The sequence below is a fragment of the Agelaius phoeniceus genome, chromosome 6 (genome assembly GCF_051311805.1).
Source record: "Agelaius phoeniceus isolate bAgePho1 chromosome 6, bAgePho1.hap1, whole genome shotgun sequence".
Taxonomy (NCBI): domain Eukaryota; kingdom Metazoa; phylum Chordata; class Aves; order Passeriformes; family Icteridae; genus Agelaius; species Agelaius phoeniceus.
This window is the reverse complement of record NC_135270.1, coordinates 43,778,986-44,355,701: the sequence shown is the minus strand read 5'-3', so window position 1 is coordinate 44,355,701 and position 576,716 is coordinate 43,778,986. Positions and strand designations below refer to the sequence as shown.

The window sequence follows — 576,716 nt, the reverse complement described above, 5'->3', positions numbered from 1 at the left end:
CTCTTTATGAGACCATTTTTATCTGTCATCATTCCATACTCTTGCATGTTGCAGTAAGTAGCAGGGAACAACAAAACTGCAAGTGCAGAGTCTGGGGAAGCCCAGTAGAAGTCAGTGGTACAAAAACAGAACTCCTGCTATGAAGAGTTCTCTTACTGAAACAGCACTTTGGCTTTAAAATGATGCAATCCACTCTTACTAACACTGTGATGTGTTCCCTGTTACTCGCTCTTGAAGCAATTATTATAGCCTCTGGCTTTGCTGCTCCGTTTTAACCTTTCTGAATCCATATCTGAACAAAACCATGATTACATGAGAGGATTCCAATGGTGTTTCCATAGCATTAAATCCCAGTCAAGAAACTCAAATACCATAAAAAAAGTACGGCAATTATATAGATTTAAAATTATAATTTAAAAAAAAACAGGGAGTGATAAAAACAGTATCTGTACATCAGTCCAAAATGTTGAGCCTTCCTACATGCAGCCTTTTCCTTAAACTCCTTATTGTCCTTTTTCTTAAATTACACGTAGTCTCTCAAACTTAGAGAAGTTAGAAGAAAATGTACCTCATTCATGAGTAATATGGCAGGACCCACAACAAAGCAAGAATTAATATATGCTTCTCTATTTTGAACAGTTAAAGCCATATAAGAATGAGAATATTTTATCTAGGGACAGCCTTGTTATCCATGGTTAAATCAACCTAATCAAATAATTGAAGAAGTTAATTTAGGTCTTTGATGTGGGAGAGAAAAGATTTGACATGCAGCCTCATCTGCTTTTGGTCTTCTGGCAGTCACAGTTATTTGAAGCATCTCAGCTGTTGGCTGCTACAAAATTCCACAACGCCACTCACATAAGGAGTAAAAAACTTGGTTTAATTCAGAATTGAGCTAATTCTAAAACTTCCACTAGCATATTCCCACCACTTCCTCACCTATATATTGTCCCACTCCTTTTATCAGCTACTGGAGGCCAGACAAGAGCAGAAAAGAAATCATTCTAGAGACCTTTTGAGCTGTTCACTCTTTCTTCTTTTCTTTTTTCTTTTTTTTTTTTTTTGCTTCCTTTTTTTAAATATTGTAAGGCTTGAAAGGGGTAAGGATAGGATATGAATCATCTGGGATTTATTCTGTCTGGAATATGAACAGGAGAACTGTTTCTACAGGAATCAAAGTAAAATATTCATCTGACAAAAATTCAAGCAAAGCACAATTTAGGTTTCTAGAGGAAATCTACAAGTTTGCAATATTTCACTTTCTTTTTAATAGGCCCTTCATTGGACATGTTAGGTGGCATATTCTTCTATATTATTAATCTGTTTCAGTCCTCTTCTCTTTGCTTCATAGATATGAAGAAAAATGGGTACCTCATTAATCAGCTTCAGTCCAGTAACAAGTAAGGCAGAAATTTCACTGACTAGATTTTAATATGTTGGCTGGAGAAAAAAAACAAACATAAAAATAAGCAAAACTGAAAATCATCTGATGTATAACTCCACCCAATACAGGCAACTAAGTAGTCTTAGTCATTACTAATTCCTATAAACATTTCAGCCTTGTTGTTTGTTTTTTTTTACATCAGTCCTGTAGAAGTAAAACTCCCATCTTTTGAAAACTATAGGGATTTCACATTCAGTCAAGGTACACTTATGGTAACAAATGATAGGCAGAAATTCTGTACCAGTGACACAAAATAAAGGAAAGGAAAAATCAAGGTTTGTGAAGTACTAGCTGGCAGTTGAACCTCAAAGGGCTGCACTAGCAATGTTACAGGTTTAGCCCATGACTACCTGTTTACTTTGCTTTAGTCAGCTGCCTAAAGAAATCACTGCAGATGCCTGTGGGCAAATAAAAATGTTCATAACAGCTAATTTCTGAGAAACAGCCCCAGCAATCACAATAGTCACAGAAGTAATTAGAAAAATGTATTTATCAAAATATCACTTTCTACATTTTTTTTCTTCATCTTGGATTAGGCATGGTTGTCATGTCATGACATGGAAGCTTAAAATATCTGCTGCTGGACTTGGTAAGTTACTGAAAATGAAACATTTAAATAAACAGCTTTTATAAATGTAAGGTATTGCAGAAAGATCATTCAATGCAGCTGGAATCTGGTGCAGATTCTCCAAAGGCACCAGGAAGATAATGCTATTGTAAAAATGATGCAATTACATTTTCCCATCAGGATTCCAAAGTCCAAATTTATCTGTTTCCAGATCCATAGTGGCATCAGCTAGAGAAGACAATTATCTTTGATGATATATTGTACTTGTCTGTATCTCTCTGACAGGGACCAAACAGTGTTCACTTACAACCCTGTGAAGTGGTAAAGCACCATCCACCCCATCTTCTAGAGAGGAAAAATAAGGCACAGTAGGGATAGTGAGAGAAACAGGTATAATAAGTCAGTAGCTAAACTGGGAAAAGAACCAAGCATTTTCTACCCCTAATTTGGCCTTTGTCACCTAATGAAATAGGAAAACATTACTGGAAGGAGACAAGTGAAACAATATAGGTACCAAATAAATACTACATAGTTACTTCATTGTCTATGTCTCCAAGTTCCATTCTCTAAAACCCCTACTGTCATCTTGCCCATGTCTTTCTCTCTGCAATCAGAATCTGAATAAAGATCTAAGAAATCTACTTAACATTCTTTCCATTTCTAATCTTCTATTGAAAAGATTAGCTAGTTGACATCAGTGCAACTTCTTTCAATGCAAGCTTCTGTCATAACAGAAGAGCAATAAAATCATTACATGACAAGAAAAAAACATCACTGACAAACCAGAAGCCTTTGTATTTTTCTATGTCCCTCATTTTCACATTTCCCATATTTTCTTCTTTCCCTGTTGACTGTCTGCAAAGAATCTCATCTATTTCTATTTTAAGATACTACTTATTCTAGTCCAGCCACCTCCCTTCTCAACCTTTTTTCATGTGTTTATTATTCTTTTACATGAAATCACATTCTCTGAAAGTCTGTTCCCAAGTTGCTCATTTTCAGGTGATTTTTATCATAGTTCCTGCCAGTAACAGAAAATTGTCTTTCTTATGTTATATACTAGAGTATGCACTTCATAATTTAAGTTAGTTCATGCAGGGGTCACCTCAAAATTCCCATTGTTTCAATTGGAAGAGAGTCTAGACCTGATCACACCTCTTCCATATTATTCATGGCTTTGTGATTTGCTGTCATTCTCAAACCCTCTTATTTTAAATTCCTTGCAGGAGCATGTTTTTCCTGCTGTAGTTGCACAATCTTATGCCATCCTGTACTAAGAAACATTGATAACACTGTTCACCTGGGGAAAAATTTGAGATTTCCTGTCTGGAGGAAAAGCTCCCTAAGAAAGAGAGACAAATTCACTAGACTGCAAAGAACTTATATAAAGTCATCTAGAACAGAAACAAAAGAAAGCAGAGTTGAGTTCTTCTTTACTATGTCACAGGTCAGATTGAACAGTTACCTTGGTTTTTTCTAGTCCTTGAGAAATGCCAAGTGAACACAATGTGTTATAGGAAAAAAAAAAACAAGCAGAAGATGTGTGGGCTAACTATAGGATCATTCTGTTCAGCCATGAAAATGTTTCTATTTTACTTTTTCTTTTGGTTCAATAATTCTGAAAGCCTATTCTACCTGAAGACCCTTTGGAGACCTCCACAAACAGAATTCCCGATGAACATACGTTACAGAGAGCATTACTGGAGGTGAGAACATGAGCAAAATCAAAAGATATGAAAGCATCCATATGAAAGTGTTAATTGATCTATGACTTTAAACTTCAAAACATACAAACTCTCTTTGTACTCTGGTCAACAGAAACCTTCCCTTTTACAGCTCTTCTTTCCTGAAACAGCCTGTTGATAGCAAGGCAGGTTATCAGTGCAGCACTTCCCTGAAGAATAATGCAAAATTGCAAAAGGCAAATGTTAACTACATTCTCAGACTCTATAACATCTCAAACCTTACTACAGGAGAACTAGCAAAAGTGGCTGAACTGCTCTAGTCTGTATCTTCCTGCCAAGTTTGGATGCTTCTGCAAATACAGTTAAAACCGGTCTTATTGACCATCTGGAATTAATGGAGAATTATTGTGGAAATTCTGCAGAGCAATAAAAGATAATTCAGTTTTAGAAGAATCTTGTCCAACAGCATAAGCCTTTCTCAGTAATCACCCAGATTCATCTATAAGGCATATATACGTAATAGACCAAATCAAGCAGAGTATAGTCCAGAGCTGGGCAAAGGGAAGTTGAAATGCATTCTTTTAGGAAGGGAATGGAGCCAGAGCATCCAACATATTCAAGCAATAGTATCCTTCTGATTAGTTTATAGAGGCTTGTCACTTACTGACACAAGGTAGAGCTGCCAATGCAGCATTATTGTTTATACCAAGTTGTCATTCATGTCCCTCACATTTGAAAGCAAAATGGAAATCACAGAATCAAAGTATCACAAAATGGTTTGGGTTGGAAGGGACCTTAAAGATCATCTAGTTTCAACTCCCCTGCCATAGGAACAGGCTGATTAAAGCCCCATCCAACCTGGCCTTGAACACGTCCAGGGACACGGTATCCATAGCTCTTGGAGCAACCTGTTCCAGGGCCTCACTACCCCCATAGTAAACAATGTCTTCCTAATATTTAATCTAAACCTACTCTCCTTCAGCTTAAAGCCCTGCCCTTTGTCCTGACTCTTCATGCCCTTGTAAAAGGTTTCTCTCCATCTTTCTTGTAGGCTCCCTACAGGTCCTGGAAGGCCTAATTAGATCTCCCCAGTTGTTAGGATGAACAATTCAAATCCTCTCCGATTTTTCTCATAGAAGAGGTGCTTCATCCCTCTAATCACTTTGGTGGCCCTTCTCCAGATTTGCTCCAACAGATCAATATCTTTCCTGTGCTGGGAACCCCAGACCTGGATGCAGCACTCCAGAGATAATGAGATGGCTTTAGCACCTGCTGGCTTTTCTGTATATGCACTACCACTCGGGTGAGTCACACTGTGTAAAAAACAGAATAGAAAAAATAACCTATCGGAATGAGTATGAAGAGTATGAAGTTTTTTGCTATTTATTTGCTTTCATTTCTAACATTTATTTTAATAGAGTTATAAAAAATGTTGCAAGGGGACAATGGGGTACATAAAATGTGTTATTGCTTATATACAGTAAATAATGTCTGAAATTTATCTCCACTAGGCAGAAAATAATAACTCATGATAACACATAAATTCAAAAGAAAATATCAAATTTGAGCTATTTTATATACTCCCTAATATATCAAAAGAAGGAAAAGAGATCACAAGTAGAAACCTTCTGTAAGTGAAGTTAATTCTCTCAAACCTGACTGATCAAAACATGTTTAAATTAGAGTGAGATTGTTATTAATCTCAGGAGACCAGAGGAAGTGAAAGAAAGGAACAATTACTGCTTCCTTATCTAAAAGCTATAAAACTTTCCTTTTATGTTTTTATAATTTTTGTGTTGAAGACTATGTGAAGCACACTGAACAAAAACAGCTATAGAATCTCTTCCTTGGTTAAATACGTTTCATGAGGAAAGTTTGTCAGCTGAATCACTAGAATCAGGAGGGGCAATTGTGCAAAACTTCAAACCTGACCTTTATGCTTCACACAAATTGTCCTTGTCCCATAATTTTTCTCTCTTTAATGAATAAAAGTGTGGGCTGGCATACAGGTACTAATTATCACACAAAACAGTGAGGTTCTTGAACAATATTAAATACTGAAGTACCATAAAACTCCCCAAAAACTACTTCTAAGAAGCAGCTGATAAACACTTGAAATGGCAGTGGCTGGCAGTAGGCACCCTCCATCCACAATATTCCTTTCAGTTTCATGTTCTCATTTGTTCACACCTAGCAGATCTACCAGACATCAGATATTTGTCAGTCCAGCATAGATCTCTGAATAGAATATGGTTCCCACTTAACAAGGAGCACTACATTAGAATAAATCCTGTGTAGCATATTAGTGTTTATTGCTGCTGATTTCTTGAATAAATGCTTTTCACTGAAGAAGACTATGATTCTGTTCCACAGAACAGTCCAAAATGTAATAATAAACAAGAAATATATACACAGACCACTTACTGTTCTCTGTGGTGTACTCTGCATTTTTTTCTTAAATATTTCCTATAGCTAATGAAAATTCTAAGTAAAAATACATCCCATACAAAATATTTTCCAGAAGTCAGATAAGAGAAGAGTAGTTCCAAGCAATTTTATTCATTCTAGAATCCTTTTCCAGATTTTTTGTGCCATGCACTTAGACTCTTGTTGAGTGAAAAATATGTAGAGTTTACCAGAAATTTACCTTACTACATAAGGATCTCTGATCCTGATTCTGAGAGACTGCAAAATATTTTGTCTTTTCATTTTATAAGGTCTTCTGAACTTTGACACTGCATTTACAAGACAGCTTCTAATTTAGGTGTTGAACTGGGAACTCAGTGTGTATGAAACATTCTTTAATTATCATAGGAAAAAGATGTAAATTTTAGAGGTTAATTTGATTTAAAAGATTGATATGACTTTGATTCAAGAGGCACCTGTCTTTGATCAGTATAAATGACAATAATGTCTTAAAATATTTTGTTCTTCATACTGTGTTTATTTAAAAGACTAATGAGATGATTTTAAATTGGCTTTAACATTCTGCCAAAAGTCAGAAAGCCTAGAAACAAGACAAGGCATAAGCTATTAAGTGAACTGGTCAGTCAGACACAGAGCAGGCACATAATTGGTGAGCCTTGTGGGTCCTTTCCAACTCTGGATATTCTATGATTCTATGATTCTAATCTCTTTCCAATGCATTTTTAAAAACTCGGACAACTTTGCTTCTTTTCAGTACTTGGTGGAATAAGTAGCAGTTATATCAAAAAGAGATGCAGCTATATCTCCAGTCTGCTTCAACACTGATTATGTCAGCTTCTAGGTTTTACTACCTGCCTGGCTTGTATGATAGCTACAAAATCATGCATGGATGAATGGTCTTTAAGCTCTTGAACCCTTAAGCTCTGCAGCCTTTAAACTCTGGAACTTTTTAGACCACAAAAGTAACAGCTTTCCTTAACATAATGTCTGTTGATTATCTGGTGGCTTCATCAAAGGGAAAAAGTTTCACACTCATTGGTATTTTGTTGAGAGTATTACAGCTTGAAAACTGAACTAATGGGTCAAACTCACCAATTCCCTCATTTCTGGAAATTTAGTCTTTGACTGAAAGGAATAACATCTTTACAAAGACTATGTAATTTTTTTAGTGTTTTTTCACTTACAATAGTGAGACATTTTGAGGAAGCAATTTCCACTGGCATGCTCAAAGATAAAGGCTACTAGCAACTGATTCTAAAATCTCAGACTTGAAGACAATTGGAGAAATTTCTGAACTGTTCATCATCCCAGCCTGGCACTCACAAAAATATTAAAAGCAAAAGAGGAAATGGAAAGAAATAAAATGCTAAGTTTAGGATAACCTAGACGTTTAGAGAAATCTAGAATTTTAGATAAATAACTGTGAGATTTATTATTGAAGAAGCAGTTTTTCAAGTCAGAGCTTCATGAATAAAATGAAAGCACTGAAGGAAGATACATCACATGGGAAACAATTAGATAGGAATCATGTTATCATCACCTATATATACTAAAATCCTTTGATGAGAGTGCATTTCAGACACTGGAAACAGAAGGTCTTTCTGAGTGATTACTTACGTCTGTAAGCTATGCACTCCAATACTGTGGGCTTGAATGCCACGAGGACACATTTCCCACTTGGCATCAGAGGAGACCAGTTAGGTCTGCCTTGGTTCCTGTTTTACCTCCAAGCATTCAAAATGAGTAGTGAGCAGCACTAGTAGGACATTCTGCTGGGCACCTACAGGCACCCATGCAGTACAAGAGAGGGGCACCTTGATTTAATGCATTGTGCTGGTAGCAGCAGAAAGGACTGAACACAAAGCAGGCAGGCCAGCAGCAGGTGGGTGCCTGAGAGGAGGCGGTGAGCCCATGGGAGGCCTGTGTTGGAACAGGGTCCTGGCAAGGCACTGCAGACACATGGAGAGAGGAGCCCATGCTGGAGCAGGTGTCCTGGTAGGACCTGTGACCCCGTGGGAGACCCACAGGGAAGCAGGCTGTGCCTGAAGGACTGTGCCCTGGGAAAGGCTGAGCCACTTTGCAGTGGTTCATGGAGAACTGTCTCCCGTGGGAGGGACCCTACCCTGGAGCAAAAGACTCCTCTCCTTGATCAGCAGCAGAAATGTGAAGAACTGACCACAAACCACATTCCCTGTCTTCCTGTGCCACTGCAGGGAAGACAGTAGAGCTTGGGAAGGAGGGAGGGAGGTATATTTAACATTTATTTTACTTCTCATTATCCTGCTTTATTTTTATTACTAATAAATTCAATTAATATCCCAAATTTGAATCTTTTCTGCCCATGTCAGTATTTGGCAAGTGATCTCACTCAGACAACTCATGATCCCTTTGTTATATTTACTCTCACCAGTTCAGTTAGGGAGGGGAGTGAGAGAGCAGCTTTGGAGGGGGCCTGGTATCCAACCAGGATCAACCCACTACAATACCCCAGGTTCCTGAGGCTGGAGATTTTTCACAGTGTATCATAATCTCAAATTTCAAGAAGAAAAATAGCTATAGGAAATACCAACTTGGAGTATATTTTTTTTTTCCCTAGAATGTGGAAAACATTCTTCATTAAATAAGAAGTTCAGTCACATTCAATTTTCCTGTTGAAGAATTTATCAAAACATATAAAAAAGAAAAAGCTGTTTTACCATCATCTTTCTTGCCCCATGTGTCCTAACCCAAGTCTATGAGCAACCAGGAAATAGCAGGCTTTGTCTAGGAGGGTGATAATATCATAAATAATGGAATTTTTTACAATTTTGATCCCAATTCTCTGAACAGCACATGCTGTAGTCTTTCACATGTGCAGCCACAGCTAAATAAATTTCTTTACAATACAGAGGAACTGCTGTCTAGCAACATGCACAGCTTGTGCTGGTCCACTTCTAAATATTGATTCATTCTTAATAAACTTTTGAAGACTTGTGCAAGAGACAAAAGAAAAGCTTCTTACAAAACTTCTGAAGTCAACTGATTTGTGTGGGGAAAAACTTTGCAAGTATCATCTCAGTTCTTCCTCAATGTGCTCTATAATTGCAGTCTGGTTCCCTCCCCCTGCAATGAATATAATCAGCATCTGAATATTTTCTTGTTCTTTTATTAGTATTATTAAACAAAATAATCCTCAGAGCTCATATCCCAAAACTTATTTAAGAACATTAAATGGTACTTGTGTCCATTAAGGACTGATCTGGGTGATATTATGGTGCTTATATTTGCTATGACTGTATGAAAATTATTACAGTAATAAACCCACATAGTTTTCCAAGTTATTCAATTTAATCTCAGCAAAAACAAATAACTTGTCATGCAGAGTACTTTACATTACTAATCCACTGCCAATAGAAAGCCAGAAAATTCATAACTGTCATTCCTCATTTACTCCTTCATGCAGACTGATCTGAATACTCTGCTTGGAAAACTGGCATTGAGTGAGCCCCAGCAGACCTGGAGGATCACTTTGAAGGCAGTCAGGTGCTCAGAGCATTTGAGAGCATATCTTAAAAAGACATTTATAACTCTGCAATGAGAACAGGGATGACAGTTCAATGATTGGGTGTAAAGAGTGCCATGAATAAACAATAAAGTAGTACAAAAATTTCACAGATATCATTATTCTCATTTTATATTCAGACAAAGTAAGGCATGGCTTCTTAAATTTTTTGGGCTTCTATTTTGCAGCAAGTCTGAACTACAATAGGAGCTTTCTACACTCAAAAACGGAAGTTATGTGTCCAGCAGAGTGATATGTAGATTTGAATACCAGGAGATTATTTAAAAGAAGTTTTCTTATTATCATATTCTTCCATGTCCAAAGTTACTTTATTTTTATGAATCCATATGCCTGAATTGTTTTATACCATACCACCAAGAATTTGGGAGTCACTGCCTAGTGCTGTATTAATCACTTGTCTGATAAATGCGCCTAAAATACTGGCAAGAATTGTGTCATATAAATAGTATCAAAGTTTTTTGTATTATCACTACCTACATTTGATTCAGGATGGTGTTTTCACATCAGTGTGCTTGAAAGGAAATGTCTTTGAAAGACACCTCACCTATCATATGATGAAAAAAGTTTTAAAGAAAATACTTGTGTCATTTCAGATCCAAAGCCTATGGGCAGCTATAGGCTGATTCAAGCTGAAGAATATATTTGAGCTGTACAATTTTGCACAGCTTTACATTTGAGATAATAAACCATGCCTTTTGCAGTATATGAAAGTGTGACTTTCATTTTTCATCTCATTATATAGAAGAGTAGAGCAAGATTCTCTCCAAAGGCTGTCCCTAAGAAGGCTCTGAAGAAAGTGAGTTTTTGACAAGAAGGAACTTGTTTCAGGTCATGTGTCACCACATCAGTGGAGACAACATGGGAGCATTATGACTTTCTCCCCAGCACCTCATTCTAACCGGTGGATCATAGCCCCATATTTCTGCAAGTCAGTCGGCCCTTGTCTGTCACAAAGACTTTCATCCTTTTATGGACTGCTATCTCATTGCTACACTAAAAAGAATGGTTAGAGCAGAGTTAGTAAGTGGAATTTATGACTTGTGTACCCTATTTTACCACTTTTCCAAAGACTCATTAAATCTCTTTTATGTGTATTTTTCCCTGCCTCATACTTTCATTAACTGGAAAAAAAGAGAATAAAGTCACATTTACAACACCACTGCAGCCATGCAGGATCCTTGCTTGACTGATGTTCTTCTAATGAATTATATGTATTGTAAATAAGTACTGAAAACTAGCCCAGGGTCTTCACCATTAATTTTTCATTAATGAAATGCACCACTTAGCTTGTTTGACACTTAAGTGATTCCCATAAATTTAAAATAGAGGTCACAATAAGGAAGACATTTGAAAGTGTCATTGAGGGAACAAGATAATGAACTATTCACCCTTCCCCAAGCACTTCTAAATTCACAGGCTAGTCAGTTGTAAAATTTGAAAATGAGCAATATTTTAATTCTTAAAGTAGATGCCAAGATTTAATGAAAAAAATAAGTACTCTAATAAGTGAGCTTTTGCTTAGGGGCTTTTTGTTCTCTTCTGCTTTCTGCTTTTTTCTCCATTTACATTCTATGGCAGGAAAATTCTTACACCTTATTTAGCTTAGTTTGTCATGAAAAAATAATAACACCTATATAAGAGAGGAGCAAAGGATGGAGTGGGCTTGGGGTTAACCTGTGACATCCTGCTTTGGCTGATTGCCATTGATGGTGGGGCATATGAGGCCATTGCTAATAGGCAATATCTCTTCCATGTTCCAGACAGAGGAAAGCTCAGTCATAAGCTTTGACACTGCATTCTCACAGGAAATCTCTCAAATACAGGCCTTGATCCAGGCATCATTTTCTGCTAGTCAGCTGCACAAAGCTAAACAGTAATTTCTCTTAGCTCTATCGGTCAGGTCACTTGATGATGTAGTTACAATACTACAGTTAGGTAACAGACTTGAATTGCAACCCTCTGGGCCTGAAAGTAAAACTGAAACATTGATATTTCCCTCCAGATCAAAATTTATGTGAGCAGATGTGAAAAAATCAAAAACCCATAACCAACAGTAATAAAAACAAAAACTACAGCAAAACAAAAACAGACCAAAAAAACCCAAAAACCCGACCAAAAAAAAAAAAGCAACAACATGGGGGATAACACAAGTAACCAGAAACCCTCTTTTGAGCAGAAATAACACTACCTACCCTGAAAGCCTGTCTGCTTACCAAGGCTGTTGTGAAGGCTGGCATGTCAGAATACAGCTCACTAACAGGCTCTCTGAGACAAGATCTGTGCTGTGCTTGCAGCAACCTGGTGCTGCACAAGTGGTGCAGAGATTGGCCTCCTGGAGGCTGAGGGGACCATTTCACTAAGTTGTTTCCTATTTTCACTAAGGATCTGGCTTTGGCACAAAGTAAATATGTGGATGAAGCCAAAAATACCATGGTCCTTCCTGTGGATTTTCTTTCCAAAAAAACCCCAAAACATCAAAACTCAACAAAATAGAGAAATATATAGAAAACAACAGTTCAATTGTAAGGGCCCCACAAGAGCCTTTACTCTCCTATTAAATAAATGTTTCCCAATGTGTTGTCTGAACCTATCCTTTCATAGCTTTGAACCATTCCCACACGTGTTGCTGCAGGATACCAGGGAGAAGAGCTCAGCACCCCCCCAGAGCACAGTGAAGTTTCAGCCTACTTTCCTCCAAAGTAGACCAGCATAGTGCATACCCAGCTGCAACTCATAGGGTATTCCTTCCAGCCCTGTCACCAGCTTTGTTGCCCTTCTCTGAACACATTCAAGGACCTCCACATCCTTCTTAAACTGTGGGATGCAGAGCTGCACAGAGTCCTTGGGGTGAGGCTGCACCAGGGCTGCAAGCAGTGGGATGATCACCTCTTCTGGCCACCTGGTTACACTGTGTGGGCATTTTTTCTGGCACTTTGGAAATGTCAAAATTTCAATGTAAATAGACATCTGAGGTGTCCTTTATATTTCCTTGTATAGCTACTGGATTGAAGAGGCACTGAATTTTTGGAAGCATTCCTTATCATGCTTGTGAAACTGGGACCTTAAAACACTTGAAGGATTATGTACTCTGGATCACTTACTAATTTGTGTGAAGAATGATGTTGTTTAAAGCATCCTAATGAACTACAGCCTACATAAAACCTCTATACTACTTTCTTGGCTTTTCTTATGCTCTCAAAATTTTCAACCCCTAAGTAAAACATGTTTTGCATTGCTGCTGAGCATTTCTCATTTTTTCTCATCTTTCATCCAAGAGAATTCTATATTGTTGCATATTTTAATTGCTGGTTGTGAGATTTAAGAATACTGAGAATAATTTCTAAGGTTTATCAGATACTAAATGAGCTATAAATGAGGGAAAGAAGTTTCGATGAAGCTTTATCCAACTCTGATCAGTTGATGTGGTTAACTTCAGGTTTATTTGCAAGAATTGCAGTTCAAACATCATTAATACATTTTTCTCTACAATCTGGAACTGCATTCTCTTTTTAGGTGTGTGAAATTGTGAGAGAAAAAACTGAGAAGAAAACATGTTCTCACTCAAAGTTTTCTAGGTATTTTGTCATCCTCAGTAAATGTAACACTATCTAAAAGCAGAAATAATTAGCAACTAAAATTTGATGTCTTGAGAAGTTTGTGTGTACAAGAAGGGTCACAGGCACAAAAAATTAGGATGCTGCTTTTGCCACAAGAGTAAGATAGTAAAAGTGCAGTCAGCTCTCTGGGGAGGCATTAATTCTATCTAACAACGAAGTCCGAAATATAAGGTCATGAAAATATACATAGAAATACAGTAGCAATGTTTGCCCCTCACATTTACTTGTCAAATGAATCTATCTTAGGCTATTTTTTAAAAATAATTGAAATACATTAAAATTATCAGTCATTTCAATGGCCCTTGCAAAAGCACCTCCTTGTTCATGGCTCATTTTCTTTGGACAGGTGTCCACCAACACAGAAATGCCAGAACTGTGCTAATCAGTTCTCTTTTCAATAATCTCAGAAATAAATGCATAAGGCAAGACCTCAAATCAAAGCATTGTCACTTTCAGCCTTTCAAAGCAGGATTTAGGCTTTCTGATAACTTGGATGGTGGTAATATATTCTTTGCTCACTCTCTTTCTTTTAGGGTTAATAAATAAAAGTTCATAGCCCTAAGGGGCACTTTTGCAGAGGCAATAAATTCTGAAGGCCATGAAGAGATGGTAATAATGATTACGCCTTTCACACTTGCCATAAATACATAGCAGGACAATGGAGGCCAATCATCATTAACATCATCTGCTAGTAGCCCAATTCTGTGTGTGAAATGAACAGGTAAGTCTTGGCCTTCCTGACTGCTGAACAGGTGAATCCATAAAAAGACAGACCACAGCTGCAGCCAGCACTAATTGGCTCCCTTGTTGACTCTTTTAGTAAAGACAACAACTAATGAGCAAGAGTGAATGCTGGACTTCCTAAATACAGCGGCCTGCTTAGGTTTAGTTATGAACAACAGATACTGAGCATCCAGAAACAATCTGCCCTGCTACTTTCTGTACTGAATCTACTCTGATTGTAAACCAAGGACTCCCCTCTTTTGGGCTGCCCTAGTTGGCAGCAAAGGAATTAAAACTGAAGCCACTATCAAGATTGGAGCACAGGTATGTCTCTTGAGGTTAATAAGGAGGGACATGGTGATGCTGCAAGTATGCAGCAATGAAGAACAAAAAGCTTGTTGTAAGTCTCACCTAAATGCAACTTCAGGTTAAAAAAATAATACTTTGTATTTTAAGTACATATTCTGCCTCTATCCATTTACCTCAGATCTTTATAATAAATCTTGCATTACTGTATGAATGTCTGTTTACATAATTCTAAATTTTCATCTCTTAAAACCAACATTAATTTGGGAAAACTTGCCATACAAATCACAGTATTCCAACTCACAGTTCACTGCACAGACAAGAGAGCTATTTCTTGATTAAATCCTCATACTACTTTATTTAAAGCTGATGAGACTGAGTCTGCATATTTGACAGAAGACTACAGAGCAACAGACTACTTCAGCAGATGCAGCTGGTGATGAAACCTTGCCCATCCGTTCTCCAACAAAGTGTGCACAGCCAGCTGGAGGTAAAGATGGGTGTCATATGATAGAAGTTTGGCAATTTTCATACAGAGTGGTAGTTTCTTCAGTGTCACTAACTGATACAGTAGAAAAGAGCAGCTGAGGTAGAAAAGTCTTCCCCTTGAGTTGTTTGCTGTGTGTATCTTCATCACCACTCTGTCTGTAACACAGTTTAATACTAGGTAGTAAACCACTTCAGTGAGGTTTCACCAGCTTTAGCATTCATCTTCCCTTAAAATAACCTCACTCAAATCAAATGACAAAAGAAAAACAAACTTTCTGGTTTTACTTTCTCCTTCCCAAAGTGGGACATATATTAACTGGGATGGCCTATGCTGGTAAAGCAGAAACATAGTTTAAAGGTCACATGTTCAAAAGATGTTTTTAAAGTGGGTCTAAAGACATAAGTAGCTGCTTTGTACAGAAGAGAATTTTCTCTATTATTTTATGGAGCTGGTATACTGTTTCGGCTGCTGGTATACTGCTGGTATACATATTTTATGGAGCTGGTACACTGTTTCAAGTCATTCAATTCAACATCCTTCTGCCAATTTCATACTCACCACCACCAAAAGATACATATTCTACATTAAAAATTAAGGACTATACTCCATAGATTTGGGAACAATGTGGAGGAGCTGAAAGTTAGGGAGTGCATCCCCCAGCACCACCTTAAAGCTAAAGAATAAGGTGTATTCTATGGAACTTCTTACAGTGAAATGAGGACCCGCTTGCATGTTATAGTGGATCATGCATCAAAGCAGCTGACAATGTCTGTTAAAGCTGGAGGGATTACCCTTAGTACTTGAAAGCAATACAACTAGGCTGACTACAAAGAGGAAAAAAGGAAAAAAGCATTGACAGAGCTGAGAGGTAAGATCTGAGTCTAAACATAAAATGCTTTAGCCTACAGACTTCATTGAAACAAGCCTCTTCCTCAGTAAGGTACAAAAGGCAGACAACAATAAGAACTTCACTGGAAGGAGAGGCACCATATACACTTTAATGAAATTTGATTCATTCTATAATTGGGTCACATCAGTAAAAATGAATGCAAATTTATGGGCTTACAATGCACTACATAGTAACGAATGCCTAATAAATCAGCTTTGAAAAACAATGGGTTTGTATTCTCACCCCAAATCTCCGTCCTTCATTAACCAGCCCTACAAATGCCCCAAGGAAGTATGGTATCAACTATCTACAGCACACATGCAAAAGAAATCAGGATGTAGCTCAAAATTTACCTTTTTAATTAAGAGTTTATTTCCTCACCTACTCCCATCAATGCAGGTAGCTCAAATTAAAACAAGATGAGTACTTAAGAAATCAGTGCTTTGGGGTGCTGATGTCATTAGTAGAAAACTCCATTGGAAAGCCAGGCATGATGTGGATTCCAGTAATACAACACTGTAAAAAGAAGCTCCAGTCCCACCTTCTTTTCAAAAAGAGGAAGAAATCACTCAGAGGACTTTTAAAATTATTTTATTTTAACGAGACAGAAATCTATTTCCTCTAGACTTTGGAATGTAGGTCTCAAGGAAGTAGAAAGTGTTTTCTATGATGGGATTACTTTTAGGACTGTATGTCAATTTAACAGGATTAAAAGCACTTAATGCGGAAGGAAGTCCACATTATGTGGAAGGAAGTCTTCTGCTCTGCCATGCTTGCAAATAGAAGCTGAACTATGTGTTTGAATTTCACAGAAGCACAAAATATTTTGAGCTGGAAGAGAATCACAATGATCATCAAGTCCAGCTCTTAAGTGAATGGCCCACACGAAGATCAAATCCATGAGCCTAGTGTTATTAGCACCATGCTCCAACCAACTGAGCTAAAAAATTATTCCAGTAGAGACGTCTACTTCTTGGAAGGATACAGTCTTTTCATTAGAACTCTACTTTCAGAAAAAAATGACAATCATTTAGGTTGGAAAAGACCTCCAAGACCATGGAGTTCAACCTTTGGCCAATCACACCTTTGTCAAGTAGTCCATAACATGAAATGCCACCTGCAGTCATTTCTTGAACATCCCAAGAGATGGTGACTCAACCATCTTCTTGGGAAAAATCTCCTGAGGATTTGCCAGAAAATTCCCAGTGCTGACTCAAAAGAAATTAAGTTCCCAAATATTGTTAGGGTCCATATATTGTATTTCCAGACACACTTGCATTAGGTTTGGATAAAAAGAGATCTAAATCACAATTGCTATTCCTTTGGGAGTTTCATCTGGGGGACTCAGGCTAATAAAATGAAATGCTAGACACATGAAAAGAGCATGGAGAGTAAGATTGTCAAAACTTTTACCCTTCCTTTGATTTCAGAGGAGCCAATTCCCTCTACTGCAGTCATTTTTCTTAAAGCAAAATTAGTTCTGCTGCTGCATCTGCAACACATTTGCAGAAGTGGATGGCAGAGGATTAGTAGCATGCTTCTGTGCTGCTAATGTGAAATGAGTTCTTTCATGCACCATTCTGCATTTATTTCTCAATCTGTACAATATGAACCTCACAAAATCACAGCAATATTCTGTTACCCCAAATTTGCAGTGTAAATAAATATTTACAGAGGTAATTTATCTTGCTATAAACTGTATGATTGCAATACCTATTTTCCACTGTTCCACCAGAGTAACATCCAAGCAGGGTCTTGGGGTTGTGCTCTTTGCTCTAGCTCTGACTTGCTGTGTCACTGGGGGGTAATCTTTTAACCTTTCTGTGCTGTGTTTAATCTAAATGTAAAATGAACTGATATTATAAACTCCCCTGAAGTGTTTCCATCCCAAGTGTGTTGTAAGGCTTAATTAATTAGTGTCTGTGAGGCGCTTCATGTGAAAGTTCTTCATGTGAAAGACAGTGTATACTGAGGTACTGTGATGGCTTATCATGTTTATTAATGCTGAATAGCGCTAGAAAACCATTTTCAAAATATATTTTCCATGTATTTTAGAATCTGGTTAGGCAGAATTATTATAGGGAAATTTATGACCGCAAGACTAATTCACGCATTTTTCAGACCCCTGTCTCAGGTCTGGAAGATCTCCTTGTACTTGGCTCCCCAGCTGGCTCTCACAGATCCTCTGTGCACCTAAAATCCCTGAGCACTTCAGTCTGAATGGGGTCAGGAGGCTGCCTATTGCCAGGTCTCAAGGCATTCTCACAGGAAACTGTCTAGATCACCTAGAGAGGTGCTAATACTGGTCTACTGTCTGAGGGCAGCTTTTCCAGAAAGAAGGATGCTTAGAATTCAGTTGTGTTTCAAAGTTTGGAGATGGACTGCTGCAGCATGTACCACTCAGACATTGGAAGGGATTAAAAATAAAAGCAGTTACTGCCAGGCACTAGATGATCTTTAAGGTTCCTTTCAAACCAAGCCATTATGTGATGATTCTATGAGTAACTTGGTCTGACTTCTTGCCCAACTTTCATGATTCTCTCTCCATGCTTAGATGTTTCCTTATGTCATTGCTGGTAATCTTCTATCTGCTTCCCCAGTATGCTTGTTTTCAAGCCACTGAGTTAACATGGCTTTTTGTCTCAGACTGGCAGAAATGGTCTGGACTGTCCACCAGAGAAAGATTTTACTGTCCACCAGAGAAAGATTTTGTATCCTTACAGAAAAACTCCTTGGCATATTTTTATGAATGACTGCACAAAATCTACCAGAATTTATTAGAGGTTCATAGGCTCCCTCAAATCATCTCAGCCCTACCATAATATCTTCAGATAGCAGATACACAAAGCTTCCATTACTGAGCTTTCTGTTCCCTAATCTTTTCTATGGATCATATAATTTTACTCAGGGCAGTAAACAAACTTAGAAGAACTAAGAATATTAAAGTACATAAAATTAGGTCATAAACTATGCAGTACCACAATGGCAGGCTGCAGTTCTATTCACTGAAGAATCAGAGATTTAAACCTCTAATAATTCCATTATGTTGTATATATTGATTTAAAAAATGCTTTGCGCATTAAATGTTCACAGATACCTGTACATATATTCTAGAATTATAGAAAACTTTAAGGAGTTCATGAATTTTTACAAGAATTGTAATACATACAATACTCCCTTTTCTCTAAATGATGTCATCATGCTAAGCATTTAATAAAAAGACAACAGCACCAAAGAAGAAAAAAAAACTATGTTGAAATTTCAGTTTTGTTCTGAACAAAAATATTTGATGTCACAAATATGGAGTCATAGAGCATCTCAATTATTTTGTTCTTTTATTTTGGAATAAATGAGACCTCAGATGTGAGAAAGAGTTTAGTATATAGTAATTAGGTCAGGTGAGATCTGGAAGCAATGGGAAGCCTCCTGGAACTATCACCATTGTGTCCATTTCACCTAAAACTGATATGACTTAGCTCCAATGAGTCAATGAGCATTTCAGCTATCACTTCATTATGAACAAACTCATTCTTTTCAATTATATACGATCAGATTAAAAGCTCCCCAAAATGATCTACAAGTATTAGTAAATTAATAATATGACAAATACTTTCAAAATGTTTTAGGCAAGCTAAAACTACTGGGTTTTCATATAGCATTTTGCTAAGCTTTTAATGGTGATATTTTCTTTACCAAAATAGGATGAATGTTTGCAATGTTAAAAGGACTGTGTATCTGCAGTCATTTAACAAACAGCACCAGTAACTGAGCCCCCATGGAACACACAGATGTGTATGTGCACACTGTCCAATGGACACTGTCACAAGCTGGCAGGCAGTGATGTACCAGTGCCGTGAAAGAAGCCAGGAATCCTGATCTGCAATTCCTTCTCCAAGCACAAACACATTTAATCCTGGCAAATCCTTAAACATCTTTTGAAGGTCACTGCTTTTAATGTCATCTACTTATTGTATTAATATGGGTTTATTTATATGATTGCTTCCTCTGTGGTATTCAAAACTAGCCTAGATTAAACACAAGAATTTATATAGTAGTTAAATGTACAGCATTAGCATTGAATGACCTATGAATATGACATCTTTTAATGGAACTAATTCTCAAAACAAAATCAAACTTCAGATCTGCTAGAAATGTTACAGTAGCTCCTACAGAAAGGGAAAAGCAGTGTTCTGTTAGGTTTAAGGTTTCAATTAATTAATTTGTGTTTGAGAAATCTGTAAAATGAAAGGGTTTCCCCTTTCATGGGATAACAATCTGACCTCCTGTGACCATCCAAACTCCTGCTTTGTACTGCAATATTTCACATCAGAGGAGGCATTAAAGACCTTTTTTTCCCTGTGTCAAATCAAAACTCCTGTGTTATATTCTGGGCTCCTGTTCCTTAGGCTAAACTGCTTAATTCCCATGCTTCAATTGCAAAAAAAAAAAAAAAAAATCAGCTCAAAACTCGAGATGAGAATTGACATTAATAGAAAAGATATTTTGCTGTGAAAGTGGAAAGTCTGAATCAGGTGACATTCTGTAAGTGCTCTGAGATGTTCAAATGAAAGTTGCCAGCACTAATACCAAGTAGAGCTGTATTACTATTAATGCCATCTAGCAAAAATTGCTGTTTTAAGAAAGAGGTTTTGCTATTTTTACAGTTAAGCTACTACTGCAATTGGCTAAGAGAGGCAAATGGTATAACAAATGATTCAAAGAATTACTGGAAAATAATTCCACTGAGAGGTTTAGGTGACATCTTTAACCATAAGAGATCCACCTACACACAATTTCTAAATATTTATAACAACACAAAGAGGAAATTAATGCTATGTAAATCCCTGCAGAATACTTATTTTGCTGGAAATTATTATATTAGAATAAGAAATTCTAATTTACTTTTGTGAATATATGAAAATTAAAGCATTAATTATTCATACAAATAAAATGAGAAAATTAATATAGGCTGTATATTACAGTTCCAATATAATATAACCTGATCCCCTCCTCCATGGACATGGAACCTGCTGCTTTCCCAACTGTGCAAAAGTGCCACACAAAAGTTGAATATTTTCAAGCTGTGAAATTTCTTCTCAACAATGCAGGATTTGGATACAAGGTTTCAAGAGCCATTTTGTATGTACTAATGCTCAAGAGCTAACTGCTACCCTTTCTCTTAGTTCTCATCTTATCCTGCCACTTCAAGGTTTATTTGAAAAGCCTGACCCCAAACAGGTCACTTCAGAGGAAATCAAGATTTGCAATATTACCAAAGCTTGAGGTTTTACACACAGTCTTCAGTAGCATTTCTTGTTAAGTTGAAGCATCTGGTAAGTCTGTAATTGCATGTGAATTTTCAAGTTTAAAAAGAAAAAAATACTTCAAGGATAAGTTTCTTTGGAAAGAGAAAAGGAAGAGGAGAGGAGAGGAGAGGAGAGGAGAGGAGAGGAGAGGAGAGGAGAGGAGAGGAGAGGAGAGGAGAGGAGAGGAGAGGAGAGGAGAGGAGAGGAGAGGAGAGGAGAGGAGAGGAGAGGAGAGGAGAGGAGAGGAGAGGAGAGGAGAGGAGAGGAGAGGAGAGGAGAGGAGAGGAGAGGACCTAAAAAGCCCCATGCATTTAAAAGCAAGAAAAATGCACATAAAAGCAGTTTCCCTAGAATTGCAGAAAGCCAAGAACAATCCTCAGTCCCTGCATCAATTCTCAGTGGCTTATACCTCAGTGGACTGCAGTGAGACAAGCAACTCAGACAGTGGCCTTAGACTCCATGGTTGCTTCATTAAGCAGCACTCCAAATCATCAGTGAGTATTTAGAAGGAAAGGTAATCCCCATGGAGATTTTATACACATGTTGATTGCTTTCTCATGGCCCTGGCAGAGTAAGAAACAATGCTCTGAAAAAAACATTTTCTCCTACATTTAGTGTTTCTATCTCTGGGCAGGTTGAGAACAAGGTTACTAATGATACCCTAAAAACAGAGCCCTTTGCCAAACTGTCTGTGGCTGAAGTTCCTGCAATATCAGCTGTGGTTTAAAGATCTGACTCCTGTGGCAAGCTGTGCAGCAAGTCTGCATGCAATACCAAATTTTCAGAGTGATGGTTCTGTATTCCCATTATGCCACATGGAAAGAGAAGAGGACTGAATCAATGGCTCAGGGATCCCATGTGCCATAAAGATTTCTACCACTCACAACTGACAGGTCACCTACTGCTGTCACATCTGTATGTTATTTCCAACACATTCACATTTGCTCTATTAACAGGGTGAACTGCAATTTTACTAGGGGTGGCTCAGGTGGCACATTCAGCATTGGAGCTGTTATTGTCTTACATGGTTGATGGCCAAGACCTGCCTGGTTCTGCAGCAGCTGCCTTCAGCTGGAAAGGTTACCAACAATGACTGCAATGAGAAGACATCACTGTACAGACTTGTCACTCTCTCTTGAATCTGCAAATGCTGGCCAACACTGCTACCATGAGTGATGCTCCATCACAGCTCAGCTACCTCCCATCTGCTATCAACACTATATAGCAGTATTAGCATGAAACTTCCTCAGCACTCAGCTTCAAGTTTTCCAATTTTTTTTTCACACTAGATATTTTAATGTTTTCTGGTGGACAGATGTAGACTTTCACAAAGGATTAGTAGTAAGAGCAGGTTTCCTTTTCTAGATTGGATTGGCCACCCAAATAGCAGTGCTGTTTAAGCTGGCTCAAGTACCCTCTGCTTTTTTTCTTGTCCCTGAATTATCCTTCAGATAATGATGCTAAAAACATTTATGGAATCAAGTTGCAAGGAAGCAAGAAGACTGGTCCAGCTGATAGATAACCTAGGTGAAAAAAATCATTATAGTGTTACTATAATGTTACTAGTTATAGTGTTACTATAGTGTTACTATAGTCATTATAGTGTTACTATACTGTTACTAGTTTTGCTGTTTTGCAACTGAACCAGTTTTCTAGCCCAGCTCACAGAATGGCTGCACAAACACATATGCAGAACCAGCACAGGGCCAGTAGCACACAGCAGATTAATAAATACTCAAGGCAGGACTCTGGCTGAAAAGCAGTTCATTAGACTGCCCTCTTGCTTGAAAGGTTGCAATCTGGAAGTCACAGTGTACATATTAATACAATGCCTTCTAACATGGAATAGTCAAAATCTCAGGGAAAAAACATCCAGTTCCACTTTTTTGACATTCATGCCATATGCATCCATAAAATTGATGCTTGAGACAACACAGAAAACAATATGCATGATTTAAACACTTCTTGTTATTCACTGTGTACTCCCTGCTTAGTAAGAAAAAAAGAGGAGGAAGAGAGAGAGAGAAAAAAAGAAATAATCTTGCTAGCTTTTTGTTCTGTTTTGTTTGCAGGGGATTAAAATTATTTTACCCTATGCACTGGGGATTTCATCTCAGGCAGCTGTACATTTTCACCTGCATTAAAACATTAATGTGTTCTTAACAATTTAAGACCAGCATTCTGGTCCCTCTGTAAATACATACAGGGAATTAAACTCCATTCAGTTGTGGTGTTGCATGCTGAGTAAATCTCCAAGTAGTTGAGCTGTTAATTTTTTTGTTTTGTATATCTTGCCTCTATTAAACCAATTTTTTCAATCATGCTGCCCAGTCACCTGCTGCCTACACTCTGAAGTGTCTCACTTGCCTCGGATGGTGATCCCTCTGTTGCACTCTCCTCACAGCATTTCTAACAGTGGGGTACATTTCCCTTTGTGGTATTTTTCTTGCTTCTAGAAAGACATTTTGGATGGACATTTTCCAGCTTTCTGCCAGGTTCTCTCCAGCCCTCTTGTACTACTCTGAGATAAAAAGGACCTTATTGGGAAAACTTATAATAAATGAATAAAGACAAAACACTCCCTCTGACCTAACCTTTGAATTCTAAAAGACATAGTGCTACCTGCTATGACATTTTTTTTCAAATGCACTTTAGACCAGGCCATGAAAAGAAATATACATTTGTACCAGTGCATTTGAGACAGTTCTTTTTTTTTGAGCCAGAAACACTTCAATGAAAATAAGCAGAGCTAAATGAAACTAAAACTAGACTAACAGGGTGAAATTATCCTGAGAAAAGCAGTAACAAAAATACAAGGACAAACCTTTTCTCATCTTCTAAGTTCTTATAGAGCTCTTGACACCACCAATGACTTTAGCAAAATGTCACTGTGACCAGAAAGAAAAATAAAACAAGGGAATTTTCACCCAAGTTCTTGAAACTCTATCACTCACACAAATATCTGAGCACTGAGACAGATGTGAATCACAAAAGTTATTCTGCTATAGAAGTGACAAGTGTCTAAAATTGTTGGCATCCCTCACTGGTCATCAAATGGACAAAATTCACTGTATTCCTCCAGAAAATACAAAAAGTAAAGTACAAGATATGTAACTGGCATTATTTTAGTCTCTGAAGGTGCTCAAGTTTTATATAAGGTTTGCTTTATAAAGGAGACATAACCATCGCTATCTCACAAAAACAGCCCAGTATTTAAATATTTTACTTGTCAGACTACAGCTTTTGTCAGTATTTATAAGCCTATCTCTGTTTTCTAAGTATTTATTTAGCCACAGATTTCCAGGTATTAACATAAAGTTCAGCTCACATATAAATATGTGATTTTCTAGAAATTCAGTCCTTGTACAAACCAGTGCCTCACTTCTGCTGATCTCTCCATTCTTCACTTTCTTGCATCAGGTCTATTTATGATTCATTACTAGGAACTCATCAGTATCCTTTCCTTAAAATTGCCTACTGTATATGATTAGACCTTTTTCAAGGAATTCACCCCTGTAATGTTGTGCTGAACTTTACCAAAGTCCAGGTCAGGTATAACTGATCAATCAGTGAAGCTGCTGCTGTTCTACTACCCCATTGCACCCTTGCAAGGATACAACTTGATAAAACTTCCAGTAGTCTAATCTTTCAATGCTCAGTGCCAAAACTACTATGTCATTCCTCTTCTTTACATACCCTTGGACAACTCCAAACAGTCTTTCTCTACATGACCTGTCCACCTGTACATTACTCAATAATGCATATGAGTGTGTACGGTCTCCAGATAATGGTTTTTCACATTTAATTTCTAGGGAATGTCAATTTCCATCAAGTGATACACAAACTGCATGTTAATCAAATTCCATGTCTATAGGGGCTTGAGTGTACCTACCTCATGAATATGCAGGCGATTCTGGTTTTTTTGGGTAAGACACATTAACAGATAGGGAGTGCATTTACGTGTACATATTTTCTTTCTCCTTGTTCTTTTTTGCATAAAGCAGATGAGATCCAGTGTTTGCCAGCGCAGACATATTTTTTCCAAGGTACAACAGCAGCCTAGAGCTAGATGATAAAACTTTGCCTGCCATCCATATAATGCAACTGCAGTTTGAGTGTTCTGGATTTCATGTTTTTGTGTTGCACAAGCATAAAGCTGAAATCCCAGGCAAGGTGATAAATGTCAACAATTTATTTAGGGTTTGAAAACACTGAGAATCAGCTCTCTGCCTTGGTCTACTTTCATTCAGACGTTTAACACCAGAAATGGCTATCAGATCCCCTTGACCTTCTGTGTAATACATGCCCTAAAATTTTACCATCATCTGTATATTGAGCTGGTTTTTTTTTTCTTTTTACTGAAATATATCTTCTAAAAATATGTTTTGTATTGCTCTATTTTTATTCAAGAAATAACGACTCCATATCCCTTAATATTTGTTCCAATGGTTAATTAATCTCACTCTTAGAAATGAGGCACTGATTCTTAATTTTAATTTCTTTGGATGAAAAATCCAGCTATTCATTTTCTTCGTGTCTTTTCCCTGCTAGATTAATGAGGACATTATTATTTAGTAATTTTGACTTTTGAAAGTACTGATGTCTTGCAATAAATTCTCTTCTCAGTCTATTTTTGGTTCAGCTAAACAGACCTTGCTCTTCAGGCTTTTTCTGTAATGAATTTGCCATTTGTTGTGGTAAAGACTTATCTTCTGCATTGCTTAAACTAGGGAATTAATCCTTTAAAAACAGTATTCTTGTAACATGCTAATGATACAAGACAGTATGCGTCCTGGTACTTCAGTTACAGATGTGTTCCAAGTTAAAGCCTTATTTACATCCACGACTGCATTCATCTCCACAGACCTGAGAGAGCAGAACTTGAAGTTCTAGGAGTAATTCCTCAGTTTTCAACACTGCTAACACATTCATATTGTACTATGCATTCATTACATAAATCAAACCTGACTGTAGACAGAGAGTGAAGGACAAAAGAATTAAGAATCTTTTCCCAGAGTCAAAGCTATGGAGAAATAGGCTGAGGACAGTATGGCATCCAATAATGTAAGCTGCCTGCCTTTCCCAGACCCCATCTGCTCTTTCTATAAATCCTTTAAATGCACTTAGTGACACAAAAGATTCTGGAATCTGAAGGGTTCTTCTGAAGTTTAACACCCATACACCTGGTGCAAAAGGGGCCATATTTCCATGAAATCTGCTAGGTATAATTTAGACAATTTGCAAGAAGAATAATTCAAATCATTATTTATGAAGAAGAAATGTTTGAGGAAATCTTGCTGGAAACAGAAACTCTGACTAAACCACAATTACTTTTGGATCTTAGATTTCTGCAGATGGCTTAGACTGTCTGTGAGCTTTTAAAGTAGTGAAACTGCTTTTTCCCATAATTTCTAGTTTTTTCAGAGGCAAACTAACAGCACCATATTTAGATAAAGGTGACACTCTCACATGTTCACTATTGGGATGGCATATAACCTAGCTGACAAAAAATGTGTTCAACTAATAATCAGCATAGAAATGTTTCTCATTAGATGGGTATTTTTTCTACCAGAAAAGAAAATCCTCCCTTACAAGAGAATTTTTTTTCTTTTAAATTTTGTTGGTTGAAGCCTAACTCTATGGCTAAAAAGAGAACACAAAATGAAATTCCTATAAAGACCTAAGCCAATAAAGTGGTTTATATTTGATCTGCCCTGGCCCAAAGAAATTCCATCATGGATAACTAAGATAAGTGCTGTGACAGCAAACCTGACCTTAGGTCTCATCTCAGCATGTCACATTTTGCTAAGAAGGATGGGAGACACTTTTGCTTATCTGTCATTTTCTTTCATGAGGGCCTTAATCCTTGACAGAGAATGCTCAAAAAGGACCCTAATGCAAGGGTCCTTTTTGAGCATAAGGAGCTCTAGAAGATACACTTTTAGCTTGTGAGGGCTTTGAGTCCTGTCCTTTGGTACTCTCCTTTGCCAGATTCAGAGTCCAAACAGTGGTCAGATGGTTAAAGCCCTTTTCCTCTGACACTTTTGGACAGGTTAAAAGCTCAGTTTCTTTCCACAGCAATCACATTATTTTTTTCTCCTTTTTCAAACTTTGTACTATTTAAGCATGTCTAGTTTCACTGTCTTTGCACTATATGGGGCTACTATCAACAAAAGGAAGAGTTGTAAAATAAGTCTTCATCTCACTAGGTGAATTTATTACTATCATAAAAATAAAGGCCCCCAAGGTTCATTGCATCCAATGTACTGAAGACACAGAGTGCAAGCTTGGGGAATTTACTGTAGTACACCATTGTGTCATTGTACCTACCTGAAAACTTGGCTCAGCTGACATCTGAAAGCATTATTAAAGAAAATGCAACCTAAGGGGAAAGAACCAGGGATGTTTGATTCGTCAAAAGAAAAATGTACATTATTATGCAGTCAGAAAGCAACTTATAAGCCCAAGTGAAGATGCTAGCTGGGTTTTATTAATGCTTTCATAAATAATTTGCTGAAACAGAGCCCTTTTACAAACTGCCTACTTATTTATCTGGTTTGGCAGTTGGCCTCTTATGAGAAGCAATACCATTTGAGCAGGAATTTGAAAATTGTTTCAAAGCCCGTTTTTTTAAAAGGTGGTTATCCTGAAACATTCAGGAATGTTTTGTCCAGTGAGTTGAAGAGAGGCCAACAGGAAACCCCAGATTGCCTCTAGCAAGAGAAAGAGCTGGAGAACAGACTGTGTTCAGGAAACCTCCCTGTCTGACCATCTGGGAGCCACTCTGGCAGTCACACTCACAACACCTGAGCTGGGACTAAAACCCCAGCAACAGCCTGACACCCCATGCTCACACAGTGAGTCAGATCAGCTTTCCTTACTAGCTCAGCCTTAGGTTTCCCAGACCAGAGTCCCAGATATCTTAGTCCTTAAAATAACTGCATCATGGCACAAGCACAAAGTGACAGCTCAAGCTGGGTACCTCCAAGGAGGGCTCCCAAACAAAGGAAACCCTGGCAGTCAGTGCACATGAAAGCCTGGGGACATCAGCTCCATGGAGTGTCCAGTGACCGGGCTGGGCCATGGGTCCTGTGCCCCTTGCCATGCAGAGGGTCAGCACCAGCTCATGGAGCCTGGCCTCCAGAGCACCCAGAGCTCAACCTGCAGCTCACACTGCAGCTGCACACTGAGCCACTGCACTAAATTGATCCCTCAACAGACTGCATACCATGAGGAAAGTAGGTGGCAAGAAGCTTTAGGATATCCAGCAAACATTCTTTGCCAGACATGTTGCAGGACTGGAGGTGCTTGCTGAGTAAAACATGTTTGCAAGCAGCACTGTCCAGGTTGCTCTGTTGCTAATGTAGGTCACTGGAGGACCAAACAGAAAACAAGACCTAAGTATGTAAACTGCTGTTGAGTGCCAGAAACAAGTCCAGCCCTGAAGATAGTATACAGCCTAAAGAAAATGGGAAGGAATTTTAGGGAAATAGAAGTAAACATAGTAAAGTGAGTCTCCCATGGTTGCAGCTCAAGGGAAAAAGAAAAGAAAAAGAAAAAAAAAAAAAAAAGAAAAACGAGAAATCAACGTGCCTGCTGCCTTTACAGCACGATACTATCTTCTAGATCAGCAACAGTATCAGCTGAAGGACTAATCCCCAGTTTCAGGATTCACCCCCTCTAATTTAAAGGCCTACTTCTGAAAGTGTTGGCTATATATGTCTTTATGATGAACAGACAATTATCACAATATCTCACAGGTTTTTCATGTATATCTTTTTCTAGGAGGAATCACAACATAGATGTCTCCAGGGTTTTGTAAATGCAGCAAGAGACCTACCCAGCATAGGGAGGCCAAGCATTACTGGAATCCTTTGATTCAATTTGTGGTTGAACATGAAGAAAAATCACAGCTGATTCTAGAACTAGAAAAAGGCAGAGAGAAAATGCTTTTAAGTAAAGAAAAAGTATTCTGCTGACAGCAGTTGTAACTGTGCAGGCTGTCTAGAGAAAAGTTCTGATTCTCAACAGTTTCATGTGATCATGTGTACTATCAACAAAGGAAAATCAAGTATTTTCACTGATATTCCTGGGAAACATCCCTGATGATCCTAATGTAAACACAGAACTACTGTATATTCTCAAAATAAACACACAACTGAACAGACTGATCATACCACATGAGAACACAGCTTTAAAAGCCTGTGTTCTAGACATTTCTGGCATGAGAGACTGCTGGAATAGAGATGGGGAGAGACTTTGCCAATTGTTTCAAACTCGTTGCAGAAACATAGCCTAGGCAGAGATATAACTGTATCCTGTGTATATATGAGGAAATACTTTCCTTTTTTTGATACATTCTCTTCCAGTGTTAGTACATATAAATACATATTAAAATTTTAAATCTCTTTTTTAAAAATTAGACAATTTACAAGCCTGAACACATGGGTTTATTTGCCCTCAAGACAACTTTCTCCTATTTTCCCCCTCCATCCATTTCTAAACAATTAAGCTTTCTAACAAAGATTTCTACACTATTCCAAGTCTTAAAGCCTATTTTCAAATGAAACAAACAGAAATGTTCAAATAGAGATCAAAATTCATAGATTCCTTATGCTAAGACAGCCAATATATGAAACACACAGTTGGAATCATGCGACGGAGGTGAACTTCTGCAGAAAGCATGTGTGAGTGGCATTACCTGATGGAAGAACTAAATTATGTCTTTCCATCATTCCTTTGTTGTAAAAGATGATCCCAGCTGTCCTATGAAAGTCCCACAGCTGTAGCAGGACAGTTTCACCCATCGCTGCAAAAAGTCCACATGTTTCCAGGGAAAAAGAGGCCATGCACATTGTTCAGCATCTCACTGAGGCTGAGGAATGGGCTGGAAGCACAAGAAAGACTCATGGGAGCTGTGAGAGGTCTGGGCACCTGGCCATCTCTTTCTGGAGCAGAAACAAACTCGAGTGATTTTGAGCAGACATAAATGATAAACCACTCAAAAAGCTCCACTTGTTAAAGCCATGTATTCACAAAGTTACTTTAATTTGGTGTGAAGGTAACTACTGCAGAAGCAGCCTTGTAAAACCCAGAGAGAAATTCAAACTATGTGTTGTCAGCTGAATTTTCATTGCTACTTTGATGATAAATCAGAGGGAGCCTGTATCAATTCAGCTGAATATGTCACAAACCAGCAGGACGGAGATTACCATTGTGCTCTCATAGTGCAGATCAGACATCAAATTTTGTGCTTCCCCTCTCCTACATTTGGTCAGGACAAAGACACCTCAGACTGCGGTTTGCAGTCTGGAGTGCTATAAAAATGAGGTATAATGAATACCACAAAAAAGCAGGAGTGAACAGAAAGGCAGCAAGCTGAAATTTTTCAGCATTAGTCAGTAAAAAGCAGTGATCATCTTTAGTGGCTAGAAAGGGGATACTGGAGCACCTGTCATGGCTTACTTGTGGAAGCTTTTTGTATGAAAAATCTGTTCTTCAAAGAACCCAAAATCTGTCTGCTTTCTTAAGATGCACCTACATTAGTGTTTCAGCTTCAGCTCAGGCATAGCTTTGATTCAGCTCTGCCACCTTCCTGCCATCTGTGACCATTTGCTTGTCACCAATCTCAGTTTCTGAGTGCTTTTGGTGCTTGCATGCTAAATTCCTGTCAAAGGAAACCAAGTGAACATCTGTGCTCCACATGTGCTTCATCATTTAATTGAGCACACAGAGCTGTGAATGACCCTATGGGCCAAGCTACTGCAAGTTTTCCCTCAGGGTTACATAGCACCCATCTACCATTGAAACACTCTTGAACCCTTAAAAGATCCTGTAACAATCTGTTGCATTTTACAAAGGACCTAGATCAGTGCTTCCATCTGGCACCAACTGCCAGCACTCCACTGACTATTCCAACTGATCTGTTAGCTATTCCCAAAGATGAAGACACATTTTACATGTTTGCCTACCTCTTATCTGGTCTCTGAATCTTTATTTTATTCCTCTTCTCCCCTACTTTTTTTTTTAATTTTCTCAGCATGTTGTCGCCTAGTCCTTTTTCTCAGCAGAAAATCAAAAGTGTTGCAACTTGACAAAAAAAGGAAATATAAAATTTGCTTGAAGACTGGGAATATTTCCTTAGATGTTAGCATTATATTATGTCAGCCTCCTGTTGATTGCTGAGATAAATGGTGTTCACTATTCACTTACATTTGGACAACATAAAAAGGGAAGGCAGACAGAGATGCAACATACTTGAAGGTGGCAAAATGTGCGCCCATTTGTTGGGAGCTCTGTGCTGAAACTGCAGCTCCACTGGATTTACTTTTCTCTGCTGTCACATCTGACCCCATGACACCAGCACTAAGAGTGGACCAACAGCACTTCCCATCTTTGTGCCCCCAAAAAACCACTTGCAAGGATGCAGCCCAGGGTGCTACTTTACCCCACCCAGTCTGTCTCCACAGCACCTTTAACAGCTCCCAATACCAAGCAAGTTGGATGGAAAAGCAGCACTGACTTTCTGTTCACGTTTAGTCCAGGCTGGGATGGAGAAAGAAGGATGATTGGGGTATCTTGTAAAATAATAGTATTGTGCTCCAAAATGCAGAGAAGTGCTATATGTCAGAAAGCAGAGTGATGGCAAAAGCTTTCATGTTTCTGAAAGCCATTGTCCCAAAGCCACATAGCAACTACCTGTGTAAGGAAATATCCGCCCACTCCCTATCCTCTCTGAATGCCAAGCTTAGTCTCAGCATCAAAAAGAGCTATGAATGTGGTGTGCCAGGATAAAAGAGCCCTGCTAGACTTCCACAATAGCCTGTCTTTGTGAATGCCCTGTCCCTTGTAGGAAGCAGTGGTGGGACCACTGCTAAAGGCATAGTTTATACCTCTGCATTGTTTTGTACATAATCCCTTAGCCAGAAGGATTAAGCAAGTTTAAGGGAGCAAGAAAGGTTCTGCTGCTCCTGAATGCCTGTTGTGTGCATGCAATGAGTTGACCTCTGAGCATGACCTGCAAGCATTGTGTTTTCCCTGGCATGTTCAGTTGTTTTCCTTGATTTTTATTTCTTCAGTTGGGCAAATATCACGTTTTCTTGAAATGGAGCACTGCTAGTTTTTTCAATCAATGGAAAAGGGATTTATTTGTCTGATAAGGCAGCAATTTGTGCAAAGTCTTTGAAAACACATGAGGACAATTTTTCATATTATGAGGCAAAATACAGCCCAAACTATAGAAGCCTACAATGACTCTCCAAATCCCAGTTATGTTCCTAGACCCTGACTGCAGGACAAGGTGTAATTTCCCACTCAGAGACAGAGCACAGTAAGAATGCCACTGGTAATCTGGAAGACAGCAATAGCAGTGTGAATGTGTGTCCATAATCAAGACATACAGGACAACACACCCCCATGTGTCACAGCCATGGCTCCAACTGCCTTCTCCAGCTAAATTTGCATTATTTATTACATCTTCACTTACCAGAGGTACCCTGCTATGGACAAATGAGACATTACCTAGGTACTCCCAGTAACTGTTGCTACCTCCAGGAAGAGAGCTAAGATTCACTTAGAATATTTTCCCTATATCTCCTCATTGTCAAGAGTTTGTGTCTGAAAGTATCTTAACTTTAGTTCATTTCCTGATTTACATAGTGTAATCTTGCTGGTATAGTTCTTGCTGAATCTGACATTTTAGAAGAAAGTATATACTACTTGGCAACTATAACCTTAAACTGATGACATTTTTCAGCAACATGTAGACAAAGACAGAAACTGCAAAAGAGGAGCTCATAAAAAGCAGTAACTGCACCAAGCTCTGTGCATTTCATCATTATCCATATTATTAATGATCTGGATTGCTGACAGAAACTGTGGTTATATTGTAGGTACAGGCCCTCATAACAAAAATTTTGTGAGAAACAAAGGTAGTCCACAGACCGATGTGCAGCAGTGGTCACTGCTTCTGAAACTGTGAAAGGAAAAAAAAAAGATAGTAGAGAAATCCACTCCTAGTAAGTACTCTAAATGATGTTCCAAACATAAAAGAAATCATTTTTAAAGGTATTAAAAACTTTGGCAGATGGATTTTCATGAACTACATTTTAAAAACAAGTGAAAGCAAAACAAAATATGAAGCTGCTCAGACTATAAACAAAATACAAAGCTGCTCAGATCTTTCCATGGAGTACTGAGGATTTGAAGTATATACATTTAGCACACATTGCAGGACAGGAATGCAGAAAAAAAAGAACAAAATGAAATGAAGAAGAAAGAAAAGATTAATTTATAAACCAAGAAAGGCAAGAGAGATTTGTCAGAAACAAAAGTCAGGTGCCTGCAAGCAGCAGGTGAAACAATAATACAAAAGAGAACTGATCATTTTTGAACAACTGGAAAGGACTTTCAATTTAATAAAGACAGCAGCACCTAGAGAACATACCAAGATATTCTGCAGCCCTATCAAGCATCTGGCAGACGATTCCATTACATTTGAGACAGGAACCAAAGACATTACAACACTAATAAAGGTTGTTACATACATTAGGAGACAAGGGGCTAACAGAGGTTCATGTCATGCTGAGACATTTTGACAATAATGGAATTTCAGTAATCAAACCACTCGATACAAAAATAAAATGTCCAGGCAGTTTAATATCCCAGGCAGAGGATCAGCACAAACTGTAGCTACACCAGTTTTCAAGGAATAAATGCTGCACTTCTAAGTGGCATGTGAAGAGAGAAAACAGGACCTTGAAAGCAAGGCATAGAAAATAGGGTACATCTTGTTTCATGCATGGTTATCTGAGGTCCACAGGGAAGCTGTCTTAGTACACTGGCTCCTCTTATTTTTTCCACTCCTTAAAATCCACCCTGCAAGCTTCCTTAACCTTAACTCTAGTGAAGCAGAGTCTACCTTAAAGGAATGGAGATTAGCAGAAAAGTCCAGAGTATTGGAACTACTCAGCATGCAAAATTGGCTTCCTAACAAATAGTTCTCACCTGTGAGCTCCAGTGAATTATTACAGCATTTCAGAACAAGAGAGACAAAGTGTATTTTTAGCATCAATGTAGGAAGAGTAAGACATATGCCATTCATTGATAAGCAAGACAGAAAGACTGTACCAGAGCAGTGGTGCTGCAAGATGTAGTGTTGTTTTGCCAAGCTTCTTCTGCTCATTTTCCCCTCTACTGTCACTGATTCAATGGCATTATCTAGTCAATGCATGCAATTCATATTAGAAGTATGTGTTTTTATCCACTGCACATTCTACTTGCACATGTATAGCCTGTAATCAAAAACAGTACAGCTGAAGCATTTGAAAACCTCAGAAAACTGAGCTAGCTGTAGCTTGTGAGGCTGGAGCTGGTTAGCAAAGTGTTCCTATATATATTTTAAATATTAGAAAACATTGTTATCCTATTCCTATAAAAAAGCAAGCAGTCATCTATTTCCACCCTCCCATGTTCAAGGCCATTCTTGTGAGGGGAACAATGAAAATGCAGCAGGAATTACGTGCCTAGCAAGGTGATGATGCAGCAGCCTGTATTACTAAACAGGGTAGATGATTCTTGCAGAATCCCTTCTCAAGCTCTTTCCAAATCAAGCAGTGAAGCTGACATGTCCCTTCTTCAGGCAGCTTGGGGTTGCTGTGGTATATATTCAATAACAGTGCCTTTCTTCTCCTTATGAACAAACACACATACAAAAAAAAAAAAAAAATATATATATATATATATATATCCCTTTTCTTTTCAGAAACTCTGTATATTCCTGGATCCAACACAGAATTGTTTGTACTCAATCCACAGCAAGTTGTGCATTTACTTGCTATTAGACTTGGGAGTAACCCCAAGGTTCATGAAGAGAAGAATTCAGTAAAATTCCTGATTTAAGCTAGGGAAGAACAAACGAAGGTTTACTCACTAACATAAACTTTCCACTCCTCCAATAAGCTGTATGAGACTAGAAATGTCTCAACAAGAAATAACTTCTCCACAAGCCTCCTTGCATTTGTCCATTAGCTATTACCCAGAAATATTGCTAATCTTTAAGGTCTCATTTTTCATTTAAAAACTGAATATAAATCCTTCAAAATCTTCGAATGAGTTTCTAATTTCATTTTTACATACTTCTATTGTCAATTCAGTATTATTTACTATCATCGGTCTCCATTGACAACTCTGAGCAGCGTTTAAGTCCTGTTAAAGAGAGCTTGCAATGCTAACAAGAAAGTCACAAAATCTGACATATAAAAAAGTGTGAACAACAACAGCACTTTGCAGAGAACATTGTCACTCATTGGGAATAATCTTTTACTATGGGGATGAGAATTTTACCTCTACAGCATTGAACAAATTCATGAAATACTTACATACTCCTGTTACTGATATAATGACACACTCATCCTTCACTGCTCCAAAAAAAAAAAAAGGACCTTGAAACAGGCAACCTCCTTCTTTGTTTTGTTTCCAAGCATCAGTAACACAAAACTTCTGCTCACTAGAAGATACTAGTCATACCAGCCTTGATGCAACAGCAAACTGTATTGCTCTCCATAAAGTACCCCTAAACCATCAGTACAAATTTAATTCATCTTGTCACTGACTTAAGTAGTTGAAGGCTTCAGAAGCTGTTAAAACCTGTTTACAGGTCTGGATTTGACAGTACATCCATGTAAATCCAAACTGCTTTATAACCATCTTCTGAGTGATGTAGAACCAATGAAATAAGCCTCATTAGCATCCACTCTCACCTCAAAGAAGCACCAGGTTGGAAATGGCTCTGCGACCTTTCATTGCAATTGGCATTTTGTTTATAAAGAGTATAGAGAGTGAAGCAGAAGTTAACCTTTCTGTTTGGCATTAAGTTCTCAGCTGGCCATTCTGCTAAATGGCATTCTAATGGTTGATGCAATGCTGTTATCAGCCAACTAGTTCTGGTTCTGACTTAAGCCACCTCTTTCATGCAGCTCACTCACTGTAAGGCTTTCATGTAGAAACATTTCATTACAAAAGTGGATTCATAGACACAGAGAGTCAGGATCTGAAGAATTTCATATCCCATTTCCAAACCAGTGGGCTCACTGGAACACAGTAATTTCACACACGGCAGATATGTGATATAGCAGAAAACCTAAAAAAAAACAATGCAGCAACTGAGGAATCTTAGCAAAACCAGAAGTGCCACTTTTACTAAACCTGACTGTTTTATCAAAGCTGGAAATGGGAAAGAAACTCTCTGTGACAAATTTAATGGGGCTACATTTCTGTCCTTACAAACTACATCAACAAGGTAATTTTACAGACTACTTTGTCTTTTCATCTTTGTGACTCTGGCCAAATTACAGCAGGCAACATGAGAGAAAAGGACTTTTGTGATCCCATTTCTGATAGAACACATCACCTGAAGATATCACCATTGAGCTCTGTTTAGCAATTGAAAGTGTGGATAAACCACCCACAGAAGAGCTCACCTAACCCAGTGTAACAGTTAGGAAAGTAAGAAAACTGCTCCTTACAATCAGGTTTCAGGAAAAATTAAGAAACATCATTAGATTAAAGTGAAACAACAAGGTTAGTATATGACATTAAACCTGTTACTTCAGGGTTTGTGAAAGCATAAGTCTTTTTCACACACCCTAAAATAACACATCTTAAATATAAATCAAGGGACAAACTATGTTTCTGAATCTCTGGCAAAGCCCCTATCAATGAGAAATGCATGCAATATTCTGGCTTTATAGGTCTCACTATGTTTAATTAAATATTTGGCCATGGGACAGCTGAAGTCTCTATTTTTCCATTAAAAGGGTAACTTGATGAGTTTTTCTCCCTTTTACAAAAGTTGGGAGCTTTGAATCTGAGCACACTTCAAGTTGATAACTATTGTAGCATTGTGTGTTTTATATGGGTTTATTGTGAAGTTGGTTATTTTTACAAGTTAAGAATTTGGTTTGACCCTCGGTTCCCCCCATGTTCTCCCTCGTAATGGTTCATTCCTTCCACCAGTTACCTGTCAATCAATGTAACCAACCCCCTTTCCTTTCGAGAAATTTCTATGTCAGTCTTCCCTTACCTAACATATGATTTGTCCCCTGAGCCTTTTCCCTCCCCTGGGCCATTCCTATTGGTTCATTGTGTCCCTGGCTCCTCCCCTGGGCTTCGTTCACTGGTCCCTCGTGTCTCCTTCCGTTACACCCTCCCCTTTATCAGTGCCTCCCCAACGGTTTTTCCCTGACACCGTCACTGGCCCCGCCTGGGTCAATAAAGCGCCTTGGCGCCCTTACGTGTGTCCAGTCCTTCCTTCCTTCACCTCAGTGCTCCGCAGTCCTGCTCTCACCTGCGTCACCACACTGCAGACGGAGCCACTACCCAGGGCTCTCGCAGGGGACCTGGGAGTGGCAGGATTTGTGGTCTCCACCGGTCACTCCGGGAGCGGCTAGCCGGCCCCGTCAGCTGCAGTGGCCGCGGGACGAGACTGCAAACTATTAGAAGCCAAAAAGCCAGCATAATACCAGGAAGAATATATTTTTCTTCTGCAAATCTCTCCCTCTTATGACATTCGCATTTGCTTTTGTTTTCACACTTTTCAAGAATGGCCTTGAAAGCTTTCTCAAGTGTCTCTGGGGCAAAATGACACATTTGTCTGAAATTCCTTAAACTTAAATTTGAAGATCTGACTGCTCCTTTGGGGCTAGCAGAATCATTCTTCATTTCACTGCAAGAGCTGATTTTCACTACAAATACCAGCACACATTGAAAAAAGACAGCAAAGGGAATGGTTGAGGACAACACAATGAGAAGCAACAGGATGCACAGATGTGATGCAGGGCTTGGTGTGAATCAGCAATTGAAAAACAGATACAACATACTATCTGAAAAAGAATTTTTAAAAAGATACGTGTCAGAATTCAGGTTTCATCTCTCTTTTATTTTCATGGCTGCTTCTCATTACTTGAGTTACCATGACGTCAATATGAAGCAATGAAAGACAAGCTGAAAAATAGCAGGTGTTTCCTCCTAGAGAGGAGGACAAAATGTGAAACAGAAAATAAAAATTACATTTCATACAGTTATGTCCAAGCAACCCTCACAGTAATTACTGGACTTTACCACATAGTATTCTAAAGTCTGAAGGAACAATTCTATTCTGTAAGAGGATTGTTCAGGAAATAATGCAGGGAACTCTATGTGAGGGACTATGTGGTGAAAAGTCATCTTAAATAAAATCAACTGATGCTCAGCAAGATGAACAGACTTTTGCACTACCTGACTAGTTACAGACTGACAAATACAAATTGTGGCAAGAAACAAATCAGGAATATTGTTATTTGTGTATTGTTATAGTGACTTGGCACACAGCTAGGGAGCTACCACAGGTTAAGTTTCAGATTAACTGGTTCAGATGAAACCTCACCCTTTTCACTGGCTGGAAGTGGCATGGTACTGCAGCAGTTCTGGGGAGGGTCTCAGCCTCTGGACACATGCAGTCAGGTTTTTGTTTATTTTCTTTTTGTTGCTGACTGGAACAATAAAGAAGGCAGAATATATAATATAAGCTTGATGGGCCCAGCAATAAACCCACAGTCATTAATGATCTGCTCTGGTTGTAGCAATGAGACCCTGGCAGCTGTCAGGTTTCAAATACATCAGATGCCTATCACGAAGCATTGAGAGAATATCTGAGGCCTGTTATGATTCTTAGTGCTGCATACACCTGGCCTTGGGAAGTCTGACAAGCCCTTTGGAATTATGCATTATGCATTAATTAAAGAATTTTTACAGACAAGGAAAGATCTTCTTGTGGGATTTGCATTCTTCCTGGATCTGCAGCCCTCAGCTTTATGGCAATCATGTGTCTGCAGACTCTTCCTGTGGGACACTGAGACTACCTCCAGGATCCAAATAAGGATTTTATCTATCCATCTGCTTGGAATGCAGTATGAGAGCACAAGGAGTACATAAATAAGTATCACAGGACCTGATTCTGCAAAATCTTCCATATGTGTGTAAAGACACAAGTACTGTAAATTTCTGTTTACTTCAGAAATGCTCAGACACCAGGCTCCCATCACATGCAGGACATATAAGGATAAGCACAGTGGAAGTAAATGCATTCTAAAATTCATACTTCAGGAAATTATGGAGTAGACCTTGAAGCAAGCACATGCATATTTTTGGAATGACTAGGGGGAAAAAAGCAGAACTGGGCTTCAGAATGAGGTAAGAGTAGGATCATTTTTCCTTGGAACATATTTTGGGTCCATTAGGGACTGGAAAGAGATGCAGTAATTCAAATCCCAGCCAAGCCATCATATCAATCAAGGGCCGAATTCTAAACTTCATTCTTAATTCCTGCCTCGATGATGGTTGAGTGATAAAGAACAATTTGATATACTGTAACTGTGTTAGAAACACATGCTCTAAGTAGAGTTTCTCCATACTAGAACAGAGTAAGTTCCCTCTCATCACTGGTGTCTCTGTATTTTGATCAGTCATTGCAGACTATATCCCAGCTTCCAATATCCTTCCGATTTTTTCCTTTTTTGTCAATTTACTTCCACTGCCACAATGATATTAAGGAAGTTGTTTGGCTCTTTTGAACCGATTCTTGTGACTACTTCTATGTTCACTGTCTTCTGTGTCCTGAAACACAGAACAGCAAGTCCTTCTATCATGCTAAGGCAGCAGTGAACTGATACAGACAACAAAATCAGCAAGGACAGACCTGAGTATCCCATCTGGAGAAGCAGTCTATCTGAAGGACTTGCTACAGAACTGTTTATTCCATTGCTGGAACAAGCTATCTGTGGGGCCGGGTTCCTGGCACAGTCTCAAATCCACTCTAAGCTCATAATGAAGGGCACTTTTAATGTTGATTTCGTACACTGCATACGGATAAGAGCTGCCAAGAAAATGAAGATAATTTCAGTCACAAGGTTCTCAAAATTCTTCTTGCTGTTGCAAATCTGCCCATGATGAAATCCATGATGAAAAGACTAAACTGCAAGTTTTTCCAAAAGTTAGCATGATACTGATTTTTTCTTTTTTTAAGAATACATGGAAAATATCTGTTTTAATAAAAATTCATGGAGATGGGTATTTCTTTTCTCAATGCTGTCTTATCAACCAAAATGCTGCAGCAATAGATTGATAATTGAAGACTTGAAGGTGGCCTGTGTACCTTGTGCCATACAATGATGGTCAGTGTCCCTGGTTTATCATAGGCCTCAAATTAATGTCAACAACAAAAGGTATTAAAAAATAGGAAATCCTAAGGAAAAGTGGAACTACTTCTTCAGCTGATCAAACAGAGTAATATTTAAAAATTAAAAAGTTTCTTTCTACTGGCAAAAATCCAAACTAGATTATTAAATTTAAAAATAATAGTCTAAGTGACTGTATGCAACTTAAGGTGAAAAAATTTGCATGCATTCGATTTTAACTTTGTGGCTAACTTAGGCTATAACAAATCACTTCTGTTCACGTGGGAAATACCAGAGCATGTGATAAAATTATTAATGTGTTTGTTTACAATATATATGTGAAAGATAAATTGTGTATGCTTGCTTGTATGAAAAGAAGTAACACAAATCTTTGCTTGAAAAAAAATTATGTAAGCTACAAGGTGCCTTAGCAAAAGTATTTATGAAATTGCCTTTTAATATAAATGGATTAATGGACACTCTTCGGAGATAAACTGGATAATAATAAAGATGTATTTTGAGGATCTCCTCAGGATCTTTATGAATTGAGAAATGAGGGTTCCAGACACGACAGAGTGTTCCCACAGGACACATGAAAAAATATATTCTTTGATATTAAAAACACAGATAACACTTTATAGAGCAGAAAATGACATTTGTTTTCAGTCATGTAAACAGGAAGAATGTTATTTAGTGTCAAAATGTTAAGATGAAGTCTAGTCTCCAGAACTTTAATTGACTTGTGGTTGAATAAGATTTCACCTCCCTAAGTGTCCTGAGGTTACAGGACAGACACTGACCTTGGTGAAGCAGAATGAGACTGGAAGAGCTCTTTTTGAAATGAGACAAGAATATAAAGATTTATGGCAAATTACAACACAAGACAATGGTCCATCTAACATTACCAAATCAAATAGATCTCTGTGCTGTTAAAAAAACAAAGACTAGCAAGTCTAACATGGGAAGGGTTACTCTCAGCCTAGGAATATCCTTGAAGAGAAGGTAGGGTAAGAAGTGAGGTGGGCAAGGATGTGCAAGGAAAGCAGACAGATAGGAGTTGAAGAGAATCACCAAATAGGTTGTGCTGGACAGGACCTTAAACACCATCTAGTTCCCTGAATGTCTCCTGCAGCAGTGACCCAGAACAGAATAATCCTCATCACTTCATTTTAGAAGGTCTCTGCAGAAAACTGCTGTCACCATCTGGACTGACATGCAAGCCTGGCCCTCTCCTCTCCAGGAGGGAAGCAGGGTAAAGTGCACTGATACCCACTTGTCCTACACACAAGTGTAGAATTGCAAACATAATGCATCCTTGTAGTTACAGCAGCTGTGGACCTGCTACCTCTGCACTCAACTTGGAAATATGGCATATATATGCTGAATTCAAATTGGCCTCCTCTGCTCATTTAATTACTTCATTTAGAGAGACTTAGCTTGAAATGAATGAGAATAACAATGTGCCCTTTCTACCACCCCAAAACCCCTCACAGCCAGTTCATCAGCTGCTTGCCTTAAGTATAAGAAAGATAAGTTCAACTCTGTTTAAATGAAAGCAGTAAAACAAAACTAGGTTTGCCTGGGGTGGGCTACTGCTAGTACCTTTGCAGAAGGACTGCTGGGTAAACTTGCTTCTCAAATGTCCTGTGCAGAGTCCAGTACTGCAGATTATACATGCTTATATCAGCAATGTTGTAAAACAGAAGCACAATCCTAAACCTGAAGAAACCTGAAGAAGGAACAGATAAAAAGTGTAAGATCACACCCTTACTGGGATGGTTTATGATATGAATTCTGTAAAAGCACAAATATTTTCATGAAATCCACCAAGACTTAGTCACACCCAAGGTTATGTAGTTCACTGATATCTCTGACACTTAAATTTTGCACTGTTATCCAACAGTGCCAGACAATGCATTCATGAATCAGTCTTTCTGCAGAATTATTGTGCACCAGAGACTATAATCCCATGGACTGAAATGGTATTTGAGAGGCTAATTCTTACAAATCAACCCACCAGTTTTGCAAACTCTGGCCTGAGTGTTTCTGCTGTAAATTTTTACTAGGTAATGTTGGATTAGAACAACTTCTTATCCATCAAATCAAGAGCACTGTTATATGAGCATCCACTCCATTTCTGCCTCCAGATACCAAGAAAAAAATAAGCAGCAATCATAATTAGTTAAATTAAAATAGCAAGACATATACAACTATCCCTTTTTAGACCAAACCAGCTCCTAAAATGACAACTGATGCAAAAATAAATAAAGCAAGACAGATGGGGGGGGGGGGGGGGAGGAAAAGGAGAAATACTGTATTTAGAATTTGAGGAGAAGTAATTAGTTTTGGCAGGTTATTTATTTATATAATTGAAAAATTAGCTGTAGCAGACACAGGCAGAAGATACAAATTTTGCTCTCTACTCACATCAGAAGAAGAAAAAATTATGGCTAAATAGCCTACTGGATTTCAAAGTATGTATACTTCCTCAGAGAATATGTAAGAGTGTTTTCCACAATGAAACATCCCTGACCAACAAAATATGCCAAGAGACATTCTTGTTGTATCTCAGAGGGCTTTAGGATGGGTTTTGCTTTTTTTTTAACCAGGGACATTTGCCTCAATTTCATTTTTTGTAGCAGTTTTTCACTTTTTGAATTACCACTGCAGTGTACATTGTCTTAAAATTTCTTACAGTTCAGAAAATAAGCTGAAGTGTGACTCAGTAATATAGCTCTGTGAATGGATTAGTGCTGCTCTCTGGAGAAAAAATAGATGAGTATAAGACACTTTGTTTTAAGTTTTAATGATGCTCTAGTCTTATTCTTATACCTCCCACCCCTTTTGATTAATGTGTCCTCTGGAGACAATATTGATGCCAAAATGAGAAAAGTATTTAACTTCTTGCTGTCAGGTGCTATTCTCTGCATGTTTACAGAGGCACAGTGTATTTTTAGCTAACATTAATAAGCAGAACTGGAGAGGCTGTTGTTAAACCAACAGACAATCATTTTGTGGTAAGTTACCCAGTTCAGAGAATCACAGAATATACTGAGTTGGAAGGGAGCCATCAGGATCATCAATTCCAACCCCTGGTCCTGTACAGGACACCCCAGCAGTCACACCATGTGCCTGAGAGCATTGTGGTGATGCTTCTTGAACTCCATCAGGTTTAGTGCTGAGACCACTTCCCTGGGGAGCCTGTTCCAGTACCCAGGCTCTGGGTGAAAAACCTTTTCCTGATACCCAATCTAAACCTCCCCTGACTCAACTTCAGGCCATTCCCTCACATCTTGTCACTGGTCAGCACAGAGAGGAGATCAGTGTCTTCCTCTCTTCCCCTCACAAGGAAGTTGTAACTGCAGTGAGGTCTCCCCTCAGTCTCCTCCTCTCCAGGCTGAACAGACCAAGTGACCTCAGCTGCTCTTCATACAGCTTCCTCTCAAGGTCCTTCACCATCCTCACTGCCCTTCTTTTGACACTCTCTAACAGCTCAATGTCTTTTTTATATTGTGGTGCCCAAAACTGCATGCAGAACACAAGGTGAGGCTGCACCACTAGAAACTGCTCCTTCAGCCTTTTTTCCCATTGTTCTGTCCTTGTATTTGTGTGAAGATCTATGCACACCACCACAGTCAGACAGTTTGAACCCTCTATGAGGAGGGTAAAGCACCATCTCCTTTGGTAGAGGAAGGATCAAACACTAAGAACAATTCTGTCCCTTTTTTCAACATATGTTGCCTTTGTTCTCAGACTCCCCTCTGTGACCATCCACTAAACTTCAAATTTAGTTTTGAGTAGCAATTCATCCAGATTTACAAAGATTAAATCAGAACTATTTAAGCAGCACCTTCAGACAGACTTGGGGACTTAAATCCTGCTTTTAGCACCACGGTCTGGTAGGTGATACAGCATTTCAGCACCTCCATTTCCTGATTTGCAGATTTACAAAACATGCATGCTTCAAGGCATGCTTAACATCTGCTCTCCCCAAGGAGATCAACAGCCCAAAGGCAAAGCTCTAAAAATACAAGGTAAGAAAAAAAAGAGTAGTTATTACTGCTATTCACATTCACTGCCTTTGACCTGGAAAGCCTTTCAACCTTTGAAGCACACTTGGGTTGCATTTCAAGTCATTGCAGTCCACTCTTTCTGCTCAAAAGCACAAAATAACAGGCAGCAGAAGGACTATAAATTGCTTTATGGATGCTATAAATACAAATAATCCTCAGCCATAAAGTTACATTGGCATTACAAAGATCTAGTCATTTATTTAATGCATGGCACAGCCACGCTGCAGCACTTGGAGGAGGCAGATGATCATGCTGTCACAAGGATTCCATCTTTAGCATGTGAAATGTCTCTCTGACTCATGTAAGGTATGAGAAAAAAAATGCTGAAATGCAAGCACAAGCAGTCCACAACAGCCTTAGAATCATAGGGAGCAATAAAGAGTGCTTCTAAGTGTCAGCACTGAACCTGGATAGCTTCATCCTGTGATTTATATACTATCAAACACAAATTCTGAAATCAGCCTTTAACTGAATTTTTGTTATGCACCATTTTGTCTGGATCTTCAATGCTGTCTACAAAGTGTGTAATCAGATAAAAGTCAGACAAGGCTTGTGAAAAAGCTACTCACAGAATTCAAATAACATGCTAATAACTTTGATTATTCCTGTGGAAACTAAGTTAAATCAATGGTAAAGTTTTTGAGTTAAGTTATATTAACACTGTTAATAAATGTAATTATTAATATATAAGTGTACAGCTATATATAGATATAACTATATAGTTATATAGTTACATAATATATATGTGATATAGATAGTATATAGTTATATATACTATACATATATATATACACTATATATTTTATATATATATATACTATACTATATATAACTATATATAGTTATATATGTATAATTGTAAGTTATAATAATTCAAAGAGCTGCACATATACACACAGCAATTCTCCTAGGATTCATAACTGATATATTTTAATGTTTGCTAGGGTATATTAATTTTTTTGCTTTATTGATATATTAACAATCTTGAAAATCATTAATATCTATTATGAAAAAATGCCCACATCTCAAATTATACTTTCATCCTGTAAGGTCATATTCACAGCCCTGATGGTGCACACAGCACACCAGAGAAGGCCAGCAAGCAAGCCTTTAATTCAGCATCTTCCCTGCTTGCTTTCCTGAGCAATGAAGTCAGTTAAACAGGGAGCTTTGAAAAGAGAAAATAATATTCCCATTGAAACTTACCAGTCCTTAGGCCATACACTCAGTAACTTTCTTCTAGGGCGTCTTTAGAGGTATCTTGTTTATTTTTTGCTTTATTAGAAGTTATATTTAGCTTCCAGGGAACCTAAATTAGGCAACAATTTAAAACATTCTGACACTTACTTTTACAATTGCTAAAAATAAACCATGAGAGTACTACCCAGAATAATTCAGAGTGAGTCATTTGGGTTCCCAAAATTAAAAGCTGCCTAGTTAACTACACAGCCTCACTTTGAATGTATAAACATTCAACATTTAAAGAGCTAGCACAAGGAAGACAGACTGAGATATGAAGTGTACCCTAAATTCTTGGGTATAGAACAGTCCTGTGGCTGATGAAGTTAGTAACTAGAAGGTGAGCATGGACACCTCTAAGTGGCATTCAGGTGTCTAAGGCATTTCATGGCTCTTGCCTCTGATTTGCTAGATTCCTCATTCAGAATTCAGAGCTATTCAAATATGCAGTTGTGAATATTCACCTAGCACAATTTCCACAGTCCTTTCCTGCAACTTGTCACTTAACAACTCCTCTGTGAAATTTCTGAGTCTTCAATCAAGGCATTCTGAAAGTAAAATAAACCAAATTTTCATTATTCTCACAAAAGTAATTTGTCCTTGCTTTGAATGGCCTAGAAAGACAGAACCACTTCCTCAGGTAGAAATTAGCTGCCATAACCAAGAAACCATGCACTGTTTTTCCTGCTTTCTCTTCTCTCTTCTGCTCACCACCTTCCAGTATTTTCAAAGTTTTACAAAGAAAACTCCTAGCATAAAGTTCTGCATTCCAAATGAGGCAGAAACCTTACTACCAGAAAAAGTGTTTTAGCATCTCTGATACTGACATGCATCTAACCAAAGGAAATTAATTACATGGACAGCTTTCATTGCCTCACTTCCCAGCTGCTTTTTGACTGCTAGGCTGCCCACGAATTAATGTTCTAAAGTCACTTCAAGTGTTTGCTTCAAGTGTTTGCATCAAGTGTTTGCATCTAGCCATGACATTGACTGCAGCATTTCAAAGTCACAGTCATAGATGAAGTTCTGATCATCTCTCAGAGGTATACTCTCACTGCAGACACAGAATTTAGATGCAAATATCTATGCAGAATCTGTAGAAGATAAGCAAATGTTTCCAAAGATTTTCTCAGGAAGCCAAACATTAATTTCTGAGTTCAAAGCAGGATGGCATTTAAAACAAACAAACTACATTTTCCCTATTGTCATTCTCAAGAAACACAGAGACATTTAGGATAGTGTATTCAAGAACTGTATCTCCATCAAGCTGACATTCAGCATGGAAACAGTTCAGACCACATTGTTAAGTCTGACAACTGAAAACTGTGTCTTTTAAAGGAATTGACCTTTAAATAATATATGAACCTCAACCTTGCAGCTGCTACAATCAGCAGCTCAATCAGACCCACCTACAATACCTGGAGTGCTAAGGATAAATGCTAATTCTTTCCCTTGTTCTCTATATGCCTGTGCTTCATACTCTTATCACCTGAACAGAGAATTGAATATATATATTTAAAAAAAAAAGCAAACTTGAACATTATACATTAAGAAGGAAGTGAAATAGGAATCTGTGACATGAAGCCCATATGTCCCACATACACTACTACAAAAAGCCAATTTGTCTCCAGGCTACCTGTGTCAGCCTTTATGTAAGAAGCCTGATGACTTGATGAGCAGTAACATGCTGTTGTCTGCATATTCTTCCCACTCCAAATAGTGGTGCCATAATTTTTTACCCCACTTTTTAACAATTACACAGAGGAAGAGAGTTTTCCTGGAGTGCTTTCCACTACATTTGGATCAGTTCTGAGGCAGTTTTTAAATTGCTATCTGCTGACTTCTTTCCATCTCAAGGGAACATTACCTTAACACACCCTTTTAAAGAGATCATTTGGATAAAAAAATAGATATAGGTTGGTCAGAAAAAGCTTTTTAAAGGGCTGGAAATTCAAATCAGGACTTATACACAGGCCCTGTCAAGATCCAGATTCACTGAGTGTTGCTCAGTCAGAGATGCATAAAGCAGTGCCTATGATGAAAGGCCAGCCAGTAACACTTGTGAGGGCTACTCACCTGGCTAAGGGAGGAACACAGTTGCTGAGAAGCAAAATAAGGCTCTAGGGGGACCATGAAGGAGAAAGAGCTGGTCAGAACAATGTACTGCTAAAGTCTAGTCAGAAGGTGAGATCCTCAGCTCTGATGGTTTTAAGCAGTAAAAAAAGGTTCAGCACAGTGTAACAGTACCCTAGTAGCTGTAGTTCCAGTCAGAGAAAGATTCTGTAATACAGCTGCCTGATGTCCAATTAAAACACTGTAGCCAATCATGTTAGGGCTAGGCTTGGAAAAAAGCTTGTTTCCTAGGCAGAATCTCCATGCTTAAAAAACAGTGCTAGAAAACTTGCAGAGGCATAAGCTGTTCTCCACAAGGTATTTTTTATCAACTCAAACCTGAGAAGTTAAAAAAGGGAAGGAGAGTTTCAAAGAGAGCATGCATAACCCCACAGTGTTTGCCTGAGGTCAATCAGCATGTGTGTGTCAGATTTGTCAGCAGGAGTCTCTGCACTGTTTGACACAAATGGCAGCTGCTTTTCAGCAGAGCAGCCAGGGCTGCAGTGCCAGGTTTTGCTCCAAGTCAGGACAGCGCTGGGCACCCTCAGCACCAATTATCTTCCCCCACACCCCTAGCTCAGGGAGAATTCCTTCCCCTTAATATCTCTCTACCATAACAATTTATGAAATACCAGTGAGAGATGAAGCTCAGCCAACACCAGAAAGCTATTATGGGGGAATTGTAATGTATTAAATGTAGCTCACATCTGCAAGGCTTTTAAATGATAGTAGCATTTGTTTTGGGACCTTTGCCTGGAATGGTAGAAGATCTTTTAATAAACGTGCTAAATAAGATGCATAATTTAGCTTCTTCTCAGCAGAATGCTGGCTGGCTGCCAGACCCACTCTCAGGTTTGACTCAATGTCAGGGCTGCCCGCTGGCCCAGTACAAATAGACTCATTAAAAAATGGTTGCTGCTGTGTGCTCAGGCTCTATTTCTCCCACTAATGGCTCAGTTTATGCCTCCCCCTCTTGAATAAATAGAGGAGCAGCTTCCAAAGAGGAAAATATTCTTCTGTACACACATTCCACACGTATGAGTACAGGCAGCATGCTGGGAGGTGCAGAAAAGCAGAAGAGAAATGGCTGCCCCTTGCAGGAAAAGGAGGTCATTTAAAGTAGTTATATCACATAACATGGACTCTGAGTGATCATATTTATTAATCATAACAGAGACAGTTCACTGCCCAGATTTGGTTTCCATTTCAACTGTGGTAGACACACACAGAGCCCAATCCACAGGCAGAACATGACATCTGAGCAAGCAACATGCACAGAGCCAAGATAAGAAAAAGCTACCAAAGGAGGCAGGTAGGCAGGGGAAACATTCACATGCCTCTGTTCTCAAGTCCCATTAAGCCTTGTTTCTTCTCTTGATTCAAGGTTTGTGACTATTATCAAATAGTTTTTCAGAAGTCACTCATTTTCAGATTTGCTCTACTAAATTTCCTTTCAGATGTGCTTTCTTCTTAATAGCAAAAATAATGGTATAGGTAAAACTGGCTTTTTGACTTATTTATATTAGGACAACAAAAAATACCACTTCATAATCTACCTGGGCCTCTGTCAATGTCTAATAACATTACTGGAGGTGGGGGATAGGGGTGATGCTATTTAAAGATTTTGGGTTTTTCCAGTGGATTGCAAAAGGCTGATCTTTGCCCTGGAGAACACAACATTAGCAACATGTTTTGTATGCTGGCTCTGATAATACATCTTAGTTTAAAAGAGAATGTAAATGAAAAGGCTTAAATAATCTCAAAACACCTCCATCTCTTCACCAAAACTAAAAAATTTATAACATCTAAAATTATGTTTCTGTTAACTCTGCAAGCATTGGTAACTCCTGAAATGGCCTTTAAACACACAAAATCAAACCTCAGGCTAAAACAAAATCAGTCTCCAATCTCACCCACTTTCTATTATTTGTAAGAGTCATGTTTGGCCAGGTAATTGAAGGCATTGCACACCCAAATAGCAAAATAAACTAGTTTCCACATTTAACTCAATGGCTGTATTTCACAAGAGTGGATCAGACCTCTAACTGTGAAACTACAAAAATGCCACCATCCCACCCTCTCTGGCCCAGCAAATCATGTCTTCTTTCCTCCTCTTCACCAACAGTCAGAAGCACCTGCTGTGTCTTCCCACATTGCTGCCTCCTGGAGTAGCCTCTATCCCCACATTCCCTCCACTAGATTAGTTCTATGAAAAAATGTAGCACATGAAATTAAAACTGTTTTGTTATGTTTTGGTTTTGAGTAGCAGAGTAAGAATTATAGTAAGAATTATCAAGCAGAAACCCAGATAGCCATCCCTGACCTTTCAGGTAATTAGTGTTTCCTCATTACTCACTCTGGACTATGCACCATCACCCAGATTATGCTCTGAGATGCCTAAATTTCTTTGAGATCCTGCAAAGAATCCAGGAACTCAAAACAGACATCTGTCCACAATATTTTTAGGTTCTAGGTGTCATTTATGGGTCATTATGTCACTCTAGGTGCAGTGACACCTGGAGTCAGTGGCAGAACAAGGGTACTTCTTCATGCTTAAGCTCCCTTGCTCTGCTGAAGCCTGCAGTGATACTGCAGCATGCTGAATTTCAGAGTTGGGAGTCTTTGATTCTATATTTTAAAGCATTGCATAAAGCTTTTAAAAGCTCTGCAGTTTAAATCTAATATACCTGAATCACCACCCTGTTATTCCACTCTGAGAGCATTACAGCTCTGTTGAACTAATCTAACACCAGACTGAAAGAGCCCCTGGATTCTTAGGTTATTTCTTCTGCAGCTATACACCTCCCAAGCACACACTGTTTGTCTACAATCCATTTCCCAGGCCTCCATTACCTCTCTCACATATCCTAACGTTTGCTGAAAACATACTGCTTAATACTGCTCCTGTATTTTCTTAATATAAAAAGGCCTTGTTTGTGTTTTAAAAAGAGGTTGAATGGTCACACCCACTAATCATTAGTACATTTCAATTACATCTGACCTTCTAAAGGGGCTCAGCTCCTCTGAACTCCATCTGGTCTATTAGAAAAAATTCAAACCCACACCATGCTATTAGGGTAGTTATGGACAAAGGCTATGAAGAAGGTGTTAAGACAGTTATTTTTTTTTCTTGGTGTGTTTTTGATGTAGAGCATGTAATGAGAGCAAGTGTACTTACAAAGACTTATAAATGTATATGGGATGACAGATTAGTGGGTATATAGTAGGGAATAGATATTCTGCACCTTGTTCACTATACATTGTCATGTCTTTGCCAGTTCCATACAGCTAAAATAGAAAATTTTCAAAACAAAACCTTCAGAACTGAGATAGTGTTTTATTAGAACAGGTGAGCTATCTTGGTGAATCAAAGAAATCAAGATAAAGCATAGTTTAAGGCTATTGTCTCTCAACATGCAGTGTTACCAACTCCAGATAGTCCATTTTAGTCCTGGAGAACTGATGTTCATCATACAATTGTGTAAAATACTTTACCCTTTTAATGTTCATAAAAATGTTCAAAACTTTCACAAATTCATCTTGATTCCTGTATAGCTCAAATTAAGACTTTAAATTCTGTGCTGACTGGAATTCTGCCACCACCAAAGCTTGTCTGTGTGCTTTCAGGTACCAATACTTCATTTTAAGAATATATAGTACATTGTTTCCCAATTAGATGGTACACTAAAATCAATGGAGTCCTTCTTTGCAGCAAGATAGTAAAGCAATATTCCAAAGCCTTATTGATTTTAAAAGGGCTTTGCTAGCACAGAAATACCTATTTGTATGAAATATTTTGTTGGAGCAGAGACTGGAGTTTTGAAAAGGTCTAAAAGGAAATTACTTTCCTCTAAGGGTTATGTGCATTTGTGGGGAGTGCAAAGGATGCTTTGTAGCTCGAGTGTTACTGCTGCAGCTATCTTATCCCATTTGTCACTGAGAATTACAAGCCTTATTGACAGAAATATACAGTGTTTCATAACTAGGATTTCAAAGCTGAGCATACAAAAGAGAGGCAGGCTTATCTGATGTGTGCCCAAATGTCTCCAATTCTCAATATGCTAAACTTGCTTCCTTCATTCTCTCCTCCAAGGAAAGTAATCTTTGAGTCAAGTTGTAGAAAAATTCCCTCCCGTCCAAGTTGCATCAAATTATCCACAGTGATTCTGAGAGAAAAAGATTATACTTCTGCTGCGCCAGCATCTGGAAAGCAGCCTGATTGGCAAGACTAAAGAGCAGTGTAATTGCATGTTCAAACACTTCAACTCTGCCCTTCCATATGGAATAAACATTCATTTAAGAACAAACAGCAAAAATTCCCTGTGAGAGAGGTGCTGGAAAGATCAGCCTTCACCAATGTTAGATATCCAGGGTAAAAATTGTGTAGGTTTGAAAGCCCATAGTCCTACAAAAAGACTTTTAGATTCAGAAAGGCTGAGTTTGAACTATTTAATGAGATATATGTGCTGGCACTGATATTAGCTGAATAGACTGAACATGATGGTACATATTCAAGTATTCAGAGAAATAATTTACAGCCAGCAAACCTGCAAAGTCTTTTTCGTTACAAGGGCATCCTGGGACAAGTCCAGAGAGAACAGAGCAACAGCAAGGCACTTTATTTTGCCAAAAACTGTAACATAGTCATAGGAAATCCGGAGTTGCACAGCATAAAAATCCCTCATCATACCCTCATCTCTGATTAGTAGGAAATGAATGACAGCAGTGGAGCTACTCAGTCTAATTATCAGTTTTGCTGAATTTCTAATAAGCTCTTAAAATCTAATTTTGGAAGCAGGAGGGTTTTTTTCTCCTGCAGGGAATGGCTGATAGAAATGAGTAAGATTTCGGTTTGTCAAGTCTGGTCATTTCTCTGGCATTTAAGTCCTCAGTGAATCAGTAGGTTGGGGATAGAGCAGAATTTGTGCAAACTCTAATCCACTTTACCACTATTTTCTTTAGCTTTCTAGGGATACAAACCACTTCCAAGTTTAAACATGGCCCTGCCAATTCCCAGCTCCCCTGCTAAGGCTGGGGTATTTATGAGAATTACTCCATTGCCTCATTCATGCCTGTTGACTGGGAGACAGACTGGCCATCAAATAATTTCTGACAGCCACTCTGCAGTAATAGTGAAGATCAGAACTTTGACTTACATAGCAAATTAATGTTTCATTAAGCTTTAGGAACCATTCAGAAACAAATTTAAGTATGCATTCATAATTACACTTGCTGTAGCAACAGGAATTAGGCTTCTGGCTGTTCTTAGCTCTAATTTCTCTTCCCTCAGGCTATAATTCATCACTATGCTAGCATTAAAAAGCACCAAGGCTCTCCTCTGACCAGCACTGAGCCTCTCCCCTGGCCAGTGATGGGTCTTGGAGAGATGTGTCTGGGGACACAAACCAGTTAATGACTGCTGATATGGATGATTTTCTGAAGGCTATTTGTGAACTCATTCACTATTAAAAGTGATAGTTTATTACAAGGAAAGCTGAGATTCCATGACCAAAATGGAGGTCAGGTGGCTGGCTCCTTCCAGCACATATATATCTCCTTTGGTTATTAGAGCATAGGAAATCAGAGAAAGAAGTGTTGGATTAAAGCTCCGTAAGTGTTATTCAAATCCAAATTCAAGAAAGGCATGGGAGGAAAGGAAAAGGAAAAGGGGAAAGGCTTCAAAATCTCCTCTTTTTTCCCCCCTGCTTTTTCTTGTATTTTGTAAAACTGTCCAGCAGACACAGCAGGGTTCTGAGATTGAAGTCCTTGGGTTAAGAAGAGTGTGAGAATAGGAGGAAGAACCTACAGGGCAGGCCAGGCCATTTTTCAATCTAAAGTGGCAACTCATGGTGAGCTCTGAATTGTTCAGTATTAATGGAGAAATAGTGGATAAAGACCTGTATGCAAGAGGTACTGTTTATGTTTCTAAAGGCTTAGCTCAGAAGGGATCACATTAGAGTAGTACAAGGATAAACCTGACTAGAAAAGCTATGACCAGTGCATTACAGTCACTGAGAAACACATTAATTGGCACTTGCTCGTGTTGCCTCATGTCAGGAAAGAACCTTACTCATGGCTTCACTGTGTGCAAGAGACAACCTGCACCAGATGGCACTTGACTTAGACTTTTGGATGGAAGATGTAGCCAAGCAGCAGAACGCTGATGAAAAATGAACTTATGTGTAAGTTAGACTAAATACATTTTCTGCATTGATGAGAGTAATTACCTCTTACATAAAATTAGAAGTGAGTGGGAAGAGGGATTGCAACCCTGAAAAGAAAAACGCTGATTACAAAATATTTTCACTTCCAAAATATTTCAGTTTGGTAATTGCAAGTTATCATTTTTTGGTACTTTACTATAATTAAAATTGACTTTTACGAGTGGAATAAGTATTTAAGAAGTAAAATGGAAACCTTTTCATCTGAAAATCCAAGAAGAGGTATTTGAATTTTTTAATATCTATTTTTAGAAACATGTGAACCAGAACAAGCAATTTTCCCCTTCTCAGTCTCAATAAATTTCTGATTTAAGAATTTCTCCATTATTGCAGGTACAGGGGAGAAGATAGACATCTGAAGACTTCAGATCACCTCAAGGAAACATTATAAAAATCCATCTTGATAATATGTACGTTCCTACAGGGAGAGAGAAAGTATATATAGGAGTCTGCTTCTTTCAGCACACTGCCTTTTTTAGGTCAATGTCAGACACTGGGTGTTGCCTTATACTAAGTCTGTGCCTAGTGTGTCTCAAGAGCTAAGTGATTTTTTTTTTTTTTTTTTTTGCCTCCTACTATATTTTTGTAGCCCTGAAAAAGAATGGGATCATTTCCTCCTTATTCCTTTGTTCCATGTGCTAGCCAGACTCTCAGGGAAGTTTTTTGTCTTCCTGAGGTTCAGATTAAGTTAAAACCATCTCACTGCATGCAGCTCTCAGATCCTCAGCACAGGAAAGACAGGGACCTGTTTGAGCAGGTCCAGAGGAGGGGCAGAAAAATGGGGCTTTCCTCTCCCATGAGAAAAGTCTCAGAGAGTTGGGGTCGCTCACCCTGGAGAAGAGAAAGCTACAGAGATACCTTATTACAGCTTTTCATTAATTACAGGGGGCCTATGAGAAAGCCAGGGACAAGTTTTTAGCAGGGCCTGTTGAGATAGTATAAAGTGCAATGGTTTAAACTAAAAGAGAGCAGATTTAGACTAGCTATAAGGAAATACATTTTTATGATGAGGGTGGTGAAACACTGGCATAGGTTGCCCAGAAAGATGGTAGATGCCCCATTCCTGCCAACATTCTAGGCCATGTTGGAAAAAGCTGTGGGCAACCTGGCATAGAAGACCTTCAAAAGATCCCTTTCAATCCAAAATATTCTATTTGGAGCAATCTAGAGGCTTGTGTTTCATTTTTTCTCCTGGTGGGACTAAAGAGTCTGATGTCTTCAGTCCACAGAGAGTAGCTAGAGGGAAACTGTAGCAAAGACTCTTGGTGAGAAGAACCTGTTGAAGTACTGAAAAGTATTTTTTCATTTCATATGAGACTTTTTTATTTTTTTCTTACCCTGGCCAGTACCATCTGGAAGCAGGGCTGTGTCAGTTCCTAAGGTATGTTGCTCTGGCAACTTCTAAAGCAATTTTATTGTCAGTTATACTGTCTCTACACGATTCTGACTTTTTGATGCTTCTCAGAACCAAAGTTCCAAATCATCCAGGATTTCATTAATTTTAGTTTATTGCAGCAGTGAAAGCAAAATGGTATTATTTTATTAGACTTCTAAGATTATAGAAAGCTAAAGCACTGTGATGTTTTAATGATCCTAAAAGCTTCAAAGTTGCTGTTTCACATCACAACTGTCTTCCCCTCACTTCATCCTCACAGGTGAACTACCTGTTTTCACTTTGAAATACAGCAATCACTGAGGGACACAAGCTGAAGATTTCTCTTAAAAGGAACTGATAGGGATATGAAATGAGGATAGAGATGTAAATATAAAATAGCTATTTTTCAGAATGTTCTAGACTTACAGCTCATATAGAAATGAAGCTGTGTGGCTACACAGAAAACCTCCTTACCTCTCTCCTCTTTCATAAATATACAGCTTTTTCCAGAATTTGGAAGTATTACTGATGAAACACTTTAAAATCTTAACTAAAATTGGAAATAACAAATGTGAGCAGTACTGGAAAAAAAAAAAAAGTGGCAGAATATTTAGAGAGTTCAGAGACTTGTGAAATCAAAGGACAGGTGAATGTAGTTTTCAGTAATGCAAGCTTGAACTTCATTGTAGGATCTTAAATTTCATTTTGATGCCTTAATCTTATTCTGGACATTGATATCTGAAAAAAGAAAGATTTACACTAAAACACTAAGCATAAATTTTAAGCATTAAACACAAAATAGTGGGTAGCAAACAGATGCTATAAGAATGGCAGCACTAAATTTAGTAAATGGGGAAGGAAGAGAACTATGATATCTTTATTTAAAATCAGTCCTGTCTGATTGATTAATGCATTTCTTAGGTGAGCTGAAAATAAGAAATGTATGCATCTAAAATACAAATTAATCAGCACTGCACCACTGTTCTCTATACCGTATTAATTAATAACACCACATGACGGATGCAGATTTAATCACTTTGTCTGGAGGATTTGGGTACAGAAAGCAGGAGAGAAAAACTGCATTTAAAAAAAATTATGAATGTTCTACAATCACTTAAACTGTTGAAAGATTCCATGAGATGCTTTTTCTGACAGATCTTGGGGAAAGTCTTCAGCAATAATTAGCAAAGTTTGTATGTGTAGTCATTGATTTATTTCAATGCAGCGTTTTCAGTGGGCTTAATTAGGAGCTGTTAGAATTATGACTGGTTAGTTAAAAAGTGCAGTGAGATGCTTCAGAAGATAGAAAGAGATCTCTGTCTAGATCTGTCAGAGAGACTCTTATTTGCTCTAAAATTGATTTTATTCCAGAGTGTAACAGGGAAAATAAAACTTTTCAAAAAGTCACTTGAAAATCTTCAGGTTTTCCTATGCCTTGCACAAAGAATCTGAATTTCATACCATTCCAAGTGTCTCCGCCTGTGAAAAAATGCTACACACTGAAAGGACTCCTTCAAAATCCCTTTCTAGATCTGGGTGGTAGCTCAGTCTTTTTACCTTGCTCTCTTTCCAGTCTTATCCCCTACTCTGTAGCTAGGTTTTTCATAGGAGCAGGACTTCGAGGTTAAGAGTCAATAATTTATACTTTTTTATGGATTGCTTCGTTTCTGCTTTTATATGCAACAAATCCATTACTATCTGTTACTGAGTAGCACAGTAGCCATTTCTTGCCTCACAACACGTTTAGTTCCACTCCTCCTGCTTCAGCAAATCAATTTTGTATCACTTGAACTCAAATCCTGATTTCTATCTAAAAAGGATTTAGGAAACTTTGATCAAAGAAAACCTGGATAGTGATGGACTTGAATTTGAATGTATTCATTGTCTCCATTTGTGTCTCTAGAAAATATCCTTAACAAAGGCATTCAACAATGAAAATTCCTAGTCTGTTTCTTCAAATATTTTTCCTGGTCTCTGGCTGGCTGAAAAAACTTCTCATTATACTACTGAGTAATGAGAGAGACTTCAAAACAGATCTTAATCTACCTTCTGAAGGTGGAGAGCTGCAGTAAACTTCACTGAAGAGCTGAAAATGAGCCCCCAATGATTTGGAATATATTCTCCCATATTAGGCTCTGTCTGTATTTGCTGCCACTGAATAGAGTCTGCAGCTGAAATGGAAAACAGGAATGTAAGAAAGAAAAGGACACATATGCAGAAATTTTGCATTATAGAGCAAGGAGTTATTATCTGTTGTTTCAGTGATTGCATTTAGGATACAGTATTTAGCCCCAGACTGCCTAACACAAAGACCTGAAAAAACAAAAAGAATTAGGAAAAGATGAAAACTAAACATATAGAGATACTGATTTAAAGATAATTATATGACGAATGACTTAATAATGGTGTTTTTTTATTGGAACAGTTCTTTAATATATCAGTCACAGGAAAAAATATTCTAAAGAATATGCTGACAAGCCCTCCTTTTTCCCCATTTCTGACTTGACAAGCAGATCATGATTTTGTGGAATTAATTCACTATTCAAGCTTATTTCCAAGTTAAATATAATGGCTCATCCACAACTACTTATCTGTAAGGATTTGCTATTTGAAATTCCAGCTGTGCTGTTCAGATTTGATAGGCTACAGCAAACACATGGTGTGTGTTTGTTCCTAGGAGGATGCCTGCAACATCTCTGCTGGCAAGTTTGGCTATTAAAGTATTTTTGGAAAGCAGGCACAAAAGGGGCAATAGCAGTAACAGAAGATTTTGTTCAGACACGCAGAGCATGTTTTCTGGGGATAGTTCTATTTCAGGAGCCCATCTTTAAGCAAAAATATCCCTTAGGTCAGGGAAGTGTCAGACAGCTGGCACACTCAGAACAGAAGGCCCTGAATGTGAACCTGCCAGTGGCAGCAAGGCCCATATGGCTGTGATGGAAAGGGTAACAGGTACTGGTCGTGGAGTTATCAGCCATATACAACGGAAACTGACAGGAGACAGTACTTGAGCATCAATAACAAACACCCCAGGTGCTGGGATAGCGACTCCTTTACGGACTACAAATAAAGAGTTAAATTAAGCAAAGCAAAACTAAATAGGACAGGAAGAGTGTAAAAACTTGCTATTTACAGGGCTAAGGAATTAGCATAAGGAATGGTGTCAGTGCCATCACTTCAGAAAGTCAGAGGGGACACAGATATTGCAAGGAAATACCCCTTTTTATTAATTGTGAGATGGATGGGCAAGAGATAATGAAGTATTTGTATACCAGATTGGCATTCAAGTACTCAGAAGAATCAATACTTACAGATTTTGTTTTTAGGCATCTTCTCTATTCTTGTTACAGAGAGAGAGCGAAATTTGCATGCAGGGAGTGTGTTTAAATAACTTGCAGCTCATTTCCATTTAGAATGTCTGTTTAAATACCAATTTGACCTCTGGCTGTCTTTGGTGTTGGGTAATATGTGTAAAATGGTCACCAAAAATTGTGTATGAAGCACAAGTTGAAAGGAACGTATTGAATTTTCTTAGTTTTTTTACCTGATTGTTTTGTTTTCTCCTTCAGGATGTCAGAGGGAGAGAAGATATAGGGAGCAAATCAATAAGGCAGAGAAGAATCAGGATATTTGCCACAGGTGATGAGGGAAAGGAAAGCTGGGTGACTCATTTCATCATGTAAAATATGCACTTTCTGATCACCTTCCTGGGACCAAGATTGCAATACTCTATTTGGTGCTCACATACAATGCTGAAGAAGTAAATACAGTCTTAAGTAGCTCAGATCTAAATGAAGTTTTGTCCAAACCTGAAGGTTTACTACCACAGAGAGTGATGTGCTGTTTCTTCTATCACTGTTTATAATAAAGATTTTTTTAATGCAGATTTCCCCTGAAATACTGGAAACCATAACATAACAGGAGGAATTGAGAAGTGACTATATCCATGAATAGCAAGTAAAATTCTGTGGGCGATGCAACTGATGAAAAGTAAATAATTTTTTTGTTTCTTTTGGTTTATTTGGGGATTTCTTAGTTATTTTGTTTTACTTTTTTAATATTCTCCTTACTTTTTTTGTATGCTCCTTTCTTTCTAGAGGAATTTCTTTAAATTCCTCTAGCTTTGAGGATTTTTTTATGGAAGGCACATATCAAGGATGTATTCATAACTCTCTTGCAGTATAATGGTAGACATGTAAGACTGTCTCTGTCCCACCCAGTGCTACATACAGTATTGTGTAACATAGAAAACTTGTGTTTAGGTTCCAATCACTTCAAATGCAGTGCAGAACTCTCAGTCTTCACAATATCCCATTTAAAGTTTAGTTGAGAAATAAAGGTTTTTTGCCCACAGGAATCAACACCTTCATTTAAAAGTAGAACTAAATTGCAAATTTTCCTATGTGAGGCAAATCATTAACCTTTGCCAAATCATTACCTCAAGAGATAATTAAAAGAGATCTTGCAGGAAATGTAACTAATAAAAAAAGCTCTCAAAAATTAGTATGAAGAACAAATGTGGTCTGCCTCCCAGCTAAGGCACTACTAGTGTCCCTGGAGAAACTAAGTTTCTATGGACTTAAAAGATGGTCAGGTGAAGCAAAAGAGGATTATTCTAATCTACTAAACCCCCAAGTACTGGTCATCTTAAACTCAGCAGTGATGTTAGAGTGGAAATTTTATCTTAATATCAAATAAACTCTAGGTTACATTAATTAGACTATAATTCAATTAAAAATCATAAAACTTTTCACTGATTATTCAGTAACTAATCTGAATTTGCCTAGTTACATAATAAAGTTAAAGGCTTAACACAGGAAGCAAATGCCCCTGGCTTGTCTATTGACTTCATTGTTCACTTCTGATTTTCTCTTTTATTGGTCTATAAATATGTACATAAATATTGAATTAATTTACAGGAATATTGTGAAGATAAATATATGCTGGTAGAGTCCACCAGGTATAGCACAACTTATGTTCTCTTATCTCTTGGCAATTGCATGAGCTTTATGAAGTTGCAGGAAAAATCACTGATTTTATCACTTTGTGTAATCCTTCTATACATTATTTATAAGAATCTCATAATATGACACTTTGTTTCATTATATAACCCCATAAATAATCAAATAAAGAATAAACTTATATGTGCATCAGAATCAAGCAGATTGAACCAAATACTACTGTCACGAAGGCTCAGGAAAGAAATTTTTTCCAACAGATTATGAGTCCTGGCTTCAGAACAGTGTCACAATGGCCTTTTCCTGCCAATTAATTAACTCAAGGAATAGGGACTGTAGTCTCAGGAAAAAGCAACAACCTCAGCAGCCTGTCTCATTTATTGTGTACTTTTTGTTACTGCACCTGTCAGTTCCTGAGGGGAAAAAATAAGTGAAAGTTAGGCCATTCATAAAAGAATGGTCAATACTGCTCAGTAATTCCACATGCTGTTATTAGATCCTCTGGGGAGCACTATGAAATTTCTCCCATAGTCCATCTACCTGATGAACCCCTGTCTCTCCTGCATTTAGGGTCAGTCACGATGTATCAGGTGACTGCAGCCAGGTATTAGCTGGGCCCCTGGAGCCTCCCTTGTCAGTACAGTGTGGGACTGCTCTGTGCAGGGCTGATGAGGCTGAAGGGAGCTACAGCCATCCTCCACATGGGCTCGTGTCTCTATGAACCCCTGTCAGCAGCAAACAGCCACAGCCAGGAACATGCTATGTGTTTATAGGAAAGCAGGAGTGCATTTTAAGGTAAAGTGAAGGGCTGAGGTCTTGGACATTCCTGGTTTAGACAAATCATCTTCAGCAGCTATTAGCAAGACAATATCTTGTACACTTAGAAACAGCACACATCATTTGTAAATCTGCACAATACAAAATAAAACTTTGCTAATGACCCAAGCATAAGAAACCTGTGTTCTCCACCTTTTCTACCTCTGACTTCTCTTCCTCAATGAAGACTCTGGCACATGGTTTTTCTCCATTTTGTACACGGCTCCCTCAGTGAGACAATGACATGGGCAATGTGACACCGAAGTCAATGAGACATGTAGATATGGGCTTCCTTCCACTATTTACTGCAACAGTGAAATGTATTCCTATGTTCTGCCTTTTGTATTGTTGGGCCTCTTCACGGTTAAATCTAAAAAATAAATGGAAATGACTGTTCTACTTCCAAACCCCCTCTTGCTAACAGAAAGCAGTGACCATGAAGTTGCAGCATAATTGAATCTGTTAAAAAAACATTTGTGTAATCAATAACTGCAGATATTTCAAGCTCTTTAAATTGGGCCAAGTAGTTTTCTGTAAGTGTTTTAGTATTTGCTATAGCTACAAATGAGGAAATTTGAATTTGGGGTTATTCACACATTCAAGGGGTTAAGCTGGGACTTATTGGACTGCTGACTATCTAATTCTTCTGATAAGCTTCATGAGGTCTTTATTCCCAGACTGGATAAATACTTACATACTTCTGGATCAAAGACTTGCATTAACAAATTTAACATTAATTTTTTTCTAAAGCTTTTCCATGTAATGGGTTTTGCATGTAATACCCCAGTTCCTTCATGACGTGAATCTTTAGGATACTCCCTGAAAGCCATGCAAGTAGGTGAGCATGCGAAAAGTGAGTGCATTCAAAAACTGACTGAATGCTGGCAGGCAATTCCTATGGCATTTTGCTGTCATGCATATGGTAGAAAAGGATGTATTCAGGAAAAGAATAGGGCAGAATAAAACCAAAGGAAGTATCAAATGCTGGATGACTTGAAACAGAATGGCCTGAACTTTAAAAACAAACCTAATGATCACATAGGCAATGCATAACTTACTGAACTCCTACAGCTCCTATAGGAGACTTGTTCTCAAAAATTTTTGCTGATGTAACTTCTAGAAGTGGCTTCATAACACATTGAATTTGCAAGTGTTATGAACAATGTCTAGCCTCTCTCAATTTCAGGCACTTCTCCCTTATTTATTTGCCAAATTATTTCATATTACTCTCAGAATTTGATTCAATGCTACATCAACAGGTAATACCTAATTAAGAGTGCAATCAAGGTCAATATTGAAATAAATAAACTCATTAATGATAAAGAGCATCTAATGGTATGAATATGGAATTAGGATGGAAATTGAGACATTCAGTAGGATTTAAGAGATGATAATAATAGGAAAACAAGGCTGAAAGGAAGCTCCAGGGGCCAGATATTCCATCCACTATAACAGGAAGATTCTTGTCCTTGTCACTGTCTGGCCTCCATTGATAAGACAGTTTTCCCACACCACAGAATTTTGTAAGAATTTTAAATTTAAATTTATAATTCCATATTGTCCTGAAGATCTTCAAAAATTTTTGAAGAAATAAAAACTAAGATTCTCTGAGCTGATAAAGATATAATTTTAGCCATTTGTTCATATTTTGTTTAATGATTAATTTTTTAACACATCTCCATCAAGTTGTCCTGTTTAGCTCTGGTTAATTCCCTCATTACTAAGCCATGACAGTGAAGGTGTTTGTCTCTTCTTATATCTTTTCCACAGTGTTAACCATCTCCAATACAATAACGTATAAAATAAACTGATGCTTTAGGAAATCACTAAGTTTCAAAATTAATGAACCTTTTGGTCAGAAACAAGTAGCAATAAGGCTTGAACATGGTTGTCTTTTTCCTGTTGCCCACAAAATTCACCCTGTACTCAGGAACAATTTTCCAAATCTATCTGTTATCCAGCCATCTAAATTACTAAGTGAAAATACATGTTTTTACCAAAGAACATTTCTCTGGTTCTAATGTTTCATCAAATGTACCTTGAATTTCATTGCATCTGTGTGTTAAAAGTTATCAAACTTGAAATATGTCTTCCCCAAATCATCAGAACCACTATCATCCCAGAGAAAGAACCTCCCTGAGTTTTTTAATTCAGGACCTTTTGGTGGTACTTTTCTATGTAATCTGTGCAGGTATATATTTTACTGTTGTACTGTATTTTTTCTATTTTGACAGAAAATGTCCATTTTTAAATTTTAAGATACACAGAACTGTCTATCCATTCTAACCAATCAGACCAGCTCTGAGCTAATGTTCTCAGGAATAAACAACCAAAGTAAGGTGAAAGTTATTCTCTCCATATGGAAATAGGTAGTGCAATCTTCTTCAAAATAACTGTGAAATGACCACACAAGATGTTAAGAATCAAAAATAAATAAGACCACAGACAGGGTTGTGTTGGAAGTAAACAGAATCAGAGAATCATCAAATAGAATATTCTGAAGACAGAAGTGAAATTGTGCAGAGAAATGCACACAATGCACACACCAACCTAAAGACAAACTCTACCCACCAAAGGCACGTTCTCTCAAATAGATTGCTTCTTTGAACAAACTTCTTGTTAGGTAGACAGAATCATACCATAAGCCCTATACAGTCCACTCCAGGAAGATGTGTAGAAAGTCAAACTATAAACCATCCTGGATGGAGGTCATAACATGAATCCCTTCTTCAGATTCTCTTTTCTGCTCTTCAAATTCTATCTTCCTTTTCAGAACGCTCAGAAACAAATTTCTGTATACCCTCACACATCAAACAGTGTCAGACTGTGCCTAAGCAAGAAATGCAAGATCCTACAATGCTTTTCTCACATGCACAACAAAGTATGCTCACCTTTTCCCCATTTCAAAGGACACCCAGAATGTAACCCTCTTCCTTCAGTGCATTACATACCATCATAGAAGCTCTGCAGATGAAATTAAACAACTGCTTATACAGCAGAATAAACTTTCTCAGAACAATAAGTCAGAAATAGCCATTTACAAGGAGGGTAATACTCTTCTCAAATCAGTCATCTCATCCAGCCTCTTAATCCCTGATCTTTCTACACACTGGCAACAGAAATGTGCAAAACACCATCAAAAGACAAGACCAGGAATGGAAATCCATGACTACTAATATGAACATGCCTTGGTTTTAAATCACAGGTTCAAGCCACCTACCTGGGTCCATATCCACATGCAGGTGATACTGTACATGCTGATGGGAAAACTGAGGAATTGAGTTCCATTCTGATATTCCATCCTGATATTAGAGTGACAGGGCATCATGTTTATCATCTACAACAAAGGCAAGATTTGTTCAAACATAACATTCCCAAACTGACTGACCGGCACGGCTTTCAGTGCCCAAGATTTTCAATGAGCAGCAAGGATCAGATGCTGCACAAGGAAAGGTGAGCCAGCAGTCAAGTGTGATAAAGAAGTCGGTGGGAGCAGTGTCCTGGACACCAAGAGGGCAGGATGCAGAGCAGGGATTTCAGTTCTGAAGAGACAATGAGCAAGAGTGTTCGGGGTCAGACACAGCACAGTGACCACCAAGCAAATCTGCAGCAGCCAGGCAGATCCAAGGCCAAGCCAGGAAGTCAAACCAGCAGGTCCAGGTCAGACATGCAGAGGTGGGAGATTAGGCAGAGTCATAGCTGCTACACAGATCTGGTGTGGATTGGGCAGAGGCAGCACTAAAGTCTCAACTAAAGATGCCCCCAAGAGAAAAATATGGCAGCCTCCACTTCCAGGTCTATTTGCAACAGCTCTTAGAAGCTACATTCACCAGCTGAATTCCTAGAAGGGGACAGTCTCCAGGACCTAACAGTCTGAACATAATCAATGGCTTTCTAAAACATAAATGTCTCTTGGTAACCATTTCTATGAGCTGGAGAAATGTCAAAGAATGGAGAACTGCAACTAAAATCTCAATAACCAGAGAGGGAATTTTTGACCAGGAAGTCTCAGACATCCTCACTGAAAAATTGTAACACTATGATATAAAGATTTTTGAACAGAAATATGGAGTTGTTTTGAGAAGACAGAATTTATTACACAAAATTTCTGCTTCCTCCAAGTTTTACTAGGTTGGTTGCCTAAGGGCAAATGAATTACTGTAATATAATTGGACTTTTTGTCAGCATTTGATTTAGCACTGCAAGAAATTTGTTTTAATATAAGATTTTCTATATCTCCCTTTCAGAAGTAAACTTAATATTGTAAAGCCTTGCACATGCACTTAAATAATATTAAAGAAATATATATGAGTAAAATTTCTTACTCCAAGATCGCTGGGTTTTCCTTTAATACTTTTTAGAGAAAGAAATGCAAAAATGTGAAGACACATAGATGATGCACTTCAACTAAAGTTACTTGGTTAAAAATTTTAAAAAATATATTTTGTCTCTCTTTTTTGAAAGATTATGTATTTTCTTTTTTCACTTTCATTTATTTCACAGTTTTTCAGATGGATATATGACATAGTCACCTCACTGTCACTTCCTTATTTTTAACACAGTCTGGCAGGTGCTCATCACAGGCGTGCAATAGAGGCATTTGTTTTCACAGCACCCCTTTGAGACATTCAGTCTGTAGCCATGCACAGTACAATATCATTTTTTACCACTCAGGGAGGCTAGAATTCAAGCTAATAAGACCAGTTGCAGTAAATATTTTGCAGTAAACACATTTCCAGTGTAGAATATAGATCTCATTGTTGAGTGAGAAGGATGCAAATAAAAAGCCCTCCTCATTCAATCAATAAATGAGGTCATGAGGGAGAGTTAAGCTGTGCCTCACTAGCAGTCCACCTAGTTCAATATCCTGCTTCTGGAAAGAGCCCAGACTTGGTACTTCAAAAGAATCAAAGGCTATTTACAGAGCCCATATTATGTGACAGAAGACTCTCTTCTGACCTGTTTAAACAACATACTTACAGATGGATGCTGATCTCAGCGTGAGCAGAGGGCAAGGTTCAAAATGCTTCAGAAGTTGCTTGTTCCAACTGAAATACATTGTTCTACTGTCTGTTTTTTGGGGGTTTTTTTACCATTTTCAAATACTTATGAGTTCATATAATGAGGCATTGCAGCAAACGACTGCAGCTCCTCCTGGAAAAAGCAGTGAGTGTCAGCAACCAGAAAGCCTTAGAGGCTCATCACTCTTCTCTGCTTTCAGCCATATTGGTCTGGCACACAAATTAGCACACTCCAAACTGCAAGCTTGGTCTTGTCAACATATCAAACTGGAGTGCTAATCATTAATAACTTATTCTGAGACAATATTGACAGCTGCTTTGCTTTATTACCAATGCCATCTGTGCCCAGCAACCCACAGTCTCCTTTCTACTACTTCTTAGCTTGCACTCCAAATGCTTTTCAGGCTGCAAGAAGCAGAATGGAAATAACAGCTTGAGCTTCTTAAGAAATATCACCAGCCAACTCAGGGAGCCCAAAAGATAAGGAATAATATGATTGTAGCCTACTGAGTTTTCATCATAAGCCAGATTTATGAATAACATGCTGCCAGATGCCTTTTCCTACTAGTGATCACTTCCACTGTTTCTGAAAACCAATATTATGCTCTTGATGTTCAGCTGGTCTTTTTCTATTCTGAGTAGTACTAAAGCCTCAGTGAGATTGATTAGAAGATAACAGTATCTGAGGCATTCTTGAGTCTCCTTATTCAGTCATAATACTATTGCTTTTGTCACAAACTTCTCTTAGCATCCGAAGACTAAAACAATGCTATAAAAAAGCAGCTCCTAGTCTTCTGCTGGGCCACTTGAAGATTTTTCATTTGTGAGTTCCCAAGGTGTTTGCACTTCAGTACAGAATTAATAATAAGACCTTTCCTTTCTAACCAAAGTGCATTCCTGTGAACAAATGGAGAAACTTGGATTTCAGAGGTAAATTTAGCTTAAGTCATCGAAGGCAACCCAGTTTTAAACAGACACCTACCAAAATTATTTACAAACTTGTAAAGAAAAATAACTGGGAGTGTTCATTCAAGCCCTTTTTGTTGATCAGCTCAACTGGGGTGAAAATGCTAAGATAAAATATATAGACAGATATTTGATTGTTCTGTAGTAACAATTTGGAAAAAGAAGGGAAAACCAAAGATTTTCAAAAGACCCACAGATAAACTTTTAAGTGTGGATGGCTTTTAAAGTACATGTGCTTTTGATTTTTCTATAGTGCTATTTTGGGCAGAGGTGGAACAAGCCCAGAGGTCTACCATTTTCTTTGGACAAACTGTCTTTTGTCTAAGTGAATTTTATAATTTGAAATTTTTAAGTCAGAGAAAAGAAAAATATAAACTGTGCTTTTTTTCACACATATGTATGTATGTAAATGTAAAAAATCAAGTGCAAACTCAGTCCAAAGCGGAAAGGTCTGGAACAGATGGCTGAAAGTCTTTGGAATGTCAGTTGAAAAGAGCCTGTCAGTGGCAGACAATGATACCTTCACTGAAAAATAAAGGAAAAACTCCACAACAAAGAAGGAGTTCAGGTAACTTGTTAAGAGCACTTGCCAGGAAAAGAGGTGAGTGCTTCCTGGGTGCAGAAGATACATTTTTAACTATCTGAGGAAGGTACTGGGAATTCAGAAAGCTTGTCTGCTCTTACCAACCTGTCACTGATCTAATAAAATACCCTATCTCTGCAGAACTTGCCTCTATTAGATCTCTAGAAACCATAGGTTCAGCAGCCTCACACTGCCTGCAAGAGTCACAAGCCAGCAAGAAGAAAGGGGCTTCAGAAGGTTGATTAGAAGCTGTCGCTTCAGGGTAAGGGCTTTGCAGGCTTGTGGTGACCGGGCTGAAAAAGATGAACAATAATTACTGCAAATTCAGTGTATGTCATTATCTCACACAGATGATTTGCCAGGACTGATAACATTCTGACAAATCCAACACAAAACTTTTTTAGCTTGAATAGTGGAGGTTGGCATCCGTGGTGCACAGTGCTCAATGAATGACTGCAATCCCCATAAGGGCTTTGTTCATTGTGCTTCCTCAGCACACTTGACCCCTGACTGCTGCCATTAGTGGTCAGCAGAAAGAAAACTGATCACAGTGACCCTGCCTCCTGTGGTATCACAGAACCGACCTCAATAGAAGCAGAATCTGCTAGAGGATTATAATGCTTTCAAAACTGGATGGTGTGGCTCTACCCATCTGTAACAGGACTGAACCCTACAAAATCAGTGTCTGTTCTGTGTTACCCAGGCTCTCGGGGTCACAATAGGGGATGTAATGAAGAGGGAGCACACAAGAGGAAACCAACCTATCTGATGAGAGCTAACAGCCTAGCAGAGCACAAAGCATGCTCAGGAGCTACTCCTCTGCAACCCTAATCTGGGATTCCACAGCAGACTGCAGCTGCAGGGGAACAGTATGAGACTGGCAGGTCCACTTTGAAAAAGGAGTAGAAGAAAGGCTCTTTTTCATTTAGTCATTACTCTGACTGTCACACTGACACTGCTCCCTTGAATCATGTTTTCAATACCACACACACAGTCATAAATGGTTCCTGTTAATTTTAGAGGTTAAATCCAGGGAGCATTTGATGTTATCTCTCAATTCTCCATCCCTTTTAGCAATTCACAGCATTAAAAATAATTCAAACCAGCTTTCTTTCTCCAGGAAGTAAAAGAATGAAAACAAATTTAATTGAATATTTCAAAAATACTGAGAACACTCAGGTATAAAGACTGAAAAATCCATCATTAAGTAGAATTCCAATTAAGAGAGTGGTTAACATATTAATAACCAGATAGAAATCTTAAGGATAAAGGTTTTGCTACTATTGTTATCATTGCTTTGATTTATTCCATATACAGGAAACTTTATTTATAAATTCTCTGATGCACATACATTTAGTTACATTTTGACTAAGTTATCCCCTTTATTTCATTACAGAAATCTCATTTTTAGCCTCAGATCGAACAATTATCCTCTCCCTTCAGGCACAATTTTAATGAAAAAGTAAAAGGCTGTATCAATGGTCTTTAGGACTTCAAATGTGTCTTTGGAAATTATATTGTATGCCATGGATGGAAAAGAGAGTGTTAACCATATCTGTATCTAGTCTAGCCCAAATGGTGTGTTAAGGATGTGTTTATTGAACTTGAAACTTGCCAAAAGAGACTGGCATAAGGTCCTATACCAGGTGTCAGGTAGAGCAAGCTGAACTGCAGAGATAGAAAATGTATTTTCTTTTTCTTTTCATTTTAGCTAAAAACACAAAGCTCTTTGACCCAATTCGATTTTTACTTCAGAAACAGCAACTGAAAGAGTTTCCAGGTTTTGCTGGAGAACATTTGAGGAGGCAGTGAAAGTCAGTCTGTCTTGGTTAACAAATACTGGATCAAATATTGACTGAATAATCTCCAAGTCACTAAGAGGGATCTCTTCCCTACACAGATGTGTTCTTTAACATGGAAAATGTGTATGGAAAATGTGAATGTAGGCAAATTGACTTAATACCAATAAATGTTAAACCTGAAGGTATCAAACCTGACCTGTTCCAGGGAACTCCCTAAACCTGACATTTTGCATTTCTACTGTCTTCGAGGCTGCTTAAACCTGTGCTCAGAGAGCTTAGAAATTCTGCCTATCATTGTAGAAGCTGATGCTGATTCTTCTAGGAAAGGACCCAGTGTCATCTGGCCTGCTGGCCATCAGCCATGTAATACCTCTCTGAGAGCAGATGGATTTGATGGAAGCTGCTGGTCTAGGCAGAGCCTGGAGCTGATGTGAACAACATCCAAGTGCATCCTGGAGTGGTGTGCCCTGGGAATTTACTCTGGCTTGCTCAAGAGGCAGCCCTGACAGCACACCCAGCAACAAATTCAGCCACAAATTATATGGGTCATTACTCAATATGAATGTGTGCTTGGTCTTAGGGACAGCAGAGTACCAGTGCAGTGACTACTCTGAGAGGCTGAACCCTCTCATTCTTTCAGCAGCTTTGGACTTGCTGAAATCTCCTGGGCTGTGTCATGTAGTAGATGAAATTATAATAATGATAGAAAATAGGTCTGGAAGGGATCTGAAAAAGATACCTAATTCAAAGCAGAAGTAGCTAGTTTCCATTCCTATAGATTTCACAGTCATTTTTCCATTGCTTTGCTTTCCATTTTTCTTACAAATAGAAAGCCTCTTCTACTGCCTAAATTCTTTGTCCTTTCTCACCATAAATGCTAGTCATTAGATGCTGTATTTGAAAAATTCTAATTATTTTTAATTTTCCCAAGTAGACTTTCTCTCTGACTAGAACCTTTTGGTCAAGTGGCTGAACAGGGCTGGAAAGGGTAAACCCACTCCACGTTTAAGAGCACTAGATGGATCTCATGAGTAGTGGCAAGGTGAATAACCAAGGATCAGTTAGCACACTGTTTTTTTCCAAGCTATAATATAGATTTCTGTGGAACCCTACTGATTACAGCCATAGCATAAAAGTCCTCCTTACATCATACACAGCTTTGTTAAATTCAAGAATGGCAATGGCTTGCTGTTTGTTCCAGCTTGCCAGTGCACCTACAGTTTCTAACTCTTCATGTAGAGGCTCTGAAATTCCTGGTCTAAAAAGGATTTTACAACCATCTCTCCCTTAGTCTGTGCCACTAATGTATCTATCACAGAACTGCCACCAAAAATAAACCTAATGCAAATGCTCATATGTAACTCCATCAAACTTTGCTACCATTTGGTTACTGCTTGGTGGTGAAATCACTGGGCATTGCTGAGGCTGGAAACATTGAAGCAGAAAACACAGGCATATCTAAGTGCAGGTACAAAACACCTGAGCTATTTCCAAGCACATATCCAACCTGCAAAAGCTGACCAATTATCTGTACTAAGACCATCATAAAAGAAAACAAAAACAAAACAAAAAAAAAACAAAAAACCAAAAAAACAAACAAACAAAACAAAAACAAACCACAAAACAACCCTATGCCTATCATGAAAGTAAATTCCCAAACAAAATTTAAATGTTACTGTTAACCTGCTCCAAAGTCAAAGGAATCATATTAAATGGTTTTCATTTAGAAACAGAAGCTGTACACAGACATCTGGGAAAATGACTACATGGAAGCAGTTTTATGCCAAGATCTTCTGCTTATTTCCACTGGCATAGTGGCCTTTCTGGTCAGAATGCCAAGTCTTCCATAATCAGCAGAGTTAAGGGCTCTCAGTGCTTCAAAAGATTGGGATCTAATTGCTGCAAATTTAGTTAATGCCAAGGGAGAAAGACAGGCATCAAGATTTGGGCCTTTGCCCCAAAAGAGAAGTGCAAATAACATCCATAATCATTAGACAGTTGTCAAGAGAGTGCTGAGAACTGGGCTGTACAGAAGCCTGCCTGAAAATTTGATGAACTAAAAAAATTAATGAGCTTTGGGTTCAAAAGGTTTCCTTTGATGTGCATCAAGCATTTTCATGAAACACAAGTAACTACACAAATGTGCTATTTAGTAATAATGGGTCATATCAGAGCTGGATATCCCTTGATCTCCTGTTGAGATGACAGCATGCCCCACACACTTCTGCCAACACAAAACAAGTGTTAGCAGATTTACTCTTAATGAGCTCATCACACCAAAGTACTAGTTAAAGGGAGCAGGTCACAGATTGTTTGTTTATCCTGATGTGTCTTGTTAATTCCACACACAAATATGGTGTTGGGGGAGGAAGTGCCCCCAGTCTATAGTGCCTATCTTCTGCACTGACACCTGTAAGCTTTCTGCCTGCCTGAACTTTAGGGATAAAGTGGCACAATCCTTCACTCCCTACTCCTCCACCCCTCCATCCAATGAACCCATACCTACCTACCTACCCTTAGTTTTAATTCTTTTCTGCACAACAGAACATCCTGCACATGAAAGTAGGGCACTTGTTAGAGGAAGACCTTAAAGACCCAGAAGCTCTGCTGCATTTCTGTATTTTGTTGTGCATGGGAACAAGGTTTACTCCTACCAGGACTTCCTTTCTCTGTAGGGAAATGCTTAAGATTTGATGCTCAGTCTTGTTCCCTTTCTCCTGCACAGGAAGACAGTGTCCAGTCCTGTATTCACGAGTTAAGGCATAGGTTAAGATTAAATACCTTCATATAAAAAATTACATACCAGTGTGTTAATTTTCTTGAAGAAGCAGTGTCTCTCCTGCTATTCTCCTAACAACAATCTCACTTTAAATATTTTCAGTGTTGGATTTCATAGAAGAAGCAGTATGTGATAATGTTGTATGAACACTTTACAGGCAATGCTATTTTCACAGAAATCAATCTTGTGTCATAGCCCATTAGATACTTCAAGGCAATGCAGCATTTGAAACTACAAGAGCTTTAGCAAGGCACATAAATTACACAATAGACTCTTATCCTTGTCAGGATATGCTTAAACTGAAACTTTGATGATGGGGAAAGCTAAAAGGGCTCCTATTCTTCTCTTCAATTCTGTTTACAGAGCTGTCTTGGAAACCACAGCACAAACACAGTTTTGGAGTCATTCATCTTAAAAATAAACTTTTCTCCTTTTTTTGGTAAAGAGGGGCTGAATCCAGAACACAGTGGTGTAACAGCACAAGTAGCTGTACTGGCACAGAAAAGGGACAACAGTGCTGCATGAGAGTACCAATAGGAGAGCAGGAACTCCTTAAGCAACTTTGAGTGTTGGTAGTTGGTGCCTTGTTACTTCACAGCTATGCAAAACCTTGCAATTCAAAGCACATCTTGGTCAGTAATCAGTTTCCCTGATTTCCCACAGGTTTGTTCCCTGTGGTTCTAAATGTATACAGTGATTTTTCATCAACTAGGACTAAATTACACTCCACAAGAAGCAATTATTTGGAATGCAGATAAAACATAAGAAAATGCTACATAAAATAATGGAGTCAAAGCCGGCTTCCTTTTGAAAGCAAAGGAGTTAAGGCAGGAAGAATTTGGCATTACTGGTAAATGATCCACTTCCAGAGCAAAAGCATTTCACTGATAGAAGGAATCAAAACACAATAGCACATTGGTGGAGCAGGTTATGGTGGCTACACATGTCAGAGTTCAGAAACAGTAAGAGCAGAACCAAGAGAATAAAAGTAGCATGAAAGCTCTTAAGACAAAAAGCATAAACTCTTTCATCTGGAATTATAACTTGTACACAAAAGATGTTTTGAGAATAACATTTGTATAACAAGAAAGCTGTAGAAGCAATAACACTTATCAAGTGTTGCCTCTGCTTCAAACATGATGTTTGGATCCAAAGTGTCTATATACCACCTTCACTTTATACATTAGCATGAGACTTCATTATCCACCTCCATAATTTTCATAATGGCTATTATTCCAAGTACTTTTCTATTTTCCTTCCCCAGAGCTGATTGGCTCAGCTCACAAAAGGCATCTTTGGCAGCCCCCCATTTGCTCTCACCAAAAATCTTTTGCACTGCTGCTTCAGACACCATGGCTCATGCCCTGTCATTACCTCACCCCTTTCCAGATGTCTTAGTTCTTCTTTGTTTACATCTTACTTAATTTCAGGGACTGGATTAAACAAAAGCATTCACTGTTTCTTTCCCCTCTGTATACTTAACCAATATACACATCACTGCAGTACAAACACGGAGGTCAAGTTTGTGTTTATCAAGTAACTCTGACAAAACTTGAGGTGTTTGGTCTGTCCTTACACACAAATGAAAGAGAATTGGGCCAGCTTAGGAGTGAAAACTGAGCATTAAAGGTAATTGAAAAATACGGGTACTGTAATTCATTTAATATTTCAGCATCCCCAATTGCCTCATAATACATGAATTTTGATGTGTTTCTTTAAGGCAGCAACACTTAGAAGTATTTTTACAAGCATACATCCTCCTTAGCTTTTGCATACTTGTTACCTAAATTAATATCCAAGTAATTAATCCCACACTCAAAGTCTTAGGCATCCTTACTGTCTTTTATCTGTAAACACATCTTGTGATCATCTTCTTTCTCTAATTGCTCTAAGGATCTCAAGGGAAACAACATCCATCTCCTTTCAGTGCCCTTCATTCCTACTCAAACTGTGTCAGAAGTTATGCTGTTTTTCTCACTGACTCAGACCTCTCAGGACACACCATCCTTTCTGGTTTACTTTGTCCGTGGCTTTTGGCAGCTCCTGTATGCTATTCAGTCCCTTGATGTTTTATAAGCTTGCCTGTGATGCTATATGAATTCTGTATATCTCCTAGAAAAAAATAACCACTTAATTCTGTAGTTTTGTGCTATATGCTTCAAGAATTTGTCTGGAATATATTCACATCGTACTTTGAAATCCCTGACATTTATAAGATATCAACTTGAATGCAGAGTACAAGAAGAACTTAAACACAAGGAAAAAATACCTATATGAGAAAAGATCAGGATTCTGGACTGGGATTTGAAAGATCTGGGATTACTTCTTGGTTCAAAAATTCTGAGTGTGATCACCAGTTACAGCTGTATCATTATAAAACAGCAGTCTCTAAAGGGATAATGAAGTTCTGCCTTCACTCATCCTCTCTTCAAACCATTGCCTTGGAGATGAATTGGAGAGACTCTGTGTGCCCCAGGGTGTTAATGTATTGGCAGGATATTTGAACACCCAGATGTTTGAACACATTATTCCTGTGTGCTTCAGAGAGTACAGCTTAGATCTATATTTAGTCAGCAAATTTGTAATCTGTACTTGCAGCTCTTCAGAACTTCCTTGACCCAGTGGTGTAGGTATAATGTTATCTTTTTACCTCTTTCCCTTGCCTTCAACATCACTTTTCCATCTGCTCAGAACCACAACTACTGAGATTATATCTTTACTGTGTAAAAATTCTTAATAAGAGAATATTTAGGGTGTACATACAAATAACACTAATTAGGACTTTGAAAAATCTCCAGACAAATGCCTTATATTCTGCACAAATTCAATGACTAGTTCCAGCATGTAACTGATTTTCACTTCTTAATATTTTCAGTACAAATTTACAGCCTCTTATATCAAGCAGCCTTTTTGTTACATACCTCACCTCCATTTAAACATAAGTATCAGGAAAAGTTTCATTCTTTAAATTATTTTAGAACTGGAGAAGTCTGATCCCAAAATGTTTTCAGTTCACCTTACCTTCAGAAGCCACCGTGCAGTGTACTGTTCAAACTCACTAAACATCCTTAGACCTGTGTTGACACCAAAAGGATCACTTAAAGCCTAAGCAGAAATTTGGTAACAAATGAGGACTCATCTGAACAGACCCCGTGACACCCACACAGCAGGAGACACTGAACTAATAAACCTGCATTAATGATCTTTTGGTAGTATTGGCATTTACATTAGTATTAAAGTAAAGTAAAACTAGAGTATCCTTATCCCTTTGTTTTTTATTTTAACTGGAGAATGGGATTGAGAAATATACACTAAAAAAGGCACTTGGGGCACATCACAGGGTCTACAGGCATTTGGTGATCAGGACATCCCATGTCTACCTTAGGGGACTTCCTCTGGCTACCCATCAGACAGTCCAGCACAATGTGCCCTGGTACCAAGGACACAGAGTTAAAGCAAGCAGCAGAATCTGAGTTCCTGGAATTCATTTTACTAATCAACTCAATTAATTTAAATGGATTAATTTAATTAATTGATTGTTTTAATTAATTTAAATGTCATTAATCACTGTACTTCATTTCTCCAATGGCAGAATTGCAGTGAGAGCCAAAGAAGCACAAAGCAAACAAGCAATCTGGAAATTCAAGTCAAATGCAAGGCAGTTAAAGCTAAATTAATGGTGTAAACACAGCACATTAGTGTACTGCAAGGTCACGGCTGCTCAGGCAGACGAGGACTGCAGCCAGCTTAGCTTTTCAACATTTGATGAGGGATAAGTATTCTGAGGGAATGAGAGCCTGTCTCCTCTTGGCTGCCATGAGACTCATTATGACTGAATTTAACTGATAAATTCAGAACAAGAAATGCACGAAGTACACCTCTGCCCTGGAAGGTAAGAAGTGATGTTTATGAAGCACAGTTAGTGGTCCATCCTGTCCCTGTCTGGCCTCCCTGGCCCATTCCCACATCCCTGCCACGACTGAGCAGAGTCCAAGCCCCTCCTCACTGGGTCTGATCCTGATTTGCTGCAACTTGACCCTGTACCTGTCACCTAACCATGGACTTCCCTGATTGCTGAGACTCTGAGCTGACTCTGGCTGCATCTCCAGCCAATCCTCTGCCTGATGGCCTTGTGCAGTGCCTAAACTGAACCAGCAGAACAAAGGAGGTCACTTCAGATCTACAGCCTTTTCAGAGGCTGATTGGGAGAGTCTCAGCTTACCCAGGATGGAGCCCCACTGCTCTGAAGCAGTAGGGTGATGGTTTCTCCAAAGAGATTTCAGGAGTCTGCTGTAGGTACAGTCCATGTCCTGCCACAGTGAGGTGCAAAGCAGCAGCCTCAGCAAACTCCCAGGATCCAACCACAGCAGTCTGCTTATGTGTCATTCCAGAGACACACAGGTGGTGAAGAGGCAGGGTGACATCCAGGCATAGTCAGATTAGGGAGCACTGGTGATTACCACAGACTTCATAATTCAATTTTATAAAAATTCAGGTGTTTCTCCTTTAACTAGTCTATAGAGGTTTTCCCATTCCTAGTCTTGCAGTGACTAGGTGACACTTACTTGTTTGCAGAAGTGGACTTTTGGGGTCCCAGCAAATCCAAACCAGTACTGTAGATTAAACTAAACTTTTTGGGAGGTTTATTTGCTTGTTTTCTCTAATGGGATGCCAATCCTGACAATATTTGCTACACTGCCTCCTTCTTCTCACCTGTCATGGCTGCAAACCTGTGGTTAGGAGACACTGAAGGATCACAGGCAATGGAGTAGACACCAGCAGAAAGCTCTATGCTGAGCCTGTTAAATGAGTTCCAAAATCAGTTTCCTTCAGAAGCCTTGGTGCTGCAAGAACTGCACATTTGCATCACCTGTTTCAGCTGACTTCTGTGACCTAATCTGTGCTCCTCTGTTACTGCCACTCCTCTGTAGGTGGAGCTTACTCTCTCCCATGAGCTCCACTTCAGAGTCTCTGTTCTAGCGACAGAATTGCTGTAGCTCATTTTTAGGATCCCAGTACATCCATTTAAATGCTTTTAAAATATGTATGGACTGTATCTGTCAGAGAAACTTGGTAACTGAGCTGATTTAAAGTCCAAGTCTAAGCACAGATTTGCTTATTCTCTCCCCCACAAAACTGTCAAATAAAATACAGATAACTAAAACTGGATTTTTTTTTTAATGCAAGGCACCACATTCTCCTACTACTCCTCTTCACCTTTGCCTTTTAATTGCTCTCACTAAATTAATCATATAATTTTAATGAGTAATGAATACCATCAAAACCCATTAATAAGTCATGTCAGAAGTCAGGTAATCTGAATTTCAACACAAACAGCTGATCTCTTAGGAGGGTGCCATTCTCCAGCACAGACTCACACTTTAAAGCTTTGGACACAGATATAATGATGTTTTTTCCCAAAGAAGACAGCCATAAATATGTTAAATACTTACTATGTTATCTTTGCAATTTTTCATTCCTTTGGATTGAATTCCATCCTGCCTTGTGGGTCAAAAACAGTCCAGGAGGTGCTCTGAAAACTAGCATTGTTGATTCTTGTGTGGCCTGTACCCTACACACTTGCATTAAATTTAATCATTTAAATAACTGCATGGTAGTTTTCTGCACTTTGGTGAAGCTTACAAAACTGAATCTTATTTTTTTTTATTTTATATAATATTTTCACAGAAAATAACAGCTGATTTTTTTTTTCTCTCCTTCTGTTCCCCCTCCCCCTTTTTGGGTTAGTAAAACCAGTATTTGGTTTAACTTGAGATTTGATGGAAGATAGCCAGCTGGAAATATCTATTTGGATTGTCTTTAATTGTAACTAAACTTAGAAAGTGCTTTGGGTCCTACTTGTCAGAAGTACAATTGTACCTTAATTACTCCAGAGTTAAAAGAAGATTAAAATTTGGATATGGAAACCAAGGAACAACTTCAGCTTCTAGGTAAGTACCAGGTGTGGTTAGGCAACACTTTGGTACATAGCATAACTGATCTTGACAACACTGTCTTCTGCCTCTGTGAAAGGATGATGAAATTGCTGCTGACAAAGAACACAGGTAGTGGGAGCTTTTGGTCTCACTTGTAACAAAAATGAAGTCAAAGAACTGAGATATTTAACTTTGAAGACATCAAATTATCTGTTCAGATGTAATTCTGAGCAGCACATATTGCCAGGGGCTAGAGTGAACTGTGCAAAAGAAGGGAGGAGCAGATCTGAGCTTCATGAGGACTTAAAACCTCCATTAGTGCAGAAAACTGGAAAATATCCAAACAGCTTTGTGTGCTGTATCTGCAAAGAATACATGATAATAAAAAATATTTTATATATATATATATATATATATATATATGTATATATATAAACTTCACAATGAGTGATCTTTGAATCATTTGATGTGGTTTAGCAGCTTCAATTAACTCAAAGTAGGCTCTTTGTGAAATCCTAATACAGAATCATGAATTCCAGGCAAAAGAAAACACAAAGGCTACAAAAACAAAAGGGGAATACAGGAGATTTTGTAACTGAGGAGAAGCTAAAGAACAGATACTGTTTTTTCTGAGATTAAACACTAAAGAAAGATCATCTCACAGAAGTGATCACCAATATGATCCCAAAGGAGGCACTACCAAGTGCTGACGAATTTATCCAGCACAGGCAGTCACCCAGCCCCATAATAAAGCGGTTTAGGGGACAGTAGCCTTCTGGCAATATAGATATAAAAATAACTGTAAAAGGGAGATCAAGTGAGTAGCCAAGGAAGCACAGCACAATGAGATGAGAAAAAGACCAAGGTTTTCATTTTCGTTGTAAAAAAGAATATTCCTGTTAGGAGTGAATGACTCTTGTCCATCTCATTGTACAGTGGAAATTCAAAGCAATTAATAGAAAGTCTCTCTATGTTTCCATACATCATAAGTAGCCTTATGTTGAGTCTTGTTAAAGAATTAGTAATTTTTCGTGTGCTTAAAAATCAAGATTTTGTTAAAAAAATCTCCACTGAAATTCTTTAAGACTTCAAAGGAATGGTATCTGGAAGGCAAAAACAGGTGCATAAGAAAAGAAAAATCTCTTGATTATTATATCTTGAAATGCTACATTCATTCCATCATAATGAATAAAATAACCTACAATTCAACAGCATACCAACAGCATTTTTAAGGAACCAGGTGGAGAATCTACAAGCACAGCTGAAAAGTTGTGTGGCATGTTTCATCAGGATTGCTCATGAATATTCATATCACATATTTAGACTAATGTAAAAGGCCACTGTCAAGCAGAAAGCATGAGTCAGATCCCAGGAGCCTATTCAAAGTTCCAGGCTTCTTTTTCATTTTTGATATTGTTTACTTTGCACCTTTCAGTCATCTCGATATACAACCCTAGGCTCATCTTGATCTGCCCACAGTACAGATGGCCAGAATCAGCACCTAAAATTCAAATTACATTTGGTAGACATAGGATGGATTAGAGGTAATTAGGACCTCGTTTTGTTGCAGTAATTATAATTCTGACATGCTAGAAAATTCTATCACTCTAAGTCATTTTTATTCCTAAGGGGAAATAATCCCTACCCGATGATTTGCTGTTGTCTCCAACAATTCCAGCTTGACTCACACTTTTTTACAGAAGCCACCAAAAAAAAAAAATCTGTATATTCAGTATGGTGTTTATCTTGAGTACTGAACTGTGGGAGGTGTTACAAAAGAGAGCTCAGGGCTTGTGCCATTGCCCCATAGATAGTTGGCAGGAAGGATCCTTGTGCAGCGATGCAGAGCTGTATGAGGAAACAAGCGGGTTGGCTGCAAGTCTGGAGATGACTCCTCTGACACCACTGGACAAACAGACCCCATCCACCACCTGAGAAAATTCTGGAGCAGAGAAGATTAAAAGTCTGGAGACAGATCAACAGGACAATCCCCATTCTTTCTGCTCTAGAGGGAGCAACATAAAAGCGCTCCTGTATGGCTATGGGGAATCACTGCTAGAACTTCAAACCCCTTCTTATGGCAAAAGATCACAACCCATTGTGGGCAGCCCATTCCAATGGGCATTGAAGAACAATGCAGTAAAAAGCAGCAGGACTATCCAATCAGATGATTATAGGAAATAATTTTTATCAGGACCACACACACAGCAGCCAGCCTCCATGGAGTCACTCCCTAACATTGTTTCTCAAGCTGGTAGTTGCTGGCTGTCTTTCCATCCTCTGATTTACCTTAGAACTATACAATTGTAGAATTGTTTAGGTTGGAAAAGGCCTTCTAGGTCACCAAGCCAAATCTTCCCTAAGACTGCCAAGTCCACCATTAAACCATCTCCCTGAGCAACCCAGCTATACAGAGGATGGTGACCCAGCAACTTCCCCGGGCACCCCATTCCAATGCTTGACAACCTTTCCAGTGAAGAATTTTTTTCCAAATATCCCATTTAAACTTCCCCTGGTGCAACTCTTGTCTTACTAATTATTACTGGGGAGAAGAGACTGACCCCCACCTCGCTGCAACTTCCTTTCACAAAATTGTGGAGAGGGATAATGTCTCCCCTGAGCTTCCTATTCTCCTAAACAACCCCCTGGACTAAACAATTACAGCTCTCAGCTGCTCCCCATAAGTCTTGTGCTCTGGACCCCTCACCAGCTTCATTGCCCTTCTCTGCACACACTCTCGCACCTCAAGGTCTGTCTTGGAGTGAGGGACCCAAAACTGAATACAGGATTCAAGGTGTGGCTTTACCAGAGCCAAGTACAGGGGGAATGATCCCTTCCCTTGTCCTGCAGGTCACACTATTTCTGATAGAGGCCAGGATGCCAGTGGCCTTCTTCACACAGACTCATGCTCATATGGCTGTTGACCAGCACCCCCAGGGCCTTTTTCACAGGGCAGGTTTCCAACCATTCTTCCCCAGCCTGGGGCAGTGCATGGGATTGTTGTGACCCAAGTGCAAGAGCTGGCACTTTGCTTTGTTGAAGCTCATTCAATTGGCCTTGGCCTACTGATCCACTGCAGAGCTTTCCTACCCTCCAGCAGATCAACACTTCCACCCAACCTGGTGTTACCTGTTACTGACTGAGGGTGCACTTGATCCTTACATCCAGGCCATTGATAAAGATATTGAACAGGACTGGCCCCAATATTGAGTCTTGAAGAAAACCACTGATCACTGAACCCTAGCTGGATATAACTCCATTCACCACCATCCTTTGGACCTATCCAACCAGACAGTTTTTAATCCAGTGATGAGTGCACCTGTCTAAGCCATGGACAGCCTTTTATTATTATTTTTAAGAAAAGAAAGTTATCTCTCTTCAATACTCTTTTTTACAATGCTAGAAATTAAGTACTGATAAAACAGACAAATTAAAACAGATCTGTAATGCACTTGATATTCTGATGTGTCATGCTGTAGCCCTTCTCTGCAGTAAGCTGACACTCAACCACAGTATTTCCCTATCTTTACTACAGACAGCTTGCAACCACCATAATTCTCATTACACATTCCTCTGAATACAGCAAAGAATATATATTAAACTAGAAACCCTGGCAGCTTGCTTGGCCCTAAAGTTAACCACTGCTTGTTTAATTCAGAACCATCACAACTGCATGGCAACAATAGTCCCTAGTGTTACAAAAAATAAGAAGGAATTAAGGCCAAATCCAATCAACATAACTGCCATGTCTCCCAGGCACCTTCCAGACCATTGAGCCATCTCTCTTTAAACCAGTGCACAAGTTTTGCTTGTCTCTGACAAAAGACACTTGTGTTGTTCACTTTCCACACAGGGTCAGCTGGTAAACCAGTTCCAAAGAAACCTGAATCTCCTTCCATTACTCCATGCAATTTGGGAAACCATAGCATAATCTTCAGATGGACACCAAAACTTATGAGGCAAAGGAACTGCTTCACCACAATCTAAGCCTCATGCTACAGAGGAGAGAATTCTAGCTGTGTATTCAGAAATTAAATACTAGTGAATAAAAAGGTACTAATGAAGGAGCTAGGAACCTCTGCTTAGACATTGCAACCAATCTAAGCATTTTCCATAGGTATCATTATGGGCTGTTCATACGAAGCATAAAGAGAAGCAGAAAAGATAGTATTTAGGATAGTAGTTGTTCTAATATGAGAGACTATGCCAAATACAGTGTTCCAGTCAATTTGAATCTCAAGGCTCTTCATAATCACAGTGAAAATATCTGTACTGTCATTTCTATCTTCCAAAAGTGATTGCTTATTTGCTTTTCCTGAAAAACTCTAATATACATTATGGCAGCTGAGCCCAAATAGAATCAGGGAAGAACTTCAAGGGAAGAAATGCAGTTACATGTTTAGGATTCAGTCTTCCCACAAATCTTCCTACCTTACATTGCTCTTCTAAGTTCAAAAATGCAACATCCAAAATTTGAGTGCTGAAGTTCTACTTCATTTCTCACATTATTTTTTTTCTAATAATGATATTGAAGAAAAGCAGCACCTTATGAATCTGCTGCAGTGACAAAAAAATGTGGAACAACTGTTGGCATCTCCACATTTCATTGATGTAAATTATGTGAAATTCATGCAAAGCTCCACTAGGGAGAGATTGAATACAGACAGATCCAACCCATCTTCTGAGTTACTGAACTGCCTCATTGGTTCAGGGAAAAGACTTATGTTCTGATTTTGATTCACAAAGAGAAATGAAAAGAGATTGGGTTTGGTTTATTTGTTGCTACATGTATATTGCTATAGATGAACCTGATGAATTTTCTTTGCCAAAATCCAGTTATGAAGAAAAGGATGCTGAAGAAGTAGTGTAGAGTGATTAGAACTAGAATGACTAGAATTACACAAAGGTACAAATCTCAGCCAGGTTTGTTAACTAAATTATTTTGCACAGTTCTGTAACAATACACTGGACAACAGTGAGCTCCATTCTCTGGGCCACTATAAAGATGATGCATGAAATATCTCTTTAAATCTTTTTATCTGTGAATGACTTAGTTCCATGGATTAACAACCCTAGAAAGCAACAGATTCTGTATGCTGTAGAGCAAGCAGCACCAGCCAAACACAATGTAGGGAAATCCCTTTCCTGGCCTGTGAGTATGCACAGATTTCTACATGAAGGTACCAATACATGCCAATAAACAGAATAATCTCTTGGTAGTAATCTAAATATTTCTTTCCTAATATTCAAATAGAAGTGATCCATTTATCCCTTGTAGCACTTTCAATTATCTAAATAGATAATGCAAAGTGAAAAAGTTGCCTAAATCTCAGACACAGCCCTGTCTGTTTTTCAGTCAGAAGCATTTTGACATGCTACTGTGGACTGTATTTCATAATGAAACATGCTGTGCTTTTGGCAGATGATGGCTTGTACCCATCTGGCAAAACATGAATCACAGTCAGAAACATAGCCTAACTGTTGTTATGAATTTAGGACAAGTCAAAGCTACAGAAGTAAAAAAAAGCTTTCAGATTTCCTTTGGATGATGTGGTCTCCTAAGTTTCAGTGTGCAAGTTCAAGCCTATGTTTATGATAGGTTGACTTAAGCGGTACTAGTAAACATTGTGGCACTCTCAAGTTTTTAGCAGTCAGCAGGGATAAGTGACTACAAGAAGCAGAACTGAAAATAATTGCTTTAGAGTCTATTCAGTGAGTAGAAAACTGTTGCTATTATATAGTACAGTTTCCACACTGCTAGAGTTTCGTACCTCCTTGATGTTCCTCATAGGCAGCTCCTCTAGGCACTGACTCTTCCTTGCAGCAGCCAACTGACTCCAGTTCCCCTCCTAATCAATCAACCCACTCTTTTATAGCACTCTTCTTATTGGCTACAGCTATGGCCTGTTAAAGTCAGGCCTGTTCCCAATCTCTAATAATTGGCTCAGCTGCACTCCTTAAGGGGTAAGATTACTTTCTATACTACCTTTATTTTCTTATATTGTATCCCCCTACAGAAAACCCCGTTTGTTTCTTCAAAGCCAAAACTGGCCACAGAATTATAGAATAACATTTCCATTTATCTATGGGGTTTATGGCTTGCAATTAGATACAAATGTGAAAATCAATTAGTTTAAATGGAGAGAAACGGCACAGGTTCCCACTGGCTTTTGACTAAGGATTTAACCAGAAGTTGGCTGCCACAACCCATCTCTGAGACAAGTAACAGCTGACCAGTATCTTTTTCAGCCATTTTTTAAAGACATCATATCACATAAAAAGAGAGATCTTTTTTCCCTCTATACTATCTCCCTGGTTATTTCCATCCATGATGATATAGCAAAATCTGCTTTTATTTGCTACAGGAAGTGGCAGACTGATTTATCCCAGAGAAAGTTCTTGCTTTCTCCAGTAAATTTATCCCCTGAGTAACATCACAGAGTTCATAACATTGTATTAAGAAAAAAACCTGGGCCTATCTTCATACTGTATCATTTTTTTTGGTGTCTTGAGTATAAATTTAATTTCAGACTAGTTGGAAAACTAGGATAGTGACACAAAAGTTAACTGACAATTATTGGCCTTTCTCTTTGGCACATGTTTTTAATTTTTTTTTTAATTATTCCTCATTCAAGAAGCACAAGAAAATAAAAATGTTAAAAGTTAAATACTTTTTGAATTATGCGTATTAACACGACACAGCAATGGCATATAGTTAAACAGTATTTCTTGCACATTAATTATACATCCATACATTTTTTTCAGACTGCTTTGCATAGGATGTCATATTTTTAGCTAGATCACACACTAATACTTTGAACTACAGAAAAGAATGCAACAAAAACATGGAAACTGGAGTGTGTTGGTCAAGTTCCAAAATTACTTGACTGGAATACTCAGACTAAAAGTATATCCTGCCCTTACCCTTGCAGAAATGGGCCCATTGTTGAATATGGTTTGACAGACAGTAATCTTTTAAAGAAAGAAGCCAAGAATGATTGAAACACAGAGGCACTTTTGCGTATTTAATAGGATGTTTCCTCCAACTTAAAGTAAGACCATTCTGACAACAGGATTAAGCCAATTTAAAAAGGATCAGGACTAAGCCTTCCAAGTCTAAAATCAATACTTTGGAAGCCCAAAAGTATTCTGCACATCACAACAGGAAGAGAAAATTTGGTGCAGCCAGGATTCAGATTCAGGAGATGTTCAGAAGCTACTAGTGAAAAATAAATATGGACCATTACTTACATAGCTTGAACTAAACTCCAAAAGCTAAATTCAGCAGAAAAACATGAACAGCCTTGAACAGTAAAATGATTTGACTCCACAGGACTTTGCCACTGGAACTTTTACACCCAGATGAACTGCAATCTCTAGGTCTAGAGAAGTTAAGCTTATTTTTTACTTGCTCAGTTGGGTATTTGAGATAGAAAGAACTGAGTGAGAATGCTCCTACTTTCTCACATGCTCTTTTTCCCACATAGGACTAAGCTCATAGCTTAATCATGCTGTCCATGCACAAGTCTGTAAAGAGGTGAAGTTATATGTGGATCTTCAATAATTAATGTTTCAATTTTGCCTTTTTTTCCAATGAAATAGCTAATTTTTCATTTGAATACATTATTGTCATTGTTCTTACCCATGTGTTATTTGCACTGTGACTTGGGTTTAATTCTAAATTCATTGACTTCCCAGGATTTTCTAAGCATCTTATTCCCCATGCTCAGGGACTATATTTCTGAGAGTTTTAAAATTCTATTAAAACCAAAATAATTGGTTACTTGTACTATTCAAGTGTGCCTGTAGGTATAATCTAGTACAAATTCCAAACCCCTAGAAATTATACCAATTAAATAATGTACATACTGCTAAAATCCTCTGAGCCACTCTAAGTGTTATAAAACAAAGCTTTACAACATCATTTTAGTTTATGCAACAACGAGCTGAATTCTCTTAATATTTTGCCTTGAGACTTAAAAAATAATAATAGAAAAGGCTGCAATTTTGCTTTATTTGGTACCTTTTCCACCTGCATGTAAGGGGCAGCAAAGATACCCAGGATAGTAAGGAGGAGCTCATTGAACAGTCATAGCAAAACAACATCCTTTTAAAGGATTTTTCTTCTGCAGAAGAAGCCTAGAAGATAGATAGGAGCAAATAAAGCTGTTTCAATGTAAAGAGCTCCATTAAATGCTTGAATGGCCCTTCCTAATGAATAAAGCTCTCTGGGATGGAGTAGTAAGTCAGTAAAGCAGGTGCTGTGCTGAGGGGCAGACACTGGAATGCAATTGCCAGTTAGGTTGTCTTTTTCTGCCCATTCAAGATAATCACTTCAGCGCCCATAATGCATCTTTGTGGAACTTATAGCCACAAATCAAGAGTTTTAAACCCTTTAGCAACAGCTGAAATTGTTCTGTTTGGAGACAGAATGGAGAACACTGAGGAAATACAAATAGCAGAACAGAGGCAATTCAGTTCTGTTACAGTTTTTCTGAGAAACGAAAGGGCTGACCGGGATTAACCAAGCTAATATTACACAGTGCTTTGTCCTTCTCCAGTAGTTTCCATCTGAGCTTGAACATTTCCTTGAGGAAGGAAAACATTTATTTCCCTTTCAAGTCTGGACAGCTAAAGAACAAGAAATGAAGGTGATCCATTCAAAGCTGCAAAAGTTTCAAAATTAGCTGAATTCATAGCCCTCTAATCCAAATTCCCTTTCTCCAAGTTCACCAGCACTTCCAGAAGGGTAGCATTAATATTTTTTTTTCATACCATATATACTGTTCAATTAAAAATACAAAAATTGGTTGATTTTTTAATGAAAAATAATAAAATCACATAAATTTGTGAGAAGGGAAGTGTCAAAGAATTTGTTAATGCGCAACAAAATTAAATTAAACCTTTAATTTCATATAGATGTTTATATGTATAGGAAGGATTTATTTGGGCACTTCTGTTGTTTTTCTTAAGGTTTTGTTTAAGTGTTTAAACCTAAGAAATGAAAGCTGATTTTTTTTCACTCAAACAAAATGACTGATACTTTTCAATTAAAACCATGCCTGGTGCATTAAAGCTGCCACTTTCACATTTCCTACTTAAAAAAACCACAACACTCATTAGTTCTCAGAAATTGTTGGGTTTGTATTAAAAGCTTGGTACAATTGCAATTATTTTTTTCAATAGTAAAACTGGCATAATGAAAGAGCCCAATTCCTTGTGCCATTTGCTTTTTTGTTTGGATCCATAGTAGCTCACCTAAAGCACTGGGATAATGCAGTTCAGCCACCTTGTCCTAGCTTTGAACATGAGGGAGATATGGAGCAAGACTGATACTGGGAGTCTTTGCCATAAGCCTAATTATTTCCATTATTTATTATTTCCTAATTATTTCACCTTCAAAAAACTCTCCAAAATAAGGCTCCCACTGAAACAAAGCATCCCTCATTCTACCATGATGGCAATCCTGCTCACAAAGGCAGAGAAGCCTGGTGAACTCAAAGCCACAGGATGCTTCTCACCTTCATATACACAAACCATGCCCCAAATATGTTTGAAATCAGCTTAAAGTTAGCTGTTTGTAATTTCATATTTCTTAGTCTAAGTTAATTTGAATTTGTGCTAAAATGTGTCATAGAAGTCTCTGATAACTCCAGGTAACTACATCAAGCAGGATTTAAACTCTGACAGCAAATTAATCCTTTGAGAACCAATTCATACTTTATTTTTTGGGTTTGTTTATATTTAGAATGGTTCAATTGCTGCTTCTCGGGAAAAAGAAATAATTCCACTCCTCTAATACATATTAGAAGACACGTTAGATAAGAACCTAAATTCTACCTCAGAATTTCTCTTGCAATCTGGGATTTATAATCTTACACTGTATTTCCATTTCTTTGTCCCCAAAATGCAAATAATAAATCTGACTATATAACTTGCATGGATTTATCAGCATAGAGGATGCTTTGGGAAATCCTACTGAAGAATCTATTTTTAAAATACACTTTACTTAAACCTTTTGAGCATTAATTTGATTGCAGTAGAAGAGTTTGTATGCATTGGTATAAATTTTCAGTGACGTGCACATCCCTAGTGCACCTGATCAGATCACTATACCTATGTGCTTTGTTGATACCTCTCATTGTACCAACAATTCAGTTAATCTGGCTATTTTCTTAAACCAATATTTTTCTCATCAGCTGCTACTCCTCTCTTATTTGGCACCCTGCTATGTGCATAAATTCTAATTACTGGTCTCTCTTGGCACCTCAGTACTTCTCAGACATGATGGAACTTCTGCTGTACCAGATTTCATTTCAAAGCATAAGGTGGTTATCTCATCACAGATGAAATCTTTGAATTCTTTTAAAAGTAAATAATACCCTTCAAACTTGGAAATGGAGAAAGTATGGCAGTGATCAGTGATTCACCATGAGGGCTTTTTAAACACTTCATTTTTATCTTACTTGAAGTATTTTATATCTTTTAAATAAAGAAGCTAACATGAGATTAATTACCTTTCTGCCTAACAGCCGTGTGTCTTGCATTACTGACCAATTACACCTACATCCAAGAGCAGACTTGAGCTAAGAAAAGTAATAGGATTTAAACTTGAAATTACACTGAACATAACTGTAGCACTTTTGCAACTCTTTTTACTTATATGAGATCTTAGAACTGGTATAATAATTCTATATTTAACACAAGACAACATTTTCTAAGTTTACAGCTGTATTCAATGATCTTAAGGTTTTCTCCAACTTTAAATTAGTCTATGATTTTTCCAAGAAAAAATGTCAAGTAGTGTTTTTTAAACCCAAGACCAGCTAATTCTTTCTGAGTATCAACCAGAGAACACAAGAAACTGAGCTTTTGGGCTTCTGGGTTCAGTTTTTCCTTAGACTCCTGTTAATTCCCTAATGTCACCTAGTGTGTCTCTTTTCTCCTCTGCAGAAAGAGGACACTACTTTATCTTTGTCAACACAGTGCTACAAGTCCTACTCAATAGTATTGGTAAATCACTCTCAGTATCTTCAAGTGCAAGGCACTCAAAATTCTTTGGCCAACAGTTTGCTGCTACACAGAAGGAATGTACACTGCAGTTCCAGCTGCCCTTTAAGATGTACAGACTTGAGTGATTTTTCTCCCCCACTGAATCACTAAGTGTAATACAGACTTAAACATTTTTGAAATATTGTGTCTTTCTCTATATACAGGTGGAGTCTTTATTTACTTTTTACTGCAAAAATACTTGTCTTCCCTTTGACAATAATTTGGAACAAAAATATATATTTTCCTGAGAAAGTAAGGACAGGGAAGTACTATAAAAGAGTATTAAACCAAGGGAAAGGGTGGGTTTGTGCAATTTTAAAATGAAACTAAACATAATAATGATGTTATCATTAGAGTAATAAGAGTAATTTGATTGTTTCACACAGATTCCCATAGGAAGATGATACTTTTTACCATAGGATTCTTTCAGTCTAACTCAGAAAGAAAAAATAAGAAGTAGCAGATTGCCGATTTTTTCATGAACATTTTTTTGAGTCCATAAACTTCACTCCAGCACAAGGTGCTAAACTCAGTCCTAGAAAACCCACGAGAGCCTAAGTGGCCCATGATATACACAGGGCTTGACAGAATGATCCTCCCTGACTAAACAAAACTATGAATACATCTTATCTCCAGCATACTTCCTATAATCTCACCTAAGACATGGATACTTGATCTTTTAATGAAATTTTTAACTCAAAAAATATTTAGCACAGATTTTCACAATTGACAGGTCACTTCAATGACTGGATTGTGATTTGCAGATTCTAGAGCATCTGTTGATAAAGGCCACTTCCTATCCCCATGCTGTCAACTTAATAATGCAATCCTTATTCAGAAAAAACTCCAGCTGTTCTCATGGAATAAGGCCTGAGTGGGGAAAATTACTCACAGCCCTTCTGTGAACAAATGGACACCTACGATTCTTTCCTGAAACAGCAGGCTGCACTGCATAAACTGCATCCATTATCAGCCAAGTTGAGAGTTTTGCCTGTCATTATAATGAAAATTGTCTGGCAGCCTTAGAGGCTGCATTGACATGCCACTTACATGGCCTGAAACTAAGTCTGAATGCCAGGTATCTGCCAGGCTGACCACCATTAGTACTGTGTAACAAATGAAAAGTTAACCAAAGCCTGTTTCTGAGACTATATCCAAAAATATTTAGTTGCATTAAAATATTTTAGTGGCTATAATGTATTGCCTTCCTGCTTTGAATCAGGCATTGAAGTTTGGAAGGGAAGCTGAGGAATTTCGTTTGCAACCACAGAGCTGGTCTTTACAGACCTTACAAAAACTTGTCATTTAGTTAATTAGTCTTGGAAAAACTGAAGCTCTCATTTTCAGTAAGAACATATTTTAGCAACTTTAAATTTCAAAAGCCCAGGTTCTGAAGACAATTTTCGATCATCTTGGAGGGCCTTCTGCAGAGTGTCTGCCCTGTTCACAACCCCACACTTGTGGGCTGTCAAACAGGAGAGTTTAGACTATACCTGCACCAGAATATACCTGATGAGGGCATTTCCATGTGTTCCTTCACCACAACTTCTGTAATCTTTCAGTGATGTGCTTGGAGAGATTTAGATTCTGCTCCTTTTTCCTCTAGTCACATTAACACATAAGATGGTATTAAGTTGCCAATACATCCATGATTCCTGAAAGACAAAAAATCTTAATTTAGAAAACTGTTAACAAATCAAGCATCTTAAAATATTGCTGCTCCCACAGTTATTTACCACTGGAATAAGAAAGGATGAGAGTAGTTTAGGGACACTTGAGGAACCACTGAAGAATTGAAAAAACAAATATGTCAACATTTCACCTTCTTAAAAAAAATGAGCCATTTTCAGCAGTTGCAGGTGACTCCTAATATTTTCTCTGAGAATGTTTTCTCTCTTATTTGCTTTTCTTCACCCTTCTCCCCTACATCTAAGTCATGTCCTTAAATGGTCAAAGTTTAATGGCTTGGGTTCTGGAATCTGATTCTGAGTTTCAGCGACGGAAATGAAATTATTTTGGCATTCATTAGACTATTTCATTGCACTCAGAGCAGTCTCACAGATTCACCACAGACATATTCCAGCTTTATGGTGCAAAGAGGCAAAGTAAATATATATCTTAATCTTGGGATAGAGATAGAGTAAAATCAGTTCCTTGGGTAATTATTATAGAGGTCAGTCAAAGAAATGGAAGGTTCATTGCAGTGCAACTCAGACAATTGACACTGCATGTCTGGGAAACATCTTTGTTTCAAACCCAGCTCCTGAATCACACCTAGATTTTAAACAAACACCTTAAACATGCAGATGTGTACAAATATAGATTTTATTTTTGTGATCACCCATTTTTTGTATAGTCAGAACCTACAATAATGTCATATCAGCCAAACTGCTTCTACAGAAGCTGAACTTTGCAGTACTTTGGAAGGCAGCACTTCTGCTACATTCTCAGTAGGACATTGACCCAGCATAATTGACCCCATGCATTCCTACTACTTATGTGTGGTCTTTCACTGAGATCAGTGACCCTACCTTCATTCACACTGGTACCACAGAGATTCAAGTCCAAAAAGAGCACACTCAGAATTCAGATTTTTGTGGCACCAGAGGGCAGGTTAACACAGTCCAGACAACTGAGTTGGAGGGTGAATAGCATGGAGACTAGAAAATAATCTGAACAGTACAGCTCTGACCAGACCCTGAGTCCACCATTAAATCATGTCCTTAAGCACTCCAGCTTTAGTGCTGGACTTCACAGTGGTGGCTTAGCAGTTGGGATCAATTATCTAAAAGGTCTATGATACAATGATTTGCTTTCCTACTGTAACATTTGGACAATTGAACTTATCACCTACAGGACAGCATATGTTTTCAATGCTTCCAAAGGGTACACACATAATTCATAACAGTACTAATTGATCCCTGCTAGTGGCCTAACCATCCTTTTCTCACTTACTTGTTAGTAGAATTTTCAAGGACAAATTCAGGCCCAACATAAATAGAGACAGATACCTATTGAGCTCTGCATGGCTGTTACATTTTATCCACATAACTACATTTTCATGGAGATCTCATTATTTCCGCCTCAGATCAGTCTCTAATACAGGAATCCCTGAAAGAAATGTCAATGCTAAGAATATGTTTTGACTTTTTTACCTTCAGTTATTCCATAGCTGCTAATCTGTTACAACTTGAAACTACTGAAGATTTACAAACATGAAAAAGAAATAGAGTATCAGGAGCCAATGTCATGAAACATGAAGGTAAATAATTTATTTTTTTTAAATCAGAAATTCATTAAAGAGCACTTTGATAGTGATCACAGAATTGTTCCCAATGCTGATCCATCTTGTATGATCCTAATATTTCAATATCCAGGAGAAATGAACATCTGAGGTTTTCACTATAACACACACATTTTTTATGGATTATTTGGACATCCTTCTTGAAAAACTAATGTCCTTTCATTCAAATGCTATTTTGTAGCCTCCTGTGTTCTACATCTATTAAACAGATAATTTGTAAGTTTTCTGCTGAAGCTAGGAGTGATGACATGAAGTACCTCTGAAACAACATGTGTGTGGTTTTTCATGTGTCTGCAATTTAGCTCAGCATTTTCAGAATCTCAGCCTTCTCATCTCCAATTAGCAAGCATGCAAACAGAATTATCTCCATTAAGACTAAAAGATCTCATTTGATGGTGAATCTAGATTTACTAGATTTTCAAACCAGTATTTTTCTAAAACCAAAGCACTCATACGCCGGCTTGTGTAAGCAGATGCAAAGCACATCTGTTTTATTTCCATCATTGACCTTATTTTAAAGCAATTAAATATTCCTGCATAGTATGTGTGACACAAGCAGTGGAGTTCCATGCAACTGCACCAAAATGGGGAATTAAAACCAGTGATGAATCAACAGGCTGTTTCCATTACTGAAACTGAGAGATATAAAAGAAGGAAATCATTACTACAGAGGATAAACTTTTTTAACCATTTCCATCACAATAAAAGGAGATACATTATAGCTTTATTATAAACAAATATATCTATATAAGATTGAATAAATAACTAGAAACTTATTAATTTCTTACAGCCTAAGTCTTGCAACCTCACTTGTAAAAACCCACGCATCAATACCAAGCCAGAGTACCACAAAATTCCAGTCTTCAGGGAAGAACCAGGCAGACACAATTCTCATTTATTTTTAAGAGTTTCAATTTTTCTCCATTTTCATGAGGTGCTCGTGATCTGGTCCTGACAGTGGGCAATTCTTGTGATTACATACATTTCAGAGAACAGAAGTGTTATCACTTAGCCAATAAATCAACTACACAAATATGAGAGTGTGAAGTGAGATTTTATTCTCTGTGACACTGAGCGTTCAGAAAGCAGCTAATGATACTGCCCAAGAGGTAGGCAGGCTAGTAAGAGAGAATCATGAAAACATGTAAAATCTTGAACTGTTAGTTTTACATTTAGTCATGCTTGCCTGGGCTCTTTTCCCATAATTAACACTATTGCAGCATCAAGGATTAGCAATTCTTATTCTCTTGTTCTTACTGCAACCTTTATGTCTTAGACTGAAGAGGAATTTAGATGTGTTTTCAGTATATTTAATGGACAATAATGCACCTCTTGAGATAATTAATAGCAGCACAAGAAATCCTTGTAAAAACACAAGCCTGCTTCTCATGCTGAATTGACTTTTCCCTCAGTATACTTCAGCAAAGAGTATGCTGAGCATTAAATGAGTTTCTGATCATCCAGGGCAAGGTCAGTGAGACTGTCACTGGTGTCCCAAGCAGAATAATAGAGCTATCAATAACAGTTAGATCAGGGTTAATAAGTGGAAGATAATGAGAGGGAATGGGAGGTCACATTGAAACACTGCAAATGTCTTGCTTTACAAAGATGTTCTCTAGCAGAGCTGGCCCTTATTTCCACCTTGTCCATAGAAAGAATCTCCTTTTTGGTATGCTTTTAAACTAATTCAATCTTAATCAGGTGTTCATTTTTCTGTCAGCTTCAGGCAAATAAGGGCCAAACCCTGCTGCATAATTGAGTTCAAAAAAAGAAGGAAATCTATTTTCAAGCCTCCCCAGTGTTTTGCAGATAAGAATAGTGAAAACATCACCAAATAGTTCTTTAGGTAGTTCAGTCCTAGTGCTGCACTGATGTTTATCCCCCTCATTACTGCATCAGCAATGAGCTCCCACAAACACGAATCTCCTGCATGCCAGTCAATGCAGAGGCAAAAGGAGCCTAGAAATAAAAAACAAGATTGGCAGCTGATTTATTGGTGGAAAGGAGGAACAAGACCTCAGACAGTAGTGAATACAAAGAAAATAGCACTCCCTTCCCCTTACATGCATCCCTTCCTCTTACTTACATAGATACATACAAACCCACAGCTAAACTCCGCTGCTCTTTGCACTAATTACAAATCTGCAGTACTTTTGAGGAAGTGCTTTTAATCAATGTGAGGATAATTTACTTCTTTTAGAACTACGTGTTGTTTAGACATAAAATCCCTGATATGGATTCAACCCTATCTGAACCTATTCGGTGAAGATATTCTCCTCACTTGAGTATTTTCCAGCAGACCTTCCTAATCTTCTCATTTCCTGATACTTGTTCATGCACTGTCCCCAGCCTTCCAACTAAAACCTTACCCTCTCCTGCTTTCATACCATATGGCACCCCATCCTGGTTTTTAGGGGGATAAAAACACAAAGCAAAAAGCACCGGCTGCATTTTTCAGGATCTATCTTTGGTAAAATTTTCATACCCAGGAAAGATGTAGCTGGGTGTTTAATTCTCAATAGATTTTAATTTATAATAGCAGGTCTTTCGTAACTAAACAAATCAGGAAGAGAATTCTATATTATAACAAGGTCAGTGTTATAAAAATTTGTGTCTAAGTCGGCACAGACCTGGCAAATAACTGGTACATTTATGAACAGTCCTTCCAAAAAAAGAAACTATAATGCTGCTTCAGACCTGGCTGTCTTCTTCTTGATGATAAAAAACAATGAAATACAGCTGATGAGACTACATAAATCTGTTCCCAGATCTGAAGTCTAGATCTGACACAGAAGGCACACTGGATAGTCCACATTAAACAGGTAACCGGATGGGACTTAATTGTTGTCAGCATGGAATGTTTTATATAGGTATTGCTGGTTTTGTTGCGTTGGTTGGGGTTTTTTTAAGGGAAACTAACAAATTCAAGTTTTAAAGTTCTACTTGTGGTGTAAAAGAATTTATCATAAATGCATAATGTGGTTTGTGTGCTCACACTGCATCTCCTGCTTTCTTGAAAATGCATTTTCACTATGGTACATCACCTTTTTTATATATAATAAACTTGCGATTTATAAGTCACAAGACTCTTACAGAAGAGGATAAAAGCAGATGTTTGCATACAGGCAAACGCAAAGAGACCAAAATGTACTCCTACACAGAATATCATGGGGTTTTTTTAACTGTCTGGTATTTTGGCAATGCCAAAGGATTAGAATATCCCCACCCTGATGCCATGCAGCTCAGGGATCCTCTTCTCCCTGAAAAGGTCATTCTGCAATACACTTCTCTTCCATTCCCCTGTGAAAGTAGATTTCCCTCAAAAAACATTTCCCAAACGCAGCCCCACTTTGCATGGTTCTAGGACTGCATCGTCTTTGGCCTTACACCAGGCTTATTCAGATAATCAACAGACCTTTCAAACAGGCATCTCCTTCCTCTTTCCCACTCTAGTCTGGGTGAATTAGAATGACAGTTTGCCTGTCCCCAGGGAAATTAAGCTGTCAATCCTAATCCTGTAGAGCTGTAAGGGGGCACCTCTCCACCAGCTCTCTCCGTGATGCTGTCTACACAGTTGGAGCATCCTCTCAGAAGAGAGAGAAGAGCAATCAATAGTGCCTCTGAAAAAGATGCCATCACCAGCACGGTAGCACTTAGCCACTGCAGTGAACCACACGCCTCTGATTAAGATGCCCAGGCAGGGGCCGATTGATTTGTCTGGCTGCACAGCATACTAACCACGAGCCTCAAACTCAGCAGCTTCCCTGCCCTCTCATCCTCCGCCTTCCTCACATCTCTCCTCCTTGGAAAGGAGGGAGCACAAACTCATGAACACAGTGCTGAGATCCATACATTGGCAGAAGAAATTCTGATAGCTGATCTCACTCTGTGAACTCAGTGACTGGAAGTAATAAAGCACATGACTACAACTCCTGGAGACACATAAGGAAGAGGAAAATATGGCCTGGTAGACTACACTTAGCCCATCTCCCTGGAGACTACTACACAACAGCATGTTCTTTAAAGTGACTAGAGTAATTCCTCAGAAGACTATTCCAGACCTTAGCAGGCTCCACTGTTGGTAATATGGGGTGATTTTTTTCTCATTGCTCTTCAGGTTAATCTTTTTCAAATTTGATGATGTCATTACAGCCCATAAAATCCACTTCATTGGACCATAAAAAGTCACTACTTTCTTATAATCCTTAGTGGTGCTGGTGGTGCTTTTGGTCTCAGAAATTTGCCACAGAAATAATTCTAGTTGTCATTAGCTGTTTTCTAAACAATTTTTAAAAAGGTAGAAATGAGAAGAAAGTTGTTACTAAGAAAAGTAGGAAGATGGTAAGACTAGAGACAAAGTACTGAAGAGCAGAACCAGCTGAATCATCTGATGTGGCAAAGGCTCTCTTCAGTTTCAAGAGGATATTTCCATACAGGCATGGAAAAAGCTCAAGAAGGGCTATCATTTATTTTACTGAATCTGTTCTGTCACAGCCTTGCATCAAGACTCTAATGCCTCTTAAAAGTCTGCACTTACCATATAGTTACAGCCTAGCCTAAGAACCAAGCAGAGTAGGTATTTTCCAGAGTACCCAGGAAGCAGGCAAAGGAGCAAACAACCATATTGCTCATTTTGCCTGGGCTGACTGCTGCTGCCACCACCAATTAAGAAAAATTAAGGCTATAGGAGCAGTAATTTTGGAGCAGTAGTCAATACAAGATTGATTTCCCCCATCAATCACTCACAGGAACAGCAAACCTCACCCTTCTCAGCTGTCTTCCCAGCACAGCATTTTCATTTTTTTTCTCCCTCAGCCTCCTTTTCTCATAACAGGGACAGTTCAGCCACAACTTTGTGCCAACACTTCATCCTTCTGGGAGGCACAACTTAGTTTTACTAGAATGTTGAAAAGTACCAGAGCATCCTTGCCTCTTTCCTGCTTAACTACATCAAATGTGATCACATCTTCCTGATAGCATAAAGGAAACATAGAACTTCAATGCAATTACTTCTATGCCCAAAGAGGTTGGTCCCCATACCAACATCCATTGCACCACTTGAAACCAATCAATTTCTCAAAGTGCTTAAACAAAACCTAGATTATAGGTGTCTGGTCTGTTGTCCCCTGTGTTCTTTGACAAGATGGCTCAGCATGTGTTTCCAAATCTTTTTGCAACATACCTCTCAGATGCAATTTCAGATATAACTCACTACTAGCCATACTTTTTGGCATTACTCCTTTCCATAGATTTGCATCTTTCAAAGACTATGTCTGAGTCCTTCCTACTCTACACATCAGATTCTTTTCCTTCTTACAGGATAACTGTGCATGTGTCCATGTGCCTGGCAGTAACACAGGTATCTATGGAAATGACAGCCTCTCTACAGGCTCCTTTCAAATCAACCTGCCATCTCATAATCAATAAATTTTTGCCTTACATGCCTATCAAATCTTGTTCTCCTAGTTCAGGAGAAAATGATGAGCATTGTCTACATACCGCCTCTCTCCTTTTTACTTTAACCTGAGTTTTTCATTACTTGTCTTAGTAATTTCAAAAAAATACAGAGGTATGGGCTTTTGACTGCCAGTATCTGGATTTATTTTAATAATATTTAACATTTTCTGTATTGGCAGTGCTGTTTAGATCAGCAATGTCTGTCTCATGTAAACAAATTTAGTGCAGCACTTAGCTTGACACTATCTCTTTCCAACTTAATACATTACTGTTCACTATTACCACCTCTTCTGTCCTCTGCTCCTTCAACCATACTTCAGTCCAGAGTTCACAGAGCTCAGCTCATATATAGAGCTAAATCATATTTAAAATAGGCATCTTCAGCAATTAGGGAAAATACAAAGGAAAACAATTCCACTGATTTTTGTGAAACATTACACAAACTAAATCCAGAGGCAGGAACACATATTTGTATCAGTACTATTAGAATATAAAAAAATTAGTTTATAATTATAGCCTTGGGAGCCATCCGATATCTCAACCACCAGGGGGCAATTTCATCCCATTATATGTTCCATTAAGTAGGCAATGGCCTAAATGGTGTGAAAACGTGAATGTGTTTTCAGTTGATGTAGTCTGTAGAAGGATTGAGAGATTTCCATGGCAGGCAGGAAAAATGGCTTTTCATCATAGACAAGAGCTGATATCTTCATATAAGGGGAGTAGTCTTCCTTCTTTTATTTGTGGGTATCTAGTGAAAATCCCTAGCTTCTCACCTGGGAACTAGCACTACATCATATTTGGCAATCAAAATGGAAGCCCTGACCTCACTGAAATGATAAGGAAATTATCTCCCGTTCAAAAGTGGTTTTGAGCAGGAGAATATGAAGAGAAAACAATTCTCAAGAAACTAAACTTCCTTATCAGTCCCTTTTCAAATAGAAGTAAAACCTCACTTTTTTGTATTACATGGATTTTGAAATTATTACATAGATATTCCCTGACCCTTAACATTTTCTTTGCAAACACCATATTCCCCGAAGTCTCTGCTATCTCTCTTCAATCCCAGTGATGTTTGCCTTCATCTTTCCTCCTCAGTAGATCTTCTAGGTCTGGGGCTGAGCAAGAATGAGAATGTATCTCCTTCACAAGCCACATCAAGGAGTGGATTTCATCCTCTGAATTATTCATTCTTGATCTTTGCACAGCATATAACAAATTAACTAATGACATACTTTAGCAAGTCCACATGGCAGCAGTCAACTCTTCTGTATTGCAACATCTCACATTCAGCTCTGCTTTGAGCCCATTTCCAAAAACAAAAGGAAAATTTAACAAAGACAAATTTAACTTTGTTCTGAATTCACTAGTGTAGGTGAGTTAGACTGCTCAAAATTAGTAATGAGCTATATTTCCTATTTTGTTTATAAAGTATATTGACTATTTATTGCTTCTGATTTTTGACTGTTTCATATTCAAAACTATATGGCTTTGATAACAAAAAGAAGGAGGATTCATGTTTTAAAGACATCTATATATAAAGCAAAGCTTTGTATATAAAATACACAGACATTCTAAATCATTGGTACTTGAGTTAAAGCCTGCATGTTATCTGTGTTCCGCTGCAATTTTAAATTCTCCAACGATCTGGAAGGGAATAATTAATGTACCTATCAGTATGGAAGTTTTGATAAAAATACCCCACATCTACAGAGAAAAGAGTACAAAATAACTCACTTCTTTTCAAGTCTCTTTTTCAAACAGGAAAAAGGATATATTAATGTGATGAAGCTATTTTCAAACCTTCAGCAATTACAGATGATTCATTCAGCACTTCCTGGAGTGTTCCTGATCAAGTTTGTCAAGCAGAAAAGTTGTCTAGGAGGCTGTGCTCTGGCAGCGATTACATATTTTCCACTGATGCTGAAATAGTCAACACTTTGGAAGTAGTAAGTCGTGAGGTTTATGTGTTTCCTTTGCTGCAGATATGACTGGAGTATTCATGTATAAACCAGCACTGTAGAAAGCTGGCCTGGAGGGAAATCTCTTATTCCCTTATTATATTGCTCCTATATTCGAAGTCTGAAGCCATCATGTATGGCAAACACCTGCAAGCTGAACGGGGAAGTATTCCAACTCCAGTATCACAGGAATATTGTCACATCAGAACAGACTAGTTTCATTCTGCTTTGGTAAATTGATCCACAAGCTTAACCTTTCTTTGAAACCTCTAGGGCTGTTACAAAACAAGTGCTGTGCTCATAGCAGAAAAGCCCTGTCAGTGCATTTTTCCAGTGGGGCTATTACACAGGACAGACTAAGGCACTTCCTTAGGAGAAACCCAACAGACTGACAATACTTGTCACTTCCTTAAGACAAATGTACCTTTTTTTGAAAAGTAAACTTAAGATGTTTAAAGCTGTGTAAGGTTCATGTGGCAAAGTTTTAGTAGCAGGGGCTCTGTGAGAAACCCCAGAACTGTTCCCATGCTGTACAGAGTTGAAGGAAAAGGTGTTTTCAGTTTTGCTTCTATTTCTCACTATACTCACTTTTTAATTGGCAATAAAATAAACAAATCTTCCCCATCTGTTTTCCACACATTCTGACCACAGAATGTCAGCTTGAAACATGATTTCAGAAGCTCCATCCCTACTGAAAGAAGACCCACAGAGTCTCTGTGGAGCTTGTTACTCGGTTTACAGCCAGACACCCTGGTGACTCAGTTTTTGACCACCTTCCTTGAAAGGACACCTTCATTTGACAAACAAAAAGCTCCTGAATGACAAGCAGCACCATGCTCTAGAAAGACATGGCTTAGAGGAAAACATGATGGTGCTGGGTTGGCACCTTGGCTCAGTGATCTTAGAAGTCTTTTCCAACCTCAATGATTGTGATTCCATGATTCTACAATTCTCTGGCATACCAACCTGACAGCTGTTGTCATTATAATGCAAGGATTCCATATTGCTATAGTTTTGTACCTCCTTGATGTTTCTTGCAGGCAGCTCCTCTAGGCACTGACTCTTTCTTGTCCTCACAGCAGCCAACTGACTCCAGTTCCCCTCAACCAACCAATCCACTCTTTTATAACATTCTCCTTATTGGCTACAGCTGTGGCCTGTTAACATCAAGCCTGCTCCTAATCTTTAATAATTAACCCAGCTGCAACTCTTTAGGGAATAAGATTACTTACTATACTATCTTTATTTACTTATATTCTATCCCCCTAGAGACAGCTCATTCTATGACATAACAACCTGACAGCTCAGACAGAGCTGGCAAAAAGCAAAACTGAATAGGCCCCATATCAAAGAACCTTCTGTATAAATGAGTGACACATTTAGTCAGTGTCAGCTGCAAATATTATACACTTGCATTATGTCAAAAGCTATGAAGAACCTACAGATGCCTCTTACATGTGCTTTGGGACACACAGGTTTGCCTGCAGCCATTGTCTGCTATCTCATGAACCAAGACTGATGAACGCATTTAGCAACCAGGTGAGTAATTGAGAAAACTTACTCTTGGGATAGCTCCTTAAGAGAGTTGTTACTAGATTCATGAAATATTATGCCTGTAGCAAGAACTGCATTATAAATCCCTCCAGTTCCAGACAAGTGATATTAATTTTTTTCACACTAGTGGCACATTAATGGAGAAAAACCACTTCCACATTCCACAGATCTGACACTGACAGCTGAACAGAAGTATATATGCAGCTGAGTCTCCTGTTCAGTAAATAAAAGGAAGATCAAAGCATGTTCACTAATTGAGAGGAACTTGCCAAAGGATATATTGTGTTTGTTTTGTGTTCTGATCAGATGTGTGTGCTATTCACTTAATAAAATAGAGAGCTTTAAAGTAGAAACAAACTTCCCAAAAACCTAATCAATCTCTGCTTAATGTTGATGTATATGAAGTTTTTTGGCACTAGTATAGAGAAGAAAATACTTTTTGACTACATGCAAAAATGAACCACCACCCACCACAAAATTCATAGGCAAGTTCCAATGCATAAGTCCTGATTTAAAAATGGTTTTGATTCATACAGGCATCCTATTTTTGCCCCAACTTTGTTCTCAGTATTCTATTTTAGAAAGGCTGTGAAATGCTTCTACAGGAATACCCTGAGAAATACAGGTTATTTCAGCCCAGACTTCAAAAACTTCTCTGTTTTGTGGAGTAATTGCTGTACATTTTTGATACTTCACAGAAAGAAGGATTATCTTCTGAATGTATTTTGACAGCATATTCTGATCATTTAGTATGAAAAAAGTAATGGTGATGCCACTCATAAGTATAAATAAGAAATATATTAGAGATGTAGGAAATGTACCTGTACTAAATGCACATATAGATACACTTCCTATGCTACATATACACTCTGGGCTATAGACAGTCTTTGACAGTCTAGGAACTTGAAAACCTGTTTCAACAAATCCATGCATGCCTCTGCATTTATCACATTCTTTAAAAAAAGGTTAATGCAGTCTTGTGTTATTTTTAGACATTTAGAGATAGCACATGTTAAGAAAATATGGAAAGGTTTACATAAACACTAAATAATTATTAAAAATTTTAAGACAATTATTTTTACTAATTTCCACCTTTTAGTTGCTATATTTGAGAATTTTAGTATGCTGAAATTTCAGGTGTATTCTCAGAATATTTTGTTTAGCAGAAGATGAGTTCTTCAGTCAGACTAATGCTTTCACACATATATTTCCATGCTTCATAAAAGCATCCCCAGAATTACATGGGTTTTAAAGACACAGACTAGAGTCTGGAAGTTACAACAAACTACATTTTACATATTTCAGCCATTAACGAGAGAGTCCTTCATTATCTGGAGACCAAATGTGTCTGTTGATGCATATTCTTGAACAGACTTCTCTTCCTAAAATGTGTTTCATACAGCACAAGGCTTTCTGACTTACAAGTTGGGTATTAAATTTGTTATGGATGTCTATTTTCTGCCTGTTTTAGTTGAAAAGTATTGACTTTTCCTTTATCCACATCATCCTGCTCCAAATGTCAGACACCTCTGAAGCATAAAGAAGCAGGTTGTAGCTTTCTCGAATTCATTTAAATGTAGTCTTTAGAAAACAGCCTTCAACAACACAGCCAGGACCTGCCCTGCCACAGTTCTCACTTTCTCTCTCTTTGCTAGAAAAGTCTCTCATTCCCCCTCTTGTGATTGAACATCAGATTTATTTTGAACTGTGAACCCATTTTAATGTCTCGGATTAAAACAGATAAGCAGCAAATACAGCAAAATTTAGTAACAATCTAATTCACACTCCTTACCCAGCTGTTTCACTTCTATTGATTGCTTCTTTTAAGAGAAAGCTTTCTACTCCTCAGACTTTTAATGAGCTTCCTACACATTTTAGTGACTTCCTATTTTGATTCCCCTACAAAGAATGTTTCCTTCAAGATGCTACAAGTTTTTTCTGAAATCGTTGCTATTCAACCATGTGAGAGCAAAGTGCATGTTGCTTTCTCTGTTGGAGAGGAAAGACTGGATGAGTTTCTTTAGAAGTTTGTTTCTCTTCACACAGCTGGACATGTCTTCCTTCAGTAAACTCAGGCTTTGAAACAGTCTGTTCTTATATATCCATTTTACACCCAGCAGTAGCTCTTTTCAAGATATAAACCGCTATCCAGTCTGACGAAAAACTCTACTCTTCATCTAAAAGCTTCTGTTATAAGAACATCTAAATTCCCCCTTAATTAGTCACAATGTTTTTAGAAACATCTGCAAAATTTTCAAAGCATTCAAAACATTTCAAAACTTTTTCAAACATTTTCAAAAATTTCTAAAAAGAGTTAAATGCTACCAGCATACATTAGTTTCTGTGTAGCTGTTACTTGCATGTTTACCCAGGAGGTCTTAAAAAGAAAGCTGTACTTCTGTGTTTAAATTAATGCTAAAACATTTTTTCTATTTTTGGGGTTTTTTGTTTTTTCTCCTTCTACTATGTTCTGGACTACCCACTGACTATTCAGTTTCCTATGATGTCAGTCTTTCCAGCTTCATAACTTTCAAAAGCAGACCACAACAAATAATCTACAATAACTCATATTTATTTAATGACTGGAGAACAGCTGGCTAATCAAAACAAAAGATAAGCTCTCTAAAGTATTAGTAAAAGTATATTTATAAAGCAAGTCTTTTATACAGAGTTGTGAATTATTATAATAGTCTAGTCTGCTCTTGGACCTAACAATGTTCACTTGGCATTATTCTGTACATTTTTTTATAGAATAACTTTTACCAAAGTTGGTGGTCCCTGTAAGTTTTCCAAAAAAGGGGTATTTCCATTGTATACTGATATCCAAAAGCCATCAGGTTGCAATTTACCTTTCTGGCTTAAGCCTCTAACCATGAATACTGCTAAGCTGAGGATTTTCTGAAAGTTTTTTTGTTTCCATAGCCTGGTAGTGTTCTTCCTAACAATTGGCACCCTCAGTGGCTCTCCAGCTTTTTTTAAGCTTGTTTCCCTTAAGAGCTGCACTAAATCCGAGACTGAATTGTTCAAAATGGCCAAAATTGATTTTTTTCTGACTCAGAGTAAGCCCTTTGCTTTATATACACACCTTTCTGCCTGATATTTACCCATACCTTTTCAGTCCTGCTGACAGACACAGCATGACATGTTGATTTTCTGGGATCTCATTTATGAGTTCTTTTAAATAATCTCCCACTGGGTGGTTCAAGTCTTCCTTATGATTCATGAACATCACATCACCTGCCAAGGTATTGACAATGATCTTGCATTTCTATAAAAGAGTGCTATGTGATTGTAAGCAGGGTGAAATGGGCTATGAAAATGTTTTTATAACCAGCATGTAACTGTCTTTGGCATGCTTCAAAGCTTCAAAAGCAGGCAAGCTATTTCATCACATGTACAACTGTAAATTTACAGATTTACTGGAGTCAATGGTAATCCTAAAAAAAAAAAAAAAAAACAAAAAAAAAACCAACCCACTTATTCTTTGGCCACATTTACCATGTGAGGAATATTTTGGAACAATTTCATAATTTGGCATTTTGTGGAGCTCACTGGCTAAATTTTATTATTTCTTTTATCTGCTGTTCTGACCATGCAAGTGAAAGGAGATGACACTTATGTTAATAAACAAAAAACCCAAAACAAAAGCAATACACAAACAAAACAAACAACAAAACAAACCAAAACAAATAAACAGAAAATAATAGATGTCCTAACCAGTTTGTAGTACGAAAAAATATAATTACTCCTTTTTGCAGCTAGTACATAACAAGGCACTAAGGGCTGTGACAGCCAACTCTTTTTTAGACAGATGCCCAACTTCCCATTCCAAGCCATGCTCTTCTTCTTGTGTTCCCAGCTGGGTTCTACTGGCACATTACATCTTTTGAGATAACTGGCCTTCCTCTGTGTCTTGTAATAAAGAAAAGTATTATCCCACATCTCTTTAAAGTTGTGACTCTGGAAAAATTAATAATTGAAATTCTATTAATGTCCTGTTCATTTAATCATCTAAAAAGTACTTGCTCTCAGTTCCTCACCCTGAAATTCATAAAACATCTTGCCTTTTTTGTCTACAATACACAGTAGCCCCTGAAAAGCTGGAGATGAATGCCAGTCTGCTATTCCTGCTTTGAGGAGGATGTACTGTGATGCTCTAAGAACATTAAGCTGTAAATAGCTGTGAAGATAGATGCCTGGGTCATGCACTGAAAAAGATTATGGTGTCTTCTTAACAACATAAATTTCCAGTCCCTTCTTTTTACTAAGTCTTTATATACTAAAAGGCCTATTCCTTGTGTAAGTCAAATGTTTCATTTCAACACATTCAAGGTATTATACTTTTTCACCCCAGTACATAGATGTCAACCCTACAGCACCTCAGATTCTTCCCAAGCACACTGATATAAGCTCCACAGTACCTCAGACTGGGTAAAGAACTGCCAGTCTATGAAAACCTTCAAAAAGTCCAGTCTTCTGCAAACAATAAAGCCATGAAGAAAATTCCTTTCTACTGACATGCATCGTAGATTCCATTCCCATGAGCTACCAGTGCTCAGAATGCTTCTTTTCACAGGTATGACTGCTCACTCCATAAGGAAAATGACAGAACTTTAAATGTGGTTATCAGACACCTAAACTCCCTGTGTAACCTAAACAGACTACAGTCATGGAGGTTTGAAGTAGTTCTTGCTGCTTTTTGAAACAAATGCCACTGAACTCTGCACATGCAGTTACAGCTCTGCAGTTTTTGTGTCTGGCATGACTTTTGAGATTACTCCAAACTTTTTCACATCTGGACCTTGATAACGAAGGTTATCATTAATCTAACTGAAATTTGGGGTATAAAAAGATTCTCCTTTTACAGAATCACTGTAGCTTTTAATCTGAGAATATTTTCTAAATGCAGCTGTATTGCTAATTGCTATCTTCTTTTTTTTTTTTTCTGTCTAGCTACTCCAGTGTCTCCTGCAGCTGTTTTGCTGCTGCTGCTATTTCTGCATTCATTGCAACCCCAATAGAAAGAGACAGGACAGAACAGAAAATACATGTCACTAAAAGTATTATTTGGATCTACTATATGACCCTCCTTTTCCATGGATGAACATGTTAGAGGGGACAAGATTTGCATCTGTGAAACCTCAACTACAAACAGAGACAATTTCAGATTGAGTTGAATTCCTTTATTCTTTTAAAGATACTTACTGATCCAGTTGAAGAAAGCCATGACAGAAAAATTCCCTTTCATTTATTTTCAATTAGAAGGTCAATCAAAATTTCAAAAACTAACATTGTAGAAAATAACCTTGCAATTCCTCATTATGTCTAGTCTTCAGAAGGCAGTTGGGTCAGTATATGCCTCACACAGCTAAAGTCAGAGAATATAGAATCATAGAATATGCTGAGTTGGAAGGATCATTGTCGGGTCCGGCTGTCTGTCTCTGCCCCGACACGGGTAGAGTGGTTCTTTGGTGGGCGCGATGCAAAGGACGAGTCTGGACTCTTCAGCTTTTCGATCTTCAGGTTGTTTATTATTTCTTATCTACTAAATTTTTCTGTCTGCCCAACAGAGGTCTGATCTGCAAGCAGTCACAGGCACTCTCTGCCCACCCACGGGGCGGTCATGTCTTTTTATACTAAAATCTACGTACACAATATTTACCTTTATTTCCCAATGCTTTTCGCCCATGTTGGCAAGTGCACCTTCACCATAAACCAATCTCTAAGTGCCAACATCATCACAGGAGATGGAGGACAAGAAGAAGAAAGAAGAAGGACAAGACACGCCCTGATCCCTCCATCTTGTCTCCATAACCCCCCTGTACCAAAAACCTTAAAGTCTATATCTCACCCTCTAAATGTGTCTCTTTTACACCTTTTACTCTAAAGTGATTCTCTTGTCCTCAGACTCTTGTTACTTCTGTGGATGGATCAAAATCAAGCCACCAAACACTCTTGGCAACATTCCAGGGTTTTCGAGACCCCCAAGGGTTCTCCTGGCATCTCTGGACATCGGGAACGATGTGCTGAGATCCCACAGATCATCACCTGTGCAGGTCACCCCAAGAGTCACACCATGTGCTGAGAGCATTATCCAAATGCTTGTGGAACTCAGACAGGCTTGGTACTTTGACCACTTCCCAGCCTGTTGCAGTGCCCAACCACCCCATTCCACTTTTTCCTGATATCAAATCTAAAGCTCCCTGACTCATGCCATTTCTTTAAGTCCTGTCACTGGTCACAACCTTGAAGAGACTGGTATCTGCCTCTCCACTTTGCCTCATGAGGATGTTGAAGACTGCAGAGGTCTCTCCTCAGTCTTCCCTTCTCCAGGCTGAACAAACCAAATTACCTTAGCCATTCCACATAAGGCTTTCCTTCCAGACCCTTCAACATCCTCACACCCTATTTTGGATGCTCCTTAATAGCTTTATATCTCTTATATTGTGGCACCCAAAACTGACCCCAGGACTCAAGGTGAGGCTGTCCCAGTGCAGAGCAGAGCAGGACAATCCCTTCCCTTGTCTGGCTGGCCATGCTGTGCCTGATGCACCCCAGGACATGGATGGCCCTCCTGGCTGCCAGGGCATTCCTGACCCGTGTTTGATTTGCTGTTGATCTGTACCTGCAGGTCCCTTTGTGCAGGGCTTCTCTCTGGCCTCTCATTCCCCAGCCTATGCACACAACCCAGGCTGCCCCATCCCAGGTGCAGAATCCAGCACTTTCCCTTGTTGAGCTCCATGGTGGGTGATTGGTCCCTCCAATTTGCCAAGTCCTTCTGAATAGATCCCACATCTTGTCCCAGTTCTTCCCTTCACCAGCACCCATTGTAGGGCCACTCCTCACTTTCAGCCTCACCAAGCATTTATGTGATGAGGAGACAGATCTGCCCTGGGGAGAAGACCTCCTTCCATTTTTATGCTCTTCAGCAGGCTGTCTGCCATTATTAGCAACTAGGAAGGCACTGTTTTTCAGAGGGATTTTCAGATCATTCCCTCATCAGCTTCCCCCAGGACATGTTATGCTAACATGTCATCTTCTGAGCCTTTCCTACTGTGTTGGGGTTTTGGCCAACAAATGCCCCTAAGCTTTCTCACCTTTGCAGACAAGCTCCAAATCTTGAGTTGGTTTTTTTCCTAGAAAAGTTGCCTCCTGAGGCCTTTGCCAAAGGTGAATTATGTCAGTTTGAAGCTTCTAGACTTGCTGGTGTTTAGCACATCTAGTTTATTTACCTGCCTGAAGTTAGTAATTCACATAGAATTGTCATCCTTTTTTCCTCTCCTTTGCCCATCCTTGACATATCTTTTGCACAAAGCACAAGCTGCAAAGTCTGCCTTGCAGAGGCTTTACTCTTATGAATAACGTTGAAAGATCCTGATCATTTCTTCTTTTTTCTTCAAATTCTTATCAGGGCATGTCTCAACAAATATTAGAGCAAATATCATGCTGTATATAACCTTTTATTTTGCAGTAGCTGCTAAGCTGGGAGTCCTGGGAATCTTATCCTCAGCCTGGAAATAAATGCTTAGAAACTGAAAAACTTAGCAAAAAAATGCAAAAAAAAAAAAAAATCAAGTCCTGAAGTATCTTAAAAACTGAAAGCCTGAAATCAAGTACATCTAAAATGTGGTTACTTCAACTCTTGCATATATTTGTCCACAAAATTTCAAATATTTCCCTTTCTGAGATCTCATTTTATTTCTTCACAGCTTTTTAACATTTTGAGAGGAGTCTGGTTTTGAAAGAACTATTATTATTGCACTTTTATTACATATCTAAAATAGATTTCGATTTGCATGCAGTAAGATGAACAATATGGTTAGAGGGGTTTTTTGAATACGTATTGATTAAAACATTTAGAGATAGCAGAGAGGAATTTAGAGAAAACAAACACAAAGAATGTAGTACCAGAACACAGGCTACAGACATGCAACCTCCTACCATAGATTCTCCTGCAGGATTTTAGAAATCTTTCTTTCTACACTGCTCTTAGACCACTGATGGTCTCTGGAATTCCAGGAAAAAAACAGTGTATTTTGGTTAATGAGGAAATAAATGTTAGTATGGAGTCCTATGACAAATACTATTAATAGCACTGACATATCAAAGGGGAAGATTTTTCTGGAGGAAAGTATTACAGAGTATAAATTGTAACGCTGCTGAAGGCAATCTTGCCTTGCCTCAGAATTTCTTAAGGATTTCAATAATCCTCTGTTAGAGAGAAAAGCCTTAATGCAATAAAGCAGCACTGATTAGTGAAGGTAGGTATGTAAAATTTTTTGTGTCTGAACACATTTAAATGTAACTGTACAAGAAGTTATAATCAGAACTCAAGCTTTGCAGAAACCCATTTGCAGGATTTTCAGACAGAACAGAATAAAGAAATTTAAAGGCTGTTTTCCTATTCTGCACCAGGAAAGTTGCTTTAAACCAAGATGCAGTGCAGTGTAAAAATGTGAAAAGTCCCAGAAACATTCAGTGAATGGATGGTGAAGATGACTACCATCCCCTGCAAGCACATTATACTGTGAAACTCACAGCTTTTTCTCCTTCCTTCTACTCGTAAATGCATTTCACAAAATATACAACTCCATATTTCTGTGTTATTATGAAATGCAGAATAATAATTTACACTTTTTTTCTTCCAGACAGGGACTAGAAATGTGATGATTTTAAAAAGAGAGCAGAGACTCTCAAAATGACAAGATGGCAGAATCACTGGTAGAAGAAAAAGCCTTCAGCTATAGCTGTACTCTCAACTCATTTGTGGCAGAAGTAGCAATAGGTGACCACTTCCTGAAAATTAATATTAGCTAGAAGTTGGTTGGAAAGGACCTCAAGAGTTCTTCAGTCCAGGCTCCTGATCAAAGCAGGGTTAACTCTGAAATTAGACCAGGTTGCTTAATTGGTGTCTGAAAACAATATCCTTGCTTCCCTTTTCAGCTGTGGGAAGGCTTCAGTTTGGGATGGCTTCTAAAAACTTGAACTAACACTGACATTGTGAGGCATGGGAATCAAATCCATGCAGATTCACACTGGGTACAGTTTAAATGTTACTTAGCTATCTGCTATGTGACTTTTTAAATTTAATTTGATGTGCCTAATACACAGACAGAAACCAATTACAACTGGAAAAATATATGTTTTTAGCTTATTTTATCTCAAATGTTAAGTTTCATTACAACTAATATGTCTGTTTCTTTAGCACCTCTAAGTTTTCCTTCAATTAAATGCTTTTTTGATAAGTCATTTAAAATCTCTGTTACAAAGTATTCATCCTTCATACTGTGTTGAGAGTTCATCAGTCAACTCAATCACATTAATTAAAAATCATAGTGTAAGAATTCATATTCTTCTATGACATTTAAGGAAGCATGATTTCAGGTTTTTTTAAACTAAACAAACAACCTGTCACAAAGAGTCATATCCCAGTGCTCTGGGACAATAACACTAAGAACAATTTCTAGGTGTAGTTCAGCATAGGAAAACCACAAGTTTAGTTCCAGGTTTTCCTGGTGAAGTGCAAGCCATGCAATTAAAAATCTGTTGCCCCAGGACATCTGTCCCACATGCATTAGGACACAGCTAAATATGGTGAGTATGGCAAGGCTTTTCTGAAAATATTTCATACCTATGAAAATCAAACATTCTTCAGCTTTTGAAGTACTTGAAATTACTTTTGTTACCTGTTTCAGATGCAATGAACCTTGTTTTATCAACCTTTAGCAAACATGGCATTGTTGGGGCCAGTCAATCTCTTATATAACTGCTACCACTACAAATATTATCTGCACTTCACAGGTAGTCCATGTGCACAGACACGTTGCAATTTGCTTAACAAAGCTGCTAAACTGAGACTTGAAACCAGATGTCCAAAGTCAGAGCTGTTGTCTGACTTCATTTCACACTGTCACAGTAGGTTTTATAGTTTCACTGCCACACTAAACCTCACGTGTACCATTGGCATCTGACATACCAACTATTTCACTTGGCCTGATAATCAAGGTGTACTCAAGTAACAATTTGGTCCATGCATTTGTCACTAGAATTTGCTTTTTGTCCATCTGTATGGCCCGCTCCATTTAACTTTACCCAGAAAAATTTTCCTATCCTTCCACTCTTTCCCCTGCTTTTGGATAGCAAAACTACTGCAGGTAATCTGACAGCAGATGATGAATGCAGGGAAGGGCAACTTGTCTCAAAAAAATGTGTAGCTAATAAATCCACTCATGTTTTTCCCTTTCTTTGACCAATCAGTTTAAAATTCATTAGCTTGACCCATACCTTTTCTGAGAGCAGTCTCAGCACAAATTAAAGAGCCATCCATCCTCAACAAATAGGAGGGAGTCTGCTCAATACTCAAAGCCACAGTTTCCATAGTGACCAGAACACAGGATTGTCTTACTATATATCAGCACAAGGGGTGTTCATAGGGCCCAAACACCATCATATTGTCTTATTTGCCCTGCCACTGTAAGCTTTAAGCCTCACAGAAACTTCACTGGCAGAAGGCATTTAGCATAAACTGCAAATGTTCACAAAGTTCTCTGAAACCTTCAAGTCCAAACATTGCATTTCTTTCCAAGCCATGCAAGGGTTTCAGGCCTTAAGACAGCAGGTGGAACAAGCAGAGTTCCCAGGACTTTGCAATCATTGCTGAGGCTTCTCCAGTATCTCTTCCACCAGATCGCATTTAATTGAGACAAAGGTATTCGTCTCATGTGAAATTAATGATTAAGAAGGGGGATAGCTGCAGGGATTCCTGCTCTCTTGATCCCCATGGATATGATCATGTCATGAACTGCAAGGAGAAATCAGCTCAGCGTTGACTCCTCTTGGCTCCTGTTGGACTTGTTCCTGGGATACATAACAACCCAAGGGAAGAAAAGGGAAAAAGTGAAGAAAAGGGAAGAAAATCTACTTGGAATGAAAGAATCTCTGTCTTGACATAAAAATCTCTGTTTCAGTGTCTTGGAAAGGCTGGGGAGAGAATGGCTCTCATCACATCCTGCTTGTCTTAACTCAGATATAGCTACCTCTCACTTCCCATGAAAAATACCCTGACAGCAGTATCTGAAGGGCTTTATAACAAGCTTGTTGTAAAGCATAGCTAGCCCTGTATCCCTTGCTTCCAGTCAAAGATCCTAACTAATTCTTGCACCTGATTTCCTTTCCCACTGAGAGTGTTGTGAATCTGACATGCTGCCATACATTTGAAACATCATTATGGAGTTCATCTCCCGACCTGCTTCTCTCTCTCCTCCCCCAGACACTTTTTGAACTGATCTGTTGTCAAGTGTCTTGTCTTATATTTGTCTTGCCTCATCTTAGGGCAAGTAACATGTCTCTCTCCACGCTTCTAAAATGTGTGTGATTTGATCCCAGTCTATAAATGTTTTAGAATAACAATAGTACCAAAGGATGCTTGCACATCTCAGCTGTCAGGGAATCAAAGAAGAACATTTTCCACTCTAAATATTAACTGTTAGAGTCTTCTATTTGTATCATAATTGAAAACCATTATCGTAATTGGTTAGCAAAGCCACCAAAGGCACAGGCCTAAAATGGAAATGAATGAAGCAGCTATGGAAATGACATCTTAATAAGAATAATGAAATTCAAACCCCTACTGCAAGTACAGTGTATAATCCATTACATGGAGATTAGATGAGATATAAATACCTGAAGGATGTAAGATGATTGATCTGATATGTCATCTGGTTTTGCAGCCATAAAATGTCAAACAACAGGTATCTGAACACTGCAAATTGCCTAACTACAGCTTTTGCATGGCTTTTTCATGGAGAGTGAGAAAGGAATTTAACAACTTGCACTGTCAGGCAAGTCCTTATTCCATTCTGGGTGCAGCATTTTAGCTGGGTTTTGGTCTCCTCCTTTTAACTCAGAAAGTCCTATCAGGGCCTGAATAATTTTTTTATTAATTCCCTGGATCTGAAACTCAGTGGATGAAGGTTCAATTACAAGTCTACCCATAGCGTTAACCTCTTTATAATTCAGTTGCTTGCTCATGAGGTGTAGCAATAAACCTAGCCTTTACCATTTACAGGTGGAGGAAACATTTGGTAATCTTCATGATACTGTATCAATTCTGGGTACTGTCATATTCAAACTGCTATGAAACCTCAAAGACATAGAAAAAGGAAGCAATCAAGACTGCATTGACGAGCATGGGAACTGGGGAAGGGTTGACTCCTAAAAGAGGTTGCTACTCCCAAGATACTCAGCTGAAAAAGCCAGGGTTTTAGTAGACTTTTTAGAATCTCTAGAAATTCCCTGTTTCTCATTGATTAAGTGAAAACAATGAGGATTGAAAAGTCTTCTGAATCCCTTCCTATTGAGCTAGGGAGAAATCTTCATCCACATGTGAGTTATTCCAGTGGAAATGACTTATCCCGATGTTTGTATCATTCCTATTTTTGTTGTGGCGGTCCAGAACCTCATAAACACATATCAACCATGGAGGCAGCTCAACACAAAGATAGGGTAGGCATCTGAGAATTCTAAGGGTGGGAAAAATCAGAGATTGTTTATCTTCCTCTACAAAGCTCATTCAATAGAAAACAAGCAACAGAGCAGGAACCCCAGTGTTTAGACACTAGTCAGATATTCCTGATTTCACCCAAATCATCAGAAGCTCCTAAAAATGGGTGGCCATAAGGGCATTCTGCAGCAAAGTACTTTCCAATTAGATACTTAATGCTCATAATTGAAGGACACACCACAATCAGTGTAGCAAAGTTAAAGGGACAACAAGAAGGATAATGCTCCTGCTATGCATTTTCTCTAGACAGCTTTTAGCCTGAACCACTCATGCTGGTGGTTTCTGTACCACACACACCAACACTGCACTTCAAGTGCAGGCAGTCATTGAGCATAGCTGGGGAAAAAAGTCTCAACCTTAGCACAGGCTCAAATACACACATGGTTCCTTTACAGAGGGCACATTTTCAGTTTAACCATGCTATATTCTATCTCACCAGATTTTGCTAAATTTCTGTCTTGTCTGGGTTTTGTAACACAGCAGTCAAAGGCTCCTGATTAGAAGGATCTATTTAATGAGCACAGCAAAAGACTGGAGGACAGCTAGGATAATTCACTGAACTTGGATAGCCACGTACAAGCAATATCCTTCAGGTACATACAGATTGGTAGTACTTAGCTAAAAGTAATGTCATAATCTGCAATAATCATTAATGGTAAAACCTGAAATCCACAGTCTTACCTCCTCATTCAGTAGTAACTAAACCCTTTGATCTCCAAGACTATCTCCTCTACTCATAACAACCTCACTAGCAGATTTATAGCCATAAATTAATTACAGGAATGAATTAATTATTTGGAAGGTAAACTTTCACCAAGTTATACAGGTTGCTTTAAAGACACTTACAGAAAAGAAGATGACTATTTTCTTGAAGAGTTTCTAACTTTACTCCAAGCCCTGGCTGTTGTGCAATATCCTTCCACAAAGACTGGAGAAGTGCTTACATTATAGGAAGGAGCAGATTACTAAAGTGTGGTCTGCTTTTATGCTGTTCATTTCAGGCTGTCCCCACTTAAGCCATGTGCACTTTGTACAGATTTCATTAATGTCAGAGCCATTACATTTGTTCAGCAGCTAATGGGAAATATTAAGTGTACTGGAATAAATAAGGCTAAGTAGAAAAGGCCTTAATATTTGGCTTTCAGCAAGCTCTCTTGTCAAGCTGTCACTTTTTGCATGTTATTGTCTATACATATTCTAGAGAACAAGCTGCAGGAAGGCTGGAATAGGAAGATACCAGGACACCACTCCAGGGTAGCTACAGGTAACTCCTAGCTAGCTGTGTCAGCAGTTGCAAATGGTCATTTTTAATCTCTCAGTGTACTAAGTGTAACTGTTAAATAGCTTGAAGGCAACTGGCCTGAAAATTGCCACAGCTTGGAAACCTGTTTTGTGTTTAAGAGATTAAGGAGAGATTGGAAAATTTGGGTTTCTATCCTTGGCTCTATCAACAGGTTATGCTGTGTGATCCCTTAATGGATTTTTTTTCACCACAATTATCCACATCACCACATCCTTTCTTCTGCCTTCTCTAGTTAGGTCATTGCTACTCAAGTCAGATGCTACACCCTCTGCATACTTGAAAGCTTCCTGGTGTAGTGGGGATCCTTACTGGATAAATACTCAAGTATCAGAAGGCATGAAATAAGAATATTCCTTATTCTCTGAGGTTTTTTGGCATAATATGATTGAGCACCATGCACCAGTGCAGTCTCAGTAGAGCTACTTGCCACTTCCATTCCTGGCTGCTCCAAAATTTGTTTTGCTGCTATATTACCTTTCTACCTAATTAGGATAATCTCAAGGAAGTGAGGCATTGGGAGAAATGAAGACTTCAGAAAATATAACTACCTTCAGGAGAAAAAGATTCCCTTGTGAATTCAACTTTTTCTGCCTGGTTTAAATGTCACAGCATTTTATTCTTATTCCCCTCACCCTGGCTCCTAGCTTTCAAATTCTGCAAAGTGTTTGAATGAGCAGCACATGCTGACACACAACAATATTGGGTCAGTTTTGTATCTTTGAGTCATTCACATGAATGTTTTTCTACCATTGCTCTGTATGATCCTTCTAAGGTATCAGATTAAAACAGTGGGTTGGCCCCTTAACACACCCCAACTACCTGACAGAAAAGACCAGAGAAGCTGGCATGTCCCCTTAGAATTTCAGTCTCTTGCCTCTGAGTTTAACAAATGATGAAAATAATTAAAACCCAACTGGTTTGTTTTGTTGGGTTTTTTTTGTCATCCAGCATTCTTAGTGCAGATAACCAGACCAGTAATGCAGCTGCTTGGAGTGCTTACAGACTTATCCCTGTATACAATTAACCATATATAATTCATAACCAGATGCTGTCTGGGCCATTGAGGTCCATTTTGCCTGCAGATTGTTGTCTGCATCAATTCAATGTTACCATGAGCCTGGTACCAGCCTCTCAGTGCCCTGAGACAGCCATTTCTGCAAAACTTTACATGCTGGACTGTGCCACTTTTCAAAAACGTGTCCATGACAGAGAGAATTAATACTGCTTTTAAATGTTTTGACAACATAGTAACAGATGTTGTGTAAGATCTTTCTCCAAGCAGCCCCAACCACAAAATTTTTCTTCAGTGTCAGCTGTTTAGTACTAGTGTTACCCACCCTATTTTTCATTTTCCTCAGCTCAGCCATAACAGACTTCTCAATTCCTACTCCAGTTTTATTTGATCTCATCTGAACATGGGAGAAAGTCAGAAACTTATACAGACATATATACAAAAATTCTCACCATTAGCTTTCATAATGGGACTAATACTTTCCTTCTTCTCGTGGAAATGCATTGATCAATATCCCTCAGCTGAACCTGATGTTTAAGCATGAGTTTACTTCAATATGTTTCCTTTGTTTCTGGTCATGTATTTATCTTAAAGATATTCCAGTTAAAAATGTTATTCCAATATATTTCTACAGATGTTGTTTCATCAGTAAACTCTTTCCACTTTTCTCATAATAATTTGTCTAACCTGCTAATTATCTACATCCAACGTATTGATTCTTCATCAATTCAAATTCTGTTGCCATCATAAAACAAATAACCAAAAAAACCCCACCAAAACCATAATGTAGAGTAGAACAGCATGAGATGTTTGATCCCATTTCCCACTTCCCACATGTATTTAATTATGTTCTCAGATAATATTTTTACTTATGGTCTATATCTATTTCTTATATAGCATTCTCCCACTTTTTAATTGTTTGGAGTTTTTTCTGGTGTTTGACTTGAAACACAGACTACAGGTCACCAGTACTTATTACTACAGTCTTCCAAAGAAACATTTCATGCTCTTGAGTACTGGTTTTAACTCAGAAGAGTATTTTCAACTTTCATTTCTTCATCCTTACTAATCTTTGTCTGCACCCTTAAGATCAACAACTCCATCACTATTATTACTGAAAACCTGCAGCAAAGTATTCTGTCTGTTTTGAGGAGTATCTAAATTACTATCTCAGTCTCATCCTCACAGAAAAATCATTCAAGTTTTCTTTTTCTCGTTTTCTATTAATGTTTTAAGAACCTGTTGCTGCCCTGTGCAAGACCTAACTCATCTTAACTCCTCCCATTTCCCTCTTTTCCTACACTTAGCAGATTGTTTTGCTGATTTGTGCTTTATTTCATGTATTTTTAGATATGTTTCACTGGTTTGCTTAAACACACTCCAAATGTACATTTATCTATTTTCTCTTTATTTCTCCTCATCCTGAACTGTTCTCTGTTCCTTGACAAATAATATCCATAATTCAGCACTAAAATACAGAATAGTTGTGCTGATGATCATTTTAGGTGTCAGTCAGGTCTAAGCCCTCTTTTCCATGCCTGACAATCAGAACCACTATTGCTTACACTAGAAAGGCAGATTCTCTAGTCATCTACAAAGATCCCTATTTTGTGTAGAGGAAGAGGTTGCCTAAGACTAGCAGATTGTTTTTTTGTATTTCTACAATGAATGTAGCTCAGTATTTCCTGTGCAGATCTCAAAGATCTCCTCAATGCAGTACTTACCATTCAGGCAGACTTTCTATCTTCCATCTTCTTTGCACATTCAGCTATCTGTCACTCTCTTTTATACTTGTGTTCACCATTTTCTAAAGGCACTCCTGGGATGAAGCAATATAGTCAAGTTTGTATATCTATAAACTTGACTCAGTCTGAGTTCTGGGCTTTTTGTGCATTTTAAAATGTTTCTTAACCTTTTTTCTCCCTTAAGTTGCTTAAGCAGTAAGAAAACTCAAGACTAGGATCTGTCATCGTTTTAATTATCTACATGAAGAATTTTGTGGATGAGTTACACACGGTAAGGACTGTTGGAGGGCTAATTCCATTTTTTTCACTCAGGCTGGTCAGTATAACCTTTACAGATACAACCTTTACCTCTCACAAATTTCTCTTTCAAAGTGGGTATTAATAGGCATTTTAACCGGTAAGAGATAGTCCAGATAATGAAGATATGTAGTTAATTATGATGAAAGTCCAGCCACTGTGCTTAGGGTAATGCAATGGGATTTGGTGGTTACTCTGCCTTAAGGAACATTTTTTTTTCCATTTAATTTTTAATATTACTTTCAAATCCCCTTCAAAGTTGTTTCTAATAATCTGAAAACTTTTAACTGCAACTGCATGCTTTACCTCTTGGCATTAAACTACAGATACACATCTCCAAGTGCTAACTCTCTGAACAGGGTTAGAAACTTACACCAGGCTGAGTGTCTTCATTCATCATTGTAAGCTTGTGAATGACAAGCAGTATATCCTTCATGGTAGCAGCTGAATACAATAATTTCTATTAAGTATAAAACCAATATTCATAATATAACCCCAGTTTTCTGCCAACCTTTGGAACCATCAAATGCAATTCAGAGTTACTCTTGTTGAGAAATACATTTAGGGCAGATAGCTCTATTTTGTATTTTGGTGAAGTCTTTGGTCTCACTGTAACTCTCTGAGACACACGGTTCTACAGATTCACAAACGTTTCTAAAGCTCAGTCAGAGTGTGTAGGTAATTTGTGCATATTTTTCTTTTTATGTAAGCTCCATCTTAACAACAGGCTCTGTCACACTCCACAAAAAAAAAAAAAAAAAAAAAACAAAAAACAAATTCGTCAGGGAGAGGTAATTTCTGACTCCAAAATTATCCACAAAAGTCTTTGATTATGTGAGGCAACTGGTCCAGAAGCCACTGCCTGGGGGCCAGGAACCACCCTGCTTCAAGGAGCTGTAAGATATAAGGTAGATGGAGTGGGGGTGCTCATGGCAAGGGCATAAGCTTGATGAATCAGGGATAACCCTGCCTTTCTGCAGTCAGACAGCATCCTGAGTCCACCAAGAGTAAAGGCCTTACACATACTTTGTTAAACAATTTCTCTTCTGTTTGTTTTGTTTGGCAGGTAAAACACTGGCACTGTCCTGACTCCTGCCCCTAGCTAAAGTCTCTGATTCTCTGTGTGCAGCCATGTATGTGCCTGACTTGTGAAGTTATTAATCAAAGAATCATAGACACACAGAGTAGTTAGGGCTGGAAGGGACCTTGAAGATCATTTAGTTCCAACCCCTGCAATCTGCAGGTTGTTTCTTTATAAGCAGGTGTTTTAAGTGACAGAAGAGTGAATAGGCAGCTCCTGTGAGCTCCATAGAAGGTAGAACATGCCTGGGCATCAGTATGGCCTGGAGCAGTGCCTGAATCTAATCCTGGAAGACATCAACCACTTGGCAGGTTCAATGGCTAAATCCCTTGCTACTGTGATCACTTGAGAGGGCAAAATGATCATACTTTAAAACCTTGTATTAGCTTGTAAGATTACAAAAACACCGCCCTTTTGTCCTGTAAGATCCTGTTTCACTGTATAAATAAAGAAAATTCATTCTCCCCTTCATTATAAACCATGGAGCTGAACTACAACGTTTAAAAACAAAAAAAAAAAAATTCAAAAGGGAAAAAACCCCAGTTCTTCCAGATTTTTCTCCTCTTATACTGAACTGCAGCTTCAGAGGAACAAATAATCAAGTAAGGTATATGGAAACTCCTTGGTTTGTAAGCACATATGCAAGGAGAAAAGTATTTGGAAAACCAAGAATAAACCAAAGTGCTGTATTTTGCAGGGAAATCTTCTGAGACTCCCAAATCCTCTTGTGCCTATGCTTTGAGGGGTGCATGTACAAGGCTTCTATCTGCCACCCATGTGTCGAAATGTAATAGGAAATAAAATGAAAAAACCTCATGGGTAATCGATATAGAATACGTAGGCGATCTGAAGGGAAAATCAGAACCAGAGATGTGCCAGGGAACAAAAAAAAAAAAAAAAAAAAAGGAAAGAAATAAAAAAGGATGATATTTAAAATGCCAGCCTCCTGTGAGCCCGTCTGCTTCCTATCACTTATTTTGCAGCTCTGGGTTCCCATGGTGGACTGCTGCTGCCATCTACTGCCACCAGCACTGCCAGAGGCTGAGCTCCTCTCCTGCAACCTGGTCACGGGAATCGGGGCCAGAGAGGATGGCAGGCCATGAAAGATTTTGAGTCAATCAAGGAAAAACAGTTTCCAAGGAGAGAAAGCATCACAGACAAGATTAAAAACTCAAGCACATATTTTTCCATTAATGATATAATGTAAAAAATGCCCGTTTTCTGAAGAGGGAAACCTAAATGGAAATCTTTTGCTTTTAAAAGGGAAGGGAAAGCTACATCTGGATCCACACTTCTGTCATGTAGTGACCTACACCTATAGTCAAGGTCCTAAATGTTTTCAGTTTAAGTGACGTGGCTGACAGTCTATGTTCAGCTTCATTAGATGATGAAATGACTTGCACAGCAGGAAAGCTAAGGAAGAACAAGCAGCCTGGGGGTAAGTCCAAGTCTCCTAATTTAGTCACCTCTGTTACTCCTGTTCTAGGAACAGAGGGCTTCAGATGCTGCTAATGGAAAGCTTTTATCTGACCCTAGCTTAAAATTCACATCAACAAAGACTCAGAGAACAGACAAGCCCCCAGTTATTGCAGGTGTTTCTAAATGAAATCTGGAAGGAAAGCATACTCCACTGTGTACTGAAAGACTATGGAAAGAACAGGGAAAAAAAATTGGCAGGGGACCTACAGCATGTCTGTTACTATCCAGCAAGAGATATGTTGGATTTCATAACCTTTGAATTTCACATAGTCCATTGCAGGTGGCAGCAAAGATCAGACCCAGACCTCCCTGATCTCAGGTCATATTTCTTCTCTGTTGGTGTTATAGAGCAGCTTTCATTAGCAATACCAATCTACACAGTGGTTGCAGAGATCTGAGAAGTGAAATAAATTAGCCTTTCCCCTTCTCTGTGCAGCTCTTGTGAGACTGTTCTCACTGTTTAAGTCAATTTAGTTTAGTAGTCTCTAACTTGAATTTATTACATTACCTGAAATGCACAGTGGAATAATTTTAAGTTGATTTAGCTAAGCACAGTGATAAAGTCATGTTTTTAATCCTTATACCATTTATCTTTGATAGCTACACTACACAATGTGGGCCCTGTCTATATGGATTAAAATACAAGCCAGTCTGTATGGCTACCATGCATTTCTGCTACTATGACTTCATAAGAATGCAATATCTATGCATGTCTTTATCTTTATTATACACAAAGTAGTAAAAGCTAAGTTATATTAGCAGGGGTGCTGTGCCCTAGTAGTGTGATTGAAGCCAGACCACTGTCCACACTGACACAACATTGAAGTATTCTCAGGAATATACTCTCTCTTCCTTAATCTCCTCTAGGAGCTGATCTACCAAAACACACCTGACAAGAATGGCCTTTGTAGACCTGCCTTGCTCTACACTTCAACAGAGAGATTCTTCATAGAGCAGCTCTGTAATGAAATAGGAACTAAAATTCTACAGAAGCCTGCTGGGTAAGAGAGAAGACAAAAAACACACTGGAAAGCCCTGGAGTTTGTGCTGATATTTTTTTTTCAGGACAGAAGTGTTTCCTTCTAAATCAGTTGGCTGAATATTGCATACTTCATATGGAAGCTGATGTGGGTAAGTGGCCTTCCTTAAGACACTGTCAAAGGTTGATCAAAGAATAACAATTAATTTGACTGAATATCTGAGGCCAAGCATAGTTTTTTGATAGGTTTTTTTCTTTCTTTCTTTCTTTCTAGTCTTTGTCTCTTGCTCAGGTTTTCCTTTTTTTTAGATTCCGGATTCAGTGTGTCTCTTCCTCATTTCACAGTGGTCAGAAGCTCCCTCCATCCAAAGTTTCTGGAGGACTAAAGATCATTACAACTCTTTTACTCAGTTTTACAGTGTCTCGGGAAGATGTATGGGAAAACATTGTTTTCCAGCAGTTCATGTTAGCAAGGAGAGTTTTGACCTTTGCCTGACATAAAGCCTAACTCAGTGATAAGCCATCTCTATAGATGCTTGTTCCCTAACAGAGCCCACAGAAGTGAGGAGAGAGGGTTGCCTGGCACTGCAGTCTTCTGGCAATTTATCTCTTTGCCACACTACTGAGCCACAGAGACACTGAAGCCAGATCCAATGCCTGCTTTCAGGATGCAGAATAAATCCAGTAAAAGAGTGATACTGTCCCAAAAGCTGTGCGAGGTAAATTGTTAAGATAGGCAAAGTATTATCATCCCCATTTACAGGTAAGAAAGGAACACAACTTGGGCCTCTGCCTTTCCTTAATGACACTTTTACTGTATGATAAAAACTACACATGTGCAATTCCAGGAGACTAATGCAGATGCTCAATAATCAGCTAAAATATTATGTGGCAATAAGCCAATAATCAAAGATTAATAATCTAGCCAATTAAATTTGCCAGTAGAATTAGGCAGCTACTTTAAATTATCCCAATCATAAGGATGAGTATTCACTGTTTATGTGTGCACAATGTGATACAGAGAGCCTTTTGGAGATTTCACTAAATGTTCCATCTCCTTGGAAGTATCTATGTAGTACTCATTTTCTGCTCGGTTTGAGTTTTTGGCTTGGCTTGCACCTGAGAGCTGAAGCAAGTCCCCACCACTGCACAGGGACAAAAAAAAAAAGGCAACAAAAAAAAAGCCATAACTTTTTTCCTCCTTTTAGAATCTGGTTCATACAAATGTAGGAAAAACATGTGATTTGTGCTTACATTATGTACATTGTTACCCCATGCACATCCACTAGACCATCACAGCTTTCCTAAAAAATTAAACACATCAAGGGCCATCCAACACTAAACCTAAAGATCAAATCAGCAGAGAGGGGGTCTTGCAGGTGTTTTTGGAACCATGAATCCAGGAAAAATTAGGGGAATCAAAACACCTTGGTTTTTCTCTTCACGCCATGGTGGAAAAAAACATGGACTATAATCAAAGCACTCAGGGCATTAAAGGAATTATATTTTTCAGAAGAGATTTTTTTTCTGCTATTTTATTTACCAGTTTATGTTGTTTCATCACTGCATTTACATAAAACTGGATGCATTTATAAAAGAACGTGTGAAAAAGAAGTTGATTAATGTGGATACCACAGATCTATTTCTGCCTCTCCTTTCATATCCAGTTTTGACTTTTTCAAGCCATTTCTAACATGATTTGGTTTCAAGAACAATGAATTTATCAATTCATAAATTCAATAAAGGTCACACTCTTATGAGTTACTAGTGGTTTGATTTTAAGATGTACTTTCCTGCCATATTCCAACCACCTACAATATTACAATTATGCCTTTCTTTAAAATAGAGGGCTATTCCCAACTTATTAGTCCTTACTTAATAATATTATTTCTGTTGCTCTTCTACTATATGATGGGCTCTTCACTGTATCTCATGCTACTGCTGTGTTCAGTGAAGCTCCTGCTGTGTTTCACTCCAGATAGGGGTGCAGTTCATTGATAACTACAATGATCCTTTTCCCACATTCTATAAATCATCATTTCTGCCTTTCAGACAGTCAATAAAGACTGCCAAAACTTTGAATGCTGAAAATGAAAGGTGCACTGCATATTTAAACAAATGTCAAAAATAGACATAAAAACTTCCACCCAATAAACTTGGCAGCTTCCTCAAAGCTGCAGATGACTATCAGCTCCGTGTGATGACTTTACTTCCCTGCAGAAGTGATGGGGCAATTGTGGAAGGATAGAATGTAAGAAAATAAAGGTAGTGCAGAAGGTAGTCTCACACCTGAGGAGTTGCAGCTGTACCAATCACCAAAGATTAGGAACAGGCCTGCCCTTAGTAGGCCACAGCTGTGTCCAATAAGAAGATGAGTGCTACAAAAGAGTGGGTTAGCTGGGTGAGGAGAGAGATGGAGTTTGTTGGCTGTGCTGTGAGGAAGACAAAGAAGGAGTCGGTGCTGTGATGGGATGCCCATGAGACACCATTGAGAAGGTATGGAACTTTTGCAATAAGATGACAACAGGCAATAACCAATTTTCTTCTCAGCACCTCTCTGAACTTCATTTTGTTCTAGGTTGAATTTATGAAGGTTATGACCCCATGTAGCAGACATTGAGAAGTTGTCTTATTTGATCAGTGCATCAGACAATAAAAATTCTGAGGAGAGAATACTACCTTAACACATTTGTCCAATTTAACTTGCATTTGGTACAACCCTTCTCAAATGGGGCACCCTATGACAGCTCAGGATCAAATCCAGACATCTTTCTCATAAACAAAACAGTCACCATAGTGAAAATAAGGTCTGAGTAAATTTCAATTCCTTCCTTGTACCAGCTATCTCTCAAACTTTCAAAAAGTAGATCATAAGCTTTAGGATTTATGTTGAAACACTCTTTAAATGTAGTATTTAAATGTCTATGCTACACTAACACATATTGATGGGAGAAACTCTAATTTCTATCCAAGTGTTGTGTAACAGCTTTGTAGTTGGATGTAATATTCAGGAAGCTGAGTGGCTGAGGGCTGAAAACCTTAAAACTAGTTTCATCACAAAACTTTTCAAAATATTTTTCTTTTCCCTGGAGCATGCTGTCCCTCAGACCTTTCTGCTGGATATGGGAAAAAAGCCGCCCTGTGCATGAAGCACTTTAAGTCAGCTTGTAGCATGATAACTTCTAGCACAGAAAATGCCTGTTGAATATACTATTCATGATCATTAATCTCAGCCTGAGGCTGTGCACTGAAAAATGGGAATAGAGAAACGGAAGATGGTCTGGTAGCACCAAATCCCTGACCTTTTCTCATTTTCTTAGATAAAAGAATTGGTCTGAGTGGTAAAGAGCAATTCAACCTCATTGGCTTGAGCAGTCATCAGGTGGTGGGGATGAGCTTGGTGTTTCAAAGAATATGCAAGACAGACACCTTTCTGAGTACTTTGATTACTATTATTTTAGGGTGGCATCATGCAGTGCTAACTCAACTATTTTCATTTCATTTGAAATTATTTTCCTTCCATGTTACTGTACATAAAATGAATCTGATATTTTTGATCTTTTTCCTCTTCCATTATACAGCTTCTAATTAGACAACTGCAACTTTATTTAGGTGTAAAAAAGTCAGCTACACATAAGGAAAACATCAGTATTTTTCTCAAGGAAGTATATGGCTTTACAGCAAGATCTCTACAGGGCACAGAAACCTATCTAAGAGGTACAGAAGAGAAACCTCACATAAATACCTTATTTACAGATTGCAAATAGGATGGATTTCTTAAGGTGCCTGGCAGAGAAACATGAGAATTGTCAAAGCTTTAACCAGCTACTTAAAAGTTCTGGTTTTGCCACTGACTGTCACCAGCTGCCCCAAAGGAACTTGGCACACACAAGACATTTGCCTCAAGCCTAAAGGCTCCTGGTGAAACACTGAAATGTAAAATTGTCCCAGGCTCTGAGAAGGCTTGCAGAGCATGTCAGAACAGGACATGCAGTACTGAGAACTTGTACTAATTTCCCTGCACCTCAGCCTTCATTTCAAACCATGGTTGTTTGGTTTAGACTTTGAGGAAAATGTTCAAGGAATGTCCCAGAAAAAAATAAAGTAGTGAACTGGAGGTACTTCAGAAAACTTCTAATAATTTTATTCCTAAGATGAATATTCTATTCTCATATATTGAGAAGCCATTGCCTTCAATGACAACCTGCCATGGTCATTTTCAGGGTGTAATCATTGGTGTGGAAAAAAATAAAATCTCTGCTTTGAATTTCTCAGTATATTTCCCTATAAACATTTAGATAAATTTTTGTATAGAAAAAATTAGGAAAATTGATATTTAGGACCAGCAGAAATATGTGCATCAGAGCACTAAAGAGGAATGCTTTTGCTGCATATGTGTTTTTCCCAAGACACTGTTCAACAGTCCTGTATTCTACACAGGACAGATACAGATCCCTATACCAGCTTTTCACTGGCTCATCCCTTATTTCACACTCGACCAATTTTAATCTCTTTCAATTGCTGCAAATAGTAAGACAGACATTATTTCCAGAAGTTATATTTAGGTGGGTCTCTTCTTTCTTTCCACTGAAAAGTAAAGCAATTAAAATTGTGCTGGGGATCTATACTTGTGTGCTCTTGTTTCAGACATGAAAGCCCAGAAGAGCAACCTTTATTTTTTTTTCTTTTTACATGGCTGAAAGTTTATTTGGTTTGAGATCAAAGTTATGATTTGTTTTTTGCTAGTGATTCATAGCCAACTGCAGCACCTGCCAATTCAGTTGGCATTTGCTCTTCCTCACCTCACCACCACAATAAGCATTCTGCAAAGGAGCTTGATCTTCAAACTGATCTCTGTGAGGTAGCAAGGATTCAGCTTCTTCTGCTGTAGCTGTGTTTGGGCTACAGCAAAAAGAGAAGCAACAGCTCAATATTAATCAGCACCTATGACTTGAAGAAACTAACAAAAGCTAAATCAGAGAGAAATTTGCTGCTTTATATTCACTTTTATTATTATTATATTTAAACTTCATCTATAGTGTTTTGTTCTTTAATGCTAAAAATTACATGAGGAACCTGCTTTTCTGCAAGTCAAGGGACAGTAAGGTTTATATAAAAAATGAATAGGCAAATTGTAGCTGGTAAAAAAGGCCTGGCAAATAATCAAAACACATTTAAACTAATAATTTATAGCTTTAAAATTTGTAATATAACTGAAGTTTAGTTTCTTAATGCACACATGGATGTGCATGTGCACTGGCATGAGTGTATATAATGTGCACACAGACATGCAGAGACACAAAATTGCAACTAGTTTTCCAAACTGTGAGACAAATGCATGGACAGAATCCCCTCGGTCTCTTAACAAAGAGGATCACTTTTGATCTCATGTAAATTCACTCAAGTCAGGGGAATTACACCGGAGAGAGGTTTGACCCAGAATGTCAACAATTTTGAGAAAGTACGGATTTATTTATTATGCAATTATTCACACAGAGGGACTTGCTTTCCCTTTTAAGAGGATGTGTCACGCAGTTTGATGTGTGCTGCTCCTTTTTCAGAAACTGCTTTCTCAGTTCAGGCTAAGGCAGTGCAAGCAGTGTCAGGGACTTACCTGTTTGATTTGCCTTGTCTTTGCAGTAGGAATATAAAGTTTGCAAGTCAGCCATACTAAGTTACGTTGCATGTCCTAGGACAGTGGAGAAGATGGGATTCCTCCTGCCTAGGTAAATAAAGACTGAGATGAATTTTGATACATCTTCATTGCGCCTATTTCCCACTCTTTTGTTAGATTTCATCCCTCCCTTTTCCTTCCCTTGACAATATTTCAGTTTGTTTGGCTACCAGCAGAACATCTTCCCTCTAATGCATGTCTAGAGATCAGTAAAATAGGATCAAGGAGTCCTTTCTGGCACCAAGGCAAATAGTCCAGGCTGACTTGTGTGCCTTTGATTTAGAACTGCCTTCCCTCAAAAGATATTGGCCGTACACATGCTCCATAGCACTTCCCCCAGATTCCCCTTTCAGCTATATATGATTTCTCTATGATTCCACAACTTAATTATAATTGGTTTGTGCACTCCTTCCAGTTAAGAGCCAAAGACCAAACAGACACTTACATAGTGGGGATGGCTGGGTAGAAGAAATGCTTTAGTGTCTTCTTTGGCCCTCATTTATTTAACACCATGCGCATACTGATTTTGACTATTTTACATTCCTACAATCTCAAGTAGCTTTCTGGAACAGATTCACTAGATGTTCCTGTACTTTCTTGTGCCCCAGCTGGCAGCACAGCTGCCCCTAGCCAGTAGTTACTGTAATTCTACAACTGGATTTCCTCTGCTCAAATATAGAATTAATTCTGAGGAAAACCACTATCGGTGCCTCTCTTTCTTCTTTCACACTGAGTTTATTACCTGGTTTATATACCTAAATCCAAGCCTGCCCCACTTAATCCTAGACATTCAACCAAATTTGCAAATCATCCTCAGCTGCCCTTGTGCTTAAAGAAAAGAGGTGAGGAGAGTCCTTTAAACAAAGTCATATCAGAACTGCACTATTTATGGCAGATATCTGTATTTTTCCTCTAATAATATGGATGCCCAAAACAATCTTATTTGAGCATAGTACTCAATGAATAAAACTCAGACAAAAGGCAGCCCCTAGCAGAAATAAACAGATTCCCACCCTGTCTCCCAATGCAGGTAGATATTCAGTGATTTTGGATTTCTCCATCAGCAAATCCTTTCTCCAGGACTGAAATCCAAACCCCTTATAAAGTGCCAAATCGAACTCTTCCTACATCTCTTGGCAGGCACAGCCTCAAGATCCCTGTCATCACTCAGCATATTTATCACTCAACTTACACATCAGACACTTAGAGGTAAGCCTTGGTGCCAAAATCTCAAGAAGCTGGTAACAAATATGACTTCAAAGATCAAACACTCAGTGGGACCGAATCCCTCTGTAAGGGCTCTGTGCCTTGGTAGATACCATCTCTTGTTTACTGTCTTTCAAAGAATGGAGTTATTTAAGAATGAGCAAAATTCAGGATATATGCAGGCTTACAGACACATCAACAAGAGACTCACTGTCTTGATACCTCATGGGACTGTTATTGTGCCTCTCATGCAGAGTGACTAAGCAAAGTGCATGCTCTTTAGACTATGGTGATTTCCACTCTAAAGAGCAGGTATGAGCATTCCCCACAAATTAAATGATGAAGACAGTAGCTGAAGTCCTGAGGGTAACATTGCTAAGTTCCTTATCAGGACTCAATAAAACAGCACAAGATAGTCTCTAGGGAATTCTAATACAATCTTCACCCAAAAAATTATGTTGGAGTTTAATCAGTATCTTGGAAATTACATGCAAATTTACAAGCTATTAAATTCATAATTAGTGTAAGTGTTATGAAACTATTTCTTCCCCTTGTAAACTGAAAAACAAGTGATGATTTACAAACAGTACAATGAGTGTACCAGCAGATGTAGGGATACTTCTGATTGTGCCTGCCCATGTGCCAAAAAAAGGGCTTTTATCTTTACGTGATAAAAATCTTAAATAGCAGTAACCCCCCATCCTCCAGCTCAGGGACAGTACGGTGCCAATCATGAGATGAGGTTAGAGAGAAATTGCTTACAGAAGCATTGGGATGAACAGATTTATTCTCTAGTAGTGCCTCTGGAATATATATCACAGAAATTATTGGTCTACATCATCAGTTCAAACCTTCCAACACAGTACTTACCTAGACCTTACTCTGTGTCTGGGACACAGAGTAACCCGACCACAGCAACACATAGCAACCACTGTGGTCACCAATAAAGCAAAGAAAAGAAAACAAATAAGGGTTTTTTTAAAGTTATCATTGCATAGGGACTGGATTGATACAATGACAACCCTTAAATGCACTGTCCATATGGAGTATTTTACCTGTGATTCCTGAGCATTTCTGTGTACCAATCTTCTAAAAGGAGACAAAACTGCCTCCCCCCTCTCCAAAATGGAGATACTCTCAAAGATCAAATTCATTTAAAAAGCAGCACATAATTAAGATTTTTAAAAGTTAGCTTTTGTATTATTAAAGCATAATGGGGTCCCCTAGGTTCCAATTAAGAAGCTGATTAAGAAATCTTCGAGCTTAAGAAGCTGCAGGTAGGGAGTTTGCTCTCAGCTGCCTTGAATTAGCATATTGATGGCACCACAGCCCCAGCTGGAAGGAAAGGCAGAGACCCTGCAGACATTTTGCCAGGCCAGCACAGTGCTTTGTGAGCGCTCCTGCCTCAGTCCAAGGAAAAAATTACTTACACAGCCAGGCCTGACCAGCAACAAAAAAGTTATAGCAAGAGAAATGTACTGGGGGAAAGTATTTGCTGGTAGTGGTACTTCAGGGAAAAGGTATTGTGATTGGAGCAACATGAAAAAGAACAAATTCTAACCCAAAACAAAACCTATGAGGTTTCTGGCTTGGATTTGGAAGGACATTACTCCATGACCTTGATCTATAACAGAGCTACAGCTTCAGTTTCCACATACAGCAAAGTTCTGGCACAAACCCAGAAATTTGTTTTAGAAAGGCCCTTGAAATCTGGGTTAACTTTCATCCTCTTGAAAATTTAAGACAATTAGACACACTTGTTTCAAGCTGAAACCCACAAAAAGTGAATTTAGCAGGATATTTAATTTTTCATTCTGAGCTCTTAAACATTAAGCTGATGCTGGTAGAGTGCTTAAACACAGTTTCTCCTAGAAATCAGTTCCCAGAGCACTCAGGCACTTACTGAACCCTACAAAGCTTTGTGAGCACTGTGAAGCCCACCACTGGGAGCAGGGGGAATTTCCTACCACAGGTGCCCAGCCTGCTGCTGTACCTGCCCCTTCCTGATCTAACCAAGGTTCTTCAAGCAGAAGCAAAGGAGAAACCTGCAAGGCACTGTAGTAGCAGCTATTAAGGAAATTGCTTAAACAAGGTGCTCAGGAGACACAGTACAAAGTTCAGTCTTGGTGAGATAATGGAATGGAAAGCACAAGGAAGGAAGGTCTGAAGTCTGTCAGAAAAGCACAGAACTGATAAACTGGTGAAACTTATCAAAGCTTACACACTGATGACTATTACATGAGAAGAGGATGAAAGTGACTCATGCTTTGGTGGAAATGGGGTTTTTTATGTTAAGAATATCACTTTTGCTTCAGGCAGTTCATTTGGCAGGAGACACTGGACGATTTGCACATCATCAAGGATTACTCTGGTGGATAAGGTTTAAGCAATTACAAAATTGCGCCAAGATTTCTGATGACTGAGGTGAGAATAACTGGGATTATGGGTTTTTAAGTATCTTTCTTCATTGTTAATAAAAAAAAAAATAATAGCACTAAAGGACTACCTTGGCATTTTCCTTATCCTTGATAAGGTTGCAGTCTTTAGGCTCTTGAACACAGTGCACTGCAGAAATGTGCCCAAATGCAGAGGGACTCTACCTTGGTTCTGGTTCAAGGACTCCCTGTTCTCTGTAGCTTCTCAGGTTACAAAAGCTCACTTTCACCTGTACAGTTTTCTTGCAAAGAAGTTTTTTTCAGATTTTGAAATGGCTCTTCTCCCAAAAAGGGTGTGTGAAGTAAAGGAATAAAAATGCAAAGCCAAGATAGGCATGGTTAAAGCTCCCCTGGCACCTGTAACTCAGATGTCTCCAGCACATGAAGTACTTTATAATATTGAATTTGCTGGTAAACTTGGGCCTTAACTGCATTGTATGTACAGTACATTCTAGTGGGTTTGACCAGTCAGTTTATAGCTTGTTATATACTATAGATCAGCTTTACATCTGTTTCCTTTCTGTTAGTCTCTAGACTGTATTCTCATCTCCATCACAACTTCTGTCATTGGTCCTAGACTAGATCCCCCTTTAATTCCTCCCCTGAGGAACTAACCAAAATCCACAGCTAAGGCAGTACTTCTCATCTGCTGCTTCTTTTGAGAAATGTTCTTCCCATTTCCTAGAGTAGGGCATGCCTGTGCTGAGAAATGACATTGTGTCTTTGTGAAACACTTTGCTAAACTGGTATGACTACTAAATACCACACTGCAAGTGTGGGCTGAAACAAAGCTATTTTCTAGTGAATGCTGCTTATGAATCCTGAGGTTTGTAGATGCCTTTTCAAAACTGTTCAGAGACTACCTAAATGTTCTGCACATGAACACTTCCTTTGGAAATGCCACCTGAAAATGTCAAGTGATGCCAACAGCTTTAATCCAGACTCTGAAAGTTTCTGTGTGTGTGAATTGCCTTTCATGCACAGAAGAGAAATGAGTGCATGAGTTCTTCTTTCGCATCCTGTCATGCAAGAGCACCCAGAGACCTCATGCCTTGTACCTTTGAGCATTAGATTTAAAGAAAAAAAAGGGACATAGTGTTGCCTGCTATGCTGCAGACAGCAGAAGTAACACAAGAGACCCTTCACATAGCACTGAATATTCAGGAAAAGCAATTCTTTGTGAAAATCCCTGGAGTATTGCTCACTTCTATAATTGGATGTATGTTCTGAAGAAGATGTACTGAAACAAAACAGTCATCCTGGTCAGACAAAAGGTTAGTCTAACTCAGTATTATTGGGCATCCTGTAAATGCAAAGGAAAAAGTATAAAACCAGGCAAGCACATAAAGATACTTTTCTAAATACTCCCTCATGATTCAGATATTTGTAGCTTTGAAACTGTGCCTTTAAAATACGCAATCCATCCCTCAAGAGGAACTCAGGTCATGAAAGGAGAATAAAAAGAAAGCTAAGAGTGGATGCACAGATTGCCACAGCAACAGCAGTTGAACTCTTGAATCTGTGTACAGGCAGTTTCTGTTTTGAGGCAGGAAGAGAGGACATGCTCTGATGCTAACCTTGTAGAGACTCTCAAGGTTAGGTGGGCCAACAGCAGCTCTTGTCTATTTTCTTTAGACTCATGAACTCACCTAAATTCATAAATTTTTTATTTTATAGATCAACCACTAAAGTGAGGCAGGAAATAGTTTTCTCAAATGTGGTACATTCACCTATAGATTATTTTTTTGAATAAAATGCATTAATACATAAGTGTAGTTAAGTGTAGACTAAGATTCTGCTGACTTCTTAAAATGTCAACTTCCACTGAAGTTGTTTAAAAAAACAAGAAAGAAATTATTTCAGAAAACTGTATTACAATAATTTTGCATTTATGATGCAAATCAAGTAGTCATCCTAAAAATTTTAGTGAATATATATATATAATTGGGAAATGACAAAACAAAATTATGACTTGACAGTCTTTGCTGTCAGTTCTTTTAAGGTTTATATATTACAAGAATTTAGGTACAGTAGCAGTTTCCTTTGAGCTAATTATTTGGAAAGCCAAGGAATACACACAGTTATGCAGTCAAATAAGGATGTAAAACAATGCCCTTTTATTTCAGCGGTGATGTGCAAGACCCAGAATGGAAAACACATACAGGTTAATCAAGAAGAAGCAGAAGAAGAAATCAGAGAGTTTATTCAATCAGGTCTTTACAGTTGCTTGAAAACAGTTCTGCAAAACAATCCTGAGAATGAGTAGCTGATACTTTTCTATGTTGCATCCCTCAATTTTCTATTTTATTTATCATAATTAGACTGTAATATCTGGAGTGCAGTATGGCATATCTAGTGGCAGCTGGGTTACCAAAGAATTAGGACTCCAGTTAGTGATATTTATGGACACTGGAACAAGTGCTTTGCAGAAATCTTGTCTATTCTAACTCTGCATTTATAACACTAAATAATGTTACCACCATGGGCTATTATTACTAATTTATCATTCTAAAATTGATAGTGCTTCTAAAATCACTTGAGAGTGCACAGAGAAATCCACAACCCCTGTAGCACTGTGCCAAGACACTGACTCAAAGGATGAATGCCCCATATCCTGCTACACTCCTGTAATGCACCTGACACCCTACAGGCAGCCTGCAAACCTAACAGGAGGCAAAATCAGTGTAATGTCCTCTCAATGCTCTTTATATTCAGGGTAAAATGATTGAAAATACTGGAAGAACTGTATTGACAGACAGAACTTTCTTGGGCTGATTTCTTAAAGAGCCTTATGCTATGTTCTGTGTGGGCCTGTGAATGTGTGAGAAAGCTCCAGAAACGACAGTCACTCCACCTGAAAGAGAAAGCAGAGGAGGAATATGGAAGAACTGTGCAAGGTGTACTGTGGCCACTAAAGCTCCTTCTTGGTGGTGTATATGTATTGATTCAATATTGCAGTTTATTTCCATTGCATAAGCACTGTTTATCTTGCAAGACTACTTTAGGGAGGAGCAAACAACTCTGGCTGCAGCCTGTATTTTAACTAAGTTTCTTAAGACTGAGTCCAGAGAAACAGAGTGAGACTATTAATGGGACTCAGCTAGAAAGCTCTGGTGTCCTTGTCTCAGTGCAGACGTGCCCCCACTACATGAAAACACATAAAGAGAAGCCAGAGAACAAAAATCTTATTGTTCTATTTGTTTCTTCCTCATAACCTATCTTTTACCAGATCCATTACATACCATGTCATACATTGTTTTCTCAAAAACTATACATTCTTAACACTGGGGAGTAGGAACTACATTTTGGTTCTGTGTTTGCACCTAATACAATGGAGTAATTAGTACTCTACACTTCAAAACAGTCTATTTGTTCCTCAGACCACTGCTTCAAGCTGCTCTAACTTCATTTTTGCCAGCCAGTTCTGTTGATGTCTGTAGTCTGCTTAATATGCATATTTGCTCTGAGCCAAATCACCTGATATGGGAAGAATCTCATCGCTGCCCAGATGCAATGAATTGTGTGTTACTGTCAATTTATTCAAAATTTTGCAATGGCAGCACCACTGCAAGCAGCCTGTTTTATTAGTTCCCAATTTATATTAATTCCGTATGCTGCTGTGTATTAATACCTCTCATCTCTCTTGCCTTTAGAAATAAAAAATATGATTTATCAGCAGCCTCTTTATACTGCCAGTATATAATTGCACATGGGCTAATTGTTAAAGTTCTGAGGGAGCTACACTAAGGGATCAATCCCTTTATTGCTGCAGTAATGAGATTTTAATGGCTGGCTGGCTGGACCTTCTGGCCTTCTCAGGGAGGCAAGCCTTAGCCATCCCCTTTCTTTCTGCCCATTAATCATCAGTCTCCCATAACAGTATATCAAGGCAAACAGAACTGCACTATTGCAAACAGGGAGCAAAAACCAAGACTCTGCATCTTATTATCTCCATTAATACATATGTATAACAACACTGCAGATAATTTCCTTATATTGTTTGAAAAGAAGCCCTGGATGGCTCATGGCCATGGCAAAGATACATCAGGTGTATCATCTTTTGGTCAGTATTTCCCATCCTGGCCTGTGTAATAGTGACCTGTAGTCATTAACAACTGATGACATGTTTAAAACCTCACACTCTGGGGAAGCCACCTCACATCACTAACAGCTGTAACTCTCATAGCTGGTCACTGGAGAGCAATAGCATTTCAGATTTTTTACAAAAAGCAGAAAAGGCCTTGGCTGTGTGTAAGCCCTGCTCAGCAATAACAAAAACATCTTTCTATTATCAACATTGTGTTCAGCATGAATCCAAAACACAGTCCCATATCAGCCACTGTGAAGAAAATGTACTTCAGCCAAAACTAGCATTGCACCTTGTCTCAGTTCCTGACAGCAGGACAGTGGGAGAGATACACATACTTCCAAGTGATAGATTTATGGATCCAGTCAAATGAAGTGATCAAGTAAGCAGCTTTTCTCCAGCCTCTGGGTAGGGTGGTGGACATGCACTATTGCCAAACAGCAGCCATGCTGCACAGTTGTATGCTGTGTACCAAGGAAAGGGTTCTGTATCGTGCAGCCAGCAGGTTAACAGCATTTATTTGAGCCTGCTCCCTTACTTCTCCATTGACTATGAGGTGGGGATTCTGTGATTCAGATTCTTTTTGGGCAACATATTTTTTTAATCCATTTGAAGGAACCACACACTATCTTGCAGGCAATAGCAGCACTGGATTGATGGGAGGTCACACACAATTCTTTTATGTTCTGTCATAAAAAACACAGGCCAGGCTAAATACCACTAGGCTTACTGCACACAGAGTAAGTTACACCAACACATCCTGTGTCACATATTATTTCTACCGAAGTGCAAATATTTGGAAGACAGTAACTGATGAGTATAGAGTGTTTGAGGACCTGGTTGAGGGAAGGAAACAGCAATGTGGCTGTTCGATGAGCAGAAGCAACATCTTATTTCTTTGCAGTTACTTCATCATCTAACACACAACACATGTAACATAGAATCATAGAAAGGTTTGGAATGGAAGGGGCCTTAAAGATCATCTGGTTCCAACCCTCCTGCCATGGGCAAAGACCCCTTTCACTAGGCAGCTTGCTTAAAGACCCAACCAGTGTGGCCTTAAACATTTCCAGGGATGAGGCATCCACAACTTCTCTAGGCAACCTGTGCAAGTGCCTCACCACACTCACAGTAAAGCATTTCTCCCTAATATCTAGTCTAAATCTACTCTGTTTTAGTTTCAAGCCATTCACCCTTGTCTTAAACTGCATGTCCTTGTAAAGATTCCTTCTCCCCTTGTGAGCTCCCTTTAGGCACTGAAATGCCTTCTCTTCAGCTGACATGTAGCTGTCCTTCAAAGAGGAGGGCACAAAAAATATTTACAGCCTATTTTTGCAGAATAAAATATCTTATTTGAATGCAAAGACTATTCTAAATACTGCTGAGTAGGAAAGAATCTGGAAAAAACACAGTGATTACAAAAATTAAATGGGTCCTCATTAGAAAAGTTTAGAGAAGCTAAAACTGCAGTTAAATTTCCTGTCTTATGTGCTCAAATTGACTTTTCAGTGCTACCTCGGCACATTTGCTCTTGTCTCTGACACACATCCCTCATGCTCCTCCCCACCCCACAAATTCTAAACAGTTACAAAACAGCCAAGTATCTAGCACAGGAGAAGGCAGAGGGCACTTGTGAAAACCTTTTTAAGTATCTCATGCTGTGTATCTCACTGCCCATGTAGTGACACACAGATATTCTCATCCCAATCCTTGGCACTCCTCCTCAGACAGGGAAGGATGTAAGGAAATCTGCCTGAAGCCACTCAAGAAAGGTAAAGGCAGGGTGCTGTCAGACACAGTCTGCTGGCTTCAGTGTCTCTATTTTGGATGTTAAAGTACAAAAGCAACCCTTTGCACCCTAAGAAGATACAGGACCTCTGTGATCTACCTCCTCATGAAACAAAGACAGCAAAAGACAGCTCTGAAATGATATATTTACTTCTAGTTTGTTCATCCAAAGTTTAAATTTCTTTAGTAATGGACAAAATATTTTTCTTTAGTTTTTGTATGTGAAGAAAAGGACATGATAGAGACGGAAAAGCAGGAAAATGCAATATCTAATTTTGTTTTTATTTGCTGACCTGAGCAGCACTTCTGCCAGTGTTACTGTTTGAACACCAGACTCCTGCTTTAGTGGTGGTATGCTCTTTACCTTTTGCAGCCATCTGTTGGCTTTCCTGACAAATGGCCACAGTGCCTGAATCAGACTCTGGGCTCACTGCTGTTGTAATCAAGAATCAATTTATCCAGACAATCCATGGCCTGCGTGCACAGTTAGTCTGGGATATCTGGAGCACGTAGGTGGAGTACACAGATGAGAGGTTCTACACACATGCTGGTTTTCCCAGTGGAAATATTGACAATATTAAGGACATGGAATCTGAAAAATATGTCTTCAACTTTTACACAGATTATATGCTTGGGCTCTTGTGCTTTCCTTTGCACTTCTGGAAGAAGACACGCCCATGATCACCTCAACACTGAACCAGCTGTTCCCTGGGGTTTTTAAAAAGACACACAGAAATTCAGGGACTACACTGAGGGGGACAGAGGGTTGAATTTATAATAATTTTTCTAATTATCCAGTCACAAAAGATAAAACCATGGATATTTATTTTAACAAAAACACAAGACTTCAGCACTGTGGGAAACAAAATAGGCAAACAAATTTTTTTTGCTCTAATTTTTCCCTTTATCATTCAAAGTAGAAGAACTGGCAAAATGCATTTTTTTTCTTTTTGTTGGATATTTTAAGATAGATACTGACATAAGCATATGAAAGATTACTTCATTAAAAAATTCTTCTGTTCTTATTTACATGCTTTCTTAATCTGCATGGAGTTTATCTCTTGATTTCTCATCTTCTATCATGGGATAAGCATAGAATCTACCATGCTCCACCACCCCGACTAATGGGACAAATTGACAGTAAGCCACTGCTAAATGAACCAGGTTTTAGAAATGAACACAAAGTTAACTGAATGAGAATTATCCATGACCCAATTCTGTAACATATTCTACCCTTGTCATTTGCTCCAGTGGAAAAAGCACAGAAAATGAAAACTACACCAGATGGAAACTGATGTACAATGTTTTGAATTATTATTGCTGGCAACAGCATAACAAAGAATTGTGGTCCTACTTTCTAATTTCTTGGCATTTTCTGACCAGTTTGTCTGAAGCTAAGCAACTCGAAGAAAGGCAGCTTCCAATCAAAGCCCTGTCATCTAGAGGGCAATCTGTCTTTGCCTGCCAGCCATATAAATGCATGGCTGGAACACCTATTTAGTGAGTCAGCCACGGACCATTAAGGAGCCAGAGCCTGAAATGGGAAGAAGAGCAATGTAAGCCCCTGCCAGCCCTGAGCTATGGAGAGCAGAGCCAGTCTAAAGGCAATGAAATACATTGTTAGTGGAAGCTGAGGGTTGAATAAACAAGTCCTGTTCCATCAGACTTTGCTTCTTAAGCCTGCTACTTATTGTGTAGTAAATTGGAAGTCATCAGGATTAACAAGCCTTCTGAGTCAGAGATGGAATAGCTGGACACCAAGTGTAAAATGCAGCATTTAGAAAGCAACATCTAAGCCCTCATCTGACCTAGTAAATTAAAGAGTCATACTTGCTTTCAGAGTACTCACTACGCATCACTTTAGGACAACAATGCCCCCCATCCCAATTTCAAATACATAGAGGTGTATCTTAAAACAATTAGCAATTAATAGAGTTAGCATGCAGTGAAGCAGCAGAAAAATTAGTGCCATCAATCATTTTCAATATCCACTGCAATATCAAACAGAAATCTCATCTCCATATTACAATGCAGCACAGAAACTGAATTGTTAGTATTGTTATTAACTTAAATAAAACCCAATCTACAGGATTTTGAACCTCCTTTGAAATTCAGTTTATTAAAAGCATTTCCCATTAAGGCACTTTCATTATTTAAACAACATCATGCAATAAAAACATTGCAAGATTAAACTTGCCATCTAAGTGATTTATTTGTAAGTCACAAGGAAAATGGTCTCATATCACTTCCAAGCACAGAATAAAATATTGTTGCACTCACTACTTTGGAGGAGTTTGGTCCTCATATATAGGGGATACATTTCAACCCAGGAACAAGCATCATTATGTGGAAGATTCTCTGTGTCAGCACTGATTCTTGTGTCACTCATAGGCACAGTGAAACAGTACCCATTGAGGAGGACAACCTGGCACAGGTAGTACAAACTTGTCATCATCCCGAGCTCATGTAACTGGCTCATGTTACAGGTCAGAAAGAAGATGTACTGACAGTATTAGGCTCATAGGCCTGAAGATGATGCACATGGAATCATTTTTCTCTCTTTTCTAATACAGAAATCAAAGGAAAATAGTGGGATGTGGGATGTAGAAGAAGCAGCAGTTTTCTTCTCACTTAGTTAAGCTCCTGAAGCCACTGTCACAGAACATGGCAGCTACTATGTATTTACAAGGACTTAGAAGGTAATTAATTGGACTAAATCCCAGAATAAATGTCTATCATGATTTAATAAATACAAAGACACTACTTCCAGATGATGAAGTTCTTGAAACAAATATTGTTGGATGCTAGAGAGTGCACTGGGGAGTTTTTACTGCATCTGGGTTAACTCAGTTCTTATCGTCATCCCAGGCACCCAGATCTTACTAGTACAGGCATTTTACATTCTTATTCAAACACTAAAGGGACTCAAGACGCCATGGAAAAACTCCAGTTACTTAAAAAAAAAAAAAAATAAAAGCTGGAGAATTTATACTCACTAACGCTATGGGAGACAAAACTGTGTTTACTTCAACCTCTAAATTTCACTGCCAAATTAATTTTATTCTGTGTCTCAGGCTCACCTCCATCTCATCTGCAAAGACATCCACTGTTACTTACAGATTATCATATTAATTGGTGTATAACCTGTTGGTGTTTATCATAGCACAAAATCCAAGACAAGTAATTACAGAGTTCACAGTCTTTCCCACTGTGAGAAGTGGGTCAGTTTTCAGTTCTCCAACTTACTTTTAGGCTTTCTTCAGAATCAGACCAGATTAAATTGATTTCCACATTGCTCACTTGCAAATATACAATTAATAAGTAATAGAAATACAACTGCATTAAGAAAATCTGGTACTGAAATACATGGATGATTGACAGAAAGTAAATTTTGTGGTTAGAGTACACAAAGCCACTATGATAAATTAATTGACCTTTTAAGAACTCTTGTTACAGGTTCTACTGTTTCAGATGGGTAACTGTATCACAGAGTGCTTGAAAAACAAACTTTCACCTACTTCTCTATGAGGTCTTCCCTTTTTATTTTAAAATGTGCATCCCTGTTTCACCCTCTCTGGTAGAAAAGCCTTTTGCTATAACCCTTTGGGGCAGTATGTATCATCTAAGGCCTGATCCAGTCATGGACTCTTTTAGAGATAAACAGATAGAGCTTGGCAGGTCAGCAGAGTAGGCTGGTGAGAAGTAGAAGCGCCACTATCCATGTCAAAGAGCAACTTAAAACTATTTTTTGCTTAATCTAACAGAAATCTTCCATGTTGGGCAAGGGACTGCCAGTGCCACCATGAGGTTTGGTCCTGCCTTAGTTCATTAATAAGGCACAGAATTATACACAGAAAGGCTAGAACTGCACATGCAGATTATCTTGCTTTTCTCACAAATACTGAAATTATGACAAAAATATAGGGAAGAGATAGAAAACCATAGTATCTGTCAACAGTATCAAGGGAGTCTCCATGGAAAATACAAACTATGTCTGTATAATTCTGAACATGAAACATATTTTCTCTTTACACTTCATTCATAAGGAAAAAATCCATTTTAGCTGAATGACTGGATTTTACAACTGGTCTCTAGAAGAGCTCCTTAAAAAGGAGAGTCATTAATCTATTTTCAAACCAGTAGTAACAATTAGCTCTTAATGAGTGCTTGTCATAAGACAGACATAATCTGTTTTAAACTAAGGTGATTTCTGTACTCACTCCAGCATGAGGCCCCTGTGCAACATCAGCAATGCATCAGCTGCCTGAGGAAAGGTTTGCTGGTGACCTGCAGCAAGGGCACAGATAAATGGCAGATTTCAGAGCTCAGTTGGAGGTGGCATCACCTCCCATTTTGCTTTGCCTGTGCACTTCATCAGAAGCCTGCAATGAGGAAGTGCTCACTTACAGTCTGTAAAGGGAGCTGTCATTTCTCAGCCAAAGGCTGACAGCACTTGACAGACCCAAAGGGTTTGCCCGTTGTACCACACTGCAATGCACTCCCTGAGAAGGGCTTTTGGGAACAAAAGGAGACTGTAGCCACACGTGACCAAACCCTATGTGGGCTGATTCTGGGAGAGGCTGAGCTCTGTGTGCCACTTCTTGCACTGCCCATGGTGACAGACAGATGGACAGAGGCCATTTGACCTTAACAGATAATGCAGATAAATAGAGAAAGGAAACTAACTGAAACACGGAGTCAGGCTGAATTGAAGCCTTGTTTCCACACACCCAGGAATGTTCCCCCTGGCCCGACATTATTCATGGCTGGATCTGAGATGTTTGGTGCTGCTTCAAGGTTACAGTTAGCACAGGGCAGCCTAATACCAGTGCTGCTTGAAAAAGAACTACTAAATGGTTTGATTAACAACTTTTAACAACCACATTTCTAATTTCCTCATTTCACTGGTGTTTATTTTACTCTATTCCTCTTTCATTCTCTTATCAGGCAAATATAAGTAGGAGAGTTCTAATTATCTAAGGATATTGCTTTATAAAAACTTTACTAATGACTTACTCTTGCTTATAAACCCTAGGGCATCGGCCTCTCATGTGTCAACAGCTTCCTGCGAAGTCAAATAATTTTGTCTGTAAACTTAGGTTCATTCTAGAAAATTACCTCATCACTTCATATGAGAACTTTAATAAATACTTGAAAATTAATGACTGACTCATATAACTTAATGTATCAAAAGAAGGGCACTCAGAACTAGCTGAAGAGATCCATTCATTTGTTATGGATTTGTATGTGTATGTTTTAAGAAAAGGCCACACAACTTAATCACACTAAAATCTTTCTAGTTAAGATTTTAAACAGATCTTTTTTTGTCAGTTCAGCTCTCTTAGACTCAGCTGCCCTTAGGTCTCTTAGCTTTATGGCAGACTTTTTCAAAATGGGTCAAAGAAATGCAATAAAACTGACTCTGCTAGTTGCTCTGTCAAAAGCATCATCAGCATCATATTATGGATCACAGAAGTTGACCTGGCTTGAATTATGTCCTTTGGTTGCATTTTTCCCACCATCTCCTCTTATTTTATGACTTAAATCATTATTCCTAAGAGGTATTTTATTTTGCTATAATTGTCCTAAATGGTTCTACTTTAACTCTGCAGCTTACACCAGAGCAAGAAAAGCTTGCCAACAGAGACAAGAAGGTGCTTTTGTAGGCAACAGCTGTGCCTGTGAAAGTTTCTCTGAAGACATATGAAAAGGACTCAACCAAAATGATTAAAGAATCTAAAATATTGGAAAAGATATTGTATTTCTCAGAAGTAGGTAACTTATACTTTGCAGAGTAATTGCAGTGATATGTCATACATACCAGTGTGATCAGCTTGGTAGAATGTGACAGGACTGAACAAGTACTCATGACCTCAGAAAGAGGCCAGAACACAAGTAAAAATCTTTACATGGTAAGAGCCATATCAGAACCAAATTGTTTGTATTTTCAGTCAGGTTGTGGTTTCCCTTGTATCAAAGTCTGAAGAGGGAAAGGATTACTATTTAGGGTGTATAGCACCAGAAAACCATAAGGACAGCTGTTTCTGCAGACAGAAGATCAGATAAAGACTTTCATAAGCTTTCAGTAATTCAGGAATTACATGAAGTGCCCTTATCTCCAGAACCTCTGAATTATTTCACCTCTAAGACTATCTTGAAACCCAGGTCAAAATCAGACCAAACCACAGCTTTCAGCTTATCTTTGAGTAAAGGATGGCAAGCAGGAAATCTGGCTCAATGTTTTTTCTCCAGGGTGTAGTTTTTTAACCACTATATCAGTAATCTTCACACTTACCATACTGTAACACATTTTTTCCCATGATAACCATGTACAGCAAAAGAATATAAGACTATTTTTCCTTCTTTGTGAGGGGGCTACAACTTCAACAGTAACCAGTACAAAGTAACTGTCACCATGACAAGAACTACAGGCACAAAACATGAAAAGTAAATTTTTCCTGTATATATGTTTTTATAAGCTGAACTGGCAGCAGCAGATTGAGAAAATGGGGATGGTGCACTTTAACTCCAAAAAATGCTTACCATGGTTTCATTATGTCAGACAGTAACTGAAAGTCATCTGAGCTTTAGGGAAGGCACAAATGGGAACTTTTAAAGATATAATATACACAACTGACATTTAAAAAGATAAACACCAAACTCAGAGCAAAGGGAGCTAATTTAATAAAATAAGGGTTTGGCAGAGAATGTTTATTTGCCTTGGAGGACTTTATTTCTTTTTTTAAAGAGCACCATTCATGTTGCCATTTTCAGTCTTGGTTCATCCCTGATGGATCATTTTCTACTTACTACCCTTATTAAAAAATACTAGACTATTTCACAGCAGTAGTCCAATCACTGTAACAATACAATGCTGTGTATTTTGCTATTCATCTTAAAAATGCTCCATAAATATTGAAGACTAGACACAACACTGAAATCTACCTTGAGGAAAGGCAGCCTGCAGTTATTTCAGCCACAGAACTTAATTGTCTCTACTCAAACACTGCAGTTACCCTTTTGCATCCTTCTCGTTGCTAAGGGTTCAATGTGAGTAGAAGAATGGTTTTACTTGAGTTTTGCTTCCTTATTTGTCATCTATATGAGAGCTGAGGCTTTTTTAGAAATCTCAGCATGACAGTGAATACCACACCAATGAAAACTGGACTTTTACTTTCTAAGGGGTCCATGCAAAATCCTCAACTGGAAGCCCATATCCTAAAATGGTTATTCTGAATTTGAACTGCACCACACTGAACTATGCTAAAAGCCATGCAAACAATGTCTACACATAGCCCTTAAAAAGTTTTTTCAAATAATTTTCTAAGATGCTAGATATATTTATAAATTTTCAGAAGAGGAAACACAGAGAAAGAATAAGAAATTAACATCTTCTAGTCTGAATGGTGTTTCTAACACCATTCTTTCATGCCAAAAATGCTATTGAGAGGTCACTTCTCATGAAGACAATTTCCTGCAATATTCAGTCTGCTTCAGCAGCTGCTTACCCAGGACTTTGTTCAGGGACAAGAGGGTTAGGAGACACTTTTTTTCTGCACTAGGTTACAGGCACACACTTTAGGGTGGACAGAAAAATTTTGATATTGCTCTAATATTTCCTTTGGTCTACATAAATACATTCTGTATCAAAGATGAAGGTATCATGTTTATAATTCATGTATCATCACAAGATACATAATCTTGTGTCATTTAGATGTCTACTGCATCTTCAAAAAAAGAACAGAAGAAAGATAAAACTCCACTAATAGACTGTTTATTTTAGTGTGGAAGCACCTACTATTATATAGATGTTAAAAAATTGCAGCTGTCTAACTCTGTTTAGCTGTACATTACGGTTGAGCACAATTTTAGGATTCATTTGAAGTTAATTATATGTTCTTTAAAAAATGAACACTTTTGTATTTCACAGCACAGCTACCAGGAAAATGCTCTTATGAATATTAAAGCCATGTTGATGTCCAAGAGATACCAGGTAGGTATCTCTATGAAATACATGCAATTATTCCCTCTCTCAGTTTCAAACACTTGAATAGGTTCTCATAATCTCAAAATGTCAAGCAATATTTTTCTGGAATTCAGACACAAGTAACACTACTGTTGTATCTTCTCTTCTTATGACTGACCACTAAGAATGTCTTCACAACATTATTTTACTTTCAGTGATGCCTCAGTTTTTAGCTTTTATATTTTTCAGATTCTGTACTGCTTTAGTGTGTAGTTCTGAGCTTCACATTAGGGATAGTAAGCTCTCTTCACAGAGTAGGTAGACAAAACAATTCCTTCTCTAGTGGGGGACCAAAGAAATGATCCAAATCTCAGGCCCAAAAGCATAAACAGTGGAAGAATGAAGAAAGAAAGAACAAGAAGGATGTGATTTCATAATCTAAAGCTATAATTGGACAATTAGCTCCAATGTGCTAATGGACCAGAACTTATAAAAGTGTGAGACCTTGTGATCAGTCATGCATTTTGTGACCATTTTGTGTTCGTCTTGGGTATCATCCTGGCTGGGCTCTTGTACTGCCCAAGGTGTATCCATATAGGCCTTCTAATAAATACCTACTTTATTCTTTATCTCTGTCTAGCCTCTGTTCTAGGTCAACCTTCACAAGGCATCATATGGACAACCACAGATTCAAGCACTGGTAAGTACTGGTACATACTGCATTCTGTGCTTCACAAGCCTTATGTTACATTAAGCAATACAAGTGGTAAACAATTAGATGCAAAACCAGAAGAAACATTCTCTAGACACTCCCAGTAAATCCATGTCTCCAATAATTACTGCCAAATATAAAGAATACAGCAACAAGATGGCTCAGCTACCTACTAGTTAGTAATTTTAGAAGAACTATTTCTGTGAAAGTTGTCAAGAGGGTTTTATTGATGGCTTGGCAAAAACAAACACTTATTGACTTCAAGAAAAACAAATTATAAAAACATTGCATCTACTATAATTTATTATCAGCATGACCTCTCAGAAAAGTTAGCCTGATATCTAAAATTACTTCCCTTTATTATGAAAACTGGATTGTGAAATAATACTTAATCTTCAAATTCACCTTCTTTCTCACCTATAAGCTTTGCTTGTATTTAGAATTGTTGATTTCTCCTCTTCCTAGTCTATGCTTCCATTCTGATGAACTCAATAGTTTCTTTTCTCAACACTTGTGAGCACCCTTTTTCTAGATTACTATGTCATTTGTTTTAGTCGAGACATAAAAGCAAGAAGGACCCTTTCTTGAAGAGATTTGAAAACCTCAGCCCTCAGGTGAGCCTCGAGTCATTTGGAAAATAAGACTTTTTGGTTGTTCTGGGAAAGGCAGAATCAGAGCTGTACTAAAAATCACTGGACAACATTAAATACTTTGGTGGGGTTTTTTTTTTCTGTTTGTGATCTGCAGCTCAAAACTTTAAATGTTCAGGAACATGTTTAAAATTATGGAAACTCCTGAAGGGATCCAGCAGAGCGCAAACCAGTGCTTGGGATCAGGTTACAGCCATCAAAGCTGGGAAACACTCCAGTATCAACACTGTGTGAAAGAAAGTTCAGTAACTGAGAAGTTGAAGTGGAAGCAAAGTTGAAAGGCAAAGCAATAGCATTGTTAAGTGTCAGAAAAATTAGTCAAATATGGCCACAAAGGCTGTTTTGCAGGAAGTACAGGGTTGCTGTCAGGAGTCTGGCTCCAGAAGAGAAGGGATGGGGTAGGAGCAGAGAAAAAACCCAAATGGCTGCTCAAAGGAGCAAAGGTCAAAACTGGGAATCAGGGACCATTGTTTCCATGTCCAGGTCACATGGAAACAACGAACAGCACAAAGCAACTGATGGGTTTATTCTTACACCTATTTGGATGTAGCAGATCACACAGCAGATTTACAGAACAGTTCTCAAGTGGTTAGGATTGTTGGTCTCTTGGCTGCCCAAGCCAAAGCCCAGACAGTGACCTAAGAGTTTAGTTGTCCAGCTGAAATCTAACAGACCATAACAACCTCTAAATAAACCCTATGGCTTTCAGAACTGCACAGCCAACACTGGTTCTTGTGACTTCATTTTTACTCAGCCATAACTGAAAACTTCCTCTACCTCCCAACAGAGCTTTTAGAGTTATGATACAGACCTAAATGTTGCAAAATGAATTGCTGTGGGATATGAAATTCAGTTAACCATAACCAGTGCTTGGGACATCTCTGTAAGTAAGTTTCTCATTTTGCAGCCCCAAACAAATGCAACTGACAATCTACTAACAAATAAGATTTACTTATAGCTTTTAAATCCTGTTGTATGGCATTTTTTGATTCAGAAATTCCAGGGGTGGGGGGGGAGGGGAAAGCCAGATTAAAATTTGTATAACAGCAGTTTCCTGACTTTGATTTTAATGGACAAAAGGAGATTTTAAGATGCTACAACTGCCCTATGCTTTTTACACAGAGTAAGAAGTGCTGGGAAGAACTGTGTCTGAAGGGCTAGGAGGAGATGCAGATCTGTTGCCCAGATTTCAGTTAACTGTTTGTTTTACCTAGAAATCTCTGAGAGGTAATGCTGTACGCCTATAAGCTGCCTGCCCTCTGTGGCCTCCCTGTGTGAAGCACGAATTCTTGTCTATTGGTTCTGCTATCACCACTGTCTCAAATGGAATTATTCCATTTAGAATCTCTCATCCTCCCAGAAACAAATGCTGCAAGCATGATCTGCATGTAGGTGTAGTTACACCTACACAGATACTAATCATAGATTAAACTAGACAGATGAATCATCAGAAGTCAGTACCCTCTATAAACACAGGTATTTAATGCATAGATAGATGACTGGTAATTGTCTGCTGATAATCTCTGTCAGTTTGATGCAATAGTATAAAGCTTTGCTTAGGGCTCTAGCCCAAAGTACAGGATAACCTCAGACTCACCTAGCAACTTTCAGTGCAGAAAAAGGCAGGAAATCACAATACAGCTACTGGTTCATTACTACAGCACAGGACAGAAAGCAATCTCTGTACCAGAGACTGACAAAGGATAAACTCTGACATGGAGTAAGGAGATCACAACACCCTCCCAAGGCACACCTGACTTTGAGCAAAATAATTCTTTTCAGCAGGGTTTTAGAATTGCATCTCCAACTTCAATTGAGTGCATCTTGATGTAACAGGAATACAGTTCAGAGCAACTCAAGCAATGAAGTGCTAAAGGATGTTTTACATAGCACTCACATCATGAGGAGACTCTCTAAGAACTCTGCTGGAAGGAGTCAAGAAAGAGATGAGCAACTTTAATAAGATCAGGGTAAATGAAAGAAAAATTAAAAGAAAGTAAAGAAGAAGAAAAGAAAGGCCAATGTAATAGAAATCTTTTCTGACTACAAAGACTGAAGAGATAAAAGGAACTTCATGTGTTTTCTACCTCCTTTGTTTTTGGACTCAGATGCACTGGCACATCTCTGCAAATGTCAGTGAGTCAGAAAGAAAATCAAAGGAAACAGCTCTGATCTGGGCAGTGTGCTTTTGAAAGGGACACTTCTGCTAAGAGTGTAATGTGGCACATCAGGCCACCTGGATAATGAGGGGCAGCAGATGAGAAGGAGGATGACTTATGTCAGCTCCTAAATGAGAAGGCTGATGGCAGAAATAGGTCCATTTTGCTGGAGCTTTCATTAGGAATCATTTGTGTAAAAGCATTTTGGGCCTCTCCTTGGGAGCACTCTTTTCTGTACAGAATGGGTGCTGTTGGACATGAAATTTCAAGAAGGTAATCTCTGGTTTGGAGCCACAAATGACAAACTCTCACCTCAAAACATTTCCAGAAACCTTGAACAACACTAAGCTAAAGTCCATTTCTGTCTGCATTTTTCTAGACTTTCACAGAATACTATGAAGTTAAAGAAAATTATCTAAGTACTATGACTTATGAACAGCATCTAAAAATGTTGATTTTTCTTTTAAGGTTGTTAACTGATTCAATAATTGCTTCTGATACCCAGAGATTTTTGTTATACAATTTTAACCAGTAAATGATATTCATGTACAAATATAATGACAAATGTGATTTTTCTAGCGACATTAAAAGAAAATGAAAATAAATTAGTAATAATTTGACAGAATTTTAAATAAGCTTTTGAGGCTTTGTTGAAAAGCTTTAGACAGCAAGTATCCAATAGAAGTTCAGGAGAAATGTGGGTAAGTGCAGTTATTATAATGAGAAAATAAAGGCCTCAGCAGAGCAAGTTGAAACTATCATACAAAGGAATAGCCATGGTTTCTTTCATTTACTTTTTAGCAACACATTCCTTTGAAGTATTTACCATTACTGTGAAATAAAATAGGATTAATGCATAATCAAGAACAACTTAGTTTGTGATAAAGGAAGAATTCATACTGTAATGCTATTGCTATTGTTTTTCTCATTGAATTTTGTAGTTTATTTCCACAAATATTCATGTACTTATATGAACATTCAGATTATTCAAAGTGCTGAAGGATTTGAAAAGCACAATTGATTTAATTTATAAATAATCAATCAAATTGAAATTGCTAAATAACAAACACAGAACTATAGTAAATATTTTTTATTAAAAATGTATTTGGTGAATTTGGTGAACTAATTTACAAGTGTCCATTGAAACAAGTCCTCTGTCAGCTGATCATGATTTAGGAGCACATGACAAACAGGACCAGTCAAGTTAGGTAATGATCAAGCATCAGCATTACATTTTGACCAGTGCTTGGACTACCTCTACTATTTGATTGTCTCCAAAAAATTAGGTTCTTTTTCTCATGAATATTTGTATTATTCTGCTACCAAGTTTCACTCAGAACTACAAATGGAAATGTTCTGGAGAAAAGCACACTTGAAAACAACACCATAAACGATGTTGTTTCAAAGCCAACCAGGAATGAAAGAAAATCAAAGGAAGTCTGTTCTAATGAGATTTCTCCTCTGAAGGTTTTTGGAGGCACTTGGATACACATTTGAACCCTTCAGGGTTTATCTATTGGGAGATTAATTGCTGGGCAATCCCTCTTATGCTCACAGGTCCAAGTTATGACCTGGAACGCCTTGTTGTGCTAGAAGTGATAAAGCAATGAAACTGGATAGCTTTAGAGAATTAAAAGGTTGGAACTGAACCAGGAGGAGAAACACAAGATAATTAATTGGAGCCCATTAACTTTCTCAGGGTGCTTGGTATCATTTCTCAAATGCAAAGCATTTCCATAAAAGCAAAAGATAAGTGTTTCACATTATAAATGAAGGTGCAATCTGTGTTTATCTAGATGCATCCACATCAATACTGGCTTTCATCTGAGGATGCATAATTGAGATGGCAACAAAATGACAGAGAGTCCTTCATTTGAGTTGTCCAGGGCAGAGTGAATTGTTGGACACAGACAGTTTTGCAAAAAGAAAAATGCTTTGCTGGCTGACAGCTTGTAAGCACAGCTGCTTTCTGGGAATGAGGGAATTGCACATTTTGCTGTAGCTTTGATATGTTGCCACTTCAGTCCTTTAAATCTCTGTCCAAGACAGTAAAGATTTGTGAATGAAATAGTCGAGGAATATAGTTCCAGAACACATTTTTCCTGTCTTAGAAGAGAAATAAGGTACAAGATGAGGGCAACCTGTTAACCAGAGTCCCTGGTAATATCAAGGAGTCACGAGTCCCACAGATGGCTGAAAAATTTGTCCTTCTTCTGACCCAAAAGCTCCAGATGAAAAGAACTGTGTGATACTGAAAATTATTATGGATAGTGATTTTGGGGACTAATGCATGTTGAGATGGAGAGAAAGTTTCAAGAAATTTGGGCATACAAATTTGGTTATACAGCAAACAGCAACACTCAAGCACAAATTTGTTCAATGAACAAGGGCTGCTAGGAGTGAGGGAAATTTCTCCATCACCTTTATTCTTTTCTCTTCTGGCTAACAGTAGGAGATAGCCCACAGCAGCAGAGAAACACACAGCAGCATACCTGGAACACGGGGCTGATTTGCAGTTCCCATGAAGACAAGCACAGTTACTAAGTCAATTGAGACAGAAGGGTCCTTTCTCCAAATTTTTCTTTAAAATTTTGCCAGCCTTCTTATTTTTTAAACAAGCCATACGGTTCAAACCAATGAAATTCTGGTTCTTACAATTCCAGATCCAAATGAAGTTGTTTTAAGGATTAATTCTATCACTGCCTCCTCATTGCAATGAATGCAGAGAAACAATTAAGGGCAGAATCTGCTTCATTGCTTGCAAAGCTCAAGGGCTTTCTGCAAAGAACTTCAGGGTTGTGTTAAGCAAAAAATGAAAGAGCCAGTCTGGCTTCTCTCTCCTGTGTATTTGCAACATTCTTCCCATGTACACATACTTCCTTTGCTTGCTAAAACAACCCTTTCCATTATTATCAACCTTGCCTTCCTGAGCAGCATCCTGTGTTTTCTGAGCCAAAGACAGTGTGCTTTGAAAGCAATCCTGCATTTCTAGAGTAGACAGGGATTGGTAGCATTTACATAGATTTGTTTGGACAAAGAATGTCATATGTTACTTCAAAGACAGCAGTATCTCTTTTCTTCCAATGTTTTCCCCATATGTTACTTGCCTGAAATTTTTAAGGTCTAGAGCACAAGCCAAAAGCAGCTTTTCCTTGGTTTTCAGCAGTGATCTCATATATTTATTAGCTAGAATTGGGAGAAGAAAATGCAAAATTAAAATAATCCAGACATACTACTTGGATTTTTACATTCATTCCTGCAACTCTGGGCAGGATTCAGAAGAAGAACTCACAGAAGTAAGCCACAAAGGAATCAGACAAACATACCTTCTTCCAAAACTTTTAAACATTATGGGTTAGAGATTCTCTGACACCTGTGTTCATTTTAACAGACCATGCCAAGCAGAAAGGCTTTGCAGAGGATGAGTAGAAGTCTAGTTCCTCAATTAGCTGAATGGATTTTTGCACAGAGACAAGAAAGGGCCAGAAGGATGCCAGGTGGAAGCAGTGGCCAGGTGGATGATGCAATTAGTCTGACTCAACACCAAGTCAGACACAAACAGCTGTTGTATTTATCACATAGGACAAAGGCAACAAACAACTGGAAGGAACCACAAGTCCTGATGTAGGACATGAAACTGGATGGTGGTAAACATTAAGGAAAACATAAAAGCATAGTAAGCATGACTGGACATTGCACTGAACAGGATGAGCTGGTCAAAATGATGGAGAGCACTAAAGAAACAGAAAGTGATATGGAAAAAATTCCAGTTCATGTCAAATCAGAGGCAGAAACATGCAAGTCAATAATCGCAAATGTGGTGGCTTTACTAGAGGGGGGGAAGTGATATTGGTAACTACAAGGCATGATGTCAATCAAGAAAAATATGAATGAATGAATATCATGTAAAACACCATGACAGATAACATGATCTTATTTGCTAGGTAGGTGATTTTCTAGGGAAATTAGGTAAAATTTAATCCATCACTTAAGGAAATTGATCAACATGGTCTCAGATGAAAAATCATTATTTAATGTGCAGAAAATACAGAAGAACTGTAAAATGGGTTAATAGCTATCTACTGTGAGGGGAAGATTACTGGTGATTACAGCTCTACAGGGGTCTTATATAATATTTGAATTAACAGGACATAAAGAGAAGAAAGTTATTTTCTAGTGCCAAAAATGGAAAAATTGTCAACATAAATTAAAGTTTGGGGGGTTTTAATAGGAAGATATGCTGCTGATAGGTTCCAGAAGGGTTGAAAAAACAGTATTTCATAGCACTGTGCTTCTAGGCCCTCTACATGAATTACAATTTCTGCTATTAAGTGGAGAATCATGTTTTTTAAACAAACAAAAAGAATTTTGTGGAGTGTTATCACTGTAAATATCAAGAAATGTAACTCTGATCATAATAAACTCAATTCACAGTATGTACATGGTAAAGTATTTCCAGTGAAACATACTGGTATGGTACATTTACATCATAAAAGGAAATACCAGAAAAATGTGATTCTATTCAGCCTTGTTTGAGAAAAAAATTACTTGAAGGGAAAGGAGAAGTTTTTTAGGAAATGGCAACTGTTTGTCCAAGCAAAATGTGCACGGATGGAGGGTATGACTGCTCTTGTGGAAATAGAGGAGAAAAATTATTAATTTAAGCCAAATAAAAAGGACAACTAAGAAATACATTTAAAAACCAGGAACAAATACAGGCTTTCTAATCTCTAAAGCAGAGCACCATAAAAATTGCCTGGTTCTATGACAGAGCTCATATATGAAAAATATTTTGTGAAGGACTTCAAAGAGCAAGTACCTGATCTTTGTCCTTGCTTGGGTGTGCCCCACTGCTCCCCCATGGCTCCAGTGTTTGCCAACAGACAAGAGGTAGCAGGTGCTCTCTCACATTGAGCCTGGGCCTGTTCCAGTGGCTGCTAACCTCAGTTCTGTGATCAGGATCCTCTCATCATGCAAAAAACCTTTTTTCAGTGCTCCTTTATTTATTTATTTATATAAAAATAAAGAGTTAATAACTTGCTGTTGTATAGAAATCAGTTTATAAATAAAATTACAGTTGCACATAAGGATTTAGTATTTCTTACTAAGAGACATTCTTTAGCATAAATATGGAAAGGACTACACTGGAATCAGCGCTGTTCTCTTCCTTAGAGTCACCAGAACCCAACAGGAGACAAATATCTCCCATTAAAAACCAAAAGAACATGAAATTTTAAATTTGGAAGGAAGAACACAAATCCATCCAATCTCAAAGAACAGGCTCTGAGTTCTAACTGAAAGGCTATTTCTGCAGCTGAGGGTCAAGGGTATGCCAGCTGAGCAGTCTGGTGGGTCCCTCCCACTAAAAGGCTTAACACTGTGCACTGCTCAGGGCACAGTGAAATTGAGACTGATGACTGTCTGCTAACTCCACTGACTCAGTGACAGCACACTTGAAATTTTTATTATCTGTTTCCTGGTACATTAACCGGGCTGACTTATACCCCAAACTGCCATAGCAGTGAGAAAAGTTCTCATGGCCATTATAAACAGTTGCATTGAATTCTTGCTCATTATTCCTTGTGAAGGAAAACCACTATGCCTGGATTATGGCAAATCTGTCTCCATTAGAGCAGTTCTGTCTGAGTCACTGTCTGTGGCAGTGGATCTCCAAACAGGGCTATAAAAATCTCCATGGAAATAAGGCTCCTTAGCACTGGGAGAATGTGACCTGCAGAGTTCTGTCCCACAAATCCTTCTTGCCATGTGAGCATGGGATAAGTAACCTCAGGCAGCAGCATGGAAGCTCTCTTCTCAGTAAATGGTATTAACATATCCAGCTTAGCAGTGAGGCCTATGGGAGCCAGTGTGTTCAGGAGATGATGCATTGTTGCCTGCTGGGAATAATTGGAGACTGCAAATCTCAAGAAAAAAACAAATTGATTAGATGCAGAAAGCATGAAAGTGCAGTCAGTATCCCAAGCACCTCCAAGAGTTCCTTTCCCAAGGCAGGCTCAATTTCTCACAGTAGCTGTGTTTTATGGACCAAATATGAAAATCTTGTGCGTATGCTACTCTTCCACTGTACTGTGCTCTGGCTCAGAGAGGTGACATGGCATCAACTTAAATTTTCTAGAAGCTGTGTTTCAGGCTTTGATCCCTGACATCCTGAGCAGAAAAATTGGAAGCTTCACCTCTTCATTTCCTCCCTATGCAGTGTGGTTATCTTATTCACAATAACAGATCAAATTCAGAGGATACAGATACTCAGTTGTACTGAGTCTCATGCAGAAGTGATCAAAGAGTACTATGAGTCAACATTTTATCTGATGAAGATGTTGCATAAGAAAAAATTCACTGTTTTATAGTCAAAAGTTTCACAAAGTAGATAAACTTTTTTTAAAATAACTGTAATATAAACACATACTTTGTCTTCCCTTTCTTTGTTCAATGAGGTAAGAGAAAACCTATAATGAATTATAAAGTGTCATTTTCTTGGTAGAGACCTAAATCCTGAAAGGCAAAATCATGACAGAGAGCCCAAAAAAAGGAGGCATTCCCCTCAAAAGAATCAAATGTCTTTAAAATCACCAGGGCTTTGATAAGACTGGCTGGTAATGCAGTTGCAAGAGAAGTTGCCCTGTACCTTGCCCTTTTTTTATCTTATTGCTACATCATGCATATATTGATATCTGAGAGTTTTCTTACAGTTTCAATTTCTAGAAACCTCAAATCCCTAAGGCTTTCTAGAGGATAAAAATATAGTGCATTTTTTTACATGATGATTACATTTTTTTACATGATGATGATTTTTTTACATGATTTCTGAGTACTCCTGCTAGTGAGAATATTAATTTGCTGCAGTAAATCAAGATTCAGATTTTGGGGTTGGCATATCAGCCCAAAATTTCAGGATTTAGGCACCTCTTTCCTTATCATTTCTTAGAAGTGTTACCTCTTTTCACCCACAGACATAACTCTGTTTCCCTATTTCCTGCATCATATCACAGTCAAGCTGCTGCACAGACAGGCTGTAAGATCCACCTGACTGCTTCACAATGCTGTTAAAAAGGGGATTTACCCTCTGTCTGTTGTCATCTCTCAGGAAAAGTTTTTTTTATACAAGTCAGCCCCTTCTTTCTCTTAGTGAGGAGGAAGAACCATATTCAGATAGGGTTTCAGGCCACCATGGTGCACAAATATCCATGTTTCCTTCAATTTATGATTCTTTATTAAACCCATCTGATGAGTCCATATCACTTAGGGTTCAAGGACTACTCAGGAAGGTTATTTGTCAAACTGCTTGGGAATCATCCAATTAAGAGGTATCTAGTTCAAATATAAATCATATCCTTCTTGGGTCACCTCTGAACTCTTTACAATATGGCATCTGCACTGCTGCACAAAAACAGCAGCACAGCTGACAGCTGTAATGGATCCTGTGCGTGAGGAGTGGATGCAAATTCAACAGCTCTACCATTCAGTAGTTACATGCAGAATAACAGATGAGATGTCTAAGCACTCTTAGAGGGATTTGATCAGAGTAAATCATGCAAGACAGGAGAATTCTCCATTTCTAAGTGGTGATCTCACAGAAACTAGCTGGCTACTTAGCTAGTCAGATAACATGACATTCAGCTAACATGACCACAAAGTAAGTAGCTACAATAGCTAGATTAGATTCCTTCTAATCATACTCACAACTTCCCTGAATTGAGGGTGCTTAGAACTGCATCTAGGTGGCAATATATTCTCTGTCCCAAAATTTGCAAAATCAGGGTCCTAAAGTCTCAAAAAATTCTTTGAAAAGTTAAATTTTTTTCATTGCCCTCTCACCTTCTAAGTGACTTCATCTAGCACCATATGGAGCTGTGAGTTAACATTTGAAAGAACACACGTGTTTTCATATCCTACACCTACTACATACAGCAAAAACACTGCTTAACGATGTCACTAAACTCTGTAAAATTCTTACTTAGTTGAACAATTATTTTAATTAGACATAAGGTTAATACAAATACCCTTTAGTGGAAAATAAGCTGTGCTGACTTATTTGGTGGTTTCTGATTCTGCAATTCCTAAACACACTAGTTCTTCCCAATCAACATGCATTCCAACATAATTGGAGGGTGAAGAAATATGTGAAAATTATATTAATTGAAAAGCATTTTCAAAGGCAGTCAGTGCTAATGAGACCAACCAGAAAAGTATAGCCAGCTATAAAAGTAAAATAGCAAGATGCTTAGCCCTTTTCTAAGGATGGTAATTAGCAGGAAGGTTAGGCTAAGTATTAATGAGGTAGCATTTTTATTTCATTGAGATTAAATTTAACAAGGCAATTAGTCTAGGCTAGGAAGGAACAGTTGCTAAATACCATCCACAGTAACATGGAGAGGCAGATACAAAATATACCACTTAGAAAATATAAAGGAAATCCATGTGGAAAACTGTGTTATGGGATACCTCTGGGTATTTTAAGGATATATGAATAATTAAAGAGATCAAATCCTGGATCTTTTAATCTGAAGTCACATTATTGAATCACAGAATTACAGAATGGGAAAGGTTGGAAAGGACCACTCTGTGTGGTCACTGGTCTAAGCTCCCTGTTCAAACTGGGTCATCCTAAAGCACATGGCACAGGATTACATCCTGTTCTTGAAGAGCTTCTCCAGTGAGGGAGACTCCACAACCTCTCTGGACAACCTGTTCCAGTGCCCAGTCTCCTGTGCAGTAAAGAAATTCTTCCTTATGTTTTGTGGAACCTCCCGTGCATCAGTTTCTGCCTGTTGCCTCTTATCCTATTGCTGGGCACCACTGAGCAGAGCCTGGATCCTTCCTCTAGATATCCTCCCATCTCAGTCACCTCTTTTCAAGGCTTAACAGGTCCAGGTCCCTCAGCCTTTTCTCAAGAGAGAGATGCTCCAGCCCCTTAATCATCTTTGTTGCTCTCCACTGGACCTGTTTCAGAAGCTCCAAGTCTCTCTTGTCCTGAGGAGCCCAGAGCTGGGCACAGCACTCCAGCTGTGGCCTCACCAGGGCTGAGCAGAGGGGCAGGATCACCTCCCCTGACCTGCTGGCAATGCTCTTCCTGATGCACCCAGGACACCACTGGCCTTCCTGGCCACAAGGAAGGGCACACTGCTGGCTCTTGGACAACTTCTCCACCAGGACCCCCAGGTCCCTCTCTAGAGAGCTGCTTACAAGCAGGTCAGCCCCCAGCCTGTACTGATACATGGGGCTTTTCTTCTCCACGTGCAGGACCCTGCATTCACCTTTGTTGAATTTTAGATGGAACAAGCTGCCCAGGGAGGTTGTGGAGTCTGCCAGTCTGGAGACATTCAAAATCCACCTGGATGAGTTCTGCATAATCTGCTCTAGGTGACCCTGCCTGTGCAGGGGGTTTGGATTAGGTGATATCCAGAGGTTCCTTACAATCCTAATAATTCTGTGATTCTCTGCTCATCTCTCCAAGCTGTCAAGGTCCTTCTGAAGGGCTGCACAGAACTGTGAGGTGTGGGCCACTCCTCCCAGCTTTGTGACATCAGAGAGTTACAGAGGATTTACTTCTCCAAGTGACTGATGAATAAGTTAAACAATGCTGGCCTCAGTATTGGACTCTCTTAAAAGTCCCAGCCTAAAATCTGTTTTCTGTCAGGAGTACATAAATGCACTGTGTGGAGATAATATGGGGGGGAGTCATTCTTTCCATCCAATGCAACCAGTTCAAAACTTTCCTATGGCCTTCAAACAATTCACATTGCACAGCACAGTCTGATGGAGGACATCACACACTTCTGCCCTTGGCCTCATAGTGACTGTTCAGCATCTTCAACTCTGCAGTTATTTTATATTCATGAGAATGCTATTTTTCAAACTATCTGTATAATGTCTTGTCTCTTCAACAGAGTAAAAAAAAATCTTCAGGAGAAAAGAGAAATACTATTAAAATGAATCCTACAGATCATCTCCTTCTCTATTACTTTTGCTCCCTTCCCAAAATAGGCAGGGATGGATTTGAATTCTCTTTGTGGAGTTCTGAGGAGGAGGTTGCATGCACTGTGCCCACTGCTTCTGCCAAACAACTGTGTGACTTTAGCTGGCTTTGTGTCTTAAATTTTGACACATTGTGTCATGCTCAGAGCCCCTGTTCTTACTGCATGATGAAGTGTCATGCTCAACTTTTACCACTAAGCATATCTGTAGCTACGTGGCGGAATTAGGCATCAAAAAGCACAAACTTCATTCATCTCTGTCCTTCTCCTATAAGGATTTCTATTCTTCTGTATGGACATGAGTCCATATCCATATGGATGTCTCTGGAACGAGGCTTTCCCCAAATATGCAAGTGCACACAGTGAAAGCAGTGTTTAAAGCAACCTACAGGTTTGGGCCAGGGATTCTTCTTGCCACACCTTGTCTATTTCCTCAGCACTCAGCAGAATTGTGACTTCTCTTTGCTCTATGTTTCTATGCCATGAAGAATACACCAGACTGTCCTCCTTGGCATCCACTTTGGAATCAAGAGGATAATTAACAGGGAAAATGATGAAGAGGGAGTTTGTTTAGACATATCAATAATAGATTCTGGGATACCAAGTAGCTTTTGGCTAAATTGTTCTTTGCCTGTCTCCTTAAGTACCTTTAAGTCTCTACACTGAGCACCTTCATCTTCTCACTTTGGCATTTGCTCAGGAATATTAGTAATTTTCAAATATTAAATATTATTATTAAATAGCAAGTCCCATTTATACTGAAATAACACTTCCCATTATAGTTCTCAAGACCTGAATATTTGTAAAGTTCAGGAATCAGAAATCTAGAGCTTTTGGATCAACCTCTTCCATCAGCCCAACCACAACAGATTTTTCTCCAACATTTTTGGGTAGTTAAAACACTCCAGAAAGCCTTGTGTGCAACAAACAATTTTGAATAAAGAATAATGCCACATGTATGGGCCTACTGAAGTACTGCCAGATACTTCTCACAGTCAGGTCTGTGAAAAAACTCCCCATTTTTTAAATCCTGAAAATTATAAATTTCATGACACAAAGGGATTACTGAAACCAATTTCTCAATCTTTAGAGGTTATCTCTGCCAATTCTCACACAAGACTCTATTAATGCAGGTTAATGTGGTGATAAGCCATTTGTTAACAGCAGTAATTGACCAATTGTGAGAATATATGCTGTATTTGATGAATAATGTCAGAAAGACAGAGTGCACAGAAACCTGCTGGCATTGCTATTCATATTTTTGCTGTCTGTGATAGTGAATATTGATTGGTAAATGGTTGCTTCTAATGGCAATTTGCTGTCAGAGCCCATTACCCCATGAAACAGCAGAACTGCACTCTGTGATAAAGTACATAAAAACAGGAGTTGACAGTAAACTCAGAAGTTTTCTCTATAACAACCTGTACTCTCCAAAGGCTAGAATTGCATATATGATCTCCCCTGCCAAAGAGATTCACTGGTCTAACAGAAGAGTTAAATTTTCCAAACAGTCCAGCAATTCCTCTGTATTAAGCAAGACTAGAAACACGGCCTTTGGGGCTCTGTGCCCTCTTTGCTTGAGTCTCTGAAAGTGCTAAAACATGACGTGGAAAGGAAAGAGGAAGAGACAAGTATTTCTGTAAATTCCCCAATAATTGTCCTATCTCCAAAAGATAAAATTTCCTGTCAGTCTTGTCCCCAAAACCTAACAAAATGTGCTTCAAAAGATTTTCATTACTTTTATTCTTCCTCCCCTCCTCATGTTTTTGCTACAATTGAATGCAACATACTAAATAGCATTCAGACTTCCTTTCATTGCTTTCTTATCACTTTTCTCTACTCTTATCTGACAGTACAGCTTTTTGGAGGTAGAAGTCTTGAAATGCCATTGAGAAAGAAGACAGTATAAACAAAATACAAACCCTCCGGTGGTTTGCTTCCACTAACAAAAAGCAAGGACAATAGAGCGAAAGATTTAAAAAATGTTATGCTACTAGTTCAACATCTCTAGTTTTAAAAACTAAATGGAACTTTTAAGTTTGAGGAAAGTTTTGCAAATACACTTTAAAAACTAGCATCAACTTTTGATATTAGGAAGACAGTAGTGGCTTTAAAAGCAGTCAAAACCAAGGTATGGCTATGAAAGTCTGTCAGCAGGTAGCACTCAAGCAGTAGCCAGTCTAGCTAAGGACTCTCAGCTTGTCAATTTTGCAATATTTTTATGGAAACAAATTCATCTTTTCAGATATTCCTAATGAAACAAGATTATCACAATACCCATCATTACAGAAGGAATTAAATGCTGTATGTCAAAGAATGAAATGTCATCATTCCATACTTTTACTGAAATATGATAATAAAAATCAACTTCAGCTTCCATCTGCCTCCTTTTTCGCAACAATTCTGGAAACAAAATTCCTGTCTCATGGGATTCATTGGATTCCAAGAAACAATTGAGGATTTCTTTTAGAGCACAATTATCAAGGAGTATGAAATGCTATACAGTGGAAATATGGCTCCAAATTAAGACTGTTTAAGTAAAAGTAAACAGTAAAAAGCTACTCAGCATAATTACACCCTAAATTAAACAAACCAATGTTCCCCAGTTTAACTCTAAAAAGTACCAGTTTTAAAATACTTGATTCTGGAGGCATTGCTAATAAATCTTAATCTTTCCCAAGGAATAATGAATAGCTTGTAATTTAATTTTTATTGAGCTATTACCAACTCCTATTCTAATTAAATGAAGGCATCAATACCAATTCTTCTACATCAAAATCTGAAAATATAAATAATATATTAAGTAAATAAATACCACTGTGTTGCTCTGAAAAAAGACAAGCCAAGAACACAGACCAAGAACTAAGAAATTTAGAACTCGAGGGAATTTCTGTATGCCTGTCTGTCTCATGTAGATTTGTTCAGTATTTTATAATGTCTGCTGTATTTTGCATGTATTTCACACCAACAAATGTCCTCTTCATGTAAGTGTAAAGGGTTGACAGCTAAGGTGCCTTCTTTGACCAAAGAGTTTGTGAAAGAGCCTTTGCCTTCTCCCTGGGGATGAGATGAAATAAAAGATGCAGAGAGATGAGAGAGGATCACCAGACAAAACAGCTGCCTCCAAGGGCTCCTCTCCCCATGCTGACAGACCTTGTTCCTGCTGCATCAGGAGTCAGAGACACAACTCCAACTGACTGCACTGGGAAAGTGACAGACAGAGCAGGATCTTAGGTGTGTGAATGTCACATTTTAGGCGTGGCGTGGCAAAGTTTAATGGATGGATCACATCAAAAACAAATGGAGGGAATGACTTTTAAATCTTCCTCTGATTTCTCTGCAAGATATCAATATGTCTTTTTTCCTTTATTAGAATAATCTCTAAGGATCTCAATCAAGCTGGACATCCACTCTATTATTTATATGGAGAGAATCCTGGAATATTTTACAATTTAAGAACACAAGGTTGGAAAAAGGAAGAAAAAAGTGGTTTTGTCACATTTTGGATATCAGTTAATGGCAGAAGATTCCCAGCAGTAGTTCTGGTATTTGCTCATCCACCTCCCAACAGACAAATTGGGCATGCTAAATGTATAAATGGAATGTGAAGGGCAAAGAGTCTGCAGCATATTCACACACATGCACAAGCTCACTGAAAAATAGTCAGCTTTAAAAAAAAAAAGTCACCTTTGTATCCAAACACCAGGTACTCCCTTAAGAAATAAGAACTAACCCAAAATGCCAGTAAAATCAAAAGCAGATATCAGAGCAACAGCTGTTCACAGAAGGCAGTCCCATGACACAGCTTCCCTGTCACAATTTCACAGGCACATAAGACACCTCCCTGAGCAGCTCCAGGGTAAGAATCTAAAGTCACCACAAAAAAAACCACCCCAAATAGGCTGGTTAGTACAGCTCTGTAGATGTTTACATCTACTTTTCTCATGGCTTGTCCCTTCACACCCTGGGTGCTGCATCTGAAATAATTCAGTCTGTGGTGTAGTGGGGAGCCCAAAGCACTGTACAGGAGAAGAGAGAGTGCACTTTCCAAAGGGACACCAAGCAGAAAATATTCACCCATAGCTGCTGGCATGCAGCATCATAGTTCTCTTCCTTTCCCATGACCCTGTACAGGTTGCTGAGGTAGCCAGGCAACAGAGCACAGAACCAACCACTTGTTATACAGTGTCAAAGATGAAGAAAAGAGGCCATGGGAACTGTGCAGCAAATGTAAAGCTCACACTGAGTGTATGAGACTGGCTGAGCTGGACCTAAGGAGTGCAGGAAAAGGCCAGCTGAAAGGGATTCTAACCCCTAAAGACACAGGAAAGGTGTAAGGGAGTGTACTGCAGACAACTCATCCCAAAAACGTTGTGGGAACAAAAAGAACGCATTAAAAACATTTGAAAACATTTTAAAGGGTATTTAGGAAGAAATTTGAATTATAAGAAATTTTTAATAGTTCCTGTAAAAAGGGAACAAAAATCAAGTGGTCAACCTTCTTTTAAATGATGAGGAATGAACTGCAGCCATGGGTGGTATTGTTCAGGTTTCTCTGACACCACAGAACACTCAGGTATGGAAAGCACATCAGGGTTACAGCTTTTGGTCTCCTGTGGATGTAGAGCTTATGTTGACTGCTGTGAAGTGTGCGGGCTTGAGGCAGGTTTGCTCCCTAGACTTTTATAGACTAAATGTCTCTTACAGTTGTGTGAAAATGGGATTAATTCACTGGCCCTGGTGATACATTCCTATCCTATGAATCTGTTTCTTACTGCAGGGTTGATGAAGATCAAATTCAAAATTTACAGTGATTACATAGAGGATAATAGCATAAAAGGTAGAACAAGATTTATCATGTCTGGCCATCACATTAAACATGCTTCTGCTATTTTACTCACATACCACAAGCATAACTTCTTTTGTATTTCTAGTTATTCTGAGTTTCATAATAAAGGTCAGGGTTAATACAAAGCAGGCATGTAATACATCCTGAGGTTTCTTTGGGAGAGTTATGAGGTGTTTTTTAATGTCAGAAGGCTCTATTTATCATACTTCATCATCTCATAAATAATTGTATACACTGCATTGTAAGCCCTAAAGGGAAATTTAGCTATTATAAAGAAACTACAAAAAAAATCATGTTTGGAAAACCAAACCATCCATACACACTTCTTTCCTCATAAAAATCTCCAAGATATTTTCTAATCCATTTTAATTACAAACTTCTATTCAGGAAACAAATGGTTTGTACATTGCACAATATAAAGAAAATAGCCACCCACAGAAATCTTGTCCCTGCAGACTAAGAGTTTTTTCAAATACTTGCCAGCAGGTCAAAAAATGTTTCTTATAAAGTCAATTACAAGTAGTGCCACCAATAGGCATTTCAGTCCAGTCTCCTACACCATAAACATTTTTTTCCAGGACAATTGTACTTTAAACAAGTATTCCTGTGTGCTTCCTCTACTTTGCACCCTCACTCCTGTAAAATTTCACTTGCAATAGTCCCAATGTGTTCAGCTCTTACCAGAAAACAAATATATATACACATTGCCATGGAGGACCTATCTGTCAGATTAGTCATCTGGCTTCTCTTCAGTAATTCTTACTGTCACCATCCTTTGAGATGGCACCTGGACAATTACCCAAGTCCCTGAGATGTGCTTCTATTTAACTGCAGCAGGAAACATGGGCAGGAGCAAATTCCAGGTCTCCACTTGGGCAAACCCTGGAGCTTCCCCAGCCCATGTTTCTCCCCAGCTCTGCTCTGCAGCAGCTCCCAGCCCCTGCCCACCATGAGGCACAGCTGCACCCCCAGGCACCCCCTACCCAACTCAGCCGCTGGGTCAGCTCCTTCTGCTTCTTCCCTTCCACCATGGAAATTCCAGTTCCAAACACATGGACATACAATACAAGAAAGCAAACCCCTGTAAAGCAATCTAAGGATGGTGACCCATTAACATGGCCATCCCTTTCAAGCATGCCCTTCAAGATTTCCCTGCTACAGAACAGCACAAGTTGTACTTACAAGCCACATTTAACCTTTATGAGCCAAGCTTATACCATTATGTCAGCTTGCTAAACAAAGGAAGGGCAATTTTGCAGCTGGAGAAACTAAAGCACTGAAAAGCAATGCCATCCATCACAAAGCAAGATCGTGTTGGAAAAACTGGATTCTTCTTTGTTTTTTCACTCTCCCCTCCTGCACTGCTACATGCAACACAGAACAAGAAAACTATCATGAGTATAAGAACAGGGAAAATTTAATCTTACTTCAGCTAGGTCTCTAAAACATGGGAAATGGGAAAGCTGTATATTAAGCAGAGCGGAATCCTCCATCTGAGAAAATCAACTTCATGGATCAGGCATCAGAAAAGCAAAATGCTTCCATACACTGAATTTTTCTATTCAAACTCACTGATTTATTGTTATAAAGTTAGACATAATTAATATCATTAATTCACCTTTTAGTTGTGCTGATAAGTCCAGAAGGACTAAACTTGGATTTAGAAGTGAAGAAAAGCAATTTTTTGAAAGTTATATTTTTCTGTTTGTTGTGAGTTTTGGGCACCTCCTACTTTGCACAATTCTTGAGATAGATTCACAGGTTCAAAAGACAACTTGCCATGAATGTATAAGTGAAGGAGAGCCTGTGATAACCCACCTCAGTGCATCTCCTTTCCACACAGGATAGATATTATAAATATTTAAGTCTTTGCCACATTGTAAGGTCAGGGGGCCCTCTCCTTTGAAAAACTTATTCAGTAAGCACTCCTGCTCTTAAGGTTGCTCCTCTAACCTCCTACGTACAAAATCAAAAATCTACATGAACAGCAAGGATCTAAAAGCATTTTCTTCATTATAGGTTAAACATTCATGCTGGATATGACTCCAGCATTTATTGCTTTGTTTATATGCAAATGCTTTGTAATGTAGAGACAGGTCTGTCTTATCAGCTGACACTATCTCAAGGTGACACTATCAAGGATTCTTGCAGTATTTAACATTATCCTGCTGAAAGCCTTTGGGGGCTCTGATTCATGGGGCAGAGGAGCAAACTAAATTATATGGAGAGATCCTCAAATGTGTCAGATAAGGAGTGCTAGTGCAGTAAATCTCTCCTTCATGTCATGGCACTGCTGCATCTGCCAAACTTCGCACCAAGTCAAATCAGAGCCGTACATACCTCAGAGGGCTACAGCCTAAGGTATCAGAGGGACTGGGCAGCATTGCAGTACATGGAAGGAGTAACAGTGCAGACCACTATTTCTGACAGGCATCACTACCACTAGCACCATAATTTTACTCCAGAGATAGAGGAGATACTGTTTTTAAAACCACAGAATATAGCTGAGTTTGCTAAGCTACACACTAGATTTTTAGTGGTAAGAGCAGATTTTTAGACGTGACATATGAAAGAGGCATTTAAGATCACTCATTAAAGAAAAAATATAGCACCTCAGGAATACATGTGAATATATTCTCCATCTTACCCACAACCACTAGTTCCATTCTATTGAAGAATAAAGACCTTCTAAGGCCATTAGTAAACAACTAATTTCTTTGATCTGTTATTTTGGTTCTGGAACAAAGAGTTTCTGAGCAGCATAAAAATTTAGTTCACCCATAATACAGTATGTCAAAGATATTGTTCTCTTCAATGTTTTTCATCTCCCAGCTCTGTAAAAGATATGCCATACCATCTACTTTTTTTTCCTGAGCAATCACATATGGATCCTGATCTCTCTGCACACTACAGAATAGGCAGTGAGAAACTGCAAGTTCCAAGGAATTAATGCAATAAGCCTCACATTCTACTTTTTGTTTTTATTTTTAGTCTTATCTAAGTCTATTGTATGCTCATAAATTGAAAGCAATATATTTTATTTAGGTTTTATCTTTATTTGAACTCAATCCAAACCTCTTCTATCTTCTCCAAAATTCTTCTGTATTAGTAGGCATGATAACTCATCCATACATCAGAACTAACATGTACTGCACTATATATTGAACCCATAAAGCACACAGCTGACAAGTACTGACATTAAATATCAGCAGAACTGAGGAGACATGAGTGCCTGGACTCTAGTGGCAACGATTTCTAATAGCAGAAACGTTCTAAGCATCGTGGCTCATTACTTTAATACTTTGTGTGAAGTATTATATCCATTATAGGTAGAGGATGACATATTTCATTAACAGCACTAAGACAAAAAGCACTTCTCATTACTCTGAAGAGAGTCATATTCCAGCACTAAACTTAAGAGCCACTTACAAAGCATCCAGCACCTCATGCTTTCTTGTAGACACTTGCATTGAATTTAGCCCTCACTTCTGCTTACAGCAAGGATGATGCATTAGACACTTTCACTATTATAAACTGTCATGGCAGAAGAGTCATTAATTTACTGGGGGAATAAGAACATTTTGCCTCCCCTCCTTACTGCTCATTACTTTGTCCCATTCCTGTTCCTTGAGCTGACTTAGGGAATCTATAAAGTCTTTTATTTTTTGCATGAAAAGTCCTTTTCCAGACAGACAAATTTGAAGAAAATGCACAAATGCTTCTTAAGGAAACTAAAATCAGACTTTTGGAGAGTTGTGTTTACTTTATGCCAAGCTACATACTAAAGCAGATGATCAAAAACGTGTTTTCTTGTGTCATGGGGTAGCTATTCTAAAACTGGAGACAGTTTGGAAAAAGGTAAGCCCTGAAAGAAAAATGTAAAAAAAACCCCAAAAATAGAACAAACTTATTTTACTGTACTTATTGGCAAGAAGAAAAGAATTGGCAGATAAGAAGCATGAAAATTCCTTTTCTCCCCTACAGAACATTATGCTTTAAAATGCACGTACACCAGTTGTTTCATTTTATAATCTTGTTTTATTTTCTGACAACATCCTGAATATTTGATTCCTGTACCCTTCACTTGCATTGTGAAGCATTTTACTTTGTGATTTCTTCCACTCAAATTCAGAGAAACTATTTTTAAAATGATTGGTAGTGTGATTGACAAAACTCTGTATCTTGCCAAGGTCATCAGAAAGGGAAAAAAGTGATTTGGAAAATCCATCTTTTTTTGTCTTTTTTTTCTTTTTTAACCTTTCAGAAGCATAGAATCAATAAGGGAAAGAAAACAAAATATCTGGTTGTTGCCATATATAGGGCAAGAGTTCTATTGTAGTTATATTGCAAGGGTTCCATATTGTTAGAGTTCCATGCACCCTCCATGTTTCTTGTAGGCAACTCCTCTAGGCACTGACTCTTCCTTGTCCTCACAGCAGCCAACTGACTCCAGTTCCCACCAATCCACTCTTTTATAACACTCTTCTCATTGGCTACAGGTGTGGCCTGTTAACATCAGGCCTCTCCTAATCTTTCATAATTGGTTCAGCTGCAACTCTTTAGGGGATAAGATTACATTCTATACCACCTTCATTTACCCATACTGTATCCCCCTACATCTGGTTCTCGGTACAAACTAGAACAATGTAGATGACAGACCTGCATCCTGACTGCAGCTGTCCTCAGGCAGCTGTGCACACCCAGAACCTTCAGAGTATCTCTTTCCCTGTCCCACTGCATTACATGGCTGTGGGTTGGTAACGGGTTTGGGTCACACCCTCTGCACAGAGAGACACACTGAGGCTCTTGCTGACACTGTCAGAGGTGTGACTATAGCCTGCTGACTCAATGCAGTACAGCCATTCTTTTTACTAACTTTGTGCTCATTGCACTACCCTTGTATCACCATCCAAACTACCTTAACACCTGAGGCAACTTCAGACCATTTCCATAGGCTCTTCAGCTTTTGTTCACATAATATGAAAAAGCTTCAATAAAAGAGAAAACTGCAATTTACAGTCCTAATAAAAGTTTATTTCCTTATAGCAGCAATAGCTACTATATTTTCAGCTGTCCAATAAGTTACAGACTTCCTTACTCATTAGCTCAAGAAATAGACCAACTCCTTTGAGCTCAGGCATAGTAAATCAAACTATAGAGCTTCTCATCACTTCTAAGCTACATAACCTAAATTCTCTCTTCAGTTAAAGCAGCTTCCTCATTACCTGTGCCTGAAATTTTTTGCAACTCAGTTCTTATCTTCTTTGTTCCTTTCCCATCAATTCAGACAGTATTCTGTTTTCTAAACTTCCTCCTAGTTTTCTAGACATCATATTCACTGTCCAGGTATGTTCTGATGACAGAGGCTGAAAACATGATGTATACCAGTATCATCAAAATACTTTGTCTTCTTTGAAGTCTCCTTTTTAAGCCAAACATGACCTGAAATGAAAAGTACAGAATTCTAGTATTTCAGTCCTCTAGACAGATAAAAAAGCCTTGAAAGACTGTAAAGAAGGGCAGGGGAAGGAAAAATAGGAGCACTGCCTTGGGGTTGAGGGGAGACAATTCAACTGGATTTACTCTATTGGATGTACTGTTCTTCCAGAAACTGTACATGAATGACTGAAAAATGTAAGAAAGAATATAACACCACAAGTTACAAACAGCAAAGCTTGATTAATTAATAAAGATTTTTTTCTTGATATTGTATCTATTTAAATTTCTCCATAAACATAAAAGAAAATGGAGATAGCAATACGGTGTCAGGTAAAATAAGAATTGGCTAGCAAGCAATAGGAAAGAGCTCTCAAGCATAATATTCAGTTCCCCTCACCAGCATGTTAAAGGGATATGAAAGCTCCCAATTTTACTCCATTGCTATCTATCTACTTTTATCACCCTGCCGAAGTCAAAGAATCACTCCATTTTTTTTAGAAATTACAGCTATTGATTTCTCTCTTTTTCCTGTCCTTGTAGGAGAAATATGACTTATGAAGGGTTTCTCTGGTTGGTTTGGGCTTTGTTGTTTTTGAAAGAAAACTTCTCATTCTTCCCTCCCATTTCTTCCTCTCTGTATTCCAAAGAGACCGGAACTAAAACCAAGAAGAAAGAGACACTGACAGGCCTAGTCTTTCTAAGGTCAACCAGCACAGTAAAGAACACCCTTGGTGGTTTCCTTCCTCTACTTGAAAAAAGGCACAGACAAAGCTCACATACTCTTTGCAGAGACAGTGCACATAACTGAATCCCCACAGCCACATCAAACAAAACTCTATTTGTACAGCAGGAATCACATCATCAGCCTAAGGAAAAAGGGATCATTTGGGAAATAAATAAACCTAAACCTCTGGATCACAACAAACAAATGTGATTACCCTGTAGTTCCAAGCTCGCCACCCAAATACAGCTGTTACATACTCTTTAATTACTAATGAGAACTCGTGGTCCCATGGAAGAATCTGTTCAACCTGCTCATGGCTCATCTAAAGAAGGTAGCATTTAACAAATATTCACTCTCTCTGCTTAGTGGAAACATCCACAGACAAAGAAAGGCTGGCTGCTGTGCATAATCGGAATTCATTTTGGTAGGATTTCTCTTTTCTACTTTCCTAGTTTGATTAACATATCATGATTTCCAACTATTTTTAACAAGTCATTTTTATTCAATCAAAGGGCAAATGCTTTTTCAAGAATGTCACTCATCTAAATTATCCATCATTTTATAGTTTCCTGACAAGCCTCAAGAGACTGTACCATAGAAATAAAATCTACAGCTGAATTAACTTAGACTGCTTTATAGGCACCTGCTATTATGGCTGTGCACCACATCTTGTAGATTGTTGAAGGCTGTGATCCTTAGCACTAACTTTAGTTTTTGAAATATCTATCTGTAGTACATGAGCATACAGGGTCCAGAACTTAACTTTTGTTGAATCAACACAAAGCTGAAAGCATTTTAATACTATCCGTGAAATTATTTTGCATTTATAAGGGTAGAATTGAAATTAAAACAATCTTAGCAAGGATTAGAAAACCCTTTTGATTTTAAAAATGGGATAAATGGGTGACTTTGAAAACACATAGATGGCCAGTCAAGTGTTTTTGATTTTATTGAATTGTTTTGAGTATGAAATAGCAACATCTAATTTCTCAAATTCAGGGTCTCCTGAGAGTGCAAAACCACCACTACTAGGTGAGAATTCTTGCTTGGCTGATGGTTACCAATCTTGACACTTGCTAGTACTCTGTTGTGAATATTTCAGGGATGCTGAGTTGTTCAGTGACAAACTATGGAGGGTAAAATGAGATCTGACATTGCTGCTTCCCTGTTTTTCTTCACAGAAGAATTAATAAGCAGGATCTCTCTTTTAAGCCTTGGGATACTGAGAAAAGATCTGAATCAAAATGTCCTCATAAATACTTCCAATGTTTGCTCCACTCCAGGTGAAAGGAAGAAAGCAAAGAGGGTCTGCTCAACATTGCTCATGAACTTAAAGTAATTGTCCAATTGCTGTAAATAAAACATTTGATTGAATCTAAAACAATACTGTTTGCTTCTAAGCCACAAAATTAGAGAGAAAGAAGAGAAGAAATAAAAAAGAAAAAAAAGAAAGAGCTGAAGCCACCTTCTGCTAGATCCAGCTATGCTACTGTTGAAGGGAGTGGTTACCATGTTCTGCTCCACCTTTTACTGAGTCAAAAACATCTACAGAGATGTCAGCTGAGCCCTTCAACACTTCTTAATTTGTTCAAATGAAATCACTTATGTCATTTTGGGCCTGGTTTGAGTTGCATGGATTTGCAGGTTTGAGACCTGCATGGATTTCGTTCATCTGCATATCCTGGTTAAGAGATCACTTTCAGCACTGTCCTGGGCTGAGTTTATGATGCTTGTATTCCCATTTGTCTGTTCTGTTTATGCTGGATATTAAGTTTACACCTTTAAGACTGGTTCTGAGAGAGAAGGGGGGAGAAGTGCAGAGTTTGTTATCAGAAACTGCACTCACTCCCCCACATGCTGCTCCTAGACTGTGTTGTGTGCAGCACAGACAGATGGGACAGAGCTCTCCTTTGCTTTATAGGGTTTGGGTTTTTTTAGTTACCTGAGGCAGTGAAGTTCCCTGGACTATGGTTTTTCTTCTTCTTGGAACTGTTCAAACCTGCTCTGGACTGAAAACCCAGAAGAATACCAGGAGCTCACATCTGTGAGCTCACATCTGTGGCCCACCAGGACCCAGGATGCTGCATTCCAGCACCTGAAGGACTGATAAGAGACTAAGAGAGCCAAACTACACTCCACAAAAATGACTTTCTCAATTTGCCATCTCTTCAGAACAGCAAGAAGTTTTATTGGTTAATATTTATTTTTTATGCTTGGGAATCCTTTGCTTGTGAAATAAACAGTTTTTTCCATTTTCTTTCCCCAAAAATCTTTTCCCAAACCAGTTGGGGGAGGAGCCACTTGAATTTGTTTTCTAGAGAGAACCCACACGGAGGTTTCCTCCCAAAATTTGCCTTAAACAAGGACCAGCAACTACTCTAAAGGAAGTTGATAGAGTACTTGACAGACTGAGGTTAAGCTCCAAAACAGATCATGACTTCTTAGGCTGAGAGCATTTGAAGGGAAGGAATCTTGATTTATAGCTGATGTGGCTGTGAGGAATCAGTTATGTGCAGCAGTGCTGCATCCTGTCAACATCCTACACTGGGCTCTTCTTCCAGTAAGGTTAAGAAGGCCCTAGAGCTCATTCTTTACAACATTACTTGACCTTAGAAACATCAGCAGAAAAACTAGAGCAATAGAGTACAGATGAGTCAATAGCTTCTTCTACATCCATAGCTAGATCCAGAAAATTATGTCTATGAAGGGCTTGGAGTAAAAGGCCAAGAACCTGTAGACCAGGCTACTGGTGGAGTTTTTTCTGGGGCAGTTACAAGTCTTAGGGCTTTTGCAACACAAAGGGCTTTTGCAAAGAAAAGATTGCCATGAACTGAACCCCAGTCAAAGCAAGGCTGTACAGATACTGGCTGATAACACTGATAGCCATGCAGAGCCTTGTGAGTCTTTATCTCAGTAATATTTATGCTGACATCACATTTTGAAGGAGAGGAATTTAGGGACTAGAGTCATCAAAACACACTTAAATTTAAAAATGCAAATCCCTGTAGTGCCTTGAGTTTTGGCAACACAAAACAATTGTTTCTTCCCTTTATTTGAATAACAAAGACACCAAATCCCTCTTTTCTCTAAGCCCATAGGGAGAGTTCCCAATGCACTTGAGGCACAGCAAATTCATCCAAGTCAGATGGAGAAGCAGAGGGCATTTATACTGCTAAGCTTTCTATAGCACAAGAGTGTGGTAGTAAGCCCCACTTTTCTTTAAATCAAAACTGAAAAGGGTAGGCTAGTAAAAAGCCTAAGCTTTACAAAATCAAAATGCAGTTCTATAAACCTTAAAGTGCACCTGTTATTACCAAGCATGAGTAATAGCTCACTGCTAAAGACCACTAAAACTTTCCCTGAAGGGTATCAATTTATCTGCATCAAAAATTTTCTCTACAGCATTAGAAAGTCAGTATTACTGATGTACAAGACTGAGAAATCTTAAGCAAAACCAAGTGTCAGCCATTAAGTTGAAAATTTTTATTTTACTGCTGCAGAGGCAAATGGAGTCACACACACACAAAAAAAATCCAACATAAAGAATGAAAAATAAATGAGATTTATAATCCGCATTCTGTTTCACTGATTTGCCTTTTCATGGTTGTAAATTTGCAGCCTGTTGTATCTAGGGACACCATGCAGTGTCTAAAAAACATGAGTTTAACAGTTACTGGACCAACTTTGTCACTTAATATGGAAGACATTTTGGTTAGGTTAGAAGTACTTTCAGTAATAATAAAAATCGTCTTTATGTAGTATTTTTTAAATTAATTTAGCAATTTTTTTAATTAATTAAGCAATTAATTTTTTATTTGTCCCCTAAATTTTTATTCCTTGGTTTCTTTTTATGATAAGAAGAAGATGCTGCTATCGTTAGCTGTTTTAACACTTGCAGTCTTTGCAGGGACACTACTGAGCCATAGCCTGAGGAGGCTGACTTTGTACTATGTGTTTACTCCCATATACTGGATGCTGTACACTCTCTTGTAAACTTTTAGTTACCTAGGAGTTCTCAACCTCACAGAAAATAACCTTCTGCTGAAAAAACACTTCTGTGTGCAAGATGACTTTCTCTCAATTTTGTCTTTTTGAACCCTGGGTTGGACAAAGATGCTTTTTAGTCTTGGCAGAGTCTGTGGCAAGTTAAGCTGGTTTACCATGAACATTAAACTTCATGAGTTACCAGAATTACTAGATTATTGTGGAGGGAAGTTCTCATGGTTTACCCACAGCCAAGTAGCCGCTCACTCAGTCCCTCACCCAAGTGACTGGGCACAGAATCAGAAGGGTAAAAGTTGGAGAACTCATGGGGTGAGATAAAAATAGTTTAATACTGAAAGCAAAAGCCAGGCCCACAAGCCAAACAAAACAAGGAATAGATTCACTGCTTCCCATGGCAGGCAGGTGTTCAGCGTCTCCAGGACAGCAGGGCCCCATCACATGTAACAGTGACTTGGGAAGACAAACTCCATCACTCCAAACATCCCTCCCCTCCTCCCGCTTCCCCCACTCTCTATACTGAGCATGATGCCACGTGGTCTGGAATATCCCTGTGATCAGTTGGTGTCAACTGTCCTGGCTCAGTCTCCTTCCAATACCCCCTGCATCCCCAACTTCTTCACCAGCTTAGCAGTACAGAAAGCATGAAAGGCCTTGGCTCTGTGTAAATTCTGCTCAACAATCACAAAACATCTATTATCAACCCTGTGTTTGGAATAATACAAAACACAGACCTATACCAGCCACTGTGAAGACACTTAATTCTACCCCAGCCAAAACCACCAGAGGGTAGAACTTTTTTGGAAAAATTTGGCAAAAATCAAGCTCAACTGTATCCTTTATTTTTTCCTCACACACACAGTACACATTTATTTATGTATTACCATCTATTCCAAAGCTAAAAAACTCTAGGAAATGCCATATATTGTTATGCCGACATCTAAAGCTGAAAGCTTGAACGAAACCATTGGGTTTAACAAGTTTCAAGGGAGCTCTGCCTAAGGATCAGCAGTTCTGAGCTGGGCAATAGGGCTGACACTTGACACACCTGCTTGTGCCTACTGAGGGTTCTCATTCTTTCCTTTTCTGAATTTTCTATGCATATTTCAAATAGACAAGGAAAAAAAAATCTGGTAATGGAGATTAGACGAAAAATTACTTTGTGCAATTCCCCCTTAACTCTTGACGTGATACAATGTTAATTTTCCATAGCCAGGAGGAAGCCAGCAGTCTTTCACACTGGTGGAATATTTCTTCAGGTTAAAGAAATGAATTTGAGTCATTCTTAGTAGTTTATACTTTATGCCAAACAACATTTGCAGAAAAACCCCATACCAGAGACCCAAGCACATTTTGAATTTTCCATGTTAAAACTGAAAATGTTTCCTGATCTATTTTTATTCTGACACAGTAAAACTGGTGACCTGAAAGTCAACTTGGTTGTTTTTTTCTCACTTCAGTTCTGACCTGTTCTGTGCTCCTAGTATACTCATAAATTAGGAGATCAAGGATGAGGGATCAAGTATCATTCCTGCAGCTGCAGGAGTACTGAGCTGAGAAAAAAATCCTTTCAAGACCATTCTTGACCCAGATTCATCCCCAGCTCTGTCAGCTTCTCACAGCTTATATTTGAGGAAGAACTGTGATTGTAATGGCAAAAATGACTCTCAGAGGCTTATTTTGATCAGTGGAAACCTCAAGTAGCCTTTATAATGCAACAATAAAATATGAAATATTTACATCTTTAAAATAAATTACAGTTTCCTGCTTCCTGCCATGAGTCAGATCCCACATCAGAAATAAGTCAACGCTTTGTAGAGGCAAAGTTAGGCAGGTTCTGCAAAAGGTAGAGGAAAGTGCTACCTATCATCAGGCCAAAAGGCCATTCCACATGTCTGCCAGTGAAAGCTCTGTTAAAGCTCATGTATAACAAATTGCCTAAAAGCCTTTTATTTTTCATGGGACTGTATGCAAAGTACATCAGAGTAACAAATATTTAGCAATAAGGTGCATTCTTAACTTCTCAGCTATTGTTTCAAACCCACTGAACTTTAGCCTGGAGGTACAGTTAGATTCCTTACCACATGTCACGCCAACATCCCACAGTGCTGTTGTTTCAGTCACGAAAATGATCAAATTAGTGTAATAAATGAAATAATATTCTGTATTCAAGGGTAGGTGACGGTAAATACAATGGCAACTGAACTTTGATCTCTTTCTCCATTTCATTTTGTTGCTTTTGCCTACTAAATTAGTATAAAGACATAATGAAAAATGACATGGTTTCTTGAAATGAATCTGAATCGTTCTGACTTGTGACTCTCAGAAATAGCATTAGCACATGTTCCCTTCATAAGTTCACAGCTTATGATAATATGAAAAATAAAATCATAAGACCATATGAGAGTTACTGAAAAAATGAAGCAAAAGGAGAAATATCAGCTTCCCATTGGAAGAAAATAAATAATGAAGTAAAAAAGACAAAGTTGTAAAAGCCACTGCCTACATGCTTCTGATATACCACCTGCTCTGACAATAACTTTTATATGACTCCGTATCCTATAGGATCTTACTCTCTGAGGTAACGTCTCTTCTTTCTCTGGATGATACACACCCTGAGAATTTCCTGTACGGCACTGCATGCACGCTCATATCAGAGCATGGTGCTAATAATGCCCAGGTCATGGCTTCACTTCCTGTATGGGTCACTCATGGCTTCACTCCCTGTATGGGTCATTCACTTAGCACTTGGACTCGGTGATCCTTGTGGGTCCCTTCCCACTTGGAATACTCTGCAATTCTGCGAAAATGGTGTTTACACTATTAATGATGTCTACACAAAGAGCAAAACATTCCTCAGCGGCTTATTTTAAATTGATAAAAACTCTACAAAAGGATGAAGAACATACAGTGGGATAGTTTTAAAGTAGTTTCTATTGTATTAAGGCATTGAATTTTCTATCATAGAATCACAGAATTATAGAATTGCCTCAATTGCAAGGGACCTTACACATCACTTCGTTCCAGCTCCCCACTGTGGGCAGGGACATCTTTCACTAGACCAGATTGCTCAGAGCCCCATCCAATCTGGCCTTGAACACTTCCAGGGATGGAACATCCATCTGTTCTTTGGGCTACCTGTTCCAGTGCTTCATCATCCTCACAGTAAAGAATTTATTCCAAATATCTAATCTAAACCTACCCTCAGTTTGAAACCATTCCACCTTGTTCTGTCACTACACGCTCTTGTAAACAGTACCTCCCCATCTTTCTTGTAGGCTCTCTTCTGTCACAGACATCTTTTATGGAAAATCCTTTCTTTAGGACTTTTCCTCTTGAGAAGCTGAGAGGCTTCATGAACAAAATGTAAACAATGGTTATCTGTGGCTGTGGAATGCAACAGATGGATCTGTGATTGGCCCATGCTAAATGTTTGTAATTAATGGCCAATCACAGCTTAGCTGGCTCGGACAGAGAGCCAAGCCACAAACTTTTGTTATCATTCTTAGCTATTCTATTCTTAGCTAGCTTTTTGATGAAACTTTTTAATCTATTCTTTTAGTATAGTTTTAATGTAATATATATCATAAAATAATAAATCAAACCTTCTGTAACAGAGTCAGATCTTCGTCTCTTCCCTCATCCAAGAACCCCGGTAAACACCATCACATCCTTCAGGTACTAGAAGGTTTCAATTATGTCACCAGATACCTTCTTTTACAGGTTGAATAATTCCAGTTCTCTTAGCCTTTCATGTGGTATTTTTTTCCCTGTAACATTTCACCTTCCATCCCATCTCACAGACTTCAATTGAAATTGCAAGAAAAGAAATCTCTCATAAAGCAAAAACTTCACAGAAAACTCAGCTGAATAAAAAAAAAATCAAAGAAAAATTGGACTTTGATATTTATCCTGATTTGAACTTGCTTAAAACAATTCGGTATTTTCTCATCCGAGATATTTCCCTACAGTAGGATTTTCTAACAATCTTTTTGTTCCAGGGAACAATAAAGGCAATTTTCTTCTATATGCTCATTAATAACTGGCTTCTATACTGAATACATGAAAATTTTTGAATCTCAAGTATTCATAAATTTGTAATTTGAAGATGTATATCAAGTAAATATAGGATGTCTGACTGTAGGACCCTGAGTAATCACAGCATCTCCTATTTGCTTGAAAAAGCTCCTTCTTGGATATTTCTATTTACTTGAACACAGACATATCAACAGGAACAATATGAAACTCAAGTTCTTTGAGGTGGTCCTACATCACACAAGAAGTTCACATGTTGATGTCTTCTGAGAGGCTCATCACACAGACTGCATTGGCAGAATGATGGCAGCAGCCCTTGATTCTGACAAATTTTTTCATGCAGAGCTGTGGGACATAACACTTTCCCTGCAGACTGAGGGGTGGAACACATTAAGGTATACTGTTAGGTCAACTTTCTAAATTTTACATCTAGGTAATTTTCACAGATAAATTACTTTTCTGCCTTCTCCATCCATGTTAGCCCTTTTATAATCTCTTTCAATACTGATTATCTGTAGTTGTACTTAAAGTGTGAGTAAAACAGAAAACTAGTCAAGTTGGCAGCCTGTAAATCCTTCTGTGGACATCAGCTTCAATGACCTTTGGATCATTTATTTCACTTACATATGCTAATGATCCCAAAAACACTGTTAAAACTGATCAATGAACCAAACACAAGCCTGTCTTCAGCCAGCTGCTGCAGCCCTGTATAACAGCACATAGCAACTGGGTGCAATACCTTAAAGAGAAGTGGCTAGCAGGCTACTCAAACAAGAACACATGGAGACTTTACTTCACTGACCTAGAGCAGTAACATTCAACCTAACTGCAATGTTCTCCTCCTTCTCCCCTGGCTTCACTTGGCAGCATTTAGAAGTGAGGCTAAGGTTGTGTCTCCAGCTATACAGTGTTCAACCAGCACAGCTGGAGTCTTGGTTCTCTGCCCTCCCTGACAAAGCAAAAGTCCTTACTAAAGTACCAGAGATTCAATCTGTTAAGTGCAGCCTGGCAGCAACCTATTCTACTATGAATTTTGGCTCTCCTTACCTCTCACAACATCTCTCTCCAGGGCACACCAAAGCCATGGGAAGCAGCAGAAGTCAAAGCTCAGAAGTGTAAGAATCTAAATTGCTCAGGCAGTACAGTTGATGCCATATCCAACATGGGCAAAACAGACTCATGTCCTTTGGTCAGCACCTGTTCTGCCTAGTGTCTTGAACTGGCTCCAAGAATGGTTTTATGCTCCAAAAATAAACCCTTGACACAGAGAACATCCAATTTCCTAGAAATGCTGATAATTAGCTGTGCTCTATCTGCAGCCTGGTATTGGGGACAGCCAAGCAGGCAGATGACCTTTCTACTTATAATTGTCTTCAAATAAAATTAAAAGCTCAGATAGCTATAAATTTTCTCAATTTTTTAAAAGTCACTTTCAAGCTTGGTTGACAGCTCCAGCTGGAGACTAAACACTTCCATCCACTAGCTAAGTAAAATATAGCCAGTTGCAATGCTGTCTCTCCAGTGAGATGAGATCAAATTATTCTCACTCTCCAGTGAGATGGCACCAATTCTGTAGATGACAGAGTAGTCCCTAACATTTAGTTTATTCTGTCTTATCTCTCAGGTGACACTCAGCCAGGGCACCAGCAGTGATATCTTCTCTGGCCTTCTAGTAGTTCAAAAATTGAGCAATGATCACTGGTGACCTGGACCACATTTGAACTAGAACTCTATGTTGTACAAAGAGTCTCCACAGCTGCAAGCAGTTCCTTGCCCCACTTACAGCTAAAAACCAATCTATCCTGCAAAGAAACTGAAAGCTTATCTGAGTTGTACATTGTCCTGATTTTTCCTCACATGTTGACAACAAAACCAGATGAATGACAACTTTTACAGACACAGATTCAAAGTACAGTATACAGGTAGAAGTATGGAATTACCTTAACCATCTGTAGAATTATTCTCTCACTAACAAAGCAAAATGGCCTATTATAGACATGTAATAATAATTACTCTGGCTCCACAGCTGCCTTCAAATCAGGTGTGGGATAGGATATCAATTCAGAAATATGCTGGCCAGCCTAATGTTCTCATAAATATTTTGCTATTTATTCATTCACTATCCTGTAATTCACAGGAAGTGATGGAAAACAAAGAAAGTGACGCAAAAATCACAAAATCAAAGGAAGAACTGAAAAATGGCTCCACTTTTGAAAGTTATTCCAAGGTCAGATCAGGTATAACTTAAGCCTTCCCCAGAAAACATAGAATACCAGTACAAGAAGATGCCAAAGATGTTTTTGCAGTTTTGCCTCAGAGTTGCTTGCCATGCTGCTGCAACAAGAAAGAATACTTAATAAAATATGTGCTCTTATAGACAATTTATTCTGGTCTGGCTGAATAAGAGGTTATTTAGAGGTGTTATTTAGAACAGTGATAATTATACTTTTTCAATAATTACACACTGTTGTTTTTAAAACTTTTGAATGATGAATTGCTGCTGTGATCTCCAGAGAGAAGGGAATAATCCCCTTGCTGTGCTGCAAAGTGCCCCAGGAGCACCATATTGCTGAACATCCTGCAGGCACCAACTGAGATAGCTGCCAGGTGTTCTTGGGGCTCAGGGCACTCCAATGATACAACCACCTGTCTAGCAATTGTTGTATTCAATGCCAAAAATATTTCTTTAAATTCACTCGTGTTGAAACATCATCCATAACATATTTCACCCTCCAAAGCAAGAATTCCCAGAAAAATCAACTACCATTAAAAAAAAAAATATGTACACAATTAGAGAGAGATATCTCTGGCACAATTGAGAGCTACTCTCTTAATATAAAAGTGCAATATCAGATAAGGATTTGGCCCATCCAATTTGAATTCTATAATATATGCATTCTTTAAAATTAAATACTTGAACTTTCAGCTCCATCTAACTGCCTCATTATTGTTCATTCGTTTCCTTTCAGCATCACAAAAATAGTTTGGAGAAGGATTTTCCATGAAGAGAGAGCTCACAATGGAAAGGGGATGTTTCTATATGGAAAAGGGAGAGCATGTAGGCAGCAGAGAGATCAGTGCAGAGGAAGCAGATCAGTGGGCCACTCAGTACTGAGGTACAGGATCAAACAACAGAAAAATAAACTACATCTGGGGAAATGAGGCTGGGAAAGTGTTAAGACTGTGGGTAGCCATTTAAGTAGTTTAAGTTAAACGGGACATTATGTACCAGGAAAGACAAATTTCATGTTCCCCGTGTCCTCAGAGTGTAAAAAAGGTCCCTAACAAGCCAATTCTCAACAGTGTAAGGAGACTATACTAATGCATACCCTCTAACCCAGTATTATCACATCTAGAGATCTCCTCTGTGCAGCTTGCAGAAGAAAGCCTCACAGGCAGTACTATGTCATTGAAAGCAGCACTGAAAACTACCCACTTGGCATCCAATGAATAGGTCCTTATTTTCCTGCCTTTCTTATGCTGTGAGACAGTCTGATCATCTGAATTTCAGAGCAGTTTTTGCATGGAAAAACGCAGCCTAAAGCCATAACACCTGCCTGCACTAGTAATCACAGTAATCCCTTATAGTACCCCGCACCACGCTGGAAGGAAGACCAGTGCTGTCCCCCGCTTCGCTTTTCAGAAGAGAACAGTCAGCAACAGAGAGTCAGCTGGAGAGTGAGAGGACTTCAGAGTTTAATGCTCAGCACCTGCTGAACCCCAACCAACCTCCATTGCTGCTGTGTTCAGAGGAAAACTGGGGAGAGACAACCTGTCCATGACAAACCAGATGGGAACCACCCACACTGACCAACCCTGGTCCTATGCCTTCGAGTGGAAGGGCATTTATCTCTGTCCTTTGTTTTACAAGGGCAGTGGATTCATGTATTTTTAATAAAGAAAAAATAGCTTACAGCCACATCCCTAGTGCACAGTGGAGTGCACTCCCTCCTGATACTAAGCAGCCTAGCAATGGCTTTGCCTTACATCCAGCCTGGAGAAGTGCCATCCATCAGGTTCACTGAATTAAACTCAGTACAGCACGTGAATAACTGTAGACCTTTAAACCACCAGACAACTGCAAAATATGGTCATCTTGGGTGGATGTCTACAAAGTTTATGCACATATGCAAATAAAGCTATTACAAGAACAGATGGCAAAATAAACAGTGAAAATACAATTGATCACACAACTACAGCAGCTCTTTGTTTCTCTCTTCCTAAGTGCTGACTACAAGAGTAACTATTAAATTTCAGTCATCACTGTATCTTGATTTGGTAATAGCATTTTTCTGCACTGTGAGAGTTTAAAAATGGAGCAATAACTCAATTATGTCTGATTATGAGACTAATATGATTGATTTTCTGACTAACAAGGATACTAGAGGGAATTCTCTTGGTCCAGTGAAATCAGTGCCTAATGACACAATGTCATGTATTGGCAGAAGCACCATAAAGATGTTTTACATGAAAGCCCATAATCTAGCCAGCTTCAGAAATCCAAGCTGAAATCCAACTATATCAAGTTGATAGCAGCTCCCCCAGTACTACACAATAACACATGGTCATTACATATTGTTATTGTACAATGTTTTCAAACATAGCTTGTTTCTGTCTACATTGCCAAGAATCTAATTGTAGTGACTACCATATTACTAGCACGAATAAGACCCCGTTTTTCAAGGGCTGGATTTTTCAAAATGATAACTGCAAATCAGAGTCTAATGCTTACCAATTACTCTCAAATTCTCATTATGTGCCTGCATAAGCAAAGATTTTCAAGGGGTTTCATGGTGCAATAGATATGCCAAATGTTGAGAATAATTCCTCTTCAGCATGTCTTCATAGGGAGGGAAACATCTACTCAAGTAGTCAGGAAAAAAACAGATAGAAGGGGATGGCAGACCTCAACCATAAACCACTGCACTTTATATACAAGCATTTTCATTGTAGCATTTTGGCCTATATTATTCTCTACCTTAAGTGGTCATTTAAATTGCATTTTCAGCTTTCCACAGAACTGTGTGTAGAAACATTTGTATGTTTCACATGGTTCTTCCCCCTTTTCCTAAAATTCTCTTTTCCCCACATTAACACCAAGAACTCACTTTCTGTTAATTGCTCAGTAAAAGAGAGCACCTTGGGGCTTTATTAAGTAAGATTTCTGAGAGACTGAACCATGTGTGACCTAAATTGGCTACATAAGTGCTTTCTGGAGGGCATAGAGCAGTATTCACAAACATAATCGTCTTTCACCTTGATGTTAATTATATACTTTGCCATTCAAAATAAGTTATGGCCATGAGCTAAAGCATTTGTAAAGTAAACATGTCAGGAAAGCAAGATACAGGAGAATTAATTTAAATAGTAAACTCAGCACTATTCAAAATGCTTTTTCTTTTTACTCTCAATCTCTAGTGTGGCCTAAACACAAAGCAACCACTGGTCTCTAAAAGGAAGGCAGCAAATTTTCACCTCTCTAGATTGCTTTGTTTAAAAATGCAAATATAATGCACAGATCTTTTCCTCAGAATATGAAAATAAATGGGCCTTTCTGGTTAACAACAATTTGACAAGAAGGAAGTGCCTCAGGGTCTCATAAAATATATTTCCTCTAGAAAAAAAATGTTTTACACAACCTATAATTTTTACATTTAATTTTCTGTTCAGGTTTTTTTTTCTTCCCTTTTTTAAAATCAAGGATATTTATACAAAAACACAATCTTTATTTTTGAACTATGCTCTACTCCACCATATCAGTATGACCCTTTTTTGAGAATGAGTTTTCTGGTGGGGTTTGTTGCATGTTGTTTAAGGCAGGACCATAAGAACCCAACAAAAATCACCATGATCCAGAAAGCAAAGTCTCTGACCAAAAGAGATGGAAACCACAATTTATTGACTTCCAACAGCAATTAATGATGAGTTCAGAAAAGCATGTTCCAGACCTGGCCAAATTTAAAGCCCTGTCTCAGCTGATGCAAAAGTACTAGATTCTACAAACAGATTTTTGAGGCATTTCAGAAAAATCATAAAGAAGATGCTAGAAAAAAAAATTAGTTTTTTTGCTTTAAATTGTCATCTGCCAGACTGTTAACAGGATACAGTGCAGTTGAGGATACAGAACAGAGATACATCAGGTTTTTCCTGTAATTTCAAGCTTTGAAACCACCCTGCTTGCTTCCTGCTTCCTAGCCCACCTCAGCCCCTCAGATGTCCCACTGGGACACTGCCTCTGAATCCAGGCTGTACTCTCTTCTACATTATTATATGTCTCCTACATCAAACTCCAAAATTCAGTGTGAAGAACTCCACTCCTTATTTACACTCTTCTCCATCCACCATTTTGTCTGATACCTAAATGCTATGTACCCAATGCTCCTCTGTAAGCCCACAAAAAAAAAAAAAAACTAAAATATAAAAATCCATGTCTGCAGCTTCAGAAAAAATATATGACAGTTTTGTACAAGATGTATCCACTGAAAGGTTCAGTACCTGGGACAATATTTTGGAGAAGTTTGTTTTGTCTTTATGCTTTCTTTCTAAACCAGTGCTGATGAATCGGATTAAATCAGACTGCTGACACAAATATTCCTTTGATCTGAACTAGCAGGGCTGTTCTTATGCAATGTCTGTACAATGCCTCCATTCTCTGCTCACTCTTATGTTTCTGTATAGAAGACTAAGGTTCTTGCAAAACAATTTTGTTGATATCTGACATACTTTATAAATCTGACATACTTTATGTAATATTTCATAAGCCTGAACATCACCCATTTGAGTCATACTAAATATTAGTTACAAGTATAATAGATTAATTTAATATTAGAAGTAGCATTGCAAAGCACTTTCTTTAAGATTAAAATACTAAAGTTTATCTAAAGAATTTCTCACCTCCTTCAGGATATTAACTGCTGACCAAAAGGAATGATGAGGGTATGGACTAAGCATACAGTAGAATATAAAAAACATTAGGAAAAAATTTATGCCTCTTTTATGACATTATTTTCAGTTATTAAATTTATTTTATTTTCCTTTATAGGCTACAGTTTAAGTCTTAACTCAAACCTCTAGAAGGTACTAGAGTCCCCCTGTACTGGGCACTCCTGAGACTGGGACCACTCACAACAAAGACATGGAGGTTCTTGAGCATGTCCAAAACAGAGCAACAAAGCTGGTGTAGGGTCTGGAGCACAAATCTGATGAGGAGCAGCTGAAGGAGCTGGGGTTGTTTAGCCTGAAGAAAAGGAGGCTCAGGGGTGACCTTATCACTTTCTACAAATGACTGAAAGGAGGGTGTAGCCAGATGGGGGTCAGCCTCTTTTCCCAGGTAACAACCATTCAGACTGGAGGAAATGGCTTCAAGTGTCCAGGTGACGTTTAGACTGGATATTAGGAAAAACTTCTTCACTGAAATGTTGGTCAGACATTGAAATAGGCTGCCCAGAGAAGTGTTGAATTCACCACTCTTGGAAGTGTTAAAAAGGCACGTGCATGTTGCACTTGGAGAGGAGTTAGTGATAAACATGGTGGTGCTGAGTTAACAGTTGGACTCAGTGGTCATGGAGGTCTGTTCCAACCTTAATGATCCTAAGATTCTATGAAAGACATTCTCAGTTCTCATTTCAAATCCTCATCTAAAATCATCTGCAAGATGCTCAGAGATTTCAGTGCTTTTTTCTTCTTCGTATCACTTTAGGTGACACATACTGCTTGAAAAAACACTTGGTACTAAACTCCCTTAATGTCCATGAACATTTTGAAGTATTTTGAAAGAAGATGCAAAATTCTCCACTATAGATTATTAGAAAAGTGACTACAGGCCACTCTTATTTCCCATCTAATTTCACTGATTTCTATGTCCTTTCTTAGGAAAAAGCGTCAACACCATTACCAAACTGATTGTTTTGCTGGCACTTTGGACAAATATCCTACACCCCATTATTAATAATCTTTCTGAAATGTATTCTTTTTGCCAATACCATGTGCCCCTCTATTTTCCAATTGCTAAATAACAGCTGAGGAATCTTGTATGTTGCAGTTGATTCTGATGGATTATCATGTTCATGTTGCAGTATTGTACTTTATGACATCACTATGACTGGTCTGGAAGTCAGCCTTTGCCAGGTCTTGTCATAAAAATTGCTATCTACAGCACATGGGAAACATTTCAGAGATGACTAAGCCAGTCTCCTACTGTGATGTTTTAATTACGTAAATCAACAACCACCAAGAATAATGATTCAAGGTATCAGGTTCCCACAGCAGTGATGCAATTTATTAATTCACTCACTGTTACTTGCAAAATAAGCAAAGTCGGGCTGAGATAAATAAGCTTTAAAATGTCATCATGAGGAATAGTATCTGAAAGAGCTAAATTGGTCATAGTAGAACTGAGACAGAATGAACAGACAGTATTAATAAGTCACAGGCAGACAGACCTTCACCTCATTCAGCAGAGTTGCAGGATCATTAGCTATTTGATATCACATTCTTAAGGTATCCTAAGAGATAGGCTACTTATATTGAAATATTTTTAAATATCCTTTACTTAGAAACTATTTTACAGAAATGACTATATGCATGTCATGAAGCATTGATGCAACAAATACATCCTAACTAACCTGTAACTGGGAAAAAAAAAAAAAAAAAGAAGAAGAAAGCAATAAATTACTTGGAAAAGGCTGAAATATCTACATGAGAGAGATAGGATGCAGGTCAGAACATTTATGTGAAACTAACAGAGTAGCTGGAACTGCATAGGTCCCACAGTGACAAAGGAGGTTTATGCAACTGAAGATGAGAGAGATATTAGTAATTTCTCTGTATTTATTTAAATTAGCTGTAGTAAATTATTTAACAAATTTCTGATTAGCTGCACCTCACAAAAGTTACAGCTGCAGCAAATTATTTCAGTGGTCATTCTTAAGAGCAACTTGATCCAAAGAATAAGAAATCATAAACAAATCAATATTTTCACCACAGTCATCTGAAGTACAGATAAAAACCCTATAATTACATCTAGATATTAATATAGACATCTGGATATGAATATAATCCCATCTAGATAGAATAACATCTAGATCAATGTAAGTACAATGAAAACTATGACATGGAAAGTAGCAAACCAATCTCAGACTGATACAAGAACACCCTTTAAATTCAATCCTTTACTCTCTTCAAGCTTAAGTCTCCAAAAAGATTGTCTAGGTCACAACTTTAATTAAATATACCAACAATATTCATTATTAATCATAAAGCAGTGCTTTATTTCAGTTATTTACTACTACATGTAACATACTTAAAAATTATTATGTGTCTTTTTACATTTTCATCCTATTAAATTGATTGGGAGCCTTTCTATATCCTGCCTTAGTCCTGAATGGGATTCACAGACTCCCCAGTGAAAGAATTCAAATAAAACCAATACAAATAATGAAAGGGTGTATGCAGCAAATATATGAAATAAATATGAAAAGCTAAATGAACTAACATTAGGCACAGGTCTGGTTTAGTATGCTGACTTTGGCAAAATGAGAGCTATCTTCAAGAATGAGGAGCCAGAATTCTCTCTGTTCCTCTTCCCAGCTGACAGAATTTACAGTTCTGTGAGAAAAGTTTAGTTCCCACAGGCCATTTGGCCTCTGTTCCTCTGTTCAGAACACTAGCTGGTCTGCAAATTAAAACAACATTTTCTACTACAAGGTATATGCTCCACTAAGTCTACATAGACACTAGGTGGTACAATCACCTTGGGGAAAATTACCAAAGGCTGCTGGGACAATCCCTCACTTGTTGATATCACTTACTGCTCTTGGAGCAAAAGCCTTTTGTACCACTAACCAAACTAAAACTTTCAATCTTATAGAAACATAAAGGAGAAACTTTCCTGCTCATTTACAGTAATACAGGAAATTTTTCTTATGTTACAAGATATTGTTAAAAAAATACAAACCAATGACTACTCTCACAAAAACCATGAAAAAACACATTGTATGCTTTCACTTGCAGCTATTTTCTAACCAATTGGGATTGAGACCAGTTTCCAAGCCTTCAGAAACTGCCATTTCTGACCAAACCAGAAATGTTTTCTGGTCAGTATTTCTGTTCTTGCTCTATTTGAAAGAAGATAAATTTGTATACACCTACTGAAAACATCATAGCCCAATTCTTTAGAAAGAGAATTGAAAAATTTTCAGTAAGTATACCAAGAATTAGCTGATTGTTCAACAACATTGTTAAGTACAAAGTAAGGCTAAGAATTAAAATAAATAAGTGTTCCTAATAAAATAACTCTTTGCAGCATCCTTTTGATGATTCATGCAGTTTTAGTGATTGCCCAGCCCTCTAATTTGTTGAGGTCTCTCAGCAGGGCCTCCCTGGCTTCAAGGGAGTCAACAGCTCCTCCCAGTTTTGTACCATCTATGAACTTGCTTAGTATCCCTTCAAGTCTTGAGTCCAAGACATTTATGAAGATGTTGAAGAGCACAGAACCGAGGATGGAGCCCTGTGGAACCCCACTAGTGACCAGTCACCCCATTCACTGTAACCCTTTGTGCTCACCCTGTGATCCAGTTGCTCACACATCATATGATGTGTTTATCCAGCTGTCTGCTGGATCCAGAAGGATCCTGTGAGAGACATTATCAAAAGCTTTACTGAAATCCAAAATGATAGCATCAACTGGTTTCCATTGATCAATTAGGTGGGTTACCCTGCCATAAAAGGAAAATGAAAGTCCTGATAAGCAGACTTTTCCCTTTACAAAACCATGCTGGTTGTGACTGATGACTGTGTTGTCCTTCAGATATTTTTCAATAACCCCCAGAATAATCTTCTCCATAACCTTACCAGGCACTGAAGTTGAACTAACAAGCCTGTGGTGTCCAGGGTCATCCTTCTAAATCTTTTTGAAAACTGTGACTATGTTAGCCAATGACAGTGTTAGTCATCTGGGACCTCTCCAGATTCCCAAGATCCTTCAAATATAGTCAAGAGAGATCTCAATCTCATAAGTACCCATAAGAGTTAATTCACAGCATTTTCATTATGTCAGTTATTACCTACAGCTGAGAAAAACTAAAATAAAGCCAAAAGAAATGAAACTATTTTACCACACACACCAGGAGATGGTGGCAGATCTTGGAATGCAGCAGCCTAGTTTGCTTTTGAGCCACGAAGCCAAAGTCACATATAATACCAGGGAAGGCACTATAGTTGGAGTGTTTTGCAGTGCTATCACTACAATTTTGTGCCACTCATGGCTAAGATAAGAATAAATAATAAATAACACCAGGATGAAAAGTAGGCCTCATTCAATTCTCAGAGGGCTTTCCTCAAGTATTCCTCAAGCAAGTTCCAAATATCTTGAGCAGAGTTTTCAGAAGGTCCCTTGAGGTCTTCTACAGAATTTTTCCTCTATAAATGATAATACACTTGAGCTGAAGCAGTGTTTCTGTCACTTAAAACATGGCCAGCAGTTGATTATGACCCACCATGCCATGAAACTTGAAGCATACCTGTTGCCATTATAGTGCAAGAGTTCTATTGTCATTACACTGCAAGGGTTCCATATTGCTAGAGTTTTGTACTGCCCTGATACTTCTTGTAGGCAGCTCCTCTAGGCACTGACTCTTCCTTCTCCTCACAGCAGCCAACTGACTCCAGTTCCCACCAGTCCACTCTTTTATAACACTCTTTTGATTGACTACAGCTGTGGCCTGTTGACATCAGGCCTGCTCCTAATCCTTAGTAATTGGCTCAGCTGCAACTCTTTAGGGGGTAAGATTACATTCTATACTACCTTTATTTACTTATGTTCTATCTCCCTACACATACATATTTCACTTTCACCAAGCAATTTCCATTAGGAAAGTGCAAGTGACCAGTTTGTATTTATTCATTGAGTATCATTTAAGGCCTGTTAGAGTCTTTTAAACTTTTCCTACCAAGACAGTACCAGCTTCTTGTTTGAATAAAAATGATATAAAGTATAAACTTGGTCAGAAAATTAAATTGCCAGCACACGGCTATAGCAATAAAGGCCAGTGCAGCACTGGATAACATCTTTAAGAGTACATGTGAGAAACGGTCCTGCAGTGGCCAGGGCAGGGGAGAAGGAAGAGAGGAGGTGCTCCAGACAATGCAGCAGGAGTTCCTCTGCAGACACTGAGGAAAACAATGGTTTAGCAGGCTCTCACTCACAATTTTGTGCCATTGATGAACAGATGTGTCCCTGTAGCCCTTAAGCATCCACAATGAAGGCAGGCAATGCTTTAACCCCAGCCAGAAACAAAGTGCCATGCAGGGGCTCAAGATAAACTTGTGGCTCAAGATAAAAGCCAATTTACTAGGGAAAACAAAAGCCACACATGCAAGCAAAGCTGGCAACACCATCATGACGCAGATATTGTGACACCACTGGTGATGCTGGCTCTGTAAAGAGCTTGCATCACAAAGACTGCCAGCCTGGCACCCCTATAAAAGCAGGGCAGGCACTCACAGCACTCAGCGAGCACCACCATGGCTGGTTACCGTCGGCGGGGCAGAGGGCGCAGGAGCCGGAGCCGGAGCCGCCATCCCCTGCGGAAGACACGGCGCACTGGCCACAGCCGCTCTCGCCGCCGCAGCACGCGGCCCAGGGCCGCCGCCCGTGGCTCCCCCATCATCGTGCGCCGGCCCCCCAAGAGACGCATCCGTCACGAAGAAGAGGAGGAGCCGGAGGACGAGCTGGATGACCTGGGAGAGATCCCTGAGCCCGTAGACAACTTTGAGCTTTAGAGCCAGAGCCCCTGAGAAGACCAGCCAGCATACGGGCCTGGCTGCAACAATAAAGCATAGCAACCTCGCATGATGACGGCATCTGTGCCTGGTTCACTGTCTGCCTGTGTCCCAGGGGTGAGGGTGGCCCACAGGTCAGTGTGTCCATGTCCATGCCCAACAGCAGGATGTGTGTGTCCAAGCATGATGTTCTGTGTGTGATCTGTATGTCCGAGGATGCTCACACATGGCATGTGCATGTCTAGCATTGTCTTTGTTTGGGATGAGGTACGATTGTGTCTGCAGCCCAGGGCCTGTGTGGAGTGCACATGACCAAGGACACATGGATAACCTCGGCTCCTGCCACTGACACTGCTCCCCTGGGGTCCCTTTTTTGGGTCCCTCTTATTGCAGGGTCCCATGGGGCTGAGCAGAGTTCACAGAGAGAAAAACCCCTCAGTGCCTCATGCCCTCCTGTGGCACTGCTGGGGTTAAGAGGGTAAAGGCCAGAAAAAGCAGCGCAAGTTGCTTTGCCCATCCAACTCCTGACTCTCACCCTGGCCATTTCCCCACTCCTGACAGGGTTGTCACATTGCCCTTCACAGATCTCCCTGTAGAGAGACCCCCTGACCCTGCAAAATGCTTCTCAGTGTTGCTGTGCTTCCACTTACCTCCTCCTGGTTCTCTGTGCCTATACTGGGCTTGGGTTGGTGAGGGCTCCAGAGCGAGGAGACAGTGTGGAGAGCACCTGGGAGAAGATGCCACCAGTTGCCCCACGTCGGCCAGTGTAGCGCCAGCCAGGTCCAGGAAGGACTCGCCACTGGCCAAGACTGAGTCCATTCACGAAGGTGGTAATGCCTCAGAAATAATGTCTTGGGGAATACATGAGAGAAACAGTTCTGCAGAGGGCAGGACAGGGAAGAAGGAAGAGAGAAGGTGCTCCAGACAATGCAGTAGGAGTTCCTCTGCAGACAATGGGGAAGACCATGATTTGCAGGCTCTCACTGTGCAGTCCATTTTGTGCCATTAGCAAGCAGATGTGCCCCTGCAGCCCTTAAGCATTCACAATGAAGGCAGGCAATGTTTTAACCCCAGCCAGAAACAAAATTCCACACAGGGGCTCATTCTCCCCACCAACTTGCTGGAGGAGAGGATTGGAGGAGTAAAGATGGGAAAACTTGTGGCTCAAGATAAAAGCCAATTTAGTAGGGAAATCAAAAGCTACATGTGCCAGCAAAGCTGGCAACACCATCATCACGCAGCCATTGTGACACCACTGGTGATGCTGGCTCTGTCAAGCACTTACATCACAAAGGGCCCCCAGCCTGGCACCCCTATAAAAGCAGGGCAGGCGCTCACAGCACTCAGCAAGCACCACCATGGCTGGTTACCGTCGGCGGGGCAGAGGGCGCAGGAGCCGGAGCCGGAGCCGCCGCCATCCCCTGCGGAGGACACGGCGCACTGGCCACAGCCGCTCTCGCCGCCGCAGCACGCGGCCAAGAACCACATCCCACGCCATCACGCGCCGGCCCCCCAGGAGACACAGACCTCTCATAGAAGAGGAGGAGCCGGACGATGAGCTGGATGACCTGGGAGAGTTCCCTGAGCCCGTAGATGACTTTGAGTTTTAGAGCCAGAGCCCCTGAGAAGACCAGCCAGGACATGGGCCTGGCTGAAACAATAAAGCATAGCAACCTTGCATGATGAGAGTGTGCATGCCTGGTGCACTGCAGTACATCACTCAGTGTCCCCCAATGTCCCAGGGGTGTGGGTGGCCCACAGGTCAATGTGTCCATCTCCATGCCTGACAGCTGTGGGTGTCACAATACATGGGATGGTTTGGGATCAGAGTAGCAGGCCATAGGCACATGCACACCTTTTCCTGGACACCCCAACTTTTATCTCAAGCCACAAATTTTATCAGTTTTAATTTTCTGATTCTACTCCCCAACAAGCTACCCTCAAACTCCCAGCAGTACTGTGGGAGAGGACACAAAGCGCCAAAAGTTATTCTTTATGTGGGCTCTGCTCAGCCCCTTGGGACCTTGCAAAAAGAGGGACCCAAAAATGGACCCCAGGGGACTAGAGAAAAGAGCAGGGACATCCATGTGGGCTTGGTCACATGAACTGCCCAACAGGGAGAGATTACATGTATTGTTTATATTCATCTATTCATACTTGAACACCTTCAGAACTTCTGGCTGGATCCCATCCAGGCCTACTCATTCTTACAAGTATGCTTTATAAAATTTATATATATTTTTACAATAATCTGTAAGTGTATTAGCAGCTATATAATTTAGTATAAATATTCTCTCCCTTTAAATCTCCTTAGAATGTCATTCTAGCAGTGGTATTCCACTTAAATATGCAGAAAGCAGTTTACTAATGAAACATTCCATAGGTTCTATAACTTATAAAAGTTTGCCTAGATTTAAAAAGTAATTGGAAGGATTAATGGAAGAAAATTCTGTCAGAGGCTATGAAATATAAAGATTTCAAGCCCAGGAATTATTGGGAGTATTCCCTGTGGAAGTATCATTACAAGTTTGACCTGCTCAAACAGTGCTTCAGCATTCACTGTTGGCCACTGTTGGGCATTCTTTTGTAATTATGTAATAGTATGAGAGGCACAAAGCCAGACAAAGAGAAAGAAAATTCCATCTTTTGCCTGATAAAATGTCAGACACACAGAAACACCCATAAGTGAGAGCCAATTCTCAGCATATAAAAGAGATGTTTATTTATTTATTTCCTTTCTGTAGCAAAGAAAGATGTCCTTATCAGCCCGCTACGTTAAATTGGCTCTGGTCTGACATGCACTTCAATAGATGCGAAGTTACCATGGTGCTGATGGACAAGTATCCTCTGCATACAAGCAATGGCTTTAATTTGACGTTTGGTGAGCCCAAAAGACTCTGATGAGTCAGTGAGGTACAGAGCCTGAAGTTGGTATTTAGTCTTCTTGGGATCTTGAAGATGTGATGTCAAGTGCACTGCTGTACATTGTGCTGCATAAGCAGAAGCAAGGCTGTCTGGATGAAAACGTTCAGTGCAAAATACCCCTGCAGGCTCAAGGAAAGAAATAAATATGAAGGATGGGAGGAGTGAACAATCCAACACCAAAGAAAATTGCTAGGAATAAAGAAAAGAGCTGTTTAGCATTTTAAAATGTGTATTTCCTCTTGTATATGTTCAGTATTCCAAATCCACCAACAAACCCAGAAGTCCACAAGCTAGAGTAGTAGCTGCCTTGTTCCAAAGGAGATCACCCTGATGGATGGGAATATGTAGAGCTGGTATGTCAGTGTGGACTAATCTGAAGCTACAGGGGTGACCTGCCAATTCTAACAAAGATAAATACAGCTTCTACCTCACAGTGTTTCACAATGCCAGGCACTGGCCATTGGTTTCCCCAACATGATGGATTTTATGGTCAGGTGTGGTGACATCTCATGACCTAAATAGCTTTCAGAGAACGGCTGGTTTGTTTTGAATGATGATGGATTATACTCCAGAACTCACTGTGAAAAATGATGTCCCATGCTTGCAAGTATTGCATGGACATGGATAAGTGCCAGCCAGCTCTTAGACTTGGTAAACATCCTTGTGTTTTTATTGCATGTTTCTGTCAATACTTTTCCCATGTCTTACAACTCCCTCCTTTGTTTCTCAATCATCCTACATGAATGGATAATCACATCTTCCTCAGTACTTCCTTGCAGGGTTACATATGGAAATGTGAAGACACTAAAGTCAAAAATACTGCTCAAGTATGGAATTATTAATCCATATATTTCCGGGTGGGGCGTGCCTGGGCTCGTCTGACCCTTGCTGCTGGGCCAAAGGCGGCAGCTGTGGTGTTTCACCCCAGAGACACCTTTGGCCGGCTGGGTGCTGCAGCTGGGCACCCAGAACAAATCCAGGCAAAGTAGGAACTCAGTTTACCTCTGGTGGAAAAGGTTCAGGTGACAGTGAAGAGAAACAGGAGAGGATTCTATCGTAGAGTCTTAATCCAGAGTTTTATTCCAGGATGGTAGAGCTCTGAATCTTGTAACAGCTCCCAATAGAACCCCAGACCGCATGGTCCCGTCTCCTTTTAAGCCCCGGGGACAGGGGGAGGGGAAGGGACAGGTGAGGGCCAACCAGGTGTGAGGAGGGGAAGGCTCAAGGGATACAGACACTTGGACAGGCCAATGAGCCCAGACCTGAGGGGCATCTTTTGAACTTCCGCCAACCACACCACGACCCTGCTGGAATGTTAAGATTGATGGACAGCTCTCAGCAGGAGGGCAAAGGGGGAGGGGAAAGGTTGGCACACCTGAGGGGCATCACACTGCAGCACTGAAGGTATGAAGCAACATCTGATTTCAGCTACAGAGCAGCTACTGAATTTTGGCCATAGCAGCAAAAGTGACCGCAAACCAAACTCTTGCTTTGCTGTGGTATGTCACTGCAGAGCTGCACCATTAATGCCTCTCCCTGTCATGCACCAGTCAAACCTGCACAGAAGCACCACTGGTTATGTGATCCCACACCTCCCAGAGGAAAATCCTGTAAGCAGGAGTGCTGGGCAGAAGGAGCACAGGCAGGAAGTTCTGAATGTGATGGAGCCCACTCTGCACAGAATGAGATGGAATCCAGCAAATTTCTCTGGTTACACTGTATATACACTAAAGCTAAATTTAGCCCTATACGCTTTACCTACCAAATGAATGGAAAAATTTAATACCACAGAGTGTTGATACTGCATAAGAGAAGAGGGTTCATATCTGAATTATCTAGAACAGTTCTCAAGATACTTACATATATAAATTTAACTGAGTTGAGGACTTTAATAGGGACTAATGAAGTTTCTTTGCACTATAAGCTAATGCACACCAGTAATTTCTGGTTTGAACAGAGAGTTTTGCTGTTTTCCTTCCTTTCTGTATTTTCCACTCTATTCTTTAAAGAATTTCAGTGTGTTGCCTTTCTCTTTGTTAAGAATAAGCAGCTTCAGTTGAAGGGTTTTGTCTCTCTGAATGTTCTGTGTCATGTTTTGAATATCAGGCAGCATGCTGGCAGCAGGGGAGAGCAAGGAAGCACCCACAAGAAATGCCTAGTGGAGAGGACAAACACCACTAACAGCAAGAAAATAAACAAAATTCCAGAATATTCCTTCCATCTGTTTGCTATACTACGACAAAGTCCATTTTTAGTGTAACAGCCAAAGGGCTTTTAAAAATACATTAGTGCTGAAGGATCACATTTCCATTAAAGAAGTTACTGTACCACAAGCAATGACCTCTTTCCTGTTTAAAATGCATTCAGTACTGCAGTTCTTCAGAAAGTGAGGAACTGTTTGTGGGCACAAGATGAACCCAGGTGAGCATTACAGAAGCTTTTCATGCACTGATTTTTGTAATGCCTGCTTGTAACCTGCAGTACCCAAGCTGCTCCAGTCCTTCCTCAGCCCCTCACATTAGTCACATCTCACATCTGCATCCAAATGGTTGTTGTAGTATCATAAAATCATCATAGAATCCTAGAACCATAGAACCATCATAGAATCATAGAATGGCCTGGGATGGAAGAGACCTTAAACATCATCTAGTTCCAGCCCCCCGGCCCTGGGCAGGGACACCTTTCACTAGACCAGTCCTGAATATCTATTCAACACAGCTCAGCTTGTGCCAGACCTTCTCCCATGATTCATGTCCATACCCAAACTCATTTCTGCAGATAAAAGATCCATGTTACCACAGCCATTTCAAGCTCCTTAATAAACTAGCTTGAAATAGAGCTGAAACCAAAGCCCTCAATTGTGATACAGACAAAACTGCAAAAAGAAGTCTCTGAGAATGATTCTAAAGCAGTGATTTCCTGTCTAGGTATTATGGCTCCTAGTTCCTCCTTTTTGTTTTTGGAGTGTGTTTTACAGGACTGGAAGTAAAGGCACAAGACAATCTGCTTTCTGTTGGATTAGTAACTCTGCAAGCTGGAATCTTATCTGGAATCAGAAACACAGGGAATGCTGGAAGACAATCTTTAATCTCAGTCACAAACCAGCCAGTAATTGTATATAGAGCTCTCTCTGGGAATATCCAAATTCAGCCACGGTCACACTTCAACTTCAGGCTAATCAACTGTACTCCAATCAACCCTGCAACTCTGCTGCAATGCAGAAAGTATCAGATCCATCAACACCACAGGAATTTAACATGACATACAGACAAAACAAGCCCTAACCCAAATCTTCACCAAAGAGGCAGCTCCTGTGACATATCTCCAATTAGCAATTTACAAGTACTGCAATATCAGACAGACTCATTTCATCTTAATTTGTTTAAACACAGTCCTACCATCAAGTAAAGGTCTCATTGAGAGCTGATTATGATCACATGTTCTTGTTCAGCATAATAACCAAAGCCTGCCTTGATATCTGCTCCCTCTGAACACATCAAAACTGTGTTTAAAAAAATTTCCAAATCAGGCCATGGGAGCATATATATGCCTTGGGAATTTTTCACAGGAAACAAATACAGTAAGTTAAGCCAGTGAATTTATACTAAAGTCGTAAAGATAAGTGGTTTGTTTATGGGTTTTTTCAAAACCTGACATTTAAAAACAGTTCCAGAAACTTTCAGGATTTGTTTCCTTAAGGGATGGGGAGTATTTTACAGCCAAATTCCTCTTTACTAGCTCATGAAAATTGCAAGGAAAAAAAACCACAATGCCATTCACTTTTATTTGTTACAAGCAGAACTCTCACTGCAGGATGTTTAATATATATTGGAATGCTGATATATCATCCTCTGTGCATGAAGAATAAAGGCAATTTCAAAAGAGTTTCCTCAAAATTAACTAAAAAGAAATAAAGGGGGGAGAGGAAGGGGGAAGTGAAAAAATACATTTGTTGCTTGCCTTTCTAAGACACTTAGAAAAAAAGAGATAAAAGTCAGTTTCCCAGTTGCCAGTGTGCAAGATATTATAGAAAATCTAATGTATCTGATGACAGAAGGTGCAGAAGCCTAATCCTGCCTTATTCAAAATGCATAGGTTATTTGAGCCTAAGAGAAATTTCCTCAAGCTATTTCCACTGCAACATCCATGAGATTCAGTAAGGAGTTCTTATTTTATTGATAATGTTTGTCCCTGCCCAGAACTTGTGTATGGCTTTATTAATGTGAAAGACTCAGTAAGTGGTTGTCATGCTTCAAGGTTTCCTTAAACAGACTGATATCACCAGAGCTTTCTAACATTCAGTCTCTTTGTTAACAGAATGGCAACTTCTGTCACTTCAGCAAGAGATTCTGGTGTACTTTATAAATTATGTTGCATTAAAAAAAGAAGGAGGCAGAAAGTTTATAAGGATATTTGGAGAGTCTTCTAGTTTGCTGATGTTCAAATTCCCCAATGCAATACTCATTATGATTTCTGGACCACATGCAGAGACAAGGGAAAATAGAAGATGAGCTGAAGAAAGCAAAAATTAGCTTCAGCAAAGCAGGCAGATGTCTAATGGGAAATACATCTTCCTGAAAGGGTAGTGGAAGTCCCATGGAAGCGAAAATCAAATTTACTCAAAGATCAGCCTCAGGACTGAATTTTTTAGTAACATTAGTAATTCAGGCCCAATAATGAGGAAAAGTTATCTATGCCTATTTAATCTCAGCATAACTATGAGCTACTGATGCAACATGAACATTAATGATCCAAACATGAGTCTGGGAGGTTTCAGGCAAATATTAAAAACAAACAGGCCAGTAAAAATGTCACTATGATCTCAAATATGAATCAGTTGCTGTATAGGTCCTCTGACTATTAAACCTGAGATTATTAACCCTGAGATTAACCCAACTGGTTAGAGCATAGTGCTAAAAATGCCAAGGAGGTCACAGGTTTGATCTCCATACAGGCCATTCCCTTAAGAGTTGGACTTGATCCTTATAGGTCCCTTCCAACTCAGAATATTCTGTGATCTATAACAGGAGGAAGGTGATTTTTTATTATTCCTACCTCAAAGAATGAGATCACAGAAGTAAAGGGGGAAGGATAATAAAAATTTTCAAGAGATTTGAAAAGATCACAAAAGGAGACACTGAAATGGCTTCAACTCTTTGCTTCAGAAAGGGGCTACAAAGGATGAGACAAGATAAAAGTACATCAAATAAGGAACCATAGCAGAAAAAAGAGATGGAGAGTTTCTGTTTTCTGTTGCATAATACCGTAACAGGAAGATGTGCAATGAAACTGTGAAAAGTGAAAATTGAAAACCAGCAACAGGAAATCATTCTTCGTACATCATGTAGACACAAGGCAGATTTTATTTTCATTGGAGGCTGAAGATGCCAGGAACTTAACAAAATGTTGAAAGAGCTGGGTGTTTACAGGGCATATTCTGAAACCATTGAGTTGCATACACTCCTTAGAAGACATTTCTTCCTCACTGACATTCATGTTATCAACCCCTAAATCTGCCTAGATAAAAGATAAACTGCAGGTAATCCTTGGTTGTTACTTTGTATTCAAGAGTCTGACCTTGCAAGAGTCTGAAAGAGCAAACCCTTGTCCCAGCTAACCCAATCACAATAACCAGAAGACAGCTCTGAAACCAAACTTAACCAAACCAAGCTAAAAATAAAATTCATCTACTTGCAAAATACAAACACACTATTTCACACGATTTTAAAATACAAAAGTTACAGTGCAAATAGTAAGAGAACCATTTGTTTCTACCCACCCATATATAAGTGTTGTTTTTACCCAGCTGACAAGTCTCAACTCCTACTTACCCATGCAGCTGAGAGCTTTCCTTTGGAGAGACCCTTTTCTTTTTCCTAAAATTTCTGACCACCTCAGCACTATTAACAACTATTAGAAATTATTCACTTTCTGTGAGGAAAATGTGTACTTTTATGCCTGACCAAGCAATGTTCAAACCTGAAGATGAAGCTTTTTCCCACATCAACATTCACACTGTGACCCTTCACTTTGATATTGACTTAGGTCGTATGAAATCTTGCTAACACACTAGACTCCATTGCCATTCTGGGAACAACAGAAATGTTTCTGAGTAGGTTGCTTGCTGAAGAATTGTATTAAATCCTGTATTCATTGTGGCAGGAAAACTGTGAGGATAGATGTCAGTGACTGGGGTGGGAGGGTGACATGATCCAAGGAGAGGAGGTCTGTTGCAGAGCCAGACTACCTGAGACATGTTTGCTGTCTACCTCAGAATCTGTCCCCAGAGATGTTTCTCTAAGACATACATGTCCCCATGGGAAGGACTCCCGGTGCCTCTACTGCCCCTTTCAACCTCTCCACCACTCAGACAGGGGTCATCTGTACATGAGAGAAAAGACCAGAATAAAAGAATAAAAATAATCTCTTGCCTGAGCAATTTCCTTCTCTCTTAGACAAGCATTTTCTGCTTTCCTACACAGAAAACACAGTGCATGCAAGATATCTGCCTCAAGATACTTAAGTGATAGGACAGACATTTATCTGCTGTATCTATGGGTAAAGGAGAGATCCCAACCTTAAAGTTTGCTGGAACTTCTCTTTGCTTGTATTTTCTGGACTTCCATTAGAAATCAAATTAAATTAATTTCTGAACTCCCCATACAAACAACCTCCCTCGATATCCCTCCACTCCATCGCCTGTCAAACCTGGCTAACATGAGAATCTCAGGCACAAAAGACTTCTGCCAACAGCATGATGTCTTCAATGCTTTAAACTACTCCCAGCAAGAATAATGGAAGGGGAGCTTCTTGGACTGTATCTATCAGGTTTTATTAAGCATTTCCTTCAAAGCTGTGAGGCTACTCATTCCCCCATCTAGTGACAGCAAAGCTCTGATGTGGGGAAGTGCTGAAAGGTTTGGGGAAAAGATGAGAGCCAGCAATGTGAACACAATCACCACAGCTTCAATCTTACCCAAGGCTATTAGAGGATACATTGCTGGTTGCCAGGAATCTCACAGAAACATAACTGTTCTGCAGACTTCAATATACCTTGAGAGAATCAGCTTTTTGTGAGCTGTAGATTGCATTTCCCCCCCCTCTTCCTACTGGTTTGTTTTGGGGTTTTTTTTCCTTCCCTTCCTAGTGTACTCCATATCCATTTAAGCAAATTTTCTCCTTGTTTTGCAGACAGGGAGCACTGTACTAAGCATATCAGAGGCCTGGCATGCTATGGACTGTTGGTAACATTTCAACAGGGTTGTGATGTACATTGCAGGAACAGTTTCAGTATTTGATGAAGATGACTGAAAAGCCAGTGGCTAGAAATCAGTCTCAGTCTGAAGGGGAGGCATAGGAACAACACATTACCTCTTATGGGCTTGCAACAGGGTACAGTAACATCCTCTGAGCCACTTGGGGGCTTCGAGATAGAAGAGAGAATGGAATGGACCTACACCTTGATTTGACCTGTGATTCCTGTGCTCTCAGGAGAACCCAACAGGAGAAACAAGTTAAGTGACTTGCTTATCTAAGTCAAAGGACATCTGCAATAGCCTTGCCTTTCAGGAATGTAGAGCACTCACTGGAACTGACCCAAATTAAGCTGTTCTGAATGGTCCTCTGGCAGTAGTGACACACCTAAAAAACCTCTAACTGTCCTCTTGTAGGCAGAAATGCCCTGTGGACAGCAAAAGACAGAGTAGGGCTTCCACCTGACCTGCCAAGTGACAGTCATCTGAATCTATTTTTTTGCATAGATTATCCAACTGTGTCATAGATTACAAAGAAAGTTCCGGTCCAGTTGGATAATAAATTAGGGCCCAGCACCACAAACATTTTCAGACTGTTTTTAGTATCATCTTTGTTTCCCCTAATGGCATTGAAGAACAGCCCAGAGCCGGAACTAATGAAGCCTGCTAGGATTAAGTGGCATGATGCTAGCTCTAGGATTTGGAATGTACAGATGTCCTGATGCTTTCCTATGCACCAGCCAAAGATCACATGCACTTCCTTGCTTTAAACTGATTTTACTCCACAAAGACATCTCAGCCACTCTCCATTCCCAGTCTCCAGGAATGTGTTCTTGAGCCCAAGTTGTCATGTACCAGCATCACTCTGTGTTGAGACTGATGAGCCATAATTGAAATCAGTGTACCAGGGAACATAAGGCAGAAATACCCTAACTCTGGATCCACCAAACATGGTCCACAATCAACAGTGATTAGAGCAGTGGGTGCCAAGATTTATTTATGGTGGCAAGTATCAAACTCCAGACCACATACTATTAGACATGCTATTTCATTTTCCCTGTTTTCTTGGATAGCCCAACCATCCAGTACACTGAGTTATGAAAAGCTTTAAAAATATGTAGAAGTACACCAGAAGTGACATTACATCTGTGGCTTCCAAGGTTTACTCTCCTAAATGTGAATCATTATTGTTCAATTCAAAGACTACTGCTACAGTAGTCAATTGATTAAAGAGCTAAATTCAAGTAAGTTCAGTTCCCACTGAATTTTCAGTAGCGTCAAGGTAGGTCCCATTTCAAAATTCATAAAACTCCTTATGAAAGTTGCTTAATGCCATATTTTAATGTATACAGGTCCTACTTAGAAAATAGAGAGATGGGAAGGTTGTGATCTGTGTACTGAAGTGAGAGATTTGTTTACCTTCAGGAACAGCTGTGTAAATTAGCTTTTCCCTAGCAACACCAGAAACCTGGAAGATAGTTCATGACTGATGCAAGTTGCATCCTTCTTTCCTCTTCAAATCCTCAACTATATTGCAAATCATATCTGGGAAGGAATATCTGTGCAGCAATATTTTAAAGAGAACCCTCAATGGCAAGATGAGATTCTGCCTCTACTACCAGTCATAATATAAGGTCTGACAAGATCTCAATTGGATGTGACAGGCTTAGCAGAAGATGTTTTGGTTGTTTCAAAAACATATTCTATCTGGCAAGGCTGTCAGATCAGGACTCTTACCCAATGCCAAACTTTGCCCAAAGTAAGCAGTGTTTGATTCAGAAATTTGCTCCTCCTGTCCATAATTCAGAAAGCATTAATTAGAAATGCTTGTGCAGGAGGGAACTGCTCCAAGTTCTGATATAAAATGGTGGCAAGTCCCTTGCCAATTACTGCTTTCTCAATGCCTTGTTTTGCTCCCCTGAAAAATAGGGTGGTATATTTTAGACTGTGGAACACTTTGAGACATTATGTTAGAAAAGTAAAAGAGTACAGACCAAATCTCCAGAGGAAATGCAGCAAAATTATTCTCTCAGTTGTTACCAGTCTACTAAAATTGTGAATGAAAACATTTAGATCTGGAAGTACCATTAATATCCTGCATCCCACAGGATATCAAAGGAAATAAAAATTGGGATGAAACAGATTTGGAACGCACAAATGTGGAAAACTGAGGTCTAGAACAGAGAAGTTACTTGCTTATGACAGCACTGTTGGCAGGACAGCTGACAGCCACTTCTTGTTTCACATCCATATGCCCGAGATTCTGAACTCTGTCGGATCACAAACACCATTGGACACTCATCCCTTCAATTCAAGCACTGGACCTTTAATTCTTTGCAAGCACTTCTGACAGGCCTGATTCCCTAAGTATTCTGCTCAGCTACTTCTGCATTTTGTGCTGTTCATGTGCAATCATAAAGATACAATGTACTTTTCAGCTGCTCTGGTTCTCAGAATGCAGTCACGCTAAATTTTAAAGGTGTGAAACTCAAGCTAGCTCACAAGCTCCAGAAACAGGCTCAGGAAATTTCTCATTTCAATGGCACAAAAAGTGGATCTCACTACCCACTTTTATGAGAATCTTCAGAATGACAGCTCTCCATATTTCTCATCATTAATTATCCAACTTTTTGATTGTGTTTGTCTCACCTGATCTTCCTCCAGCATTTCTCTGGCACAAGGTGGGCCAGCTTTCTGCAGCTGCCATCTCTGCTAGCCTTGATCTCTCAGCTGTGAGAACTCAGACTCTTGGCCAGCTGGAACAACCATCCCTTTCCCCCACCTCTACAACACCAGGCACAGATTGTGGCTGTAACCCTGTCTGGTATGTCAGAGCTAGAGTGAATGAGCAAGCATCAGAACATGTTTGAATAGAAAATGCTTCTCATCCACTTAGTGAATACAGTTCAGATATGACACCACAATGTGCTGTGTTACCTCACTCTACATTCCACCACGACAACCACAACAGAATTTTGTTTCTTTGTAGCCCTTTTATTACTGCTAATTCAACCACAGTGGCATGGTGGTGAGCTGCCTCTAGAACCAGGCCCATGACCCAGCCACTCAGCACAGCTCAGGGTCACCCATTACTGCTTCACAATCTCAGCAAATTTATCCTTTTCTAGCAGCAAGTTAGTTAAGTCTCAACCTTCCCATAAGGAATTAAGTGAGAATGAATGGCTCTGTGTCCAGCATTCCTTGCTGGAGGGCAGATTCATTTTAGTCACAGTTATTAGTTCCAAGATCTTGCAGAGGAAGAAGGCATTAAGGAAAAGACACTGAACCTCATCTTAGACTCCCAGCTGTTTTGTGATGTGGGTGATGAAACAGACTTGTTAAAAATATCCCATCAGAAATATGATCTAACTAAATACAGCTCTAGTTGCTTTATGTGATTTTAAGAGAGTGTATACAGAGAGAAGACCTCTTGGCATACAAGCTCAGAGGTTGAGCTATGATATCCTTCCTTTAATAAAGCCTTCTTACAGCTATGTGCTAAAGAGAAATCTCTCCAAAAAATAAAAACAAAACAAAGAAAAAAAAAAAAAAAAACAAAAACCTACAAAATATATTTTTTGCCCTAGATCTAAAGGGCTAAAATAATTACACTTACAGTAACCATCAGGATTCTGTTGAAGTTTTTCAGATGCAGTTTCATAAATCTTACTATCTTCTTCCACAACAGAAATTTTCTTCACTGAGAACTTTATTGCAACCACTTTTTTTGAAGAATGCATTATATGCTAAGCTGCTACAGCAACAGCACATAACCAGTCAAAGGAGGAGGTGAAGGAAACCGCTCTATCCCTTTGAGCAAAAAGGATCATTTTTAGTTTAAGAGACAGAAGACTTGTGTAAGTCAGAAGCTTCCGTATACCAGCTTTAGACTTCTAAAGTGTTTGAATTAGAGAGTCCTCTAACCTCTAATGTGGGTTCCAGTGGCATTTTGTCTCTAAGGTCTCTGTATTCTTGCTCTCACATGCAATATTACTGAGGCCACTGATGCAGCAAGTAAGGATTTGTCAGATGTTTCAATTGTGTTCCAGTTCTGCCTAAAAACAGAGACAGAATATGAGAAACTAAGAGCTACTTAGATCTTTCATTTTTTAATATAGTTCTCCAGTTCTTGATGGAAATATTCTGGATAGGATAATGGCAACTATATTCTGATTCAAGGTCCCTACTCCATTCCAATGCATTGTCTCACTGTGTTCTACATGCACAGCAATAAGGATGCTACGCAGCAAAATTACTGCTTCTTTCCCAAAGACAAATGTCAGCCTAGCAGGATGCCATCTGCTTCTGCCCCCAGTGTGTTCCTGCTAACCCTCAAAACACCTGCTTTGTGACACACAGAAAATGCAGAGCTACCAAGCAGGAAGAAGTAGAACTCAGGGAGCATGGAAAGTCTTCAGGCATCCCTCTTATGGCATCACCATCCTTCCTGCTGGTCCAAATATTTGCATGGTCTCTCTTCCCAACAGGGATGGGGTCAGATGCTTGACCAAACCAAGATGCAGGCAGCATAGCTGTTGTCATTTATTAATATATATTCATTCCTGCCACTTAGGACCACTTACAGAGTGGTTCCTGTGTTCCTCCATCTGTTTACTTAATATCCCTGAGCCAGTGAAGGCCAAAGACAGACATGGCCAATATTAGGGGACTGAGTTTCCTTGCTTGGCTACCACCATGCTTTTAATCACCACTCACAGTCTTGACCCAAACAACCATCAATTTATTCACACTTAATGCTGGCTCTGCTCAAGGATATTTATATTCTACTTACAGCATTAAGATCAAGTTGGATTCCAAGTAAGTCAGAGTAAGACTCAAATAGACAAGTGAGACCTTTTACATACAAATTTTTTTTTTTATGGTCAACCAAAATTGTGTGAAAATCAAAGAAAAAATATCACATTATTAGTTTAATTAATGGTCCAGCAAACTAATGTAAAAGTAAGAAATACTTCTTCAAATCAAATGATCCCATTCCTATTGTGGATTATCACTAATGTAACAAATGCCTAAAGTGAAGTATCCAAATGTCAATTCTCATTCTTTCAGCGCAGTAAGTTGTCAGCCAGAGGAATGATGTTGATGATGAGTTTGTCTTCTCAGGTCTTGTATCCATTCTATGAATACTCTTGTGTGTTTTTTCTCTACTTTGTAAATAGGTTTGATTTTTTCCGCTCCTAATGGTTCTTATCATTAGCCATGATTCCTTCTCTATACAAGGTATGATACAATAAAATGGGGCACGTATTTCTGGGAAAGAACCAAACAAGTAAATAAGTGACATAAAAGTGAAGTAAAACCTAAAGTTAATCAGGTAATAATATAGCCCAAAAACAAGCTCAGAACAACAGAATAGGCAAAAGCCACCTTGCCACTGAAACATTATGCTATTAGAGTTGGGACAGGCCAGTAATCATCTGATTCCAGAATTAGATACAGCTTAAGTAATTTTATACATACAGCTAAAGTTAAACTACAAAGAGCAAATAAACCCAGACAAGACCTGACAACTTTTACAGACTGGTATGATTATTTTTTATTAGAAAACTTGAGGTCTGTTGTCAGCTCTAGAAAAATCAAGCTTCTGGGGGACAGGACTATAGAGCTATGGACAGGAAACAGACAAAGCCAGGAAGGCACCATTTCAAAACACCAGGAAAATACAAAGTCCCAGTCTATTCCATCTAATCCACATAGAGCAGTCCAAAAAGACAAAGCAAAGGTACAGAGAGCAGACTACAAAACAGACAGAACACAGGAAGACCAGGGTGAGGTTTGGAACACAAATCTGAATAGGAGCTGAAAAACCACTTGGAAACTAAGGACTATCATGGAAAAGATAGAATTGAGTAGAGAAGTGGCCTGAATTGTTTACAGCTCATATGGAGCTTTTGTGTAGATCCCCACTTCATGCCAGGGTAGCACTGCTGGGTTTTGGGATTGAGCAATTCAACACCTTCCCCTCTGCTTGACTGCAAATGCAGTTGCTGTCTCTCCATGCATTCACTCCAAGTCAAGAAAACAAAAGCCAGACATTACAGTGGGTCCCCAACAAAGAAACAGTCTTTTCTATGATCTCTCAGGCATTCTTTGTTTCTGGATATTGTTTAAAGCAGAAAGTTCTCAATTTAAAAGACAAGGAAGGCACAGCAGTTAGCTGAGGACATTTAGTCATAAATATAACCACATTATGTAAAATGCCTCCTAACTGGAAGAAGCCATAAGGGCAGTATTTCTTACATATGTAGATCTCACAATACTTCTGGTGTGACAGCTCAAGCACAGAAAAATCAAGAGAAACAATTCTACTTACAGTTCATCAGGAGTAACTTTGATTTTTAATCCTTCCTCATACCTTTGAAACAGCAGAAGTAAAGCCAGAAACCTCTCAAGCAAAGTGAGAAAGAACAATGCCTGTGAGCACCTTTTTCTCCTAATTGGCAGACATACAAATTAACCAATCTCCTCTCACCACTAGGGAAGGGCCATGGATCAAATCCTTCAAGGAAACATCAGATCTAGTTTTGTTCCTGACAGGTAAGAAACACCAAACTAAGATGGGTAGCTTGTCTCCATGGGACACCAGTACTGACAATGAGGAAAACATAATCCCAGCAACCATAAATTTTAATTCATCCTTTCAGCTTTTACTGACATGTAGAGCCTTGACAGAACACGATGAAAACACATGAAGGAAATGTTCACAGGAAAAACCTGCTGTAGATAGACTTTAACATAAAATGCCCATGCATTTACCATCAATTATTTCATACTCCTAGTAAAGATAGGAGAGAACCCTACATCTTGTTTCATGATAAATGACCATGTGAATTGTGACTGGAACTATCTGCAGGCCTTGAGACCCATGAGAGGAAATGAGGGAAGGAAATGGGGCTCCAGCACTCTCTTGGTGGTTTTTTTTTGTTTGTATTTATATTTTTTAAGACAAGACATCTCTACTTATTAAGCATAAAATGGCTTTACCTCAAGGTTACAAGATCTTCAGAAACCTATTAATGAAACAGGACAACATGCAGAGAAGGACATGTCTGGAAAGCAGGAAAGCATTGTGAAATTCAGGCAAAACCACACAAAAATTAATGCATCTGTTCCTTAGAATTGATTTAGAAGGCGATTGAAAGGGAAAGATATTTGTATTCAGAAAGGTATGCCCAATTCCTTGAAAGAGCAATTCTTAGTCAGAAGGTTAAAACAAAATATTCTCTATCTGCTTTAGTAGAGCTCTAATTATTAAAAGTGCAAGCTTAAAAAAGCCCATACTACTCAAATGTGTAATTTTTTTTCATACTTTAGATACTTACCAGTACAAATAGGTTCACAGTTACCTCTCTGCGATCACTTTCACATGCAAAAGAAAAAAAAAGGTTTCTTGTCCTGATATTGCAAATTATGCAGGAAGATGTTTATTTAATGTGGGATCAAACTGAAGGTTTTCTAAAGCTTCATGCTTTTTCACTTCCCAAGACATTCACAAGCCTATGATACACACAGTAGCACAAAGAACAAAAATGAAACCCTGAATGCACATAAATTATTCAGTACTGATTGGGCATTACTGTATAAGAAGCTCAGAAATTCTGCATACAGAGAGGATAAGCTTTACTCTTACTCACATTTCAGAAAGAACTCTGGAATTGTTGTTATGAGACAAGTTACAAAGGGCATATTTCCACCATCTACCTTTTTCTTGACAAAATTTGATCACCTTAGCCCTATTTCATTGCCTTGTCCTATTAGGTAAGTGTAGTACTGCTTGTACCATATACACATACAACTCAAAATGCTCCCATTTTAAATTGCATTCCTTCCCCACTGCAGATATGAGTAAATGAACTCACTCATGTGAGCAGAGTAGGAGTCAGGCTAAATGGAAGTTAGAAAGAAGTGCTCGTCAAAATTTGCTGAAATGCAAAAAACCTAAGCTGGCACTGCAGCCCTGGCAGCCAAGAAGCCACAGTGCCCTGTGCTGATGTGAAGTGTTGCTGGCAGCAGGGACAGCAGCTCTGGCAGCACTCCTGTGCCAGGGACACCTGCAGGTATCTGGTGTGTCTCTGGTGCCTGCTCAGGTGCACATTTGAATCCAGGCAGCCAGTCCTTGAAACTAAAGGCAAAGTCAAGAGACAAACTTCTAAGTGCTTTTCTGCATAACGAGGATATGGGCTTGTTTATTGGTCCACCAGTTAAGAAATGCCTCTGATAACACCAATATCCCAGAATTCCCAATCCCATTCCCCTCCCCAGCCAAAAAAAAAAAGAGGTTTATATTCTCTACTGTTTAATCATCATCCTGATCACAAGATTTTCTCACTGTGGGTAGGATTTACTACTATTTTAATACAGGCTGGAAGAAATGAGGTAAATTTAGCAATAAGATTTTGCAAAGTAAGATGTGGGCACTGCTTCCCTGATACAGTGCTGGGTGTGTGTGATCAGCCACACCACTTGCTGGGAGAGCAGGCAGGTTGACAGGCTGGTGGGTTAATCAAGGATGGGCTGACAACTCATGAAGTTCAACAAGAGCAAGTACAATGTCCTGCACCTCAGGAAGGAACAACTCCATGCAACAGTACCTGCTGGGGGCAACCCAAATGAGGTTTTCCTGCTAGGAATAATTCAGCTTTTCAAACTATGTGAGCATAAAGGGCTTTTCTGTTAATTATTTTGTGAAACAGTGCCCATACCTGCTATTCTGTAAGTAGTCAGGGGAGGAGGATAAAATCCCTTTTTGTTGCTCAGGAAGTGGGATAATTTTCTTTATGATGAGTTTTTTAATCTTTGGCACAAGCTGCCAGACATATTTGTTGAGCTTCTTGGCATTCTGCTCATGTCTCTGGCACTGACACCTGCTTAGAGCTTGGGAAAAGTGTTCTCCTGTTCCTAAAATTTCATCCTCCTTCTCCTGTCCACCCTCAAATCTCAGTAGATCTCATAAAAACTGGCTGTGATACCACTTCTCCTGCTGATACACAGTGAGCTCTTCCTCTCATTTTTCCTCAGCAACACATTTACTAATTCTTCCTTGGCATTGCTTATAACCAGATATTAACAGAGCCTGTGAGAACCCAAGAGTGAATGATTTAAAATAGGCAAAGAGGGAGGACATAGGAAAGGTGACTTTTACAGAGGCTTGCCAGCTATCAGTTTTGACCCAGCATCAACCTGTTTCCTTCTCCATTCCCTCTTGTGCCTAGAGCAAGGAGCAAGCTGCTGCTTTACAAGCAATTTTCTGCTTAAATTACTTGAGGTGAGGAAATATAAAACCAAGGGGTCACCAATAGATACCAGTGTCAGCTACAGAAAGATTCCCAGCCATAAATTTTAGGACACACTGCACATGCACACACTCAGTGTTCATTTCCCCTTATGGTTGAAAAAGTGGAGCATCATTAATTCATGAAGGGAATGGATCCTCAGTGAATCCTCTCTCCATTCTTTCCCACTCAGGTCCCTGCTGCCAGCACTTAGAATATACCCAAGCTGTACTGCTCAGTACTCAATCTGGCCCTGCTCAGGAAAGCAACTGTCAAGATACTTTGGAGCTTTAAACATTTCAAGACCAAATATGTTAATATTAAAAGTCACTGAACTTCTGCTGACTCAATATTGACCCTTCAAGCTGCTGTTTTCATCTCTTCTCACTAGGAATAAAGGTTTCCAGCAAAACGGTCAGTTAAGATCAGCTTTTGTGTATATGATATAAAATCATCTGTCCTGTGGTTGTATTAAGTCTACAGAGCTAGCAGGGGAATCACTGAACTATTATTTCACTATTTTACTACAAGAAAGATGATGTACTAAGCTGCTGTTGAGACCTAACTCTACTTATGTCAAGATTTAAACTGGGGAAAATAAAAACATCAACAACTATGAAAAGTATCAGCAAAACATTTTGTTCTGATGATGTACTACCATGATTTTCAACATTTCTAAGTGAGAACACAAAACTGGACAGTAGGGTATAAACAATTTCACTGTCTGTTGAATAAAAACATGTTTCAACACTGTTGAATAAAAATTTAATGATGTGTTTTCAACAGGAGACACAGTTTAGGGTAGGAAGTTATCTATTACAGCTTTGATAGTTGGCAACATTATTTGGCATGCTGTATGTTCCCATGCATGGCTTTTTTATGTGGTTATTAACTAATAACTGTTCACAAACAGGGTAGAGCATTGACATTACATCACTATCTGCTGGTTTGCCTATATTTAAACTTGTCAGGAAAGTGGCAATGAAAGAAGTGTGGCCTTTTCCTTGTGGCTTTCAAGCACACAGGAGTTATTTCTGTTTTGGCAGACAGCATTCATTTGCTAGCATAAAGGTTTTTCTGGGCCTCCTTAAAATTATTCAGGAGTAAAACTGTTTGCTAATCACCTTATAAATAAGCAAGAGATCTTTCTAAAAGACACTGGGAAAGGTTTCAACTCCCACCAAGCTGGGAATATAGGACCCTCTATTAAACAGCAGAAATCACAGTCATGGAATGGATTGGAAGGGATCTCTGGCAATCACCTATTAAAACCTGCCAAGGCAGGGTCACCTAGAACAGGTTATACAGCAACTGTTCCAGGTGCATTTTGCATGTCTTCAGACAGGAAGACTCCACAACCTCCCTGAGCAACCTGTGCCAGTGCTCTGCCACCCTGAACATAAATAAACCCTTGTTCGTGTTGATGTGTTTGCCAGTTATACCACAAGGGAAGATTTCCCTTTCATTTGCATTATTTTCACTACTCTGGAAAATTAAGCTTTGAAGTGAAAGCTAAAACTTGGAGGCCTGTTTTTTGAAAGGAGAAAGACTATTCCACCAACTCCATCCCAAAGGCTAGTCAGCAGAGATAAAACAAAGAGGTCCCTTCCATGAAACAGGTCTCTAGATGCAGCTAGACCATAGCCATCATGAAGGGATTCCAGCACTGTCCTTCAGCTCCTGGACTTCACTGTACAGGTGGCAAAAATTTAGCTGAAAGGAGGATGCAGAAAGAGAGAATTCAGAGCTAAAGACAAATTGCCAGTGGAAAAAAATGCCAGTGAAAATGCACTACTGCACAAATACAGGTGTATTGGTGCAGACTGGATTATTTCAAACTCTGAATAAGGCAGGACTGGGCTGCAGAAGCTATGGGCACAATCCCCAGCCTACAGACTGGCCATTGTGCCCCCCAGCACACAGCCCACATAAGACTGCTGTGCATGCACACTGCTGTACCTGTGTGTACATTACACGCTATTTATGTCACCCCTGAATTTGGCTTGTTGCTTTTTCCTTTTAATATAAGTTGGCTTCTACATATGGCAATTAAAACTAACCTGGCAAGTGGGAAAACACCTGTATAAACCTCTCATTATTCTGGCATTCCACATTAATTGTAACACATTTTAAGAATTCAGTTTTGCCTGAGGTGGACAATTTTTGTAACGTTTTACAGCCAATGAACTTCCACCAGAGGAGCTGACACTTTCTCTGATCCCACAGTTTTAACATCACCAAATCCTGATTAGCTTTGTGGATTAATCAGGTTTCAGGCCTAACAGCCAAGATGAATTTTGCCTAAAGCTCTATTCACAGTTGACTGGGCAATACCTGTTATAATTTACAGGCACTGGCAGATCTGCTTCATATAGCTCCTTGGAAGTAATTACCTGTCTTGCTTCACGGATGCCACGTGTAATATATTCTGAAACACTAAATTACATAGAATTTACTGATGGCTTGAGTTTTTTTATTCAAACTCAAGACTGATCACATTCATCAAGAGGGCCACAGGCCTGGAACCAGTTTCCAAAGAACTGCAGCTTGCTTATCATGCAAAGGTAGCGACTTCACTCTGCTTTCCTGAGAGAACAAAGCAATTTGGATTTGGAACGTGTTTTGCTTGGGCAATCTGAGGCTGCTTAATCCTGAAACTACAAAATCCACATCAACTGATTATTTGCCTGAGTTTTGAAGAGAAACCTATCTTCACAAATCCTGCTATCAAGGCAAATTCCTTTTAATTAAAAACAATCTGTTCTATGTACAGGATGCAGTTATAAGGACAGAGAAATACAAAGTTCTTCTACAACCCCTACTCTGTTCTCCCTGTGGTCAGTAATATTTTGGGCAGGCAGAAGGCACCATGCTGACAGGAAGGAACAAGATACCACAAAGAGGGCTTACCTGTGTTGATACCACAAGGGTTGCTACATGGGGGTATTGGAGGCCAGACTGGATGGGGGCTCTGGGTAACCTGGTCAAGAGGAAGGTCCTCTGCCTGTAGAAAACCAGATGATCTTTAAGGTCACTTCCAACCCAGTCCTTACCATGAAAACTTTGTGCTGCTTATTCTTTTGAGCCTTGAGAGCTTACATGACCTTCCCAGACCAGTCATGATCTCCATATTGGGAAGAAGGAGGGAAGCAAGTGATTCTGTGTCCATCAAGAAGGGAAAAACCTCTAGTCTCACTAGTGTGATCCTAAAATATCAGCTACCAATGAACAGAAGACATTCAAAATAATCCCTGTTAGAGAACAAAGGGAAGAGCAAGGGACAGAAAATTGCAAGGTACACAGTTTCATTTTTTAGTAGCCAAAATGATGCAAGAGCCACATGCAAGCATATTACTAACATCACTACAGTGAAAATAAAAATATAAAAAAACCAGTATTCATTATTTGTGGTTTGACAGCTTCTTTATCTGTTGGAATGAAGCACCATGTGAAATTTGTAAAACTAAAAGTTCAAACATGACTCCCCAGAAGAAATTTGGCAATGCCAATGCCCCAATAACCTTGAAATGTTCAAGTATGCAGCTGAGCAAGGTTCTGCCACTTCAGTAACAGGTCTTGAAGTCTAATATTTTCAGTAATATCAACTTCTGTCTTTTTGCTCTCCTATTTTACCCTTTTTCCTTTATTATTTTTCCTTATTTTTTAATCTTTTTTTAAATAAGGTTGGCCAGTTATGGATTCCTGAGGAAAAATGGACATTTCCAAAGTCTTATTTCTGAAGACAGGTTTCTCGTCCAAGTAGTGCAGGAGATTACTTCACAGCAGTTACATTAGATATCTGGAAACAAGATGAGAAATAAAAACCTCAAATCTTCCATAATTTTTTTTGCTCTCAGAATTTATTTCTTGTAAGAGAATCTGAATCCTCTTCTTATATTCTCAAAGCAGCTGGTAATGGCTTTGGGTTTGACTTGGTCCAAAAATTCAATCAAGATTTATGTAATGGAGACAATAAACTTCTGTAACCTACTCTAATTTCACTGGCATATTTTAATCCAAATTCTATTGTGGGAATTTTTAACAATATAAGCTGTAAATCTGAATTCAAATCCATTTTCCCCCCTTTTGCTCAGACCTAGTTTTTCAGTAGAGCCTGCTACAGAAATAAGAGTATTTACAAAAATGTTCTAGATTTTGATGCTTTTTAGTCAGGTGTTTTTCAAAATCATCTGTTTAAGAATACAAACCTCATACTTTGGAATTTTTTGAAGGCATTAGTGAGTGTCATCACACCTTCTCCCTTTGAACAGTTGAATATTCACCTTTGCACTATCCTGTCCATAGGGATTTTTTTTTATTATTTCATCAACTTCAACTGATACTGTGTTGCATGCAGGCCTATGTGAGACTGAAGGACAGAGGGAAAGGCTAGGCAAAGTGAAGGAAAAAGGCAGCATGATTACAATTCCCAACAAATCCTGGACAAAAATCCTAAGAAGGATGCAATAGCATTGTGTGCTGACCCTAGCCAGCAACCAAACACCCATCCTTCCTTGGCTCACTAAACTTTCCTGTGAGACAATTTTTAAAAAAAAAATCAAAGGAAGGAAAATAGCTTATAGATAGAGATATTGACAATTTAATAAGAAAACCAAGTGCTGTGTAAGTAAAGCAAAAAGAAGCTATTCACATCTTGCTGTTGGCAAGCAGGCAGATGTTGAGCCAGTTTCTGGGAAACATTGCATCTCCACATGTAGCAGTTGCTTGGAAAGAAAAATGCCACTTTTCCCTGAACTTTTACTGTTGAGCACATCATACAGTATGGAATATCCCTTTGGTTAATTCAGCTCACTGTCCCAACTTGGTCCCCACTCAATCTCTTGCCCACTGCTAGACTATTCACAGGGGGAAGCCCTGACACTGTGCAAGCAACATGCAGCAGTAATCAAAACACCAGTGTTACCAACACTGTTTTAGCCACAAGCACAAAGCACAAGCTCCTTGTGAGCTGCTATGAATCCAAGCACATAACTTCATCCCAGCCAGGACCAGTACAAATACACATGGCAGGGTATAAACCCAGCCTAGGGTACTCCACCCTAAAAGAGTTGGGATTTCTTGTTTTCAAGGAGCGCACCTCATGCTTTTAACTCCACTTTTCCACAGCTTAGGATAACAAAAATGCAGAAGGACAGAACTTTGGGTTTGAGTACTTATCTGCCAAGTAAGTACTACAAAAAATGCTCAGTATGAATTCATTAAATTAGAAGAAAGAAGTAAAAGCAGGACAACCTCTCATTCTTGCAGATTACTCTTAGACTTTAACACTTCCACTTTAATTCTCACTTTAATATCACTTCTCATTCAACCCACCTCCTTACAATCCCCAAGAGCTCAAGCAAGTTAAAGTTGCTTTACCCATGCTCAGCACTATCTTTTTTCCTTTAATTTTCATCCTTCGATGGAAATGCTCTCCATAAGTGGTTCTGCTGCCAGTCTTATGCATGATTGCATTAATTAAAATGCTAGAAGGGTTGATTTAAGAGTCTCATCATCAGGCTTGGCATAATTAGACTCCCAGACCCATTGTCAAATGCTCCCAGGGCTGCCCCAACCTTTCATCCTTCTAAGGCAGCTGTAGGCAGTACTATACAACATGCTTTGCAGCAAGAACCATTTCTGACAAAAAAAAAAAAAAAGGCTTTAAGAGAAAGAAGACAAAGCCTTTCTTGAAACAAAAAAATCTCCCTGGCACTTTCTCACAGAGTCCAGATTCCTGTTTATAACCACAGCCAAAGCAGCCCTAACATCTATGCCAAAAGTAGCCTTTTTTTTAGTAATGCCAAGTATATGAAGTTGAAAATTGCCTGGTGATCCCCTCTGGAGCAGAACAGGATATGTAAATACATCACTATTTATATCCTATATAGGCCCAGTTTCAAACTAAAATGAGAAAATTAAATAGGAAAAAGAGGTCAGTGCACTTAGATATTCTCCAGCACTTGTCAGCATCAATTAAGCACAAAAGATCAAAGCATCAGAACAAGACTGTTTTCAAGGTGCCTCAGATCCAACTGCACTGAGTTGACAACTGGGTATGTACCACAAAGGTTTGGCAGACAGAGCCAGAAGTGAGCTGCTGCAGTCAGTGATATGGGTCTCTTAATTACTGCATTCTCTCTTTGTTCTTAGAGATTAGGTTCTAGATTTTCCTGAACTATAAGTGCTGTTTTACATGCACTGCTTTTACAAATTAGAGAACACTGGGGGATCCATCTTAATTGTTAAAAACTCTCGCCTGTTGTATAAAGGTAATATTACTACAAACAAGCAGCTAAAATGTTCGTTTCTGGAAGACCAACTTTAGCAGGACATACACATTACTAAAATCTCACAGCTGGGGCCTTGTAGGGAGAACTTACACAGATGTAGTCAGTTTAAACAAGGCACATGGTAGTTTAAGTAAGCAGTTACCATAAATGATGCATTTTCACAGTTTGAAGGTGCCAGCCTTCAAACTTTTCTGCACTCCCTATTTCTGTAAGCGTTGTTGTACTGCCATCTGGTGGGAAAAACTCATAGGAAGGATTGTCATGAAGGTATATAACCAGAGGCACTGCAGTGAGTGAGAGTAAGGGAATTCTGAATTCCTTATTCCAATGGGAATATTGGAATATCAGTTGTATTTAAGGATCCAATTCCAAAGTAACATGCAGATACATGGAAAACTGCTATATAGCTTCTACACAGTAAATAAAGACCAAGAGGCTTGGGCTGAGTATCAGTGAGACAGAAGCCACAGGCACCTAAGACTGTGACCAGACTGCAAATCAAGCCACATGAATAGATACTGACATTGTAATATGAATTATCTGAAGGCCCACATGAATAGAAACATTTTCTAGGGGAAATAAATTTACATTCAGCAAGTAAGTCACTAACTGGGAACTATTATCAAAATTACTCCGAAGTGCACTGTGCTCAAAGGGGACACCTAGCTTTATGGATGTATCCCTTCTTTGAGTTGGTCTAGTTTTACAGTCAAATGCACTTAACTAATTGACTAAAACAGACCATAGTTTTCCCTTTAAACAAATTAGTGCCTTACCTTGTGCCACTTGTTTTAATCAACCTGGGAATGCAGTGCACATTCTAACTTAGAACCTTTAAAATGTTCTATTTACCCCTTATTTCCTTGGTAGGGCTGGTCCAGTAGGGTCCAGAAAGAACCATTTGTCCCTCTTTAGAAGAGTCAAAGGTAAACTGGAAGTGCTGCTGAGTTCTTTCCTCTGCAGTGTCCAACCCTAACACAGATGGTGCAAACAGTTCTCTGTCTGGCTCTGAATAGGAAGCAGAAGGGATACTTCAGGGTAGACAAAGATGTCCTCTTCACTTCAGAGACAGCCCATCTTGAAAGATAACAAGAAGGTCTTTTGAGGTGGTTTTAAGACAAAATGTATCCCATCAGTTGCCTTTAGCCACTGAGTTTCAGGCCAGAACTTGAGATAATGGCATGGAAAGGTGACTGATCTATCCATTAATACAGCATGTCACCACCAAATGGTATTGTTATTTATGTTTTATGAGTCTAAATGTGTTTTGTATGTTTCTGAGTGTGCTTCCATTAACTCTCAGGCACAAAGGAACATGCTTGCATTTAGCAGCAGACTGTAGACAGTGTGTGAAAGCAGAAACTGGGAGAAGTGCAGCTGAGGGCTGCCATTCTCAGCAACAGGCACTAACTCCATAGCAAATCCCTGCCTACATCCCAGGATAGCATAGTAGACTTTAAGAGGCCAGTGCTTTCATAGATACAAATTTGCTATTGCAAAAGGGCACAATTCATCTCACACGCAGAGAGTTGTCAATAGTAATCCAAGCATTCTTCCTCTTTGGGTCATGTCAAGGTTGACATCTGGTATCTCAGGATCTACTGCCACAGCAATAACCAGGTTCTCTGGGTAGGTTACTGTTGTTATCTTATTGCAAAAGTTCCATACCTTCTTGGTGATTTCTTATGGGAAGCTCCTCACAGCACTGACTCCTTCTCAGCACAGCCAACAAACTCCAGCTCTCTCCTCACCCAGCTAACCCACTCTGTTTTTAGCACTCACCCTTACTGGACATAGCTGTGGCCTATTAAGGGCAGGCCTGTTCCTAACCTTTGGTGATTGGTACAGCTGCAACTCCTCAGGGGTGAGATTGCCTTCTGCATTATTCTCTTACATTCTATCCTCCCACAGGTTATGGGCAGTGCTTGACCACAGATTTCAAAGAGCAAGGGACTGATTCACTCTTCATCACCCTGCTTTGAGTACAAGAACACAGTGAGTTACTGTGAGGTCCTGAATAATTTTTATGAGTCTAGGAAACTAACAAGTGACAGACCAGGGGGTGTGCATCTCTATTGCTATTTGGAGGACAAAGGGATGACCTTCTCAGGCTCAGTACTTAAGATAATACAAAGAAAGCTATACAGAAAACCAAGAATATGGCACAGATTTTGAATAACTTCCTTGCTTTGACAGAGTATCAAGTACTACCTCAAATAGTAGGGCCCAACCTGATTTGGCTAATTTCTATTAAATTAGTCAGTAAACTGATATGCATAGTCAGGATTTGTCCCCATCATTATTTGTTCCATAAATTGTATCAGTTTAGAATCCAGGTTAATTCAGTGCGAGTTTGGTTCTAGGTACCTCAAAAGAGAAAAAATCTTTTCTTTTTTGTTTTCCTCCCAAAAATGTGATTCTGTAGTCACTGAAATCCACAGACTCTCCTAGAAAGGCATCTTTTCATTTAACAGGAGAGATTGCCAACAGGCAAAAATTCACACTACAGTAGGTAAGGGAAATGGGGAATTTCCAGAAAATGGCAATTAACTCTTCAGGAACATCACACAGTCTGTCTGCTTGACCAGATAACAATAGATAAGCTGAGAAAAAAGGCCAGTAAAAACTGCTTGAGTGAGAGGGATGTGTAGAAACAGGCCAGTGATGACAAGATAACCGTGCTGTTATTGCTAGTATCTTCTGCTCCTTGCCTGTGTCTTTAACTAGAAGCAGCTAAAATGCCTACATCTAGAACAGTGAAACTGAGCAAATGTCACATCAACAGACACTTCAGGAAGAAGCATAAAAGCACAGAAAGGCAAAATGGAAGCAGATGCATCATTGGAACAGAAAAGACCAAAATATAATGAAATGGTACTTCAGAAACTACAGGGAGACAGACAAAAGAATAAGTTTACTGAAGTCAAACATGTATCTCCTCCTGTGGGAAATTGCTGGTCCCAAAAGAGGGAAAAAAAAATTTAGTAAACTTACTTTTCTTGGTAACCATATTTGCTCCATTATAGCTTATATAAAAAAATTCCTCACAGAAAGGGTAGGCAGATGAATCAACAGATAACTTTACCCCTCAGTTCCACTGGGGATGTGATGGATGTTTAAGTATTTCCAGTCCCAGTGCCAGAAAAACACAAGGAAATCTCTTGCCTCTTAACTGCAAATGTTTGGGAAGTTTGAAAAGGGCAGGCGCCATGACTTAATGGGAATGAAATCATGACAGTAGAACAAACCCCAAAACAGCAGTGATAGTCCATTGCTTAGGAACTTTATAGGTTTGGAAGCAGAAACTGGCCAGATTAAAAGTGCCTGGTGTTAACCAAGATCCAGAACTTGTATTACTATTCAGACTTGTACCAAATCAGCCCGCTTCTGAATTTCTCAGCAAGGTTCTATGTTTAACAACTTAAATCCAGTAAACTTAAAGTTTGTGTTTAGAGAGCAGACAATCCAAAATCCAGATCTGGATCTAAAGGACAGAGAAATAATCTTGGAAATATCACCTCTTCTTCCAAGAATTTCCAACTGAATAGAATTCACAGAACTACAATCACAGAATGGGTAAAGTTGGAAGAGACCACAGTTGGGTCATCTGGTCCCACCTCCCTGCTCAAGCAGGGTCATCCTAGAGCACATTGCACAGGATTGCATCCAGACAGTTCTTGAATATCTCCAGTGTGAGAGACTCCACAGCCAAATCTGTTCCAGTGCTCAGTCACCTGCAGAGTAAAGTTTTTCATCATGTTCAGGTGGAACTTCCCATTCATCAGTTTCTGCCTGTTGCCTCTTATCCTGCTGGGCACCATTGAGCAGAGCCTGGATCCTTCTTCCACCCTCCTGTCAGACACCAACAGACATTGGTAAGGTTCCCTCTCAGTCATCTGTTCTCAAGGCTGAACAGGCCCAGCTCCTTGAGCCTTCCCTCATGAGAGAGATACTCCAGACACCTAATCATCTTTGTTGCTCTCCACTGGACCTGTGTCAGGAGCTCCAAGTCTCTCTTGGCCTGAGGAGCTCAGAGCTGGACACAGCACTCCAGCTGTGGCCTCACCAGGGCTGAGCAGAGGGGCAGGATCACCTCCCCTGACCTGCTGGCAATGCTCTTCCTGATGCACCCAGGACACCACTGGCCTTCCTGGCCCCCAGGGCACACTGCTGGCTCTTGGACAACTTGTTATCCACCAATACCCCAATCCTTCTCTGCAGAGCTTCTTCCCAGCAGATCAGCCCCCAGCCTGTACCAGTAAATGAAAGCTGCTTCTGTCTCTGCAGCAAAATGAATGAACTAACACATGGACAAACCTTCAGGTTCTCAGGACTTAGGTGTACCTGTCCCTAAACAGTTTGCAGTCTCTGGTGTTGGTGATCCTTTGAGTAGGGCACACCCCCCCTCAACCTTAGACACTTGGACAGGCTTCATACTCCACAATCCTTCAGTCAGGGACCAAAGGTAATAGCAAGGTAAAGCCTTCTGTTCCTCACTTCTAATATAGGAATGTATGCTAGTGATAAAAAGCACTGGAAAATGATCCATAATTCCACTGTGAAATTAACTGGGCACTTACAACCAAGTTAAATGAATTTCCAGCTATTTTATGCTACTCGTTTAACTTCAAATATTTCAACTTTAAGATTTGTTATAAAGAGAAGGTACTAAAGGCAAAGAGTCACTAAGTTTCCTCCAGTTTTCCACCTATCAGATGGTTATTATCCTTAAAAATGCATACAAAGCAGAAAGCACTTCTCTTCCCACCACTTGATCCAGGATGCATCTTTGGGACATGATAAGCTGTCCCCTATCAAAAACCTATTATGTTTGTCCATACCAGCTTTCTCTCCCACCCTCCTGGGCATGAACAGTGCTTTTGAAATGGAACCAAATTAATTTCAGGGAGCTTTCTGTAGTTGTATTTTATTCTTGTGTTGTCATGTCACAAATTCAGAGCTGTTTTAGCAGTCTTTTAAACCTTCCTCTGCAGAAATTAAGTTACTTCAAATGAAAGGAAGGTATAAACAACAGGTACTGTATTTCTTTCTTGCTCCTTGTTACACAGACTTCATTTGGGAATAACAGCCTTGTTGCACATGGCAAGCAAGATGAATAAATAAGGAATCAGAGCAGTGTAATATTAGAAGCAAGCCTCACAATATAAAAAGCCTCATCAGTTAGTGTCAAACTACATTGGTATGGGCCAGTGGCTGCACAGCTTCATTCTCCTATCACGAGACTGTTGCAAAAGAGCATCTGATAGTGTGGTTGTATCATGTCACAAGAACCTGCTAGGTGACCGTGCCAGAAGACTACAACTGATGCTGTCACATAACACTGTGATATCATAAAGGGACACTCCTGAGCCATTGTTGCTTGATGACAACACATTTCTGTCATAAAGGCAAATCATCTCTGGGCTGCAGCATATGGGATCATTAACATCTGATATGTATCCAGATACTGCAGTATATGGGGAGAAATGCCAAAAGCAAACAGATTTCATATCATCTGATTTTGGGTGCCTAAATTAGAAAGCTAATCACCTCAGATCATCCAGAGACAAAAATACAAGCATTCAAAATAAAATTTATAGCTACAGTTTAAGCAATATTGTCCTTAGCTGCCTCCTGAAAGAACCCATTGATACCACTAGGGGAAAACAGTCTTAAGATAAATACCCACATTTAGATGTCCAGTGTTTAACACAGACTGACTTGATTTAAATAATTGTTTGCAAGACTATAATGCACAGGAGGCCCCACCAAACTCAAACAGAAGTAGTGATACCTATAAGTTAACATAAATCCATTTTATCAGTAGAGCTCACTAGTTCCAGACTGTCAAAAAACCACACCACAACTAGTTTGCTTCCGTGTTCCCTTCCTGTTACAAACAGGCTGGCAATATCACAATAAGGTATACTCAATAAGTAATTAAAAGCTTTTACACATGAATGTCACAGCATATATCACAGTTGAGACAGCCACAATACAATTTCAGAAAGCTTCAACCCATACACAGTAACACAACACCACATCAGAAGGCTTCAGTCATCTGCCCATACAGAGAAACATCACAAAGTTGCAAGCATCTACCATTTCTTGTTCTTTAGCCCAACCTTTTATCCCCTCATGTTGATGCATTGCACCTGTGTGCCTCTGTTCCCTTTGTGGTTGGTCAGTGCCCCTGGGCACTCCAGGGCTCATTGCTGTCAATGCTGCTCACCTGCTGCTCACAGCTGTGCCCATTGGGGATGAGGCTCAGCCACAGCCCCACTCCCAGTTACTACAAACTGTGTGCCTACACATAAATGCAAGAAAAAAGCCTCAGAGATAATTTATTGCTACATTTGTTAGTATAACATTTCTTTCATTTCTTTCAAAATGCATTTTTAACAGGGTAGATATGCACCTCGCTGACCTCACTGAATGCCCAACTACATTACCACCATTTGAGTCCTGCTGTTAAAAGGAACTGCATCATTTATACCTGTCTAAAAAAGCTTACCAAACCAAGTATTCAAATGAAATAGAATAATCTCTTTGCAGTATTCTTGAAATACACTGTGGTCCTCTTTCCTTTGAGCTGCAATTCAGAATTATCAAGATCTCACATAAGGCTATATGAAAAAGATCAACAGCAGGCAAGCCAAGCCAAGTGCTTCCCCAGCTCTGCCAAGAATTAAACACAGAGCTCCATCAGCAGGAGGGTTTTCTTTGGTAACAAAATCTGTCTCAGCCTGCATGTAAAAGGTTTCCTAAGGCTGCAAATTAAAGCTTAAAGACCACAAGAAAAGCCTCAAGACAAGGAGAGCTCCTATAGAAAAAATGCTGTATAGAATTTCCAAAAATAAATAGGTAATAATTATTTCTAGTAACAACAGTAATAGCAACAATAGTCCCTCTTTTTAATGATTCGTCTTCCCTAGAGATCTCAACATGCTTTTTAATTTATATAAGCAGCAGTGTGCAGTTCACTTAATATTGAAATGCAGCCATCTCTGAGCACAACTGAAAAAGACAGCATGAAATAACATTTCATTATGTAAGAAGAAAAAAAAATTGCTATGTTAATTTGAAATCACAAGGGAAGTTTCACAAGACATTTGGAGAAAACACCAGGGCTACAAACCACTCCCTGGAAAAGTGCCGTTGAATATGTAACAAACTGAAATGGTCAAGACTTCTTGCACGTCAAAAAGAAAAATTAGACTGCACCTCATCCCCTAACCCCTGCCAGCACTGCTCTCAAACAAGCCGGGGAGGCAGTTCATCAGTGATTGAAAGGGAGAAGCCCAAACACTGTATGGGAGTGCTCTTAATAGCAGCTCTTAAAAAGATTTGAAAAATACACAGGCAGGACTTGCCCTGGAAATGGATTTATTTGGAGCATCAAGCAGCCTGCTAGTTCTGTTCCACATTTCATGTATGCAAGCACAGGCTGACATATGGACCATATATCTGACTGATAATGTCATTTCAGTCTGATTTCTCTTAGCACAGTATTAAAGACAAAGGTGCAGTATGATGAATGAAACTGTAGCAGTACAACAGATTTCTGAAGGAAATTAGTCTGATTTGACAAGACTGTGCAACTCAAAGATAAGTATCTTTCCTATAGCAATTTTGCTTATTAATTAGCAGCAGTGAAGAAGGAGATAGAGCATTTCACTTCCTTCCCTTTTTATTAATATGCAAAGTCAAAGTTTCTCTCATACAAAGCAAGATGGAATACTGTTAGTCCTATCCCAAAGGAACACATGGACCTCCTGTAATGTAGCACATACAAACACTTCCAACTCCTTCTGCTCAGCTTTTCCACCACCCATCACTCACTCTCATCACTGAAAGCCACCAAGCATGTGGTATTTCTCAAGTACAGATCAAATGTTACACTCGGAAAGTATCATAATATAAATAAAAAAATATAACTGGAGGTAAACAGAATTAAAACAGAAATTTAATCCTGTTTTTCTTTGAAAATTATCCTTGTATTCTCACCAGACCAGAAACACTAGATTGGAAATCCTACATAAGCTGTCTCTTTGAAACTCCTGTCATCTTGGATGCAACTAGATTTTACAGCTAAAGAACCCCCACCACAAACAGATTTTAAAAAAATTAAATAAACACATCAGAAACATACTTAGGCTCATTTCATATTGTGGTACTGTGGCCAAAAAAAAGGGCATCAGTCCCAGAGCTGATAATCTAGTAATACCCCACTATGATTGAAACATGCTTCATTTACTTTAATATAAAATAGCTAAAACCAGCAAGACAGAATTGTCTTTTTCTTTAACCAGCTGTGATGGCTCAACTGGCCTCTGATTACATGAGGCTTACAAGTCATCTGAACACATTTGTATGCAACTATTTAATAACACTACAGTGATTAAGTGTCTAAAGTTATCTTAACCAATTCAGTGAATATCTAATGCAAAGTGAGCTAAATTTACAGTGGAAGTGCAAAAGCTCTGATTATGGCAAGAGTATTACAGCCATTTCTTTTAGTCTTAATCTCCTGTCAAATGGATGCCCATAGATATTACAGAATTGTATAACAATGAAAAGTGGCCATACTGTCGCATTCTCAGAAGTCTTGCCAGCACAAGGAATGGATCACGGAGACTTAAACTGCTCATTAATGCTCATAAAGAGTCATCTTAAAAGGTGAAGCCCTGATATTGCACTGGAAGGAAATTTTGCTGCAGAAAAGACACCAATTAGCACATTTTATTAACTTCAGAAACTTGGCAAGGAACAAAAGCCACAGCTTTTAGTAGCTTGAGAAGATCATGCTGAACATGAAGTGTCTTCACCAGGAGGGTAATGTAGCATTAGAAGACATAATCCAGAAAGATTATGGAATCTCCAAGCTGCTTTCAGACAAAACCACAGCTGATCTTATCTATCAGTAACAGTCCTACTCTCAGGGTGATGTTGGGTGAGAATATGCTCTGAGATCTCATCCAAACAACTTTTCCAAGATTCTGTGATCTTGTGAGCAGACATAAACCAAGCCAAAAATTAACTGCAGCAGGAAATGGTTGCAGGAGCCCCTAGTACAGCAGTAAGGCCATACACCTGGACAACTCTCAGGTAAAGGCTCACCCGAGATCTTGTGCAGATGCTTTCGTCAGCAACTGCAGGATTTTTTCAAGACACTTTTTTTGGCACTGCCTTCTACCTATCAGAAAATATTTTAGCTGAATGACTGAAGTACAGCAGCCATGTCCTCATTCCTTCCCTGAGACACACTGTTTTGCCTATCAAACATGCCTTTGCTGAAACATGAAGATGTTCCACATGTTTAAGCTAGAAGGGAAGTCTGGCACACCAGGTTCCCTTCAGAACAGCTGGGGCTGGCATGTAGCTGGTTACAAATGCACAAAGAATCTTAGCATAGCAATGGGAGTTCAGTAGAGGAAAAATGCTCTCTTTTGCTGTTACAGTCTTCATGGTTTAACTTTGAAAAAAATTCTCTGCTTCAAAAGCCTTTCATGCATATGAATGTGATTTTCAGCTTGTCTCTCAATTTCACTGTTACAAAGACTTGTTAGGAAAAAATAGTAACTGGAAGGACTCAAGGGTAAATGAAATATAAAAACTGACAAGCCTTTCTTGTATCTGGTTACACCCTTCACCCTCACTGGTAAAAAACATCATTTTTCACATCACTTAAAAATTGTGTGCATTGGACACTTCTGTATATGCCAGTAAACATACTTGCATCTCAAACTTTCTTGTAGTCACTGGTATGATTTGCTCTGCAGGGTAAGCATAGTTTTAATGAGGTGGTACACTTCTCAAGACAAATTTTTTTTTTTTTTTTTTTTTTTTTTTTTTTTTTTTTTTTTTGCCTTTTATTTGAGTTTTGGCTGCAAGACCTTACAAAGAATCTTGGGAGAAAAAAAAAAAAAAGAAAAAAGCTGTGGGTGGGCCTTGCCTTCGGTTGCAAAATTTTTGCTCAATTTTTTAACACCTGATATCCTTCTCATTTCAATAGTAGAAGAGAGAATTTATAATAAATACAGCTCTTGCTATGACTGAAAAAGTGGAAAATCTTTGAATCAAGCTAGCTGTCAGATACTGTAAAAAAAGCACTCAGAAATTGATAAATCTCCAAAAGATTTATTCTGTAGTCTAAAAATGGAGTGGGCTAAAATTCAGAGTCCTGAATTCTTATGATCTTCTGCAAAATTGAGAAGAACTCCCTCTAGCCCATGCGAACCAAATTAAAAGAGAAGTTACTGAAATGACCAATACATCATATGTGGCAATCATAGTGAGATCCTGCTCCCAAATGAAGCATTTTATTCTTCCCTATAATGAAAAGTAATAGGTCAAACTAATAAGTAAGGTATAACTAACAGGCATGAAATATGTACATGCTAAGACTGGGGCATCTGTTTGGAGTGTTTCATTCTCTAACATCTCTTTTCTTCTTAGCCTTTTCTCCAGTTTGAAGTTTAGTGTTTTCCTTCTACCTCACTAATATTTCTCTCCTTGTTACTTCAGTTTCATCTTCCTCCCCCCAGATCATGGCTTTACATTTTACTCCAAACTCTTCCTTAGAGATATTTAGGATGTTCGTTAGACAAAGTCTTGACAAACTCAGCATGCCCAAGCAAACCACAGATCTCCACAGATTTTAATGCCTCCAGACTTTATCTAGCACGATTTCTTTTAATTTTAATACAGGTTTCTAGGAATTATATTTAAGTATGCTTTTTAACAAGAAAATCTTAAAATGTTAAAACATCAGAAGTGAGGGCAAGTCCACCACACTCCCTAGTGAACTGCTTGAAACAACCTTCACTTAAATACTGCATCTTTTTTAGAGTAAACTCATCTATTTCATTGTGTTATTGCAATGAAGACTGAAAATTTTCCCTACTAGGGCATCATGTTCTCATCTGGAGTTAATAGTATATTTTAAGTCAACTTTGAGACTCCAGAAACAAGATAAATATACCTACGTATTCAAATCCGTCTCCAGCTAAGGATCATTTTTATGCCCTTCTCTGAAGTTCCACCAATGTTGCTATGTTGGTTTTGGATAGAAAGTTCTAAAATGAACATAAGGATGTAGTACTCTTACCAGTATTTCATGGAGAGGTAAAACTACATCTGTTTGTTTACCTGTTACTCCAATTTTCAGAAGAGTCCCAGTGCTCATAGCAGAAACATTTTGTACATCACTTCAGTAAAAACCTGTATCATGATAGGTACTCATTTTCATAATTACTGCTCTAAGTTACTCCCTTTCAGGAGTTTCTTCAAATAGGTATGGTCAGTATTCTCTACTCCTACACATACTCTGTTTTATTCATCTGTAAAGAATGTGATGACTTTAATAATTTAGACTACACTGTAATAATGCAGTATTATAATTACAGCATTATTTGCTATTAAATAATTTAAACAACATTTCAGAACACTGCTAAAATACTGAATAATACAAAGCAAACAGGATTCCTGAGGTACCTTGTCAGAAAACAGACACTGTTTTTCCCCAATAGCCACTTTTTAGATCAGCCATGAAGACAGATTTTAATCCATCTAATATATAAACTCTTAAAGCCAAGTTTCACTGGTTTCCCCCATCAAGATGTTAGAGTGATAAGACAAATGCCTTTGAGAAATTCAAGAATACTATATTCATTATGCTCTCTTTATCAGCCAGATTTATGATCTTGTCAAGTGATGACAGTTTTGTTTGACAGAACACGTTTCCATAAAACCATCTTGACTGACAATAATATGCTCTTCGTCTCTAACCTTTTGTAGATGGCATCCAAACTGTTCTGTTCTGCTGCCAAGACTTCTGTGAAAGTTGCTATTCTGTTGAGTGGTGGATAGCTCCTTATGATTCTCCTAAGTATTTGTATCACCGTGGCACTCCTGCATTGTTATGGAGCTTCTCCACTCTCCAACACTCTTTAATATTTAATTAATGGCTCAGAACACAAATGCTAGATTTATTTATCTTGTAGGATTTCAGAACTGCTGGTCATAACATACTTACTTTTACCCAGTGCTCCCCATATTGCACTTTGACTATAATGAATAAACGTATACTATCTATCATATGAGGGTTAAAAAACAGAGCAGAAACAGCTGCTGAATATTTCTAGCTGTTCTATCACTATTTATAGTTTTATTTTCAATTTAGCAACAGATAACATGATCCAATTTACAGCTGTCAACTGGGGCTGATTCATAATATCTCGTATTCATAATATACTTTCATAATCTACTTTAAAAATGCCATCTTACTACTGATAGATTTCGGTATTCACTTTACCTCCCATGGCTTGCTTTAACACAGGGACAAAGTACACATCAAGTTAGACAAAAATGTCCTTATATCAGTTTTACACTGAAAGAACCGAGGGAAAAAACAGTACAATATGATTGTCTAAGTAACAATGTACATGGAAGAAAACATACTTCATGAAAAAAAATCAGATGAATCTGCAAGCAAAATTTAGACAACTGCTCCTTCAATGTTTTTCACTTGACTTTGCATGTTGGCAATTACTTTTTATTATTTTTACAAGATACAGGGAAATACATAAACCCAGAAGACTCTTAATTGTTGTACAATATAAAAATAGAACTGTCACCTGTGACAAGCACAGCTGAAAGAAATCACTTTTAAGGGAACCAGAAAATACTTCACCTTGGACACCAACACACCTGACACACACTCTCCATCTCATGGTTTTGAAGCAGTGCACAGGGAGTTGAGAGACAGAAAACCTTGCAGGCCTAATCTTTCCCAACACAAACAGAAAACAAAGGTGGATTCTGAGCTGTAGTTAAAAAGTGACTGTCAGAGCTGGACAGACACAGAGGTGTTCTGACTCTTTCTCTTGATTAGATCATTGCCTGAGGTTTGGTGAATTTCTAATACAGTTTTTTATGCAGCAAAAGTTTATTCCATTCTGTTTCCCTGAGGAGTGGGAGGAGATGGTGGAGAGGCATCCATACCTCTCCCAATATGTTCGGTGCTGTTGTGCTTAGCTGCGCATATGCCAGGGACATGAAGCATATGGCCCGGGGGCTGGCACTGTCCCATTCAGCAGATGTCTTCAATACATTCTGCCATCAAAATCTTTTGGGGGACTGGTTGACTGCTTTTTATCAGACAATTGTCTCTCTAGTTGATAGAGAGTTATTCATCTTACCTGAAATCCTACTAAGTCCCTTTAGAAAAGTTGTGTAGCTTTTCATATCCAGCAACTACAAACTAAGATTTTACTACTTTCTCAAATTAAGTCTGCACCTAGCAGATAGATTGACTGCAAGCTGACTGTACCAGGTGCCACAGGAAGACCTAAATCTTCCTAAAGTAGTTATGCTGCTTTGTTTTTTTGGACCAAGGAATCAGAGGGAGGAATCAATCTTCAAAGGCAAGCACTCTTCCCCTTGTGGCATTACTCAAAAGCAGCCAAGGATGAAAACACCTGTAATTTGTGCAGGGCTGCCATGCCAGCCAGCACGTAAAGAGGAAGACTCACACAGCTTACAAAAAAAGCAAAAGAGCAAGTATCTATTTGGAAATCCAATGTAAATTAATCTTGCATGTTGGCATTGTAAGGATTTACCAAATTATTCAAATGGTGAACATTATTTAATCCTGTGGGGTGTTTACAAACTCTGCCTGAATTGTTTTATGGACAGTTAATTCCCACTTTGGGTTTGTGCATTTGACAATCCCTTCCCCACGGGGCTTCCGGTGTTTGGCATATCCATCAAGATGATGGACAAAATAATCCTGATAGGAACTATTCCTTTTTGCCTTTGTAGAGGACACACCAGACAGTGGAGAGATGGCTGGATGGGAAAAGAAAATGCTGCTGCACAATATCAATGCCCTATACCAAATCACATGACAAAACTAGAAAGTCAAAGCATCAAAGCCAACTAGCTCCTAGCCAGTGAGCTCAAAGGCAGAAGAATACCCAAAATTGACTTAATTTCTATTTTCTTGCTTTAGTTCTTGTTATAAAGGGTGGACACTTTCACCAAGTATCATGATCTGCTTTAGTTGAGCTCAACACCTGTATCACCCTAAAACTTCTGCATCCTCACTTACAAATGGGAAGGGAAAGAGTAGCACACTTTGTGATCCCTCATAAAAATACTTTACAAAGTAAGACCCAAGAGATCCCAGAAGAATTGCCCTTTAAGTGTCTCAAACTTGGAAACTGATGGTCCACATTGACATTCTCTTGCCCCCAACCAGTGGTAGAGCATTCTTCTTCCCTAGCTGATGATATGAACATGCCAGGCTTCTAACAGGTGATTTTTCTGATAACCACACAAACAACTCACACAAGAGTGTGGTCAAACACTGATGAAAAATGAAATTAGATTGCCTCAACAAAGTCCACTCTTCAATGAGCAAGGGTCTGCCTTAAAAAGAAGAATGGGAAGGCTTTTATAAATGATTCAACCATATATATATAGCATATTTTCAATCAAATAGAAAATCTGTATTATTTCCCCTTCACCCCCTTCTGTGCCCCCCTAGGGCCAGATTACTTGTGTCTAAATCACAGATTAATCCACCCTTTAAGAACAATAATAAGCTTAGCTCCCCAGTGTTTCCACTACATAGCTGTAAACAGCCCAATGGAGAAACTTCTCCACCCCTCTTTGGGAGGCTATTCCCTTGCCTAATACATTTCACCATCCACTTGGGATTCAGTACTCCACAGGTCACAAATTCTGAACAGATTAAGGAAAAAGTGTCTAATTCTCCTGACAAATTACAGTCCATGTAACCTTACGGATTTTTCCTGTTTCCTTCTCTGAGAAGCTAACCACTTAATTTCTGAGACTTTCACTAGTGTGTTACCATTTTGAAAGACAGCATAAGAAGCATATATGACAAGATATACAGTAACAGAGCTATTTTTGTCAGTCACTTCCAAGTCCTTAAAAATATTTTTCATTGGGCCCTACCTTGCCAAGCACTTACTAGCACATTCTTCCCTACCTATATGCCCCAAAGTCCCAATCAAATAAAGCATGCTTCATGTTTTCCATTCAAGCCAATACAGACAAGAATATTACACATAACTACATAACTGAACTATTTCAATGTAGTATGAGCCCAACCTCTGTGCCCAAACCCCTCAGACATCTGCTGATGACTAGACTAGGCAGATTACATGAAGAATTAATACAAGTTTTACATGATTGCCATCACCTGTTCAAATTGAGGAGTGTAAGTGTCCATGTAGCCATTGCTACCTAGATAAACCCTTACTCCCTGCAGGCCATGAGCACTATGGGCTGTTGGATCCATGATATGATCACAATCTTTAACTGGATATTAGATCTATGATATGATCACAATCTGTAAACAGTCTTATCTTCTGACTGTTCAGATTTCCATCTCTGTGAAACCATAATAAATCCATGATTTGACAATGGTAGTACTGAGCAATTGCTTCAGGTGACCTCAGAAATGTCACTTACATTTTTGGAAATCAGACGCTACTTTAAACATTTCTACTCACATTCTCATGAATAGCCTGGTAAATTGTCTATTCATACAAAAAGCAAAAACAAAATAAACTACTGCCTTGACCAGGATTATTAAAGAAAAAAAAATGAGGGTAGAAAAAGTGATTTTCTTGATGCAACTCTTTCAGAAAGGAAAAAGACATTTTCAATTATACTAAAAAGAAAAAAGTAAATTATGATCTCTATAGTGCATGGGTAGCTTGACACAAAGAGAAGGAAAAGGAAAGCAAAAGAATGTCAAGCACTGCCCATTTGTATATTTTCTGTGGAGAGAAAGATGCATGCTGGTGATAAACATAATGGCATGTGAATGGAAATGAGGCAGTGGCACAGTGCCAGACTGGTTTGTTTTATTTGAGAAAGCACTGAACACTGATGTATGAGATCATTTACTAGAGAAGCTGGGAGACCAACTCACAATAAACAATTTAGTCTCCACATGTAGCTCTTTTACTATTCAAACTGTCCACAAAGACCAAGCTATTTTATAGATGTTTGCTGTTTCTACTTATCCAGACAAGTATTTCCTTCTAGTCTATACCAAACACACAAGTCCTGGTAAGTTAAGGATTCAGCACTCACAATGACAGCACTGTGACTGCTCAGCAAGTCAGCTGGCATCTCTACTGCTCCAGTTTAGCTGCATATGCTAAATTCCTTTATACAGAACTAAAACTTCTGAAAGTTCCATCTCAACATCTACATGTCTGGGGTCATTTGTCCCAAAATTTATTATAAAAACCCCTGCTCTTTCTGTACACTTCACAACGGATGTGAAGAACATGTCACCATAGGATTTTATTGTAAGGTTAGCCATTTTTTTACTTATTTCTGCAGCTCTGCTTTAAAGCACACAGAGAAAAAGAGAATTTAGTAGACAGTCTGAGAGACAAGACAGGGAGAATTAGTCCTTTTTGTTATATGTGCTCTGTCCCTTTCCTCTATCCTTTGAAATTCAATTTCTTGTTTGCTGATTTAGCATCTCATAAAAGCTTAACCAGAATACACATAAAACATTTCTTCTGTAAATCTGAGATTTATCTTTTCAGAAGACAGGTGTAAGTGCAAGAGAATCATACAGCTACTTTTCTAAATGTAACTTGATTACAGACCTCATACAGCTCCCAAAATTATGGCATGGTGATATCACATATCAGGCAGGTAATTTTATATACATTCACTGTAGTTCACATGCATACTCTGTTTATTCATAATAAGCTGCAGCTGTTGAAGAACTTATGTTTCAAAAAATAAAACCATCTGGGGTTATGCTCTGGGATTTTAGGAACCTGATGGAAAAGAAATGGATTTTTCCCCACAATGAATCTCAATGGAAATACAACCATTTTCCATGAAGACTGTGATTCTTTGGGATAGTACAATTCTACCTACATTACAAGTCACTGTTAGGCACAATGTTCCCTAATAAAATTGGACATCCTGCTTCATAGTATCATACTTCTCTGCTTTCTGTAAGACATACAAAAGTAAAGGTATACAGGAAATAGAAAACAAGGTTTAAACATTGTTCAAATCTTAGGTGCTGAAACAGAAAAAAACACTTGCTGTAATTTGGCACTGGAGAAGAGATGAGATAAAAGTAGTAGAAGATTAAAAGAAGACATCTGGAAGTGCTCAAGAAGGATTATGCTATCTCAGAATTAGAATATTATCAGTCATTAGACACCAAGTATCCCCTGACCTAAGGAAAAAAAAATCAGAGAGCACTGTACTCTGTACTTGCTTCTGGTCTAATAAATTTTTCCTCATAATGAGCTTCTTTTCATAAAATCTGACACAGTAAAGCATTCACCACACTTTGGTTTTAGGTACAAGTGATACCATACATTTCTAGGACACTATTCACATCACATAACAATTCACAGATTTCAAAGTTTGCTTCAGAACATCAAAATAATTAAGTTCTTGTATGATTAAACCCATTACTAAACCTCTAAGGCATATGATTTCACTGGCACAGTGCTAATCATCACAGTGCCTTCTAACATGATGCTTTCTGCCCTGGAAAACCTGTCTCATTAATTTAATCTTAAACTAAGATTTTTAGCAGTCCTAATAGAAAATTATACAATTACTTTTAATTTACATAAAAATAATCAAAACCTCTGTTATTTTTTTTCTTATTCAAAAGTACAAATAAACACATTAGCAAGAAGAGAGAAAAATGTTTGACTGCAGCACCTACTTTTATAAAGCTACAAAGAGATTTTTAATGCATGAGAGGTTTTAGAATAATTATATTTCCAAGAGATTACTCAAGGACTACAAATCTCTTTCATATATAATAATCTTAACCTAATTAATATTTCTAATTTTACAGATGGGGTAATTGACATTACTGACATTTTCAAATTAAGTCTCCTATATTCAAATTATTATGGTCACATTAAGAACTGAAGGAATGCAGGATCTTTGAATGTTAAGACAATTTTTTTGGAACGTATGCATTGACTAAGCTAAGAATTATGAGAGTTAATTTTTGGGAATTGTGGTCAATATCATGAGAGCATGGATATCATTAGGAAGAAATTAATATCTCTTCAGTAGTTTGAGTAGTGTCTGACTATAAAGCTAATAGCTTTGTGGTCTGCAGGTCCAACTGAAAGGAGGGCTAGAAGTTTCTGATCTAAAGAAGTTTCTCATTGGCTTATAATACTGAGCCCTGGAACACAGCTGTTGTGCATATGGGTAGTTAGTCACACCAAAGAAGAAAAGCAACTCTTGGTCCAAGCGTGAAGTCAAGGCTCAGTTAATTAACAAATCCTAAAGACAAATTGTTTCTCTGTGAACTTTGGGGAAATCTGAGTTTAAAGCAAGGAATCAGCAGGCTACACTGCTTTTCAGTCACAAACTTTCAGCATGGTAGAGGAAGCAAACTCAAATGGCTCAACAAACTCAAACTCAAATAGTCCATTACATCCAGAAAGGTGTAGGACATGTTTGCAAAGCAGCAGTTACACCCACTTAACCACACAGCCTCAAATATCTAGGGCTGTCTCCAATCCCATTTTGCTTTATCTGAAATATGTGACAGTAATACTGATGCACAAAGAAACTCTGACCTTTGAACTGCTCCTCCTCCTGAGTCACTAAGAAGATACTGGTATCTCTACCTTACTGTTCCACACAATAAAATATCCTAGAGAATACATATCAAATAACAGTGCTGTCTTGATATTAATTTTATTTTTTCTCTTTAATGTCTCAGTGTCTTTTGCCAGTCCTCTGCACTAGTAAGTTTTCATCAGCAAGTACAGTATACATTAAATGCTGATTTATTTCTGCCCTCACAATACGCTGGTTCACTTCAGCAGTCAATAAACAAAAAGGAACAAAGACACAAAATTTGGGATAAAAAAACCCATTAATCGTTACAAAACTGGAACTGGATGCACTTGAAATGTCAAGCTTCAGCTACATCTCCAGCAATACTGAAAGAACAGTTTTAAATCAGACAGCAAGACTTAGCAACAGTTAGCTGGAATGTGTTACATAAAAACTACATCATTCATGTTTCAATCTCAAATCAGAAAAGTATGCTATTTCAAAATTAAATTGTTTTGAGTTATAAATTGCTTAAAATTCAAAAGTGAAAACAAAGTTACCTAGTGTGTCCCCTTCAGAGAAAATAAACAAACAAAACCCTAAAAACTAAAAAAAAAACCAAAACTCACCAAAAACTCACAAGCTAAAAAACACCAAAGTAAAAGTAAACATAAAAAAGAAAAGGATAGATACATAAACTGTTCCTCATGTTTTTGGATAAACATACGTCAAACATGTTTAGAGATTAAAATGTCTGTCTCTGAACACTTGTTTTCATGATGAGGAAATCAGCTATTATTTTACAACTTGGTGAGGCAGATTATGCACAATGATGCCACATGCTCTTTACTCTACTGAAGTCAATTTTGCCTTGCATTGGCTTTCTTTGTGGTGTTTACTCAGAGATTTAAATAGCTTTATTATTAAAATACCAGAATATCACTCCACAAGCAAGTTCTTGTTCAGTAGAGAAGCGGTGCATTACTAATGCCATTTCACAGTTGAGCTATGTAAGTCTAAGAGAGATTAAGGCAAGACTTCTCAAAAAGTGGACTCTGAAGCAGAAAAGCTTTGCCTGTTATTTTTACAGAATGACAGAATGGGGTTGAAAGGGATCTTTGGGAACCATGTCGTCCAACCCCCTTGCTAAAGCAGGTTCACCCAAAGCAGGCTGCCAGGATCGCATGCAGGCGGCTTTTGAATAGGAGGTTCCGCAGCCTCCTTGGCCAGCCTGCTCCAGTGCTCAGCCACCCTCCCATCAAAGGAACTTTTCCTCCAAAGGACGGAGCTTCTGAGTTTCAGATGGCGCTGGTTGCGCTCGCCCTGTCGCCGGGCACACCGTCCCTCGGGACGGCCAGCAGCAGTGGCCCCTTGGAACCGCAGCATGTTCAAGGTGTTTTCAGACACTCAGAAAGAGACGCCCTGGGTAAGTGTAACCGGCAGGGAAACCCCTGGGACACCCAGCCGAGCCTCCCTTCCTTCCTTCCTTCCTTCTCTCTGCCCGGCCAGCCCCGACCCCGCGCCGCCCGCACCGCGCCCCAGGCAGCCGCACCGGCCCCAGCCTGGCGCCGCAGCGACACCTGGCGGCTCCCGCTGGCACCGCGGGCGGCGGGCGGGGAGCCCCCGCCACAGGCCGAGGTCGCGAACGTGCACAAATAAATGTACCCAGACAAAGGTACACAGGGCAGGAACGCGAATCTGTGGAACGCATAGATATGCATGCATCTAATATACCGACATGGCATAACAACAACCTTAAAACACTGTTTGCAGCGTCCAAATGTAACAGCTTCCAGAAGCTTCGAGGTATCTGAGTTAGTACCCAGGAGGAAACTACAGCAGAGAGGACCCCCAGACAATTCAGGACAAATCTAATCTACATCGTAAGTGAGTCTCTTTAAATTGTTATTTTACTTCAGTGTTTAGAACAGGCACTGCTGAGGAACAACGCCCAATTGCTAAACCAAATGTGACATGTATGGCAGCAGCAGTAGTACAGACAGCTTTCTGCTCAAGTCAAAATTATTCCTGAGCTTGAACTCCTCCTGCACAACAAATGGATAGTTGGATCTCTAATCTAGTCAGTTTATAGCCAAGGATGCTGAAGTTCGCAACAAGAACACTGAGCTCCATCAGAACTGTTTGTATGCTGTGGCTTACAGATCAGCTAAGCAGACAAAACCCAAGATCACAACAGAAGTAAGCTGGTCACCAGTGGTCACCAGCTGGCCACCATTCCTGAGGGAATGTTAAGGAGTCAAAAAAGGCTAATATGCCAAACATTTAAAACTCACAATCACGCTAGAGAAAAAAAAATCTGAAGTGCAATTTGTACTCCTTCCCAATGTGAGGATCATCTGTCCTTCCATGGCGTGAACTGATGGATGTTTGCCCTGAGCAATCCATTGGAAAGCTCAGACTCCTGGAGCAGTAGATGAATAACCTGCCTTAAATCACATCTGACTGGCAAAACCTTAACCTGAGCACCATAACTCTGAAGCTATCTGTGACACCTGTGTGTCCTTTAACAAGGTACAAAATTTATGAGACACATAGCAATAAGAAAAATTAATTCCACTTTATTTCCCAGCCATTCTTACAGAATTTTCTTATATTTGTACAGACATTCTTACAGCCATCTCACTTTTTAGCTTGCACTTTTAATTACAGTTAAACCATAAACAGAAGCAGCTAAAGCATTAGAGGAAACAGCTTTTTCAACAAAGCAAATATTTTCAAAATAAAATAGGTTTGATACTTTTCCATTATTCTCTATCCAGATATCTGATCACTTAACCATTGTTAGTGCATCAGGGGTGGACATGAGAAACACAATGAAACTGACAGCAGTGGAAACTTTGTGGGAATCAGTGTGACAATATCATTTGGTGGCAAGGTGCTATTCCATTCCTGAGGAGCAGAGACTAACTCATACATTTCAGTCCTGGCTTTCTACTAGTCCCACTTTTAATACCCCAAGTTAGTTCTCTGATAATGTGCTTCAAAGAATCTTGCTAACATCTATTAGAATATCTGAATATTCTAATATCAAATGTTACATTATTTTACACATAAATTATTTCTACATATATGTTTCTAAATACATACAATTAATAATTTTTACCATTCTCTGTTCCCAAATAATCTAAAAAAAAATCCCCCAAACATTTCATTATTTGAAAGTATTTGTTGAACCGTTTTTCTGAATAAATTACACTCTGCGTGAATGCCAAGATTGTTTATTTATGATTGATAGTTTAAACCTTGTGATTGTTTTGTTTTTTCTACCTGAATGACTCACATTTTCTAAGCAAACCATTACAAATCCTAACTATTCCCATTTAAGAGCTAACTCTGAAAAAGCCCAAGAAATAACAGTGTTGGCATACCATAAACACAAATTAGATACCGGAGAGTTGACAGAAAGCTAGGGGATACTTAACATAGGAAAATATGATGTTTTCAGAGATGCACTTTTCTTCATCTGGCATTGTGTACCTCCCGGAATTACATCTCCCAGCTCTGGACATGTTTCCCAGTTAATACACAGCCCTATTACTGTAATAAATATCCTGCTCTTTTCCTGATCACTGATGGAGCTCTGGCTTTGGTCTTGGGCCAGCAGTTTGCACAAAAACTTTCAAAAAAAGGGCTCACAAGCTGGGAAGAAAAACATCAAAATCAGGTCCTACTTACCCTTGAACCATTTCCAGGCTGTACTTGTTATCTTGTCCTATTTTCCCTTGAAAGCTTTCAGCCCCGTTGAGGTTTTCTTACTTTTAAGTAATTCAGGCTACTCTAGAAATTGCCAGTAAAATAACTGACATTGCTAAATCCATAACTGCAACTGAAGTGCAACATATATGAAAATTGTAGCTTGCAGGCAGCATTATGTTTAATTTCATCTCCACTGCAACTCATACGACACTTCTCTGGAAATCATGTGATAAACACACTCATACACAAAAAGTCACATATATGTGCATATGTCAACTTGTTTATCAATAGACTGGACAAAGGGATACAAGTTTGCTGATGATTTAAAACTGGGAGGAACAGCTGGGGAGAGGAGGGGAGGGGCAATGCATCATCAATGCATATTAGTATCTCAAACATGAGTGTCAAGAGGATGGTGACAGACTCTTTTCAGTTCTGCCCAGTGACAGGACAAGAAACAATGGCCATACACTAAACCACAAGAAGTTCCACCTCAACATGAGGAAGAACTTTACAACGAGGGTGGCAGAGCAATGGCACAGCCCAGGGAGGTTGTCAGGTCTCCCTCTCTGGAAATACTCCAAACCCACCTGGACAAGTTCCTGTGTCACCTGTTTTACATGACCCTGCCTTGGCAGGTGGGTTGGGCTAGATGATCCCCAGAGGTCCCTTTCAACACTAACAATTCTGTGATTCTGTTCAGGAGCACAGAAAGGGAACAGACCGTCATTTGCAATTTCCAATTATAGACACTTAACAGTTAGACTTTCTTCTTTTCTTCATTTTGTTCAGTTTCTGAAAATTAGGGGCTAGAATAAAATTCTAAAGATTTTACACAGCCTTAAAACAATAATGTAAATGGTTTTTTTAATTATAAATACTGTGTTTTCACCAGACTTGAACACAAGTCAGTATGTTGTCACTATATCTCCAGAGCAGGCTAGCATTTGTTTTCCTGTAACATCTGCAAACTCATTTGTGCTTGCTATTCATTGTCAGCTAAAGACAGGAGCTTGAGCACACAGACAACTGGATAACATTATTTTTAGTGCAGGCACACCAACTGTTCTTGCTGGAGGATTCCCACACTAGGCACCAAATTGAAGCTCTCAGCACAATTTGTACACAGAAGAAATCTATATAGACAATTCAGTCATGCCTTTGGGACTCTAACATTACAATTGTGGTGAGCATCAATGTAATGTAATGTAATGTAAACTCAGGTTTTGTTAAATCCTATAGGAAATCTCATTGAAGATAACTGGAGCTCTTCCCTTGAGAAAATGAACAGGAAAAAAAGCAAGTGATAGCAGTAATTCACTAACAGAGGTAAACCCAGAACCAATACAAAAAGCTGCAGGACCTTAAATAAACAAGAGTACTTTTCCTCTATGCCAGTGTAAGAGTACATAGACTGTAAGAGCATCTGGTTCATTAAGCTCTCTAGTTAAGGACCATTCGGTGTAATAGGAGTAAGGAGTAACAAGGAAAACAATAAAGCAATAAAGGAAATGAATAGACAAACCCTAATGAGCAGGTAATAAGGTAGACAAAGAGCAGGACTTTTCAGTCACTGATTGATGGGCTGTTACAAGGAACTACTTAGACACAGGCAGGGGCAAGAGGGAGGGGGGAGCAGAGGAGGGAACAGAAAAGAAATTAAGACTTCCTGAGTATGATGGCATATTTGAAAGTCTTTGTGAGAGTGTATCAAAACCATGGAAAAGTAAAAAGAACTTGTGGGGCTTATGTAAAAATTATAGATTTTTTATGAGAAATGAAAAATGTAAGGAAAGTTAGAGATATGGATGGATAGCAGAGAAAAAAAACATAGGATGCTTGTGTCTGAGCCACTGATAAACATGTGATTAGCACATGATCAACATATGATCAACACAGCGTATCCTTTCTTCTTAATAAATTATATTACTGACTTTGCCTTTGTAACCTCACTCTATCCTACATAAAGGCTACAACGTCCAATTGCCAGCAGCTGGACAACACACCACAGCTCACCAGGTTTTAGATCCAGGTGATAACAGAAAGACTAAAGAACAATTGAGATCTGAGTGCCAGCAACAGGGGAAGGGATCATTCCCCACTGGGAATAGGGTGTGTATTGGTGGGGTCTAAATGTCAGCAACTGGAGCAGGGACTGTGGCTCACAGGGCCCCTATGTCTAAGTGTCAGCAGTTGGAGCCACCAGACTGTTTATACTTCCCTAGGGAATTTAACTGTGCATACACCTGTGTGTATGCATATCCATGTGTACACATACATACGCTTTGCTAGCCAATCTTAAGCTGGAGTGGCCATGAAATAGAAGACCTGCAAAGACTCCAGTTCTGAGTCAGCAGTTATGTAAGGGACACAGTGTGCATGCATGGACATTGGATCACCATCCAGTGGGAGATCTAATATCTGAGCAGGTGTTCTTGTGAGAACAGCACATGAGTGTGTGCATCTGTCCTGTACTGAAGATCAAGCCAGACTCTCCTGGTAAGTAGGGGAGGCTCCAAATAATGAGTGAGGACCATGAGCCTAGGCATGGATATTACAGCCTACAATGATATTACAGAGATCTGTGAATGCTGGTATATTTGGGAAGCTAGAAAACAAGGGCTGATGTTTTCATTAAGGAGCTTCAACCCTTACCATTTGGAAAGGAGAAACAGGCCTGGGCTATTTGCATTTCTGTCTATGTGAATGCAGGTAGCTCACAGTGTTGCCTAACCCCTACAATTTGTCACTGGTCCAAACTGGGTGACAGCTCTTCAAGCTACACCCTTGGCAACAATCTCTTTTCTAATATATACTGGAAGAGTCTTCTTTCCTCTCTTCATCACTGCTTCTCCCTCCCTCATTCCCTGTGACTGGGCACTTGATTTTACAGACCAGGTGATAGGAACCATGGAAATTTTCACCTCTTCTCCCTTAGGTTCTTTAAATAACACCTTGTATTGTGTCTCTTACTTTGCATATAGGCCTTGCTAGAATCATAACCCTCCAACTGCCATGAACACTGGAGATACAGAAATATTGTGCTCCTTGTAATTGTTTTCTCATAAACTAGTGTGCAAAAACTTTAAAAAAGATGTAGTGAGTTTTTTTTAATCATTAAAAAGCTATGAAAATTAATCTGCCTAAAACTATATATCTTGTTCACTAATATAGGAAACTAAATATTTTTTTGTCAGAAACATCTGTCACAAAGCCAATGTATTTTAGGACAGAAATCTTCCCTGAGAGGTGTCTGAAGCTTTCTCCTTTTAGATTTTCTGAAGCAAGCTGAAAAACTTTTTGAGAACATTCTGCAAAGAGAACTCTTGGGAAATTGCTCTTCAAAATCTACCAAGCTTCATACCTCTCCCACTTGTGCCATTTTTCATTAAAAAAAAAACAAGAAAGTTTCTGCAATCAAAGTAAAAAGTAATGTTGTTACAACACAGATAGTTGTATGATCAAACTACATAGACAGAAGACAAGGGAGAGAATATGAGAAATAATCATAAAGAATACATATCAGTAAAGTATTCCTAACTTTATTCCTGCACTTCCATTCTCCTAACTAGAGAACATCCAGTATTACATCATGCCACACAAGCTAGGCAGTACTTAACAGGTCAAATTTAAAAATCTCTTGAAAATTTATATCAGCTAATAGTTTGAGAAAACATACCTAAGAGTACCTGAAATGCAAAGGATGTAATTTGGGCCCTTACCATTTGTCTGGTCACTTGGACTGCTGCATAAAAGGCCACAACATTTTGGCACAGAATATAGAGGAAGAACACTACAAAAATACCTAAGATTCCATTCAAAGCTTCAGAGAAGAAAATGCAAAATAGATTAAGAAAATTAATGGGAATTTTATGGCTACTGCACACATAAATGGAAAGGCAGCAATAAATTTACCAGACCCTTAGAGTATAGAATATACTAAATTAATCAGAACTAACTCAGCCTGCAATATTATCTAATTTTTTTTGTTGTTTTTGGGGTTTTTTTTGTTTTTGTTTGTTTGTTTTGTTTTGTTTGGAAGGTTATTAATTAATTCAGAAAAAAAATCTGTTTCCCCCATTGAATTTTTCCTCTTGTTCCTCCAGTTCACTTAACCCCACACACAGAGCTTTAGATGTAGAATAAATTTGGTTAGAAGTGACCTACAGAGGTCATCTAGTTCAACCTCTGCTCGCAGGAAGGCTGACTGGGTCAAGTTGAGGAGAGATTTGTTCAATGAAGTCTTGAACAACTCATGGGCTGGGAGTCCATAAGGGCTCTGGGCAGCTATGATGGGTTGACCCTTGCTCATCACCAGGTGACCACCAAAGCCACTCTATCACTCCCCTCCTCAGCTGGACAGAGGAGAGAAAATATAAAAAAAGGGCTGAGGGTCAAGATGAGGACACAGAGAGATCACTCACCAATTACTGTTAGACTGTCTGAGCAAAGCATTCTTGACTTGGGAAAATTATTTATGAATCTAATCAGAGTAGGGTAATGTGAAGTAAAACCAAATCTTAAGGACACGTTTTCACCCATCCCATTCTTCTTCCCGGGATTTACTCACAAATTCTCTACCTCTCCCTCCTAGTGGTGCAGTGGGACAGGGAAAGGGGGTTATAGTGAGTTCATCACTTCCTGCTGTTCCTTGCTCCTCACGGGAAGGGCTCTTCACACGACAGCTGCTGCAGCATGGGCTCCGTCACCTGGGACACAGTCCTCCACAAGCCTCTCCGTATGTCAAACTTAGGGCTGGTCTGAGCACAGAGAAGCGCCCTGCTGAAAGCCCTTCATACCCCTTTGAAGATGGCACTCCCACACCTGATCGGCTTCGTTCTGCCCTACTGTTTTGCCATGTGTGCTGTTTAGCTGTACTGCAGCTAGAAAAAAATTGACTGGTACCTCAGTATTCTGCTACTTAGAATCATCACTCGTTAGCTCTATCCAAGGCGCTTACATGCTCTTTAGACACCTCCTGTCTGCAGGCATTCCGTTGCCTATGGACCCTGCTGGAGCAGGCAGAAAATCCCTCAGCCAGCGCAGGGTGGGACCGCACTCGCCACAGCTTCTGCCTCGGTGTCCCATAGGATAAACAGCCGCTGGCGGCCACTCACCCTGCAGAGCTCCCAAGTGTAGCGCTGTAAGGCTGAGGCGACTTGACACTACTGAGACAGAGTGGGAAAAACGCACTTTATAATTCAGCACAGCACTGTGTAACAGGACGGTCCTGTGAGGAGGTGACATTTACCACCCAGCCCTGTTTCACTCCATTAAAGGCTGGGTTCCTAGTTAGTTCTCTTCCTCGTTTGCTTTGACCCAGAGAGAGATGCAATTCCTATGAGAAGTGAAGTGTTGCGTCCCACGGTTGCACTAAAACTCTTTATGTTTCACGTACACGATCTATACCGGTTTAGGCAGACAATGTACTGCGTTTCCATACTCCTACTCAACGAGGCGTATCCCACGCCCCGGAATTGTGCGGTCTGGAATGGGCGGGGTTCCGGGCGGCGACGCCGCGCTCGCGCCCTGCGCCGTTTGGCGCGGGGGGTTGTGGGTGACGTAGTCTCTGCCCCGCCGCGGCCCCCAGGCGCACACGCTCCCAGGCGGCGCCGCGGCCCTCGCAAGGAACTGTGGGTGCTGTAGGAACGGCGCACGAGCCAATGGGAAGGCGCCGTTTCGGAAGGAACCGCTGGCGCAACGGCCCTCGCGGAGACACGTGCAGCGCTATTTGCTAACGGGAGGGCGTGGCGGGCGAGCTGGGCCCCCGCCGAGCCAATCGGAGCGGGCCATGTAGAGCCGGCCGTTCCCCGGGGTTGCGTGTGCTGCTGCCAGCGGCCCGTAGTCGGCCGTCAGCGCGGCCGCTGATTGGTGGCGGCGGAGCGCTGGGCGGGGCGAGAGAGCCGGAGTCGGGGGCGCTCGGCGCGGCCCCTCAGAGCCCAGCGGGATGGGGCGGCGGGCGTGCTGGGTGGCCCTGCTGCTGTGCCTGGCCGCGCTGTCGGCCGGAGCGCTGCCCACGGTCGGAGCGCTTCCCGCGGCCGGTGAGTACCGCGGCCCCGCCTCCCTACGCCCCCCTGGGCCCGAGCGCTGCGGCGGCATTGCCCCCCGGGGCCTGCGGCCGGGGAGGGGGGCGCAGAGGTGTCTGTGCGGGTCCTGACGCCCGCACCGGGTAGCGGAGGCGGCGACAGCGGGGGCGGTGACCCGGTGCTCTCGCCGGGGCTTTGGGCTGCGTGGGGGCAGCGCCGACCTCGCCGGGGCGCTGAGGCGGCGGAGCGGAGCAGAGCGGGGGGGCGCGGGGCTCCTGTCACCTGCGGGGCCGCGGGTGCCGGGACCGGGCTGGCTTGGGCTCGGCCTCACCGGCGCTGCTCCGTAGGCCTGGTAAGGGTGGACGCATTGCTCAGTGCGGTGCCTGCCTTTTAGCAGCTCGTTAGGAGCCCACTTCGTAGTGCTTGTACTGCTTAGAACCGAAATGGGGCGTTTTTCCTCCCTAGAACGCATTTTCTCCCCGAGGCGCAGATAATGCTGATTTCAGCCTTATTAGAGCGGTTTTCTCACCTCGATACGTAGAGAACATTTATGCGTCCTGTTTTATGTCCCCGTAATATTTTTTTTCCCGTCTCTGTTTTATTGTTATGCAGCTCGGGTTTTGTCTTTTGTCTGATTCTCATGTGTTGTCATCTACTTCCTTTCCTGGGGTTTCTACCTCCCACACCCTTCTTTCCACCATGGGCTAGTGGGGGGATGTGCAGTGCATTTATTTTTAAAGCCAGAAGCCACTACCTTAACGACAGCCATATGCGGTGCTACTGGGGATTTGCTTTTACACTGTTCCAGGAAAGTAACTTAACCTTTTCGCTAGAGGTAAGTTCAGTACTTCGGGGTTCATTTTCCTGTATGCAGTAGAAAGTTGAACTTTAAAGTAATATTACTGGATTATATGAGCTTTGTAGGTTGCTTTATAAGCCAGCAGGGCACTTTGGAAGTTATGGAAAGAATATACACAAGTTCTGTGAAACCAGAGAGATGCAGCCAAACTTTTGAACTATATGCTCTCATTTATAGTGTATATGATGAAAAAAGCTGAGGTGAGATGGGACTGTGAGTGTCAGATGAACCATCTGTTGTGTACGTGGAAGTTAGGTGATAAGGGCTAGGCAGGGGTGTGCATCAGTGGCTGTGCTACCATGCAGCTCTCCCACCTTGACTGTTAGTCCACTATCACAAAGTTGATTTGTGGGCATGAAGTTCTGATAGTTTAATTCAGCTTGTGTAAACAAAATGTTTAGATTCAATTGAGCTAATACAATTAATAAGCCATAGAAAGCACAGTACATGAATGTAGGCTTAGGAGCTGTTTACAAACTAAAATTGCTGCTGTGATGGCAGACTATTTACTGATGTCCACAGTTAATTAGGAGAGGATGTTGAGAGTCCATAATTTGGCAGAAAGCTGTGAGAGGAATACATTTCTTGCCCAGTTTTTGACCAGAATCGTTCTGAAAGTTGTCCTCATTTCATGCTTTGATTTCCCACAGTAGCAGTGTGACTTTCTGTCTTAGAATATAAGTTTGGGACTGTGTAATAAATGCTTCCTTGAATGTCTGTAATTGTTTCTGATGTCTGCTCTGGAAAGAGTCATCTGGGATGTGAGTATTGTGGGAGGGGTTTTAAGAAGAAAGAGTAAAAATGGTCCAAGTATGACATTTCCTAACTTTAGGAAGAGGTTTTAATGAGGACTTTTTTTAGTAGTGAATATTTTAAATTTAACTTGAGTGTTTTAAATATAACTCTATTGTAATAAACTTTGTTTAAATCAATTTATTGAAAACTTAAGTTGAATGCAAGAAAATTCAAGCCTAAGGGAAGGGGCGCTGTATTTTTTTAAACATGATATTGCTGCAGATTATAAAGGCATTTAAAATAGAGACTGAGGAAAGACATTAAGAAGCACTGGCAAAAGTAGCTAAAAAATGCTAAGCATGTGTGCATTCTCCAGATGAAACTGGCCGTCTTCTGGTCACTGCAGGAGTGATGGCCTTCCCCTGCTGATCACTCATTAAGGACATGGAAAAAATCCTCTTTTTTTGTGATTGCTGGTATTATTTGATTAGTGAGATTGTTTCCTCTTGTTCACTAACTAAGGGGTAAAAATGTCCTCATTCTGCCTGAAGAGAGGAAGTGATGCTTCCTCTGAGTCCTACGTGTTCCATGGCTAAGTTCAGCAATAGGCAGATGTTTTTATGCTGTCCCACAGATTGGTGGGACAAATGAGCGCCCTCATATACCTCTAGGGAACTTCAGTACCTGGTCTTTCATAAGACAGAGCTCAGTGGTTTTCCCTCACTTTTCTTTCTGTTTTTACTTACCTCATAGAAAAATATTCCCTTAACTCTTTGCCTTGTTGCCTGGTTGGGAATCTCAGTTGCTACTGAGGAACTCGTGGAGAGTAAGTTCTGTAGCTAGTTAGCCAGCAATTGCAAGGACACTGGAAAAAATATTTTTATTCAGGGTGAGGGCTGACCTATATCTCAATCTTCTAGTTGAACTAAAATGAATATGTTGCACAGATTGTAACTGGGAACAATTTACTTGCTGCCAAGGATACTTGGGAACTATTCTTGCTGAATAGGTGCCACTTAAGGATTTTACTTAACTCACTGCATGTTTTAATGGGAATAGCATCTATGCTATTGAGTCTGTTTCAATGCTGAATATATCAGTCGAAAAAATTGATGAGAAGCAGTTTGAGGTAATTTTTTCCTTTAGATTTCCTTCTTTCCTGCAAGAACTGGATAAACAGAATTTGCTTTCTCTTTCAATGTCTATCTAGTCACTTGCACAAAAACAACATTGAAAGAAATTGCCAGAAATACTACAGAAAATCTCTCACGGGTGCTCTAAAGCAGTCACTGCCAAACCATTTCTGTTCATGCACCCCTCTCCGGAGACAGATTTTTGAGCATGCATTTTGCATGTATTTTTTTGTAAGTTAAACATTCATATACTCTTGTCCTAACCTATTATGCGTCATAAGACATTCACAAAAACACAAATGAAAGAAGAATGAAATAAAGGTGGAATGACCGCTGTATTAAGGAAAGTTTTATGTATTAACAGTCTGAAAGGTATGTTATTCCTGCAGCCCCAGTGGGTTGGCTAGCATACTCCCTGAGGTGAGCACACCACTTGGGAGATCCCTGCTCTCAGCAGAAGCCCACTAGCTGCTTTGTTGTCACAGTATTTGAGGCTTGAAGAGCTTGGCAAAAATTAGAAGGAAACTTAGAACAGTAATCATTTAGGGATTCATCAGAGCTGGGGGAGACTGCTTCGCTTACTGAATTTTTGGCTACTTCCTGAGTGTGGGTGACCGTTGTAGCGTTGAAACTCATGGTATTTCTTGTCTGGTAGTAGCAGCCCTTTAGGTTTATGGGATGTTAGTTATCTGTTCTTCTAGTATGGCAAAACCTTGGAACTGTTGAACTCCCTGAAGCTAATGACGTTATTGCTGAATCACACTGCATAGCTCTTCTGGTTTCTACCCTTCTCTCCTTAGTGCTCTCTTGAAAACAGTAATTCCCACAAAATGGTAGGTGCTTTATCCAGCATATGGTAGGATCTTTTTCTCTAGCATAGCCTGCCAGAGTACTTTTCCTTTATTTACATAGCATACTTGAACACTGGCCTTTCTAATTGAGGAAAAATTAGTACTTCTTAAGGCTGATTTTAGTTCTATATGAGCTGGTGGATGGTGGAAAAAAGATTTTGGTTCTATGAAGTGCTTTAAAGTCCTAGCTGGATGTGAGAGCACCCAGCAATGTCTACAGCTCATCACTGTTTATAAGGGAAGCATTCTGTACAACATTGTCAACTGCCCACTTGAGCCACAGGTATTTTTGCCTACCTTTTCCTTTTAATAGATCATTTTACTCCCTAACTTGTTTTACAAATTGTGAGATTAATTTCCACTTGGCCTTTTTAGAGGAGGTTTATGGAATTAGACAGCCTTGGTAACAGATCCAAATGATAATAATAAAAAAAAAAAACTAAGTTACTTTTTATAATTGAAGGTGGAAAAACAAGCTAAACTATCAGCTTTAATCTCTGAAACAGGTGCATAAACATAACATCTGTGACTTCGTTCAATAGCTCAGCCTTGACTAATAAACTGTTCTTGGGCCCAGCTGTGACCTTTCATGGACCTTTCATTAACACTTTCAGAATAGTTTTAACAGTTTCATAGGAGTAAACACACTTCTGTAACTGGGTGCATGTTAGTCAGCAGTTCTGTGGAACAACAAGGCTGTAAGTGATCCCTCCTTTAGTCATGCTCTTCATTATCTCTGCAACCTCATCTGCCTACCTTAGAAAAAGTCTCAAAGCTAAGAAAAATTAATATTTTGGTTTTGCTTTAGTGCCTTTTGGAACCACCGTTTGAAAACAATCATTCAACTACAACTTCTCAGTAACAAAGCTGGTTTCTTCAGAGAAAATTTAAATGATGCAATAGAATGGAAATAGTTTTATTTACTTTCAAAGAAGAAAGAGCAAACACTTAGTGAGCTCTACCTGATGTTGCTCACGTGTCTCTTGACTTTGAGTTTATTGCAACTTCATATGCAAAAGGTTTAGTAAAATTGTTGTTTTATATGTGTGCATAGACAGTATAACCTATTTATATTTATTTTTGTGTGGTCTTTTGACGTAAAGTGAACCTACCACCACAGATTGAAATCAGTTAGTGAAGCCTTTTCTGAAATGTTAGAAAGCTCTAGTGCTGTCAGGCATATAGGCTGGTTTTGTACAGACAAAAACAATCAGCCTAGCTGGTGTAGCTGTTCAAAAAAAACCAAACATGATGTTTCCTACTGCAATAACAGGTACTTGTTGAGTGCTTTGTATATATTAGAAGGAGCATACAAGCTACTGGGTAGGTTACCCTTAGTTTTCTTGCTCTCCAGAAGCATGTCTGGATATCGTGACAAGCTCTGATGTTTGAAGGTAGTGTTTGGTCTAGGTCAAAATTATTTAGGATAATAGAATGTGATATGTGGGAAACATGGTAAATGATAACTTCATTCATAATTTCAAAATAGAAACACCACCAAGTATCCTAAATGTATGTGTACTTTTGCTGAATTTAAAGACCAATCGTCATATCATGATCTGGAGTGTCAAAGTTCAGTGGCAGAACTTCTTATGATTTATCACAATCACCCTTATCTGTTTGGTTCCTCAAGCTGCTAAGCCCTGAGGTCTCTGCCAAAAATGCAGCTAGCCTTGTTTTTCCTTATGCCTCATAGTGGTTTTTTTTTTTTTTCCAAATTGGGGTTTGTTCTTATGCTATCTTGATTGCTCCTTGCAGGGTGTGTTTGATCTGGAGTGCTCTGCTGTCTCCACAAGTTTTCCTGAAGTGTTCTACACATTTTCATTTTCAGACGTGTAGAGTACAGCTGCTTACCCACATCAACTGTTCTCGATCCTTTTTAATTCCCTGACTGCTGGCAGTCAAACTCTTTGAGCTTTACGTCCTCTTCACCATCCTCAACAGGCTGTTATTTATATGTCTCAGTTGTACTCATCTCATCACCACAGTTTTGCAGCTTCACTTACAAGTCTTCACATTTTTTCTTAATTTCTGTTACACTGTTGCTGCTTAAAGTTGAATTCTCCCTCATCTTTTCACTTGTTCCAACCAAAGGTTGTACTTCAAATAACAATATGGAATCTAGATTCCAGAAAGCAATTTCCAAGATTAACCCTTTCATTGCAAGGGTTATAGTAATAGGCTTTGAAACATGACCCGAGTAAGTGTCATGTGTAGAATTTGTTGCTTCAGAGATGGTTTATCTCTGGTAATGCACTTCACTTGCATGAGAATGAAAATTGTGCAAGTTTTGTTTGCTGCTAAGTGCTTGCAGGAGTCAGCAGAGTTCTATAAACTGTTGGAAGTGTTTGTGCAGGTAGCCTTTCATGGCTAACTGTAACATACTAAACGTACTGGGCATTAGTTTCTCTCAGTTTAGACACCTTTTCCAGTCACAGTGCAGGTCTCCAGCCCATTTTTGCTTTGCCACTGCTACAGGGCATTGTGTACCCCAGAGCCTCAAAACAGAGGATTTCTAAGGCTAGGAGGAGTTAGTGGCAGCTTTGCTAAGTGGTCTCTTTGTTTTGAGCTTCTATTTTAATATGGGATGTGTACCAGAGAGAGGGAGGCCTGTGGCATCTTGTTTCAAATGTAGGGAGGTTGGTTTGCTGCAATGAGGTGGTATCAGACACTGATGACTCGGAACAGTCACATCTCAGTGATGTTAATGTTAGAGGCTTCCCATCAAAATCATAGCACAGACCAAGTTGTTTGAAGCCCATTTTAGTTAAAGGAGCAGAACAATTGCTGCAGAAAAAATTCAGAAAAACAATGATAAAGCTGTCATAAATAAGCTTTTCTAATTATCTTCACCTTTTCACATGTATTCCTTTAATGTCTACCTAATAGCCTTTCTTGTTTATCATTTCTTTCCCTTCCAGTCTTTTCAATCAAATATCATATGGCTTTTAGACAAGAAAGATGACATTTAAACAAGACTTGCATCTCTTGAAGAATATCTTAAAGACAAACTAATTCCTCACAGTTTTGAAGAGAAACCTCTATATAAAGGTTTGAGTATGCGGGTCAGGCAGAATGAATTGGCATTCTAAAAAGGACAATGTTTAATTATAAGCATGAGGGTATGAATATAGCTTTCTGGTCTCTACTGAAGCTGTTGGTACTAAGGCTGATTTGGTGACTAAAAACCTTATGTTCCACAGGCCTTTTTCACTTGATGAACACCTTAGTTTACTTGGACTTGAACCATTCAGTTCTTGGGTTTGGAATGACTATGACTTGGGTTTAGAAAAACCACACTTTTTTCACTATGGAACACAGTGTTATGTTTGCATAATTTAAGGAAGAGAATCGCCTCTGAAACATTTGATTCCTCCTCGTCACAGTTATAAGGTTTTTCTGAAGTGTATTAGTCAACTTAGTAGTACACTAGAATATTTCAGAACTATAGTACAGTATTGTAAATAAAGCTTTTATTTTTGAGATAGTTACTCATGGAAAAGCATTTTACTGACTAAGAATGTCTCTTCTAGATGAAGAAGGAAATCAAGATGAATCACTGGAGTCGAAGGTGAGGAGATAAGTTTCTAGTCATTCTGATTTACCTGTGGAGTGAGAGCAAAGGACTGAAATTCAGAACAATAATTTGATTTTAGGTTTTAAGTTTTTCTGTAGCTCTTGCTGTCTCACTAATTTTTTCTGTGCATCAGAGAAATTAATACTGAGTTACAAGTTTGAAACATTTTTTTTTTCAAAGACCTGAAAGGGATACAGGCAGTGAGAACTGATAGAGGTAGCTCAGCTTACTTTTGATTTGACTGTTTAATTAATTAACTGTATCTTTTAAGAAGTTTTTAAATGGATTTTAAGCCAGCTGCTGCTTCTTTCTAATCTTCTAAATTATGTGGCTGCTTTCCTTCAGACTTTATCTGCAGAGGACCAGGTAAAGGATCATTCCACAGGAACTCGAGTGGTCGCAGGTCAGATCTTCCTTGAATCTGGGAAATCAGACTCTCAATCAGAGAATGAAGAGAGCTTTCACAGTCAAGAAGAGGAAAAAGAGAATTCACTGGAAGAGTTGAACTCTCTAGAAATGTCAAATCTATTAAATAAGGATTTGGAAGAAGCAGAAATACAGAGTCCAGGTAACTGCTTACAGACTTTTGAACAAGTGGCAGCATAGATGAGTCTGAGTAACTCCAGCATGTGGGTGAACACAAACAGTAATTTTAAACATATGAAATAACAAGTGTCTTAACCTTTCTGCAATGGAGTGGTAATTGCTGCCTTTTTCATTAGGAATAGCATCAAAATATTTGAAAGGTACTGTAATTGAAATGAATAGTTATTTTCAGATGCATTTGAAAGAATTTTCTATTTTTCTTATGTCTTAAAGCTGGAAAGCTTTAACCATCAAATAGAGAAGGCCCTGTTTTCTTCAAATAGAAGTCAATTACAGGTTCTGTGCTCTGTATGTACACCAGCAATACAAAGAGAAATTTGCATCAGTCTTTTTCAATCCCGTGGCTGTTTGCCTGGTGAGTCAGTTGACAGAAAAGGAACAAATAGTAATGTAAAGACAAGCTTCCTGGAACAGCATTGAGAGCCTCAGGGCAGCATCTGAACTGCATGTAAACTTCAGCAAGTTTGTAAATATAGGTAATACCTTATGTCTTGGGCCAGAATATCCAGGATATATATGGCTTTTTTATTACATAATTTTATGATTTTTTGATTTGCAGATAGTAGTTGATAATAACAAGATGGCACAGTTGCGTACCTTAACCTATGCAGCAGACTTTTCCTTTTTACTTGTCCATAAAAAGTAAATCTTCAATATTACTGAAAAATACAGTTATGTTGTACTAATGATACTTGTCTTCTCACTCATACTGAAATGTCAAAAGAAAGCAGGAGCTATTAAATGAGCTCTATCATGTAATGACTGAGTGTTTTCTAAGCTGTTTCCTTATTAGAGCAGAACTAATATCAGTTTGTGGAAACTCAATAATAGGCTTAACCATTGCTGTGTTGTTGTTTGATGCTGTGTTGTACAGGAAAAAAGTATGTAAAATCCACTAAATATCTTTCTGCCACAAAACAGTGAGGTAAGCACCATATTTAGTCAGTGCAGTCTATTTCAAAAGTAAACTTTGAGATTAAAACTATCTCATACAAAAATATGTCCAACTGACTGGCTTCTCAGAACTAAGGTTTTTAACTACCTATCAACATACTACAAGTGACTTTCAAAAACCATAAGTTTAAGTCTTGCACAGTTCTTGGAACATCTTAGGAATTAAATAAGCAGTGTGAATTGAGGGATTTTTCATTTAAAAAAGCAATTCTAAAAGAAAAGTGTATGTTTTCTGTTAGGAGAGAGGAGTGCTAAAGGACAGCTTTACAGATGCTTTAACTGAGCATCTATCTGAGGTACAGATGTTACACCTCCAGATGAGCTACTGGTGACAGGACTGCATTGAGGGACATAAAAGCTTTTCTAAAAACAGTTTAGCTACTGTGTATGGTCACAACACTGCATGGAACAAAAGTATATCCTGAAAATTTCCATATATGTTTTATAGGATATAGAATAAAAAAAGTCACTTCTTTAGAATTAGTGCTAGTAAAGGTTTTAAGTTTCTAAGAAAGTTATCCTGCTCTCTTCTGATGAGTGATGAGATCGTGTGTAAAGAAAATTATATTTCTTTAGTTATTGCTATTTTGTGTTTTAGGGTTTTATAACACTGAAGTTCCATACTAACAGTTTTTGCTGAAAATTGCTCACAAGTTTATAAAGAGCTGGCAATTCCTGTTGCACTTACTTTCCTTATTTGGAAGAATCTTACATTAATATTGCCAGTACTTATAAGTAATCTATAATTGGGTTTCCTGCAGCTTAAAGTATGAAACAAGACATATGTAAATTAGGACAAATATAATTAAATACCACGTATTTTATTCAGAGATAGTAAAGAGGGAAATTGCTTCTGGAGCATTTGGATTGACAAAAACTAATTTATCCTCTGGGTAAATTGTTTGCCTCACTTAGTATTTATCAATGTCTAAGTATATGAATAACTGTTGTGAACATTAACCTGTGATTGCATTGCTGTGTTGCTCTTGGGATTAGTCTCTGTTATTATTTGGGAACAAAAACAGCATTATGCTTGAATTTAGAATTTAAAAAATGCAAAGAGGGTAGCATTGGGGCAGAGTAATTTCATAACTTTAGTATGCAGCTACATCTCCTCTGCAGAGCCTCTGTAAAACTGCTTTCCACACGGGAGACAAGGTACAAAACAGTACAAATAAAACCAAGAGTTCTCAAGGAGTGCTCCTGGACTTGGAGCTTGTTCAAATGACAGTGGTTAGAGGTCCCATAAGTTGTAGTTACATGAACCCTTAGCAGGAGCTCGTATATTACTTTGTAGGCAACAAATGTCTGAAATTATTTTGGGCTAATTGCATATTAACACATGATTTTTGAGTGCAGTTACTGAAAATAACAATTTCTCTCTTGTGATGTAATTAACTTGGAGTGATGTGGTGGAACCTGTGTCAGGGCATCCAGTTACAAAGAGCAGTTTGAACAGGTCCAGCTATACCTGAAGACTTTCTTTTGCTTCAAAAAATCAACATAAAATATTTAAATTAGTATAGTCTTTAGACCTTTCAATTATAAACCCTCAAACAAAGAACTGATTTTCTCTGTAACTACAAAAATTACAGAGTTAACTTGAAAAACCTCTATAATTGACATTGTCAATTGCATGATTTTGCAAATGTTTTCAAATTAAGCTGAACCCAACTGTTGGATTTAGCTAAGTGAAAGAGGAAAGCTTTTATAAAAGTCTAACTGAAATAATTCCATCTTCAAAACCTACAGAGAGAATTCTTAGTCTTCATAAAAGATTGATTTTATTTAAAAATATTGTGATATTGGAATCAGTAACATTTGAAGTTTTAGTGCATGAGAAATGATACATTGTGCTGTTCAAAACCATTTTGAAAGCAACTAAATATATTGGCAAAATGAAATAATGATTTTAATCTTAGTATTTTCAAGAGTAGAAAATTACCAAACTCATAGTGATGAGAATCCTTTCATCTACATCACCCTGATTTCACTTAAATCTTTTCATATAGTTGTGTGTTCGAGTGTACTCCCTGCTGTTACTCCACTACTTTCAATATAGCATTTTGCCATGTGTGGTGTTCTGTCGTGATTGTGCCTAAAAACAACATAGGAGCACTTTTCTGTTTGTAACATATGATTTAAATTTGGGAATAAAAGAGAGTAATTGCTGGGTATGTCTTTTCAGTTTTGACAGCTATTGGAGGCACTGCAGATGGTGAACCTTGCCACTTTCCATTTCTGTTTATGGAGAAGGAATATGCAGAGTGCACTGCGGATGGGAGGGAAGATGGCAGGCTGTGGTGTGCAACAACCTATGATTACAAGAAAGATCAAAAGTGGGGCTTCTGTGAATGTAAGCGACCTTTTGGCTTCTTGTTCAAGGAATGCTTTTTTAGGCTTGTACTTTCAGTCCTCTTAATGCTCTTGATTTCAGGATGTAGAAGTCTCTGGCCACTTCATACCATAATAAACAAGAAGTTATAAAGGCGAAGTTGTCATGATGAAGAAGTTTTAACAAATGCCAGTTCCCAGACCTGATTTGGAAATCATGCAATGAAGGCATCTATAAAATTATTTCTGAGGCTGTAGCAGGATAGGGCTTTGACAGTATTGTCCATTATACTTACTGATTTGTTACAGAAAGGCAACCCTTCTCTAGGAAATGTCCTTCTGAAGGAGGAACCTGCACAGCTTGCTTTTGAGCAAGGAATAAAAAGAACATTTTATCAGCAAACTTATACATGAGACATCACACAAGAAGAAATCATCTGTTAATATATCAAACACATCCATTAGACAGCCTTTTGTAATCACTTTGTTTATTGGTCTTCAAAAGCAAGTTTCTGGCTGTTCTTACCCTTTAGAATGAATAGGAATTTTGAGAGGACAGTCTTCAGTGGTATAATTTGAGCTCTTAATGTACACTTTTTTTTTTTTTTTTTTTAGCTGAAGAGCAGTCTAATAAGAGAAGGCAGATGCAAGAAGCTGAGGATGTATATCAGATTGGAATGAAAATCCTTAATGAAAGTAGTAAAAAGGCTCAGAAGAAAGTGTAAGTATACCTCATCTGCCCCCACAGGAGAAGGATGATATGGCTGGTCACTTTTGCTTAACTCAAAAAGAACTTGAATGAGCTGTCGTGAGATTTTGAGCTTTATTGGACTCACCATCAAACCATGCAGTGATAGAAGATAGAGAGTAAATACAGGGTATTTAGGAAAAAAAAACAAAACTATGCCTGCATTCCTTTCAATGCAGTAAAAATCGTGTAAGATTAATTTCTGAAGAGTGGGTGTCATCAAAACATTGACTTAATGCAAGGTGATGCTGCAGTTCTCTAGCTCCAGTTTATACATGGCAACTGGCCAGGAAAAAAAACTGAGAACATGATATGAGATAATTGCCCTTTTCACATGCTTCTTGCAGTCTGGCTCTCATTCTGCTTCAAAGATGTAGTGGGAAAAATTGGCATTTCTTGTCCTGCTCTGTTTTTTTCTCCTGCTTTCTGATGGTTTTAGTCACCATAAAAGTAGTATTAAACTTAAAATTAACAAATTATTATAATTCTAATAATTCATTTTCTTAGAAGAGGGTAATGCTTGTAGACAAATAAAAACATTAGAAATTAATGTTCTGTTCATTCTACTTTATTTTCTGAAGGCATCCAATTACTGATTAAATAGCTGTGGACTTACCACTGTAATTTAGAATTGCTATGTTAATTTAGATCTTCCTCCTATTCATGCTGACAACTTCCTCAGTAAGTGGTGACTTCTGCTGATTAATATGTGAGGACTATAACTATTTTAGATTCATTTTTGGAAATAAGGGAGTGTATTTCTACTTTGTCAGGGAAAGTGAGGAACATCTAAAGTTGTCTGCACCTTGGCAAAGACAAAGAGAGGCAATATCTGTTGGATTCTGAGCAGTATTTTTAGTATAAAATAGTGTAAGAATTCTAAAACAATATTAGGTGTTAGTTCTCTTGTATACCTTACACTTTCTTAGAAGATGAACTTCTGTGAGGAACCAGGTATGCCTCAGTCTGTCCTAAAGAACAACAACATGCCTGAGAATTGAAAGGAGGAGAGGTAAATGAAAATCTTGGAGTGCTCTCAAGGGTCCCTGAGGCTAAGCTGAAGCAGGCTTGCTTGATACTGTGTAACCCTGTGTAAAGTTAGGAGGTTTTTAATTGCTGTGAAATTGCTTTGAAGGGCTACCAGTTCTGAGAGTGAAATAGCAAGAGGAGTATCCAGAGATCCCCTGTTTGTTAGCATGACTTTTTCAGCACAAAATTGATCACATATGCTGTTGTCTTGGGCCCAAGGCTTGGTGTTTTCACTGGAGTGGTTTTGTACTCAGATTGTAGAGAATACATGGTCTTTTTCAGGCTGCTTCTCTTTACTGTGATATACGAGACTGTTACAGGAGTGGTTCTACTGGACACCTAGTACAGAACTAAAAATTGTTGCTACAAAAATATGATCATTTGAGCTTACATTTCTTGTATGTCTTAGAGGAGAGGAAATGCATACTGCTTTGCTTATGGAGTAGGGCAAACATTAAAATTCAGCTTGTCCATTAACTAAATCATGTGTTGTTGCTTATGTTGATGATTTGTAGCTGGAACAAATGATTGTAGGTAGATGCATTTTTGGAAAATAAAGGCTAAAACAGAGGAACAAAGCCCTCTCCAGAATCTTCAGGTTTATAAATGGAATTTGCTACATTGCTTCAAGTTGACAAAGAAATTGTTTTCTCTTAAGAGCATATCAGTATCTTCTGAAAGCAGCTGACATGAATCATACCAAGGCCATGGAGAAAGTGTCTTATGCTTTGTTGTTTGGAGATTACCTGAAGCAGAACATCCAGTCATCAAAAGAACTATTTGAAAAACTAACAGAAGAAGGTTCTCCTAAAGGACAAATGGTATGTATATCCTTAGATCCTATAGATGCTTCTGTAGGTTAATAAATGAAATAATATAATCTATAAATACAGTGTTTTAGATGGTACTTCCTCTAGGGTGCTTTTATAGATGGCACCTGTACCCTCAAAGTAAGCACAAACACATCTTCTGTTTGAGTTTTAAAATGTTTAACTACTAGTAATATGAGATGGTGCTGGTCTTTTAAATTTTTTTCCCCTGTTATATGACTGACAACATGGGATGTATAAGTCAAAAAACCAGGTATATATAGGTGACTCCAGCCAACAAACCTTCTGAAACAGTGTACTTTTTATGTGTTTTTTTGTGCAATGTTGTGACTTTTCATTTGCAGTTTTATCTGAGATGACACCAGTTTATAATCTACGAAATAAAAACTCTTAGGAAACTTGACATATATTTAAGGGATTGGGACTTGCTTTGTCCCTGTGGCTTTGAACACAGAATTATTCATGCTTACTGTTACAAAATGTCATAAAATATGAGTGTAAAATAAGATTTTAATATCTCATACCTGCTTATACTTATTGTTTAGTTATCACTTGTTTTGGAAATGTCAGCTTCTTAAGGAGCTATTAATTTTCTCTTCTCTTTGGCTACCAAATCTGCAGCTGTTCCCTGTTTAATGGTGGAGTACCCACTTACCATAGAAAGTAGGAGCATGTTTTCTCTACAGACTTTGTCTCTCAGTGATGAACTTGACTTTTATTGATCTAAAATTCAATACTGTCTGCATGAGATAATTTTTGTGTATGCTTTCAGATTGCCTAGAATAGTCTTAGAACACTGAAATATAGACATCTTTACTTATACACCAGCTTCTGTGCTACTAGTTTCTATTCTGAGCTACCAGCTGTAACAGGTGTGATAGGCAGAGCAATAACTATGTAAATCTTAAGAACAAAAATAACTTCTGAAAGAACATCAGATAATAAATATTTCAGAGCATTCTGATTGTTTATATTTATAGTTGCAAGTAACCAGTGGCAGAGCAGATGCAAACCTGTGGATTCATAAGATCTGTGAATCAAACAGTACAAGTCTTCTATGCAAGGCTGTGGTTCACAGATGTTTACATTGGTGTCTGAGGCAAACTGGGTACATGAATAACCTGACAGATACTGCTTAGCTTCTCTTGAGGGTCTTTAAACTGGGATACTTTCACTTTTTGGGACCTTTGGATCTACACTTGATATTCTGAAAAGTTTCCTCCTTGCATTTGATTCACTTGTCCGAATTCTGGTGAAACACTAATTTATGTTAGCATCCTAAGCAACTGAATGATTTTGAAACTTGGAAAGGGGCAGGGAAGAGCATACATATAGGCAGCACCAAACTGAAGGTAGAGCTTGGCATACTCTTTGCAGCTTTGAATCTCTATGCCCATGTATTCCAGGAGAATTGATCTGTGGTTTTTCAAAAGGTGTGCTTTTGTATTTCTAGGCACTTGGATTTCTATATGCATCTGGCCTAGGAGTCAATTCGAGTCAAGCTAAGGTAATTTAGGAATTTTCAGTGTGTGGTCTTGTGTTTTCTCTTGGGGGCTGATGTTAAATTACCAATTATTTTTTTTAAGGCCCTGGTGTATTACACTTTTGGAGCTCTAGGAGGAAATCTGATTGCTCATATGATCTTGGTAAGTAACATGGTTAAAAACTTCAAACATGCAAGAGTGTTTTTGTACTTCTACGTTTTCAGTGTTATGATTTCCTTTCATATGAATACCCTGTCCAAATACTACATCATTTTGCATGCATTGAGTGGGCAGTAGTATCTTCCCCATTATTCATTTTTAATTCAAGGATGAGTCTGCTCATTTTAAGCTATGCACCACTATGAATTTAGATGGAATTTGGATGTTTAGATCTCTTGACTTAAATCAGAATTATCAGACTTAAAATTTTTGTAATCAAATGAGAACTATGAAAGAGATCATTACAGAAAATGCTGTTTTAATCATTATTGTGAGATTTAAGATCAAGTGCAATATGTAAATAAAAGGCTTTACAGGTTCACCCATAAGCATCATTCTACTTATTTGCTTTTTCTTGAGTAATATCTGAAGTATACTGGCCATGTTTAACCTTTAATAGTGTCAGTCATTGTTTTTTTATGTAGCTACCAAGGACTCATGGCTTTTTTCCAGCCTATTGTCTTGTCAAATCTTGATCAAGTAATGTGAAAGAAGTTTGTAACATTGCAAGCAGTATATTCTCAAGTAATTGATAGTCCCATTTTTATGTCATTTCCTTTCCAGGGTTACCGGTACTGGGCTGGGATAGGAGTCCTTCAGAGCTGTGAATCTGCTCTCACTCACTACCGACTTGTAGCTAATCACGGTAACAACTTTTTACTAGGGTAACATTCTTGACCTTCTGTGTCCTTCTTCATCATTCAACTGGAAGATACTAAAGTATTTCCAAGGCTAATAGTATAAATACAGAATTTCTGATATTAAACAAGTTATGGCTCTGTATTATGATATGCTATTTATATCTGTATTGAAATGTCGTGGAGGGTATCAAAGTAAATAATTCTGTCTTGAGTAACAGCTTGAAGCTCTGTAGACATCTGGTTTTACTAAGTTTTGGTGTAACTTCTGTATTGAAAAAACCTGTCTGAAAATTGATCTCATCTCTTTTTCAGTTGCTAGTGACATTTCCTTGACTGGTGGCACAGTGGTTCAGCGAATTCGCTTAGCAGATGAAGTAGAAAATCCAGGAATGGCAAGTGGTATGCTAGAAGAAGACTTGATCCAGTATTACCAGTTTTTAGCAGAGAAGGGAGATGTACAAGCACAGGTAAGATTCAGTTCACCTGATGACATTCAGACATTTTCAAGAATTACAGGAACAGCTTTATGAAATATGGAAAGACATTGGAGCTTTAGTGTTTTCTTCATCCAGAATCAAGCTGTTTCCTATTTCCCCCTTAGTTTTTATGTGAAGAGATTTATGTTTTAGTGTGTTTAAGGTAGAAGTTGGACAGAAAATGCAAACTTTTTTGAAAACAACTTTAGCATCTTAGAAATGAGATCTTGGTTTTCACTAGAAGCCAGCCAGACTCTTTCAAGGATAACTTCAGATGTTGTGCAGGAAGGCTAGATAAAAATACTGGCCTTGACAAGGGATTTCAATTTCTCACTGGTCCTGCTCTTGGGTGACTTTTGCATGCTGCAGACTGGACCTCTTCTACACACAGTCCAGGAGAGGAGGATGCTAACAAAGGCAAATTGTCCCAAGCTAACATGGTCAGGTATCACTTAAGACTTAGGTAGGCAGGATTCAAATGAACATTTGTTACTTTACATCTAGGACAGTATGTTGTTTCTATCTAGGATAAATTTCCATTTAGGCTAGTGTGAAAAAGTAGGACTGTACTGTAGTTACTGAATCAAATCTGTGCCTTCAAACTTTGTGGCATCTTTAACTCTGATATTGTCTATCTTTGTGCATGTAATTAGCTCACCTGGATCTGTATTGCTAGAAGAGGGAAGTCCCAAGGGAAAAGTAATGTAAATGCAATGTAAAATTTTTTTTTAGGTTGGCCTTGGACAGTTGCACTTGCATGGGGGAAGAGGAGTAGAGCAAAATCATCAGGTACCTTTTCTCCATGCCTCTTGATGCATATTATGCTAGGCAGAGGGGGAGAAAATATGACTGAGAAAGTGGTGCAAAAGTGTGTACATACCCACTGTGTGGTATGTAACAATTTCAGTAGCCTTGTTCAATAAAAATGTTGATGTGACTAGAAGATGGAACTGATTTTTTTACATAACTAGTTTAAGATTAACCATCTTAAAAATGAGAATGTCAAAAGTAAAGCCTTATCAAGTAGTACTGGAGCTGGCTGAGCTTTTGTAAATGTGGTACAAGCTTCATGATGCACTGGGCCTGCATTAGTGATGATAGTGTAGTTTGTGGCTTGCAAGAATATTTTGCTTCTGTAGACAAAACACTGTAACTTTAAATACTAAAGATATTAAGTGTGCATAGAAAATAGAACTTCTGCAGATGTAAGGCAAGCTAGCTACCTTGCTTATGGAAGTTAAAATAGCTAACCTCATCTTGAAGTATGTATTGAAAAATTGAGAGCTAAGGATGTGTAGTCCTGAGGATTATTTAATCCAATACAGTAATTATTTATTAGTCATCATATTTAAAATACTTCCAGATGACTGTTTCAGCAGGGTTCAGAGATGACAGTGAGTGGTCAGAAAGCAGAATAGGAATTGGCCAATCTCACCTATTCTAGGCAGGGTTTGATGGTACCATAAGAAAGTAAAATTTACCCTTGTAGCTAGTAACATAGCATAGTAACAGTTACAGTTTGTTGGTTTTTCCTCTTCTGGTTTTTGGAATACACTGGTTAGAGGGATTGCTGCTTAATATTGCAATTATATAAGTGAAGAACCCTGTCACATATATTAAATTAGGTGAGATTGGTAACTTTACTCCCAGAAGAATGTGGTAACTTGGCAAACAAATCTACCTGCCTCTACTCTATTTGCAAGAAAAGTTACTCAAATCAAAGTGATGGTGATTAAAACACTTGCTTTCTTTTCTACAGCGAGCATTTGAATACTTCAATCAAGCAGCTAATGCTGGCAATTCCCATGCTATGGCTTTTCTCGGAAAGGTAAGATACAAATACTCTCAAAAGTAAGAAAACTGCCTTGCAATGAAAAACAGAAAATGTTTCCTACTTTCTGCTATCAGTCAATCTAAAACCTGAATTCTGCAATCTAATTATTGCAGTTTAGCTCCTATTTTGAATTTTTCTGCAAGATTTGAGTGTTGTAGTGTCTTATGTCTTGTCAAAGTTTTCCTTTACCGTTGGGATTTTGGAGGTTTTTTTAATAGTGCCTGAACCAGGGTTTTGGTGTTTTTTTGTTTTGGGTTTTTTTTTTTTTTTTTTAAACAAATAATTAAATATTTGAATGTCCTTTTTCTGTGGTGGAATTCAAAACTCTAAATAGGAAACTATTCTTTTCCACACAATGTATGGGGGAAAACTAGGCTTCTCAAAACTTTGAAACTTTGCCCCTCAGGAAATACTAAATTGTGAAGGAAATGGGAAGGAAATTCTTCTAGTTTCATTCTGTGTAGAGAATTGAGGCATCTGAGTCAGAAATGCCAATAGGCCTGTACTTACTTTGCACTAAAGCTTGAATCTCTGTGCAGGGTGGGCCTTTGTTTCAGTTATATCGGATTTAAGGGTTTTTTTTGTCTAGGGGCAGATCTTACCTGACCAGTCTGGTTGCCTACTGTGATGGAGTGAAAACAATAGTCAGCAAGGGAAGAATGTCTGATATCAGCTATCTAGATTTCTGTAAGGCCTTTGGCATGGTCCTGTACAACATCCTTGTCTTCAAATTGGAGAGACATGGATTGGAAGGGTGGAGTATCTGGGAAATAAGGAATTGGCTGGATGGATATAGCCAGAGAGTTGTGATTATTGGCTCTGTGTCCAGGTGGAGGCCAGTGACAAGGAGGTTCCTTCAGGGCTCTGTCCTGGGACCAGTGCTCTCTAATATCTTTACCAGTGGCACACACAGTGAGATCAGGAACAGCCTCAGCAAGTTTGCGGATGCCACCAAGCTGAGCAGTGCAGTGACACAACAGAAGGATGGGAGGCCACCCAAAGGGACCTGGACAAACCTGAGATGTGGGTCCATGAGAACCTCGTGAAGATCAATAAGTGCAAATGGGAGGGCCGCATCTGGACAAACCTGAGATGTGGGTCCATGAGAACCTCGTGAAGATCAATAAGTGCAAATGGGAGGGCCGCATCTGGACAAACCTGAGATGTGGGTCCATGAGAACCTCGTGAAGATCAATAAGTGCAAATGGGAGGGCCGCATCTGTACAAATATGGGTGCAGACTGGGAGATCAACTTATTGAGAGCAGCCTTATGAAGGACTTGGGGGATCTCATGGGTGAAAAGCTGGACATGACCCAGCAGTGTGCATTTGCAGCCCAAAAGGCAAACATCATCCTGGCCTGCATCAAAAGAGGAGTGGCCAACAGGCTGAGGGAGGCAATTCTCCCCCTCAGCTCTGCCCTCATGAGACCCCACCTGGAGTAGTTTGTCCAGGTGTGCAGTCCTCAGCACAGGAAAGACATGGACCTGTTGGAGTGAATACAGAGCATCAAGATGATCAGAGGGATGGAGCACTTCCCCAGTGCAGGCAGGCTGAGACAGCTGCAGGTTTTCAGCCTGGAGAAGAGAAGGCTCCAGGGAGACCTCACTGCAACCTTCCAATACTTAAGGAGTCTTACAAAAAAGAGGGAGAGCAACATTTTGCACAACAGGTAGTTATAGGACAAGGGGGAATAGTTTTAAACTAAATGAGGAGAGATTTAGGTTAAATGTTAGGCCAAAGTTCTTTATTCAAAAGGTGGTGAGGCAGTGGAACAGGTTGCCCAGAGAAGTTGTGGATGTCCTATCCCTGGAAGTGTTCAAGGCCAGGCTGGTTTGGGCCCTCAGCAACCTAGTCTAGTGGCTACCTGCCCATCTAGTTGGATCTAGATGATCTTTAACCCAATCTGTTCTATGATTTTTAATTTAAAACGTGATTGGCAGGCTGCTGGCAGTGATTATAGTGCGCTACTGCTTTGAAGGGTATTTAGGTCGCTTGTCTGAGATCTGGGCTGCAGTCTACCTTCAGCCTGTGAGGAGGCTGAAGGTAAATCCTTATTACTCCATTTGAGTACCTTCTAAGGTTAGGCTACAATAAGCACCAGCTCTAGGTCATCTTTTTCAGACTGTCATTGTAATAGAGGGTTCAAAATTAATGTCCTTAAAGCCTAAAAAAATAGCACAATATGCTGTTCAAGGCACCTGACAGAAGAGATTGCAGTTCCTGCTTTCTCTATTGGTTGTTTTGTGACTAATTATTGTTGAAGTGAGCCATGTTTAGTAACTAATTTTTGCTTTGTTTTTGCAAAGTATTTTGACTGCCAATACAGTTTGATTTCCACTGGTCTCAAGATTTTTACCTGTTTGTGTGTTTTTCACTGCACATCAGTAGAAATTAAAAATGAAGTGTATTGTCCTGAAAAAAAATTATTTTATGGGCAGTTCATTTTCCATTAGAAAGTTAAACCCTCTTGAGTTTTACAGCAGAGAGATGTATTTTCTGCTTCTGGACAAGTTTTAATGATTATTCAGTAATGTGATAGAATAATCTAAGTACAGTAACTTCCACTCAATATGTAAAGTGAAGATGCTTCATGGTCTTCATGCTAAACTGACTACTTTGGCTGTTCTTCAGTAATGGCTTTCTCTTTCAGATGTATTCAGAAGGAAGTGATGTTGTACCTCAGAGCAATGAAACAGCCCTTCAGTATTTCAAGAAAGCTGCTGATATGGTATGATTACCTGTAAGCTGAAACTACAGCATGTGCACTGAGTTGATTAGCTCTAAGTTGAAATGCTGCAAATGCTCCATGTGCTCTTCCATGTGTAGACACCTATTCCCAGCTTTTGTCCCAGATGAATTAGCCCATAATCTTTCTTGCCTAAGATGTCAAAAACAGCTCTGGCTATGGTGCTTCATAAAGCTCTGTTCAGCATAAGGAGTCTAGTTGTCATGAATAGCATCTAACTCTATTTCATAATTATGAAATACTGTCCACCTAAATAGTCTGCAATTCTGTGAAGTGCTAGTTTGTTAATTTGAAGTTGTCTTGTCACAGGAATTTACAGTGCTTCTGTTATGTAAATATATAATAGTTTTATACCTTTCATCTTATTGGACTGTTTCCTCTTTGGGATGATGTTTTTTGATCATGTTAATGCCTTGTATCTGTCTTTGATTTATCTCTTATGGTTGTGTTTGTACAGTTAAAGCATGAGTAGTCCTCCAGGAAAGGTGTTCAGTGTGTGAAACAAAATAGATTAAGTTCTGAAGGAACTGTTGTAAGATAACTGCCTTCATGGTTCTTATATTCCACAATCTGAATGCTGTTCCACAACTCTGTGCTAAAGTGAGGATCTCTCAATGTGCTCACCCTGCATTGACTGAAACTTTCTGATGTGTCCCATTGCCTGTCCTGGCACTGAAGTAGTGCCATAGTGCCTGCTTTTGCAGGGGTAGTGGTTAGTAATGTAGCCCACAGGACAGCCACCATTTCACCCTTAACATGGGTTCTTAGAGTTCCTGGAGTTGTTTTGGGAACTTCTGTAGCACCCAAAACATCCTGAAGTTGGAAAAACTAAAGGTAAGTAAACTATTAATGCCCCATCTTTCTAAGGTTATGGGTTCTACATTTTGTATGACACTGTAAAAGTGCACAGTAAACTTTCATAAATAATATTGAAAGCTTTTCCCTGTTCATCAACTGTGTAGTTACTGAATAAAAGTTACTGTAAATGCTGTTTCCTCCCTAAATAAGTATTACTAGGAGCAAAAAATGAATCTCTCTTGAGTACTGTATGTTTTCGTGATGTTCAAGACATACCAGATTTGAAAAATAGAGATGTAGGTTTTGCCTTTCTTTGCAGAAGTGTTTTTCTGTGTTTTCAGGGTAATCCAGTTGGACAGAGTGGATTAGGAATGGCTTACCTCTACGGACGAGGTGTTCCAGTGGTAAGCTTTTGACAGTCGTCTTTCTAATCATAGGTGATTGTGTGACTTTTTGTTGTCAACAGATATTTTTTTTTCTGGAGGGAAGTACTGTGGAAAGCCTAATTGTGAAGATTTCTGTTGCACTGAAAATTCCATGAGGAAATCTGTAATGTAAAAAAAAATGCACTATGGAATTAGCAGCTATGAAAGAAACATCCTGATTTTGCTCTCAGAAGCTTGAAAACGTTGCTTAAGCTATTAGAAATGCATAGAAGTGTGCATTTTAACAGGAGATTTGAGCTTGTCTCTAATTTTCTTGTGAAATAAAACAAATCCTAACTGTCCCCATTTTGTGACCCTTGTGGGAGCGGAGGAACACTGAAACTTAATTAGTTCTTTTGCTTTATTGCTTTTCCCACAGGAAGGTTTCTTGTCAATTTTTTTATATTTAGCTATGCAAACAGATACTCAAAATTTGAATTAGCCCAAGGTTGAGGAAATAAGTGTTCCAGAACCAGAGCAGAGCTTTTATTCTGTTAAGCATAACTGTTCATAGCAATGCTGTATGTGGATGCCAGCTTTGAGATAGCTGCAGAGTTACAACAGGCTAAATATCGTTGTAGTCTGTTTCATTTTTTGCTTCCAGATTTTGAACAGGGGAATATTTTCACTGGAAAATCTTGCTGTGATTTTTCTGTAAAACAGATCTGTCCTTTCACATATGCACATGCATATTTTCTCTCAAACTTTGGTGTATTGCAAGGTTCTAATGACTGGACCAAATCTTCCTGCAGAACTATGAGCTAGCACTGAAGTATTTCCAGAAGGCTGCAGAACAGGGATGGGTTGATGGACAGCTTCAACTAGGTTCCATGTATTACAGTAAGTGGCATCAAAACCATTTGCAGGTCTAAGCACCTGCCCTTTCAGTCGCTGCTCACTAGGTGGCATTACAAGTGTGCATACCCTGCATGTAGAATGGGCTTACTACGTTGAACTTGTTTCATTCTTTTTTTTCCTGACTTTTTCACAAAGCTTTTCTAGAGTAATTTTGAAGACTAAGAACTGTTTCATACAATGCTGCTTTTCAAGAGGAATGAATAGCAATGATTTGATCTTTCTTTTAGATGGCATTGGAGTCAAGAAAGACTATAAGCAAGCTTTGAAGTATTTTAACTTGGCCTCCCAGGGTGGCCACATTCTCGCTTTTTATAATCTGGCTCAGATGCATGCTACTGGCACTGGAGTGATGCGGTCCTGTCATACTGCTGTTGAGGTAAGGTCACCTGTCCATCAACATCAATAATGCTGACTGGCAAGAGATTGGCTATAACCACATCAGCCTGTGTAGAACCTTTCTATTTCAGTGACTGCAGAGTCAAGGCTTTCAAAAGGGAAAGTGATATATTAGCAAACTTGTTTGTATTTCATGAGAAAAATCTTTGGCTTTTTTGTCATGTCAGGTTTGTACTTCCTTTATTGACTTCTAAGAAAATAAAAAGAATGTAATGCAAAGCAAGCAACAGTAACTTAAAAGTACCAAATTCTTCTTTTATACTTGGATTTAAGTGTAACAAAAGTAAGATACTAAATAATTCTGAGTAAGCATCTGAATCTTACAAGTTACTATCTTTACTTACTAAGAATCTTACAAGTTGCTAAGCATCTATCTGCTTAGCAACTTGTATCTTAAAGTAAGCTTGTCTTGAACAGTGGAGTTTGCTTGTCATCTTTTCATGTGAAATAGAAATATTTTGAACAGGCATCAGAATGTTAAAGTGTTACTTCTTGCAAAACCTCAAGTTTTGTAGTTCCTGACAACCAGTATCCTCCCCCTTTCTTTTTCCTCTGCAGTTGTTTAAGAATGTCTGTGAACGGGGGCGTTGGTCTGAAAGACTGATGACTGCCTACAACAGCTATAAAGATGGTGATTCAAATTCTGCTGTGGTTCAGTATCTTCTTCTGGCAGAACAAGGCTATGAAGTTGCACAAAGCAATGCTGCTTTCATACTTGATCAGAGTAAGAATCTAAATATATATTGAAAAGGGTTTTTCTGGAGGTGGCACGTTAGAACTTTAATGAAGCTCTTGTCCTCTTTCCTGCTCTTCGCACTGGAAAGCAATCAGTTTTCATTTTCACTTCTAAGGATGACTTGATAGACTAAAAGTTAAAATACATTTTATTTCTGACTTAGAGGATTTTAAAATGGTGTAAGCAGAGAGCCTTTAGAATATTGCACAGTGCTAAAAATTCTCTGGATTTCCAAAGCACAGTTGTAAAAGCAGGGATTGCATTAGGTTTACTTTTGACCTGTACTATGCATAGAAGTCTCAGTGTCCTTTGTTCTTTCTCTTGTAATGCATTTTCTCAGCACCTTCTTTGTGTGACTTTACTGATGCTACTCTTGAAGCAGGGGTAAGGAACTGAGCAGCTGATTCTCTTAGATTTGAAAAAAAACTTGTCCCATGTGTCTTACTGGAACTATATGGCTTGAACTTGGATTTATTAGAGTTTCAAGTCATTGGTAGACAGTGGAAGTACAATGGTAAATCTTTCTACAAACTGCAAAAGCCAGTATTTTAAACTTTCTCTAAGCCAAATTTAGGTCTCCTTGCCAGCTTTATGTCTTAGTATTGAAAGCACCTATTGGTGGCTGATGGGCTAATCTAACATCTTCATTTCCAGTTAATGTTTTTTAAAGGTGTCTGAGTGAATCATCTTTAAATAAGGTACAGTAATGACAGTCTTGGCTGGAAGTGCAAAGAAACAGTTTTTTCCCTGAGTTAAAACTCTGTCTTTACTCAGATATATCTGCATCTCAACTGGAGATTAATTTAAAATTACTTTGTTTTATACAAAATCTGTGTCAGCTGTGGGACAGTACAGTTGAGACCATAGTTAAACTAGAAGTTCAAGTTATAAATCCTTTGAATTGTCTGATACTTTGTGAACCTTCATATTGTGACATGGACAACTTCTGAAGTAGCCGAAGCACTGCCATGTAAGAGACTGCAGTCTGGCTGGTTGAGGTGTTTATGCCTTTGTTTTACCTGACTAGTCCTGGGTTTCAGATGGCCAAGACTATAACAGGTTATACTTCAACCTTGTATTTTTCAAAGTCCAAATTATGTGCTCTTAAAACTTGCATTTTCTGTCATTCCTCGAGTATGCATCAGAATCTCCTACAGCTGGAATGGGAGAGATGCTTGGTAAGCCATAGTTCAGGGTGAAATTATATAGTTTGTTCCTAGCTTTCTTATGTGGGCAGATAAATGGAAGGGCTGTATAAATTAAAGAGACTTTTATAAGTTTCAGATGCATTGAATCTTGTTTGTTCTATAACACAGATTGCTTCAAGTTTTTAACATATTTCAGCAGACTAAAGATAAGCAGAGGGTTTTTTGTGGTCGTGTGTGTTTATACCATGGTTCTATTTAACTGGATTATTTTCTTCTTTAGAAGAAGCTAGCATAGTAGGAGAAAATGAAACCTATCCTCGAGCTTTGCTTCACTGGAATAGAGCAGCTTCTCAAGGTATGTCTGTACCTCAGAATTCCAATCTGTTTCTTTTTATGTTGAGCTGCAAACCTACATTCAGTGTAGGTTTGCAGCTGCAGGTTGAGCTCTGGGTGGGAGGAGCCCAAGGCAAGGAGCCATGAACTGCCAACCTTTTCCATAACAAGGGGCCTGGGGACCTGTGGCCCAGGCAGGTGACAAGACACAGCAGGAGCCAAGGACCCCAGACTTAAGTATGAACAGACTGTGAGGGTATAAAAGCCCAGAGATGCTTTTGTTTGAGATTCCTCCTCGGAAATACAAGCTCTCAAGCTGGTTTTTGTGTTACTGTGCCATTATTAAATTGTTTAAAAGATTCAGGCATCTGAGAATCTTCTCTTGGAAACCCAGGGTCAAACCAGTAAGGAAAGCTTGTCTGACTGTCAGAGTGGCACAAGTAGGGAGTCAAGCACCCATCAGCCCTTGCAGCCAAGCACTGTGAAGGGGGAAGGAGCTTCAGTCCCTGCAGTATCAGTCTGTAGTGGTGGGAGTGTGATGGCCACAATGCCTCTCAAATGGTCAGGGAGGTTGCCTTAACATTTAGTAGAGCCATTAATGCCTGATTTCATCTGTTTTGCTATGAAACATGTAAGGAGGGAAAGTTTACCTTCTCATGTTAACAGAAGTTGTATCCCAGATAGGATAGTTGGTGTTCTTTGGTCTATTGTTAGCTATAGTGTCATTACAACATCCTTGCAGATCTGAGCCTTTCTGTGATTCTAAAGACTAAAAGGACTAAAATACAAATGTACTTTGTGTTTCTTTTGCTGTTCCATATGGAATTATAGAGCAGTGTTAAACAACATTAGCAATGTTTACACTGACTTTTCTAAAAGTGTATCTGCTTGGAAAAATAAATCCAAAATCCTTCAGAGTAATTTGATACCTTTCATCATTTATTAAGAAATGCAATTTCCTATTCAAAGTAAGCAATCATGAAAAATGCATCCTTGATGTCCAAACAACACAAATTTAAACTCTGGTGCTTGTTTACCTACCCTAAAATGTGAACTTAATGAGGAAATATTTTGAGGTATCCAACTTCCAAAGGGATGCATCTACACTAATATCTGTATACTAGTTTTTAACTTTAGAGCAAGACTACCATGCAAATTCAGACTTTCAAGGCTTTTAGTTTAAAATTACAAAATTGAGATGATGGCGTGAATGATGAGACACTATTTTTCAAGTTTCTAGTGTTACTGCTCTAAAAAAAAAAGATTAATCCTTTCAAGGCCATATAGCAAATGAAAAGTTTATCTGTAATAAGGGACTGATCATGGAAATGTTACAGGTTTTCAGCTGATAGCACTATATAGCAATAAAAATGTTGGCATGATTACTAGGAAGAAGTCTTACCTGCAGATAGAAATTGGCTCTGTTTTGGTTAGCTTAACCAAATTTTAAAAATAAAAGCTGTTTATGTGAGGGGGTGGTGAAAGATAAACAGTTTATACTGTCAAAAGTAATACTAATGCTCCTACTGCATCTTCATAGGAAGCCAAAATGGTTTCTTTGCCTAGTTATTTTATCCTTTTTTGCTGTTTTTTGATTTATAGGATATACTGTTGCAAGAATTAAACTTGGAGATTACCATTTTTATGGGTTTGGTACTGATGTTGACTACGAAACTGCATTTATTCACTATCGACTGGCATCAGAACAGCAGCACAGTGCTCAAGCAATGTTTAATCTGGGCTACATGCATGAGAAGGGGTTGGGCATCAAGCAGGTGAGTGAGCTGTACACTGAGAGTCTGCTTTGTTAGAGTACATTTGCTAATATTCTATTGAGTCCACAACTAGTGGAATTAGCGTGTCTCCCAACACATTCACCAATAGGCAATGGACAAGTATATTGACTTCACACTTAACTATGTGAAGTAATGATGCATAGACATCAAAGATGAACAAATCTTAGGAAAAAAAAAAAACTATGGTTAATTATTCAAGTTCTTCAAAACTGTGTTTTGAATTTTCTTAACTTTAGGATATTCATCTCGCAAAGCGATTTTATGACATGGCAGCTGAAGCAAGCCCAGATGCTCAGGTTCCAGTCTTCCTAGCACTTTGCAAGCTTGGAGTGATTTATTCCTTGCAGTACATACGAGAAATCAATGTAAGTAATGCAGAGTTAAAAGTGAAGAGCAAATATGTTTTCCATTTTTAAAAGTAGCTTACTTTGTAATTTTACTTAAGTAGAAGTATTGCTTGAACATTCTGCAAACTTAGGATAGATTTGTATTCTACTGTTGCATATTAAGAAAGTCAGTGAAGCTTTCATTCCTATTTCCTATTTGTGCAACTCTGTGAATCTGAAATGTGCACAGGCAGTGCTCTTCTGTGCTGTTCTTCCCTTGAAGAGAATTTCTCAAAACTGTTTAACTGTTCTTAGCCATGACCATCTGCTATCAAAATGAAGCGAATTTAACTGACATAATTGCTTAGGGGGAAAAAAAAATATCCCTGATTCTCATGCTATTTTATATTCAGCTGCAACAACCCCATTATACTTGTGTTTGATCTCTGTAGGGGAAAAATGTATTTGTATTAGATAGTTTAGGTATTTGGTATTTTTCCTGAGTGGTGGCCCTGAAAAAAAACTTGTCTGGAATTAAAGTGAAGTCTTTCCAATATTTCTCAGTGTTCTGACATCTTACTGCCTTTTTGGATTTTAATAAATGAAAATGATATGGAAGTTATTACCGCTTAGAGCAAATGCAGTTTCAGACTACTCAGCAAAGTTTGACAAATTAGAGTAGTATTGAGGCTGAGGACAGTCAAAATACTTAAGTCAATTGGGCAAATACCCACGTAGCACTCACAGAAGCTGGTATGCAGAGTGCAGCTTTTCCTAGTTTTAAGTCTGCTGCTGCAGATTTAAATTGGCAGTGACTGTGTAGTATCATCATAGTGAAGCATTGAAGTGTGTGTTGGCTAATCCTTATGCAAATGGGATCTTACAGAAGGGCTCTTCAATCAAAATTCCCTGTCCATTACCTGCACAAATCTCAGCATTGTACCCCACAAGTGTCCTGAGGCTTAATGCTCTGTCATTCCATGAGAAAGCCACAAAACTCCATAGTGGAACTTTCATCTCTAAAATAGAAAATAGAGTACCTCATTCTATATAGGATGGCTCTTAGTCTCAATGGTGTTTTAGTTCCTGGAAACTGAAAATGTCACTGATGTGATACTATTTTTTCAGAGAGGAAAAGAGCCACTAAGTTTTAAAACTTATACTTGTACATGAAAAGTGTTACAGGTGGAATTGAAAATCAAAGTAATTTCCCGTTTGTGTTCTTTGACATGATGTGGACTTTTTCTTCCTTAGATAAGAGAGGTATTCTCACACATTGATATGGACCAGCTGCTGGGGCCTGAGTGGGACCTCTACCTTATGACCATCATCGCCTTGCTCCTGGGAACAATTATAGCTTACAGACAAAGGCAACACCAGGCAATTCCCAGAGCAGCAGGACTGCGGCCAGCTGTGCCTCAACAAGAACCGCCCCCAGAGCATCAACCACCACAATAGCAACAAGAGCCTCAGTCAAAGAACTGCATTTTTCCAAAAGGAACAATTTTCATTGTGAATTAGGACTTTGGATCAACAGTCCCTCCCCCAAAAGAGGCACAAAGAAGTTTAAAAAAAATGTTTGAAAGCTGCTTAGAATTATGCCTTTTTTCAGGGATAAGAAAATTATTTTGAAACTGATTTGAATGTTATTTCAGTGCCAATGGAATAACACTATGGCTTTTTTCATGGAAACACAAGAGTGCTACTACAAAAATGTTGCCTGCTGTATCTAGTTCCTCTTTATTCAGAGTCCTTTTCATCTCCCAGAGAGACAGAAGGCTAGCAGTGGAAGGTTTTTGCCTGCTTGATAGCAGTTGCCCTTTATAAAAGTAATAATTATAAATTTATGGCCAATTTAAGTCCAAGAAGCTGACCTCTATTCAAATTCTGAAAAGATTAGGGCTGTTAGGAACTTAAATTCTGATCTGCATCCCAAGTGTTTCTATAGTCCTTATTGCATTTTTTTAGTATTTCTTAACACTTTGGTCTTTTAGGCTGTCTTGGATGGTTTAACATAGATTATGGATAAACCCTGTAAAACTAAGCCAGCAAACATGCTACTCTCCATTTGTGCTTTTTTGTTTTGGGTATTTTCCTCCATTCCCCTTAGACAGTTCTCAGCAGTCAGTATGTAGCCCGTAAGGTGGTGTGGGACAGATGGGGTCTGTAAAGTTTGTCAGTCGAAAACTGTCCACACAGCACCCAGATCTCACATACTCCTAAAGCTTTTCAGGAGCCTGTGTACTTTGCAGTCCTTCATGACATGAAAACATATTGGTAGAGTTCCTAAATTTAAATTTGTCTTGACTAAGAGGCTGAGTCTAGATAGCAGAAAGCACCAGTATTACTGCGCACACTGAAGAAAGGAGAGAGCCAGAAATCTCAGTGAGTTAGTTGACTTGCTTTTGGAGTTGGAAGTTCTGTGCTTGATTTTCAACAAACCTGTTAGTGATTTGCACTGCAAGAAAGAAATGTGTCTATCTCATGCATGCATATGCTTATTGCATCTACCAAAAAGAGCCACAAAAATGCATGCTCTCTACAAAAGGGCTTGGGCTTATGCCAGTGATGCTGCTCCAAAGCTACAGGGGTGCTCTGGTTGTCGCCAGCCTCTCTTGTAGCTGGCATAGAGGAAAGTCACAAGTAATGTCTCTGGCTGTGCCATCTTGAGGACCCTTTGTAACAAGAAAATCCAAAGAGAAAGAAGACTAGTGGCTTTTTGATGCCACCAGGTCAGTGTAAAGGCCTTTTAATGGGTGTAAAGACTGTGACCTGTGGACTGATGATTTAAGACTGCAAGAGGAATCTTCACTTTGTGACGATTTTCATTGAACTATAATTTCTGGGGCTGGGGATGGGAAGCAGTGGCAGAATAGTCTAGGAGCATGAAATGCATAAGTGTCTGTTCTTATTTTCCAATGGTAGTGAAATATTGGTTTCTGTACTAGCATTAAACCCTCTGAATATACTATCATAAAGTTGAATGAATACAAATGAGGAGGCTTTAGCTGCTTTCTGACAGAAGCTGTTGTGTTTAAAGGGTTAAGGGCTTCTTTTCATGCAAATGTTTTTCCAGTGTATTGGCAACAACATATCAATACACTTTATTTAGAATTGAGAGTTTGGTATGGTTTTATACTTGGTACATGTGCAAGGAGATCATTGCACAATAGGCCTCTAGTTTGGGATAGAAGATAAGCAATCCATTCTTTTGTAAATGGCAATGTCACGGATGACTAGTATTAAAGGTACTAGTATTATAGGTAGACCTTCTCAGTACTTCATAATGCTTATGCTGGTCATATGAAGACAAATCTTTAATTTCAGTGTGGAGGGTTGCAGTATGTGTTAGAGGAATGCCTTGTTCAGTCTCAATCATCATTAGCAGATGAAACAGTATTGAACTTACATGTAGTGTCTTATATGTACAGCATTCCCCAGCTGCATTTCTAAGATATCTATGACTTCTGAACATCCTTCTGACATATTTTGCCACTCTCACTTAATAACTCATTTTAGCTTGGCATGAGTACATTAAAGATTATATGGAAAATGTTTTTCAGTTAAATACCATTCATTCATTGGTATTGGTCTCTTAGGCAATTTAACAATTTTGTTACTGCATTATTAAAATGTTTTGGTTGTTGATCTATTAGAACTAAATTCTAAAAGCTCTCTTTTACTTGCATGAGAATCTCTCATCACTGCTGCTATGTGACAGTCTTGTAGATGACTTTCAGTGAATCTGATGCATTTTTACATCCAAGAAATCAGCAGAAGAAAACAATTGAAGATCAGCAAGTTACTTCATTTTAAAAAAAGGCTTTTTGAAGGAGCAATAAGGAAGTCTTTCTCCTGCTTTTTTCCCTTCCACCAAATTACTACCACTAACTTTTCAGATGACATTCATTTGAATGTGGTGGTAGAAGAAAAAGGTACTTTACCATAAATAATGGCAAGTTAACTCAGGGATTAAAGATATGAATAAGTTTTCTAAATCAGTTATCTACACCATGACTTAAGTTTTTATGACAATCCCTTACTACTCTGTTCTGAAACTTGCATTTTGAGGAAAATATATTTAACTCTTACTAGCAATATGTTCCTTGTTGTGCACTCAGTTAATCAAGCATCTTTTTCCTAAAGAAGCTGAGTTGCTCAGTTTACTGCAGTGAATTGCTTTTCCCTTTTGGTAGCACACAGGTTATCTTATAGTTTATATGCAGGAGTATTTTAGAAGGGAAACTTGATTTAAGAGAAACCTTTCTGGGTGTGTTCAGCGTGGTTTGAATGCAAAGTTGTATTCTTTGTGTGTAGTAACATAGGCCAGAGCCTGCCTATTTGACCTTCATAGACACATGCTCTTCTTTCCCTGCACAGAAAATGGAACTACAGAGCAGTAAGTGTTATTGGTGGGATTTTTATATGTAGGAAAACTGTGGGAAAATATGAAGAAACGCATTATTCTGCATCTCAAATTATTAATCAAAGACATTAGCTGTTCTTGGTAGTTAAAAGAAACACTGAACTGTTGAGAAAACAGGATTTTAGTTCATCACTGGTGAAACTTGTCCCAGAGCTATCTGTTGAAATAATTTTCTTGCTTTATATTGTCCATAATGGGACAGTGTAATAGAAGGTAAGGCCTTTGATACAAACATCCTCATGAGACTCTTGCAAGATAGTTTTACTCACTTTTTAGTTATCTTCCATAAGTCAGCTACTCTTACTAAAAAAAAAAAGTTTTAATTTGGGGGGAAAAACATTAGGATACAGCTTGTGAAAGGACTTTTTAAGACTATGCATTATCTAATTTCCACCTATTATATGCTAGTTTTGGCCTATAAAAGGGGATTAGACTCACCTTTGCAAGTTGCTTTCCTTTTAGATAGGCAACAGTGAACTGAAATTCTATTTTTTTGTTTCAGAGAATATTAAACTGAAAAGATTTAGTTTGATTTGAACTACTGCAAATGCATATGGCAAATAGGGACTATTGGGGGGAACCCTTTGTTTTTATCAGCTACAGTTCTTTAAAAGGGTCTTGTAGGAGTTTTGTAAATTTATTTTGTATTTAAAATCAGTATAAAGGCTGGTCAAATGTAATATAATTGTGTAAACAAATTCTGTTAATAGAAAGATGTACAGATTCATTTTGTACTGTATCTTTAATCTTGTGAAATAAAGATACCACCTGTGTGGTCACCCTCAGTGTTCACAGTGGTTATGATGACAGAAGACGTGAATTGCAAGTAATGTGCACTGGTATGTGCCACTGTTCAATGCATCCCTTCCTGTAAGGATTCTCATACTTTTCACTTCCATTCCTTAGGAAGGGCAAAGAGAGAGAGGGAATGTCTTCAGTTATGCTATAAACTTGCCCTCTGCCTGTGTGTATGTGTGAGACAGTGTATACAGTATTTGTACCTTGGCTGGTAGACACAGCCTTGTGAACTGCTGTGTGATTCAGGAGTAGTGACCAGTAACTTGAGAATTACTACTGCATTTTCAACACTGATACAGGGATAATTCAGTCAGTTGGAATGGGTACTGGGGGAGGGACTACTCCAAGCTGACAGATTGGTTTGTTTTGCAGGCTGGTTTTGACCCAATCATCCCTTCAGGCTCCACCTGTTGAGACCAAGTCCTCCCTTGTTAAATTCATTAAGTTGATGGGCTTTCCAGTGTGCTTCTTCATTGGGGAGAAGGAAAATAAGGACAGTGGGGGAGCAGTAATACCTAGGAAAGGTATCAATAGGTAAGTGATCCTGAGCATCAGCCCAAATCACATTGTTTTCTGAAGTATTTGGAGGCTTTCCATGTTTTCTGCTCCTGCCGATAGCACTTGTTGCAGGTAAAAGCAGAACTGCAGGTATTAAAACCAGCTTGAGTTCGACCAACAAAGCTCAAGCTTGGTGAGGTCATCCCTCACCTTCCAAAAAAGTCCACTGTTGGAGATGTGAGTGCTGACATACTCAGTTGAGGTGGGGTCAAGTAGATACTTTATTTTATTTGTAGCCTGTACTCAATGTGGAGCTGTGTTCTGTGGAGGGAACTGAGTACCAGGTAAATATATAGTGTGGTGTGGGGGAGTGTTAGGGATTTCTGTAGCTTGTTAGTCTTTAAAAGCTCCAGGATAATGTTCATTGAAAACTAATATATTTGGTCTGGTTTTGGTTTTTATATTGCTGTATTTTCTATATTTTAGTCCTGAGACTAAAACCAATTAAAATATTATTAGAGAGTATCATTTCTGGACCTACAAGACCTGTTTGATTAGAATGTGTTATTTGATATAATGACAAAATGTTCTTCCTCTTCTCTAAACTCTCATGATATTATTGGAATCATGACTTTGATTCCCTTTTTTTATGAAGAATAATTGAGGAAAAAAGTCACTCTAGCCTACTTACTGTCAAAAATCTTCAGACAACTGTAATCAATTTCTTCTAAAGCCAAGAATGAGGGAGGGCAGTGTACCATATATCCAGATAATGAAAACTGCAACATATCATCTTAAATTTTATTTTCAGAAAGGAAAGTAAGTGGAGGGTGGAGTACCATTGTAGTTGCCCTTCAGGTAGTAAGAGAGATAGATGTCATTTAGCTTTCACAGAGATGGGTTGATCACATTTTTATTTCTTTGGTATCCAACTTTTTGAACTTTCCATATAACATGTGTTACAGTTCCAGATTTTTGAAAATAACTTTGAAGAATATCAGTTTTTTGTGTTGCAAAATACTGAAATTATAGCTCTTCAATTCTTCTGTGAATCATTTTCTGTATTTCCTTCTTTTTATATGCTTGTTTTTCTTCATTCTTCCTCCTAAACATAGGTTGTTGTTTATAAAATCAGTTGTTCCAGTTCCCCTCTGTTATGTGGCTCCATTTCTGTACAGGATTCATACCAATGTTTTTATTAACTTCTAATTCTTCTAATTAACTACTTCTAATTCTTCTAATTAACTACTTTTGCTGGGGGGAAAAAAATGTTGTACTTGGGGTGTGTGTTTGTAGCCACAAGGGGGTGTTAGACAATAACAGCAACTTGAACTTGTTAAATACTTCAGGTCCCAAAGGTTGGGAATGGAGTAACTTCCACACTTTGAGTCACTGTCATATCTTGGGAGAATGTATGTGTGTGTATACACACACATACACAAAGATGTAAGAAGTCCTTGGTTGCAGGAGCTTTGGAAAATTTACAAAATTAAATAATTCATTACTCTCATTTGTGGAGCAAAAGTTCAAAATTAAAAATCACTATAGCTCCTGGTAAGACTTGGTAAATACCTTTCCATGAAGGTAATTCCATACCTTCCCAACTTTTTTAGTATGTAAATTATTCTAAAATGTGCCAAACTGTCTTCCAACATTGTTTGGAATATCATGTGCACAGCTTCCAGGAGAGTGGGTTTTTTTGCAAAGTTAAATCCATATTTTCTTAGAGTACAAAATCTTTCCCACTAAAACAAGTGAAAATGTTTAGCAACAGGTGATGAAGAAATTTTTAAAAATCATTTTTCGCTGAAATCATCTGGTGCAATATTTGAGCTATCCAAATAGCTTGAAAACAAATTAAAAATATGTTATTTGTTTCTGACCAGTCTTACTTTAATGTTTGTTAGGCTCCAGACTTTGCTATATAATGAAATTCTATTAATAGCATTTTAGGTGCTTCTAAATAATTTATTATTACTGTTATCACTACTACTATTTGGAAAATTTCCCAGATCTAGTCAACAGTAATTGTAAAGGAAAAGTCAATTTGCATTACTGATATTAAAAAGGGATATGTGAAAAAATCAAACACACTTCATAGACTTTAAAGTCATAGCCAATGTTAAAATTACTGAAGAAATACGTGACATGTTCCAGTTTAAGGGTTATAAATTTGCAGTATAAAAAAGGTACTTCTTGAACAATCGTCCAGCTTTGAATTCAAAGGGTGAAGGCCTGGCAATCTACATTTTGGTGAGTTTTCCAAAGTGATTTTGTTATCTTCATTACTGGGGCAGTGGGATCAGGAGGACTTGAGTTATTTCACTTCAGGTTGTACTTAATTTCATCTCTAGTTTTCATCCCTAATGAAAGATTTCATATTTTTTACAAATAATTCTGTGTTTTACTTGGTTGTTGAAATCTGGGAAACATTGCACAGAAGGGAGGTGACTCTAGTAAGAGAATTCAGACCCAGTGAGATAAATGTGGTGATCTCACTGCACGCAGCTGTGTTGGCTTTTCCTGCCTCTTTGCTAAACTAAAAACTTAGTGAGCTCCCTACTAGGAGTCTGATTTTTTGGAAGGCAAAGGGTGCAAGTAGGTAGAAACTTCTCAAAACAGGGCAAGAAAGAAGGGTTTCTTCATTGATGTCATCTCTCAACTAACAAACTGAACATTGTATATTAACTGTTTGCTTACTCTGTCTTCCATATTCATTTAATAGCTCCATAGAGACACAAAAAATACTTCAGGTTTTTTGCACATGTAATTGCAAAAAATTGGCCTAATTATTATGTTTGGGTTTACAAGTGCCAAAGAGTTCACTCTTCACTACATTTGTCATTCTTAGTTCAGTTCCAAAAGGTAGGTTGATACAAAATACTTCTAAATGTTTCTGGTGATACTTGTTTAGCATCGTAATCACAGCTCTCATGTTTAGAGTAAACAGTTTGCAAATAATCCTTTGGGTGAAAAGTGAAAAACTCTATGGTAAATACTACTAAAATTAATAGAAAAGTAAATCTAAAAATAAAACCCCTTTAAGATTTCAGATGCAGTGTCTTATTAATTCCATTTGGCACTCTGAAAGGTGCTAGAACAAACAATATTCTGTCATTTTAAAATACTATTCCTTATTTAAACACAGCAAATAAAATATTAATTTCCACTGTCTCCTTGGGGTTTCTAAATGCCAAATCATAAAGGCTTCTTGCAACTACAGAAAAGAAAGCTTTCAAATTACATAAAATGAGTATGTTTGAGCCTTTAACTCTCTCTATGCTTATATTAAGCATTTGATGCTTTCAAATTTCTCCAATAGCCATTACACTCCTGGCACTGCTATTCTACCAACTCTTCAGTTGCTCAGATTGCAGGCAGAACAAGCTCTGCAGATACTGGTAATTTGGTTTGCTGTTAGATGGCAAAACAAGGGTGTCTGGTCATTCAGAAATGCCCTTCTATGGGGAAAATATTGTCTGAAGGGTAGGTGAGGGTGATGGCCTGCCATGCTGGAAACAGTGCATTTGTCTCAACAATATTTGTTTTAAACTAATCTTGCCATTACTGAGGCATGCAGTTAAACAAATCTCTCCTGAAGGATGTGATCTTCCAGGCTGGGCTGTGGCAGCTGGAGCAAAGACCCTGCAGGTGTGTGCACATGGTCTGAGGTAAGGGAGCTGAGCAAACAATCTTTTGACACCACACATTTATTTTCTTTTGCTGCTCTGTGTGTCAATATCAGCTCACTGGCTGAGAAGTAGCACTCCTGTGAGACTACTTTGTGATACAGTATAAGGAAATAAGTACACACTTAATTGTGGAAGCAGGTCCAGATAGGTAAAGAAAACCTCAAAGTGCTTCTGTACACTTCCGAATAGAGCCTCTGTTGGCACACAACTAAGGGTTAAGTCACACTGCCTTATTCAGTATGATGAAATATATTGAATTCTGTTAACTGACAAATTTAATTAAATTTGCAGTAAAGCTTGCATGAGAATCATGGTTTTGTATTGGAATAAAATAGCATCATTTTCCAGGCTATAATGAATTATTCATATCTTTATAATGAAATATTAACATGAAAAACCCTAGTTAGCTGTCAAGTTGAAAGAACAAAAAGTCAGGAGATGTGTATATTCAAAATAAATTAGAATTGGGATTATTCTAGCCTTTAGTTACTCAGTACATGTAGTACTGAGTTTAGAGTTATGATTTCGCATGCTCTAACCTTGTAGAGTCGTATCATAAATACATCTTCAACATCAGTCAGAATATCAAGAATAGAATGCTGCATTTTTATGGTTAATATTATCATATTGTAGAAAATGGAAGAATATAATCTTTGTTCTTCAAACCCAAACTATTTGAAGTAGGCAAATCAGAATCTCCGGAGTAGGTTTAATTTTTTTTTTCTTTCCCCTATGTCTTTACTTTGGTGGGGATAAACACTCAAGTATATTCTAACTTCTCTTTCAGTTGTCGGAACAGCAATGTTCAACCAGGAATTGAATATACTTATTTAAATAGAATAACTTAGGGTTTGACACTCTGATGTAATAGAATAATTCAGTGGAAAAAAGGACCTGTAATGACCATTAAGTTCAAATGCCTGACCATTGCAGGGCTGACCAAAAGTGTTTTCTGTGGTTTTGATTCTAAGAGGACTCAAGAAAATCTAAGAATTTGTATCAGGTATGTTACCTGCTACTCCTTCCATTCCAGATCTTACTAGTAAAAGAACTTCAGAAATATAAAGCAAAAATTTCTTTCAAGTCCAAACAGAATAATACTAAACAGAGTTGTGTGATGTTGTGCTAATGATACCGTAATTTTGATGGACTAAATAGTGTAAGAGAATCAAATGTTGTAAAACATGTTTTTGCTCTCCCCCCACCTGTGTCCCACTCCTCCTTTTTAAAAGGATGCTTGTAGGAGGACACAGAATGGGTAATGTAGAATGTAATCTTATCCCCCAATGAGCTGCAGCTGGACCCTATTACTAAAGATTAGGAGTGGGCCAGATGATAACAGGGAACACCTGTAGCAAATAAGAACTAGTGGCATAAAAGAGTGGATTGGTGGGAACTGAAGTCAGAGGAGTCAGATGGCTGCTGCAAGGACCAGGAACAGTCAGTGCTTAGAGGAGCTGCCTACGAGAAACATCGGGGAGGCATGAAGCTCTAGTGCTATGGAATCCTTGCACTATAATGATAAGAGAACCTTTGTAATATATAAGACAACAAAACTATAATGATAAGAGAACTGTTGTAATGTGTAAGGCAACAGATGCTTAACACAGGAACTTCAGTTTACCTAATATCAGAAAAAGTAATTGATGCTAGAGCAAATTTAAGCCTGGTAATCTGCATAAAAGAGAAAAAAGTGCTAAAAAAAGTAATATATTATATGCAAGCCTTTTTCCTTTAATGACTTCTTAAATGAGGAAACATCCCTTTCCTCAGCCCTTAAACCATCTAAAGGCTATCAGTAAATATGCTCTGGAGTGAAAAGAAAGCAAAGATGGAAAATGTATTTCTGGTGATTACAGCCTGACTGATGACATTTCATGCTTTGTGCTTTAGCAATGAGAGATAGAGCAACCACTGCAATGGTTGGACTGTTTGTGACAGTATTGGTAGCTGTCACAAGCCTTTGTGACTGTAAGTTCAAATACTGTTGTGAAAAGTTACTCTGTAATAGCTTTTACTTTTATTCAGAAAACAAAGAAGAGGGAAAGGCAAAAGAAGAAATGGGGTTCAGAACTTAACCAAAATCAGGGAAGGATTGATGGCCTCCAAGTCTCTTTCTAGCCAGGATCTTTCATAGTACACTAGAGGTCAATAATGTAATTCTGGATCCTGGATTTATTAAAGATGGGGAAGATAAAGGGCAACAAATGGAAAACTAATCTGTAGTTCTTTTGGCTCATAAAACAATCCTGAGAAGAAACAAAGACACCAGTTGTACTTGAGTAGAACCATCCATGTCCTTGTTGAATTTACCCTATACACATGTAAATGAGTCTGACAGCCCGCCTAAATCCATTTGGGCAGATTATTCAACTAAACATCTTCCAGGTGACTGGCTTTGTCTGGGCAATCAACATCTTCTACTGCTGGATAAGACGGAATCAGCAAGTCCCGTTTGGGAGTGTTGGAGTTGTTGTGTGCTATTTTCCCCCAGCCGCCTCTAGCTGGCACTCGTGTCGGTGCTTTGGGACACGCCGTGTCCCCCGCTTGTGCCACGGGGGCTTTGCGCTTCGGTTCGAGTGTTCTCTGTAATGTGTTCCCGCACTGCTCCGCACCAGGAAAGCCTCTTCGAAACAACCAGGTGAACTAGACGTGCCAAGCTGCTGAGTGGAACATCAGCTCTAATCCCATGGTTATCTTGCACTTTGCATTTGAGATTTTCCCAGTGGTTTGCACTTTTTAGAACTCTTTAGTTCACCTAGAGAAGAATAAAACTGCAATCTTCTTTTTTTGTTTTTTCTTTTTACAGTCAGTCCCCATTCCTAATTAAGGCTGTTATTATCGTGTTTATTGCAAATGGCCAATAACATTTCTCAGCTTGCAAGGTTCAATTTTCTAGGAAGCTCTTTGGTGACTTGCTACTCCCTCAGCTCTCCAGAGTCCTTCTGTAAACCTGCTAATGGCTGTAAATGTACACATCTGCGCTCACGTTTGGGCTAATGGTGCACATGTTCATTTTGCATAAGCTTGCTTTCAGCTGGAGTCTCTGAATGGTACTGGGGTTAGAAGTTAATTTCTCCATAAAGACATTTTCATATGTAAATTGCTCTCTGAACTATTTAAAGGCAGAAATAAGATTAAAATTACCATACAATTTATATTATTAGGTTTGTAATACTCTTACAGTTTAACAGCTTAAGCACAATTTGGTTAATAGGCATTGTATTAACTTTTATATCTGCCTAATCCATAATCTGCGAAATTCATCAGGGTCCAACAAAAGAAGTGAGGTGCCTGTTACTTGGTGTTAAAAGTGTGCACACGAACTCACCAGTTACAAATAAATAGCGTTGTATTTAAGCATGCCCGCAGAAGGATATTTTGTTTGCATTATCGATTGTTATTTGCACATTGCTATTTATTTTTGCGCGTGGGCGAACAGAGACGGCGAACTCCGTTGCCTTTGAATCGTACTTAGAAATGGGCCCTAAGAAACTTGGAAGGGATCAGCGCGGGGAGTGTGCAGGACGAGGCGGCCGCTCCGCCGCCACCTGTGCGCGGTGCCGGCGCTGCGGGGCGGGCAGGCAGCGGGGCCGGGGCCGGCTCTGCGCGGGGCGGGGCGGGCCCGGCCAATGCGGCGCCGCCGCCTCTGGGGAGCGCCCAATGGCGGCGGCGCGGGCGGGCCGGGCCGGGGGTGATCGCGCCGGGAGGGCGCCCGCAGCGGCCGCGGAGCAGCAGCCGGCGGTAGGTGCGCGGGGCCGGGGAGCGGGGGGGAGCCCCGTGCTCTGCCTGCGGAGCCTCGGGGAAGGGGGACCGCGGCTCGGGGCTGGCGGGCAGCGCTTCAGAAACTGGAGCCGAGGAGCCCTAAAGTGAAGGCAGGTGGCCCTGCCGGCGGGGCCGGGGCCGCCGCCTGCCCCTCGGTGCTTGCGGAGCGGGGCCGCCTGGGGTTCTCCTCCGCGCTCCGGCCCTTTCCCCGGCCGGGGTCGAGGCACCGCTCCCGGCCGCGACCCTGTGTACCGAGCGCGGACCCGTTCCCCCTCGGTGCCGGGCTCCCTCAGGGCCGCTCTCCGCGGACGGTGCCGGTGCCGGGCTCCCTCAGGGCCGCTCTCCGCGGACGGTGTCGGTGCCGCGCTCCCTCAGGGCCGCTCTCCGCGGACGGTGCCGGTGCCGCGCTCCCTCAGGGCCGCTCTCCGCGGACGGTGCCGGTGCCGGGCTCCCTCAGGGCCGCTCTCCGCGGACGGTGCCGGTGCCGGGCAGCCCGGCGCCCCTCGGGATGCGCGGCTGTGCGCCTGCAGCGGGTCGGTGCTCTATGGCTGCGGAAGGGTTAAGGCTCATTAGCAGCAGCGCGGGGAAGCTGCTCGTATCCACCTACCCCTCAGCTGCTCTATGTAATTACTCATGGTTTGGATTTTTTTCTTGCTTGGGTCCGCTGAATTGTGCTGCTTTTGAAACGCTTTTCTGCGGTTCAGATATTGCAAGGCAAACAAAAATCTCTCTCTCATCTTTCTGTTGTCGCGTTTGAATACGCTGTGTTAAATTGTAGGTTTAAAATGCTCAAATTACACATTTCCATGCAAAGTGGATTTTTGTGTTGATATACGATCAGACAGCCTTCTCTCTGCCCATTTGTTTAGTTCATGTGTTAAATATTCTTTCTGTGCTGCATCTCCACTTTTCTCTATTGATTTTTGTTAATTGTTTTGTGGATTAATTTGTTGTAATCAGCCTCAGCTTTTTTCATTTTTTCTTTCCAATGGCTTAATCTGTTTGAGACTTCAGGTTTCCAGAGACACAAAAGTTTTAAAAATGCTCAACTACTTGAGTAGATTGCACGATGCTTTGCAGCTCGTGTCTTCTCATACTTTAGTTGTGCCTTTTGCTGGGAAATATCCTTAGGATAATATTGCAGTATTGGTTTGAGGGCACTTTTAGTATTGTCAAGGCAAAAATTTGGCAAACATTGACATTTCTCGTGAATCAGATATGAATCATTCTTGTCTCCTGTGAAATGTGTATTTTGCAAATTACTAGTCTGGGCAAGTAAATTTCAAACTACAGGTTGCTTGGAAAATGATTGTGTTCGCTAATTCTGGCATGTGACTGTTTTTGTTTTTTCTTTTCTCTGCCAAGGGGATGGAAACATACCTTGCATTACACAGACAAGTGAGATCTGCACTTTGCCTTAATGTTGTCCAGATAAACAGGTTTATTTTAATAAAGTTTGTTTTATCACCAAAAAGTTCAAAGAGCAGCTTCCCGCATCTCTATGAGATGTATTATGGGGGATTATGCAACACATTGGACTTCTCTAAATACTTTGTTTCTTAATGGCTAGGTTGTCTCTTCTCCGAGAATTTTCAGATTTGAATGATTATAATTTAAAGCAGTGTTCACTATGAATTACTTTGTTATGTCATGCTTTTTTTCAGGTCAATATTTGACCTTTTCTGTATATTGTTAATGGCTTTTCATTATATTCCTATGATGCTTTAAAGTACAAAGCGAGTAGCAGTAATTCCCTAGCAGATCTAACATACAGATTTCCTTATATGTTAGGAATACAGCTGGCAACTCTGCTCTTTTATAATTTTGGCTTTTAAATTATTTTTAAAATACCAGTGTCATCAGGAGCATGACCATTAAACTTTCCAGTAAGAAAAAAGGGTCAGATTTTTTTTCTCCCACACGATGCAGTGTTTCTCAGTTTTGACCAGTTGTATGCTCTTATAATTTGTGTCCTTCATTATCATTAAGAACAGAACAGCATACCTTGGTTTTTAACTGCAGAGCTTTCCTTGAGTTCCCTGTAACCCTCACTACATCAGTGGCACAATTAATACTCTGTGTGGTTGATTTAGATTACAGTCCAAGGGATGCAAGGTAAAAAGGTAACAGCAACATCTCAGTAGTGGCCAACTCCCCATGTCGAGTCCTTGTTTGTGCTGCCTTGCCACCTATCTTGTGAAGAACTAGCAGCTGGTACAGTTCCCTGGTTGGGAAACCCAGACTGTGTGTGGGTTACAACCATATTGTGAGTGGGCTAAATACACCATGTTTATAGAGTCCGTAATTTTCAGCTATCTCAAGTCTGGCATCAGCAAGTGAAGATGAGAAGTGGTATCTAAGTGTGTTATCAACCTCTCAAGATGTTTTGCTCTGCAAGGCTTCTGTTGCCCCTGAAGCAGTGACTTTTCCAGTCTGTGAGACAGTTTCCAAGGTGGCATCAGCTGTAAGGTCGTGGCTTGTGGACTGTCCTGCTCTGACACTTGGCACCCTTTCTTCATGCAGCTTTTAACCAGGTACTGCACTGAGGCTTTGTGCAGTAAGCTAACAGAATCAATTTTGAATTGTTGGAGCCCTGTTAAAGGATCTCTTTGCAATACCATCAGCCTTCTCTGGAAGCTGGAAAACCAAAACGGTATGAGGAACTAAGCTATAGGACTATAAGGACTCATGTGGTGGTGGCAGTCTTCTAACATAATCTTTGCCATCTAAAAGTTGTGTTTAACTAAGACAATCACTTCAACTGAGCTAGGAAGGGACAACCTTCAAAAGGCAATTCTTGGCCAGTTTATCTGAGCTATTGGTTGCATTACAAAAAGAAAAAAAAAGTATTCAACTGCAAAACCAGATTATTTTGTCCTCAGATGTGTTAGTACATTTCTTTGGAGTCCATCATGACAGATGTTTTCTTACAGGATTGTGAACTCTGCTAATGGATGTAATAACTTCACAAGTGGTTAACCTCAAGGAAGGAATGCCTGTCATTGTATGTGTCGGGTATGAGCATGTGTTGTCTTCAAGACTAGCTGTAATTATGACCACAAGAATTTGAGTCCTAGGAAATTAGAAGCCTTACAACTCAGCTGGTACATCTGGAAACTTCAGGGATTACATCTTTGGTCCTTGTACGTGGTGAAAGGTTTACCAGGACCTTCAACAGGGCCAGAAATCCATCTACAGGTGTCTGTGTGGGTGAGACTGCTTCCCAGGAAGGGATTATGTATTCCCTATTGACTTCTGCCATCAATTTTCACTGTCTTCTAAATGTTCAAATAAGGTGAATGGTGTGGAACATCCTATTTTTTTCAAAACTGAAAAGGGAGTACAATTTCAGAAACTGTGATGGAAAAAATTTAAAAGATGCAGTCCTGTGACAATACCAGGGAACACACAGCAGTGTTCCAGAGTTCTCTTATTTTCTGAAAAAACTATAGATGAAAATACATGAGCACGTTATTTAGAGCACGAATGCACTTTTAAAATGAATGTCCTGATCACCTGCATTTCTGCATCTAAAAAAAGATGCATATAAACTGATTCTGTTTGAGCAGGAGGAGCTCATTTAATGTACTCCAAGTGCTAATGCAAATTCAGTCTACGGGATCATTTTGGAGATAATTGTTAGTAAAAACCACAAAAAAGGTAGTGTGAAAGTGGTGCCCTTAATGCTAAGTATTTCACTCTACCACTCAGGTCCTTGGTAAGGTTTTATGCTGTTTACTAGTGTAAACTTAGGATATAGCCTCTTGACCAACTTGACAACCCATTTTTAAATTTGGCATAATCATTATTATATATTGACAGAAAAAACAATTACAAGAAAAATAATTAACATCTTAGAATGATACTGAAAGACTTAATAGCAGACATCAATGGTAGGACAATGTGTCCCTTAGATAAATATAGAAACAAACAGTGCTTTTTAAATAGGAATTTATCTTAAAAGAAGTAGGTTACTGGAATGTATGGCTTTCTTATACATCAGTTCTATAGAGATACAGTTTCTGAAGGGAAACCATAAAATTAAAGAGCTTTTGCTCTCATCAATTGCAAAAATTCTTCAATAGGTGCTTTTTTGATAGGAAGTATTTCCCATAATGCTGAAAATATTTTTTAGCAGTGATATATTAAGGTTTGTCAGTCACCTTCAGTGAAATGTCTAGAAATGTGTGTAAGACTTCCTTGAAGTTTACACCCTTAGGTGTGAGAAAAGACATGCAAGTTTAAGTTAGTTACCATATTCTTCTTGGAGGGGGATTCACCTCATTAGAAAATAGATCAGGCAAAGGACCCCCTGGAGATGATGTGCTCCTTCTACTGACTATAAGCAGAGCCTCAGGTGACTATCTCAGATATCTGACTGGGTGTCTGGAGTTAAAGGAGGTGTGACTCATCTTGCTTTATTAAGGTAACTGAACTAAATGTCTCAGCACAACTCCTTCAGCTTGAAACAGAGGGCAGAACTGACCAGTGTGCTTCAGGATCCTACAGAGGTGCTCTAGTAGTTAAAAACGATGCTGATATTCAAAGAGCAGTCAGTGTGCTCCAGAGCTGAGATTTGAAGTGGAGCTCCTGGTCTGAGGGCCAGCAGACCTGCCCGGTGAGCTGGAGAGAAAGGATGTCTTTTTGATGAGCTGCTTCTTAATTCATTATGCTCTTTTAGGCCAAGTTTTAGTTGGCATTTATAGACATGAATATTTATAGAAACCAGTTCTCTCTGTGGACTCTTGGGTTTGCCAGCTGTTAAAATGAAATGAAAGAATTATCTTCAATTTACTTTTGAAATAGAGAGTGGCTATACAATACAGTAATTTTGCTATCTGAATCAGGGGCATCTGGTGAACAGAAGGTACTGTTTTGCAGAACTTCATGGTGGTTTTGTGGTTATGTGGGTGATGGAAATGCATGAAAAAACATCTACCAAGCATTTTTGAAGAGAAAAGTATTACTAGCTGCAAAGCTGAAATTAGAGCTGGTCAAGCTCCACAGCACAAGACCTGTTTATTTTCTAACAGAGCAGTTTCAATTGAATAGCTGTAAGGAAGAATTTGGCCCATGAAGTTTAATGATTAGTTGCTGTTTAGTTGCCAGCTGCTCCTAACAACAGAAACTTGCCAACAGAAATGCTCCTTTCTCTCTGATCCTTGCTAGGTTGTTTCAAGTTCACCACAGTTCAAGTATTTATTTACCTGGCTAAAACTTACATTCTATATATAAGAATTATACATGGTGGAAGCATCAGGTGCATGCTCCCAAATTTATCCTAAATTATCCAGTACATGAGTTTAGCATGAGGAATGCTCAGTTGATCAGTGCATGGATTACTTTGGAGGCATTCACAGCCAGAATCTCAAGTGTCACTGAAGAGAATAAAACTGAGGTAGAACAGACTTGGCAGATCTGGGCTTTCCTCTCCTAAATAACACATCTCTGACCGGACAATTGAATTGTCCAGTCTCTCTGAATGGAGGCAGCTGTATTAGTTTACCACACTACATACAGGCTCAGAGCTTGACACCAGCATTCAACTCTTTTTTTTCCCAGAAAAGTTTGCAGATTCTCCCTGTATCCAGTCCAGGCTATTGATGTGAATGTGCTTGGAGCTCACCATTAAAAGATGATCTCATGGAAGCCATGCAGTAATGTTGGTATTAATTATTTGATGCCTTTTAGCATGAGGTGCAACCAGTCCTCCTTCCTGCAGTTGGTATCAGACTTGCATTGTCTCCCTGTTGCAGCTTCCTCAGCAAAACACTGAGTGTAATAAAATACAAGTGCCTTACTGCCTCCATATGCAAGAGGGGCCTGCATCACTCACCCCATGTACCTCTGCATCACTTAAAAGATCTCACCTAGATAGATGGCCCTGTGTCTTGGATTCCTCTTTTGGAATGCAAAAGGCTGCCTGCTGTCTCACAGGCACTATCATTAGGGTGCTACCATAGACTACCACTTATCAGTGTGTGTTAGCAAAAACAAATCAGCCCAAAACCTCAATAAAACCGAACAACAAAAAGTGAAGGATTTTCTCATACCCTCTGTTCTACGTCATGCTAGTATACTGTGCTTATGTTTTGACTTTCTATGTTTTGTTCAAAAGTTCAAAACTTTCTTATGTTTTGACAACTAAACAAATACAATTAAGCACAAATGCCTTAGACAGTACCATTTTAAACAAACTCTTTTTGTACTGTGTATGAACTTGACTTGTCAGGAACTTTGTTTCTACTTCAGATATATTTTTGGTAATATTATATAAAAAACTGGGTACCTTTAAATTCAATCTTTGCACAAGCTTTTTTTTTTTTTTCTAGGGCTGTTTTTTCATTCTCTTGAAACAGGAGTAGCCATGCTAAAGGAATAGAACCATCATGTCTAATGGGCCTATATTTAGGCTGTCTGAAATAGAGAGTGACAACAAACATGATATTTGTGGGTTGCCCTGAAGGACTGCAGTGTCCTGGCATCACATTAAGTTGTATTTAACTCTTCAGACACTGGAAATGAGGAAAGACGGGTTGGATCATTGAAAGAATGTTCTGCTAGGGCAAGCTTGTTCCCTGTTCTATCTCCTCCAGAGTATTGGTTTTTGTCTGGCTTTAAATAATCAAGCAGGGTTTCCATAAACTGGGAGACAACTTCACATTTTAACGTTGCCTTTATAACAATCAAGAAGGATCTCCTTTATAACAAAAACCCCTTTTTAAACTCTTCATTGGAAAGGTGCTGCTGATACAGATTAGAAGTTATAAAAGATGTCACATAGAAATACAATTATAGATAAATTATTTATATGTAAATAGTTGTTAGCTACATGGATATACAGAGAAGGCTTGAACAGAAGATGACTTTCTCACCCAGTGTTCCTAATCACCCTTTTCAGCCAACATTCAGCACAAGAAAACTTCTTTGCTTTCATTCAGGGCTGCATCACTTCCTCAATAGTCCTTGTCTTCCTGATGCTTTCACAGTTGGATTCTGTGTTTTTCTCTCACTCTGAATCTGTTCTCCCATTCTGTGCATACTTACAGCTCAGACAGATCAATGCCCATCCTCTCTGTAGGCATACAGCCTCCAGTGAAGCATCTCTCTACAGAATTCAGTATTCAGTTCCTCCCTTGTCTTGAATGTGGCTAGTGTTTGAGGGCTTGAGGGCTTGACTTCTTTCTTTCTTGGAGATTTTTTTTTGGGGGGGGGGGGGGTTCCTTTTTTTGCTCTTCCACCAGCTTAGTCAAAATGAGAGTTTAACTGATACTGATTGATGGCAAATAATTGTACCCACCATCTTCACTGAAGGTGTTTTTACCCATCTTCTAGCATTTAACTTATTTGTAATCAGAAAATAAAGCCCTGATTTCATTTGTGCAGGTGAAACACTCCACAATGGAATTACCATCCTTACTGATAGAAGCAGGATCAGCTTTTGATTTGTACAGTGAATATTTGAAATGCAGTAATTTGTTGCAATGCATATAAGCAGTGCTGGAAAGTTAATATCTGTCACAACAGGATGGCATTTCTTACAAGCCAGGCTGTGTGTTTTCTGAAAGAGTGTTGGTCATCCAGCATGATATTCCAGTAAACTTATGATAGCTTACTCCCTTCCCTGTTTCTTTTGTCATTAGTCCCAGTACAGAAGAAGGACAGGTAGATAGGATTTTATGCTCTGTGTTCGCTTCTTGATGGCTGTCTTCAGTGATGTCAGGCTGCAGTGGCATAGTTGGTTCTGCAGTGAATAATTGTAGAACACTGTGCTTTCTGTGGAATATTGTAGAACATTGTGCTTTTTGTGTTAGTGAGGTAACTTAAAAAAATACTTTTATCATCATCACAACAGCAAATAAAATAATGGATCTTTTGGAGGGTTTGGTAAATGGAATACATCTGGCTAGCTTGTCTGCAGAATTTAAATGAGAACATATGAAAGCATCAATATCAGATGTGCAAACCAGGTCACTCAGTGGGAATTTTCTTTTGAAACACACATTCCTTGTATGACTCACTTTTTGAGGTTTGAAAGAAGAAATCAATTCTTAAACACAGTTCCCTCCACATACTGTGGATTGGAGAGTCAATTTTATACTACTGTGTTGTGCAATAGTTGTGACCAGTCCAAATTCACCATCTTGAAGCAGAAAAGAATCTGTGACAAATGTAATAGGCAGGTGGTGAAGTCTGGAATCTGGGTGCTGGTTTGGACTTCTGCCCTGTGGAGGCCTTGAGAAAACAAGGAGGAGTAGTAAGGACCCTGAACCCACCCTTTCCTAAGGGGATGTTAGCAACCTCTCCTCCCTTACTGCATTTACCTTTCCTGTTGTCTATTATGAGTACCACCAGAATTTTGCTGAACAAAGTAAAACTTGAACTATTCTAGTCTTTCGGAAGGAAAAATCTTAAATTAGTGGTTTTTTCTTCTGTTTTTTTTTTTTTTTCTCCTGTTTATAAAATACTGACTGGGGGGAAAAAAAGTGCCAGATTTTAGAGATGCAAATGTTCTGCTAAACAAATTGACACAGTGCCTCTTTCCTGTGATCTTGTCCCAGTCTAGTTTTATTCCACTGTTGCTCTGTATGGTAGAAGAAGCATTTTTCTGATTGTTGCCTCAGATTCTAGTTTGAGTTGAAAGGTTGGCAGTTTGGGAAGTTGTCCTTCAAGTTCCCATGCAATTACATGGCTTCACTTACACTTTGAATGAATCATGTACCCAGAGTGAGCTATACTGAAAGTCCTGAGATGCAGAACTTCTGTTTTCCTGCTGGTGACTGGTTATGTGAACTATCACTGTCAAACATTTTGTCTCACATCCTCCCTTGGTTTTTGCCCGCTGTATATTTCTTCTAATAGTAAAAATAAATAAAAAATACATAAAAATTCCTATTTTTTTTTTCACTGCTGGTCTTTTACAGTGTCTTTCTGCATTTCTCACACTTTTAGGAGTACAAGTAATAGAGGAGGTTGTACAATTTATCTCCAGCATCTGACTTTGAATCTCTGTCTCTCATTATGAGACATCCAGAATCCATGAAGTATTTCTGAGGCATGGCCTTGGCAGGAGAGACATTATTGCCTTCTGAACTGCCTAAATATGCTGGTATTGCCTGCAGGAGAGCATTTTAGGTGTCTTCTCTCTGTGGAAATCAGAGGAGCTTGTGTGGCAGAAAGATTTTGGTGCAGAGAAAACAGCAGCTGTTGACCTTCCAGATATTAGCCTTGACGCAAATATTCCTGGGGGAGATGCTTGTGACTTTCTTACCAATGCGTCCTGTACAGACTCTCCTCTCTTACTGTCTCTAATTGTGAGTTTCCAGGAAAGCTGGGATGTGGGTTTGTGGCATATGCTTTTATGTGTGCTGGTTGTGCTGGAGAAAATAAGGTCATTCCAGGTCACCTCAGCTTTAACACTGCTTCTGCCATGGACTTGCAGTGTGGATTTAGGCAGATCACTTTGTATCTGTTGGAATAATTGAGAATGGTCATTAGGGTGGCTGCAGTGGGTCCTGGGCTCAGGCAGACCACCAGTCTGCTTTTCTGTCATTCAGAGAGCCAGATAGCTCTAGTCCCCTTCAGTACCTCACTCCACCTTGCCCCATCTCTGTCTCAAATCACCAGGAGACAGCACTAATGACCTACCTTGTAATGGCACAAGGAGCATTTGCTCTGGCTCTGCAGAGCAAATCTTGTTACCATTCACTCAGGTGTAATCCATAATGGGAAAAGCCATCCTTTCTCCCAGAGAGGCTGCAGGAGTTCCATAAGGCATGTCCATTTGTCTCCCTTTGGGCCCTAATTCTTCCTTTCATATGGTGAGTTTTTGTTCTGCTTTTGTGTGTGTGTTACATGCAGCAGGTAGTGACTGAACTTTTTAAGCTACATCTGAAGTCATGGGGCTCATATACAAGCATGTATCAGAGTAAGTAAAACTGGTCTAAGATCTAAGACAGAGTTTTATCAGAGACTTTCTCAGGGCAATTTACAAGCTGCCAGAGCTGTATATGTGGAGAAAATATTGTCAATATTGCAAATACCATAATCAACCAAATGTAACTTTATTCCTGTCATCATCTAGGTCATTCATAAGGTAAACTTACCTCAGGCATTTAGGCAGAGGTTGATAAAATGATTTTTTTCAGTAAGAATGAAATCTAAATCCACTTCCTTTATTTCACTGGGTTTCTTAAATTCATTGGTTTATTTTCCTGTTGTTTAGCACTGTGTTTTGTTTATGCTGTTGCACCTTGAAGTACTTGGGACTTGGTTTTGATGCTGGAGAACAGAGTTCCAATTTGGAGTTTGTTTATTATTCAGCTCATGATGTGCTGATGGTCAGTGTTTATTTACAGGCCAAGCCGAGAGGAAGAGCCATGAGCTCTCTCTCACTTGGAAATTTGCCCAAGGCAGCAATCATTCCTCACTTCATGCTACCAGAATAGTTTCATCTGTACAGGTTTGCCAAACACATGGTCAAGATAAAATTATTTTTCCTTGAGGTTTTCCTGGAGGGAGTGAAGTTTGTTTGTTACAAGAAAAGCCCTGGTCAGAGTCTTTCCTTTTCTTACTGTCCCTTTGGCTTAGGTTTTTTTCTTTCTAAGTGAAATTTAACAGCTTATCTAGTTGTTTTCCCACAATGGTCTCCTAAAAACCAAATGCAAACCACTGTAACCAGTTAATGTTTCAGTTCCTGAGATTGTAAGGGAATGTATAAGCAAGAAAAACAGAATCACTGTATGGATTACGGATTTTTTTCAATTATGTTGCCATGTAAGGCAATAGAGTATATGTGCTTAGCACAAGCTTGCAATTGATATATTTGGAAAACAAGAAAGCAAACAACTGAATTTCATTCTCAGTATTTTTATTCTGACTTTTTTCTCCTGTTTTCCCATATAACTGTAACCTAGTAACTCTGGGTAGTGATCAGAAAGCCAACTGCAGCCTGCATCATATGGATGTAACTTGAAGCAATTGGAGAAATGACCCTTAGTGCTTAAAATTATTAACTGTGCTAAGCTGTTTCTTCTCAGCAGAGTTGAAATCTACTGAGAAACTGTTTGAGTTTGCTGTCCAAACACATGAGTAATTAAATACTTGGAATGGTATGTTTACAAAAACACCATGCAATTACAGATACTTCTGAAATCCATTTCAGATACTTCTGATACTTCTAAGCCTCAGTAATGACACAAACATTTCTACATACCAACATTAGTACTGTTGGTGTTTGTACTCACATAGTGTGTAAAGGTCCCCCCTAAAGTGAGGGCTCATTGTACAAGGTGCTGGCTGTCAGACTTCTGGATAATTATGTGTGTCCTTCTCAAATACATGATTTTGGTTTTCCAAGATAAAGGGAGAAGGACAATGCTATTCCTTTTCATCTGCTGCTAGAGTGGAGTTGTACAAAAGGACAGATGTGTAATCACATCACAAGAAGGAATGGCTGTAGTCTGTGAATTTACATAGTTTTGAAATAAGAGGTTTCTAGTTATCAAAGCAGGTCTGTCATTTTAGAATAAACCTTCATCAGTCTTCAAAAGGGCTTGTATAATCAAAACACTGAGGGGACTAAAGATACACAGAGTTCTGTTCCAGCTCTATGATCTCTACCTTTTGGAGACCTGGAAATAACTGTCACCTACTTGTCACTCATATTTACATGCACCACTGTGAAACTGTAACGTGAAGAAGGGACACCTGAAGCAGAAATTGCAGCTTCTTAGAGAGTTTTCTTTCCTCATGGTCAAGTCACTGCCTTGGAATTGGTGGTAAGGATCACTGGGTAGGTAAAACATTGTATTTACCGTGTAATAGCAGGAAACAAACAAACTTCTGATTCACATTTTTTAACCAAAAATCTGATAAATTAGCTTACTATTTTTTAACCAGTTCAGCACTAAGCGCCTAGTGCACATAACACAAATCCAGAAGTAACAATCTAAATAATCCTGTTAGTGTAGAGAGAAAAAAACTGTTGATCTGGCCTGGTAATATCTTGTTCCAAGAAATGTGTTTGGGCTGTGCAGCATAAACTTTTGCTTTAATTGTAGCTCACTTAGAGTTTAGAGGATCCATTTGTTCTTAGTCCTAGTAGGCTCCAAAGTTCATTCCTCTATGAATAGCCAGAGATGTTTGAGATTTCTGAAGAAGAGGAAGGAACCCTCTGAAATTCACTTGCAGAGTATTCACTGCAGTGTTTAAATAGTGGTGCTGGCTGCTTTGGTACAGAGAGGATTCAGGGCTCTTCTGGAGAGATTTACCTCTGTAGTGGTTCTGCAGATTGCAGCATCGTTGTGTTGACTGAATGCATAGTGGCACTGGTGTTGTGCTGGCTGAGGCCCATTGGTTCACAGTGGGATGGGGTTAGATCTTTCTCAAAGGAGGATTTGGGAGAGTGAATGAGAGGTGAAGTTTGGGGATGAAGTATTTTTTCCACATAGTCTGCACAGGTGTTAACTATATATGATTCATAATTCTATACAGGCATTTAGGTCAAGGGGTAGGATTGAGGATCTTTTGTGAATGTTGAAAAAATGCAAAATTCTATCTTTTCTTTTTTTTTTTTTTAACCTAACATATGCAGCCTCAAAATGCCTCTATTCTGAATATCTTTGAAGTTATTAGCTATTCAGACTGCCTTTCTTCTCTTTCAGGCTGCTTGTCTAAAGGGCATGATAACCCTGATAAGTCAACAAAATCTCTTTTATTTACCAAACTCAGAAGTCTCTAGAAAATTCCAGTCATGGGAAAGTTGTATAACCCTCAATGCACAGTATTTTGATGCTTTTCTGGGCTTATAATGCTTACTATCCATTTTAAAGTGCTAGTTTTGCTGTCTGGTACTAAGTGGATTTTAAGAATTATATTTGTCACAGGGCAGTATGATACTAGAGGAAATCCATCTTAAAATAATGGTGTAATTCTCCCACATACCTGTTCTGCTGAAACAGTCCATTTTCCTGCCTCCTTTCATATCTTTCTTCCCCTTGAAATTAAAAAGAAAAAGAAATTAAAAAATGAGCTCTACTGAAGTCTCTGTGCATACAGAGCGGGGTAAACTGTTTTCTTTTTTCATTTCCTGCCACTTCATGCTTCTGTCAGGACTTTTCCAGGAGAAAGGGCAGGGTCTGTATCCAGTTGTCTGGGAAAAGAAAACTTAGTTACAGATATTTAAACAAGACCAAAACAAACAGCTTAATTGGTCACATGAGGAAAACAAGACACCAAGGTCATCCTCTCCTTCCCTTATATGGCCTCCAAATGACCCTAAACATCTGATTTATTTTTTTCCTTAGCTTGCTTCTGTGTTTAGCTTTGTAGTTTCTATTAACAGCACCCAAAATAGATATTTTTCAGGGCAGGCAGGTGTACCTGCCCACACTGCATGGAGACAGGGGTCCTGCCATGGCAGTGCAGAAAAAGGGGCCCAAGTGCTGCTGTTCCTCCTGCAGGAGGGAATTGGTTGTGTAACAAGGGTAAGATGTGCAGGGTGACTGGTCAGGGGCACACAGCCTCTGGAAAGTCTATGGCAAGGGGATCAGTCTTATGGCATCAGATTGCACTTAACCATCAGGATTATCTCTGGGAATCCTTTTATGTGTTTGCAGGAAATGGTACATTTTGCATTCTATTCTGCTCAAAAAGATTCATCTTCAGACAGGAATTCTAGTTGTCAGGCAGGTTTGTGACTTCCAAACTTTGGAAGTTTTCAGCTCTTTCTTGACTGCTGATCTGCCTTCAGCTGACAAAGGACTTTGTGTCCCTGAGGAGAATAATAATATTGGGAGCTATTTAATGATCTGTCTCCTTCAGAAATGCTAAAAGATTGAATGCATTTAAATATGTCTGCTTTTTAGGCCCAAATTTTGTTAATATGGGATAAAGAGAAGTCTCAGTGAAGTATCTGTTCTTGTACACTAACATGAAGTTTCACCCTGAAAAATCCTTTAGTTAGGTGAGAGACAGGAGGCCAAGAAATGCTTCTTAAAGCTCTTTCAAATAGGTCTGAGTTTCAGTATTTTCAAGTACTTCAACACCATGGCAACAAGAGCTTCAGTGCTTGAGATAATTGGGGACAGAATTAGCATATTTCCTAGGAAGAGTCTTCCAAGAGTTTTGAAGTGGTTTGCAAAACTGAGGTGGTCGTGGTTTCCTGTCAGAGAGAATGTCTCTGCCTGGACCTGACCCTCCCAGTTACTAGCTAACAACCAGAGCACTTTCCAGTGCTCCATTCCATCTAGCAGATTCACAGATCTTTGTGAGGTGCGTACTGTTGAAGGGCCTACTAAATTCAGTTTTCACATCTGTGAAAACATTTGCTGAGCTACAGCAAAATTATGCTTAACTCTGGACAAGGTCTAAGATGGTTTTTAAAATTAGATTTGAAGTTCCAGTCAAGCAGCAGAGTGGAAGGTACATCTAGATGAGAGGGCAGATCTCTATACCCAGACCATGATGAGAGTCATTGGCCACTCATCCTCGTTCCAGAATCAGCTTCATAATTGTTGTTGATAATGAAACATGCAGTTTATTGCTTACTCTGCCAAGGGATTAGACATTGTAAGCAGCAAGGTGGGCAAAGACATGTTGATAGCTTAGAGTGGGGATCAAGTTACATCATAATCAAAATTTGCTAAACCTGGGAGAATCTCCTCATCTGCTCTTGCTGGGATCACGAGAGGCATGGCTCCTTGAGTAAGGACTAAAACATTGGTTTTGGTGATGGACTGTTTTAACATGAAGATGATTGCTTTATATGAAGGAGTTGCTCAAGTGTAACCCTCCTCTAAACACAGGTGACATTCCTGTCTAAAAGGTGGTAGTGCTTTGACAGTGCTGTGACAATGGTACATAAATTGTTTTAACATTCTATTTTGTAAAAAATGGTGGCACTAGTTCCTCCCATTTAATTTTCTAGAAGAAATCATCTACTTTCTTGTCTTAACAGCAGTTGAAAAGAAAGTGCAAAGGAGGTGTTTCCATCTATTGGCTCATCTTCACTGTACCTCTCCCATTCTGCTTCCTCCTCCTTCTGATCCCTGAGTGAAGATGAGTGACCTGCTGCGAATATGACATCTCTGACAAGTGTCATTGCCTCCCACCAGTCCGAGTGGGTGTCCTTCACTGACGAGCTGCTCCTCCCTGTTCCCCCACGAGGTAAGAGCTCTGATTTTCTCTGGAACTGGTGAGACTTCCTTGTTTGATTTGGACCAACTACTGGCATAAATCTAGCATATATATGTGATATATATGGGAGAGAGCTTGCCTTCTAAGTGGAAGCAGTTTGTGCAGAGATTGAATTATCTCCTGCTACCCCTATGTAACAGGAGAATTTGGGCCAAAAAGGCAAATCACTCTCCTTGTGTGACGTAATGTAGATCTACTACAGCTTTTGGATCTGTGCTTCAAAATTCAAGACAGTATCCAACCAGCCATGGAGGACATCTCACCTATTAAAATCAAGTGCAAGACTGCCCAGTGTTAATCCAAAAACTGCATTAGGTGAAGGAAACACTCCTACATTTAGTGGCAAATTTTAGATGTTTCAATAAAAAACAATGAAATAATGATCAATCCTGTAAATCTTTCTATGTTACCTCTATTTTAGGTAGCACTGAGGCGCCTCCAGTGAAATGTTTTAATTCCTCTGACACTTCCTCAGAAGAGAACCACAATGCAAATGGAGGATTTCAAGACCTTTTCTGCTCAGAGCTGGAGGAGGCAGCTGAGCAGCCCAAGGTGGATTCTGGTAACCATGTGTCTCCCAGCACTGATCTGTCATCATCCATCAGTGCTTGGGTTCAGTTTGAAGATGCACCATGGACCAGTGCTTCATCAACCCACCCACAAACAGGTGAGGCAAAAGCAATGAGAAGGTCTGTTCCAGTAAGATAACAAAGTACAATGAGAGCATACAGGATTTTTGCCTTGCTCTTTGGCTTTTCAAAGGTTTGAGTAGTTTGCACTGTATTTTAACACAATTAATGTTATCAGAGTTTCAAAAAGGGCTCACAGCATCCTTCTGGATTTAACAAGAAATATTTTCTTTTTGTAAAGAAAATTAAAGCCTTTTGTGATTCACTCCACCTGTGTCTTGACTAAGTCTTGGAGATTGCCAAAATGCATTCATGAGGAACGAGCATAGAGGTGTTTTCAGCAGTGACATTTCTTACATAGAGTATGAAAAGCCATTGAAAAAGTCTGAGCCATATTCGCCTTTGTAATCTGGAACCCAAAGAATGTGATCCTAGCCTTTACCCGATCTTAGTTCCCATATGCTTTTTGCCAGCTGTTCATTGATACCAGCAACTAATGTGCCAGTGCTCATCAGTACTTCCTGCTGTCTTTTGATACTTCCTGATGTCTTGTGATTTAGCAGCTGGAGAATTACAAAGACAACAGATGTTTACCTTAATTCCAGCACTGCATGCACTTATCTTGAAATATAGCAGTTCTTTCTGACATGCTTTAAACATGTGAATTCCCTGTAACACATGAATAATACTTCTGACAGAAAACTTGGATTGTCAGCTTTGGATTGGGTTTTGGATAAACTCCATCTGGTTTTCCATCTGCTATTTTGATGGGTGCTGCAGACTAGTCCTTTAGAGACAGTGTGGTTAGACCTTTGTACAGAAGTAGGGGAACCTTTAGAATCTCTTCTAAAAGAGATTTCTCTGACCTTCTTTATATTTATTTGTTGGTTCTTAGTTGTAAATACTTATTTATCCTTGTGATGTGGAGAGAAGGAAGAGCACCCATGAAGTATAAATATGTAAAACTGAGATACTCTACCTCTCTCTCTAGTTTTATGGCTATGTGATCCTTATGCTTACTCACACAGCCATGTACTTTTTCAAATGGGGCTGTTGGTTGCTCTGACTTGGTATTTCCTTCCTAATGTTGTTATATCCTTGTTAACTGAAAAACCTGTAAATGCACCTTCTTAAGCAAAAATTAAAAATCTTTCCTCAACCTTAATAAAGCTAATCATAAGAAAAAGACTTCCATAAACCAAATTTTATGGTATATTACCTGATGTCCTACCCTTGGAGGAGTGTGGCCTGGTCTTAAGGTGTATGATTAGCAAAAGCACTGCCTGTTGGTGTGTGTTTTCAGTCACAGGGGACACTAGTCTGTAGGCAGAGGTCTAGGACATCCAGATGAGGAGAGTATAGTAGACTTTCCAAAAGCATTGCAGTTTTGTAGGAGACACTCATTTGTGCCCCTGTAGAGGTTTGTCCTGTATGATCCATGTCACTGAGGGAGGATATTTACACACTGACTTTGGCATCTGACTGAGATTCATGGAGGAGGGTGGTTGCCCTAACAGTCAGATCAGGATGTACTCCATGTAATTCTTGCATGGGAAACTATTATTCTATGAACTATATAGGAACCCTAAGGAAGTGTTTCCTAAGGATATTTTAAAATCCTTACTTATGAGCTGGTCCCACTCCTTTTCTGGACCCTGTATGATAAAGAGCCAGACCAGTGCAGCTGACAGCCTCTGAAGGGAAGCAGAAATGACAGGTCTTTGTTTCTGGCCCTTTTCTTTGAGGGACGTTTGACAGCAAGAGGTAGGATAAACTCCAGCCTAGCTGTTCTCCATTATTGTGCAGATCACGACTTAATTCTATGGGCGGCAGCAAAGCTGGAGAGCTGCGTTCGCTGACACCCGGAGTGGAAAGCCCGAGGTGACAGCAATTACTCATTTCCAGTAGCAAACACTCTACGTAGGAACAATAGCAAGTACCCAGCCGGGGGAGGGAGGAGTATAAAGGCTAAGTGCAAACAGAAGGATTGGTGTGAGAAAGACAGCCACATTTGAAATCTGTTTCCTGTGCAGGCAGCTGTGAAGAGCAATGTCCTGGAGGCTCAGCACCCCCGGTCGTGGTCCTGTCAGGGCTCCAGCGCTGTTAGGAAATCGTCTGTCTGTCTGTCTGAATGTGCTTGAGCAGCTGCTCAGCTGACCAGATAATTACCCAGGCTGATGGCCAGGCTGCCTGGAAATACATTTTGAAAAGGGATTGCAAAGTGGGATTTCCAGAGTGCCATGAGAGCAAAGAGGATCAATCTTCAGAGAGAGAGATTCTGTACATTGGGGCTACAGTATTTTGGCACAGGTTTCCCCAAAAGCAAATATTTCTCTCAAAATGCTCAGAGTCTAAAAAAATAGCAATGTAAATACAGTTGGAATGTAGTGGTTATTCTATAGGAAGTACATTTTAAACAAAACCAAGGCTAATGCTGGATCCTTTTTGTTCTGGGAAAACTGAAGGCATTATTGGGGCTACAGAGGTTGGGGGACTGATGGCAAGAAACAGGGCTGAACAAACAGGCAAAGAATTTGGAGATGAAAAGAAAGGTCAAAATCTGAGGTACAGAAATGAAAAGCACCCATAATAAGCCTCACAGTGAAAACTATTTTGTTTAGTATGTTCTTGTAAACCCTTCCTTCTGCCAGGTTCAGGTAGAGTAAATGCTAAGCAAAATGTTTGATTCAAAATATTTCAGCATTTGAGGTTTATGTATAGTTAAATGACAGCTGCCAAATCATGTGGATTTCTCCTCAAGAAGCAAAAACTCTTGAGTGAGGCCATAGAAATATTAAGTCAGAGAAATGATGTATTGTGGTGTCCCATTCTCTGTTTTCCTTTTGTGGGGAAAAGGAGAAATTTGAATTTTGTTATGATTATTATCAGCCTAGTCAAACTGTTACTGCCAAAGTGAAAAATGAGATTTTAAGGCTGACCCAAATGTTCCTATCACAAATGCTACACAATCTGTAAATGATCACAGCCAGCAGGTGACAAAACATTTGCATTTGTTACACAATGGGCCTCCAGCTCACAGTCTCATATTCTATCAGTGCTAGCTGCACTCTTCAATTCAATGAGGTATTCTTACTCACCGTAATTAGAGTAAGGCAAGATCTATTACATCATCCATCCTAGGCAGCCACGCCCACTTCTTCCCAAGAGCTTTGTCTGGTTTTAAATGGCTCAAATTACTTGGACTCTTACCATGACCCTTGAGAGGCTATCCAACAGCATATCTGGGCTTAACTACTTTGTGCTGTTCTCTCTGAAAGTAGGCAATACTTGCAACACAAGATCAGCAGCTGGAAACTACACCTGTCACTAGAAACTGTGATGCAGTGTTAAAATCAGAAAAATCTGAAGTCCTATGTAATAAGAAAATAAATGATGCTAATGTGGTTTATTGTAATACAGTGTAGGGATCAAGGAACAGGTCCTCAAAACACCAAAAAGGAATTAATGCTTCAAGGTAAATCTGCATATTAAAAGCCAGTCCATTGTTTTAAGCATAGATATGTCAAGAAAAGTAAAATGCATGTTGAAGGAAACGTTTTTCATTTTGGGAATCAGTGAGTTGATTTTCAGTATCCAGTGCATGCTACAGAATTTGCAATTTAGGGATAGTTCTGGCACCGGTCTTTCAACATAAACAGATTTCTGAGAAATTCCTACAGCAGAAAGGCTGTGACTTTCTGGCTATTGGCATTAGAGACTGAATTCAAAATTTCTACAAGAGCCCTGCCTCATTTAGGAATTTGGCTGCAGCACTTCCAGGAATCTGAAGAGCAGCAAGCAGAAGCATCTGAAGAGAGATCTTAAACATGTGTAGATGTTTACTTTTGCTTGTCTTGCTTTTTGAGATTGCTAGACGGTCTTTTGGCTCAGCATAAGGGAAAATGCCCTTTTGCTAGTTTTAATAATTGGTGTTGGGGAACCTAGAACAGTCACAGGTAGAAGGTTACTGTAGTAAGAATTTAAAGAACATCTGTTGGGGAAGAAGCTCCCTGTGGTTTTGGTTTTTCCAAAGTACAAGACTCTTTTAAGGAAAAAAGCAAACAATTCTGTTCTTTCAAGATGGCCCAACTTGCCTGGAATAAAATTAATATGCCCTTACATAGAAGTATTTGGCAATGCTAGTCCAGTCAGATGCCTTCTTAGATAAAAATTGAGTTTGGAAAGCACAAAACTAGTTGGCAGTATTTGAGTTATTAGATCTTACATGTTTCTAAATTAGCCTTTTTTTTCATATTGCTGTGACTGACTTAAAAAAACACTGGAAATCTAAGATTTTTTTAAAATGAAATAATTCCACAGTTTCTAGGATATAAAGCACACTTTAAAAAAAAAACACTTGGCTCCTGTTAGTGATCCACATACAGAGCTCAGCTTTTCAGTTTGTCCTCTATGTCCAAATAAAGTGCTTTGTCTATCAAAGCAATTTCAGCTGAAGTTTTAAGGATGGCTTTTCAGGTGCTGTGTTTAACAAAAAGACTGAGAGAAGAACTGACAGATTACAATCATACACTCATCATTCTTTCTCTACAGGCACTGAGCACCACACAGTGTGCAGTTACTGCAGGGAGGAGGGGTGGGCTTTGGTTCTGTGTCTGACACAACAGATGTCAACCTGTGCAATAAGGAGGCAGGTCTGACTTTCAGCTCCTCATCCTCAGGGATGACTCCTCAGAAGGCACTCAGTGTCAGTAGGCTCACAGCTGTACACTTATAAAAATACCACTGCCTGCTTACCTGAGGCTATCAGTGCAGATATACAAAATAAATTCACACTTCTCAAGAGGCAAGGCAGAGAGCACTGTTTGGATATTCTGTCTATGCACATATCAAGGTTTCCATAATGTTGAAGTGTCCCATCACATCGCTTGGATGGAGAGAGAGAAATCTTCCTTAACTTAATTTGTCATTTTTTTCCAAAGTATCTGTCAACCCAGTAAGGGTTGTTTGTTTATTACATACTGAGAAGAGAATCTCTATGTCAGTAGTTGTTCACTGTAACTGCAAGATTTGAGGAGCATCAAGATCTTTGTGGGTTTAATACCTAAATACAGATGTACTAATTTAGAAAACAGTTACTAAGCTGATATTAAATTAGAACTAGTCTCTACCCGTACACTTTTCCTTAGTTCAGGAAGACTTTTTAACCACAACTTTCTTTTATTAGTATTATTTCCTCACTAGAGCCGCCCATTGTTGCTAGCATTCAAGTGATGATGTGGGCAAAGAGCATGCAATACAAAGAGTACAGAATACAAACTCATAGCAGTGGATATGTGTGATTGTGTTCTGAGCTCTGGGTGATGGTTAGGCAGGTCTGAACTGTTTGACATGCAAGTCTGGCAAATGAGTAGAATAGGATTTTTGGTCTACACTGAGCAAAAATGTTATGCAGTATATTCAGATTGGGGCTTTACATTCTGCATGTTCATAAACAAAAGTAATTCCTAGTGCACATTAATAGGTCGATTTCAGGTAATTTTTATACTCCCCCTCCATGCAGAGCATTCCTGAGATGATGACTGTATTTGAGTGGGTGTTACAGATAGGGAATGCTTAATTAAATAAAATAAAACCACTTAAAAAAAAATCTGTGGTGCTGTAAAAACTCCACTGAGTTGCACAACAAACATATTCAGGTCTTGTCAGCAGTGTCAGAAACATGAAATCTTGTTCTGAAAAGTCACAGCTTCTCCAGTACTTGAGCAACAGGAAAGCATATGGCTGCCTGCAGCATGGAATCTAAGGCAGACAGCTGAGTAGAGCTGGAGGGTGACAGTGTCAGGCACTAGCTAAGTTGTTCTGCATTTGTTATAAAATAACTGTGTTGCTGTGCATGTTGGAATTTGTATTTACAAATCCCCAGTACACTGATCTAGCATGTCTTTGGAATAGTTGTGATCTCTGGGTAGACTGCCCTGCATGTCTCTAACCAATACCTGTTTTCTGCAACCAGTGTCTGCTTCAAAAGCACCCAGCTGGACTTCTCCCTCTTCCAACTCTTCTGAGAGGCAAGCCCGTGCCTCAGAGAGCAGCTGGACAACCAACTCAGAGGACACCAGCAGCCCGAGCATTGCTCCCTCCTACACAGATCTGCAGTCACTGAATACTGAGGACTTGACCAGTGGTAGAACATCTGCAGCAGATTCAGCTGGTAAGAGGGAAGCCTTCAAGCTTCCATCTCAATCTTTTTGATGCTACTGAAACTCACTGTTCAGAATTAAGCCACAGGAAATGGATCCAAAGCAGAATAAACTCAAGGATTAGGCAGACTAACATTTTGTTCTATTCTAATTCCAAAAAAATCACACTTGGACTTTACACAGCACTGACATGTGCAGGCTCCCAAAGTTAGAGCCAAATGCAACTGTGTACCTGTTGATAGACTTGGAGCATTTCTGCTTTTCACATGCCACGTCAGCTTAAGCTGATCTAGTAACTAGTATGTTGTGGGAGAGGCTAGATGCCTTTCCTGAATTTCCATGCAGAAATTTTCTCAGCAGTGTATTCAGCTGAGGCAGGCCCAGTTCTGCTTGCTCCTCTCTGTTCCAGGGAGTGCCAAGACACAGATCCAGTTTGTTGGAGGCATTCTTTGCATAGTGGTTTGCACTGTTACTGAACAGTAAATGCAGAGAGAGTGTAAGACATGACATAAGATGGTTCAGGAGCAGATTTTAACCATTTAGGGATCTTGTATCTGACCTTGTAGGGCTCTATTCAGACGCAATCCTGATTATGGAAAAATGTGCTACATGGCATGGTAGCTCTTTGCTCTTCAGTTGTACTCTGGGTAATCTGAAGCAGGAGAAATAGAGCAGAGTAGCACTAGTCATGTCATGGAGAATGGGAACTGCTGAATGACAAAGCTTTCACAGTGCATAAAAAAGCTGACATGTCAGGACACAGAAAAAAATACACAGCTCCAGGAGGAAGCACCTGCACTATGTTGAAAGCTGTTCAACCCAAGCTGAGGAAGGTCAGTAGCTAAACAGTTTGGTGATGAAAATCAATTCCCTAGTGTCATGATAGCTCAGACCTGGGAGATATTTAATGTGTTTTCTCTCAGGTGGTGAATGTAAAAATATGTGGGAAATAAGATCTGTTTTGTGAGAACGGGCTTCCCAAGCCTCGCTGAGGTCATATGTCCCTTCCATAAGAAACATATGCAAAGAGTATTATTTGGGGGTTCAGTGAAGCTGGGTTAGACTTCTAGGCAGATTTATAAACAGCAGCATGGTAGGTGCTGGCTCAGCACTTTAGACAAAGGATTTGTGGAGAAGTAGTAGTTACTTTGGATAAGTAGAGCTGTTTCTTTTTTCAAATAATGAAGTTACCACAAATCTGTCTGACCATTTTTATTTCAGAATACTCTGCTTCCTTGTACCTCTGAGTTTGGAAACCACTTTTTGGTAGAAAGGTAGGATGGGCAAGTTGTAGTATGCGCTGGATATTGCTATTTTGTTGATTTGGTATAGGCTGCTGTCACTGGGGCTGTCTCTGTCTGAGCAAAGGGAATGAGGGATGCCCAGTCCATATATAACTTCACATTATATAGCAAGTCAAAGACAAAAGGGCTGCTGTATATGCCTGTTATTCACATGGGATTATATCCTACATATGGCCTAAAGTGATGCTGATACTTCAGTAAAAGCTTTGTGTGCAACTTTCTTATCTCAGTCTGACATATTTATTAGTAAGACGAGTACAAAAACTCAGTCCAGTCACCTAAAAATTTTACAAGTAAAAAAGGAGGTAATACAAACAAAGCTGTGCTGTTAGTTAAAACATAAGATACACTAATCATAAACATAAGATACATAAAACACAAGATACGCTTACACTTCCAGTACCTTAGTGATACTGGAACATGAAGTGTGAAATACACTAAGTCTTTCTGTCACCAGGTGTAGAGTTTGCAAAAGAGCAGGATGAACAAAGTGGATCTGTTTGTCCTGTTCCTGGGATGCCTCACAGTCCACTCCCTGAGATGGCTGCTGGCATCAGGAACGTTTGTGGAAGTGGGGAAGCTGAGGACCTGGTGGCCATGGAATTGTTGTACAGTTCTGGCTGCTCTTCTGTTGTACAGCCCACTGTCATCCCATCATAATAGTGCATAAGTGGACAAAAAATGTATGGTCATTTTCTTCTCTCCGTCCTCTCTGCCCCTCTCCAGAAATTCAGTTCTTTAAACCTGACTTGATTCAAGCATTTGATTTGCATTTCTCCCCTCAAAGGACTGGCTGCCTCAGTCTGTAGTAAAGTTGAACGCTCCACCAAGACAATAAAATGGCATGTATTTTGCCATGAAGGCAAAGAGAGGAATCCTCATGCTCTGTATGATGATGAAGTTACGTTGACTGCTAACCAGTATGTTGACTCCAAGGTCAAGCTTGCTGGAGGGAGAAAAAAAATCAGACTAATTTCACTGCTAAAAGCCCTATGAAAATAATAAATCAATGCTTTGATCTACTTAGTGATGGTAAAGAATCAGGTCTATGAAACCTGGGTCTGGGGTTAATACTGTTTCAAGTGAGAAAAACCTAGTGTTGAGAAAAGCATGAAAAATTCTACTCTGTGGTCAGATGCTAAGTAAAATAACTATTTTAGCCATGGTGAATTTTTATTGCCTGAACAGGATAAAAGGACACTCTATTCCATAATTTCACCACTTGTCTTGAATTAATCTTGCATGCAAAATGCTTAAACACCAGCTGCCTGGAGTAGTTCAGGGCACAGGGTTTTGTATGGGAGCAGATGAAAGCCTGAGGTAGGTCTGACTAGGCATACACAGAGACAAGTCCCAGCCATAAAAATGTGCATCTTGGTGTCCAGGGCTGGTGGGCTCTAAGCACGTAGAATTGGCTGGGAATTAACTTTGTCACAACTGACACAAAATTTGAGTGTAAAACTAACGGGGTTGAGCTTATATAATGCATGTGTTTATGCAAGATATGGCCTAGGAAGATATCTGAAGGAGGAAGATGAGAGAGACCTGAATGATGCAACCTGAAGTTTACCCTTGCTACAGGGGACAGCAGAAAACCTCCTGACTGATGGAGTTGGGATAAGCAGACTGATATCCTGTAAAGGCAGCAATGTTGTATGAGCAGAAGTGAAAAAGATTTGCTTTTCTATCAAAGCGCAGCTAAAAGATGCTGCACTTCATTGCCTATACTTGTTTGAAATCTGGCACCAAGAAGCCTTTTATATTATCCTCATCTTTTCCAGCACAAGGGACTCTTTAGCCTGCAGCAGCTAGCCAAGAAATGTGAGTCAGGTGATAGCAGACTGTCCATTTACCAGGGGCATGTTTATGTGGTTATAACAGCAAGCACTTTACAACAGCTGGGGTTTCACAGTGTGTGTGAAGCTGTGTTTGGTACTGCTGAAGTGCCCTTGCCTCGGAGTTCTTACCATGCCTCGCCACGTTGCCCAGCTTGGATCAATGAGCACGAAAAGAAGTAGGAACTTTTGGCCTTTGTGCTGTGCTCTGCAAGTAACACAGGACATCTCTGTTACTGATACAATACAAGTGTTTGTTCCTTCTGTAGCAGATGCCTGTCTCAGCTTTCAAAAAAGGCCAAATATCTGCGAGACAGAGGAGCAACGGAGAGGCCTTCTTGTAACTGTGGTTATGGATCTGTTCTGCAGTTGTGCCCAAATACCTCACAGTTTGATTTAGATTTCTGCATTTCACCATTTTTCTTTAAAATAATTTTATCTTTATAAATTAAAATTATATTGTATACAAAATATAGTTATATGTGGTCAGCATGCATATAATAAAGAAGATATTATATATATTTACATAGCTCATAAACTATATTCTATTATAAACTTCATAGACTATATAATAGAATCTGTATCACATAATAAAGCTGTGTATGTCTGTGTGTAGGCATAATTTTCCTCATAGCAATTTTAGGTGCATTGTTGGTAGTTGTGTTGTTTCTGTTGTGATTTGTATCTTAGCAAAGCTGCAGTTATGCCATGTTTGATGTTAACGGTTCAATTTGCTGACCAGTTGTTCTCTTTGGCACTTTCTTCTATCCCTGGGACTACTGGGATACTGAGGAAATTGCTGTGTTATTATTTTCTGAGAACATCTGCATGTTTGGAGATAGAAGGTTGCATGTGTGACCCCTAACTTCCAAAAATCCAGACAGTTCATAAATAGCACAAGGAATTAATTCTGAGAATGTTGTTATTTTCAACATTATTTAATGGGGCTCTGGTGCTTCTCTTCCAAAACTTGGAAATGGCAATTCTGACAAGCTCAGCTCCAGCTATCTTGACGGTAACAGAGGGCAAGTAATAACTTTTCAAACCTTTTCCTAATGCTTTTCTGCAGTGTTTCTGTTACACTTCTTCTGTAACTGTAGCCAGCTAGATACTGAATCCTGATATGATGACTTCAAGAATGGTGTTCAGTGAGTTTCAAACAAGCAGCTTTGAACAGATTATATAGCTGTGCAATGTGGTTGCACTAAATGCCATGAACAGGGTACAAGTTCTGAAATTATTCCATGTTAATTACCATGGCAAGAGGGAGAATAGTACATGCTGATGATTACCACCTTCCATACAGAACTGCATTTCAGTTGTGCTGTTTAAATATTAACCAGTTTGTGCTGTGTCCCAGTCCCAGACACATGAAAACTTGGGCATGAGAGCCTGCCAAAGCCAGCTGGAGAGGCTGCAGAGAGGAACAACCAACCCTTGCTTCAAGGAGGAGGGGACTTCAGAATACCATGAACAAATAGCACCTAAAATATACTCCTAAACAACTCCAAACTGTAAGGGCTAGATTCAGCACCAGAGGCAGGGTTCTTTATTTTCCATGTCAATACCAACCACCAATTCAGGAGTTTTATATCCTTCTTGTCATCCCAGATTTTTCTCATGCATTTTTAGCTTCTTGGAGAGTAATGAATTAGTGGGACAGCTCTGAGAAGCTAGGTCTAGATAATTCTTGGCAGTAGAAGTGCTGTGATCCCAAGATAGACCTGTGTACTGGAAATGAGCTCATCTTCAAGGCTTCCTGGCTGCAGTATCACAATGACCTTTGCACCAGAGTTCAGTCCTCATCCCTGTGTTGCAATGAGGAAGCCTGCAGCTTGGTTGTGCAAACTGGACCTAGGTGAAGTAGAAAAAGTTTTTGCCATATAGACTGACAACCTTGCTCTTTGATGAAGACTGCAGGTAAAAGTAGTGGGCCAGAGTCACTGTCTCAGTCCTGCCTTGTGGCAGGAAGGAGAGCTCAGAAAATCTGCCAGGAGGATAGGGGAACTATTAGAATGAGGAAAGAACAGGTACAACAATAAACAAATGTTTATTTCCATCTATTCAGTAGAGAGAAATAGAAAATAATCTTGGTGTGCAGTCATCTGGTTCATAGGCTTTAAGGCCAGAAAGGAGGACTGTGTTGTCATTATTATTGTCCAGTCTGGCCTCCTGCATATCTCAGGCCAAAGAACCTCACCTGGTCATTTCTGCACCAAACCCTTCAGTTTGAAATACACAGCACAGTTGCAGGCTGTGCAGGGAATACACTGGGAACAGCCCTGAGGAAAAAGGTGTGGGGCTATTGGTGGATGAAAAGGTCAACATGAGCTGGCAATATGGAAGAAACTTTACTGTGAGGTTGGTGAGGCACTGGAAGAGATTGTCCAGAGAAGTTGTGGATGCCCCATCCCTGGAACTGTTCAGTGCCAGGCTGGATGGGGCTTGGAGCAAGCTAGTCTAGTGGAAGGTGTCCCTGCTTATGGCAGGGTGGTTGAAACAAGTTGATTTTTAAGGTTGCTTCCAACCTAAGCCATTCTATAACATTACCATATCCTGAGCAAATATTTGCATAATGTCTTTCTGATTAACATCAGCTGCAGCAAAGTTAGTCCCTGATCAGCCATTTCCATCCCTTCAAAACTTGATTTTTAAAAAGGACTGTCCTAGTGATAACATTTAAAAGCAAGCTGAGATGTCAATGAGCTCAGCTCTGCCAGCTCTTGTGGGCCTAAATGTGGTCTGCTAACTTCAAAAGGTCCAATACCTGCCTCCCTTACACCCCAGAAAATAACACTGATTATTTATCTTCTCTGTTACCTTGCCTCACAAAGAAGAGTGGTTGATGCTGCTGTAGGACTATCAGATTCTTGCTTTTTCTTCAGGAACAATGAGAAATATCAGGGTGTAGGAGGACAAAATTGAACATTGCTCTTATAGTAAGAAAGGAGTTAGAAGAAAGCTCAAAAGTGTCTGCTCCTACTAATGCCTACAAGGCTGAGTCTTATGGTGTTTACCCCTGTGAATTAATTAGGCCTTCCCTGCTCCTCCACATTTTAAGAAAACCAAGTCTAAGACAAGGAGGAGGCAAAGTGAGAGAGGAGAAAGTGACAGCATTCCACTGAGTCTAATTTTCATTATTGCTTGGAAATGTTACAATTAAAAACTTTATAACTTTATGTGTGTATGTATTAGATATATATATATATATATATATATGCATAGAATCAGTTCTGATCTTGTGCCATGTCATTGGCCCTGTGCTGCAAACAGCTAAATGAGCATCTCCTAGTTCAGGTGCTGAGTTTTCTTCTCATGACTACTCAGAAGTGGAACGTACAGTAACTGTGGATTTGTAGCAGAGTTATCTTTATTATAGAAGAGCTCAATGCTGAGCCTACATGGTATACTTGATGTAGTTCACTCTTTTCACACCTATTCATCAATGTTTTTACATAGATCAGCTGAAAGGACAGCAGAGAGAAGTCCAGGGCAAGTCACAGGACTGACCTTCTCATCTGCCTTTATATAGGCAATATCCCAAGAAAACAGATATGAGTAGGTGCTTTGTAGTTTGTCTCAGTGAGGCAGACTAGGTGGTATGAAGCCCTTTATTTCTGTTTGTAAGGCTGTGATTCCTCAGCCACAGTGTTTATGTTGGCCCCAGTTGGTCTCTAATGCAGAAAGCCACATGCTGATATGATAAGCCTGAGGAGTTCAGCAGGAGATTTTGCAGCTGGAAAGGACATTTCAGTGTAAAGCTTAATTGGAGATGGGATGCTTGAGTGCAGCAGCTATCTGTGATTGCTGTGTTCACAGAGGAACAGCTTGGTTTATTTGGACCAATTCTGCAGGATGCTAAGCGGCTTCCAAGCTTAAAGCTGCTGGAAGAGAAGAACACCAAGATATCTCCCCTATCTCTTTCTGAGTGGAAAACATCACTGGCAGTTTTCAGCGACATCGTCTCGCCTGTTGCATTCAGTTCCTGGCAGCATGCTGCCGTACTGCTGAGAGGAGGCAGGAATAGCACTGTAGCCATGGAGTAACTCTGGAGAAGCACTGTCCCAGCTTCATGCTGCTGCCCTACAGCACTGGCTGCCCCCTAGGCAACACAGTTCTGCAGCTCCAGAACCGCAGCAGGATTCACCACAGGGAGGACTCATCCAGCTGAGAAGTGGCACCCTTGATTCTACGTGGCAGAGCAGCAAGCAAGGCTTCAGCAGTAGTACCAATTAACAAGAGTTGTAAATCATTGCATGTGCTCTTGATTAGAGATCCCAGTTCTGTGTGGAATTTCCTGTCTGATTATGAAGGGGCTGAATGGAGCTGGCAGAGTAAAACAGCCAGTGAAAAAGCTGGCAGCAGAAGACAGCAAGTAAGAATGAGAAATTTCACAATACCCAAATGCATGGATTTGCTTGTTTGTCTCTTGCTGTGATATCATCCAAAACCTAAGAAAGGCGGACTACACATCACAGGAATTGGAAAAGTGATGATGAACACCTATAGGGGATCAGTTATAGAGTCATCTCCTCAAAGAACAGTGTGGGATAAAATGGGAAGCAGATTTGTCAAAAACATGAATAGTGAACAGAATAATTTAAGCAAAACCTTCAGCTTTATGTTCACAACTTATTTTCTTATGCCCACTTAGAAACTTGTGTTAAATGTCCATTTTTATCAGGACTTCTGCCTCCCTTTTTCTTTTATTCAGCTGCAGTGTTAGGGACAAAATGTAACACTTTCTGTTATTTGAAGGCAGAAATGAGCAGAGTTGGATGACAGTACCCTAGGGAAACTGCTGATTTATGTCTTTACTTCAATATCTCTGTTTTTCACCTCATCTAGCCTTGATCAAACCATATAATACTGGAGCACAGATATGACATGAATCTTAATAACCATGTTCATCTGTTATTAGAAGCAATTTGGTCTTAATTGTCCTCATGTTTGACAGATGAGACCAAAATCCTCTGCCTCTATAAACTGGTATTTGCATTGTGACTGTGCGTGTTACATGAGAGGAAGAGGAGACTTCATGCTATTTCTTCATTCTGATCTTGCCTAGCAAGAATGAGAATTGTGATTCTGGGTTTTGTCACATGGATGCCAGTCCAATTTACTTATTAGTACCCTTGTGGTACTGCAGTATATTTCATGGACACTGATTTGAACTCATCACTTAGGACTCAGTTTTTCAAAACTATTAAGAGTGCTCAATACTTTTTGTGAAGAAGTCCAGATCTGGGTTTTGCACCTAAAATTGTTTCCAAGATTCTCATGTCCCAGCTATTCTTGTTACAGTTGAACAAAATTTTCAGTGTGCTCCTCTCCAAATCTAGCCATTTAATTTAGTGTCTAAAAGGAGATTAGAGATCCTGCCAACATATGTCCTGTAGCTCTGTGTTCTCAAGCTTATTACAGGCTTTGTAGAAATTATTTCATTTAGGTGGAGACTTTAGTTAACAGTTTATTGAAGCTGCTGTATTTTCACATGTAGACATTTCAGAGAGCCTTAAACATGATTCACTTGAGATCATAGGAATGGAATCTATTTCCCAGGACCCTGATGTAAATGTATTCATGACCATTTCCTATCCATGTGTTCCTGTGCCAATATTGTCTTTCAAATAGCTTTTTGCCCTCTCCAGTGTAAGCAGTTTAATATATTTATACAGGGTAATTATGTCTCTCTGTGTTCATTTGCTAAATTGAATGAGGCAAGCTCTTTAGTATTCTGGTTCTCCATCCTCATCCTAGAAAGCTTTTCTCAGCTCATGTTGCTGTTTGAATTAATCTTTCGGGTATGTGGTGATCAAAACCGTGCAAGACTGAGGTGTCACCACAGCCTGATATCAAGATACTTGTTCTCCCATCTTCAGGAATTGTCTCCTTGATACATCCTGGGATGTTATTTCCTTTTGTGCCAGTGCATCAGGCAAGTCCCCTTGCAGTATATTCAAACAGATAGTCTATATGTGCTTGCTACGTCCTGCCTCTGCTACACATGCACTTGTATGCTTGGTGGTGGGCATGAGTCTTCAGAAGGGGCTGGGGTGGAAAGGGAGCACATGCCACACAGAAGGAACAGAGAGGCACATGGTGCTCCTGGCAGAGCACACAAGTGGAGGGTGTTAGTGCATTTGTCACACCAGCACAGCACCAGCGTCATGTCTCCCTGTGCCTCGGGGCTGCACAGCGCTGCCCCCAGCACGGGCAGCTGGCTCCAGAGTGGGACACGATCCACTGCACTGCCTCTGCAGCAGGCCCTTCACCAGCCAGCCAGCATTAGGATCTGGGTGGGAAAGTTTACATAAAAGGAGTAAGGGGGGCTTTTCTGGTGGCTTTGCTTTCATGAACCCACCACTCCTCCTCCCCCAGACTGATCTGTTTGTTCAGGCTTGGTTGCCTCCAGCAACACATTATTAGTGCGAACTATGGTGTATCCTGGGAGACCTGCAGGATTCCCCACAAATCTTTTGAGTTTTTCGTCTCCAAGGAGGAAGAGACACAAAGGCATTTCACTCTGTTGATGCAGTTGCATGTGCATTGTTCCCCTTCTTTGAGTGTTGGTGTGTCTCTTCAGCAAATGCTGTAATTGGCCTGCTGCACAGTCTTCATCTTGCATCTTCGTCTCAGTGAGTAGATTATGCTTTTCTTGGTAAAGCCACCAAACTGCACTGCTTTGAAGGCTGTATTTGAAAACATGCTTAGCTGAAGAGCAGAGCTGTGTGCTTATTGTTGCACACACAGATCTGTCCTTGCTGATGGTAGACCTCAGGCTTTCAGGGTAAATCTGGCCTTAAGATAAATACAGATTGCATTACGCATGAGCAGTTTTCCTTGATTTAGCATGGCTGCAAAGGCAGTGAAGACACAGTGGCAATGGATTAACAACATGGGCATGTTCTCAGGCACTGCTAAGACCATACATCTCTGCTAAAATCAATGCCACTGCAAATTCTTTAGATATAACAAGAGTAACGAGAGCGTCCCCACAATGTGATCAAACTCTGCAGGTATGCTTTTGATCTCTGCTTGGTTTGAAATTACAGGACTCAGCTTCAGCTCCTTTGGCTGTTCTGTGTCCCAGGCTTGCAGGAACCAGTCTGTGTGTCACAGCACAATTCAAACATCATGAAGAGCTCTTGATTTCCTGATTAGTCACGTATGTGTCCAGAGATGGACAGCATCAGATGAACTGATCTCCCATAAAGGTCAAGGCAGCTTAGCTAACAGAGGTCAGTGCTCCAGTAGAAAAGGCATCAACAACAGATGGCATCCCAGTAAAAGAGCAGTCAGAGGCAATGGACATGAGGGTTCTCATAAGGGTGATGCTGCCAGTAATGGGAGGTTATTAGAGGGCAAAGGAGTTAGGGAAATGCAGAGAAGGTGTTTTGAATGCAATCTACTTTCATCAGGTGATTCAGCTGCCAAGAGACTCAGATGTTAAAAAGTGGTGACTGGGGCTTCAGCCCTGTCCTCTGTCCTCCTGCCAAGCTGATCCAGGTCTGCCAGAGGGTGGGGGACTGCTGGGGCAAAAGGGTGAGCTGTGCTCTGCTGAGATTTACAGTCCAGCTGCATCCACAGAACAAAACCAGTTTGTCTCACGCTTCTGAACAACCTAAACCTGAACTAATGGAGCAAACTGGTGTGAAAGGAGAAGGGTTTTGCCAGACCCAGTAGCCCCTTGTCTACTGGGTAAAAGGAGAAGCAGGTCAGCAGATATCAACTCATCCCTCATCATATGGCAGGGAGAAGAGTCACTCTTCAATGCACAAAGGCATTTGAGAATAACCTGATAATTCCTGGATCATTCTCAAGTCAAACAGCATGGGACCAGGACCCAGGAGGCTTTTCCTGCTAGACCTGGAAACCTAGCTCATGTGCCTCTTGATATCTTTCTCCAGGGAAGAAGTAAGGGGGAAGAAAGTACAAGGATGGATGACTAAGCTATACTTTTTCTGCATTTCAGTTATTTCTTAGTGAACAGCTTTAATCCCCCTGCTTCAGCCCATCTCCTGCTTTACAGAAAAGTTTCAAGGTGGCTCTTAAGCCATTGTTCTAATAAATGCTCTTTAACCCACATGGTTCCTTTTCCCTGTCTTCACCATGGGATTTTCTCTCTTCCTGCCCAATTTTTCTCTTCTGGGTGCTGCTCTACTTCTATTTCTTTCCAATTCAAAATAACTTAAATGCTTAAAAGCTTTGATGCCAGTGGCATCACCTTGTTTCTAGTGGGTGACCTGCTTCATCCTGCATTCCCTTCTGGCAGAGAAGGGAAAATTAGTAAAGGGACTGTCATTCTCCTTTACTTGGCAGAAGGCCCTTCTGCATGCAGAAGAATTTCTTCATAATCTAGTTCCGAACTTAAATTTCTCTTTGTTGATTGGATAATTGAAGTAGCACTGTTGCAAAGTAGTGAAAATACATGAGAAAATACATACCAGTTCTAGCAGTCGCTGATGCTTTACTGGAGTGCCCTGCAGTGTCATTTAAATTCCATCAGTGAGGATAATTTCTGCACCTTACAGGAATCTGAAGCTGGTGTATTTCCCCAGACATTTTCTATTTTGTATGGTGCTGTCGAATTTCTTATACCTGGATTTCTAACATCACATTAAAAAAAAAAAGTATGTTATCTCTAAAACTCAATTTTATGGATGAAAATTTTGTGTATATTTTCATTTTTCTAACTTCATTCATTAAATCATTCTCCCACCTCTCAAAAAAAAAAGCTTTATTTTCTGTACTCAAACACTATGAGTAGTGTTTGAGTATAGAAGTCTTTGCTTAAATTAGCATAAATTGGGAAAATGCTACTCAAGTTGATGAACCAGTTTTGGAGGCAAGTGGTCTCTATGCTTAACATCATAACCACACAGAGTCCCCATGCAGTAGTCTAGAGAGACATGTAATACAGCCAAGTTGCTAGAGCCACACCGAGCCTGTCACCTACCTGGAATGAAAGTGTAAAATATGTTCTTGTGCTGTTTTTAATCTAATTGCCTAGTAATCATCAGGAGGTAAATATTCCTCACTATCTTTCCTGAAAAGTTTAAGAACTTAACACTCCCTATATATTTCATTAGTTTTTTTGTTTCAAAAGCCTTCGATCCCAGTTCGCTTTGGCAAATGCAGTACTTTGTATTTTTTCCATGTAAGCGGAGCTGGCTTTGCAATGTGTTTAATAAAGTCAGTTTCCACATTGACTATGTGCAACCAAAAGGGAAGATGTTTAAAAAGAGGAAAACACTGTGGTGAATATACAGTAATGGTCTCCAAATTGTATGCTGCATCTGCCAGTACAGTTTACTTTAAAGTAATTTTCAAGTCAACTCTTGTAAAAAACAGTGAACAAATGGTAAAAATGGTGAAAATACAACTTCTGTTAAAAAATAGCTGCTAGACTCACTAAGGCCATGAACTATGGCCATGGCATGTTTTTTTGATATCTCTGTCTTCTGTGATGAATGGCAGGACTGTTGAGCACTATAAGCATAAAATAATTTTTAATTCCAGTGATGAGGTAAGATGGTGGGAAGAGTGAAGATCCTCCAACATAATTTTTTACTCTGTGTTTTCTCCCACAGAAATTGGAATACAAAGGCTGCCTTTATCAACTGCATGGGGTTTTATTTCCCCTCAGCTTCTCATACTTTATAATTTGGCTATAAATTTTAAAGAATGGAGCAGAGATTAGAAATTAGCACCCTTTGTGTCCTTTTGAAGGCATATCAACCCCTCCTCCTTAGACACTGCAAAATTCCTTGCTAATAAGGCTGACTGAACAAGTCTTCATTAAACTGCATGTTGCTGGCCTGGAGAATTTGTCTCCATCAGCCATTCAGACCATGACCTGGACAAATCAACCGTGATGCCTCAGATGTGAAAAGCCTTTGTTTGGCTTCTCACATTCTGAACACAATTAGTAGCTCTGCAACTCATCCCCTTGGCCAAGGTAGAGTCACGCTGTCCCTTGCTGTAACTACTGGTCTTGAGGAAAGTCTCTCTGTGCATTCCTCCAGTGATTCAGTAGAATGTGATTTTAACCATGTAACTCCCAGTCCCATGGAAATGAGTGGCAGGTGAGAATAAAACTGGTTACACCCAGTTAGCATAGTCATTCTGTACTGTCTGTTCTGGCAGTGTAATAGGAAAGGTAATTTGATAAAATTTCCACTAAACTGAGGTAAAGAAACTGGCTTATGCAATATGTCTGTCATTAAGGTGACTGAGGCTTCTCTCAGCTTCCAGACACTGTGGTCCAGATGTTTACCACCTCTTCTTTCAACCAGGAGTTAGTTACAATAGATGTGACTTTTGTGTAACATGGCAGAATACACAAGTCTTTTATTAAAAATCATCTTCCACTTGAAGATAAAGTTATTATAAATTATACAAATAAAGGAGGCAGCTTTTTGTAATAGTCATTAAAGGCTTAGGAGCTGTTTCACAAATATGTAGCTCCTTGAGCATGTCAGAGTTTGCTTTGCTCCAGAAGAATGAAGGGCTGGAGTTTTAAGTTTTATTTCCTCCTCATAAATCATGCATTTACTCTTGGATTGTGCATTTACTTTGGCACTGGTTTTGCTGCTTCTTCAGATTATGTTCTGTTCCCTCCAGTGTTACTGCACTGGAGAAGTGGTACACCTTCTACATCATTATGGCCAGGAGTTAAGATTTCAGATTTTTTTTGCCTCAGGCATTGGTTGAAGCCTTTCTCTGTTATGTGCCCGCAAGTCACAAGGCAGCAGAAGCATGCAGCAGGTGAGCCAGGGTACTCTCTCTTTCTGTCTATGTATATAATTATCTGTATTTCTGTATATGGGGAGGGGGTGTGCATGGATACATACTCTCATTTGTAAATTCTTGAAAGACTTCAACCGAAAATCTCAGTTGTGTTTTTGTTGGAAGGGATGGTTGAACATCATACCAACCCAACCAAGTGGCTCTTCAATCAGACAGGTCTTAACAGTGCCTCGTGTTCCCCCTGGCTTCCTCACCCACTCATCCCTCTCTATGCACACAGATCCTGGTCTCCTCAGCCACAGCGCAGATTGCTTCACAGCAGCAGGAGAAATGTTTTCTGTCAGTTGGAATCCAACCAGGATGTGAGGAAAATACCATTCTCAGACACTTCTGAACCAGCCTTGTCTTTGGGGCACAGGGCTCCTGCTTACAGCTCTGAGGCCAGGAAGGGCTTGGTCACTTGTGATAGGAGGTGCATCTGAAGGGATCCATTTCAAATGGATTTAAATGGCAGGCATGGTTAGGACACCCTTAGGGTTGAAGGAGACATCTCTCAGGGTTCTCAGCATGAGAACTAGAACCAGCTGGACTCTGGTCTGTCACCTATGAACTTCTCTACACACTTTTCTTCTCACAGACCTTAAACGCTTATTGGCAAAAGGCTGCTTCAGGCATGTGGATTTATGTAACAAGCAGAAACTTGTCAGAGACTATGTCTCATAGATTTCCCAGGTATCAGTGGGTTTGGCTATTCATATTTTCAGTCATGAGAAGTTGTATTTAGCTCTGACTAGTGCCTGGATTATGTCATGTGTTATATAGGTGAGGAGTATCTGGCTTTCAGTTAACCTTTTCTCCTAATGTATTTTGATGCCTTTCATTCTCTATGTTTTGGGGTTTTTTTTGCTTTGATTGTATCCTGGCCTAAACCATCTTGTCCTGCTAGGATGATACTACAGAAACCCATTCTGGACTACTGAGCTTTAATTTTGCCAAATTTTCCTCCCAAGAAATAGATCCTGGAATAGCAACTTTCAGAATTCAGTGGTTGCAAAATAATTGATAAACACAAGCCAAATGCTGCTGACTGAGGATTGTGTTCAGCCTGGGCTTGGTTTCTTCTCTCTTTCTCACCTGCTGCAGGACGAATACAGGCCAGCATGACAAGATACTACTCAAGAGCAAGTCCTTATCTGTTATCTATGCTTCAAATGCCTCAGGAAACAGAGTTAAAAAAGACTTTCATACAGCTTTCATATTTTGTAAGGATGAATAGGAATAAAAAAATAGGAATGTGAGGTGTGATGAAAATTACACCTTCTCAGGGCTATCTGGGAGAATGTAGAGACCCCTCAGTGAGATCCATTAGGCTGCCAAGCAGGCCCTAGCAGTAAAAGCTTCATTGGTTTGCTATCTACAACACTACCTGCCAGAGAGGTGTCAAACATCCAAAGGACAATCTAGACACACAGTAGATATCAGGTGGCTTTAGTTTTTCTGTAGGGGTTGTTGGAAAGGTATTGTGGCCACACTGGATTTTGACTGAGCTTCCATCAAAGTCCAAGGTGGGGTTTTGACAGACTGGACCCAAACTGGCAATATCAGGGTGGGTAGGATCCTTCTCTAGGATGAGAAACGTGAAGTTCAGGTTGAGCTCTTGTGTAAGGAAAAATAGAGTTGAACTTAGGTTTCCCACAGCCAAGCACAGGCTGAGTTACCAGCTTCAAAGGCATTTTGGAGTGAAGTTATCCTTTACATTTTTAACAAAGGCTCTTGACAGTTTTTGAGACATTGTGTTTAGAGATAGTAACAGCTCTATAGTGCATGTATTTTTTGGAAGGCAGATTTTATTTCTTTCCCCACAAATCTGATTCTGTTTCTAATTTGAGTTAATTAATGTGCACATTTTAAAAGTTTTTTTTGTATTAGACAAAAGGTCAAGGGACTGCCACCTTATGAGAAAAAAACCTGTTTCCTGAGAAACAAGCTTGCTTCAGTATGTCTGTGACATCCCAGCACCCCATGCAGTGCTCTGTCGTGGTGGCCAGATTAATTATGGACCCTAATTGGGAACAAGAAACAAAAGAGGGAGTCTAGGGAAAGATGACTTCATCTCCCTGCTCATCTTACATTACTGTTCTGCACAAAATGATTGAGGCAACAGACAGAACAGCAAACAAAACTATCTACATAGAGTTTTCCCTTAGCTGAGGAGAGAAAGGGTAAAATGAGAAAAGGAACACTGTTTACCTGGTAAGTCACAAGAGCAGGTCTGAGTTTTCATCTTTTCCAGCCAGCATGTTTGTTTAAGGCCACACCTTTACAAGTTTTTGTTCAAGCAGTTTGTCCTTGGGCTAATTTCTCCATCTCATTCTGCTGTAGCCTCAACTTGCTATAAGCCTGGGAATTTTTAGGCTCTGTGAAAGAAGCTTTTTCTTACACTGACAGAGAAAGCCTTGTCTGCTACATGAAGTTGTTACAACAAGGTGTGGGAGGGAAGTGAGGCATGACGGTGTTGCATAAGGGATAGTTTCACGGTTGGCAGACCGGGGGGGATTACAAAACAAATGTTCTGCTTCTTCCATTAATTGTTTAATTTCAGTGGAGTAGTATAGGCTAAAATTGGCAATACCCTAGATAGATAGGTTGCCACAAGTAAGGACAGCATGTGGCCATTCCTGATTCACTAGTTGTTTTGGGTTTTTTCTTGGGAAAGGCATCTAACCCCTGATTCCGACTCCTTGCCTATCAACACAAACATATCCCTCTAGTAAGGCAGCCCTGTCTCTTCTGCAGGCTGGCAGGCACCAGCTTTGCTGCATGCTTGGTGCAGCATGTGCAGCTTTGTGCAGCACCTTTCCCACAGGAAAGACTCACACAATTGTCCCTGCAGTCCCTGATCACACTCATTTCATCACCTGCCCTCACCCCCTTTTCATCATTTAATTCACAATCACCATTGTACCAACACCCAGAAGTCATAGATTGGCCTCTTGTTTTTGGTTCTGCATGCTGCCACACTCCACCATTCAAACCATAAAGCCATTTACATTCTGTGAGTAATTTCATGTACTTAAAATTATTTTTATACTGATATAATTTAATGGGTAAATGGCAAATCAATTATTTTTCTGTATGCCAGGTACTTTTTGGCATTACTTCCCAAGTATCCAGACAACTTTGCCTTCACACAATCTGTTTTCCTCAGTGTGTCAAAATATCATGTGTAATTTTTTCTACAAAGTAATCAATATGGGGAAATGAGGAAAACCTGAATAACCAAGGAATGTCACAGAGGAGCAAAAGGATGTTAGCTGTTTCTGAGAGGCACTGACAGATTGTTCCTGTGGTTTTCAGTCTTACACCTGAACTGCTTGGGGCAGAGGTAAGGGCAAGGAAAGAAGAAATACAGGCTAAAACCAGGGCATTTGGGAACACCTAGAAGTGTATTTGGCAGGTGGAGCACTCTGTGTTGGTGGACCCAGCTGTTTGGTATGTAGGTTGGGTCTCCTTCTCCTTCCTTTTATGGCAAGAGCTGGCAAGAACTTCCTGGATCATTAAGTCTAATTCCTGCTATCAGAAATGGACATATCCTCTTATTAATGTCATAAATTTGTCTTGCTTGATGTTTAAAAACAGGTGGTTTATTCCTTCCATTTTCCATCTGTAAGACTGCACTGGAATCTCATATCCTTCCAATGATCAAAAACCACCCTTGAATTTCAGTCTCTTAGTTTGAGAGAGACTCGTGTCTATGACTGAAAAACTTAGGAAAATGTTTCCAAGGAGATTAGAAATGACTGGCTGACTGAGTTCTTTAAAATGTGATATGTGCTTTGCATTTAAAAGTTATCTCTATCTTTACCCAGCCTGGAGTACATCCAAAACAGTTTCACCTAAGAGGACAAAAGGAAATCCCAATCCTAAAGCCAGTTAGTGACGGAAGAGTTAATGGGACACAATGGTTCCGCTGCTGACACGGGGAGCAGCCTGCTGCATTTCTGCAAGGTGATGAGCTGAAATGTTTGGCAGTTTGGTTTAGTTTAAAAAAAAAAAAAAAAAAAAAAAGCGCAGCTTTATTACTGAAGCAAACCCAAAACTTCGGGGGTTCGGGGGTTTTGTTCGGCGGAGTTTAACGTGAAGTTCCGCTCCCGTTTTGCCGGCTGCTCCCTGTCCGTCTCCCACCTCCTGCTTCTCGGGGTGTGCCAGACCTGCCCCCAACCTGCACATTCCCCACCTCCCCGCCCTGCCCAGCGGGCGGGCCGGCGCGGAGCGCGCTGAGCTGAGCTGAGCTGAGCTGGGGCGGGCAGGGCGCGGGCGCCTTCCTCCGCTGCGCCACGGGCACGGCGGGGACCGCCAGCCTCCGAGGGACCCGACCCCGCCGAGTGCAGCCAGCACCGAGCCCTTCTTCTCGGCCGCCTCGGGTTAGTGTTTTTGCTTCGGTGGGAGGAGGAGGAGGAGCGGCGCATAAACTTTTAGAAGCAAGGTCCTGCAGCGGCGCGGCCGGTGCGCGCCTGGGCAGGCGGAGGGATGGCTGATACAGCAGAGAAAAGAGATTGGGGAAAACATCTCCAGCCCATGAAGTCCAAGGGAACCTCCAACACGGTGTTATTGACTTGGGAAAGTTTTATTTACAGGCAGAGTTTGGTGCTGTGAGCACTACTGGTAGGATGAGGCAGAGAGTTGACGTTTCGTCCCTTGAGAACGAGTGATTAAAAGGAGAATTGTATGTTTTATATATGCAACTAAACCGGCATTTGATTTTCCCCTGTGCCGTATTCACAGCGCGCACTGCGCTGGTAGGAGCGCACGGTGTTGTAGAGCCGAGGAGGATGTGGGGGAGGAGGGGGGTTTGGTTCGTGAACTTTCGTGGGATGTTATTTCTCTTCTGATCAGACGGAGGAAAAGTTGGCTGTTTCTCTGTAGTAGAAGATAAAATGAAACATACGAAAAGAGCTATATTTTCTCCAAATATTGCTGAAATTATAATGGAAATTCGTGTCTGTGCCCACTGAGATGTTCCAGAAAGGGAAGGTTTGGAAGCAGGTTTTGCTGTGAGCTTAACAGCTCTGAGTTGTTCTGTATAGAATTTCAGTGGGTGAGTGAGCAATTCAGATTCGTCAAGGCTGCATTGTTAGGGGATTTCAGTGCCTCGGTATTTGTTGAAAGCACAAGCAGCGCATTGCCGTCATGCATGCAGGAATAAGCAGCTGGATTTACACAAAAGTGTACATCAGGAACCGAGTTTTGAGGTGCAAAAAAGCAAATTTCAGCTAAGTTGTACTCTATAAGAAAGGATAATTACATGCAAACCGTTTTATTTCCTCAGTTATTTTCAACATCATTTAGTACTACAGTATCATGTGTAGGATCATGTATGTCTGAGCACTTTGGAAGCAGGTTGTGTGAAGACATCCTCACAGATATGTTTATATTTGGCCTTCTGAATATTGGTCTGGCTTTCTTTGTAACTTGAATTTTTCACACTTCACAGCCAGTTCCAAGATGCTCAGCTCTCCACATGTAATTTAGTTTTATTAATATTTTTCTGTGAGGGAGAAGCACTAAAATTCATTCAGCTGGTTTGAAACTGATCACACAACAGGGGAGTGAAATGGAGGTGCTTAAATAACCATGGCTATATTTTTTCCCATGCAGATTAAAAGGTCAAAAAGCTTTAAAGTGATCATGTAGCTGGAGCTTTTGCATATCAGAAACCATAGCACATCCCTGACTTAGTTCCTGTGAGAACTAGAATAATCTCACCTGCCTAAAGCACTCCAGTGACTTCACTGAGGAGGATTTTTTGTAAATCAGTTCCGTGGTTAATTGCCTCTGCATGGTTTTTAATATCAGTTTCTCCATGTTGCCTACCAACTACCACATATCACTTATTAGATCACAGCAGTTTTTCTTTTATAATTTTCTGGGTAGGTACTTACAGACTGATTGTTCCTGAATCTCCTGTAGAGCCGATTAAATAGGTTGAGCTTTTGTCTTTTGGTGTGTGGTAGAGTTTTTATTCCTTTAGATTGTTGTGACTCTTTTCTGAACAGTTCTCAATTTTTCTGTCTTCTGAATTCTAGACAAAAGATCAGGTTCCACCAGGAATCATGCAAGTGAAATTATTTCACATCCCCTTCATGTTTTTCTCTTCCTAAATCCTATTATATTGGTTCTTTTAGTCTCAAGATCACATCAGAGATGATAATAATCCAAATCTTCTCCAGAATCACTGCTTCCAAAGGTGCCATCCATCCCATGATGTTGCCTACTTCCCTCTGACCCTCTTTACCTGAGGGAAACCCACGCACATTACCCCTAAGTACATACTACTGAACACACCATTTATGGTAAAACACCTTTACAGTCAACATTACATTCTACAATGTTACAAAATTAACAAAATTACTTCCATCTAAAAGTCTCCTACTGGCTCAGTGTAGCAAGAAAGGCTCCCTTTTGCCACTTCAGCAGAATTGCTGCTCGCAGGATATAAGAGGTCTGCTTTACATATCTTTTATCTGCTGCATCGTGCAAGTGCAGACATCTGAGGAATATATTCACTCAGCAGTGTAATCTGTTGGCATCTGGCCATCCATGGGCAGACAGGGCAATACCCCCTTTCCAGGTGGTCCCTTGTTAGGAAATGAATGAAGGAATGTAAATGAAAAGAACCAACCTGAACTTTCTCCTTCCCAAATTTAAGCTGAACTCCAGAGCTCTACTGAAGCTGGAAGCTGTTCAGTTGAGCTTATTGTCTGTCTTGCAGCTGCCTCAGCATGTACAGGTTCCAGCTGGGACCAACAGAGAATCACTGAAATGCTGTCAGGAATGCTGATCCAGGAGACTCTGTCCTGACCTGAAGTTCATATACTCTTATGAGAGCTCCTGTTCTCAAGAGATTTTCAGCCTGCTTTGCAGGTCAAAAAGACAATGAAGAAACAGTCAGACTTTGGTGTACCTATATAAAACTTATAGTTTACAAACTGCTGGAGTGGATAGCTGCTGCAGGCAGGATCCTTGTTCTTCCAACCAAATCAAAAGTAAAGCTGGTCTTGGCTGAAAAGGGAGTTGCTTTGTCTGCTTGACGTTGTTTCCTCAATTTCTGTACCCAAGCATGAGATCATTGAGAAAAGGGTCTTACCTATCACAAAAGCAACCAGAACTTTTCAGTTTGGACAGTGAGACTTGGGTGTGGATTATAAAAATCTGCCTACTCTAGAGCTACACTTACATACAGAGACTCAATGCTGAGAGCCAAAAGTTGGGGAAAGCATATAGGATTCCAGTAGCTGCTTTCTTGCTCAACTCTACCCTATCTTTACAGAGGATAATGCGACCAATGCTATCTGTATTTATTCTTTGTGTTGGGAAAGTGTTGCCACTTCCATTTAATGACTTTCTAATGGTTCCCACTGTAGCCTGCTTTGCTGGAGGAGATAAAATACGTAGAATTGGTTGAAATTGCAAACTGTCCACTCAACATCCTTGATCAGCCAGGGCTTCCTATGAAATTACTATAGCCAGGGACCTCCCGTGTTTTCCCAACACGGAGATTTCTGGTGGACCCTGAAGGATGCCAGTTCCAGGCACGCAATGCTTTTAACGTGTTTGGTGCATGTTATTTTGATCTAGTTCAAATTCTGTAATTAGCGCCCGGGCTTGTCTGTACAAGCCGGTCCTGCGGAGCAGCCTGTGGCGAAGGCCAGCCCGCAGTGAGCGCCGCGCACCCCGGTACTGCACGGCCCTGCCCTCCGCGGGCCCGGCACGGCCACCCAGCCCCGGCCTCCTGCCCTGCCCTCCGTGGGCCCGGCACGGCCACCCAGCCCCGGGCTCCTGCCCTGCCCTCCGCGGGCCCTGCACGGCCACCCAGCCCCGGGCTCCTGCCCTGCCCTCCGCGGGCCCTGCACGGCCACCCAGTCCCGGCCTCCTGCCCTGCCCTCCGCGGGCCCGGCACGGCCACCCAGCCCCGGGCTCCCCGCACAGCTCCGGCGGCCGGGCAGGGCAGGCCGGCGGGCAGGGCAGGCCGCTCGCCCCGCTGCTATGGCAACAGGCCGGGAATGCCTCTGGCTCAGCCGCCCCGCTCTCCGCTCCGAAGCGCCTGCTCAGCCGACAGCTCCATTGTCTGCCGGACAGTGGTCTTTCCATCGGCTTCCAGCGAAATGGCCTCTCCCCGAAGACAAAAGGCTCGGCACAAAGAGATTGAACCGGGCTGAGAGTTTAAAGGGGAAAAAGAAAATCCCCTTAATTTGTGTTTTAACTGTAGGGGAGAGAGGAGAAAAATAATTCTGGCTTCTCTAAGTGATAGTTGGTCATGAAGGAAAGGGGTCATAACTAGGTTTTGTTGGGATTTGGTAATTGCTTCCTGATGCATCCTGAAACTATTCACAAGGATACTGGCTCACCCGCGGAACTGTGGCATGGTTTTTATCCCTGCACAGTCAGGCTGCTGCCAACTGACAACTGTTCAGATCATCTAATGAGAGATCTGGGTTTCAATTTGCTTTATGGGTGAACCACTTTTCATATCCAAAATCATGAGAGTTAATCCCAGGAAACAGTTTTGTTTAGATCCAGCTCAGAGAACTCAAGTGCAGATTTGCCAAGTGTCAATAGATACCTTGTTTTCTAGAGTTTCCCCCTTATGTTGTGGTGTGGTGTTGATGGAGAAATTTAGGGGGGAGGATACTGCTGAGTTGGTAAATACAGGATTTAATCTTGCAAGTTGTCAGCATTTCTAGAGCATTAAAATTGTGGTTCAAATAAACACACTCCCAGTACATTCTCTTTTCTTGTCTCAAGCAGAAACATGCTTTCCTGAAGCCAGTGGGAAGGCAGAATTCTCCTTCATGACTTCAAGTGCTCATATGTGTGTTTCTGAACAAAGCTTACAACAAATGCCATTCCATGTGAGAAGTTAAATTCAAACCTTTCCATTGGGTGCCTGTCCTTGTCCACATGACTGGTCTTTTTGTTTCTGCCATTTGACCTTGATGTGACCTAGATGAGTGGTACAAATCTTTAAACTGAAGAGATGCAGTGCAAAAGATCAGAATACATTATATTCCTAAATGAATTTAGATATTTCTTCCAGACTTATTAACCTAGTGGAAGTCTGCTGGTGGTACTTTCTCATCTGACAGCTATTTCTGACATTTTATATAAGTCCTTTATCCAGATAGACCAGTGGATGAAAAAAAATTCTCTTGCCCCCATTTTCATAACATACTGAAGCAATTTTGCAGCATTATCTCATGACGAAAAAACATCTCCTAGAACATGATCATTTCTTGAAATGGTAGAATAGAATGCTCATCAGTGAACTGAGCAGTCATTCTTGTCCACAGCAATGTTGTTGTTCTTAGATAACTCCTGTCAATTTCCTCCGCTGTGTAAGATACTGCTTTTGAGTATTTTGGTTACGCATTAAGCGTTGCCCATTTATTTCTTGAATGTTCATTTGATCTTTTGGTAGGAGTACATTAAAATATATATTTTGTAACCTGAGTACCTTTTGTTTAAGCTCAGTGAAGTCCTCATCTTATTATCCCATGTTCCTCATTTCTCTAATCCCCGTTGTTTCCTTTGGGCAGACCTCAGTTCTTTCAGGACTCTTCTGCAAAATCTCACATGGCCCTTCAGAAAGCTGAGCTTTGTTTACAGGGCACAGCAGCTGTGGGGGCCCTGTTGTTTTCCTTCACATTGGTCACATTCTGTGCTCAGCTCTTGTCTCTCCGGCGCCGCCAACAAACCAGCTACGCAGTTTGGTGATAGAGGCAGTAAGGCTTCCTATCACACTATCCGTACCTTTTTTTTCCCCTCCCTAATCTTGTCCTGTACCCTGAAGAGATCTGTTAGGTCCCTTCCACATTTCCAGAATGTTGAAGTCTATTTCCACTTAGCTTTCTGTGGTGTATTTTGTGCAGGAATTGTCCTGACACCGAGAGCTCCACCCTATCCAGTCCTAGTACCCTTCCTAATTCCTACTTCTGGTGCCTCAGGACAAAAATTTTCAGGATTCCCTGTTCCTCCCCTCTCTGCATTCCCAGCAAAGGAATGGTGAGCATCATTTGGGGATGAAATAGGGCACATAGGTAAGACTAGGTGGTGATGAGGGTTGCTAAAACTTATAAAATAAATCAGTTGTCTGAGAAGCTATTTGGGACTAGCATTCAGAAATTTGCACCTTGTGTTTTGCCTCCAGCCAGAATCATAGCTTGGATTGAAGATGCCTGTTAAAGATGGAAAGATGAGAATTTAAAATCAGCACAGAGGACTGAAATACACGTTTCTTCTTCACTTCTCCCCACAGTGCTGTGATAACATAATGAGTTATATCTTTCCATTCTTCTTGTGTGGGTCATTTTTGCTTAAACTTTCACACTTAACAGAGTCCCATGCCTTTCTGTTCACTGTAATCACACCAACATGGTCCAAGGGAGGGAGGAAGAAATTGCTTGTTGGATCATTTCTAATTGGCTGCCTCTGTGGAGTGACCCTGAATAATCCTGTGTACCGTGGCAGCTACACACATACATACAAAAAAGAAAAACAAAACTCCAAATTACATAAGATAGGCAACAGCCCAGTATTTGGTTCTGTTGATTTCCTGCAATTGTGAATAGCTGCACAACAGCTGGGATTTTATGGTGGGAGCCTGGACTGGTTGTGCTAAGGGAGTCTCAGGCCTGGAGCAGATGAGTGTAGAAAAGGGGGAATGGCCTCATCAATCACAGCAATATATCGTAAAACGAGCCAGTCTGTCATAGCAGCCTCCCAGGCTGGTGGACAGCTGCCTGAGGCTGGAGATGACATGCTGATAACACCACAGGATGATAACAAGACTCTCAGACTTGGGCAGAGGGCTGTATAGCAGGACAATTAATTAAAACGTATTTGGATGAATAAGCTGGAAAGTTTTCTGTCTTCCACCCTCTTTGGGAGTCCTTTTGTTATATGCGTACAATGGGTGAGCTGGGTCAACTCTGTTGTTTTCCAAAGTTGGCTGAAGTTGTTGATGGTAGGTTGTGCTCATCAGACTGGCAGGGCAAGCACAAACTGTGACAGCGCAGCCATGCTTTTCATAACACCCTCCAAGACAACCCCTGCAGCATCACTTTTTTTTGAATGGGCAAAAACTGAGATCAGTGTCACTGTAAAGGAGGCTGGAGTTAGGTTACCACTAGTGGGAATATTTCTTCCTACTATTCTGTCTCTGAATTGTCTTGCTCGCATATATCCAAAACACATCTTTAAAGGCCTCGAGAGGTGAAAACCGGCAATGCAGCATCCTGACTCAACCCTGCAACCACCTTAGCAACAGCCCAATATGAATTTTGAAGACAATAACAGAACAGTAACCAAATAAAGTGGTGCCTATCTCACTGTAAGAAGCATGTTTCACAATCTCTTACTGCAAGCATTTGCTTTCCAAGGTCTTGGTAAACCTTTTTCACTTACCTCCAGTATTTTTTGGTAGAATCCTCCTTGCCTCTAAATAGTGTGGACAGTACCCTGTTTCTTAGCCTGTGGGAGGAGCAAACAGGATGAAACAAAAGCCCAGCATTTCTCCTTGCAGTTCACAGCCAGTCCAGTATGTAAGCATTGAGCCTTAGCTGTTTACTCCAGTCTCTCCACCTTTCTCTTTGTTTTCATCCAGATACACTTGCTTGCAATGGCCAGTGCACAAAGAACTACCTTGACACACATAAGTTAAGTTTTGCTCCGCCAAGGGCCACAGCTTCTACTCTCTACAATTGTTTTATTCTCTACGGGAACTTCCTTGCTTATTCTCTTTATCCTTTATGGCTCCTAGAAAACCCACAGGCTTTCACATGACTTATGATAGCCTATTTATCAAACACACATAACAACCATTAACACTTCCCATTACATCAGTATTTTTGTTTTGCTACAGAGAGAAAACTTGTGGAGCAGAGGCCATAAATTGCTAGCTGATGGTCACTTAGACAGTCACATGGTTCAGATTAGCACCTAAGACTTTTGCAGCCCATTTCTGTGTCATATCCTTTGCATCATCTTGCTTCTCAGGCACCTTTAATTACTATTTTTTTTATTGAGGGTGTGGATGGATGTTGAACTAGCAGGTGCATGTTCAGTGATATCTATGTGGGTCAGGCATTGCATGTAGATCATGTCCTTTTTGTTTTATCACACTACTTCCAGCCAGTTACCTTCAGTCCTTTGTGTTATGTGTCAAAAATCCCACCAAAATTAAAAAAAAAACCAAACAAATTCAGATGCACGTGGCTCTTCTCACCTTTTCACTGAGCACCTCACCTCTTAGCTCATAAAACTTCCCTGTAGCCTGGAGCTCACATCTGCTTTGAGGCAAGAAATGGCCAAACTGGCTACTCTTATGCAGTTACATGGCTTTGTCTGCATTTTAAACAGAAAATGTTTGCATAACAAGCTACAGGCGTGAAAAGTATTAGCATTAGGCAAAAGTTGAGCACTGCTATCTTCTGTAATTTATAGCTATATATCAGCTGTGTTGTCTATGAAACATATTTATCTCCACAGTTCACCAGGTAACTAAATTATTAAAATACATGACTGCAATTGAAGTTTCCACAGAATCTTCCATTAGAAATTTCTAAATGGGTCTTTGGGCTTGTTTTAAATATCAGCAGTGACAAACTTGTAAATCATTTTGATAGTGCTCAGGGTGAAGGTAGTGTATAAATATGAGATTACCTCTTGACCACATGACCTGAGATATGCAGACAAATCTGGCAGACAGGATGTGAGCTGCTGACTTGATATGATATAAAACTTGATCCTGGGAAATGCCTTGGGCACAGAAATGAGGAAGTTATTGCTTCTATTTTTAAATGTTGTGAGGAGCCAGTAGTGTTTGCAGTAGTGTTTTTGAAGATGTAAAATATCCTGTCTCTTTCTAAATGATGTGCAGTGTTTATTTTTGTAAGCAGTGGATTGAACAGTGGTACAGGCTTATTCAACATCCCTATGTATTGACTTGTCTTTTTATGTTAAAGAATTAGCACAAGACTGAGCAGATAGTTGGAGTGACACTGGTTTCAGCCATGCATGAAGTGTCCACCTAGGAATCAGAGAACCAGTTATTTTGCATTGACTACCAAGTTGTCATCAGCTGATGTTACCATTTGTGGTCACTGCCAGTACAGTTTCTGAACTGATGGACTGGCAATAGCAAGCCCAGAGTGCTTCAGCCACTTAACACACATGATAGTCTCCTGCCTTGGATTTTCCTATAGCTATGGGAACATTTCTCACATTTATTCAGCAGGGCCAGACCCCACACCTATGCAGTACTGCAGCAGCCATGCAGTACTGCAGCAGCCATTTGAATCCATAAGTCAAGGCATGAGGCCATAGTGTGTTACTTTGCTATCAAAGGTTATGCTTCTCAGTAGGACCCTAGATTCTGAGGGGATGCAGTAGCTGGCACATTTCCACCTGCAGTCTGGCACTGCAAATAAGAGACTTGTTCCTGTGGTATTACCTCAGGTACTCAAGACAAAACTAACAAGGTCTGAAAACCTTGGTATTTTGTTACTGGTTCACCATATATTGCTTGAAAAATTACAGCATAATGAAGTAATGTGTTGTCTGTGTATGAGAGATTTAAGTGATTGCCTTTTGCAGAATAGAACTTGTTCAATGGATGGTAGCATCAGCTCCTCCAAGATGGATTTGGATTATCTTTGCATTTATAGGGCTGGCTGCAGATTTATCCTGCTTGCCAGATACCAATTTCATGAAGCACCCTAGGCTTGCAGACACATTTCTCTTTCCTTATTCACTCTAATTTCTTCATGAGGTCAATAGTCTCATCTCAGTGGCAGTTCCACTATTGAAGGATATGTTGTATGTACTGTGGATTAAAATCAGAGAGAGAAGCAGATATCTGTAGAGAGAAGCAAAGGCCAAAGTACATTGAGGAAAACTATCTTCATTTATCTTTGCCAAAGTACCTTTAAAGAAACCACTTCTGAAAAATGTTGTGAATGTCTTGTTCTTCTTTGTTCCTTGAAAGATGAAGTAGCGCTATTCATTCTTCTGCAGAGACTCTCTGCTTCTCTTATTGATCTCTCTGCTGAAACAGGTTCATTTGGTCTTTTCCAACTCTGCTCTGTCCCTTCACACACAGACTTTACCTTGCCTACCCAAACTGGGAGTGTAAGTATTCCTGTGGCAGTAGCAATGACTAAGTCTAGGGTGTAGTCACTGTCTTGGTAATCTCTGGACTGAGCACACCTTGCTGAGGGCTCAGTTAGATGACATAGTGGGAAAAATATGTCAGTCATATCTGTGCCATGCCTTCAGGGGTAGAAATGAAGGTGCTTTGTAATGAATCATGTAGGCATGCTTACTTGCTAAGGCAATTACTTTATGAATATACCTGTTTGTTTGATAGAAATAAGTTCTCAGGTAGAAGGAGGAGGTTTTAATCTTTTCTCCACCACTTAGGTGAGATCTGTTCACAACTTGAATCTAATTATAAGCAAATAGTATTATGTCACATGTAGCATGTGAATTCTTTGAACAGGCATAGTGTTGTCTAAATCTTGTAAAAATCTTGAACACTTCTTACAATTATATTAGTGTTAATGTACCACCTTCTGGCCAGCTAATAGAAACACATGAACTGATCTTCAGGAGCTTTCCTGATCTGTGGCTCTCAAATGGGCTAAATAAAAAAGCCTCTTTTTCTATAGTAGCTCTGGGATCCATTCACTACCACTGTGTTACACAAGAGAAGAACTCCACTCTTTTAAGTATGTAAAGAGAACAAAAAGTGTTTACCTCAATTTCTTTTTAGAGTAGCCATACTTATTGAAAAAAAAAAAACAAACAAAAACAACAGCAACAAAGAAAGCTATGTTTAAGTGATAAGCAGTGCTTTTACTTGGAGCATGAAATGTTTTCTAGCTATGACTAGGAGAATTTTATTCCCTTTAAAAGTAACTGTCTCTTACATGTAATTCCTGCCTGATGTAAAGATGTAACAGTTTATTCAAGATACTAACAGCCTTGTCCATTATTTTTATGAACTATTGGAGTCTACTTACATGAGTTTGGAGTCTACTGTTCAAATGATAAATTGGTATGAATTGGAGACACAGGCACTTACACTTTAAAGCTGTATATCTCTCTTTGCTGCAGTGTTCTGGTAATTTTTTGATAGGCTGTGTGGTTGTTCTTGATAGTAATTCTGTCTAGGATTATTAGTACACTAACTTCCAAGTGTTTACAGGCTAAAAAGTAGGCAGTAGATCTGGAAAGAGCATTTTCTGAATATGGATATGTTCTGCACAAATCTAATTTATCAGTTTTGTGCACAATGTGTTACAGATGCTTGGGGTTTTTTAAGACTAGCCAGACACATTCTGATTTCTTAGGACACTGCGGAATAGGTAAGGAACTTCTGTAAAACTGTAGTTGCAGCCAAGATCTGTACAAGAGAAAGTTCACTGTACACAGACTATGAATTGCTGAAATATATTTTCAGTTATTCCATACCATATCTGACATGCTGGTGGTACAGAATATTTTTTTTTGAACCGGAGTTTTAACTACTCAATAAACATAACACAATAAAAATACTGAGTGTTTTTAAATTAAATCACTCAAGAAAGTTCTACGTTACAAACTAATTTTGTTATCTTGAACATTTTCTTTATTCAAGGAAGAGTGAAAATGCTCTGATTGAATTAATTAGTTTCTCCAGTTGAATAAAGATAAACAGAGAAGAGGAAAATGATTGATAGCTTCCTGCATAGAGCAATGAGACTTACAGCTGCAACTACTGCTGTTCTGGTGCTATGAAACCAGTGTCTTAATGGTTAGTTCAGTCTTGTTTGTTGGGAAGATGCTCTTTTCCTTCTCCAAGCAGCAAGGGTTGTTGTGACTGGAGGGGACACCAGGCAAATAATTCTGGGCAGTGAAGCACTGTAAGCACAAATGCCTGAAAGGCAGTAGTCCTTCTTTCCCATAAACACAGACTTCTGTGTAGAAAGATAATTGTTAGAAAAAGTCAAAACACCAGTGGAAAAAGTCAACAAAAGCTTCTAGGGTCCTTAAAGATAGTATGTAGAGGACTGTCCTTTTCAACAGTTTTGCAATGCATGGCTAGTCTGTAAAAGCTGTCTGTTCTTGTTATTGCTTTGTATTGCTGTGGCTTGAAAAATAAATTGGTATCATTCACCTTCATATATAGTTCTCAATTGTAATAACCCTTAGAACTTGGTTGTTGTGTTTTGTCCTTAGATCAGAAGGTTGGGTAAACTTACTGGAATGAGAGGACCAGAATATCAAGCTAGCCAAGACATTATAATGAGCTCATGGCAGCACTTCAGCTAGCATGATTATTCCCTATTTCATATTCTAAATGGTAGCTGAAATAAAAATTCAAATTGTCTGTTATGGTTGAGGCAGAATGGAAATCAAGCTCATCTGTTTTAGGAACTGGTGGCAATTTAAATAATGACTTAAAATAGTTTGGTGTGTTGTTGCTGTAAATTACACTCAAATCACAGGTGTACAGTTATACCACAGTGCTACATTTCACATTTACTTCTTGCTTGTACTGAAGAACAGTGACTTGTGTAAACATGGGATGTCTGGGAGAAGCAAAAAGCACAAATGCCAGCACTGCTGTGTCATGTAGAACAAACATGGTGCAGTTACAGAGTATAATTTCATGCTGGCTGCTCATTTTTTACAGCGTTCTGATTCATTAGCTCAGTAGGAAGAAAATGGGAAGAAGATCATTGCATTTCTTAACACTGAGAATTTGTGCTCATTTTGGAAAACACCTTATTACCACTACAACAATTCTGGGAAGAGCTGGGACTGAAATAGTGCACTGTGAAGGAAGTGTACAGTGTATTGGCAGAGCCTGAGACTAGGAAAATAGCATTCAAAGGTGCCATGTCCTGAGAGAGGATGAGGACAGCTTCCACAACATAAGTTAAAACTATATTTTTCCTTTCCTAACATATGTCCCTAGATCACAGCTTCCCCAAGAGATGTTCCAGAGACATCCAAGGACTGTCAGAGTCTTGCATGCTGGGTACGACAAAGAGTCTCTTTGCTGAACACATCCTGGGGAAAAATCATGCCTGGGCACCTTTTGTAGTTCCATCACCATACCCCATGTGCTTTTGTGGTAATGGCACATGCACAGACAAGTATTGGGGACAGATTGCAGACGTGCTCTTCCTCAGTGTTCATTCCTCTTCCTACTGGATTATTCTCTGAAGCAAAGGGTATGGGGAGAGAAAAGGGAGGAAAATTGTAACAAGACTGAGGGAACATTCCAGGAAAATAACAGAAGATAACTGTAGAGAAGAAATGCATCCTGAAAGTTTAGAGAGGGAAGTTTTAAAAAATCACCATGACATGTGGTTTCTCCTTTAGGTCATTATGTTGGGATGAGATCAGTACAATCATTGCTGTCATTCCTTTAATATGTCTTTATGGATTTCTTTTCTGTGTTCAACTGTGTATCTTTTGATTAATTCTTGTCAGACTCCTCAGCATTTTAGCCAAGTCTTTTGACTATCTTATTCTTGCCCAACATATGAATAGGCCTTCCTTGAGCATGCAGACTCTGATGTTTTTTTTGAGGAGTGAACTAGGTAATTCCAGAATAATTAGCTGAAATTTCCTCCCCTCCCCTCTTTTTTTTAAAGACAACTCCTCGTCTCTCCAGGAAGATGAAGAGATAGATATGGAGGCTGTCAACTGGCAGCTGAACAACACCTCCATGAATGGCCATTCATCCACCCCAACCACAGTTCGCTTTCCCAGCTGGGTGACTTTTGATGACAATGAAGTCAGTTTTGCACCACAGAGCCTTTCTCCCTTGAAAACAGATACCCCGCCTGCAGAAACACAGGCTCCAGATGTTAACTTTAATCTCACTACATCTTTAAAGAAAAGAGAGCGTCCTAAAAGTACATTGGGAGACCTCTCCAAAATTCAAAAACTAGATCTCTCTTCTTTAACCAAGTTGCCTTCTGTTGAAACACCTCCGTGGAGTGCTACTAATCCCTTTCTCGATGAATCTCTTCGAGATGTCCAACCCTCACCCATCAATCCATTCAGCTCATTCTTTGAGGAGCAAGAGAGGCGTTCCAAAAGCTCTTCTGTCTCCAGTGCTCCAGGCAAAAGCCAAAGAGACTCTCTCATTATTCTGCATCAAGAGCCTGATACTGTCAATTTCCATGAGGCAAACAAGACTGTAACACACACAGCTGTTGTAGAGCAGCTCAAACAGCTCCAGATTGGAGATGCAGATGGTGTGAGCAGTTCTACCTTGCCTGATGATGACCCCATGATGCCATATGATCTGGATGCAGCTTTATTTAACCTGGCACCAACTCAGCCAAAGGATGGATGGCCAATGATGCTGAGGATCCCAGAGAAGAAGAACATTATGTCATCGAGGCACTGGGGACCAATATACGTTAAGCTGACTAAGAGTGGATGTATACAGCTTTTTTATGAGAAGGGACTAGAGAAGCCTTTTCGGGAGCTCAAACTTGAAATCAATCATGAGATTTCAGAGCGCAAGCTGCAGAACTATGATGAGAATGGAAGGATACACAGCGTGCGGTTGGATCGCACAACATACAAGGAGAAAAAGAAGTATCAGCCTAAACCAGCCATTGCACACACTGCGGAGAGAGAGCAAATTATCAAGCTTGGCACTACAGATTATGAAGACTTCCTTAGCTTCATCACTGCTGTGCAAGACACACTGATGAACTTGCCAGCTTCATCAACAGATCTGAGCACGGTGGGACTGAATTATCAAGAAGAAGAAATCACTGTGGATGTCAGGGATGAGTTTCATGGCATCTTGGCCAAGGGAGATAGTGTGATTCTCCAGCACAGTGTGCTGACTCATATCTATGTTCTCAGCTTCCTTTCTGGCCTTGCAGAATGCAGACTGGGCCTTAATGATATCCTGATCAAAGGGAATGAAATAGTTGCAAGGCAGGATATTATGCCCACTACTACCACTAAGTGGATTAAATTATACAGCTGCCGCTTCCATTCATGTGTGGATGAGGATGTGTTTAATAACTCCCGTATTATCCTGTTCAACCCCTTGGATGCCTGTCGGTTTGAACTGATGAGATTCAGGACTGTCTTTGCTGAGAAAACTTTGCCTTTTACTCTGAGGACAGCTGCCAGCATCAATGGTGCTGAGGTGGAGGTGCAGAGCTGGCTGATGATGTCCACGGGGTTCTCTTCCAACCATGACCCTTTAACTCAGGTCCCTTGTGAAAACGTGATGATCCGCTACCCCGTGCCAAGTGAGTGGGTGAAGAACTTCCGCAGGGAGAGTGTCCTGGGGGAGAAATCTTTGAAAGCCAAGGTGAACAAGGGAGCCACTTTTGGATCAACCAGTCTGTCTGGTTCTGAGCCAGTAATGAGAGTAACTTTGGGAACTGCCAAATACGAGCATGCCTTTAATTCCATCGTATGGAGGATAAACCGACTGCCTGACAAAAACTCAGGTGAGTGCCATATATCATCTCTGCAGGAATAAACTAAAACAAATTATGTTTTTTGAAAGATAAGAAATACTGAGTTTAAATGGTGAGAGATATATCATCCTCTGTAGTATGCCAAAGTATTTGTCTGACCCTTCATTGTAATAGTTTTACATATACTACAAATATAGCTAATGATAAAAACAGTTTTAAGTTTTCTAGATGCAAAAATATGTATTCTGTCTCTTCCTGGGGTATTTAAAAGAGGTAGTACTTAGGGAGATGGTTTAGTGATAGACTAGATTTGTGCTAGGTTAATGCTAGGTTATTCGGTTGATAATCCGAAAGATAATTTCCAGTAAATGGTTCTGTGATTCTCTGATTATGAAACCTAGGCATCAAACATCTGTGTGCTCAGTACTGTGATTGGAAGCAGAGCCTTTTCATGTAACTTGCAAAAGCAAGATTCTGTGCTATGGGACTGAATGACAGGATCAGATATATTGCTGTGCTCAAGCACATATGATATCTTTTCCAAGCATACTGGGACAGTGCTACATATTTCAATGCATATGCCACAATTAATGCCTCTGAATTATCTGAAATGGGGATTGTAAGAGAACAGAAGACATTGCTCAACCATTAAAAAAACCAGACATTTCCAAATACCATTTTGTGGCTATGTTTCTGTGATCAGTGCAGACATGGAATTACAGCTTAAACCTGAAGAGAGAATACCAACATTAAACCCACTTTATATTTCTATCCCAAGTCTTTGTATTTCTAGTAACGTATATGAAAATGATGTAGGCAAGCTACTGTTCCCTTTGGCCATTTCTGCCAGTCATTCTGTTTGCTGCCTGTCATTCATGGTGCACAATAAATCTGGACAACTCAGGTTTATTCTTAGTTGTAGTGAATTCTACTTCTTGACCTATCTAATCTAGAATTTTACAAATGAGATGGACTTTTCAGTATTAATGCTGTAGTAATGCATCTGGGTCACTGGGAGGGTTTCAGTGTTCCCTGAAGGAAAGTTCATTGTGGTACCAGATTTGGCACTCTCTATATGTTTTTCCTCAGTTTGAGTTAGGGTGTCAGCAAAACAGTGATCCAAATGTCCTAATCTTTTGGGTCACGTTTCAGCCCAAGGACACTATGGGTTACGCCACGGGTTACAACTTTGGAGGGATGTCAGATCACTGACAAAAGGGAAGGCTCCAGGTTTGCTGTAGACTGAGGTGGAAGAAGACAGAGCTTGGAAACTTGAGAGAAATACAGCAGTGAAAAATTCACCCCAGGCTGTTTATGAGCAATAACATGCTTATGAAGAAAATCTCAATATGCCATCTGCACGGGCTCTGGGAACGAGATGCTGTGAAGTTGGGCCTTCCGTGGTATCTTCTCTCCAAAGATCTCAGTGTACCATACAGACATCACAGCTGAGGAAACGAAAGCCCTCAGACTTTAACACAATCACAGAACATGCCAGTAGCAAACCAGGAGAAGAGGCAAACCCCTGTCTCTGCTGCCTCCTGCAAGGTGATGCTGCCTTACTCATTGCTACTCTGAGGGAGATATTGATCTGTGCCTCTTGTTTCCTTCTTTCCCATTGTGACTCTTTATTGTATATACACTGTGACAGGGGGAAGGAAATACATTACAGATTTGTTGCTGCTGTTGGACCCCTGCCACAGAGCATCTATCCATCAGTGTCATCATGCAAAACGCAGGGCACTTGGTATTTGTTTACATCCTGAGAGGAAGAGAGTGTCCTCACCCCTCCGGTCAGATCAGATGTTATTTCAGGGAAAGGAAGAGCCTTGGAAGCACTGTCTTGGCCAAGACACATGAGGTATGTGAGAGGGAGGGAATCCCAGAGTGATGACAGGGCAGGCCGAGTAGTTTAAATCTGACCTTGCCCTTCAGGGACTATTTCTGTTTATTGGTGGTACTTCCCATGGTTCTCCTTTCTCAAAGAATATGGCAAACAAAGAGGTGTATTAAGTGGCACTCAGAAAGATTCATTCCCACTCCCTCTTAGATTTGCCTGATGGACAACATATGCTTTTGTCCAAGTGATAGTCATGTGGGATCTAACTACCAGCCTCGTGCATGTTTGGCTGTATCCAGCCCCATCCACAAGTCATATAATAACCCAACTTCATGTATTTGCAAAGTTGTCATAAATGATGCAGTTCTCAAGCACTAAATACAAAACTATGAGTCCACTGACTCACACTTTATGCTCTCTTACTGTGATACCTGTAACTCACCCCTAAGAGCACTCTGGGTCTTCCATAAATATCTGGCCTGCTAATGACCTGCTTTGATGCCTGGGACTCCAGAGCAGGGGAGGAGTAGTGGCATCACATTGGAACTGAGGGAAGTGCTGCAGGTGGTCACAGACTGCAGCTCCACCTACCTCCAGAGGCCACACAACAGGTCCACACCACTTGGGGCATATGCATTGCATGTGCTCCAGCACACGTGCCTGTCTGCCAGACATGCTCACAGGAGTATGTATGTAGGCACACATTTTGGGACTTTCCACACTCTGACACACAGTCCCTTGCAAACACAATCCCAGAACTCCAGAGGTCTCCAGATAGCCAGCTGGGCCTCCTGTGCTTCACTCCATTCCCTGAACGTGGACTGGTGCAGTCTCTGTGTAGAGTGAGGAGCATGACCCCCAAACCTGCTGTCCCCAGGAGAGCGTGTCCCTGCCATAACTCACTGCTTGTACACAGGTTGTAGCATCCTAAGCTCCCAGATTGTTAAGAATTGTTTCAGCAGCTTTGCACTCTTATCTAAATTTTTTCTTTTTGTGCTTTCTAATGGGATGGGGCCCTTTGCACTCTCTCTAGGAGACAGTGTTATCAGCACTGTCTGTATTATTTTGTAGCCAGGGTATCTGCTTATGACTGAACATTGAGAAGCATGTGACAAGTGAAGGACAGTGCATACTCTGACTGTGATTGACCTAAGCAAACATTTGGGACTGGATTCTACTGAGCACATTGCTGAAATCCACATAGCAAATATTTGTCCATTTTTACAGTTTGGTAAACTTTATTGCCTGTGACATATTTAAAATTATTATGAACAAAGGAGTTGATGAAGAATGCCTATCTGCAGGCTGTTTACAGCTCCAGTTGCTGCTGGCTGGGCTTCACATGTTCTTTTTTTTTTTCTTAAATCCACCAGTAGAATACTAGGGAAACATCCAAACAGACTTTGATCATGGGAAAATGCTCTTTCTGTGAAGCAGGGATGTAACATCTATGCAGAGCCTTGGATCTGGATTTGAACTTTCTCTAGTTTGGCTGTGGATCCCAGGCATGCTGCCTGGAATACTTTCTGAAGTAGATTATATCTTTTAATCCAAACATGTTGGGACATTTGGAGTGTCATGAGTCATTTGGAACAGATTCTCTCCAATCACAGTTACACTTGCATATATATTAATTATCAGATCCTTGATTGTCAGAACAAACTGGTAGTAGCTCAAGGAACCAAGAGGTGCAAAACAAAAGCAGTGTGTTGATTCCTCCTGATTTTCCTAAGAAGGGTACCTGTTCACCTGTTCATTAGAGAAAGAGCTCTGAATGAGCCTGTTGAACAGTCTATAGAAGTGGTGCCTTGTGAGCCTCATGCCCAGAACAGTAATGAACACTGATGGGCAAAGTAATTTTGCAATAAGTTCAGTGAAGGAGTTGCTTTCTTAATCTGTTCACCTTGTTATCTACCACACTGAGCTGGTTTAAATTAATAACTTTCATAATTTTTATGCAATTTGGCAGGGGCGGGTGTGTTACCAAGTGTCCAGTTGAAATTATGAAGAGTTGAAAAGCTCAGCTCTCCAAAGCACCTGGCCTGCAGTGTGCTCAAGCCCAGTTGAACACTTCCCAGTGATACCTTTACACACATCTCCCCAAAAGCAGCTGAGCACGTGCCAGCTCAGGAGTGTCACAGCACAAGCTGAACGTTCTGCAGCAGGATGTGGCCTGCACCAGGGAACAGAGCCACTCCTCCCTGGGCTGCTGGCATTCTCCAGTCTGGAGGAGGGAGCAACCCACAGCAAACTAGAGAGGAAAAGCATATCAGAGCAGATGAGTAGGAAGGATTACAATGAGGAGTCTGCTGACAGGGTACAGTGTGAGGAAAGAGATATGAAAGGATGGGGGAGCCTGAGACTGGGGGTTGGTTGCCAGTACTGAGTGCTGAACACAGATTTTTGGACCCAGGTTTAGGCATCTTCATAATTCAATACCAGAGAGCAGTGCTGTGTGACCCAGGGGCCCCACGTCAGATCCTGAACTGTGCTGCCACTGTGGCTGTGCTCAGCACAGCCACGCTCAGGAACTGGTCAGAAGCAAAAGCACTGCAGTGCTGGAGGCACAGTGACCTCCCTGAGAGCTCCTGGGGCTGCTGCTCTTCCTGTGGTGGGCAGGAGCAGCAGGAAGGCCTGCTGTGTACCACAGCTCTTGATCCAGAAGAAGAATGTCCACGTATGAAAAGCCAGGAAGGGCTGTCAAACAGAGATCCTGCCTTGCTCTAGAACCATGGCAAATGAGTCAGTACTCTGCTTGGGATAATTAATCCTGATAAAAAGCAGATGTATTTTTAATGCTTGCCAGAACTTAAGCTTCTATATCTGCCTGATAAGTGCACCCATTCATTCATAACTTGTCTCCAGCTATGGTGCTGCATATCCTTGGTCTCTGCTGAACTGCACAGCCTCTCACTGGATTTGCTGCACACACATTATTTTACAAACTTTCCAGCAGTGAGGGAACTTTGGCTAGACCATTTTGAAATATGAGGCTGGCTCTAGATGAAATTCTTACCCAGACTTACACCGAGTAGAATTTTTTTCCCAGTTCTATTTCAGAGGTCAAGTTGCAATGCCTAAGCCCTCTAAAGACTGCCTAATTTCATCCTACTGAGACAAGTCATACTTCAAAATCCTACATCTTGCTTTTCAGCCTTCATTTTAACAAGGCTGACTTTGGGCTAAACAGGTGTATTCCAGCTTTTCCCAGTGGGAGCTTCTGGGCTTTCCCCACCCAGTTCTCTTTACTGAGTCTGCCTTCCTCCTTCCTTGTCTCTGTCCTGTACACCTTGCTGACCTGCATGGAGAACTTTCTTAGTGAACAAGTGTTCAGGAATCCTTAAGCCTGTAATAAAGGCAGGCAAAGATTCCATTCATTTACTTATACATTCATTTACTTATACATTCATTTACACATACCTAGATAATGGGATCCTTTCAATCAGAAAGCCCTGTGTGGCTGTGAAGGCTTTCATCCTCATTTTGCAAATAGAGAAACCGAGACAGAGACATTAAATTACTTGCTCAAGAGCTTAAGGAGTTGGCAGCAGTCAGAGAAAAAGCCAACTTAGTTTGACTAGAAGTCCCTGCTTTAATTTTTAAACATCACTGCTGTCCAGGAAAACAAAGAAGAAAGAATAATAAGGGTTATTTACATATGGCAGAGCTAAACATTACCTCCTCTCCTTGCCATCCTTAATGACTAGCCACCTTGTCATGGGTTCCAGTGAGGAATAAATGGTTATTCTAAAGCTTTGCACAAATTTGCTTTTCGAAAACGAGAAAGTTATTTAACCTTATCCAGTACATTTTCTTCTGTTAAAAATGGGGATTACAATTTTAAATAAACATCAAATATTTCCAAATTCTGTCTTTCCTTACTGTCATTTCACAGCATTTCAGAAGGATGTGCCACAATGTACTTAGCATGTGAAAGACACTGAGGGAATCAAGAGGACAAATACTTTCACCCTACTGTGCTTGATTTACTTCTTGTATTTTCACCTTCTAAAAGCAAACTAGAGTGATTAGCAATCCTTTTTGCATTTTGTTTAATTCCTTTGGTAACTTCAGCCACATTGAAGCAGGTAAGACACTTGCTGTGAGCTAATTCACCTAGAGAGATTCTCAGTTTCCTGCAGCTTCATGATGCTGCTTTCTCCTCGGCATTGTGTTTTGATTCATCTGACACAACTCTCATGACTGTTTACTCTCTTTTTCCAGCTTCTGGCCATCCTCACTGCTTTTTCTGTCACCTAGAGCTTGGCTCTGACCGGGAAGTGCCTTCCAGTTTTGTCCGCTACGTAGATGTGGAATTTGACATGCCCACCACTTCTGCGTCCAAAGCCGCTGTCCGCTCCATCTCTGTCGAGGACAAGACCGATGTCAGGAAGTGGGTCAACTATTCAGCACACTACAGTTACAAGGTAAAACTGAGCACTGCTAATCACCATGGTTACTTTGCATGCTTCATTGTTTTGAAAGTATGGGCAGACAAAGAAAATACCATGGACAATAGAGGTGGGAATTTGGTTCATGCCAATCTGTGTGCAGTAGCTACCCATGTGCAGCTATTGATTTATGGCAAACAAGCAGTGGATTATCTCAGCAAAGATGGAATAAATTTGCTTGCAGTTGCCTGTGGAAGAGCGTGCACACAGCCAACTCCTGGAGATTAGATGATAGGGAGAGTTTGGACAGGAGTTCTGCTGCTCTTCCTTAGTGGGAGTGCTACCATGGGAGTCCTATTGCAGACAAAAGAACCACAGTATTTCTCTGCTTAAATACTTCTTTCTTCTGCCTGCCCTAAGGAGAGGAGCAGATAGGAAAGTGCACTATGTATATACCTGCCAAAATATCTCAGTAAATTTGCATGTTAGCTGAATACTCAGCAGAGAATTTGGCATCCTACATTGCCTTCTTTGAGAGCAATGATAAAGAGATTCTGAAAAGATTCTCATGGCAAATATTTTTACTGGTAATTTTAATTATATTTTTAGTAGTTTCCTAAATTCTCCAGAGATAATATTTGATCTTCCTGAGTATCCCTTTTAAGAATTAAAACATTGGATTATTCCTGAGTTTTTGGAGATGGAGAAATTTAGAACCCAAACATAGATCTCCTTGGCCCTGTCCCAATCCAAATTGATATTTGTAGGCCAAAGCCACCTCTGAGCCTGAGGACAGCGGGGAGTGTGCTGAGATTTGGGGTGGTGTTAGGCAATGCTTCAAGAAGGAGGCAGTTGGATTTGATGATCCTTATGGGTCTCTTCAAACTCTAGAGCATTTAAAAACTCTCTTTGCTTTATACATCAGGCTTCTCAGAATTTATAATTAAGGCTGATTTTCTGCTGTCACATAGGAAGCCACCTATCGTGCGCAGCTTTGGTCCTGAGCTTGAATTCAAAGTACAGCTGGGAATGGTAATGAATATAAAGTCATGTGAGTTCTCTGCATGACATTATCTCTTTTGGAAATTATTTCATGACACTGCTGAATTGTAGAACTGCTTAGATTAGACTGAAAATCCTTATAGTAAATAAAATCCAATTTTCCCTGATCCTCAGTCTATTTTTCCTTGCAGCCCTCTCAGGTCACCAAGAGTTTCTTCGCCTGAACACGAGAACACCACAGAGAAAGATTTGTGAATCTTTTGTTTTCCTTTCTCATTACAAATTTTCTTCCTCTTTTTCTTCTTCCAGGTCGAAATAGAGCAGAAAAAAAGCTTGAATGAGGATCTGAAGGGAGAAAGTACTGCAGATGTCAATGAATGTGCTACACAGTAAAGGAAGATCAGTCTGCAAGTCCCATGAGGGGTGGTCAAATTAAAGACCTGGAAGAAAGGACTTGCAGGGCTTGGGTATTTTTCTTTTAAAAAATTAGGGACTACTACTTTTAAAATAATGCTCTGAAGAGTGTAATTTTTTCTCCTTCTGATGATCCATACTTTGAGAAGAATGTGGTCAGGGTTTGTTTGGAGGGGATTCACGGGCTTTTGCTGGAGCCAGTACAGTTGTACAGTCAAGCCTGCCTTTTCTGCCTTTTCACCATTTAGGTTCTGCACTCAAGTATGGTCTGGCAACCATCTCAGCCACACCAGAAAACAGCCTTTATCTCACAATCTTGCCCTCCCACATTAAGCATTTTTTTTCAATGCCTTTTGGTTTGGCCTTTGACTGAATTGCTTCCTTCTGAACTGCCAAATAAAATTCAGGGAGGATGGAGTGGAAAATTGTATAAAATCTCCTTTCTGAAATGGTCCACAGAGTGAAAACCCTGAGCATCATTCTGAAGAATCAACACACTCTGCATCTTAAACAAAGAGAATGGTCTCTGTGTTGAAGGAGATGAGCTACAGACAGGACAGCTGATCACAGAGCTGTCCCTCTGTTCAGCCCTTCCTGTCATCCCTTGAGTGACATGTCACTGTGCACATTTTCACAGGGTTTGCACAAGTTACAAGAAAGCCTCTGCAATTTCTTACAATTTTTACTTTGTAGTCTGAGCCGTTCTGGTATCTTGACTGAACATGGTTGTGGCTGCTAGTAATAGGGAATGTGTGTTACCATAGTGGAGGTACCAGAGGGACTTTGCTAAGATTAGATCATTCCTGCCTTGAAAGATATTTAAGGGAAAAACATGGGGGTTTAGTTTTGGGCTTGGGGGTTTTTTGTATGTTTTCTTGGATGGGCAAAATGGGTGGTTATTGAAAATGTCAGAACACAATTACTTTAACAGAAAATATTTGTTTTCCTGAAAATCCTTGGAAGGCTGTCCAGCACAATATTTTTTTTTATTTCATGTTCTATCTTGAACCTACAATATAAGTAACTTGTATCTTTATAATACTCCTCCCATTAACTGGGCTCCAAAATCTCTTTCCAAAAATTAACAAGCTTCTCTCATGGAGATTTTTTATCCCCACTTAACTGGAAGTAATAGCAAGTCTTAAAACTTCTTTCTAAATAAAAATGCAGAAGATATAAATCACTCATTCACACACCTTTTCAGAGAAAACAGTGTTACAAGTACCTATTTTTAGTTGTTTCTGTGGCTTATGTAATATTTTGTCTTGTAATGTTAAATGTAAAGTAAGTAATTTATTAAATCATTTATCTTTTGAAAGGTTACTACTGACTATAAAATACACATTTGGAAAACTTTGGCAATGTAATTTAAAATCATAATTAATTAAAATGAACACTTTTTTATAAATTTATTTCATTTTACATTTAATATAAAAAAATTAATACACTCTTGATTTACCACTTTCACTGTGACTCCTATAAAAATTACTACAATGTTAAAATCACAAATAAATAATGAAATTCATTTCATTGAGCCTGAAACTGGTAGTCGTAGAATTTAAAATAAATTGTAGGGAACTTTTAAATGCCTTTTTTATATGCACCTACATTTCAAGCCTGCATCACCCTAGTGACTCATACTTGGACAGGCACACCGCTGTAAATGGTGTACATGTAAATGGTGTAAATATGTAAAGTCTCAATCCTTCTAGGACTTACTGACAAGCCTGTAATACTCCACTGCAGGTAGCCCTTCTGGGCCCAGGATGCTCCTTGGAGCACACCAGTTAATACTAAGCATTTGCAACATCTCTCTGTAAATGGAAGAATGCTACTAACTTTTATTAAGAATTTTGAGATCAATGGATTAAAATTTCTGGTATTATTAATGATAACTTGTATAGGTTGTGAAATACTTGGGAGCACAGGGCTGAATTTGTGACTGATTCTCAGCTCTGGCACAGGCTGGCTGTGATGAGTTGCATGGCAACTCCTCTTCAAAATTCAAAACTTCCATTCAAAGGCAGTCAAAGAATTTCTGAGTGGTCTTCCTGCTTTTCACTGCAGCTCCTAATGTACAGTTTCTGAAATCCCACCATCAAGAAATAAAAAAAAAAACCAAAAAACAAACAAAAACCAAGCTGAAGCAGTGCTGAGATGTTACTGAGGAAATGTGAGAATGTTTTGTGAAAGAAATGGAGATATTTCTACTCTGGACTGCAGGCTCAGTGTCTGATTTTTTTGCCTATTGCCCCATAGCTCATGGAAACACAAATAAGTAATGGAAGTTAGCAAAGTTATGTTGTACACCTTAAGAGGGGAGAAAATAAAAGGAATATAATATTCCGTCAATGTTGAATTGTTAAACTATTCAGCCTCTATCATACTTGTGCCACAGAATATTCTATGTTCCAGTAACTGAAAGATAAAAATACCAGACCTTTATGGATTTACTTAATTTCTGTACCACTTCATCACTGTTTTTTTGGTTTTTTTAAATTCAGAATCAATGGATGAAAAACCTGACTCTCAACTTTCTTGTGTAGTTGTACACAGAAGTATTTCTTCCAGTCATCATGAATTTATGCAGGCAAAACTGGATAAGTGTTGTGGCTTATATGAATGTTATTTTAATCCATTCTTATCTCTGGAGAGATTTTTAGATGTACCTGCCACTGAGTTCTCAAGTGTTACGGATGAATACCCCAGCCAGAATCTCAAAACATCTTAATTTCCTTATTTCCTAAGGACTGGACTAAGTAGTTTGATTTTTCAAGAGTGCTAATAACCAAAATTTTTAAGAAGTCTATTGATGGTGTCACTAGGTGTCTCAACTGAATTATTTTTTGGGTCCAGCACCATTACAAGCATTGAGAATTTGAACACTGGGATCCTAAGTGCCCTTACTGAGGTCTCCACTGTTTTTCATTGATTAAATAGTGCAAATTTTTCAGTGTTACACATTGTCATATATGTACTTTATGTACATATACTCTTCACCCATGTGAGTATAGTAGTATTTTGAACAGACTTGATTGGAGTGAAGGGAAAAGATCTGAGAAGTTTGTGAGTTTGAAAGTAGCAGAAATTATTTAGATACAAACAGTGCCTGTAGGGGGGATTTTTATTTGTTTTTTAATCGTGTGGAAAAATCTCTCTGACTAGTTTCAGATTACTGCTTCTTTTGAGAAAGATGCAGTTGTTGTCCTTTGGTATATTTGAAAGCTTTGTAGTATTCAAACACTCCCTGCAGGAAATGTGCCTTCAAGGTAAGCATACCTTTACTCCCTGAAGTGATTACCACTTCCAGTCCTCTTTCTATTTCTCATTAGGGTTTTAATATTTGTACTGTGGTAAGACTTGAGGTATTGTATGGAATTTTGCCTAGAAACATGAAATGTCTTTGATCACAAGGGGTAAAGATGAACAATATCTCCAGGCAGCAGATGTTATTTTAGTTAATATCTCTTACATTTATTAACTATGGACACTCTGCTAGAAAAGGAAAATGGGTGAATTCATCTGAGAAATACTAAAACTGACTGATGTTATTTTGGTTCTTTTATTTAGATTTAAATTTAGTCATCCTATGAAGGAGTCAGATATAGCAGTAACATTATAAACACTGCAGAAATAATCTTCCTGTTCTGGTGGGTTGCTGGCTGACAGTTACTTGATAGGATGTCCAACATCTGTCCACATTATTTAGTAGCTGCTAAAACTTCTTGAACAGTCACCTCCCAGGATAGACAGCAATTACATGAGAAAGGGCTTGAAAGCAAGTGGAAAAGGTGTATGAAGTTCAGCCTGGAGGTGCTTGCTCTTTTGCTTGCACAAAATCCTCAGTCATTTCCTTGGCCCTTCAGTGCACTAATCAAGTCCTTGATAGGTCACCTTTGTTCCAGTTGGTGAAAAATTTCTTTCAGTGACTCTTAGCAGCTCGTGTGCATAGCTGTATTAATCTCTAGAACTGACCAGCACAAGAATTCACAGCACACAGAGATCACCTAGTGGATGAAGTACTTACCCTCTTCTGCCACTAAAGTTAAACCTACATCATGGCATGTCTAAGATACAAAATTTTGTGTGATAACATGCACAGCTCTTCCTAATGCTCCTGTTTTGTTCAGTCAGCCAGCCACCCCTCCCACATTCAGCCATCCATCCTCCCATCCGTCCTACCCTCCTTCCCTGTCTCTCTCTTTCATACTTGCAATTTATTCTTTGCACTATTGACATTGATTGGTTTAATTGTTATTTTGTAACATGTTCCTACCTTCTTATTTTGTAAAATAAGTAAGTCTATACACTGGCTAACTTCGTAGAAGTGGTTTATTTTTTTTCTTTATATCAGTTGAAACGGGATGTTATGTTTTTGTTTAAACTACATGAAAATTTAAATAAATGTTAAGGTGAAACAGCATATCCACATTTTCACTGTGAAATTGAAGTCGTATGTGCTGTATATTTTGATAAATCAGAGGTCTTGAATTCAGAAGAGGAAAAGGAATCTTTTGAATGGTATAAAGGACAACATAAATTAGAAGTTTAGGGACTACATACAGAAAAGAGATAACGTCATTTGATCAGGCAGCTTGAACAATAGACTGCAAAGCAAACGGAGCAGGCCTAGAGCCTGAGCCACAGAACAGTTTGAAGTAGTACTAACATAATATGGAAGATGGTCCAGCATTTGGAAACAAAGTAATTAGGATTGAAGCTTCTTCTCAGTAGTCTCTTCTTTGACCACTAAAACCAGAAGTACATGAAAGAGTGAGCAGAACATGTTTGTAAAGCAAGTATCACGTCTAAAGTATGTAGAGTCCTCTGCAATGATTCTCTGAGTTCTTTCAAAATTCAGTAAGCCAGGTGTCATTTCATACATCTTTCCACTCCTCTCAGAGTCACTGAGACCCACTTCAGTCTGTTGTTTTTCTCAGAATGCGTTCCTTGTATCAGACTGAAGAGCTGGGCACTTCTCTTGGCCAAATAAAATCAGATATTCATCATAAGTGCTGTTCAGAGTTTTGCTGTGAGCTCAGTACAACTGATGGTATGTCAACCATTTTACAGTATCAGAAAATGGAGGTACACAAGGTATGATGCCTCATATTTGTTATTTAAGAGTAAATCTGGTCAGCCAGAAGAAACAAGGAAAGTTAAGATTCAGTAGCTGTTAGTGCTAAGAGTTTTTTACTACAATTCAGATACTCAGTGACTTTTGGAAATGAACATATAAAATTAGGAGGGTAGGATTTTATTAATCCTGATAGCTTGCTAATATGCATAATGTTTTTAAAAAGAAAAATTTAGAGAAAAAAACCCAGACATTTTAAAACCAAGGAGCTCAAAGTTCCTTGGCAACAGTGTAGTCTTTAGAGATAAGCCAAAATAACACCCTACAAGAGATTGGGAGGTTAGAGTGCCAGTGCAGTGTGCACCCAAACAAAAAATCACTGGAGGGAGATAACACAATTTGGAGAGGAAAAAACCACAGTTTTCTTTCAGTACTCTTAGTTGCCATGATTGCCCACCCTGACTAGTCCAGATATGTTATAAATTTTTAAGACAAAAAGTGCTGAAGGTCAGCTGGAGATGAAGCAAAAGATGGAGGAGCAGCCCACTGTTTCAGCTTAGGTGCAGGTGTGGGTCACAGCAGATGTGTCTGAAAAGTGAAGTGCACCAGTCCCAGAAAAAACTCTTGTTCTCTTGGTCACAGTATCAGAAGCCTAACAGCAAAACTGCTGTATATGAAAAAGTAATTGGAATAGTATTTAATACACTAGCTATGAAAGGTGTCTTTCTCAGCTCTGAACAATGGGACAGCAAGGCCTAATGGACAGGGGTGACAGTAGTACTGCCTTCAGTAGCACTGGGGTGATTCAGCAAGTGCCAGACACATGCTGGGATTCAGGAGGTCTGGGCACACTGGTCCTTCCCCATCTGGGGGCCTTCTGCAGCCTCCCAGTTGTTACTACCCCAGGGGCTGTAGATAAACTGGGAGCAGTCAGCTCAGCCTAAAGAGCTTTTGAAGGAAAAGGCTGAATACAGGCTGAATACAGCTGAAAGTAACTTCTTAAATTGGGAGCCTCTTTTGTAAAGGTTTTCCTGATGCAGGACTGAAAAGGAGAGCTCAGCTCCTCCGTGGAAGCAAACAAATTTGTTAGGGCATGGTCAGTTCAGTAATTGTACTAATACAGAGAGTCCTCAGATTGAAAGGGAATGAAGTGGGAAAACCTCATGTCAGTGCACAGATGCAGGCAGAATAGCAGAGTTCTGACTTCAGGCCAAGCAAAACTGCAGACAGTTTTCAACTGAGATTAGGAGTTCAACTGCTATGGCATCCCGTGTGCCCATCTCCCTGTTATCCAAACCTTGTTTCTCACTGCAGCAGGTTTGGTTGATTTTTTCCCCACACCCTCACAGGTATCCTTTGCTGTGGCTCTCAGGAAGTGACGGTGCAAGGGGAGGACCCAGGGAGTGCTGGTGGTAAAATGGGATATGCTGAAGTTACAATCTCAGCAGAGAAAAATGGGTGCTAATACCTCACGAAGTCCTGTGACAAGTCAGGAACTATGCAAAAAAATGTGACTTAGGGAGTCCCAGTCTACAAATACTGATCTTGGGAACAAAGGAACAAATGCTGTAAAAATTAATATGAATATTTCAGAAGACTGGAAGGCTTTTGAACAAATAGAATTAGATTTGGATCTGAACCACAGTGTCAAAATCAGCTCTCAAATTGTTCAGGGCCAGCAGACAGCGTGATGACATTGTGAGTTGACTGACAGTTCTGCTTGGTGAGTTGGGGTCCGTGGTACGGCTGTTACCTGGAGAAGTGAACAGATGGGAACACAGATGGGAACACCAAGGCACTTACTGCGTGCTCACGCTCCGTGGGCTCTCAGAAGTGAAGGGACTGTTGCTCTCTAGCGGTCACTGCCAGGTTCTTGCCTGGGCTGCTGACCTGCTGCACCAAGCAGCCTCAAGGAGTCACAAGCCTCACCAGTTATCAGGACTATGAACTGCATGCAGAATTTGGCCCGTTGTAAATCAGTTGGATCTCAAAACTGGGTGTAAGAGTTGACTACCTCAGCTGATTCCATGTTTAGCTGAGAAAAGGACAACAGACAAATTAATTTTTCAGTGATGTTGACCAGCCTTTTCACCCAAGTATCCTTACCTGTGTGCACAGTCATGCACATACGCAGTTTAAATTTACATCCATAAAGCACTTCAAATACCTCCAACAAAAATGCTGTAATAGGATAATGTTTAACTATTTTCTATAAAAAAACCAAAAGCATTTGTGTGTGTTGTATAGGCATGCAAGGATATGTAAAATTATGCGTTGATAGAAAGAATAATTTGACAAAAATGTTTGATCTTTTTATTTTCTGGACACTCTTAAAAGCGACAGCCACTCCCCACCACCCTGAGGTAAGCTGCTGTGGCTCAATCCAAGTCCAGGCAGCCAAGCCCACTAATCCTGTCTCATCCACCCCCATGCAGCTGCTGCCTCATTCTGGAAGTACACAATTCCCAGAAGCTCTCATAAATTTGCATGAAAGATGTCTGCAAACACCAACTGTTCCTGTATGTGACCCAAACTACCACAGTTCTATACAGCCGAGTCCAGCTTGGGTTTTCAAGCAAGATATTCCCCTACTCTCCCTCTCTTGAGGATTCCAACCTGCTGCTCTGCTCACAAGGAGCATTGTGTACTATAAAGCTGGGCACTTTTCAGAACACTGCACTGCTGGGAAGTGAAGGGGTTTGGGATCCCTTTCTTCTTCTTGTTTGAGGCTACCTAGAGGGTGGGTACAGAGGTGGAGACAATTAAAGACTGAAAAGAAGGATTGCAGACTTTGAGGGTTTAGAGTACTGACCAGGTTTGTCAATCCTTGACTGCAGTTTATTAAATTCTGTTGAGTATATTATGTCCTTGGAGCAGAAATTAGACACCAGACATACCCTCTCCCTCCATCCATCCCTGCTTTCTTTTGATCTCACTGAATCTAGAAGGCCTGTTACCCAGTGAAAGTACTTAATAGGATAAATAATAGCACCATTTGAGGCTAGTTCCTTATCTGTTTGCTGAGGTGCTATGGAAATTGAACTGTTTAAATACATCCTTACCATGTATTTGCTAAGAAGCAAATTGTTATAAAAAGTATTCTTCAGAAACAAAATTATCTTTCTGTATTAGAGCCTGGCACAAATACAGTTATATGCCTTTAAATAATGGGGGCAGTCTTATTTCCCATCTACAAAAAAACACATGACAATCAGTTTCAATCTCTCCTGAAGTAGTTTCTTACCTAAATTTTAGGTTTAGGAAAATGATATATTAGTTATTAATTTTTAGCTTACATTGACCATTTAGTAATTTACCATGCGTTGAGGCTACATTCATTGGAGTTACAGCCAACAATTATTGTTCTCAATGCAAAGGCTACTGCATAGTTTTAGCTCAAGGAAGGAAAATTTGAAAGTGTATTTCTGATTTGTTTTTTGCTAGGGTTACTATACTGCCATAGGAGTTCTGCCTCCCTCTTGTGGCTACCTCTTTTGTTTTCAGCTTGGAAAATAAACATTCACAGTGCAGCCATGATCAGAGTTCCTTACAGTTGCCTTCCTGATACAAGTCTCCTCCTTAAGTTTAGTAGAAAAAGCCTCATTATGACTGGATTCCCCTATACAAAAAGAAAATAAATTTTTTAAAAAATTGTCTACCTAAGAGACAGATTATTTTTCACATTCGTGTGGGAACAACTGAACATTTTTGATAAAATCAGTGGTAATCCAAGCTGGTTACGTTTTCTAATTGAATTGGGTCTGAATATTTGGATTCAAGTCAGCCACATGTAAAAGCTCCACCTAGGAGCTACTAAGATATACTTCAGGGGGGGATGATATTTTCAAGTCATCCAAAAACCCATGGCCTATGCATTTTAGGATATCACTTTGTTCTTTCCTATCACCTTCCATTTAAATTTTACACAGTCCTTTTAAAACACTAAGAAATCAAGCTATCTGAAGAGTTAAGTAAAGGACTGTACCTCTAAGATGGTAGGAAAACCAAGACAACATTAAATGGCTGCCTTGGAATGGTAGAGCCCCAGCTGAATGCAGATCTAATGTCCCTCTATTGCTTCCCCAACTCAGAACATCTTCTCCCTTCAAAGTCCTTAGCAGACTTACAGCATTTGCAGGGTGACAGACCTTGAGTGTGCCTCCCTGTGCCCTTCATTCTTTCTCAATTTACACTGATATCAATATAGCACTTTACAGCCTGACACACCATTCAGAAAGAGATGTGAATTTTATCTTGAAAGCCATAGCTAGAAAGTGGGCAGGAGGGACATGAACATTTGCAGAAGTCTACAGTAATGGAAAGAGAATAAGCTGCACAGTTCAAACACTATTGCTGATCATCTTGCTTTGTCAGGTCTAAAACAAAATGTCTTTCTAATTCTACACCACTTGGTTGCATCCTCCAGCTTCACCCCCAACTTCTTCTGGCTTTGGCAGCAGGGCAAGGGACTTGCTTTGACCACTCATATATTTACATAACTGGTCAGATGATGTGGATAGAGACCTTATCACTTTGGCTTTGAAGGTACTCTCATTTGCTTCACATTAGATGATACCTATCAGCACCTCCTTGACAGCTGGCCAAGGAAAACATTCATGGGAGATGAGCCCAGCTGAGCTCAAAGTACACACTACCAGGGGCTGGCTGCAGTGACAGCTAGAACTCCTTGGGAAAAATCATCCCTTGTGCCTACAGACCTCAGCCAATAAAGGCAGCATTGTGTCCTCACCCTGTAACTATAAAACTTGTCTGCATCTGAACAGATGGGTCAGAGCATGGATCAGTCTCTCCAGCAAAAATCCAGCTGTGTGAAAACTCTATAAACTGAAAGTTCTCTTTTCTGCTCAGCAGGTGTTCTGCTCATACCATAAAATAGTGCAAGTATTGCAGATGTGATGGGATGCCTCACTAGAAATATTTTCTTTCAACAGAGACACAGCCACACTGACCACTAATCTGCTCAGAGTCTTGGTGGGAGAAATGAGATGGCTGACGTCAGTAGGCCATATTGCAAATCTAGGGAGACCTGTAGTGGAAGATGATACTTAAATGGAAGAACTCCCTTTCCTCCAAAGCAGCAAGGCAGGGAGCAGGAAGCAGCTAAGGGAAAATTTGAGTTCCAGTCTGTAAGTGCAGCTTCCCATTTTTTTAACATGTCAAAATCTTGGTATGCCAAAGACTCCCAGGTTATATATCAATTGCCACGAAGACTGGAGCAGAGAGGAGCTCTAGAAATGGGTCACCGGTTAGGAATGACAATAAATGCCTAGGGTCCTAAAGCTCCACTACAGGATGAACTGGGCTGGCTCATTCCTGCTGTTTTCCTTTCTCTTAAAGCCAGGTACTCCAGCTGCCCAGCAGTTCTCACACTAATGCAGCATTGCAGTTAGATAATTTGCCTCAGAATGAGAACTCCACATTAACCACTCATAAGCCATAGGCTGGTTCCAGCTAGTTTATGTTCACTGTTCCTCACTGGGAAGACTAAATTCAGCCAAAACTGAACTGGAGTTGCTTTCTGCAAATTTCACCCAGTCCTATGAAAACCAACCTGAGGACTCATTAAGGGAAGGGGACAAGAAAAAAAAAAAAAATTCTGCTTGTCTGTCTAATGCCTGTCATGTTAGGTCCCAGAGAGGACATGGGATCACCTCTGAATAGGCTGCAAAGTGTAGGCTACACCTATGGTTTCTCCATGAAAGCTGTAGACTCCTTGCCCTTAAATCAGCTCTATGAAATTCTCAGCAACCCAGAAGCTGGTGCGGACTGCAAGGCCACTCACCTGGGCACAAAGGAACAGAAGTATTAAGTGGGAGGCAGTGAGCATCTGAAGTGGAACAAACCTGCCTTGCACAACAGCATTTTTAGCAGATGTGTGAACATGTGGCTGAAGGAAAAACCACAGAGTAGAATCCATCACAGCACATCTATGCTTGGTGGCAGCAGCCTGTGTGCTGTCTCCCACTCTGCCAGCTGTGCCAGGGAAGCTGAGGCTACACAAACACACACACTCCCAAAGGAATCACAGAGTTATCACTCACCAGAGCAGCACTAGGCCATAGTTACACACTGCAGATCTGCATTCTGGTGTACCCCAGATGAATCACTCTATCTTAGGTCACCACATGGAGCCTAAGGTACATAAGGCTTCCAAAGGTACACTATATATAGGTCACTCTGCAAATTTTTCTCTATGGATATTTCATCCTCTGATGCTTGCATATACCAGGAATAACTTTGCTAAAGTTAATTCAGTTCTGCTGTGGACCTTTGCACATCATAGCTGCTAGATGGAATATATGGCAGTAATGAGTAAAAACATTTATCAGCATGCTATGTACAGCTCTGCTTTGGACGAGTAAAGTAGGACATTGTGTATGAGGAGACTAATTGGTATTTTAAGTCTAGCTTTTTTTATCTGACTTCTTTGTTATTTGGTTTCACACTCAGAGCCAGCAGTATTTTGGCTGTTGCTGAAACATCATCACAGCTGAGTAGCTGTGATTCATAACAGTTACAGTCTGAGTGAATAGTGCTACTACTTCATAAGCACTTCAGCAAGGTACTAATGCAGAATGTGGAACTCAGAGGTACTTCTTCACCTCACACCCTTTCAGAGAAGCTCTAACCTTCAGAATTTTAGGGACTTTTTTTAGCTATTTAAGCATTGGTACTCTGTATTCAAACTATGAATCATCCAGTTTGTGGAGACTTCAGCGTTATGTCAAACATGCACACGTGAAAAATGAAGGGGTGGTCTATGCTCCAAGACCAGTAATCTTCCTGCTACAAGCATGAGAGTTTGATTACAGCAAGCAGGGTTTGCATTTTAGTAATGGCCAATTCTTCTTCGATAAAAGGAAGCCTGGAGACTTTTCTACATGACAAAGCATTTGGCAACAATGTTGTTTTGAAGCATTTCCTCCTTTAGTCACTTATTTCTACTCCTGTCAGCTCTTTCATTTGCATTAACACGTCTTTTGTAGGGCTGCCCTACGAACCAGATCAGGAAACTGATCCAGGTTAAAAATTAGCCAACACAGGAGGGAAAAAAAAAAAAAAAAAAAGAAGGCAGCACAGCAAGGAACTGGCAAAAGCAGAGCGTGGAGGCACAGAGACAGAATGAGCACACAGTGGTATAGGAAGGAAGTACAAATGCCTGAAATTCTCATTATCACTCAATACTTGGGGGTCACGAGAAAACTGAGTCAGTGTCTCAATTAAGTTTTGCCTTTACAAATTCAGTGTAGCTTTGTCAACCAGAAACATGAAAAAAAACACCAAAATCTCTGGTCCACAAAATCTATGATGGCAAAAACCTCTGCTAAGGTGTAAAATAAATGCAGCATATGGCAAGAGCCTGGAAAAGACCTATTTGTTTCCTCCAGCTTCAGCTGATCATTTACTAGAAACAGATGTTATAAAGACCACGGTGCACAGGTGTGAAATGATTCCTTGAGGAAAGTCAATTTCCTAGGCAGAGGAGGCACAAGTGGTCCTAGAAAAGGAATGCTTTTGCAAAATCTGACATGGAGTTTGTGTATAAGTCAGGTAGGGAACTATGATTCTGCTGGAAGAGAAACCCTGGCATTGACAGGAGAGGGTTGAGCAGTTGTTAGTGGCAGCTTTAGAAGAAAATCTCTGATCGGTCCCCTGGCTCTGGTGGTGCTGTTCTTCAGTCTTTGAAGAGGTATCTGTTGAAAACTGATGGGGACAGGAGGAGCTACAGTAATCAATAGTACCTGGGCACCTGCTCATGTAAGTCTTCTGTGAAAGCTGCAATTTAGGTGTTTCGCCTGGGGCAGGGAAGATTGATTTCTTATGTTGGTAGCTATTTGGCTCTGACTGGATAACTAAGCACATAATTTTATTGCCCAGTTTAGACATGCCCTAATAAGAAAGGGGTATATATAAGTTGTTATCAAAAAACTATATGTATTCTGACAGTAAACAGACTATATTAAAGAAAAAAAATACTTGTATTTCCTACTTTGCTTCAGTAAGTACTTGGTAAGAGCAGAGCAGGCCTGAGACTCTACAAAACTAATATTGAAATAAAAGCTTAATGTGTTACTCAGAGGCACTCCTTTAACTCACACCCTTTCAGGGAAGCTCTAACCTTCAGAATTTTAGGGACTTTTTTCAGCTTTCTTGAGGGCCTTGCCTACTCCAGCGCTTCAAAGACGAGGCTTCACTGAAACATTGTCTGCCCTCTGCAACATCATGAGATGCAAAATATATTGCTGTAGGATGAGAAGGGTTAGCTCTCTGTGGGCTGTTGATCTGTACATATACTAGACCCTTAAAACTGGTGTTAGTGTGCTTTGGTAAAGTACCTTGCTGTGCTTCAAATTCTAAATATGAGAGTAATCCAACTAGAAGAATAGAGGTGCCTTGCAACAAGGCTATTTCATTCCATTTCTGCCTTGCTAAAAAAACCTTTTTGGAAAATCTGTTGCTGAAGAGGGACACGTTTATTGGTTTTAGCTTCCAGCTCCTGGATCATGGTGAGCAGGCTGTTAGGAGAATATCAATTAATATATATGTTTTATACCGTTTAATTAGGGAATTTTTATTCAATATCTGAACACTGTCTGAAAGTCATATCATGTAAGTTTTGTTATGTGTCAGCCTCCCTTCTGACTCCTGAGGGCTTGCTGCACCCAGAAAAGCTTCATTATGATCTGTCTGCTTTTAACTTCTGCCTGCACCCAACATTTTGGATTGTGGCTTGGGCCACTTATTTTTTGGTTTTAGCTCTGCATGGACACTTAAAAACTCTAAAGAAACAAAAAGAACAAAAAAAAAATCCACCCCTCACAAACAAACAAAATTTCTCAAATTTCATTTAAGGTTATATTCTCTGGTACAGTGAATGGAAGCAATAAGAGAAAATTAAAGGAGAAAATAACCTCTAATTTCACAATGTGTGAACATAACTTCAAGAAGCATTTTCCCTTAAGAACATTTTTCAGACTGCCTTAGTTCTGTGTATGTTCCTGTTTTATCCTTACACATTTAAACTTCAGATTGCAATAGTGTGTGTTAATCTCATTCTTCTGGAAACATGCCATTTCAGAGATTAAGTGAAAAGGTTTACTTTTTGACTAATAATACAATGTGTTGCCAAAGCCTTCTGAAGAGTGTTCAACAGCTTAGCTTGTTTTTAAGGTAAGAGTGTAATAAAGATACTGGGTGAAAATTTGATGTTGTCTTCATGCCTGAAGCAGGAGACTTCACCAGTACAAGAGTAGATTGGTAATGTGGACAAGAAAATGATGACAACTCTGGAAGGCATGCTGAGGGTGAGCATCATTCTGTCATCCTGTAATATAGCTAAGACCAATTTTTCTTTTCCTTGTTTGACCACCCCCCCTCAGAGGGAAGGGGAACTAGTAGACATAATCACAAGTCATCAAAAAAACAAGTTTTGTTTTGTTTCAAGAACTAGGAAATTAAAAACCAGTGTTGTCAGCAACACCTCATACCACATACTCTATTCTTCACTGTATGATCAAAAATTATTTCAATTATTTCAAAGAAAAATAAGATCAGGCATGATCTACCCTTGGGCGCAGAAAAATAGTTTCAGGTTTTAATTTTTTTTACAATTTTCAGATGAACCACAAAAAACTCAATTAAAAAAACAACTAAATAACAGAGAAAAATAGAAATTAAGATTGCAACTTAGATTTAATGTGTTTTAACAGAGTATCAGGATTTTGTGGTTCTTTCTTCCAGTTCAGTTGCTAGCTGGTGGTTTTCTGTGGCAATCACAGACACTGCATCTTTGACTTTCTGGATTCAAGTGTGTCCCATCCCTCCCCCATTAGCAAATACTTCTACATCAGTTATCCCTTTACAAATGTCTTCTTGAAAGATATGCAGTGTAGAACAACGAATTAGTACTTAAAAAGAACAAGAACTTAAAAATGGAAGGGTGGTCAACCCAAAAATCATACTGAAGAAAATTTATTTTCTCCTTCCCCACCCCCTGCAGCTTCCTGTTCACAAGTTCAAAAATCTCTATTCTAAAAGAAGTCATTCCATGATGAGCTACAAAGAAGATATCCCCCTATCCTAGACCTTTTGTATTACTATAGCTACTGTTGCAGTGGTAAGTAATTTGCCCTGCTGAGGAGAAGCCAGGGATGCTTCTGAACAGGCCAGGAATCATTCAGGGTACTCAATGTAGACTGTGTGTCTCTGAGAGCAAAATGTTTGCTGTAAAAGATGGTTTGTCTCAAACATTTGGTAGAGAAATAAATATGATTGTGTCTAGGATTGAGTGGGAACTTTTCTATATTATTTCCTTCTCTAACACATCAAGGATCAGCTTTTGATCTTGTGCACAAATTGGTTTTTCCCTACACTATCCCATATTTGGAACGATTTTTGCATTGAAGGAGAAAGTTTACCCAAGTGTCATCATCTTTGCTCTAGATGTAATGTCCATCTTCACTATGGGGCTCAAGTCTAGCCAGCCCAATAGCTAAAACAGAACTGCCTACCCAACAGTACAGCTGACATTATTGCTAAACCTGGTGAAGCCACCCTGAGTTGTCAGTGGTAGAAACCTCAGGGAGAAAGACGACAGGCAGGGTAACACACAAACTTAGGAAGATTCATGCTTGCCCAGCAAACAAGGAGAATGCTGCTGGCAGATAAATATAGATAACCATAAAAGTAATGCTGTTATGTAGCTTATGTCTTCGGATAAAAGTTATGTAGTTTATGCCTTCTGATGCTCCCCAGACTATCAGCATTGCTCCTGCACTATACACAAGCATGTGTGTTATTCCCATTGAACAAAATGCTAAATGAAGCAGAATCCCCTAACATCCATAGAGCAGGCAGCCAGGGTGAACAGACTTCAGGAAGTGGCCAGCTCGCTTGACTCCCCAAGCAGCAGCTGAATTGCTGTGAATTAAATGGACCATTAGTCTTACTCAATGGGGCATTTCTCATGAGGGCTTGATTTTGTTCACAGCAATATTCTTCAGAGGCACTTAAGGGTTCGCAGTGCTGTGCTACAACTGGGTATTAGTGCCTGAGAAACTGTGAGAGGGCTGTGCACACAAGTCTTACCTTCTGCAAAGGCAGTTTGATGAAATATGGAAAGGAGCATGACACCAGTCTGAGGCCATACTGCTAACATGCCCAAATGATAGATTTTTTAAATATTTAGTAAGACACCCTGAAAAACTGGGAGGTGGTTCCAGGGTAGGAAACTGTAGCCATGTAATGCCTTGTTTTGAAGAGAAAAGGGGTATGAGTGGCAACCTGATTCTTCCCTGTTAACATGCCAGTCATTTTGGCAGTTTTGTTTCACAGTGAAGTACAAACGTTTTGCAAGAGACTACGATATTCCTATCAGAGGTATCAGAAGTCAAGTAACACCAGCATCTCAATCAGTCCCTGTAATTCATTCAAAAGACCATGAATTGGGGCTTCTGAGTGGGCAGATCATCCTCAGTCCTGCTGGCTGTGCTATGCAGGTGGAAAACTCCAGCAAAAAGGTGAGGTTGGACAGGTGAGAATGGTAGAACTTTGTAAATTCTGCTATTATTTTGGCCAGGGCTCCAGCAATGTGCACAGAGAATACTGATTTAATTAGTGGATTCACTCTAAACCAACCATTCATGTCCCTATACAAAGTCTGCACTCCAGCAGGGAAGGTACTGTGTGTTACTGTAGAAATGAAAGATTTTAAGGAACTGGAGAGGAAGGCCTCCTGTACCCACTATAACCACTAACAAACTCCTCCCCATCAAAAGATACCAGACAGGAGTTCCTGAACATGTTACTAGGGCTAATCAATAGAGAGGCTGAAGGTTGCATAAGAAATGTAGTTTACACCACCACAGTTGTTGAAGAGATGTAACCTACTATGCCTTGTGTACACCAAGTCAGAATTAAACTTTATTTTTCATTTATGCTTGAGTGGACTTCACACAAGTGAGTTATTGGTAGAGATCTAAGGGATGAGTGGAGTTCAGAAGTTGTGCTAAGGACTGAGTGAAGGTGGGAGTGGTCAACACCGATGGAACAATCCTCAGAATTGAGATTTTCCCATATTACATGCCTCTCATAGGTTACCATAGAGAAAGAGGATAAAGAGGGAATGGAAGAAAAGACAATAAAGGGTGGAAAATGGAAGTTAAGCCAGCTGGCAGAGCTCTGACAACCTTTTGCACAGATGGGAGATCCTGTTGACACCGACTCGATGAAGAGTTAAAAGCAGCAAGGTTGCAGATCAGTAAGCACCTGTGGGCCTTGATGAGACCCTGAGGAAGGACAGCTGTAAATTCTTAGGTTGTGCTCTGTCCCTCTTCCCAGCCACCTCCAGCCTCAGCTACCAGCCCAGGTGGTGGCACACTGCCTACAACAGTGGCACCTAGGCTTGGGCAGCCTTTAACAACTGCTTGTGAGGGAAAGCACCAGCTCACAACCCCAAGCAGGGCTCAGAACCCCTTCCTTGTGGGCCCAAGAGCCATCTCTGCCTTGTAGCGATTACTTGTGGTTTTTAATTGCCTTGGAGCAACCTCCCGGGGACTGAGGTGAGGCTTGTTCATTTTTGCAGCGCCTGGCACAGTTGTGACCCTCAGCATGGACAGCAGGGCCTGAGCCACCTCCTCTGTGAGGGCTGCCAGCCCTTCTCCCAGCACTCTGCCCTGGCGTGGCCTCCACAGCCCAGCCCTGGTCAGCAGCACAACATGAGTCAGGATGTGTCCTGGTGGCCAAGAAGGCTGATGGCATCTTGGCCTGTATCAGCAAGAGTGTGGCCAGCAGGACCAGGGCGTTTATTTCCTCTGCTTGGAACTGGTGAGGCTGCATCTTGAATTCTGCATTCAGTTCTGGACCTCTCACTTCAGGGGCGACAGTGAGGGGCTGGGGCTGTATCCAGAGAAGGGGGACAAAGCTGGGGAAGGGTCTGGAGCATGAGTCTGATGAGGAGCAGCCGAGGGAGCTGGGGGTGTTGAGCCTGGAGAAAAGGAGGCTCAGGTTTTTGCTCTCTACCACCACCTGAAAGAAGGTTGCAGTCAAGTGGGGATTGGCCTCTTCTGCCAGGCAACCGGTGCCAGGACAGGAGGACAGGGGAGGTTGAGGCTGGCCATCAGGGTGAATTTCTTCACATAAAAGGTGATTAGACATTGGAATGGGCAGCGCAGACTGGAATCATCATCCGTGGAGGTGTTTAAGGAGGTGACACTTAGTGCCCTGGTCTAGCTGACACGGTGGTGCTTGGTCACTGGTTGGACTCTATGGTCTCATAGATCTTTTCCAAACTAAACCATTCCGTTTTTCCGTCCCGCGAGCGGCCACGGAACGCCCGGCCCCCGCAGCCGCCTGCCTCGCGCGCCCCGTGACATCACCCGCCGGGCGGGGACGGCGCTCCGGAGAGAGACGAAGCCACTTCCGCCTCGATAGGGCCCGGCCGCGCGGCTTCGCGCAGCTACTTCCGCCTCGGTAGATGTCATGGCGGCGGGGGCGGGGCGTCCCACGTGACGCCTCCGGTCCCGGCGCGGTCTCGCGGCAGCTCTCGCGGTGCCTCGCGCCCCCCCGCCCGCGTCCCCCGCTCGCCGGCCGCTCGCGCAGCGCTCGACTCGCGCTATATAAAGGGGCGAGGCGGCAGCGCGGCGGCTGCAGCCCCGGGGCCGCGAGCGAGCCCGGCGCAGGCCGCGGGGCCGCCCGTCAGCCGGGGCGGAACGCGCGGGCGCTGGGGGGACGCAGCCGGGCAGGTTTATTGTTTTAGGGGCGACTCCCCCCCGCGGTTGGGGGCGTCCCGGGGGGCTCGGGACATGGCGAGCTCGACTAACACAAACCCCGTGGTAAGGACCGGGTCGGGGGGCGAGGGGGGCCCCGGGGGCAGCGCGGGCGGAGGTGGCCGGCGGGGCCCGCCGCCCCCTCCCCCGCACTCCCTTCCCTCCCGCCGCCCGCCTCGGGCGGTCCCGGCCCCCCGGCGGGCAGGGGCGGCGGGGGGCGCGGGGCAGCCTCGCCCCCGCGGCGGCAGCCAACTTGTGGCGCCCGGCGGCGGGGAGAGAGGCGGCGGGAGCGGAGCGGTGGGGGCGCGGGGCGGCGGCCCGGGGGCGGCCCCGCGGGGAGGCCGGGGGTCCGGCGGGGAAGGGAAGGAAGGGCCGTCGGGCGGGGGGCGCCGCCGCCGCCGGCGGGAGGCGCCCGGGGAAGGGGCGAGAGCTGGAGAAGCGCGGGCGCTAACGCCCGCCCCGAGACGAGGGGAAGGGGCGCCCGAGCCAGGTTTCGGTTTTGCGGTGTCGGGGAAGCCCGCCTGGGCTCCGCTGGAGCCATTTTATGTTGCTTTGTAAGAAGGAGACGATGGTTGAAAAGCACTTATCCCACTCCGGCCAGATCGGCTAAGCCGAGTGAAAGCCCTCAACTCTGGCGAGCGAGGCAGTATTTATTTTAAAAAGAAAGAACGAAGGAAAAAAAAAGAAAAAAAAAAAAGAAAAAAAATCCCCAAACCTCTACCCCGTTCCCTTCTCGTGCTTTCTGCACCTTGGCGGGTGGCTCGCTGCTGCACTTGTACTCACAGAGGTTTGCAACAAGCAGTCACACAGACCTGCGCTGCCACCGAGCCCCCCCGGCCGCCGCTCCGCTCCCCGGCGCGCCCCCGGCCGCGACCCCCGCCCCGAAGCGCTGGAGGAGACAAACCCGGCGTCCCGGCGGCGGGCTCGGCCCCCTTGTTTGTGGCTCTCAGATCCATCATGGCTTCCCCCTGCCTTTCTGCCTCCCTGCTCCTTGTGTTCCTCCTCCCTGTGGCTGCCCTGTTTATATAGCGCTATTGCCGCTCTCTAATATAGACTCTGCTAGGATGGGAAGGTGCTTTCCAGCCCCACGTCACCGCCTCTCCATTTAAACACCACATCAGCCTTTAAATAGGGAGCGAGCCGCGGAGCGCGGGCTGGGAGGTGCATGCGTCCGCGGCGGAGGCTGGGAGACGGGCGGCTGGTCCCTGGATCCCGGCCGGCCTTGCCCACCGCTCGCTCTTCCCTCCGCGCCGCCCGTCCCCGTCGCCACCGGGCTGCGGAGCGGTGGTGCTTTGCGGGTGCTTTGAGGGTGTCTCCTAGCCCGTGTAAATGGGCTTTCTTTTGCTTCTACGCATTGCACAAAGACAGTTTTCATCTACTCCTGCATTTGAATCTGTTCTACCCTTTTAACCTTTTTTTAAAATATTTTTTTTAAATTTATTTTGCTTGGTTGGTTTTGGGTTTTGCTGTAGGATTTTTTTTTGTTTGTTCAGGGTTTGGGGTTTTTTGTCCTTGGCATACAGCTCGCACACGTTCCTGTGCTCCTGTAAAGTCTTCAAAGTAGCTTTTCTGCTGCGTGGGGAAAGGAGTGTTTAAACGGTTCTTAGCCAGTGTATCAAGGAGAGTTGTGGTATTTATTTTATGGCGCATTGCCAAGGTCTGACTACAGCTGTCTCCCCAAAAGTGAAGTTAATATTCAAGTTTTATGGGTCATGGGCTGCAGATGCTGCTCAGTGATTTATGTGTGTTTCTGGTGCCTAAAGTGTACAAATATTTTATTGCATTCCAGGCAGAGCAGTGGTTTTGGAATATTTGCTACTTAGTTTCATTACAGTATTTGGTATTCTACAAAATATACAATAGAAAACGCAAAGTATCTTAGTTTTCTTTTCCTAATCTGAAAGGTTAGTGCCATGCTTGTGAGTTAGGTTTATGCAATTGCAAGGAAACATCTTTGATTTGATATTTTGTCAGCTTTTGTATCAGAAAACTTTAGGGAAGTAGTTAGCTGTTACACAGAGGGCAGTTACTCAGGAGGATGCATATTGAATGTGTGTGATTTGAATGTTAGTTGTCCTTCTGTTTATGAACTTATCGATTTGTGGTTTTATTGTAAGAAAAGGTTTTATTTCTGTGTACTAAATTAGAGGTTTTTCTTCTCTTGACTGAGGTAGTACTGAATTGAAAAAAAATAATCGTGTTGAATAATCATGTTGAAAAAAATAATCATGTTGAATAATCTCCAGAGGACTTGTAAATATTTTTGACTCAATAATTTATTAAGACTTCTTTTCTTTTACTGTAATTCTGTACTGGAAGTTCTTTTGAAAAGTGTCAATGTTTGGAATGCTAAAAGCCAAGCTTAAAATGAGCCTGCTTCAGATAGGTATGCTTTGGGTTAATTTTCAGTTAAGTAGTAAAATCGTTCAATTTTATCAAGTTGGATCTCATTCAGTAGCAGGAAATATATTACTTAGCCAAGAGTTGCCAAAGATGAGTAGGAACATTTTGAAATGCTGCAACCATGTGACTTTAGGAAGCTGGACCGGGAGCCTAATGTGTCAATGGCATCACGTCAGCATCTGATCAAATCTGAATTGCTAGAAATCTGTTCTCTGTAATTAAGTACAAATAATAGATGTTAACAGCTATATATAGTATAAGATTTTATGGGTGATAAAGGTAATACATTTGTAAAAGTCTAGAACAACATAAAAAAAACATAACGCTTACAGTGTAGATGATATATGTTACTTTTTTTTATGCACATCTTTGGTGTAATTGTGACTAGAAGTAGTTACCTTTACAGTGTTCTCTGCTGGCTGCCTGTGGCCAGCTTACAGTGGCAACTGCACAGCTGGGAGAAAGATTAGCGATGTTTCAGAGAGAGCTACAGAAGCAACCAGGAATGAACCCTTGTCAAATGTACAGAGCATGCTGTGGTCTGTCTCTCCGTAACGTCTTGGTTATTGGAAATCCAAATTGCTGGAATCCCAAGTGTTGTGATAATAATTAGAGAGGCTTGCAGTTTTTGTTGCCTTGAAGCAGAAGGAATGTAGGAAGTGTAAGCCCCCAAAGGCATGTGGCATTTCTTAAAATAGCTTGCTGGTTGCTCCTGGATTAGGAGTTGCGTGTAGCAGTGTCACCATACTCAGGAGTTTTCTTTTCAAGATGCACAGAGAAAGTAAAATATAATCATTCCCTTATGTTCCTGGAGGGGGAAATAGTAAGATTCCAGATCTCTTCTATGTGTTTGTGGTTGTATCTAATAAATCAGGAATTTTAATTGTTGTCTTTAATCTGTAGTAAGTGCTTGGAATAGTGTTTATTGAAGAGTGATTTGAGTATTTTGCTCTTAAAAGAGCTTGACATTTACAGCAATGTTCTCTTTATGAGGGAGGCACTTTAATAAAAACCAGATGAAAGCACAATTATTTTAATAGCAATCTTTAAAGTTTCCATTTGTTCGCATTGCTTTCTCTGACTGAATGCAAAAACTTACTAGAAAGCACACCTACTATGCCATCTTTAGACTCACTCAGTAATTGTATTACTGTGTTTATTTTTTGAGTAAGCAGTGTATGCAAATAGTTTTGTCATTCAACTTCAGACTCTTAGATGGCTTATTTAAACAGCTTCAGCATCATATAAATAATGCTTAAACCTAACACTTAGTGTATGTTAAAAACAGTACAGTGTGCTTTCTTTTAAAGTCTGGAACTTAAGACTGTTTTGTAATTTTTCTGGATATGCCTCTTATTAGGTAGGAAAAGAGCATTCTGTGATACTCTTCAGAATTCCACTGTGAATGTCTCTTGAAGGCATTGCTACCCCCAGTATGGGAGATGTTCCACCTAGGCTGGATGTTCAGTAGGAGTGTACAAAAGAGAATTTCAACTGAACAGGGTATTTCTCGGTATTATGATAATGTGTACAGGTAAAATCAGACAGACACTGTTTCATTATAAGCATGCACATGTTTTGTTTTCTCTTTTCTTCCTCCTAATCACAGAGCCATGAGTGTATCATGTATATTACTGTGTGATTAGAACCAGTGTGAAAATTCTGACCCATTTTGAGATCCAGTACACTGTGAGGCTCATGCAGAAGGACAGGTGTATGTACAGACTGCTGGTGGGCTGGTTAAACCCACATGTCATTCAGCTCACTCCAACCCTGCAGGACTGTCCTCTCTGGGGCACTTACCTGCTTGCTTGGGCTGTTGGAAGTAGTGCAGAAGGATCCTGTGTCAGCAATGGCAGAGTGAACATCTGTGCTCTTAACCTGTCTTTCTGAGGTCTTGCTAAGCTAATGCTAGACACCAATAACTGCTTGAATTTGTTTTTTTCTCTTACTTCCCTAGGGAAAAAAGGAAATTCCCAAGTAGACTGTTGGGCTGTGGGGTCAGTTTGTTGTACCTGAATGTTGGTATCTTTCTTCTAGGGCTTTATAGACTCAGGCTTTGTGAATAAACCTTAGAAGGCTTTGTGACTAAACCTTACAAAAATACCTGACTGTGCAGATAGGAGGAAGTAGTTACTGGTGGAAATTACTAGGGCCTGTTTGTGTAAAATGTGTTTTATTAGAAAAGTAGACCTAATAGGTAACTTAGGGAGATGAGGATTAAAGGAGAAAATGCACCCTCCGTCCTGCAGGAATTTTGATTGTAATTTTAGGCATACAGGTAGTTCTCTTGACTTAAATAAAGTAACTCACGTGCTTGAGGTTAAGCATATTTATTTGCAGAATGTGGTTTTGGCATTAAGGAACAGATGCTTTTAATGTAATAAGGAACAATATATGGAATAGGTTAAGTAGTATTTCCGTGCTAGTTGAATTGTATAAGCTTCATGCAATTTGTTTAATTATAGAAATAATAGGACTTAATGTTATTAAGTAGAATGTCTTTTTGCATGCTATGAGTTAAGTGGAAAAATAATCCTGTTAATGGTGCTTGGTATTTCTGAGTTATTACACAGATTTTAAATACTAGCACTCAAGAAAAGTCTGGCTTTGAAACTCTGTTTTAATGTTTAAAAAATCGTTAATGCAGTATTTCAAACCTGGATAAGAGAGCATACACTATGGTATGTTTTGGTTTCTTTGAAGAAATTAAATCATGGACATAGGTGCTGTAAATGTAGTTGTCAAGGATGGCAACTTCCTCTGTTACTTGAAGCCAGGAATTTTTAGTAGTTTTTTTTTTTTAAGGCCAGTAATAAAAGGATGAATGATAACATTTCAGCTACTTGATTTGCAGCAGCATGTTTTGAAACTAAAATGTGATAAATAACATGGAGTGGTATGTTGGGTTTTGTTGAGATTTTTTTGGCTTATTTTTGTACTTCCTTTTCTTTTTGGAGGAAGGGGTTGTAACAAAAAAAACCAACTTGGGCGTGCCTCAGTGCGGAGCTTTTTTAAACAGTAAGGGCACTAGGCAGCCATCAGACTGCTTATTTCTAGGTTCCAGATATAGTCTTTTATTTCCCTTGGAATCTTTATGCATTTTCTTAAGTTTTATTTTCCCTTTTTCCCCCTCTACATCTAAAAGTAAAGATATTCAGCTTCTCTTTTGTGCTTATTGACTACTCGGATTTTCCCTGGATTAGTAAATCACGGGCTACTAATCTACCTACATTATTCCATAATTTAGGCATAACAATTCCATAAGATGTGAAATACAATTTTTAGCATGTCTGCAACAAATTCAGCACTTCTGGAATACATGAAGAAAATATCTGTGTATAAAATAAGTGCTTCAGTGCATTAAGTACATTTGTGTAGTTCTTGCACCTCTGGACTATCTGGTTGTGTTTGGTGCAGATTTCCTGTGTGTGTGTGGGGGGCACCACCTTCCTGGAGTACCAAACCCACTGCACTGGTACAGGATGATTGTTGTCCATATATACAACATATCTGATGTGTGTGGCATCAGTCAGGGTTTATTGCTTAAGGGAGCTGGGCACTGGGGCTGAGGAGAATGACAGTTTAGAGAAAGTTGTGGCTGCTTTCTTTCTCAGTTTAAAATTGGTGTACTCCCAGGCCAAGTAGCAACCTTGGGCAGTGAAGTATATGTGGATTGCAGGCTGCAAGATTATCAACCATAATTTACAGCTTGTTGGGCTGCCTTGAAGTTAGATAGCACAGATATTTAAGCCTAGCCAAAATCCCATTGAGCTTCATACATACAATGAAAGGTCTGAACTGTACTATTTAAAAGGTACAGCATGTGCATAGTGCAGTTCCCGTGTGGTTTTATGAATTAAGTGTTGTGCTTTAATTGATAATGTTAAGTGTTTGCATTCTCTATTTTAAATTGTACCTTCATTTTAAAATTCACAAAATGGTTGATGTTGGAAGGGACCTCTAGAGGTCTCCTTGCAACCCCCTTGCACGAGCAGGGCCAGCTAGAGCCCAGGATGATGTCCAGATGGCTTTTGAGTGTCTGCAGGAATGGAGGCTCCAGAGCCTCTTTTAGCAATCTAAAGTGAACTGGCAATTTACTTTTTTTGATAGTTTAGGTGTGAAAGCAGTGTAATAATAACAACATATTTTTAGTATTTCCCCATGAAAAATTCAAAATGTAAAAGCATATGTAGTGATTGAAAACAGAAGTCTGTCTAACCTAGTATAAAGTCTTAAGGAGTTTCTGAAAACAGGTATGTAAGGAAGAACAGGATGTTCACATGAATCCTTCCAGTTTTTTGAGCCTTCGGTGTTTTTCAGCTCAAGATCATTCTAAGCCATACTTGGTGCAAGTACTGACAAGTTTCTTTTCCTGTCTTTAATATACTTTCAAACTTTGAATGTTCTTTAATGCATTTTGCACTCATCTCGGCATTTTTGCGTGTTTAGCATCTACATTTTCAAGCAGAAAACAAATTGAGTTATTGGAAAACAATCTCCTTGTCTCTTTTAAACTATACCCTTCATGGCTTGATAACTCTTGTGCTGTACTTATGTCACAGAATATCGTGAGCAGTCCCTTCCCACTTCACCTTGTTTGAACTGCTCTTCCTGATTTATACCTTCCTGGATATTTCAGTCACTTGGAAACATGTAGTGTATTCTAAAATGCAGTTTTTTGTGGGGGGAAATCTTATCTTAATAGTAAAGTGACAGATTCTTTTCAAAACAGTGCTGACTAGTTATTGGTTTTTTTTTAAAGCCTAAATTGTACAGGTCTGTAATTGAAGATGTCATTAATGATGTCAGAGAAGTTTTTCTGGATGAAGGAGTGGATGAACAAGTTCTCATGGAACTCAAAACAGTAAGTTGAACTTAAAAGTTTTTTTTAATAGACCAATACAGCAGTTAGTTTCCAAATCTGGCTACTGTTGTTCACATTAGAAGTACTAATTTTTAGTTAATTAAACACTGTAATCTGGATATCTGTATCCCCATATCATTTGAATTGCACTGTTGTATAGGTAGGTCTGCTCACCCTGTTATTTGTGTTAATCTGACAGCAGTCATCTGAATGCAGTGTTACTTTAATCCCCAAAACATTGCATTTTTAAAAAAGGGAAAAATGTTTGTTTTAGAGCCACATAGTTTTTTGTGTTTCTCTGCAGGAAAAATAAAATGCCTGCCCTGTTTGATGTTTTCTTGATGTTTTTGTCTTTCTGAAGAAGAGTTGCATTGTTAGATACATGGTCAGATTTTTGCATGTAAGGTTTGTAGTTTCAAAGGTATTGTCATTTGGGGAGTTGGTATGTAATAAATCACATTGTATGCATCATGCTTGCCTGAAGCTCTGATTCAGAATTGTTTTACATGGAGTGGGTTTGAATCAAAGGTCCATAATGAAGGGAAGATGTTAACCTGAGATCTAGTGGGTCTCCTGTAGCTTTCTTCAAATTCTTCAGGAATAAAAAAAGCCCTTAATAGGTGAAGGGAAAAAATCACAAAACAAAACAGCAAAAAGAAAGCAAACTGGGAAAGGAGATGACTTTTTGTATAATCTTCTTCAGTGAGCATTCACAATATTTTTGAAGCATTAAAAAATGGATGGAGTGGGAAACTAATTTGGAATTTGTCTAGACTGAAACAGGTGAAGACTTTTTCCTTGAGACCATGACCTGTCTTGGTGGAAACACAGTGAGAGCTATAAAAAAAGAGCTGTGGTATTTGTGTTCTGCAAGTGATGTCAGAAAAAATTAATGAGGAAAGAGACAAGAAGGAAAACCAAGTATTGAAGAGGAGCCCTAAGCAGATTTTGAAATCATGAGTCCTGAGTGTACTCTTCTAGACTGATGTATTACAGAGTACTCTTGTTGCTCTTTTTACAAGAGCTGCTTTTTTGCATCTGTGTCTGTCCTTTGATGACATGTCAGCTGACATAAAGAGCTGTAGGGCTGGAGAAGCTGAATTTGATATTGTGGTAGAAACTGTATAAATGATTGTAGAGAGGCATTATCTTAGGTATACTGGTAGCTTCTGTTGTAGGAGGCAGTAGTCTTTAAACAACTTTTATTGAGGAGTTCCAAGAAGAAATGGCTTGAGGAAAGCTGTAATAAAGAATTATTTTTGTGATTAAAGAGGTAAGAAAGAAGGAATATAGGAAAATGGAAAACTTAAAGTCTTACTTAAAGTTACCAGTTTATCTCAGTTCATGCTTCTGTTAGGGTTGTTGTGAATCTTCCACACTTGGAAGAAAGAAAGAATGTTAAAGTTTAATCTTGGAGTGCCAAGAGATATTTAATTCCTTTTCTTAACTTTGTGGAGTTATCTTTTGTCTGTATCTGCCTGAAGGTTTTTGGGCTTTTTGCACAAAATAAACAGTGAAACTCAGTTTTGGAGTACTGTCATTATATTGTTACAAATCCTGTAGAGTAAAAGTTATACACAGATATTTTTGTTTCCTTTTCCAAACTAGCTGTGGGAGAACAAGCTGATGCAGTCTAAGGCTGTAGATGGCTTCCATTCAGAAGAGCAGCAGCTTTTATTGCAGGTGCAACAACAGCAACAGCAGCAGCAGCAACAGCAGCATCATCACCACCACCATCACACACCTCAGCCGCAGCAGACTGTGCAGCAGCAGTCTCAGCCACAACAGGTCCTTATTCCAGCATCTCAGCAAGGTCAGACTTCATCTCTAAACACTCTGAAGTTAGTCCAGCTCCTTAGCATGTTCTAAATCTAGGGCTGGATGCTTCTCCGGTGGTTAACTTTCTGTCTTTCTACTTGGCCTCTATTCAATAGGTCAAGAAAGCTGGGGGAAATGTGTTTTGGTATTTGTTTTAAGTCATATTCTTTAGAAGATTTTGAAGAAGCTGGATTCTTCTCTTGGTCATCTGTAACATAACATGCTTTCAGAATGCACAACTTCCAAAATTCCATTAGCAGCTCTAAGTTCAAGCCAGTATAAGCAGTTGACAGTTTAGTCATGAGGTGGTAATGTCATTAGGAGCAAATTATTTCAAAAAACCATTTTTGGTTAGCATAACTCAGTGCTAGGATATGAAAAATACTTGTGTAATAGTCTGAGTATATGTAGATATTTTTGGTCTTAAAAGATTGCACGTTATGTAGATGTGGATGTAAAAGGTATGTTTTAGCTAGGCAAACAGTATTGCTTCTTGTAATAACTGACTTGTGTGTTCATTATTAATTTAATTAAAATTTTATCCAGCCATTATAATTTCGGTTGAAAACTGAGATAAATACTACTGAATTTTACTGCATATATGCTGAATAATCATATCTGCCACTTATGAAAGGCTTGATTGAGTTTTCAGTGTTATTAAATTTGTGACATAAAATACTTATCTGTGGTAGTCACAGACTTCAGTCTTCTTGTCAGATTTCATGGCTCAGAAAACCTGTGTTGTCAAAGACAGATATGAGTTGATATCCCTCACTGTCTACCTCCAAAACCCAACCACCATGTATTCAACACAGTATAGAACTGGTGTGATCAGTTTTTCCATGATGTCGTTTTGGTTGGTTGTTTTGTGGTTGGCTTGGGGCACTTTTTTGACAGGGAGGGAAAGATGGGTGTTGGTTGCTTGTTTTCTTCTTATAGTACTTTTTATTTTGGTTAGACACAAATAGTTCTGTGCGTTGGGATAAAATCAATTTTGAGATGAAGGCCTCTCGATAGACACGGCGGCTGCCGAGGCTCGGGGCCCCCGCGGGGGCGGCCGCTCACGGCGCCCTCTGGCGGCCCCTGGGCGGAGCAGCCGCGACTCCGCTGGCCCGCGGTCCCTGCGCTGAACATGGAGGAGGTGTTCCCTGTGCTCCCGAGGAGGTGTTCCCTGTGCTCCCGAGGAGGTGTTCCCTGTGCTCCCGGGGGAGGCCGGATCCTGCCTCTGCTAACGCACTTCGGCCTGATTCATTGCTGCCCACTGTTGCGGCTTACAACTAAATGACAGCACGGAGACTAAATGAAATGAGGATATCAAAGCACTTGCATCACAGAGATGCAGTTTTCTGAATTACTTGAATTCCCTGTTCCATGGTGGAGATGGTATAGTAGCTCTTCACATGACCTGGTGCAGTCCCAGGCAGGGATCAGGATGATCGACATGGTGATTCCTGCTGTCCTTTCTGTGGTCCTGCCACAGGTTCATGAGATTTCCTTAATCTTTTGCCCTCCTTCATTTCCATGAAAATTGGAGATGCCCTCAGATCTCTGTACCGGTTTTGAGGCTTCCTACCCCAGAATCTTTCCTAGAAACTCTTATTCCTAATATTCTTAAGTGTCATTTTTTTAAGGGATTGGGTGGAGAATAGGTCATCAATGACAAATTAATTCAAATCACTCTGTCACTTTGAAGTTTACTGTCACTGATAATAGCAGTGGCAACCTGCTTGTTCCATTATCTTGGCCATATGCACTTGCAGATGATCAACAGGTTGTTGGTATAGTTTAGCTAGCCTTTTCCTTTAGTGCACCAAAGCTGCTTGATTGTGTGGGACAGGTGGTTTATCACATTTCAGCTGCTTCTGCTGCATTCAGAAGACAGTGAAGATCATGAGCTTAAAGCTATGCTGACTGTGCATAGCTCAGGCTAACTGCAGCATCCTGCTACTCTTCATCTTGGAATAATTCTTGCTTAAGTCTGTTTTAAGAGTTTAACTTTTTGTTTTTGAAGAACTCTGATATTGGGCATCGTAAATTTTATCAACATCTCACTAAAATTAGAGGTATTAGTGAGATGTTGATAAAATTTACGATGCCCAATACATTTTCAATTTTGGTTTACCTAGATACAGAATAGGTAACTGAAGCCCTTGAAACAAGATCTGTAAAGGCAAAGTAGTCATATCTCCCCTCCGAGCTGCTGTTGAATATTGTCTTGAAAGTAAAACTTACTAAGACCAGAGACTGCTTAGTGTTTGGTTTTGTGGTGAAGCTCAGCTGACATTTAGGTGATAATCTTTCTGAGTTGCTCTGGCTTGGATGTTATTTGGGCAGATTGTGTATTTTTTGTTAAATTCTGGGCTTTTTTTCATTTCTAGCACCTCAGCAGCAGGTTATTGTGCCAGATTCCAAGCTGATACCACATATGAATGCATCAGGCATGGTAAGAGAAGAAGTTTATACAGGCTTACACTGTCATTATGTAAATTGCTTTGATTAAACAGTAAATATAAATTTCTGTTAGTCATCAGATGCTTAAAAGTAATTTAGGGCACACTGGGAAACCCGTCTGCCACCTTTCTGAGTTTTGCTGCTTCACTTACAGTCTAGGAACAGTGATGTATGACTTCTGCCAACAAATCCAGGACTTACTTTGATCCTGTGCTTAAATATATGTAACCAAAACTTTTTTAAAATCAGAAATTGGAATACTGCTGGTATGAATCTCCATGGTGATATATACCAATATACCAATATTGATATATTGGTACATACCTATATTGGTATATACCAATATACTCATATACCAATACACCACCAGTAACTGATGCAAACATAATGTATTTACTAGATGCAGGAAAAAGTGTTAAATATGCTGAAACATCAGTTTATGTTAAATGAGAGATGATTTAGCATTTCACATAGATCTTTCTTGGTCACATTTATTCCATTCACTAATTATGTAACAGCATATAGAACTGATTCTGATCATGTACAGTTTTTTTACACTCTGTATCTCCAGAGGTTAATATTGCTTATTTTATCTTGCTTTAAAGGCCCTGGCTTAATCTAAGGAGAAATAAGTTGTTTGCAAAGCTTTGAAGATAACCCCTAATATAAGTTTAATTATGTGTATTATGACCAGAATTCATTACATTCTTACCACTTCTATGGTAGAAGCCCATGAAGCAAAGTTTCATGATGCAACAAGTTTTGAAGCAGAACAGCCTTCTCTTACTTTTCTGTTTTCTGCTGATCTTGCTACAGAAAAGAGCCTGAACTTTGTTACTTGAATAGCATGATTTACCTACAAGCCAAGAGCACATAAACATTCACCTTTTTCTTGCGTTTGATAACCATTTCAATGGGATTTGTAACTTTACAAATCCAACAATTAAATGTGTTTTTGTCCTCTGTCAGTTATCTCAGGGTATAGAAAAAAATGACTATGCCAAGCTTTTTAAACTCTACTACTGTCAAAATGTTGATGCTTTGTCTACCACAGAGAACTACTGTTCAGCAAAGAGTTACAATCAATTTGGAAATATTCTTTATTAGAAACATTTGAGTTGATATGAAAGAGTGGATCTGACAGACTTTGAATATTTTGGAAGGCAGAGAGTAATGAGAGTTCATTCATCTGTGTTTGTCTGGGATGTGAGGATGCATAGAGCATATTTTAGTTTTGTGTGGTGATCTCTAATCTTGGGAGATGTAGCTGTTATATTGACAGTATGGGGAGATCTGTTTCTTCTAAACAGGAAATACGCATTCTACCCAGCTATGAAGTTTAAATCCTTTCAGTAACAAAGAATAATTGGCTATGGTTCCCTTATAGCAGGGGAAGGTAGCCTTTTCCATGGCAGCTGAAGTGGGACCCTTGAAATGCACAGGCCTCTAGAGAAGTCCATCATCCTCTGCAAATTAAGGACTTAATGCAGAGTTTTGTGTTTGGAGCTCCCATAATTGTGTTGAAATTCTGTTTCCTTGCAGGTTCAAATCAGTACTCATTGATAGTTCCACTTTATCTTTGAACCAGCTGTCTTGAGAGAAAAAATGAGTCATTCTGTGAACAGTCAGTGCACAGTATGTGTAGGTCACTCAGAGGAGCTGTGCAATGTGGGACTTGAAGAAGAGTGCAAACCTGATTACTGTGCTTTGTGAAAACAAGGCAGGCCTAGATAATCATTGCTTCAGTCAGTACCTTATGTACCTTCAGATTTGTAGGCCCATAGCCTCAGCTGCTTTGAAAAAGTGTAACTGAAGTTGCCACATGAGCAATGCAGTGTTTTAGGAGATCAGCAGAGAAGGCAGAGGTTTATCTGCTGAGCTTGCAGATAGAGCAAGAAACCAAGTTGCATTAGGGTCTGATATTTAGTGATTTTGCTTCAGTGTTCTTACTATTAGAGAAGGAAAATAAAATAATTTTTATATGTAGCATAATGTACAGTTGAAATGTCTACATTTTAATGGCTGCAGGAGCTTGTGTGCAAACACTGCAAATGGTAATAAGAAGTTAGGTATGTTCAGGCAGCATGTTGTGAGATGAAACATTGTCAATATTACGTTTGTGGTTAAAACGCTTTTCCTGTATTTCAGAGTGCTGCAGCCACTGCAGCTACATTGGCTCTCCCCGCTGGTGTTACTCCAGTTCAGCAGATACTTACAAATTCAGGTAACTGTCTTAATATTGAGAACAAGCTATAGTTTTAAGGGGGGTTAATAGGGAAGCATTCTGTGCCTTACTTCTTGTTATTAACTGCTAAAAAGCAGGACCTGGTAATCCACCCTAACAAGGTAGTGCAGTCTTTTTACTTGATTCCTGCACTTTTTGCTCACTGACTTAGGAATCTTGTGGTTCTGCCCTAATGGTGTTGTAGATTAGAATCTGTCTAGGTTTTCCCCACTTAGAGAAGTTCTAGATGCACAGGGATTGGTGTTACTGTCTTTCCCCTTTGTGTATTTCTGAGCTTTGTGATGCATGATCCAAGCTCAGGTACTGAGCTACTATGGAGTAGGATCACTACTTCTGTGACTTCAGAAGAGTTATGTCCTAAGGTTATTCATGCCTGCTAAGCCTGCAACGTGGAATTTCTAACTTTTCTAGCAATGCTAGCTTTATTTCATATTTACAGTTGTGAAATACTGTTATACCAAGCATTTAGAATATGATTAAATGTTACTTTGATGAGCAGCATATCTGATATTTCATGTACTTTCAGCTTATGTTGATTTTATAAACCTGATTATAGCTCTGTACTGCACAGGAAGTAAAGAAAGGCCTAAGAAATCTCATTTTCTAGATCTAGTTGCTGCTTTTGCTGAAGTAATTCTCCTATGCTCACCAGGATCACCTGGGACTTAACCGTCCTGTTTTAAACACTATAATGTTTAATGGTATAGATGAAGTAAAATTTAAATGTGCAGCTGTTCTAAAAATCAAAATCTTCCCAGTTTTAAGTGCATCTATGTTTGTTATGGCACAGAATAATCTGCAGCCTACATTTGTTACTTTTGTAGCAATAATTCAGTTTTGAACATTTATAGTAATTTCTTAGACTAGGGCTGGGGAAGTCCCTTCTTTCAGGTACATTAACTGTTTTGGTAAATAGGACTGCATTTTGCTGTGAAGAGAGAGCAGGAGATCCATCTGAGGGAAATGTATAAAGTTCAGGATTATCTAATTGAATTTCTTCTCTCTTCTTACGCCACCTTTGTGATAAGAAATGTGAAAAACTAATGATCATATTTAGATGGTAAAGAACCCTATTCTTTGTTTCTGGAACAGCTGGAATTGCATACTGTCTTGTCACTGATGAAAGTGAATTGTTTTAGTATTTATCTCTTTTAATTGCCATTGGTATTCTTCCAGGAAATGAGCTTTTAAACTAACAATTTAAAATTTTTGTACATTTGATTCATTTGATACTTATTTTACTACAGGCCAGATCCTCCAAGTAGTTAGAACTGCAAATGGAGCTCAGTATATTATTCAACCACAGCAGCCAGTGGTTCTACAGCAGCAGGTTATACCCCAAATGCAGCCTGGTGGAGTACAAGCACCTGTTATTCAGCAGGTAAAGGAGATTTTTTTTAATAGGTACACTTGGAAGAAAAGAACATTATAGTACTTACTAAATTACTATGTTTTTGTGAACAAGTTGAACTAGAACACAAACTCAGAAACAGTATAATTTAAAAAAAGAGAAAGTTGTGTCAAGTGTGGCAGGGTTTTTTTGGTGTTTTTTTTTTTTTGTGGGGCTTTTTTTTTCTATAATGAACAATCTTGAAATGTTTTTAATGTCACTTTTATTCTTGCCAGATATTGATTGGCTGCAGTTAAAAAATTTATTTTGTGCATCTCCTGCTGAGTTCTATTATGTGCATAATCCTAGTCTATGTACTTTTAAATTAATTGAAATGATTCTGAGTCACCTCACACACAGAAGAAAATACCTAAAATTGACACTCCTTGGTTATTTCAGTAGTAAATACAATGTTTTAGTAAGATTGTTGTTTATTGACAAGGTCAGCTGTGTGTCCAGACTGTGTTAGCACAAAGTCACATTGTTATAGTGCCACAGTTGTACAGTTTAAGAATGACCAACAATTTTTGAAGAGTTTTAATTTTTTTTATTAAGAAGATTTTTTAAAATAATCTTTTGCTCAAATTAAAACATTCCAGTGCTGTGTTTGGAACTCTGGTGTGGTGGCAGTGCTTATGTTTTAGAATGGACAGACTTTTAAAATTTTTTCTTAAATTTAGCAATGCAAAATGCAGCAAATTTAACAACAAATAGTGCAAGAAGGTATGGGATTAAAATTGAAATTATGTACCTGATATGGGTGGAATATTTGTAACTCTTCTGTAATTAGTTCAAGTCAGATTGGTATGCTTTAATTGTTTCCTTTGAGTCTGTGATGTGGTGGTGTGTCATGTTAGCAGCCACAGTACTTACAGTGATATTCCATCAGGTTTTGGCTCCTCTCCCTGGAGGGCTTTCCCAGCAGACAGGAGTGATTATTCAGCCTCAGCAGATCCTGTTTACAGGAAATAAAACTCAAGTTATACCTACAACAGTGGCTGCCCCTACACCAGCTCAAGCACAGATTCCTGCAGCTGGTCAGCAGCAGCCACAGCAGCAACAGGCACAACCACAAGCACCACTTGTTCTCCAAGTTGATGGAACAGGGGACACATCGTCTGAAGAAGAGGATGATGAGGAAGAAGAGTACGATGATGATGAAGAGGAAGAGAAAGAAAAAGATGGGGGTGAAGATGGCCAAGTTGAAGAGGTAAACTTAGTATTATGGGATTTTTGTTGGTATTTTAAAGAAAACTGTCTATATCAAATAGTACAATTACTTCAGTAATTTTGAGAATATAACTTTTACCCTTATTGAGTTGTGGAAATGGTGTGTATTAGCAAAGCAGTGCAGCTGGAGAGGGTGTGGGGGAAACAGCAAAAATTAGCTGTGACCAACACCATTTAAACACTTCAATAGGAATATTTTTGATGTTATGGAGAGGTTGGTCATGAAGTCCTGTAACCTTCATGAACAAAAATAAATGGTGAACTCTGCTTAAGACCAAGTGTGTACAAAAGCAGGGTGCTAAGATAGACAAAAAGGAGAGCAGCATTTGGTTCAGTGATGGGACCAACAGATGTGGTGTGCCTGTATCTCATTGGCTATTCCATTACTTTCTGTTATACAGGAGCAAGCTTGAGAACTCAAATTTGATTATAAAGTATCTTCTAGAAAGCATCTTACCTTGATTTAATAAAATAAGGAGACAGGAACAGGCATACTATTCTTAATAGCATGTGCCTAATTTTGACTTTGAGTTGGCTTGGTTTTGGACTTCAGCCAGTGGTTCTTACCACTTAAAAACTTTACAAAAATGAAAATCTGCATATTTTTGCATAAACATTTACAATGAAGGAGCAAGAATGGAATAGTTGTGGTGTTAAAAGGCTGCAGTGCTTAGCATCTGGCCTGGACATTGAAGTTCCAGACTAAAATTCATAAGGGTATCTTCTCAGGAGGGAGGGTAGGAGGCATCAGCACTCTGTTGGAAAGTCTAATATTGCATTTTGGGTCCTGCAGTTCATAGACAACACTGTAGCCTCATGCTAATAATTGAAGTAACAGCTGTAATTTAGCCAGCCATCACAACTTTTTGCATGTGTTTCTTTCAGGAGCCTCTGAACAGTGAAGATGATGTGAGTGATGAGGAAGGACAAGAACTCTTTGATACAGAAAATGTTGTTGTGTGCCAGTATGATAAGGTAAATCTCTACAGAAAACAATCCAAAAGTTTTACTTGCTCTGTTCTTACTATCAAATTAAAAATTTTAAGTAGTATCTTTGTAACTCTTAAGTACAGGTAAAACTATACAGACTATAGTGTGAATGAAAATGTAAGAATTACCTATTGTTTTTAAAACAGGTTTGTGTACCATGTTTGTACTAAACTTGGTAATAGGTAAAGCTTAGAAAAATTAAGCTGCATTTTATTTTTCTTTGTAGTGTCTTTTTATGCCCTTTAATAAAAGGGCAGTCTTCTGGGACCAGGAGAGGTCAGCTTTTGTTAAATTTGTACATTTATTGTGGCTATAAATGGGAAAAGTAGTCCTCAGGATTTAGACTTGCAGAAAACTGTTCCTTGATCACTAAAAGTATCTTTTCTGGATGATGGAATGGTTACCAGAGGAGAATGCTCTTTCTGTGCTATGCATTGTGCTATATCAAATGGAAGTGTGGAATGCTTGTGCTTGTTTTGCTTTAAATTCTGCTGAACTGTCTTGCAAGAATTTAGTCATTACAGGGGATCAGATTTTCCCTGGATTCATCTGTGCTGGAAACTTTTTAAATGTGTCTAGACAATCAGAATCTTTTGGCTGAGGTAGTACGCAGATTATTTGATGTGGATTTTTTTTCCTTTTTCTTCTCCTGTACTCAATTAATTGGGCTACAACAAATAGGGATCCTTTTTAAAGCAGGGGTTAAAAAAACCTGTAAGCTCCTGTGCTGCAAAGAATGACTGGGTTAGCAAGTCTTCAGTTATGCCCAGACTCTGCTTAGACTTGCCATCAGATTCAACACAGAATTTAAGACCTACATCCCAGCCATCTGTCTTCTCTAGACTGTAATCCAAAACTGTTTTGAGGCAATTTGTAAGGAATAGTGAGGGACTCAGAACAGCAGGTAGAAAAGCTTATTGGGAGCTGCTGAAACTGAACAACAGGAACTACTCTGAAATCCTTACCATCTTAAAAGTTAGGAATGAGAACTTGGTAGGGAGCAGTGTCCCTCGTTATCTTCCAGTGCCACATACTCTGAAAGGACTTCATCTCTTTTCAAGAAATCATTATTCAGTTTGCCTCTAAAATATATAGGATCAGCTTAGATCTGAGCAGTTCCCTCCTGCCCAGTGTCCTGCATCAGTTGATGGTGGGTGCTTCTGGAACTATGAGACAAGAACAGACAGGTGGCAATGCTCATGTAGAGCTTTTTACAAACATTCTTCTGTGAACTGTTTCTTGAGGAAGAGAAAGTGCCTTCTTCTCAAATGGTCAACAGATGATAATTTTCCTCTACTTGTTAGAAACCAATCTGATTATTTTTGAGTCCTTGAAAATTTTGCCTTGCAACAAGAAGTTTTAGAAATGTATTGTGTGTAGGATCACCTTGTTTTCAAACCCATTAGTTTCATATGATACCTCCTAGTTCTAAAGAGTCTTTTCTTTTTTGCTTTCTTGGTGCTGTTTATGATACTGCAGATGACCGTAGCCCTCCTCAGTCATGTCTTTGAAATCAGAGCTGCACTTTATTTGTACCTGATTCAGATGTTGGATTGCTGTTCAAATATTTGATTGCTCTTACTTTCATTCTGCAGATCTGTTTGATTTTTCTGTATCTTACTTGTAAGGGTAGATAAGGTTTAGGGAGGAGCACAGATAACATTTCAATTTATTTGCTGGTGTAGCAATGTTCTGCATAGTTTGTGTATGTTTTTGGCCCCACTGGACACAGAGCTGATATTCTCATGAGAAAGTCTTAGAGCATTGGAATCTCATTCCTGACTTGCAATTGTTAGTTCAAACCCACCACTTTTATTGTCCATGTAAATTGAAATTGATTTTTTTTTCCCCATTGTTACTGTGTTCATGTGCCTTGAATACCACCACTGTTTTCTTACACAGAGTTAGGGCAGTGACATTGTTCTGCAGCTCTTCAGTAACTCATTGTATCATCAATACATTTTGTCATTTTTCAGATCCTTAGTAAGCTCTTAAAGTGTGTGGACTCCAACCAGCACAAACCTTTTTCTGGAATGAACTCTATTTTGCTGTAGAAACTGTGATCTTACCTGTGTTTTCTCATCTTTATTCAGTTATTCATCTGACCTCATGGCAGCTCAAATGCTCTGATGAGGGATTTTTATGGAATACCATTCAGTAGAGCAAGTAGTGTATATAAGCCAGACCTTTCCTTGTTCATCTACTTGCTCACTAACTTTTGCCACTGACCGTCATTTTTTCAGCTTAAAGTGAGAACAGATCAAGCAGTACTAGAAATAATGAGTAGAGTGATATGGTCATAGCTGTTTGGTGCCATGTTGCTGTTTCTACAGCACCAATGGTTCATGGTGAGACTTCCCATGCTTGATAAAACTGGAAAAATTGCAGCAGGGTTACCTGTTTTTATGACTTATGTAAAATTTGAACTTCTAGAACCCTCTTTGGTCTAGAATTACATCTTTGTTCTGTCTGCAGAAGTTTATCATAACCTTTCCTTTTGGACAGCATTTCAGCTTTCTGAAAAGTCTTTGCTTTCTTTGAGTATCTGGTCATCTGGTGGTCTTTTGGTCTTTCAGATGCAGTTTTTGATAGATGGCAAATATTTGTCTGCTCTGTGCTTAAAGTATGTGGTGGGAGGGTTTTGTTGGTTTGGTTTTTTTAAATTTTGCCAAAGTTTACTCCTCAACCTTTAGGCTGAATTTTATTTTTTCTTTAGTTTTAAATTAAACATATAGACTGGACATCAGGAGGAATGTCTTCACAGAAAGAGTTGCTTAAACATTGAAATGGGTTGCCCAGGGAGGTGGTGGAGTCATTGCCCCTGGAGGAGTTTAAGGAAAGTCTGGATGTGGCACTCAGTATTTTTAATAATTTAGTAATGTATGTCTAATAGTTATTTTTATTTTTCTTTCTCTTATAATTTACTTATGCATTATTACATATTTCTGATGCAGAGTAATAGGTTAATGTTTTTGCCTTGTTTTTAGATTCACAGAAGTAAAAACAAATGGAAATTTCATCTCAAAGATGGCATCATGAATCTTAATGGAAGAGATTATGTATTTTCCAAAGCCATTGGGGACGCAGAATGGTGAAGTTTTAAAAGACAAAACAAAAGAACTCCCTGTAAAAGGAAAAAAACAAAACAAAAGCAGGAAAGGTTGAGACTTGGATATATACTCCAATCAAAATGTGTATCTGCACATCAGAAATAAACAAAAGTATTGGAACAAAGGTAAAATGTGGCAACAAAGACACTACTTCAGATGAGCAAGCCATGGACTGTAGCAGCTATAGCATTGTCTGGGAGCTGGTTTTGTGTGTTAGGAATACCTTAATTATCAATTCTACATACAGGTACCTACAGCTGGTATTTAGCATGTAAGGCTTTGTCCCCCCTGCCCTTGATTTAAGATTTTAAAATACTTCTTCCACTGATTGAAGGAACTATTCCCTTTGATAGATTATTAATCTGAAAGTGCTTATTGTGTGTACAAATCTTTGCTTTGAACACTTCCTTTTGGTAGTGAGGATGGTCAGAATCTTACTTAAACTGCGTGCAAGCTTTGTACAGAAGGGTAAGAATTAAGGTGTTAAATTTTAAATAACTTGTATAAGGAAAATATTTTTAATTCTGATATGCTCATTAATTATTATATCTATTTGTTGTTTTCAATGCCATTCCCCATAAACAGGTTGTTGTTCCTAGCAGTTACAAAATGGTAAAATGATTTATGTTTCAAAATTATTTTCATTTCATGTGATAGGTTTTATCTAGGGCTGCATTTTTAAGATCTGAAGCACCTCATCCCCCACAAAAGTCAGATTGTTTAACTTGTTAATTATATTCTTGCTGTTTTGTGGTGGTTCAGCATCACTGAATTGAAACAAATAAGTTTCCCTTGATTTTTTAACAAAAACATTTTTTAAAGGGTTTGGAGGCCTTTTGAATCCAATATCTGGGTAATGCCATAATAGATGCATTCCTTTACCTGCTTACTGTGTTTGTAGTCCAGACACCCACAAATAATTCAACAGACCCACAGGAATGACTAAATTTTTAATACAGAAAAAATCACATAAAAATTCTAACATCCTGGCTGCAACTCTTAATCAAAGATTTGCTTTACTAAAAAGTATAGCCAGAAATTACCTGCAGCAGTTAATCTCTCTAAAGTTTCCAGATGGCATATAATTTCATGAAGAAAGCTGCACAGCTTTTAAGAACACAAACTTTGTTAGAGTATCTTTAGACTGTCTTGGTTACAGCAAATCAAGCAGTCAGATGCACTAAACCTTGTGTAGTCACTTTTTCACTTGCCTTTTTTATTGTTTGTTTGTTTGGGGTTTTTCTTGTGTTCAGTTTGTGTAAAGCAACAAAGTTATTCCCCCCTCCTTCCCTTTCTCATCTCAGAAGTTGAAGAACTTTTCTTCCTGCATAGGGCCATGCTTGCAAACCCTGCTTTTGGAAATGCAGTTACTTCTGAACGAGGAGAGGGAATGGGCATTATACTTCAGAAACTGTTGAGGAAGGAATGTTCATGTGGCTCACCATTTCAAAAAAAATTTTACATTTTGTTGGGTGCTTGAAAAGTTGATGAAAAAAGGACACAACAAAGATAATTTTTACTGAATTAGCTAAGACCATGAGCAGCAGACATGATTTCTGACTTTATTTTTGGCTTGAGAACGAGATATTGTAAACATTATTTAACAAAGTCACAAGTGTATTTCAGCAGTATGTAACAACTGCTTTAATTTTCATTCTCTGATTCATTTGCCTCCAAGTGCATTTGTAGTCTCAGTAGTATGTAGAAAAATCACAACAAATTGTAAAGAAGGTTTTATTGCTGTGATTTTGTACACCTGCTCTCTCGTTGATAATGACTGAAACTGCCTGTGGGCTATGTTGAGAGCCATATGGTTCTTTGAAAGCCGTCTACATTCATAAGCTTTATGAAAAGTTAATTGATGATTCTTCTAATTGATTCTTCAGTAATGGAATCATCATTTAGACTGCATTTTTACCTGGGGACTTTCAAGGTATCTCAAACTGATTGGTGTTTGCTTTCTTCTGAACAACGCAGATATTTTATTTTTTTACCGCTGTTGACACTTCTATGTAAAACTGCAAGGAAATCAATAATATACCAACTAATTCCTTCCCTCACCATTTCCATGTCTGTTACCAATAAGTCTTAAGTAGTGGACTTCCGAAAAATTCCCATAATGCTGCACAACCAAACCAATAAAAGGAAAAAACATCCTTTAGCTACAGATTCCTTTTTATACTATTGGAACCCAGTTTACTTATACAACACTTTGTTTTCATACAACTTAGTGATATTTCTCACCCACATACGTATACTAGAAGCTGCGTAGCCTCTCTATTTTAAAGGGTAGCTGAACTTTAAAGGTGATTAAGCTTAGTCTGTTCTGAAGGATGTTAGAAGCTTTCTGAACTTGCACAGCCTCTTGCAAGCTAATTGTATGGTATGCTTTTCAGATAGGTTTTGTCTTCAAATACAAATATCTGTGAAGTTTTGGGAAAGCCAGTCAAACCATGCACATACCAAACTGTGCTCTTATTGCTACATCAAGTGTTCCTTTTTCTTAAGTCAAAAAGCATGTTTTAATTTCATTTTATTGTAGCAGCTTGCTGTAAGAATGTAGTTTGCTTAATTTTATTATTATACTTGAATTTTTAATCATGGTTTTAACTATATAACTGAACAGACCATTTCATTAGGTTCAAAAGAAACCATTCCTTTCAGAGGGCAAGGGATTCCCATGTTCATAAGTGATTTTTTCCCCCTTAGAAATAGCGCTTTTTTTTTCCAATTTAAATAGTTCAGTATTATGGAAACAATTAATGGTTTCAAGAGGGCTTATGTTAAAATTTGCACAGATAATGGAGCACCTTTTTTTATGATGGAAAGAAAGTGGGGAAGATAACTTCAGAATTATAACCATGATGGCTGATGGAAACTTGTAGAGCAACTGGGCAAAATTGAGTCTTGTGCCTTTTCAGTTTGCAGAATACCTGTTTTGCCAGTATGACAATGATTCCTGAGAGAGTAAATTTCCAGCAGTGCTTCAATCAGAAAAGCAACTTTTTTGCGCTAATTCTGTTAGGTTTTAGTGTGTGCAATCATTTAAAACCATCTAAGTGGAAAACAAAATGAAATGTTTTCTTTTAAGGAGATAATAGAGAATTTAGTCACATAAGGAACTTTATTGGACTATTTAAATAAAATATGTTTTTATTCCCCCTTTAGTTGCTGGTTAGCAACAAGATTTCTTTGAGATTTCATACTCCTTGTTCCTGCATTGTACTCACAACTTGCTTTTAAACGTCATTCAGTTTCCTCAACACTATTTAAAGTGACAGTTGTGGTCCGAGTTTATTTCCAGGATTGATACGTGATTCTGAAGCACATTTTCTAGAAGAGAGCAAAAAACATGTTGTGTCATGTAACTGATTTTTTTAAAATAAATATTTTCTTATCTTTTTGCTGCACAATTAGGAGTGTTAAAGTAAACTTCATTGAGTCTGTGAAAATAATTTCACCTCTTGACAGTTAGTAGTAATTATGTTACCAGATAACACTACCAGAGTAAAATTTCTTAATTTCAATGAAGGAGTTAAGAGACCTTGTTAACTCAACAAAGTTGAGATTAAATCAATTAAATACTGATTTAATCTCTTCAATTTGTAAAAGCTCCTTTAAAAACAATAAACCCCCCCAGAATTTCCCCCAAAGTAAAAGCTTCCTGATAGAATGCAATAAGATGTCCAGGAAATGAACAGTGGTTTTAGGGCATCGCACACTGGATTGATACTGGGCTGCCTTACACAGCACCGTGGGATTTACTGTGTGCCATCCCACACCACCCATGCACCCCCATCTGATATTAGAGTTCTTCTCAGACTTCGAGATGAGTGACTATACAAGATGAAGAAACTTGCATATTGTTCTGTATTGGTGTCTGGCATTTAAAGTCTCGTTTTCCCATTGCTGTGATTGGTTGGGAAATGTGTAAAAACCAGTACATTGGTTTCCATGTCGTCTACTTTTTTCAGGCAGTTCATGCAGTGTGTTTTTTTAATTATTATTTGGTGGATTAGATGTTGTGGAACAAAAGGAGCTTTTTGAAACAGGAAAAACTACCTTGGGTTAGCTATATGTACAGTCATCCAATGAGACATGTTCCAGAGTGCATAGGGTACCAATAGATTATGGAGTGGGGGACTATCCTTTTTTGCTGTTCTGAGCTACTATTGTCAACTGCTGTTGTACATATACTGTTATGTGTAAGGGGGTAAATATATTTATTATGTTTGTAAAATTCATTCTGTACAATTGCAGATCAAGGTTGCTCCTCTGTGATATACAGGATATTATGTTTCAAAGGCCATGCTTGGAATACGATTAGAGAACTTAGTATTTTGATGTACTAAGACCTATTTTAAGTTTAATATTTTGCCTTTGCAAAAACTTTAATTAAAGATGTTATTTAAAAATGTTTGCCACTTCATTTATATCTTGCATGTGCATTTGTTTCATATATGAGGCTTATTACTAGCCCATAATAATGTTGAAGATTCTGCATTGGTTTTTATCACATAGAGATAATTCCACTCGTTCAGTTTGCCCTGCAGACTTTCTGTTTAATACCATGACAATGTTATAAAAAAAATTCACAGCTTAATCATGAGGCCAGACTTGCATATTTGTTTAAGGGTTTCTCCCTGTGGTAACCTAAGGCTTAGGTGTTGAGATAAGATTGGTTGAACAACTTGGTATTAAGGCCAGTGGTATCCTGAGGTGCATTAGAACAGTGGCCTGTGGGTTGAGGGAGGTGATCCTCCCCCTCTGCTCAGACCTGGTGAGGCCAGTCTGGAGTGCCATGTCCAGTTGTGGGCTCCCCACTACAAGAAGGACAAAGAGCTACTGGAGAAGGTCCAGCAAAGGGCCACAAAGCTGGGCAAGGGCTTGGTCTATCTTTCTTACAAGAGCCTGAGAGCTGGGCACATTTAGTCTGGAGAAGACTGAGAGGAGATGTCATTCCTGCATGTAAATACCTCAGACATGGGTGTCAAGAGGATGGTGCCAGCAACAGGAAAAGGAGCAATGGGCAAAAACAAGAAATTCCACCTCAATGTGAGGAAGAACTTCTTTACAATGAGGGTGGCAGAGCACTGGCATAGGCTGCCCAGGGAGGTTGTGGAGTCTCCCTGTCTGGAGACATTCAAAACCCACCTGGATTAGTTCCTGTGTCACCTGCTCCAGGTGCCACTGCCTGCCAGGGGGGTTGGACTGGATGCTTTTCAGAGGTACCTTCCAACCCTGTTGATTCTATGATTCTGTGTGACATCTTGGTATTATTAGTCCTGTACGTGGAAATGCGAGAAGTAAAATGCAGTGTCCTTGGATGATAAGTGGCCAATGAGTAAGGTTTTGTTTTCATCAGTTAATCTAATCTGACAGAATTGCTTTCAAGCAAGTGACATCCTTTTAGTTCCTATCTAAAAGCAGTATCTTGAGACATGGCTTGTGATTTATTTTTAAATCTAGATTTTGAACTTGAAACTCTAAAATAATTAGGAAGAAAATAAATGTAGGTTATACTGCCTGTATGGGGGGTGTATTTTGGAATGTGATGATTGTGAAGTAATTTTTTATCTACAGTGGTGTCAATGTATAGCAAACCAAGCCTCATGAGGAGTGGTGGTGGTTTGTTTTTTCCCCCCTCCTCTTCCCCCCGCCCCAATACTCCTCTTTACTCTCCAGCCCTCAACACTTAAGGAAATCTAAAAAAATGCAATATTGCTTTTTCTATAAAGTATGCCTTACTTGAAATGGAGTTAGAGTTGATTCTGGATAAATAACTATTTATTATTAAAAAATCCAGTGTTTTCCCAAAAGAGATCATTGGTGTTGTAAGAAACAAACAGGTCAGAAAAATGGCCTGTTGTTTTGGCCAAAAGGTTTTCAAAAGTACCCTGACAAAAGAGGAGATAAAGCAGAATGCTGACAAATTAGTAGCAAATTTAAGTTAAAACACAAAAAAGCTAGATTTCATTCCTGTGAGAAAAAGTGAGTGTTACAATTGAATGTTAATTGTGCTCTCCCAGCTGTGGCTGAACAAAGTATTTCAGCGATTTTTTTTTTTTTTGCAAAATCAAGTATATTTAAAAATGCATTATTTTCTTATCTGATTTTTATATGGCTTAATAATTGTCATTGCAGAGGTATGAGAGGATAAGAATCTTGGGATGTTAGCATAGCTTTCAGTATATTCCCATTATTTTCAACTCTACATTATTCCATATAACTTGTCTTAAACTGCATCAGCTTTTGAGTGTGTATTGTTTTTTCTAATGCAGACTCCTGTTTGTAAAATACTCTCTTAAAGACTTGCCCTTGTTTTCAGAGCAGATTTCAGCACTCTACCACTAATGGGATTATGCCAAAATCTAATCCTTTCAGAGGTAAGGACATCTGTAGTACTCTCAGATGAACTGCAGTTGAACCATGTTTGACCTTCAGTGTGGATATATAAAATTTAGGAAATTTCATTTAGGACAATTTTTTTCTTTAGAGTGAAGACTTTCCCAATTATTTTTGTGCAAAGTGCCTATGTAATTACATTTTTTTACGTAGTATAAATGTGTATGCCCTTGTGTGACCTGAAAGAGGGTTATCTGAAATAGATAATATGGAGAGAGAATAAATGCAAATAGTCCTTTATGTTATAAATTATTCTGAATTGTCCATTCACTTCCATAGGTCAAAGCTGCTCTCTGAAGATGGGTATTCATGAACTGCCATTTTAATATGCTTTTTAATAATAACTGTTAAAAAATATCTAGCTTTTGTTTTCCTTTTTAGTTCAGTTTGGTGAATAAAAATGTACTGAAATTGAAAGCATGGTGTTTAATTTGGATAAGTATATTTCAGTAGCAAATCCAAAACAAGGACGATCATTATATTGTAAAAATAAAAAATATCTCATAACAGCAAAAAATGTTATGTATGGATGTGTGATTTTGTCAAGGTAGAAATGTTTTTCCTTTGCTAGAGGAACCAAATGAAGGAGAACAGTGTTGTGGAAAAATCCCTCTTAATGTCTGGAACATAAGACAGTTGGAATCCCAAGAGAGTCTGGACGCTGCTTTACGAGTACTGGAGCTGCTGGAGTCAATGTCAAGGTAAAGAACAACCTTCCTTGCTTGGGATGGGGAAATCCATTTTGGCCAGCAAAATAAGGAAGGCAGTCCTGTCTGCTAAGGCTGTTAGCTGCCTGATTTTTCCATTTCTCCTAGGAATCCTGCTGTGAGCCCCCTGCAGATAGAGTTCCTCATGTGTCCTGCTGTACCAGCATCTGAGTATTTCATACAGACCTTTCCCCTTGGAGGAACGACTGGCTGACTCCAGGTGGGCTGTCTGGTTCCACCAGGTAATGTATTCTGGGAAACAAAGTGTTATGGGAAGTAGAGCGTTTCTAAAAAGGATTTATTGAAGAATTCACTTGCTGGGAATACTGCTTGTAGGTTTGTTTTGGCACAGATTGCCTTTTGTTTCAGAAAATTCAAATTGTTGTAGGATGGAAGCCCTTTCCTCCTGAGCTCACATTGTTCATGACTTTAATGAAGAAAAAGCCCTAATGCTGGGAATAATATTTCTGATGTCCTAGTTTTTGTGGGCTGAATTTGTCTGTCTGATTTTAAAAAGTAGTTTCAGTCTTAAAACATTAAATCAGCATCTAGTGAAATTCCCTGTATGTTTAAAGAGTTGACAAAGGGCTTGGTAAGTGTAATGATGATACTGCTGTTAAAAATCAGGTACCTAAAGGTGAAGTATATTCATATCACAGATGTTTTTGTGTGTATCATTGAAGTTGGTTTTGGGAGGGGGCAGAGAGAAAATAGAGCAGATTTATTTACCAGATCAAATTACTGTTAATCTTTGTTCAGAGTATCTTTTAGCTTTCATTTTCTGTCCTAAATTATTTTCTTGTCCTTAAACTACTTTGTTACTTCTCTCAGAGGTTCCTGTGTTGCCAGGTAGCCTAAATCACTTCAGATAGGAGGTGGGAAACATAAAGTAATTCTTAAAATTGAGTGTGGGGTTTTGCAATAGCATAGGAAAGAGATGTAAAGAGAAACTGGAAGGAGGAAACAGTACAGAGGAAAAGATAAAACAATGTAGCCAGCCCAAAACAAAAATCAAGGAGAGACTACAAGCTTACTTTTTGATGTCAAAGGAGAAGCGTATGTATGAATTGAAAAACCCCTTTTTTTTCCCTTCTAGACTTCTCATGGGGAAAGTGCACATGCCAGTGTGTCAGACACTCTCCTAACTGCTTTTTAATGAAAATACCGTTCTTGCTGCTTTATACTGACCGTTGCAGGGTTTAGTTGCAAATCTCTAGTTGGCTAAAAAAGAATTAATTTGTTGTTTCCACAGCTCCCTCTAGGCAGCAGCAGTAATCCACATATAACATAGGGAATTCTTACTACAGTCAGACTGAAACCAGCACAAATACAGCTTTAGTGCTGCTTGGTATTTCATGCTATCCTGCATGTGTCAGCAGCAGGCCATGGGGCAGACAGACATTCAGGTAAAAGCTCAGAGCCTGCAGTGAGAAGGTTTTTGTTAAAACTCATGTTACTGCTCCAGTTTAATTTGTTGCAGCTAGCTCTGCCTTCGTAAAAGACATGAGTACTGCAGTTTTTCTTCACTTTTCAAAGAAAAGCCACTGTCATTTCAGCTGAAGCTGTAACACAACCAGCATGGGCTTGGCAGTCCAGTCAGTTAACAGTCTCAGTGTTTGAAACAGAGACTCTTCCAGATAGCAAAGTAGGTCTTATAAAAACTATCACAGTATATATGTGAGTAACAAGCCAATAGTTTCAGTCACTTTCTAATGACTGTTTAGTGAGCTCTTAGATACAAGTTGTCAATGTTGACAACATATTTCTTTCCTTAAAAGAGAAGAAAAAGAAAGGATACTCCTCATCACAGTTGCATATTGAATAGCTGAGAACCAAAATTACTGGGTTCTTTCTCCTTGAACTCATTATCAAAGCTTCACAAGCCTCAGTGGAACTCAGCAGAACTCCACAGGTGTGTAGCAGTAAGGATATGACTTGAGATGGCCACAAGTACAAGTCCTGGTGTTGCATATAATTGGGACAGCACAGAGAAGTCCTTCCAAAAAGGTGGGGTAAGATTCAAGTTGATTATATTAATCCCATGGAAGTTAAAGCCTTGAAAGGAGTAAATTCAGGGGGGCCCCAATGAGGTCCAAGTCAGATGCTACAGTTCATGAGACTTTCCCATGTTTTGGAATAGTTACCCAATTTATTCAGGGTGGAAAGAAAGGCCAGGCAGTTACAAAACTACACAGGATTAGTATCATGTCTGAGAACCTAGAAATTTGGGAAACTGTGGAATTTCATACCAATGTGTGTATATGGGGGCACGGGAGGGGGCAGGTGTGGATGGGAATAGGAAGTTAGAGCTGATGGGTTCTGATGAAATACTTGGTGTATTGACCTCATAGAGCCTTCATTTGTTTACTTTCACATCATGATTTCCAGTCAGACAAAAATCAGTCCAGTCAGATGGAAGAGACTAAACAGATGAAAAGTATTCCAGCTTTATGGAGACGTGTTGAATTCCAGGTTGACGATGTTGTCAGAGTCTCCCAGTGTGCGTCACTAAGACCTCTTAACCATCTTCTGTTCCAGGGCATGATGAGGGCCCTTCAGCATCTCCTGCCTTAGTCCACAAAGCCTACGTGTAAGTGCAGTATAATGTCATGTTTTCAGAATCCCTACAAAGGAGGAGGAGGGTGCCTAAGGGAAGGGCATAATATCCAACTAATTTTGTGCCTCACTGTCCAATTTTAACAGCAACCCAGAAACCATTTGATTACCATTTGATTAAGTGGTTTTAGAGTGCAGATGCCTGGCATCTGTTAGAAAAACAATACAGATTATGCTGCTATTACTAATCAGGCTTCCCAAACAGCCTGGGAGGGTGGGTTTGGTTCATATTAACACATAAGCATAGGGCTTCTACTCAAACCAAGCTTCTCTTTCTAAGGAGATTTTTTGGTACAGGTTTTCCTGTAATGTGAGCATGAATACTTTATTTATCCCACAAGAAAGGAAGCAAAAGGGCATTTATGTTACTAAACCAAAATGGTTATGCTAGTGATGTGAAATTTATCTTTGGTTGCTTGTGCTGTTTTCAGAATCCGAACACCAATAGCAGGGCAGGGTGTGCTTTACTTTGACCTGTTGCAGATGGTGTCATCTAGAATCAATACCTACTCTATAAAAAAACTCACATCTCTCTTTGTTGGAGAGAGAGGAGACTACCAAAGGTCACCTAAAGCCATTAAATTGCTCAGAGAAAGTTCCAAGTGTTCATAACTAAGGCTCCATCTCAACTTTACAGCTTTTGTTTCTTTTGAATTATCTTGGATGTAATGAATGATGGTTGTGGAGCCCCTGGAGCAGTACTACTGCAGTTCCTTTCTATCCCTATTGCACTGTCTGAGATGGCCATTTAGGACATCCCTCTCACAGTTAGTGATGGAGCTAAAACCCCCCAAACCTGCATCAGACAGTGTGTCATGGGATAGGTCAGCCAAGGAGAACAATGAAGTTGAATGCAAAAGAAATAGTATTAACTTCTCTTATAGGAAAAAAAAATTAAAATTTCCCAAAAAATACTTGTTGAGCCTCTTCCAATTTCAAACAAAACATTTTATTCCCATGCTTTGCATTATTTCTGAAGTATTCTAGAGAACGTACATACTAAATGCCAGAAATAATACAACTTGCTGAGACAGATTTAAAATACCAAGTACTATATAAAGGTGTGCACAAACCCAAAAATGGCTCAAGGAATTGATCAGAGCAGGAATGGAAGAGAATACCTATAGTATACAAACATTTACAAGAAAAGGTCTGGCAAATAAATTATTTAAGTTGTATTTGCCTGGACCTTCCCAAGAGCTTCTAAAATGTTTTTTACCAAGTTAAACACAAGAAGAACTATGCAAGACAAACTGGAAATATCAAACTTCAATTGATAAAGGCGGTATCTCAGAATTCTTTTAACAGGCATAATGTATATGCAATAATGAGAGACAGAAAAGTTCAATAATGTGTAAATATATCTGTCATCCATTAGTAACAGCAAATAGCTGCATTAGTTTACAACCTGTACCAGTCCAACATACCACATCTTTCTCAAGTCCTACTAGTTTCTGTGAAAGAAATATTCATGTTACTTTTAAAAGCACTTTTAACATAAATTTTGATTTAGTCTTCCCTTTCTTTCTGAAAAAGAATATGATTTAAGCTTGGGTTTTCTTTTCCACTGGTACACTAGTGTCTGTGAAGTCTGTAGGATAAATGTCCATTACAGCTTGATTGTCTTTGCTGCTGCTGAGATACTAAATAAAGGCACTCACTCCCTGTTTCTCCCTTTAAGGGTTATTCCAGTATCAGGAGGGTGGCAGAACCTGGCAGGGGGGGGTTGCATCTGGAAAGTCCCATGTTTGTATGGGACTCTAGGACTTGGCCAGAGCATTACAAATGCAGCTGTTTCAAGAGTAAGGAACTTTGCTGGTCTTCACACTTTAGAAACTGTCTTTGTTTCTGATGTAACACTGGGCAACTCCAGATTACAGAAGAGGAGGTAATGAATTATTTGCATGGATTTCAGCAGTTCTGCTTTCAGAGTTTGCTGAGAATCAACATAAAATGGAAAAATGCCTCTCCCACAAATAAACAGCTAAATCAGTCTGTAATACAATACTGTAGATTTTTTTAGTGGCATTAACAATGATAGATTATTTATTTTCTATAAGGCCATCTCATGGAATTCATGAATCTAGAGCCTTGCTTCTGCTCATTGAAGCAGCCTTCATTTATAATCAGAAATACAGAATCAAATTGAGTTTTAAATACTTGGAAATATAAATAGAGTATGTACATGGCATTTGCAATCACTCAGTTTCCAGCTGTAGTAGCCAGCAGTTCAGAGGGCTTTACCATTATGTTTTTTTGGATACCAATAGCCCACATTATATAATCCCTGACTATTGTCTGACCAATTTAATTTAGTTCCTCAAAGACTGTAATTCCATGAAAACCAGCACAGATATTACAAAATTAATTTAAAAATACCTACCTGAAGGCAAATATTCACAATATTTTCCATTCTTATGCCAAGGCTTTCAAATAGCTGAGTGAAATGATCCATGGTAACCTTGGTAGCAGTTCTGCAGAGCCAGTCTGTGGAGCTGGCTGGGACCAGGTGTGATCCTGCCAGCAAAGCCAGGCACTCAGGCCACTCAGGTGTTAACAATGCAGCTGGTGCAGAGCAGCTCCTGCCCCGAGTCCTGGTGTCTGCAGGAGGTGGAGGGGCAGGCCTCTGTTAATTTGTTTGTGGTGTAAGAATGAGCCAAGCAGAGCCAAGCAGAGCCAAGCTTCCCCTTGGGCTGGCCACATCTAGCAGCAGGTAGGGCAGAAGGATGCTTTAGTGCTTTAGACTGGGGGTTGTTCCTTGGGTGTCAGCATGGATTTCCTTAAGCACACTGTGGAGAGCATATGTCCCAGCTACAGCAGGCTGTGGTCAGCCAGAGGAGATAACTATGGGATTCTTGTAGTTGTGCTGCAAACATTACAAAGGCCAGGTACAGAGCTCACTACAAGATAGATGTTCTTAAAACATGCTGAGGAGCTAGAAGTCAGCCTTCAATGCAGTAAACTGTATGGCATGAAGGAGCCTAAAAGGTGTGATCCACTCCCTTGGTCTAAGTTGAGGTTAGAGGCAGCTCAACATAGAAAGGGCTAAAAGGAAAGCTCTACCCTGTGAGAGAGAGATAAGCAGGGACAGCAGAAGTGGTAAGAAAGCAGGAATTGCAGGGTGTTCAGAGCAATAAATATGCTCAGATAAAAGAGCACTGAAATATGGTAACAACTGGATCAGTCATCCAAAAAAACCCAAATAACCATCATTAACTTGACTGGGTAGCCTGGTCTTCAAAATTAATTCAAATAAAACAGCTCCTAAATAGATTTATCCAAAAGTGAGAGAGTGATAGTAATGGACACATATTGCCCTAATTTTTCTTACCTGTTACCTTATGAGCAAAAAAATTCAGTGATAATTTGCCTTTTACCACTATAAAGGCAGTATGAAGAAGAAGCTTGTTTTCCCACCTCACCAAACTAAACCAAGAGCAGTAAACAAAAGACTAGATTTGTTTCCGGTCAGGCTGACAGAATGAGAAGAAACCTGTTCCATTTTAGAAATTTGCTGTTAGGAAAAAACCCAACTTTTTGACATGTAGGTGTTTGAGAGCTTCAACCTTTAAATTTTTTTTAATTAATATTATTTTAATTATCCAACTTTGTCCATTTTTTTTAGTCATATAAGTATCCCCAAGTCTTACTGTTGCGCTTCTTCCTTTTTTTTTTTGAAGATGAAGGGTGTATTTTTTATTAGCCCAGTTAATTTTCCTATTCAGGTAGAGCATTGACATCTACTTTTAAAATTATCATCAGGACCATGTGTTTTGCCCTGCACTGATAAGAGGTTCAAATAAGTGGTTTGTCTGAAAGAAGACCACTCCAGAGGTACTTTTAGCTATAGTAAAGCATAACCTAGGGGAAAAGGATATGGACAATATTATCTTTTCACTTGATTCACATATGCACAATATCACCTCTTGCCCAGGTTTTGGCTGTGATGCTTTGAGATGTTAGAGCTCAGTTTGCTTGCATTTTTCCATGGGAATTTGGTTCTGCATTGTCACAGCAGGAAGGTAATCATTGACTGGGTCTTGAATGCTTGTAAGAACCTGACCTATCCCTCGGCTGATTCTCTGCCCATAAGACCCACTGCTGTTTTTGGCTGAGACCGTCTGACCTCTGTAGACTTGAGCCTGATGCTCACATATGCCAAACTTGCTTAGCAGGATGAACACATCTCTGCGGAAAGCTTTGGTGAAAATAGCGTAAAGAAAGGGGTTGGCACAAGAATTGAGCGGGTAGAAAAGTACCAGCAAAATCTTGGAATTGGAGACAGTTATCAATGGTTTGTTCATAATGGCAGATAAAGCATGGAAAGAGATGGGAGCCATGCACAGAAAGTCTGTGAAAATCAACACAGCCATCCTCTTGGCAATTTTGGTGTCTTTGTCCCCCGACTTGTACTGGGGATTTCGCACAGTTACGTAGATTTTTATGTAGCAGGCGCAAATGATGACAAAAGCAATAATGTTACATATTAAAACGAAGACAATGTAAGCTTCAGCCACTGGTGTTTCCGTGTCCATAGGCAAGCAGATGCTGACTTTGCTGTAGCTGCTGACACCAAGCAGTGGCAGAAGGGCGAGCAGGATGCAGGAGAGCCACCCTGCCAGCATGACGAGCACGGCGTGCCGCAGGCGAATCTTGCGGTCGGGCCGCATGGCAAAGGTGATGGCGTACCAGCGCTCCAGGGTGATCACGGTCAGGGTGTACACAGAGAGCTCGCTGGCAAAGACCGTGAAAAACCCGGCTGTGTTGCAGCCGGGCCCGGTCTGCCACTCTATGGCATGGTTGTAGTACTCTGACCTGGTGTAGAGATCCACTGATGCGATCAGGAGGAGGTATAACCCCATGCAAAAGTCAGCAAAGGCCAAGTTACACATCAAAAAGCGAGGTACAGTCAGTTTATAGTGACTGGTGAGAAGGATGAAAAGGACAAAAATGTTGCCTAGGATGGCAAGCAGGTTCACAAACCACACCACAATCCTCAGAAACTGATATCCCATTATATCCTCACAGGGATTAAACTCATCAGGCTCTGGCGTGCATATTACGTCTTCATTGCCTCCACAGACAGGATAGTCATAATGACTGTCAAAGGTCTGCACATCTTCCATTTGAGGGTTCTTGAGCTCTTTGCCAAAGCCAAGATTTCCTTCTCCGTGCTCCTCCAAAAAAATGTAATAATGGGGATTTTCATGAAAACTTGTAAACTTGGTGTTTGTGTCATACACAGCATTGGTGTGGTCTGTATATTCTGCATAATCTTTGTAAAATGGGTCTCTGAGAGTCTTGACTGATCTCTTATGAAAGCTGTGGCTGCTCTGGTTACACATCAGGTACTCCAGGATCCTGAAAGAGTAGAGGGGGAAATCACTGCTGGCATTTACAGTCTGACTGGTGCACAGATTGTGAACAAAGGGAATGCTTCAAAAGCAAATCATCCTGGATGAAAATGTAGCTATAAAAATGTGATTGAATGTATTTTTGTTAATTGACCATAAAACACACTATACTCTTCTGGGCTATTTTTATTTAACTGTATTTTTAATTTTATCCCCAGTAGTGATTTTACTTGTTTGACATCCATAATCCATCTTCTTTTTTGAGATCTACATTCTTAGTAAGTAAGAAGACATTTATTTACTCTTTATAACTTCTTGTATAATACATACAATATTACTTTCTTTTTCACTGTTGCTCACTATCCAATTTCTCCCAGAACTTTCATCAGTCTAATTTCTGTTCAGTAGCTTCTTTACAGCTAACTAGCAGTGCAGCAATTTGAAATTCTGTACCTCATGGTGTGATGCAGCAGTATTTGCAGTCAAAAAATTTTCAGTAGTTTACAGCTTTCCAGTTAGAAAACATGAGACTTGAGGCTATAACCTCTCCAACGCTTTTTTTCCAGGCCTTGCTGTAGCACATTACCCTTTTCTTTTTTTCTTTCACTTTAATTCTGGGCTCAACCAGAGGAGGAACTGCTGCAAAAGGCCTTACAAAAAAATTCTTCTTCCATTTTGCAATTGTAACCTGTTTCAAAGAACATTGTCTATACCTAGAAAAAATTGTTACATAAATGCCAGTAGATGTATTTTTATAAAACCATGATTTTACTGATATATTTAAAAGAATAAATGCCAGTTAGTGAAACTCACCCACTTTTTTTTTTCCAGCTCTTGAAAGCACAGCAGTGACTTGGGTATGACAGGTCAGCTCGCATTAGCTGAAGAAATGCCTTTACAGCTGGTAATTTCTTTAAAGTCCATGTATTTTTGGCCATTAGTTCTTTTAGGCTTTCCAGTCCTTTGGCTGGAAGGTTGGCAACAGCTGTTCTGGAGACATCCCTAAGAAAGAAAAAGATAGCTAGATCAGATTTTTTTCAGATTGTTACTGTTCTTCAGGAGTTTCACAGAATTCTATAATAAAAATCAAATCCTAAGGAGGTGGGGGTTTCATATTGCCTTGCTAAGTTCTGATACAGTTCAAATTCAAGAAGGCTTTTCATTTCTCTATGATTTTCACTGTCTTTTAAAGCTCTTGTCTTTAATGTCTTTTAGCACAGAATATGTATTATAAAGAAATATAATGAATTTTAAAATTACACCTTTAAAGCCAACCAGATACAAATACATATACAACCACACAGTTTTAAAAATCCTTTAAAGAAATCACATCTTCCATTGGAAGAGTTATATTCCCTTAGACTTTCTTAGATTAATTTTAACCTATTGGCACACTTTAATAGAAAGCATTGCAATTCCTAAAAGAATATTCTCTATGTACTGAAATTCAAATCTTCTATTGTAGTCCATCCTGAATCTCTCAAAAAACTGAGTATTATGCTTGTTGCTTTCTACTTGTCTGCTGAGGTGGACTCATGAGAGAGATGATGCTCAGTTGATGGGGAGGTGGCTTTCCTTTCAGACTGCCAGGTGAGTGTCACCTGGTCCTGCTAGTGTTTTCTACTCAGTTTTTGCTTTGTCCCAAAACCTCTTCTAGTGACACTTGAAGTTAAGATGTTTTTAGAATTACAGTCTGTGAAGAAGTAAACCTGTAAAAAGAGTTCTAGGGTAGGAACATTGTTTGAGCATTGTGTTATCGTAAACACTTTTATAATAAATAAATCTAGTTTTTCTACACTTTCTTATCCCTCTAGAAGTCTTGCTCACGGTCTGGTTTCTTGAACCCAAAAGGAAATTGGAACCAATTTTATGCTTTAAACAACTTTTAAATGTCTACAATATTTGGGTTTGCTCTGTTGTTTCTTTTTTCCTTTTAGTTTGTTTGTTTTTAAATTGAGTTAGAAAATGCTGCTCCTTTTTGTAGGAGGACTTTTTCTCTTCTAAAAGCTCCCTTGGTATCATATGTTCTTTAATACATCACAACTAATTAATTTCAACTACATGAAATTCTTTTTTGTGCTTCTGGAGTCCTTTTTCTTAGGTATTTCTACCAACAGCCTGAAATGGCTCTTAGAAGAGTCTGAATATTGTCTGCTATCATTTTACATTTTAAAGGATCACAGAGTAGTTGAGTTCTCAAATCATCCAATTTGACCTCCTTGATCAAACCAGGGTCACCTGGAGCAGGTTGCTCAGAGCTGTCCCCCATTGACTTCTCAGCATCTCCAGGTCAGGAGACTCCACAGCCTCCTTAGTATTGTGTTGTGGCATTTGAGCACTCCCACAAAAAAGAAATTTTTTCAGATGTATGATGAGGTCCCCTCTCAGTTGTCTCTTCTCAAGGCTGAACAGGCCCGGCTCCCTGAGCCTTTCCTCATGAGAGAAGTGGTCCAGCCCCTTAATCATCTTTGTTGCTCTCCACTGGACCTGTGTCAGGAGCTCCAAGTCTCTCTTGGCCTGAGGAGCCCAGAGCTGGGCACAGCACTCCAGCTGTGGCCTCACCAGGGCTGAGCAGAGGGGCAGGATCACCTCCCTTGACCTGCTGGCAATGCTCTTCCTTCTTCTGCAGCAAAACATCTTGGTAAATTGGATCTTGGGATAGATCTGACCAAGACAAGGCTGGCTTTTCAGCAACCCTCATGGGTCTCTATCAAGTTCTTATGGCTATGGCAGCTATCTGCAGGTTAAACACTCTGTGATGAGAGAAGCTAAGACTTTTTGAAAGGGAAATTACAAATTGTTGAGATTCCTTTGAATATGTACTGGCACAAGGTTATGGAGAAAGATGATCCTGCTTGTGCAACAAGTTGGGAATTCTGACAAGCCTTGACAAAATCAGATATCAAGGGTTGTTGAGGTAACGAATCTGTTATGTGACAAGGGGAATGTCTCTCCTGGATTAATTGAAAAATAAAAGAGTGGGGCAAAAGCCTGAGAACAGATGACAAGATTTTATGTGAGAGGAAGAATGGAAGGTTAATTGGTATCTGAATATACAGGTCATTGCAGCAGGGCCCACAGAGGTGAGGCTGGCTCTGGTACTACTGAAATACTTATAAACAGTATAGGTGAAGGAAGTGAGAGGAGCTGCAGCAAAGCTTGTTTCTGGTACAGAGTAATACATGGTAGTGAAAGTTAAACCTGATTGTCTAAAGAAGCAGAAGGCTTCTGCAATAGCAGACAAATAATATGCTTCAAGTACATTTAGGAAAAAAGCAATTTCAACCTTACATGGATGACAGTGGGGTTTAATTTAGCTAGCACTCTGGAAAGTTCTTGGAGTCCTCTGCAAATGTCAGGTCAATGCTTTTAGTAATGTTAAAGGAAAATGGAATGCTGAGAATTCTTGGGAAAGAAATAGAAGATGGAGCAAGAAAACTTCACTTTGTAAATCTAGTCTGACTGTAACTTAAATATTATCTGCAGTTCTAAAAATAGTATATGCAGTCATAATAAGAGCATAGAAAGCTGCAACTAAGATGATAGAAGTATCAAGTTGTTTATATATGAAGTAATAAGGTGCAGATAAGGACTTTTCTCTTGGGAAAAGCTACATCTGGAAACAGCAGTTGTAGACTACAGTACCATGCAGATTGTGAAGAAGGTGATGGGTAATGATTATTCACTCTTGTGAGATCAGTTTTGGAACTCAGTGGAGTTCCAAAGAATGGAGTTCCAAACACACTTAAGAATGTGAGGCAAGAGAGTTAAAAATAAGAGAAGGCATAATTTTTTACATAACTGCGTAATTGTGAAAATCAGTGCTGTGGTTCATCATGTAGGCCAAAAAGCTAAGTAACAAGAAGAATGTACCTTTTTGGTTTGGTTTTATTCACAGATGTGTAACATTCCCATCAGAAGTGTCTGGGTCAGCAAGAACACCCTGGGGGACAAGGGCTCATGGTTTGGAAACAGCTGCTGAGAGGAGCTTCTCTGGATGTACAGGGAATGGAGCTGCAGCTCCTGGAGAGCTGTGAACAAAAGGGAGTAGCGGGGCTCCAGTTGTGGAAGCAATTTCCCAGGGAGCAGAGGTGAACATGCAAAGTCTGTGGCAACTCAGAGTGTTTCCAAGTGATGTTAAAAAGTGTCAAAGAAACATCTGTTCAGTGAAAAGAAAGGGCTTGGAAGAATTAGTTGTAATACTGTAATTTCTGTTCTATCTTACCAAATCCTGTGAATTTTTTAATGTATCTGCCCATGGGTGTATATTTAAGCAGACAGGTATTGTAGGTTTTGTTTTTAAACACTCTGTTTTATACTGGGGAGCGTGAGGGGAAGTTACAGGAACAGATGCCTTGAAGTTCTTGTTGATTTAGGATTAATTCTGGTGCAGGGCTAGCAATAGATACTTTGTCTCATCCATGGGCCATATTTAACACAATGGTTCAGAAGTTGGAAGTTTCCAAAATCCCAGTTTGGGAAGTCCCTAAACTGCTGGTATGTGGTGTCTGCCAGCAAGAAGTCTCTCTATACCAGTGCTATTGCAAATCAGAAAGCTTCCTGGGAGTCTGGTGATAATTTGTCTCCCAATGGAAGATAATTTTTTAGTTATTCTACCTAGGTCCACACTTTGTTGTGTGTGTGTCAGCTGGCCAAGAGGAAAGTGTGGGATTCTCAGGGATTTTTTTTTTTACCTTACAGATCTAGTCTTGATGATGATCTAATCAGATTCACAATCTACTTCAAGCAGCATAGCAGCTGTCTTCAAACTAGATTGAAAATATTTATAAATAATTACTAATCCTCAGAGCCACGTGAATCTGAGTAGTTGGAGTTGTCCAGACTATAGTATCTGTGCCTGTATAGAGAAGACACATTTTCCTGAATGATCTTTGTGTGCCAGTGTATAGAATCATTAAGGTTGGAAAAGACCTTTAAGATCATCAGTCCAACCATCAATCCAACCATCAATCTAGCACTGTTCCAATGCTTTACAAGCCCTTCTGTGAAAAATCTTTCCCTAATATCCAATCTAAACCTCCCCCAACACAACTTGAGGCAATTTCCTCTTGTCCTGTTGCTTCTTACCAAGCCCTGATCAGCCAAGTATGGTCAGTCCCAGTCAGTCAAGGATGATCAGTCCTGATTTTGGTCTGCTGAGAAAAATGGGAACTGACTGCAGTTATGTCTGTCTCATTAACATCCAATCACATTGATAACTAAGATGATGTTTAAACACAACTGTGCTTACATTGCATGTAGGAGTGTCTTGCTGGCACTGCCTAGCTATAGCTTACACCCTTAAAGAAACACAAGAGAATGGGCAAGAGGTCTGATGGACTTGCCAAGTGGGTCTGTGTCAAACTGAAGTGGCCATAAAGTAGGCTAGGCAGGAAACTGATGAAATGAATGATAGCATGTCGCAAGGACTGGATGGTTTTCACCAGAAAAGTTCTGAAGGAGCTGAAGGAGGAAGTAGTTGAATTGGTAAAAGAATCATGGAACCTTCAGCTTTGCTCTCCTGCAGAAAGGCAGCAAAGAAGCCACCACCGAATATACCTGGGGAAAGTCAGCACATAAGGGGCTTTTGTTAAAATAAGTCCTGCCTTGCAAACTTGTCTGAGCATTGTGCTTAAGATCTGCTCAAAGTCTCCTGGGACTTCTACAAGGCCTTTGACAAATGCCCACAAGGCTGAGATAGAACCAGGCAGACACACTCTTGTGCAAGGTGTCAAATGCTCAGGATTATGGAAAAGGCGAGCAACATTGTCAGCTCACCTAGAGCCGGACCAGACTTGAGCTTTTAAGTAGCCATGGTCTGCAGCCCACTCAGGTACTGCAAGTGCTTGTGTAGAGTTCTACACTGTGAGGTGGAGCAGCAACCAAAGTGCTCTCAACCAATCTCAACACTTTGGCTTGGCAGTGGTTTTGTTTTGTCCTCACGTATTTTCTTGTATTTCTAGGCTGTTGCTTATCTCTGCTGAAATATACACATTATATTGAATGTTAAGGAGACATTGGAGAGGTTCAGATAAATGTGGGAATAAAACATAGCTTATGAATTCACAGATGTTGTTTTCTGAACCAACTGTATATTATAGAAGTGTTAAACAGATATTCAAGTTGCTCAGATTTTTTTTTCTTTTTCCTGGGTTGGTGTATTTCAGTCTTATTTGTTGGTTTTATGAAGTCAGTATTTCAGAACTAGATCTAAGTGATATTAGCTTTTGTCAATAATCCTTTTCATTGCTGGAAGCATGCAATTGTAGTATGAAATCCAGTAATAGCAATAACTTAAAAGACAGGTAGTTAAGAAAATGAGATTGAATGCATCATAGTACAATTGAGAATTTTTACGTAATCATATACAAATTTCTGACAATTGGAATAGGTAAAGCATAAAATATATAATAGATGGACTTAAACTACACATAAGGAATAGGTAAATAGGTAAAGCATAAAATATATAATAGATGGACTTAAACTACACATACTATTTTCACTCTACTGAAAGATTTTTTAAAATCTAAAATAAGCATTGTTTGATTAGCAAAATACAGAGTGCTTCTCTTGCTCAAAGACTTGGTTATGTCCCACGGGAGGAACCATTCCTAGATTGGGAAATGATTCTTCAAAGAGCAATTCTGCATTCTACAGATAATTAACTGCTCACATGTACCTTGGGTGACTGTAATATTTTGAATTTGGACTCTGTTCAAAAGCTAATTGAATAATGAGCCTGATTGTGTTTTTGTTGTACTCTGTTGAACTTTTGCTCTCGACAGCAGCTCTTGTTGCATTTAGTAAATCAGGTCCACCGAGTTGCTGAATCCTTGCCAAGGTTTCATTTTGAGGTGAAGAGCAATGTACTGTCATCATTGTCTTAAAATAGTCTTCTAAAGGGAGCAATCAGTGTATACATCCACATACATCTGAATATACAGCAGTGACAAAGGAACCAGAATTGCTGCCATCTGTTTTCCTCTATTCAGTGAGCACAATCCCTGCTTCCTCTGCTGTTGTAAACTGCAAATTTGAAAAAAAAAAAATTACCTAGCTTTTCAATACTTGAATATGTTTAATTAGGTAGTCTGAGAGCATGGCCAAACTCACACAACATACATATAGTCAGGCACAATTCTTTGTAGTTAAATCTTTCTCATTAAAGTTTCTTTAAAGCCGAAATGGAACATTACCCGATTAGGGTGGATCCATGGTCTGTATTTCAGCCTTTAAGTTGCTGTTGCTGCTGAAATCCTGATCAGAAAAAAAGCATGATCTCTGAGGCACACATTGCAACTACCATAAATTCCTGTCTCACCTGAAGAGTGCATATAGGGAACTCCAGACAATAAATTCTGTCAGCTTGGTAGGGTGGCAAGACAGAATTTCTCTTTAGAGCTCCACAAATGCTCCCTTTTTGATTTTATTTTTTTTTGGTGCATACTGCTGCCACTAGAAGCAATGTCATTCATTGTCCCAGAAAAAAAAAGCAATATTCTCACAATAGTTTTCCATAGAGTTAATTTTCAAGATGAAACAGCTTGGAAGTAAAACAACAGCAGGGTGCCTGAACAAAAAATTACTTAACAAACTATTCCTTATAACAAACTAAGTTGTTTACCCTGCCCAAGGGAATATGGAAGGGCTGTATTGGTCAGACTTTTCAGACTGTTTCACTAGTTAACAAATCTGTGGTCTCTCTGTAAGTCAGTCATTGGTCATGATGGTATAGTGGGAGTGTATACTAAAGCACCAATTGCAAGGACATTTTTGTTGCCTGTGGGAGATGTTAATGGCCATTGACATGACACAACCACAAATACTAGGTTTTCACTCAGTTCTCATCTTTTGACTTCTGCCCTCTTAAGGTAATGCATATGTGGGAATGTCAAAAACTCTTTTGTTCCTGTTAAAACAATTCTAGTTCCTGAAGGTCAGCTAAAAGACCTGTCCAGGTGGAAGGATTCCATTTTAAATTGTTGCTCATTTTATGGCAAACCTTTTCCACATCACACTTGCAGAATAATTCCTGGTTATCTGTGGGTAACACAAGCCCCTAAGCTGCTATTAAAATGACATTAAAATAGAATTAAAAGCTAATAACTTGACTGGGTGGACATTTGCCAAGACTGCCATTGCCAGGGGACTGGCTGGGAATCAGTGGGCTGGTGAGCAATTGTTTTTGTTACATCACTTGTTGTTCTTGGGTTTGGTTTGTTTTCTTGACCCTCTGATTTTTTTTCAACATCCCTTTTTTAATTATTAAAACATTATGTCAACCCATGATTTTTCTCATTTTTACCCTTCCAATTCTTTCCCTCATCCCATTGGGTGCAGGGGCAAATCTGGGGCTGTGGGGAGCTGAGGTGCAGGCCAGTGTTAAACTGTGACACCATCCTTGGAGCTTTATCTTAGGACTTACATAACAAGGTACCATGATGTGAAATACTCTGGCTTTTTCAATCCACTGTTGATTTACTGTGCTTATATGCCATTTCTGGCCCTCTGCCTTTGAGAAGCAGTACCTCTCTCTGTAATGACACTATAGTAAGTACCACATCTCTCTTTAATTATAAGTACTGCTAGGACTCTTATTAGCCATGAAGGTGTATCATTCTAAGAGAAGATGGATAGCTGGCTGTTTAGACTTCAAGTATAAAACATGTCCTCAGATCAAGGATCAGTGTAGCTGGGATAGCACAATAGTTATGGAGGACTAGAAAAAAATTCAAGTCATTTGAGATATCTAACTTGAAAACAGGGTAAAAAGGAAGTTCTTTACTTTTTAGGAGTTCTTTTATTTTTTTAGATATGCACATCCTAGGAAAGCATCTCTAGCCCCTAAACCAAGAGGTTTTGTGTAACTGTTACATCTCCAAGCTAGCCTTTGCTCAGGAAGCTTAACTGGCTCTTACAGCTTACAATTAACCACCCACAACCTTTTGCAGCATATTATTACTTGTTCACCTGTCTAGCATAACAACAACAACACTGATGCTTTAAATATCCACAATAATCAAGAGCCAAAAATCTGTGCTTCTACAGGCTCTCACCTGTAAAGAGTCCTTTTGTATTACAATTGTACAGCCTTTAGACAAGATGTAATACAGAATCTTGCATAAGAGTAATTGGTAGGAACAGTACATGTAATGTAGGATGCAAGCATTTCATAAATCAGTTCCATAAAGCACAGGCTTTGTTGCTGGTATTATTTTTGTAAACATGCCATTCCTGTCCCTGCTGCTCTGATGTTAATGGTTGTAAAGAAATTGTAAGCTAAAACAGTATTATTTTTGAAGCTTTCTCTAGTTCATTTTCACCTACTTACAGTAGAGTTGGTCCACTGTGCACTCCCAGAAATGCATCATCATTGATAACTTTGAGGTATTTGTTCTTGTGCAAATAGCTGCAGAAACAAACAAAATACAGTGATTTGGAAGTATCCAAAGGTTATCCATAGGTTACTGAAGATCTTGATTTTACTTGCCTGCACAGATGTACAAAAGCAATATGTATAATGGCCATCCATTCCCAACCACATACTGAAACATAATCAGTTACTTCATTTTCTGTGTACCCAAGAAACAAAATACAGGTTTTCCATTTTTAAAAGCAATTAAATTCCTCAACAAATACTTTATTTTTGCTAATTTATTTATTATCTTTGTTCCAAATTTTTTCTCTCACTGTCATACACATAAGAGCACGTGCATATACACTGTCTCCAAGTACATATGTAGGAGGATGAGGTCAAATAGTTTTGTTTTCGTTCATCAGAATGGGGTATGGGGAATTACAGATGGAACACATCATGAGCAAACAGGAAAACAATTTCCTCCATGTTGTGAAGTCAATAACATTTTTAAATGCTTTAAAATCTCCATAGTCAAGTGGAAGTTTCTATATACAGGCCAAAAAGTTAAGACTGAAGTTTGGTTATAAGAACAGTAAGGAAAGAATGGGATGTTTGGTACCCCGTTATAAACATTCACAAGTTAGCTTGGGCTGTAGCTAGTAAGATAAAAAGTGCAATAGGAAGGTGGTCACAGTAGGTATCAGAGCATGTCTGTGAAGTTCACAGAGTCACTGAACATTCTGAGCTGGAAGGGACCCACAAGGATCATCAAAATCCAACTTCTGGCCCTGCAAAGAACAGCCCCAAGAGCCACACCATGTGCCTGTTGTCTAAACACTTCTGGAACTCTGTCAGGTTTGGTGCTGTGATCACTTCCCTGAGGGGCCTGTTCCAGTGCCCAGCCACCCTCTGGGTGAAGAACCTTTTTCTAATATACAACCTAAACTTGTATGACAAAACTTCAGGCCATTCCCTCCTGTCCTGTCACTGGGTACCACAGAGAAGAAACCAGTGTCTTTCTCTTCTCTTTCCCTCATGAGGAAGTTGTGACTGCAGTGAGGTCTCCCCTCAGCCTCCTCCAGGCTGAACACACCAAGTGACCTCAGCTGCTCCTCATACATCCCCTCAAGGTCCTTCACCATCCAGCCCTCCTTAGGACACTCTCTAATTGTTTAATATCTTTTCTTATATTGTGACCAAAACTGCTCACGGTGAGGCCACACCAGAGCAGAGCAAGACAATCCCTTCCCTTGCCCAGCTGGCAAGCTGTGGTGTGGAAAAAATTAAGTTAATATTCTAATCCTGTCCTGGTTGAAGTCATTGGCAAATTTTTCATAACATTCACTGGATATAAGTTTATATTGATCACCATAGTAAGAAATGAGAAGTAAATGCACTTCATCTGGGTTACACAACAGAAAGTCTTAGGGAGCCAAATAATACTTCTGGCATGCTATTCATTGGACATTACTCATGCCTTAAGCCTTGTTTCTTACAGAGGAAAATAGTTTACATCACCTTCTTAGCTGTTGCTGTTTTAAATAAGCTTTCATTCTATATTAATATATGGCATTCTAGCATCACCTGGTGTTTATGTTTTCTGAGAACTGATTTTCATATTCTGTAAAGGGCACATTATTGTTCTGATCATTTCCTTTAGTGTGCAAATTTCCTTATGATTTTGTCTGCAAAGTGAACACAAAAATTAAAGCCAGAGCAACAGTTAAGAATTAATCCAAGATTTCAACATCTAGGTTGTAGTGTTGAAGGACACAAAAACCTGCTTAACCTAATAAAACCTGTCTGCTTTAGTAATTAGACACTATTATACAACCACTTAATTACTTGTCCAATTTCAAAATATTTTCCCCTGATGTTTGAGTGCCATAGTGACTAATAAACCTGAAATATAATAGCTGATATGTCTGATAAAAATCTTCAAAGTTACAAATAGAAACTGCTAGAGACTTTGGGAAGTACAGAACCATGTGTTACTAAGGAGGGGCTGCAGTGTTAGCTGCCAGTTTTCACATCAATGAGTCAAGCCCATCAGAATGTACAATTTCCTGATGCTAATTGGTTTCAGTTGCTTAGGCCCTTTTATTTTGATAGATACTGCCTTTAGATGGAAAGAATAAGGCTTTGGTAAATAATAATTTGACAAAAAAAGCTCATGTAGAGTCAGTTCCTTCTGAAAGTGCCATTAATCCTGCCATTACTGATAGTTAAATGATACAGAATGTCATTTAAATTCCCTGTAGAAGAGAAAACTACAACAGTGGTATCAACATGTCTAGACAAATCTTAGAAGTTTTAGAAATCACATAGTTATGTGTAATATCTAGCCTCAGTGGGGACACTAGAATAATTGTAATTTTGGAGAGTTGGTGGATGGCAATCAGATAGACATGAATACCCCAGTGCAAACTGCTGGAAATCTGTAGCAGTAGTGCAGAATCTGGAGTAGGAGATGCTGATGTTTTTGTAGTGCTCTACGTAAATGAAGGCCCTTTTTCATGTTTTTCAATCCAATCAGAGCAGTAAAGCACCTATACTTGTGTCTAACAGTCTCTATGGGGGTCAGGGGTAAGAAGAAGAATATTGCGTTAAGCCTCAAGCACACCAGAAAACTCCATGGCTGCAGGACCTTGTGAGGGCACAAAACACTAACAGGACATTTCAAGTGCTATGTAAAATATATGCATCCAGCTGGGTTATGAAATGAAGGTTAAAGAAAGGGAGAACAGGCAAAAAAGATGCAAGTGAGCAGTACTAAGTATTCATCATATGATTTTTCCACACAATTGTTTATCTTAACTCTGATCTGTGCCGAGCATTATAAGTAAACTCTGAAAGTGTATACTAAAATAAATATATTCTTTTGGAGTTTATTTTTGTGATTAGATTTTGAGATTGCACACTTTCCACTTCGGAAATTTAGATAGTTCTGTAAAAGCTCATCACAAATATATTTTGCCATTCACTGAAAATATCTTCTATAAACTCTTCTTTCCTCACCAATTACCTTACAAAAACAAACATTGGTGCAGCAGCACTACTTTGCAGGAGTGATGCAATTTGGGACTTAATGATGGGTTAAGATGGGGGATTCAAGTGTCAGATGAATGCTTTTCAGTAAAAGTGTCACTCAGCCCTTCATTCCTGGTTCCTGACTTCCCTGCCCTTATAAAACTTACACAGCAGTACTGTGGATCCTTGCTGGATGACAAGATCACCTAGGTAGTGCTCTTATTCAGTATGATAATGGAAACCCTTTATCCATGGTTTTTCACCTATACCTGTATTAATTTTTTTGGCCCTCTTTAATTACATAGGCATGTTAATACTGCAAGAGTGGTAGAAAGGCATAATGCATAGTAGAAGATAGCCTCCAAGATTCCCAAAATGTCTTCTGATTTATGGATGGAACATGAAGTGTTTGAATAATTTGCAAAAGTTTATTATTGTTTTTGATTGTTTTGCTTTGTTACTTACTTTTGTCCTTGAGATAGTTATTCAAAACACATTCAAATTTCCCTCACCTTTTCCTATTAGTTTATTTTTGCTCCTATTTTTGTTAAATTCAAATGGTCTTGGATCAGACCCAGAGAAAAACAGGTACTTCCTTCACTATACAGTGGTAGATAAACAGGAGTTCAGATTAGAAATGTCAGAATAGAGAAAATAAAATATTTGCCTCTTACATTAACTTAATGCTGCTGCTAGAAACAACAAATCTCCAAGCTTGCACTTAGCAAAATTATACTTTATCCTGTCGTAAGGTAACCAAACTACTTCAGAAAATTAGTTTAGAAATTTCAGTGTAGTTTATCAAACAGATAAAGTCTTTACCACTCATGTTCAGCTCCCTTGTTTGCCTTGTACATCTAGAGTAGTGCTCTGCTCCAAGTAGATGTCATATGATTTAATTAGGAGAAAAGTGTTTGTTGTAATAAACCAGTTTTACTGCTGGTAGATAAACCCATGAACATAAGTCTAGTTTTGGTTATTCTGTTGGCTGTTTGTTTTATTTTCTTTTTAAATTTGATTGACTAGTGCATCATAGTCAGTCTCTGGTAGTATTCACTTAGGATCATAAATCATAGAACTTACCAGGTTGGAAGGGACCCATAAGCATGATGGGGTCCATCTCCCTAGTCCTTGACGATGAAAAACAAAATCGTGACCATGACCATCATCCAGATGCAATTTGAATTCTGTCTTGGTGCTGTGACCACTCCCCTGGGGAGCCTGTTCCTGTGACTGGCCACCCTCTTGGTGAAGAACCTTCACCTAATGTCCAATTGAACTTCCCCTAATGCAGGTTCATTCTGCTCTCTTGTCTCCTATCACTGGTCACCAGAGATAGATCAGCAGCCTCCACTGCCCCCATGAGGAAGCTCTGGGCTGCCACCAGATCTCCCCATCACGTTCCCCTTCTCCAGGCTGAACAAGCCAAGTTACCTCAGCCACTCCTCATAATTCTTGCCCTCAAGGCCCCTTCACCATCTTGGCTTCTCTCCTTTGGAAACACTTAAGAGTTTGATATCTTGCTCATGTTGTGGCACCCAAAACTGCCCCCGGGTGAGGCTGCCTCAGTGCAGAGCAGAGCAGGACAATCTCCTCCCTTGCCTGGCTGGTGATGCTGTGCCTGATGCACCCCAGGGCAGGGCTGGCCCTCCTGGCTGCCAGGGCACTGCTGGCTCAGGTTCAACTTGCCATCAACCAGGACCCCCAGTTCTACTTCTGTGGGGCTGGTCCCCAGCCTCCCACTTTGTATGTATAACCAGGATTACACCGTGCCAGATAGAGAGTCCAGCAACTGTTCTTGTTAAATTCAATATAGATGGTGATGGCCCAGCTCTCAAGTTTGTCCAGATCTCTCTGTAAAGTCCTCCACTCTCAGCCTTAAAAAATACTTATGTATCTTTAAAGAATACTAAATACATTTTTTTTTCTAAAAATAAGCAAACAGCGTAGGGGCATAGAACATAAGTAAATAAAGGAAGTATAGAATGTAATCTTAAAGAGTTGCAGCTGAGCCAATTATTAAGGATTAGGAGCAGGCCTGATTTTAACAGGCCCCACCTGTAGCCAATAAGAAGAATGTTATAAAAGAGTGGATTGGTGGGAACTGGAGTGGTTGGTTACTGTGAGAAGAAGGAAGAGTCAGTGCCTAGAGGAGATGCCCATGAGAAACATCAAGGAGGTATGAAACTCTAGCAATATGGAACCCACAATGTAATGACAGTAGAACCTTGGCAATAAAATGACAACAAACAGTATCTACAGAGGCTAATATGTGCTGTCTGCTTCTCTCCTTCCCAGTTCAATCAAGCAGATGTTTAGGACCCCAGATCTTCTAAAACTACATTTTCCTTTGATTTTTTAATAATAAGGAGAATTCCAAAGAACACAGAAGCAATAGCACCTGCATAGTATGAGAGAAGCATAAAGAAAAATTGCTACAAGATAGTGTCCAGCCTGTGTTTTGTCAAAATGTAAGAAGTGGAAGAGCCAACACAGTTAATATAATGGCCAAGGCTTGGAAAGTTTCTGAGTATTGCTGTATGCAGCTTAGAGGGATTCAGTCAAGACACTGGCTTTATTTTTGCCATCTTTTACATCTTGTGATTTCTGTGGGCACTAGTACAAGCACTATGTCATCATGGAAAACTTCCTTTTTCATGTGAAACTTCAAAGTAACTGAACTAGTGTGAATAAAAGCAGATCTATTCCAGATCTTTGGTTTAACTCAAACCTTTCAGACTTTAGGAAGTCTAGCACGCTGCTAAGATAAAATAGGCAGTTTGGAAAGATTAGGACCATGCGAAGGATGCTCTTAAGGAATTCTTATAGAATTTAAGCCTAATTTAAAATAAAGCACTAAAAAGAATCATATCTATCCTCGTGTCTCTCTGGTTAATTTAAGAGCTCATAATGAAGAAACCTTTTTACTCATGAGGGTGACAGAGTTTTTGGTCCAACCTCTGTAGGACAAGAGTAAGCTCTACCAAAGTGAATGCAGTCTCTAGAACTGAAATTTATTCTCTCTTAATGATTGAGGCAGATGATTTTGGGTATGGTGTAAAAAGGATATTCACTCACTAAAGATTATTTTTTTCAGGAAATACAATAAGAAGCTGGGAAATATGAAAAGGTTGAATTCATGCTTTTGAGATGTGCATCTCATTTCCAGTGTAAGTGGCTGGTTCCTCTGAGTTGCTCCCAGCACCTTACACCACTCTCTTTCTGCAGGTGAGAGACACCTGTGAAAGAACTGCTACCATTATCAATGCTACACTTACTAATACAAACAGTCTTGTAAAAAAAGAGTGTCATTATCTTCCAAATTGTCTTAGAAAAGGTACTGTACCTTCAAACCAGGACAAAACTCACAAAGGAATTGCTTGCCATGATTTTATTTCTGAGCTATAAATATACATACTAAATGAAAGCACACTGCAAAAGACATTAAGCAATGATACTGTTATTGCTGGCTGAAATTAACATCCTCTCTTTGCTCCTTTAAAGTAATTAAACTAAGATAGGTATTTCAGAGCCTCAAATAAACAGAGAAGTTGGGTTTTTTTCTTCTCAAAAGAAGAGAATTACCTGCTACTTACATAGCATCCAGATTTGTCCCATTAAAAGCATGGCCTTGAATACTGGTAAAACCATTATTGTAGAGTTTACTGCAAGCAAAGAAGAAATTACATCAGTGTATTCTGGGCTGCTTCAATACATGAATACCTAACATCCTATGCATCATTTTTCTTTGCAACAGCATATTCATGGAGGGTGAAGTTTAATCTCTTGAAGAAGCAGTAGTTACTGTGCAAGGTCAAACAGCTGCCCAAAAGCATTCCTGAGTGCACCTGAATCAAGGATGCCATGTGGCAGGTGTGCCATCTACCTCTTTTTACAGCAATGATAGACTAAACCACTTTGTTATAATTTTCCCACTCTCAAACTAAAAGCAAGGAAACAAAATCCTGCTAGGATTGATTAAGGAAGGCTACAGGAACTAACCAGCAAAAAGGTCTGATTTTACTATCAGGCATGCTTTAAAGTTCTAGAATTCATTCTTTTACTCCTTTAGAGCAAAAGGATTTTTTTAGAATTTCTTTAGAATTCATCTGTTTGCATTCTATTGCTCTTCCTCGCAGTTTAGTTCATAACTCATTACAGTAATTTCACTCCAATCAGCTCTTTCTTTTGGCTCACATTGACTGACTTGCTTGCATTACTGTGCTTTATTTAAGAATTTTCTTTCAAATATAACTCTTCTGATGTTTGCCATCCATTAGTTTCCATGGTATGCGCCACTCAGCTTGCAAAAAATCTTAGACACAGTTATAACCCTGATGACTCTTTACAGGGGGAAAACTTTGCAGACTTTCTCCTTTGATTTTTTTTTTTTCCCCAAATATAAACATTCACTGGCACTGGGGTCATAGAAAAACTACTTTAGTCAAGCCAGTTTAAAGAAAAGAGTGGGACTGATTCAAATAGCTGTCAAAGTACAGAATTTATGCAAACTAGAATATAAATGCTGTCTGTCTGTGATGTTTCTCTGTTGCAAACTACTAGAGAATAGGACAGGAGTAATTTTTTTTAAAACGTTTTGTGACTTAAACTGGAAGAACTTACAGGGTTAGAGATTCATTGCAAAGCCCATGGAAAGCATTTGCAGGCACTGAAGTCATGTAAGGATTATCTGCAATTTCACTGAAAAAGGAGACAAAATATCACAATCAAACATCTGCCCAACGGAGCATCTGGAGAACAGCTTTGTTATTAATTGTTATCTGCCTTGATAATAAATAGAAGTTTAAAACATAAAATACATGAAAATTAATTTCTTTAAATAACTAATATTAATATATTATAAATAACATTGCCATATTTATGATATTATAAATTTATTTATTCAAATAAATGAGTTTAAAATAATAACCTGTTAAGTTATATCTAAGGCCAGAAGATACATGTAGGATGAAGAATTGAGCATATTCCAGCACCCAGGAGTATAGCTCATGAGGTAAATGGGTTTTGTAGTTCTGGTGAGGTCTGCCAGCCTGTGTGATGATAGTGGCCAGTGGCACGGACAGGTCCCTGGTCTCATGAGCCAGAGAATCTGCAGAGTGAGTAACCAGTAGCTGCAGTGTCAATTGAACAACCCATGTGGCTTTAGAGCTGAAATCCTGGTCTCTAAATTCAGATAAGATATCAGATAAAACCTTATTCAGGACAGGGGCATTTTACTTTACAGAAGTGCATCTAGCACATCTCTTTCACTAGTAAGTGAAATAACTTAGTGATTCTTCTCACCTCTTGTCCAAAGGAGTGTTTCACTACTCATTTCTTAAATACTTTTTTTTTTCTCCTACTCTGCTTTCTTAATAAGTACTTGTATCTTCAGACCAAAATTCTGTTGTAACAAAATGGAGAAAGGAAAACTAAAGAGATTTACTATTACTAAACTGGAGAAAGGAGAGAGGAAAAGGCTGGTAGAAACAGAGGGAAGAGCCAAGTGTTTGTTTGCCCTTTTTCTGATTTTTCCTGAATAATACTATGGTCTAGAAATGAAATTATTGTGAAAAGGTTTCTCTCTTCAGCTTGTGGATTAGGTACAGCCTAATAAGGCCCATGCATAAAGTCCATGAACTGAGAAGTCCTAACAATTATCCATGTGCCAGAAATAACTTCATTCATTTTCTGTGCTACATTTGTGCATGTATATGTGCTAACACTGAACAGTACTCCAACCATTTTCATTCCAGGTAATTTTCCCTGATAGGTGGTTTCCACCACAAGTTATTTGGTTTTGACATTTTGCAGATTGGTTCATTTTTTTCTAAATAAATGATTACTTGCAAGTTGCTTGACCTCAAAGGCAAATAGTAATTTAATAAATGGGTTTCCCCCAAGCTATACCTTATTCATTAATTAGAAGCCTATTATTTTTTGAGAGCCATTTTTTTCTTGATGGAAGAAACAAAAAGTCTTTCATTGAATAGCATTTAGAAACAGATATCGTAGAACTATCTTCCTTGAAAGTACAGCTCTATTCTTGAAAAACTCTGTGCAACATTAAGACCTATATTTATCTTTTCTTAGTTATTGCTATAAAAATATCGAGGCAGAAGTAAAACAATGTTTGGCTTTCTCCACTTAGAAAGGCACTGAGTTAGTTAAAAGAAGAACACAGATGGTTGTATAACTGCTTTGTTTCATCTAGCCTGTTCAATTCTTGGTTCTCTCTACTATGTAGAAGTAGATCTAGCAGAGTTTTCAATCTAAGCTGAAGCCCTTCTGGTCTTTGAGAAACTCCCTAATAGTTTTTAGGATATAGTTACATCTCACTCAGAGCTCTGACTGGCTCAGGTTTCAGTCTTGGAGGCCTACAGCCAAGGTGAATGTGTGTGTTAGAACAAAGCTTATTTCTGGTCTCAGAAGATCCTTGGAAGGAAAGATCTCATTGCTTCCTACAGGTCTACACTTTTTAGCAAAACAAGCAGCATTTCTCTATTGCTCTGAGGTTCATCTTGCCCGTGGCAGACCATGCATGCAGTGGGAACTGACCCTTCTCAACCAAAACCACCTTTTAGCAGCACAGAAACACGGCCTGTGCTAGATCATCAGTCACATCTTTGCAAATCACCTTCTAACATAACACTTCTCATTTTCATTTGCCTTTTGCCTAGCCTATCCAGCGTTCTCTTCCAGCTGAAAACAATATAAGATTTCTAACTCCTCTCTGGGACCAAGTGACCAAGATACTTCTACCTTGTGTCAGCCTGCAAGTCTTCATCTGCAGTACTCTTCCTCCTCAGCTTGATTACAGCTCAAAATTCTGACTTAGATTAATACAGGTGGATATTGTCTGTGCTTTTTAAATACCAAGAAACTCCTGCTTATTTTAGAGTTCAAAGCAGAACTCTTTGTTTCTATAATACCTTTAAGAATAATAGTGGGAGACCTCCTTGTCCCCATTTGCATTCCTATTCTTTTTCTTCAAGAAATTGTTCTGCAGTTTGCTTCACCATGCCAGCAAAATTTGTTAGAAGAATTTTGATAGGATGACTTGATGTTAGAAGGATGTATGCCAGCTCAGGTCCCATGTGTCACACTATTCTCACTTCATATGAATTCAGCCAATGCAAAACCAAAATCAAAATAAAAGCAAAGGGCCTGTAGAAGTTGTGTGTTATAAATGTGCTGTGTGTCCATGTCTCTAATTCAGGTCAAATGTGTAGTGCTAGGGGAGCTGGCATTTTCCAGATTTGGTGCTAATGATCATTGAAATATTGCTTGAGAAAAAGCATTTTGTCAAACTTAAACGATATTTTTCTCAAAAGCAGAAATGTTCATTATACATTTTCATGTGGTCTGAGGATGGCAATATCCTAACCAGCTGTGAGGACAGATACTTACAGCAAAAAATTCACATCAAATGAATAGATTTTGTTGAGGTCTGGAAATACTTTGAGTCCAGTATTAAAAATACCACTGAAAGAGAGGAGAAACAGAAAAATTTACTGCATCACTGAACATCAACGAACAATGTATTTAAAGTGTTCAACAGAGCAGGATGGTTATTGCATCCTCTCTATTGGCAATCAATTCATTTATAATCAACTGTCCTAAACAGAAGGATGCAAGAACAATATAAAAAGTTCAAAATGCCAGACTTATGATAAATTATAGAATCTAAAAAATGAGAACACATATTAATAAGATAGCCAGGTGGATCTGTATCTTGTGAGGCTGATAGGAAGAAAATAATTAAAACTCTGCTTTAAGAGTTGTTCATATAGCTCTAAAAAGGGAAACTGTCTATAATGTGAAATGCTTAATGCCCCTTCTTTATAAACTCCTGTAGAGTGAAAACAACTGTAGTTCTCAATTTTTAAAACTATTATTCTGAAATGGATTTTTTTTACTACTTCCTTTTTTTATTACTTTCACATCTATAGGAAAAACCTGGACAAATCTTTCCTTCTTGCCACTGCCCCCAACCACATACACATGGAGGCCTTTCTTCCAAATATTACTCAAAATCACAGAAATTTCTTTAGAAAATCATGAGTAATTTTCAGGATTTCTTTCTGCCATAGAGGTCATATGAAATCAGGTGTCTATAGGTGAGCTTTTCACATTTGGCTGACAGGTATGCTTTAAAACCCTGTGTAAATATGTAGTAAATACTAAAAAGATATATCTGTTGTGTCCCTTCTTCCCACTGTTTTCTACAAAAATGGAATAAGTCAGCACTTATCATAAGAAAAGAGCTAGCTGTGGAATTTTGCTAAGGAATATTAGTGTATTCTAGATATTTAATGGATAAGACAAATGGGAAAACTACTGATGAATTTGTGGACATGTTTTTCTTTCTCGCAAAAGTAGTAAGAGTTCCAACCCCTACCCTTGCTGGATTTCTGTCATTAGAATAAAGCAACAGGGAAAAACATGGCAGTCAGCTCCAAAATCAAATGCAAACTAACAAAACTGCTAAAATGTAAAGAGTCATCTGTGAGATTTAAATACCAATTTGTTGCAGGTACTAAATACTTACAGGTATTTCAAAAGTGGGAGGTTCTTAAAGGCATCTGGATCTATGTAATCCAAGTTCCTAAGATTTCGAATTTCACTGTAAAAAGGGAGGAACATTGATAATTAATATTTAATAATGTATCACAACAGAAATCAGCAATGTTAAAATGAAATTTCAGGGACCTAATTCCTGCAACAAGCTTTTTGTACTGGACAGCACTAGCTCAAGACCAGAGCAATCTCACAATGATGCATTATCATCTGCATAGGTGCCATCCTGGGACTGGCCTTTTGAAGCAAGGGGATAAGAAGTACCTAAGATTTGATTATGGATCTTTTGTTTCTGCAACGTTGAGTAAAAAGAAGAGAAGTAAAACCTTTGTTATTTGTATATAATAATCCTATCAAATTACAACCATTTATGCACCTTATAATTTTATGTGCAATTTTTCTGCTTACTTTCTTTATGGCTCTGAGAGTATTTTGTATTATTTTATCCTGTCTTTTACAGAGCTCATCAAGTGATGGCTCAGTCACTTAAATCAACTTTGTTCTGAGACTTGAAATGGCCACAACATTCACTACATAACCATGCCCAGCAGTACAGAGGATAGCATTTCTCTTGCTATACAACAAGGCAAGATGTAACATAGTCTTCATTCCTTATATCTTCTGTCCACAGTTAAGTCCTTAAATACTTCTACCCAAGAGAAAGCTTGGTCTGCAAATGTTTTTTTAGTCTGCACAAGTTGAAAAACCAGCCTGACACTAATCACAGCTGTGGCCATGATGGTGCTTTCTGTAGATGTGTTGGTGGAGCTGCTGCCCCTCCAGCCACCACCATCATTGCCTGGAGTCATGACTCTTCTTCACTTTTCTGAAATGTTTGTCTCTTCTCTTAGTACAATTTCCCTTAATAATTCTAATTCTATTTTCTAGCAGATTTCTTTCATTTCTGTCTATAACAACAGTCAGCAGTCTGGCTGCACCAAGCAGACTATGCCAAAATTCTCAGTCTTGAGGTAGATTCAGTAGACCTACCAATTTTCATCTTTTATTTAAAAAGCCTTCCCCCATCACATGCAGACTTTTAGTTTCTTGGACTCTTTACTGATTCCAGCAGTTTTGCATGGATAGTTTTGCATGTTTGCTTCTTTTTGTTTACTTTAAATCAGCTCTAGACACCGGTCTCATAACACTGCTGAAACAACTCTCAGCCTTTCTTCAAATAGAAACCATATAGAAAGAATGGTGCCAGGCTTCCTTCTGATTCTAGCAGTGGAGCAATGGGTCTGAAGAAAACATTTCTAGCTACTTATATGGAGAAATTTGATAAAGATTTTTGTACTGGCAAAACAGTTCTGCTTCACCTTTCTGCATCAGTTTTCTCTCTGTTTACTAAAACACTGCAGGGAAATGAGGATTACCCTTTTACTTGAACGTTAAATTGATGTCATTTATTGCTCTAGTGCTGCTACTGTAGTGCTGGATTCAACTATTCTTCACATCTGTTAGCTACTTTGAACTGTAGCTGTGTTTCTGTATTTAAAAGAAATCCTCTCGGTGTCAGTTTCTTGCTTCTCTCCAATTATTTTAGTAGTTATGTAGCTATCACATTCCCAGCAGTGGAATTTGCTTCATAAACATTAACTGACATGTTTTTTCCATCACTGACTGCTTTTAAAATGTTGGACTTGTGAGCTTTCTGGCCTGATCCTCTGTGGACCAAGCATATTCCAGGGAAAGACAGTCTTCAGTTCAGCCTTTAGCCTGGAAATGGATAATGCATTGGAGTATCAAAGAGTCATCAGGTTTTGGTTTGTTGCTATTCATAGCATTCTGCCTAAATTATTTGGATGAGGGTACTGGAAATAAGAATTCAAAATCAGCAGATGGTACTAAAATTAAAAGAACAAAATAATGTAATGAGATACAATTTTGATTTATTAAGTAATTGGACCATGAAAGGACATTTGCTGATTAAACAATGCAAATTAAAAGCTAATTAATCTGGGAATAAAATATTTTAAACAGCCAGATGAGACAGCACAGTAATGAGAGAAAATCTTAAATAATGGGAGTGAGGGAATCAATATGATTCAACTAAACATTGGGAAAAGGTTTATATCCCTGCTGTCCAATTTTCTTTAGCTGGTAATGTTTGGATTCAAAAAGAAGTATGCTTTAATATATACTGTATTTATACTTGCAATTCATCCTACTCTTTGTATTGCAGAGGTGCCTTGAAGCCCAAAAGGAAGAAAAGGGCCATTGTGGAGCAATGGACAGCCAGGCTCAGAAGTGTCTAGTCAAAACAGATGAGAGAGGTATAATAATAAAAGGTGATTTGACAGAAGTGAGTGCTCCACTTATGAAAGAATGAGGACAGAAATCCAATTTTCCCTATTTCTAGTCCAGTCAAATGTGCCTCCTGCATTTGACTGGCCTGAATATGTGGCCTCTCATTTTATCTGGGTGAAAAAGAGAAAGATCTCGTGTGCTGTAGATAAATGTAGGTAACTTCAAGGCAACCACAGCTGAAGTGCAAAGAGTAGATTTATTCCATCATCTTGTTGGCTGGAGGATTGAAAAAAAATTAAGTAGAGACACACAGAGTGCTAGGCTCATATTAGCAGGGGCAAAACACAGTGGGGCCTGGGTGCTGCCTTACATATCAAAGGGGGCCTGGAACACGTGCAAATCTTCACCGGGCTGTGTTTTACAATCTCTGCACTTCTTATCTCCTTTCCCTGCTTACAAAGAGGCCCCAAGTCTATAAGAAGAATGCTTTTAAGTCTTTCACAATTTTCTGTTATCTTGTGAGAAAATGCCACTTCTTCAGTAGACAAAAAATAACCAAAACAAACACAGATGCGTGAATTCTGACACTGTTTTCTAACATCTCCTCGGTGCAAGACTGGTCTCTGAATGAAAACAATTCTAATCCAATTTATTTTTCTCTCTTCTTGCCAATCCTCTCTTTTCCAACCCTTTCCTTCCCACAGATCTTCATTTCTATTCATGAACTGTGCTGCTGTCCTTGTTTTAAATACTCAAACATGATTAGTATTAGAGTACTGGAAGGAATTCCTCTCTAAAATCACAGATTTAAAAGATATCTACTGCTCCATTAATATTGGAACCTATGAAGTTAAGCCCATAAGGAGGAAGGATATTTGAATAATTCTGATCTCATCAATTAGCAGGACAAACTGCATTTCACAATTTCTTTTACAGTAATCAGGCATGAGTTATATACTCAGACACATAAATGTATGGTCCTGTTTTTCAAGCTGTAATCAAAAGACTGCTGTGGTATAAAGATTAATCCCAAAAGGTCCATAAAGATAGAAGAGCAAGTTGATTATCAGTAAATTCATTAAGCGGGGTTTGCACTTTTTATCTTCTATGAATTGGGGAGTTGAAAATATTAAAACTTGTGAACTTAAAAAGTTACAGTACTTTGAAAAGCAGCTCTATGAAAACTGTTAGTAGTTGAAGCTGCCTAAAATGCAGATAAAGCCTAAGAGTATACTTAAAATGCCTAGCAAGCTAGTTCTCAGATATCTACGTGTGTCTATGAGAGCTGATTTACAATTACTTTTGAAATGCAGCTTTAGAAAATAGAAAAATCACAGCATACAGCAGTGTTACAATTCTGAGTCCTTCTGGGCATTAAGTGCTTTTAAGGTACAAGAAAACCTGAGACAGTTAGAAGGCATTTTTGTTAACCATTGATGCAAAAAGGAAAAAGGTGCCCTGAACAAACATTTCAGTCCTTAAACAGTAAACTTTGCAGTCCTAACTGAAATTACTTAGAGATGATAATTAAAAAAAAAAGAAGTATGCTGCTACTTACCCACTAAGTAAGAGAATTATTAGTGGAGTATTTACAAAAGTATTCAAAATTGCTTTGCAAACTCTGTTCTTTCTGTTCTTGGAAGTACAGAAACAATTTTAAAACTCTCTTATTTGTACTTTAAAGACACTTGATGTTTGATATTTTAGTTCTGGCACTCAGACTAGGAATTTAAAGTGTACTAGGTTTACAATCAAATCACCACCTGACTGTCCAAGAACAGCAATTCACTTTTACTTATTAATGAAAATACACAAAAAACTTTATCTCATCAAGAATGGATGTGCAGAGAAAGTCACTTGATTTTATAAAGATATGTGTCAAGACTTACAAATAACTATGAACTTATGTTTAGTTGCAAAACTATAACTACTTTCAAATCCAAATGTATCTAAAAATGAAACTAATAGTTAGAGCTATTCAAATATTAGGCTAATTAATTAATTGAGACATATGCTTGCCAGCTAAGTTTTCAGAAATGTTAATATGCTACTTAAAATTTTATCTGAATTTGGTAACATTAAAAGAAGCACAAACATTTACATATGTAAGTGGAATCTAAATTTCATTTACCAGACATATTTTTCATACCTGCATTGCAATATTGATACATTCTTGAGTATGTTTAAGCCCCGAATTCAGAAATTGCAAACCTGGCTTTAGGGTAGTAATATAATCATGTTATGCTGTGATACCTACAAAGACTAAGGATATCCAAGTCAGCAATTGTGAAATGTTTTAAATAAGCTTTATTTTCATTGTATTGTAATAACCTGGGACCCCCTCTCTACCTTCTGTGATTTCACAGCTACCTTAGCTTCTCTCACTTGTTCATCTACTTCCATGTTTTATTCTCCCCCTGCAGCCAAACCATCCATGTTATTTCATCTGCATGCACCTGTTTAAGCCTTTGCACCAGTGGCACCAGAGAACTGGCTTAGGCTCCCAACGAGCTGATCTACTCCCCACCTCCAGACTGCAGATTTTAACGAGATTGTTTTGCATAGCACTATCCCAGCTCTGAAATTCACTGCAGGTACACAGCATTCCCCCACCAATCTCTTCAGTCTTCCTCTCCAGGTGCTTCTCTCTTCTTCCTGCAGTGCTGGATCCCCTGGCCTGGCATCACGAGCTGTCCAAGAGAAGGGCAGCCCTTGCCCAGAGGATGGAGGGGCTGCTGTGCCCCTGGCTCCATCTCCCTGCAGGGCTGCAAGTGCTCCCCCAGCAGCTCTCCAAATGATGTCACAAATATGAGGACAAGCCACTTGAACCTTAACCTTTGGCCTTGTTCCCAAATGCTCTTTATGTGGTTGTATAAGAGGAGAATGCTTTGTGAGTTAGGAGAAGAGTAGGGAGAGACCAGGGGAGGGTGAGCCAAGACACAGAGAAAGAAGGAAAAGAAAGAATGAGGTTCTGAGGTTCTGTTTGCAGGAATGTTTCCCTGAGAAACAGAGACCTAATTACAACAGGTTTTTATTTAGTGTAATGTTACCAAGCTTCAGTTCTACTAGTAAGGCAACTACAGAGAGACACTGATTGCTAATCAGACCCTTTCACAACTACATTTACAAAAAATACATACTTATGTAATTGTATGAGAGAGACAGATCTGAATTCATAAACAGACATGCTTTAAAAAGGTAAATACAAAAAGAAGAAACAAGAAGCCATTGTGAGACCAATTTAACACAATTGAGGAGGAAAAAAACCAGCAGAACTGTGTTCCTTATTTACATCTTCATAGAGTGGAAGTTTTGCCAATAATTACCAGCAAAATGAGATGTGGCTCATTAAAATACAGCAGGTGATCAGTATCCTTAGTTTGCAGAAATTGCTCAGTACTTGAAAGGCATGGATGCATTAAAATATGACCCTTATAACCCATAAAAATATGCTTAAAGAGCTGAGGTCTGGAAGGAACAGAAAGTCAGGACAGAGGTACATGAACCAAATAAGCACTGAGAAAATGGGTTGCTGAAGATCAAGGCTGAAGAGCACTAACTAAGCTTGGCAGACAGATCATGATGAACACAAGATGCCTATTCACATAACACTTGGCTTAAAGCAAAGCATTAGTTTCTTCCTTCTACAAACACTGAATTTTCTCTTGAAAAGTTTTTATGTCTAAAAAGAAATGTTTTGAGAATGAAACTGTGTGTATAAGTTTCAGTTAGGGTAAAAAGATTATTTATATAAAGCTGCACTTTATGAAAGTTCGAAGAAAAACAAGCTGTAAAAATAAAACTATGAAATGACTTTTCAAAATTGTTAATCTCAACCTCCTTTAAAATACATTGTGATAATCTTAATCTACTATTATTTTAGCATTAATACTTTAAAATACTATGTAAATGGAGAACCTTAAATTATTGCATAGCACAAGTTGCAAATTTATCCCTGTATTATCCTGCTGTTTGGAAGGTAAATCAAATTCAACAGTGATAGGTTTTAACAAGTCAGGAGTTATAGAAACAATTCATAAAAATTATCAAATCTATAAATTGCTTTCTTTAACAGCTTATATACAACTGTCTAACTTGCCAGATGCTAGGATATTCCCTGATTAAATTATACATGTGCCTTACTTCCAAACAGATTTTTTTAAACCTGGTAAGCACTTTTAAGTGGTAGAGATGGCCCTTCTTTGTGGGCTATCTCCAAAGTCTTGGAGTTTTCCTATAACTTTTGTGAGCAGAGTTCTGATTTCTTGTCCTAGGTAATATTTTTGGCTCTTCTGCAGAAAAAAGAAAAATCTTGTATGTCTCTCTACAGTTTCTCTTGGCAGTGCTTTGTGAGAAATACAAGGGGTCCCACATTACCATACCCTTGTATAGTGGAGCAGGAAACGTTCCCCCCGTGGCCTGCCCACAGGCCTGTGCCAGGGGTGACATGAGAGTGTCATGAGCCTGTGAACTCTGCTGACTCCTGCACAGACCCACAGCTTCCCAGTCATGGACAAGACATCCAGGCCTGGGGGCTGGAGTGGGTGTGATTTTGGAGCTTTCTGGAGCATTTTATCTTCAATTTCTAATAAGGTGAACCACAAAAGAAGTACCATATGAGGAATTTGTAGTACATAGTGGCAGATACTTTATTCGTTGCTGATAAAATGTGCTGCCAGTAAATGTTTCACTAGAAGTTCATTTGTGTTCAACAAGAAATTTTAAAGACACAACAACTATGAAAGAGGAAGAGAGAGCATGGACACGACAGGCTTAGAAAAAAATATCAATGTAATAGGAAATGGTATTATAACCAAAGTAAGTACTGATATCACACCAAAGCCTTGCTGTGAAACTCGGGAATACTATTGGAGCATGTTGTTGGCCTGAAGTAGATCTCAGGATCCTCACACTCTGCTTCTTGATATGCCAGTCAAGTTCATGTTCTCTTAGAGGAGTCACACTTTCCAGCATTAGTTTCTCTCTTTATCTTCATTAACAATAATTATATTTCTCTCCTGTAACTTTGTTAGTCTTTCTGAATCACACTGTGTAAAGTAAAAGGAAAAAGAATCGTAGAAAATACAGCAGCATTAAACCATCATCTAATTCAGTCTCTTTCTCTGAATGAAGATTAAATAGATCTATGGAATTTCAGATCATACAGCCATAAAGGCCTGCAGTGGTAGAGACAATGTCTCCAGGAAAACAATTCTAGTGTTTATTACCATAAGAATAAATACCAGCCATAGGAATACATTTCCTAGAGGCTGCCACGAGTCTCATCTAATCTACTTTAACATTATTATTACTTTTTCAAACATTAGTGTGAAAATGGGTGGTAGCTTTCACCTCTTGCAACAACCTTTAAAAAAATCAATCTGCCTCTGGCATATTTTCTTTCTGGACACAAAAGACTTTTCCCTCTGACCATGTTTTCTGGATCCATGGTGACCAACAGTGCTCTCCCATGGAACCTCTGCAAACAAAAATCTCTGAAATATGCCAAACTGTAATTCAGCTGAGCCTTACAACAGTGGCACACTTTCCAATCCCTCTTTTGAATCAGTAATGGAAACATGGAAGAGTATCAGATACAGGAGGGGTCCTTTGGAGCTCCCTATTCAATACATTACATTCTCATTTTGACAGGGTTCTGATGGATGACAAGAATTCTCTGGATGAATCCCAGCAGTTCTGTAACTGCCCTTAGAGTGTCACTTGGTGTGGACTGGTCAGAACAGGAGAACAAAAAGATGCAGAAACACTTCCCAGAAGCCTTTTTCCATATTATTCTTGTTCCATTTAATAACCATATAAACACTCTTCATTTTACTAGTGCACTTTCAGAATGATTACTTATTCTTCATGTCTCCAGGTAGGGCCATTTTGCTCTGTGCTTTGCTCCTTCTGATTTTATTTCTTATGCTTATATTATTGTTTTGCACTTACCTGCAGTAAATCGACAGAAATAATTCTTAGTTAGCATTTTATTTCAACTTGACATCCAGTTCATTATGCACTCCCACTAGTTTCTCAGTACATTTATCTACGTTTCTATGGGAAGATACAGAAAGGAACCAAAAAAATGTATGGAAAACAAGCACAATGAAATAAGCTCAAAAAAGAGACTGACTCACTCCACATTATGGAGAAAGGAAATGAAAAAAGGAATATTTAGATACATAGGAGACAGGAATGAGGAACATCATCATGTATGTTATTTCCACAGATTCCAAATTTATCTTATCGCTGTATTCATTTATTTAATTACAGTACTTACATGTGAGTGACTTTGCTTAAACTGTTGAAGGAATGGGCCTCCAGACTCTGAAGTGTTTCATCTATAGAGATGTAACTAAACACCAGCAAACAGAAAAATAAAGAGGTCTCAGACACTGGGAAGCCACAGCTAGTGCCCATCATGCCACTTCATTTGTTGTCTCATTATTTTTCTCATCCAGCTATGATGACACTCAGAAAGAGAGCAGGATTTAAATCAGATCAACACTTGGCAGCAGCCGCAAGGCCGCTTATTTTCCCAGCCCTTATTTTCTTCCTTCTCCCTCTCTCCACCTTTCTTTGCTTTTTTCCAACCTCAGCATCCCCCATATTGCTATCCACCAGCTGCCCCTGTTGTCCTCTGCTGCTGATGGAGAGCAGCTTGGTGACACGTGGGGCGCTTGAGGAGAGGACAACCCGGAGCAGGTAAGGCAGTGGAGACTGAGCTGAGGCTGGGCTCTATCAGCTGGCACGGGGAGCACAGGAGGTGCAGGCACATGTGAGGTGTGGGGAGCTGTGTGGTGGCATTGGCTGTGGGGCAGCAGAGTGCCCAGGGTGGGAAAGGCACTGTGCTACTCAGGAAAGGGTGCACAGGGGAATTGTGCTTCACATGGGGCTGCTGGCAGAGAGCACTCTGGGATGCTCCTTTGTGTGGAGAAACTGTGGAGAAAACACTTTGAGGAGCCACAGACCGGGTGTTTGTGAGGTACTCATGAATGTGACCCCAAAGCATCATCCTAAACCCAGAAGAAATGTTCCTTATCCTTGACCTTAAAAATACTGAATGCTCAATGTGTTCTTAAGTCAGCAGAAAGTACCATGTGAACCCCTTTTACCAAGATTTAGTGTATTTGCCTTATTAACAGTGTAAACCAGAAATTGAAATTGCATTTGAGTATCCTATAAAACCTTTATTCAGGGATGCCTTTCTGACAGGAATTAGCTTTGTAATTAAGCATGTAATTTAAATGTTTTTTCTTTCATTCATGCAGAAAAGCAGCACAGGGGGAAAAAATCTCTACTTCTGGCTATCAAGAGTACATAGCTATGCATTCATTTAAGAGAAATTGTAGCTCTAAAATTTTTGTTTAAACAAGGTTCATAAAGAGGACAACTAGATCTTTTATTCAGTACAGATAAAAAAAATCCATGTTTATTTGTGGAAATCATATAGTAGACACCATATAGCAAAATGAACTGCTGTATTTTGAATAATAAACACAGTATATAATCCCCTGTTGAAACTTCAGAACATTTTCTAGATGAATTTGCAAAACCAGGAATGATCTGGTAATTTTCATTGCACAGTTTTCATTGCACAGAAATTATGGGCTGGGAGAGGCAAATGAGACATGTGGTACATTAGAGGCCAAGACTTACACATAAAAGTTGTATTTAAAAGACAGGTACTGATTCCCCAACCTGAAGTTTATATCAAGAGGGTGGGAGTTCATGTTTTGTGGTAGTAGTAATGCTACAAGAAATATCCAGATGGGCATCGACACTATTAAAATTTAAATTGCAGTGGAGCTTTTGGAGCCAAAGAAGGGCTGACACCCTTTTATATTGAATCAAACTCTGTTCTAAACTAAGTTTATCCTTTTTATATATAATACTATACATCATGTGAGGGATATTCTCCCTCTCCAAAAAAACCCCTAAACAATACCCAATCTATGTGATTAAACTGAGATGGTAAATGAAGCTGCAGATATCAAAGAACAATTACTTAAAAGGATTTTAGAAAGTCTTTATTTCAATATACCTGGATGAAACTATGAAATATAATAGGTGAGGGGCACACTCAGACACAGCAGGAGCCAAGGACCACGGACACTGGGCACTTAAATTGTGAGGGGGTAAAACCCCAGGGATTCCTTTGCTCAGGGTCCCTCCTTGGAGGCACCAAACTCGGGCTATTTTGTTATTTAGTTATTGAATCAAGATTAAACCATTCAAAAATCTGGACATCTGAGACTTTGCTATGGGGAATGTGGGGTCGAGCTGGTCATGGTGTGAACGTGACTCTCAGAGTGGCTCCTGGATGGTGGGACAGGCGTTTCCTTAACAGAGCCACCTTTATGGGACAAATGTAGACACAGCTGGTTCTGCCTCTGGGGACTGTATCCATGCATGTGATTGCACACAAAGGAAGGGTCTCTCACATCACACAAATATTAATGTTTTGGTGAAAGTCCATCTCTAGTCTAGAAATGTCTCTGGTCTCACAATGAGTAGTGCTCCATATCATGCTGGCAGCTGGAAATAAATTTTTAGCCAGGACCAGCAATTGAATATGTTAATTTGCCATGAGTGAAGTGATTTCCTTTAATTCTCAAACTAAAAAATGTTGTATAGCTTTATTTATCACATCAACTTCAATAAAGGAGGAGTGGTCTTGTTCACAAATGCACAGAATGCCTTCCTATAACTGGTTCAGGTTTTAAACAATAGAATTATTACCTTCAGTTCTAAAATGTAAGTGGTGAGGTAGCAAAGGTACCCTAATATTTTCATTTCATAAATTTTTATACTAAAAAACAGAATTTTGGAGAAGGAGAGTAATTTTAAACAAAACTTTAAAAGAATAGTATCAGAAACTGAATAGAACTTACATCCTAGAGATGTTGGGGAGGTTGGAAAAAGCATCACTTGGAATTTTTCTTAGATGAGTCTCCAAAAATCTCCTAGAGAAACAAAAATTTGGCAGTTAATATCCTTTGGTAGCTACAATTTAAGATTAAAAAGTCCCACACAGCTTCAGCTCTGCTCCAATGTTTTTGTTCTTATCTTGCCTTTTCTCTGAGTTGCCATCTTTGCCTCATTTCTATTCCTGTTTCATTATGTGGCTTGTTTTGTTTGCTGTGCTCCATCAATTTTAAATTGCAGCTTTCTGCATCATCCCACCCAAGAACTCAGCAGTTAGTGGTGACAATGGACCTTCCAAAACTCCAGAGCATGGCCAGCAAAACATATTTGCCCATTGAGTTGGTGAAGTATTAAGAGAATTCTTTTAATCATTTCAGGCTCCACAACGATATCCCATCCCTCATTCTGAGCAAGAAATTCAGGCATGTCAGCCAAAATTGAATTAGAGCAATTGCTGCTACTTCCCCAGAATTCTTCATTTTCTTTGTAATAAATAGTACATTCTTCCTCCTCAAACATTTGATGCGGGGTGGCATGTACCTTACCCGTCTGCAGGAGATTTCAGAAAAACCCACAATATTTAAGGGAGATACCTATCAACAGCCAAGCTCTTAACAGAATGAATCTCTAGCAGACTCACTCCTCTAAATAAGAAAGGAGGAAATACTTTTGAAAATCAGCCTATGATAGCTGTTAAACTTACAGTTACAACCTGTTGTTGTTAATCTTTGCTTTCCCAATACAGTTTGGGAATACATTTACAGAGCATCTAGTCAATGAATAGTTTGAAGAATAATCAAGAACAAATTATAAACTTTCCCCCTAGCTGCTATTTAACAACAGTTAAAGAAAAAAGAAATAAACAAATTAGGATGATTTCCTGATTCTGTTTTGCTTCATAATGCCAAGTATCTGATTACTACAATTATATTTGATTTACATAGCCAAATATATTATCATCTTGAGATTTATCAAGCTTCTGGAATTTGCCTACAAGAAATAAAGCTGTAGAAATAGAGTTTAATAATAACAATATATGTAGCAATTCTCCAAGGTTTTGTCTTGAATTAAAGTATAAATTAAGAGAATGTACATTCCTATAATCCCAAGGGAAGAATCTACTTCCCCAGTCTACCTTCTCTACTCCATATATTTGTTACAAGAATGAGTAAAGACTTCTACTTTTCCAGCAGTGGGTTGATGTTTCTCCTGACCTCAATACACCTGGCTCCAGACAAGCTCCCAACCATGGGAATGTCAATTGGTCCAGAGGTTATGTCCACATGGATGTTATTTTAACATCCACAGCAGTATCAGTGATATTACTTCAGTAAGATATATTAGGGAAGTAAATATATATTTTACATAGTTGCCTCTTCATTTTAAAAGGATTTTTAAATGCGTATCTACAAAACACAATAAGTAAATACACACCACCCAAAGAATTTCAGATTGAAATTATATGATTTATGATTTGAATCATCTCAACAAAAGCTTTATGTATTGTAACAAACTATTTTCCACCAATACAGGGGGAAAAATTTACCATATGTCAATATGAAACAGAGTTTGTCAATTTGAAACAAAGTAAAAAATTTTACATTCAAAATTCATTTTTCTGAGAAAATTATAAGAATCTAGCTTTTTATATAGGAGAAATAAACACGACAACAAAGTAATGGCTTGGTAAACAGCTATTGACACATTCATTTCTAGTTCTTTATATCCAATTAAATCCCACACAAACAAAAATATATTTTAAATCATTCTGAAATAAATGCATTATAGTCTTTCAGTGGTGCAAATATAGCTATAAAAAGGCATTTCACATAGTGAAATTTGTGCTAAGCTTACCAGAAGATGATTACCACCTAGTGTCCAATGCTAGTATTACCAATGTAGTAGGAATGAGGGAATGATTCACACAGCAAAGGAACTCTGCAAGTAGGGAATCACTTCTGAATATGCAGACTACATAGCTGCTTTCCTACAACTAGCAGTCCAACAGAATAACATAAAGTATCTCTCAAAACTGGCCCAGCCCTAAGTAATTAAAGAAATACTAGATTCCTTCAAGATGAAATTGTACAGGTCAGTGTTTGGGACAAGTAGGTACTGAAAGTAAGCTCTCACTGCTAATGTATCCTCTGCCTACAAACTGAGGTACATATGGACGCTCTCAGACTGACAGGAGAGAATTTAGGTTGGCTACTTGTGAATTTATAGCAAATAGAAAACACCACAATGTTGGAGCTTATCCTTGCTCAGTTTGTGATCACCCAGTGCTTCTGACTGGATTTGAGTAAAAAAGACTTTACAGGAAGGAATGATCCCATTCTCAGTCAGTTTTCAGATGACACCAAGATGGGCAGGAATGTTGATCTGCTGGAGGGTGGGAAGGCTCTGTAGAGGGTCCTGCACAGGCTGGAATGATGGGCCAAGGCAACTGTGTGAGGTTCAACAAAGCAAAGTGCCAGCTTGCTGGGTGCCCTCCCAGCTCCTTGTGCACCTCCAGCCTGGTGGGGTAGTATGAGAAGCATAAAAGGCTGTGACTCTCTAAGCACTGCCCAACAATAACTAATACATCCCTGAATAACCAACTTTTTTTCCCAGCACAAATCCAAATCCAATCCTATCCACAGCACCATATTTGGTACTATGAAGAAAATAAACTGCATTCCAGCCAAAATCAGGCCACTTCTCTGCAACATTTTTTTGTTTTCATTTGCATCCAGGCCACTTAAGTCCTTTGCCTGGCAGTGCAGCCTGAGGAAATGGAGCATTACTGGAGTAGAGGATAGACCAACCAAGCACTGAAATGTACTGGATATACATAAATCCATGGGACCTGACATGTTGCACCTAAGGGCAATGAGGGTGCTGGCTGATATCATTCTAAGGCTACCCTATCATCTTTGAAATATCATGGTGATCAAGGGAGGTTATGTCTGAAAAAAAAATCAGCATGCACATCTTCCAGTGAGGCAAAAAGGAGGATCTGAGGAAACACAGGCTAGTGGCTGCTATGTAGTTATTTTTTGTGTGCAAGTAATTTCATACATTTGAATGTCCTTTTGCAGATGTGATGTACACAATCAGAGGCAAAAAAACCCCAAATCCTTTATTTTCATCTATATTTCTATCTTAATAATTTCTAACATTCAGTTTGACTTTTTGACCTCTGCTGAGCAGCTGGCAGCAATTATAGGCACTTAGTGGTTCTCTGATTAAAAGCAATAGTAGCCAGCAATTATGGCCTATTCTTACTCTCTTTCCCCGTAGGAAGTGAGCCTCTTCTGACTGCTCTTTTCTGAAATTTCATGATCCTGTTTGAACTTTCTTTGCAGAAATTTATAGGCTTTTAATTCAATATTTCAGAAACACAGCTCTTCTCTATTGTAGTTAGAGTACATTTTATAGCATGCCATCATAAAGGTTTAAAGTTCAGGGTAAAAGAGGCAGCAGTACTGGGTTTAGGTCAAAATCAAAATTTAGCTCAAAAGTAATGAAATAGGTACGTCTGTGATCACAATACAAGAAAACATATGAGGGTGTAGTGTTTTAATATGGCAATTGGGTGAAGTCCCAGGCGACCGGAATGGATGAAGCATTGCACCCATCTTTTAAAAGGGTGGAAAGGACGACTGGGGTAACTATTGACCTGTCAATCTCATCTCTGTTCGTGGGAAGATCCTCCCTGAAGCTATACTAAGGCACGTGGAAAACAGAGAGGTGATTTGAGACAGTCAGCACAGCTTCACCAAGGGCAAATCCTGTCTGACCAACCCAGTGGCCTTCTCTGATGGAATGACTGCATCAGGGGACATGGGAAGGGCTGCAGATGTCATTTATCCAAGGCTCCAAGTGCACAGGGCAAGGGAGGGGATTCTGCCCCTCTGCTCTAGTGAGACTCCACCTGGAATACTGCATCCAGCTCTGGAGTACTAAGCACAGGAAAGATGTGGACCTGCTGGCACAGGCTCAGTGGAGGGCCATGAAAATGATCAGAGAGCTGGAAACCCTCTCTATGAGGAAAGGTTGAGCTGGAACCCCTCTCTGTGAGGAAAGGTTGAGCTTGTCTTCTGCTGGGCATTTTCAGCCTGCTTCTGCAGGCTGGAGAAGGCTCCAGACACTTTATTGCAGCCTTCCAGTACTCAGAGGGCTTCTAACAAAGTTGGGGACACACTTTTTAGTAGTGCCTGCTGCAATAAGGCAGGGCATTATGATTTTAAATTAAAAGATGGTCAATTCAGGCTAGATGTAAAGAAGACATTTTTACAATGACAATGGTGAAACCCAGGCACAGATTGCTCATAAAGGTTGTAGATAAATAATCTCTGGAAGCATTCAAGGTCAGGCTGGATGGTACTCTGACCAACCTGATCTAGTTGAAGATGTCCCTGCTCCTTCAAGAGGTGGTTGGACTAGATGGTCTTCAAAGATGCATTCCAACCCAAACCATTGTATGATTCTATGCTAAATTATAGTATTAGGTTTCAATTAAATTCAACTATTCAATTCTATATTTATGTATCTACTTATGTGTGAGAAAAAACTAGCTCAATCTTTTCATGTTGTGTGATTCAACCTTTCTTTGTAAAGAGAAAGGTGGAATTTAGGTGCCTGTTTCTTTGCATTCACAGAGATGATACTCACTGGCTGGCGTTCAAGAGAGAACTAATCTTCTTTTAGTATGTGTCAGCAGCTCATTGCCTACATTTAGGCTTAAATTGTAGTGTTTACTATGGCTGGTCTTATTGCTTCAGCTTGAGTCCATGGCATTGCACTTTGCAAAATCCTGAGTGTTGTTTCCCATTGACTCAGGTAAGGTATCAGGGCACTGGCTGGTTTGCACAATCTCGAATAGAATAGAAGGTGTTGACATAAAATGGCCTTTTGCAGATGGCTCATTTCTCATTTTTGAATAAAACAAGCTACTTTTTCTACTCTCTAAATTTTGGCTACCACATAGTAGCCACCTAAGTGTGGTTAAGAAGCTGTTATGCTATTAGCAGCTTCACAATACATATTTGAGACACTTTATTGTGTAGTCTGTGAACATAAGGATATGTAAGGGCTGAGTCCAGCAAAACACAAAAGCATGTTTAAAGTTGAGTTTTTGAGGAACTGAGACTTATTTCATTTTCCCTATTCCTGGTTTGGGAGATTAGCATTTCATTGTAGTCTCTCTGAACTGCATGTGGGAAGGTTCAGTCACACTTGGTGATGAAGGCAGATAATTTAGACATTTTTAAAACACTTCCTGAAACAGTCCAACTTTCAATATATAATTGAAATATCATATCACCTTTTATATATAATATCACCTTTTATAGACTGTTTGGAGGTTCTGTAAACCCATGTTACGGAAAGCATCACACATTTCTTGATTTTGCAAATATATAAACAGACTGTATGAGTCAGATTCATGAAAAGTTGCCCTCTCCACTGGTATTAGCTATTTGCACAAAAATCTGTAAATTATTCCTTAGTAGTCACATGGATTTTTTTTGGCAAAATTTAAGTTTTTTCTTTCCTTTTACAGATGTATCAATAAACTCTGTTTCCCAATTCAAGAGAAGGCTGTTGTGTGCTTCTGAAGTGTAATGGGTTGGAAATGTTATGCCAAAAGAAAACACTGTAATGAAAACTGATTATAATAGCAATTCAAGATTCAGTGTAGTGTAACACTTACAAAATCAGTCTGTTAAACCACTGTAGAAATCCACTCCAAAAATAAGAGTTTTTTTAACTCTGGTATAAACAATTCTTTTGCTACTATGATAATCAAAACTCATCATCTTCTCAAACAAGGAAACGATACAAATTAATTTTTACTGCCTTATCATCAGTGTCTTCTGTAAAAATGTGTGATATTCTCATTGAGGTTAATCTCTTCACAGCATTTAAAAAAGAACTACTTGCAGTCCTCCTGCTTTCTGTTGAGCAAACTATGTGTGCAGTTCAAAAATGCTGAAGTAATGCCTGTTTCTACAGTTTTTGGTTTGTGCTTGTACAGTTCCTAGCACTTGATAGGTTTCTGTGCCATGACACAGGAAATTTAAATGTTCCAAACAAGAAATGTTACTGATCCAATGACTGATAAGGAATGAAAGAAAATATTGTATTCAATGTTCACAAGGTATTATTTTGGTAATATTTCTATATTCCCTTAGTCCCTCAATCCTGTTCTTCATCTGCTCACTTTGAGTTGGCCTGTGTATATACAGTAAAGCAGTGCAGTTTGTAAGTTACTTCAAGAACCCTTAGAACAGTGCTTCAATTTCCCATTGGGATTATGAACAAATCCTTTCACTGTAGCATTTCAATTTAACTGAGACAATAATACACACTAATTTTTTGACCTAGTGTACTGGACCTACTGTATGTCAAGTGCAGGATTGTTGTGTGTTAATAGCAGGATTATAGAAGCAAAACAATGCCTTTCTAAGCAAAATATGTAGGTAAGTACAATAACAAGCAACAGAATTGACAAGAAAGTATAGTTTTATATAAAATACAATATTTAGGGAACATTTTATGTTGCAGCCATGTACACAGAATTATTTCAATCATTATTGGAAAAGCAATTGATAAAACGATTTCATGGATTTGGTAAGTATAATGCTGTTTGGTAAAAAAAATTAATTATTTTAAGAAGGTTCAAATCTGGCTCTGTCTTCAGAAATAGTCAAATGCTTTTACAAATGAAAATAATCACATATTTTTTGGAAAATTAATTAATTGCAACTAAAAATATTTCAAAATGTGTAGCCATTCTATATTACCTACAGAATATACAGAATATATGGGCATTAATCAGAAGGCAGTACCCCACCTATGGCAAATTTACTGAAGCAAATGCAGAATTAGTGTCTAATGTAAAGAGCATATTCTTGAAGGCTGTACTGGTTTTGTATCTATTTATATACCAGTTCCTCTGTCCTTGCCTAACATCCTCTTGTTCAATTTCAATCAAATTTGATTATGTTGATATGAAAATAGCACCTGGGTACAGGATAGAAACCTTATTGACAGGGAAGGGAAGGGAAGGGAAGGGAAGGGAAGGGAAGGGAAGGGAAGGGAAGGGAAGGGAAGGGAAGGGAAGGGAAGGGAAGGGAAGGGAAGGGAAGGGAAGGGAAGGGAAGGGAAGGGAAGGGAAGGGAGAGATTAAGTTATTTTAGTAAGTGAATGCAGGAGATGTAATGCACACTGAATAAGAAGCAAAACTTTATTAGTTTTATTGTCAAAGAAAAAGAATTAAAAACAATTAGAAATAGATTTATAAAAGGAAAATAATTGAGAAGTGCATTGAGGTGATGCTGGGATAGTGATACCACCTGATTGTGTCATCACAATGATGCCAAGAAGCATATTACAATAATTCAAGAATTATGATGCAATTACATCTTTGAAAAAATGTTCAGTGGGGTGATCTGTATGTGTAAGTAAACAAAAAAAAATCTTATACTGAAAAAAGGTCATCTCCAAAATCAATATCTGTGCATTCAGGAATCTGGAAAAGTACCTGCATTAACTATATTTAGATAAATAACAGTTTAAAATGAACACACTTTTCTGGCTAAGTTCATGTCCCTTTTCTACTGCAAGAGTTAGAAATAAACTTTTATTGGAATTTCTTGTAAGCATTTCTTAAAAAATGGTTTGCCCCATTCTTTTAAAGTAGCAAAAGAGAAATGAGAACAGCTCTGATTGAATAATCAGAATGAAACTTTAATTGGAGTTTCAAGATCTGTGCATTGAAAAGAGCTCATCATCTCCAAAAGCTGGCAAAGTGTTCCTAGTCTCACCAGTCTTAGTCCTACAAACCCTACAAAACTGAATAGCCACACAAAAAAGTTTTTAAATTGGCAATCTTGAGATTCACTTGTTACCACCAAGAAGCAAAATTACTTTGCTTAAAGTAACAAACTTGCTGCATTTAGGGAAAACTGCAGAGAGTTTAAACATAAAGTGTGCAATATGTACATCTACATATCTCACCTCAAAGAAGACTTTATTTGTTCTTAAGGTTAACAGAAACTTCAATTATTTTGGAAGCTTTTGGCCTTGATTCAGAACTGCTGCCTATTGTACAGAAAAAGATGAAAACATGACAGAATCAGGGGCACACACTTTACAATCTCACAAAATTCTGTGTGTTGTTTTAACTGCCATGTGCAAATAATCCAGTCTGAAGCATCTGAAAGCACTCTGAACAAAAGCCACATATAGGTAAATGTTATGACTCCCATTTAACATATGGAGGGAAAGAAATATTAAGACATTTGCAGAGAGCAAGGGACTACAGAATTGGGTACAGTCCACCAGATTTCAGCAATTCAAATAAGAGAACAGAAGGAACATAAACACACTTTATCCAGAGGGAAAACTTCAAACTGAAGTAAAAAACTGTGGTAGTTTTTTTTTTTTGTGTGTGTGTGTTTGATTGGGTTGTGTTTTGTTTGCTTGTTTGTTTGGGAAGGTTGTGTGTAAAAATTCTGTTTTCCTTATTTCCTCAGATAATTCTCCCATTTGCTTTCAAATAAAAGACTGTGCAGCACACATTCTACCACTTCTACCATACACTATAAAATCACAAATCACATTGTCATTGCGTGGAATATTTTCTTGACATGTCAGGGAGTACACATCTTGAGCAGTTTGCAATGGTCACTCCAATAGGTGCACATGATTAAATTTCACCCCAAATAAACAGAAAAATATTTCTCTGTTGTTTTCATTAATTACTTTTCCCATGGAAATAAGATCTTCACTGGGTGTTTTTGTCTTTTCAAAACAATGGCTTATTATTTTACAGCCCCCATTACTACAGGTGTTTAAAACACTGGAATTCCAGTGGCCAAAGTGCTTACTTGTGGAGCTGTATGCAGAGAGGTACTTCTCAGCCATCAAACCAGCATATTTCAAGGGAAGTATCAAATTTCATTATGTGATCTCATTGTTTCTATTAACTATTTTAAATGCCTGTATAAAGGTATTTTCTCCCATAAACTGAAACTGCTATATTTTCTAACTTATGGTAGATTTCAAAGAACATACTACTTGGTGCATGCCATAGCATTACTGCAATTTCAACCTAAATAAACTGTGTATATAAAAGTATAATAACAAAAAAGTGTATAATTTAAAATCTTATTAACCAAAATACTGCAGTCTAACCATCCAAAAAATTAACAGCAAGCAAAAATAATGGAAATAACATAAATTTTTTTCTTTCTTTCTAGGCAAGTGACCAATTTAAGCTTTTACTTTCAGTGTTAAAAAATCTGAGAAGTATTCAAATAACTGCAAATAATTTAACGGTTCTAATTTATATAAAGTCCTGAGAATCATTATCAAGACATAAATGAATCAATCTGTTACTAGTTTACCTTGCAATTAAATCAACTGAGTTTGAGTTCATTTACTTTATCAGAAAGTAATCTATATTTACAAATGAAACTTCCATAAAGACTATAAAACTTCCATACAGACTATAAAACTTTTGTACCTCAAGAAACAAAGTGGAAGCCAGGAGTGATTCATGTGCTCAGTTGTAGCTGGCAGGTGCCATTTCAGTCTCATTACAGTATTTGACTCTCAGATATGACACAAGACACTCATCTGGATTGGCAGCAGGAACCCGGACAAGATCTTCTACTGTGCCCATAATGTACCAAACACTTGGGCTCAGCTACCTGAATTACTCTATCCCTTTGGCAAGCTCTAAATTTGCTGCTTTATCCCATACTCCACACTTTCATCTGAAGTGCCCTGTCTCCCAGACAATATACTTGGAGTCTCAATTCTCATGGATTCTTTTTCTTTTCCTTTGACAAAGAAGCTGAAAATGAACACAGAGGATTTTGTGGAAGTCTTTGTGAGGTGACACATCCCATTCCTATTGGTTTTTAATCACAAAATTGTGTTCGATCTACCTTTCCTTCCCCTCATCCCCTAAGCACTTGCCACACAGAATCCAGCCTACTGCTCACTTTGCCCACAAACAGCCCAGTTACTTATTTTCCTACATTTTTCACAGAACTCTTAAGATCCAATGAACCATCTCTTCACAACTCTTGAAGGTTTGAGAGTCACTTTTCCTACCTGTTCCTGCCACACGCAGAGTCTGCACACTGCTGTTCCACTCTCCTGTACCGCCCAGGTAATCTGCAGCACCTCTGCCCTCTCACCACCTCCTCATCTCACAGGACATCAGCTCAGAGCATCTCCTGCCTGCGAAGTATGAACACTCACAGCTGGCTTCCCTAAACCATCCCCATGTACTCACAGGGTCTGGGTGTCCTCCGGGAGGCTGGGAATAAAGTAGATGTCCCTGCAAGTGATTTTGTAGTCCTCCCAGTCAGAACACTCGCAGAAGGCTGAAGGACACCTCTCTGTGCCCCGGCTGCACAGCACCAGCACCAGCAGCAACTGGTGAAGGAAGGCTACCGTGAGGCACAGCATCTTCCGCCGTCCGCTCCCGCTCTGCCCCTCGCTTCTCCGAGGAGACGAGGAGATCCCAGAGCTGCACGGGCAGACGACGCTGCCCCGCCGGGAGAAGCTGCCGGGGAAAGGCGGCACCTGTGCTGGACAACGCCGCCTCCTCACTAAGCGGGGTCAGGAAAGGTCTCCGCAAGCCCTGAGCGCCCTCGCCGTCGGGCAGGGTTCCTCTCCTCGCCCCGGCCCCGCGCCCATCCGGCCAGCCATCCCGGACCTGGCCCCCCGCTCCTCCGCGCCCCTTCTGCGGGGTATCCCGGGGCCCCTTCCCCGGCTCCCAGCGCCCGTTCCCCGGCTCTCAGCCCCGCTCCCAGCGCCCGTTCCCCGGCTCTCAGCGCCTGTTCCCCGGCTCCCAGCGCCGCTCCCCCTCTCTCAGCGCCCGCTCCCCGGCTCCCAGCGCCCGCTCCCCGGCTCTCAGCCCCGCTCTCAGCGCCCGTTCCCCGGCTCCCAGCGCCCGCTCCCCGGCTCCGAGCGCCCGTTCCCTGGCTCTCAGCCCCGCTCTCAGCGCCCGCTCCCCGGCTCCCAGCGCCCGTTCCCCGCTCTCAGCGCCCGTTCCCCGGCTCCCAGCGCCCGCTCCCCGGCTCTCACCCCGGCTCTCACCGCCGCGCCGCTCCCGGGACCCCGCCGCTCTCCGCGCTCCCTCCGCAGCCTTGGGGCTCCGGGGCCGCCTGCCGCGGGCGGCCGGCACCGCGCGGGGCCAGCGGGTTCTGCCCTACCCAGCCCAGCCCTGCCCTGCCCTGCTCTGCCCTGCTCTGCCCAGCCGGGGCGAGAGCCGCGCCGGCAACGGGATCGGCCCGCCGAGCCGCTTTCAAAGGCAGAGGCGAAACGTCGGACCCCGACCATTCTTCCTGGCATCTTTGCAAAAAGGAACAGGAGGAAGGGGGTTGAGTAAGAGCCAGACTAACTCACCTGTGAAAGCGGTGAAGTTAAAGCCGTCCTTTGCAACAAGCAAATATTCAGTGACTGCCAGTTAGACATGGACTAAATGTATAGCCGTTAAAAAAGCACTGAAAGTTCAAAAGAGTGATTTTGAAAATGAGAGGATAGAGCAAAAGAGGAGAGAGTAGCATTTCCCACATTATCAGACAAGATAAAATCCATCCTCCAAATAAAAAAAGTGGGGGAAAAAAATCTAACCTTGACAGAAATGAAGTGGAATTATTGTCACCTTAAGTAGGTATACAACGAGACAAATGTCAACATAAATGTTTGTAGTCTTCAGAGGACGAAACTCGAAAATGTAACCTATGCACAGTACAAATTAGATTACATGATTCTTGGATAATTAGTCCAGCTACATTAGTGATATAACTCTTTAAAAGTACTTTAAGTCAGTTTACCAGTATTTGTTTCCTAAATGTAATGAATCCCCTCAATACATCTTTTTAAGGTAAGCAAGTGATACCATGGCCATAAAGAAATTTTAATATAAATCTTGATCTTATGGCCTTATGTTAAATCTCATGTAAGTGAGGAATCCCATGAGTTACATTTATCCCATTTAGGATGGAGTATCCTTTGGGGGTGTCCCAGAGAGAGGTCAAGCTGAAGCACCCACAAGTGTCCTAGAGAATTTCACACTGCATTGCATGAATTCCCTTAGAAACACTGGCTATCCTCTGCCCTGTTCAGTCATGTCCTTCTGACACACTGCTCACATCTGTAACTCACCTGCAGCCCTAAGAGCCATCACATTTTGGTGTCTGTACCAACCTGACTAAATAACAACAAAGCACAGGCAGATCACTGAATTTCAAGGTAAATGAGCAAGGGAGATACACGGTCCACAGAGGCACAGATGAGACAAAATTGTGACTCAGTCTTGCCAAGTCAGACATGGGGCTTGTAACTGTTCATCACTTTGGCCAGTGCTAAGGGAGACAACCCCAGCATGGTGTAAGCCAGACTGGCTGGCTCGAGGCTGCTGCCAAGGTGTTCAAGGTTGCCATCTCTCAGCAGTGGGATCATGTTCTTTCCCAGCCAAGAGCTAATGACACATTTCATGAAGAAGAAAGCCACAAAGCAGTACAGGTTCTGAGAGTGGAAACACATCTACTTCTGTGCTGCTACCCCATCTGGTCCTGTCCCAGCCATCTTGTCCTCTGTGGAAACTAAACACACCATATACTGTTTGGCATAGCTGAGTCAGCAAATACAATATTACCACAGTTGCTACAATCTGCAAAACCTACACTTGTCCAACACTCAGGGTAATATTGCCTGGCATTCATGAGGCATAGCCTGTCTTCCTGTTTTTGGAACCATAGACAAGATAAAAATTCTCATCCACCAATGATATCAGTTGTGGGACACAATTGTATTATTTCATAATAATTTGAGATCTTATTGATCTCTGAGGGCAAATCACCAGAATGGGATAGTGAGGCAAGCTCAGGGTTCTGTACTGTGTGTTCCATTCAATCCTGCTGATCTTTCCCAGATCTGGAAACACCAACTCAAGAGTCCGACTGTAGGGAGGCTTTTGCCAGGATCTGTGGGACCTGCCTTCTTTTTTCTTCTCATGCTGTTGTGGTTCCCATGACCATAATTTTTAAAAATTAAATGCAGATATATCAGAGATCAAACAAACATGAAAGTTTAGTGGATTTAGGCTTGCCTTGGATCCTCTATCCAATGGGAGGAATCAGCCACTTAAATTTCACCTAATGTGTTACATGTTACAAAAGTCATGCAGTGCTATACCTGCCTACATTCTCCTCTGGTTTTCTTCTTCTTACTGCCAAAGTAACAGCTTGTCCCAGGGACACTGTACACCTTATTAAAAATGAGAAATTAAACTCTCTGCACCTTTTGGCTTTGGCAAAGAAATATTTTGGCTGGCACAGGCTGACAACAAAGCATACAAAACCATCCAGCAAAACAAATGTATCATCAAAGGAATTTCTGTTGTCTTTTGGACCTCTCTCTTAACTTCAAACATTATCTTCTCAGATGATGTAACAACTAGGAACCCAGACTTGGTACCATGCACGTCTGTGATGTGGCGAAAACTTGTGCGACTTGGGCCACATGAATATGCTTCTGCTTTAGCCATAATGAGGGATGAGAGGGATGAGACTGTGCTTGATGTGGCAAGGAAGCTCTGAGCATATGCAGATGCTGTGCATGGCCCAACACATGCCAGAATTGCAGCGGTAGAAACACGTCTGCAGAAATTAGAGGAGAAGATAGAGGAGAATCATAAGAAGCTCAGAGAGGAGATTAGAGAAGACCTTCTCCAAATCTCGGCAGTACAGATCAGAGGTTCTGGTATCCAAGGCAGACGTTTCCCAGATGGCGAGAGAAGGTACACCCCACGAACAGAGCTGTGGTTCTACCTGCGTGACTGTGGAGAAAACATGAGGAGATGGGATAGGAAATCTGCTGTTCTGGCACAACGGGTGCGTGAATTGAAGGAAGACAGGGCTGAGAGAGGGAGTTCCACCAAAAGGAAAGCAGCTCCAGTTGCCCGTAGCCAAACTACCAGGTATGATGATGATGACATGTCCGATCCCCTTGAAGGAACATCCAAGACATGTGCCCAGGGAAAGAAGGATAACCAGGCTTAGAGGGGCCCTGCCTCTAGCCAGGTAGAGGCCAGGGAAAACCGTGTTTTCTGGTCTGTGTGGATTCGTTGGCCTGGCACATCGGAACCACAAGAGTCTAAAGCTTTGGTCGACACTGGTGCGCAATGTACATTAATTCTGTCGAGACATGTGGGGACAGAGTCTGTTTCTATTGCTGGTGTGACAGGGGGATCCCAGGATTTCACTTTGGTGGAAGCTGATGTGAGCCTGACTGGGAATGAGTGGAAGAAACATCCTGTTGTGACTGGCCCAGAGGCCCCACGTATTTTGGGCAAAGACTACCTTCGAAGTGGGTATTTCAAAGAGCCAAAAGGACTCAGGTGGGCATTTGGGATAGCTGCTGTAGAGACAGAGGGCATCCAGCAATTGAACACCTTTCCTGGGCTGTCTGAGAATCCATCTGCAGCAGGGCGTCTGATGGGAGAAGATCAACGAGTGCCAATTGCCACTTTCATAGTGCATCGACGACAGTATAGAACCACTCGAGATGCTGTGATCCCCATCCATAAGATGATCTGAGAGCTGGAGAGCCAAGGGGTGGTCAGCAAGACCCACTCACCCTTCAACAGCCCCATTTGGCCTGTGTGAAAATCTGAAGGAGAATGGAGATTGACTGTGGACTACCGTGCATTGAATGAGGTGACTCCACCAGTGAGTGCTGCCGTGCCAGACATATTAGAGCTCCAGTACGAGCTGGAGTCCAAGGCAGCGAGGTGGTACCCCACTATAGACATTGCCAATGCATTTTTCTCCATTCCTCTGGCAGCAGAATGCAGGCCTCAGTTTGCTTTCACATGGGGGGGAGTGCAGTATGCCTGGAATGACTGTCCCAGGGGTGGAAGCACAGTCCTACCATCTGCCATGGACTGATCCAGACTGCACTAGAAAGGGGTGAGGCTCCAGAACATCTGCAATATATTGATGACATCATTGTGTGGGGGAACACAGCTGCGGAAGTGTTTGAGAAAGGAAAGGAAATCATCCAAATCCTCCTGGGAGCTGGTTTCGCCATTAAAAAGAGCAAAGTAAAGGGACCAGCTCGTGAGATTCAGTTCTTAGGAGTGAAGTGGCAAGATGGACGGCATCAGATTCCTACAGACGTCATCAACAAGATCACAGCAATGTCTCCACCCACCAATAAGAAAGAGACACAAGCTTTCCTGGGTGCCATAGGCTTTTGGAGGATGAACACTCCTGAGTACACTCAGATCGTGAGCCCTCTTTACCTGGTCACCTGCAAGAAGAACAATTTCCAGTGGGGCCCTGAGCAGCAACAAGCCTTTGTCCAGATCAAGCAGGAGATCGCTCATGCAGTAGCTCTTGGCCCAGTCAGGACGGGACCAGATGTGAAGAAAGTGCTCTACTCTGCAGCTGGGAACCATGGCTTGTCCTGGAGCCTTTGGCAGAAGGTGCCTGGGGAGACTCAGGGTCGACCACTGGGATTTTGGAGTCAAAGCTACAGAGGCTCTGAGGCCAACTACACTCCAACAGAGAAGGAAATCTTGGCTGCCTATGAAGGAGTCCAAGCTGCCTCAGAGGTGATTGGTACAGAAGCACAACTCCTCCTCGCACCCCGACTACCGGTGCTGGGGTGGATGCTCAAAAGCAAGGTTCCTTTCACCCACCATGCCACCAGTGCCACATGGAGCAAGTGGATTGCTCTTATCACTCAGTGCGCCCATATCGGTAAACTGAATCGCCCTGGGATTTTGGAGGTAATTACAAATTGGCCCAAAGGTGAGAATTTTGGTGTCACAGATGAAGAACAAGAACCAGTGACATGGGCTGAAGAGGCTCCTCCATTTAACCAACTGCCCCCAGAGGAAACACGCTATGCTCTTTTCACTGATGGTTCCTGTCGCATCTTAGGGATGAACCGGAAGTGGAAAGCAGCCGTATGGAGCCCCACACGACAGGCTGCACAAGCTACCGAAGGAGAAGATGGATCAAGTCAACTTGCAGAACTCAAAGCCGTTCAACTGGCCCTGGACATTGCAGAAAGAGAGAAAGGGCAAAAGCTCTACCTCTACACTGATTCATGGATGGTAGCCAATGCTCTGTGGGGTTTGCTGGAGAGGTGGAAAGAGGCTAACTGGCAACATAGAGGAAAACCAATTTGGGCTGCTGATGAGTGGAAAGATATTGCTAGCAGGGTAGGGAGGCTACCTGTGAAAGTCCACCATGTAGATGCCCATGTCCCCAAGAGTAGAGCCAATGAGGAGCACCAAAACAATGAGCAGGCAGACCACTCTGCAAGGATAGGGGTGTCCAAGATAGACCTAGATTGGGGAACACAAGGGAGAGTTATTCCTAGCTCGATGGGCCCATGATGCCTCAGGCGATCAGGGCAGAGATGCCACCTGTAAGCAGGCATGAGACCGAGGGGGATCTCTAACCATGGACAGTATTTCACAGGTTATCCATGACTGTGAGACGTGTGCTGCCATCAAGCAGGCCAAGCGAGTGAAGCCCCTATGGTACAGTGGGCGATGGTCCAAGTACAAGTATGGGGAGGCCTGGCAGATTGACTCCATCCCACTGCCCCAGACATGCCAGGGCAAGCGCTACGTGCTGACCATGGTGGAAGCCACCACTGGATGGTTGGAAACCTACCCTGTGCCTCATGCTATTGCCTAGAACACCATCCTGGGCCTTGAAAAGCAGGTCCTGTGGAGACATGGTACTCCTGAGAGAATTGAGTCAGACAGTGGGACTCATTTCAAGAACAGCCTTATCAACACTTGGGCTAGGGAACATGGCATTGACTGGGTGCACCATATCCCCTACCATGCACCAGCTGCAGGAAAAGTAGAGAGGTACAATGGACTACTAAAAAGCCAGTTGAAAGCTTTGGGTGGGGGATCTTTCAAAAATTGGGAGCAGCATTTAGCAAAGGCCACCTGGTAAGTTAACACCTGAGGTTCCACCTAACGAGCAGGTCCTGCCCAGTCTGAGTCCCTGAATGTAATAGATGGAGATAAAGTCCCAGTGGTACTTGTCAGAGGTTTGTTAGGGAAGACTGTGTGGGTCAATTCTTCCTCCAGTACAGACAAACCCATTCGTGGGGTTGTCTTTGCCCAGGGACCAGGTTGCACATGGTGGATAATGCAAAGAGATGGAACAACATGATGTGTACCTCAGGGAGATTTGATTGTGGGGTGAGAATGATATGCAATATCACTGTTCATTGGATGTTACTGCCATTGCCTGTACATTAAACCATACAGACATGAGACAGAAGGAAATGTGCAAGTGTTGAAGGTCTGAGCAAGTGATAGATGGAACTTTGAGTGAGTAAAGTGAAAAGGGGGAATCCTGCAGCTCTGTAGTATAGGGCCTGGATTCAGTGGTCCAGTGTGGGGATGTGATGAGGGCATGATGGGTATTGCTTGTAAATTTTGGGGGAACAGATGGAAATTTTGTGTGAATAAATGCATGATGTGTGGTAATATGTTGATGATATAGGGATAAGGGGTGGAATGTCCTAGGGTGACATTATGATGCTTGTATCCCCATTCATGTGTTCTGTTTATGCTGGATATTATGTTCTGTGCCTTTAAGACTGGTTCTGAAGAGTGAAAGTTTTGTTTGCATTTTCTTATCAGCCTGGTGGGACACAGAGACAGGGCAGCAGCTTGTGCTGCTTTTGGTTTTTTTTGCTTTTGCTTTTTTGCTTTGCTCTCTCTCTTGCTCTTGCTTCTGCTTCACTTCTGCTTGCTCTTGCTTCCGCTCATTAGCTAGTTCAGCTAAACAGTCCAAATTTCTTCCTGGACTGTTTCTCCTTTCCTTTCTGGAAAGAACTTGAACCTGCTCCGGACTGGGACCTGGGAACACTGAGAGTTTGCACCTTGTGGCCTGCAGCAGCTACCCCAGCACTGGAGGGACTGATAACAGAGCGACCACCCCCAAAAGAGACTTTCTGAATTTGTCATCTTTTTCAGAGTGGTGTCATCCAGTATTGTTCATTCTGTGTACTGGGGGTGCTGTGCCTGTTAAATAAACAGGTTCTTTCCCCTTCTCTCTGAGGAATTCTTCTCGAACCGGTTGGGGGGAGGGGCCGTGTGGGTTTGCTTACTGGAGGATCCCCCCTGCCTTTGGAGATTCTCTACCAAATTTGCCCTAAACCAGAACAGAGAACTTTGAGGGGAAGCGACCAGGTACATGGTATGGATAGTGAAAAAAAGAAAAAAAATCTTCACCAAAGCAAAAGCCATCAAAATGCATGGGATGCCATGAGGTGCAGGGACATGGACCACAGACTGCCCAATTGGTCCTCATTGAAATCACAAGATTCCCTTTCCCTTCCCGAAAGGAAATTTCATTTCCTTTCGGGAAGGGAAAGGGAATCTTGTGACCCCAAAAAGAAAGGCTTACAAACACTCTGGAAATGAGATAGGATCAAATGAAATGCAATTGAAAAAAGCAAAAAACCCCAGAAAATCGGGAGATTTAGTGTCTTCAAAAAATGGTCTGTGAGGAAATGAGCTGCATTGCAAAGGACCAAAACATGCAAAAACTAAACTCACAGATGTTGCAAAAGCAGGGGAAAAAGTCAAGGAGGAAGACTCAACTTGGAGGGGAAGATATGAGGGACATGGCATGGATACTTAAAAAAAAAAAGAAAAAAATCTTCTGCACAAAACACAGGACTGCGTCAGCCTCCAGGGCTATCAGTCCTGCCCCAGCACCACCACACACAAACAGGGGCTGGCTGCCTGTTCATGGGCCCTGCTATGCCAGCCCTGACACCCAGGCTGCCATCCTGGCCCAGCCTTAGCCTGTCCCGATTCCCCAGGAGGTGACAGTACGTGGGGTTGTAGCTGCCCCAAAAGCCACCAGCAGCCCAGCCCCTCGCAGGGCGGGTGGGATGGAATGGAATGGGCTGCCAGGCCCTCTCTGCTGCTCCAGGAGGATCCTCTATGGCTCCTGGTGTCTGCCCTGAGGGAGCTGCTAGCCTTGTACTGCCATGCTCTGGCTTCTTCTAGTCAGTTCCCAGTCCTTCTGTTCAACTTTTTCAAGAACAGGCCCAGTGATGGGGGAACTAAAAGTATCTTTGTAAATCTACAGATAACCCCAGGCTAGGGAGGCCTCTGAACTCTAGATCAGAATGTAAATTCTAAATAGAAAAATACAGGTAGCTACATGCAATAAGACACACCCTGCATGGCACAAATATGGAAACATGTTGCAATTATTCAATTTAATTTTGCATTTATAGCATTGTCTGGAATACTTTATCATCAAGAAATAGACAAACAGGATTATTGACAGGATAGTAAGGAATATAGTAGGTTTAGAAACATGATCTATACCGAAGGAATGATAGAACACAGCTGCTTAGCTTAGTTAAGACTGCAACTGTTTTAAGCTGTAAAAAAGAACAATAATCAATAGTTTTGATCACATCAGTTTTGAAAAATGATGGCATCTAGCAGCTTAGAGTGACTGGCAACTTTTCAACCCTGTAGAATATTAATAAATGTGTCTCTTTTATATACTAAAACCAGTTAATGTATTAAAAGTATCACCAACAAGTATCACCAACAATTATAAATATAATCCTAAAAACAGACATGCAAAATCCTGTATGCCCTCAGGCTAGAGAAATTAAGTAATTTTTATTACTTACTATTAATTAGAATGTCTTGTGCTCTGATTCAAATAAACATATAGGAAAGGAAGTCACTTTTAAATCACTGTATATTGCAGTTTTTTTTCCTGGCTCTTTTTCAGAGACCCCTGCATGTTCCTATTAATTTAAACACAGCAAGGCTTGGCAGGCATTTTTTCCACTGTTACAGGCACTCCCTCTAGCGACAGCCACAGTTTCTTATTTAGTACATATGATCTCAAGCACTGAAAGGCTCCAAATTCCCTAATTTTTGTGGTGCTTTCTGAAAAAAATAACATTATTATCTCTGCCAGATTTGATGTGGTTTCTCATTTATCCTTTCACTGCTTTTATGGTTTATACACAAATCAGATAAACCAGAACATGTTCTAACAAAGAAGCAATTAAGTCTAATTAGTGTTCCACATAGATCACCAGGTATCAACAGCCACATCTAGGAACATCTGCATAAGGAAATGTTTAAACTGGAAAAAAAAAAATCAGTAAAGAGTAGATTAAAAGACTAGGTGGGTTTTTTTTTTTTCTGACTAATCCACGTGTTTTGCCATACTAGATGCTTGGAAGATATGCCAATTCCTACCTGTTTCTATTTCAGTATTGCAAATAATTTCTGGCCTCTCAGAAAAAAATACATTAGACACACTGCTTTGACACAGCATCATTTATCAAGTGTTTGAACAGCTATATGAAATAATTTTATTCTAGGGTCTTGAAGATTCATGTTTGTATAAAAAAATTGTCTTCTATTTCAAGGTAGTTTTGGAGTTTTATGGCTATGGGATATGGAGGAACTCTTGTGCTTTTCCTTACTGTAAGAAAAATCCATGAAAAACTGTGAAAATTGACATACCCAGTAGGCTGCAGGATAAAGAGGAGGTACTGAGGCTGTCAATTCTAAGAGTGCTCAGAGAGAAGAGCAAGATGAAACTATCTCTTGGCCTTAAGCAGTTAGTTTAGGTAAGAATGATGAGAGCTGTTTTCAGGCAGTATATTTGACTACAGAAAGAGTTATTGAATCACTGAGTCACAGAATCATTGAGATGGGAAGGGACCCTGGAAGCCATCTGCCCAAGCCCCTGATCAAGCAGGAACACCCAGAGATGGTTGCCCAGAACTGTGCTCAGACGGCTTTTGATTATTCCAAGGATGCAGATCCACAGCTTCTTCAGGCACCTGTGCCAGTGTTTGGTCACCCTCAAAACTGAAAAGAGTTTCCTGATGATGACACAAAGTCCTGTTCCGTTTGTGCCCATTGCCTCTTGCCCCGTCACTGGACACTCTCCCTTCAAATATTTACACACAATGAGGAGACTCTCCAAGCCTTCTCTTCCCCAGGCTAGACAGCCCAGCTTTCTCAGCTTTTCCTCAATGGAGAAATTAATTATCTTGGTGTCCCTTATCATGTCAGTAGTTACCTCAGCAGCCATGGGTGCATATGGACTTTTGAACTTATGTCTCTCTTTGTATATTTTTTTCCCTCAGGCTTACATTCCCTGCCTCTTCATCTAATGTCAGCTTTCTAGCCATCTTTGACTTCATTCTGCTCTGTCTGCCTCTCTTGCATGGGCATCCAGGCTTAGAAATAACCTCTAGCAAAAATGAATATGCCCTCATAATTCAGACTTCAGACAGATCTTGCACTTTTCTTTGACTTGGGTCATGGCACATACTTCCTTTAATAAGGAGACCAGCATGTTTAAGAGAAGAGTTTGACTGTTTATTACAACAATCATAAATAAAAAATGGCTTTCAAGCTCACTGACTTAGGTGACAATTCATCTACCACATGGTGCTTCTCCTCTTTTATGCATTTATGATAGCTGTTCATAAAAGAACTCATTTTCTGAGTGCCATGAAAGATCAATCTGCAGGACAGTTATTTATTTTGTGTTGTCTTTTTTTTTTTTGATAGCCTTGTGAAAGAAATAGCGAAACAATTTCCTGAAAGCTACGTGAATAATGACTTGTCATGGAGGACAAGTAGCATAGCATGAAATGGTATCCTTGGTGACAAATACAAAAATTTTAAAAAATTGAATTTAAGCTTAAAAAAAAGTTATAGTCCTTCTGGATTTTCTACCCTTAAGGTATATGTCCTCAGACTTAATACACATTTATTTATATGTATGCAGTAATGTAATGCCTCAGAATAATCTTTCTTTTTTTCTTTTTAAGGTTTTAGCCAAGATCTGTATTGGTATTATATATTTGTATTAGTCAAGGGGCACAACAGCATTAATCAAGCAGCACTAACCTGAAGTAGAAAGACCATGCTGGCCTCTCTAAATGTAAGCACTGTCATGTTACTGTCTAACACAGCACTTCAGATAAAAGAATGCTGGGATATATGTTTTCAAATTCATCTAATAAAATAAAAGGGTTCTTTTCTTATAAAGTTAAACAACTTCTTAATAATTACGTCTAGTATAGTGGTTTGTTTTGCACAGTTAAATAATTTCTCATCAGCCTCATTCCAAACGGAAGATGTATTGTAGCAATCTTATGCACATATTTAACGTCCTTATGACAAAAGTAAACAAACAAACAAACCAACAAACAAACAAATCACAATACTGTTTAGCTTCAAAAAGACAATTCCAAAAATATGACTCTGAGAAATGTAGCGGGTACATCAGTATAAACTACTAGGAAGAATAAAATGAATGTGTATGCATGCTCTTTGAAGGAAGAATCAGAACAGCTTTTTTGAAGGACAGATGTTCCTTATATGTTTTGAAAACCTTCTGAAGCTGTCAACAGAATTCTAGATACAGTTTATTTAGATTTTCAATCTGCCTTTAGCACAGTCTTCAGCAAAGGCCTTTAAATTATGCAAAACCATAGAGTAGTAATAAAGTACTTTTTACACACTCAGAAGTAAGCTTCCAGAAATCATTGCTAGGTCGGGAAGGCACACAGGATTATACAAACTGAGGGTCTACAGGCCTGTAAACAGACACCAAAGGAAACAGCCTTCTTACAAATGAGCTCTGATGTGACAAATGCAGATGCCAGAAGAAACTACAGAGGGTTAGACCATAGTATGTAGCCAGGTTCATGTGCTCTCTCTCAATATCCTGCTGTCACTGACGAACACAGTGTGCTGGGCCAAATGAACTACCAGGGCAGTGCATTTATCTTTGGCTGGAGTGCTCACCTATAGGTGATCAAACATTCCAGTGACTGTTGGCGTATTGCAAGCTCTGCCCAAGTTTCAGAGGCCCAGGAGACATTCCCTGTAATCGGTCACAGCACTCTTTATCCCTTTTCTCTCTTTAAGGCCAGTCAGAGCAGCGGTGTGTAATACCGGGTCGTTTTTACTGCACACAAGGGTAATGGACACAACATTTGGGAGCAGGGAAATGCGTGGCTTAAGGAAACAGGAAGAAGCCAAGAACCAGGAAGGGAGATGCCTCCTTTTAAGAAATAGCTGCTCTCGGTAGCTCAATGCCTTTCCCCACGCAGCCTATCAGCCGTCTGCTCGGGAGCGGAACAGACTCGCCGACTTTACCAGTGCAACAGCTTTTGTTTCTACTCTTCACAGTCATTTAGCTGACACGTTTGTAAACGCCAATGTGTATTTTGTAAAAACTCAGCCTTTCACAAAACAACGTTCATAAACACCAGGTCACTTGCGGAACCTCCCACCAGCGCTCTCCGCAGGCCCAGCGGCCTCCCAGCAAGGCGGGACCTGTCCGGCCCTCGCCGCGCTGCCGCCGCAAGGCCTCTCGGGAGTTGAAGTCCCACACTCTGCGTTTTCCATGGCGGGCCAGCGGCTTGTGGACTCGGTGTCCCATGGAGCGCTGCGGGGGGCCCGGCGCCCGGCCCGCGGCCCCGGCAGCTGGCGGCAGGGCGGCTAGTTCAAGTTGCCATAGCGGCGAGGTGAGGCGGGCGGAAGGTGCCCGGGGACGGGGTGGTCTCGCCTCGGAGCGCTGTGCGGTGCGGGCTGGGGGTGCGGGCAGGGCCGCGGCCAGGGCGGTGTGCGGGAGGTGGCTGTCCGGCTTGGAGCGCCGCGGGCGGGCGCAGATGGCAGCGGCGGCGGGAGGCGCGGGGCGCCTCGGGGCGCTCCGGAGGCCCGGCCGGCGGCGTGCCCGGCGCCCTTCTGGGCTCCTGTCTGGGCCAAAGAACCAGGAGACTCAGAGTTGGAGTCGGGTGTTAATGAAGTTCCCTCCGGGAGGATTCCCCGAGGGCATTACTTGCTTATTACAGTGCGAAGGAACCGTTTTCTGTGTTGTGCTGCTGAAGAGTGCTGGGAGCACGGTGTGACAAATTGATAATAAAATGGGGTACTGATCCCTGAAGGCACGATGGTGAAATATCACCATATGGGATCACCTTCCTATCTTCTAGACTCGAATATAAACACTGAAGGAAAGGGCCTTTCAGGTGTCAGGTTGTTCCTTTCTGAAATGATTATATTGTTGTTTTCGTCGTGCTCAGTCTTAGCTATAAGGGTTCAACCATTCCTTTAAGTTAGTTACCTAGTGATAGATTAGTCTGTGTGGAGCTGAACAAATAAAACACTTGAGGAATAATCAGGTTGAGTACGCTGTTTTTATCTTTTGTTTACTTGAGCTGAAGAGCTTGATGTTGAGGTTGTCAGCTCTACTTCTTACCTGGCAGACTTTTTAAAAAGTCCTCAGTGAAGCTGAAATACTCTGCTTCCTACAGGAAAGGAAAATACCGAGTATTGATGCTTTTCATCAGTTCAGCAAAGATTATGATCTGCTTGGGTAGAACTAAAAACCAGTAAGAACCAAATGACTCTTACTGTCAAGTAGGTGATATGTGCTGAAATTAGTGTAGCTTTTTGGAAAAAGTGATTAGCTTTTTGTTTATTTGTTTCAGTTGATAGGCAGATGTGCATATGGAACATTTCTACAAATTTCTACTTCTTTGTGATTTTTTAAATCTAAAATGAAACTTGCGCAGTTCCTTTAAAAATGAGGATATTGCCTTATGTGAAACAACTTCTTCACCTTAAAAGTACTTGTGGTTCCTTTTAGGTTGCTCATGAGAACAAAGAGGAATGCTTAACCATAAATAGTAAGTTTTCTTCAGACAAAATGTACTCCTTATCCTGTGCTTTCTTTTATTTTTACTTTGATTACTGAACTTTCTTCTGTGCTTTGGCTAGTATATATCTTAGTGGGCCTATTTTTGGACAGCTGAAAATAAAGCCATTAATCTTTCCTGCTGTAAATCTTTATTTCCCTTTTTTCCTCCAGTCTTTTCTTTTCAGTAGTTGGGGCTTTTATGGTTGGGTCTACTTCTTTATTGGGTTTTGTTTTTTTTTTTTTTTTTTAACCAAATTACAGTAAAGCCAATATTATTCCATGTTATTATTTATGCCAGTGTTTTATTTATTTTTCTTTGTCTTTGAAAATATCCCATAATTTCTGTTTCCCAGTGTTTAGTGTTTATTCTTGTTCAGTCTCATTAAGACTTCATTGCAGCTGACTAGAGTGAGGCACTGGAGTAATGAATTCTGATACTGTTGGTAAAAATATGCTTTAGTGAGGTGAGGTAAGAAGAGGCAAGATGAGGTAAATTCAACAGTTCAGTAAAAGAAGGAATACTGATATACTTGAGCACAGACTGAGCACATTGATTTGCTGTTTCTTTCATGTTTGAAAGGTTTTTATCCAAGTCTGGGGGGCACAAATTTGCAACCTTTTGAAAATTAAAGACTTGGAAAAACATCAAGTTGCCTCCATATAAAATAGAAGATTTGAATCCATCCATGGTTTCTTTTGGAAATTTCAGCTCTCATGGCTAGAAGAATGTCATCTTTACTGTGACTTTTTTTGTTGACTGCAAGGGTTTAAGAGTTTGCTAGTCTATTTCTTCTTTCACCAAGTCATTCCATGACCTTAAGGCAAACTGCTGCAGTGTGTAATTTAAGAAAAAAATTTGATCTAACCTACCTTTTGAGGGTTGTTATTTTAATCAGTTACTATGTGATTTTACTATACTAGGCACAGCTGTCTGTAGTTTTTAATAATTTCACCCATCTGATGATTGTTGGCCTATTTTCCCTCTATCTTGCTGTCCTTGAGATTCAGCAATCCCCATTCTGAAGACAGCTTAGTGAGTAGTGTGAGATAAAACACCAGGAAGATTGATAAAACATTGATGTATCCACTCTGTGTTTGGGGAGAATAATTTGATTTGGGCTGTGATTTGATCATGGGTACTGAACATTTGGAAACAGTGAGATTGCATATTTTGATTTAATTTGCTCCTAAGAGGTTCTGCCTTCTGCATCTTGACCCTGCTTCATAGTGTGGACAAAGGTAATAACTGAGGAGCAGCTGGAAGATCTGCTTCAAAAGTACCTCCTGCTGACCCAAACCAGAAAGGCAAATGTCATCTGAGTTTATGAAGTTACTTTGGGAATATTGTGCAAGACTGTTCAGCTACAGACAGGGATTAACACACATTAATTTTTCTGGTCTTCCTGCCTAGGCTTCAAGACACTGATGGCAGATTCATCCAGTGATTCAGACAACTTATTTACGGCTCGGGTTGGAAGGCGGCCTTTGAGAGCATCCCACAGCAGAGCTCAGAACTATGGTGCTGAAAAAGTTACAGAGAAGATCCATACTTTAGCAAGCACTTTGCAGGTTGTTTACAAAATACAGCTTTAAAGTATTTGTAGTGCCTGCATTTCTGTAACACTGGGTCAGATTTTCATTTCTAAAGTTGTGGAGTGTACTGTACAGATGGGAAACATTGCTTTCTGTGCAAACCAAAGATGGTTTGGAAAATAATTCATACTGCTTTTGAGCTGAAAGTGTGTGGCTTGTTGCACTTTTATACAGCTGCTGTTTCAGACAGTAATAGAATGTTGTTAAAAACAATGATGTGTTGGGGAATACTATTTATAAAGTTAGCAAAATGAGTAAGGGCAAATCAGCTTTGTTAGATTCTCACAAAAGGCATGAAATTTTCTAGCAGAAAGTTTCAGACTTGTCTTGGTTGTCTTTGTCCTGTGTAAAATTTCCAAATTTCTGATAAATATGTAAGTGGTCAATTCCTTCGGGAGACAGCTTACATTTCAAATGTTTTCTAGATGTGAAAAAGCACTGTGAGAAGCCTTATTTCTAAACTTGTAAGAGAGCAAGAAAAAGTGGAGAGTGCAGAGGGAATATCTGTTTTGCAAATGTGAGGAGACATTTAGCTATCCTGACACCATTAGTGTTGGAGAATTTATTCCCATTCTTCTTTAGTTGACAGTTCTGAATACCTGGAGTGGGTGGGTGTATGTTTTATTACTTATTGTTTGGCTAGCAATTTTGTTTTCCTTTTAATATATGAGAAGAGAAAAATCAATATAGAATGGTAAATTTAAAATTCAAAACTTCTTATCTGGAAAATAAACATCAATCTAGGAAATAATATAATAAGAAGAATACAGTCTGGCTGCTTTTTAAAAGGGATTCTTTGGTATTCTGCTTCTGTCAAACCTCTTTCTAGCTGCTCTTCTGAAATTCTGATTTTAAACTACTTGCTTTTTGTGGACTGCTTTTCAGCAGATTTTCCATCTGATCCAGGTGTTTATCTGGCCAGAAAATACTCATGCAGTGACCTTACCTAGTGTGTTCACCTTCAAAAACTTGTTATTTCTCAGATTAACTATTCTGTTCTACAAGCAGGTAATGTTAAGATTGTTGGATTAAAAAGTTTTTCCTACAGAATGGGTGAAACTTAAAAAAACCTTTTATTTGATGGTGAGGCCTTATTGTTGTACTGAAATTACAGAGTTTGGTTGTTTTTTTTTCTTCTTCACTTTCCTCCCTTTAGCCATCCCTTCAGATTCTGATTACTTGAATAGGATTTTGAATGCTTAGAGCCTTTAGAAAGCATTTGTGTTTCAATTTAATCTTGGAAATCAGTAAGAATAAAGACAACTGTAATGTTTAATTAGAGGAGGTTTCTGTTTTGACTTTTTATCTAAAACTTTTTTATTTAAGGATACCAACAGAAATCTAAGACATGTTGACCATTTGCTAGGACAATACAGAGAATACAACAAGGAACAAACCAAAGCAATAACAACTGTGAGCAACTTTCAATTTATCTTTACTTTTTTGGTCTTTTCCATTACTAGAATTCATAGCTTGGTATTGGTAAAAAAAACTTGGTATCAATGGACAGTATAAGGAGTTAAGTAGCTGTGAACAGAATCTTTTAATATTTATTTGAGCAAGCTAAATCATAATATAGTAATATGTTGTGTAGTGAAATTCTGACAGGTTTTGTAGGCTCATTACTTCTCTGGTTTATAAGCACCCAGTAGATTATGTTATAGTACTATGCAAACTACAAGATGTGTAGCTGAACTAGAATATTAGGGAACAGGTTTCTTTTGCAGGAAGAAGTGGTAAGATAAAAGCTGAATTACAGCAGGGAATGAGATTGTGATCATACTGGTGTAGCTTTTTTTCCTGTCACTCACCAACAGTTCTGGATCTGTTGACCAGCTTGCTCTAAATTGCAGAAAGGATGAAAATTCTAAAATGAGTCTTCTCATTTTAGAAACTCAAAACTCAAACTTCTACAAACTTGAAAACAGGTGTCTTAGAGAAAACAAAATTAGTGCTGCTAGGGCAAGAGAGGTTTACAATTTGGTTACAAACGAGCTGCAGCAGGTGCTGCCTTAAAACAGATATATATGAAATGAATATTTTACATGTGACGGTAGAGAGAGTAGTGAAGAAGCAAATGTGTAGAAAAGAAAGCTTGTTTTCTTCAGAGAAAGAGATCCAACACCATATAATTCTGCAGGAGTAAAGCATCAATTTAACCACTGTATACAAGCTTGTCTTAGAAAAAGGAGAACCTTTAGAAACTGATATTTTGTGGATTGTCAAATGAAGGTGTAACAAGGCAAGTGGCTAAGAACCAAAGTTAACAAATACAATTGTAAGAAAAATGAGATGTAAGTTTGAAAATGAAGAACTAATTTTTGAATATAGCTAGTTCTGTACTCTTAAATTGGGAATGGCTTCCTTTTCCTGGAAGTAAAACTTCTAAAAATAGAGGTTTCTGTAAAGCTGCTTAGGGAAATTTGATAGCCTTGTAACATTCATTCCAGGTAGGGCTGGTGGAAGAATTCCAGTAAAAAATAATTTCTTGGAAGTTATTTTCTGAATTTTGCAGAACTGTTAATGAGCATTGCTGGCAAATAGGTCTTATTTTGGTTGTAGGAGATAAACTTTTAAGTTTTCATGGTGGTGCACCATGTGGTGCACCACTGTTTTAAGAAACTTGGTATTTGAAGCTGCCAGTGTTGGAAGCATGTTTTGCTATAATTACAGGAATGTGATATATGAGATATTGAAGAAAAGCTGTTATTAATTCATAGCTGTACTTGGCTTAAAAATAGCTTTTATTCTCTTAATGACTTTTAAATAAATAATATTTTCCATGCTTTTTAAAAAACAAGTCTGTGTTCATATTTCAATAAATTATAACTTTTCTATAGTTGAAAGAAACACTGGAGCAATCTATAGGTCAATTGAGGAGCCAGCGACTAACACGAAGCTCTGGAATGAGAAGTGCATCTCTCTCAAGCTTATATCCCAGTGACCTGGATGGAGAAGGAACATCAGGTAAAATACTTAAAGGGCTTGAATACTCAAGTTTGAGTTATGTCATATAGCTGTGTTATGCAAAGAGGAAATCAAGAAAAATGTGTAGAGATGGTCCTATGTAAAGTCATCATTGATTACTTCAAAGAAACTGAGTTTAGAAATTTGGGAGACCTGCATTAAGTTATGCAGTTGTTTATGTGGTAAATTTTTCCAGCTTTGTGTTTCTGTTAGTATTTTCTGCTGATATCCCAGGAGATCTAAATGAAATGTTGATTCTTTCAGCTGAGGAAATTAATTTTCCACTGCATGACTTGTAGGTACATACAAGTTAAAGCTAAATCCAAAAGATATTGCAGCTTCTGAAGCTTGCTTCACAGAAAAAAGGGAATTTACATTTTAAATGCATGAGATTGTGGATGTTTGGAAACAGTGGAAAATAAAAAACCAGAAATTATTTATGACACCCAAAAGAGTAGGTTTTTTTCCTTGTATATCTCACAAAATTCATTATATTTTGGGAAGAGGTATGTTTGGGAGGAGTATTCCTTTGAGAGGTAGTATTTAATGTATTTTAGTAAAAAGCTCTAAACATTTAATTCCTATGTAAAAGCTGTGAAATATGGTAGTTTGAAGCTCTGATAGATTCATGTGGAGGAAAAAGTGGTTGGTTGGGCAGATAAAATTTGAGGAAAAACTACTCCTTGGAGAAAGAATTCCTCTTTCTGGAATACCTGTATGTCATGGGTAAGATATGTTTAAAGTGAAGAAGAATCCTGGGAGGAGCTAAGAGTCATATATGCATGATATGTAATTCAGTAGTTGTTATGTCTGTAAGGTGACCTAGAAGGATATTGTCAAGAAGAAATAAACCTTTTTTGTGAAGCAAAATGAAAAATTTCCCATACAAAATCTTGTTTTTCTGCTTTTTTTTTTTTTTTTTTTTTTTTTTTTTGTATCATATCTCCTGCAGGCAACCACCACTTCCTGCCCACTTCTCCTCTCAGGGATTACGGAGTCTCACAGGGCAATAAACACCGAAGGTCTCGATCTGCAAGTGTTCGGTTTGTCAGTGAGGCAGACAATGTGGAGCAGGTACAGAGCACTCATGGGAGCTGCTGTTCCAAACAGGCAGTATGTTTGCTCTTTGAGAGTCCAAGAGTCTCAAAGACTCTTTGCTTTTACATTAAATGAGGTGATTCTGAAGATGCAGCTAAGAATGCTTCACTTATAATTTGTGCTTTCAATGTTACCTGCTTTTTTCATTCGGCAGTCACCTCTTGTATCTGTCATGAAGTTTCATGCAAACCATTATAGAGAAAAAGATGCAGATGGTAGTGATATCAAAAGTAAAATATGAAAATAATCTCCCTACTTTTTAGGCTGTCTAATGACAAAGAAAAATAATCTCTGAATAGCCTGTTTAGTCTGGAGAGGACTGAGAGGGGGATCTCAGTAATGCATATTAATATCTGACATGGGTGTCAAGAGGAGGGTGCCAGACTGTTCAGTGGTGCCCAGTCACAGGACAGGGAGCAATGGCCATAAACTAAAACACAAGAATTCCACCTCAGTGTAAGGAAGAGCTTTACAGTGAGTATGGCAGAACACTGGCACAGGCTGCCCAGGGAGGTTATGGAGTCTTCCCTGTCAGAACCCACCTGACAAGTTCCTGTGTCACCTTTTCTAGGTGACCCTCCCTTGGCAGGGTGTCACAATTGAATCAGGAATGGATGAATGAGTGACACACTCCAGATCTCTTCAGGAGGCTAATAATTTTATTAGGAACCCATTCCTTTTTATACACTGTTCAGACACAGGTGGACCTGATTGCTCCTTTAATCAACACACCTCACATGATTGGCTAATTAAGGATACACCCTTTGGTAAACATGGCAAAACAACTGTTCAAAACAGCAGCTGCAAGATTGTTTTAATTCTTTCTCTCAGTCTTCTCAAAACTCCCCAGAACAATTCTTGGGATTTCCTCTCTCTGACCAGGTTGTCAGTATCCACAGCAGGGGGCTTGGTTGGGATGACCTCCAGAGATCCCTTCCAGCCAGTTAACATTCACCTTTGTGCTGAAGTTCAGCGAGGCTGTGAAGGGGATTATTCTGCTTTAGTTAATGGTATAGGGTCTTAGTGCTTTTGCTTTTAGTTCAGTGTAGCTTGACATGATTTTGAACCAGGTAGTTCTTAGTTCTTGGTCTGACCTGTGGGTGGGATAATTTGAACCTGTATTTCAGGGAGATGATGGGAGGAGAAGATGTGTGTGTCACAGGTAATTTTCATATCCCTTAACCTGTATCTGCTTGCAGACTTCAGAAAAAGTAAATTAATTACCTTAATGGATAAGATTATAGTATTTCTGTTATCCTACAGGTAGAGAGGAGATTTCACTACCTGTTTTTGTTTCTTCAGACAGGGTGGCTAGACTTGCTTGAGTGAATCTGTGTAGATTAATATTAAAGAAGCTGATTGTAAGGTATTCATATTGACTTTATTAAATCAGTCTCAGCTTCCATATAAGTTTAAACTTAACTGCAACAAGTTTTCTCAGCTGACTTTTTGGGAAACAATAGAAATTCTAGACTTTTATTTAACCCTGTTTTATTGTCTTTTCAATTTAGTTCTCCCCCCATTCCTTCCTCTCCCAAGGTAAGTGTAGAAAATAATCCTTGGAAGGAAATAAAATTATATGGAAATCTTTCCTCCCAACCATCCAAAATCCTTATTTTAGATTTTAGACTATTTTAGATTATTTCTAGATATTCTATAAATAACACTGGAAATTTTATTCAAGGGAGTTCCTGCAATGCATACAGAGTTCTTCATATTAAGTAACTATGTAGGCAAATAGCATTTTTTTCTGGTTTTGAGGATAATTGCTGGATTATTCCTTATTCTTGCTTTTCAGTGGGTGAATGTGGCCTTTTCATTTTCATTAACTATTTTGTAAGAAGAGTATAGTGCTTTGAGGAATGATGAACTGGAAGTAGCCATTGATCATGATAATAGGTGGAAGTTACACCAGAAATAAAGCTGTACTGCTTAAGTAAAGTTGTGGCTTTTTCTTTTTTCTGCAGCCACTGTCTCTTTATTCCCATTCTGACTTTTTCTGGCTGAAGTAATTTTTCAGCCAAATGGTCTTTTAACACATTTAAGTCCCTCTCCTCCTTAGCACATACATTTTGAAAATACAACATGTTATTTCAAAATCTCTCAGGTCAGGTGGGAATTTATGGTTAATCACACAGGGGAGCTAGTAGTGCCTATGTCTGAATGTTGAATGCAGTCAGCTTGGTTGTGGAAGATCCAGGTTTAAATCTAGGACACAGAACAAAGGAATATTATAAATTAGGGTTTTTCATAGCTATAATCCTGGCCATGGAATTGTTGACAGCAATAGGTTGCATTAGGATGGATTAACTGTCACTTTTGTCCCATGAAGAATGAATGACCTATTCATTTTTTTATTTGCTCCCTAAAACTTTGATAATAAATTAGGAGCCTGCTGAATGGGGAAAATGGGAGGTTTTTCAGAAAAAAAATCCTTTTTCAGAAAGTAGATGTGTGGTTTTGTTTTTTTGTTTTTTTTTTTTTTTTTTTTTTTTTTTTTTTTTTGTTTGTTTTTTGTTTTTTGTTTTTTGTTTTTTTTTTTTTTGGTTTTTTTTTTTTTTCCAAGGTCTGAAAAAAGAGTAAGTAAAGTCTTGGGCAAGGTAAAATACCTATTCTTGGTAGTTCCTGAATACATTATACTGTTCTACTTGTTTCATTTCAAGTTCCTATGTAATCTATTTATAGTAGCATATCTAGCTGGGCAGAACTTTGTTTTACCAATACTAGTATCTATTAACATGAAATATGTCTCTCCTGAACATTATTTGTTCAGATATTTCAATTTGCTTTGTATTAAGTTAAAGAGGTGGTATAGTGTCTAAGCTCTGAACCACAGAAAAAAAACGTAGTTAGGAAACTTGGTTTAGCAAATAAAGTACTGAAAGTTAAACTACAATGAGCAAGTATTGTGAAGGGTGCATTGAAATAGAAGTGCATTAGCCTCATCCAGTCATCCAGGCTCAACTACAGTTCATGGAGTTTTATTATTTTTTAGATTATTTTTATCTGCTTTATTTTAAAAAGTGTGTATACATGTAGATATGTATTTTTGGAATATCACAGAAAAACTGGTTCCTAAGCCTTGGAATAATTAGTGTGCTTGCATTTACAGCTGCATTCTTTCCACCAGTCTCTTCGGGATCTCAGCAGTGAACAAGTTCGCCTGGGAGATGACATCAGTCGCGAGCTTTCAAGAAGAAATCGGTACAAACAGAGTAAAACTCCATGGGGAGAACAGTGTGGAAAAAAATTCTTAAACTCTTTTATTTCAGAAAATAATTTTGGGGAGAATGAGTGGTTGTGCAACATGTAGATGAAAGCAGGATTATGAATTGCTTGTTTTATGTCATCTTCTGCAGTATTTATAAATGTTAATAACACCTACTGATTCCAATTTGTATAATATATGGGGCTTTCTTCAGCTTTTTCAAATATATGCACAAAAATGACAAGGTCTAGGGAATTTCTTTTATTATAGCTTTGCTTGTAGTTTGTTCTTGTTACTGAGTCCCTTCAGGGCAAGCTCTCTTGCAGGCCATAACGTATATACTTCCTCAGCATGTGGTACTTTTTTCAACAGCAATAACAGGAGTTAGACTGTTAATTCCTAGTTCAAAAGGACTGTGTAGATGTGTCCATAATTTTTTACTTGTTGACCTGATACCTGGCTGATACTTAGATGCTCTGTTTCTTCACTTGAGAAATGGGAATGCTTTTTATCATGAATTTTCCACTTGAGGCTTGTTTCTCATTATGCTATAAAGTATTATGAATAGGCTGTAGAACAAATTGAGGTAGCAAAAAATTTTTGGGGGGGTTGTTGCTGCTTAAAATTATCATGGGTACTACTTAGCTTCTGCACTGTAGAACATTGTCTTACTTATATTTTTCTGCAAAGGACTGATGCTGAATTAAGAAAGACTCTAGAAGAATTGTCTGAAAAGCTCACTGAGTCCCAAAGACAAGAAACGGTGAGTGTGACTAACATGAAAAGGATTATTTAAATCTGGTATTCTAAACAAGATGTGGGCTTCTAGTTTAAAGTATCTGTTGGTAATTGGTATGGCATACTGATATGTATATCTGAACATGATCTTATTTGGGCTGCTATAGGTTGTTGAAATGTTACCCTTTGATAATGAAATCAGCAAGACAAGTTTTATATTTCGGTGCTTGTTTTAAGTACAAGTGTTTTACGGGTGCGTGTATTGTGAATTTTTGTGTTTCAAAATTCACAGCCTTGGAGAAAGGTGCTTTTTAACTTTGAACATTGGTTTGAATGCTTATAATTGTTGAAGGTACCTTTGGAAACATACAAGCTTTCCCATGTTATGATGATAAATACTATTGTTTCTTCTTCCTCCATCCCTCCCTTCCTGTTCTTTTCAATCCTTATCATCTGTGTAGCAAGATGGAAGGAGTCTCATTGTGTACTCTTTTCTAAAGGCTTCCTGACAAAATGTAGCAAAGGAGGCAGGACAGCCATGACAGTCTTTTTTGCCTCCTGTATCTGCTGGAAGCAGATTAACTGCACTCTATGCTACTTAAATCTGAGAGAGAACTGCTATTGAGATCGAAATCAAACAGCATATTGCTGTAGGAACAAGAGAAGTTGAGAATCACCCCAATAATTAGTAGGTGAGAATCCTGTAGGTAGCTCTTGATGCATAAGACTTGAGTGTATGCTTTATCTAAGCATTTACTGTGATACTAGTAGCAAAGCTGACTTTTCAGAGCAGGTGTTATACATGCATATTTTCCTGTAGGTACTTCATCTGGCTCTAAAATTGCATGAATTGGTACTAAATGCCAAGGGCTGTAGTGATGTGTTTGTCACTGATAACAATATTGTTGGCATGGACTGCTTGTTGGTACCAGCAGACTTAATAATCCTTGGGTAAATTCAAGTTTCTAGATTAATTTGGAGATTGATTCAAGAGGTGCTGTCTATACTGGTTATATTCTTGATAGGGTCCATCAGGGAAAGAAGACTTGCCTTGACAGCCTTTGTAGAAAAATATGATGGGATTGTCTTTGTTAGAATGTTAATTTTGATTTCTCCTAGTAGCCTGGTAGGATAAAGTAAGTTTATCTAATAAAGAATTCTTGATACTTGGAAAATGCTGTGTTTTTCTTGTAGCAGACTTCTCAGTATACTTACTTTTTTCTCTTCCATGTACCAGGAATTAGCAAACTCAGTTTTAACCAAGGTGGTTCTCAAGAAAATAGCTGCTACAGCTGGCTACATTACAACTGTTCAGTGCCATTGCATGAGAGAAACAAATGTTCCTCAATCCTCTGGAATGGAGGCATCCCCTGTCTGTTCATTAATGAAAGAAATAACTAGCTCTTTGACCTCCTACACTACTCAGTGCAATACAACAAGTAGGGTTTCAAGATATGAAATTGAAAGTTACAACTTTTCACCTGAGAGAAGTAAAAAATGAGAGAGGTGAGGTATAACAAGGAAGTCTTCTGTAGAATGTTAATGGTAAGGGCAATATCAGAAGAGTAAGTCTCTTAATTGGGAGGGAACATTATAATGCAATAAAGCTATGAAAACTGAAATATTTACTGATATTCTTTTAGTGAAGACACAAATGCTGCAGTAAGCTGCAATGGGATGATTTTTATGTGTAGGACTGGTAAGAATTCACCTGGAATATTCTGCTCATTGATGATTACTGATTTTATGAAGAACATCATAAAGCCAGATGGAAAGAAGACTGGAAAGAGGAGAGGGGGGGGAAAAGGAAAAAGGGGAAAAATAAAAAAGGCCACTAATTCAAAGACTTCAAAAAGATAGAAGAATAGCTGTGGTTCAGTTTGCAGAAGAAACAGGTCATTAGGAAGGATCTAGCCATGTATGATAAATGCCCAAAAAGTGGAAGTTTACTGTACAATATGACAGTCATCTAATGATAATTTTGTATAATACAAGTCTAATCACCTGTGAGTTAGGAGCTTCTTTGTCTGGATGTGATCTGTCTGCTTTCTGTACTGAGAAATAATCCCTCTGTGGATTTCTTTTTTGAGACTTGTCCAGTGTTTATTATAATTTGCATATCTTTATGATCTTGTCTTATAGCAAGGGGTTCTCAAAATAGATTATATATTATGTGAGGAGCTGCCACTTTTTTGGTGATGTGGTTTGTTGGGGTTTTTTGGTTATTTTGTGTATATGTGTTTTGGTTGATGTGTTTTGTCTTGGGTTTTTTTGTTTGTTGTTGTAGGGTGTTTATTTGTTTGGGTTTTAAATCTAATTTTTCATCCCTAAGTTTAACTTGGGAGGTTGTTCAGTTTCTTCAGAGTCTTTTCAGAGTGTTACTTTTCGGGCCAAAAAATTCTGACTTAATGCACTATTGTGTCCAGCCAATTCCCCACCGCTTAAAAAGCCTACTGGTAGCAACATTGTGCACTGCTGCTTTGCCAGGACTCTCCAATCCTAGGTGTGGATCCCTTGCCCTTGTTCAAAGCCTACTGATCTCCTATTACCTGATGAGGCTGGCAGAATCAGTGAGATGAGGTAAATGCAAAAAAGGGGAATTTAGTATGGATATTGAAAATAAAAATAACTCTCATGGTATGCATAGCAAAGCATGCATGAGATTAGAGTGCATGTAGAAACTAGGGTCTGTTATTGTACATATTTGACATCCTTTAGCATGTGTATGCATTTAGGAATTTTTCTAATGAGATTGCTTAATTCAGAATTGGTTGTCATTGGTGAAAGTGAGTTGGGTAAGACAAAATACCTTTTTTCTCAAAACTTCCTTGTGCAAAGTTGTTTGGGAACTTTTATCCTTAATGCCTTTAGGCTTGGGAGTGTTTATCACCTCAAGCATTGCCATCCTTGTATTTATATTCTGCTGTATGATTCTTGGCAATAAATTGTCAACTTGAAATCTTGATAATTTCACAGGATGAGCTCATGGTAGAAACATTCTTTTCAGTTCAGTGTCCTTAAGTCCTTTATTTTTTAGAGACATATATCTAAATTCTTACAGTTTGGTATATTTGGTCCTGTTTGAAAATTGCCTGTATGTAGATGTGTGATGATAAAGGTCTAAGTCACTACAGTTCTTCTGAGTCACTAGTTCAGGATTTATTTTTATAAGGGTTTATGATTCTTAGAGCCTTTTCGATGCTGCATTTGAGTACTTTAGGATTCATACATCACAATCAAAGCACAATATTTTATGTCTAAAGAGAGCTTTTCCATGCCAATATAAAAAACAGATGACATTGAAGGTGGTGACTCAGGCATAGTTGGATGCCTGTTTCAAGTCAAGCACTCTTCATGACCTTGTACTTGAGAATTTATGTGCAGTTTTGCTAAAAAGCCTTTCTGGTTCTGCGACTCTCTGTATCAGAATCTCTTTTTTACCTAGACATTTTGTGAGATTCCTTTGTTCTTGAAAAGGGTTTGGATGATTGCTAGACAGGCATATAAGCAATTGAAAGAACATTTACTTACTTTATGGTTATATAAGATAGCCCTCTTGGATATTTTGTTGCCATTGCTTGGATAGATGCACATCTCAAATAGCACAAGATGCTGATCTTTATACATAAAAAGCAACTTCATCAGAGCACAGTTTAGTTAAAATTAAGTAGATGCTTGATTGAGATGGTGCTGTTATAAAATGATGGTAGACTGTCTCTGGAAGAAGACGACAATGTCAAGTGAAATGGGTCTTACATGGAGTTACTGTGGTTATGATAGCTCAGAGAGCCAGGATTGGCTCCTCAGATAATGAACTGCTCCTCAGAAGATCTGGAATAAGGAATTTTGGTTATGCACGGGTGACTTTTAAAAGGAACACATATTATCATTTGCCATGAGGGAAAAGTTTAACAATATTTAAAGTTGTATCTCTGAAAAAAAGTTTGGTCTTTTGTGATTTTAATACTCCTGTTTCAAGCATGCATTGATGATAAAATGGGTCGTAGCAAGAACAGCAGCAAAAATCTGTTGAAATAGATTTCTATTAGCAGGACTTTTGCACTAGAAATAACAGTGGAAAGCTGAAAAACAGGTCAGAAATTCAATAAGTAGGATGGTGCTTTTTGTACAGTAAGCATCCAGCATCTTCCATGAGATTATATTTAACTGCATGACTTAAATGTCACCCTAGTTTTTCAAAGGACATTCTGTTCTTTGTGTTTAATTGTGGGGGAGGGGAGGAGCTTTTTGATAGCAGCAAAATATATGAAAGCAGATTAAGCTACCTGAAAGCTGTAGTGGAGACACAGCTCTAGTATCATCATTTTTATTCAGATAGTCTGTTGCTAAAAGTGCATGCTTGAAATCACATTCTAATATATTCTGAATGCAGTAATTCAGTGCTAGTATTTCATGTCATTGTGTAGAGCCTCTATAATCTTTGTACTGTCCTTTGGTAAAGCCCTTGTCTACACTAAGCACTAAGATTTTTGATAACATTCAGAAGTCAAGATACATAGTTTCATGGTAGAGGTGTTGTTCTGAGTTAGGGTCATTTGGGCCAAAGGAAGACAAGTATGTTTTTAAGTTTACTCTGCAAGTACTACTTAATAAATTACTGTTTCTCATTTTTTTTTTTAATCCCTACTGTTGTATGCCACAGGCTCTGTGACAATCATGGGAAAGTCATAGAGGCTACAAAAACATGGAACATAATTCTCGTGGGACATTAAAGCCTTGCTGAAGTGCAAAGGTGTTACCAATACCATACCAATATACAAAGTATGGGAAACAAATAGGAGTTATAAGTAGCATCAAAATGTTTGGTGGTTTGTGTTGGTTATGGGGTTTTAAATTTTTTTTTTTCGTTAAAGAGGATTATGTCTGTAGCTGAAATTTCCATGACAAATATGATATATAATCCATCTTTTCTAGTACCTTGTTAGAAATAATGCAACAGTTGTATCCTGGAGTGAGTTGAAGGAAGTCAGAGGCAAGGCAAATCACCTCATAAAGTTACTTTCTTAGTTGTTCTGAGTGAGTGATAATTTGTAATGAAATCTGAACTTCACAGGAATCTAAAGCTTGTCTACTGCTGCCTTCTGTCATGTTATCTGCTGTGCATGCTAGACCCATGACAGTGAAAAAGTTACTGAACTCTCCTTTGCAATGTCATCTTTGAGGGTGATGTTACTTTTGAATCTTCTGTCAAGTCAAAATTGTATGTTTTCTTTCTTAATAGTGCACTATAATTATTGCTCTAAATCAGTGCTTAATAGCACTAAAGCTATTAAAAAAGTGCTTCATTGAAAAAGGTGCATGAGGAGCTGAGAAAGCTTCTGTCTTCAGAAGCACATAGTCAAAACTTTTTCAAAAAATGTTAAAACATTGCTATTTAATTTCTTTATGTTAGATATGTATGGGGAAAAAGATGACAGCTTATTTCCTTGGTTTCAGCAAAGCTGTAACAAGTTTAATGACTGTTATTTTCTGTTCCTACTACATAGTATCATTGTTTCTGTTAGGTGGAGTATTTTATGAATTCTGAAGTAATGCTAAGCGATGCTTGTCAAAGCAAACATTGTGATGTGGTCTTTTTCTTTTTTTGTACATTAGGTTTTAGTAAGCAATTTTTCTGGATTACGGCTGCAGAGCTTTCATAGCTTCATGAGAAAGTATGGTTTGATGCAGTACCAGGCATCTCCTGATGGTTTTAGGGAAAAAAAATGCAATATTCCAGACTGTAAGCTGACTGTTCATCTGGCTGCACAAACAAGAAGTGTTTTCTGAGAGATGTATTCTGTTGTAAAGAAAGTGTTTTGTTCATTAAGCCTTGTGAAGCCCAGATCATAAGTGTAGCCTTGATTGTGTTTCTGTTACTACATAAGTTGTGTTGCTTGTGGCAAAATTTTCTATGCGTGCATATGCCTAGTGCTAGTAGAAGTGTGCTTAACAGAGAAAGATGAAAACTTTTCACCTCTACATACATCAAAAGCTAATAGTTGAATGGTGTTTTATTTTTTCCTCTTTTTATTTCTTTCTCTTTCTGTCTAATTATAATTTGGTAATGGATATATTGCTTTCTAGTGTTTTAAAATAATTAGTTTTAAGGTAGGGAGGAAATGATACATAAATGTTTTTCTTACTAATCTTTAACAAAGCAAATTTAATTTGCTGCCTCAAGAGGGTGCTGTCTGCTAGCAGCTTGAATTGCAAAAGTGAAGTAATTCACGTCTGCAATTCACTAGGTGTTCTAGTCTGGTTGAGTTTTTATGTTCATAATCCAAGTTGCTTTAATAAACACCTGTTGTTGTTTGTATTAGTTTCTACATGGATTCACAAAATACTGGGAAAGAAGCATAAAGTGATGTAATTATTTTGTGTTTTTACATTCATTTTCATGTATTTAGTTCTTGTTTACTTCTTTCTACTCACAGATTTTGGATCATGAAAGAGGCAAACATTGGTCTGTTTTGCAGAAAAACAGAAACCTCTGTCCTTCCAGTGGTTAATCAGGCTTGTGACAGAGAAGCTAAGACTTCTGTATTGCAGCTTCACATTAGGCTGCTCTAACCTTGATAATGAGATATTCAACCCTTGAGTAGAGCCACCACTGTAGAGAAAAATATATGCGTACACATAACAGAGATAGCAGTTATAACATAACATTATATATACATATAAAATTATATATATATATATATATATATATATATATATATATATATAACATTATAACACATAACAGCAAGATAACAGTTTGGTTCCCTGCCTGAATACTGACTGCTATAACTAGTTATTTTCTCTACCATTCTGAATCTCCTTTAATAAAATACAAATTATGTTCTCTTTTTCATTTTGCCCCATAATCTGCTTACATTTTTGCCCTTGATATTTTCACAAATATTAAAAGGCACACTAATTTTCTACAGCATGAGTTTTTTCCTTTTGAAGGTATCAGAACGAGTAGAGAGGAGACTTCAGGAGATAGAAGAAGAAATGCGTGCTGAAAGACAGCTTGTAGAAAGGCGCCAGGACCAGCTGGGCCATGTGTCTCTTCAATTACAGGAGGTATGAAACAAAAGCTTCCCTCATATTTAGGATTTAGTTAGGAATGTGTTGCATTTGTAAACCTGTACCTGTCAAATTGGCAGAAGCGCTCATATCTTGGGCACATGTTTTAACTCAGTCCAGCTCACATTGTTTTGATCAGATAATACCAAGAACAGTCTCTGTCCTTCATTAAATTGTCTTGACAATATTTAGACCTTTTTGGTAACTGCCACAAATCTTCTAACAACCTACCCCCTATGCCCTTCCTGAAAACCTAAGCAAACAAAAGCAAGTCATTAGCTGGGCTTTTTCAATTAAAAGATTTTATTTTCTAAAGATAAACTTTGCTTGCTCGTGCAAATGAACACTTTAATTTAGTTCAACAAGCAATCTAAAGCGCTGTAGTGGCCAGACAACTTTTCACTGCTTTCAGTTTTATTCAACAATACCAACAATATTCAAACAAAATATTCAACAATATTTTTTATTCAGAAATAAAAAATACTGTTTAGGAGACAAATAGAAATGTTTAGAATATAAGTAAAAATTTGAGATAGCTATTAGCTTTTTTCTTTCTTGTTTTAGAAAACATATGAAAAATACTTACTTTTTTGATTTAACTTCTGTTTGGAAAAATCTGTGTCTTAACATAGTATGACTTTTTATTTCACTCCACTTAAGATTTGCAATGTTATCTCTATCTGTGCAATAGGATACTATAATTGAGAAGAAATATGCAATTCCTTGGTTTTTACTCTTAGTGTTTGCAACATAGCTTTTTGGAAGGCTTGATACTGTGCAGTGATACTGAGGAACCTTGCTCATGCTACGTATTTCATGTAAAGCTAGAGACTGTTCATGACTGTCATATTTTAGAAGATGATATGCTTTTTTTTAAAATATAGATAAAAAGTAACATTTATCAAAAGGCTTGGAATCCTTCTGCCAGTATTTCAGAAAGACTTATTGTTTCATTTTCTTTCCAGTTCATGCCCTACTGGGTGAAAAGAACTAGAGTACTGAATTTCTGTTTTCATCGCTCTTTAATATGCCTATGTCCACTTCTAGATTCCTCAGTTGTGTCTTCAGGCTGGGGAAGGGATGCTTAATGCATTGGTGTGATTGGATAGTGTTATCTGGAGAATGGAACATTCTTATTTTATCTTTTTAAAGGGATGATGTCTTATATTCTCTAAAGATACATTGACGCTGCCATAGTTTCCTTAGAAAGAAAACTTGAACTCAAGTGAATGGGTTCAAATGTAGTTCAAAGAATTTTCATATGATCTTCCATAGATCATATGAATGATCATAGTCTACGTGATCATGAGCCTCCAGGCTGGGTGCCTTTTATTCTTGGTAGCTCATCATTTGAATTTCATGCAAAAAGAAATACTAAGTACATCCTGGACCTTCTATTCCCCTAAGATGTCCAGCTGTGAATTAAGATGGTTTATTAGTTTCTTCTGTAAATTCTACTTCACTTTTGTAAGTTATTTTTCCTGAGGAGCTCCTTTTTAAAATACAGTTTAAGTTGCTGTATTTTAGAAAAAATGTACTTGAACTGCCTTGTGTACTTTTGCATAGTCTAGTGAGAATGAAGTAAATAAATATTTTGCTACAATTGTTATTTGGATGAAACATGTTTCTCTATAATTTTGAGCTTGTTATTTTGTTACTCTGTTTCTCATCCTTTGTAATTCAAATAGTGAGTTAGATAGACTCTAAACTCTGACAGTGGCCTCAGTCTTGCAGTAATCATTGCACAGACATAATGTTCTATTGAAGTCTACTTCTGTTTACATTAATTTCTCCAAGATGCTTCCCAAGTAACGTAACTGGAAAGGAGCGTAGTGTTTGGACTGAGTTTTGAAATCCTGTCATTAATATGGCCTGAATGATTTACAGAGAAATACTACTTAAAGCATTTGTGGCTGTTGAGTGATAGAATTTTTTCATTAGTTTGCCTATTACAGATTTTGAATGAAATAGAATTTTACTTTTGCATGTGATCAGTAGTTGCCTCTAATTAAGACATTGTGTGACATTTGTAAAGATTAAATGCTATTTTTTTCGGTGAAGTGCAGTGCCTGTAACTGACCACTACTTGTCAGTGTTTTACCGTCTTAAGAGAATCACCTTCCTAAATTGCAATTATTAAATTATATATTTACAGGATCTAACACAACATGATACATTTATTTTGGTCTTTCTCTGTCTTTTTGGCCTTTGTCTGTCTTTTCTCTCAGTTTTTTGTATAATGTGCAAAATTCTTATTTGCATTGTAGTATTACATATTACTATAATCATAGACTGATTATGAACCAGGAAGATGTATACATGTATACTGGCCATTAAGAAAGCTTGATGTATAAAATGTTTTATCTTTAAGTTTTAAATTTGTATTTTTGTTTTGAAGCTTTAACCTGTCTGTGCTGTGTGTAGTTGTAGAAAACCTATTTCCTGCACATTTTATGTCTCTTTTACCTTAGTGTGTATTGGTACATTTAATCAGCAATTACTGCAAATTAGAAAATAGCAATTAGCAAACAAATTCATGCAAATCTTATATCTTAATTTTTTTCTATATTCCTGATATAAGTATTTTTCTGATTAGAAAGAAGAACAAATATTCTTTTCTTGCCAGGGGTATTGACCTGTATATGTGAATTGCTGTTACAACTGCATTTGTTGTGTAAATGAAAACTGTATTGAGATTCTTCAGTGCTTCCTTTTTTTTTTAATATAAAGACACCATCACATCTTACTTTTGTTTGCATTTTTACATCTATTTTTTAAAAAAAGATCAAGTATCATTCTTAAAAACCTTTTCTTTGCATTCTTTTCTGTGCATTGAGTGTCCTGGATGGCTTTACAAAATTCTCCGCTTGGCTTCTTGGACTTTGGTGAAATGTGTCCATGTATTCATGCTTGGCATGCTTTAGGTAAACAGAATCATCATTGTAGAACCTTTTGAATCCACTGGCTGTGGTAAGGCAGTGACTTCAGTTATGTCTTAAGCTAGCAACTTGGGTAGGCCAGGAAGCATTTTTTAACTTTCTCCTAGTGCAACTGTACACTTAGACTCTGTTTGCCTCCCACTGCAAATACTGTAAAACTGCAAGAAGCTGGTGGACAGAGAGTGGGGTAAACTGATGGTCAAAAGTCCTATTGAACATTGTTTTTTGCATATCTTTATCACTGATGTTTTTAGACTAACATAAATTTGATCTGTGCTCTGAGCCACCTGGATATTTTAGTGCATTGTTGATACTTGCTCTTTGGCTCTGTGCTTATGCCATCTGTGGCCAATGGTTTCTGTTTTGATTGTAGTTTGAATCTGACTCTTGCTTGGAACAGGAGCAAGTCTCATACATATCTGGCACTGAAATAGTTAGGTAGTCTCTTTTTAACTGCCTGGCTGTTATGTTTAGGTAGCATTCTTGGAGACATGCTAATCACTAATGTAGCAAGTTAGGGAAAGTATTTTCATTCAGATTAGGATGTGGTACATCCTTGCCTTGCTTTAAATTATAGCTTGCGGCTGTTCTGTTTGTATGTTTGTGATAGTATGAAACATTCACTGATCAGTCTCACTTTGAAAGAGCAAGTTTCAGTTTGTGGTCTGTACACAGCTTTCAAAAAGTCTGGTTTTATTTAAAAAGAAAAAACAATACAGCAAAACCAAACTGAGACCAAAACCCAAACCCTATGAAAAGTTAGTAGGCTTAAGTTGCTGTAAATGTTATGATTTGCTCTTGAAAGGTTATCATATGTTGGAAAGATTGAGAACTTGAGTGGTTTCACAATCATCCCCATAGTTTCCCTCATGTATAAGAAAAAATAATCTATGAAGCAGTAAGTTAAAATTTTGAAGTTTTGGGGTTCAATAGATATTCTGTGTATATAGAAGAGGTATGCTCAGTTGGGGTATACCAGTTACATTTGTATTCTAATGCTGTCTTATGCTAGTGAGCTCTTTATAAAGACCTATAAGAATTGCCCTCTTTGGTCAAATCAAAAGTTCATCTAAGCCTGACCACCTAGCAGGCAGTGGAACTTGTAGCTGGTCCTTCCCAAAGCCATGCTGTGAAAACCTCTGTACATGGAAGTTCTCTGTCTCCTGTGGCCTCCTATATTCTGCCTCCTCCAAGGCCTCATCAGCCTCGTCAGTCTCTTACAGACCAACCTGGACACGAATGCTTTCAGAGGAGGATCTTGGTAGGAGGATCCTGCTGACTGTAGGTTTGTTTCCATTCCTTGGTGCTTCAGCTTCTCTGGGCAGTGTCTGCCTGCTGTTTGCAAGCCATCAGGGAGGAGTCTGTGCTTGAACTGCTGTCCTTAGCATCCTTTTCCTAGTTCCCATTTTTTACATTTGACTTCCTCAACCCTTTCTTTGGGGACAGCAAATGAAATCAAAGAATCAGTTAAATCTTTACATGTGTTGTTTGGTTTTTTCTTTTACCCCTCCCAAGAGAAAGCCTGTATAGTGATCTTTAGTGGAGAAAAAAATGAGTGTGGCCCAAAACAACAAGAGAGAATTATTTACAAAAGAGTACAGAAAGGAGGCAAAACACAGAATTAACTTTTACCTGTATGATTTCTGAATTGTCAGTAACAGCTGACATTTGTCTGGCTGTGCATGACCAGATGTTTCCATTGCCCTATGACATTTTGATTAACTGCTTACCTGGCATCTACTGGTACAATGCATGTTTCACAGTCCAAGCAGTGCACATGTAGTATGTTTCATTTACTGTAACATTACTTCTTTTTTGCAGTATTTTGACTCTGGGGTATCTATCTATATCTCTATATATGAGCTGTTATTTTCCTTAAAATGAAATGGCTATGGGCTATTTTTACAATATGCAGAAAATAAAATGGAAGGTTATATTTATAGTATCAGTATAGTAAAGGATGCATTTCTGTTTGAAATGATTCCTATTTAATAGCCTGAATATCAGTCAATGAAGTTGAAATGGCATATTTATTTCCATGGTTTCTTCTGGGAATTAGGATGTGCTACTGATGCAGAGATATTTTTTTGCTTTTAGCAGGAATAATCTTTGAAAATTTTACTAGTATTCCTGACTCCAGCCCAGCTGTAATATTTTCTTTATGATTCTGACCTCTCTAGCCAAATTTGTGCATGAGAACGTGTGCGTTTGGTACTATGTTAATTATTAATTTAGTGCCAAAAATAAAGTTGACCTAAATTTGACTGTCTATAGCAAAGCTTCTAATTTTGCTAGTAAAACTGATGGTTGACTGCAGTTAATGGACATCACATATTCCAAGTAGGCTGTTCTGAACCGATACTTCTGGTCATTAAAAATAAACAAAGAAAAAAACGTGAACCAAAGCAAAATCCCAATGAACTTGGGTAGTGCAAAACAGTATTAGCTGAAGAGATGATCTTAGACTTTTGTTCATGTTGCTTTTTGGGACTTCTCTCAGGAGCCTTTTTGAGTAAAATGTGTGCAGTGTTGAGTTTTATAGTTGACTGAAATGATAGATTTAAATGTCTACTGAATACTTAGGAAAGTAAGTGTGTTACAGTCTTCTATTATCTGATTAGAGATCAGTATGACTAAGTATAACTCTTTATGTGGCATAATATTTTCAGTGGCATAGTTATGATTAATGTCTTCCATGGTCTCACATTTTAATGTAAGCTGTTCAGGCAGAAGAGTAATCCAAACTGTACTGAAACCCTTAGGTTTTCTGAGGTGAGGTTGTAAGAGGAAGGTAAGTATATAAAGCCATTTATTTTCTCCAGAAAGATGCTTTTAAAGCCAAAACTTCTAAAGCTGAATGCCTGGCTTCACTGAAGTTGATTAATATCTTGTATTCTGTTTTCATACACTGAAATTGCTCTTCAGTGTACAGTGAAGAGAAAATGTTCAAAACTGAATGAAATGGCACAATTTATAGGGGCAGATTTCAAAGAAGATAAGATTTTCCCATAAATGTAAAATGAAAATGCTGCTTGGGAATGACAGACTGGGAAAAAGAAATTTCTTTCTGGAAAGGCTATGCATTTTTGTTGTTCTGTTGTTGATTTAGCAAGTAATTATGAAAGGAATAGACGTACTTATGCTTCAAGATATGGGATGAAAGTAAAGGATTTGTGCTCAGGTACCTATTTAATTGATTTGTGACTAGTGTGAAAAATGCTTGGTCATGTTGTGCAGATAAAGACTGTGATTATAAACAGTTACAGAAATTCATGGCAAATTATCAGTATATGACTACTGATCTCTTTCAGCTGATGTTTCGAAGTGATATTTAAAATGACCCAATGTGATTTTAGATACCTCAGTCTCAGAGGGAATGGGAAAAGTTCCCATGGAATTGTTTTATTTTTTGTTCTTGTTGTCAAGGAAGGCCACATCAATGTTGGTAATTATTGATCAGGAAAGTTTCAGTTGATTCAGTTGTAGTTCTATGGCTTTAAGCATCTATCCAGATTCAGAAAAAAATAGCCTTGTCCTTTTTGTGCTTTTGACTTCTCACACAACCTTATGGAAGTGTTTTCTTGACTACAGTCAAGAACTACGTTCAAGACTACAGTCAAGACTACAGTCAACTCAGCATTGAATTTCATAACATGCACACTTTATATTGGAGAATATATTCTTTTTCTCTGATATGTGCATAGCTAGTCTGTAGGGGATCTCTTGAGCCTTTTAGACCTTAATCTAAAGGTGTTTGGGGTCAACTTGAGAGTCTGGAGCTCTATACATCGGAAGGATGTTAGTGCTGCTTTAGACTTTGTGTTTGTCCCTGTTCTCTGCATGGGTGTGTTTATGTATGCATGAACTTATATTTAGCTTTTCATAACAATATACATTGGCTTTACATGGAAGTATTAGATGCAGACAGAAAGCATTTGTCTAGATCTTCTTTCTTAAATTCTTTATATTTAAAAATTTTAAAAATTTTTTATTTTTAAAAATTTTTATTTTTTAAGATTTTTAAAATTCTTTATTTTAACAACCTTGGAATGATGGCTTCTGTAAATTTTGTGATGATGTTTGCAATATATTTTTCTCCTCCAAAGGTTTTAAGGAAGCAAGATGTTAAAGCAGATGAAACAGAAGAGCTTGTGAGAAACAAACTTGTGAAATACGAAAGCGAAAAGCACCAGGTAAGACTTAATTTTTCCTTTTTGTTTGGTTTTAAATGAGTATATATTGTCATCTGTTACAGTATATGCTTCCTTTTTCTGAGAAACCAGCAGAACAAAACTTTCTTTACTCTTTAAGAATTCAAGGTGTGGGATTTTTTCCTGCATCAGAGGCACTGTGAATATAGCTATGCTCAGCTTGTGTCTCTGCTTCAAAGCTCTTCAGTTATAATATGTTACTTCTAATAACTCTTCCATCCTGCCAGGCAGACAGATTTATAACTTGGGCATAATCCTTGATTTCTTTCTCTACTTTGTCTCTGAATTTGTATGTAGTCTGCTGTTTCTTATTTGCAGCAGCTCAAAGCAGCTTTTCTTCATCCCTGCAACTAGCTCATGCTGGTTATTTTGCACCATAGTTATTATTACTTACTCTTACTGAACTGTTGCCATATTTCACTCTTTCTTTTCATAGAAAAGAAAATTTCTTGTATTTCTATTCTAGCAGGATGCAAGGGCTGTATTATGCTTTCCCTGGTTTTTTTTCCACTTGCATCAAGTTTAGCATCTTTCAAAGGTATACCCCTTTATGTTAAGCCTTTATGTAGTGCAGTGTTTTATGTTATGTTGTTCTCTTCATTCCCTTAATGTTGGTCCTGTTTACTTTGCCCATTTGCCAGGCTTTCAACATCCTCCTTGAGATTGCTATCTCAACAATAACAATTTCTGCTGTCAAAACCTCTATTTATTTCCAAGTGGATCTTTGAACTATTTATGGAAGAAGTCAAAAAATATTTTGAAGCTTTTGCTTTCGTTTCTTTTTTTTCTTTTTCATGATCATCGGTTTGATGACTATTTCTGATTACACATTTTGAATATTATGTTTTTAGGAAAACTTTCAGTTTTATTAAATTTAGGGCACTTCAATTTTTTTAGTCATCTTGTTTCCAGAATAATTCAAATACATCATCTTGCACAACACAGAAACCCCACAGATTTTACCTATTACAGTTCTACCAATGCGTGTCATCTTTAACACTTCTAGGAATAAACTGTTTACCAAAGGTGACCTAAAATATTAAGTCATTATTAATTTTGAGTTTGAAAGTATGTTTCAAATCCAGGGACAATATTTTTGAAACTTTGTTAAAACTTATCTTCCATTTTTTTACTTTAAACCCAGTAAAAATTTACTTTTGTGATTTTTCTTTTGTTTTGGGTGATATGAATTATTTTATATCTTTATGAATAAATTTATGTATTTATGGAAAAATTATAGACTGTAAGTAAAATTCCCTTTATGTAATTTAAATTTAAATAAATATTGCAGGGATTTAGTAAAAATGAAGGTTTGCTTAAAATTTTGGACAGATAAAAATACCATGTATATTATACCACATTTTAGATAGATGCTTATAGGGATGAATTTATGTCAAAATTAAATGTTAAAATACACTTTTATATTATGATGCCTACATTGCTTTTCTTTTTTCATCATCCTCTGAAATGCAAGCTTGAGCAGGAATTGGAGCAGTCCCGGAAAAAGTTGAGTGAATCTGAAGGCAGTAGAGAAGCTCTTTTGCATCAGGTAACTGCTTTAGTATGGTAAAAATCTGAAGGTTTTCATATTAGGTCGTGTCTGAGTCTTTTTGTTTAATATTCTTATCTCATACTCTGATAAAATGGTTTTATGAAGGAGGGCATGAAATATAGGAAGACAGGTTTAAGTGTGTATAATATGTGGACTGAGCTCGTTATACTTTTCTGCTTTCCAAACATGTGTATATGCTCATATGTATTAATTATAGTAGTGATAGTAATGGTATGTTTTCAGTACATAAACACATTTTGTGAAATTTCCTTTCATAATATGCTTTAGAACTACTCCTATATTAGTGATCATTGTTCTGCAAAGCATGTGCTGTAATTGGTGAAATCAGATAAATCAATGACCTAGAGGTATTTGGTTCATTGTAACATGCAATAAAAGTATATAATTACCTGAAAAAGTATCTAAAGTGTGCTTTAAACAATAGCTATTGATGCATGTATGATTAAACTTAAAATTTGTAGGAATTTGGATTATAGCTTCAGAAACAAGTCCTTTCTCCTAAACATCTTTCCTTTGGAGGGGCTGGATAAAAAGACTGAAATAACTAGGGAAGGGGTAGTTGGCATTCTCATCTTTTAGCATTATTTGTTTGTCTTGTGTATCTAGCAGAATACTAGTTTTGAGTTAGCTATATTACTGTTTTCAATTTAAATTATTGTGAATGACATATAGAGTAATATGAATTAGAGGTATTTTTCTTCAATTCAACTTCAGCATGTTGGATTTTCACTATTTTCCTACATGTTGTCATCTTTTTAAGTCTATATGATATATGATAGAAAGGAAAAATGTGAAGACTTCTGTGTTTCTTATGAATAAATACATTGTATTTTTAAGAAGCACAATTTAAATAAAACATTCTGTATATTAAATTTGGATAGACATTTTCACTAACTATGAAAAAAGACAATTGCAACATATAATATGATAGCATTTTGTTTGGTCTAGAGAAATTAATGCTCATCTGTGGTCAACATAAATGAAAAGGTTTCCTTTAATTTTGAATAATCAATTTGTGGCCTGTAATTAGGAAGTAGTTTGTCTTTTTGTTTTCCATCTGCAGTACTCTCAAGATGTATTTATAAATATTTTTTGTGTGTAATATTTTTTTACCATTTAATAGAAGTATGCTATTTTTGGTTTTTGTTCTGTTTTTCATTAAACTTTTGATGCTTGTGCATATATTTTAGATTGAGGATCTTCGTTCTCAGCTTTTGAGAGCAGAAGAAGACCGTGTAGAATTGCAACATCAAATCTCTTATGCTGCTATGCATCGCCAGAGCTATCAGGATGCACAAGATGATGACAGGAGAATTAGAGCAGGTACAGCTAATATTTTGCACTGGAGACCTGCAAGCTAGTTAGTGGGCATGGATATTAATTTTATCTTAGAGCTGCAGTCTAATTCTTCTATTGTTTTGACAAAACCAGCCAATTAATTCCTCAGATTTAAGTTAATACATATTGGCACCTGAATATTAACAGACAAATAGCAATGACAATTAATTTATGATAAAATATTTTGATTTGCGTGGTTAAAACCGATGAGACAATTTCAGCAAACTGAATAGTGTTTTTACAGAAGAAAAACGTGTTTTATTTTTAAGTAATAATTTCCCAGAAAACTGGCATTTCAGTCCATTTGCAGTTTGAATTCTGCCATCTTGAAAATGATAACAAGAGTCATTGATTAGATAGTTTATAAGGCTGATGACTTTCTGGTAGAATTTTTAAGCTATGTGTTCCTGAGTGGTTTAGAAAATTTTTCTGTATGATGCAGTCAGAGCTTCTGTTTGCACTATGTTAGAGTTTTAGAGTTAGAATAGTTTTATTTACACGACAAATGCATTAAACAATTTCGAGATATAATTGCATATTAAATTACCACTTTAGCAAGGTCTTCAATTAATTGCTAGTTATCTATCTGTATTTAAATTTTTCAAACATAATCACATAGGTATTAGAGAAAGTCTTTATCTTTCTCCTTATTAGCATAGCAATGTCTTACTCAAGGTAATAGAGAAATAGTGACTGTATTCTAGAGTCCAGTGTCTATGGGACTATTTAATTGGTTTGGCTAATGACATATTTTCTTAATTCAGAAGCTGAAGTACAAAAATATCTTGGTTTTTAAAATAGGACTCTGACTCCATGTTTTACAAACCTCATACAGAGCACTGGAAATGGGCTTAGCTTCAGAACTGTAATGCAAAATAATAATTTCAATAGTTTTTTCTCCAGTCATGTTAATGTATCTGCTTAAAAGTTAGTTTATTTGGAACAATATGCCTTTCATATTAATAAAAGCATATTTTAACTTTCCTATTGATCTTCTAAATCAAAACAGTTGTAAAAATATGAGGAAAATTTTAATGTACTGTAAGTGTTAAAATACATGCATACATTTGTATAATTTTTGCTGTTGTGTTTCACCTTGCTGTGTTATTCCTGTTTCATCAAAGATATATGGGAAGAAGACAAGTAAAGATTTTTTTTCCTTTTGTCTCCAGTAGTTATTTATGACTTAAGACCTTTGAATTTCTGATTGAGAGAATTTATAGCTTACTCTTATCAAAATCTTTGGTTGTAGTTTCAGGATTCAGACATAAAATTCACAGATAATGTGACTTTCAAATTGGGAGGTATTACTCTGGTGAGATAAAACCTTGGCCTTGAAAGTGATGGCCAAATTTAATTTACACCAGAACTTCCCCACTGTTTCTTCCATCCTATTTTATTTTATTCAGTTTTGCTGTGGCTTTTGTTGTTTTGTTTGGCTTTTTATTTGAGGGGAGCAGCTGTGTGCAGGGGGAAGAGTGGAAACCCCTATAAAATGATGGAAAAGTACTGTTTTATTGTTATTAAAATGTTATTAGCTTATGATACAGGTATACAATTTTTCACAGATATTTTGGTGAAAATCAGTAGTTGTAGAATAATCTCAAGTGGAGAAACAAATTGCCAAAAATTAATTGAGATTAAATTAATTTACCATGAGTTGGTATTTCTACTGAATGTGTTGCTCTGTTCTTGCTGTTTTACAGTAGCTGAAAGATATGAGAGAGAGAAGCAAGATCTAGAGAAACATATTTTGGAACTTAAAGCAAAGCTGAGTCATAATGCTGTAATGTCAGAGGTAGAAGAACTGAAGAGATGTATAGAGCGTAAGGACAAGGAGAAAGCACAGCTTGTGATGCACATACAGGTAAGTTGGGTTTTGCTGCTTTTTGCTTGGTGGCATTTTTGTTTTAAAATAATTTCTTATCTGTTTAACATTAGGTGATGTATCAGATTAGAGATTGACCTTTAAAACTAAGAGTAACAGTCATGCTTATTATTTATTGTGTGAAGAACTTCGAAAAGTGATTTGAATTTGCCGACTTTTTTCCTCTCCCATGTAATACTAAAAAAGGTATTTGCTGTTGCCCATGATTCCATGGTTTGGATTACTTCTCTTTCCCATGTGCAAAGAAAAGTTGATCTGATTTTATCAGCACTTACTGTTAATAATGGTTTTTGGAACTACTTTTATAAGGTAGTACTTACTTTCTTATTCCCTATTCCATCATTCCTCAGAACTGAAGTTCAACTTTAAAAATTGAAATGCCTTGTTCTATGAGAGAGTGTAGTAGAGTAAAAAAGTAAGTCACAATTTCCCTTTTTTTAGTAATTAAATGCAATATAGTAACATAATCATAAGTATTAGTAGTCTTCTTTATGGTAAGCATATCATAATGTTTAATGTGATTCTTTATGAGAAGGATGAGAGCAGCCTTTTGTACGGGAATTTTAGTTAGAAGACTTTGACCATAAAATGAGATCCAAGTAGGCAGTAGCCTTCTTATTTAAAATGGGGAATTTCTGTGTTTTTTGCTCTTGCCTAGATTTGTCATTGGTAGTAGAATGGCTGAACAGTAACAATTTTCTTCTGTCTGCTGTGACTGTCAGGAGAAAAGTCTTTGCAAAACCATGTGTATTATTTCAGTAGCCAAGGATTTCACTTTTTGTTCAGCTTGTATTTTGGCATTCTGTAAGCAAGGAATTTTGTATGTATTTTCCTAATGAAGGTACTTATCTATGAAATGATATTGCATATCTTTGGAAATTCAAATGCAGGAATTGATTTTTTTGTCTTCATAGATTTACAGGACTATACTCTTCAGTTTACTTCTCTTGCTCCTTTACCTTGTCAGTTCTCTTCTGATTTAAATCAAATTAATACATCAAATTACATTTGGAAAAAAATGGCCTTCTGAAAATATGTTCCTACATGCTTTATGAAATTTGGTTATTGAATAGGTTTAAAAGAACATAAAGTGTTTCTGTAGAGGGTAAGATGAGCAGAACTCATTTCCTTGTGTCCATCAGCATTTGTATTTTAGCTGGTTAATAAAACCCATGAGTAACTGAAAACATTCTGAGTTTTGGTTTTGTTGTGCCTGGGAAACTAATTATTTTGGTGACAGGAACTAATGGGGTAAGAACCCACATAAACCCAATTATTTTAAACTTCTGCTTGTAGAACATGCTTTCTTAAGGGTCAGAATGATTTTATAATACTAATTTCCTGCCCTGAAAATACTCATGCAATAGTGCTCAGTTGGGGTCATTGTCATTTCTCTGAGTTAGAAATCTTTGACTTCCCTCATTTTCTCAACAGAAAATACTTTGTACTTCTTATCTGCTTCCCACTGCCGTTCTCCTACAGGGGCAGTAACAGGAAAATAGCTAGTGTGTTTTTCTTTTAATGAGACATCAAGGAATGCAAGGATGTGAATTTCTAAACTTGTGTACTAACAAAGCATTTTGTCAAGCCTGTTCTGACAGCTGCTCCTATCAGATAGTCTGATTCCCAGTTGAAAGTGACCAGTCATGTTTGACTTGGGTGTGATTTATCTTTGTTTAGTGGGGAGAATCTAACTTGCCTCTGATGTACATGTGACATTAGAAATTTCTTTTGATTTATTAAAATATCATTGTTTGCAACAATTTGAGTTGTGTGTGTTGTACATTTAGCCCCCTACAGTTGCCATAAAATCACAGTGTGGTGTAAAATGGACAGGATGAAAAAGGTTAAAACCTATTCTTAAGCTCATGTTTAGAAGTGAGTTCAATCTTAGTTCAATTAGATTTTAAATGTAATATTTATTTCAGCTACTCTAGTTTACATAAGGGAGTGGTTATGCTGTCTTCCAAATGTTTACAATCATCTTAAATTCATTTTTCTGCATGAAGCCGAATAGATATGGGGCTGTTGTGTCTAACTATTAAGATTTAACTATTATGACTAAGAAATAATTAAAGTGCACAAATTACAAAGATGCTATACCCTACTTTCTCTGTAAGTGTTTTTAGACTCTTTTAGCCTGGAAACTTGTTTGATTTACTAATTACTCTTAATTTGGATTTGGTGTTAGTATTCTTATAGTATTGTCTAGTACAGCAGTCAGTTTGTTAAACTATTTCAGTTTTTCTGAGGGAAAATTATCGATATGCTTAATTAATGTTAGAATTCTTCAGTAATATAAATCTTCCAGTTTGATAAATATTGATTCATATTCTCACTATAATTTACTTTTACTTTTTCTTCTACAAATGAAGTTATTAACCAATTAAATGCCAGTAGTGCAAGCCCTTATAAATTAGAAAGAATTTTGGCAACTGCACCCATGTTAACACAGAGATACACATTTATCGCACATAACTAGGAATTCAAAAGTACAGATCAGTCCATTTGGGATTCCTGTTTTGATATAGAAACAGAGTGTGGAGGTACTTTCTCTATCCTCTTGCTTTACAGCATTGGCTTCATGAAATATTGACTTGCTATTATGCTGTTTTCTACCTGATTTCAACTGTTGGGTCTGTGCTGGCTTAATTCTTTTAAGCAAAGTGCAAACTCTTTGCTAAGGTTTATCTTATTTACACATATTGTAAAAATAAAGCATTAAAAGTCACTTTATATTGGTACATCCATGTCAAAATCCAGTTTTCCTCCTCATGCAAATAGTTCGTGTTGATAAATTAGTTGCATCGAGGTAAATAGCTAAAACAAATGTTCCTCTTTTTTATTAGACTGTAAATCAATAAATTGGAGGTTGATTTACTTCTACACGATAAGGGGAATGTTTACAGTTAATTGAACGTTATTTTATGTGTTTAAGATTAGACTCATATTTCATTAAAAAGTTTGTGGGAGCGGTAGTTTTGTTAATGAAGTGTGTACTCTGGGGAAATTATATATAAATAACTATTTTTTAATGGTGTAGTGTTGAGTACTACATCAATTTACTCTGACATCCTCTATGGTCTACAGAAAGACATGAAATAGGAAGTGATAATAGCATGTGTAATCATGACTGAAAAAATGATGACCCATTTTAGAAAATCTGTGGAAGGGTAAATGTAATATCTGATTGTATTTTATGAGGTTATTTTTAACTTCTGCTGTACTCAATTTAAATCTTTGTCTTTAAAGAAGTATGTTAATCTGTTTTCATTGGAAATTTAGCTTGTCTTGATTTAAATTTTGCTAGTTGTAGGTTATGAGCTTGTTTTGGTTATCTTTTTAGTACAGCAAATACTATCTCAACGAGATTGGTACAATTTGCTGCCTCCCAGGAGATGTTGGCCTGGTTTGGACAGAGAAAAAACCCCCAAACTAACAAACTGACAAGGAGAGAGCCCTTACCAACAAACCCAAGTCTCCCTCCTTCCCCCAACCTTGTGGAAGTATCTTTGTCTAAATAGTCATTCTATATCCATCTGTAAAGTTGACCAATCTTTCATAGATAAAATAATTTTCCCTTGTCCATTCTGAATTGCGGTCTGTTTATTTCAGGCTACATCCGCTGTTTTTTTTCAGTCATTCTGAAATCTAATCCTCTTAAAAGTATTTCAATCCCCTGAGGCTTGATAATATGTTTGACTGGCTATAGATCAGGTCTATCAAATTTATCTTTCATAATGAAAAGGCTGAATGGTATGAAAGCAGTCTAAATAGGCTCAAAATGCAGAATACTAATGTGAATTTCTCCATCATGATCTCAGTAAAATACAGTTTTGCTAGTGTACCTTCAAAAACTGATTTCTGAGCATGTCCTTTCAGAATGTGTATGGACACTATTATTCCTGAGTTTCTTATGAGACTGTTCAGAGAAATATGATTTGAGAAATACAGAATCTTTTATTTTTAAAATGTGTATTTTCAATTTAATTAATTTTTGAAAGGCTTATATATGCCTCTTACATTTTCAAACATCTTTGCACTTTGTTCTAGAAGCATTTACCAAGCTGCTGTATTCTCTTTGTATTCAATGCTATTAAATATACCTTTATTTAGCACATTGTTTTCATAAAGGCAACCAGCATAAAACTGGGTAACAACTAGCTCATAAACTATAAATTCCAGTTGTTGTGGTGACTGCTGTTTTTTCCTTAACAGTTCTTCCTTTCCTCTCATCTGTTTACATTAATCTCCTTATATCTTACTATTTGACTTATTTCTTATTTGTGTAGTGTGTAATATATAGCCAATGATTGATCTCAAAATACAGAAAAATAACAAGAACAACTAGAGGAGGAACAAATGCAGAAAGACTTGAGTAGTATGTATTCTATGTCTTGTGTTGGAATTCTTTACCCTTGCAGAGGGAGAAATTCTCTGAGCTAACAGGACTTTCCTTGATAGTCAAGAAGATCTTTTATGCTGTTCATATTTAATAAAAATGTGATTTAATGTTGCTTTATGTTATTTGATCAAGTTTCATACTGCATATCTTTAGAGAATGTTTGTATTTTGCTATGATGATTCCAGGTGTTAACATCTGACCTGGAAAACAGGGAGAAGCAGCAGGAAAAAATGCTGGATCAGCTAAAGGAGATACAGAATTGCTACAAGGCTTGTGAGAGTGGACGCAGACAAACTGAACTCCAGTCTGCTGAGTTAGCTCAACAGGTTGAAGAGAGTACCAAGGAAGCAGAACGGTATCTCAGTGAGTTCAAGCACTCAGAGGCACTCAGGCTGGAGATTGAGAAAAAAAGAGAAGATTTGAAGGTGAGAGCCCAGGAAACCATCCGCCAATGGAAATTGAAGTGTAAGAAACTGGATCGTGAGGTAGAAAAGCAAAATCAAACTATCAGTGAACTGATGGACAAGAATAGTCAGGTAAGATTTGTTGATTTTTTTTGGTACCCTTTCCCTTTGTTTTAAAAATTAAGAGAAGGAGTTTATATGCAAACTGACTTAAACTGCTTTCTCCTTTAGGTTCTGGACCTCTTCTATATAATTTTCAGAACTTTTTCTTTAAAAAATCAAATTGAAAATTGATTGTGTAACATTTCTGGGTTTTTCATTTGTCTTTGTTCAGTATGGCAGACCACTTATTCCTCTTTTTTTTCTCCTCTACAGTTTCTCAGGAAAAAACATAGTTTTTTTTTTGTTTTGACTTAGAAGAATTATTTGTTCAGTTGCTGATACTGTTTTAAAGACAAGCACTCACATCAATGCTAATGTTTATCATCCTCTATCAGAATAATGGTAGAAACCACCATTCCGTTGGCAATGAGTTTGTGGGTCTATTTTCCAGTGGCTGGGTCAAAAGTTGCTTGTTTCTATAGTGGCTGATACAGTGCTTAACTCTATGCTGTGAGCATTTATCTTAACTTACATGCTCTGCTGGTGCAGTCTGTCATATTGTATGGCTTTTGTTTTACAGTGCTATACTCTCTTTTCACGTATTTTCTCATGGCATCCATCCAGTTTAAGTTACTGAATGTGATGGGCTTGAGAGGGCTCCATCCTCTGTTTTGTTTTGCTCAAAGATTGAGGTTTTCAAGGGCTAAATGGGATGCAGTGGTGGATGTCTATTAATCCTGTGTTGTTTCTCATCCAACGATCTGTTCTGAGATTGGTACATGAATACAAGCATGGTCAAAGCACAGGAGAAGTCACAATGGGGCTATTACTGAGTTGAAATTAATAAACTGTAGCAAAACTAAACTTTGATTCCTGGTGTTGCTATTTCTCTCCTATTGCCTATCATATTCCTTACTTTTTATTGTTATTTCCTCTTTCCATGCTCCAGCAATTCATTCTATAGTAATCTAGTATTTGTTAGCCCTAGTGCTTGTCTGGGAAAGTAAGATTCTTAAACATGTAAGAAGTTGGTCAGTCTTGCCTAAGAAAATGGAGGTTGTAAGGAGAGGAAGAAAACCTGAATCATTTAAAAATCATGGGTGTCTATCAAATGGACAAATAAGCAAAAAGTAGAGACAAATTGTGAATAAGAAGCAGTAGTTCCCAAAAAGGTTCTGGAATCACTCTTCTTGTAAACACATTGGCTGGTCTTTGTAGAGACACCTGATAACACTTTCCATGTTGAAATTTGCTTTGTTATGTATGATTCTTTAATATGGATTTTACCTCTTTTTATGTGGCACATGCTAAATGCAGTGGTTAAACTTTGGCTTAAGCTCCATTTAAGAAATACTGTCAGTATTTGTTTTTACTTTTAAAGTGGTGACCATCCTGCCAACAGGTTTCAGGTAATTGTCTGGTGAAGAAAGCTTCTTTATTTTAAGATATAGGAGATCAAATGAACTTTGGGTCATTGTGAAGGAGAAAAAAGTACAAACAATGTTTCATGTTCTCAGTATAAAGTTGGAAGCAGTTTACTTCTAGGGATATAATCAATCTAGATGCAGCATTTAGTATAAACTTGAGGTAACTAGATGAATATAATTTAACTAGCTTTGAAATGCAGGCAATTAACAATTGAGACAAAAATCTGTAAAAACAATAAAGGAAGAAATGGCAGTTTGTTTTCTTTGATTTCTGTTAGAAGACTTCAAAGGGTTGATGGAAAATTTTCAAAATTGGGTTGCAATCATAGCTTGCAATTTTGAGATTTTTGAAATATTGGCAGACAACAAATGTGCTATACAAAGATTGTTTAGGTTTCATTCTTTTGGAGTTACTGGGATAATTTGGTTGAAGTTTTGCCCATGTGGTTGTCCTTAATATTGTTTGACAGTGGAGTTTCTGACATCTTTTGAAACATATGTTCTTTAAATTATGTAATGTAGAAAACATACTCAAAGCAAGTAACTTATAGGTTGTAGTTTGAAATTTTACAGAACTATCCCTATTTAGAAGGCTATATAATTTAAGGACAAGTCCAAGTTTGAGATTGCACATGATCTAAAGTGTGTAAATTTAAAGAAACACTGAGTACATTTGAACTGAGTTCGTAGCAAGCAAAAATTTTATATTTTCACATACATATGTTATTTGTTCCATAGACATTCCTGATGTCTAAGGATATCCTTCCAACAATTGTCTCTAATTACTTCAGATCAGAATGGATTTTTTTTTCTTTCCTAGGCCCTTAAAGAAAAAGATGATCTCAAAAGTCAGCTTCTCTCAGCTATAAATCAAATAGAAAACCTGCGGAAAGAGCTGAATGATGTGCTTACAAAGAGAGCCCAGCAGGAAGAACTCCTCCACTGTAAAGAGGTAAAACTGAATGAAATGGAGTCACACCAAGTATCTCTTGAAGAAGAGATCAAAGAAGTTCAAGGTACTGTAAAAAAATTGGACAATGAGTTGAAAAAGCAAGTCTTTCTACAAAAGCAAATGCAAGCTGAGAAGGAGCACTTGAAGACAGAACTTGCAAATATTAACTTGTTTCATAAAAAAGACCAAGAACGACTCCTAGAAATGCAAGCAGATGTGAAACATTTAAGTGCTGTACGTGTGGAACTAACAAACAGAATTGCAGAAGAGGAGAAAGCCAAAAAGGAATTACTTAAGAACCTCTCAGACCTCCAGAAACAGCAGGAATCTAGTCATGAAGAGATGATTTCAGCTAACAGGCAGCTGAAGATGGAAAGAGAAGTTCACCAACAGGAGTTGGCAGATCTTAGATCAGAGTTACAAAATGTGAAAATCAAACATGAACAAAATGTTCAAGAGCTCATGAAACTCCTTAAACAAGAAAAAGATGATGGAGAGGCTCAGATTAGAATGCTAAAGGTACTTATTGGAAAGAATTCAATGTCAGATTTTTCCCCCTCCTCCCACACACCCCACACACAGCCCCTGCTACTGAATGATGAAGGTAATAAAGCATGGGCTTTAAAGCACTTAACACACATATTATTGCAAGCCATTGTAAAAGTTTAAAGTTCAGGGTAAAAGTGTTACAGTACCAGTTTTAGGTCAAAATCTTAGTTCAAAAATAGTAAAATAGATATGATCAAAATAAAAGGAAATTTATGATGCTGTAATGTTTTAATATGGCAGGCAGGTGAAGTCCCAAGTGACTGGGAAGGGGAAGCATTGTACCATACAGTCATCCCAGGACACCATCTTTTAAAAGGGTAGAAAGGAGGACTGTGGGAGCTACTGGCCAGTCAGCCTTCTCTCTTTTCCTGGGAAGATCATGGAACAAAACCTTTTAGAAGCTACACTAAAACCACATGGAGGACAGGGAGGTGATTTGAGACAGTCAGCACAGCTTCACCAAGGGCAAATCGTGTCTGACCGACCCAGTGACCTTCTCTGATGGCGTGACTGCATCAGGGGACAGGGGAAGGGCTACAGATGTCATTTGTCTGGACTTTTGTGAAGTGTGTGACAGAGTGCCCCACAACATCCTTCTCTCTAAATTGGATAGAGATGGATTTGGTGAGTGGACTGTTAGATAGATAATAAATTGGCTGAATGGTCCCATTCAGAGGGTTGTGGTCAGTGGCTCAGAGTCCAGATGGAGTCCTGATGTACAGGAGTGGTGAGTGGTGTTCCTCAGGGATCTGTGTTGGGACTAGTGTTTAGTTATGTAATGTATCATTCATGACTTGATAATAATTCTTAAACAATTGGTAACATGGAAACCTTTAAGTGAAGAAAGCAATAAAACCCCCCCTAGGTGGTTGTTAGTAGAAGGATCATTAAAATCAAATGTTTTGACAGCAGTGCTTAACATTGTAGACCTAATTTTTAGTGTGTACATCGTTATTTAAGTGGTCTATCCAAAAGTGTTTTTTTCTTTAGCAATGACATTGAAATTAAGAGTTTCCATTTGATATCAAGTGAGAAGAAGGAAAGTGTATTCTGGATGCAAATAAGAAAAAATAAGTTGATTGTGACTGCGTTTTTCTATGAAGCAGCAAATCCTACTTTAGGATGTTAGGACCTTTTTATTTTTACTGATTGTTGAACCTAAACAGAGTATTAAAAAAATTCACTTCCATATTTCATTTACAGTTCCATGACTTCCCCAGAATCATAAATCCTAAATATATTTTTTAAGAGCAGAAGGTTTGAGGGAGATGAATTTTCTAAGATATTAGGGTAGGCAAATTTTTTAGAAGTATACAAAGTGATAATGCACAAGATTCTCTTAATTAAGAGACTATAAGTGAAAAAAATCAGAAAATCACATGCGTCTCTAGGAAGATCTGATGAGAACATGTCATCCTGCAGGCGATTTGGTTACTTTTTGTCTGAACTCATCATTACATTGCATTTGGATTTCAATTTTATGGACATACTTTTCTTCTAAAGTAAGGTAAACTTCACAGACATTTTATCTTTTTTCCCCCCCCCACTTTTTTTTTTTAAGTATTTTGTTCTTAGAGTAATGTTTGGGGAAATCCAACAGAAAAAGTTGGGTTTTTTTAACCTATTTTTTTTTTTTTCCAAGCTGCTAAGATTTTGTGGCTAGCAACCAGTTGTCTTTTACTGTTACAGTAATAGTTGACCTTATTTATGCCTCAGCTGTGTCCAACCTTTGTAACTGTTTTTGGAAAGGAATATACATATCCTGTCCAAAAATAGTTAAAGCTTTAAAAATAAAGGTTGGTTGAGGGAGACTTGAGGAGTGAAGGGGAATTTAATATATTTGTAGAATCCAAAGCCTTAAAATTAAAGAGGATGCATTTATGAGTTACTTCCAGGAAATCAAGGGTAGAGAGTTCTGTATTTAGAGAACTAACTTCTGCACAGATTGTAAAAAGAAGTGACTTTTGATTTTAGTTGTTCTTTCCTCTCTTGCCTACTCTGTATGGTACTTTCTTCCCCACTTTTGCCTGGTTTTCTGTAGTGCAGCACTGGACTGAAAAACAATTTAGTTAAGGATTTTTTGGGGTAGGAGGGAAGGTACCGTAAGAATATTGTATGATGGAAGAGAACTGGAGAAAAACAGAGTTTTTTGAGATACCAGTGTTAAGAAGGATCTTGCCGTTTCATTACTGAAGTTCTGATGCTTAAACTTTTAATTTGGTTTCTCTTAGAACATCCTAAATGATTCCCAACCAATGCTCTATGATGTCTTATTTAGTATTTAAAAGGATTGATACACTAGGCATAGGAAATCAAGTGGTTTGCTTAGTGATCCCCATTTGGCTTTGTGCTCAGAAACTCTGGATCTGTCACCTAATTTTAAAACATTGCTTTAAAAACATGCTTGTTAGAATGATAACATACAAAATTTCCTGCTGCCTGACAGTATGGAAGTATTTGAAGTATTAATCTTTAATCTAAACTTATAGAGGTATGTATCTATACATATTAAATTGTGTATATGTGTATATTTCTTTTTAAATTAAATTTCTGTTTTCTATACATTTTCCAATTGTGTCATCTCATTTTCCCCCAAGAGTATTAAATGTTAAAATTGGGTTCAATAAAGATCAATTAAAATATAGTCATATCTACCTTGTCATACTGGACATTAATAAGTATTGACTTTCTCTCTGTGTCTCAAGGGTAATATAGGTGAAGGATTTTTTTCTTGAAATGTCTCCATCTGCATAGATGTTAGAATGCAATTACTTTTAGTAGGAACTGAAAAGTTGATTTTTATAAGCATATTCACAGAAAATGTTTTGGGCATTGTAGGCTTGTCTTTGTGGTCTTAAATCTTTGTAGACTGTGAATGCCAAAGTTCTTTCTCAAATTGTTCTTTGGAAGAGTTTTTGTAATCTGTTTAGTGTCTAAATTAGTGTCTATATGTAGTGTCTAAATTAATTCATAAACCTTCTCTCCTTACCCTTCTTCCTCATAGAAGAATTTATATATTTATAGTGTATTTGGGAAATAGAATTTTTGCTTTTCCTCAGAAAGAAATTTACTTCCCAAGTTTATTTTTTTGTTTAACTGCATCCCTCACATTATCTAATCTGAAACTGGTTTTGAGGAATGTGTGTGTTAATTTGCTTCTTTGTTGTATTTTTAAAAATTTTTTAGATATTGTGGAGCAATTCTCAAATCTCTCATTTTCAGTCAATTATTTTTTTCACTGGAAACAAATATACATTATTTACTCATTGTTTTGGGGCTTTCTAGATCCTTACATGTTTTCTTCATTTTTCTTTGCAAAGTTTCACGAGTAGCATTAATCATACAAAGTAATAGCACTAAACCCACACAAATCTAGAACTTAAAAATACTAAATCTTTGCTGTTGTTTCCTTGCAGATATAAATTTAGCACTGGTTCCTGAAATTAAATGAGTTTTAGACTTTCTGATTCCAAATTATTTTAGTAATGGAAAAGCTGCATAAATACTAGGCTTCTCAGGATGATGTAAGCTGATGAGCATAGCAGAGCTGAAATGAAGAACCTGAGACTTCTGTTTTCTGCTTTTAAAGCCCTGTATGGTTCTGCAACCTTGTGATGCATATTTTTCATGTTCAGATAAGTAATTGCACTTAGTAGAACTTAATTTAATTTTTTACATTTATCATTTGGCAATAGTGTTCCACTGATATCAAACTTTAGAGTTTGGATGTGTTTTAAAATAACCCATACAGTAACTTTGTAATCTTTTTTCCCCTTTACCATCAGATGGAACTTTTAGAAGAGAAAAACATAGTCAAGGCTCAGTGTCGACAGCTGGAAAAAATAAAAGTTGAGTGTGATAAATTGACAGAAGAATTAACCCAAAATGAGGAAGAAAATATAAAACTAAAACGGAAATGTGAGTTTGTAAAACAAGAACTGGAGAAAAAGGTAAAATTAACTGATTTTAACCATGATTTGTTTCTCTGCTGATAAATACCTAATATAAATGATGGATTATAGAAATAGATGGTAAACCTAAAAAACCCGAGCCTGTATGTATTAAAGAATACGCCCAGTTGTCCCACAGTACATGGTTTCTTTATGAATGAAAGAAGACAAAAATGCTTTGGCTGGATTATGAATGGTATCCCTCCAAAGATTTGCTTATATTATTTAGGACTAGAAATATAAATCCTTTTACTTGCCTGATGTCTAATGTAGGTAACCAACAAATGTTTAATCAGCTACTTCTAGTTTTCTTCATATTTTTCTTCAAGATGCAGTGGAACTGTGAATAATTTAGAAATAATTTGAAGTAGATATGCAATGTAAGCATAGTAAAAGAAATTCTAAGTAATGTTGGGGTGGAGGATTTTTGGTTTTATGGGATTTTCTTTTATAGTATAGAGTTAGAAAAATGTTAAATTTGGCATTTCTTTAGCTTGCTAAACTATCAGGAAGTGGTTTAAAAGCTCAACTTGTCAGACTAGTAAAAAGTACTTAAAATGAAAATTCAAAAATGTGTTTTTTCTATGTTGGCATTTTAGTTGTACAATATCTATCGTTAAGAAAATGTGTTTATAGGAATGTACATAGGCTTCTGTAGTCTGTTGTGTATTAGCTCCAACCTTACCTAATATTGGGAAGACACTTTTTGAATCAAAATAATCTTTTATCTCTAAATTGAAAAAGATCAGAGAAGGTTTTAAGCATGCAATCCTGTGGTCTCAACTTTTGCAGGTAAAGGCAGATGGAAACTTCTATTAGCTTGCATTAATGGTTAACTTAAAAGAATAGTTGCTATTTTGGTTTTGTGGATTGTCAAAAGGGATGTTAGGATGGGGGAAATAATATTACCTCTTCAGAAACCTCATGCTAGCATACAATTGTGGCAACACAGCAGAAGCTTATTCTGTTACAGAGTATTTTATTTCTTTTCCATGCTTTTTATACTTTTAAAATTCTGTTCCTAATGCAAATACTAATTCAAAGGGGCACAGGTATTATAGCTAGCTTAGATTTTTTTTTAATGAAAGGTGAAGGAGCAGAGCATAATGGTTGGTTTCTTTCCTTTTCCTTCTGTGCACTTCTGAGTCATTAGTGACTTTTTTTCTCCTGTAAGCTCTGGATGTAGAATGATAATGAATGTTGGCACATTCAGAAAATCAAGCAGATAAATAAAAAAATAAAATTATGTGTTCTATTTTAGTCATGATCTTTGGGAATGAACTTTGATGTGTTGGAATGCATTCAGTGAATAGTGGGGTAACAGAATACAGATACTGGTAATATATGCAGTGCAACCTTATTGCTTTCAGAATACTAGTCTAGGTCAAAACTACTATTTCAACTCCCATCTTTCAACACCCATCTTTATAGTACAGAAATACTGGAATCTGTCCATCTTAAAAAATCTTATGACTTCTTCAGTTTGAATAACTACTGTCCCAAGTATTTTTGTACTAGTTAAGTGAAAAAATCAGACTGCTTATCAAGTATTGGTGTTTCACATTTGTAGGCCACCTACATTAAAACACCTGTTTTGGTAGTAGAAATAAACACCTATACGTATATATGTATACAACCTGCTGAAAGGAGATAGCAAGGTGGATGTTGGTCTTGTCTCCTAATTAGCAATTAGCAAGTGATAGGACAAGAGCAAATAGCCTTAAGCTGCGTCAGGGGAGATTTAGGTTGGATATTAGGAAAAATGTATTCAGGCATTGGAGCAGGCTGCTTAGGGAAGTGGTTGAGTCACCACCCCTGGAGGTGTTCAGAAGACATGTACACGTGGTATTCGGGGATATGGTTTAGTTTTTGGCAGTATGGCGTTTTTAGTTGGACTCTGAATGATTCTGTGATTCCATATATATCCCATTCATGGAACTTGGGTGTTAGACATTACCTAACTCTGCATTGGTGTCTCATAAGAGCAGTGTATGAAGACTTCTAGCAAATAGACTTCAAACAGTTGTACCTTGTCATTGTGGAGGTCCACAATTAATAAATTTTTGAAATCCTTGCTGTTCTCACCATTCTTGGTGCAACTCACAGTTAAAGTGTTTGCCCTTTGCTGCATTACATCCTCCTGATCTCAGCAGCAGACAGGTGTGTTTCCATTTGACTTACAGGATAGGTTTTTCTATATCATTTATAATGCATAATTCAATATTTTGTATAATCTAGCAGCAGTTTTGCTTGATTTTATGGCGGCTCTATCATAGATATAAAAGAAGATAATCTGAATTTTAGAAACCTGTAATATATTTAATCAACTTTCTGACATTAGCTGATAACATAAAACACTTTCCTCAGTGCCACTCACTCTCCTATGAGATATTCTTTGAGTAGTTTTCCTTGGAGGGCACACTGACTGCAATAAAATTTTCCTTCTGGGATCTCTCTTCTGACGGTAGAGATTACATGCCTACAACAGATTCAGGGCAAAAGATAATAATGGGAGTATTTAGTCTGGGCTCTTTTTCTACTCATGAGGAGATTTGTATTAGAACATCTATTTTTGACTTTGAAAATAGGCTTTATGATTGTTGAGTTTGGATTTGGTAGAAGTTTCTTCATAACTGATTTACAGGATAATGAGGAGAACCAAGGGAGGAACTTACAAGTGCTATTAGAAGGTATTATTTTTCCATGGCAAGCAGTTGAACTTAGCATGACTGAGTATGGTCTGATTATGAGATTGAATGATACATGGCTGATGACATGTATTATTAATGCAATTACTTAACTTTGTTTTGTTTTTCCTTTTTCACTCCAGGAAAAACAGATCAGCAATGAAGATCATTTGAGAAAGATGAGTGAGGCCAGACTGCAGTTTAAAGATCAGCTACGTCAATTAGAAATGGAACAGCAATCCATTCTCTCCATGATAGGAAGTGAAATTGATGCTGCTTGTGAAATCTTTTCTCGGGACTCCATGGAGAAATTCAAAGTAATTCTAAATTTTAAGTGTGCTGCAGGTTTTGTTATTTTCTTGATAAAAATTTGTTTATCTATTGTTATCAAAAATTTGTTTATCTATTGTTATCAAAAAATTGTTTATCAAAAATTTGTTATCATGCATTGTTTTCACTGTTGCATAGATAATCATTCTGACAGAATTATGGGTATTTAGCTGGTACAGAGGGACGTTGCTATGTATTATGGGATACTATGAAGGACTGTCCATGCACTAGTTGGTACTACTTCCTTTTTTTTTTTTCTTTTTTGAGAAATAGTTCTTTTGTTTCTGTGAAAGGACCTTTTAATAGCCAAAGTTTTGAGGTAGATTTTCTTAGGCCATGTTCCTAGAATTGGGAAATCCTTAAGAAGGGCCTAAAATGCTTTTAAAACTGGGAGAAAATGAAAGAAATTTTTTGTTAAAAAATCACTTGGATGCTTTGTTTTTTTATGTAGAGAACTGAATACTGAAAATGGAAAGAGTTTATACCCTCCTCTTTTGAGGAGCAGGTCCTTGTATCCGGAAAACTCAGACTCAAATTTTCAGGAAACTGGTAGCTTGCTGGAATTTTTATTTTGCTACTTCTCCTGCAACCCCTGTCTCTCTGTAGCTTTTCTTCTGAGCATTCTCATTTGCTCCCCAAGTACAGAAACCAGTCTTGCTCCCTCCATATGATTCTACATGACTGATCCTCTTAAGTCAACATTGTACATTTCTGAGAATAGTGAGAACAGACTGTCTGACTCAGCTTGTCGCCACACTTACAAGTGCTTGACCTAGTGGCTTTTTGGCCTTAGCTACAACCCAGAGTACATTCAGATTACATATTTTTTTGTGTCTTGCTGTTTAAACAGAAAATACTTTGTAGCTCTTGGTCATTTGACTGGGCTGCTTTTGAAATAGATTTTTTTTTTTTCACGATTGACACCGTTTCTCCACTTATACGTGGAGTTGGGGTATTGCAGCACAAAACTAGATGAGAATTCTAAGAAAATGTATTTGACAAACAAGCTTTCTCCTCTGTATCCTTACAGATAGGTTTTTTTTTTATTAAGTTTTATAATCTGCTGTAATTGCCAGATTTTGGATCATTGAACCATGCCTTCTTGGACTTGTTGCTCACCTTGTGAAGATTTTTTGGTTTCTGGATAAGGTTTTGCAGATCCCTGTTTATACAATTCTACTTGGTTTCTTATTGCTGGCCAACTTAAACCAATTCTGAATGTGAGTTTTTGACTAGACAGTTAATGTGAAAAAAAAGTTAGTTTTGTGGTCCTGGTATGAAATTTTATTTTTTTTAAAGATAAACGTCTTCTTTTATAATATTGTTCCTCTGCCTAGTACTTCAGGTATTGCTAAGGTTTCTAAAAAGTTTCACCATTTACTTCAAGAAGTTGCCACTGCAACTTGGGTAAGCAGGAGGAATTTGATGGATAAATATTTGTATTGAGAGAAGTCAAGCACTAGGCTTAATCTTCCTTGATAAGAAATGTATTTCTTTGATGAATTTCCAGTAAGCAGAAAAGACTTTCTTCCTTCTATGCCTAATTTCCGTTTTATGTCTGTTTCTCTGTCACCTGCTTTTTCATAGGCAATAACCCTTACACCAACAGTACTGAATGATCCTCATCGCTGGTTAGCAGAAACAAAGGTAATGGTCAAACCTCCTGAAATTTTACTGAGTAAGCTAATATTCAGCATTTGATGGTGTAGTGGGAGGTGTCCCTACACATATTAGGGAGTTGGAACTAGACTTAAGGTCCTTTTCAGCCCTAACCCTATATTACACTTGAGTGAGGGGGTGAGTCTGTGAATGGATGGATCTGGTTTAGTCAAAAGTCCATTTAAAATGGCACTTCAAGGGTAATAGAAAAAATACAAAAGCATTCCTTTGGCAATTATTCTGATATTTCCAGACTTTTATTTCAACTGATAGAATAATTTTCCAAATGTTTCTATCAACAAGAAATAGCCATCTCTATAGCAAAATAAATAGCAATGCTGTTTTCACAAAAAAAAAAAGGCATTGAAGTAAGAGCAGTGATAGCCTTTAGATCTGGTTCAAATTTTTTGAGTAAAGCATGAGAATGCTCTAGTCAGCAGGTTAAGTTTCTCTTACAGCATTATCACAAGGCTAGAAATTATTTTAAATAAGGCCGGTATTTGTTCACTCTAAAATATATTAGATTGGATTCTTGGAAAATGAACGATTTTTCTTTCCCCATTGAATCTTTCAAATCCTATAATATGGGGGCACACATGCTTGAGAACATCTTCAAGGTGATGACTGCAACTCATAAATCTTGCCTTTCATTTTGCAGCTTTCCTCCAGCTCCCTTAGCGCATACACATAGCACACTTCTTACCCAATATCTTTTAAAAGAAGTAAATTTCTCATGATTAAAATAGATCACAAACTGTGGAAGACAACTGGTGGTTTTGCTTCATATAGAAAGGTCAAAGCCACAGGAGAATTGACTTAAGGAAAAAAAAATTGCAAATGTTTGCATGTAAGAGATTATTCATGGCATGTGGTCTGTGTAAGATTTGTAGACCAAGAAAGACTTCCACCATAGATAACAGAAATAAGATTGGAATCAAAGGAGAAATGTTACGGAGGAAGTGTTTTCTTCATTTGAAAAAGTGACACTGACATATTATTAAAAAGAACTTTCAAAGACCACCTATTAATACTTTGCAAATCTAAGTTTGTTTAGCTGATAGAGGGAAGTTTAGAATGAACGACTGCTTAAAGTGCCACTTCTATTTTCTTTTGTTTTTAAATCCTGTGTGAAAGTTTCCATATTGTATTCCATTTCATCACTTCTAGATTTACTAAATTGATCACAGTCTTATCAGTGAGATCTTTTTCTCCTCTGAGAACCTTAAATATTGACTTTTGCTGACTAGAAAGGATTGATGTCACTTTTTTAGAAAGGGGAAATATTTTTAAATTCTGCCAACATTAAAATGAGAGAAAAAGGTACTCTGAAAGGAAGGCCTATCTCTTGGTGTCTGTGTGTGCACTAATTCAATGTGAATTTCCATATCTACCCTAGCAAATTCATGCTTCTGATTTAAAAGAAATAAAATAATATAAAAGAAAATCACTTTTCACATATAATTATCAACCAAAATATGTCCTTTGGGTCTCTTGAAAATCAACTTATGTTCTTTTAATATATCTGAATGCCCTCTGTTATTATTATTCAGATAGCTACAAATGAGTAATCTGTGACTCCAAAGATCATTTGGTCAGTGAACATTTATGTCCTCTCATTTTTATTAGAATTCTTTACTTTTTATTGTACCTTTTGTTTTAAATGTAGACTAAGCTTCAGTGGCTCTGTGAGGAGGTAAAGGAAAGAGTAAGTAAGGAAAAAAAGCTGCGATGCTACTTGCTGCAGAGCCGAGAACAGCTCAAGCACTTTACACAGATAAAGGAGACTGAACATCAGTCTCTCTTTAAACAGATAAAAAACCAGGAAAAACTTTTGGAAGAAGTTCACAGAGAAAAAAGAGGTATGTTACGGATTCCTTTTTTGTTAATAAAAGGGATAAAGAATTTAATACTCTATTAATTATAATTTCCATGGCACAGTCATTTTATCAACTAATTATTTCAAACTGCAATGGGCTAGTGCCAACCAAGAATAATGTTTTGTTTGTGGTTTTTTATTTTCCCTTGCTGACAAAAAAGGCAAATGCAATCAGCTACGTTTCAAACCCATACAGTGGCTGAGTAACACACGAGTTTACATCATGCACAGTGGATAGAGAAATGATTTCCTAGCTGTACCATCTGGGACATTGCACGACCTGGGCAAAAAGAGATTATACAAGAATCTGAGGCAGTCTGAGTTAGACTGCTATTGCATAGCTCACAGTGTCATGGTACGATCTTTCATTGTATTCTGTTCCCTCAGTTTTGGAAGAAAGGTGTCACCTTTTAGATTTTCTACAGAAATCTTGTTCCGGCCTTTATTCAGGACTCCATACTGATAGACCTGGGCAGAATAAGTATTCTCTTTCATTATTTTGTTCGTTGTCACTTTGTGCTGATTAATGTAGATTCAGATAAGTGTAAACTTTTAGTAAATGTAGTTACAGCTTCTAGCAGTTGACTTATTGAAAACGTTTTGTGAATTGCAACAAAAAAACAAAACTGCTTGGTTTTGGCAAGAACAAAGTTAATTCTCTTCCTAGTAGCTGAAATGTGCTGTGTTCTGGTTCTAATATGGATAGTAATGTTGAAAACACACTGATGATTTAGTTGTTACAATCTAAGTCAAGCAGTTTTCAGTTTTCCATGCTCTAATAGTGAGATGGTCTACAAATAACTGCAAGGTAACATGGGCAGGCCAGGGGAACTGGCAAAGGTATATTCCATGTATTAGACTATTATTCCCAGTGTACAAACACAGGAGAGTTTGGGAGGAGCCAATCACAGCTGGAGAAGGGGCTGGACATTGCTTGGTGGTGAGCAGTGATACTGTACATCACTTGGGTTTTTTTTAATTTTATTTCTATCTTTTTTGACATGTGCATGTCATGACAGTGCATGTGACAGTGTATGCAAGAATAATGGATTTACAATCTCCATGTGAATTTAATTGGTTTGTTTTACAGTCATGTCAACATAGATTTTTCTTTTTAATTTGAAAATTATGATCTTCATCATACCAAACCAGTTATTTTTCAGAAGTTGCAGAAGGTAGAGAAATAATGGAATGCATATCTGTTCATCTGAGTTTTGAGTACCGTCGTTCACTAAGGGATACATGTAAATGTTTAAAAGGGGTTTTTATTTAAAAAAGGGTGCAAGACAGAGTCTGACTGTTTTTATAATTTGAGGGAATACTCTTACATACTGAGAGAGAAGCCCAGCCTTGATTATGAAGCAAGTAATACAAGAATGTAAACATGTAAATAGTTTAATGGATAAATGACTTGAACATGAAATTTGGAAAAGCTACTTTCCCAGAGGGAAAAAAGAAAACACAGCTAAAAGCATAAAAAAGGTGTTGAGCCAAAAGGAGAAAGCAATCCATCAAAATGATAAAAAATTTAAATTAAGGATACAGAATGATAGTTGGCTTTTCTTACTTAAACATAAAAAATGGAAGTATTTACACAATACGAAGGCACTCAGTAATGAAATTACAGGCAAATCCCAGGTACAGGAATAAAGCAAATGAAGGCAGAATGTATTTAATTGATTAAAAAAGCCCTTCACTTTATTTTTTTAAACACCAAAGTATCCTTTAAGGTATGGCTAAATAGAATAGATATGAAGTCAAATTTGATCAAATGGATGAAAATATTTTCTGTTGCAATGATGTGGATTTTAGATGGAGCGTTTTATCAGATTCTGTGATAACCATGAATATCCATGGATGTGGTTGACTGTCCCCCCTGACACAAACCACTTATCTAAGTACCTGATATAGTCTGAAAATAGTCCATTAATTTAAGTTCATATAAATCAAAACTTAGGAAAATGAGACAGAGAAATTGTATTCTCAAGAAATTGATTTTTAAATTTCCTTTCTGTGGATCTGATGTAATTTATTCATGGAGATTTTTGGGGAGAAAGAATAAAAATAGAGATTTATGGTGGACATATCAAAAGTAGGTGGCATAAATATTTAAATTGCTTTCTTGATGAACATGTTTAAGGAAATTTTATTATCTTAAATAGATTTACTAAAACGTTAAACTATGTATTTTTTGTCTTTTCTCTTCACCAAGGCATTTGTAAATAGCTGGGATATTGTAGGGTTTTAAAACCTACTTACAAATCTCTGTAGAAGTGTTAACATTATCACAGTGGTACCTGTGGTGATACAAACTGGCTGTCCATGTGGTATAATCCTGACAAATGCAAGTAAGCTAACACAGAGAATCATCCATGGGAGAATATGAATGAAGCAAAATGCAGTTGTGAAGCACAGAGTTTCAGGATTGTTTACAGAGTAGCAGAAGTTTCATTGTTATCTGGAGATGCTTCAAGATCAGCTACATTTGTCTTCTATTCTTGATAAGAGTATCATGATGGTAAGTTTAGAAATTCAGAAGTCTAGCAATATTTATAAATACAGAAGACTTGAAGAGGATGTGACTTCTGATTTCAGGTTTGCAGATTGGTACTTTGGATGCAGTTCACTACTTAACAAGGTATTTATCTAGCATCTACACAATGGGATATTTCAGTAGCAACCTGGATTCTGTGTTCATCTTGGAGTGATTTTTGTCTTAGAATCAAATTTATTGCACTAGGTATTCAGTATGTTAAGGAAATAGACAAAGGTCTGAGGAAATAAAATGCATAAGTTCCCGTTTCTTAACTAAGAAATTAATTTGCATTCTGGAATCACTGAGCATGTCATGGTGTTCTTAAGAACAATTTAAAAATTAGTTCAGCTAACAAGAATTTTATTTTTATTATTTTTTTGAATGCCATTGTCAGCAATTGTACCCAAGACCTGGCACAAATTTCTTTCATTTATTGTATTTCTATATGATCTAGCCAGATGGTGTAGTCTGAAAAGCTCATCATTCAAATCAGTGAAAGTCTGTATTTGATCCTGCGTGGACACAATGGTTTTATAATCTCAGATATACTTTAATTGCCTTTCCAAGAAAATCTTGGAATATATTGACATGTACATAGGTAGACATAATATGTTACATAGTGGTGGACATGAAGTCTGCACAGTTCTCTTGTTTCAGGATAATATACTGCTACTTCAGAGAAGACACAGACAGTCAACAAATAAATGTTTAGCAAAATAAGACCTGACATATTTGGGAAGACCATATCTGTTCCTTTTTTAATGAAACAATGTTAGTATGGCTGTAGTGATGTAAGAAGAGGAGGTGCACTGCTTGCATTTACATGACTGATTTAATTTAGCTCAAAATATTCTGCAAAAACTGTTTTACACCAAGTCCCAGTGATGCAGGACGTATTCTGTATCAATTCTCAGTGTCTACTGAAATAATGCTCTACAATCACATTTGAATTATTGTATATTTAGAATCTCTTATGTAAGTATAACATTTATACCTGTACTGCTGTGTGTGTGTATATATATATATTTATACTGCTAAGTAAAGCTTAGGAAGTTGACAGCTGTAGTCCTGAGCTGTGATAGACTAATGTTAGATGCCTTTGTCACAAGTACAAAACTGTTCTGGGCAAATGTGTGGTGTTTTTCTTTATGTATTGAGTTTATCACTCATGCATTTGTCATAGTGCATTGTCTTATATTTGAGGATACAAAAATCCAATTTTGAAAGACTTATATTTTAGCTGGTTTTAGTGGTGGTGTCAGCTCTATGAATGATACAGTTACCTTTAGTTTCGTCACTTTAAACAAGTAAAATTTGTGAAGATTTTGGGAAGTGATTCCTGAAGCAAGACATCAGTTTATTTTGATTTCTTTTTTTTCTGTTAGGCTCAGACAGGATTATCTGTTATTCAACTGCTGTGGATAATGTAAACTCAAAAGAGCCTGGTATATTAAAGTAGATTAAAAATGTAGGTAAAACCTTGCGTTGACAAAACCTAATCTTTCAAATTATATTTCTGTTTTTTCTGTTTTAAGTCAGGAAGTCCAATTTTTGTTTGAGCACAGAACACTAAAGCAGAAAGAGTAAAGATTTAAAATAAGAAACAGTATAGTACATTGAATGCTAATATACTGACACTGAGCAATCTCTGCTATTAAACTGAGGAACGGGATGAGATTGGAAACCTGTGAAAATCAAAACAGTGTAAAATCTTTCTATTATGACCTACTGTGTTTTATTACATAGTAAAGTACATATGCTGTTTTGAAGACAACTTTAAGCCTGAATCTGCCCTTTCAGCTTTGATCCTTTCTTTTTTATTAAATTTCTTTTTCTCATATATTGCACGATATTGCCCTTGTATGAACAAGAGTCCTTTCTGTGGCGACAAGAAACATCACAAGGTATTTTCAGGTCATCTTTTATTGAACAGTGGATGGGAGCATCAACTAGAGAGAACACTCTTTTAAGCATACATACAGGAAGGAATCTGAAGTATTTCAGAGAAACTTTTCATAGTACTTGGTTTTCATAGTGAGCTTCAAAATTCATGAAGTTGAAAATCATTACTGTTGAAATAATTTATTTCTTCTTAATAGTGTTCTTGCCCTTTAAATAATGCTTGGTTTTTTTAATGTGATGGGGGAAGGAGGAGGGAGGACTTCTAAGTTATTTTTAAACTTTGCCAAAATGAACCTGCGTTCAGAGTCTTAGAAGAATGGAAATAAGCCCAAATCATTTAGAAATCCTGCCCTGTGGAATTTTTTAAATCGGAAAACTGGAAATAGACATGCATTGCTGTAATTATTTATTTGTTTTCTGGAACCATTTTCATTTGACATTATCTTTTTATGCACTCATAAAAATATGGCTGCCATTGTAAAAAAGAGAAGGTAAGAGATGGGATCAAACTGTACCTAAGATGTTTTTAAGATTTCCTTTGATTTCTTTTTTCTTTCTGAATCACATACTTTAGATGATTATCTGAAACTTATGTACAGTTTTTTGGTGTGGAAAGCATGATGAGTCCTTTAAGTTAGTGAGTTTGTAGTGCTCATTAACAGTAAGAGACTATATTTATTAGATTTATTTCTTGGTTTACCTGCACGTACCAGAAACTAAACCAAAATTAACAAAAGTAACCAGGGGGATGGGGACTCAGTGTATATTAAATAATTAAAATATATTATTTCATTTTTTTCCTTCTTTTGTGAATTATGACTTTTTTCTTTAAACCAAGCTAAAATAGCTGGTGTTCTATGATCTAGTGGTTTTTTGGGTTTTTTTTACAGCTGTTGAAATGATGGCATTGGACTCTTTTTAAGCACAATAACAGCTTAACAGTGATTTAACACTATGTAATAAAGAGAATCTTGTAATCAACTGTACAGCTTTATCAGGACTCCTTGAATTAATATGAAAGGTGCTGTGATGCTTTTAGGTTATGTACTATGTTTCTATACCAAACTGATATCGCCATTTTACGGCTACTAAATTTTAAAAACCCAACCAAAAAAACTCTACTCCAAGCAACATAGGCACTTGCACACTTATATTGAATTCAGTATTTTTCTGAGAAGTATGTAATAGAAGCATGCTATCTGTCATTTATTCTTCTTTAGGTAACAATGACATCCTGAAGAAACTCATCAATATCTGAAGAGATGTCAGTTTATTTAAATAATATGCTGTCTTATAGGAAATAAAACTGAAGCAAGGGCTTTATGTTCCTCTCCTGTTGTGCCTATTCCTTTGGTCAAAACCATCTTAGTCTAAAATACAAATGAATCATGTTTGAAATTTGAACAGAAATGAAAAAAAATGCTATCTATGATTTGGTATAGTAAAGTTTTTGAAATTAAAGAAGTATTCAAAATCTTGCATCTTTCTATGTCATAGATTCAATGTCTTTCAAAATCAGTGCTTGTTGTATTGGTTTTGCCTAGAATTTTTCAGGCTGTAATAGAGTATGATTTTCAGTGTGGTTCATTGCTATGTTAAAAGCTTTTCTATCCTTTCAGCTAACAAGGTATCTAAGATCCTTTTTTTTCTAAAGTGAGTCCTAATGCTGTGGTGTATTTGGAAAATTGAAGTTTAAGTGCTATGTCAGTACTAAAAAATTCCTCACTTTGATAAAGGAACTTCTTGTCAATACCAAAAAATTCCTCACTTTGAGAAGAATTGATCATCAGTAAAACCAATTCTTAATGTTGACTGTATACAACAAAATAATTTTAATTACAGAATATACATTTAAAGTGAATTCTTGGGAAAAAAAAGGAAGTCTAGCTGGTTTTGGATTTTTCTGTATAAAAATTAAATTAAATAAGTGGAATTTAATCTGTTTGCCCATTTTTTTCCTTCTAGTGGGTTAAATATGACAAATTCCTGGGTTGGATATTTACTCTGATCAGCATGTTCAGGGTAATAAATGTCTATATCTAACATCTTTTTTTCCCTTCTTGTTTTTTTTTAAGAAAATTAGAACATGATTGGTACTTTTAAATGCTTTACATATTTTGTAGTTAAAAGGGAAAATCCTTAAAAATGTTTTAGAGCCAAGCAAGACAAGAAAATTAACTATGCAGTTCATATAGTATGAGTGATTAGAACAATTAGCTACTAATTGTTTTTACTAAATAACAGGTTCCTCTATGTAGTTTTTTAAAAACTACTGACACATAATACTGGGCACATATATCTGAATCTTCTTTAGAGTGGACAGAGAATATCAAAGTATTTTTCTTGTCTGCATCTATTATGTCTCTAGGATAAAGCCATAACATAGTCAAGGGCATGATTTGGATACTTCTGCCTATTTTAAAGGACTTGAGTTGCAGGTCATTAAGCACTGTTAGTAAATATTGTTGCTGTAAAATTTTATTTGTTTGCTTAAACAGGTACAGTATCTGAGTCAGAGAGAATGTGCCTGCTTGTGGTTATGTACCAAAAAAAAAAAAAAAAAGAGAGAACTGAGGGTAGAGCTTGGTCTCCTATTCCTCAGCTGGATTTAATTCTACACCACCTTTCTACTCTGAGAATTATTTTTTAAAATACACATGTTCATATTGCAGTACTTATTTTTGAGTATTGACCAGTACCTTTGTGCAACAATATATATTGCTAGTATGTAAATCTGTGTTTAGTGAAAAACATTTAACTGTAAAGTTTATCACCTTACTTTTTGTTTCAGAATTCTAACACTTATGATTTTGTTGTGGATATTTTGGTTTTTTTTTGTTTTAGTATACCTGGTGAATTGAGGTGCCTACCACTAAAAAAAGAGACGAAGTGCAAACCCAAGAAAAGAGAGTCGTTGAAATATATATGTATGTACTTCATGCATATGTACATACTGCATCAATATTGTATGTACTTCAGCTGCCAGGACAAAACCTTTGTCTTCCTGATTTTAATTATATTTGATGCCTTGGCTGTAGAACATTACTTTCTTGATTGGATTGAAATTCTAGGAGCAGCATTTTCTGAAAATAAGGCTTGAATGTTGTCTGTATGGGAAACTGCTTCTACTTGCAAAATCAAATGATCAGACAATATACCATTTCTTGCAAGACACACTATAAAATGAAAAAATCCTAGTGAAATGATTTTTTTCTAATGCAACATGCTTAAAATCCATTGAGCACGTTTTTATTAAGGAAGAGCTCAAAGGGCAGAATTAAGTTAGGATGCTATTGAATGTAATGCAATGAGCTTACAGCTGTTTGGCAATCCACAGTTTACCCTATAAAGTTTTTAATGCCTATTACAAACCAGCTGATTTTTTAGCAGAAGCATATTTAAATTGGGAGAGAACTTAGTTTTTCAGATGCCTTGCTTTTGTAAAGACATGAGCCATGAGTCATGGAACTTGGGAGTGAGTTTGTTTTGCATAGCTTTGTGTCATCCTCGTGTCTGTGGAAGAAGGGACTTTCCTCTCCAAGCTGTTGGGAATGTTGAGCTGATGCTTCTCAAGTGTATTAAAGGGATTATAAGTATGTTGGGCTATGTTTTGTTAAAGTGGCTTCTTACATAAGAGTGGAATGTGAATATTCTACTATATACATATTTATTCTCTTAAAAGTTGGAGAAATATTAATACTTCATCCTTGGTCCATGAGACTTATCTACACAGACTGGGTTAATGAGTTTGTACCATGCACTATTCATGTATTACAGTGAAACAGAGAAAATAAGCAACAGTAGGATAAGATATGACCTTTAAGGTTGAAATATTTTTAACTTGTTGCAAAAACATCTCAAATTTGAAAATACGAAAATACTCTGTCCTTTCTGATATATGTATGTTATATACAATATATTTATAGTATAAAATCTTCAGGCTGGCTTCTGATAGTGTGGGAATATTGCATGATGAGGGGAATAAAAACTGAAAGATTTCTAAGATTTCTTTTTGGCTGTTTCAGGAATGATTGTATTTTAAAATCTAAGGTCTTTACAGCACACTGCAACTCTTATATTGATCTGATCTTAAAACACTTCAGTGCGTGACTTCTAAAATATTAAAAATTAAAAATTTTATAAAAATTGATTAAGTATTTTGCAGTCTTGCTGTAATTTTATCTGGAAAGAATTTTGATTTCCAAATAATTATTTACAATAAAGGCAGTGTTATTACTACTAAATTATGAAAATTTCCATCCTTACTGTAATTGAGAATCAATGGTATGATTATGTGGGCCATTCAGCAGCATGATTATGCATTTTTCATTTGTTCATCTGCTCTTACTATAAGAATGGCAACATAAAATGCTTTTAGTTCATAAAATTAGTGTCTCATATTTCCTGAAGTGGTAATGTACAAATATAGTGTGATTGAACTTGAGCATTCTATTTGTTGCTACTCATAAGGTTTTCATAATTAATTTCTTTTTGTTCATTGGGAATTTTGTTGATGATGATTCAATAACTTGTAATAATCTAACCTACTTGAGTAGTAGTGTAATAGTATTGGACAGCTGTATAAGCTCTGTAAATGTGTGTGGTCATCAGAAGCTGGGTAGTTTCTTTCTCCATCTGAATCACCAATTTGAATAATATTTTATAACACCAGGTCAAGAAAAAGTAGTATCAGGTGTCTTGTACCTTAAAATTTGTTGCTGTTCTCATGTACTGTTCTCATCTGATGTGTGCCCTGAAGTATAGTGTGCAAGTTGCATGTGTACTCTGGTTCCAAGAAGATTATCTGACTTTATTCTTTTTCCTGAGCACTGTTTTTAATCTGTGTCCTGTAAGAGATGACTGTTTTTTTCATTTGCTCTAAAGATTTGTTTGCACTGCCTTATTTTAAATTGCTCTATAGACTTTGTTTGCACTGCCTAAGCAGAGCTAACGAGATCCAAAAGAAAGAGTTTATTCCAGAAGAAGTTGTAATACTAGTGTATTTCAGCTCAAGTAAACTGATTTGCTGGTGTATAAAATACACGTCAAGGCAGCAGAAGGACCCACATTTACAGTAAACAAAGTTTTTATTAAATGGGAAAATATCTGTTACTGATCTTGCTAGTGCTTTGGGACAAATTAACTTTGATGATCAAGTGTGTAAAGGAGAAGCGCAGTTGTGTGTTGCACTGTGACATTATACTGTATAAAGTGTAGGTCTGGAAAAGATGCTGTCAGAAAGCTTGACAGAGTAGAGAAACCCAGCATGATTAATTTTAAATATTACTTTGATACTGAAGGTTGTCTATGATTTGTATTTTATTGTCATTATTAATACAGTAGGTTGTCATACAGAAAAAAGATAATTTCCTTGTGTCAATTAAAAGGTGTTGTCAAAGAATATTCTGGCAGCAAATGTTGTTGCAGTTAAGGAAAATTATACTAGACAAAGGTAAAATTAGAGAAGCCACAGAAAAGCATACAAACTTCTGGGTAAGAGGTAGAAAAAAGTTTCTGAAAAGCAGACTTAGATTTTCATTTTGGTTATTTTCTTGTTTTCTGAAGAAGGTTTAGAACCATATTTTCATAGTACAAAATATATTTTAGAGCTAAGGCTTAAACCTTTACTTTTGGTCTCAGGAGCTTTAATTTTTGTGATTTTATTTTGTTATACGTAATATAAAGACACAAGGGAAGAGAAATTTAGCCATCTGAAAAGATGGCTAGAGGGTATAAAAACCATACATAAACAGTATGAATTTTCAACATTGGTTGTATATTAAGAGAGTAGTTTTTTGTTGTTTTCTCTGTTCTCAGGAGGCATGAGCAGATCAATGCACATTATAACCTATGTCTCATAGCAGTTATACATGAGGGGCATTTCCAGAGAAGGACATTTACTGTTTGCTTGGTACCTCCCATGCCTAACCTAGGAGATGATGCCCCAGCAAGTTTCTGTTTGCCAACATAGCTTATAATGCATGCTGCAAGAGACATTATATAAAAACATACCAAATATTTTAATACTTTGGCAAAATTCAGTTTGTTCCTTGCATTTGCATTACTGAGATTAAACAGATGTGCAACTGTAATGTAAATAGGTAAAGGATTAGGTATATAGAATACTCAATGTGATCTCCCATTTACAATGGTATTTTTGTGGGATTTTGACAGTCATTTTGCCATTTCTTTGATTACTATTTGAATATGTCTGTCAAAATTATGTAGTGTTGGGAGAATGGGATAAGCAATTCTATAATAAGCATAATTTATTTGCAGCTCTTATCAACCTTGTGATAAGATTTTCAGTGTGTTTTTATAACAAATTTTTTCTAGTACATTTATTATACTGCTCATACTTAATATACATTTCTCCATGTAATCTCCATTGTGAGATAATTGCCTTCTTACCTTTTAAATCAGTTAAATCAGCAGTGTAAATTTGGGTCTTTTGTGATCAGTCTCCAGAAATTCTGTTGATCACAAATGGAAAGTCAAGTGTCAGTTGAAAATTACACATACTCCACTGCACAAGAGAAAGAAAAGAAAAAAACTCTGATGTTGCTATTCATTTATAATATTATATATGTAGTTTTCCTCTTAATATTATCTTCTCTTTTAGAATATAGGAGAGATTTCTTCCTCAAATCAATGTATAAAAAGTTCTTGAAAAAATTTACTGGACTTGTTTTACTGTAAATTTTTGCAATTGACTACGCAGAAGGAATAATAAGTTAGTGCATTTAGATAATGTAATTTTCAAAATAGTTTTTTAGATCTTAAGCAAAATTTGCCATTCACTGAAACTTAAAATGTTTGCCAGCTGAGCTGGTAAGTCTCAGTTGTATGTCATCAGTTACTGTGGGACAGTACAAAAACAGGATTGTCTCACCAAGGAATAAACTTAAAGCCTAACTGCAGCTGAAAAAATGACAAGTAAACATTGCTATTACGGCTTTCTTCATAATTGCCAGCTCAGTTTATTGCATCTTTCTATGTAGTATGTGTAATAGACAGTTATATAATTTCTAGTTGCATTTTCTTGGATGTCAATAAGACATACTGACCTCTGTGTATGTATGTTTGGTTGAAGTAAGTGTTTTCTCAGAAGCTCTTTGGGTCCTAGTGATACATAGGGCCATCTAGTAGAATTAAAAGCTTTCTTACAGCATTTATCAAGGAATCCCATGGAGATAGGATGTGTGCTTTTTGTACGCTTTACTCTTCTGACAAAACATCCAAGCTGCTTAAAAGTTCCTTTTTTCCTGAGATTGGTAGGGAAACCTAATTTCTGGACCAGTATCTCTGAGCTTGCCATATTATCTGTTCTCCTATGCTGTGAACATTGCAAATTTGATTGTTTAGTTCTGATCTTCAAACAGCCCAATTAAGAAATGCAATTCTAGGCTTGGGAGAATTACTCATCTCAAGTAACAAGTGACTTTGGCTAGAAACGCTTTCTGTCTTGCAGCTGTTGGCCTCCTTTGGTTGGCCCAGTTACTTCAACTCAGATGAGCTGCACTAGCTGCTTCAAAAACCTGGATACCCTTAATCATTGACCATTCCTTAGCTGATAGTCCAAGATCAGTTCTGTGTGTATTTGCATTAAGATCTGCAGCTGTCTTTCAGATGTAGCCAAAAGGAAATTTGCTGATACGCATAAATATGGTTGGGATGATAAACATCAAAATAAGAAAATCCTAGGATATTAAGAGAGAGCTCACTGGAGCAAGTGGCATTCAATTTCCTGTTTGTCATTTACATATGCCATACCATGATTTTTATATAGCTACCATGCCCATAAACATATCAACATAATTTTCTAAAACAAGAAATGACAAATTATCTTTCTAGCTTGCAGTTGGTAAATGAAAACAAATTACATTTCAATTTCTTTCTGTGTGCTCCTGGAAACTTTTATTCATTATCAGAAAGGAAATGTTTCTTCATTCAGGAGAGAATTATAAGAATTATGTATTATATGCAGTGATAAAAGTGTTCAACTCTATTTTCTGTTTTAAGTGTCAACTATTATGAGGACCTTGCTTTCAGACATTTCTTACTATTTTTTTTTTATATAATGCTGATTTTTTTTCTTTCCAGGTTATTTAATAGGTTTTCTAACTGAAGCTATGGGAGAAAAAGCCATTGTCAATTTCCTTGCATAGATCTGTGCTACAGACAGGTGTGATGATAGCTTACACACAAATCCAAGTGAATCATGAGTTAGTGGGTCAAACTGCAGTTTTCCATTCATGGAGACATTTAATATCACTGCAGACAAAGGGCAGAATTCTTATTTCTGTTTCTCTGACTCCTGTCAGTGCTACTTTCTCCATCCCTTGTTCCATGTCTCCTCCTCTTGGACCCGTCTATAATCATATATTACTCAATATTTGCCACATAGGACTGTCTGGTTTTTGCCAGTATGCTGTTCTTCTTGTAATGAACTAAGACCTTATGGAGGTCCAGGTTTGTCATTTTGCCAAAGCAGGACAAAGCAAGAGCAATGCACAACCAGAGGCAGGGAGCAAAGTGACCTCCCTGCATTTTGCCAAATGCAGCTGCAAATGCCATCTAGGATGTGATCTGAGCACATCTGGCAGAACTGGAGCAGTTGGTGCTCACCCTGTCAGCTGCTTGGACTGGTTTCTGTGGAACACGAAGAAGGAATGATTACATAGCCATTAGTACCCAAATTAGCTTATTTGAAACTATTAGTAAAGAATTCCATTGTAGTATAAATGTTCTATTAGATTGTTAGGGTTGAAAATTGATGGCCTCTCAGCCAAATTTGTGAAGTGAAATCTGAAGTGTTTATTCACAATCATTGTATGTTAGATTTTTTTTCAAGTCTGTTCTCAAGATTTATTTCTAGTAGGAACGTTATTGCCTCAATTCCAGCACTGGTTGGCTATGTTACTGTTGCATGAGTAATCAATACCTATATATTAGGTAACAGTTTCAGCTAGAAGTATAATCAAGTAATTGACATTTAAGGCCTTAGAAACATTAATAATCGTCACACAATGCTTAGTGGCAGAAATTCAGAATGTCACTATTGTGTTTTGTTTGAGAATAATTTCTAAATGCAGTAAATCTCAATTATTTCCTCAATTATCTTTATTTTTAGGGTTTTAAATCTTTTTTTTCCTCATAAGAATTTCTGTATAGTTATAACTGAAAAGAGACTTTTGTTATTGTAGTTAAGTCATGCCACTCTAATGATAGTCTGAAAGAAGAGCTGGAGTTTTCTGATAGATGTTTCAATAAATAGTAGCCAAAAAAAAGCATGGCAGCATACTCCAAATCTAGTGTTTAACTGTTCAAATACCATGTGTATGTGTGTTAACAAATTGTCTCTGGCATATGTGCCTTTGATGATAAGCAAGATGAAATTTGAAAATACTGTCTTGGTGACTGAAATTAAATTAATATTTTATTACTACCTTTAATGGTACTAAAAATTTTGCCATGAGGAAAGTTTGTTTTGCAGTTAAAAACATTTTGCTCTTTTGCCTGCAAATAAAAGGCATAATCCAGAATCTGTAATGACTGGAGGGGTTTTGCCATTGTTACTGTTTGAGGTTTAGATTTTGTGTTTAAAGTGCAGTTACAATGTTCCTTAGCTCATGTACAAGGAGGGCATAGGCAGTAACAATGCTGGCTTTTCCTGCTGTACTCTTATCCTTTTTTTATCCTTAAGCATGTTCAATAGAAAAAAAAAACCATAATGTTGACATAAAGGATGTTACAAGAGGAGGGTAACTTGCAATTATTAGGGATGTTTTAATATTGTTTAAATCGTTAATTTGAGCATAGATTCAACCAACACCTTCTGGTAGAAGGTTACAGATTTGTGGATACAGTTTTTATAACTAGATAATTTGTAATCCAAAAATGTCAGCATCCTGAAACTCCTAAGCCATTTCCAAACCAGCTATCCAAGACGTTAATTAAACATAATGGGAAAAAAATTGTCAACTGCATTTTTGGTATTTGGTACATGCCATTTTAATTTTCATGGCAGAAACCACGCTGTTCAGATAAACTTTTTGCTTTACTAGATCAATTTTCCATGATTTTGTTCATATTTTGTTTTTGTTTTTTTTTGTTTTTTTTTTTTTTTTTTGGTTGTATCATTCTTGATAGCTGAAGTTCTTGTTTTCATTCAAGAAAGTTCTTCTGTCTAAATTATTAATTTAGTGTGAAATATGTGTATTTAAATGAGTTTTAAAAGAAATTGTTAAATAGAGGCATAAAGAAAATTCTAGCCTGCAGTGGTTTTTTTCTGTCAGTAGAATCATGGCTTAGTAAAGGCTTCAATAAGAAAAGCTACGGTGGTGGCATCCTGCAGCAGTGAAGCAGGTTAAGATCCGTAGTGCAAGGACACTGATGTAGAAGATTTAGTATTCCTGGCAAGGAAAAGTGGCTGCCTAAGACTGAGACAAGTTGATTGATTAACGAGTCTGCCTAAAACTGAAATTCCAGTGGTCTGACTTTATTAGCTTTTCATATGCTTTTACATCTCTGTAGAGAACAGTTGAGCAAATAATGCAAACAGAAGGTTTTCTATAGCTCTGCAGTTGTGACTTACTGTGAGTTACTACCTTTATTGCTATCCCAGCTGTGTTAATTCTGATGTAATATCTCTCTAGATTCTAGAAGAGACCCTTGATTCTTGTCTGTCTGTGATTCAGCTTGCTTATTTGGACACTACTTCAGAGAACAAGCAATACCTGGGTTACCACCTCTTAATTTTTCATAGTGGCAGCTGTTTGGAGATGACACTCATAATTCTAGATAAATCTTTGTAGGGATTTGTATTAACATACAGACTGTTCCTCTTTTATGTACAAAGATGTGTTTGGCACTTCAAGATTAGTTTATGCCAGTCATTTATGGCTCAAAAGCTACATATCCAGATATGCTGGATATGATCTTCTGCTCATAGGAGAGCCTCTATTTGAATGATAAGCCACACATTCTGTCCCTTTACTGTAAATAGTTCTAGTCCCTTCTTCTCTTCCTCATTCTTACCAGAGTTTCTCTTCCCATAGACACCCTTCTCAATTGACCTTGTTCTTACTTGAACTTTGCTTTTTTCCTCTCAATTCCATGTGTTATGATGTATGCTGCTTGGTGTATTAAGGAGAAAGAATTTTGGAGTAAAAGGCTAGAAAACATTTCAGCTTTATAAAAACTAAATGCCTTTATTGAAAAAAATTCTGAATGCTAACTGCCAGCCATAGTCTGCTTACTTCAACAGTGAGATTCTTCAAAGGTTCTAAATACTGAGTACTAGTCTCTAAACTTTGTTGATTGCATGCCCCATTGGTAAAAAATTCATGAGCATGCTGCCCTAATATATGTATGTTTATTTATGGACAATAAATACATATAAATATACAACTTGATGATGAATAGGTATACACATCTTTGTAAGTTCAGCCCCACAGAGCTAGGAGACCTGCCTTGAACATGTTTTTGTAATGAAATTGTCTTTGAACCAGAATGAGACATTTTTATTTTTTCACTTTAAGGTTAAACTTATTTGTCTGTGTCACTAACTGTTTCCTAATGAAACTTACTGGAACTTACTAAAGCATCTAGGAAGTGATGCCTGTTTTGGGAAGTTCTTCTTTAGTGATTTTTTGTTTTTAACTAGAAGCCCCAAGGTCCCTCAGGAACTTTTGGAATTCTCTACAGCATGTCCACTGGTACATAAATGTCATTCAAAGCAAAACAACAGAATGCTTATAGCTGCTTCAAGATGTCTTAACTGCTTCTATATTCACAACCCTCCCTCATACTCCTCCTACTTTAATTTCAGTTGGGAATCAGTATGGTCCTAAACAAATATAATAGCCATGCTCTCTCTCCCAGCTCATACCTTAGGCAGTTGCTGACATAGTGAAGTTTTGGGCTGTCGTCACCTTCTGTATTCATAAGAAAGCTCATAGGAATATTTTGCATGGATTTCAGTGCACTTTGTTTGAGCTTCACGTCAGAAGATAGAGAAATATTTTCTTTAGCCATGTTTGAATGAAGCACAGAAAATTTCCCAGGAATAGAGGGGAGCCAGGAATAGAACTAAAAGATCTCATGTAAGCTTTTGGAAAAAAGCCTTCTCATTCTTTTGATAAAGGCCTCTTAAAAAGCAGCACATTGGGACTTAAAATTTTTTGATTGGTAACCTTATAGTTTAGTTTTTTAATATATTTAATCTCATATTCAGACAAACTATTCCAATGCAATCATATTTGGACTGTAGAAGAGGTTACAGCAACTTGGCCAAGTATCTTGTGTTATTAAGCTATGTATTTGAATATATATATATATGTATCCACTCTTGAACTTGTGAATTCACTGTAAGGCAGATAGTGTAGTAGTTCAGGTAATGACAGGTACAGTGAGGTTATAAAACTGATGAGGAGAATTTTGGACTGGTTCTTGGGACAAGTAAAAAATTGGAAGAGGTTTTCTAAATGAAGTGTGGGAGATATGCATATCTACATCAAATACCAATCAAAGTGAAAGGGAAATAACCCAGTAATGTATCATTCGTTCCTAGAAGTCTTCTAAAAGTCATGAGTATAACTTGAATAGAAATTCTCTGAGAATATTAAATCACATTTCTCTGTTGTCCCTAAATGATTACATTTCCCTTCTATAAGCTATCCTTTTTTCTTTTTTTTTCCCCAGTAGTAATTAGCTTCTGTGCAAATAGAGAAATATAGACAAGGCCAGACTGGAGATGCGAATGTTTAAAAGTTTTTCTACAAAATATCAGACCTGCCTAAGCCTCAGGGAGTAGAAAGAAAACAGTTCTGTTTCTTGTATAGTATTAAGTCTCTTAGGGAATCTGAATGGTGAATTGTTTCCTTCTCTTTTAAGTTCTGACACCTTTCTTCTATTTCTTTTTCTGTTATGATTAAGTATGCTGCTTCAGGTTAGGGTAAGCCAATGCATCCCTGTAAGCTGGAGAATCTGCTTTGAATTTACACAGTAAAAATACAAGTGTATACCTAAAAGTTATCAAAAGAATTAATTCATTTCAAAAAAGTTCAAGTTTGCTGTAAAGTATATTATTTTAAAATATTGACTATGTAACTTGCTAACTACAGCAGCTAATAAATTGATTGCTAGGAGCTGAAAAGGCAAAGAATATTTCAAAAGGCACTTCATTTTTTAAAATGGTATTCTTTTAAGTCTGGAGCTCTTTTTCAATGTGAATGAGAAAACTTTTGATTTAGATACTGATAAGAGCTTTTTGGTCTTGGTGATCATGAGTATTGCATTGCTTGCAGTGGTGGGAACTGAACTAAAATCTTTAAAGACAGTGGAATGTGCTCAGTATTAATATAACAGTTTGGTAATGAACTAGGAAGGCTCTAAACAGTATTAGAAATCACTTGAGACTTTTTTTCTCCTTTCTTTTTAAAATTTCACTTGGGATTACATAAACACTGAATTTGGGATTACATAAACACTGAATTTGGGATTACATAAACACTCAATTCTGAAATACAAATACTGTATGGACCTTGTTCCACATTAGCAAAAATTAATGTTCTAAAAGATACCTGTTTCTATAAAACTCTTTCAAGATGATAATAATATGGTTATGTAGAAATTCCCTTCATGGCTTGCATGTGTGGCAAGTACTGTTACAATTAAAATAGTGTGAAGTAGGTGCCAGTGCTATTTTACATCTCAGTTGCTTTAGTGCCAGGATGATTTGTAGTGTTGGGCCTGACAGTAGGAAGCTTGAGCCTCATTGAAGCATCCTTTAGAACTGAGTGTTTCTGGGTTGTGACAGTTGTCACAGTACTGTGGAGCCATTCATCACAACCTAACACAGGTACAGGGCAAAACCGCAGTTGTTCTGCCTCTACTGGACATGAATTAATATATATTATCTTGTGAAACACTTTGGTTACACTGGTTCAGCTAGAAATATCTTGATTCACCCCCAAAATAGGGCCTTCATGTCAGATTCATTGTGTGAAGGGAAGAACTTGTAAGTGATATGTTATTAAACTTGGCTGTGTAGATGTGAGCAAGATAAGTAATTTCTAGCTGAGAGAAACTGATATACAGCTGCTTGAAAATTCCTTCATACTTGATGGAAACCTGCTTGGCTGCCTTGTGCATCTACAGGAACGCTGCAGTATCTGTTCAGCAGGTTTGTGGGAAGTATATCCAAACAATGAGTGAATGCTGTAGGCTGTGTATTTGAAGTGAGAATGATGGGAAATACTTGACATAAAAAAGCCTTACAATTTTTGATCAAAGCAAATTTAAAGGTAATATGATCAGAGTGTCTAATTAAGTGACTTCTCAAGAGTTTGATATCTTATATAACTTATATAACTTAAAACCTTAATGTTTAGGGTTACAAACTTTGGGAAATCCAAAATAGTTTTACTAATATATAACTGAAAGCCCTGACTTGTGTTTTGGAGAAGAGCTTTTCTTAGCTTGATGGTGCAAAATTTATGCTGACAATTTTTTTTCCAAGCTGCCATTCTTTTCTGGTAATAACCTGGATTTCTTGCTTTAGTGCCACATGGTAGCTGTATTTTTTGTATTATGTGAGTTGTTCTTTATTTTCCTGTGTGATCTGCAACTGCTAGGGAGAGGTGAGAGTATTCAGTCAGACCTACCAGTAGCCTGAAGATATCTAGGATAGTTTACAGCATATTGCGTATGAATTCAAAATTGAACTGTAGTGTGAATGTATTCATCACCTCACTGAATCACATTTTAGAATTTCTCACTGTATGAGTAGATATCTATGGCTATAAGAATTGACTCTGTGTGCACTTCTGTATTTGTGCATTCTCCTTGGCTAGAAGAAGATAAACATAAAATTGTGGTATTGGTCCAATTTGTGGATTTTTCTCTGGCATGTCAATCTTCTCTGAGAATGTGAAGAGGAATGTTGTCAATCATTATCTTCAGTTTCTAAAATGGCAGGTCATGCAGTGTTTGAAATCAAAAAATTGATGCTCCTGTTATTATAATGTCAGTGTCCTGTTTCCCACCTTTGTTACACCCAGCACAAAGCTAAAGGAGTTGAACATTTTAGTTCATAAAAGAGTTCCAACGTTTTGGTTAGTTAATGGCATATTAATGGATCAGCTAGGATAAATAAGGTAGTACTGTTGCATTTTACTCATTTAAATCAATAAATATCTGCTCCTAAATCTATTTGCTGATACTTTTCACCAGCAATAAAAATTACAACTGGGGAGTTTGTGTGCGAAAAATCCTTTCAAATAACCCTTTTTTCCTCACTTGTCAGTGTGGTATGATGGAATATATAATCTTTATCTCCAGCTTAGTATTTGCAGTGTTTTGAAACATACTGTGGTGGTTCAGTGTCAGGAAAACTGTAAGAGATAATGATTCTGACAGAATGTTTTAAATCATAACCTATATTTTTCCTGTAACTTTGATTAGTCACATCTAAGTCACTGTAGTGTAACTTCAAGGACACTCAGTTGGTGTATACAGATGCATAGCTCAGTGAGATATAATCTTTACATGATTTGGAATTTAGGAACTGTAAATAAATTGTTTTTTTATGGCTGCAGAAAAGCATGATCCCTAATTTTACAGACAATGTCCTGAGCTTGCTGCTGATTTTGTGCAGTTTTAAACATCTAAAATATATCTGATTTTTAATAGTTTTAGCTTATAGTTCCTTATTGGATTGCAATATTCATATTTAGCTAGAAATAAAAAGGGAGTATACTGATTAATATCTTTGTTTCTACATCTCATTTCTCTTGTTGTCTTTTCCCATGTATTATTCATCTTTTGAGAAGAGCCATCAATGCCTAAAGGTTCCTTTTTCAATAATGCTATTTCTTCTAGTAAATTTATAAATTGATGTGTTCTGTGCCCCATGAGAATAATGATGCATTGCTTTGAAAAATCCCCAAGTACCCTGTGGTTACATTAAGCCTTGAAAGAAGATGGTAGCAGGATTGTTGTAGCAACCCATGGCACTGTGCAACTTCTTTTATGAACAGAATTTGAATTGGAAAAACTTAGAGGCTGTTCATAGGATGGATGAAAGGAGCTTCCACTAGGGCCAGTGACCATCTTTGCTCTGCTCATTGCAGACACAATGCATTCTCTGTCTTAACTTTATTGCAACATTATTTTCTGGCACATGACATAAAGCATAAAACATATATTTAAGTTTGCACAAGAACTTAAATATGGGAAGTATTGTACAAATGATAAAATAAATTAACAGAGCTCTTCAGATCAAGTAAGCAAAGTTATTCTGTCATGATAAATGATGTCCAGAGGAATGGTATAATATGCTATATATGACTTGACTTTTTGTATAGCTGTTTAATATATATGGCTTTTTTTTTTTTTTTTTTTTTACTTCAGCTTTGGAGAAAACATGTCATTATTTTACATGGAATACTAAATGGAATCATCAGTTGAAATGCAGAACTTGATTTTTAAATATATGTTCATAAAGGATGCCTCTGTACAGGTGTATATTTTGTCAGTTAACACAACTTGAACTGCCTTTCCAGGGACAGAGTTTTGTGAAGCATCCTGCAGGACAACTGATTTGGGCAGGAGTAGGATAAATGGATTCTAGATAACCCTAATTTGAGATGCAGAGCTTTCAAATCTAGAGACTGTTAGGAGAAATCAGTTCAACTTATTTTACATTTGTGGAAGATGTTTGAAGGGAACCTTGTAATAGCAACCTTTTCGCTTAGGACAATCATGCCTATACAGTAACATTTTAATTACTACATTAGAATGAAAATAAAGCAAAGTAATAATAATTGAGGGTTTTTGGTCAGAGGGGACATGGGGATGAATTTTTCATTTCCCACCCTTTTCTTATAACTTATTCACTGCTCCTAAATTTTTTAAAGCTTGTATTGTAATACAAATTTTTATCAACTTACATCTAATACTGGAATATACCCAAAGTAAACATACAGGGCAGCTACTTTTCAACCCAAATTTTTGTACTAATGTTGATGGCAGTGCATTTGGCTAGTGTAATTTATGTGGCAGTTGGATCACTGGACTGAAAAAGCATACCAAAGAACAATCCAGAAAAACATAGATGCACCAAAACAAAGTGAAGAAATTATAATTTTACTAATTTTAAAAAAGGATTTGGAAAAAGTGGCATTGAAGTTAAGAAGAAATAATAGCGAGTCAATGTCTCAGCGTGTGAAAGAATTAAGTAAATTTTTTTACATGGTATCTACATCTCTTAAAGGACTGGTGCTTGGAAATAAGTCTCAATCCACATGCAATCAGAAATTAATAATAAGCTATGAAAAAAGAGGGTTGGAGTGCTCACAGGAAGGTTTCATAACAACAGAAGAAGAAAAGATCAGAGATACAAAGGAAAAATGACAAATTAATATCAGAATATTTTCTGTAGTTACTATTGTAAATCATTGAAACTTATCTTTATGAACTATGCAAGTATCAGTAAAGTTTATTTCTTATGGAGGCAAACACAGATACTTTCAGTTAGCAGTTCTGTACTAGGGTGCTGAGGAAATTGACAGTCAGAATTCAGTCCTCTGACGTTGTCAAGGCAGTTTCATTGTCTCATAACTCTCCTAATTGCTACCAAACTGGAGCATATCTGAATTCAAAGTCAGTCTCTGGCTTAGATAAAGGAATGCTCTTCTCATGCAAAACTTATGAGTGAACTTCTGATAGCTGAAATAGCCATAAGCCTGCAGCATGTTTTTTTGTTTTTCCTGCTCTTTATGAGGTTATAACTTCAAGGTCCCAGAATTCTAAATATGTTACAATTTATCAAAAACATGATTTTAATCATAAAACTATGTGAATGAAGTAAAAAGGAAAAGCAACTCATGACATAAGCCACAGAATTCCAAAAAAATATTTTCTAATATGAAAAATTATGTATGTGCATATACGTGCCAATGTCTATAATTGTCACACATGATGATACAAGATATTAGGATTTTATCTTGTAGAGACTGTAAGAAACTTTTCTAATATTTTGTCACAGTGAATTATTTTCCTTAGCAAAATTGTTCCATTTTAGTGAGAGGAGGTAATTATTGTGAGTCCAAATAGTCTGCAGTGTTCTACAGTAACTTTTCATATACAATTGCATTGCTTTGACAGTCAGTTTTAGTTAATTTTTAGGCAGAATCTCTTTGATTTTTTCATTCAATTCTAAAAATGCACCAGAAGATTTATTTCAGGATAGAAAAGTTTATCTGTAAATCTTAAAGCTCTTTTCTCCCCAGTCAAACTGTGTTCTTGAGGCTGTTTTTTAGTCACTTCAACAGCCCATGCTTGAAAACAATCGTATCACTGACACTTTTAATCTATTATTTGATCAGCTGAAAAGAGGCGTTGTGAAATCTGTAAAATAAAAAACTCAATGACTGTTTTACACAATACTTTTTCGATCAGGCCATGAGACAGGAATTTGAATTTACAAGTTGCATTTTTCATTTTGCAGAGCTACTAGAGAAGACACACAGAAGAGAAGAAGAAATGGGAGCTCTCCAGGTATATTTTCTGCTCAATTAACTAGCTACATTTTTTGTTAAATTTCTTTAAACATATTGTATTACAGCATTATGATTTTCTGAACTGCCTTATAGCTTAAATTCAGATTTGGAAATATATGCAGACAAATACAGACCCAATAGCTGGTAATACTCACTGCTGAGTTTTTTCATTGGTTGGGTTAAATTCTCTGGGCTGTGTTACTTTCTTTTGTAAAACTGAATAAAACTGAAAGTAAAGTATTCCAAGTAAGTATTTAAAGCCTCTGAAGCACTGAATGTTCATAGTCACCTTTCTGAGGAAGAATGGACCAGTCAGTATTTGCTAGGACCTAATACAATATTTTAAATCCTTATTGTATGTCATCTAGCAGTAAAGTTGTTTGTGCTAAGCACTTCAAATTTGTGCTTAAAAACTTTTACCCTAAGCTCAGCTTTGGAATAGTATTTAAGCATTGCAGTCAAAGAAACCATACTCCTTTCAATTTAAAATGACTAAGAAAGCAAAAACAGGCTGGAATGTCTGAATTGTGAGGCTCAGGAGGCTATGAGGGAGGGTAATGTGTGTATTCTTCAGAATACAGAAAGAAAAAAACCTAATTTTTAACAACAAATTGCTCCAAACAATACCCAATATGAACATTAAAAAAGTTTACATGCAATATGAAGAGTATCAATGAGTCAGCATTCTGTAAATGTATTGAAAGCAGGACATTTGTGAGGGAATTGATGAAGATAAGGCTCATAAGGAAAATGACATTATGTATTGACCTCAGTTTTGACCATAGGATTTTGTTTGAAGATAAGCCTTCTCTTCTCATATAATAAATAGAAGGCATTTTGAGGGCTAGAGGTATCAAAGAAGTTAGTGTACAAACAGTTTGATCCAGTAAGAAGAGACAAGTTGCAAGACCCAGAAGTTGCACAACACACCAATCCAGCTGTTTCCTGTTGTAACAAAAATCTTGGCCTGGCTTTCTGGCAGCTCAAGTTCAACAAGGCTGAGGGCTTGTCTGCGTAAGCAGTTTACACAGGTGCATATCTAATTACATCAATGTAAAAAGATCTCCTTTCATGTGAAGCAATTCTGCATCTGCTTTCATGTGAAGTTTCATGGTTGACAAATTGTTCTAATGATATTACTTCTGATTGAATGAGGAGTAATTTTAGACTGCAGGAAGTTGCATCATAGTAGTGTCTTGCATGGCTCTATGTGCCTGCCTGCCTGTCATGTTCCTGATTAAATTGCTTTATTCCTTTCCCTAGCTGGCAGTTCTGTTTAAGTGTGTGAATTATATTGCTCTGGCTGCTGTTCTTTCATATTCAAATGCTTGATAGCAGTTTTTTCTCCCTTCAGATATCCATGCTTTCACAGTCAAGTGGTGTATAAATTATCCATGGTAAATTTCCTAATACATTAGATGCTAGTCCAGAAAATTATCTGCTGAGATTGTAAGAGTTTATTATACTTTTAGAGTTTGGCAACTATATCATGCACTTTATTTAACGCATGAGTCATTTTGAAAACACTCTTTATTCTATCATTGGAAACATCCTCACTCTAAGACCTTTTTTTCAAAGAAGTCCTCTTTAAATGAAAAAAAATTATTTGAATTGATGTTCATTATCACCAGAAGTTTATGAGCTCTGTAAATACCATCTTTTTTATGGTAATGAGTATGTACTTCATTGCAGAATCTTTAAATAAATACGAGTGTTTGCCACTGCAATTTTGTGGAGGAACAAACATCTCAGAATAAAAATTTCTGAGTTTTCAATATAATACTTTTTGTCATAAGTTTGTTCTGATGCATGGAAATAATCTGTATCTCAGACCTACTTCTGAGGAAGAATAAAGACTTTAGCAGGTGATAGACTACCTTCCCTAAGAAAAAATTGAGTAATATTTGAGTAAGGTAAGAGTTCCTGTAATGTCTTAATGGTCACGTACTCTAAATGGGGACTCACCTAAACACTGGAATATATGTTTTGTCAAATAACTTTAAATACCATACTTAGTCAGGATATAGTACTATCTTGATTTTACTAACTTCATATTTTTCTTAAAAATACTTCAAAAAGGGAAAAGTATGTTGAAATATATACAGAAAATTAGTTAATTCTGGGTTCTCTGTATTTTGTGCTGGATTACAACTGACACAAGTTTATTTGTTTGACTAATGTCATCCTGTTATTAATAAAACATTATTCAGAGCTATTTCTGGATGAAAGAATAATGATATAGAATTTACTTTTTAGTTTTCTAAGGAAATGCGTAAAAGAAAACTAAGCCTGATGCTAAGGTGATATGAATTCCAAATCATGCTAGATTTACAGTCAGAGATGATCAAAAAAAGAAATAATTTTTTGGGGTATGTAGGAGTAAAATCAGCTATATTGAAAACCTAATGCGCTAATTAAAAAATATATTGTGGAGTAATTTTTGTAAAATCCTTTCTCACCTTGTTTCTGGATGGTTTCTTATTTTTGGGGCAATTTTCTAAGTGGAATAGTATGATAAAGACATCCAGTGAAGTACAACAGTTCCTACTCAGTGAGTGTTTTACAAAAAGCTCTATGTATGAGACCACCAAAACCCCCAAATTAATCCTATTCATCATTCTTTGACTTACACTGTGTTTATATTTTTCGCTTTCTAATGGCATCTTGTATTTTGTTTTTAGGAACGTATTATGGCCTTAGAAATGGTAAGTTTCTTAAATTAATTTCCAAACCAATCCCAATTACATTGCTGATAATTTGTCTAAATTATGAGAGCATTATTTATATATATACTTTTTAAAAAGTTGCAGTTCTGAGTTTTTAACTGTCATTTTACTTTTAAGAGAAGATGGGATAATTTTGCATTGCAGCTCTCTGTGTAGATCTTTACTGCAGTATTTTTGTACTCATTATATGAAATACAATGTATTTCAGTGTTGTTATTTTTCTATACAGTTCAGTCCTCATCCCATCCCTGGGAAGAGAAATGTTGTAGATTTTATCCATACAAAAGATGTTATGTTTCTAACACTTCTAATGTTTGAGGTCCATGTGATAGATCTAATTATTTCAGTGACTACTCTGTGTGCTTACTTGTTTGGTCAGAGAGGTGCAGGACAGAATCAGTTCATCTGCTCATATCCACACTGCAACTAAAAGAGTAAAGGAACGTAATTTTAACCACTAATTAATATAATTTAATGTGACATTAAGTTGGAAGAACAAAACCTTATGCTTGTACATGCTGTGAATGCATTTTCCAGATGTCCCAGGTAGTCAGTCTGTCAGGTGGAATAGCTGGAATGAGTTTTAGCTTGCCCTATGAATTTGGAACCATTCTTCTTTCCCTTCACGTAGGAATGTCCAATAAAATATCACAAATTGTATGTATCAGGCCCACAGTTCCTTTTCCTGAGAAATCTAGAAAACTTCATCTAAAGAAACCACTACTGAGACAATATCAATGCTGCAAGTATAAATTCTAAAATTTACTTGTGCAAATTACTACTTTATTCTTTCTGATAGTCTCTGCATCTCTGAAAACAGTTTCCAATTTCAAAAATGTATTTTAAATGTATTCAATCTATTAAAAACATCTTTCATTCAAGTCATGAAAGGCCCTTTGGAAATTAGAGTGCTGTGCTGCAACACCTGCCTTGTGGAAGCAGGAAGCTAATGCTGATGTTCAGTGTCCTGGCACTTCACACGGTGCTGTGTCAGGTGTTGACAGGACATTAATTCTGTTCAGGACCTTCTCTTATTCATGGTTTGCTTACATGACAACCAGTCAGGCATGTATCCACTGACATCCATTCTCACAAACCATGAGTTAAACTGCCTGCAAATTCCTTGTCCTTTCTGCTTCCAGAGCTATTTTGACACAGGCAGAGGACAGTTGCTTGCAAGTACCCCAATGTCTTGCAAATTCTGTCTCTCTTTTGTGACAAATTTTTCTATTTTTTCTAGAACTTTTCTCTTTCTTTATACTTCCAATGTCTCCGACTTTAGAAAGGAAGATTTGTAAATTATTGTTCAGATAGAAGAAAAGGATGACCTGTTTATCATACTATCCCACTGTTCTCCCTTTCTCTACAATCTACTCACTTCCAACTCCTGCACTTGCTAGTAAAATTGTTGTAGTGGCCATGAGATGAACTTGCCAACTTAGATAATAAAAAAAAATGTTGGGAAAGAAATGTTACATGAACCTTTCAGATTCCACTCAGAGCTCTGGGTGAATTAACCTTCCAGGCATAGCTTAATTTAATTCAGTGGTTTTGTGAGTTGCAGCAAATGAGGAGGTCCCTTCCCTCTCTCTGAGCCCTGTCAGCTCCTTCTCCTCTCAGCATTCTCTTTGAGCTGGAAGCTCCATCTCCTGTCTACAGTACTTGGCAGTTTCTTGGGTCTTCTATTTCCTTAGCCAGCTCCTGTTTCCAGAGGAAAGTGCTGTTATTATGAACCTCCTTCAAGATACTACACATGATCCAATCACTCCCTTAAGGAGCCTGAGAACAAATAGTACCCATTTAGAAGAAGCTTTTGGATATTTTGGTTCTTTTTTGCAATCAGATCAATTTTGCTGTATGATTCGATAGGTATACCGCTTCTTGCTCCAGTGAGTTGTGCAAGTCAGGAGCAGAAGCTGGAAGGTGAGGAAGAACAAGGTTTGTTAGACAGACTCACTAGTGGATATAAAAGGAGCTGAAGAACCTAGATGTTTTCTGGAATAATCCTTCAGCTCTTGAGAAGTGCCAGAGAACTAACAGATACAGGCAAAACTGAGATTTTGCGTATCTAGAGATTATGTGTTTTATTTGGCTTTTTTATTTGGTTTAATGCTGTTAATTAAAGTGAATTTAATTATTTAATAGCTATTAACAAGTAAATATCCTAATTACTTTAGCAATCAATTATTTAGTCTGACATTTTGAGAGAATGAATATGATTAATCTTTCAATTAAATGAGTTATTCTTGAGTATAGTTTAGTTGTTACATACAGGATTTGGCTCTATTTGTAGAGGAAGGTGTATGATTTTTTGGAAAAAAAAATCTGCATTGTATTCTCAGATGAGGCTACAGTGGAAAGCATATTTATTTCTCATAAAGATGTCAGGATGAATTTTGTAGGTGTACACTGCTACTGTGCAGTGCTTGGGATTTTAGTGGTTTTCTATAAAGTATTCTGTTCTTTGTTTGCATAAGCTGCAAGTCATGTTCCTCTGCCTTACTAGTACTAGTCTGACATAGAAGACTGCAAAATTTAATTTGAAATTAACCACATCCTGAAGTTATTCCAGTGAACATATGCATTCTATATCCTTTGATCAATAAAACAGCTTGTTGCTTTCAATAGAGAACCCAGAGTGAGGTTACCACTTTTCTAAGAATACTTGGATCAGACTTTTCTGGACACAATTCAGCTTTTTGTTACAATATCCATAAATCTAGGTTAATGTTGGTAATGCTGTAAGTATTCAGCAAAATTGTTATCTTAATATGAATTTTTGGTTCAGTATGAACATTTATGCATTTTGTTGTAATGCATTTTTATGTTCAAGAAAGTAAGGTTTTGAATACCAGTAAAACAAATTTCTGTCTGCATCCACTGAGCAATGTAAAAGCTATTAGATTATTCTCTTGTAGTAGCCGGCTCAAATTTGCATCAGTTTTATGGTTTATCATCCAATTTAAAAGAAGAATTGGAAGGATAACAATACCAAATGCATTTTGTAGAGAGATTATGTGACTGCCTGACACTATCCATTTTTATGTGCTTGTTCTTCATTTCTGTCTCTCTCTGTGTGCCTTCCATCAATAAGTAAGTCTTGCTGTCAGCTCTTGAGATTATTTCATGATTTTCATACTTAGCTTGTATGAATGTTGAGGAAATACTGAATGGAAGGGTTAATACTTTCTTTTCTTCTTTGATTCTGTAGTGTCTTGCCAAAACTACTATTACATCAAAGGCTTTCTGGTCCTCCCAGGACACAGCCATTCTTTGATCTTAAAAAAATGACCAGGAGCAGTTTGAGATCCTCTGTCCTGCCTGCCTCGCCCCTTCCTTTCCTTTCATCGGGGAGCCAGTGTGTCACTTCCCTTTGCTGGGCTTCCCAGAGCCTTTCCTCTGCTCATTACCACCAAGTGACTTCTGTGTGCTGTGGGCTGGCAGCCCACTGTTTCTTTCCTCCTAATGCTCAGCTTTCTCTTCCCTTCTTCCTTGATGTTATCTTCTCAGCATACGTATTTATTGCTCTTGTTTAATACCCAGCTACTTGTCCACCCTCTGCCCCCTACTATTTGGCGTTTATCTTGTTCTTTCAGGTTTTTTCTAATGCAATCACCCCTAGTTTTCTAGCCCCCAGAGTGAAAAGCATTTCCTGTGTTCAGATGGAACCTCCTGTGTTTCAGTTTGTGCCCACTGCTTGTCACTGGGCAGCACTGACAAGAGCCTGGCTCCCTCTTCTTTACACCTTTCCTTCAGACCCATGTGCACATTGATGAGACCTCCCAGAGCCTTTTTTTCTCCACACTAAACAATCCCAGCTTTCTCAACTTTTCCTCACAGGAGAGATGCTCCAGTCCCTTAAAAATTTGTTGTCCTTTGCTGGACTGGCTCTTGTACATCTCTTTTGTACAGAAGAACCCTGAACTAAAGCCAGCACTCCAAATGTTGGCTGACTAGAGGAGAGGGATCACTTCACTTGACTTGCTGGCAATGCTCCTAGTGAAACCCCTACATGGTCTATCTGTGTTCCTTTCAAAATTAGGAAAATGTGTTCCCCATGTTGCAAATATAGAACATTTTTGCCAAAGTTTAATAAACCAAAATGCTTCGTTTTTTTAATTAGAGAAAGTAAAAATCTCAGGGAAAATGCTTATTGCAAAAGACTTAAGTTATCTAAAATTATTTATTTCAGTTGAACTAGGAGTAGTAGTATACAGCGTTCTCATTTTTTTTTTTAAAGTAGTGGGTATATGCATGTAACTGTAATTTTAAAGAGAGATTCTATGAGTTCCTTCCACAGGATCCTCATGAGAAATCAGAGAATCACTGAGGTTGGAAAAACCTCCTGTCCAATCTTTGACCGAACACCACCTTGTCAACTAAACTATAGCACCAAGTGCCATGTCCAGTCATTTCTTGAACACTTCCAGGGATCACCCTCCACCCCCTCCCTAGGCAGCCCGTTCTAGTGCCCTTTCAGTGAAGAAATTCTTCCTAATGTCCATTTTAAGCAGCTTGAGACCAATTTCTTGTCCCGTCACTTGCCTGGGGAAAGAGACCAACCCCCACCTGGCTACAGCCTCCTCTCAGTCAGTTGTAAAGAGTGATAATGTCCCCCAAGTCTCCTTTTCTCCATGATAAACAACCCAGCTCCCTCAGCTGCTTCTTATATGAATTATGTTGGCCTTTAATCTGTGGAATATGTATCTGAGTTCTTCCACAGAACATAACTTGATAAGACATAGATTTGTGCTTTATTTTTCTTGGTTTGGTTTGTATATCATAAAATAAGTTAAATTTTGTTTGACAGCAGACTATTGACTAGATGTTTCTTAAGTGCTGCTAAGTCCTTCATTTTAGATTTAAATGCTTCCAATTTGATCTAGGTATAACCATAGGAGCACAGGCATCAGTTACACCTATTACACCTATTTTTCTTTCACTACTGGGAAGCTTTTCATTAAAATAGGGAAATCCATAAGGAAAACTCCTAATTCTTTTCCTACTCTGACACTGATTTGCTGTGAATCCTTGTTTAAATCACTTCTCTTTCTACTTTAATTTTTCTCACCTGAAAAACTGAATGATATTTCTTCTTTCCCATGAAGGCTGTGTTAATTTAATTTTTGCAATGCTTTCTGGAAGGCTTGATGAAATACTGTTGGCCTAAAAAACTTTAACATAAATTCCATGTAATGGTTTTTAGCCTGCAATGCTTCATAATGTTAAAGATGAGCAACAAGGAAGTCTTTACCCCTTTTGAGAATGTGTTCTCACTAACATTGCATTACTTTGCACACTCTACTTCTTGTGTCATATTTCTTTTAGTTCCTAGGAATTATATCTGGATGTCTCTGATCAAAATCTTAGTAAACGATAAAGAATGGATTCTCAAAAACTACTGCTATGGACCCCCAGAGTACTTGGAACACTGACTGATGATTCACAGAAAGCTAACTTGCCAAAAGACAACAGTGTCCTCCATGTTTCCAGCTGCTAGCATGCATCAAACAACTGCAAATTCATAAAATAGTTTCCTAATATTTTCCCATGTAAACATTCCCCTAGTTAGCACAGGGATGTCATGTGCTTATGAATGAGAGAAAAGACAGTCCATGTCATTGCAAACAGGAAAGGAAGCATTCATGAAGTTCCTTTAATTAAAATGTGGTCCACCCCATGCAAAAACATCTGGAATCTAAATAGAATGTTCAAGTAGTTTGACATTGGCAATGCATTGTTAGCAAGGTCATTTGTTTTCCATTAGTGTAGTTTTTGCTTAAAAAAAATTTACTTGTTGAAACTCTCATGAAACAATGTAATACAGAAAAAAAAGCCAATTGAGCATTGAAATTGTAATTTGATAAAGTTACATGTGTTGCCTACCTTTGTATAGGTAATTTGACTTCTTGATGTGCTGAAATCATCAAAACAGTGGTATATTTGGAATCATGATATATGTGGAATATAAAGACATAAAATACATTTTTCTGTTTTCTCTGAACTTTCCCTCTCAACATATGATGTACTATTCACAGAATGTTCCAGCTATTGTGGAGTTTGCCTGGTGTATAAAAGTCAGCAGAGCACCTCAGGCCTCTCAAGCAGAACCACCTGCTTAAAAGAAAAGTATTTGATTTATCAGTGGAGAGCTAGAGATTGAAGCTGATAGTGCATAGTTTTACAGATCTTAACAGGGAAAGCAAAGAATACTTTTAAACATGCTGTGTGCATCCTGTTCTTTCTATTTTGGTATTTAATACATTAAGGTCATTTAAAAATAAGTCATTTTAGGTCACCTCTAACACTGTATTTTTTGTTTGAATTGTAACTGCCTGCTGACATGCATTGCAGCCAGTTAAAATGATGTTGCATTTAATCTTTTTATGGTTATTCTTTGGGGATTAGCTAACTGGTACTTAAATCAACTCTTATTTTAAGAAAAATATCTGTGCAATACAGATAGCCATTTGTTTTTACCTACTTCAGAAAAGAAAGGAGCACTGTACTTGAAAGTCAATGAAGTTTGGTTTCTGGTTTATGTTTATCTGTTTTCAATATATTGACTATAAAGGCAAACCTCAGGAGTACTATATACAAACCTGCTTTGATTTATTTGCATTTAGCATTGCAGCTTTGAGACTAAAAATAAAATGTGTCTGATTTTGGTTTAGATCTGTCCCTTGAGACAGTGTGAAACCGTCTATTACCAAGAACACATCAGTATAGGAGGTTTAACTGTTCACATGCAGTTTAAACATCAAAGTGTTTGTATGAAGTCATGGAAAATAAGTAATTTGTTTTGTCATTCTCTGTGAAAAATAGAATGCCCCTTTTAAAAGTAAATAGTCTTTATTTTAAAAACAGAAAGATTAGTAGCACTCAGTCTATCGAAGAGCACTGCTGTTAAGTAAAATTCCATTAATACTGCCTCAGTACAATGGGTGTTTTTTCCTCTTATCAGTACCATCAGTGCACTGGGTAAGTACCTGCTGTTGCTTATTATACAGAAGTAGACAGATGTGATTGCTGTCTTTAGGATTATTTTTATGCATTATGGCATACAGCTCTCTGATTTCTGGGAAAAAATTTAACAGTACTTAATTGGCCTCTATATCAGGTGTTTCTAGCATCCTTGTCCATGTTTTATCTGTGTGGCTAAATCTGTCTTTTTAATAGAATAGAGTGTAGTCATTAATGATACAAGTATGGCATTTGAACCATCTTGAGGAGGTTGCTGTGATTTTCAATAATTACCAGGCCACTTCTATGGTCCAGCTAAAAGCTCTTTCATCATCTTTCCCTCACATTCTTCAATGTATTTCTTTGTTGCCACCTTCCTTACTGAACCTCTCCTAACAACAAAAGTTGCTTTTTTTCTGTTTTTATTTGCACATTATTATTTTATTTTATTTTCATTTGTTTTATGGAAAAGACACATTTCTGTCCCTGAAATTGTTAGTGTGTGAGTTATCCTATTCAAGTCCCTCAAGACTGCTCAGAAGACTGTGAGAATTTTACAATATAAAAAGAACCGTTCTGGTCAAGACCAAAGGTCAGTCTAGCCCAGCTATTGACATTGCAACAATGGCCCATGTAAAATCCTCAGGGAAGACTGTATGAGTAGGACTAACATGTATTTTGTTTCCCATTCATTCATTCTGATTCCAGCTGTTCAAAGTTCAAAGGCTTCCAGACTTAATGTAGTTTCTGTGAATTTGGAACCATTCTATCGTCTTCCTCATTGATGAACTTGCCCAGTTTTCTGCTTAAAGCCATATAAAATTTTCTATCTTTATGTGACTTCTGTTTTTACACAAATTGGTAATTAGTCTTCGCAGGCATCTCTCTTACTGGCTGAAGAGTCCTATTCTTTAGAGTATTGTGTTTATAATTTCTCACTTGGAGACAGGACGCCATGGCTTTGAAAATTCTTGTTCAACTTCTCTGACCTTTCCCTTTTTCCCTTTTGAAATAAAAATCTACATCTGCACTCAGCAGTCAAGATGCAATTGGATTAATGATTTGGGACAGTTATTTTTTCTGGCTTTTTTTATCCTTTCCTGATTATATTGAGTGTTGATTTTGGTTTTCTGATTGATACTGAGCACTGCATTAGCAGATTCTTGGTAATATGCATCACTACCCATGATCTGTTTCCTGAGCAGCAATGGTTACCTTAGAGCCCATCATTTTGAATGTGAAGTTAGATTTAAACTTTAGGAGTGTAAAACACCTTTCAGAAATCCAAGTAGCTTGTACCATTCTTTATCCACATGATTCTTAACAAAACCAAAAAACCAAAGGCTGAACATGCATCTAACCCAAAGGCTGGTCTTCTTTTGCTTTCAGGATTATATTTAATGACATAACTAATAAGGATTAGCAGAGAAACAGCTAATTTTTTTTCCACTACAAAAAAGTGCATGAAATACAGGGGATATATTTAGGAGACACTTTGGAAGAACAGATGATTAACATCTTCCTTAAATTCATTTACAGACAATGTTGACATGAGGTCTTGGCATTGAAATTAGAGAAGGAATTGAAAAATTAATGGCTTAAGGCATAGGCTTACACCTAGGGCCTGAGTTCTTTTTTATGAGAACAGATCAGAGGTCATCTGTATTAAAACAAGGTGGGTAAATGGATAGATAGATATCTATATACATATCTTTGCATACATGTAATTGCAGAAACAAAAGAACGAGTCTCATATTCTCTATCTAATTTAGTTTATTGGTACTGAATATTGACTACAAGTTCAGTCCAAGTTAGCTGCAAATTAATCCCATTGTTTATAAAATTTGACCTTTTTTTGTTATGAGTATTTCTTAAAACCTAAAAACCAGAATGTTAGGAACTAATAATGAGGTTGACGTCACTGCTTTTAAACAGATGGTGTGTCTTCATTTAGGTTACCTTGTTCATTTCTGATTCTACACTCCTCACTCCTAGCCTCCATCTTTTTAAAGTTGATGGCACTTGTGCAGAGAAGCTCCCATTGAGTTTTCTTCTCCTGTTGTGGCTGAAACTTTTAGTCTCTGGGATCTAAATGGAATGTTTTTCATGGTGGTCAGACTGAGATTTTCCAGAACTAGTAACAGAGCTTTTGTAGTTAAGAGCAAGTTAACTTGGTTTGCACAGGACTTACAGCATAATATTGGATTTCAGGATTGATGGATTTTATTTGTTTTAAGATTTTGCTTTAAAGTACCAAGGCAGTAATATGATTAATGAAGCCCATTACTGGTAGACTGAATACCAGACTAGCAGAACCTTATCAATAGAAATGTGATTTTGAGAATTATGGAGGAAATACTGTTGTTCAGAAAGTACAAACAGTTCTGGTTTTACTTGCTCTTTGGCAAATAATAGAAGGGCAGCCTTTGAGAAGATGCAGAGGCATCTGACCTGTGGGACATGACTGTTCTTTGTGCATGATAACCAACTTCCTCTGCACACAAAACCATTATATTTATCTTCTTCAGTTCTTTGCAGTTTGCAATAGGCTGCATTTTTTGTCTGGTGGGTGTGAATGTGAAATCTTAATGTTAAGGCCAAACCTAACTCTTCCTAGAGTGGTAATTCAGTAGTACATACCATATGCCTAATATGGTATGCCTAATTTTTCAGTAGTACATACCATATGTGTGTGTGGTAACCAAAACTGCACACAGGACTCAAGGGGGTCATAAAAGGAAATCAGGTTTGATAATAAGAGGATTTTCCTGTCATGAAATGAAGACGGATGTGAGCAATGATGATGTTGTCTCTCAGGTGTTTTTCAATACCTCCTAGCATAATCTATTCCATAACTTTACCAGGCAGTAAAGGGAAACTGACAGTCTTGTAATTCCTGGGATTCCTCTTTCTTGCCCTTCTTTAAAATTGTGACAAGGTTCGCCAGCTTCCAGTAATCTGGAACTGCTCCGGATTCCCAAGGCCACTCAAAAAATATCAAGAGAGGTTTTGTGATGACATCAACTGGCTCTTGAAGAAATCTTGAATGAATGCCTTCATGCCCCATAGACTTGTAGGGATGCAACTGAAGCAGCAAATCCCACACAAGTTCAGGGTCGACTGGGAGTTGATCATCTCACAGTCATCGTCCTTCTGCTCAGTGCACTGTGATCCCCTTGGTCGATCATCCTCTATTAGAGGACAGAGGCAAAGAATGCATTAAATGCCATTGCCTCTGTCCTTGTTTGACCATCCTCATCCTGTAAAGGGATGAGGGTTTTCTTGCACTGCCTATTGCCATGAATATATTTTTAAAAACTCTTTTTATTGTCCTCCACATTTCTGGCCAGCTTCAATTCCAGTAGAGCTTTGGCTCCATGAATTTTCTCCCTGCAGTGACAAGCTGTACGGTGACTCTGTGTTCTTCCCATATCAGTAATGTCTCTTATTCTAGTCCCTGGAGACAGCAGACTTCCCTGTGAGCTGGCTCCAGTCTGCATAAGGAGGCCCTCCATTTGCTTTAGAAGGATGTTTCCTATTACAACTACCCTTCATTTTCCTGTTAACAGAGGTCTTGGTGCAGAGTACAGGTGGTGTTGTTTTAGGAGGCCACACTATCCCAGAAGGACTCCACTCACCTCATCAGTAGTCTGGCCTTCTGGTTCCAGAGCCTCACATGTATTGTAGAGGGTGCCAGTCCTGCCTGTCAAACTCTGAGAAGGTGGAGGAGCCTTCCTCCTCGTACATGCTGTGACCTGCTTCCAGCCTTCACCTTCTAACAGACCTTTGGCTAACAGTCCTTTGACTAATTACCCTGCAGGGTTCTGAGTGCATCTGCTTCTCCACTATAGAGGAGGTTCATGACTCCTGAGAGTCTTGAGACTGTGAGACACTGAAAATAACAGTTTGTCTTTTGCTTGTTTGCTCAAACAGTATGTAGCCTGTTCACTTCCTCCTGTAGCTGGCGATCAGCTCCTTAAGCACAGCTCACCTTCTGCAAAAGAGTTGTGAGCCCCAGCCTCATGAAGAGGTACCAGGCACGTGTGGCAGCCTCTGACCTGGAGAGCTCCATCTCCCATCAGCAGGTCTGGATGGCTGGCTGGAGCCTCTGGCATGGCTGCTTCAGTGAGTCCCACAGCTGCTTGTGATTGAGCTTTAGGGCGAGTCAACACCCTAACTGAGGAAGCTTGAACTAGTATGCTAATAAGACTGGGGTTTGTAATATGTGAGATGGCTGAAAAAATGGTTTTGTTTTTAATGTTTTAACTTGTGTTCTGTTCTTTAGAGTACCCGAGTGGCTTTAAACCACCTGGAGTCTGTGCCTGAGAAACTGAGCCTGTTAGAAGAGTGCAGAGATACTGGGGTGAGAAAGATTTCATTTGACTCTCTCAGTGCTTCTAAAATATTTTGGTTAATTAATAATATCTATGATGTACAGATAAGTTGTTTAATAAGATATTTACAGTTGCATATGTATGTATTATATAGACAGAAACATACTGAAATTTATTTTCATGTTTATATGGATCTTTTTGAAGTTATAAATTTAGTTCTAATTATTAATACTGCTCCATAATGTAGGCAAACATGATAACTGGGCATAACAGGTCATGTGTTAATTACTGTTTCAGAATATTTTTATGGAGCGGTAAATTCTGATATTACATGTTAAAAAATGAAAGTTTTATAATTTAATGAATTATGCCAGTTGTTTCAATATTTAACCTAATGAGTGAAATAGATGATCTTTATAACTTTTTTGTTTTGTTTTGACATAATTACAATACTTGTTACTTATTTTTGCAGCACCATTATCCAATCAAGATGTGTTTGGACACAGTAGGGTATATTGACAGTAGCAGTGACATACTGTCAAGAGTGATAAGGCTCAGGCTAGATTTTCAGTGGCTAAGTGGCTAAACCCCTGTACCATAGTTACTTTCCATTTATGAGATGGGTGGTTTAATAGAAAAAAATCTGTAGCTTCCTTGCACAAAATAAATTTTAAATCAGTATTAAACCACAGATCAACAAATACATAATGATTTGCATTTTATTTGATATGTAAAATTTCTTAACCTGTGGTTGTCATAAATATTTCAAAGCATACTTGTTTGGAGCATTATTTATTTTGTGTTCTTGCACGAGGTCATCAGATAATAATTCTACACCATTTTATTGCTGTCATCATCAACAGATTTGGTAATGCAAGTACCGGTTAAAATATTGGGGTTTTTTATGAACAATATTGTTGAGATGTATAGTTTTAATTTCACATTCCACGTATCCCCAGAAGAGCTTTTTTGCTCTGACAGAGGTTTATGTTTACCTTCTGTTTCTACTAAAAGAAAAATTTTGTTCTCAGCATGCATCTGCAATCTCCTTCACGCTTGCCCTCTCACACTTAACACTGCTCTGAAATTACACTGTAATTTTCTGGTTTGCTGTAGTTATAACAGCCAATATTTGTGAGATTGGAATGAAAAATCTTTGGTTTCAGTCGGGCTTTGTCCTTCTCCATCATGCTTAATTTTTTAAATATGGTTTTCTGAAGATGAGCCCCTACCAACACAGTGTTTTGTTTAAGAAATAATTTATTATTCAAGAGGGCTAAGCTTTATGCCTTAGCTTTGAGAAGGGTGTCAGTTTGGAGCTTTGTTACTGTTTGCAAATAACATATTGGATTTTTTTGTACAATAGCTAGCAAGGTCTTCCTTCAATGTTTTCATAGGAAGGGAGAAGGCAAGAGGAAGTAAGTTTTGGTAAACCTCCCGGGTTGTCTAGGAGGTTTGTTAATTCAAGTGAATTATGTTGTCTTGTTGAAAATACTGTTTTGGCCATATTCTTAGAACTGTTTTTTCTTCAAGTGCTTGTTTCCGTAGTGTTGAAATTAATTTTCCACCATTGGAGAATTTTTCTTAGAAGGTATGTTATTGCTGAAGTTTGGAAAGTGTTACAAGAAATCATTTGACAATTAAGGATAAGGCCATTTTCATTTTGATCTGCATGTATTTTAACATTATTTTTCTGTGCATAGCATTATGCTTTTGTATGATGCCTGTAGTTCAGCCTCTGAAAGTTAGTTCTTAATTCGTTCTTGCTGTGGTGAAAATCCTTGATGATATCTGTGTTTACAATAGTTAGAACTTCTAGCTACTTTTTACATTATGAAATCATCTAAATCTTTAAATTAATTTCTAGGAGTCCCATTGCCGAAGGGAGATGATTGAGGAGAGGTATATGAGGTATAAAGACATAGTGACTTCTTTGCAGCAACAGCTGGAAGATTCAAAGCAAAGAGTTGGGCAAGTCAAGGTATGTGTGTGTACTCCACTTCTGTGTCCCAATTATTTTCAATCAGTAAATAACCTTACCTTTTTAACTCCTAGTACAAACACAGACTGAAATCATGCATGAATGTTTCTGTTTCATATAGCTGCCATGGCTGATGGCATGGCAGGTATATTGACATGGCATGAAATTTGATGAATTAAAGGTTGCTTTCATTGTACCCATGCCATGGATACTTTCCAAAAAATCTTTCAGCTTTCACAAAAAGGTATCTTACTGTGTCTTACTACTCTGAAGTGTTTACCTGCTTTGTCAAATTGCTGTCTACAGCAATTTTTAATTGTTCAATTTTCTCTCGTCCTTTCAAGTAAAAGGTATAGATAGAAACTGTTTCCCCTATAAAAAGGTTGACTAATTTATAAATTACATGTAGTAATTCTTCAGTAGTTGATATTTGCATTTATTGGAAGCAATTCTGTGTGATGTCTCTTTCATACATAAATGAAATCCAGGCGAACAGAAGGGAAGTGATTTGCTAAAGGTCACTCACTGGACTTACAGCAGTGCTAAGCATGAATAACTAACTCACTACAATACAAATCCAGTGCTCTTCTTTAGAAACTTTGCCTGTAATGAGTTCAACTTTCCAATTATTAACATGCTTTCTTTCCCTTAGTAGCTTGTTCATTGTCTTGTCACTGTCATTATAATAGCAGCTTACTTAGCAGAACTACGATTTCTTATGCAAGTGTTTGAAATAAGTGATCTGACCTGAAGAATCATACTAGTATTTCTGCTACATGACTCAGTCAAATCAGTTTCTTTGGCAATGCATCAAACCTGTGTCCCTAAGCAATTGAGCTCAAATTGAGGATCACACACTCTTTGAAAAAGATAGAAAGATGTTTGTGTTCCCCAACTTATATGTAACCGTCTTCCTTCTGTAAAATGAGGACATACTTAAAGCATGTCTTTTAAAAAGTGGAAAAGGTAAAATAAATACAGAATGTTTTAGCTTAGGAAGTTGCTGTTGTGAGAAGGTACTAAGTTACTTGAAAAAGCTATCTTGCTCTTCTGTAAGAAAGAATTGAAAGGAGGAAACAGGCACAATCAGTATGTTGCTGGTGATAATCTACAGTATTTTGAATTTCTTTTCCCTCCACACAAGCATTACTAAGTCAGTAGCTACTGAAATTTGGAAAACATTGAAAAGCTAAGTGGAATGCAATCAGCTGACTGTGGAACATAACATTGCACTAAGCTGACTGAACTTACTGAGCTTGTGTGATTTGAACTCAATAATCAGAATCCAGTACAAAGCTGATTCCAAAACAATTCTCTTTCTTTAGACAACTGAGAGCATTTAATGGTTTCCATTTAGTCAGGCCTAATTGGGTTTTTGCATGACATACAGTACTCTTTGCTGTCACGGCTGCTGCAAATAGAACAGAATGTTCAAAACCAAGTAACAGACGGGTGCTAATCTGATTTCAGCGATCAGGCTAGCTTAGACTAAAAAAAACCTTTTTAATGCTTGCCTTTCTTACCCTCCTTTGAAACTAACTCAAATGCCATTTATTTATTTATTTTACTGTTTGTCAGTTGGGAGTCTCTAAAATTGATTGCTGGAAGAGTGTAGGTTTGAGGACACCAAAGTTGATTCTTTCTGATATTTTTGGTTCACACTGTATACATACTGCCCCTGCTATACAAAGTAGACAGATACTTAATAGGTGATAAGAAAATCCATGTTTCTTATAAAATTTTTACATTGATCATTTTAGATGGAATTACTTCTGAAATGAATCTTCTTCCTCTGTTATGTTTTTCTTTCTAGCCTTTCTTATATTACACTTGTTTCAGCTTGCTTGCCAACATTGATCTCAGACAGGCATTATCTAATCTTGCGTCCCAGTCTTTTCATTTTAAGGAGGAAAAATTAAACCAAAGTTGAAAAAAAAGCAGATCTTTTTCTTTCTTTCTTATGATTTCTTTTGTCCCTACTCAATCTTCCTACTCTTCTGTAGTCTTGTCAGATGACTTTAAAATACCTGCTGCTTAGAAGTCCAGAAAAATCATGATTTCTATTTGTATGTTTTAAAATGGAAGATTTCCAGTAACAAAAGTAGGCCATAGGCTTGGGAGGATACCATCAGGTACAACAGTCTTGATTTTTCAACAAAGAAAGGGCCAAATAATAGTAGATGAAGATGAAATTGGGGGAAAACTTCATAAATATAACATATTAAAAGAAAATAGCAACAGCAGCAAAATCAAAGCAGAAAGCCAGAGGAAAACTAGAGATAAATATTTTCATGTAGAGATATAAATATTTTAGGGGAGTTTCCCTGCCACAGATGATTGACCATCTACTCAAACACAGCAGATGTAATTGTCCATGAAGCACATGACAAAAGGCACATTCTATACATTAATATTTCTGTAAAAAGAAAGCCATTTTGTATTGCAGGTACTGGTAGAAGCACCTTTCTTATTTAAAAACTCTTCTTTTAAAGCATTTCTGGAAGCAGAATGGAAAGACAAAAACGTTTTTTATTCTTTAAAAATTGTTATTGTGTTATGAACGCTTTAGGTATTAAGTCTCTCATCAGCACATAAGGGGATTAATATGTATAATTCCCATTAGTCTTAACAGGAGTAAATCCTTCTTCAGTGATGGAACAAAAGCTTATTGTATCTCTAAGTTAATGTAAATTTTTTTTTGTTTAGTTTTCAAATCTTATGTATCAATGTAAAATTAAGTATCAACATAAATGATAAATTGCAAGATGTTTTAAGAAAATTCCTTAAGGCTTTTTATGATAAGAATTCAGCAGTAATATTGTTTGTTTTATGAATTGATGCATTTATTCATTATGACTTCTTCTCATTTCAAGAAACTGAGTAATTTGGATACCAAGCCAAGCTTTCAATCTCATTTTGGATTGTATTGTAACTGGGGACTACTTGCTGCAGAGCTAATAGAGATTTTTCAGGGATTTTTGTTTAAATGACATCTTTAAATTTATCTTCTCTTTTTAGCTTATAGACCAAATGACTTTCCTCACCAAAAAGCTATGCTGTATGGGTTTAGCCATAAATAGTAACATTGTACTTAAGACTTTATGTAATGGTTTAACAAAAACATTCAAAAGCACCTTTAAGTATTTTGACATGAGAAATCTAGGAACTTTAAGTTTCCTCAGTGGCAGAGAAATTAGATTTATATTTATTACTACTTGTGGAATTAGTATGAACCATTCATTGATGAGGAAGTCATTATTCACTGATGTCTGCCCTGCTGATATGGTGTATGCTGAGCTGTGCATGTGATGTGAATAGGAAAGAGCATTTTTACAACATGCTGTACTGGCAAAGACTTGCAGTGATGCCAGTGCTCTTCTCAAGGCAAAGCAGTTTTTTGCAGACATTTTATAGTGGTGAAGTGGGGATAAAACTCGTAAGCAAATTAATTTGAACCTAAGTGCAATACTGAGAATTCAGAGAATTCAAATCAGTCTTTTCCAGAGTGTGTCTGAAATCACAGCATGTGCCTGTCTGTGTGCTACTAGTTTTTGTTAAAGTTTGCAGCTGCTTGATAGTAACAGATAAAATTATTTTTATCTGGTTCCCATAGGATGTGAAAATGGATGCTGAAATTTCTGATGTAGAAGTGGCTGCTCATTCTAGTTGGCGAACTCAAAACAGCTTTTTGTGCAGCTCACCGCTTTCAAGTTCAGGTTGTAAGTATTATATCACAGAAAAAAAGTGGTAACACATTGTTTTCTTCTAAAAACTTTTTTCCTTGATGAGTGAGATGCTGCTTTTCAGAAGTGCTGGAACCATCTTAAGTATCCTACTGTGTTTTAGTTTTAGATGCTGGATGGATGTCTTTGCCTAGGAAGTACTTCATTACATCCCACTGACAGTTGTTTGGGTTTTTTTGGCTGGGACATGAAGTATATTTTTTTTATCTATTGCAAAGAAAAGAGCTGCTGTTGAATTCTGAATCTCTGCTTAACAAGTCATACCTCTGTAAGCTGTGTAGACCCTCTGGTCTTCTGAGGGACCACAGAGATCTCCTCAAACATGGATTCTTTCCAAGATCTTTCATGTGTGCCAGTTAGTCCCATGCTTGTGTAGCATTTTCTCAGTGAAAGTTGAATTCACTAATTCTACTTCAATAGTGTTTTTAACTGTTTTTTCTCTACCCCCATGTGCATACACAATTTGTGTTCATGTGAAGTCATGGGATCTCTGATTCAGCTGAGAAATGCTCAATAAAACATAGGGCGTATTAGGTCTTGATTGGGTATGTAGGCACGCCTTTGCATGAGTGTCAAAAGTAACTTAAACCCCAGGTTTTTAAGGGTGTTTTTAAGCATATCAGTACAAGAATATCAAAATACTTTTCTTCAGAAGGGTATCATCTTCCATTTATTTTCAGTATAGCCAGTTTGTGTACTGGGAACCTATTTAGAAAGTTGCATTCTCTTGAAGCCTATTTCAGGCTTCATTGCACTTTGAAATGTTCCATCTTTCTATGAGTGCTGTGGTACATTTCTGCTCACCAGTAAGTCTTGAGCTGATCTGATGAGGTTAAAGGTAATTGGTTTCTCTTCCTTTCAGAATCAATGGGTTGGGGTTAGTATCTTTTTGCAGAGCATATTGAATAACAGTAGTGGGAATAAAGCACAGGAGATAATACCTCTGTATCATCTGTACTGCAGGAACACTTTACCTTGACTCAAAGCTGATTTTTCTGTTTTCCCAAACCTCATCCCTGTCAAAGTCTTGCAAATAAAAGTACAGCTGAACCTGTTTTGGGTATAGAAAAGAAGTAACCGATGCCTCACAGAATGTTCAGATAAATGGCCTCCAGCAGTCCCTTCCAGTCCCAAGAATTCCAAAACTGGTCACTGCAAAAATTTACTGAAACTTAAAAATACAGCATAAGTGTTCCTAAACTATTTCAATGTCTTTCTGCTGCTTAACCTGAATTAAACAAGCTAGGACTTTGTTGCTTTAAAACTTTTTAATAAATTTTAGGGAGTTCTAAGAGAAGTAGGATCCATGTGATCTGAATACCAATCTGATGAAACAGTTGTGCATGTTCATTCTCTGATTCAACTGTTTTTTTACCAGCACTAAGTACTAAATTTTCTGGAAATAAAAAATTAAATGATTAACAAAAGACAGTGGTGATTCAATTCACTACTTAGTCCTTATGGCACTGAAACATGTGGATTACTCCACAGACTTTGGTTTTTGTCTGATTGTCACTTTATGCTGAAACTGATTTCCACCAGTCAAATGTGTATTTTGAAGTTGTTGGTATAGTTCTTGAGGACAGTGAAAATTCTGCTGTGGTATTAGCATTAAGGAGATTTTTCAGTGAGTGGCAAATAAAAAAATTGCTACTTCACTCATGATAGTCACAAAAACATAATGAACTTTAAATTTCAGAAATGGTATTAATTAATTATCATTTGAGACTTTGACAGTGAAGTATAATTTGACATCTTTGCTCCGAAACCTGCTGTAGCTTTTAATAAATCTTCCTATACATGTCATCATCTATTTTCTGTGATTAATTGTCTCCTTCTTCAGAAACAGAAGGATGGAAATTTTTTTCCTTCATTTGCCTTTTGGAGCGGTTTGCAAGCCTTTGTGATTTATATTTCCCCATTCCATCTCTCTTCAACTTGTGAAGCCTTACAGACTATAGATTCAATAACTAATACTAGAAGCTTCCTTCCCAATGTGGGTTTCCTATGACTTGTGGAGAGTACCCAGAAGGAGAGCAGACTCATTTTTTATAATTTAACTTATTTGTGAGGGAGATTGTGGGATTTAAGTTTAAAATTGGTTGACGAAAGAAGGACAAATAGTATGGGAATATAAATAAGGGAACAACAATCTATTTCCATATATATACAAATATGTTTACCAAAAATTTGCCCATGCAGCAAGCAGTTAAAAGGAAAGTAATTAACATCAACATTGTGTTTTGTTTCTGGTATAATTTCTGCAATTATAACAGCTTTTCCATTATAAACATATTTTAAAATATGTTGAGGGAACGCGCTTTTATTTCTGTACCCATTTTCTTAGAAATTAAGAAGTTGAAATGAGAAAGTAATTTATTCAAGGAAACATTCACTAGATGTGGTTTGCAGTCCATATTATTATCAGACCAAAATGGTTGGTCCAGCCAGTCACTACTAGTTGTTATCTAAAGAATAATCCTCAGAAACTGTTTTTAAGGCCACTGTATTTTCCTGAAATTTTGATTACGAAAGTCCCTTGGGTTACACATGCTTTGCATTAACTTTGTGCATTGAGTCCTGCCTTTCTCTTTGCACATTTCATCACTTTGAGGCTTTAACCTGGATGGTTTCCCAGAAACCATATGTCTCAGAGGTTTTCTATTGTTGTTGGGAATTTATATTCCAGGGCTTCATAAGTTGTGATGGACAACACTCTTGTGTCAACATGGTATGTAGTAGGACTGATACCACAGCTGAATAAAACCAAGCTGTCCTGAATGTAGGCTTTATTGTCAGAACAATTAACTTCTGCACTGTATTGCTGGTGCCTGTCTTTATCCCTCTACGTATACTTTTTCATAAATTCTTAAGACTATTTTTATTGGCATTTATAAATAATGTAATGTACTTACAAGTAAAAAGACATTGCAACATGACTATGCTGTGGACACCCTTCTAGAACAAAACCTAGGGCTGCTTAAGCATAAGAACTTGAAATGACTGGAAACTTGACATCATCACTTAGAAAAATGCAAATTGAATTAGTTAAGCAATGAACTTTATGATTTTTTGCCTTACTTTGAATACTGTCCACAGGAGGTACCACTGACATAGCATACAGAAGCAGAGCTTTGAACCAATTCTGAAAATTTTATGCTGAATACTTAGAACTCACTGTTATACCAATGTCCCAAACACAATGATTTCATTCTTCTGAAAGTGAAAAACATCTCACCCCTCCTAACCAAACTGTGAAGTCTTGCTCCTTGTTAAATAAATTTTGGTTATGTATTGCTACAACTTTACTGGATTGTTAGAAATTGCACTCTGGATATTCAGTAGGATGACTTTTCTTCCATGCTTGTGCTATAAAGAAGGCCATTAGAAGAAGGATATGTATAAGCTGCTAGCCACTTTCCTTCCCTTAATTTCTGCCTTTTGCTAAGTGTTTGGGTATTTGATTTTTTTTTTCTTCAGCATTATATGAAAAGATGTTTTGTCAATTCATATTGTTTGGATTTTGATGCAATATATTTTTAGAAATAAGCATTATATGTGTACTCTTCTGTGAAGGTATATACACAGTATGACATTGTATGAGCACCTGTTCAGTGTCACTTGGTGACTTAAGTCCATTTTTTTGGTAAAGATATTCCTTCACAAATTTTTTGAGAGGTTTGTCTTATTTAAACAAAAATTCTGGAAAAATAAATGGAAAATATTTCTTAGTGTAAGAATCAATTTTTTTAAATAGAATCTACATTTCTTGTGTATAAGAAAGCTCATGGCTATGCCTGTATTATAGAGTATTAAAATCAATTTCTCTAGAAAACAAAGAAAATATTATATTCTCAGTTATAAATATTGAATATATTACTTGCTGAATAAATTATAATATCATATAATGAAATACATGTTTTAAATAAAAACTAATGGCCAGTCAACCAAATCCAAGAATCATAGGTTTGAAAAGGCCTCAAAGATCATTGAGTCTGACTTAATATATGATTCTGAAAATGCTTAATCACCTTTTTTGTGTGACTTATTTCTAGCACTTACGAAAGGGATGGTTCCTTTGGATACAAGTGGCACCAAGGAAGATGCTACTAATGTTGCTGTTACTGAAAAGAAGCTGCAAGCAGAAGGAGGAAAGCTATAGAATATGTTATGAAACCACATCAGTTTTCTCTGTGGTAAATTCCATTCCACTTTTTTTATTTGGTTTTGAACAGTAGTAATTCCATCTGCTTTAGGAGTGATGCACCCTTAATGATTCAACAATTGCCAAACACTCAAATGAAAGAGCACCAAGACTAACTCTAATGAACTCTTTTGATAATTTAGGTGACTTGCACACCAAAGGCTTTCTGAGATTTTGCTATTCTCTTGTATTTGTTTCTGCAATCCACTTAGACTATATTTATTGTATTCCTGAAATACTGTGAAATGAAATACCTGTGACATTAATCTTTGCTATGAGCTTATTTACCCCTATACAGGAATTGTTCTGACACTTGTTTTTTAATTATGTTTAATAACATTATTAATAATGAAAAAACATTCAGAAGTTGCCTATTACTATGATAGAGAATAATTATACACTGTTGTACAGACACATTTGTGATTTTAGGTCCCTCAGTTTGAAAAAATCGTTTAAGAAAGAAGTGCTAAAACAAAATTTTCTCAAAGCAAATAAAAACCCAGCTTGGTTTTGGGTTCAGCATATATGTATTATAAGTTGTCTAGAATTATTCTTTTGGCCAGCACACTTTTATTAGATGGCCTCAATTAGGCACTTTAAAGAATCTGAATCTCACCCTTCTGTATCAAGAGTGTTGAACGGCACTTCTTTGTGGCTGTGAAAATTTTAAAAGCAATGTTTAATGTTCATTTATTTATTCTGTTTTGTTCTCTATTGGAGAAGATGTGTTATATTGATTGTAAAATACTATGGAAATAGAATATTGCTCATTTGTATTTGTTCAGATATCACTATTCTAAACAAATTAGACACAATTTTGCATTACAATGGTCTCAAAGAGCAAATCAAAGAATTTTCTGTCTAAGAATTCTGCTGTCTAAAGAAATGCAACTGTTTCTGATGGTTCTTGTTTCATTTTTCTCTCAGCTACTTCTGGCTGGATTACTGCTAGTGTGCCTTAAAAGATTTGCCAAAGCTACCAGGGTACTGTAGCAACATTAACACCATTCAAACAATTCTGTTTTGCAGACTTCTGTCATATTTAGGAAGTCTATTTCTTCTCTGAAACACTGTTATTTTTTAGCACTGTAGGTGTCTCAGCTATAATTCATAGGCCATGATGTGACATCTCAAAAGAGGACTTTTTTTTTTTCCAATAGTCTGATGAAGTGTTCTGTAGACCCAGTGGGTGCTCTGGACCGTGCACTTCTTGACAATCACCTTGTGTTCATCCTATTTCAAACAGAACAACACACTGAGAACATCAAAATCAGACACAGAAATGAGAAAAAGATTGAGTTTATTCTCTGTTCATTTTCCATGAACTTAAATTGCTTAAAACTAAAAAAAAAAAAAATCTGACATGGTTAAAAGTTTTCTTTATCTTTTGTTGTGTATTATGCTGTGCATGGTAGTGCTGGTATTGGCTTTTTGCAAACTTCTGGCACATCTCCTCATTCAGAGGGTCAAGAAAACAAAACAGGCACATCCATCTGTTCTGATCTCAATGGCCATGACAGGAACAAGAAAAAAAAATCAACAAATAAACTGCTCTCTACAAAGAGTGTGGATGTCATGAAATAGTGTTTAGCTCAAGCCACAGCTACTATAAACTAAACTTACTTTAAGTGGATCCAACATTTGTAATTTATTTTTTTTATTAGATCAGAGCAGAGGTGGAAATATGGCATTTAAAATACTTTAACTGGTTCAGTCTGCTGAAACTTAAAAAATTGCAAAACAAAATGTTAGCAGCTTGCAGACTTTATGGTACCTACAAATTATGGCCAAAACATAGAAAGGTCACTTTAAAATATATTATTAAGCAATAAATCATGTTCTCAAAACACCTTATGTGGTAGTGAGGTCTGCTGTATGGATTGCTGATGGATAAATGTATACCCTAACTGTTTTACCCAAGTTTAAATGATTTTGTGACATGAAAGTAGGTAAATAAAGGGACCTTTGAGAGTCTTAGCTGAGAAGCAATACCAGAAATATAATGTCCTCTCTTTTTCCTAAAAAATTTGTAAAAATCGTACCATTTTATGTATTTATACATTTTTTCCTGACTTGTAACTTAGAAATCTGAAGTATGTGTTCTTAAAACAGGATCACTACTGCTTTATATTGTTAGGAAACTAAGGACAAGCAGTCTGATCTCCCTCACTATTACATCAAATATTGAATCGACTTCTGTACTACATAGGACAGAAATTACTACTGGGTGAACAATTTTGGCTTTAAAACTTTAGGTATGTTCAGTGCTTAGTATATTTGCCTTTGCCCATGTGACTGGGTTTTGATCAGTTTTATATCCTTTTATAAAATTTTCTAAAAGGAGTGGAAGAACAGAAGAGACGTCAAACCATGCACACATACACACTCACAAAAAATTCTTATTGAGTAGACTTAGGGATTCCAAAGCCAGGAAATTCTTTCTTAAGTTTACCCTCTTGGCATGGCAGTCTAGATAGCATGTAATATTTGTCTCTCTTCCACCTTTGATAGAGGTTCATATTACAAAGTGAATGTTGTTTCCTCTTTACTGAAGGCTAAAGTTCCGTTCATGACATTATGTGAAACTGTCCCTTTGTGGTTTAAGAAATAATATTTTTTCCATATTAGTCTGAAATAATATTCTTCTGCACAATTTCAGTTCTTAAAGTAGAAAAGCAGAAATTTTTAAATTTAACCTTTTGTATATTTCGCATCTTAAAAATTGCTGTCCCTTCTGGTAGCCAGATGTTTTTGTACTTTAACCCTTTAATGACCTATTACTTACCCAAAGCAGTTGTTTTCAATAATCAAAAATGTGGTACTGTACACACAAAAAATGATGGTTTAAATCTTTGTTCCGTTTAGCATTTGGTAAATCAGGCAATTTTTTATGTATGTACTAAGTACATACAGATTTTATAAGCCAGTATCAGGCACTCTTTTTTTTTTAATGCTGCAGTGAAATACAGTGCTTCAGTACTGTGCTTTCAAAAATGTATTGGCCCTCTATTTTAGCATCAAATAGCTGTCACATGAATAAGCTAGAAATCTTATGCCCTACAGTTTCTAATGTTTTATAGCAGACTTGAGAGTACTTAATTACTTTTGAGACTATATTTACTAAACAGACAAAATAATTTGTTTTTATTGTGTAATTATGTCAGCCTAAGAAGAAATGTCAAAATTAAAATAAAAAATAAAATTTTATGGTGCAAAAAAAAGCAATTTCTTACATTTACTTCCCAAATTTTTGATGGAAACTAGTCTTCAGTGATGGTGAAAGTACTCCTTGGATATTCAAAGCTCAACCACATTTTTACTGACTATTACAGCAAAGTGAATAAAGAAAATACATGAAAAACCCATACAACAAAGAAACTACAATTCTCAAATCCATTTCTCAGCTAAGGAATCTACATATCAGTTCATCTCTGGCTTGCAAGGCATAGTCTTTGCACTGGGTAGCACTGAATGGTTTTTCATGAATGAAAATGCCAGTGTTACTCTGAAAGGAGATCAGTAGGTATTTTTGTTACGCTGATTGTAATTATTATGGCAAAATATGAGAAGTGTGCAACTTGGATGCATTCTCATATCTATAACATGCAGGAAAACTTTTTCATAAATTTTTGTGGCACGGCTTATTACAGCAGTATTTTACAGTATCCATGTTAAACTCCTTGTGTCTGAAGTGTGTTAGTAACAAATTTATCTGTCTAAGCCCTTGTCACCCCACAGAAGTAATTGATACTGCAGTTAATGTGAGTTGCAGGTCAATAGCTGATGACACAGCCTTCTCAAAAATGGATGTGCTGGAGGACATCATGCAAAGTCCTGTGATTTTGATGTAATTGTAGAATTTTGAAGCAGCTGTAGAGGAAAACTTAACAGTAGAAGGGATGGAAAGCAATTCATGATTAAATTAAAATTTAAGAACACTTTTATTCTTGTTGCCTTAGCTTAAAAACTGTCTTATAGCTAGTATTTACATCTGAATGAAAGTGATTCCCTAAACCAAATTCCACCTTGGATAATTTCTTTTTCATGCTTAAGTACTTTCTACTCTAGCACAACTCAACTCTTTACTGTAAGCATGTCTGGGCTGCTGTGAATATGAACTTATTTGCTTTTCTATGTAAATAACTAAATTAGATTTTAAATCTGAACAATATTTTTGTGCTCTGTACAAGAGTACAACATGGCAGAATCCAATAACCAAGTCATTCAAAAATCTGCAATGCTTCTGGGAATGTTGACGGCAAAAATGAAGGACATTGCTGTGGTTAAAATCCAGCAATATCCAACTTTTATCATTTGTGCTAACAACAATAGCTCTCCTGTTTCTAAAGCTGAAGTTGCACTTCTGTCATTTTTCTGGCTGAAACAGTGAGATTTTTTTTTTCCTTTTCCCCTGATAATGGCAAAATTTGTAGTGTGAGAATATGCAGTGAATATATTTTTAAATTTCTAGTGTTTTTATTTGGGAATCTACCAGGTGCTGTTTGGAACGGAATGTTTTTGGAACACAGTTGTTAACACGTTTTTGTTAAATTATTACATTTAAAAACACAAACTCCATAGAGATACCTCTTTTAGGATAATTTTGCTGTCTGTTTTTAGGGACATGGCTCCTTGATAGGTGTTTTATGGGAGTAAGTACAACAGTTGTTCTTGAGTACTTTGTTATTTTCTTCAGACCAGAGTTGTTTTGATGTTAGACTGCTTTTCTCATCTGCCATCTAAAGTGCACTAGTGTGTCAGAAGACATACCATAATTTCTTCACCTACCCACTGTCAATAATTTTGGTAGTTAATGTTCCCATGGAATTACATTAGTATTGATGGCAGTTGTTTCTTATAAGCTCTTTTCATATGAACTCTGACACTCTTATTTGTTTACTAAAATAAAAGCTACATAGTAAATGGACTAACATCAGGTCACATGCTGTCTAATTTTAAAGATTATTCTACAGGCCAAAGTAAATATCTCTTACTACATTCATCTAGATTTTCTGATTGCCAGCATTGATTCTACTATCAGTTTGTAGAAGGAAATGGTAAAGGATAGACTTTCCCGCAATAACCCTGAAATATTATTGATTTGAGGCAAAAAAAGAGACTACAAAAAATTTAGGACATCTGTCAAAGTGCTTAGTCTAGAACCTAAAATACTCATATTAAAAAGTGTATTTCTTCAGTGTGTTAATATCAAATCATCTTCCTTATAAACAGTTGCTGACACCTAAAATATTTTTGAGAAGCGCCACTGAAATTTGCTAAATGTGATCAAAAGGATTTCTGTATCACTCACACTGTTAAACAAGCATGGAACTGGGAAGCAGCCCAATTTATGTTTCTGGCATGAGGCTCTTCACAGTAACCACCAGTGGTACAGTTTTGTATTTAATGTGGAAAATGATGAGGATGAGCTGTGTTTTGCTGGTGGCCAAGAGAACAGTTTGTATCTGTGGCTTTTTGGTGTAGGGAGCTCAGTGCGTGCCCCATTTTTATTGAGGCTCTCCCTGCCTTGTTCAGCACTGACAGCACCATTTCACTCAAACAGCTGCAACCATGAAGACATCATGGAGCTGGCAGAACTTTTGTTACATGTTTTGACTAACAGAATGTCAATCAGAAGTCCATCAGAAACCTTGGAGTTGTTTGTTTTGTCTTCACTGGAGCAGTCTCCAGTGCAGTCATAGAGCTGGAGGATGCAGAAAACTTTGTTTAGTGTGAGCTACATCAGCAGGGAGGCTCACTGGCCATGGAATGTGAATGCATTAGTATATTGTCCATTGATCAATGGACAATAGACCTCTAGGTCTATTTGTAGACCTCTAGGTCTACAAATAAACAAAAAACTAATCTAAAAAGTTTTTAAAAGTGGGACAAATTATTCTTATATGGTAGTCAAAAAATATCTGCAAATATGAAAAAATGAAGTACCAAAGTCAAGAAACACTTCATTTTTCCAGAATGCGAGTAATTGCTTAATTTCAGTAGAGTGACAGACTAAAATGAAGCTCCTGAATATGTTTATCAACAGACATCAACCCACTTCATATCATCTCTTAACATGTGAGACTTGCAGACTTTGATTTAGACTTAGCTATGTTCCATACTTAGGGTCTCTTACGTGTGCTGTGCACTGAGTAGCAAAGTGGAAATAATGCCACTGGATGCAGCTGATATGCTACAGAAGGAATACTGGCTCTTGCAGTGTATTTTAACAAATAGCTCAAATGTTCACATTTCTGCTGTGGTATTACATTACCAGAAGAAAGCAAAAAATAGAAAAATACTTGAATTGTAGGTGAGGGTGTCAATACAATAACAGTGTATTACTTAAGTTTTGAAGGTGTATCACTTTTAAGGCTGACATTTCTATATGTGCTTATTAGCAAATGCTGATATTTGATTTTAATTTCTTTTTCCCTTGGGGCATATGAGAAGAAAATATGTTATTTGATTTTGATTTCTGGAACATGTTTTGCCATCTCATGCTGTCAATTGCTATTTAATTTGGTGTTAGCTGAAAAATTCAACTATCTAATTCTGATACTTCATTACAAGGACTCCTAATTAAGTTAGTTGATACATGAGTCACTTTCCTCCAATCTTTTGTTTTCTTTTCATTTGAATGAAATACAGTAGTTTTTTGCAGTTAGTGTCGTAAAACAGGAGCAGAATTATTCTTGTGAACTAGCATTTTGGTTGGGACATTCCAAAACTAAGATTTCCCAGGCAATTCATACATGTGACACTGAATATATTACATCATATTCCCCAGTCAACTATTGTCACTGCAGTATAGTATAAAGTAACAACAAAGAATCTGCAGAATTTCGACAAATAAATAATATGGATGAGAAATGTTTCTGTGCTGATATGAAGTTAGAAAGGTCTGTTTAATACTTCTAAACCTTATTGTATTGGTTAAATAATAGAAATAGCCATAGTGGAATGAAATTCGTCAATACTGAATTATTTCTCGAGATAAAGTCCTTGAGTGTTGAGCAAGGAGTCCAGCTCTTTGTACCTGTTGAGGTTCACCTTAATGTAGTAACCAGAACTATTGCAGTTTCCTTCAGACTTGATTTCTGAAATGTAAAGATGTGTTCAGACTTCTAATAGCTGTGTAGGCATCAGGTATATCCTGTCCACATAATGACATCTCTGTCTTATAGACATTGATATATATAAACACATTCATGCAGTGTAAAGTTTTACTGCTCAAAAAGAAAGATTGCCTTTTATGCTTGGAAATCCTGACTGCAGTAAAGCTAGCAGAGGCCTTGCCATTAGTATCAGTGGAGTTACAATTTTGTGCTGAGTTTTAGAAAAGGGGAGAGAAATATTTTCTTTGTTTTTTCATTGCATTCTGAAGGTCTGCAAGTCTGCAATATGTGTTGGTTTGATGAACAACAAATGCTTGCCGAAAAATACAGGATCTTATAAAAATCATATGGTAGCAAACTCCAAAACACTTGGAATAATTTGACGCTATCTCATTTTTATATTTTAATTTTTTTCAGAATATAAGAAATGAGATTTTGAGTTCATTTAGGTTACTATATTTTTTTCAAGACTAAATCAAAGTTAGTTATATAATGAAAACCATAGTACTTCTGAATAACATCAATCCAAGCTTATGAAATTTGAAAAATTCTGAAGCAGCTCTTTGATCCACTTCTATGTGGTCTACTACAGTATTTTCAAAGTAATGAAGCCATCTCCAAGGAGAGATGGTTCTTCTGTTAATATGTATCAATTGTATTTCACAGCCATGACTAAATGTTTTGTTTTGTATCAGTTTTTCAACTGATCTAGTAATTTAATGAGTACCCAAAATGGGGATTTTTATGAGTGTAGGGAGAAGCTAATTACATCTTACATCTAAATTCCAGTACTGTTGGTATTCTTTCTTAGCAAAAGACTCACAAAATAAAACCAGTTTTGACTTTTTTGTCATATGATATTTTAGTTCCAAGATAGCTTCACAAGTTATTGGCAGTCCACTTTTTCCATTATGTGCCATCTTCAAGGAGGAAGAAAGTTCAGCTTGACTATCTTGAGAAGTATGTAATGTATTTAAAAAAAATCTAGAATCTTAGAATCATTTAGGTTATAAAAAGATCCTTTTGATCAAGTTCAGCCAAACTACTGCTTGACTATTACTTCCTGTAAATTGCATGGATACACATAAAAGTAAGTCTACAGGTTGGATTTTCAGAACACCTCATGCAGGTTTAGGAACAATACATTGTAGAAGTATAAGGACGAACTGTTACCATGTTGGTTTGATGCACAAGTCCTTACCAACCTGTGAAATTTGAGATACTTGGTTACACATGAGCTGTGCCTCATGTCACACCAGAGCACCAGTTTTATTGTTGAGTTGCTTCTCTGACTTCAGAACATCTGTGCCTGATTTATACCAATATGAAGCCAGAATGAAATCTCATGCATAAAGCCTAAGTACCAGTCAAAGTACTAAGTGCTGAGATCTTGTCAAGTGACTGCAGTACGAAGTATATGAAAGCTGTCTTTTGTGCTCTGAGTATGTTGCTGCAAACTGAAATCTTGGCACAGTCTGCAGGTATGTTTAAGTTTGGTTAAGGCTCTACTAGGAAAGTTCATATGTTAATTTAACGTCAACATTTGTATCTACTTTCTGCAATTAGACTGTAAAATGTTAGCCAATGAGGCAGTAACAAAAATATCAAACTACATTGCACTTCTGCTGACTTGGGGCTTAGTCCAAGCAATTCCTGAAGGCAGGGTTGCAAGTCTTCATTGCATCTCAGGAGATAGCTGGTACCTTTGCAGGATCAAAGTTGCTAGCTGTACTTGTAACTTAAAGTATAACATAAAAATTTGTCATTTTTCTAAGCTAACATAATAAATTATTTTTCCAAGCAATGCATGGCATCTGTATTTATTTACCTAACATTGCCAAACTTATGTAAAGGCCTGTTTTATGTAATTGAGCTTTTTTAGTTTTGTGAAAGTATTGATGTGTGATATGGAATTACGTTGCCCAGTTTTCTTCTTGTCTCTGGGAGCAATTGGATTTTTTATTTTGTTTTCTTTCTCCTACTGTAATATTTGTTTAAAAACTAAGATGATAGTTTCATTATGAGAATAAATAGTTTTCTTCAAACGTTTGTATTCAAAATACTTATTTGGGTCAAAGATTTGTATCCCATTTAGGACCCAAAAATCTGGCAATGTATTGTGGTGTTACAGTTGGATTTGGTCTTTACGTTGGCCATTACTGACTGTGTTTCCAGAGGTGCCCTTAATTAGGAGAGGCTGTTGTGCCTATAGTGTCTTAGGGAGTTTGAACAAGATTAATCTGATTGAGCTTGAGTGTGGACAGAACACATGCCTCCATCTAAATGATCCTGCTTTGTAGTCAACGGGATCTGTAGCGTCCTTCATCTCAGACCAAAGTAAGCAGTCAGGGTTTGATCAAATTGCAGTGAACTGCTCTAACTATATAATTTAAATCTCCTTTTAGTAAAAAGGAGAATCATGCATCATAAGCCTTAGATGCTTATTGCTTGCAGTATAGGAACCATGTCCACCCACAGAGTGGGGTCTATCCATGTGTGCTTTATCTGGACTCCAGGGTAAGTTCTTTATTACCTTAAATAAGAGACACCCCTGGAGGCAGTGAAATGGGATGCAGTTAAACAAGCAAAGAGATTGAGCCATGACAGTGTTTAATGAAACAAAAATCATTGTTGCTGGGAGGTTCCACACAGCTAAATTTCTATTGAAGCATTTAATGGAAAACAAAGCCTTGTATTTTAAAATACAAAGTAAAACCAAACCAAAAGGTATTGCATAATTGCATATAATGAAGTTTTCTTATTCTGGTTTCTCACAACAAGCTGGCCAAAATATAGTTTCTTTATATACTGAGAAATCAGTTACTGAAAACCTGTAATTATTTTACTAATTTCATTTTCCTCAATTACATATTCCCTTCCCTTTGGAAATTAAGAGGTTTTGCATGTATTTAACATTGTTTTTTGATCTGCAGTTATTATGTTATTATGACAAACTTACTTTTGTTTGGACCATTGTTTTCACTGATGATAACAGAGTTGTTTCTGTCACACATGATTATTTCTCTCTTCCAGCAGCTGTTGCACAACACTTTTGCCTCCTTCTTAAATCTGCTATTCCAGAGGCTCTACCACCATCGACTTGGCCCTGACAATTGAGCTCTTGTGATGTAAATACCCTACAGGCTCCTTTACAAGTGAAAACAAGTAGTTTATTCTGGTTTCCTTTTGGATGCCTTCTGAATGTGATCCTTAAGTAGAATTTTAAAAGCAGAACATACTACTGTCTGGAAAACTGCCTGAAAACTACTGCTGGAAGCATCAATGGTTCTACAGGAGACAGGATACCTATGAGGACAGGTCAGTCAACATCTCTAATGCTCTTGGCAATGGACACCACTACAGCTCAAACAGCACTTCTCAATGGGTAAGGAAAGAAGGTTGATAAAAAGAGTGGACAAATTGGTTTAATAGGAATTTTAGTTGTAGTCTCAGAAAAATGCTGTGACTTCAGATGAAAGTCCCAGCTGGCCCTCAGTTAGTGTGGACCTTAACTTATGCTTGTTTTATAAGCCAGGAGCCCACTGAACTATCAAGTAACGGTTCTTCCTGGCCTGACCCTGTGTACCTCCTGGTGAGACAAATTCCAATAGGAACTAAACCAGAGTACAGGATTGGGTCTACAAAAGATTCCCCAAAACTGGTGAATAAGAGCAACAGACAATGCTGAAAATTATGATTTTGATTTTATCTCAGGAGCTGAGAATTTTGAAACAGTCTGTGTATAGCGAAATGCAAGCACAGTCAAATTTCTCAATTTTATATAGTAATTTTCAATAGTCAATTTTGTGACAAAACTTCCAAACAGGCAATGATACATCTAACACTGAATCTAGCATAGATCTGCAACCAACAACAGTGATAGAGGGCAGCTTATGATTTCCTTACCATCCCTTGGAAAAAACTATACTATGACTTACTAAGAGATGGTCCCAAAAATTCTCCCACATATATCCCACGTAGAAATGCAGTGTTATTTATCTTAGTTTATTGTAAACTATATTTGTGGTAGAAATAGAATAAACTCAACTTTTAAGACATGCACCAAATACAGGTGGATACAGACATACACCAAAAAAATAAAATTTGCTAGCATAACGTAGGCTAGGAGAATATATTTTTGGACTTTGTAGCCAGGTTTTTAGTAATTTTATCAAAGTTCCTGAGAGTTGTTCTCTTGGCATCCCTTCTGTTGATCTTACCCTCAGGGCATATGCAACCTTCCATTTCTCAAATCCTTTTGTCTTGTAATCCCCATGCCATGAGTCACATTTGCTTTGTTTGTTTGAGACTGATGGGGTCAGGAACCTTTGAAAAAAGGCAGGAAGATGACTTCTCCCCAAGGAGTAACTGAATGTGCTTAGGCAGAAAAATTTTCAATATGTGAGATGAGGCGCTTGGACAGGAAGAACTCAGCATTAGGTGAAAATAGGACATTGCAGAGATGAGAGAAGAGATAACAAGACCATACCTGAGCAGTGATTGAAATTATACTTACTGGGGATCTGGGAGGCACTGTGCATCATTGGCTGCATCTCAGAAAACTGTCATATTGTTGATCTAAGACCAAGCCTGAAAGAAAGGACTCATTTGTGAGCAGGAGAAAATTTTTTTACGGATACTTTCAATCTTCCTTTGTTTTGCTTAAACATTTGTTAGGACCCGCCCCGGAGGCAGGGTAACTGAGGTTTTTGTTAATAGATCCACTGGGCTGCATTAGAGTGAAACAACACTGAATAACCAGTGTGTGTATGTGCATATATCTATATCTTTATCCATATATCTGTATCTATATATTTTGGGACAGTTTGGTTTCAGTGGAAAGGAGGTATGTAGCCATTTTGGTTATTGTCTATAGGACTATAACAATATAAAAGTATAAAGATAGCACATAAGGAAAAGAGAAAAGTAGAAAGAAAGGACAAGAGTAGAGTGTGAGAGGAACCCCTGGGTCCACCAACAATACTTGGTTCATGCAATTTAGATATCTATAGGTTGAAGTGATGGTCACTGTCTTGACCTGTTGGGAGTGGGGAGAGCCTGTAAAACAAGAAGTTCAATGGGTTCAAAAGTTCAGTACATTCAGGTTCAGGTAGAAACACCTAGGTACCTGCCTTGGTAGGGGAGTTTTACACTGTTTTACACTGTGCATAGCAGCACTATGGATCATGCTTAATTCTCTTGTGGAAAGCCCCAGAAATGAGTTAGGGGCACTTGAGAGGTCTTTGGTGGTTGATGATCCCTTCTAAGACATGGTGGCTGTTTCTCACACCTGCATAGTTGAGCCAGTTGTGCCTTGTCAGAAGGGATGAACACCTTCAGACTTCTGTGTAGATGTCCCAGTGCCTCCAGGGAGGTGGGGAGAGGGAAACTTTACACCTGAGCCCCATGGGGGAGGAGGACGTTGGCATGATAAAAAGCATTTTCCCACCTCGGAGGATCTGCTGCTTATCTACCTTTTCACTTACCTGGCTCAAATCCCAGATTGTTGCTAAACAAAGATTAAGGTTTGTTTTGATCATCCTCTGGTGGGAGTGCACCCTCTCTGCACCTGGGCTGTTCCTTTGCAGATCTGAGGTTTTGCCACAACACACAAAAACTCTCCTCCCATTTGGTTGGGGGGTGCAAATCTGGCCTTAGCAAAGCACCTGCTGCTTTTGCAAACATCCAATTGTTTAAGTCTTTTAACCTTTAACATTTGTCTCACAATTACAGAAGCCTTCTGCTCAGCAGGACTATGTACATGCACCTGTCCACTTATTTTTTGTTCCTGTTCATTCCCTGGCAGCTATTCTAGTTTGTCCCCTAATTCTCCTTCCTGTTTCCTGTTTCTAGCCCCAGCCTCTGTCCTTGGAGGAAGCAGCTACTCTGGTCTTCTACCAGAAGGCTGTTAATTAGTCACAATTTGGCTGGAGATTTTTCTTCTTCTTGATATCACGTCCTTACTTAACATGCACATCATTGTCCAGTAAGGAAGCTTCTTCCTAGTCCTTCCTAGGGCAAATTATATCTTCCATCTCCTTTGGGATCTTTCCAGTTAAGACTCACAAAGTGAGTCTTAAAAGGTTAACCTTTCTTGCTCATTTCCAGCCATTCCACATATTCCATTACTGCCGAGTTGAAGTATCTTGAGGCTATGGCTGCAGATGTCACTGGCTGGCAGTCACCCCTGATTTAGCCAACTTTCCCCATACTTTATTGGCAAGAACAGAGCTCAGAGGAAACTGCCTAACATGCAAATGCTCTCTTAAAAAGGAAAAGTACCTGAATGCAAATTAAGGCAATATTTTTGGGGTGTGTAAACCCAGGAAGAGTGTTACCATTTCAAGCAAAATTTCATCTAATCTAGAATTGTCTCCGGTCATCAAGAAAATATTTAGAATTTTGATAATATATGATGTGGGTTTTTAGGGGTACGTTTCCAACATGTAACAATTTTCATTTCATGGAATTCCTGAACCTGTGGTGATAGTCTCCTAGTTAATGATAGCCTTGAGGTTTCTTTTTGCTGCCATGAATTTGTTCTGATACTTTTAGAACTTGTATGAGTTTTATCATCTGTAAGATTCTTTAGCAGAGTTTGGTGACATAATCATGCAGTGTGGATGTGGTTAGCTTTCTGACTATGCCTCCTGCAAATTTCCAATTCAAGTGACCTAATTCTTAGTGCAATAAAGAATTATGTCTTCTGAAGACCCTTCCTTTATCATGAAAAGCACTCTTCAAAAATAATGTGGAAAATCAGAGATTGTTTCTTTCATCGTCAGTTTCTCCTGTGGCTGCCTGGTATGTTGCAAGTGCTTTAGCAGCAAGGATCCCATCTGGATTGGGAATTTTTTAACAAGGAAGAAAGATCTGTTGGAGTTGTTAGCTACTCAACAGAGGTTGGAATTTTCTGATTGTATTCTACAGCATTTTTAAGACAACATGAAACAGATTCGGTGAACTTTGATGGAGAGTATGTCCCTTAGGCACAACCTAGTTTCAAGAGAACACCTTTTTTTTCTGAGAAACCAAGGCTGTTCTGAACAGATAAGACTGGCTAATAAAATAAATGAGACTAGCTCATTTTGATGGTCAAAGGGGATGGATGGACAGAAGATACCTGGGGCATAGCAAAACTGCTTTCTTGAAAGTGGAGTTTCTGAATGAAGTTGGGAAGAATCGATGTTCCCTGTTCCCTCACATAGCCTAGACTAATTAGGTATAGACTAATAACTGTAACTGTGTCTTTTTATCTCACAGTTTCATATTGGATTGTTTTTTTATACTGAAATTCAAAGCCCATATAATCTTTTCTTGGATCTCAGCAGACTGCTCTAACACAGGATCATTAAGAATCATAGAATTATTAAAGTTGGAAAAGATCTCCAAGATCATCAAGCCCAACCTTGTCCAATCCTACTCAGAATGTACCATGTTACAAGGTGTTTCTGCAGTCTCCTAGACAGTAAATATCATATTTACTTTGATTTAAGATAGAAAGTTTAATTCACAGCTTTTCAGAGCTAATTTACTAATTTCAAAGCTGGGAGCAAGTGTGTGTCACTCCATATTGCTCTACAGCAAAAGGCCATCTAGCTCAGTGTCCTGCCTCCAGCATGGGTAAGGAATAAATTGCTAGGCAAGAGTTTAGGCAAGTATCTGGCACTGTCTCCTCAAACTATTCTCCCAGCTTCTGGCAAACTGTATCTCAGAAACCTCCTAAAAAAAAGGAGGTCTCTGAGATACAGTTGGCAATTTTGTTCTGTTTTTCTGGTTAGACATGTGTGGGGAGACTGCTGCTTTTCTGCAGCTAGGAAGGAAACTTCTTCCCTGTTAGATGCGTGAAAGGAATTGCCCTTTGTGAGACAGCACAGAGTTCATGCAAACCTAAATTTTTTTTCAGGCACACACAAAACTTAATCTGCATAATAGCAGCCACTGCTTCGCACAACCGAGCTGTTAAATCAGTTCTCATCTCTGCCTATCTGGAAGTGTTTTCTGGAAGGATCCATGTTTCTTCAAACTTAATGGTTCTGGGGAAGTCCATTGTTTTGTGGAATAGAGGAGGGTTTCTCCTTAACAATTCCTATGACCACTGGAGTCTTGACCTACTTCTATCCATGCATGTGCTACAGGCAGCAGAGAGTTTATGGCAGGGAGGGGCTTTTCTGCAGTGAAGTCGGTGCTGACAGCGGTGTCTGCCACGGTGCCGCAGGGACTGATGTGGGTGACTCAACAGGGGTTGTTCCATTTGTTTCAGTACTGAAACAATGTCACAGCAGGATGCTGGAAGCTACATGGGGGATGAGATGTAAAAGCCTCCTTTTCAATGCTCCATTACTCTATTTAGTGTTTGCTTGCCTTCTCTATTGTGTATTTGATGAAGTTTTAATTATTATTTATTATATTGTTAATGCTACATGCCAAACACTGGGGATGCAATGAAGATGGTTGGTAAATAAAATAATTAGTATTATGCTCGAGAATAATGGCCCCTTGCACAGTGAATGGCATGAGTGAGCTGGTACTTCTGCAAAACTATTTTTTTTTACTATTCATAGTTTTACTATTCACAGTCATTCTGTACCTTTTCTTCCTACGTGCCAAGTCTGTAATGAAACCTTCCCTCTTGTTTCTTATGGTAGATAAGGAGTTATATCTACTTTGAATTTTCAGTTTAATTTCCAGGTATGAAGAGTGTCTTGGCCAAAGCTGCAAACTTGTGGCTAAACCAGAAAGAGTCCTGGTCCCCAGTTATTTTTCAGATAATTGCATTATCTGAAAGACTCTGCAGTCATCTATTTAGGTATTTATGGGTAAAGGTCTTTATCTGCACTAAAAATGACATTAAATAATTTAACAAGTTGTCTTTGTTAGTAGGCTAAACAGACAAAGAGCACAGTGGTGCTTTTTTCATCACAAAATGAAAGATATCATTCTACTATCCAGTTTTGAATTTTTTGAAGCTGGCAGGAGCCTTGAATTGTGTCTGTAGATTTTGCTTTGCTCAGTTTGTGTAAGTGAGCAATTGGCAGTAACAGCCATGTCAAGCACAGAGGAGAATTAGATATCAGTTGAGGGAATAAATCAACACAGGAAGACCTTGGAAGCAAATGCATGAGTTATGAAAGAAAAAAAAAATACTCTTCAAAAGGCAGGAGCCTGTGATTGTTTACAGCTGTCAGGAAACATCGATACTGCTCCCAACCTTCTTTGCTATTTAAGGAAAGAAAAGAAATATGAAGAATTTAATTTTAATTATGTAAAATAACATGCCAGGGAAGTAGGCCATGCCAGGGCCTACTCTGCATCTAATATTTCACATAATTTGCTTGCTGTCCTGGCTCAGATCTGCTATACATGCCTGTCATGTGAACTGCAGTTCCCCAAGGCTTTGGGATTATTCAGGTTTGTGCCATAGCACTCTGCTGCTATTGCTTTAAACCTGATTAATGAATTGGAAGTTGAGTTGATTTAGTACTTCAGGTTCCAGCATAAAATTAATGGTTGCAGAAACTTGTTGAGGTTTTTTTTTTTTTCAGTAAATATTGCCTTATTCTTCCTGTTGTTGTTGAAGAAAGGCAGAGAAGAGCAGTAGGTTAAAATTCAATATAACTGTTTCATTAAGCTGTGGAAAATCAGATGCCAATGAAGGGACAGAAATTGAGTGTAAATTACCCCTCCCAAAAAAATTTCCAGGCAGTGTTGGAACAGGTACTTCAGCTGCAAAGACATGCAAAATTGCTTCTCTTTTGTTCACCTTCCAGCTAGGAAAACGTTCTCTCCCCACTTAACAACAGCAGCAGCAAAAAAATACAAACAAACAAAAAAAATCAAGGGAATGATCAAGGTCTGCCCAAGTAAGAGCAAATACTTTTTCCTTCCTCCTTGGGGCTGCCTGGCATGACAGTAATCAAGTGTCCCACTACCCTGGTACAGCCAGAGAACAGGAAGGGTGCCTGGGGCAGCAGCAAGCCCCTGCTGCTATGCCAAAGTGCTACAGAGCACTACTGTGTTTGCTGTGCCCCCAGCTCAGAGAGGAAGTTTTGTTTCATCTGTTCTGGCAACTTCACAGTTTCCTTTGTAAGCTCCTGAAACTGAGCTGTGGTTGTGTCACATGAGATGCAAAGGGCAGGGGAAACTGGGTTGGGATCAACAGCACAAAAATCTGAAAACACAAGTGAATCAACCAAGCATTTAAATCATAGGATCATGAAGATTGGAAAAAATTCTGCCCTTTGCATAGGTGCAGCGGATGAAAATCAGCAGTCAGAAAAGAAAAGCTGCTCCAAGAGCACCAAAAGTGTGCCATTGGGATAAGCTACCAAGAGGTCCATTGGCCTCCTCCTGGGAAAGCTGTCCATGCCTAAACCTACCCTGCAATGATGCAGGCAAGGGCAAGAAGCTAGAAAGCTACTGCTTCTAGAAAACAAAACCCTTTTCCAACCCTTTCTACCCTTGCCTCTCCCTGTTGATGAAAGGAAAAGGCTACGGAGTGTGTGTAAAGTTCTTTGTGGTGCAAAGTAATGAAAAGGCTACATTACTGGGTCAAATTCTATGTTGGTTTTCAAGGATAGTAGTATGGATTTTAGAGCTTCAGGGTACTCATAGCACAGTATTAATATGTTCTAAATCTTGGGTCTGTCATACAGATGCAGCACATCTAGTGAATGGAACTAAACAAACCCAAATAATCCCATGGGTTTATGTGGGACGATGTCTCAGCTTCAGGTGCTTCAAACTCTGGGTGTTCATTTCCTTTAATATGGTCTCCAAAGGTTTGCAGTTCAAAGGCAAAAAAAAAAAAAAAAAGCTGAGCATTTGCAGTTAAATGACACTTTGTATTGTTTATTCTATTAGTGATAGTGATCCACATGCTTGTATCATTCTTTCTATCAGAGTTTGACACTTGTATGTCTGTTGTTGGGCTGGCTGATAGTTACAAAAGGCTATTGCTTCAGTCTTTGCTTGAAACACTGGAATGAAGCCTGGCCCTCTTGGACATTTTAAGTAGCTGGTTTATTTGTCTTTCCAAAGCAATTTATCTAAATAGGCCAACACAGTCAAATTACATGGGATTCTAAATACATTCCACTGCCCAGTCTGACATCTTAATTAGAACTTTTAAAAAATAATGATTACCTTTTGGCTCCCAGAATTTCACTAACCTCTCTTAAAAATTGGCCAGTGAATATCACTAGCAGCCACACAAAACTATTTGTTTTTTAAAGTTGATCAGACTTTCCATTGGCACATATCCTGGCCAAAGGAAAAAAAAAAAGAAGGCTGCAAGAAGAAATACAATTTCTGCTGGTTCAAAAACACAAAATCAGGGAATAACTGATAGTTCCAGGGAATAACTGGTAGTTCCAGTTGTAATCTTGATCTTGCATAAAACCTTTTTATCCACCTTTGTCTGCTTTATAAAACCATTTATTTTCCAATATAGTGTAACATGCTTGTGTTGCACAATATTGTGAATAATTTAAAATACCACAATGATTGCATTGGCTTTCCCATGCTGTTTCCAAATTTTTTTTGCTGCAGGGACTGTGTAAATGGAGCTATTGCTGTTAAGTGTCATTCTGAGTTTTTCTGTATTCATTTCTAAATTACCTCATGTGTCTCAAAGTGGACTATCATCTGTGAATGAAGGAGGATAAATATCTACTCAGGGCGAGACTTTGGAGCGCATGAAAGACAAACAGCATCAGAGCTCAGAGATGAGGATTTAACAAGATGCTAGCTAGCATTACTGCTTCCTTTAATTTTTTGTGGGTTTTTAAAGTGAAATAAGTTTTAGACACTTTACAAACTTCTTGAATTCAGTCAACTAATTTACACCAATCTTTTAAATAAAACAAACACCACCAGCCCACCCCTCCCTAATTTCAGTTGTCAGAATTGCAAATGGTTCTCTTAGTATTTTCCAGGTGCTTGTCTAGATACTGAACTGGAGAGATTGATGATTTCTTTTAAGATAATTGTACCTTACCACAACTTAGATCAAAACTCCACTAGTCAAAGTAAAGTGAATATAGTTTTCTAGATATTAAAATAAATGTGTTAAATATTAGTTCAGTTATCAGTTTTGGTGTATAAGAACAAGGCTCCATTCAATGGAAATTAAATTAGAAGTTTCATTCCACATGCCAAATGCAAAGCAGCCTCTGAGAGACACAAGCAGCAGGAACTGAGCCTTGAGACAACTTCCAACCATATTCATGACCACTTTCATTCTAAGTGACCAAAATGAACCTAGCCTGACATGAAATTCCATAAAAAGCAGAAAGCTGAGATGTGGGATGTTCAGAACATACTGCTTTGATCTACAGATCCACTTGTATTGTTTGCTAATGCAGACAGCCTTTGTGACTTTGTGAAGTTTCTGCTTTCTGTGAGCACTTTTTTTAAAGCAGTTGGCAGTATTTACTGTTTTCTTGAATATCACTTTCACCTCCACAGTTACATACAAACTATCTGAAGGAAAATAGCTGGATAAACACATCATATGATGTGTGAGCAGCTGGATCAGAGGTTGAGCACAAAGGATTACAGTGACTAGAGTGACATCAGACCAGTAACCTGTCACTAGTGGGGTTCCACAGGGCTCCATCCTCAGCCCTGTACTCTTCAACATCTTCATAAATGACTTGGATGCACAACTGGAGGAGATGCTAAGCAAGTTTGTAGATGATACAAAACTAGGTGGAGTTGTTGACTCCCTAGAAGGCAAGAAGGCTCTGCAGAGAGAACTCAACAAATTAGAGGGCTGGACAGTCACCAAAATTAAATGGAGTTCAGCAAGGGAAAGATTCTGCATCTGGGATGGGGCAACCCTGGATGTACAGACAGACTGGGGAATGAGAGACTGGAGAACAGCACTATGGATCCTGGTCACTGACAAGTGAACCTGAGCCAGCAGTGCCCTGGCAGCCAGGAGGACCAGCCCTGCCCTGCGGTGCATCAGGCACAGCATCACCAGCCAGGCAAGGGAGGGGATTGTCCTGCTCTGCTCTGCACTGGGGTGGGGTAGGGTGGCCACACCTCCAGTGCTGGGGGCAGTTTTGGGTGCTGCAATATAAGAAAGACATTGAACTATTTAGGGAGCATCCAAAAGAGTGTGATGATGGTGAAGAGAGCTTCCTTGAGAGGAAGCTGTATGAGGAGTGGCTGAGGTCACTTGATCTGTTCAGCCTAGAGGAGACTGAGGGGAAACATTGCAGTTACAACTCCCTCACACTGGGAAGAGGAGGGGCAGGCACTGATCTCTGTTCTGTTGACCAGTGACAGGACAGGAGGGAATGGCCTGAAGCTGCACTGATGAGGGAGGTTTAGGTTGGATATAGAGAAAAGGTTCTTCACCTGGAGGGTGGTTGGGCACTGGAAGAGGCTCCTCAGGGAAGTGGTCACAGCACCAAGCCTGAAAGAGCTCAAGAGACATTTGGACTTGGGCATGTGATGTGATTCTTGGGGCTGGTGCTGTGCTGGACCAGGAGTTTTCCTCAGTGACACTTGTGCATCTCTTCCAACTCAGAATATTCAGTGATTCTGTGGTTCTGATAAAATAATGAGCTTCAGAAGTTTGAAACTGTGTGTGTAGAGACCATAATACAAGTCAGTTACTATATTCCTTATCTGCTTGTTGCAATTCTGTGGACATACTACTTTTATTGTACTGAAGATTCATGCTACATTTCCATTATCACAGTATGTCTAGTATTTTCCATTAAAATTTCAGATTATTCTGCAGTTTAAGACAGTACTATTTGAATCTCATGATAGATTATGCAACGTACAGAGGAAAAAAAGGGCAGTACCACATATCTCTGGGATTTCTGCCTTGTAGTTTAGCTGAGCCAAAAAAGAAACTGGTAAAGAGCCAGGTTCTTAAGCAGAACACTCACTGATTTGGGCTGGAATGGGTTCTCATCCTGCCTTATTCAATACAGTCAGTCTTATCTGCTTTACTCTCTCTGTATGAAGAGAGTAGAGGAATGAAGTTAAAATCATGGGAACCTGCCATCCTGAAGCCATTGCTAGTAAGGAAGGCATGAGCAAAAATTGACAAAGGGAGGGAGGGAGGGATGGATGGATGGATGGATGGATGGATGGATGGATGGATGGATGGATGGATGGATGGATGGATGGATGGATGGATGGATGGAGGGATGGAGGGATGGATGGACATCCAGCAAGCAGAATAAAGCTATCAAACACGGAGGAATGCATATAGGAATCTGCATGAAACAGAGTGGAAATAATTAGGAAGGTCAGAGACTTGTCAACAGTGGAACTGTTGGCAAGATGGCTGCAAAAGTCTAATTGAAGAGACAGTGAAATAAGAATTCATCAAATGCAAAGTGAGAATATGATGCTAAATGAGAGAAGACAGAGGATTTGTGAGGACAGAAATTCAGCTTGATCACCTAAGAATGTCTGCTCTGCATACATCCGTTGTCTTGTGTTTGTGCAGAAGTTCTAGAAGCTGTGCTTTTTGCTAAGGAAATTGGAGCCAGTTGGGAGTTCTCAGAAAGAAATTTAGAGATGAAAACAATGATACCAAAGTGAGAAGTCCTTGCTAATGCCAAGAAAATATATGTGAGACAACAGGTAGAAAAAACTTCACATTATCAGTGATAGAAAAGGGAATAAGAGTAACAGAGCTGAAAAAATAAGAGTGAAAATTGAAGTTGAGTAAGATGCAGAGAAAAAAGAAGGAAGAGATTTAAGACCTAATATAATACATGACCCAATACAGTATCTCAGTCAAAAACCAAACAGAGCATGCTGAAATCAATGAGATTACTTAAGGAAGAAATATTGATTTTATTAGGAAGAGGAAAAGAAAAATTAGATTATTTTTTATCTTCTTAAAAGAGTGAAAAGTCAAGTATGCTGAGATATAAAAAAACCACTGCAAACATGATTTTGTTTATTGGCAAACAGGTAAGTGATAACACAAGATTATGACTAATAGATCAAAACAGTTTGCTGTTTATGGAAAGCTTTGTGAGAAACAACAACCAGAGTTGTCCTGGGAATGAGAACCTAACTGTTTTACACACTAAAATACCTTCTCTCATGCTCCTGAAGAAGCCAACCTTCTTCAGAAACACTCTTAATGAAGGACAATACTTTGCTAGCCAGCATGACAGGATTTTCAACTAATACAGGGTATATATAATCTGTACTTCTGCAGCAGGACTTCCTCCCAAGCAAGGTAACTTAAAGCTTGTCTTAGTTTCCTTTCTGAGTAGAACAGCCTTGCCCACAGCTGCTGTGTTGCTGGTAAAAGAAGAGCAGCATTTATTAACTGAATTAATTGTTCATCTTTGATGGCATATTTTAAGGAAAAAATAGGACTGCGTCAAAACTTTACTGACAGTAGAAGCATACCAATATTCATAGCAAGAGAATGTGGAAGAGAAGAAAACAGTATCCTCTGAAGCATTAAAGATTTATTTGTTTAAACATTTTCTTTGGGAATTTCTAATACCTTTGGAATTCTGTCAGCTTAATCTAACCAAGCAGTGGATGCTTGCACAGGTACTGAATAAACACTGTGCTGGAGATAACTGCACATATTTAGCACCAGTAAGCACAAAGAATTAGAATTTCCAAGCTGAACAAATGTTAGTTTTCCAGTTGAGTGAATAAAACCTGATGTGCTTAATCCAAAC

At 38.6% G+C, this 576,716-nt stretch overlaps 5 protein-coding genes and 3 long non-coding RNA genes across 10 annotated transcripts; 6 read left to right on the top strand and 2 right to left on the bottom strand.

Moving 5' to 3' along the window:
* The first annotated feature begins 236,069 nt into the window (after positions 1–236,069).
* Positions 236,070–237,922, top strand: LOC143694231 (uncharacterized). Its single transcript, XR_013182580.1, has 3 exons — positions 236,070–236,204; positions 236,552–236,661; positions 237,559–237,922. It is a non-coding gene; the product is annotated as an uncharacterized LOC143694231 (long non-coding RNA).
* A 6,418-nt stretch (positions 237,923–244,340) lies between these two features.
* SEL1L (SEL1L adaptor subunit of SYVN1 ubiquitin ligase) lies at positions 244,341–277,600 on the top strand. The gene is made up of 21 exons (XM_054635943.2): positions 244,341–244,536; positions 251,633–251,670; positions 252,022–252,244; positions 255,425–255,592; positions 256,186–256,291; positions 258,006–258,168; positions 259,631–259,684; positions 259,764–259,823; positions 260,445–260,526; positions 260,834–260,988; positions 261,730–261,786; positions 262,757–262,825; positions 265,484–265,561; positions 266,719–266,781; positions 267,555–267,642; positions 267,888–268,036; positions 268,615–268,780; positions 270,221–270,295; positions 271,876–272,048; positions 272,306–272,434; positions 273,650–277,600. Exons 1-21 carry the CDS (start codon positions 244,443–244,445, stop codon positions 273,851–273,853), a joined length of 2,394 nt encoding a protein of 797 aa, XP_054491918.2. The 5' UTR covers positions 244,341–244,442; the 3' UTR covers positions 273,854–277,600.
* Positions 277,601–285,418: 7,818 nt separating this feature from the next.
* STON2 (stonin 2) lies at positions 285,419–353,034 on the top strand. The gene is made up of 7 exons (XM_054635323.2): positions 285,419–285,553; positions 300,534–300,742; positions 301,194–301,439; positions 307,376–307,573; positions 339,159–340,994; positions 347,029–347,231; positions 348,507–353,034. Exons 2-7 carry the CDS (start codon positions 300,655–300,657, stop codon positions 348,588–348,590), a joined length of 2,655 nt encoding a protein of 884 aa, XP_054491298.2. The 5' UTR covers positions 285,419–285,553; positions 300,534–300,654; the 3' UTR covers positions 348,591–353,034.
* LOC143694399 (uncharacterized) lies at positions 326,230–328,309 on the bottom strand. Its single transcript, XR_013182862.1, has 3 exons — positions 328,136–328,309; positions 327,396–327,535; positions 326,230–326,373 (listed from the first exon to the last, which is right to left on the bottom strand). It is a non-coding gene; the product is annotated as an uncharacterized LOC143694399 (long non-coding RNA).
* Positions 353,035–367,259: 14,225 nt separating the features above from the next.
* Positions 367,260–392,408, top strand: GTF2A1 (general transcription factor IIA subunit 1). Its single transcript, XM_054635324.2, has 9 exons — positions 367,260–367,541; positions 374,644–374,745; positions 376,354–376,558; positions 378,942–379,006; positions 381,163–381,238; positions 382,507–382,640; positions 383,539–383,859; positions 384,765–384,854; positions 387,857–392,408. Exons 1-9 carry the CDS (start codon positions 367,512–367,514, stop codon positions 387,962–387,964), a joined length of 1,131 nt encoding a protein of 376 aa, XP_054491299.1. The 5' UTR covers positions 367,260–367,511; the 3' UTR covers positions 387,965–392,408.
* Positions 392,409–396,827: 4,419 nt separating this feature from the next.
* Positions 396,828–418,671, top strand: LOC143694400 (uncharacterized). The gene is made up of 3 exons (XR_013182863.1): positions 396,828–397,098; positions 397,630–397,681; positions 418,547–418,671. It is a non-coding gene; the product is annotated as an uncharacterized LOC143694400 (long non-coding RNA).
* TSHR (thyroid stimulating hormone receptor) lies at positions 398,633–446,396 on the bottom strand. The gene is made up of 11 exons (XM_054635376.2): positions 446,302–446,396; positions 445,505–445,797; positions 435,177–435,248; positions 432,563–432,637; positions 424,001–424,075; positions 422,860–422,934; positions 420,073–420,150; positions 419,046–419,114; positions 412,393–412,470; positions 403,875–404,063; positions 398,633–403,068 (listed from the first exon to the last, which is right to left on the bottom strand). Exons 2-11 carry the CDS (start codon positions 445,678–445,680, stop codon positions 401,667–401,669), a joined length of 2,289 nt encoding a protein of 762 aa, XP_054491351.2. The 5' UTR covers positions 445,681–445,797; positions 446,302–446,396; the 3' UTR covers positions 398,633–401,666.
* A 12,292-nt stretch (positions 446,397–458,688) lies between these two features.
* On the top strand, positions 458,689–562,834 carry CEP128 (centrosomal protein 128). Of its 3 annotated transcripts, XM_077180586.1 has the most exons (26): positions 458,689–458,814; positions 459,939–459,978; positions 461,401–461,558; positions 462,909–462,995; positions 464,423–464,549; positions 465,502–465,623; positions 468,760–468,851; positions 469,546–469,618; positions 476,548–476,664; positions 483,713–483,799; positions 485,292–485,366; positions 486,581–486,713; positions 488,435–488,595; positions 493,207–493,557; positions 495,775–496,425; positions 500,241–500,405; positions 503,236–503,409; positions 505,010–505,069; positions 506,748–506,940; positions 529,910–529,959; positions 532,643–532,666; positions 543,936–544,013; positions 545,852–545,965; positions 549,579–549,684; positions 553,764–553,904; positions 555,073–562,834. In XM_077180586.1, the coding sequence occupies exons 1-25, from the start codon at positions 458,728–458,730 to the stop codon at positions 553,868–553,870; spliced, it is 3,432 nt and encodes a 1,143-aa protein (XP_077036701.1). In that variant the 5' UTR covers positions 458,689–458,727; the 3' UTR covers positions 553,871–553,904; positions 555,073–562,834. The 3 variants fall into 3 exon arrangements, with proteins under 3 accessions (XP_077036701.1, XP_054491716.2, XP_077036702.1); XM_054635741.2 differs by having other exon boundaries at positions 553,764–562,834; XM_077180587.1 differs by lacking the exon at positions 462,909–462,995 and having other exon boundaries at positions 553,764–562,834.
* Positions 562,835–576,716: the final 13,882 nt, after the last annotated feature.

Excerpts from the sequence above, each read along its gene's own strand:
- SEL1L (XM_054635943.2), top strand. The coding sequence starts at position 244,443 with ATGGGGCGGCGGGCGTGCTGGGTGGCCCTGCTGCTGTGCCTGGCCGCG. Across the intron at positions 265,562-266,718 it reads TCAAGAAAGCTGCTGATATG|GGTAATCCAGTTGGACAGAG; the intron begins GTATGATTACCT and ends CTGTGTTTTCAG. Across the intron at positions 272,049-272,305 it reads AGGGGTTGGGCATCAAGCAG|GATATTCATCTCGCAAAGCG; the intron begins GTGAGTGAGCTG and ends TCTTAACTTTAG.
- STON2 (XM_054635323.2), top strand. The coding sequence starts at position 300,655 with ATGACATCTCTGACAAGTGTCATTGCCTCCCACCAGTCCGAGTGGGTG. Across the intron at positions 340,995-347,028 it reads ACTGCCTGACAAAAACTCAG|CTTCTGGCCATCCTCACTGC; the intron begins GTGAGTGCCATA and ends CTCTTTTTCCAG. Across the intron at positions 347,232-348,506 it reads CAGCACACTACAGTTACAAG|GTCGAAATAGAGCAGAAAAA; the intron begins GTAAAACTGAGC and ends TTCTTCTTCCAG.
- GTF2A1 (XM_054635324.2), top strand. The coding sequence starts at position 367,512 with ATGGCGAGCTCGACTAACACAAACCCCGTG. Across the intron at positions 374,746-376,353 it reads TTCTCATGGAACTCAAAACA|CTGTGGGAGAACAAGCTGAT; the intron begins GTAAGTTGAACT and ends TTTCCAAACTAG. Across the intron at positions 376,559-378,941 it reads TATTCCAGCATCTCAGCAAG|CACCTCAGCAGCAGGTTATT; the intron begins GTCAGACTTCAT and ends TTTCATTTCTAG.
- TSHR (XM_054635376.2), bottom strand. The coding sequence starts at position 445,680 with ATGCTGTGCCTCACGGTAGCCTTCCTTCACCAGTTGCTGCTGGTGCTG. Across the intron at positions 435,249-445,504 it reads CCGGAGGACACCCAGACCCT|GAGATTTTTGGAGACTCATC; the intron begins GTGAGTACATGG and ends TTGTTTCTCTAG. Across the intron at positions 404,064-412,392 it reads CACAGTGGACCAACTCTACT|GGATGTCTCCAGAACAGCTG; the intron begins GTAAGTAGGTGA and ends TTTCTTTCTTAG.
- CEP128 (XM_077180586.1), top strand. The coding sequence starts at position 458,728 with ATGGAGCGCTGCGGGGGGCCCGGCGCCCGGCCCGCGGCCCCGGCAGCT. Across the intron at positions 469,619-476,547 it reads AGTCCCAAAGACAAGAAACG|GTATCAGAACGAGTAGAGAG; the intron begins GTGAGTGTGACT and ends TTCCTTTTGAAG. Across the intron at positions 485,367-486,580 it reads GAGAAGCTCTTTTGCATCAG|ATTGAGGATCTTCGTTCTCA; the intron begins GTAACTGCTTTA and ends CATATATTTTAG.